This window comes from Staurois parvus, unplaced genomic scaffold (genome assembly GCF_062004578.1).
Source record: "Staurois parvus isolate SC_StPar_1 unplaced genomic scaffold, SC_StPar_1.0 ptg000145l, whole genome shotgun sequence".
In the NCBI taxonomy this organism is placed as follows: domain Eukaryota; kingdom Metazoa; phylum Chordata; class Amphibia; order Anura; family Ranidae; genus Staurois; species Staurois parvus.
In genome coordinates, this window is record NW_028317941.1 from 22,892,823 (window position 1) to 23,425,609 (window position 532,787).

A 532,787-nucleotide genomic window follows, 5' to 3' on the forward strand; every position below is an offset into this window, starting at 1 on the left:
TTCATGTGGCACTTAAGCCATTTAATATAAATTTGCTTGTTAATAGTTAAAAATTGATGTTTGTATCTTGATGGTTACCATATGCTTGGACTCACTAGCTTTTAAAGTTTTATAAAGGTTTGTATTCGTTACATTTGGTCAAACTTAGACCAGTAAGTATGCATATGCCATACCTGTGGGATTCCTGTTTAAGCTGGAAATCACTGTAGTTTCTGCTACCATAATGTTTGCTACCAGGTTCCACAGGTGCCATTCATACAATGCCTTGTGTTTTTCTTGATAAATGCAAGGCCTTTGGATATGGTGACATGATCTTGACCTAAAATAAGAAAACTCCTTGCATTCATTGAAAATACAAGGTGTTCTGTTAATTGCCCCATGCCCCCTTCCCCCTCCATGGTATGTAGCAGGGCAGCTGCTGCTGCAGCAGTGATCCTGGGTCCTGTTCTTTTTGTGACTTGGAGATCGTGAAATCACCACCCCTACAACTCCACCACATTCAAAAGCCTTGCATTCATTGAGAAAAATGCAAGGTGTTCTGTGAATGGCATTCATGTTCAGTGGGGTGACTTCCCTTTCCTGAGCAAAGGACATGGAAAATGGCAGTCATCACTGTAGTAGCAAAGACTACAGTGATTCCTGGCATCCACAGTGATCCCACAGGTATGGTATATGGGTACTTGTATTAGTCTAAGCTGAACTAATGTAACTGTGCAATAAGATTCATAACTGGAGATCTGCTTTTAAAATTCCATGATCTGATGGCTAATCATTAAGAATAGCTCTTTGCCATTGGCCATACCAATATTCTGTCTCGACTAGCCAACACTATGCAGTACTGTCATGCTAGCACAAAAAGCATCAGCCTTCTAGCTTCTCAAATTTTTTCTAGTCTTCTAGACTTCTGTTTTCAGAGAGCACATTTTTGTTTGAGGTAGATGATTGCATTTCAAATCAATATACAAAGTGCAAACATATATAAAAAATTAAATAGTGAAGTCCATCAAACTTAATAAACACAAAATTCAAAAATAGTTTGTGCAAACAGAAATTTTCAAATTCTTCTTCTATTATAAAGAACCTTCCACCCGTGAAAACCAACATCAAATGCACTCACCAGATTAAGGTAAATGAAACGCCTTTTAGGAATTTATGGGATCCTAAACCCTCTTTGGTATCCACTCTATAGGAATCCTCACCTCCAGCATAGACTCCACCATCCAACCAGGGAGAAAAAAACTCAGATAGTGTAATATTGCAAAACACCATTCATAAGTGAAATCAAGGATTAAGGCCACTCACATTATAATCGCTTTAAAAAGGCATATTTATTGAGTGGCCTTAATCCTTGATTTCACTTATGAATGGTGTTTTGCAATATTACACTATCTGAGTTTTTTTCTCCCTGGTTGGATGGTGGAGTCTATGCTGGAGGTGAGGATTCCTATAGAGTGGATACCAAAGAGGGTTTAGGATCCCATAAATTCCTAAAAGGCGTTTCATTTACCTTAATCTGGTGAGTGCATTTGATGTTGGTTTTCACGGGTGGAAGGTGGAAGTTTCTTTATAATAGAAGAAGAATTTGAAAATTTCTGTTTGCACAAACTATTTTTGAATTTTGTGTTTATTAAGTTTGATGGACTTCACTATTTATTTAATTTTTTATATATGTTTGCACTTTGTATATTGATTTGATATAGAGGTCTATGTTTGCGCTGTTTATTTATATATTTTTTACAATTTGTGTTGATCACATTGCACAGCAGCAGGATAGAACCTATAGTAGGGTGTTTCACTAGGCGCAGGAAGAGTTTTTAGTTGTTTGTTTTCAGAGATGATTGCATTTGTCTGAACCTGAGAAGATCAAAACTTAATTCTAGGTTTAGAATCGCAAATGTGTTGCATCAACTTTCTAGGTGTTTTTTTTGGGGGGAGGGTGTTATTAATCAAATGGCTATTAAATGCTTTGTGTTTTGTGCACATAAGTCTAGTGTGATCCTTTCCACTCCAATAATCCACTCCAATAATCCTGAGGGGCTAGTCCTGTGCGCTGTTCTCACACCTTGGCAGCCACGGCCTAAACTTGTAAAGGACCTTTTGCGCATCAGGTAAGCTTTCAGTACACCACAGAACTTTAGCCTGCAGTGTATGAAGAGCTACCAGCTTTCTCACACAGATTTTTTTTTTTTTTATTATTCCTCTCTTGTCAAACTGCTTTTAGCCTTTTTGCTTTATTCATACCCATAAATATTTTGAAATATATTGAAAATCTATTTCTGTGTCTGACGTGTGCCTGTAAAAGGATTGTTTGCCCATGTCTTTTTATTTCCTACAGCACCAACTGCAGGTTATACTTTAGTATTGACTTGCCTGGCTACAGTGGGAGTCTCACTGCTGATATTTTTCATTAAGTGAAATGTGAAGCAGTCAACAGACGTCTCCCAGTGTTGATGGTAGGGAAGTTACCTTCAGTTCCCAAGGGGGGTATGAAACAATCCTGCAGAATATTTGAAGCCAACAATTCTCATAAGTTTTTTTTTCCTGGTTAAGTTCTCGGCTTATCTTTGAGCATATGGAAGAGGGATGCAAACTGCTTCTGTTCTGTGCTTAGATCTGATGACCGTCGCTTAGATAGCTTCGATGGCATGGGTAGTCGCAGTGACCGATCTAGCATGGGTAGATATGATCGTGGAAACAGCCGTTGGAGCGATGAGAGAAATGATGAAGACGATTGGTCAAAGCCTCTTGCACCAAATGATCGTGTAGAGCAGTGAGTATTTATTCATATGCATGAGATTTTTTTTTTTTGGTGTTTTTGTGATTCATTAATTTTTATTTCTTTTCCACACAGGGAGCTCTTCTCTGGAAGTAATACTGGCATTAACTTTGAGAAGTATGATGACATTCCAGTTGAAGCAACTGGCACAAACTGCCCCCCACATATTGAAAGTGTATGTGAAATGTAATCTCTTGTATTACCAGGCTCCATAGCTATCCAATTTCAGTGGTTGTAAACCTCAGACAAGAACTCTGAACAAAGCATATTTTTATGTAGTGTTTACGTGTGTCACCGTAACTGCAGCTCCCAGCCCCCTTCTTTGCCCCCATGTGATAAATCCTTTACATCTGAGGTTTACAAGGATGTGCAGGGCAAATGGCTGCAGATAAACAGGTGCAACTTATGTAGGAGGATTTGTTACATCTCTGGATATCACCCGAGGCAAGTCGCTTTACTGGGCATATGTACGGGTTTACAACCACTTTAAGAATGAGAGTAAAGCAACTTTTTATTCATATGCTGGCAATAGACAAGTGTTCAGATATTCCTTCAACATAAAACTTTGACATACTCCGGCTTTCATAACAGCTATCATACGTTGATAACCATTTTCTTGAAGTCTGTATTAGATTGTACGAGTAACAAAGGTTTAATAATTTTTAGTTGCATTGCTATAAATTTGTATTTCATTTCTTTTCTTCCCCAAAGTTCCATGATGTCAGCATGGGGGAAATAATCATGGGAAATATTCAACTCACACGATACACTCGACCAACCCCAGTCCAGAAGCATGCTATTCCCATCATCATAGAAAAGAGGGACTTGATGGCATGTGCCCAGACAGGTAAAACACTTTTGGTCCTTGTATACACTACAATAAATTCTGAATTGTTATGCCATATTTAAGTTGACTGATTTTTTTATTTCAGGCGGAATTTAATTTTATAGATAGAGAATTTTTTTTTTTTCTCCTAGTATTAATAGCGATGAAGAAACTTCACTAATGATGGAATCAGATTTCCCCACTCAAAAAAAGAAATGCCTGGAGCAAATTTAAAAACTGATAACTGATGCATGGGCATTTTTGGTTTATCCTAATTGACAATCCCATTTTTTTTTTTCTCCTTTTTTTTAGGTTCTGGGAAAACTGCAGCATTTTTACTACCCATTCTCAGTCAGATCTATGCAGATGGCCCCGGAGAAGCAATGAAGCACTTAAAGGTATGGGGCTGAAGTAGTTATTTGCCTTCTAAATGAATGTCCTTTCCTGAAGACCTTTTCAGCCTTTATTCATGCAGTTATTGCTGTCTGTTTTTATGCATAGTCACTTTCTTTGCAGGATAACGGGCGATATGGAAGGCGTAAGCAGTTCCCATTATCCCTTGTTCTGGCCCCAACAAGAGAACTTGCTGTACAGATCTATGAGGAAGCCAGAAAGGTATAAAATCATAACAAAAAAACAAAAAAATCTTCAATTTCATTAAAATATACAGAGTTTACATTTCTCTGCCTTTTTTGTTTTAGTTTGCATACAGATCAAGGGTACGACCTTGTGTTGTATATGGGGGAGCAGATATTGGGCAACAGATCAGAGACTTAGAACGAGGCTGTCATTTGCTGGTTGCCACGCCTGGGCGCCTTGTTGACATGATGGAACGTGGAAAGATTGGCCTGGATTGTTGCAAGTATGTGGTATAATCTATTAGGAAGTAGTTCTATAAAAATCCAGCACTTTGTGGCTTTGGTTTTTATTGTTTTTGTTTTTAAAAATATTTTTTCAAATTTTATGAAAGCTGCTTGCTCTGCCTCTTGAGGTCTTGATTCATGTTTGAGGTGTTTGTTTTTTTACATTTCTAGGTATTTGGTGTTGGATGAGGCAGACAGAATGCTTGACATGGGATTTGAGCCTCAAATTAGACGAATTGTTGAACAAGACACTATGCCTCCCAAGGGTGTTCGTCAGACTATGATGTTCAGTGCCACTTTCCCCAAGGAAATCCAGGTATTTGCTTATAAAACAATGTTTAACCGCTTGCTGCCTGCTTGCAGTACACTTGCTGCGAGCAGGTGGCAGCTGCAGGATAGACAATGTACATATGTGGCTGCCTGCATCTGGGTTTCTGTGCTTGCACTTCTTGCTGAACTGTGCTGTGAATGGACACTGCATGGTTTGTCAGTAAATTTCAGGCAATGATTTCGGCTGAAACCTACTGACTGGCTGTGTCCATGCACAGGTATAAACTAGTGGTGCACCAAAATGAAAATTCTGGTACCGAAAACGAAAAATCAAAATGCACTTTTGGCCGAATACTGACATGCACAGTTTTTAAAAATTAATATAGATTTTTGGGGAAAAAACACACTTTGATTAAGAAAAACAAAAAAACTATATAGCCCAATTTTTTTTTATTTATTTATTTTTTTAATATGAAAGAGGATGTTATGTCGCATAAATAGATACCAAACATGTCATGCTTTAAAATTGTGCACGCTCGTGGAATGGCATGAAACTGTGTGGTACTTAAAAAATCTCCATGGGTGATGCTTTAAAAATTTCTACAGGTTAGCATTGTAGTTGCATAGGAGGTCTAGTGCGAGAATTATTGCTCTTGCTTTGATGTTTGTGTCGATACCTCACATGTGTGGTTTGAACACATACTACATTTACATATGTGGGCATGGCCTATGTATGCGTTCACCACTATGTGGGGGATGGGGACACTAAACTTTATTTATTTTTTTAATTTATTTAATGTTTTGGGGTTTTTTTGTTTTCACTGTCCCGTTAAGAATAAAAGTGATTAACATTTTTTTTATCACAAGAAATGCATGCATCCCTTGTGATTAAAAGTAATTTGTGACAGGTCCTCTTTATGGAGAGATATGGGGTCAGTAAGACCCCACATCTCTCCTCTGCAATGTACAGCATTGGATCTCAAAAAAAACAAACAAACATTGATCTAGTGCTTTAGAAAAAAAAAAAGTGGAGGCCATCTTTCCTTCACTCATCTCTATGCCCAGCTCCAGGATCATTAGATTGCTTCTCAGGTAAAGCTGAGAACTATAGAGCAGCGGCGGTGAGGGGCAGGGTTTTTTCAGCACCAGTATCTGTGCCTTTTTTTTTTTTTTTTTCCCCATAACGGCCGAAATGTTTCGGCCACTGAAATTTCGGTACATCCCTAGTATAAACCAAACAGCCAGATCTGTGAGTAAAAGCAGCACACATTACACTTGTTAGGCATGCAGTTATCCCTTCATTGCCCCTTGATATTAACACACTCCCAGCCAGTGTCCTTAGTACAGTGTTCTCGTATTGCCTGCCACACTATCGCATTAAGTCGCTGATTACCACCATTACAAGTATAGTGTCTATGGATGAGTAAATTGCAGTGTATATATCATAATTTGTATACCCTATAACTTTCACACAAACCATATACGCTTATTGGGATTTTTATTTTACCAAAGACTTAGCAAAATAAATTTTTAAATTTTTTTTTTTTGTTTTATAAAACGTCAAAAAGCATAAAATGTAGGGTTTAAAACTTTTTCATTCCTCTTAATTTTTTTTTATTTTTTTTTTTTTTTTAAGTATTTGATCCCCTGCTGATTTTGAATGTTTGCCCGCTCGCAAAGAAATTATCAGTCTAAAAATCGAATGGTAGGTGTATTGTAACACAGACAGGATAGCAGCAAAAAATTCAAAAGAAATGCATGTCTATCAAATTATGCACTGATTTGCATGTTCATGAGGGAAATAAGTATTTGATCCCCTTCACAAAGCATGACTTAGTACTTGGTGGCAAATCCCTTGTTGGCAATTAGAGGTCAGACGTTTCCTGTAGTTGGCCACCAGGTTTGCACACATCTCAGGAGGGATTTTGGCCCACTCCTCTTGGCAGATCCTCTCCAAGTCATTAAGGTTTGGTGGCTGATGTTTGGCAACTCAAACTTTCAGCTCCCTCCACAGATTTTCAATCGGATTAAGGTCTGGAGACTGGCTAGGCCACTCCAGGACCTTAATGTGCTTCTTCTTGAGCCACTCTTTTGTTGTCTTGGGTCATTGTCATGCTGGAACACCCATCCACGACCCATTTTCAGTGCCCTGGCTGAGGGAAGAGGGTTCTCACCCAAGATTTGACGGTACATTGCCCCGCCCATCGTCTTTTTGATGCGGTGCAGTTGTCCTGTCCCCTTAGCAGAAAAACACCCCCAAAGCAGAATTTTTCCACCACCATGTTTGACAGTTGGGATGGTGTTCTTGGGGTCATAGGCAGCATTCCTCCTCCTTCAAACACGTTGAATTCATGCCAGAGAGTTCGACTTTGGTCTCATCTGACCACAACACTTTCAACCAGTCCTCCTCTGCATCATTCAGATGTTCAGTGGCAAACTTCCGACGGGCCTGGACATGTGCTTTCTTGAGCAGAGGGACCTCACAGGCACTGCAGGATTTCAATCCTTGTCGGTGTAGTGTTATCAATTGTTTTCTTGGTGACTGTGGTCCCAGCTGCCTGGAGATCATTGACAAGACCCTCACGTGTAGTTCTGGGATGATTCCTCAGTGTTCTCATGATCATTGACACTCCACGAGGTGAGATCTTGCATGGTGCAGCAGACCTAGGGAGACTGACAGTTGTTTTGTGTTTCTTCCATTTGTGAATGATTGCACCAACTGTTACCTTGTCACCAAGCTGCTTGGCGATAGTTTGGTAGCTCAGTCCAGCCTTGTGTAGGTCTACAGTCTTGTCCCTGACATCCCTGGACAGCTCTTTGGTCTTTGCCATGGTGCAGTGTTTGGAATCTGATTGCTCCCGTGGACAGGTAGCTTTTATACAGGTAACAAAATGAGATTTGCAGCACTCCCTTTAAGAGACTGCTTCTAATCTCAGCTTGTTACCTGTATGAAAGACACCTGGTAGGCAGAAATCCTACTGAATGATAGGGGATCAAATACTTATTTCCCTCATGAACATGCAAATCGGTGCATAATTTTTCAGACATGCATTTCTTTTGAATTTTGTGGTGCTGCTATTTTGTCTCTGTGTTACAATACACCTACCATTCGATTTTTAGACTGATTATTTCTTTGTGAGTGGGCAAACATTCAAAATCACCAGGGGATCAAATACTTATTTCCGTGTGTGTGTGTGTGTGTGTGTGTGTGTGTGTGTGTGTGTGTGTGTGATTTTGGCTAACGTACCACCAGAAGAAAGCTCTATTTTATGTGAAAAATATTTAAATTTAATTTGGTTAGTGTTGCATGACTGTACAATTGGCACTTCTAGTACAGTGCTAAATAGCAAAAAATGCCCTGGTCGTGAAGGGGGTAATGCCTTCCAGAGGTCAAGCAGTTAACGATAAACTTTTGGTATTCAGTGCTTTGCAAAGTGTATTGGTGATGTACAAATACTTATAGCATCGTTAAAGCGATAATAACAGTTTGTTTTAAAAGAAAAAGTCGTACTTGCTCTATGCAGTGGTTTTGCTAATCCTCTTCTGGTGTTTCTGGCTAACCCCCCCCCCCCCCGTTTACTTTGGAGGACCTTGTGCGTGCTCGTCCCTGACCCCACTGTCTGCGTCCACAAGACACCACAGAGCAGGACTCGGCCCTGCACTCTCCTCAATGGCTCCTGCTGCTTGACCCTTTAGCCTTTACAACCACAGTTTTTTTTGGGTTACTGTTCACAGCTTGGCTACACAGTTTCTAAATAAATGCTAGGCTAATCGTTACATCCTCATTTTTGCAAAGACTAAATGGCCAATTTTATTTTTTTCTTTAGATTCTTGCTCGTGATTTCTTGGAAGAATATATCTTCTTGGCAGTAGGTAGAGTAGGCTCTACATCTGAAAACATTACGCAGAAAGTAGTCTGGGTGGAAGAAATGGACAAGCGTTCATTTTTATTGGATCTCCTGAATGCAACAGGTATTTGGCATCAGCCTTGCATGCTTAGTATAAAAGTGACAGCTTACCTGTACTGACACATTGATTCGTAATGCATGTTCTGTTTTTTTTTACGTTAGGCAAAGACTCGTTAACGTTGGTGTTTGTGGAAACAAAGAAGGGTGCAGATGCTCTTGAAGACTTCTTGTACCATGAAGGATATGCTTGTACAAGCATCCATGGGGACCGCTCTCAGAGAGACAGAGAGGAAGCACTTCATCAGTTCCGTTCTGGAAAAAGCCCTATTCTAGTAGCTACTGCTGTAAGTAGTTGCTTCAGAATTTTCTGGCTTCTTGCTTCCATATGGTCATTGTGTCTCATGTACTAAATCTTCTTATAGGTTGCAGCCAGAGGACTTGATATTTCAAATGTCAAACATGTAATAAACTTTGATCTGCCCAGTGACATTGAGGAGTATGTACACAGAATTGGTCGTACAGGACGTGTGGGTAATTTGGGTAAGTGTTTTTTTTTTTTTTTTTTTTTTTTTTCTTCTATGCAAATATAAAAACATTCTTGCTTATACAGGTTTAAAAATTTGTAATTAGTTTATAACTAACTAGTTTGTAAATTTAGCTATAATTTACCATACCTTTTTTAGGTCTTGCAACATCATTTTTCAATGAAAAGAATATAAATATAACCAAGGATTTATTGGATCTTCTGGTGGAAGCGAAACAAGAGGTACCATCCTGGCTGGAGAATATGGCCTATGAACAGCATCACAAGAGCAGTAGTCGTGGCCGTTCAAAGAGGTAAGTTGTGAGAAGGCACTATGGGGTTATTTTTACTAAAGGAAAACTATCTGTGCTCTGCAATTGTGCTAGACCTGGGGGGAAGTTCTGACCTAAAGGGAAACCGATTATTTGTCATCCAATTATGCGCAAGTAAAAATGCAGTTTGTTTTGTTTTTTCATTGCATGTGATTGAGTATGCTTTGTGAAGTGAAGCTTTACCTCGTTTACTTATCTCTGGAGCAACTGCACTTGCCGCACACAGTAAATTTTGCCTTTCGTAAATCAACTCCTTTTTTGTGTCTTTTTGGAGGGTTGCACTGGCAGCTGTGCTTGAAGATATGACAGTATTTTGACCTGTCTGTAAACTTTTTATTTTTTTTATTCATACTAGTCGCTTTAGCGGTGGGTTTGGTGCCAGAGACTACAGACAGAGCAGTAGCTCAAGCAGCAGCTTTGGGAGCAGTCGTGGTGGTCGAAGCAGTGGTCATGGAGGCAGTAGGGGATTTGGAGGAGGTAAGAAACTAAATCTTGCTGGATTTTCATCACTAAACACATGCATCAAAAATTCTTTCAGTTTAAACCTTGTCCTGTTTTACCATTTATCCGTGAAAGTAAAAATTTCCCAAATTTTGGGTTGTACCCAGAATACTTTTAAATGTCTGTCAACATTTGGGGATGCCCCCCTTATATCTACATTTTTGGATTCGTCTTCCTTCATCCCCATGGATCATACTGATACCTGTGTTGTTTTTTGCCCATTCCATTGTCTATGTTCTTATTTTCTTGCTATATATTGTTTAATTTGATACAAAATCTAATAAAGACAAATTTGACTTTAAATGTCTGTCAACAATAGTGTGCTTCATACACCCTCAAAAACCCTATCCACTATGACCTCTTGTATTACATAAAACAAATAATTAGCTTTCCCATTTTATCAAAACACCACATGTTTTACACTCTAACATTTGAGAGATTAAAATCTCCTTGTGTAGTCTGAATAGAGGGAAAATCTTCCAATGGGGACACTAGCTCCCCAAGAGATTCCCTTAATTTGCACGGATATAATCTCCCATCTTGTTTTGGCTGTGGGACAGGTAGCAAAGGTAAATCTCCCTTTTGGGACAAAGAGGACAAAAATAAACCTCACGGGGGTTATAACTCCTCACTTGCTCTATCCAAAATGAAAAGTTTGCCTATTCTCCTTAAATCCAAGACATACAGCATTCTTTTCAACTGCATTTTCATGCTGTGTTCATAAGATGCATAATATGTGTACTTTACTATCATCTCCTGTGTCCCCTCTCCCATTTACTGATGTCCTTTCGTCAACAGGTGGTTATGGTGGCTTCTATAACAGTGACGGCTACGGAGGAAATTATGGTGGAAGTTCCCAGGTTGACTGGTGGGGCAACTAAACTTGCCTGCGATTAGAAAGGACTCAACCAAACATGCGAATATGGAAACCACATGTAACTTAGCCAGACTATACCTTGTGTAGCTTCAAGAACTTGTACATTACCAGCTGTGATTCTCCACTGAATTTTCTTTTCAAGGGAGCTCTGGGCCATGAAGAAAACAAGTGATAGGAATAAAAAGCCCTACTCTGAAGGTGTTGGAAGATTTCATTGCTGTAGTTTTTTGGATTAATTCCCAAATCCACCCTTTCCAGCAACTGCATTATTTTGACTGAGGATAATTTGTTTGTTAATGTACTGTGCCTTTAACTTTAGACAACTTTTTATTTTGATGTCCTGTTGGCTCAGTATTGCTCAAGATATAAATTGAGACAGAATAAATTTATTGAACTTGGGCGAAATCAAACCTTGGCACGCAGGTGTGATACAACCTCAAAACAGGAATCGTTTCATCCATGCATTAATATTTCAAGTTAAAGTAAACTTGTGCAGTAAGCCTCCATTAGGCCTTCTGTTAACTTTGCAAAAGATCTTGAAGCATATCAGAGTAGTTTCTAATGTGGCTAACTGTACGAAGTTATGTTCTGATTTGCTCACTCTATCCTGGAAAGGTACTTAGAACCTGAAGTCTTTTCAATAAGCCATTCCAGTCACATAGATGTATGAGCTTCATACGCGTGAAGCACTGTTTTCAGAGAATGCAATAAAGCAATTCCTTTTCCAATGTTTAGGCAGAACAGCTAACGTGTGAGCAAGCCAATAATGGGCTGAACATTACAGGGAATGTTAAGCGATCCGAAACTTGAAATAGTTTTTAGGAGGTATCATCATTTAAATTAATTTATGCCTGTCATAAGAAAATGGCAGAATGGCTGACCACGGTAGTATGTGGTTCTGTGACAGGCCTGGCTGATTTTGGTCTAATAACGCATGCTAGTGTTGATGTTTTTTGGTCAAGAGGGTATGAACAGGATGAATTATGCAGCAGGCTTTATTTTAATGCAGATTCACATTACTCTGTTCAAGCTGCGTTTTTGAAAGGTTACAAACATACTTGGCTTACAGTAGACTTTGTAAAATGGCTCCAGATGAGTAAATTCAACTCGTAAGATCAATGGTGGAAAAATGTACATGACTGCACAAGGTGTACAATCTGCTAATGTGTGCAGTTTAGTCAGTTTTAGTTGCATAGGTTTCCATTGCATTTAGTATGGCAGTGCTATATCTGGCCAAAGAGTAATTCCCAACAAAATGCCTCTGCCACATGAAATTTAGCCTTCTATATGTAGCTGAATTAAAACAACTTTGTGGCATAGGAATGGCAAAAAATCTTAACGTGCAATAGATTTTACAAGTGTTTTTTGTGCCTTGCTCTAAATCTTTTTGTAGGTGCACTTGACAGTATTGAGGTCATTGTTATGGTGCTATTTAAAATATAGATGGCCCTTGTACATTTTTGCCCATAACTTTCTACAAAACTTCTTTTATTGCACATTCAGAGAATTTTTATATAAGTCTTGTGTACGTGTCCTTCAAATCTTTTTTTATTTTTGTCTCTTTGCGATGGCAAAAAACACTGCTTGGAGTCTAGGGCAAGACTGAGACTTATTTGGGACCATGGGAGTAATAGAAGGGGGGCGCAAACTATTTTGCACACAATGGATTTCTAGATACTTTTTGCTGCTAGTTTTGTGTAATATTTATTGAACATTTGACAAATATTTATTTTTGTAAGCCTAAGTGATTCTTTGAAAGCTAAAGAAACTTGACCAAAAGACAGTACAAAAACACTGGCACTTGAATGTTGAATGTCAACGTATGCGTGAAATTATATATTTCGGGGTAGTGTGAGCTTTTAATGTTATAAGTCATATTAAACTCTTAAGTCAAATTAAGCAGACCCGGTATTGGCTGAACAGCCATAATTTTTTCTGGTGTAATTAAAATTGGCAACTTAAAATTAAACATGCCAAGGTTTTGATACACTTGTCTTAAGATATTAATGAAACACTTCAAAACACTGTTGTGAAGTGTCCAGAATCTCAGATGTTTGTTGCGTGAGTTTTGTTTAGTTGTGTGGTTATTTTTTTTTTATTTCAGTGAATGTCTGGCACATTGCAATCCTCAAAACATGTGGTTATCTTTGTCATACTGGTAAATAATAATAAAAAAAAACGAAAAAAAATCAGTGACTTGTCTTCAATGATTACATATAGCAAGTACATTTGGCAATACCTATATAACATGAGGTTCACAATTATTTTTTTTTCCTTTTTATGCAAAGAATGGATTCAAACTTGCTAAATGTCAAGATTGACCCTCAAGTCACTCTAGTTTAGTAACTGCTTATTGTACTAGTTTAGATGCTTAGCACTGCATGTGCTGTGCATTACTGATTTTATTAAAATAAAAGTTGAATGGCAAACTGCTCTTATGTGGTTTTTTTTAATTTTTTGTCCTTGCATTAACATCCTATGTAGCCAGTTTTTCAGCACTTTTCACATTTTTGTAGTCTATTGGATCCACTTAGTAGAAGACTAAGTGGATCTAGTAGCAGTGAGCAACCCTTTCACCCAGGATTTACACTTCAGTTGAAAAGATGCGTGAAAGCATAAACCCCAGCTCTGCTGCTGTTTGGCTTATGGAGCAAATTCTAGTGATTTGAGTTCAGAGGAATGATAGAAACTGCAGAAGTGGGCATGTGAAATTAGTGACAATGTGCACATATAAGGCCGTAATGAAGTGGAAGGGGGATACTGTAACTGACAATTGCACAGTTGTGCAATGCTGCACCCAAATAGTTTTTTTTTGGGGGGGGGGGGGGGTTTCTCCCACCACGAATGCGCAAAAACCCCAACAATTTTGAGAATAAAAATATTTTTTGCTATTTAAATCACATTTGTCATAAATTTAGGCCAAAATACATTCTGCTACATGTCTGCTAAAAAAAAAAAAAATCAATTATATATATTTTTTTTTAATCTTTACGAGTAATAGTGGCAATCAGCTAGTTATTATGAGACTGCGGCGGGCATTCTGACATGGGGGGGGGGGGGGACTGATTTGATGTTGCTGACATACCCAGTGACACCAATACAGTGATCAGTGCTAATAACAGTCCACCCCCGGAAATGTGAAATCACGTGTGTGTATATGTGATTTTGCACACTGCTGCCGCCATGTAGCAGTATTTCTGCTATGGGGGGGCGCTAAAGCAGTTAAATGAAGAATATAGACCTGTAAGAAGCCTTCTCCCCAGTGCCCTATAATGTACCAGGAATATATTAGCAGGTGTCCTCCAAGCCTAGAAATTTAATTCAAGGGTTCCCCTTTGTTTAAAAGGTTGATGGGCTAAGGCTTTTTTCAAATGTCCATGGTTGTGAATATACTGAAGTGCAGGTTCCATTAGAATAACTTGGTAGCTGTTCTAGAGTGGTGTATGTAGCATACCTTTTTACAAAACATTTTTGAAAAGGCTTTCAGGCAGCTTTGTAGGATCATTTTAAAACTTCAACTCTGGTTTGGTGATCTCAAAGGGACAGTTGACTGTTGCATCAAACGAGCTGATCCAGCACTAGAGCCTACCACCAGTAAGTAATGGCCCTCCCATTTAAGGGGTGTGTCATCCTTACAGTACAAAAAAAAAAAAAAAAAAAATTACCTTTCCTCCAAACGTCTTCCAGGACAGCCCCTTGAGACCCAGAGTTCCTCCCTCTGGGACAGCACATGAAAGATCAGTGTACAAGGTTTTTGCAAAAATATTTGCAGTTTAAAGTCAAACAAACGTTTGATTTAAAGCATGGGAATTTTGAACATGTTAACCCCTTAATGCCAGCACCTACCAGCCCTTTATGGGGTTTCTGATGCTGGGAGGCAGGGTGGGATTTATGATTGTGGCCATCATGATTGGTAGCCAGTAACCGTCAGGAGCATGCAGTATATGCACTTTTGCATGCAAATATGGAATCGTACTTTTTTATGCAAAAAAAAAAAATTTTGGATTTTCTACTTCCTGGTATCTTGAGACATGGGTAATGTGGTAATGTAACCAGAGCTTCACAGATGCATCTTTGGAAGGCTGTGTCTCACTAGTGCTTTTCTCCCCCCTCTTTGATGAAATGCATCGGCACATGTTCCAGGATACAGATCCAGAGTTCCAGGAAGAAGGAAAAAAAAAAACGTAGATTCATTTGGCCTTAGTGAAAACGGCCACATGAAGTTTATGGAGGGAACAAAGCAACTGTAATTTTATCCCTGTATGGGGCTGCGATTCGGTCCTTAGAGGAAGAGACCGGCGAGGTGACCCTCTGGACTCCCAAGCATGTTTCGGGCTCTTGCTGCTTCCCACCTCTCCAGCACGGACAGCACAGAGGTGCAGGGCCGCCGGGTGGGAGGAGAGTCGGGCGGAACTGTGCGCTCCAGTGACTGGAATTCCAGTGGCGTCATTGGTGGGTGCCGGGACACACTAGTTCTGCTCTCAAAGGCTCAGGCATCCGAGCGGGCGGTCGGTGTGGCGTTGAAACCCAGCAGAGGTGGCGTACCACGCCAATCTGGACGCGATGGAAGTAGGCCCCTCTCAGCAAGCGGACCCTGGTTCCTCTGGCACCAACTCCTCTCAGGTAGGCTTGGGGACTGGGTCCCTCTTGCTGACTCCTGGGGGGTGTTTTTTTTTTTGCTTTCCCCAGTCAGGGCAGGTGATGGTGGGGCACACTTCCCCAGCACAATGGTGTTTGGTTATGGAGATTGGGGCTGATGGCCCTCTTTACTCTTTTTCTTGTGTAGGTTAAGACCCAGGACAGGCCCCTAAGAAGAAGTGTGCAGTTAAATTGGGTTCTACCTGTGAAAAACCCTTATGCTACAATTGTGTGGATAGCCTGGTTGTCTTTTACAGCCTACCATAGGGTTCTCACCTCCCATTAAGGATGACATGACCGCTATGTTCCAATCCTTTAGATCTCTGCTGCATAGGATGCAGACACCGCTTGGGCCTTGGACCCAGTCGGCCGGTTAGGTAGTATCAGCAAGGCAGGAGAAACCGGAAGAGGACCCTAGGTCCCTTGCTTCTTCGCAGGCAGGTTCAGAGGAGGACAACGAGGAAGCTAGTGCCTCCCAGAGGTTTCAGGTACAAATTGGCCCTGGATGATGTGGACAACCTCCTTTTTTAAGGCGATCTATGAAACCTTAGAGATTGAGGAGGAGGAAGTTTGTCTAAGCATGACCTCCATGTATCAGGGTCTTCATGCAAAGAAGACTAGGGTTTTTCCAGTCCATAGTTTCCTGATTGATACCATTAAGCTGGAGTGGGAAATCCCTGAAAGGAATAATCTCTTTTTTTTTTTTTTCAAGGTAATCTAAAAAGATTTCCTTTTTGAAGATGGATCTCAGCCATGAAACAAAGTTCCAAAGTTGGATGCCCCCTTATCCAGAGTTTCCAAAAGGATGGACTTGGCATTTTAGGATATTGGGGCCCTAAAATATCCCATGGATAAAAGAGGGGAGATCTTGCTGCGCAGAGCATGGGAATCCTCTATTAGCTTTAAGCCAACTCTTTCGGCCACCTGTGTTGCCAGAAATTTTGAGTGCTGGCTTACCCAGTTGCAGACACACCTTGCGCCAGGAACCTCCTGGCAGCAGATCCTAAAATCCTTGCCTTTACGGTTTAAAGTTTTATAGGTTTCCTCGTGGATGCCTCGGCCAAATCAGTTAAGCTAGCCGCGAGGACTTCGGCCCTGGTGAACTCAGCCAGGCGAGCTTTATGGCTAAAGACCTTGGCTGGGGACTCTGTGCCCAAGCTGCGCCTTTGTGCCTTGCCCTTTACAGGCGACAACCTTTTTGGTCCTGGTCTAGAGGAAGCCTTGGAGCATACAGCCGATAAGAGCGTTTCAGGAGAGTAAGAAGAAATCTTACTCCAGGAAGGTTTTTCGTCTGAAGTCGCAAGTCCAGCAGATCAAGGATGTTCAGCCTAAGATACATTGGATGGGGTATAAAAATAGAGAAAAAGGGGATTTTATTCAATCCTCCTCAAGGCTCCTCCAAGCCTCAATGACTTGAGCGTTCCAGTGCGAGGAAGACTGGGGACCTTTCTCCCTCAGTGGGCATCTATCTTCTCGAACCCATACATTCTGTACTTGATAGGGGGTACAGGTTAGAGTTCGACTCCTATCCCCCTGCCAGATTCCTGGTAACCTGGTGGGAAAAAAGTCAATCTGGCCAGGGGTCTGGAGTGGAACTCTCCACTTATTACGACCAATGCCAGCCATTTTGGTTGGGGAGCCCATCTAGGTAACACAGCGGCTCAAGGACTATGGTCCCGGGAGGATGCTCAGAAATCCTCAAATTAGAGAGAGCTCCTAGAAGTCCAACAAGCATTGGATGCCTTCAAAGCGAATCTACTAGACTGTCACCTACAGATCCAGTCTGACAATATGGCTATGGTGGCATATAACAACAAGCAAGGGGTACACGTAGCCCCCCTCTTCAAATAATCGCAGGCAACATTCTATCTTGGGCCAAGCGAAATTTGCTTTCGATATCTGCCATTCATCTGAAAGGGATGCAAAACTCCCTAGCAGACTTCCTAAGTCGGCGTCCAGTCAATCACGATGAATGGTCATCACTCTCAGGTGGGGCATGCCAGAGGCCAATCTCTTTGCTTCCTGGGAAAACAGGAAAGTCAGTCGATTATTTTCCCTAAATCCACGGGAGCAGGCTTTGGGGGTGGATGCCTTGGCAAGCACTCGGGAGTTCAATCTCTGTTACACGTTGCCTCCAGTGAGGCTGATCCTAGCAGTTCTGCAGAAATTTCTGTTCGAAAAAAAAAAATCTTATTCTGATAGCACCATTCTGGCTGAAGAGGCCTTGGTTTTCTCTGCTGTGGAGCCCTTGCCTCTGTTCCCCCGCTCCCCCTTCCAAACTGAAAATCTGATCTCTCAGGGTCTCGTGCTGCACCCTCGAGTCAGAACCTTGAGGTTGGCAGCGTGGTTTCTGAAGAACTGCTGAAAGCTCAGGGGTTTTCTGACAGTGTTATAAAGACTTTAGTGAGCTGCTGTAAACCAATAACTAGAGCTATCTACTCTAAGGTTTGGAAAAGATTCAACTCCTGGTTGCTAAGTAAGGGTTTGGGCTCTCTGGATATTTCAACAGTTTTGGATTTTTTTCATGAGGGGGCAGATCAGGGGGTTTCGGTCAGCACCTTAAAAGTGCAGGCCTTGGCCCTTAGTGGTTTCCTTCAGATCTCCCTCCATCAGGATCTCTTTTATAACAATTTTTTTCAGGGCCCTTTCCAAATCCAGGCCAGCAGTGGCCAGATCTTGTCTAATTTGGGATCTGTCTTTGATCCTAAAAGCCTTGGTCCTTTGTCCCTTTGAACCTCTGGAGAAGTCTTCAATTAAGTTTTTGACTCTAAAAACTGTTATTTTGATAGCAATTACAGTTGTGTTCAAAATAATAGCAGTGTCTTGAAAAAAGTGAATAAAGCTCAAAATCCTTCTAATAGCTTTTATTTCGATACATACAAATGCATTGGGAACACTACACATTCTATTCCAATTCAAAACATGAAAAAATATATCAAATTTGTGTTGTTACTCTAAAAAAAAAAACTGAAGAAAAGGGAATATTAGACTGTTCAAAAAAAAAAATAGCAGTGTTTGTATTCTTCTTTACAAACTCAAACATTCACTGAAAAATGTTTGAAGATTTTTCTTTACTTTTGAATCACTTAATATTTAGTTGTATAACCACTGTTTCTGAGAACAGGTGTTGCAGCCCAGGATGATTGGACTACAGTCCACACTTCTCTATTTCTTGGTTTTGCCTCAGAAACTGCATTTTTTTATTTATTTTTTTTTATGTCACCCCACAAGTTTTCTATTGGATTAAGATCTGGGGATTGGGCTGGCCACTCCATAACGTCAATCTTGTTGGTCTGGTACCAAGATGTTGCATGTTTACTGGTGTGTTTGGGGTTGTTGTCTTGTTGGAACACCCAGTTCAAGGGCATTTCCTCTTCAGCATAAGGCAGCATGACCTCTTCAAGTATTCTGATGTATTCAAACTGATCCATGATCCCTGGTATGCGATAAATAGGCCCAACACCGTAGTATGAGAAACCTCCACATATGATGCTTGCGCAACCATGCTTCACTGTCTTCACAGTGTACTGTGGCTGCTATTATTTTGAACATGCCCCTTTCAATTAGTGATTCAATTACACAGAATCTGCAGCATGCATGTCATGACTGTTGGATTTCTATTACTCTACTACACCTGCTAGTAAATTATTTGCCATGTAGAAATATAATTTCTACCAAAAACTGATTGATCAGGTTAGTGATGTCTGACTACTATTATTTTGAACACAACTGTACGTCAGCCCATAGGGTGAGTGAATTGCAGGCGTTTTTCATTAGGGAGCCCTTTTTGGCTGGTTTTGAGGACAGGATTGTGCTCAAAACAGATCTGGGATTTCTTCCCTAGATTTGCTCCTCCTTTTATAGGTCCCAGGCTATAGTCTTGCCGACCTGTTCTACTCCCGTAAGCAGGGAGGAAGAAAGATTGAGTTTATTGGATGTTAGAAGGAGCCTTTTGGTCTGTCTTAGTAGATCCAGAGAATTCAGAAATTTGGATTCTCTTATTGCAGGGAAGGGTTCCAAAGCGTCTAAGTCCACCTTAGCTAGGTGGATTAGGAGGACTATCACGGAATCGTATAGTTTATTAGAAATTCCTTTGCCATTTGTTAATGCACACTCAACCAGATCCTTGTCAGCGTCCTGGGCAAAGAGATCCGGTGCCTCGCCAGAACAGATATGTAAGGCGGCCACTTGGTCCAGCTTTTCTACCTTTGTGGAGCATTATCGCCTGGATCTCCTTTCAAGTGAGGATCAGGCATTTGGGCGCAAAGTCCTCCAGGCAGTAGCCCTGCCTTAGTGGGTTGGCTCTTGATTATCATCTCAAGGGGCTGTCCTGGAAGACGTTTGGGGAAAAAAAAAAAGAGTTGGGCTTACCAGTAACTCCTTTTGTATGAGTCTTCCAGGACAGCCAGGATTTCCCACCCTAAGAATGTACGGTAATGTATATTTTTTTTTTTTACTTAAGTGGTTGTCTTTCTGTGGTTCTCGAGCAAAACTGAGGATGGAGGCCTGGAGGTCCGCCTTTAAAGCATTGGGCTTACGTGTTTTCTGTCCCGGAGGGAGGAACTCTACGTCTCCAGGTGCTGTCTTGGAAGACTTGTAGAAAAGGAGTTACCGGTAAGCCTAACTTTTTTTTTATAGAAATGGCAGAGTAAAAACTGATACAGGATAAATTAGTTGCTTTGTTCCCTCCATAAACTTAATGTGGCCATTTTCACTAAGGCCAAATGAATCCATCTACCTTCCCCCCCCCCCCCCCCCCCCTTCTTCTTCCTGGAACTCCGATGAAATGCATCGGCACATGTTCCAGGATGCAGATCCAAAGAGGGAGGAGAAAAGCACTAGTGAGACACAGCCTTCCAAAGATGCATCTGTGAAGCCACTGGTTACATTAACCATGTCTCAAGATACCACAAAGTGGAAAATCCATATTTGTATGTAAAAACAAAGGTATGATTCCATTATTGCATGCATATACTGCATGCTCCCGACGGTTACTGGCTACCAATCGTGGTCAAATAATCATAAATGCCACCCTGCCTCTCAGCATCAGAAACCCCTTAAAGGGCTGGTGGGTGTTTCTCATGCTTTAAAGTCAAACACAAGTTTGATTTAAAGGCTTTAAGCTGCAAATATTTTTGCTAAAAAGCTTGTACACTGATCTTTCATGTGCTGAAGCTGGAGTAAAGGTCAGAAAGGAAGACTACCACTGAATGGGACTTGATAGCAAGTGTTTGTAACAGATGACACACTTTTTTTGGAATTTGGAAGATAAAAACAAAAATCATTGCTAGGAAGATGTAGCTTAGGTAATAGTTTACATGTTCCTATTTAGACAAATATACTAGTCCCTCGGCTTTTCATCATATAAAATAAACAAAAAACTTGCTTGCCAAAGTTTTCTCATGTGTAAAGGGTATTCACATTTTTAGCTGTACCTTAAGCTAGAAGTGTAATGAAAATGAAGATATGTAAAGAAAATTTAAAGCACATATAGTTATATTCAAATAGATTGTAGATCGAGGATTTTAAAGTTATACCGAAGTAATAAATTGATTTGTCTGCATGATGTTCAAAGTTGTTCCCGCTGGACTGGGGTATGTTAATAAGCATCACAGTAGCTTTAGCAAGGGTAACTGTCAAACCTGAAAAGAAAGCTAAATGTACACAAGACCAGAAGTTTGAAAAGATAAATTAATGGTTGGAAAAAAAATAAGATGATGCCTGCGTCCATATATCATTTAAGATCACGGAAGCCATTGTAGTATCTGGCACTAACGGTGCCCATTTTAATAGCCATAGTGAGTGGATCATTGCTAAAGCAAAAAGCAGGGGCAAGGGGGGCATCCCTGATGGGTACCCTGGCCCAGTGGGAAGAACCAAGAGTTATATCTGGAATTTTAATTCTGGTTTTAGGAGTGTGGTAGATGGCTTGAAACCCATGAAAGAACTGTACAGTAAAACAATATCACTGCAGAAGCATCTGTAAGTAGGGCCATGTTACAGTATTGAAAGTTTTGTGTGCATCTTAACTAAGTAAAAGGACATCTTTAGAGTGCAGATTGGTATATCCTTATCTGTGATTAATCGATTGGGGATAAACCCTGAATGATCGGGAGAAGTAGTGATTACAGAGGCCAGTCTGTTAGCCAGGATCTATAATTTTGTGGGTATAAATGATCCTTGTTGAGTTTTGGAAGTAGGATCTCATCTGGAAAGTGATGGCCTTGTAAAATAAAATTAAATAAAGTGGACAAATTATGGGTCAAAAGAGGGGTATAATGTTTATAGTAGGCTGTATTAAAACTATCTGGTCTTGGAGATGTGGTGCATGTTAAAGACCTAATGCTTTTCTTGTCACTACAGGGAGCATGGAGTTTATCTCCTTGGGAGTTCCTAAAAGAGGGAAGAGGAATATTAGCAAACCACAATGTTGGAGACTAAAGGGGTTGATAGTAATTTAGAGTAGAGATTTTCAGCACCTCAGAAGGCAGTAATTTTGCTCCCTGAAGTGGACTTCAGTTTATAGTTGTGTACATCATGCGCCCTCCAAGAGTCGATAAGCTGTGTTGTACAAAGATGTTTAGTGAGGGACCTAGAAAAGGTTTTAGATCAGTGGTCTCCAAACGTCAGCCCTTTTCCTTGCCTTTATCTAGCCCTTGGGGCACTATTCCTGTCATTGATACAAGGCATTGGTTCTCCTGCTGACACCAACAGTGAAGCACCATTCTTTTCTCTGATACCAATAGTGGAGCACTATTCCTCTCAGTGGCACCAACAATGGAGCATACATTCCCGGTTCACCTCATATCAGCACACCATGGGTTAATCCTTCATAGGTAACTCCCAGGACCACCTCCAATAGCTAGAATAAAAGTCACTCCCTCCTGATCCCCGGTGTTCTTTTTTGGTCACTCCAGGCCCCCTGCCAAAGTTTCCAGATTATATGGATGTTGGTGAGCAGTATCCCCCCCTACTGCACTCCCCCCGGTTCTCTGCCTCTCCTGGTTTGGAAGACCCTGTGTGTGGTAAGTCAGCTCTTCTCCCTCAGCTTGGCTGAAAGAAACAACTTGGACAGTCTAGTCATTCAACCTACAGATGCTTACGGGAAGCAAAAGCTCACAGGCCAGGGCAGGATAGAACCCTGTGAAGGGGGACTCAAAGGTCCTTCCGCCGGGGTGTCAAATCTAATGTAGTGCAGGTGGCCAAGGTGAGTGAAAAGTCTTTTCTGAGGCTGCGCCCTTCTGGTAGGAGTGAGGCTAACCTATTGGAATGTCTGGGCAGTGAAAGTTACAGATCTCTGAGTCCTGGACACTGTAAAAAAAAAAAAAAAAATGGCTACTCCAATAAATTCAATACACCACCCTCCAGATTCCTTTGTGAGAACTTAGTGGCCAAGGTGTCCCAAGAGGAGACAGTTCTTGCAGGCCTATTGTTAGGTACTGCCCGGCGGTACATCTAGTGAACCACAGAACGGGATTCCCCAGAGCACGGAGTCTAAGCCCCAGTCTGCTTATTCACCAGAGCCCCTGATGGTGGGGATGGACTTGGAGCAGAACTGAGACCAGGTCGCGGCCCCTGGGTACGCCCAACCATGGTAGAGAGGACCGTTGGAGGTATGTACAGGAGGAGAGCCTGATGTGAAGAGGCTGGCAGGCCCTGGACAGTAGTGACTGGATCCGAGCGGGATGGATGGGTGGGTGACATTATGTAGTATAACGGGGTCAGACAAGCCAGGTCGGTAACAGCAGAGGCAGAACGGTACAGGGCAGCAGGCAGAGAGTACCCGGGTCACGAGCAAAGGTTCGGCAACAGGAGGTCAAATAATTCAGGAGTAGGCAGAAGAGTAGTCAGGGACGAGCCAGGGATCAGAGCAGGAGACAGTCAACGGATCAGGGTCGGCAACTAGCAATCTCTCAGGAACACAGTAAAAGCAGGAAAGACCATACGGCAATTTGAGTATTGCCAGAGTTTGTTTAAATAGTGCGCCCCGTGCACTAATTGGTGCCAGTCGCGAGTGCGCATGCGTGGCTGCCATTGCCGCCGCGTGCGCCCAGGTCCTAGCGCCCGCACGCTAGTGCGCCTAGACAGACCACGCATGCGCAGACTCATGCGCCGTGGTAACTCCCGGAGTCCCTGACATTGCCCCCCCCCCCTACGGGCAGCCTCTGGATGCCCAACTGATTTCTCCTTTGGGGTTGGTTGCGAAGGAACTCCCGAATCAACCTAGGAGCATGAACATTTTCAGCAGGCTACCACGAGTTTTCTTCTGGCCCATAGCCTTTCCATTTGATGAGGTATTGCGTCTGACCACCCCTCCTCCTGCAGTCAGTAATCGCTTCTACCTCGAATTCCTCTTCTCCATCAATGTCTATGGCCTCCGGGAGTCTAGATCTACGATCTGAAAAGGGATCCGGTGCTGCAGGTTGAAACTGAAGCAAAGACACATGAAAGACAGGGTGTATCTTTAAAAGATTTGGGAAGAGCCAGCTTATAAGCAACCTCATTGATCTTACGTTCTACACGGAATGGGCACACGAATCTGGTTGCCAATTTCCTTGAAGGACATGCCAGTTTCAGATTGGTCGTTGCCAACCAAACTTGGTCCCCTGCGTGCACAACCAGTTCCCCTCTTCTTCTCTTATCAAAAGTTCTCTTGCTATCCTCCTGGGCCCTTGCCATTGTCTCCTGTAACAATTTGTTATTGGGCGTAGAAAAAAATTTAGGGTCTCTTGAGCCGCTGGTGTCACGGTCGCCCGATCGCCACCACCAACATGCGACAATCGCCCGGCCGATCTAAAACCGCGGTGTGACATGCGTAACAACGCCACACTCAGCTGTGCCCTGCACAACGATTGTCCAGCTAATGGTCTACAATCTGTGCCTGCAGCCTGAATGCGCTTGTTACTGGGTCTGGTTAATTACGCAACTAACCCTTCACTGCCACCACCCCTTTTTGTACAGAGAAAGGGGAAACTCTCCTTGTCAATTAATACACTATAATGATTGAAATAATGATCTATATAACACAGTCCGCAGGCCCGTTATACAGAGATTAAAACAAACAGTAGCGTCTCTTCAAAGGCAGGAATTCATGAATTGCAAGTAAGCGCTTAGAAACAGTGCAACACTTTCAGAAAGAAAGATTTATTACTAAAAGAGTCAAACAGGTGCAATAAAATATTTACAAAGAAAATGTAACTAGATATATATATTTATATATAAAAATAGAAAACAGCCCAGCACAGCAAAGAGATAACAGGGAGAAGTTAAAAGGTTAAGTTACTTGCCATGTTAAGCCTTGAGGTAAGCAGATCCAAGTTGCAGAGCGGAAAGGGTCTTTGATCTCCTGCTGTTACGATGTTAAAATTAGGAGATGTGTTTTGCTTAACCTCAGGCCTACAGCCTGTGCTTTTTTAAAGTCCCCCAGCAGGGGGGTGCCTTTGAGTAACTGGCCAATACTCTGTTTAGGGAGGGATCTCGGGCAGACTCTGAATTAAAACCAATATCTTCATAATCCATGATATGAAACTTCAGGGGACAAACTGACTTGAGGAATGTTCAATTCATTCTGTCACCTTAAGCTGTTAGGTTTTATGAGGTTACAATCTCTTTCAATTCCTGGGAGAAGCTGCCTTATCTGTTTTATGATGTGTGAGCCTACACAGGTTCTTGGGTCAGAGCTTCCCAATTCTCTGAGGAACACTGGCCTTATCATGACTTAGGTGAGGAAGGCTACACTTTTGCAGACTGCTCGGCACCGAACTAGGGATGCCTTGCCCTGCTGTTGACCCATAACCAGCATACACCACATCTGTCACTGTGCCTCTCAGGAAGGGAGGGGGAAGGAGAATAATGGATTGAGGAATACTTCTAATAAAAAAAAGGGGAACTCTGCGTCCAACTCTGATGAGCAAGTTTGCTACAGCTGGGACTGAGTTTTCCAGGACCAGATCAGGCAGGAAAGTGGGATGGAACCCATACTTGGCGAAGAACGGGGACTGCTTAGTGGCCGAATGGCACGCATTGTTATAAGCAAATTCTGCTAGGGGCAGGAGTGCCAGCCAGTTATCTTGGAGGAATGAGGTGTAACATCTAAGGTATTGTTCCAGCGTTTGGTTAGTTCGCTCAGTCTGTCCGTTCGTTTGCGGATGATATGCTGAAGAGAAGGACAGTTTGATTTCCAAACCTTCGCACAATGCCTTCCAAAACTTTAGAAGTGAACTGGACTCCCCGATCTGAAACGATATTCTTCGGCACTCCATGGAGTCTCACTATTTCCTTAATGAACACTTGTGCCGTTTCGGAAGCAGACGGTGTACTTTTCAATGGGAGGAAATGAGCCATCTTAGAGAGACTGTCCACCACTACGAAAATCGCAGTATGATTCTGCGATGGTGGAAATTCCACAATAAAATCTATAGAGATCATACTCCAGGTTCTGTCGGGTACTGGCAAGGGTCGCAACAGACCCCAAGCCTTGTCCCTGGTGGGCAGATAACACAGGTCTTAACGTACATCTCGCAGTCTTTGGCCATACTTGGCCACCAAAATGTACGTCGTACTAACTCTAAGGTCTTGTGTGTTCCAAAATGACCCGCCAATGGATGGTCATGGCAATAGCCCAGGACCAGGGTCCGAGCTGCTCCCCCCTCCAGAAGAGACCTTCTCTGCTCTGTATAGAGACTCCAGGTAGGTTGGGGGCCCTTGTAGATGCAGCCTGTAACTTAGACAGGAGTTCAGACTGTAGCAATAAGAAACTACCTGCCGGCAAGATGGTATCTGGCTTGGGCGTTTCTTCAGGGTCTTCAAACATCCGGGAGAGAGCGTCGGGCTTGGTATTCTTAGACCCAGGTCGGTAAGTTATATGCAGGGTGAATCTTGAAAAGATTAATGCCCATCTGGCCTGATGCGGTCTGAGGCGTTTAGCTGTCCTCAGGTATTCCAAGTTTTTATGGTCTGTGTAGACCAGAATGGGATGCGAGCCTCCCTCCAACAAGTATCTCCATTCCTCCAATGCCGTTTTGATTGCCAACAACTCCCGATCTCCGATGTCATAATTCCTTTCTGACGGGGTAAGCTTCCTAGAAAAGAAGGCCACCAGGTGCATAAGCTCCTTTACACCTACCCTTTGAGACAGTATTGCTCCCACTGCATTTTCTGATGCATCTACCTCTAAGATATAAGGCAGTGATGCATCGGGGTGGCTTAGGATAGGAGCTGCCGTGAACAGCTTCTTCAAGGACTCAAAGGCGGCCTGTGCCTCTGGGGTCCACTGAAAGCGTACCCCTGTCTTTGTAAGTTGGGTGATGGGAGATACCAGGCCTGAGAAATTCTTAATAAATTTCCTGTAGAAATTGGTGAAGCCAATAAATCGCTGAACCCCTTTGTAATCTGTGGTGACCGGCCATTCTAAGATCGCAGAGATCTTCTGGGGGTCCATAGCAATTCCAGTGGTGGAAACGATCAGCCCCAGGAATGGGATACTGTGCTGTTCGAAGCTACACTTCTCGGCTTTGGCATAAAGCCCGTGCTGGCGAAGACGCCCCAGCACGCTCCTGACATGACCTTGATGCGCCTCCAGGAGATGAGAAAAAATCAGGATATCGTCTAAGTACACGATCACAAAAATATCCAAAAAATCTCTAAAAACATCGTTCACAAAATGCTGAAAGGTGGTCGGTGCGTTACATAACCCGAATGGCCGAACCGAGTGTGGAAAGCGGTTTTCCACTCATCCCCTTCGCGTATGCAGACCAGATTGTAAGCACCCCTAAGATCTAGCTTAGTAAAAACAGATGCCGAATTTAACCTTTGAAACAATTCCGGGACTAAGGGAGGGGGATAACAGTTCTTAACTGTAATTTTGTTCAGATCCCTATAGTCAAAACAGGGCCTCAGGGACTGGTCCTTTTTTTCCACAAAAAAGATTCCGGCCCCAGCCGGTGATGTGGAAGGATGGATGAATCCCTTCCAAGGCTTTCATCAATATATTCCTTCAAAGCACCCAACTCCCGCTCTGCCAGAAGAAGGTCAATGGGACAGCCCGGTGCGGAGGGAGAATGTCTGCTCCATGTGGACTAAAAACGTCAAGGTAATGGTGATAAGCAATAGGAACAGTTTGAGCTAGCTCAGTGTCGGTAATCACACATAACAGAGTCGGGGTGTCTAGTGGTGACCTTAGAAAACAATGCTCCTGACAGTAGGGTGAATGGAACTGGACAGACCTGGTTCTCCAGTCAATTTGGGGATCGTGTGCTCGTAGCCAGGGGAGCCCGAAAATGACTGGAAATAAAGGGGACGCAATGGCGTCCAAGCGGAGGAGTTCTTGATGATGACCGGCAATTGTGGTGTGTATAGGAGGGGTCTCCCGATCTACCAACCCGGACTTAATTTGAGACCCGTCGGCCAGGAAGATGTTCGGACCCCGCTCTTTAGACAGTAATGGAATCTGCTATTGGGCTGCAAAGCTAAGGTCTATGAAGCAGCTGCAGGCCCCTGAGTCAATAATGGCCGTCACTTGTACGGTTCTTCCTGGGAGCTGGAATGAGATTGGTACAGCTAAATGAGTTGGGTTATCTAGGCCAGCAGGAGACATAGCAGAAACAGAAGAGTACTTACATAACTTCTCCGGACAGGAGCGCACCATATGACCCGCTGCTCCGCAGTAGAAGCACAGATTGTTTATCCGGCGTCTCTGGCGTTCTTCCACAGTGAGAGAAGGCTGCATTAATCTGAGCTGCATGGGTTCAGTCCCGTCTGACGGCTCTGGATTCCGATTACTGACTGCGGGATTCGGCAGGACCGGCACCCGTGGCAGCATCCATGTTGATCTTGGCCCTTGGCTGGACCTTTCTTGCCTCCATTATCGCAACCTGCGGTCGATCTGGATGGCCAGAATGATCAAATCTTCCAAGGAGTCAGGTACTCCCATTCTTGCCAACTCATCTTTATGTGGGTCAGACAACCCTAGGCGGAACTGATGGTGCAGAGCCACGTCGTTCCACCGTGGTCTCCTCTCCAGTGCCTAAATTTGGAGGCGTAATTCTCTGCTGCCCGGCGACCCTGCTGTAAGGTATGTAGAGCTGCCTCAGCCGAAGCAGCTCGTTGCGGGTCGTTGTATAACTGCGCCATCGCTTTAAAGAATGCAGCAACTGAGTTCAGGTGTGGATGGCGAGCTTCCAGCAGACGGTGTGCCCAGCCCTGGGGTTCCCCCTGCAGCAGGGATATAATGAACCCTACCTTTACAGACTCGGAAGAAAACGTCCGCAGTTGCAGGTCAAAATATATCTGGCAGGAGTTCTGGAAGGCCCTGAACTTCCCTCGATCCCCATTGAAACGCTCCGTTGTTGGTACATGAGGTTCCGGTGGGGGTATGGCGACCAGTACTCTGGCGGGGTTTTCAGTAGGTCCCTGGGCTGGAGTTGAGATTCCCGGGCCTGCCGGCGGAGTTGCTGGCAGGGAGAGGGTCTGAATGCGTCCCTCCAGATGCGTATACCCCTCTTGAAGAGTCTTGACAGCTTGGGTGAGCGCCACCAGGTGCTGGCATATGTTGTCCAGCGGAGGGGGGCCTCTTCCAGGCTCAGTCATGGCCATATGGTGCTGTTAGGTACCGCCTGAAGGTATCTCTAGTGAACCACAGAATGGGATTCCCCAAGGCGCGGAGTCTAAGCCCCAGTCTGCTTATTCACCAGAGCCCCTGATGGTGGGGATGGAGCAGAACTGAGACCAGGTCGCGGCCCCCGGGTACGCCCAACCATGGTAGAGAGGACCGCTGGAGGTATGTACAGGAGGAGAGCCTGATGTGAAGAGGCTGGCAGGCCCTGGACAGTAGTGACTGGATCCGAGCGGGATGGGTGGATGACAGTATGTAGTATAGCGGAGTAAGACAAGCCAGGTAACAGTAGAGGCAGAAAGGTACAGGGCAGCAGGCAGAGAGTAACCAGGTCACGAGCAAAGGTTCGGCAACAGGAGGTCAAATAATTCAGGAGTAGGCAGAAGAGTAGTCAGGGACGAGCCAGGGATCAGAGCAGGAGACAGTCAATGGATCAGGGTTGGCAACTAGCAATCTCTCAGGAACACAGGATAACAGGAAAAGCAGGAAAGACCATACGGCAATTTGAGTATTGCCAGAGTCTGTTTAAATAGGGCGCCCTGTGCACTCATTGGTGCCAGGCGCGTGAGTGCCATGCGCGGCCGCCGTTGCCGCCGCGGGCACTTAGGTCCTAGCGCCCGCACGCTAGTGCGCCTAGACTGACCGCGTATGCGCAGACTCGCGCGCCGTGGTAACTCCCGGAGTCCCTGACACCTATATAGAGGAGCTCTTGTCCAAAGGGGCGATCAAGCATGTTCTGTCAGAAGAGAGAGGTTTCTACTCCCCATTAATCCTGGTACCAAAAGCCTCGGGGACCTTGAGGCCTGACATGGATTTAAGGAGACTGAACAATTACATCCTCAATAAGCAGTTCAAAAAGTCCCTCCAGACTATAATGAAAGTGGTCCAGGAGAATGACTGGCTCATTTCAGTGGACCTTTTGGATGCCTATCTGCATGTTCCCATAAGGAAGCAACATCGGGTTTTTGAGGTTCGCAGTACTTGACCACCATGATCAATTCACGTGTCTCCCTTTCGGTATCTGTACTGCACCAAGGATATTCATGAAGATCCTCCTTTTCATCATTTCCCTAATTCGCCTGGAGGGAATAAGAATATATGTTTATTTAGACGATATCCTCATTCTTGGAAGCTCCACTCAACAACTCAAGGAACAACAGTTTTGGTCGGATAGTAAACATGCAAATGAGCCAGCTCCGTCCTTCCCAAACAACGGAGTACTTGGGAGTAATATACTCTACTTCTCATGGACAGGAGGGTTCAATAACTACGCCAGTGTACCCTAAGCACAATGAGATCTGCTGTTCTCTCAGCCGAGGACTGCATAGTCCTAATCTGAGGGCGTTCCAGGTGACCTTCTTGAGCCAATGGGATGGATTATCCAAAGAACAGAAAATATACATCCCAGAGAGAGTACATTAAGATTTAGACTGCAAATGAGAACAAAAGAAAGCGCACCAACCTTGCGCATTACCTCAATACAAAAATGTGAATTATTCAAATAGTGTGTATACTCACAAATGTAGCAGTATAAAACGCATGTAAAATCCAAAATTGGAACACTGGAATATGAGACACGTGAGAGTCCTACCAAAATGGGAGACACTCAGAGTACAGCTGACACGTTTTGAAGGTAGATCCCCTCTTCATCAGAGCTAACAAAATCAAGAATGCCCTCTTCTATATATATCACCAAACTAAATGTGAGCACTCCCATATAGGCTGGACACTTACAGCAAAGGAGGTGGAGCATAGATATCAAAGGTAAACATGCTTTAAAAAACAATGTGGAACATCAGATGTATGTACACAAATAACCATGCATAAGTATACAAAAAAGTAATTAGTAATGATAGTACTCATGAAATCGATAAATGTGTAAAAAAGTATATAATAGGATATTAAAACTGACTGTCAAAAACTTTTGAATCATTTAGGGATTACTCACAGGAATTGATAAATCCAGATTATTGGAGGTGAGCAGACTCTGTATCACCTTTTAGGAGTAGATGGGCGATAATAAGCAAAATAAACTTTAGGGGGTGAAAACAGACCAGCTAGGATCAACAAGGGGGCTTCAGGTGCTGATATAATGCATGCCGCTGTGCACTCCAGCCGCCATCCAGAGCCCCAGAGATAAGCCCATCTGTCAATGGAATGCACGCCTATTGGAGATAGGACGGGCGGCTGCGCAATGAATGCCAGCCGCGACTTCTGGCTCCCAAAAGACGTCACTTCCAGTGTATAGAGATATCTGTGCCATTGACCAAGCCTCCATCTCATACCGATACTGGAGAGATGAGGGGACAGCTCCAACCCTGCATCCGTGGGCCGCAGCGGGTGGGGGGCATCAAGAAAATTTGTATGTTAATACACTTAAGAATAAAAGACAATATTAGTAAAATGGTTGATTTTGAAGGATAAGATATGACCATATTATAGTCACTGGCCATAAAAAGAATAAATTAAATATAATTTGATCAGAATGCAGGTCTCCGCCTTGTCATCTCACTAGACATAGGTGGGCTTGAAGATCCTCTAATTAGGCGTTTCCTGCAGGTGGCAATTCGCATTAACTACCAAAAAGATGCTTTATACTTTCCTGGGATCTTGGCCTGGTCTTCAGGTCACTCATGCAGGCTCCGTTTATACCACTGGACTCTTGCCCCCTATGGTTCCTGACCTCAAAGTTAATGTTTTTGGGTGACATAGTCTCAGTGAGAAGAGTTTCACAATTGGCAGCTCTGTCCTGCAAAGAGTCTTACTGTGTGATCCTTCCACAAAAAGCCATTCTCCAACCAGCCTGATACCTAAGGTCGCATATAGTTTCTATGAAAATTGGGAAGCAATCTACCCAAGTTTTGATCAAGGACCTTCGACTTCTCGAACTGAGGACTTCAGCACACTGGATCTAGTGAGCGTGCTATCCATATACTTGAAGAGATCTGCTCCTATCAGGGAGGTGGATAACCTTTTTATCCTCCTAGTGGGTGCCAAAGGGTTGAGGCTGCGACTTCGAGAATTATCTTTTCCTGGGTATCAAGGGTCATCACCCTAGCCTAGAAGAACCAAGGTCTGGCTCCTCCAAAAATTACACTTGCTCATTCGACAAGAGGCAAGGCAGCCTCCTCGGCAGCATACGCTAAGGTTCCACTTGTGGACATCTATAGAACAGCCAGTTGGAGTTCCTGCACTACCTTTGCGCACCACTATAGCCTGGATATGCAGGCTACAGCATCTGCAAAATTCAGGACAGCGGTTTAGACAGCCTTACAAGAAAAAAAAAAAAAAATGTAGCATACCTTGACTGGGTGTCCCTTTGTTTTCCCGCCCATTTTTTCTTATTGCTAGTTAATTCCCATGGTGTGCTGACGTAAGGTGAGCCAGAAATACGGAAAACTGTTGTCCCATACTTAGAGTAATTTTACTCTTCCCGCCTTGGTTAAAGAACACGGGATCAGGAGGGAGGGTCTTTTATTCTAGCTATTGGAGGTGGTCCTGGGGGGGGGTTACCTGCAGAGGATTAACCCATGGTGTGCTGACATGAGGATACACCAGGAAAGGAAAATTACGGTAAGTATGGGACAACAATTTTCCGTATTCTTCCACTGATATAAATGTTGTAACACTATTCCTCCCACCATCACCAGTCATGGGGCACTATTCTTTTCACGGACACCAATAATAGCGCACTATTCTTCCCACTGACACCCATGATGGGGCACTATTTCTCCCACTAATATCAATGTTGGGGCCCTGTTCCTCCACTTACTGATCACAAACAATTTTTTTACTCCCACTAACCATCAAGCTCGAGACATTTTATACTTCCACTGGCCTCCTAATGTCCAGCCCTCCTAAAGTTCAAAGGACAGTAAACTGGCCCTTTGTTTAGAACGATTTGTGACCCCTGTTTAGATGATGGAGAGGGGGTTCTCCTATTGAGAAAAGACTGATAAAATTAAGAGCTGATTCACACATGTGCGATGTGGATTGAAGCTCAGGTTTCACAGATAATTGATACAGTAGGTCTGCAATTCAGGTCAGGTTTACATCTGGTTCAAGACAGGATTAGGTCAGGATTTTATCCTGTTCACACGTGTGGTTTGGAAACTGTTCCCCTAGAAGTCAATAGCCTGTAATCCACATCTGAACCTGACGGCACTACTCAGAAATCGTACAAGACTCTTTTTCAAACTGCACTGAATCCGCACTGCCAGTGCATTGAACATAAGTAAACAGGCACCATAGACAGCAATGCTATTTATCATGTCATGCGGATTGTATGCGGTTCAAACCGCATCCAACCTGCATCTATGTGAACCAGCACTGAAGTCCCCTCCAACTTACATAGACTATATGATCAAAAGTTTGTGGACACCTGACCATCACACCTACAATATACGAGTTTGTTAAATATGCCATTCCAAAACCATGACATTGATACACAACTGAACAACACTTAGGCACTATAACAGGTTCCTTTGGAAATCATGTCTCGTGGAATTTGGCCCATTTATGAGGTCTAGTACTGAGATTGAACGAGAAGGTCCGGCACACAATAGGCATTTGAATATATCCCAAAGATTTTCAATTGAGGTCAAGGCTCTGTGAAGGCAACACAGGTTCCTCTACACCATGCTTATCAAACCATATCATTTTAGACCTGACATTTGGGCACAGTCATGTCCTAAAACTGTCATCACAAGGTTGGAAGCACACAGTTTAATATTTCTTGGTATGCTGTAAAATTAACAAGAACATTGGCAACACCTGCACTCAATATTTAGGAGGGGTTGTCATATACAGTAATTTTTGCCATATAGTATATGAGATTATCAGGCGTCCACATACTTTTGATCATATAGCGTATGTTGGAGTGATATTGTTCCAATGGTGAAAAAAAGAGGTAAGAAATAACTTTTGAGTTTCATTAGGTGCCCAAACATTAGCGATAGTGAATTCACAGTCAGCTATTGTCACTTTAAGGATCAAATAGCGACTTTCCACATCTTTATAAACATGTTGAACATCAAATGAGAGAGAGTTATGAAGAAAGATGGCTACTGGAAGAATAAAGTGTGCAGAAAATTTTTGGGTGACTATCATGGACAAAATGAGTTTCTTGTACTGTAAGAATGCCTTCCAAGGTGGGGAGCTGAACTCTTTTACATTGTGAGAAATACAGGTCATTCCTATAAGAGTAAAGTGGGAGGCTTTGTACCCTATAAAATCCGGTTCAGTAAAGAGTTGCCAAGTGATGGAGGTAATTCAAAAAGGGGCAGTTGAAACATCAGTAACAAAAATAATTTAAGGTGTGGATTCTAATTTAAAGTGGTTGTAAACCCTTACATATACCCATTGAAGTGACGGCCCTCAGGTGATACACAGAGATTAAACAAATCATCCTACATACAGTAAGTCGTACCTATCTGCTATCTTCTCTTCATCCATCTAAAGTGCTGAATTTATACAGCTACATAAATAAATTGGTATGGTGTACCTAGGCAGATATGATATTGCATAGATCTCATGGATATAAAACAATAAATTAAATAAATATAAAGATATTTAAACATGGCAAGCTTACAATAATGATCTCCATGGAATATAAGTGATGATATGCCTAATTAGGTATGATCACTATTGTATTTAACCCTTGCCATGTTTAAATATCTTTAAAGTTATTTTTTTAATTTATGAGTTAATTTATCCTTCTCGTTACTCCCACTTGATCACCTGCCCCTTTACCACTCCCTCTTCCCCTCCCACAATCTCCACATCTCCCATATACGGCTCCCATGTACACTGCACTATATGCTTGAGAAAGGAGCGCTCAGGTCTATGCCAGACCCTGTGCATGCTCAGAAATGCGTCACACTTGGATGACATCAGACGCCGACGCTGCTGCTGCTCGAGACTGTGCTCCACAGTGGGCCTAACAGACCGGAGGAAGCCCCAGTTGATCCATCCACCCTAGACTGACTCCTACCATACTTCTTACCATCCCACAGCAGCACACCACATTGGCGATGAGGCGAACTGAGCAGCCACACTATTGATGAGCCTGGTTTTTTAATCATTAACGTGAATTGCTTACCTACTTTTTTAACTAAAGTTGTACTACATTCTGCACTTAAAAGCGCTGTGTTTCTCTCTTGGTTCCTTCTACATTAGAGCCTGCTTCTACTCTACTACAGTCTGCCCTGGTGCCTAGACTGTCCCATCTCCATCATATTTGGATTTCAACAACTGGATTCATTTTAGGACTTTCTATGGACATTTGGTCTACGGGTTCCACACGCCTATTATTTTCCTTGTGCATTTATCTCTCAAATTGGGGGGCTATATAATAAACAAACCGTGGTTTGTTAGGTAATATATTTGCTAGTACCTTGTCTCTAAGCAAAATGGGCCTATCCTCATGTACTACCTGTTCAAACTGTCTATATTGACTTCTAAAATTAGTAATAAAAACAGTACTAAACTCTATATTTTCCTTAGGTTTATCCTTCAGTAACTCTCTCCTGTCTAAGATCCTGTTTAATATCTTTCAGCTGGACTTCTTTATATCCTTCGGCCACAAACCTATCAATGAGCAACTCAGCCTGGTCATTAAATTAATCTACTTCTTTACAATTTTGGACAAATTGACCCTTGAGTATAGCCCCAATCCATCATGGCTGGACTTTTTTTATCCTTTAGCCACAAACCTATCAATGAGCAACTCAGCCTGGTCATTAAATTCATCTACTTCTTTACAATTTCGGACAAATTGACCCTTGAGTATACCGTCAATTCATCTGGGGTGATGGCAACTATGAATGGGGATATGCCAATTGCGGTCCGCCTCCTTGAAACACATCTGAAGATCCTCCTTCCATTCTTCCCTGTGAAATATAGGCTAGACACATATGGGCTTCATGCTGTGAGGCTGGTCCCAAGCATGGGTACCAGACACTAGAGAGGGGGGAGTGCTTATAGCCCCCCCCCGCTACTGGAACACTGTCGTTCCTGCCGAGTCACACTGTGGATTGCCGGCTGGCAGTTTTAGCACTAAACATTCCATGGGTTACCCATGTCAACGGCAATCTGATCTTCATTTGCAGCATTCACCATTTGTTCACCCTTAGTGATAACAAACCCTGATATGAGCCTTGTTTTTTTATATGTCTTACTTTGTAGGAACTTCAGACCAGGCATTTTTGACTTTGAAAACATTTACTTAAACTTCTTGCAATTATAGAATTAATAAGACACAACCTCTCACAGACTCCTCCATATACAGTTCTAGCACATATTTAACAGAATGATTACAGTTAATCAGTAGTAACGGGTGAAGCAGATAAGATTTACTAGAGAGTATAAATATGGCTGCCGTTTTGTGTGGGCTCCCACTGCCCATGGATAAAGCAGGGATGGGTGTAGTAGGTAGGTCTTTCAGGGAGTGTAAACTTGACCACCATGATCCACAGGCTCCTACCTCTGAAGATGCTCAGTGGGAGGGATGAAACGTGTCAGGTGTGAGCCGTGATGACGTCAGATCCGGTCGGAGGATTCATGGGGTTACCCCGCCATTGTGACGTCATCATACGCTGTGATTGGCCACGTCATAATGCACTGTAATTGGCCAAAGCATTGCACCTGACCTGTAGTCAGGAGCATTGCTTTGGCCAATCAAAATGCACTATCAGGGCGCAGTGCATTATGGGGCGTGGTGGGGAAAAGCCCGCCGAACGCCCTTACAATTCATGTGTTCAGCAAACACACAAACAGCCAATATTCGAGTCGAACCTACGTTACATAAAGCCCCTCACTAATATTTGCATAATAACAACAGAATTAGCATTGGTATAGCATTACCAATATCACATACAGCAACAAAAGTAAAGTAAACTTTATTTTACACCACAACATCTATAAACACCTGCGAAGATGTGGGGAAGGGAATAGGGAGAGGGACAGGGCCAATAGTGGCACATGCCAAAATGTATGTAATGTTTGTGGCATGTAATGAACTTGTACCAATGTTTGTGTTACACAGCAGTGAAGGGAAGAGTTTAAAATCTCAATACACAACTTCTGTAAAAATATCTACATTTATAGGATTTCCATGGAAATTCTGATATATATGTATAGAAACCAATAATGAAAAAGAAAAACATCTGACTCTTATACAGCTAAGTGTATAACAAATACATTCTATATAATATAAAGACACACAGACACAAGTTAAAAACAAAGGAATTGGGTCACCAGCAAAACCGATCAGATGTCAGTCTTTCTCCCATTTGTTTCAGGGGTGGTGCTTTTAACCAGTTCCTGCCAGGCCTATAGGAGAATGATGGGCAAGTGGGACTCATCGATCCGGGTGGGCATCATATGAAGTCCTCCCGGATAGCTGCCTTGCGCGCCCGCAAAGATCTGTTGCTGGCTGTGTCCATAGGACACAGCTGATGACTGATCTGTGTACCAGCCCGTACCATGTGACCGCTGTGACCAATCACAGCAGGTCATATGACAGTTGTTAATAATTGATGGCTTCATTTCGTGCCATCTATTGTATACATATGTACAGACTGAGCCAATCACAGCCCACCTGTGTCATGTGATTAGCTGTGGCCAATCACAGCTAATCACAACAAAAAACACTAAATGAACCGATTTCATTCTGTTAAATGCTTGCCTATAGCAGTGAAATTGTCCCTGCATCGGTGGTGTCTGTGGAGTGACTGGAAAGAAAAGATGCCTCTGCATTGGTGGTGTTAATGAAAGAAAAAAATTACCCTGCATCAGTGGTATAAGTCTGTGGACGGCTCAGAAGCGTGCATTGCACAAGACGCAGAGCTTAGTAGTACATATATTCAAGGGCCCAGGGCTCCAGAGTGTGCTCATCAGCCTGGTTCTGCTTCTTTACAGAAGCTAAGAGCATAATGGTGTACAAGCTGTATTGCTTAAAGAAAAAAGTAGCACTAACAGTTTTCTTTGGCAGTGGGTGGTGGCAACGGAACACTGACCTCCTAACAATTGACATGCTCCCACAAATTGGGCTTAGATTATGGGAGGAGCACAGAAGCAGGAGGACAGTGTGTAAAGAAGGGATTTTAATTATAAAATACTCTCAGACCATTGAATAGGCTAGGGCTACGTTCACACTTGCTTTGTCAGCAGGCGTCAGACAGGCATTTGGGAAGCGTTTTTAACGCTTCTCAAACGCCTATGAAAATTCTGCACATGGCAGCACACAGTGCTGCTCACACAGAAGGAACAGCGTTGTGGCAAAACTGATGCCTCATGTCGAGTCAGGAGTTGAAGCCTCCCATTCAAGTCTATGGTGCCACTCCTGAGCGTTAATACCATTTAACTTCATTATAGGCGTTTATGGTACGGTTTTAACCACCTCAAAACCGCGCATAAGGTGTTTGAGGAGCGTTAAAAACGCTTCCCAAATGCTTGTCTAACACCTGTCAAACGCTATAGATGCATTTGGCAAGAGTTAGAAAAAAAGTCTAACTCTTGGCACAGTGGCTTAGTGGTTCGCACGTCTACCTTGCAGTAAAATGGGTCATGGGTTTGATTCCCGACCATGGCACCTCCTGCATGGAGTTTGCATGTTCTCCCTGTGCTTGTGTGGGTTTCCTCCAGGTGCGCTGGTTTCCTCCCACATGCCAAAGACATGCTGGTAGGTTAATTGGATCCTGTCTAAATTGGCCCTAGTATGTGTATGTATGAATGTGAGTTAGGGACCTTACATTGTACGCTCCTTGAGGGTTAGAGACTGATGTGAATGTTCAATATATATATGTGTAAAGTGCTGTGTAAATTGACAGCGCTATATAAGTACCTGAAATAAATAAATAAGTCAATTGTGAATGAGCCCTAATGGAGTTTCAGTAGAGATTATAGAGGTCATCAACCTGGCTGTGCAGTCTTACAGGGCAATGTAAATCTCAGGATTGGTTGGACAAAATGATAAATTCTTTAACAAGTAAAATTGTATGTGCATTTCAGCTGTAGTTTAAAAAAAAAAAAAAAAAGAGGAAAGGTGGCCATAGGATTTTTGGGCCAAAAAAACGATTGACTGATTAGCTATGTTAACTCTGAACCTAACACCAGAAAATGTAAAATTAGTTCTTAATGTAGGTCTCATATCAAGGTTAATTATTCCAAACAACTACTCAACCTGCTGAATGTTATTGTACGACATACATTTTAGCCAGGTTGTCAGCACATACTGGTAACCTGTCAAAATATATGTGATGTCTTCTCGTATTTGACTTGCTGCAGCTTTATATGTAATGTGCTAATCTGGCCACTTTGTGGCACTGTTTCATTAGGACTATGTTTTTCCTCCTGCATTAGCTCAGTCATCATTGTAGTGTCTTTCTACTGTGATAGCTGCTTTATGCATCATATTAATAAATCTTCTAGTCTGTTATTCTCATTGTCTTCCTCCTGAAAATAGACTAGACTCTGGGTCTAAGGCCAGCAAACATGCCTTTTATTCAGCAATGTCTGCTGCAGACCTAAGAGTTTTTTTAAATAATCCTTAGAACCCATGAATTTAGGGTTGCAACCTCATTATTATTATTATACAGGATTTATGTCGCGCCAACAGTTTGCGCAGCGCTTTACAAAATGAAGGTAGACATTACAGTTACAATACAAATTGGTATAAGAGGAAACAGAGGGCCTTGCTCGTTAGAGCTTACAATCTAGGAGATCCCTTTAAATTAATGACACAGGTTCTGTGGCTGATTAAGGTGGTAATTAAACTCACTGGGTGCCTTATTAGCCTCAGAACCTGTGTAAATAATATGTGGTTGGGTTTAAAGGGATGAGATGGCAACCCTACGTGTACTGTAAGTGAAAACCCAAACAGAAACTTGAATTTGCTATGTTATCCAGGGCTGTCAGTCCATATGTATAAGGCTGCATTCACATTTGGGTGTGAATTACAATCTCCAAAAAACTCACCATGCCTCTTACTAAATACCTTGAACTGTCTATTTTCCAAAAATGGGTGATTTGGGGGGTATTCATACTATCCTGGCGTTTTCAGGCCTCAAGAAATGAGATGGGCCGTCAGTACATCAGGATTGATCAGTTGTCAGATATATATACCTTGGATTGTGGACCCTATAACTTTCCTACAGACTAAATAATATACACTAATTTGGGGTATTTTCACCAAAGAAATGTAGCAGAATACATTTTGACCTAAATTTATGAAGAAATGTTATTTATTTGCACAATTTTATAATAGAAACGAAGAAAAATGCGTTTTTTTTTCAAAAGTTTCAAGAACTTTTTGTTTTATTTAGCAAAAAATAAAAAAAACTCAGTAGTGATTAAATACCACCAAAAGAAAGCTCTATTTGTGTGAAAAAAAATATTAAAATCTCATGAGTACAGTGTTGCATGACCGCGCAATTGTAATTCAAAGTGAATAACAATTGCGCAATGAAAGCTGAAAGTTGGCCTGGGCAGGAAGGGGGTAAAAGTGCCTGGTATTGAAGTGGTTAATCGTTAAAGTGTATTTTTTTCCAAAAATATTGCATTTCAAATGGACAGTTTTTAAAAATGTATTTATTTTTCAGTTTTCGGCCAAGTGCATCCTGAATTTTCGGTTTAGGCACCAGAATTTTCATTTCGGTGCACCACTACAAAATATAGTACCCAATTTCTGGTAAAATATAAAATATGGGGTTGCTTCAAGTAAATAGTTACCAAGCATGCCAAGTCTTAAAAATGTGTGCACACGTGATATTGTAAAAACCATTGATACCTAAACATTTCTATAGATGACACTTGAACAGCCTTTATTGCTCATCAGTTTAGAACTAACCATTAGATATCATGCTAAAATTATTACTCTCACTCGTTCACTGCGATACCTCACAGTTGTGGTGCGATCGTGGTTTACACACGTATGTGCAGTCTGTGCTCCATTTCCATTTGTGGGTGTGCGCAGGGCAACAAGGGTTACAGTAATTTTTTTTTTAAAGGTGCTATTGTCATGAAATTTTCACCACGTTGGTAACACCCATGCAATCCATACATACAAAGAAACCAAAACAAATAAGTTCAAAAATTACGTTTTGTGTAATAAAATGGAATGACATGGGAAAAAGTATTGAACACACTAACTGAAATTGAATTAATACTTTGTACAAAATTCTTTGTTGGTAATGACAGCTTCAAGATGCCTCTTGTATGGAGAAACTAGTCACATTCATTGCTCAGATGTGATTTTGGCCCATTCTTTTACAGTCTTCAAATCTTGAAGGCTCTGTGGGTCTCTTCTATGAATTCCGATCTTTAGTTCTTTCCATAGATTTTCTATTGGACTCAGGTCAGGTGATTTGCTGGGCCATTCTAATAGCTTTATTTTATTTCTTTGAAACCAATTGAGAGTTCCCTTGGCTTTGCGTTTGGGATCATTGTCTTGCTGAAATGTCCACCCTCGTTTCATCTTCACCATCCTGGTAGAGGGCAGCAGAGTTTTATCAAGAATGTCTTGGTACATTTTTCCATTCATCCTTCCTTCAATGCAATGAAGTTTGCCAGTACTGTATGCTGAAAAACAGCCCCATACCATGATGTTCCCACCTTCAGACTTCACTGTTGGTATTGTATTTTTGGGGTGATGTGCAGTGCCATTTGACCTCCAAACATGGTGTGTATTATGGCATCCAAAGAGTTCAATATTGGTCTCATCTGACCAGACTGTATTCTCCCAGTATTTCACAGGCTTGTCTAAATGTTCTGCAGCAAACTTTAAACAACCTTCAACATGCTTTTTTCTCATGGTGGTTGAGTGCATTACTTTCTTGTTTTCTTTGAAACAATTGTACTCACTAATTCCAGTTCTTTCTGAAGCTCTCCACAAGTGGTGCTTGGCTCTGGGAAAGTTTAGAAATCATTCTGTAACCAATAACATCAGTATGTTTTGAACAATTAGGTTGCAAAGGTCTTCAGAGAGCTCTTTGCTTTTACCCATCATGAGATGTTTCTTGTGTGATACCTTGATAATGAGACACCTTTCTATAGGCCATCAGTTGACACTGAACCAGCTGATATTAATTGGCACTGACAAGGGGCAGTATCGCTTTGTAATTACTGGTAGATTTCGGCAGGTGTCTTGGCTTTCCATGCCTTTTTGCACTTCCCTTTCTTTATGTGTTCAATACTTTTTCCCTGTGTCATTCCATGTTATTAAACATAACCTAATTTGTTTTGGATTCTTTATATGGATGGATTGCATGGGTTGTTATTGACACGTGATGAAAATTTAATGTCAACCTTTAGAAATATATTTACTGAGAAAAATGTTGTTGTGTTCAATATTTATTTACCTGCTGTATGTGTATATATATATATATATATATATATATATATATATACACACACATACATCTTTTTTACTTATTTATTTATGGGCAGGTAGCAGGTACTTTTTATGGAGACATTGAGGTCTAATAGAGCCCAATGTCTCCCCTGCCCTCCAAAGCATCTAAATGCTCAGTTACATGTTTTTCTGGCCAGGGAATGATGGTTCTGAAATCAGAAGAGAATAAGTCATTGTTGCTTCTGGTTTCATTCAGGGCAGAGGAGATTAGGAAACAGCAGTTCCTCTTCCCGCTTTGCCTCCTGAAGCTGAGGCTGATGTGGTCCCAAGCTCCTGGAAAGAGCAGGAGAGCCCATAAACCACAGGGGTGTGCCGCCTGCACTGCAAAGGTGATTGGGTGGCTATATAGTTGCTAGATCACTTTACAGGTGGGAGCTGGCTGAGGAAAATGGGCACAAGCTGATGGCTACTACTGCAGCCATCAGTGTGTGCTTAATCCTTCACTCTTTGGACATACTATGTATGTCCAAATAGCTGAAATAGTTTAAGAAATAAATGCAGGAAGTCAGGACCTGGGGCTCTTCCCAATGCAAAGCAATGCCAAGGTGAGCACAATATAGGGAGGGAGTGGAAAATATGTTCTAGTTAAAGGAGTTTTATTTACGGAGGAGGGGAAGCTTTGCGTGGGGAAGGAATTTGCCTGACCCTTGGGCTTTGGGCAATATTTATTTTTGACCCCTGAGTTTTGTATGTTACTTACTCTTGGCCCTGCAGTCTGTGTGTTCCTTACTCTTGACCTCTGTGACTTGTGCATAAATTACTCTTGATCCCTGTGCTTTGAGCCTTTCTCATTCTTGATCCATAAATTTTGTGCGTTATTTTCTCTTGATCCCTACACTTTGTGCGTAACTTACTCTTAACCCCTGTGCTTTTTGTGTTACTTCCTCTTGACTCTTCACTTTGTGCATTACGTACTCCTGACCCCTGCACTCTGTTCATAACACACTGCTGTCCCCTGTGCATTACGTATTTCTGACCCCTGCTCCATGTGCCTTACATTTCCCAACCCCTATGCTTTGTGTGTTTTGTACTCCTGGCCCCATGCACTCTGTTCATTACATACTCCTGACCCCTGCAGTTTGTGATTTTGTATTCCTAGCTAGTGATGGGCTGAACACCTCCCTGATCAGTTCGCAGTCGAACTTTAGAAGCTAACGAAAGTTCAACCAAGAACTTCAAATTTAATGCAAGTCTATGGCACTTAAACTTGTAAATTCAAAAGTGCCAATTTTGAAGGCATATATGCAAGTTACTGGTCATAAAAGGCATTTGGGGACTTGGGGACTGCCCTGAGGGATATGAACCAGTAAAAAGAAGAAATGTAAAAAGTACTGTTTTTAAAGGGGCAGTCATTTTCCATTGCTTAACCTCTTGGTAACCGTGCTATAACCAAATGACGGCTACAGCGCGATTACCCAGTTTTGAGAGGGTATTATATGACGTCCTCCCAGAAACCTCGCCCTCCCGCGTGCCCCCAGGGGTGTGTACCCGGCGGTCTCCGTGATCACTATGTCCTATGGACACAGCTGATCACATGATGAGATAAAAGGCCAATCACAGCGGCCTTTTACCACGTGATCAGCTGTGTCCAATGACACAGCAGATCACGGAGTAAAGACAGTTGCCGGTTATCGGCAGCACTTTCCTCACCCTGTCACAGCATGAGGAAAGTACTGCCGATAACTGGCAGCTGTCAGAGGAGATCGGCACTTATCATCAGGGCACTGATCATCAGTGCCCTGCAGTGCTGCCCAGCAGTGCCACCCACCAGTGCCCAGCAGTGCCACCCATTAGTGCTCAGCAGTGCCTCCCATCGGTACCCAGCAGTGCCTCCCATCAGTGCCCAGCAGTGCCGCCTATCAGTGCCTCCAGTCAGTGCCATCAGTCAGTGCTGCAAATCAGGACTGTCAGTCAGTGCCTTTAGTCAGCGCCGCCCATCAGTGTCGCCCATAAGTGCCACCTATTAGTGCCCATCAGTGCCGCCCATCAGTGCCGCCTATCAGTGCCCATCAGTGCAGCATCATCAGTGCCTCCTCATCAATGCCCACCAGTGCTGCCTCATCAGTGCCACCTCATCACTGCAGCCTATCAGTGCTGCCTATCTGTGGCACCTCATCATTGCCCATCAGTGCTGCCTATCAGTACAGCCTCATCAATGCACATCAGTGAAGGAGAAAAATTACTTGTTTGCAAAATTTTATAATAGAAACAAAGAAAACCTTTTTTTTTAAAACTTTTTTTGTTTATAGCGCAAAAAATAAAACACCCAGTGGCGATTAAATACCACCAAAAAAAGCTCTATTTGTGTGAAAAAATGATAAGAATTTCATATGGGTACAATGTTGCATGACAGCGCAATTGTCATTCAAAGTGCGACAGCGCTGAAAGCTGAAAATTGGCCTGGGCAGGAAGGGGGTATAAGTGCCTGGTAGGCAAGTGGTTAAAGTAAAAAAAAAAAAAAAAATTCCTTTAACCACTTGTCTACTGGGTACTTATGCCCCCTTCCTGCCCAGGCCAATTTTCAGCTTTCAGCGCTGTCGCACTTTGAATTACAATTACATGGTCATGCAACATTGTAGTCATGAAATTTGTATCATTTTTTTGAGACAGATAGAGCTTTCCTTTGGTGGTATTTAATCACCTCTGGGTTTTTTTATTTTTTGCTAAACAAACCAAAAACAACTGAAAATTTTGAAAATAAATTTTTTTCTTAGTTTCTGTTATAAAATTTTGTAAATAAGTGATTTTTCACTTTCACTGATGTGTGCTAATGAGGCTGCAGTGATGGGCACTGATAGGCAGCACTGATGGGCACTGATGAGGAGGCACTGATGGGCATTGACAGGCATCACTGATGGGCATTGAAAGCCAGCACTCATATATGGCACTGATAGGCAGCACTGACTGGCATTGATAGGCGGCACTGTTAGGCATCACTGACTGGCACAGTTAGGCGGCACTGATAGGTGGCACTGATAGGCAGCACTGACTGGCACTGATAGTTGGCACTGTAAGGCAGCTCAGATGGGCACTGATATGTGGCATTGATGTGCACTGGTAGGCACTGATATTTGGCATTGATGTGGCACTGATGGGCACTGCAAAGGAATATTTGCTTTTGAAGAATAAATCACCTCTAATGTTGGGTGTCCTACATGTGTGGATGTTGCTGCGTTATACAAAGCTATTAAAATAGTGTTTTACATTTTAGGATGGGGTGCCTTGAGGTTGTGCAGAATGTTAAAGGGTGCCTTGAGATTGTCCACAATTTTAAAGGGTGCCTTGACTGAAATAAGGTTGAAAAACACTGGCATAGATAATGCAAGTGGTTTACACAAAGGGAATTGAATATCATATCAGAAATAACTGCAAGCAAAAAACTGGTGTTAAGGACATTGTAGGCCTTTGCTCACTGCTGAGGTAACTGGTGTCCTGAAACACTGGAAACCTGGCAAAACAAAGCATCTGTTAATCAATGTTTTGTTACCCTGAAAATGTCTTACTTTAACCTAAATATAAAATGAAGGCCAGGAAGGACCAGATATCTTAGACAGTTAACCTTCCTAGCGGTAATCCCGAGTGTGGCTCGGGGTTAATTTATAGTACCAAAAGTGGTAACCCCAAGCCACACTCAGGATTACTCCATAGTGCTTCTCCTGCAATCCCCCGACCCTTACCTTGTCCTGCGATCCCCTGACCCTTACCTTGTCCTGCGATCCCGCAATCTCCTCCCACTGTGTCCTCTGACCGATGCCGGCATCCATCTTCTGGGTTCCGTTTCCATTCCCTGCAAACGTCAGTACGCGGGGGGTGGAACCGGTGGGAGATTCAAAAAAGTAAAAATATGACACACACACAATACACTGTAATCTGTTAGGATTACATTACTGTATCAAACCATTTCACCTCAGTTTGGTCCCTAGTGCTTTGTCCTGTGCCCTGCCTGCACTTTTACCGTTCTTCTGCCTAGAAACGTGAGAAATGTCCCTGGCATCCAAAAAGCGTCCCTTTAGGTCAAAATCAGTTTTAGACCAGCTAGAAAACACCGATAGTAAATTAGAACTACTTGCAGAATTGAGTGATAATGATTCGTGGGGAAATTCGTCATCAGACACTGAACACGATTCTGCGACTTTGCTCAGCGATGTGCGAACTTGGTGCTCTATTTCAAATTTCAGTGTTTTTGGTTTGATTACATTATTGAATTAAATTTATTATTTTTTATAATTATTTATTATATTATAATTTATGATTTCATGTTTCAAACTTTATCATACCCAGGATGTTTACTAGACTTGTTTGGACAGATTTAAGTGAGTTATTCCTACGAATTACAGGCCTACAATATATCAAAATATTGATTAGTTAGACCGCCAGGGAATTTAGTTGCATAAAAATGCTATTTTAAGATTCACTAATAAGAGGCACTGGCGGCTGAACTGCTTGCTCCAAAGGACCACAACAACAGGGAAGAGCCCAAGTGAACAATATTCTTAGGGATACGGTGTAAATACAATATTCTGGTCAAAACTCTGAACACCATTTGCCAAGTTGTGAATGACCAAATTCAAAAGATTATTTTGCATCTGTAGACAACTGGAAAATGATCATCTAAAACAAATGCCATCTGCCACGTAGAACTAACATCTTAAGTTGAACTACATTTGCATCAAAACCAGTAGCCACTCTTTTACCTTCTAACAAAACCATCATGCCAGTAAGGGACGTTAAGGCCTGAGATGAGAAGCACCCAGCTCACTAGTGAAATTCTGCTCATAGGCTTAATTCATGATACAAACACCAAAAGCCCAAGAACGACCGAACCACATCAACAGTATACTAGTTTCCAATGAGGTGGTTCTGAAAAGATACATTGTCTTTTGTAGGATTCTAAAATTCCATCTTGTGTACTCTATAAAAAAAACACCCAAGAAGTTAACTGTGGATCAAGGCAGAACTGTGATTTAACAGGCAAAGGGAAATAATATGTTGCATTAATCATCAAATTGTATGACCAGGGGATCACTTTTCCCATGCTCACTGGACTCTGGTTTGGAAAACAAACTTCCTACCAGGCAACAGTGTTTTGCAAAGCAGATTTCTGCAGCACTATAGCATAAATGCACTGTGATTTACTAAAAGAAAAGCAGAGCCCTGTACTAATTTGAGAGGAGGAGGAGCACTGGAGGGTGCAGATACCTGCGGCTGAGCTACACCAAAAGCCTTCCAATTCTTCACTATTGAATCTTCATGCTGCATATCAAGAAAATACGTCTGAGATGACGCAAGAGAAGAATGACCAGGGGATTACAAGCTCCTGACCAAAAGCAGAGAATAAACAAAAAGATTTAGGCCAGTTCACACTACATGCATTTCAGTTGCTTTTTTTCTGAATCTAAAATGCACAGAAAGTAGGTTGTATGGTTGTCAATGTCACAGTTCACATCAGTGCTTGCAGTTCCAGTGCGTTCCGGTTGCAGAAAAAAAAGTAGAACAGGCTGCATTTTTGCTGTTGTGTGACACAATGTGAACAGAATGTGTACTGCTCTTTGTCTTTTCCTAATAAAACAAAGTGGAAAAAATAAATAATTAAATATAGACAGAGCACACTGAGCAGGGAAGACACAGAGGAGACTGAAGCTGACAGTGCAGAGTGAAGTCTGTGTACATTCCCAGCCCTCAGCGCCTTTATGCACCCCTAGACGTATGATGATGATGAGGGTCCTTGTCAGGGCTCCCGGCAAGACCAGAGATGCGTGAACTGACACAGGGAAACGCAGGCTCAAGTATTGTGTAACAATATAATTTATTAAGGGTTATACACAAATATGACTCACAATATAACAAAACCAAACCTCCAACTGATAACGGAAGGTACACAGATAAGAGCAGTCAGGGCTGGTGAGGTGGAGTGGTCAGGCGGGCTGCGTCAGGAATCATCGGGCAGACAAGACACAAAGGAGTAGGCAGAGCATAGTCAGACGGGCCGGGTCAGGAACAATCAGGCAGACAAGGTACCAAAGGAGCAGGCTGAAGAGTGGTCAGGAATAGCCGAGGTCAGGACAGGCGGAGTTCATTCAGGGTCAGGATCAAGCAGAATCAGGAATCAGGCAGGAAGCAGACAGGGTGCAGGTACAGGGGCTCATGGGAAACATACACCAAGGCCCTGACTGCAGGTCTGGCCATTCCTTAAATACACCTCCTGCAATCAGCCTCAGGTGATGGCTGACTGCAGGAGTGAGCTTCTGGTTGCTGAGAGCACCCGCTGGCCAGCCCTGGTACTGCAGCCCACAAAGCAGGTGAGTACCACCACCATTGGCAAGTCCATTCCTGACAGTCCTGTTGGAGAGGTGTTGATCAGGATGTCGGGCCATAGTAGCAGCTTCAGACCCACTGGCTCACAGTGTCAGGAACAGTATCGCTGTAGGTGTCTGAGTAGGGCCTGCGTATTCTTTCATGGTAGCTCATCCCCTGTTGGTCTGTGTGCTGATACTTCCAGTCAGCAGTCCTCCTCTTCTGGTCCCTGCACTTCTGGTCCAGCCTCATGATCTTCATCTGCCTGGTGGTCCCTTGGAGAAGGATGCGCAAATGCGCCGCATATATCTTAAATACACAGTGCCACAATGTCTCTATCTGCCCTGGATGCAGATGATGGAGCTGATACTGCTCCCATGGTCCTGCCGCAGGTCCGGGTCTGCCTACAGGTAGATGGAAAGTTCCCTGGCTGACCTCAGGTAAGCTATTACCATCAGTATACAGAGCAGCCCTGGCACTTCAGGAATGAGAAGCACAATACAGGCACAGGGCCCACAGATGTAAGTGATGATACAGCTGCCACCAGTAAAAACTAAGGGGGGAAAAATAAGTTCATTAAATGACTGAGCCAGTCCTTCCTCCAGGGGAATTAGTCCTTTGAAGTAGACGATCCATTCTGGGCTGAGAGCAGGTCAAAAGACCCAGAAGGAAGGCTGAGGAGAATCCAGAGATGAGTCCAGCTGATAGAACTGTGGTCCTACGGGGCCACTTCTCTATTTTTTTCTTTGGTGGCCCTGACATTCTTTCTTCTAGATCTAGAAGAAAGCTGAGCTACATACATTAAGTCACAAAGCAAAGACTTACTGCATATGACTGCATCATGCGCCCCGCTCTTCTACTATGTGGCCTTTTGTTTCTGATACTGGGACAGAAGTAGTTCTTCATTCATAATTCTCAGAATGTAGCTGTGCAGAGGGGAGAAGAGAGGAGGGCACCTGCAGAGTACTTGTTCCCACTTACAGCCCGTTGGTAGGCAGAACTTCCACAGGAGGAGGGTGATGTCGGACCACTCCATCTCTCCTGCTCCCATCTGCTGAAGCCAGTCATGTGCAGACCGCACTTTGCAAAACTAGGGGGTCAAAAGAAATTCTGGGAATGACGGCACCTCCTGGATTGAGGTACCACCCTATCACCATCTCTGCCTGCCCCCTCTTCTGCTGTTGGGAATTTGCAGGACAGGAAGGGTGCTGTATTTACACAGAATATAACTGGATACTAACATTTATAGGTAAAGTTGATCCAGGGAATATTCAACTGCCTCTCGGGGATCAGGAAGGATTTTTTTTCCCTGCAGGAGCAAATTTGATCATGCTTTGCTGTTTTTTTTTTGCCTTCCTCTGGATCAACCGTGGGTATAGGATTATAACTTTTTTTTTTTTTAATGGTTGAACTGGATGGACTTTTGTCTTTTTTCAGCCAGACTATGTAACTATGTTACATTTAAACAGAACATGGGCAGTGAGCTGCTGTACCAATAATATCTTTTTCAGTTGAAATCTTCCATGTGGAGTGAGTTAATTACTGCCCAAGTAAAGAGAAAAAAATGTCAAACACACTGGTGTTTTATATTCTGTCTACAGTTCTGTTAGGTTAGTCTCTATTTCTGCATATTCTTTCATGAAACGCATTTACAGCAGTAGTAAACAATCTCTCAGTCAAGATGACAGTTTGAAAATCAAAGGAATAAGTTGCAAGAAAACACCAAATGAAATGTTACTGGTTGCTGAATGTATTCTCCTTTATTTGAAGCTTGAGATGCACAATTCAAAGTAGATTGCCAACACACCATTAAGATCTGCATCTGTTGTAGCTCTGTTTAAGTGACGGAAATCCCATAAACACATGGTGGCTTGCTTTTCACCCAGCTGAAATAGTTGTTCTCATTAACAGATTGAGTATTTGGCAGGGATCCACCTACAAGTAAGGTTTTTAATTGAACGTGCACTTATACAAGTATGTTTACTCTATGCTTGGGTGGATTACTCTATAGTTTGCTGCGGCCGTGAACCAATCATAGAAACTAGCTCCAGAATAAGCTGGAAAACTCATACAAATGAGCGCAGAGAGGCCACTCCAGGTGGAAACGTGAACAGTTAATCATGAGCTCACCACTGCTGCCTTGTTAATCATATGCATGATGAAGAGAACTGGAAAAAAAGGCGCTGTGGAGAGCATTTTCCACAGCGCCTTTTTTTCCAGTTCTCTCCAGAATAAGCTGACTGTCCTTTCCTTGTACAAGGAAATTGTGAAAAAAATGTCATAATACTCTTTTACAACCTAAGCGTTTTTGTATCTTCTCAGCATCTATATTTTGAGCATCTGTCCATATGCCTGTCACACACATAAAAATAAGCATGTACACTAATTTCAGTGGGGAGTATACAAGGGCATAACAAATATACATTAAAGGATAAGTTTACCTTTTGGACAAAATTAATAAATGCACACTTTTTTGAAGGAAAAAAAATGTGCATTTATTATTTTTGTCCAAAGGAGCCTGGAGGGCATTGCACCAGTGATCAGTAGACCGCTGATGCCATGCAGGTCTCCTATGGCGTTGTCAATATATCTGCTAGACGTAGGGGATGTACGAGCAAGTAGATATACTGACAGGAAGCTTCAATGAACTACCACGACGCTACATTTTTTCTATTTTTATGATTTTTTTTTAACATACTGTGACCAGAGCAATACAGTGCTTTTTATTCATTATGATTGCTTATACCAATGTATTTCACTGATATAAGAAACCATTTTACTGAATTAAACTGATTCATTCAGTGTCTTTTGTTGTGATTAGCTGTGATTGGCCAAAGCTAATCACATGGTACAGATGGGCTGTGATTTGCCCTGTCTGTACCATGTAATCACTGTAACCAATTTTAGCTAACAACACAATTGTATACAATAGATGGCATGAAAGGAAGCCATCCATTGTTTATAATTGTCATTTGATCTGCTGTGATTGGTCACAGTAATCACATGACACTGGCAGGGGACGGGTGTAATGATCAGTCATCAGATTGCACAGATGGTGACAGATTGCACCACTGTGCAGTGCCTTCTGAGAGGACATCATGTCACACCCACTCAGAAGGAGGAACAGCTTTCAATCTGCTATAGACCAGGTGGGAAGGTGTTAAATTGCACGAGTATTGTACAGATGTGGTATTAGAAAAGTTCTGCAATGTTGTTATTGCCTCTCCCTTGGGGTTTTTCCTGTTTTGTATAGGAAGTGCACTGCATCGCTCTCCTGGCTTTATTTTTAATCTAAGAGCGGCTCTGATGTCACAGAGGACAGGATAGTGTTGCCACCTCATCCCTTTAAAACCGAACACATTAATTACACAGATTCTGTGGCTTATTAAAGTGGTAATTAAACTTACTTAGTGCCTTATCTGCAATAGATTAGACTCAGAACCTGTGTTTGGTTTTAAAGGGATGAGGTGGCAACCCTAGGGCAGGAAGATGAGGCAGAGCAGGATAGTGACCGCCAATTGCCAAGCAACAGCGTAAACAATCTAAAATGTCTTCAGAGGAACTGGCTTCTCTCCCTCTCTCTTTGCTGTCTAGCTTAAGACTTGTTACTGACATTCCCTTTTTCTGTGTTATGAAAGGGGTTTTGACAGAGACCATCTGACCAATCATCCGGATTAAGGGGTGGTGGCTGGCAGGGCATCATGTTTATGACTGTATTGTGGCCCTCCCTTATACACAGTTTTATACTAATATTAATATCTTTCGCTATGTATAGGTTGCATTCTGGAAATCTGTTTAGCACTATATTTTGTGTCCAGGGATACCAAACACTTAGTATTTCGGATGGGCCTGTCACCCAGGCAGTAGGAGATTGCTATCTCCCCTTTTGAATGTGCTAGCTTAGTCATGTATGAAATTGATTTGTTTGATATGATATTCCCAATCAAATATATAGTTAATATCAATGTGTCTTTGTCCTGCTTGATTTTATGAATTGTGTGTGGATTTTGTTAAATTGTGAATTGGGCAGAGGTCTCAATGGGGTTTCCCCACACCTGACTGCTTTCTGCGTAGACATTTTTTTTTGGCACGCTATGTGATCCTAGTGCTTTAATTACCCTACAAACCATGTGTAACAGAACTGAACGATTTTGTCATAGTTTTATGATAGGTCAGAGGACAGTGTTAATCTGTAGAATGTTTATGGTCAACAGAAACTAACAGACATCCTGCCATGACTTTAATTAGCTGTTTACAGCGGCCTGTGTGCTGTTGTCTGCTGTCCCTAAAGTAAGACTCTTTTGAAGTGTGTTAAAAGTTAAGGCTATAGATTCCATTGATTGAAAGAGGGGGTAAGATCACTGGGCGCATGACAAAAATGGCTGAGACATTGAACAAGATGGCTGTCGCCTACAGTTTCCATCTACCTAATGCGCACAACCATTACAGTACGCATCTGGAAAGTGGCAAAATGCATTGAGAACGCATTGGAATGCATAAAAAAACACTCATGAAGAAACACATCTGGAACGCAGAAATTATGGTGATCTGGCCATCAGGCTTGTAGAGAATCTATACAGTGGAAGGTTTTGCCTGTCAAACAGCAACAGCATTAACTTCGATACATAAAGTGTTTAGAAATGATTTTAAATTCAAGAAACCTGCAAGATTTGGCACAATTTCAGGAGGAGTTGAACCTGGCAGCTGACTTTCGGTGGATGTTTTGATAGATCTTGTACAAGAACTGGTGCATGAGAGCATTGTGGTTATGCTACTGGAGGGCGAATGGAGCCTCCGGCACAAGCCTTCTGTAAGTTGTCCTATAATGGGAGGTTGTTATTTGGCAAATACTGGACAACACAATGTGAATTACAGGAGAAAAAGTCTGGACTGTGGCCACAGACTAATAAGAGGAGGCAGCCATCTTTTCACTCAAGTCTATTGAACTTCAGAAGGGTTCAGGAGGCCAATGCTGCAGATTTAACAGATCACAGTGAAGGTACCTCAAAGTCACTTTTTATATGGTACATCTTTGAAGGTGTGCCCAACCAGTCTCTTGCAGTGGGGTCCAGGATAGCCACCCTCTGGAGGGTTGGGATGACAGACATCAAAGACCGGTAGTTATGGAAGATAGGTGGGAGTACAATTGAGAATTCCAAAGTCGACCACTGAATCTATTTAACTCATGACCAACAGATCTCAGAAGAAAAATTTTTTGCAAGATTACATATAAGAATTTATATTGCTACAAGGCCATTATGCCGGTTATGCCAGAAGAACAAAATCTTGGGCTTTTTTCCCTCATTTTTCTAGCACCCAAAGCAGAAGTCTTCTGGCCTATTTTTGTTTGAAGGAATCGAATGTGAACATACACACCAACAGGTTCAAGATGGAGTCCTTGCAGACAGTCATGGTGATAGTTCAGCAGGAAGACCAGATAGTGTCAGTCAACCTGTCCGACTCATACTTCCATGTACCAATCAATGCCGAGTACCAGAGGCATATGAGATTTACGGTGGTCGTATGTCACTTCCACTTGTGATATCTGTCTTGTCCAGAATTGGCCCAGCCCTGGGAATCTTTTGAAGATCTTGTTGGCAGTGGTGATGCCTTGGGCCAGGTGGTACATGAGGGCATTTTCAATTCACCTTCCTTAGTCAATGAAATAGGCTATCTATGGATCAGAATATCTTTGAGACTGTTTGAATTCAGCAAAAACTGGAATTTTGTACATCGCCACTGTGCCTCTTTCGGGGTATGCCTCTCAGCCCAGGAGATGGGATGATTCTGAAGGCAGATGCCAGACTCCAGGACTGGGGAGTCCACAGTCTGAAGAGACAGGTGCAAGGCCATTGGAGCCCCATGGAATGCAAACTCTCCAATGGTCTTGAATGGAAGACAGCTATTCTATCATTGCAAGCCTTTCAGGATCTTCTTCAAGGGGGCCTGAGTGAAGTTGATGATTGACAACAAGACAGCATTAGCCTACATTGCCTGCCAAGGGGACACCAAAAATCTTTTACAGTTACATCTTGCAATAGAAACTTTTTGCTGGGCAGAGAGGCCCTTTTATGCAGTTAGCGTCGGTCTTCTTGCCAGGAAGGCAGAATCAACTGATCAGTTAGGCAGAATATTTTCCAACATTGAGTGCCTCAAACTAATATTGGTCCTATGGGGCTTTGCAGCAGTAGTTCTCAGGGAGACTACACTGAAAGTGCAGCTTCTGATATTTGCAACAGGATACAAATGCAAAGACTCTGTGATACAAGATAGATTCAAAGTGCCATGGGATTTTCCGTTTAATCTCTCTCCGGTGTCCTAGAAAGGTGATTCTTAAAATTTGGGCAGAACAAGTTCATGCCATACAGGTGCTTTCTACCTACCGAGATGGCCATGGCTTTCGCTGCTCCTCCAGATGTCATCAGCACCACTATTCTTGTTTTGATCAAACAAAATCTTATTGCAAGGTTAGTGACAGCACTCCAATCCAGTGAGACTACTTTTAATAGCCTGGCTATGGAATAGGCCAGACTGAAGGTGCAGTGATTCTCATCTGAGGTGTTTCAGACCTTGGTGAAGGCCAGAAGATCATCCATAAATGCTACAGACGTGATGAAGGAAGTTTGTTTCGTTTGCTCAGAGAAAGATTTTTCTTCTGTGTTCTCAGAACAGTCAGTGCTAGAGGTTGGTCTGGCATACAACTCCATTTAAAGTACAGATATCTATCTTATCATTTTTCACAGGCTGCAGATGGGTGGAAAAGCCAGTGACCAGATGCTTCTTGCAGGCGACAATCTGTATATCGGACTTAGGATTGGTTCTAAGAGCACTGGTGCAGGCACCTTTGCTCCAATAGTTTCATTTCAGTTAACCCTCATGGTAAAACTAGTTCTTCTGACAGCAACTACTTCAGACAGAAGAATGTTGAAGATTGCAACACTTTTCTACAGGGGCCCTTTTGTGACTTTTTTTTTTAAACCAAAAATAGTGATACTACGGCTAACTACAAAGCTCATTCTAAAGTGGTATCCAGTTTCCAGCAAAACTGGGAAGTAGTCCCTCTGAGTTTTTGCATGAGAGTCACTGGGTGCAGAGCAGGAAAACTTCAGCCCCTTACACATGGTCAAGTTGCTAACAGTGTACTTGATCAAAAGGGGAAAGTGGACAATCTCTTCATTTTGCCATCAGGCTCTCAAGAGTCCTCCTCTGCTGGATTACCAATGTGATTAGATTGGCACACAGCAAGTAGTCCTTTCTGCTCTGCAACAGTTGCAAGCCTTATGACTAGAGGGGCTGCAGCCTTTGGGGCAGTTAGGCCAGGATTCCTTGGAAGATGCAGGTAAGAAGGCTAGCTAAAGTTCTTGTGTGGCCTTCATTCAACCTTACAAGCTAGAAGTGCAGGCAGCAAGTTTGGAATAAGAGAGATCAATTAGTTTTGTCTTTAGCAACTTTTCTTTGATTGCCAGTGTCTCTTTTCATGTGTTCTTTCTCATCCATTTATTTGGCTGTGTTATATCCCATTGTGTGCTGACATGAGGTGTGCCGGGAAAATGGAAAATTGTTATCAAATACTTACTGTAATTTTCCTTTCCTGGCCTATTCTCACGTCAGCACAGGACTTCCTCCCTTGTGGCCTGTCACGGGGTAGGTTATCAAACACTTCAGTTTGGGGAGGGGCTGTCTTTTATTTACCTAAGAAATAGGTTGTACTGTGGGTTCCAGAGGGGGTGTTAACCCATTGTGTGCTGATGTGAGGATAGGCCAGGAAAAGAAAATTACAGAAAATATCTGCTAACAATTTTCTGTTTTCTTAAGCAAATATTTTGTGCATCTGTTGCCATTCTTACCTGAGAATCCCGCCAATAATAGCACTTCTTGTTGCAGGCTGACAACACTAAGCTGTCAAAGTGATAAAAAGTCTTTCAGACACGCTAATGAATGATGTGACTGTTATATAGTTTCTTAGCACTTGGCTTATATCCAAATCATTTAGTACCCCTTTTAGCAGGGAACAGACTAGGAAACACTGGGCTCAATTCATTAAAGCACATTGCATACAATATTTGAGTCACGTGACACATTTTCCCCAAATATCACAAGTGAAACTGAAAATGTCAATTCACTATCACTTTATGCGATATTTACCCCAAAAAGCAAAAGCGATTGGTAAATACCGCATAAAACACTGTTAAAGTAGTTTCACTAAAGTAAATGGATGCATTAAATAAATGGTGGTCCAGACATGAAAAATGTAAAGAATGTATGATCTTTCAGCTCGTTGTTAAGGTGTGGATCCTGCCAGCGTCCTTAACAGCGAATTAATAGATGGTTGTTAAGGAGCTGCCACCCACCATGTCCTTAACAATCATGTCTCATCTGCTGTCAGCAGGGATTCTATGCCGTCATTTAAAAAAACAAAAACAGCGTTCTCCCCCCCCCTCACCAATCCTTACCAGGCCCTTCGGGCTCTTTCACCGAAAAAATGTCCATAGTAAATAAAAAGCTGATACCAGTCCTCCAAAACGCTTGGCTCCCAAAGAATGACAGCTCTGCTTCCCACCTGCGGCTAAATAAGAGGCGGGGTCTCACGGTGGGTGCCCTCTCCTTAACAACCAGCTATTCACTGGTTGGTAAGAATGCTAGTAGGTGTCGACATTAAAATACCACAGGTTTTAACTACTAAAATACCACTTTACTTCAAGAAATAGCGCATGCAGTATTTTAGTAGCCTTTTTAGGGTATCGCAAAAAAATTTTTTTTTTAAATGCTCAGGACCTTTTTTATCGCTGATCTTAAAGCAGTAGATACCATTCCATGAATTGTGCTTAGTTTTTCTAATTTATATAAACATTGAAATAACTTTTTTTTTTAAATAAAAAACAATGGTACAAGCTGGATCATCAAAAAGAATACTTGAACATGTACAGATTCAGCATAAGATCAGCATAAGCAATGCTTTACAGCAGGGGTCTCCAAACTTTTTAAACAAAGGGCCAGTGTACTGTCCTTAAGACTTAAGAGGGGCCACACTGTGACCATCGGAAGTAGAAAATGTCCCAGCATCAGCTGGAATAAACAATGCCTCATCCTTGGTGTCATTGGGAGGAATTGTACACCATCATTGGTGTCATTGGTAGGAATAGTGCCACATCATTGGTAGGAATTGTGCCCCATCCTTAGTGTCATTGGGCCCCATTGTTGGTGTCATTGGGAGGAACTGTGCCCCATTGTTGGTGTCATTGGGAGGAACTGTACCTCATCATTGGTATCATTGGGAGGAATTGTGCCCCATTCACTGGTGTCATTGGGAGGAATTGTGTCCCATCATTAGTGTCATTGGACTCCATTGTTGGTGTCATTGGGAGGAACTGTGCCCCATTGTTGGTGTCATTGGAAGGAACTATGTCCCATCATTGGTGTCACTGGGAGGAACTGTGCCCCACTATTGTTGTCGGTGAATTAAATAGTGCCCCAAGTGCCGGACAAAAGCAAGCAAAGGGCCTCTTCCGGCCCCTTGGGGCGCAGTTTGGAGACCACTGCTTTACAGACTCCCAATAGAAAAAAAATATAACAAATGCACATTTTGTTACCTGAAAAAAATGTGCAATTATTATTATTATTATATAGTTACATAGTTAGTCTGGCTGGAAAAAGACAAAAGTCCTTCCAGTTCAACCAAATAAAAAAAATAAGATATAATCCTATACCCACAGTTGATCCAGAGGAAGGCAAAAAAACCCAGCAAAGCATGGTCCAATTTGCTCCTGCAGGGAAAAAAAATAATTCCTGATCCCCCGAGAGGCATTCGGATATTCCCTGGATCAACTTTACCTATAAATGTTAGTATCCAGTTATATTGTGTGTATCTAAGAAAGAATCCAGGCCTTTTTTAAAGCAATCCACTGAGCTGGCCAGAACCAATTCTTGAGGGAGTCTATTTAACATTTTCACAGCTCTCACTGTGAAGAAACCTTTCCGTATTTGGAGATTAAATTTCTTTACCTCCAGACGTAAAGAGTGCCCCCTTGTCCTCTGTGATGACCTCAGGGTGAATAGCTCTACACCGAGTTCACTATATGAACCACTGATGTATTTATACATGTTGATAATATCCCCCTTAATCTCCTCTTCTCAAGAGAGAATAAATTCAGTTCCTCTAATCTTTCCTCGTAGCTGAGCTCCTCTATGCCTTGTATCAGTTTAGTTGCCCTTCTCTGTACTTTCTCAAGTTCCCCAATGTTCCTTTTGTGAATTGGTGCCCAAAACGGAACTGCATATTCCAGATGAGGTCTTACTAATGATTTGTACAGGGGTAATATGATATCTCTCTCTCTGGAGTCTATACCTCTTTTAATACAAGAGAGGATTTTGCTCGCTTTAGAAACCGCAGCTTGGCATTGCATGCCATTATTAAGCTTGTGATCTACCAGAACTCCCAGATCCTTCTCCACCATTGATTCCCCCAGTTGTACTCCCCCTAGTATATATGATGCATGCATATTCTTAGCCCCCAAGTGCATCACCTTACATTTATCAACATTAAATCTCATTTGCCACATAGTTGCCCAATTAAACAGTGCATTGAGGTCAGCTTGTAAATTGAAGACATCCTGTAAGGACATTATTCCACTGTACAGCTTGGTGTCATCTGCAAAGAATGAAACAGTATTAAATAAATTTGGCTTCTCTTTGTCCCCAGTCACCCACTCTAGATTATTTTGTGAAGGGCCTACATGCTCGGATCTGACCTTTTTACTATCAATATATTTGAAGAATTTTTTGGGGGGGTTTGTCCTGCTATCTTTTGCAATCTCTTTGTTTTCAATTTTTGTGGCCTTTATTTCCTTTTTGCATATTCTGTTATATTCTTTGTAATGTTTAAACGATGATAGCATTCCTTCACTTTTATATGTAGTAAAAGCTATTTTCTTATTATTTATAGCCTTTTTAACTTTGGCTGTAAGCTACATAGGTTTGATTTTTACCCCTTTAAACTTGTTGCCTATGGGAATCTATTTTGCAGTGTGTTCACAGTCTTTTTGAAGAACTCCTATTTCTGCGTTGAGTTCATCGATGCCAAATCCTTCCCAGTTTAAGTCTTGGAGAGCAGCTCTCAGCCTTGGAAAATTAGCTCTCTTAAAATTGAGCATTTTTTTTCTTTCACGAGCAAAAGAGTGGGATAATAGCTCTTGAACCTTTCTTGCTCAGATCTTTGCAGATGAATGAGAAAAAGTGCAAAATCCCTTTATTTTCCTCTATAAAGGGAACATTTTTGTTTCCCTTTTTAAGATACTATTAGTATTTTCAATGCTTGCAAGACAGTTTTATTGTTTCCTCCTGGGGAATGGCTTTTTCACTACTCTTATTAAAGAGTCTTCATTAGAAATATCAAAACCTAACATGCAGACTTCTGTTTATCTCTCTTCCTCCTTTGAGTCTGATTGGAGAGCCAAGGTAAGCTTTAGACCACCTTGACCATCTTTTTTAAATTTGTGTCAGCAAAGAATACTCACTTGAAAGCTTTGGACAGCACTGTCCATAGTTATTCAGTGGCAACTGAAACAATAAGGCAGGATTAAGAGAGGCTGAAATTTCAAGGTAGGAGTGATCTAATTAGCAAAGTACCTTGAATGGAAAAAACAAGTTGGGAACTAAAGGCAGCATCAATAGCAAAACAGTCTGCGCACTGCCATTGAAATCCATTTCCTTTTAATAGGATGCCATGTAAGCAGCAGATTGTGCATGCTCAATTGTGGCCTTGGTCACCAATATAGTGATAATTACAAAACAAGACACAACCCAAAACCCTTGCGCTGAATGCATGCTTACTTCAATAGTTAGATAATTAGCAAATAATAATCACTACTGCCCCTTTAAATAAGCTGTACATAAACAAAATATATATAGAAATATTCCAGTGGCGTTGTGATCAGCTATTAAGTGAAACACATTTTCCAATGATAAAAAAAATATATATAGTGAAACACAATCATGTGAAAAAAATCAAACAATTGATGTGAAAATAAAGTTCATCATAGCAAGTAGATGTCACTTCCAGTGTTACAATCTTCTGATATTCCCAAAGCAAAATCATCACGTGCTCATAAAAACACCTTCCCTTTTGGCCATGCACTCACCAGACCCACATGCCTTCCATTCTCATGGTCGGCATGTATTGCTTGTGAAATCTCCAAGTGTAGTGTCAGCATGTAAACATCAGAATCTCCATAAATCTCCTTACTCCGCTCCACCAGAGGAAAAGTGACATCTACTTGTTATGATGGACTTTATTTTCACATCAATTGTTTTTATCACATGATTGTTTGAGTTTTACTATATATATTTTTTTTATCATTGAAATATGTGTTTCACTTAATAGCTGATCACAGCACCACTGGAATATTTATATATATATTTTTGGCCACCAATATGGCTTAGCTTCCCAACCCCTAGCATGTGCCAAAACTCCCAGTGGCAAAAGAGCAATGAGTAAAAGAGAAAGAGGAAAAAAAATATGAAAGCCAAGAATAAAACAATGGAAGGAAAGCCAGGAATTCAACATGCCACAACTCGTTACTACTTAAGCTTTTAAAAAGCCTACTGACCATATCCTACAAAAGACCAGTACAACTGGGGGATCTTCACCTGAGGCTCATTTAAAGTTTGTATTTGAAGGCTTCATCCCTGGAGAGGCTGAACCTCTGGCAGTAAACATCACTGATGTCCACAGGTAAGGAGAGAGAAAAAGAATGGGGAATTCTGAGGGGTCCATGCACATCCAGACCTATTGGGTTGAGGGGCGGAACCACCAACCATTGTGAGCTGCCATGATGCTTCAGGGATATTTGTTGAAAGATGCATGCACTGAATATGTATGGTCCTGAAAAGGCAGGTATGCGTATGCTAGATACCGAGGTATTAAATTTGTTTTTAATTCTTAATACACTTTTGGTGTTTGGTGTGTTGGCTTGCTGTATTTACTGTTTGTATGATTCAGGTAACAGCATAGCAGTTGTTTGCCAATCATCTTTTCTCTATATTTTAAATGTGCTTAGGTAGAGTAAGTACCTACCTAATAGGTGGGCAGTCTGTATCTGATGGCAAAAAAAATATGTAGTATTATCAGGGCTTTCTGTTCAGCTGGAACTTGGTGGAACTCAGTTGGCTTAGGTCCTCTGCTCCCTGCTCACCACAATCACTTGTAGACACAGAACTCCAGCTTCTGTGTTTAAAAGTGACAGTTTGTCTTGCAGCGGCTCCAACTGAGAGCAGGATGGGGAAATGGGAGATACAGGTGCCTGGGGTGCAGTATGGATACCGACCCCCCCCCCCCCATGGATGACCTCCCTGCACATGATAGAGGTGGAGCCACCAACAGTGTGAGGGAAGGTGCTAGAGCTGGCTAGGTTCTTCAGCTTAATACAGCAACAAAAGTAAGACATGTGGAAGATGGTGGAGCTTTTAAGGAGGGGGGAGAAGATGGGAAAGTGGAGGGGGAGATTGCTTGCAGAGGTCAGAGCTGAAGAGGGGTGGAAGTGAGATGTGGAATACAGAGGTAAGCAGCTGTGGAAGAAGGCTGAACTCTGCACACTGTGTGTAGATCACCCCTGAACTCTGCACTCTGTATGTAGCACACCTCTGAACTCTGCACTCTGTACATAATGCACGCCTGGTATTTATTGCCCCTTTGAGACCCTCCCACTGTTAGTGAAATTTGACCACACCCACTATTTGATGCCATTTGGAGGGTGTGTGTGGAGGGGTTTTGGGGAGTCATGGTTGAGTTCCTGCACCTATTTTCCAAGACAAAAAGCCCTGAATATTATATTTGTATTTGTCTCCCCTTTTTATAGAAAATGATATTGTTAATTAAATTGATGAGGTAGCATTTAATTAAAGAGGGTATTATCTGTAGACATTTCAGTGATGAATTTTACCAGAAACTCAATTATATACAGAAAGATTTTTTTAAAGGGATGGAAAGAGGAGTGCAATGCTCATGACCAGAGTTAAGGAATTAAAAGTAGTTGAAGAAAAGGCACAACTGGAGAAATTGGAACTTGAGAGTAATCGAAGATTGGAGAAGCTATATGAGATAAAGAAAACCAGGAATTTGACAAATAAAATGAACTCCTAAAAAGAAGTTGAAAAGTCACAAAAGAAACAAAAAGTGGCAAAACCACAGAACTGTAAACAGGATAAATTATTTTGGAAGAAAAATGAGATATGACAGGAAGAGGATGTAGTAGACCTGGACGAGGAAGGGATTTTGGCAGTGGCAAGCAATGCATTTCTCACCGAGGCCTTTAGTGATGTCCTAACTGAATTAATCCAGCAATTTTTGGCTGTAACCTTTTTGCTTGAGGTGATTGTAGCTGTATTAGTGCATTTGCGACAGAAACAATTGAGTACTCTTCGTTATACTTTTTTTATTTGCACTAACATACAATTTTGAGGACAAGCTTTCGGGGTATGTCTCCTTCTTCAAAGTCCAAGCAGTACAATATGCCTTGGTTTGTAGGCTGTAACCTTTAAAATTCAGCCAGGAAATGGGGCCTGGATTAGCCAGGGTTGACTGTATAAAAAATGTAAATCAAATGCATTATACTCACCAAAACTACTGACTGCACACAAAATCCATCCTCTTTTCTTTCCTCAAGAAGAGTTCAATTTCTTTGTGCATTCCAGTTCCAACAATAAGTTGTTTTCTATTGCCATGAAGGCTAATGCTGAAAGTCAAGTCTGTCCTGTTGTTTTTCTGGTGTTATGTATTAATTTGCTTTAGGACTGAGAATGTCCCCTCGACAGAAGCAGTGGACATAGGGATTCTATGTCTGCTAAATGGCCCAGGTGTTGCTAACTCAAAATCTTGTTAAATCTCCAGTTTCATTGCCATTTACTGTAAACTACAGGAGCCAGCACTGTTGATCCTGATGACACTGGCAACACATGATGGCTATCATGGCAAAATATGATTGAATAAAAGCTCTAACATAAACATACATTACTGGAAGCAGCGAAACCTAGAGAAAAGCTATGAAATGAAGAGAATAGACTATTGGGAATAAGGTGGAAAAAATATATTAAAATGTAAGTCCATGCTTCTGATTTAGGCCTGGGTTACTGACATGTCTGTTATTGAGACAGGCAATTATTATAATAAGGAAAGAAAAGGAAAATGGGGAAAAAAAGGACAAGATATGGAGAGACAAAAGATATTTAAGACTTGTGGAGCCCTCAAGAAAAGTACATAGGGGTCATGCAAGAACAAGTGGCCAAGGATAATAGCAATATTATTAATTTAAAGTGTTACTAAACCCAGGACCCAGGACTATATCCAGTCTCCAACAGTACACACAACATGGAAATGAAATTATTTTAGTAAATATAAACTGCTAAATACCTTTTCTCATCAGCAGTCTATAGCAGTCTTGGGACTTCAGCAGAGCACAAGTTAAAGCTTGTAGGAGGAGTTTTCATTCTGCTCTAGGAGGATGTGAATCCCCTGACCCTCTGTCTGGATAGTGCTGATTTGCCCTGTGCCGATCACATGCATTCTCCTAAGAAACAAAAAACCTCTAGCAATACACACCAAACTGAGCATGTGCACGTGACTACGGATTCAGTCTGTATTAGGTGGTCATTTCATCAAGAAGAGGATCAGAGAAGTCGGGATTAAACAGCCTTTTTACACAATGCAGAGAATTAACCCTTTAGGTTCCACAGTGAGTATAACAAACATGCTTTACTGCATATACAGACTGATTTAGGGTTGATAGGCTCATGTACACTGCAGCTGCTAAACTCATGTTCAGGAGCTGTTCAGCATTTTTTTCAGCAGCCCTTGAACTCTCCCTAATGTTTTCCTATGTGCCCATGTATCATTTTTCTGGGTGACTGGAGCTAGTGTGGCTGGTAGACATGAATTCTCTGACGCACCAACAACATCTAGAGTGGTATATGCTACATGCTAAAGCAAGCAGTTTGCATTGATCTGTCGCAAAAACACAGCAAAAACGCATAGGCATTTTTACCGCGCTTTCTGAGTGTTTTTAAAGGACACATGACTTAAACTGCACCAAAAAACGCTTCTCAGGGGCTCTTTTGAATCGTTTTTCTGGCATTTTTACCTAAGGTTCACACAGAAGCACTTTCCAGAGCATTTTGCGTTTTGCAGAAATGCAGTACAGTCTATTTAACATGATTTTCTATGGGACAGGTTCACATCTCTGCGTTTTTACCCAGTGCGTTTTTTGGAAAGGGTCAGAGACTTTTTGAATGCAAAAAGTTGCATTTTTGGTTCTATAGACTTCAATTTAAATGCTGCAGAGAAGCGCGTTTTTGCTGCATTGTTGCTGCATTTTAAATCTGCCTAGCAACAAGAAAAAAAATTTAAAAAGGCAAAACACATCAAAAACGCATGTGAAAAAACGCAAACTGGACTGCAGAAACGGATCAAACGCAAACTGCATAGGTGTGAATCTAGCCTTACACTTACATAGGAATAGGCTGCATGACACCCTAGAAAGGAACGTTACTGAAAGATGCCAGCACTGCATTAGGCTAGGTTCACACCTATGCAGTTTGCGTTTGGTACGTTTCTGCAGTGCTTTTTGTGGTGCATTTTGCGTTTTGCACATGCGTTTTTGGCATGTTTTTGATGTGTTTTACTAAGGGCCAGTTCACACTACAAAAATGGACTCCGGATTCATTCCGGATACATTTTTGCTTACAGTTCACACCACACGCAGTTTTGATGCATGTTCCAGTACGGTTCTGTGCAGAAAAAATACAGCACGTGCTACTTTTTTCTCTGCACCGGAAACTGACTGGAAGTGACTGCACTAGTGTGAACCAGGGCCATTGGATTATATGGAAAGCACTGTGCATGCATTTTTGATGCAGAAAAAAAGTGCACTGAACTGCATCTAGTGTGAACTAGCCCTAAGGCTAGGTTCACACCTATGTAGTTTGTGTTTGATCTGTTTCTGCAGTGCTCTTTGTGGTGCATTTTGTGTTTTTGCACATGCGTTTTTGATGCGTTTTAAAAAAATAAATAAAAAATTTCTCTTGTTGCTAACCAGAATAAAATGCAAAACACATCAAAAATGTATCAAAAACGCGTAAAAAATGTAGGCACTTAGTTTGAGGGAACTTCATGTTACATTTTATGTACCTGTTGTTTGCAATCTGAATAGGGATTGATTTATTTTTGTATGATTGGGTAACAACAGAGTACTTGTTTGCCTGCTACATGCACACTGGGGTGTTAGCTGTGTAAAGTCACGTTAAAAAGGCGAGTTTCAGTGTTTTTGCATTAGCGTTTTTTAGTGTTTTTTACACACAAAAAAAATTTTGCTCAAAAAATGTCCAAAAATGCTGGTTTGCCGTGTTTTACCACGTTACCACGTTTTACCGCATTTGCCTGTGTTTTTCAGCGTTCGAGAGATTTTACAGCTAAAAAACTCCTCTAGAAACCTACTAGTTCTGTTTTTTTTTTCAGCCAAAAAATGCCCCTGCCAAAAAAAGCCTACGTGTGCATGGACACATAGGATAACATGGTGGGGAGTTTACTGACTGTAGAAAAAAACATCAAAAGCTAAAAAGAGCAGTTGTAAAAACGTCCAGTGTGCATGAGCACTTACTCTAGGCTTCATTCACACTTGCACTCCTGCATTTACCTTTTCTAAACACAGCAGAGGTTCTCTGGGAAATGAACAACTTTTGACATTCTCCTTTAGATCCACCAACAACGATGTGCGAAGGCCTGCCTGATTGGATACTGATTCATTGGTAAGTTTAGGTAGGTCCTCATATTACATAGTTTTGATAAATCTAACACTAGGTTCACACCTGTGCAGGTTGCGTTTGAGGTGTTTCTGCATTGCGTTTTGCGTTTTTGCACTTGTGTTTTTGCCGAGTTTTTTAAAAACTTTTCTTGTTGCTAGGCAGATTTTAAATGCAAAATGCATAATAAACGCAGCAAAAATCCAAAACATGCTTTTCTTCCACTGAGGTCTATACACAACGTATTGTGTTAGAAAAAGTCCCTGACCTTTTTCAAAAAACGCACCAGGTGAAAATGCGAAGATGTGAATCTGTCCAATAGGTTAAATGGACTGTACTGCATTTCTGCAAAACGCTGCAGAAAACACTTAGGTTTGAACCTAGGGTAAGGCTGATTATACAAACATTTTGTGGTTAGATGCAGGTGGAAACATCTAGGTGAAAATGTGGCCTAAATGGTAACGAGTGCAACGCCGCACATTTTGTAAACGCACACCTACATCTACATCACGGCAATCGGCAAGAAAACACATGCCTTGCTATGCATTCCGAAAACACATGGCAATGTGCATCACGCTTGCATTACCTTTTTAGGCCATTTTTGCCTTTATTGAGATGCAAGTGCAATACACGTTTTCAGCACGTTTCTAAAATGCACGGCAAAGCATGCATTTTCTTTGTGGGTTGCCACACATTCTGAAACATACAGAAGTAAATGTAGCCTAATTGCTAATGGCCCCCCCTATCCCAGTTAGCATGGGACAAAACACACACTGAAAAATCATTTGACATTTCACAACTGAAAACTTTCTGGAGCTACTTCAGGGCATTTGTCACATGTAGGGGAGCTCATTCAAGTGACTGGGCTGCCCTTTGTGGGATGCACATCACACTTGAAAAATTAAAAAAAAACATGAGCAGGAACACGGAATGTGTTTGGGAGGAAGTGTTTAGGCAGTGAGGATGACCAGGGAGGAGTAAAAAAAAACACTGATCCACCAAAGTTGCATAGTAAAATGAAAAAAATGCAGTGCTAATTATAAATCATATAAAAGTCAAAATAAAGTCCATATAAGTCCCCAAATGAATGGAACCAGATGCATAAAAAGATTTTAATCCAAAAACCGTCACCATACACCCGAAACAAATTGGTCTCTTACCAGACAATTTGACCATATAAAACCAGTCAGCGAGCGCAGTGTGATATAACATCAATACAGGAAACGATCCTCAGTAGAAATCCTCTCATAGATGAAAGATAACTTCTTCACTTTTAAAGATCTGCAATTTGAAGAAACTACCATTCAACAGTCAGGAAATAAGTAAAAAGTAAAAGGCAACTCATAGTGCAGTAATTAAATTAAATTTTGGCAAATTTATTAAGGATCCACGTACATCAAAATGTAAGGTAACCAGCATTAAAATCAGAAAAGTTTCAAACCAACAAGATGGCCACCGTCCCTCCAGATCGTGGTGACGTCACACGCCGAGGCTCCACCCAACGTGTTTCGTCATCAGAAAGACATTGTTAGGGGTGAATGCGTCTTATCAGTAAAGTCACTTTAAAAATGCTTTGAAGTCGCACCATCCAGGAAGCCGTACAGCAAAGTCATGGTTGAAGTTGCGCTAGTGTGAACCAGGGCTAAGACTTGCTGGGGAATCTGATGGCAGAAAAAGCTACAAAATAAGTTAACATAAATACAGTATGTGTAAAATAAGGTCACACTTTAACAGAATAAAGTATGTGTGAACCCTAAAAATGACAATAACTTCACTTATCTGCTCCCTTTTACTCTGTTAAACATACCATTGAAAGCATTTTTAGTCCTCGCCTGACAGGTAGTAAGATCTGTTAGGGGTTTTACAGGATATTTACAAATCCCAATGTGATTTCCAAAAATAAGAAAAATGGGCAAGTAATTCTGCTGTTTTTGCTTTAAGTACATTTTCATCCAAACCCAATAATTTAATAGGGTGATAAGGTTTAAATGACAGGGTCTGCTGCCCAAAGATAACCACGAGGTTGAAGCTTTTTACAGTTTATTTCGCTCAACTTATTTTTTGTTTCTGCTATTAAGTTAAAACACAGTACAACCCTTACTCAACGGCTTATGTATTTATTTATTTCAGGTACTTACATAGTGCCATCAATTTACACAGCACTTTACATATATATATATATACTGTATTTTGTACATTCTCATCAGTTCCTAACCCTCAAGGAGCTTACACTCTAAGATCCCTAACTTACATTCATATATACACATACTAGGGTCAATTTAGACAGGATCCAATTAACCTCCCAACATATCTTTGGAGTGTGCAAGGAAACCAGAGTGCTGGAGGAAACCTACGCAGGCACAGGGAGAACATGCAAACTCCAGGCAGGTGGTGCAGTGGTTGGGATTCGATGTCTCTATTCGATTCCGCTGCTAAGCGGAAATGCTGACCGCTTAAACAAGAAAATTTTTTGTTTTGGCATGCTTTACAGACATATGCTCATTATGTCATAAACCATAAAATGTATTTCTTTAGAATAACTCAGAACAACATACATAATAAAACGTGAAGTACATCCCTTTATTATCCCTGATTATCAGTGCCGCTCAGCAGTGTAACCCAGCAGTGCCACCCAGCAGTACCACCCATGAATGCCCATCAGTGTCACCCACTCAGTGCCGCCCAGCAGTGCCGCCAGTCAGTGCCATCTGTCAGTGCCGCCAATCAGTGCTGCATATCAGAGCATCATCAGTACATCATCAGTGCCTCCTCATCAATGCACACCAGTGCCAACTCATCAGCGCTGCCTCATCAGTCCCATCAGTGCTACCTATCAGTGCAGCCTCAACAATGCACATCAGTGAAGGAGAAAAATTACCTGTTTGCAAAATTTTATAATAGAAACAAAGAAAACCTTTTTTAAAAAATGTTTTTGCTCTTTTTTTGTTTATATTGCAAAAAATAAAACACCCAGTGGTGAGTAAATACCACCAAAAGAAAGCTCTATTTAGGGACATGTGCATTCCAGTGCGTATTTGGTGCATTCCGGTGCGTTTTTGATGCATTTTATCACGTTCCAGTGCAGTTCTGTAAAGGAACAATGCTGCATGTTCTACTTTTTTTTTTCTGCAACCGGAACGCACTGGAACTGCAAGCACTGATTTGAACTATGACATTGACAACCATACAACCTACTTTCTGTGTGTTTTGGGTGCAGAAATAAAGCAACTGAAATGCATGTAGTGTGAACGGGCCTAAAGGTACATGCTTATCCTCTAGTTCATGAGATATACTCAAGCACTCACTCCATCCTTATTTTTCCTTTTGTGGAATCCCATCACTTAACCCTTCTACTATTTGAAGTTTTTTGCAGATCTACTACGTAACACTAGACGGAATTCCACTGTATAGACCTTGGTGCAGGTCACTTGTTTGGACTTCCATATGAATCTGTTGTTTGGAGCTTAGTGCAGGTCTGCTGCAATGTATTTAACAAGAACCTGCTATTTATGGCTTAGTACAGGTCTGCTGTATAAAATTTGGTGTGAGTCTGCTGTTTGGAGCTATGTGCGGGTCCACTGTATAACGATGGCGTCAATCAGCTGTATAGAGCTTGTTGCAGGTACGCTGTATATGCTTTGGTATAAATCTGCATTTAAGAGCTTGGTGTGGATCTGCTATATGATGCTTGACAAGAATCAGCTGTGACTGATTATCAGTCTTTAGACTTCCACCAGCACGGACAGACATTGGTAATACAGTTCTCAAACCCAGTGTGTTGGGAAATGTCTGGAGCAACCCTTAATCCCCCTACACCAGGAAAACTGCACCACCTTGGTGCAGGTCACTTGTTAAGACTTCCATATGAGTCTATTGTTTGGAGCTTAGTGCGGGGCTGCTGCGTTGTATTTAACCTCCCTAGCGGTTTGCTTATGTCCATATTTCTGTGCTCAAAGCGGTACATTTTTTTGCATGGAAATATGTCGTTTTTTTTATTGTAGGCCTGTAATTTTTAGGAATAACTCACTGAAATCTGTTCGAACAAGAGTCTAGTAAACATCCCGGGTATGTTAAAATTTGAAACACAAAATCATAAATAATAATTTAATTCAATAATGTAATCAAACCAAAAACACTGAAATTGAAATATAGCGCCAAGTTCGCACATCACTAAGCAAAGCCGCAAAATCGCTTTCAGTGTCTGATGACAAATTTCCCCATGAATCATTATCACTCAATTCTGCAAGTAGTTCTGATTTACTATCGCTGTTCTCTAGCTGGTCTAAAACCCGCTTTTGACCTAAAGGGACGCTTTTTGGACGCCATGAATGTTTCTCAGTTTCCAGGCAGAAAGAACAGTAAAAATGCAGGCAGGGCACAGGACAAAGCACTAGGGACAAAATGTATGTGAAATGGTTTGATACAGTAATGTGTTACTATGTGATCTTAGTGAATGTCACTTTTTGTCATTTTCAAATTTCCCGCCAGTTCCGTGCCCGTACGTCCTGATGTCGCAGGGAACGGAACACAGAAGACGGATGCCGGCATCCGCCGGAGGACATTACAGGGGACACTGCAGGAGGGACATCGCAGGAGCGCAAGAAAGGGTAAGAGAAGAACAGATCCCGGAGCAGCGCCACATGGTAAGCCCGAGTGTAGCTCGGGGTTACCGCTTGTGGTACTGAAACTTTACCCCAAGCTACACTGGGGAATACCGCCAGGGAGGCTACCAAAAGCCTGCGATATGTACAGTGGGGATCGAAAGTTTGGGCACCCCAGCTAAAAATTTGTATTAATGTGCATAAAGAAGCCAAGGAAAGATGGAAAAATCTCCAAAAGGCATCAAATTACAGATTAGACATTCTTATAATATGTCAACAAAAGTTAGATTTTATTTCCATCATTTACACTTTCAAAATAACAGAAAACAAAAAAATGGCGTCTGCAAAAGTTTGGGCACCCTGCAGAATTTATAGCATGCACTGCCCCCTTTGCAAAGCTGAGACCTGCCAGTGTCATGGATTGTTCTCAGTCATCGTCTGGGAAGACCAGGTTATGTCAATCTCAAAGGTTTTAAATGCCCAGACTCATCTGACCTTGCCCCAACAATCAGCACCATGGGTTCTTCTAAGCAGTTGTCTAGAAAACTGAAACTGAAAATAGTTGACGCTCACAAAGCTGGAGAAGGCTATAAGAAGATAGCAAAGCGTTTTCAGATGTCAATATCCTCTGTTCGGAATGTAATTAAGAAATGGCAGTCATCAGGAACAGTGGAAGTTAAAGCAAGATCTGGAAGACCAAGAAAAATATCAGACAGAACAGCTCGCAGGATTGTGAGAAAAACAATTCAAAACCCACGTTTGACTGCACGATCCCACCAGAAAGATCTGGCAGACACTGGAGTTGTGGTACACTATTCCACTATAAAGAGATACTTGTACAAATATGGTCTTCATGGAAGAGTCATCAGAAGAAAACCTGTTCTACGTCCTCACCACAAAAATCATCGTTTGAACTTTGCAAATGAACATATAGACAAGCCTGATGCATTTTGGAAACAAGTTCTGTGGACCGATGAGGTTAAAATTGAACTTTTTGGCCGGAATGAGCAAAGGTACGTTTGGAGAAGAAGGGGCACAGAATTTAATGAAAAGAACCTCTGTCCAACTGTTAAGCATGGGGTTGGATCAATCATGCTTTGGGGTTGTGTTGCAGCCAGTGGCACAGGGAACATCTCACGAGCAGAAGGAAAAATGGATTCAATAAAATTTCAGCAAATTTTGGATGGTAACTTTATGCCATCTGTGAAAAAGCTAAAGTTAAAGAGAGGATGGCTTCTACAAATGGATAATGATCCTAAACACACCTCGAAATCCACGGGGGATTACATCAAGAGGCGTAAACTGAAGGTTTTGCCATGGCCTTCACAATCTCCTGACCTCAACATAATTGAAAATCTATGGATAGACCTTAAAAGAGCAGTGCGTGACAGACAGCCCAGAAATCTCAAAGAACTGGAAGACTTTTGTAAGGAAGAATGGGCAAAGATACCTTAAAGAAGTATTGAAAGACTCTTGGCTGGCTACAAAAAGCGTTTACAAGCTGTGATACTTGCCAAAGGGGGCAGTACAAGATATTAACTCTGCAGGGGGCCCAAACTTTTGCAGACGCCATTTTTTTGTTTTCTGTTATTTTGAAAGTGTAAATGATGGAAATAAAATCTAACTTTTGTTGACATATTATAAGAATGTCTAATCTGTAATTTGATGCCTTTTGGAGATTTTTCCATCTTTCCTTGGCTTCTTTATGCACATTAATACAAATTTTTAGCTGGGGTGCCCAAACTTTCGATCCCCACTGTAGCTTAGTACAAGTCTGTTATATAAGATTTGGTGTGAGTCTGCTGTTTGGAGCAAGGAGCGGATCCACTGTATAACATTTGGCATCAGTCAGCTGTATAGAGCGTGTTACAGGTACGCTGTATATGCTTTGGTATAGATCTACATTTAAAAGCTTGATGTGGGTCTGCTGTATGATGTTTGACAAGAATTAGCTGTAATTAAATATCAGTCATTAGACTTCCACCTGCATCAACAGACATTGGTAATACAGTTCTCAAACAAACATATCCAGTGTGCTGGAAAATGTCTGCAGCAACCCTTAATCACCCTACACCAGGAAATCTGCACCAACCTTTTTGTATATGTTTTATTTTATATGCCCGGAGGAATGCAAGATGAATTTGGGAACTGACCATATGTCCCCAGGCTCCGGTCCCACTGCTGCTGCTCCCTTCCCCTTCTAACCTGTGACTGCCAGTCCTCCGGTCTTCAGGCAGTATCCGGGGCAGCTGCGGGTCCTTCCGTACCTCTCCAGGTCCTTGGTTCTTCTCTCTCCTTCCTTGGCCACTTCCCCTAGCACACCAGCTCCAGACTCACATGGGAGCGGGACTCTCACTCCGCTCCCCCAGCACACCAACACCGCTCCCTTGCCGCACCACCGCCCTCCACCGCTCCGGATCAGATGACACCCGGGCTCTGTGTCCTCTCACTCCAGGGAAGGGTAAGCTGTTTCCACACTTAGGGCACAGCACCTCATACTCCTTCTAGCAGGCCGTCGCCCGTAGCCTCCCAGCCATGCTTAAATAATAACGCACTTCTCTTAAATCAACTAAATCAAAATAAATAATAATAACTCATAAGTGTCCAAAAAGCCAAAATATCCTCAAAAATATAAAGTTCCAAAAAATATATATAGTCTCTAAATAGTCCAATCTTTCACCTCCAAACAGATTGTATTTCTTAAATAAGTCCCACGTGATATTTCCAGATTCCTTGTGTACCTCAAAAAAATGAAACTCAAAATAGTGTATTACCTTTTATATAAAATAACAACGTGCCGTAAATCATGTATCATGCAAAACTGTATAACGTGCAAAAACACACATGAGAAAAGAAAAAAAAAATATTATAAATAAATTCTATATATGAATTGAAAATATAATACAATTCATATTCATATAATACAATCCACACGTGAATACACTCCAAGTGGTATACACTAAAACTACATCTAATAGTGATCCACTCAATTTAGTGTTAACACACTTGTCTCTATGCAAAAGTGTAAATTGTGATGGGACGTCCAAAACCAGCCTTGCAGATAGTTATCTGCATCAAAACCCCATTTTAATGTGCACACAAATACGTGAAAAATATATAAAATATACTGTGTTCCACTCCAATTCGTGTAACAATAAATAATTACCCTATGCCAGTGAAAACAAGCACTCCTCAAAATGATGGGTAAAGATACTCTCCAGCCTTCTTATTAATCTTGTTATTCCTCCTCCATACTCCACATAAAATGAATCAGGAATTAGGGATGATGTTAAAGTAAATGAATCACATTTATTGAATAACTTACATTTAAAATCGAAGAAAACAGCTTCCAATACTACAGATAGCTCCAGTGTCAGCCGTAGTATGGGAACAACAACATGTTTCCACTTCCAAAATGGCCGCTATCGCACTTCCAGTCAGTGTGTGTGCGTCAGACGTCATGTTCCCCACACGTTTCGTTACTTCCTGGACTTTTTCTCAAGGGATCAAGACGTCTGCACAGCGAGTTCTTTTATCCCGTCCCACAAGTAGGGCAGGAACTCAAAACCACCATCTTAATTCTTGGAAAAAATGGCCCATACTACTCTATAACCTATATTTCAATCCCCTATACAAGCACCGCAAAATAAACATATCAAATAATAATATAGATACCGCCAAATACTGAAGCACACCACCCGATTTTGACAGACATACACATAATGCTGCCTTTTCTTCTTACCCCATATTTCCACCATAAATATTGCATACAACCCTTATTTCATAGACATAATATATATATATATATATATATATAATCCATAAATACACCTTATTAACACAGATAGATACAATTAATGAATAAACCTTACTACCCAGGTTATCCTAATCCCTCAAATATACATATATACCACCTCAATACATACGCTGCTACGGCTTCCTGCTGCGGCTCCTCCCCATTTCCCCCAACTCAAACCCATCACTTAACCCTTGATTCATTATGATTCATTATGATCTTGTTAGCCACTGTCAGTGGGCAGGAAGGGAGAAAAATGTCCCTAACAGGGACACAGATAGCAAAAAAAATCTGAGATTCTAATCCTCCACAGTAGTAAAAAGTAAAGTGTTTTATTTCTGTCAATGTCCCCATTGGAGAAATGTCCCCTTGCTTCCTGACCGAATGATTGCTACCACCAGGCCTTGATGAGATGGGAAATATCCCCATCCAGGGCACAGCAATAAAAACCTGACTGTAGTTCTAATCCTTCCATACTCTATTCAAACTTAAACATTTGTCTGGAATCTACAATATTCATTTTTGACACATTTTCATAGCTGTAATTCATGTCCATTTTCATAAATATCTGTTGAGATGTAATAGTTTGTATCTGTGACATGCAAGTCATTCTGACAATAATCTGCATCCTGGGTGTATGCTATGCAAAATGTGTATTATTATATAGTCATCTTGGTTCTAAGTAGGATATTTGAACAGCAAGATATTGAAGTCAGTGAGGAATGTACGACTTAGTATTCGTGCCAATACATTCCCAGAGGACTCCACTGAAACCAAGAAATCGAAACAACATCATTCTATCTTCACAAAGACTCGGGAAACATTTTGTACACTGCAGTGTTACTTGGTTATCCCGAGAATTGGACTCAAAAACCTAATTTTCCACAGGAGTAGTCATACACAGCATTTTTTAAATGGTGGGGGCTGTATCTTGAAAACTATTAAGGAAAATATACTTTCTCCATTTTTCCACACATACCGCCAACAGCTTTTGCTATATTTAAAAAAAAAGAAAAATGTAAAAGGATACTTTAGAAAGATGAGCAATATGATTTTACCTATTCAGCTCATGCTTATACATAGCTCTGACTTTTTCAATAAAATCTTCTAAATTCCTAAAACGAAAAAGGCACTCACTGGCCACTTTGTTAGGTACACCTGTTCAATTGCTTGGTAATACAAATGGCTAATCAGCCAACCACATGGCAGCAACTCAATGACTTAAGGCATCTAGACGTGGTGAAGACGACTTGCTAAAGTTCAAACTGAGCATCAGATAAAAAACCTCTTCCTCCACTTAATACCCTCAAACATAATATAAATCGCATATAGTGCATTATCTACAACGCATGATATCCAACATAGAAAACTGCACTTACAAAAATAGTGCTAATACGTGCAAAAGTCACTCCACTGTGTGTGCAGCTCTAACCATCCGTCATCCTTACTCTTACCCTCACACAAATTTGAAAGAGCTTCCACAAAATCCACCTTCCTTCGTGGTTGGGCTCCTAAATCCGTCCGCTTTCGCATAGGAAATATACCTTCGAAGGAATCGCATATAGTGTTATATCTTCAATAAAAATGCTTTAATTCTGCTTGTGTTCCCCTCATAACATCAACTCCCAGTGTTAGTGAACACACTGACCGCCACCTCCTATCTCAGTGGTTCTCAAACTGTGGGTCGCGACCCCTTTGGGGGTCGAATGACCCTTTCACAGGGGTCCCCTAAGACCATCAGAAAACACATATTTCCGATGTGTAAAGAGCAGCTACTGTGTAGAAAGCAGCTGCTGTGTTGAAAGCAGCTACTCTGTTAAAAGCAGCTACTGTGTTGAAAGCAGCAGTATTGGAGGTAAAACGACACTCATGAATTATAATTACTGGGTAAATAATTTTATGGTTGGGGGTCACCACAACATGAGGAACTGTATTAAAGGGTCACGGCATTAGGAAGGTTGAGAACCACTGTCCTATCTTATGCACCTAAAGATGATAAAGTCCACTCGCTTAGGAAAGAGGGCTCTTCTCACTCTACAGATCATTCAGTTCTCAATGGCATCATAACATGTAGCAAAGTAGAGCCAACATAGTGTAGTAGGCAATGGTAGGGATATAGCTTCTTTCATAATAAAATTGTGCTTACAAGAAAGACAAGATGTCTCAGCATGTGTAGAAATGGCAAACAATATGAAAAACTTGACATGGTTGTTGGTGCCAGATAGACTGCTCTGAGTATTTTAAAAACTGCTGATCTACTGGGATTTTCACACACAACCATCTCTAGGGTTTACAGAAAATGGTCCAAAAAAGAGAAAATATCCAGTAAGCAGCAGTTGTTTAGACAAAAATGCCTTGTTGATTTCATAAGTCAGAGGAGAATGGGCAGACTGGTTCAAGATGATAGAAAGGAAACAGTAACTCAGATAACCACCCAAGGTATACAGAATACCATCTCTGAATGTACAACACAGCAAAACTTGAAGCAGATGGGCTACAGCAGCAGAAGACCACGCCAGGTTCCACCCCTGTCAGCTAAGAACAGAAATTGGAGGCTACAATTCACACAGGCTCACCAAAATTGGACAATAGAAGCTTGGATAAATGTTGCCTGGTCTGATGAGTCTCAATTTCCCTAGAGATAGTTGTGTGTAAAAATCCCAGTAGATCAGCAGTTTTTGAAATACTCAGACCAACCTGTATGGTACCAACAACCATGCCACATTCAATGTCACTTTGGGTAGAGAGGGAACCTATAAGTGAATGTGAACCGGCAACAGAGAAGAACCAGGTCCACTTCCCTGCAGACAGGGCTGTGTTGAATAAATGGACAGAAATACAAATCCTTTGGCAGGAAAAACAGCTCCCACATATATGTTTCATTTGTGTAGTTATGGGTTTGCCTGGGGCTCAGCTTTAAGAATTAGTTTTTAAAAATAATGTATAGTATATTGGGAAATAAAATGAAAGAACATTTGTGTTTCACTGCCACACCAGTGGTACAGGAATAAGGTCTCACAGGAGCACATTGCTCTAGGACAACCTTTTTCAACCAGGGTTCCTCCTAAGGTTGCTAGGGTTCTTGCCTCTCAGATGACTAACCATTGACACCAATCATATTTTTAGCTATCTGTAAGGGGGGAATTCTTCCAACTGACCACCCGTGTACAGTGATCTGTAGATATTGTAATTATTAGTAGAGGTTCCCGGAGCCTGGAAAGTTATTCTAATGGTTCCTCCTTGTTAAAAAGGTTGAGAAAGGTTGCTCTGATTTCATGAGTCTACTGGCACATGCCACTTTGCGCACAAGGCACAATCCTAACCATTAACAAAAATGAATAACATTTGACATACACATTGTATAAATGTCATGTTACCATATTCACAGCTGAAAGAAAACTTATTTTTTGGGAACCTTTCAAAAGTTCCTAGATTTCTGTAGGAATGCATGCAAAATTGTGATGTAATCTTTATCGAAGTCTCAATTACAAAGATTTTTAAACAAACAAAATGCAATGCATTTTACACTAAATATCTTTATTGAACACGATGTTTGAATCAATTAATGTATCTTCACTTTTAGGTAATGACATCTTTAATTGATTGGAACATGACTTTTTAGTATCAATTTTTTTAAAGTGGTCCCTTTTCCTGACTCCCACAGCAAGCACCCGTTTTTTGTTTATCCTGCCCTCTGCAGATTTCTTTCACTCCCCCACCACTCTATTCGCTTGCCAAAAGTAGGAGAAGCTGGCCTGTCTCTGCTACATGTTGCTCCCATCTTAGCCTATACAAGGATATGGACTGTGCTTAAAGCAGAACATCACCCAAAGGGGAAGTTCCTCTTGCTTGTATCCTCCCCTTCTACTGCCACATTTGACACTTTTATGGGGGGGGATTGGGTACCTGGTTTTGACAGGTACCCGTTCCCACTTACGGTCAGATGTGCCGTGGCAATCTGAGCAGGAGGTTCGGCCCCCCTCCTTCTCCTACAGTTTTCTGGGATACTTCACAGGTCCCAGAAGACTGTGGGACCATTCACAATGCACTTCACACTTCACGCATGTGCAGTAGGAAACTGGTTAAGAAGCCACAATGCTTTACTGCCAGTTTCCCTTACTTAAGATGTCAGCTCCTGCACCTGAAGCCAATTGAAGAATCAGCTCGGGAGAGCACATCTCTGGATATCTGCACCTTAACCATTTACATACCGGGCACTATTACCCCCTTCCTGCCCAGGCCATTTTTCAGGTTTCAGCGCTCTCACACTTTGAATGACAATTGCGCGGTCATACAACATTGTACCCAAACTAAAATTTTATCATTTTCTTCACACAACTAGAGCTTTCTTTTGGTGGTATTTAATCACCGCCAGGGTTTTTATTTTTTGCTAAATTAACAAAAAAATTTTGAAAAAAAAACACGATTTTCTTGTTTCTGTTATAAAAGTTTGCAAATAAATAAATGTTCTTCATAAATTTAGGCCAAGATGTATTCTACTACATGTCTTTGGTGAAAATAACCCAAATTAGGATGTATTTTTTAGTTTGTAGGAAAGTTATAGAGTTCACAAACTATGGTCTATATCTGAATATTGATCAATCCTGAAGTACTGACAGCCAATCTAATTTCTTGAGGTCCAAGAATGTCAGAACAGTACAGATATCCCCCAAATGACCCATTTTTGCAAAGTAGACAGTCCGACGTACTTCATAAGAGGCAGGGCGAGTTTTTTGAAGTTGTATTTTTTTTGTCATAATTTTTCGGAAAATGAAAAAATGAAAAAAATTATTTTCACTATTTTTTTTTTGCACTGGTGACAGTATGAAAAAAAAAATATATATTTTTTAAATTTTTTTAAATTTTTTTTATTATTTTTAATTTTTTATTACATTTTTTTTTCTTTTTTAAGAATTTTTTTCATATTTCACTATGTCCAAAGTAGTACAATGTTACCATAGTAACATTGTACTATTTTGGGGAAGTGATCAGTATTTTTATTTTTTACACAATTTGCTTAAAAGCAATAGCTTTTATAGCTTTGCTATAAGCAAGCATTTACCTGAATGACATCGATTCATTCAGGGATTTTTTTTTTTGTGCTTAGCTGTGATTTGGCCACAGCTAATCACATGACATGTGCATGTGATCGCTGTGACCATTCACAGCTAGACACTAGTATACAATGGATGGCATGAATGAAGCCATCCATTGTATACAACTGTCATGTGACCTGCTGTGATTGGTCACAGCAGGTCACATGGTACCAGCAACGGGGGCCAGTACTCAGATCTGTCATCGGCCGTGTCTGAGGCACACGGCCGGTGACAGATCGCGCCACTGCGCGGCTCTGCAAGCATGAAAACTGCGCATGCCGGGGAGGACGCCATATGGCGTCCACCCGGAAATCTACAGCATTTTGCCGGATGCCAAATGGCTATTGGCTGGGCGGCTATTGGTTAAATTCAAAGTCAGTAGCTACAGGATTTGTAGCTTCTGATGTCTAATTTTTCTGGGGAAGCATCGTGTGACGCAATGCGGTGCCTGACCCCTGCCCTTCTCAAAAACTTGTGATAAAGGACCAGCCAGTCGGGACTACAATCTGAGTGCCAGCAGCCTGAGAGCAATTGTCACTGGGTTAGGTTAATTACACAATTAATCCTTCAAACTGCCACCACCGCCTTTTTAACGAGAAGGAGGAAACTCACAAATCCTAGCAACAACACTATGATTTTAGCATAAACGTCTGCAACACTCCCTGTCACCCCAGACCGGTATATTCAGAGGATTATTATATACAGTAGCACTCTTCAAGAGATAGGGATTCTTTAGTTTGCATTAAAAGCTTTAGAGGCAGTTTCAACACTTTTCAAAATAGGGTATATTACTATTAAAAAAGTCAAAATGGTGCAATTAAAATATTTACAAAAAGAGATGTTACAAAGACATAAAGAGAACAATAAAGCAACAGAGAAAAAAAAAGGAGTTAAGAAGGCAGAATACTTGCAAAGTCCTTGGTTTTAGCAAAGTCCAATTGCCCGAGCAAAAACGTTGCCTTGGCTCCATTAAGATGTTTCTTGGTTGATGTTAACTACTTTCCATCCGGCCCAGGTACATAAACAGCCGGATGGGAGCAGTGCAGGAGAAGGTTGCCGTTCATAAATGATGCCCACTTTTTCTGGTTGTGCGTGGTCCCTGGGACACCGATCGCTGTACGGGACCTCTGTGCGAGGTCCCAATCATGTGATCACTGATTAGCCAATCAGTGATCACATGAATAGTAGTAAGCAAGATGTCACTTCTGACATCATTGCTTACTACTAGTGAAATCTGTGAATAATCACAGAGGTCACATGGTACAAGGCTATTCATAACAGCCTTGTACCATGTGACAAGCTGTGACCAGTCACAGCTCTCACAGTATTTCTCAATGGCTGCAAGAATGAAGCCAGAGAGAAGGAGAAATGATTGCTTTTACAGACTTTAGGGGTGTAAAAGCAATCAGCGTACAAAAAAAAAAAAAAAAAGAAAAAAAAATATTCAACTCCCCCCCACAAGTAGTACAATGTCACTATGGTGACACTGTACTGCTAGGGTGATAATGTAAAACATTTTTTTTAAAAATTATACTTTTTGGTTATAAACTAATTTGGTTATTTTTTTTTTTCAAAATTTTTGAACATTTTCATTTATATAGCAAAAAAAAAAAAAAATCCCAGTGGTGAATAAATACCCCCAAAATAAAGTTTTATCTGTCTCAGAAAGGCCTGGACAGGAAGGGGGTAAAAGTGTCCGGACTTGAAGTGGTTAAACGAGAGCTCACTAGATCCGGTCAGTCTCTTTTCTATGATATCAAAGGGGAGTCGCCTGAGAACAACAGACCAATCATCCTTTTTAGTGGATGGGTGCTAGGAGGTCACCAAATTTATGACCAAATCTTAACTACTGTTTCATACTAATATTAATAACTTTCAGTATGTGCAGGTGGCATTCTAGCAACTGGCAGATTATTATTCAGAATTATATTTCGAACCCAGGGATACCAAACACAGCGTACCTTTGTCACCCAGGAGGGAAAAGACTGCTTTCCTCTCTTTCCTGTGTGCTAACATAGTCATGTATGACCTTGATTTGTTCGGTATGATGTTCCCTATTCAGATATTTACCTAATATTAATGTGCCCTGTTCCTGTTAAATTCTATGACTTGTATGTGGATTTGTTACATGTGGAATAGACATTTTATGGCACGCTCTGCATTCCCAGAGCTCTAATGGCCTTACAAGTCATGTGTGATGGCTTGACTGAGTTATTATTGTTTTACGATAGGGCAGAGGAAAGTGTTTTCCATGGTTCGTGGAAAACAGACATCCTACCAAAACGAATTAGTTGTTTACAGCCCTGTACACTGGCGTCTATTTGTGTTTTAATTAAAATAAGAGGCTCTTTTGAAGGTTGTTAAAAGTTACAGCTACAACTTCCATATTTTGCAATGGGGTAGTGGGAAAGAATAGGAACACTGCTCATGAAACCAAAATGCAGAGACCTTAACAAGATGGCTGTCGCGTACAGCTTCCATATCTCTATTGTGCATAATCGTTACACCTGGAGCTCCGTTTTATGTGACAGTGCTGGTGCTTGGCATCGTCACATCATGTTACGTGCTCCTCCATACCCAGATGTATGAGGTATTGGACTCCTGGCAGTTGAAAGGAGCAGTGCCTAGCAAAGGAACGGTATGTGCTTGCTAGGGAGGCAGGCATTAAATGAAACCGGTTGCTATGCCTTGCATGGATATTATAAAAAAAAAAATCTTAAAATTAGAATGTAATACATTTTACAGAAACCTTAAAAATACAAGATACAACAGTTGTCCATTTGTCAGCTAATAATGAAACCCCTGATCCTGGTATTTTGAAGTACAAAGTCTATGTCCTTACAAAACAAATGTAAAATGTATTTAGGTAGGCAAAGATATTGCACTCTCCAGTTTTAGTAAATCAACCATGTGGAAACGTTACAAACGTTTGTCTGGGCATCTAGGCATCAATGAGGTCTGATCAGGATATTGTACATTTTACATTTAGCACCTAGGAAATAGTCATTTTTCAGCAAATCGAGTCATCATACATCAAAACACATGGCAAGTCACACTGTACAATCTGTTCTGCTTTAGATAATACCTCAGTGGATTTGTGGCAATATCACTAGCATGGATCAAAGCCAAATCTGAGACTGTGACATTACTGTGGGCAGAGCAAAGAGCAGATTCATTTATCAACAATCTGTGCCTTGCTTGTCAAGCAATCACATTCTTACTGCTCCCTCCTAATCCTCATTTGATACGGAGGATTTTACTGCCATTAAATGATCACTTTCAGAGGACGACAAGCCAAACGAATGACAATGTATAGGAGACGATGGCAATTTGAGTAAAAGAATTGAGAAAGAAGCTGACTGGAGAGCAAGGTAAAGTCTTTATATGTTTTTTTTATTAATTTGTTCTTGTGATACAGTTGCTGTAACAGTGGTGAAGGAGTAATAATGTGCGTTATATAAGTGTCTGTATGCTGCATAGGGCCTGAAGCTGTATGATGTGACATGAATAACATGACAAGAAGCTGGGTTTGATTTACTATGAGATGGGGTGAACCTGTATTCAGTTCCAGCATCAAAACATGTTCTTCATCGATTGGATGTTCACTTTGACTCACTCTGCCCTATAGTGAATCATGCTGCACTCCACTACAGCTTCTTCATTTGTTAGTAAATTAGGGACATGGGGTATAGGGAACTACTAAATCCTTCGCTAGTGATTTGTGAACTATATTTTTATTTTATGTCCCTTATGAAAATAATAATCAATTTTTAGGCAATTTGCAGTACTAGTGCCACTTTCTCTCACTCATGCTCTCCCCCCCTCCCTCTCCACCACCCTCCCTCTCTCCCCATACTATCTATCCATCTATCCATCTATCCATCTATCCATCTATCCATCTATCCATCTATCTATCTATCTATCTATCTATCTATCTATCTATCTATCTATCTATCAATCTATCAATCTTTCTCCCTCTCTCACTTGCACTTTCCCTCTCTCCTCTTTTCTCTGTCTCCCTTCCCCCTCTTTATCTCTCTATCTATACCCCCCCATCTTTCTATCGCTCTCATCCCCACCCTCTCTCACTTTCTGTGTTTCGCTTTCTATCCTCCGTCAATCACTTTCTCCTTTTTCCCTTTTTCTCATGCACTTCTTATCTCCTCTTCTCCCCTCTCTCCCCTCCACTCTTTCTCTCTCTCTCTCTTCCCCCCTCCCTCCCTCTCTTTTTATCTATCTATCTATCTATCTATCTATCTATCTATCTATCTATCTATCTATCTATCTATCTTACAGTATCTCTCCCCCACCCTTTCTCTCTGTCTCTATCTCTCTCTCCCTCTTTCTCTTGCACTTTCTCTCTCAAGCTCTCTCTATCCCCTCCTCTCTCTACCTTCCCCCACCCTCTGTCTCTCTGTCTCTCTCCATTAAAGTCATTAAACCTCATAATAAACAAAAATATTGTTTATATACACTATATTGCCAAAAGTATTGTGACAACCCTCCAAATTATTGGATTCAGGTTTTACAATCACCTCCATGGCCACAGGTGTATAAAATCAAACACCTAGGCATGCAGACTGCTTCTACAAACATTTGTGAAAGAATGGGTCGCTCTCAGGAGCTCAGTGAATCCAAGCGTGGTACCGTGATAGGTTGCCACCTGTGAAATAAGTTCATCCGTGAAATTCCTCTGAACTCAACAAGGTATTTTCATCTACACAACTGCTGCCGCTCACTTGATATTTTCTCTTTTTTTGGACCATTCTCTGTAAATCCTAGAGATGGTTGTGTATGAAAATCCAAATAGATCAGCAGTTTTTGAAATACTCAGACTAACCCGTCTGGCGCCAACAACCATGTCACGCTCAAAGTCACTTAAATCCCCTTTCTTCCTCATTCTGATGCTCAGTTTGAACTTCAACAAATTGTCTTCACCATGTCAAGATGCCTAAATGCATTGAGTTTTTGCCATGTGATTGGCTGATTAGCAATTTTGTTACTAAAAATTGAACAGGTGTACCTAATAAAGTGGCCAGTGAGTGTGTGTTTGTGTGTGTGTATATATATATACATACACACACACTTCTGTGCAAACGTTTTAGACAGGTATGAAAAAATTCTGTAAATTATAAATGCTTTCAGAAATAGAAGTATTAATAATTTATTTTGATCAATCAACTAAATGGAAAGTAAATTAACAGTAGAGAAATCAACACATCAAATCAATACTTCGCATGACCACTCTTTGCTTTCAAAACAGCATCAAGTCTTCTTAGTACACATGCACATAGTTTTTGCAGGAACTCAGCAGGTAGGATGTTCTAAACATTTTGTGGAACTAACCACAGATCTTCTGTGGTTGTAGGCTGTCTCACATCTGTCTGACTTCAGAAGGATGACTCAATGATGTTGAGATGTTGAGATCCAGTCTCTGTGGCGGCCAAACCATCACTTGTTCTTCTTTGCACTGAAGATAGTTCTTAATGACATTGGCTGTATGTTTGGGGTCGTTTTCCTGCTACAGAATAAATTTGGGGCCAATCACACATGTCCTTGATGGTATGACATGATGAATAGGTATCAGCCTGTATATCTCAGCATAGAGGACACCATTGATCCTGACCAAATCTCCAACTCCATTTGTAGGAATGCAGCCCCCAAACTTGCAAGAAACCTCCATCATGCTCCAATATTGCCTGCAGAAGCTTATTAGTGTACTGCTCTCCAGCCCTTCAGTGAACAAACTATCTCCTGCTACAGACAAATATTTAGATTTTGACTTATCATTCCAGAACACCTGCTGCCATTTTTCTGCATCCAAGTTCCTGTGTTTTTGTGCATAGTTGAGTTACTTAGTCTTGTTGCCACGTTGGAGATATGGCGTTTTGGCAGCAAATCTTCCATGAAGACACACTTCTGTCCAGACTTCTCAGGACAATAGATGGGTGTGACTGGATTCCTCTTGTTTCCACCAGTTATGTGCTGATGGCACTGTTGGAAATCTTCCAATGTTGAAGGGAAGTAAACATGATGTGTCTTTCGTCTGCTGCATTAAGTTTCTTTGGCCGACCACTGCGCCTATGGTCCTCAACGTTGCTCTTTTCTTTGTGCTTGTGCTTGATCAGCACATCTTGAAACCCCAGTCTGCTTTGAAACCTTTGCCTGGGAGAGACCTTGATGACAAGGTATAAGTACCTTGTGTCTTGTTGCTGTGCTCAGTCTTGCCATGGAGTTTGATCTGTGACATGAAACTGTCTTCCACAACCTAACCTTAGTAGCAGAGTTTGGCTGTTCCTTGCCCAGTTTTAAGCCTCCTACACAGCTGTTTCTGTGACTGAGTTTCAACCTACATATGAAATTGATGTAAGATTAGCCAGTTTCACCAAGCAGGTGCTAATGATCACCTGACTCTAATCCTAAAAAATCCCTGACTTTGTACAAGTGTAAGAATTGATGCTGGTCTGAAGCTAAAAGGTAGTCACAACCAGGGGCAGACTGACAACTCATGGGGCCCCCGGGCAATAGTGGATCATGGGGCCCCTGTGTCCTTGCCCAAACTCAAAAAAGCCTATGAAAAAGGTACCAGGGGCATCTCATGGGGCCCCCTACTGACCCTCGGACAGTGCTCGAGTTTCCAAATGGTCAGTCCGCCCCTGGTCACAACAAATAATGGTTTGATTTAGATTTTCCTTCTGTTCGTTTACTTTACATTTTGTAAATTGGTAATAAATAGACAATTAAAAAAACACGGATTTCTGAAAGCATTCTTACTTTACAGCATTTCTTCACACCTTCCTAAAACTTTTTTCCGCAGTACTGTATATACACTGTATATATATTGTATATTATTGTGTATATGATCTTTATATCAATTATCATCTTGACATGAATATTGTTTATATATATATATATATATATTATTGGTATATTTGTATTGGTTTTAAAATGGTTTGCAGCAACCCAGACATACTAACCACAGTTTAGACTTAATTAGCATACAGCACTGATTTTCAGCAAGAGAATATTTGATAGGTTGTTGTTTGCAGGGAATTATTAATGGTTGTCAGCTTTTGCTACACTGGATCAAGAATTTCTGTTTTTACTGTGATACATTTGAGAAGAAGATTGTAATAGTAAACAGACGTATTCAGAATGCAAATATTTCACACATTCTGTTTTGTTATAGACCCGACTGCTGGCTGTGGTCTGAAATGCCCCGGTCTAATGGAACAAGTGATGTTTGCCAACATTTTACCTGGTAAATCCTTATTACTTGTTGACTGGGTTGTGGGACTACATACCATTGCTTATCCTTGAACAATCCTTCCTTGCCAATGCAATATTTTAGTGGCATGCCTAAATCATATTGTTTGGAATTTTCATGCAAAACACCATGAATTGAAAAGAGGTTATTAGTGTAGTGTGAATCTGAATGTATATCTTTGATTGGTGGGAGACATTTTAATTGATTCCAAAAAATAAAAACACAGTCAGCAAAATTCAATAAAGTGTTAATGCCAATTTTCTGGTGGCATGACCCATTAAAATGGCCTGTGTCAGATTCAAATATCCCTACCACCAGCTATGGTAAAGTTGCTAACATGTGTGGCAGATTCAGGTAGTTATTTTTTTTATCAAGTGGCGTGATTACTATATCAAATTCAAAAATATTAACCTCTAGTACATAGATAACAAAACTGGTAAAGTAGGTGAGGTAATTAGACCAGCTGTAAGATGGTGTACAGAGACAGACAGAATGCCTGTCTCTGTAGGTTGTGTAGCAGAGCAGCATGTTTGATGTCACTACTCCCTCCCCTCAGTTGTTGTTAAGGACATTGTTGGCTGTGAAGCCTCCTAGCAACCAGTCATGCTGACAGTGGGCTTAGCCTGATTGGGAGGCTGATGGATGTTTCTCGTCAGATCTCATCTCTCCTTGTGATTGACAGCAGGCAATGGGTGGGTTCTATTGCCAATAACAAGCTGTCTATTGGCTATGGATCCACCCATTGGCTGTTGTCCATCAAAGGGGAAATAGACCAGATGGGGAACTAGTGTCCTGGAATCCCTATCAGGCTCTGTCAACCCAGCTTCAATTATCCTCGTCTGCTGCACTGTCTGTGTGACAACGTGAGTGGTGAAGAGGGAGCTCAGCTACATTGAGGATGCAGCATCTGTTTGGACACTTGAGTCTCAGTGCACCTCCATACATAGTGCATGGCCCATATTTACAGTCAGGTCCATAAATATTGGGACATCAACACAATTCTAACATTTTTGGCTCTATACACCACCACAATGGATTTGAAATGAAATGAACAAGATGTGCTTTAACTGCACTGTCAGCTTTAATGTGAGGGTATTTACATCCAAATCAGGTGAAGGGTGTAGGAATTACAACAGTTTGCATATGTGCCTCCCACTTGTTAAGGGACCAAAAGTAATGGGACAGAATAATAATCATAAATCAAACTTTCACTTTTTAATACTTGGTTGCAAATCCTTTGCAGTCAATTACAGCCTAAAGTCTGGAATGCATAGACATCACCAGAGGCTGGGTTTCATCCCTGGTGATGCTCTGCCAGGCCTCTACTGCAACTGTCTTCAGTTCCTGCTTGTTCTTGGGGCATTTTCCCTTCAGTTTTCCCTTCAGCAAGTGAAATGCATGCTCAATCGGATTCAGGTCAGGTGATTGACTTGGCCATTGCATAACATTCCACTTCTTTCCTTTAAAAAACTCTTTGGTTGCTTTTGCAGTATGCTATGGGTCATTGTCCATCTGTACTGTGAAGCGGCGTCCAATGAGTTCTGAAGCATTTGGCTGAATATGAGCAGATAATATTGCCCGAAACACTTCACAATTCATCCGGCTGCTTTTGCCAGCAGTCACATCATCAATAAATACAAGAGAACCAGTTCCATTGCCAGCCATACATGCCCACGCCATGACACTACCACCACCATGCTTCACTGATGAGGTGGTATGCTTAGGATCATGAGCAGTTCCTTTCCTTCTCCATACTCTTCTCTTCCCATCACTCTGGTACAAGTTGATCTTGGTCTCATCTGTCCATAGGATGTTGTTCCAGAACTGTGAAGGCTTTTTTAGATGTCGTTTGGCAAACTCTAATCTGGTCTTCCTGTTTTTGAGGCTCACCAATGGTTTACATCTTGTGGTGAACCCTCTGTATTCACTCTGGTGAAGTCTTCTCTTGATTGTTGACTTTGACACACACACACCTACCTCCTGGAGAGTGTTCTTGATCTGGCCAACTGTTGTGAGGGTGTTTTCTTCACCAGGGAAATAATTTTTCGGTCATCCACCACAGTTATTTTCTGTGGTCTTCCGGGTCTTTTGGTGTTGCTGAGCTCACCGGTGCGTTCCTTCTTTTTAAGAATGTTCCAAACAGTTGTTTTGGCCACGCCTAATGTTTTTGCTATCTCTCTGATGGGTTTGTTTTGTTTTTCAGCCTAATGATGGCTTGCTTCACTGATAGTGACAGCTCTTTGGATCTCATCTTGAGAGTTGACAGCAACAGATTCCAAATGCAAATAGCACACTTGAAATGAACTCTGGACCTTTTATCTGCTCATTGTAATTGGGATAATGAGGGATTAACACACACCTGGCCATGGAACAGCTGAGAAGCCAATTGTCCTATTACTTTTGGTCCCTTAACAAGTGGGAGGCACATATGCAAACTGTTGTAATTCCCACACCGTTCACCTGATTTGAATGTAAATACCCTCAAATTAAAGCTGACAGTCTGCAGTTAAAGCACATCTTTTCATTTCAAATCCATTGTGGTGGTGTATAGAGCCAAAAATGTTAGAATTGTGTCGATGTCCCAATATTTATGGATCTGACTGTATATACCTGTTTATATCACGTACATAATCTGTCACCCGCACTGTCATAGACACTCTTTATTAATTCCCCTGAGTGCCTGCAATATTTATTGTATGTACAACAGACGTCCATGACACTGTAAAAAAATCTGACATTTTAAGATATAAGAGAAAGTTTTTTTAGATTTTACACCTTTTAGGTTTGTTTCCCAGCAGGGTTCCTCTTTGTTGCATATTATATATTTATGAGGAACAAAGACATTGGCATATAACAGGCATATTTGTTTTTTTACTTTACTGATGTATTGAAGCAAACTGTGATACAAAATCATACCTGTGTAAATATATATATAGTGTGACTGTATACACTATCATTTTAAAACATCAGCCTTGTAATAACAATACAAACAATAGTTCTATTTGACAATCCAATATAAACTTACAATATAAACTTACTTGGAAAATGTCCATTTGTGTTATGATCGCTGCCTGTCGTCTCTTTCCACAACTTCCTGGATTTCCTGCATGCATTGCAGCTTCTCCTCTGATGTTTACTTAGAATTTCTAAGGACTACATATCCCATGGTTCCTTGTTGTCTGCAAGCAGTGCATCCTGTACTGACTCTGCCTCCTGAAACCCCTCCTCTGTAGTTCAGAAGGCAGGCTCTGTGAAATGTGTGACACAGCAGTGCCTATCAGCAGGGCATAGTGAATATGTCACAGAATTTAAGGAAGTAAATGTGTGGGGATCTTCACAAAGTACGTTTGCAAACCTCTAGAATCATTTAGAGTAATACGAGTGAGGTAGAAACAATTGAAATACAATGTGGAAATGAACATATGATTATAGCAAGCGTACACCCAGAGATGGACGCGGTTCAACCATTTTGTCTCCAACCTCCATCTTAGCAAAGGATCCTCCATCTTGTACAAACATATTCCCTCATTCTCTCCCTTCCTCTCTGTTCATACACAGTGACATATGGCCTGTATGCAGGGGCGGACTGACCATTTGGAAACTCGGGCACTCTCAGTAGGGGGCCCCATGAGATGCCCCTGGTACCTTTTTCATAGGCTTTTTTGAGTTTGGGCAAGGACACAGGGGCCCCATGATCCCCTATTGGCCGGGGGCCCCATGAGTTGTCAGTCTGCCCCTGCCTGTATGGTAGAAGTGTCACAGGACGGCCATATCTGCCCGTTCCTCAGATGCGTCTGCATAGTAATTTACCCGTGGGTGGAATGTCCTTTGTGCATAGGGAAAGTTATGAGCCAAAGTATGAACTATAAGAGATTTTGGCTATAGTTTAGGTCTACGCCCAGACCTTCCCTCCCTAAACGGGGCATTGGTCCTTGACTTCAGAGACACCCCCTGCGGGGGAACTACAAAATGGACTGTAAGGCCTAAGAGAAGTAAGTTGAAGAATTCTCCCGTTTAACATCAGAACCAACCTGGGAGACGTGCCCTTTTGCTTTGAAACTTGATCTGCAAACCCAAGGCTGATTGGCAAGTACTTTAACCTCCTTTCTGTTACCTCTTTGCTGTGCTGTTGTTCTCTTTATATTTATATATATATTGGTTACATCTTTTTCTGTAAATATTTTTATTGCACCCTTTTGACCTTTTAGTAATACATATTTCTTTCTGAAAGTGTTGAACTGTTTCTATAGCTCGTTAATGCAAATTACGAATTTCTGCCTCTAAAAGAGCGCTACTGTGTTTGTTTAACCCTCTGTATAACCGGTCTGAGGTGACTGTGCTATACAGACGATTATCTCAACCATCATAGTGTTATTGCTGAGATTGCCGAGTTTCCTCTTTCTCTGTACAAAAAGGAGGTGGTGGCAGTGTGAAGGGTTAATTGCGTAATTAACCTGACCCAGTAACAAGCGCATTCAGGCTACCGGTACATCGATTGGAGGTCCAATGAGCTGGAAAATCGTTGTGCAGGGTGCAGCTGGGTGTGGCATTGTTACGCACGTGACATTGTGGTTTCAGATTGGCAAGTCCTTCGGTCACGAGTTTGGTTAGAAGGTCAGGGATCTGTTCGTCACATATTGGCTGGCAGCGTATGTGGGATAGTTGCATTAGAGCTTCAGTGCAGTGTTAGAAATGGGCTCTGCACTGAAGGATTGTAACCTTTGTGGAAACAGTCCTTAGAAACAAGTAGTGCATATTTTTCATATATATATTGTGGCAGTGCGGTGTCCTGCCACTGTCAAAATAAAGCTGAAAACCCTGGATTCTCAACCAGGCAGGTTGAGGGGCTCCAGAGAGTTGATGTATTGCAGAGGAAACTGACTTTTCGGTTTCCTCATTTATTCATTAAGTTTGTTTTGGGATCTGGAACCTGGAGATTTCAAAGAGATCTGGGAGGGATGAAATCTCCAATCCGGGGTCCGTGTTTTGAGAACCCCCAGCACACTGATTGCACAGGTGTGTGCAGGCCTTTTTATAGAGTCCTAACCATAGTTCTAGGCTCCACCCCGGCAGATAGGAGTCAGGAAGGCTCCACCCCGGCAGATAGGAGTCAGGAGGGCTCCACTTGGAAGACAGGAGGTCACTGCCTTGGAGTCAGGTGGGCTCCACTTAGGAGAGGTGGAAGCCAGACTAGCTGTGTGCTAGTGGCCATAATTTGGGAAGAGTCTGCAGGAGACAGACATTGAACTGTGTACAAGCCAGGAGGCTGAATACTGTTAGTTTGCTTGATGTTGGATACCCCTGCGTGGGAAGCATTTTTGTTGAACTTTTTCTTTTAAATAAAAGTGGGCAAAAAAGCCCTTAAAGAAGCGAGTTGCTGTGTGCTTTAACAAGAAGAGCTCTACCATTTGAAGCGAGTTCCCACAATATATATAGAGAGAGAGACATATAGCAATAGCTCCTTCCTTTTTCTACTTTCTATTCTATCTCTGCTTGCAATTATGCCTGGTGACGCAGAATACAGGAAAATGAGCAAAAGTGATTTGAGTGTGGAATATGCCTCACGGGGAATAGACGTCGGTCGCAAAACTCGTGATGATTTGATTCATGACCTACTGGAGCATGATATCCGAGCAGATCAGAACTCGGGGGAACTTGACCATGACGGGGTTCCCGCTACCAACGTTCCCAGTGGCTCAGAGACGGCCTCGCAGGATGCACATACAGAGACTGACACTGGAGGATCACCGAACGGTATCGTCACACCACCGCTTGAGCGGGCCAGCACTGGAGTGCTTGTAACCAGCAGAAACTCTCCTCAGATGCAGGAAGCTCTAAAACACATCCAAGAGTCAGATCCTCTGGCCTACTTGCAGTTCCTTGAATGCCAAGCAGCGGCAGAGAGAGAGGAATGCCAGGCAGCGGCTGCCAGAGAGGAGCGCCAGGCTGAGAGAGAGGAACGCTAGGTGCAGAGGGAAGCTGATCATCGGCATGAGCTGGAGATGGTCAGGCTGCAGCAGCGACAGGCTCAGAACCTCGGGTCCTTAGAACACAGGGATACCACTCTGGCCGTGGGCACAGCCGCCAAGTTTCCAGTGATGGAAAAAGATAGTGACATTGACATGTATTTACTGTCATTTGAAAAAACGTGCCATCAGTACCATGTGTCCCAAACACAATGGGCTTGGTAAATGACCCCAGGGCTACGAGGCAAGGCCCTAGATGCGTTTGTTGAATTGCCAGAGGGGCAGGACGACGATTACAAAGTTTTAAAAGATGCCATTGTCCGGAAGTGCCAGATGACCCCGGAAGTGTACCGCAAGCAGTTCAGGTCCATGAAAAAGGGACCTGGGGACTCTTACACGGATGTGGCGAGTCGCTTACGCACCACATTCCGGCAGTGGACTAAAGGACTGAAAGCTGACTCCTACGAGTCTTTAGAAGATCTCATGATATGAGATAAACTCCTGCATATCTGCCCGGCAGATGTCAGACAGTTTGTCTTGGAGAAAGAGCCAGCATCTACTAAAGCTGCAGCCGATTTGGCAGATACCTTCGTCCACACGCGGGTGTCTGACCCTCGCAAGGCTCCTCTGAACGGCTGGAAAGGGGGGAAATCGCCCCTAGCAACCCCTCCTATGTTGGTGAGTCAAGCTTCCCCTCCGCCCACACCTGCAGCACTTGGAGCCAAGCCACCCCTGCCTGACAATCGCAGATATTTCACCTGTGGGAAAGCTGGACATCTCAGGACGCAGTGCCCTGAGCAGAAGCAGACAACATCATCTGGCCAGCTGGCCAGCAACTCTTCTTCCGTGCTGTTCGTCCGCAGGAAGATGCGGGTAACCCCGCCAACTTGCAGCCAGTCACTGCACCGGGGCAGAAGTCACCTTGATCCGGCCAGAGGTGATTGAGCAAAGGAACCTCATCCCAGGAACGTTCCTTACCCTCACAGGAGTTGGGGGGACCCGTTCACGCATACCCTGTGCCAAGGTATTCATAGATTGGGGTGTGGGAAGGGAGATGAGGGAGGTGGGGGTCTCGGATGAAATTCCCACACCTGTTTTGTTGGGTGCTGATCTAGATACTCTTGTTTCCTATTATGCCCCTGCTGAGAATACCCGGAAGGGCCCCCTGGAACTCTCTGGGCATGCCAAGGTACTGTGAGCAGATGTTGGGGTAATGTCTGGGCAACCTGTGGATGGACAGAGGGAGGGGGTTGGAATTGAGTGGGGCTACAGGATTCTCCATTAGCTGATATGCTGATGCTAATATTGATAATGTCAGTAATGTTGATGATAATGTTGGTAACGCTAATGATGATTATGATGGTCATGATGAAACAAATGATGCATTTTCATTGTTGGGGGTCACCCACAGTGCTGTGAAGGGGGCAGAGGTACAATCTCTGGGGTCTGAGCAAAGGGATGGTCTGGATAGGCCTGTTCCTTGCCCAGGCCCAGGAGATTCTGCCTTGATAAGTGTCCAGCCATTGGCCTTGCATGGTACTGGACAGCCGGCTGGGAGTTGTAGTTCCACGTGTAAGGCAGCCCTGGAAAGCAATTCACACAGGGATTTCAGCCTCCAGCTAGATGTGAGCTCCCCTGCTGAGAAGGGTAAACAAAGGCCTGACAGGGAGGATGGAATGAATGGCCTACCAGCAGGGGGCTTGGAGATTGAAAGCATGTCATCTGATCTAACCTTTCTTGGTGTATCACCAGGCAGACAAACGTGTCCTAGGCAGTGTCAGCACACCTGGATTGGAAGGGCGAGGGACCTCATTGGAATTGATCAGCGGATCTCAGAGAGGGGGCTGCAGCCCTCAGCTCCAATCACCACTCCTTTCCACTTGGGTACAGAAGCTGCTGGCAATGCCTATGGTAGATGGTGTCAGAGTTCAGGACCACCCGGGGAGAGCTCACCGTGCTGTTCAGAGTGCATGCCTCCCTCCTGCCTTCCGCCAACCTCATCTCCCAGGAGGTGCAGACTGAATAGGCAAAAGAGACAGAGGGAATGGCGCAGTCAGGAATCCAGGGGTCAGCTTGAGTCTGGGCATCCCCGGTAGTCTCGATCCCCAAACAGGATCAGATGACCAGACTTTTTGAGGACCTTGGAAAACTGAGCACCAGCCCTGTGGGTGTGGCACACCCCATGCCCAGGGTCCATGAGGTAATAAAGCATCCGGAAGGTGCCCGCTGTTTAACCATCATGGACCTGAGCAGAGGGAATGGGCCACCATCTCTAACCCAGAAGGGTCAGGACGAGTCAGCCTTCACCACCCCATATGGCTTACCTGAATTCACGGGAAAGCTAGTTGGGGTTGAGAACGCACCAACCACCTCCCCAGGGGTCAGGAATGACCTGCAATGCGGAGTGGAACAGGGTGCAGTTGCCCACTTTAGGGGCCTTGCGGTGTTTGGGAAGAGCCCCTGTCACTAGTCAGGAACAAACTGCCCATGCCTAGTCTGACAGTCAAGAGGGATAACTGTCAGAGGGGCATGTCAGTGGTTCAGCTGTGGAAACCACTGGTAGGAAGAGACCCCCAGAGGTCTGGACATGGAGAGACTGAGGCAGTTATGACCTGGCCTACTCCCCAGGCCAAAAAGCAGGTTACGTCAGTCTTGGGTGCAGCTGGCTATGGTAAGATGCCTGGGTGCAACCATTATGGCTCAGCTGGACCTGTGACTGACCTGGCAGACAGGAAACTGGTGGAACTGGTGTCCTGGATGCTAGCAGGTAAAGAGGACTGTTCATCTTGGATGAAGGTACCTGTGGACACCTCTGGGAGGCGAGTTCCCGAATTCGTCTGTCCAGTTGCGGTACACACAGGCGCCCCTACCCTCGGGTCAGATGTAGTCCTAGGCCTGAGGAAGAAGATGGGAGGGGGAAATCTCCATCTCTACCTCCACAAGAAGCTACATCTCAATATGTTAGCACATGACACCCGTGACAACTCACTTGATTGGCACAGCAGTGTTACCAGGGAGAACAGTTTCTTTTTCAGAAGGAACTTGGTTCTCCCGCAGTGTATATCACCCCAAGGTGAACCCCTGGGCATAGTGACTCTGTGCCCAAGTCAGGCAAGCCCACGGCAGAAGTGGGTTGCGTCAGGAGGGAAATTGCAGTCCCCTCCTATGCAACCACCTGAGGGGGGAGGTGTAGCAAGCATACACCCAGAGATGGACGCGATTCAACCATTTTGTTTCCAACCTCCATCTTGGCAAAGGATCCTCCATCTTGTACAAACATTCCCTTCATTCTCGCCCTTCCTCTCTGTTCATACACAGTGACATATGGCCTGTGTGATAGAAGTGTCACAGGCCGGCCAGGGCACAGCAGGGAGCCCCAAGCTATAAACCATTTTTGAGCTGGGGCCTCGCTGTCCAAAAAAACTGTGCAATCTAGCACATCGTAAAAAAGATAACCCAAGCCTTCCCCTGAGTTCAAAGACATTCCGGTGGAGTGGAGACTGGATGGCACTTTTGAAATCCATTTTTCCCCTATGTCTCATATCTTGGAATATGAGAGACTTACATAGAAACCAGAAAATGACATCTCTGGAACCCTTCAAATATGTATCCCATATTTCATATCTACCCATTCCTCAGATGCGTCTGCATAGTAATCTACCTGCGGGTGGAATGTCCCTTGTGCATAGGGAAAGTTATGAGCAAAAGTATGAACTATAAGAGATTTTGGCTCTAGTTTAGGTCTACGCCCAGACCTTCCCTCCCTAAACGGGGCATTGGTCCTTGACTTCAGAGACACCCCCTGCTGGGGAAATACAAAATGGGCTGTAAGGCCTAAGAGAAGTAAGTTGAAGAATTCTCCCGTTTAACATCAGAACCAACCTGGGAGACGTGCCCTTTTGCTTTGAAACTTGATCTGCAAACCCAAGGCTGATTGGCAAGTACTTTAACCTCCTTTCTGTTACCTCTTTGCTGTGCTGTTGTTCTCTGTATATTTATATATATATTGGTTACATCTTTTTCTGTAAATATTTTTATTGCACCCTTTTGACTTTTTAGTAATAAATCTTTCTTTCTGAAAGTATTGAACTGTTTCTATAGCTCGTTAATGCAATTTACGAATTCCTGCCTCTAAAAGAGCGCTACTGTGTTTGTTTAGCCCACTGTATAACTGGTTTGCGGTGACCGTGCTATACAGATGATTATCTCAACCATCATAGTGTTATTGCTGAGATTGCCGAGTTTCCTCTTTCTCTGTACAAAAAGGAGGTGGTGGCAGTCTGAAGGGTTAATTGCGTAATTAACCTGACCCAGTAACAAGCGCATTCAGGCTGCCGGTACATCGATTGGAGGTCCAATGAGCTAAAAAATCGTTGTGCAGGGTGCAGCTAGGTGTGGCATTGTTACGTACATGACATCGCGGTTTCAGATTGGCTAGTCCTTCGGTCACGAGTTTGTGGAGAAGGTCAGGGGTCTAACGCCGCGTTCGTCACAATGATCTTACATATTGACTATAGATGCACTTTAAGCTTTTTGTGTATGTAAATAATCTGATTGCCATCTTTTTCTGACTGCTATATAAAAGCATAAAGAGCCCCGCTTCTGCGATTGCCTGTTAGTTACTTGCTTTTTTTCATGACAAGTTTGAGTTTATTTGGTTTATATTTATAAACAGTTTACATAATACCTTGCTGTTTGTAGGCCTTTGTGTGATTTCTAAAATTGATTGCATAAAGTGATATTAACCGCTTAAGGACCGCCCTATAGCAGGAATACTGCTACAGGGTGGCACCTGTGCGCAAAATCACGTATATATATATATATATATATATATATATATATGTGATTCTGCATTTCCGAGTAGGGGGCGTTTTCACGTAAACCAATTAATTTACACGTACTGGGATTTTTTTTAGCAAAGACATGCCGCAGAATACATTTTGGCCTAAACTTATGATGAAATTTGATTATTTAAATTTTTTTACTGGATGTGTTAAATTGTTTTTTTTTGCAAAATTGTCGATATTTTTTTGCTTATAGCGCAAAAAATAAAAATCGCATAGGCGATCAAATACCACCAAAAGAAAGCTCAATTCGTGGGGAAAAAAGGATGTAAATTTCATTTGGGTGCAGCATTGCATGACCGCGCAATTGTCAGTTAAGGTAACGCAGTGCCGTAACACAAAAAGTGGCCTGGTTAGGAAGGGGAGTAAATCCTCAGGAGGGCAAGTGGTTAAACCCCAAACCAAAAATGTATTTTATTGCAGCTTACCAATCATTAGAAGTGGTGGCTGAATTAGTTTTCTTTTTTAGGCTTTTTTCCCTCTGTTTTCACCTGGTGATCTGGCCAGTAACACAGCTCCTTTATTAGGTTTCATGTACACTGCTGCTTTTGGTGTTTTTTTGCCAAAGCCCCCTAACACAACTAATAAAAGCCTATGTGTCCATGCACACATAGGCTTTTACCAGAGTTTAGGTGCAGAAGAGTTTAAGAGCAGTTAAATGTCCCTCTCCTGAATGCAGAAGAATTGCATTCAATAGAGGAATGTTTGGGCAAAAATGCCAAGCACAGCAAAAACCTGTGTAAAAGTGCCTAAGCACTAGCTGCGTTTAGCACTTGGGCATTTATTCATTTTAATGTGAAGCACTTTGGCTAATGAAATAAATAAACCTCCAAGCACTAATCGCACCACCAAGTTTAAACTCGTTTTTGCCGTTTTTGGATTCTTCTGCTGCCAGTAGATTTAATGTCTATGAGAGTTCCCGTGTACATGTAGCCTTAGAGTGCCTCCACTCTGGATGAAAGAGCACAGGGGGCACAGCAGACACCAGCATTGCCAGTCGGGGGGAGAGAGTGTTAGCTTTACTAGCAGATTTACGGTAAATACACTAACAAATGTACACCAAACTCCAGCTAATACTTTATATGCAGTTACAGCAAGAGCTTTCTTCTTTGGAAATAAAGGTTTTACATAAAATAAATAAAACTTGACAATTGTAAGCACCTCTGACAGTGTTAAATGGTTTGTCCCATCCCTGTAACTGCTACATCTGCAAGAGAATTTGCGCTGGTGTAAAACAACAGACTTACTGGCTAGATCGCCATGTGAAAATAGCAGAAAGAAAGCTTAAAAAACAAAACTAATGCAGCCATCATATTTAAGAATTTGTAAGCGGCAATATAATAGATGTTTGCTTTGGGGTTTAATACTGCTGTAGTCCCAATATTTCTTAGTACACCTTATTGAAATATAAGGTACAAAATATCATTATTTGGATGTTTTATGCACACCTCAAAATGAGACCTTGGTGTATGCAAGAAACACGAGCAGTTCTGGAGCAGATCTATAGGGTCATCTGTATTGTGCATGTTTTCTACTTGTCATTTATTTTTAGCCAATCAAACCCGTAGGGGTTGACTTACTTACTAAGGGCAAATAGGCTGTGCACTTTGCAAGTGAATTTTCCCTAAGGTTAGTGAAGATGAGGTGAAGCTCTGCTGGATTCTATCATCCAATCATGTTGAATCCAAAATACAGGTTTTTCCCATGTGATTTTGGTATTCTTTGCAAAACGAATTTTGACCACAATTGCCAAGCTAAGGGAAAATTCCCTTGCACAGTGAACAGCTTATTTGCCCTTAGCAAATCAATCTCATAGCATTGGTGAAGATATGACGGCTATGACTACTATTAGAGATGAGCGAAGTATTCAAAAATTTGATTCGACTGATTCGGCGAATTCGTGGAAAAATTTTGATTCGAGTCGAATATATTCGCTGTGAATTTAACTTAAAAAAGGGTGTTTCTAGGCTTCAGAGAGACTTAATATTAGTGCTGAACACTGTACCTTTAATTTAAATGCCCTTGGAGTCTGCTTGGGAAGAGAAATAATACTGTCAGGCAGTATGACATGCAGATGAGTGCCGTCGATCTTAGAATCACCGCACACTTCACTCATTTGGCCAGTCACGGGGCCAAAACCAGAGTGTGGAGCCACAGTGTGGCGGTGGAGGCAGCAGCAATGGGAGGCCATACAGCACCCTATGACAAAAATGGAAACCACCAGCAGTGTGAGGAGACCTGAAAGTGGCACATGGCAGAGTGTGGCGATAGAGACAGCAGCAATGGGAGGCCGTACAGGGACCCATGACACACTCTGGACCTGGCAGCAGCATGAGGAGGCGGTACAGGGGCCCATGGCAGATTACGGGCCTGGCAGCAGCATGAGGAGTCGGTAGGGGGGCCCATGGCAGATTACAGGCCTGGCAGCAGCAATGGGAGGCCGTACAGGGACCCATGACACAATCTGGACCTGGCAGCAGCATGGGGAGGCGGTACAGGGGCCCATGACAGATTACGGGCCTGGCAGCAGCATTTGGAGTCGGTACGGGGGCCCATGACACACTCTGGACCTGGCAGCAGCATGAGGAGGCGGTACAGGGGCGCATGACAGATTACGAGCCTGGCAGCAGCAACTTGGACAGGAGGACGTTCAGTTTCTGCACTGTCTGGTGCGTGCTCGCAAACTGTTGTCTCTTGGAAACGGATTCCAAGAAAGACTGCTGACGGAATCCGTGAAGAGGAGTAGCAGGAGAAGGAGCATCTGAACGAGCGGAATATGCCAACAAGCGACAACAGGGGCCCATGACAGATTACGGGCCTGGCAGCAGCATGAGGAGTCGGTACGGGGGCCCATGGCAGATTAGGGGCCTGGCAGCAGCTATGGGAGGCCCGTAATCTGCCAGCACCCTATGACAAAAAATGGAACCCACCAGCAGTGTGAGGAGACCTGAAAGTGGCACATGGCAGAGTGTGGCGATGGAGACAGCAGCAATGGGAGGCCCTACAGGGACCCATGAGAGACTCTGGACCTGGCAGCAGCATGAGGAGGCGGTATAGGGGCCCATGGCAGATTAGGGGCCTGGCAGCAGCTATGGGAGGCCCGTAATCTGCCAGCACCCTATGACAAAAAATGGAATACACCAGCAGTGTGAGGAGACCTGAAAGTGGCACATGGCAGAGTGTGGCGATGGAGACAGCAGCAATGGGAGGCCGTACAGGGACCCATGAGAGACTCTGGACTTGGCAGCAGCATGAGTAGGCGGTATAGGGGCCCATGGCAGATTAGGGGCCTGGCAGCAGCTATGGGAGGCCCGTAATCTGCCAGCACCCTATGACAAAAAATGGAACACACCAGCAGTGTGAGGAGACCTGAAAGTGGCACATGTTTGGGGCATGATTCATGGCGGATTTAGTCAGTTGTGTCAGGAACTGGTGGTTTGAAATCCAGACTAATCCACGCCTGATTCATTTTCACAAACGTCAGTCTCTCCACACTTTGGGTGGACAGTCGTGTCCTCCGCGGAGTTGCAATACCTCCTGCCGCACTAAACACGCGCTCCGATGCCACGCTACTGGCCGGGCATGACAGCCTTTCAAGGGCAAATTCAGCTAGTTGGGGCCAAAGGTCAAGTTTCGTTGCCCAGTAGTCAAGGGGATTGTCTACCTCGGTTGGCAGGGTGCTGTCCAAGTAGGCCTAAGCCTGTTGTTTGAGGTCCTGCTCCAGGTCCACCTGATGCTGCTGCTGCTGCTGCTGCTGCGGCTGGTTAGTAGTTTCCTCACTGCGCTGGTGAAGAAAGCTACTCATCATCGACTGCAGACTGAGGCAGCCGCTGCTGGTGGAGCTGCCACTGCTCCTACCACCCCACCCCTCCCCTGCTGCCATGGCAGCGGAACACGAGCGCACAGGGCCCACAGTGTCTGAGGATGGACGTTGGCGCAGACAGGCAGAGACCAGCTGACTACATAGGTGGTTTTTATAGTACGTTATTTTGGCCTCCCTCTCAGCAGGTGTGAAAAAGGCCACCATTTTTGAACGGTAGCGAGGGTCCAACAAGGTGGACAGCCAAAAGTCATCCCTCTGTCTGATGGTTATTATTCGGCTGTCGCTACGCAAGCAACCGAGCATGCTATGGGCCATTTGTGCCAAGGAATGCGAGGGACTCCCTGCCTCCATCTCCACAGCATACTGCCACGGTGCGTCTGGGTCCTCTGTCTCCTCCTCCTCCTCCTCTACCAGATGCTCCTGCTCCTCCACTCCTGTCCGCTGAGTGGAAAAACCACCCATTTCACTCAATAATTCCTGAGCACCAATGTCCTCCTCTACCTCCTCCTCTTCTTCCTGTCCTGCCCCCACAGGGGTCATGTGGCGTTGAGATCTGTGCGCCACGTCTACCGCACCCTGACCAGCCATTGTTAACAGCATTTGTTCCAGGACGTGCAACAGAGGAATGACGTCGTTCATCCCATAGTCCTGCCGACTCACGAATAGCGTGGCCTCCTCAAAGGGCCTGAGCAAGCGCAGGTGTCACGCATGAGCTGCCAATGGCTGACATCTAAGTTACACAGGGAGTACCTTTATCCGCTTTTAACATCAGGAAATCGGTGATGGCCTTTCGCTGTTCGTAAAGGCGGTTTAACATATGTAGGGTTGAATTCCACCTTGTTGCAACGTCACAGCATGAGGAGTCGGTACGGGGGCCCATGGCAGATTACGTGCCTGGCAGCAGCAATGGGAGGCCCGTAATCTGCCAGCACCCTATGTCAAAAAATTCAACACACCAGCAGTGTGAGGAGACCTGAAAGTGGCACATGGCAGAGTGTGGCTATGGAGACAACAGCAATGGGAGGCCATACAGGGACCCATGACACACTCTGGACTTGGCAGCAGCATGAGGAGGCGGTATAGGGGCCCATGGCAGATTAGGGGCCTGGCAGCAGCAATGGGAGGCCAGTAATCTGCCAGCACCCTATGTCAAAAAATTCTACACACCAGCAGTGTGAGAAGACCTGAAAGTGGCACATGGCAGAGTGTGGCGATGGAGACAGCAGCAATGGGAGGCCGTACAGGGACCCATGAGAGACTCTGGACCTGGCAGCAGCATGAGGAGGCGGTATATAGGGGCCTATGGCAGATTAGGGGCCTGGCAGCAGCTATAGGAGGCCCGTAATCTGCCAGCACCCTATGTCAAAAAATTCTACACACCAGCAGTGTGAGGAGACCTGAAAGTGGCACATGGCAGAGTGTGGCGATGGAGACAGCAGCAATGGGAGGCCGTACAGGGACCCATGAGAGACTCTGGACCTGGCAGCAGCATGAGGAGGCGGTATATAGGGGCCTATGGCAGATTAGGGGCCTGGCAGCAGCTATAGGAGGCCCGTAATCTGCCAGCACCCTATGTCAAAAAATTCTACACACCAGCAGTGTGAGGAGACCTGAAAGTGGCACATGGCAGAGTGTGGCGATGGAGACAGCAGCAATGGGAGGCCGTACAGGGACCCATGACAGACTCTGGACCTGGCAGCAGCATGAGGAGGCGGTATATAGGGGCCTATGGCAGATTAGGGGCCTGGCAGCAGCTATGGGAGGCCCATAATCTGCCAGCACCCTATGTCAAAAAATTCTACACACCAGCAGTGTGAGGAGACCTGAAAGTGGCACATGGCAGAGTGTGGCGATGGAGACAGCAGCAATGGGAGGCCGTACAGGGACCCATGAGAGACTCTGAACCTGGCAGCAGCATGAGGAGGCGGTATATAGGAGCCTATGGCAGATTAGGGGCCTGGCAGCAGCTATAGGAGGCCCATAATCTGCCAGCACCCTATGTCAAAAAATTCAACACATCAGCAGTGTGAGGAGACCTGAAAGTGGCACATGGCATGAGACACTGTGGACCTGGCAGCAGCATGAGGAGGCGGTATATAGGGGCCTATGGCAGATTAGGGGCCTGGCAGCAGCTATAGGAGGCCCGTAATCTGCCAGCACCCTATGTCAAAAAATTCTACACACCAGCAGTGTGTGAGGAGACCTGAAAGTGGCACATGGCAGAGTGTGGCGATGGAGACAGCAGCAATGGGAGGCTGTACAGGGACCCATGAGAGACTCTGGACCTGGCAGCAGCATGAGGAGGCGGTATATAGGGGCCCATGGCAGATTAGGGGCCTGGCAGCAGCTATGGGAGGCCCGTAATCTGCCAGCACCCTATGTCAAAAAATTCTACACACCAGCAGTGTGTGAGGAGACCTGAAAGTGGCACATGGCAGAGTGTGGCGATGGAGACAGCAGCAATGGGAGGCCGTACAGGGACCCATGACAGACTCTGGACCTGGCAGCAGCATGAGGAGGCGGTATATAGGGGCCTATGGCAGATTAGGGGCCTGGCAGCAGCTATGGGAGGCCCGTAATCTGCCAGCACCCTATGTCAAAAAATTCTACACACCAGCAGTGTGAGGAGACCTGAAAGTGGCACATGGCAGAGTGTGGCGATGGAGACAGCAGCAATGGGAGGCCGCACAGGGACCCATGACAGACTCTGGACCTGGCAGCAGCATGAGGAGGCGGTATATAGGGGCCTATGGCAGATTAGGGGCCTGGCAGAAGCTATAGGAGGCCCGTAATCTGCCAGCACCCTATGTCAAAAAATTCTACACACCAGCAGTGTGAGGAGACCTGAAAGTGGCACATGGCAGAGTGTGGCGATGGAGACAGCAGCAATGGGAGGCCGTACAGGGACCCATGAGAGACTCTGGACCTGGCAGCAGCATGAGGAGGCGGTATATAGGGGCCTATGGCAGATTAGGGGCCTGGCAGCAGCTATAGGAGGCCCATAATCTGCCAGCACCCTATGTCAAAAAATTCAACACACCAGCAGTGTGAGGAGACCTGAAAGTGGCACATGGCATGAGACACTGTGGACCTGGCAGCAGCATGAGGAGGCGGTATATAGGGGCCCATGGCAGATTAGGGGCCTGGCAGCAGCTATGGGAGGCCCGTAATCTGCCAGCACCCTATGTCAAAAAATTCAACACACCAGCAGTGTGTGAGGAGACCTGAAAGTGGCACATGGCAGAGTGTGGCGATGGAGACAGCAGCAATGGGAGGCCGTACAGGGACCCATGAGAGACTCTGGACCTGGCAGCAGCATGAGGAGGCGGTATATAGGGGCCTATGGCAGATTAGGGGCCTGGCAGCAGCTATGGGAGGCCCGTAATCTGCCAGTACCCTATGTCAAAAAATTCTACACACCAGCAGTGTGTGAGGAGACCTGAAAGTGGCACATGGCAGAGTGTGGCGATGGAGACAGCAGCAATGGGAGGCCGTACAGGGAACCATGAGAGACTCTGGACCTGGCAGCAGCATGAGGAGGCGGTATATAGGGGCCTATGGCAGATTAGGGGCCTGGCAGCAGCTATAGGAGGCCCATAATCTGCCAGCACCCTATGTCAAAAAATTCAACACACCAGCAGTGTGAGGAGACCTGAAAGTGGCACATGGCATGAGACGCTGTGGACCTGGCAGCAGCATGAGGAGGCGGTATATAGGGGCCTATGGCAGATTAGGGGCCTGGCAGCAGCTATAGGAGGCCCGTAATCTGCCAGCACCCTATGTCAAAAAATTCTACACACCAGCAGTGTGTGAGGAGACCTGAAAGTGGCACATGGCAGAGTGTGGCGATGGAGACAGCAGCAATGGGAGGCCGTACAGGGACCCATGAGAGACTCTGGACCTGGCAGCAGCATGAGGAGGCGGTATATAGGGGCCTATGGCAGATTAGGGGCCTGGCAGCAGCTATGGGAGGCCCGTAATCTGCCAGCACCCTATGTCAAAAAATTCTACACACCAGCAGTGTGTGAGGAGACCTGAAAGTGGCACATGGCAGAGTGTGGCGATGGAGACAGCAGCAATGGGAGGCCGTACAGGGACCCATGACAGACTCTGGACCTGGCAGCAGCATGAGGAGGCGGTATATAGGGGCCTATGGCAGATTAGGGGCCTGGCAGCAGCTATGGGAGTCCCGTAATCTGCCAGCACCCTATGTCAAAAAATTCTACACACCAGCAGTGTGAGGAGACCTGAAAGTGGCACATGGCAGAGTGTGGCGATGGAGACAGCAGCAATGGGAGGCCGTACAGGGACCCATGACAGACTCTGGACCTGGCAGCAGCATGAGGAGGCGGTATATAGGGGCCTATGGCAGATTAGGGGCCTGGCAGCAGCTATAGGAGGCCCGTAATCTGCCAGCACCCTATGTCAAAAAATTCTACACACCAGCAGTGTGAGGAGACCTGAAAGTGGCACATGGCAGAGTGTGGCGATGGAGACAGCAGCAATGGGAGGCCGTACAGGGACCCATGAGAGACTCTGGACCTGGCAGCAGCATGAGGAGGCAGTATATAGGGGCCTATGGCAGATTAGGGGCCTGGCAGCAGCTATAGGAGGCCCATAATCTGCCAGCACCCTATGTCAAAAAATTCAACACACCAGCAGTGTGAGGAGACCTGAAAGTGGCACATGGCATGAGACACTGTGGACCTGGCAGCAGCATGAGGAGGCGGTATATAGGGGCCCATGGCAGATTAGGGGCCTGGCAGCAGCTATGGGAGGCCCGTAATCTGCCAGCACCCTATGTCAAAAAATTCAACACACCAGCAGTGTGTGAGGAGACCTGAAAGTGGCACATGGCAGAGTGTGGCGATGGAGACAGCAGCAATGGGAGGCCGTACAGGGACCCATGAGAGACTCTGGACCTGGCAGCAGCATGAGGAGGCGGTATATAGGGGCCTATGGCAGATTAGGGGCCTGGCAGCAGCTATGGGAGGCCCGTAATCTGCCAGTACCCTATGTCAAAAAATTCTACACACCAGCAGTGTGTGAGGAGACCTGAAAGTGGCACATGGCAGAGTGTGGCGATGGAGACAGCAGCAATGGGAGGCCGTACAGGGAACCATGAGAGACTCTGGACCTGGCAGCAGCATGAGGAGGCGGTATATAGGGGCCTATGGCAGATTAGGGGCCTAGCAGCAGCTATAGGAGGCCCATAATCTGCCAGCACCCTATGTCAAAAAATTCAACACACCAGCAGTGTGAGGAGACCTGAAAGTGGCACATGGCATGAGACACTGTGGACCTGGCAGCAGCATGAGGAGGCGGTATATAGGGGCCTATGGCAGATTAGGGGCCTGGCAGCAGCAATGGGAGGCCCGTAATCTGCCAGCACCCTATGTCAAAAAATTCTACACACCAGCAGTGTGTGAGGAGACCTGAAAGTGGCACATGGCAGAGTGTGGCGATGGAGACAGCAGCAATGGGAGGCCGTACAGGGACCCATGAGAGACTCTGGACCTGGCAGCAGCATGAGGAGGCGGTATATAGGGGCCTATGGCAGATTAGGGGCCTGGCAGCAGCTATAGGAGGCCCGTAATCTGCCAGCACCCTATGTCAAAAAATTCTACACACCAGCAGTGTGTGAGGAGACCTGAAAGTGGCACATGGCAGAGTGTGGCGATGGAGACAGCAGCAATGGAAGGCCGTACAGGGACCCATGAGAGACTCTGGACCTGGCAGCAGCATGAGGAGGCGGTATATAGGGGCCTATGGCAGATTAGGGGCCTGGCAGCAGCTATGGGAGGCCCGTAATCTGCCAGCACCCTATGTCAAAAAATTCTACACACCAGCAGTGTGTGAGGAGACCTGAAAGTGGCACATGGCAGAGTGTGGCGATGGAGACAGCAGCAATGGGAGGCCGTACAGGGACCCATGACAGACTCTGGACCTGGCAGCAGCATGAGGAGGCGGTATATAGGGGCCTATGGCAGATTAGGGGCCTGGCAGCAGCTATGGGAGGCCCGTAATCTGCCAGCACCCTATGTCAAAAAATTCTACACACCAGCAGTGTGAGGAGACCTGAAAGTGGCACATGGCAGAGTGTGGCGATGGAGACAGCAGCAATGGGAGGCCGTACAGGGACCCATGACAGACTCTGGACCTGGCAGCAGCATGAGGAGGCGGTATATAGGGGCCTATGGCAGATTAGGGGCCTGGCAGCAGCTATAGGAGGCCCGTAATCTGCCAGCACCCTATGTCAAAAAATTCTACACACCAGCAGTGTGAGGAGACCTGAAAGTGGCACATGGCAGAGTGTGGCGATGGAGACAGCAGCAATGGGAGGCCGTACAGGGACCCATGAGAGACTCTGGACCTGGCAGCAGCATGAGGAGGCGGTATATAGGGGCCTATGGCAGATTAGGGGCCTGGCAGCAGCTATGGGAGGCCCGTAATCTGCCAGCACCCTATGTCAAAAAATTCTACACACCAGCAGTGTGAGGAGACCTGAAAGTGGCACATGGCAGAGTTTGGCGATGGAGACAGCAGCAATGGGAGGCCGTACAGGGACCCATGAGAGACTCTGGACCTGGCAGCAGCATGAGGAGGCGGTATATAGGGGCCTATGGCAGATTAGGGGCCTGGCAGCAGCTATAGGAGGCCCATAATCTGCCAGCACCCTATGTCAAAAAATTCAACACACCAGCAGTGTGAGGAGACCTGAAAGTGGCACATGGCATGAGACACTGTGGACCTGGCAGCAGCATGAGGAGGCGGTATATAGGGGCCCATGGCAGATTAGGGGCCTGGCAGCAGCTATGGGAGGCCCGTAATCTGCCAGCACCCTATGTCAAAAAATTCAACACACCAGCAGTGTGTGAGGAGACCTGAAAGTGGGACATGGCAGAGTGTGGCGATGGAGACAGCAGCAATAGGAGGCCGTACAGGGACCCATGACAGACTCTGGACCTGGCAGCAGCATGAGGAGGCGGTATATAGGGGCCTATGGCAGATTAGGGGCCTGGCAGCAGCTATGGGAGGCCCGTAATCTGCCAGCACCCTATGTCAAAAAATTCTACACACCAGCAGTGTGAGGAGACCTGAAAGTGGCACATTTCAGAGTGTGGCGATGGAGACAGCAGCAATGGGAGGCCGTACAGGGACCCATGAGAGACTCTGGACCTGGCAGCAGCATGAGGAGGCGGTATATAGGGGCCTATGGCAGATTAGGGGCCTGGCAGCAGCTATAGGAGGCCCATAATCTGCCAGCACCCTATGTCAAAAAATTCAACACACCAGCAGTGTGAGGAGACCTGAAAGTGGCACATGGCATGAGACACTGTGGACCTGGCAGCAGCATGAGGAGGCGGTATATAGGGGCCCATGGCAGATTAGGGGCCTGGCAGCAGCTATGGGAGGCCCGTAATCTGCCAGCACCCTATGTCAAAAAATTCAACACACCAGCAGTGTGTGAGGAGACCTGAAAGTGGCACATGGCAGAGTGTGGCGATGGAGACAGCAGCAATGGGAGGCCGTACAGGGACCCATGAGAGACTCTGGACCTGGCAGCAGCATGAGGAGGCGGTATATAGGGGCCTATGGCAGATTAGGGGCCTGGCAGCAGCTATAGGAGGCCCGTAATCTGCCAGCACCCTATGTCAAAAAATTCTACACACCAGCAGTGTGTGAGGAGACCTGAAAGTGGCACATGGCAGAGTGTGGCGATGGAGACAGCAGCAATGGGAGGCCGTACAGGGACCCATGAGAGACTCTGGACCTGGCAGCAGCATGAGGAGGCGGTATATAGGGGCCTATGGCAGATTAGGGGCCTGGCAGCAGCTATGGGAGGCCCGTAATCTGCCAGCACCCTATGTCAAAAAATTCTACACACCAGCAGTGTGTGAGGAGACCTGAAAGTGGCACATGGCAGAGTGTGGCGATGGAGACAGCAGCAATGGGAGGCCGTACAGGGACCCATGACAGACTCTGGACCTGGCAGCAGCATGAGGAGGCGGTATATAGGGGCCTATGGCAGATTAGGGGCCTGGCAGCAGCTATGGGAGTCCCGTAATCTGCCAGCACCCTATGTCAAAAAATTCTACACACCAGCAGTGTGAGGAGACCTGAAAGTGGCACATGGCAGAGTGTGGCGATGGAGACAGCAGCAATGGGAGGCCGTACAGGGACCCATGACAGACTCTGGACCTGGCAGCAGCATGAGGAGGCGGTATATAGGGGCCTATGGCAGATTAGGGGCCTGGCAGCAGCTATAGGAGGCCCGTAATCTGCCAGCACCCTATGTCAAAAAATTCTACACACCAGCAGTGTGAGGAGACCTGAAAGTGGCACATGGCAGAGTGTGGCGATGGAGACAGCAGCAATGGGAGGCCGTACAGGGACCCATGAGAGACTCTGGACCTGGCAGCAGCATGAGGAGGCGGTATATAGGGGCCTATGGCAGATTAGGGGCCTGGCAGCAGCTATGGGAGGCCCGTAATCTGCCAGCACCCTATGTCAAAAAATTCTACACACCAGCAGTGTGAGGAGACCTGAAAGTGGCACATGGCAGAGTGTGGCGATGGAGACAGCAGCAATGGGAGGCCGTACAGGGACCCATGAGAGACTCTGGACCTGGCAGCAGCATGAGGAGGCGGTATATAGGGGCCTATGGCAGATTAGGGGCCTGGCAGCAGCTATAGGAGGCCCATAATCTGCCAGCACCCTATGTCAAAAAATTCAACACACCAGCAGTGTGAGGAGACCTGAAAGTGGCACATGGCATGAGACACTGTGGACCTGGCAGCAGCATGAGGAGGCGGTATATAGGGGCCCATGGCAGATTAGGGGCCTGGCAGCAGCTATGGGAGGCCCGTAATCTGCCAGCACCCTATGTCAAAAAATTCAACACACCAGCAGTGTGTGAGGAGACCTGAAAGTGGCACATGGCAGAGTGTGGCGATGGAGACAGCAGCAATGGGAGGCCGTACAGGGACCCATGACAGACTCTGGACCTGGCAGCAGCATGAGGAGGCGGTATATAGGGGCCTATGGCAGATTAGGGGCCTGGCAGCAGCTATGGGAGGCCCGTAATCTGCCAGCACCCTATGTCAAAAAATTCTACACACCAGCAGTGTGAGGAGACCTGAAAGTGGCACATTTCAGAGTGTGGCGATGGAGACAGCAGCAATGGGAGGCCGTACAGGGACCCATGAGAGACTCTGGACCTGGCAGCAGCATGAGGAGGCGGTATATAGGGGCCTATGGCAGATTAGGGGCCTGGCAGCAGCTATAGGAGGCACATAATCTGCCAGCACCCTATGTCAAAAAATTCAACACTCCAGCAGTGTGAGGAGACCTGAAAGTGGCACATGGCATGAGACACTGTGGACCTGGCAGCAGCATGAGGAGGCGGTATATAGGGGCCCATGGCAGATTAGGGGCCTGGCAGCAGCTATGGGAGGCCCGTAATCTGCCAGCACCCTATGTCAAAAAATTCAACACACCAGCAGTGTGTGAGGAGACCTGAAAGTGGCACATGGCAGAGTGTGGCGATGGAGACAGCAGCAATGGGAGGCCGTACAGGGACCCATGAGAGACTCTGGACCTGGCAGCAGCATGAGGAGGCGGTATATAGGGGCCTATGGCAGATTAGGGGCCTGGCAGCAGCTATAGGAGGCCCGTAATCTGCCAGCACCCTATGTCAAAAAATTCTACACACCAGCAGTGTGTGAGGAGACCTGAAAGTGGCACATGGCAGAGTGTGGCGATGGAGACAGCAGCAATGGGAGACCGTACAGGGACCCATGAGAGACTCTGGACCTGGCAGCAGCATGAGGAGGCGGTATATAGGGGCCTATGGCAGATTAGGGGCCTGGCAGCAGCTATGGGAGGCCCGTAATCTGCCAGCACCCTATGTCAAAAAATTCTACACACCAGCAGTGTGTGAGGAGACCTGAAAGTGGCACATGGCAGAGTGTGGCGATGGAGACAGCAGCAATGGGAGGCCGTACAGGGACCCATGACAGACTCTGGACCTGGCAGCAGCATGAGGAGGCGGTATATAGGGGCCTATGGCAGATTAGGGGCCTGGCAGCAGCTATGGGAGTCCCGTAATCTGCCAGCACCCTATGTCAAAAAATTCTACACACCAGCAGTGTGAGGAGACCTGAAAGTGGCACATGGCAGAGTGTGGCGATGGAGACAGCAGCAATGGGAGGCCGTACAGGGACCCATGAGAGACTCTGGACCTGGCAGCAGCATGAGGAGGCGGTATATAGGGGCCTATGGCAGATTAGGGGCCTGGCAGCAGCTATAGGAGGCCCGTAATCTGCCAGCACCCTATGTCAAAAAATTCTACACACCAGCAGTGTGAGGAGACCTGAAAGTGGCACATGGCAGAGTGTGGCGATGGAGACAGCAGCAATGGGAGGCCGTACAGGGACCCATGAGAGACTCTGGACCTGGCAGCAGCATGAGGAGGCGGTATATAGGGGCCTATGGCAGATTAGGGGCCTGGCAGCAGCTATGGGAGGCCCGTAATCTGCCAGCACCCTATGTCAAAAAATTCTACACACCAGCAGTGTGAGGAGACCTGAAAGTGGCACATGGCAGAGTGTGGCGATGGAGACAGCAGCAATGGGAGGCCGTACAGGGACCCATGAGAGACTCTGGACCTGGCAGCAGCATGAGGAGGCGGTATATAGAGGCCTATGGCAGATTAGGGGCCTGGCAGCAGCTATAGGAGGCCCATAATTTGCCAGCACCCTATGTCAAAAAATTCAACACACCAGCAGTGTGAGGAGACCTGAAAGTGGCACATGGCATGAGACACTGTGGACCTGGCAGCAGCATGAGGAGGCGGTATATAGGGGCCCATGGCAGATTAGGGGCCTGGCAGCAGCTATGGGAGGCCCGTAATCTGCCAGCACCCTATGTCAAAAAATTCAACACACCAGCAGTGTGTGAGGAGACCTGAAAGTGGCACATGGCAGAGTGTGGCGATGGAGACAGCAGCAATGGGAGGCCGTACAGGGACCCATGACAGACTCTGGACCTGGCAGCAGCATGAGGAGGCGGTATATAGGGGCCTATGGCAGATTAGGGGCCTGGCAGCAGCTATGGGAGGCCCGTAATCTGCCAGCACCCTATGTCAAAAAATTCTACACACCAGCAGTGTGAGGAGACCTGAAAGTGGCACATTTCAGAGTGTGGCGATGGAGACAGCAGCAATGGGAGGCCGTACAGGGACCCATGAGAGACTCTGGACCTGGCAGCAGCATGAGGAGGCGGTATATAGGGGCCTATGGCAGATTAGGGGCCTGGCAGCAGCTATAGGAGGCCCATAATCTGCCAGCACCCTATGTCAAAAAATTCAACACACCAGCAGTGTGAGGAGACCTGAAAGTGGCACATGGCATGAGACACTGTGGACCTGGCAGCAGCATGAGGAGGCGGTATATAGGGGCCCATGGCAGATTAGGGGCCTGGCAGCAGCTATGGGAGGCCCGTAATCTGCCAGCACCCTATGTCAAAAAATTCAACACACCAGCAGTGTGTGAGGAGACCTGAAAGTGGCACATGGCAGAGTGTGGCGATGGAGACAGCAGCAATGGGAGGCCGTACAGGGACCCATGAGAGACTCTGGACCTGGCAGCAGCATGAGGAGGCGATATATAGGGGCCTATGGCAGATTAGGGGCCTGGCAGCAGCTATAGGAGGCCCGTAATCTGCCAGCACCCTATGTCAAAAAATTCTACACACCAGCAGTGTGTGAGGAGACCTGAAAGTGGCACATGGCAGAGTGTGGCGATGGAGACAGCAGCAATGGGAGGCCGTACAGGGACCCATGAGAGACTCTGGACCTGGCAGCAGCATGAGGAGGCGGTATATAGGGGCCTATGGCAGATTAGGGGCCTGGCAGCAGCTATGGGAGGCCCGTAATCTGCCAGCACCCTATGTCAAAAAATTCTACACACCAGCAGTGTGTGAGGAGACCTGAAAGTGGCACATGGCAGAGTGTGGCGATGGAGACAGCAGCAATGGGAGGCCGTACAGGGACCCATGAGAGACTCTGGACCTGGCAGCAGCATGAGGAGGCGGTATATAGGGGCCTATGGCAGATTAGGGGCCTGGCAGCAGCTATAGGAGGCCCGTAATCTGCCAGCACCCTATGTCAAAAAATTCTACACACCAGCAGTGTGAGGAGACCTGAAAGTGGCACATGGCAGAGTGTGGCGATGGAGACAGCAGCAATGGGAGGCCGTACAGGGACCCATGAGAGACTCTGGACCTGGCAGCAGCATGAGGAGGCGGTATATAGGGGCCTATGGCAGATTAGGGGCCTGGCAGCAGCTATGGGAGGCCCGTAATCTGCCAGCACCCTATGTCAAAAAATTCTACACACCAGCAGTGTGAGGAGACTTGAAAGTGGCACATGGCAGAGTGTGGCGATGGAGACAGCAGCAATGGGAGGCCGTACAGGGACCCATGAGAGACTCTGGACCTGGCAGCAGCATGAGGAGGCGGTATATAGGGGCCTATGGCAGATTAGGGGCCTGGCAGCAGCTATAGGAGGCCCATAATCTGCCAGCACCCTATGTCAAAAAATTCAACACACCAGCAGTGTGAGGAGACCTGAAAGTGGCACATGGCATGAGACACTGTGGACCTGGCAGCAGCATGAGGAGGCGGTATATAGGGGCCCATGGCAGATTAGGGGCCTGGCAGCAGCTATGGGAGGCCCGTAATCTGCCAGCACCCTATGTCAAAAAATTCAACACACCAGCAGTGTGTGAGGAGACCTGAAAGTGGCACATGGCAGAGTGTGGCGATGGAGACAGCAGCAATGGGAGGCCGTACAGGGACCCATGAGAGACTCTGGACCTGGCAGCAGCATGAGGAGGCGGTATATAGGGGCCTATGGCAGATTAGGGGCCTGGCAGCAGCTATGGGAGGCCCGTAATCTGCCAGCACCCTATGTCAAAAAATTCTACACACCAGCAGTGTGTGAGGAGACCTGAAAGTGGCACATGGCAGAGTGTGGCGATGGAGACAGCAGCAATGGGAGGCCGTACAGGGACCCATGAGAGACTCTGGACCTGGCAGCAGCATGAGGAGGCGGTATATAGGGGCCTATGGCAGATTAGGGGCCTGGCAGCAGCTATGGGAGGCCCGTAATCTGCCAGCACCCTATGTCAAAAAATTCTACACACCAGCAGTGTGTGAGGAGACCTCAAAGTGGCACATGTTTGAGGCATGATTCATGGCGGATTTAGTCAGTTGTGTCAGGAACTGGTGGTTTGAAATCCAGACTAATCCACGCCTGATTCATTTTCACAAACGTGAGTCTCTCCACACTTTGGGTGGACAGTCGTGTCCTCCGCGGAGTTACAATACCTCCTGCCGCACTAAACACGCGCTCCGATGCCACGCTACTGGCCGGGCATGACAGCCTTTCAAGGGCAAATTCAGCTAGTTGGGGCCAAAGGTCAAGTTTCGTTGACCAGTAGTCAAGGGGATTGTCTACCTCGGTTGGCAGGGTGCTGTCCAAGTAGGCCCAAGCCTGTTGTTTGAGGTCCTGCTCCAGGTCCACCTGATGCTGCTGCTGCGGCTGGTTAGTAGTTTCCTCACTGCGCTGGTGAAGAAAGCTACTCATCATCGACTGCAGACTGAGGCAGCCGCTGCTGGTGGAGCTGCCACTGCTCCTACCACCCCACCCCTCCCCTGCTGCCATGGCAGCGGAACGCGAGCGCACAGGGCCCACAGTGTCTGAGGATGGACGTTGGCGCACAAAGGCAGAGACCAACTGACTACATAGGTGGTTTTTATAGTACGTTATTTTGGCCTCCCTCTCAGCAGGTGTGAAAAAGGCCACCATTTTGGAACGGTAGCGAGGGTCCAACAAGGTGGACAGCCAAAAGTCATCCCTCTGTCTGATGGTTATTATTCGGCTGTCGCTACGCAAGCAACCGAGCATGCTATGGGCCATTTGTGACAAGGAATGCGAGGGACTCCCTGCCTCCATCTCCACAGCATACTGCCACGGTGCGTCTGGGTCCTCTGTCTCCTCCTCCTCCTCCTCTACCAGATGCTCCTGCTCCTCCACTCCTGTCCGCTGAGTGGAAAAACCACCCATTTCACTCAATAATTCCTGAGCACAAATGTCCTCCTCTACCTCCTCCTCTTCTTCCTGTCCTGCCCCCACAGGGGTCATGTGGCGTTGAGATCTGTGCGCCACGTCTACCGCACCCTGACCAGCCATTGTTAACAGCATTTGTTCAAGGACGTGCAACAGAGGAATGACGTCGTTCATCCCATAGTCCTGCCGACTCACGAATAGCGTGGCCTCCTCAAAGGGCCTGAGCAAGCGGCAGGTGTCACGCATGAGCTGCCAATGGCTGACATCGAAGTTACACAGGGGAGTACCTTTATCCGCTTGTAACATCAGGAAATCGGTGATGGCCTTTCGCTGTTCGTAAAGGCGGTCTAACATGTGTAGGGTTGAATTCCACCTTGTTGCAACGTCGCAGATCAGGCGATGCTGTGGAATTCCGTTCTGCCGCTGCAGCTCAAGGAGGGTGTGCTTTGCGGTGTAGGAATGGCTGAAATGCATGCAAAGTTTACGTGACATTTTAAGGATGTCTTGCAGTGGGATGGTGGATTTTAGGAACCGCTTGACAACCAGATTGAACACGTGAGCCATGCATGGCGCATGGCACAACCTTCCTTGACGCAGAGCAGACACCATGTTCTTTCCGTTGTCGGTCAACATGGTTCCGATTTTCAGTTTGCGCGGAGACAGCCATCTGTCGATTTCTCTGTTCATTACACTCAGAAGTTCCTCCCCTGTGTGACTACGTTCGCCAAGGCATACCAGGTGCAGAACAGCGTGACACCGTTGCGCCCTGCACATGTGATATGCCGGTCGGGTAATGGGACTTGGCACGGGGGTGGCGGCTGAGGACACGGCGGAAGAAGAGGTGGTAGAGGCGGACATCTTTGCCGGACCAAGGACGTGCAAACGTGGAGGCAAAAGCGGCGTGACCTGTCCAAGTTGCTGGTGCGGCTGTGACGGCACCACGTTCACCCAGTGGGCCGTAAATGACATGTACTGTCCCTGACCATAGTTACAGCTCCACACGTCGGCGCTGCCGTGCACTTTGGCAGAGACCGACATGCTCAAAGACTGGCCCACCATGTCTTCTACATGTGAATGCAGGGCTGGCACTGCCTTTTTGGCGAAGAAATGACGGCTTGGCACTCTCCACCGCGGCGCGGCACAAGCCATCATTTCTCTGAAAGGTGCTGAGTCCACCACTTGGAAAGGGAGGGACTGCAGCACCAGCAACTTGGACAGGAGGACGTTCAGCTTTTGCACCGTCGGGTGCGTGCTCGCAAACTGTTGTCTCTTGGAAACGGATTCCAAGAAAGACTGCTGACGGAATCCGTGAAGAGGAGTAGCAGGAGAAGGAGCATCTGAACGAGCGGAAGATGCCAACGAGCGACAACTCCCCTCAGCAGAGGTGTTGGAGCCTTGACTGGCTGATGGAGGGCGATTGACGTCGGGTGACGGAGCAAGTAACGGAGCGGGTGATGGAGCGGGGGCTGGGGCGGGCAGAACCGCCGTATCTTTATCACGGTTTTCCCAGGCCACCAAATGGCGACGCTGCATATGCTGCCGCAACGCTGTAGTCCCAACATGGGCCCCCTGGCCACGCTTGACTTTCTGGCCACATAGTCGACATACGGCTACGTTTACTTCCTCGGGCGGCTTGACGAAAAATTGCCACACCGCCGAGTAGGAAACTTTGCCCCCGATACTCCTCACTGGCTGACTGCTGCTTCCTCCGTGCACACCGGCACCACTACTGGCCGTGGTGGTAGGCTGCAGTGGAGCTGGTGCTCTACTCCGTGGCCGTTTGGCTCCACTGACACTGCTTCCACTGACACTGCTGCAACCCTGCTGCTGTCTCCTGGGCAACCCACCGACTGTTTCGCTCACTGCCAAGCTGCCACCCTCTTCTCCTGATGATGCGGAAGAAATTGCCTGATGACGACGAGGCTGCCAAGTGCGATCAACCTCCTCATCATCAAGTAGGGTCTCCGCCTCACTACTAGCCCCCTCGGCTGCGTCTGGGTCAGGAGACAGACCTGTCTCTAGACCGGCTACCGGGCCACTCTCCTCGCCACTACTTCTTCGCCTAGCTGCTGAAAAGGCGGATGTCTCCCCCCGTTCCTGACCGCCCTCTGTTAGCTCTTCCTCACTGTACAGTGGGGCTGAGCCCACAGCATGCGATACTTCGCTTGGTGAGGGAACACCAAAGGACAGGGGCAGGTAGAGGACACGTGATTTCAGTGGGCTTGGTCCCGGGCCATGCCAACTAACGGTTGTGTCTGACGTACCCACCGACCGTTGGCTGTAGGTGTCAGAGGTGACCTGGGAAGAGGAAGACGACCGAGCCAACCAATCGATGACGGCAGGGTTGTCGGTGGAGACACGACCGCTGGATGACACCGGGAGCACTGGCCTCTGGCTGCGAATAGTGCTGCCTCGACCCCTTCCTCTGCTGCCACGTCTGCTCGCTCCTAAAACATTGCCTCCTCTGCCACTCCTCTGCATGTTGTCTGACATACTCTTTAATTAAACGATTATGTGTCCCTGAGTAACAATTCTGTGTCCCTGAGTAACAATTCTGTGTCTGTGCGAGTAACAATTCTGTGGCCCTAAGTAACAGTTCTGTGGCCCTCAGTAACAATTCTGTGTCCCTGATTAACGTTTCTGTGGCCCCAAGTAACAGTTCTGTGGCCCTCAGTAACAATTCTGTGTCTGTGCGAGTAACAATTCTGTGTCTGTGCGAGAAACAATTCTGTGGCCCTAAGTAACAGTTCTGTGGCCCTCAGTAACAGTTCTGTTTCCCTGAGTAACAATTCTGTGTCTGTGCGAGTAAGAATTCTGTGTCTGTGCGAGTAACAATTCTGTGGCCCTAAGTAACAGTTCTGTGGCCCTCAGTAACAGTTCTGTGTCCCTGAGTAACAATTCTGTGTCTGTGCGAGTAACAATTCTGTGTCTGTGCGAGTAACAATTCTGTCTGTGCGAGTAACAATTCTGTGGCCCTAAGTAACGGATCTGTGGCCCTCAGTAACAGTTCTGTGTCCCTGTGTAACAATTCTGTGTCTGTGCGAGTAACAATTCTGTGGCCCTAAGTAACAGTTCTGTGGCCCTCAGTAACAATTCTGTGTCCCTGATTAACGTTTCTGTGGCCCCAAGTAACAGTTCTGTGGCCCTCAGTAACAATTCTGTGTCTGTGCGAGTAACAATTCTGTGTCTGTGCGAGTAACAATTCTGTGGCCCTAAGTAACGGTTCTGTGGCCCTCAGTAACAGTTCTGTGTCCCTGTGTAACAATTCTGTGTCTGTGCGAGTAACAATTCTGTGGCCCTAAGTAACAGTTCTGTGGTCCTCAGTAACAATTCTGTGTCTGTGCGAGTAACAATTCTGTGGCCCTAAGTAACAGTTCTGTGGCCCTCAGTAACAATTCTGTGTCTGTCCCTGAGTAACAATTCTGTGGCCCTAACTAAAGTTTCTGTGGCCCTAAGTAACAATTCTCTGGCACTCAGTAACAATTCTGTCTGTCCCTGAGTAACAATTCTGTGGCCCTAATAACGTTTCTGTGGCCCTAAGTAACAATTATCTGGCACTCAGTAACAATTCTGTCTGTCCCTGAGTAACAATTCTCTGGCACTCAGTAACAATTCTGTCTGTCCCTGAGTAAAAATTCTGTGGCCCTAAGTAAAGTTTCTGTGGCCGTGAGTAACAATTCTCTGGCACTCCGTAACAATTCTGTCTGTCCCTGAGTAACAATTCTCTGGCACTCAGTAACAATTCTGTCTGTCCCTGAGTAAAAATTCTGTGGCCCTAAGTAAAGTTTCTGTGGCCCTGAGTAACAATTCTCTGGCACTCCGTATCAATTCTGTCTGTCCCTGAGTAACAATTCTCTGGCACTCAGTAACAATTCTGTCTGTCCCTGAGCAAAAATTCTGTGGCCCTAATTAAAGTTTCTGTGGCCCTAAGTAACAATTCTCTGGCACTCAGTAACAATTCTGTCTGTCCCTGAGTAACAATTCTCTGGCACTCCGTAACAATTCTGTCTGTCCCTGAGTAACAATTCTCTGGCACTCAGTAACAATTCTGTCTGTCCCTGAGTAAAAATTCTGTGGCCCTAAGTAAAGTTTCTGTGGCCCTGAGTAACAATTCTCTGGCACTCCGTAACAATTCTGTCTGTCCCTGAGTATGAATTCTGTGGCCCTAACTAGCGTTTCTTTGTCCCTAAGTAACAGTTCTGTGGCCCTGAGTAACAATTCTGTGTCTGTGCGAGTAACAATTCTGTGGCCCTAAGTAACAGTTCTGTGGCCCTCAGTAACAGTTCTGTGTCTGTGCGAGTAACAATTCTGTGTCTGTGCGAGTAACAATTCTGTGGCCCTAAGTAAAGTTTCTGTGGCCCTCAGTAACAGTTCTGTGTCTGTGCGAGTAACAATTCTGTGTCTGTGCGAGTAACAATTCTGTGGCCCTAAGTAAAGTTTCTGTGGCCCTAAGTAACAATTCTCTGGCACTCAGTAACAATTCTGTCTGTCCCTGAGTAACAATTCTCTGGCACTCAGTAACAATTCTGTCTGTCCCTGAGTAAAAATTCTGTGGCCCTAAGTAAAGTTTCTGTGGCCCTGAGTAACAATTCTCTGGCACTCCGTAACAATTCTGTCTGTCCCTGAGTAACAATTCTCTGGCACTCAGTAACAATTCTGTCTGTCCCTGAGTAAAAATTCTGTGACCCTAAGTAAAGTTTCTGTGGCCCAGAGTAACAATTCTCTGGCACTCCGTAACAATTCTGTCTGTCCCTGAGTATGAATTCTGTGGCCCTAACTAGCGTTTCTTTGTCCCTAAGTAACAGTTCTGTGGCCCTGAGTAACAATTCTGTGTCTGTGCGAGTAACAATTCTGTGGCCCTAAGTAACAGTTCTGTGGCCCTCAGTAACAGTTCTGTGTCTGTGCGAGTAACAATTCTGTGTCTGTGCGAGTAACAATTCTGTGGCCCTAAGTAACAGTTCTGTGGCCTTCAGTAACAATTCTGTGTCTGTGCGAGTAACAATTCTGTGTCTGTGCGAGTAACAATTCTGTGGCCCTAAGTAAAGTTTCTGTGGCCCTAAGTAACAATTCTCTGGCACTCAGTAACAATTCTGTCTGTCCCTGAGTAACAATTCTCTGGCACTCAGTAACAATTCTGTCTGTCCCTGAGTAAAAATTCTGTGGCCCTAAGTAAAGTTTCTGGGGCCCTGAGTAACAATTCTCTGGCACTCAGTAACAATTCTGTCTGTCCCTGAGTAACAATTCTCTGGCACTCAGTAACAATTCTGTCTGTCCCTGAGTAAAAATTCTGTGGCCCTAAGTAAAGTTTCTGTGGCCTTGAGTAACAATTCTCTGGCACTCCGTAACAATTCTGTCTGTCCCTGAGTAACAATTCTCTGGCACTCAGTAACAATTCTGTCTGTCCCTGAGTAAAAATTCTGTGGCCCTAAGTAAAGTTTCTGTGGCCCTGAGTAACAATTCTCTGGCACTCCGTAACAATTCTGTCTGTCCCTGAGTAACAATTCTCTGGCACTCAGTAACAATTCTGTCTGTCCCTGAGTAAAAATTCTGTGGCCCTAATTAAAGTTTCTGTGGCCCTAAGTAACAATTCTCTGGCACTCAGTAACAATTCTGTCTGTCCCTGAGTAACAATTCTCTGGCACTCCGTAACAATTCTGTCTGTCCCTGAGTAACAATTCTCTGGCACTCAGTAACAATTCTGTCTGTCCCTGAGTAAAAATTCTGTGGCCCTAAGTAAAGTTTCTGTGGCCCTGAGTAACAATTCTCTGGCACTCCGTAACAATTCTGTCTGTCCCTGAGTATGAATTCTGTGGCCCTAACTAGCGTTTCTTTGTCCCTAAGTAACAGTTCTGTGGCCCTGAGTAACAATTCTGTGTCTGTGCGAGTAACAATTCTGTGGCCCTAAGTAACAGTTCTGTGGCCCTCAGTAACAGTTCTGTGTCTGTGCGAGTAACAATTCTGTGTCTGTGCGAGTAACAATTCTGTGGCCCTAAGTAAAGTTTCTGTGGCCCTCAGTAACAGTTCTGTGTCTGTGCGAGTAACAATTCTGTGTCTGTGCGAGTAACAATTCTGTGGCCCTAAGTAAAGTTTCTGTGGCCCTAAGTAACAATTCTCTGGCACTCAGTAACAATTCTGTCTGTCCCTGAGTAACAATTCTCTGGCACTCAGTAACAATTCTGTCTGTCCCTGAGTAAAAATTCTGTGGCCCTAAGTAAAGTTTCTGTGGCCCTGAGTAACAATTCTCTGGCACTCCGTAACAATTCTGTCTGTCCCTGAGTAACAATTCTCTGGCACTCAGTAACAATTCTGTCTGTCCCTGAGTAAAAATTCTGTGGCCCTAAGTAAAGTTTCTGTGGCCCAGAGTAACAATTCTCTGGCACTCCGTAACAATTCTGTCTGTCCCTGAGTATGAATTCTGTGGCCCTAACTAGCGTTTCTTTGTCCCTAAGTAACAGTTCTGTGGCCCTGAGTAACAATTCTGTGTCTGTGCGAGTAACAATTCTGTGGCCCTAAGTAACAGTTCTGTGGCCCTCAGTAACAGTTCTGTGTCTGTGCGAGTAACAATTCTGTGTCTGTGCGAGTAACAATTCTGTGGCCCTAAGTAACAGTTCTGTGGCCTTCAGTAACAATTCTGTGTCTGTGCGAGTAACAATTCTGTGTCTGTGCGAGTAACAATTCTGTGGCCCTAAGTAAAGTTTCTGTGGCCCTAAGTAACAATTCTCTGGCACTCAGTAACAATTCTGTCTGTCCCTGAGTAACAATTCTCTGGCACTCAGTAACAATTCTGTCTGTCCCTGAGTAAAAATTCTGTGGCCCTAAGTAAAGTTTCTGGGGCCCTGAGTAACAATTCTCTGGCACTCAGTAACAATTCTGTCTGTCCCTGAGTAACAATTCTCTGGCACTCAGTAACAATTCTGTCTGTCCCTGAGTAAAAATTCTGTGGCCCTAAGTAAAGTTTCTGTGGCCCTAAGTAACAATTCTCTGGCACTCAGTAACAATTCTGTCTGTCCCTGAGTAACAATTCTCTGGCACTCAGTAACAATTCTGTCTGTCCCTGAGTAAAAATTCTGTGGCCCTAATTAAAGTTTCTGTGGCCCTAAGTAACAATTCTCTGGCACTCAGTAACAATTCTGTCTGTCCCTGAGTAACAATTCTCTGGCACTCAGTAACAATTCTGTCTGTCCCTGAGTAAAAATTCTGTGGCCCTAATAACGTTTCTGTGGCCCTAAGTAACAATTCTCTGGCACTGAGTAACAATTCTGTCTGTCCCTGATTATGAATTCTGTGGCCCTAACTAGCGTTTCTTTGTCCCTAAATAACGATTCTGTGGCCCTCATTAACAAGTCTGTGTCCCTGAGTAATGGTTCTCTGTCCCTAAGTAACTTTTCTCTGTCCCCAATTATCGTTTCTGTGGCCCTAACTCTGTCCCTGTCCCTAGTACAGAGCGGTCTGCCTCTGTTCAATAACTGCAGGCAAATGAAGAATTCCAAAATGGCCGCTATTTATAGCTCGACCATTACACAGTGCTGGCTGGCTGGCTGCTGATTGGCTGATGCGATCACATGTAGTTGAGGAATGCATTATGGGTCAGCGCGCCTTGTCTGCGCGCCTTCCCAGACATCCCCGCTCCGTCGCCGCACATGTCAGCCGCCATTTTCTGAAAAATTTCGATTCGCGCGTCCGAATTAGGCTATTTTTCGGATTCGGCACGAATCGAAATTTTTCCGATATTCGACTCGAATTCCACTTCGGATACTTCGATTCGCTCATCTCTAACTACTATTATTATACAGGATTTATATAGCGCCAACAGTTTGTGCAGCGCTTTACAATATAACGGGAGACAGTAGAATTACAATACATTTCAGTACAGAAGGAATAGGAGGGCCCTGCGCATGGAGCTTACAATCTAAAGGAATTGGGAGGTGAAACAAAAGGTGATAGCTACGGGGACTATGATTATGACTATGCATTGCCAGTATCCAAAATGGTTGGTATAAACTAAACAGCCAGTCCAGTCAAAACTGATGTTTGAGTTTTGGTAGATGAAGAGTTAAACCACCTGAAGACTGAAATCTCTTTCCTGGATAAAATGCTGCCATGGGCACCTTTCTGTGTCCTTCATGTAGCCAAAAGCCTCGGTCACATGATGTTTTCTGAAGGGGAGGATTAGTCAGATCGAAATCTGATTGCCCCAGTTCAAGAAAGCTATATGATCAAATATCTAGACTTTTAGTCACATGACCAGCCCAGGCCACAGGATGCCTCTTTCTTAGAAGCCTAGGTATTTTAGCTCTTTTTTATGCTTGCTCACTTTATCTATCCAGACAAGATTGTTTGCATTGCTTTAAGTTAATATTTGAATGTAAGAGCACTTTAAAAGTCATCCCAGGCAGAAGACCTGTGACATAAGCAGTTTAAAAACAAAAAAAATACTGTGCACAAAAATAAATACTATGCATAATTGGTAGTTGTACTTTTTTTTTTTTTTTTTACTATGCTCTGTTTTTATTCATTGAATGCTACAATGACTCCAGTGAGTTAATGTTCAAAGGTGAGAACAATACCAATGTTGACTACAGAAAATGACAGCTGTCAAATGCACCGGAAATCTTTCAGGCATTTTGCTCGTTCTCTGGAAACTTAATGATTCTGTAATCTGTTACTATATTAACATAATGAATCCATTTCATTCTGAAATCACACAAGTCAGGGCTAAATTAGACATGCCAGTGTAATTAAACAAAACATGTATTATCGCATGCTAGCTACATTGAACAATCATCAGTCATGTCAGCATTATAATGCTGACTTATTGTGACACTGGCTAGAGGAATAATTTAATTTTCCAAAGGCAAAAGTGGCATTACGGCTTATGTGACAGAATCTTTCTGAATTAATCAGTCAACAAATGTAAGTGTTGCACTAAACCCAGGACCCTACATCTACTCTATGTGGTCTCACACAGGACATGGAAATGCAATTATTTTAGTAAATATAAACTGCTAAATACCTTTTCTCATCAGCAGTATATAGCAGTCTTGCGACTTCTATCAGTGTCCAGCAGAGTACTGGTTACAGCTTGTAGGAGGAGTTTTCATTCTCTCCTATGAGGCTGCAGGACCCCTGACCTCTGTCTGGACAGAGATGATTGGCCCCGTGTTGATCACATGCACTCCCCTAAGAGAAAAAAACTCCTTAGCAATACACACCAAAATGAGCATGTGCAGCTTGCCCCCCAAGGCTCTGTTCTATCAGCAGATGGATTGGGGACAGTAGAAGAAGGGGAGGGTTAGAGGAGTCAGGATCAAACATCCTTTTTACACAATGCAGAGGATTAACCCCTTAGGTTCCACAGTGAGTAAAACAGGCATGCTTTACTGCATATACAGACTGATTTTACTGTTGTGGGTTTAGTAACACTTTAACTGTGCCTTTGTGTAAGCAAACAATACATTATAGAATAAGGCCCTTTTCACACAGGAGATTCGATCAGGCCTGCCTGTCAGTTTTTCAGGTGGACCTGATTGAATGGTCTATTTACCCCTATGGACCGCCTTACTTCTGATTCTGATCCAGACCACTAAAAAAAAAAACTTAAAAGGGCCCATCCCCTTCTGTTTAGGGGGATTTGAACACAGGGTAGTTGGGTGTAGAGGACAGTGGAGTCCATTTACTCCTGGGCACCCATAGAGCAGAGTGGACTTGGTCTGTGTCCGCTTTGTACAAACTGAGTTGACACGGATGATTCATCTGCCCACTCTGACCAGCAGGGGATCTGTGAGCAGAGTCTGCTCCATGTGTAAGGGGCCTACTCCTCAAATGGATATCATTTTTATAGTGAGAGGTAAAGGAGACTAATGCCTGGTACATACTATCAGTTTGTTTTGTTGTTCAACCCAGTGTACTATCTACAAGAGCTGAGCTATTGTCTTCTGACAGAGGGACTGCCCCTGCCCCCCCCACCAGAACACACCAGTCAGAGCTCGTAGCCATTGGCTGCCAGCACTAATCAGATGCCAAGCAGCCTTCTGCTGTACACATTTTATTTATTTCAGGTACTTAGATAGCGCCATCAATTTACACAGTGCTTTACATATATATATTGTACATTTACATCAGTCCCTAACCCTCAAGGGGCGTACAATCTAAGGTCCCTAACTTGCATTCATACATACATATACTAGGGCCAATTTAGACAGGAGCCAATTAACCTACCAGCATATCTTTGGCGTGTGGGAGGAAACCAGAGTAGCCAGAGGAAACCCATGCAGGCACAGGGAGAACATGCAAACTCCAGGCAGGTGGTGCCGTGGTTGGGATTCAAACCAACAACCCTAGTACTGCCAGGCGGAAATGCTAACCATTTAGCCACTGTGCCGCCACATGGCCCAAATGTCGGCCGGTTTCTGTTGAACCAGGCAATATTCAGCCTGTATGTACGGTACTTAAACCTTCAAGCCTCTGAAAAGTGATTTGCATTCAGAACATTTTTCAGATGTGGTTTACAGGTGGTGAGGAGGTGATGCGTGCATTGCATGCAGTGGTGGGGTGTTTGCAGCCCTTCTCCATTCACTTAAATGGGTCGCATTCAGCAGGTTTACTACCTGTCAAACTCAACAAGCAAAGCAACATGATCATGGCATGTGAAAACCCCATTCACTCCCTTAAGGGCATTTAGACTTCTGGTTGGAGGCGTTAAAGATGTGCAATTGAACATCTCCCAACTGTCCCCACTAAAGCTGCAAACATGACATTATTATTATTATACAGTATTTATATAGGTTTGCTCAGCGCTGTACAGTAGCAAGGGGGACAGAACATGAGACAAGACAGTAACAAAACAGTACATGAGGGGTTCGAGGGCCCTGCTCTTTTGAGCTTACAATCTAGGAGGGAGGGGAAGGTGGTACAGGAGGAGATGGCTGTGGAGGATGGAGTGGTGGGAGGAGTGGAGGAGGTTGTTAGGTGAGTTCAGGTGTTAGGTGAGGTTGGAGTAGGCTTCCCTGCAGAGGAGGGTTTTCAGGGAGCGCCTGAAGGTGAGGAGGGTAGGTGACAGTCTGATTGTTTGTCGTAGGGAGTTCCAGAGGATGGGGGAAGTCCTAGAGAAGTCCTGCAATCGGGCGTGGGAGGAGGGGACCAGGGAGCTAGAGAGTAGGAGGTCCTGTGAGGAGCGGAGGGCACGGGTAGGGTAGTATTCGGGTATCAGGTCAGTTATGTAGTTTGGGGCGGCGTTGTGAATGGCTTTGTAGGTCAGGGTTAGCAGTTTGAATTTGATGCGTTGGGCAATCGGGAGCCAGTGAAGGGATTGGCAGAGGGGGGAGGCAGATGTGGAGCGGTTGGTGAGGTGGATGAGTCTAGCCGCTGAGTTTAGGATCAACTGGAGTGGGGATAGCGTTCGTTTGGATGGGCCAGTGAGAAGGGAATTGCAATAGTCCAGGCGTGGGATGATGAGGGAGTGTATGACATCTGTTTTATTATATTTTTCTTCATGTTCTTCATGCTGTCCTTACTTTTTATCAGGGCCATGTTAGTTAATTTCTTTAAGGTCACACTGATCGCACACTAAACCATAGCAATTTAGTGTGTGGAAAGCTGTTCATTCATCAGTAGGGGGCAGTGTGATGTGGTGTGATGCATGGCTCAGTGTATCAAACAATTCCCTTTTTTTATGTCACAGAACAAAGTGACACTTCATTCATGTCACCACACAGCAGCATGGTGCATTGCGTTTGCTGTGCATTGACATGCATGGAGAAGCAGTGAGGTGCAATATTATGCAAACATGTTGCTTAATATCACAGTCACACATCTCTGGAACACAGAGAAACACATGAGGAAAGAGGAAGGGGGAATTTTGTGAGCTGAGCTGCTGAGAGAACCAGCTTGATCAAATTCTTTGCTTCTACTGTGCACAGTGTTAAAAAAAAAGGCGCCAAACCCCGGAGATCTCTGATCTCTTCCATGTTGTTCAGGTAGATCTCCACCTCTGAAAGGTTGCCATACCCCTGATGTATAGCACGACGTGCAAGCAACAGATCTGAAGAGACATTGGCAGTTATAGCATAAGGCACTTCGGGGTGGGACTCTTGGTTTACCTGCAGCCAATCCCACTAGAAGGACTTTGTAACCCCAATCCTCACTGGTGGAGCACAGCACTATTTTTCTCCAGAAGGCAAAAAGCTTACGTAGGATAGCAAATATATACACACCGCCTTCCTGTGAAAATTACATGCGATGTCTGTGGGCTGTGAATTGAGTCATGGCTCCAATCACATTGCATCCCCACCAAAAAGGTGCAGGACCCTTTTTTCTGGGGTGGGGGTGGGTGTGCGTATCAGGAAGGAGGAGGACTTGTAGAGGGAAGAATACACCGCACTACAGTCCACCACCTGATTCAAGTAACCTTACCTTCTGGAATTAAAGAAACATCCGGCTATCTGTGCACCCTCCAGCAGCACGCAGCCTCCTTGGGTCCTCACCAGGTACCCATCCCTGCCACTTGCGTCATTTCTTCTAGGTGGTGGCACCCCCCCCCCCCCACAAAAATTGCCGCCCTAGGCAAACACTTTGTTTGCCTTGTAGTAAATACGCCGCTGGTGATGGTGTCATAGACACATGAATCTGTCCATGTCTGTTCTGATGAAGAAGTGTCCACACTGAACATTTCTTCCTCAGCAGAGATGCATGAGAAGAATTGTGAAAATATTTTATCAATTATGAAATTGGTAGTTTTGCCTCAAAATTAAGTTTGTCAAAATCATCTGCTCATCCTGGGTCCTGACACAAACATTACCAGGTATACAACCGGCTCAGTTTACAAAAGGCTTCCACTAGCAATATCCACTCAATGAGTAGTCAGTTATGGGTTATACCAGCTTTCATGTCATTTGTGTGCAATGATGATCTTTGGGGATGCTTAATGGTATTTGCAATTTTTTTTGTTGTTGTATCAGGACGGTAAAAGAGCCATTTAGTGAAATATCCATTCACAGTCCATCCAAGGAGTTTTACTAAACTTACAATGTTTCCTATCATATGAAAGTCCATGTAACTGTTACACTTTCATGTTTTATTTCCTATGATATCTGCCTGTAAACCATAAAAAAACACAGAAATTGTCAAGGGGACACTTATGTATTTATCAGTTTATCAATTATCTCATTTACAGATGACGTTGTAACTGTTGGCTCTGGATTATAATTATATGAAATTTATTTTTTCTTTTAGTCTTCCTATTCATCCAGCCACTGTATGCCATATGGGCCTGTTTCCGTTCTTGTCCATCAAGCTGTGTATGCACTCAAGAGCGAAACTGTTCTGTACTCTGTGATCGAATAGGACTGCAAGAGATCCCTAATGAATTTCCATGTGAAGCTTCCTTTATTAACCTAGATAAAAACAACATCAAATTTCTTTCTGAGCGGGCTTTTGGGACTTTGCCTTCATTAAAATGTCTCTCACTGAGCCACAACAACATATCTTTCATCACCCCAGGGGCTTTCAAAGGGCTGCCCAACCTGATTGAGCTCAAAATGGCTCATAATGATTATATACGCTATTTACACACTCGAACATTTTCTGCTCTAAAGAAACTGGTAAAGCTGGATTTAGCAGACTGCAATTTGTTCAATATTCCAGACCGAATATTTTTAGATCTTCCTTTACTGGAGGAACTTATGCTTTTTCAGAACAATTTCCGTAGGATTCCAGGAACTATCCGAGGTATGCGCAATTTGACTCATGTTTACTTAGAGAGCAACAGAATTGAAGCTGTTGCCTATAATTCTCTTCAGGAATTGCCTAATCTTAAATATCTTAACCTCCAAGACAATAAAATAAATGTAATTCATGACAAGTCTTTCCAAGATTGCCAGAAGATGGAGTACCTGTTCCTTAATGACAATTTTCTGAATGAGCTGCCAGAGAACTCCTTCAAAGGAATGAAAAAACTAAAAATGCTAAATTTGGGTGGAAACTCCATACGGAATATCTCATCTTCGTGGTTTCAAGATCTAATTGAGCTGGAAGTTCTCTATCTAGACAGGAATAAAATAAGCTATATTGAGGAAGGGGCATTTGAAAATCTCACCAGCTTAGTAGCCTTACACCTAAATAGCAACAATTTGACAACATTACCATTTGAGGTTTTCCGACCTGTTTACTTCATAGGAAGACTGTTTCTTTTTAAGAATCCATGGGAATGTGACTGCAGGATTGAATGGTTAAGAGACTGGATGGAGAATTATAAATTGGTTCGTGACATTCCCTGCTCAGCTCCAACATCTCTTGTAGGCATTGACCTAAGTAATGTTTTATTTAAAAGGTCGCAAGAAGGGATCTGCCTTGACCCAACAGAACAAAATTTTACCTATTATGTTCCCCTTCCTACTGAAAGGCTTCCATCGACCATGGAATCAAAACTAAGCAGTCTTATCTCCAAGCTTCTCCTACCAAAAGGAAATTATGAGGATTTGGTGAATACAACAGAAAGCTTTGACAACAGCACATTCTCGGATGTGAATGGAAACACAGCCTCCCTGTCTTCTTCACTAAATATTGCCGCATATGTGGTGCTTGTTATCAGTTATGCAATAGTTATATTTTAGGTTTTTAGTTACTATATTTTATTTTCAGAACAAGAAATGTAAATAAATTGTCATCCTAGCCCAGAATTTATTGATCATCCAAGGACAGCCGATTGAGGAAAAGACTATTTTTTTTTTAATTTTACATATCCAACAAATCTAGCTTGCTGTTAAAGAGGGAATCTACTGACTGTTTATGAAAGTCTTACAAGAGGACAGAAATGAATACAAAAAAAACCGTAATGAATCTTCAATTGGTGAAGGGTAACTGTGCCACTGAAGATTCATCTTTTTTGTTTTATGTATCTAGGGATTCTTTTCTTAGCATACACATCGTATATTCATCTTGTGCCACATTGGCCACATTGAGACTTTCCTGGGCCACATTGGAAGAAGAGGAATTGTCTTGGGCCACACATAAAATACACTAACTATAATGATAGCTGATGAGCAAAAAAAGGTCAGGTATATCACGTTAACAATCACGGATATAGATAATGTATCTATCTAAGTAATAAAACTTCATTTTTTTAAAATATTTTATATTAAAGTAAAACAGAGCAACATAAAACTAGTGCAGTATCTGACACAGTTTTTGATAAACGAATGCATCAATATCTGGTTCGATGGATTTAGCAGCAATCCTCAGTAAATTTCCAGGGTGTTCATCAGAAATTTTGGTTTTAATTTTGCCCTTTGCATCTTTCATGTAGTAGCAATTCTCAATAAATTCTTAAAGTACTCATCAGATATTTTGGTTTTAATTTTGCCCTTCAGGTGCTCATCAGAAATTTTGGTTTTATTTTTGCCCTTCATGTGCTTCTTCCTTAAAAATAACTATTTAAAAATAAAGGTGCTGTCAAAATCTGATGACATGGATAAGGTTTGATTGTGAAGAGTGGGATATTTTTATTTTGGAAGATAAAACATAAACGTCCAGTAAAGAGTCACTGTCTTTGTCACGTGTTCCTTAAGTGTAAACACATTTTTACAAAAAATTAAAAAATCATTTAAAAAATATTTTAAATTTTGTATTGGGCTGCATTCATAGTGGGCCGCAGGTTGGACACCCCTGGTTTAAAGTGTACATATAGTCAAAGCAGCTTTTTCAGTTTTTAGTTAGAGTAGGGATAATTATATTTTTTTTTTTTCAGAATGCAACAGAAAATTTGAAAAAAAAATTTCCAAAGTGAGCATATTTTCCTTTTTAGACAGTTGTCACGGAAACACCTGAAACAAGTGACCCCATTGGAAGATTTCCCTTCACGTTTTGTTATAGGGACAACTCTAGTTTTTTTTCTAAAACTTTCCCTCCTTTTTTTCCTCAGTGCAGTGGTCTTGAGGACAAAAAGAAATACCTGAAATACCATTTTCCCTATAAAAAAAAAAAAAAAAAAAGAAAAACATCTTTTCCTAGAGGTACACTTTAAGTATGGACACATAATGTAATTGTTATGCAACATATGGGCACACAGACTAATCAACTCAAAAAGAATGTTCTAATTTCATTTAAATGTAAATAAACTCATCATGCTTCATTTGTTAAGTGATTCAGATGATGTAAATTGCAGATATTTCTGTTAATTTCTCTGCATTAAGGAAAAATCGTGCCTCAGAAATGTTGTTCACAGTGTAACAAACAGCAGATTGTGATACTACTATCTTTATGGCTGCCAGGTCAGGGACCTGCATGCTTTCAAATAGCTGTTATAAAATATTCCAGACAATTTCACAAATTTACATTATATCATACCGAAGATCACTTTATTTAATCTCTTGCAAAGTTCTTGTGTAACTGTGCCCTTTTCTCCACTCCGATGATAGGAGTAAAATGCCAGATGTTCCAGAAGTGCTTGGCTGACCTGCTTAATGCATTATATTCAATGACTTTTGCTTTCCAGGCTATTTATGAAGACAGTAATCTGCTTAAATACATAAATTCATATTTGTATTATGAAGGGATATTTTCCCAAAGCTCCCACTCCATAAATGGAATGAGTTAACCCCTTCAGCCCTGAATCGGGCATGGCTCACTATAACTCAGAGAAGCACTGATGTAAGATAGCAAGGATAACCTAGTAATGTCAGCACACTCAAAAGGATCTGCACTGTTTTTATTTATTTATTATGATCAACAAAAAAATAAAAATGTGAAAAAAATGATCTTGTTATTTCTTTTTACTTAGATAAATATAAAATAGTGTATATGAATAATTCATCATTACCACTTGCAGTCAGCAGGTGAAACTCTTTAGAGGAGTATATGCTCTCAGGGGCCTTACGTAGCTGTTTTGATACAAGTAGCACAAAAAACACCCTTTCCTCTTTTCCCAGCCTACAGAAGCTACTAACAACCATGCAGATAGTGTAAGGATTTTGCTCCCGCCCACTACACTTTAACTTTTTAAAAGAGTATATATTCCTTTTTTTCAAGAGTCTTCACTTTTTCTTCAAATTATATTGAGGCTCCTTCTTCTTTCCAGCATCAGCTGTGGTTGGTCCTAACAATACGTGAGCACCAATTAGTGCAGTAGTACTGTCACACCAGGTCTGTATAACAAGCTCCCCTGGGAGCATGTCCATGGAAGCCTAAGTTCACAAAAAGTGGGTTGAGTGACACTAGTCATTATTCAGCCTAAAAGAGCCACACCATTTGCTAAAGGGGACCTTCTGCAGGATGCAGTACAGGACTGAAGGTAAGAATTTCAGCAAAATCTGTTTTTTAATTTTTACAATTCATGGGAAGTTTAAGTTCTGCTTTAAATGTTAAAAAAATGTATGTCAAAGCAAACTTCAAATCTCATTATGGTCTATCAATTCACCAGAGCCCACTGCAGAATAAGATCCTGTGGGCTATTGCTACAACATGTAAATATACCAGTGTAGCAGAATGTTGCAGAATTATTAGCTAATAGCAGAGTTCGTGTGGAATAAAGGACACAATTCTGACTCTACAGTTGTCTTTTATGGTCATTCCTGTTGATATGCGTCCTACAGAAGCAGCACAATCTTCAACTTTGCTGCTCCTGATCTAAATCATGCCAGTCTGTTGGCAGGTGTCCTGCTCCTTCTGTAGAGATGTCAGGGGTGGAGCTAGTGCCTATATGTCAGATGTGGGTGGGACCCAGGAGAGTGGGGTATGGGAGAAGATCTCCACTGTGCAGCACTATGTAATTCAGCTAGGAAGAAGACAGTGGCGGCGCCCTACTAGGCAGCTCCAACAAGTAGGAAAGATATACATCCTTCTAGAAGCCAGTGGAGTCACCATGCCTCCCTTAACCCTCAACTGTGGGTTTGTGGCTTGATCTTGAAAGTTCTTGAGGACTGGGATTGAGGAACTCTATGGTGAGCTGAGTATTGGGAGGAGCAAAATGTAGAACCATGGGAAGATGGCTAACCCAATGCGTAGTGTTATGCACTGATTTGAATGTAATGTCAAGATGTCACCTTACTGCTGGTGTTCTGCACTATAGACTGTGTCAGTGATTCTGCGACAACGTGATACTGTTATTTATTTATTACAGGCATTTATATAGCTCCATCAATGTATGCAGCGCTTTACATATATATTGTATATTCATATCAGTCCCTAACCCTCAAGGGGCATACAATCTAAAGTCCCTACCTTACATTCATATATACACATATCAGGGCCAATTTTAGACAGAATCAAATTAACCTACCAGCATGTCTTTGGAGTGTGTAAGGAAACCAGAGTACACGGAGGAAACCCATGCAGACACAGGGAGAACATGCAAGGCAGGTGGTGCCGTGGCTGGGATTCGAACCAATGACCCTAGTACTGCCAGGCGGAAGTGCGAACCATTTAGCCACTGTGTTGCCCATATAGAGATGTATGTGAGAAGAGTTGCAGTAAAGTCTTGAAAAGCAAATGGAGTGTACATTGCTTTATTCTACACACAGAAGCCTATGGCTGGGAATGTAGGAAAGGACCTATGGCTGGGAGAAATTTGTTCAAGATGGCTGAAACAAAAGATAAGTATATGGTGGATCTATCCCAAAAAGAAGCAGGGTGGGACCTGGACAGCATGGTGCCAACTGCTGTACAATCCAGGCCCCTTACAAGTCAACTATCCAAACAGAACACCTAGAGGGAAGTGGCCTAATGAAGATTGCTAGGTATTTTATTATTAAACATATTTAAAAATCTATTCACAAAAGCATAAAAAATAGACATACAGTATGCTTAAAATTCACTCATATACTGTATGTAGGAGATGCTGTTTTATAAGGAGCTCTAAGGAAAGGGACATGGTCCCTGAAATGTGACAGCAGAGGATGCATACCTGGACTCTGAGAGGTGTTCAGTAATGTGTGGCGTATTGCTGCAGCATGGCTGAAGAGGTTTATCTGTATTTAAATGAAAGGCAATCTACAGCATCCAGCGTCTCCCACGTATGAGTGGATGTGAAGAATATTTGTCTATCACTTTTCGAGTAGATTATGTAGTCATTTTTTTTTTTACAAAATACATAATGATCTTCACTATGCCAATAGGTGTTTTCTGTTTGTATACATTTAGAAAATCAAAATTATTCAGCAGTGGAAAATTTTAGCAAAATGTGTAAAGTAAGGACAAGTTGTTTCAGAAGACATATTTAAGAATTTGCCATGGCAGCCACTTTTTGAGGAACTAATACTTGTAAAAGCACAAACAAGCTTCTTAGTAGGTAGACAAAACAACACCATGTGAAGAAATAGTTTAATTTTAAATCAACTATAAAACACAGCTGCAAAGGTGAATTGTTTTAGTTCGGCTATCAATGCTATAAGGTAAATGTGATATAATATATATACAGTTGTGTTCAAAATAATAGCAGTGTGTTGAAAAAAGTGAATAAAGCTCAAAATCCTTCTAATAGCTTTTATTTCCATACACACAAATGTATTGGGAACACTACACATTCTATTCCAAATCAAAACATGAAGAAAAATATATCAAATTTGTGTTGTTCCTCTAAACAAATTGAAGAAAAGTGAATATTAGACTGTTCAAAAAAATAGCAGTGTTTGTATTCTTCTTTACAAACTCAAACCCCCCCCCCCCCCAAAAAAAAAAAATTGCACCAAACCCTGAGGCAAGCATGCAGCCTAGGTGGCCAGGGAGGAGGAAACAAGCATGCACCCTTCCCCCTCCTAAATCATATCTCGACACTTGCCCTCAGAACCATATTGATGGGGAAAGGGGCCTCTTTGTCACAACTCTGACCCTGAAGTTGTGGGGGGGTGTGAGCAGGGGGCTTATCGGCAACTTAAAGCCCCCTCTAACAATAACAGGCCCTCAGATACAGGCTACCCCTTTGTGTGAATCAGAAAGGAGTACATAGTATGACTACTCATTCACAAAAAAAAAAATGTAAGCAGCAAACATACTGGTACTTTTTGACAAGTTCTTTATAAAAAAAAAAAAAAAAGTCCCACAATTGTAAATCCATCATTAATCATGTTGTCCAGCAATGCTAATCCACGTCAATCACAATGAACAGTGCGTACAGTCACACTATAAGAAATGTCAGTTGACCAGTGTACACTATCTGTTGCTTACTTTCTGTGAATGACATCTTCCAGAATCCCTCTGATGTCACGGGCTAAATATGGTCACATTTATATTTAGTCAGTTAACTCACCCAGGAGACCCCACCCGATTACTTTTAGCTGCGGGGATTAGGAGATGTCATTTGCAGTGACTGAGTAGTGCTCACTGCCAAGGTAAGCCCATTGTGAGACAATGTTGCCTGTTATGGTTCAGGAGGGGTGAACATGGACACCTCATTGCCCCCCTTCCTGGCCTGCCAGGCTGCATGCGCAGATAAGAGTCTGGTATGCATTTTAGTGGGCCGCACCCCTTTTTTTGCTTGGGGCCCCCCCCTAGACATTCATACCAGACTTTCATCTAGGATATTGGTCTGGTATTTGTTTTTAGAGGGAATCCTACACCATCTTTTGTGTAGGGTACCCCATTAACATCTCTACCAAACCGTCATCTAAGATAAGGGTCTGGTATGGATGAAGGGAATCCCTGGCCATTTTTTTCACCAACAAACCACTGTGTGCTGTAATTTACTGGAGATTTAACCACTTGCCAACTGCCAGCAGTACATTTACTGGTGGCAGACAGTTTCCCAGGAACTGCGACATACCTGCACTTCGCAGTGCACACGTGCACTGGTAGATACAGTGGATCACAGTGCTCTGTACCCGGCAGCTTATAGTGATCACATAACATGTAAGCAAAACAGTCATGAATAGCTTTCATTCATGAAATCTTGCTTACTACTGTTATGCGGTGTATTCACATGTGATAGCTGTGGACCAATCACAGCATCACAATAGTAAACAGTAAATCTTGAATGAAAGCCATTCATTACAATTCAAATGATTGCTGTTACAGTGATCATTACAGATATAAGTAATAACAATCTAATAGAAAAAAATCCCGGATCACCAGTGACACTGAACTACTCTGAAGATAGTATAAAACAAAAAAAATGTAATGTTAAAAAAAAAATGAACAATTTTTTTTTTATTTTAACATACTGTCACCAGTCAGTATTCCTGATCCCCGCCACACCAGTCATATGATGACGCTGTACTGCACGAGTATTGGGTTGGATCAGGAGTCATCACTACCCCAAGATATGTAACGGAATTAGCTATAGGTATCTGTTGTGCATCAACTAGTAGAAGAGCAGACAAGGGGTCTAGTGGCGAAAGAATGGATTTGTTCCAATTGATGCTAAAGGCTGAGAATCTGCCATACCTAGTAATAAGTGTCATCAGGGCCTGCAAAGAACCAGCTGTGTCACCCAGATATAATGTGTCATCAGCATATAGAGATATTTTCTCTTTGACCCCATTTCTACGAAAACCAACGATTGACAGTAGATTACAAATCAGGATAGCTAAAGGCTCAACTGCCAGAGCAAAAAGGAAGGGAGACAAGGGGCACCCTTGCCTCATACCTCGGTGCAAACAAAAAGGGGAGGATAGTTTATTATTTACATGGATCCGACCTCAAGGAGCCAAGTATAACACATGGACCCAGTTTATAAAACCCTTTCCTAGACCAAAGCGTGATAGGATCTCCCGAAGGTAGGGCCACGCCACACTATCAAATGGCTCAGCTGCATCCAAAGAAAGGATGGCCCTACCTCCTGGATTTTCCACCTGCATCTGGAGATTAAGAAAGATGCCTGATGTTATTGGCTGTTGATCTAGTGGGAATAAACCCGGATTGATCAGGGTGAATCAATTTACCAATGGCTTTGGAGAGTCTGGTGGCTAAAACCCAGGCTAAAAGTTTTGCATCTGTGTTCAATAAAGATATGAGACAGTATGAGTCCGGGAGGAGTTTATCCTTTTCTGGCTTTGGGATCACTATTATAATAGCCTCTTGCATAGAGTCAGGCAAGGTACCAATCTCTGCAGCTTCATGTATTGCCTTCAGTAAAGTAGGTAAAAATATATCCCCATATCTAGTGTAAACCTCTGATGGTATACATCAGCACTCAGAGGCGTATTCAATGGGGCCATAGTTAGGGCTTCTGTGAGCTCTTCAAAAGTAATGGGGGCATTAAGAACAGTTACCTCAGAGGAAGATAGTTGGTGGTACTGACATTCTGTCAAGAAGGATGACAACTCAATAGTTATAGAGGAAGTTTTAGAGGCTTATACAGTAGTTCAACATAAAATTTGTGAAAAGTGTCAATTATATCCGAACGGGATGTGAGAACTTCTCCATTTCTTGACTTAATAGCATCAATGGTAGTCTCTTCTTGTTGGGCCCTAGCCACCATGGCCAAAATATGGCCCATATTCTCACCCTCCTCAAAGTGACTTTCCTGTATGAAGTAGCATTTCTTTTCTGCTTTATTTCCTCACATTCCTTAGATCTATGTTTAACATAATTTATTTCTCTTATAAGGAGTCCTTGAAGATATGCCTTCAACGTGTCCCAAATGATAGCTGCCGAGGCTGTACCCATGTTCTGTAAAAAGGAATTCAGATAGATCCCCGGGTAAGGGATCTGGTGCTGGAAAGATATTCAACCAGAAAGGGTGGATTGGTACGCCAGCCATCATCAAGCGTAGCCACAGGGGAGCGTGATCAGACAGTAAGCGAGGTTTGGGGTCCTGAAGAAGCTAACAGGTGAAACGTGTCGACCTCTGCAGGATATTTATGCCATGGAACATAATACTGTGATCTGTTGGGCTTATTAGCCAAGTATTGATTTTATATTACGTGTTTAAAAGATGAATTTCAATAAATATGTTTAATGTACAACATGAGGTTGTCTGTTTTTTGTACCAGTAGAGTCCTATCAGGTTTTGTTTTTTCTTATCGTAATAGTGGAAGATGCAGACAGCCCTCATGTGAGTACTCAGAGTGCTTACAGACACGTCCTGTTACATGCCGCGCCGACCATGCCCCCCCCCCCCCCCACTCTTTTAACCTTGTCTGTAGAACATGTATGAATCTTGTTGTAAAACAAACTTGTTCATACTGTCTTTCAGACAAAGGCTTGGACCTAGGTTAAGCACAATGATTCAATTTTAGACTTTACAATCACTTTAATGAATAGATGGATGGATGAGTAGGTGGATTGGTTGATGGATGAACAGATGAATGAATGAACACATAGATGAAAAACTGGAGTGAATTAGTGCTTTTTAATGCCAACAAAGGAGAAAGCAGTACTAATCATGGATTAGGTCTCATTTTCTAATAAACACTGAAAAATGACAGCTGAAATGTGACCGGATGTGATGAACAGTGCTCCTAAATTTTATATATCAGAAATTGGTAGTGAAAATGTTTTTAAAAAAAAAGAGCATATATTCAGTAACAAAATGTTAATAGAAAGCTTAAAACCTGCTGATTTTCAGATGGTTAAAGCATTGAAAATGCTAAGGAATTAAAATTTTCTGCTGGAACAAAGTATTTTTTTCTAACAACTCTTAATATTACTTTATAGTCTCTCGTTATTCCTAGTTTGGATCCTTAATTACTTGTAGGAATCTTTTATGAGGGTGATGGTAATTACCTTAGAGTATTATTTCACAGATGGCTGGCAGAAAAAAAAAAAGCTTAAATTGAATTTCTAATGCAGTTCAGTTTAATTAGTTTTATCTTGTAGCTTCTGAGCAAAGGTGCAGTATACGACATTGCTGAACTATATGTATGGAACAGATTTCTGGAAAATTTACACTACAATGTGATCTCATCAATTAACAGCATTATGAAAAAATGTTTCTTACAAAGTCTTTTTTATGCCCTACAAGACAAAATTGCTGAGTCTGAGAACTGTGTCAAGCTACGTCATCACACATAAGGATGGTGCACCACATGGGCAGTGTATATGAGCAACCTGTGCAGTCGGGCTCCTTGAGGATTCTTGCTCCAATTTATAGATTATGCAATTATTGCATGCGCTTTTATCCTGCGAGAAAAGTTACCCTGTATTTTGAGTGTGTTTAATAAAATGGGATTTCACAATTAGTGTTTGTGCTTTTACAAATCCTGGGAGATATACAGTATCTCTCTTCTCCTGGATCTCATTAGATATCAAATTTATATTATAAGAAGCCTTGATTGACCTGCCATTCCTGAGGTGAATGTTTTCCAGTTTTTTGGGGGGAGCTAGGCAGTGGATGGTCATAGAGCAGGGATGGACTGACCATTCGGACACTGCCCGAGGGCCTGGGGACCGTAGGTGACCTGGTAAGAGGCTCACTGGGAACAATTCACTAAGTGGTATCTTACCGCATCTGAGTATGCGGTAGGACACCACATAACATTTTTTTTAAAAAAAGTTTGAATTCACCAAAAAATACTACTAAAATACAGCATGAGTTATTTATCAAGCCATGCGGTATTTTAGTAGTGAAAACCATGTGTTAATGTTTTTAGCCGTCAGTGGGGTTCCCCACTGACAGCTGAATGTAAAAGAAAGAATTGCCGGCAATTAAAAAAATAATTAAAAAACAATGTGGGGTCCCCCTCCATCCATACCAAGCCCTTATCCTAGCATGCAGCCCAGCAGGTCAGGAAAGGGGAGGGACGAGCAAGCACCCCCCCCACTAAACCATATCAGGCCACATGCCCTCAACATGGGGGGTTGATTTGGGGCAGATGGGGCTCCCCCCCGAAGCACCTTGTCTCCATGTTGATGGGAACAAGGGCTTCTTCCCCACAACCCTGGCCAGTGGCTGTGGGGGTCTTCGGGTGGGGGGTTTATCGGAATCTGGAAGCCCCCTTTAGCAAGGGGGTCCCCAGATCCTGCCTTGACAAGTCCTTTATTAAAAGAAGAAAAATAAAAGAATGTCCACCGAAGTAGATCCAACGTCAATCACGATGCCACCACTACCCAAAAAACCACTGGCTCCCAGACATCTGACTGCTCTACTGGCTTGATAGTTCTTAAATATGTAAGTGGCAGGACCACCCGGGGACATCATGTGTCCCCTCCTCAAGCACCCCCCAAGTTGAGGGCACGTGCCCTGGTATGGTTTGGGGGGGGCGCTCACATGCTCGGATAAGGGTCTGGTATGGATTTGGGGGGGGTTCCATGCCATTTTTTAAAATTTTGGCACGGGGTTCCCCTCAAAACCCATACCAGACAAGAAGGGCTTGGTATGGATGAGAGGGGGGACGCCACCTTGTTTTTTTATTATTTTTTAAATGATTTTGAATGCCCTTTCTATGCAGCTGAGCTGCAATATGCAGGTGGGGTGTTGTGTGGGTGTGGCTTTGGCTTGAATGTAGCTGGAGACACAGGGGGCCCCATTATCTGTTATTGCCCGGGAGTCCCATGAGTTGTCAGTCTGCCCCTGTCACAGTGCAATTATATAGTACTTTATTAGGATCTACTTTATGCAAGAACACAAGATTTACACAATCTGGGCTGTTATGACAGTGTTGCACGTTTTTGAACTATTTTTCACTATCACGGTTTTGCATAATATGGTATTGCATGCGCATGTATTTTTTTGCAATATTTGCCTCTGTCAATACATATTTGCTAATACATTAGATTTTGCATTTAAAGAGGAGCTTCTGTCTCCCCTGAAAAAATGAAAAGTCAGCAGATACAAATATTATATCTTCCGACTTTTAATAAAAGGACACTACTGTACCTGTCCAGGATCTAGTGCTGTCCTTGCCAGGGCCAGGTCTGGTACACCTGTGATATGTTACAGAAGGTTGCAGGCAAAGGAGGGGGGCAAAACTAGGTACCTGTTCCACCCATAAAAAATAAAATGGTCCAAATGTGGTAGGGGAGGGAGGGGGCAGAAAAGTGGAGCTTCCTCTTTTGGGTGAAGTTCTGCTTCAGCATGGAGTTGAAAATAAATTTTTACGTATTATTTTTTGCACATTATACTTGTATTTTAGCATGTAATGGAGTAAAAAAAAAGTTGGGCAAATTTATGGAAACACCAGGTAAAAGAACAAAATTGTTATCTAATATGGTGTTGGACCATCTTTGGCATCCAAGAATTATCCAATGAATTATCCTGGGAAATGACAAATATAAGTCTTGGATGGTGGCTAATGGAACCCAAAACCACTCATACAAAAAATATTCCATTTCTCACAGAGAGGCCAAAGGCATAAAACAAGACAAACTTTGTTCTCCAAAATTGACCATAGTGGCTCTACGATATTGAGGTCTGGCAAATGCGGCACCTGGGGAAGGTGCGAGACTTCATCTGCATGCTCATCAAACTATGATATAACATCAGCTGTGTGACTCTAAGCATCGTCTTGGTAAATGGCGCTGTCTTTGGGAAGCAATGTCTGCACCATTAGGTGCACACGGTCAGCCAAAATTTGTACATAATCACAGGCAGTGACTAGGCCATGCTGAATACTAAGATATGGCTGCCCAAACCATGATTGTGCTGCCAGCATGCTTTACCATTGGCACAAGAAAGTTCTGGTCATAAGCTGGATACAGTGTTCGCCACACGTAAAGATGACCGGTGGTTGGGAGCAGTGTGAAGCTTGACTCATCGGACCATATTACAGTCTTCTGTTGATCGATAGGCCACGATTTATGGGTGTTGCATCACTTTCCCCTCTTCTGAGCATTAATATCAGTCACTAGCAGTTTGGCAGTTGCAGCTCGTCAGTGAATGTTTTGCTTATGGAGTTCCTGCCGTATAGATTTTGTGGACACGGGCTTTAGAAGACAGAGATTAAACTCTGCAGTCACTGCTTTCTTATTTTGGGTCACAATCCTGTGCAATGTCCTTTTGTCTCTGTAAGTTGACCATGTCACCCGCACTTACGCTCATCAGATGATGTTTTCCTGGAAACTGTATATGCTGTCATAATCTTTGATACTGTACCTTGCAACAGTGCAAATAAATTGGCAACTGCAGTCACAGAGGCACCAGGTAAGTGGGCACCAACAATTTACCCTCTTTGAAGCTCAGTAAGCTCTAATATGACTCCAACTCACTAGCAGCACATGCAGTGAATGATAAAAGTGAGACTTCTCACCTGTTAGGTAGGTGCCTTATCACACAGTAGAAGCACAAGAATGTTACATCACTTCCGCTTTCAGAGTGAAACATGTTGTCACTTTCACACCTGCAAATCATGTAGTGTTTCCATATTTTTGTTCAAACTCTGACTGCACAATGGCATGAATCAAGGTGGCATAGGATCTCGAAAAGTGATAATATCCTCAAGCAAGTGATCTTGACCTACTGTAAACTCTGCTGTTCACCCAGAGAGCAGTTCACTTACTTCTAATTATTAGATCGGGGTTTTGTTATTAAATAATAAAAAGTGTCTAAGCCAAGTTCTATCTCAATTGGTGCCATTGTCCATAGCAAGCAACCAACCAGCTTCTATCTTTTATTTTTTTTTTCCACACAGATTGTATGTATTGAAGAGGACATCTACAGGCATTGATAGACTTTGTTTTTTAATTGGTATATGGCAATATAAAATGAACATAGTATTATTTTTGAAGAAGGGAATTTAAATATTTGTATACTGCACACAGCCTTTAGTGAACCTCTTTAGCGCCACTCCTTTGGTATGTACATTATGCATGTAGTGTAGATGCCAGTTGGCTAGATTTGAAAGGAACTTCCAAGTGTTTTGGTTTATTTCAATATGTGGGAAAGATCTAAAATGTCAATCAGCTTTTATCTATTCATCTTCTAAGCTGTGTAGAAAAAAAATTAGAGATAGAAGCGGGTTGGTTGCTATGGGCAATGGGACCAATTAAGATAGAACTTGTCTTAGACACTTTCTATTAATTTTATAGCAAAGACCAACCTGATAATTAGAGGTAATTGAACTGCTCTCTGGGTGAACAGCAGAGTTTTTGGTAGATGAAGATAATTTACACTATTTTAAGATCCTATGCTACCATATTTTGTGCCGTTGTACTGCAAAATGTGTTTCGGTGTAACACTGGTAAGCCTCCCCATCATGTCTTGTACCCTCTGAGCAAGGAAACAATGTAGTTTGCTATCTGCAGCAATTAGCAAGGCTTGAGAAAATTGGATTTTTAGGCATATAATGGCAGCTGAGGACAGATATGACTGCCTTTTGGGAACATTCAATATGTTTGGCATCTTGTGCTCCTTGGTTGGGGCTTCAACAAAACCACATCAAATTTTAAGCTTAAAATATAATTTTACAGTAGTGTATAAAGTTATATAGGAAGATAAATTATTTTGAAAAGTAACCTGCACCATTTAAGAAGGGAACAAGCAACCAGTAAAAGATTAACAATAAATATTAGGAGTCTATCAATGTTCAATTAAAAATTTGACACAATACAATAACACAATAAATCATTACGTCGATATTGGCATTTATGATGCTAGCTGCTGATTAGTTTTTGCAAACTGTATAACTTAAAATGACTAGTTACAAAAAATCTCTTAAATTAATATGCAGTAAATCATCATAACTCTGGATACATTGTGTTACCAAACAAACCAAAATATATAGCATATAGGAGTGAATTGTGATTGGCAAATAAATCATGAAAGAGATCAATGACCATAGTATAAAAGTGTTTTAACCACTTGCTGACCGCCCCTAGTAATCTTGCTGCCAGCAGGCGGCTCGTACAGGCACAATCACGTACCTGTCATGTTGACAAACACACAGAGCTCTGTACAGTGGGAACAGTCTGTTTCTTCTCCCTGCAAAACATGGAGAAGAAACATTCATATATTTAACCTCCCTGGCGGTATTATTATTTCAGATTTTTGGTGCTGAAAGCGGTACCATTATTTTGCATGGAAATATGTAGTTTTTTTTATTGTAGGCCTGTCATTTTTAGGAATAACTCACTGAAATCTGTCTGAACAAGAGTCTAGTAAACATTCTGGATATGATAAAACTTGAAACACGAAATCATAAATTATAATTTAATAAATAATCATAAAAAGTAATAATATAATAATAATACATTTAATTCAATAATATAATCAAACCAAAACACTGAAATTTGAAATATAGTGCCAAGTTCGCACATCACTGAGCAAAATCGCAGAATCATTTTCAGTGTCTGATGACGAATTTCCCCACGAATCATTATCACTCAATTCTGCAAGTGGTTCTGATTTACGATCGCTGTTCTCTAGCTGGTCTAAAACAGATTTTGACCTAAAGGGACGCTTTTTGGACGCCATGGACTTTTCCCAGTTTCCAGGCAGAAAGAACAATCAAAATGCAGACAGGGCACAGGACAAAGCAGTAGGGACAAAATGTATGTGAAATGCTTTGAAACAGCAATGTTTTGCTATGTAATAATCGTTTTTAAAAAAATTACATTTTTTTTAAATTTCAAATTTGCTGCCGGTTCCGGCACCCGTACGTCCCGACGTCACAGGGACAGGAGCACAGAAGCCGGAAGCTGGCATCGGCCGGAGGAGATGGCCGGGGACGTTGCAGGGGACACATCGCGGGAGCGAAGAACAAGGTAAGCGCTGCAGGGAATCCCTGAGCAACGCCGCATGGTAAGCCCGAGTGTAGCTCGGGGTTACCGCTTGTGGTACTGAAATTTTACCCCGAGCTACACTCGGGAATACCGCCATGGAGGTTAATAAAAAGTAGCACATATTACACATTAACACTTGTTAGGCACACACTTAACTCCTTGATTACCCCGAGATGTTAACCCCTTCCCAGTCATTAGTACAGTGACAGTGTACAGTATAATCACAGATCACTGGTGATGTCATTGTCAGTTAGTGTCAGATTGCTCACAGCAATATCACAGTCCCACTATTATTCACTGATCACCACCATTAGTGTATATATATATATTTCCAGTATATATACAGTATCTCACAGAAGTACACCCCTCACATTTTTGTAAATATTTTATTCTATCTTTTCATGTGACAACACTGAAGAAATGACACTTTGCTACAATGTAAAGTAGTGAGTGTACAGCTTGTATAACAGTGTAAATTTGCGGTATGAGAGCGATAACACCAAATTTAACACACCTGCTTCCCATTCACACCTGAGACTTTGTAACACGAGTCACATGACACCGGGGAGGGAAATGGCTAATTGGGCCCAATTTGGACATTTTCACTTAGGGGTGTACTCAATTTTGTTGCCAGCGGTTTAGACATTAATGGCTGTGTGTTGAGTTATTTTGAGGGGACAGCAAATTTACACTGTTATACAAGCTGTACACTCACTACTTTACATTGTAGCAAAGTGTCATTTCTTCAGTGTTGTCACATGAAAAGATAATAAAATATTTACATGTGAGTGGTGTACTTACTTCTGTGAGATACTGTGTATCAAAGTTTGTAGAAGCTATAATTTATGAAGAAATTAGATTTTTTTATTCAATATGTTTTATAACAGAGTAAAACAGTAAAAAATATTTTTTTCTTCAAATGTTTGGGTCTTTTTTCGTTTATGTAATAAAAAAAAAAAAAAACCCAGTGGTGATCAAATACCACCAAAATAAAGCTCTGTTTGTGTGAAATAGCAAAAAAATGCCCTGGTCATGAAAGCGGTAAAACCTTCCGGAGGTCAAGTGGTTAAAGGTATTCGCTACAACACATATTACCTGAATGGTTAATATCAATTAAAAACAATTTAAACAATGTCAAAGGAAAAAGGTATTTCTGTCTTCTCTCTTTAGAAAACCCATGACACTGCAAATTCTGTTTCATGGATTCAATCTGTGTTAAGGGTTACTAAATAGTTTTATAACTAACAAATTAAAAAAAAACAATTAAAAAAAACTTTAAAACTTTTTTAACCATTTGCCTTCCTGAGGATGTACCCCCCTTCCTGACCAGGCCATTTTTTGCTGTTCGGCACTGTGCTATTTCAACTGGTAGTTGCGCGGTCCTGCAATGCTGTGCCCAGACAAAATTTATGTCCTTTTTTTCACACAAATAGAGCTTTCTGTTGGTGGTATTTGATCACCTCTGTGGTTTTTATTTTTTGCACTATAAACAAAAAAAGACCAAACATTTTGAAAAAAAAAACCAATATTTTCCACTTTTGGTTATAAAATATATCCAATAAACTCAAAGTTAGTCATAAATTTAGGCTAAAATGTAGTCTGCTACAGGTCATTGGTAAAAAAAAAAATCTCAAGATGTGTATATTAATTGGTTTGTGTGAAAGTTTTAGCGTCTACAAACTATGGTATATATATTGGAATTTACGTAGATTTTACTTTCTGACTGCCTATCACATTTCTTAAGGTGCTAAAATGCCAGGACAGTACAACTTCCCCCCAAATGACCCCTTTTTGGAAAGTAGACACCCCAATAATTTTGTAGAGAGGCATGTCGAGTCCATGGAACATTTTATTTTTTGCCACAAATTTTTTGAATATGACAATTTTTTTTTACACAAAGTTGTCATTTTAATGATATATTGCTCATGCATGCCATGGGTATATGTGGAATAACACCCCAAAACACATTCTCCTACTTCTTTTCCGAGTATGGGGATACCACATGTGAGAGACTTTTTGGCAGCCTAGCTACATACAAGCCCCCAAAATCCAATGATCACCTCCAGGCTTTCAAAGGGCACTATCACAGTTTCAGAGGCTATAAAATACCAGGATAGTACAAACACACTCCCCTCCAAATGACCCCTTTTTGGAAAGCAGGCACCCCAAATAATTTGATAGGAGGCATGGTAAGTATTTTACAGATATCATTTTTGTCACAGGTTTTGAAAAAGAAAAAAAGAAAAGAAAAATATAAATTTTTTGTTTTCTTTCTTCATTTTCCAAAAACATGTGGCAACAAATGAGATCTGCAAACACTCGCCATGCCTCTTAGCAAATACCTTGGAGTGTCTGCTTTCCAAAAAGGGGTCATTTGGAGGGATTGCTTCTACTATCCTGGCATTTCAGGGCCAACATTAGAAGCTTATGCCACACATCACCCACTCGTGAAGACCAAGCCTTTTCTGACCCTTTTTTGTTAATATGAAAAAACAGTTTTTTTGCTAGAAAATTAATTTGAACCCCCAAACATTCTGTATTTTTTTAAAGCAGAGGCCCTAGAGAATAAAACGGTGGGTGTTGAAATTTTTTAAGTCACACAGTATTTGCGCAGCGATTTTGCAAACTCAAATAATTTGGGAAAAACACACTTTTTAGAATTTTAATGCACAAAAACACAATTGTTTGATAAAATATAAAAGATGATGTTATACTGAGTAAATAGATACCAAACATGACATGCTTTAAAACTGTGCATGCCCGTGCAATGGTAACAAAGTACATACATTTTTATTATCGATAGGCGATACTTTAAAAGCCTTTACAGGTCACCAATTTAAATTTCAACAGGAGGTCTAGTGCTAGAATTACTGCCCTCGATCTGACGCTCGTGGCGATACATGCAGGGTGCAACCACTGTTTACATACCGACACAGGGTCAACGCTTGCACACGCAGGTGTGTGCTTGCAGGGGGGCAAGGGTGTTTTTTTTTTAGTTATATTGACTTTTTAAAATTTTTTTACACTTTCTCTTTCATTTTTTTATCACTTTTAATTCTATCAATGCAAATATCCCCTATAACTTCAATGGGCATTGTCATTAATTCTTCTTTGAGAAATCTGGGGTCTATCAGACTCTAGATATCCCCTCTGCCCTTACATTATCTAATCTCGCCAAGATCGGTGTGATCAGATGCTTTCCCAATTTACAAATGGCGCTTTTTATATCCTGCAAAACTGAAGCGATGACATGCTCATAGCTTCTCATTTCTTAGATTATAGAGATATTTGGAGCCATTCTTGTCTCTGACCAGCTCTATGGTCAGCCAGCAGAACTGCTGGCTGCATTCTCGGATTCCCCTGTGGGACAGGAGAGCCCAAGAAAACTGTGCAAAGCAACAGGAGGGGGGGATGTCCCTTCCCTCTGCTCGTAAAAATAATTCAGCAGCTAATTGGCCACTAGGATTGTTTTTACATGAAAGCTGACCACCAGCTGAAAAAAACGATACCAGGATGATGTCTGTAGCTGCAGGGATCATCCCAGTATAACCACTCTACATACCAGTACATTCCTGGACTATGTTGGGCATACAGTCATAAATATTGGGACATCGACACAATTCTAACATTTTTGGCTCTATACACCACCACAATGGATTTGAAATGAAACGAACAAGATGTGCTTTAACTGCAGACTGTCAGCTTTAATTTGAGGGTATTTACATCCAACTCAGGTGAACGGTGTAGGAATTACAACAGTTTGCATATGTGCCTCCCACTTGTTAAGGGACCAAAAGTAATGGGACAGAATAATAATCATAAATCAAACTTTCACTTTTTAATACTTGGTTGCAAATCCTTTGCAGTCAATTACAGCCTGAAGTCTGGAACGCATAGACATCACCAGACGTTGGGTTTCATCCCTGGTGATGCTCTGCCAGGCCTCTACTGCAACTGTCTTCAGTTCCTGCTTGTTCTTGGGGCATTTTCCCTTCAGTTTTGTCTTCAGCAAGTGAAATGCATGCTCAAACGGATTCAGGTCAGGTGATTGACTTGGCCATTGCATAACATTCCACTTCTTTCCCTTAAAAAACTCTTTGGTTGCTTTTGCAGTATGCTTTGGGTCATTGTCCATCTGCACTGTGAAGCGGCGTCCAATGAGTTCTGAAGCATTTGGCTGAATATGAGCAGATAATATTGTCCGAAACACTTCAGAATTCATCCTGCTGCTTTTGCCAGCAGTCACATCATCAATAAATACAAGAGTACCAGTTCCATTGGCAGCCATACATGCCCACGCCATGACACTACCACCACCATGCTTCACTGATGAGGTGGTATGCTTAGGATCATGAGCAGTTCCTTTCCTTCTCCATACTCTTCTTTTCCCATCACTCTGGTACAAGTTGATCTTGGTCTCATCTGTCCATAGGATGTTGTTTCAGAACTGTGAAGGCTTTTTAAGATGTCGTTTGGCAAACTCTAATCTGGCCTTCCTGTTTTTGAGGCTCACCAATGGTTTACATCTTGTGGTGAACCCTCTGTATTCACTCTGGTGAAGTCTTCTCTTGATTGTTGACTTTGACACACATACACCTACCTCCTGGAGAGTGTTCTTGATCTGGCCAACTGTTGTGAAGGGTGTTTTCTTCACCAGGGAAAGAATTCTTCAGTCATCCACCACAGTTGTTTTCCATGGTCTTCCGGGTCTTTTGGTGTTGCTGAGCTCACCGGTGCGTTCCTTATTTTTAGGAATGTTCCAAACAGTTGTTTTGGCCACGCCTAATGTTTTTGCTATCTCTCTGATGGGTTTGTTTTGTTTTTTCAGCCTAACGATGGCTTGCTTCACTGATAGTGACAGCTCTTTGGATCTCATCTTGAGAGTTGACAGCAACAGATTCCAAATGCAAATAGCACACTTGAAATGAACTCTGGACCTTTTATCTGCTCATTGTAATTGGGATAATGAGGGAATAACATGCACCTGGCCATGGAACAACTGAGAAGCCAATTGTCCCATTACTTTTGGTCCCTTAACAAGTGGGAGGCACATATGCAAACTGTTGTAATTCCTACACCCTTCACCTGATTTGGATGTAAATACCCTCAAATTAAAGCTGACAGTCTGCAGTTAAAGTACATCTTGTTTGTTTCATTTAAAATCCATTGTGGTGGTGTACGGAGCCAAAAATGTTAGAGTTGTGTCGATGTCCCAATATTTATGGACCTGACTGTATATGTAACAGCAGAGAACACAGACACACGATGAATTGGCTCTCTGGATAAAACATGACCGCAATTCATGAATTTCTGTAATGCCCATGTTGAGGGTTAGGCCCAAAAGAGTTTTAAATTCAGAAATCATGATAGGTTTCCATACGAATTGTCTGGCAAGAGCTGCTTTTGGGTGGGCGGCCATGTATTGGTGTGCGTATAAATTGCTTTGGCCCACATCAATTGGTACAAATCTTTTGTAAAAAACAGCGGAGGGGCTAAACGCTAGTGCTGGCAACGAATGAGGCTGTTCCTGCTAACACTGCATTCTTGTGGACACTATACAAAGTATAGTTCTGTACACGATCAATATAGTTCTGCGGTGATCAGTGACCTATAGCGTGAGTGTGCAGGCAATCCCTGACGCTATCTGATGTTGCTAGTGGCAGGAATAGTGATCAATGAAAAAAAAAAAATCTATATACTGACACTGTACTAATGGCACTGGCTGGGTGTCGAAGTGATCAAAGGGTTAAATGTGCTAATCTAACGTGTGTGTGTAAAATGTAGTGGTGCTTTTACTCAGTGCCGTGTTCTCTTTTCTCTCCCTGGACTGATGGGTGGGGGGCACAGGTGCGTTCACACCCCCCAAAATAGGAAGCAATGCATGATTACGTCACTTTGTCAAGAGCTGCTGTTCGCCAGCAAAATATGGGTAAGCGGTTGGCAAGTAGTTAAAAAAATTTTTTTTTTTATATTCTCAATATTTTTTTTTAACATTTTTATTATTTAAAAAAAAATACTTTTATCAGAATAGTACAATGTTACCATTGTAATATTGTGTGTGTGGGGAAGTGATCAGGTTTTGCATTTGGCAAGGTGCTACCAGTAGTGACACTGACCCTTGCCAAATGCAAAACTACCGGTAGTGAAAACCAGTCAGAAAAGATGAGTAGGGGAAAAAATGTCAGTGGCCTCCATCTGTAAAACCATTCCTGTTTTGGGGGTTGTCTCATTGTTGCCTATCTACTGCACCTGTTGTTAATGTCATGTGATGGTTATGGTCTGGGTAGACATATCCATGGAGGGACGCACAGACTTCTACAGGCTAGACCCATTGTCAGACTCTATGCTGGTGCAGTGGCTCCTGGGTTCCTCCTGGTGCACAACAATGCCCGGCCTCATGTGGCGAGTGTATGCAGGCACTTCATGGAGGATGAAGGAACTGATGCCATTGAATGTCCCCCCACATTCACCTGACCTAAATCCAATAGAAAGCTTCTGGGATATCATGTTTTGGTCTATTCGATGCCACCAGGTTGCATCTCAGACTGCCCAGGAGCTCAGTGATGCCCTGGTCCAGATCTGGGAGGAAATACCCCAGGACATCATCCTTCATCTCATTAAGAGCATGCCCTGACATTGTCAGGCATGCATACAAGCACGTGGTGGCCATACAAACTATTGAGTATCATTTTGAGTTGCCTGCATTGAAATTTCAGCAAAATGGACTAGCCTGCTGCATTATTTTTTCACTTTTATTTTCGGGGTGTCTTTGACTTCAGTCCTCTGTAGATTGGTAATATTAATTTCCATCAAACGATGGTGCATGCTTACGTTGATAACCCATTACCCAGTCCATATTAGTATAGATTTCCAGCATGATATATTTCCCCATTGAGTTCTGATGCGTTTTCAAAGTGTTCCTTTAATTTTTATTTTTTTGAGCAGTGTCTTATATATATATATATATATATATATATAAATAGTATATTCACATCATTGACCAGGCCAGCATCTGACTGAGCTAAATGTATTTTGCACAACAAAAAGATAGCCAAGGACTATTTGCTATGTTAATTTTATCCAAGATTACCTTGGCACTTGGGAGCCAACTTGTTACAAGTCAAAGGCAGTAATTTGCAAACTTGCAAGGGTGATAAAATGCAGATTGCTCCGGCACACTTGAAGGGACTTGGCCAGCATCTAATTATCTAATGACATGAAAAGGGGTAAGACGTATTAACCTCCCTAGCGGTCTGATTATGTCCATATTTCTGTGCTGAAAGCGGTACATTTTTTACACGGAAATACGTAGTTTTTTTTATTGTAGGCCTGAAATTTTTAGGAATAACTCACTGAAATCTGTCCGAACAAAAGTCTGGCAAACATTCCCGGTATGTTAAAATTTAAAACACAAAATCATAAATTACAATTTAATAATCATAAATAATATTAAATTTAATTCAATAATATAATCAAACCAAAAACACTGAAATTTGAAAAAGAGCGCCAAGTTCGCACATCACTGAGCAAAGTCGCAAAATAGTTTTCAGTGTCTGATGACAAATTTCCCCACGAATCATTATCACTCAATTCTGCAAGTGGTTCTAATTTACTATCGCTGTTCTCTAGCTGGTCTAAAACCGCTTTTGACCTAAAGGGACGCTTTTTTGGACGCCATGGACATTTCTCAGTTTCAAGGCAGAAAGAACAGTAAAAATGCAGGCAGGGCACAGGACAAAGCACTAGGGATAAAATGTATGTGAAATGATTTGATACAGTAATGATTTACTATGTGATTTTAGAGAATTTAGTGAATGTCACTTTAAAAATTTTCAAATTTCCCGCCAGTTCCGTCCCCATACGTCCTGACGTCCAGGGAGCAGAACCCGGAAGACAGATGCTAGCATCGGCCGGAGGACATTGCCAGGGACACTGCAGAGGGGACATCGCGGGAGCACAGGACAAGGTAAGTGAAAAGATCCCAGAGCAACGCTGCAGGCTATTCCCAAGTGTAGCTCGGTTACACGCAGGAATAGTCTAGGGAGGTTAAGCATTATTCAAAGGGTAACTTGTTTATCTAATTAAAAGCAAAAGAATGTAGTTTAGGAAATACCTGGACAACTTTGATTATAACTTATGACTGCAGCTGTCCGAAGCCAAAAGGCCTTACCTGTCACCCAGAAGATAAAAAGGGCTACTAAAAGTGGCCAGTCAGAGTATTTGCCATTTTACTAAATGGGGAAAATGTGTATATTAGGGAAGGCTCTCTTTGTTAGGTTATGACAGGAGAAAGTGGGTCCTCTGAATGTGTCTGATAGTTGCATGAATATTCTAAGCACCCTATCATCTTCCTTGTCTGTACCTCTGTCTTATAGATCTGAGCTCAATAAATGCATCTCTCCGGAAAAGAACCATTGAACTTGTTGCTGTGGGAAAATACAATTTCTGGGATAGAGGAGTGCTACATACCAAGAACCTCAACAACAATAATTATCAATTGTCACCCGTTATATATGACAACAATATTGACCCCAAATCTTTTTTAGTTTAATTGTATCAGTTACCATTTAAATGGACCTTGCATGGAAATACAAAATTCTGCCAAAAAATAAAAAAAAGAATAAATGACCTGAGTCTTGACTTTTGGCCAATTTTTGGAGGTAGCATGCCTCACAGTTCTTTCTCCTCCCCCCCCAGGAGAGCTGGGCTCTAAAATATCACTAAGTAAGGTAGGTGAGGTCCACATTACTGCTAAAAGCTGGATGGAAGCTGGGGCTGAGAAGTATTTATTTTTTCAAAGCTTTTTTTTTTTTCTGGAAGCTATTTGTATTTAGTGGTGTGGCGATCTGTCGTTAAAGTGGACTTTTTTACGCAGGGTTCATTTTAAATAATAATTAACTAATAATGTTACATGTTCCACCCTAAATACAGCTGAAACATGTTCCAAAGGTAAACCTATTCTATAACGTGTTGTATATTCATGCAAGGGATAAATTTGCAGAGATAAAAAATAAAGCAATTTAGGACAGTTGGCTATTTGCCAAAGGTTATATATATTTATACAAATGTGAATAGAATGGCAGGAAGAACAAAAATATGTATTTGAAAGAAAGAAATGGTGTATGCATATGGACACTCCAGCAGAAGAGATTGTATCCACGCAAAGGGAAAAATTACCAGAAGCATGGGTCAAAGTTTTTATGGCAAAAGAGACTTACTCTTACCAATTTTTCACAGCAATTTTAATTCCTCATTAAAGTTGAAGTTTAATCAGCTTATATTTTGCATTCCCTGGTTCCTCCTTTCTCCCCGAATCAACATGCTAATAAAATTAGTAAATACAACTTTCCATTTTCATTAAATACCTTTTTTTAGACTCAGTGACATGGTCACTACATCCTCTTGCCTCTCGCATGTGATGCAAAAGCTCCACGATTGAAAATACAGAAACAGAGAGATGATGCTGGCTATCAGTCAACCAGGAAACAATGAGAGCTCTGGCTTGCTGCAGCTTCTAGTGCAGGCTATGAGAAGCTTACAATTTGCATTGAAATCAGAGTAAGCAATTTTATACAGGAGAGGAGCCTGTATAACTGTGCAAGATCGAAGGTAGGTTGGGGGTTATACATGCTTAAAAATTGATGAGCCTATCGCATTTTTACAATCAATACTTTTGCTAATTTAATATGTATACAGAGTTGTCGATTAGTCACTATAAGGGGCTCTCAGGAGTTTAGTGCAATTACTCTCTCAGTTTCAGAGTACTGCCATAAGACAACTATGTAGGCTGCTGCCTTCCTTTTGAGAACGTTAGCTCCCTGGCTGTATAGTACAAATTTTTCAGTGTTTTCAGAATCACTAACCTGGAAAAAAAGACAAGACATTTCTTTAAGACTTTTCTAGGCCAAGCACAAGGTAACAAGAATTTTCCAGAAAAAAACACCAATTGCGGACTTCATGCTTTTCTTAGGTTTACTTTAAAGTAGACCTTAACTCTAAAAATGAAGGATCCACAGCCCTAAAGATAATTCCACAACACAGCTAAAGTGCAACTGTGCAAATAAAGAAAAAGAAAAAAAAAAGTATGCTATGAAGATCAATATAAAAAGACACTGCCAGCATTTTATGTTCAGAATTTACCTGGGCCTCCCAGATGCATCTAGTGAGATCAATATCATTAATTGATTGTACAGATTAGGGGTAGGAGGAGCTTATCAGGTGTCCATGACATATCTGACCAGAAATATGTCCAGTTCTTTAATATTTATAATTTAAGAATTCTTTTTTGCATGATGTGGGTCCACTTATGGAACTGTGCATGTTTAGTTTTAAACATTAGGCCCTTTTAAACAAATTCTTGTAAAAAATAGTCATGGAGGAGTCCATTGTTTTCAGTGAGCGAGCCCAATGTGAGTAGCATTACAAAGCAGAAGCAGATCCTGCATGTGTGATGTGCAAGTATGGCTGACCCCCTATACCATTACAAACTATACACAGAAGTGTATAAAAACATTAAATGCATTGCATGGCCATTTTGCGGTTTATTATTATACAGTATTTACATAGCGCTAAAAGGTTTGCTCAGCGCTGTACATTATAGTGGGGGACAGTACATGAGACAATACAGTAACAAAACAAAATGCGAGGGGGTCAAGGGCCCTTGCTCTTTCGAGCTTACAATTATACAGTTGCAAGAAAAAGTATGTGAACCCCTTGGGATTACGTGGAGTTTTGCATGAATTGGGCATAAAATGTGCTCTGAACGTCATCTAAGTCACAACAATAGAAGAACACAGTCTGCTGAACATAATACTACACAAACATTAGAAGTTGCCATGGTTTAATTACACATAACATCTAAACATTCACAGTGCAGGGAGGAAAAAGTATGTGAGGCCCTAGCTTAATGACTTCTCCCAGAGCTAATTGGAGCCAGGAGTGAGCCAACCTTGACTCCAATCAGTGTGATGATATTGGATGTGTTGCTGACAGCTGTCCTGCCCTTAAAAAACACACACCTGTTTTGGGTTTACTGGTTTCAAGAAGCACTGTCTGATGTGAACCATGCCTCGCAGAAAAGAGCTCTCAGAAGACCTACGATCAAGAATTGTTGACTTGCATGAAGCTGGAAAGGGTTACAAAAGTATCTCCAAAAGCCTTGATGTTCATGTGTCCACGGTAAGACAGACTGTCTACAAATGGAGAAAGTTTAGCACTGTTGCTACTCTCCCTAGGTGTGGTCGTCCTGTAAAAATGACTGCAAGAGCACAGCGCAGAATGCTGCATGAGGTAAAGAAGAATCCCAGAGTGTCAGCTAAAGACCTACAGAAATCTCTGGCACATGCTAACATTTTTGTTGCCACATCTACAATAAGGAAAACATTAAACAAGAATGTAGTACATGGGAGGACACCACGGAGGAAGCCATTGCTGTCCAAAAAGAAGATTGCAGCACGTTTGAAGTTTGCAAAAGAGCACCTGGATGTTCCACAGCACTACTGGCAAAATATACTGTGGACAGATGAAACCAAGATTGAGTTGTTTGGGAAGAACACACAACACTATGTGTGGAGAAAAAAAGGCACAGCACACCAACATCAAAACCTCATCCCCACCGTAAAACATGGCGGAGGGAGCATCATGGTTTGGGGCTGCTTTGCTGCCTCAGGGCCTGGACGGATTGTTGTCATTGATGGGAAAATGAATTCCAGAGTTTATCAAGACATTTTGCAGGAAAATGTACGACCATCTGTCCGCCAACTGAAGCTCCGCAGTGGATGGGTGATGCAACAGGACAATGACCCAAAGCATACAAGTAATTCAACAAAACAATGGCTGCAACAGCACAGAATACGCCTTCTGGAGTGGCCCAGTCAGAGTCCTGACCTCAACCCGATTGAAATGCTGTGGCATGACCTTAAGAGAGCGATTCACACCAGACATCCCAAGAATATTGCTACACTGAAACAGTTTTGTGAAGAGGAGTGGTCCAAAATGACTCCAGATCGTTGTGCAGGTCTGATCTGCAACTACAGGAAATGTTTGGTTGAGGTTATTGCTGCCAAAGGAGGGTCAACCAGTTATTAAGTCCAAAGGTTCACATACTTTTTCCTCCCTGCACTGTGAATGTTTACATGTTATGTGCAATTAAACCATGGCAACATCTAATGTTTGTTAGTATTATGTTCAGCAGACTGTGTTCTTCTATTGTTGTGACTTAGATGACGTTCAGAGCACATTTTATGCCCAATTCATGCAAAACTCCACGTAATCCCAAAGGGTTCACATACTTTTTCTTGCAACTGTATGTTTCTTATATTCTCTGTGAAACGGTTATTCTGGAGCAGTTATATTTAAATATCTTTAGTACATTAAAAAAAGCTTACTTCCTTTTTTATTTTACCTTAGCTGCCAATAAAGTCTTATTAAACCCACAAATCTGTGACTGCGGAGGAAGGGGATCAATAACATACCAAACAATGTCAGCATGGTCTCAATGTATCAGCAAGTGGTCAGTGGGTGCAAATATTTACAGCAGCATACACTTTTTTTTAAATTTCACTGAACAAAACTAAATGGGCATTTAACTTTCAAGTTTCACTATAACAGACAGGCATACCTATGCATGGTATTTATAATTTGCATGTTACATTGAGGCTGATATGCAGTGATGTAAAAAAAAGTGAGTATAACCTATGTTTAACATTTTCAACTTTTTTTTTCAGCAAAAATGTTAATAAATATAATGAATACTGTGGAAAAGCCCATGGCCTCATAAGCTGGTAATGCCCTTTTTAGCAGAAATTATTTCTTGTAGGAGCCTTGCATGACTACCCAGCAGACTTTCATATAGACTCAGTATCATTTCTGACTGCTCTTCTATGCAAAATTCCTTGAGCAAGATATTTTTGGGTTGCCTTGCATAACCTGCCCATTCAAAATTCACACACATTTAAACTTTGAACAGGCCAGTCCTTGGTGGATTTTCTAGTGTGCTTTGGATTATCATGCTAAAGTTTAATTTCTTGTTCAGCTTCAACTTTTGGATAGATATTCTCATCAAGCTTTGGGATGATGCTATATTCATAGCTTGACTGCAAGCTGTCTAGGCCCTGAGGTAGCAAAGCAACTTCAAACTATACCATTGCCACCATAATACTTCACAGTTGGTATGAATTTTGTCTCCTGAAATGCTCTTCATGTTTCCAGCAAACACAATTTCTGTTGCCGTGGCCAAACAACTATCTTTGATTCATCAATCTCCAGCACATTGTTGCAGAAGGCCTGGTCTTTACTAGTCTTACTGTAATGTTCATTTTGGACAGTCTATGAGGAAAGCTTTTACTTGACAGACCTCCCATGCAGGTTAAATTGATGCAATCTCTTATAGTGGATTTATGCTCCTTGATAGCAACTTTGCAAGGCTTACCTGCAGATCCTACAAATAAATGTAAGGGTTCTTAGGCTAAATCCCTTTCAAGACCCACAGGCATTAACATTCTCCTTTCTGAGGGCCTTAGGAAGCGCTTTTGATCTTGGCATGAGGACACCACATGACTTAAGATTATTTAAAAAAAAAAAAAAAGTAATTTTTTGATGAAAGTAATGAAAGTAATCTGGTGGCTTCCACACACCCCTATTACTGTTTCCCCCCCCCCAAGTTTCTGGGGTTCCACAAGCCCATTGGTAGACCTGGGACCAGCGTGTCAGGTGCTGCCACGTAGATGGAAGGAAGATCACCAAACATCTGTTTGCTGCTCACCCCTTCCTATTACTGACCTGGAAGCAACTTGTAAAACATCACTTCTGAGTCCTGAATGACTGTCCCCAATCCATTCATTACATTGGATGACTCACCAACCAAAGACAACCCAGTGACAGTAAGTGTGCTCTCCTAATTTTTTTTTTCCTTTATCCTACCTAAAATATACCGGATTTTTCGCTTCATAAGACACCCCCCCCACAAAAAAAATGGGAGGAAATGTTTGTGCGTCTTATGGAACGAATATGGATTGGCCGGGCCGGTATTCTCCCCGTTGCTGCCATGTTAGAATACCAGGCCGGCCGCTCGACTCTTCTGTGGCATCGCCAGGCAGGGCCAAAAGCAGCTGCCCCTTAAAGTGGAGTTCCAGGTGAAAACAACAACAAAAAAAGTCAGCAGCTACAAAAACTGTAGCTGCTGAGTTGTAAAATACAGCCACTTATCTGTTCTTCGGTCCAGCGGTGTCCTCACCACGGCTGGTTTCACCAGCCGTCTTCTCTCCCTGGTGCCGGCATCTTTAGTGTGGGCACCCGGCTGTGACAGCTTGGGGCTTCAAAGCTGGGTGCCCACTGCGCACGCGCGAGAAGCGCTGCGCTTTGTGGCCCCGTAGTCTTCTGGGACCTGTCACGTGTCCCAGAAGACTACAGGGAGGGAGGACAACTTTCGCTCGCCTAGGCGATCGCAGCGGAAGTGGGAGCAGTTACCTGACAAATTCCCCGCTCCCCAAAGGTCCGTAGTCTGTGGTCAACTCCTGTACCGTGTCCGCAGTCTCTGGTCATCTCCTGTACCGTGTCCGCAGTCTCTGGTCATCCCCTGTACTATGTCCGCAGTCTCTGGTCATCCCCTGTACTGTGTCCGCAGTCTCTGGTCATCCCCTGTACTGTGTCCGCAGTCTCTGGTCATCCCCTGTACTGTGTCCGCAGTCTCTGGTCATGTCCTGTACTATATATCTGCAGTCTCTGGTCATCTCCTGTAGTACATCCACAGTCTCTGGTAATTTCCTGTACTAGGTCTACAGTCCATTGGTTCAGAATATTTTTTTCTGGTTTTCCTCCTCTAAAACCTAGGTGCGTCTTATGGAGCAAAAAATACGGTACCTGATACATTTATTATGCAAAGTAGTGACACAATTAGGCTCCATGCATACTGGGCGTTTTAAGAACGCTGGTAGCGATAGCTGTGTAAGTCATACTAAAATGTGAGTTTTCAGCGTTTTTGCATTAGTTTTTAACCGCGTTTGTGGTTATTTTTACCAAAAAAAAAAAACTGTCCAAAAACACTGGTTTGCCTGTTTGAGCGTTTTTACAGCTAAAAAACTCCTCTAGAAACCCTCTAGTTCTGGGGGTTTTTTCAGCCACAAAATGCTGATTACAGCCCATGGACACATAGGATAACATGCTGGGGAGTTTACTGGCTGTAGAAAAAAACCCGCCAAGAGCCAAAAACAGCAGCTGTAAAAACATCCAGTGTGCATGAGGATTTATTTGCAAATTAAGCTGTTTCCTTCAGTAAAGTCTGTGCAAAAGTTTTACAGACCTGTGCATCTGTATTCCTGGGCAGCCAAATGTGAGCTTGGAAATTTTAAAGAAGTGAAAAACTGAAGACAGTTTTCCACTGTAAACAGATGCATAATTAAGGCTACTTTCACGTTGCTCCATTGTAAAAACACAGTAAAAAATCGTATCTGTTTTTGCTACATTTCTGGTACATTTTTCACCTGACATGCATAAAAAGCACTAAAAACGCTACTGTGGGTGCATTCTTGATGAATTTTTACCATCTTTTCCACTTGTTTCAATGGGGAGGAGCATTTCGGGTGCATTTTTTTACAGCACCAAACACAAAGCAAGCAGGACTTTTAAAAACGCAACAGACTGGTGTGAAAAGTTCAATAGGATATAATGGTTATTCGTTTTTCTTCCGCTTTTTTTTTTTTTAAATGCAAAAATGGAAGAAAAACTGATCTAGGAAGCCTAGGAAGTGGTCAGGGTCATGTTTTATTTAGTCAAAGGAAGAATTTATGCCTGTAATTTTATAATAAATGTCCCATGATGCATCTCACTGTTCAGGTTTAGAATTGCTTTGCCTTGCAACAAAATTGATAAATGACCCCCCCCCCCCAATCCAACATTAAAGCTGGCCATACACTGTATGAATTGTGGCCAGTTTTTGAGGAACCCTGTGGGCCACCTCCTGCCAGGCATCCATTGATTGAATCATCAATGGAGCTGGGCAGAAAATTGTCAGCTGAAAACCAGCTGCATCCAATCACATTCAGTTGCTGTTCCTCTATTTTGACAGTTGGTGGATGGATGGAGGAATTTGTTGGATTTTTTTCATTCAGCCTGCAGGATGAACTTAAAAAAAAATCTGTGTGTTTATGGCCAAATTTACAAATCTAGATCAAGCCATGATCTAGTTTATATTTATGATACATTTTATCTATTTTGCATCACAGAGGAGAAAAGGGTACAGGGAAGGGTTCTCAAACAAATGTTGATTGTGATTAGCTATTAAATAGCTAGTTGATTAGAAGCCCATCCTATTTCTTTCAGACGGTTATTCTGAGATCAGGAGTCTCCAATGGTGGGGGTAATTAGAAACATGGATATGAATGAATGTGACAGTATGGCATAAGGCCCAGTCTGAGCTGCTATATATGTGTACAGCTGTTCTTAAGTAATTTTCAGATAATCTCAACTGCAACAAGACAATGACATGCAGAAAAATAAACACAGGGATAACATATTGCAAAGATCTTTCACCTGGCTTTAATTCTGATTAACCATTCTTACAAAGTGACAATATCTGCGTTCTTCTGATTTATGAGCTACTGTACAGTTGAATCTTTCATACCGGATTATGATTTTTATCACAGCAAAATGCTATCCAAATTTACATACTTTTTCACAAATACAGTGGTTGGTATTCATCAATGCACTAATCCAGCCCATGTAAAAAGGTTTTCCTCCATGAGACCATAACAATTGTAAAAGCAGCTTAAAAGGGAATCTATAGGTAGTTTTAAATATGTTTGTAATTGCAGTAAAAATGAATGGCAACAATTGCTAATCGAAAATACAGGCTGTGCATCCTGCTTGGTAAGGTGACAAAATGACTATGTTCCTGTTCTATTTGCTCCTAATACAAGTATGACAGTCTGCTCTGACTGACTGAAGACAATAGAACATCTTTTCTGGTAATCTCATTAGTTCTTTACCAAGTTACACTTGTCTCACAGATAGGAGAATTTGAAATCTGTAAATAAAATCAACAAAACACTGAAAAGCCAGTATTGTAAAACTAGAAGTCACACCTAAAATTGTTTTCAGGTAAATGGTAAAATGAAAGAAACTTGCAATGTATGTTGAAAATACACGATAGCTTCCCTTTTAACACTACACTTCATATATTGAAATGACTCAAATTTACTTGACACCCTTAAATGTAAAAGTAATCTTAGATGTAGCCCTTAGTTGAAGCAGATTAGTGCAATGACAATTTACTTCCAACATTCAGCAGAATGTACGTTGTGAGAGCAATTCTGAAAAGAAAATACAATGAATGTTTCATTGAACATTTTAAATAATTTACAGGATTTGAATGCTCAAGTAACATGAAGGTAACAGACACTGGAAACAAACATCTTCTTGGCAAGATATTTTAACTGTTAATCAGATTGATTAGGAAACCAAAAAAATTACATTGTCCTTTACATAAGAAACCTACTTAGCAACATCATGTAATTAGGTTTCACTAGCACCAGTAATTTCTCCATCCATTTATTTTAAAAAAGGATGGGAGGCTGTGATCTTAGAGTGTAATTGATATGCAAAAAATACTAAAGATAATTCACAAGTTCATTGTGAACAATAGAGTTCAAATGAACTGTCATCAGAGTTCAGTCATCTGTTTCATGTAATGTTGCAAGAGGTAATATAAATAAATTTATTTAACTCTAGTCCGATTTCTTTATAAGATGTACTCAAATTTTTCAGTCATCAAATGCTTCATTACTGAAATATATAAGTTGTACATGAGGCAGTCTTCAGCCATGATATCTATTGACATGTAAGCCACATTACATATATTAAGAAACAAACTGTGTAACAGATTTAAAGAAGGACTCAGAGAAAAAAAAATAGCACAGAACAAAATAAATTTGATTTTATTTATACTTTCATGGTGATTTTTTTTCACTATTTTTATTCACTACCTTTATCCTACCCAACCATCCTTGAGCAATTATTTTTTTTATGGAAGTTTACAATGAACTTGAGAATTTACAAGACAATATATGTAAAATAATATAAAATAATAGTTAGGACATTGGAGATAACAAAGCATGTTGGATGAAGACATTGCATTTTTTGGTTAACTGGCACAAATTTTTAGAACCGCGTGTCACTCTCCTTCACTACCTCCCAAATGGGTAAATACAGGGCTCCAACCCAGATGGAACAGTCTTTTTTAATTTTACAGGAACTTATTACGCAAGTATTACTTGGAGATGCTTTCACTGTTTATTTAAGAAAAGTAAGATTAAAAATGAAAATAAATGTAACAAGATATTATAAACAATATTTTAGATGTGTGGCTTTAGGTAGGAAGCAGATTGAATATCTCCACCCAACAATGCCTATATTTCTCTATGAAAGTGACTATTTCACCTGGTGCCTTCTGCATAAAAATATATATATATATATTTAAATAACTGTTGAATAACCCATTATGATTACTTGTTGTAGACCTTGTGCTTCAAATTTTTGGGATTATGTTGTGCCAATAAAATGAGAACAGAAAAAAGGTAAAAATTAACCCGTTAGCAACTTCCTTGAGACCAAATATAATATGAATTACTAGACAAACTACCTGTACAATCATCCACTGTGCCACCAGAATTAAATTTATTTCCTAGTCACAATAAATGAATGATCGAAAGGCATATGATTGAACACATAAAAGAAATAATTTCTAAAAAATAAAAAATATTGGTCAGGTTAAGCTTTGAGTTCATTCAGAATTTACAGGGCTATGGTTTCTCTTTTAACTTTCATTCATATGGAATATTCTTGATTTTCGTAGAGGTCCCCAAAAACCTTTTATTATATAACTATTAAAATGTTGTGCATTGTTAACAATTACATATGCATAAGAGGAAAAAAAATTCCTTACAACTTAATTATACATTAATACTCTCTTGACAACACAGACCCAAAATGGAGGGAAAACAGGAAAATAAAAAAAATTGATATAACCCTTCCCTGTTTACAACAAAAATTAAATTGAGACAAAATTACAAACACATTTCACTACATGATTAATAATAAAAATCAGCTTTTTTCTTTTTATAAAGTTGCCCAAAATGCAAGGGATGTGCATAGGTTCACAACTCGGTTATAATAATTTTATTTAACTCCCTCGGGTACGGTTTCCCATGAACGGAATGTATGTTTCTGTAAGTTACAGTTTTGTTCAACACAGACACACCAACAGTATAAACGCTTGCGACTGTCCACATGCATTAAGACCCGGTTTGAAATCTCTATATTGTTTACAGACCTCTTCAAAGAGACAGTATCAAATAAAGTTATTATTGTATGCAGTAAATGAAAAAGGCCGTTAAATACGTGGTATCTCCTCTTTCAATAGATGAAGGCTATTTAGTGTAAATAAATTAAATATGCCTTTACTATTGGCCCACTGACTTGAAAAAGACTCTTAAACATAGTGTTTCACCCCTGCTAAATTAATGAAAATTCCCATTATTAAAATAGATTATAGAAAGCAGCATATCACTTGTGCAGTTTTTGGAGGCCTTTGAAAAAAAGCTATGGTTGTAAAAATATAACATTCCAAAGAACTGAATAATGCAGATATTAAAAAATGTAAGGTTTAACACAATAAAGAAAAAAATAAAAAAAGATACTGTCTCTTTAAAATGTAAATTTGCTCAGTTCATTTCCATCTATTAGGACATAACAATAATTATAAATTCAGGTCACACTACATTTAGGTAGTCTCTAGGGGCCAAGACCAGTTGACATAATGCCAACAAAGAGGTTTCTCCAAGTACTGCACGAGGTGGTTTAGAAGTAATAAAATGCCAAAAGTTCTCTTGAAAGTGGTCTAATAGACCCAGGACACTGGAACCCACTGTGGTGCTGTGCACACAAGCTCAATGGCTTCCTCCAGATGTCTAATAGTTTCATCAATTTCATTGTTAATAATTGTTAGATCAAAGTAGTGTGCATATGTTCTCTGGAGGATCTCGGACTCTTTCTGCAGGCGTTGAAGAGACTCATCCTGTAAAATGAAAAAGTAAAGACAAAATCAGTAACTACAATCCAAAAAATCTGAGTTTAGAACACATTTCACGTCTAAGAGATTAAACTATGAACCAGTGATTGAGATTTCCAGGCCAAGTTATCAGCAACCATAACACGTTTGTATGAATATATCCCCCTCCCCTTCTTTAACAAATATTCATATTTTGAAACAACCCCCTTCTTATTTGTTGAATATGAAAGAATGCTAAAAGAAAATATTTAATGCAAAGTCATTTACATATTTAGAAACACATACTAATCCACAGTTGCATTATGAACCTATGTAGATAGGCTTTTGTTTGAATTAGAACTGCTTCTTTCCCCATACAAGTCAATGAAATGCAAAAGCAGCTTGATGCAGCTTTGAAGGCCAACTGTAGGTCAAAGGTACCAGTCAATTAATTACTATTGTTATACAGAATTTATATAGCACCAACAGTTTGTGCAGCGCTTTACAAAATACATTTTAAAAAAACTCAAAAGCATCTTAAACTTATATCAACTTAAAAAAAGAATGTGTATTTGTAAGAGCTGCATTTGCCCATCGACACAAGACAATGTTGGTCATCACAGGCCATAGATGGTATCCCCAAATATACACAGGAAGAAGGGTTAGCACTTTCCAATAGCATTGGGAATATTAAACTAAAAGATCCAACTATTCACAGTTCATGACACTAATCACAGTGGGCCACATCCTATAATGTTCTGATAATCTGATCAAAAAACTATTTTAAAAAAAACATAACTTTAAATGCAAAGTTCATATAGATTTGGCAGCTCACAAGCTGTCATTTTTCTGCAATTTCAAATCAACATAATCAGTAGTTAAGCTAATTGAAAAGTATAAATGTAATCCTTTTCAACACGGCAAACAGTGAATAATGCAGGAAAAATGGTGTTTGTGAAGCACATCATAATAATACAGAAAAATAATCCCAAGCACAGTTCACTTCTATTTTGTGTCATAACCTTTTCTTCTACGCACGTCAAGTAATTATATGAGATATCAGAACAATGTGATGGATATAGGGAAAACACTAAACACATTTGTGAGACAGGACAAGACAGTGATAGCAAGCAGAAAGGTAGCTAAGTCACGTAATGGGAAAAGGCAGCTAACTGTGCCATGTAATATATGAAGGCATTCTAGAAGAAGTGCTAAAAGTTAGTGTGGCATTACATTAGCAACATGGAATTTTCACTTAGCAGACTTAGTACTGTGGAAATACGACAGGTTTAAGTGGACACAAATTCTAACATATGATTAGAAAAACTGTAATGAGCCATCTATGTTTATTTATTCAATTTCTGTAATATGAATTATATGCTCTGGTGCAATTAAGTAATTCTATATGAATGCTACAGTGCACACAAAACTACTGCAGAATATTTTGGCAACCATAGGCTTGTTCTTAAAGAAGAAGTAGGGTCAAAGCTCTTTTTGGCCCTACGTCAACTGGGGATCAGAGGAGTGCGTTTTGTTCTGCACTCCTGTGACCCGTATTCAGCTGCTTCAGACTCTACAGAGACCCCGAAATTAAAGTTGGGATCAACCCAAATGTCTGGACTGCGGGCTGGCTCAGCAGTCTGAGCCGCCTGCTCCCTGTGCTGCTCACAGAAGACCTGAGCAATCAGCAGTCTTTGATCGCTCAGTTCTCAAAGTAGAGGGGGGGACAGATGCAGCATTGGATCGATGCTATATTTACCTAGGTGAGCATAAATGTTTGTTTTCTTCATATCCCGAACTTCTCTTTTACGTTTTTATTGATATTAAACAGACCCATTGATATAAAAGTTTAATAAGTAATAACAAAGGTTCATCTAATGTGAGATTTCAATTGCTTAGGAGCATAATGTTGATAAACTAATTTCCATCTCCGTTAAATAGACTTCAGGGTACTGGGTACAGCTGGTGAAATTCACACTAAAGCACATTTCACACGGTGGGTCTGATCAGGTCCGCTGGTCAGTTTTTTAGGTGGACCTGATTAGATGGTCCATTCACCCCCATGGACAGGTGGGTGTAAATAAGCTTGTGTTTGTTTACACCCACCCACCTCTGAATCCGATCTGCTAAAAAAAAAAAAAAAGGAAGAGCGAAGGAGAGTCTATTTACACCCGTCCCAAGTGGATACGGATATGTCATCTCTGCCTGAGTCTGCCCCATCTGGAAAGATCCTAAAGATCAGAAATGGGCTGTGTACTTGGACTATGCAACTCTTTTCTAATTTTAGAAGCAGGTTTTAAAATTTTCCTACTTTGTTAACAAGAAAAACTGAATGTTGCAGAATTTGCAAATATTTTTACATGTACTTGAATATTCATCTCTCAGATGGTTATAAAGCTGATTAAGTGGCATGCTGTTTTCATAACAGCAAGCATTGAAATCACCCCAAACAGTATATAACAGAAACCGAGATTTTGCACCGCAAGCCACTCCACGACTAGTGGCTAATGTCAATGTTCTGATGCATTTTTACTAAGAGTTGCATCATATGTTGTGGTTTATACGAACGCATAAAGTAAACATGCAAAAGTATAACAGAGTGGTCCAGTGACGTGGAAATCTACACTTCTAACAGGCTAGGCTGAAAAGAATCCACAAGTGAAAATCATCAGCTATACATTTTGCAAAGTAGAAGCTACCTAACTGGAAATCTAATGTTGACCAATCCTGCTGAACTGGCTGAAATTCAAACCGTGTGTGACCCTGTGGGCACTACTCTCATGGTTTAACAAACTTTGATAGAAAAACTAAAAGAGGCGGGAGAAAAACTGTCAAACAGTGACTGCGTCCAAGCAGATGTAGTCATTGTTTGGGAATTCAAAACACCTACAGATTTCCCCCATGCATTCGGTTTAGCCAAATCATGGTGAGGACCACGTGCTGCAAACAAAGGATCATTTAGTGATAGCAATATACAAAGCTTTCCAGGCATTTATAATAAAAATAAAGGATACCCTTCACTAAGAATTTAAAGGGCAGTTGCAATTAACATTAAAAACCATAGATGCCCATATATCCCTAAACAGTGACTCCACTGCTGTATCAAGTGGTCCTCTAGCCTGTAAATTTCTTATGTGATCAAGTTGGTTGACTGCCCTCTTTGTAGACAAGACTCGCTATAGAAGATAACAGGGCTGCCTGGCATAAGCACCAAATTTATAATGGGACTGCTATTATCTTCTATAGTGATGCCCGTCTACAGTGTGCATGCTGGGCTATATATACTGCAATCTGGTATTTACACAGAGGAAGAGCAGTGCTAAATGTAGCCATGCACTCAGTGTTATTAACATTGTACATCCAATTACAGTTTGTAATGCTGAGGACAAGATGGGGACTATATCCATGTCTCATTGTTAAATACATATATCCCCCATTTTTTCCCCCAACAAAATATAACGATCTTAACACAATACTTAAAAAGCAACAGACAAGGAGACAAGGCATCTAACTAGCAAAGTCTACAAAAGCTAGCACTTAGGTTCTGCTTTACAAACTCCTCTCTGGTACTTACAGGTAATTTTCTGCACCATCGTGGAAGCTTAGTAAAATTTGCAAGTGTGTAAGTAAAAGGGAAAGAATAATTCAGGAAAACACAAAACAAAATTAAAGTAGAACATAAACCACTGAATAAAAGAAATAAAAACATTTAAGTGGACAACCACCCAAAACTATTACTTTAGCCTACAGTGATAGGGCAGCCTTTAAGTAAAATGAAACAAATCAATGTTGTCCTATATGAAGGTACACATTACCCTGATCCTACTATTATTTCCATCAGCATTGTCAGAATCCCACTGATTTCATGGGAATCTGACAGACTGGCACAACAGCAGAAAACTCATAAAAAGTATTGCTTTATTAGCAAATAAAAAAATGTTTTTATTCCATGTAAGTGCAATACTGTTTGTTTTTGGTAATAAAGCAATACTTTTCAATATGCGAGGTTCCTCTTTCTCTTCTTTGCTCTGTGTACAAACCAAGGATACGTCTGCAGCTACCATAAGGGGCCGTGATACATGTTCACTGGGGAGCTGGATGAAGACCATCGGGGGGAGCTGACCCTCATGAGCCAGGATACATGGGAAACATGCCTTATTGACTTGATTTTTAAAGCAAGAGGTTAAAGTTGTCGGGTGAGTGCGGTGTGAAATCTCTGTGGTCCCCCAGTGGATGAACCCCAACTTGAGAACACATCCCTGAAGCACTTTATTCGGCACTATTTGTTGGACTTTTTATCCACTGAGGACTATTATAAGGATATAAGATTCTGATTATATTTTTGACTCATTTTATTATTTATTTTTCATTTAAATGGAGGTAGCACTGTTACCCTGGGGGTTATATGTTTTATGTGAGATTTTTGGTTTACATAGGCAGTGCAGTTTTATTTATGATGTCACCTTATCTTTGGTATGAGAGTAGTTTTAGAATTCTATATTAATTGCTTCACTATATAAAACTTTTCTCCTCAAAAATAAATATTTTGGAAAACAATTATTGTAAAGTTCAACCACCAAAAAAAAAACAACTGTGGAATAAATGAACATCTTTAAATTATTGTAAAGATTACATAACCGAACAGTGAAAAACAGGAATAGTAAGCTTACCTCACTGATGCTCGGGGTAATTGTAGGTGCAGCAATAAAGACCACAAAAGGAGCAAATTCTGCTGTTCTCAGGACTTTAAGAGCCTAGAAATAAGGAATCCAACCAATCAGATTCAGATCATCTACAAGACACTTTCCTGTTTACCTATCCTTTACCAATTAGAATGCAAAAAAAAGATCTCAAACATGCCAGTGCACAATGTGAGTACAACACTTGTGCGCTGGTGTGAGCTGTGAAACAAACTGCTGTTTGATGAATTGTTAAAGTGCATTGCAATGCATTTTTTTACAAAACAGAAACCTGAAAAACAGTTTAAAAATAAGATACAGCATATAAAATAATTATCTATCTACTTAGTGTAAGGGCAATCAAAATATAGAACCACAAAATGAACCTTCCAGAGTCCTTGTGAAAAACATAACTTATATTTCTTTTATTGCACAATCATATACTGTAGTCAGCATAAATGAGTACACCCCAACAGATTTGTCAGAAAACCTTTACTTTCCTTTCAGAATCAAGATTTTCTATGGGACATTATACTCCAAATACTCCCACAAATGCGGGCCATTGATTGCAAAAGAGATTTGTTAATTTGCACATACAAAAAAGTATTTTTCCTAACAAATTCATTCAAGACCATGTTGCAAAAATGAATACATCCAGAAGAGAAATGTCATAAGGCCTGAGAAAGAAAATAATTTCTTTACACAAGAAAGGTGAAATCTACAAGAAGATCAACAAAGCTTTAGTTATCAGTCAGAACACTGTTGCAAAAGTGCTACAAAAATTTAACAAAGATGGAACTGCAACCATCTCACATAGACGTCCAGGCCATTCAAGGAAGTTAACTCCTCAATAAGAGCGTCTTCTAATGAGAAAGGTTGAAGAAAATCACCATGTAAATTCAGTGCAGTTAGCTAAAGAAGTAGAAAGCCAAACTGGGGTGATTGTTTCCCGTGACACAATATGGCATACACTGCAGAGGAGTGGCATGCATGAGTGTTGTCCACGAAGGAAGCCTCTCCTAAAAGCCATGCACAAAAAAGCCCTCCTAGAATTTGCCAGGGCCTAAGCTGAAAAAGAAGACTACTGGGACTCTGTACTCTGGAGTGATGATACCAAGATAAATGTTTTTGTAACGGATTGCTTCAAAACGGTATGGCGTCGCAAATGTGAAAAGTACAAAAAAAATTGCATGGTGCCTACAGTGAAGCATGGTGGTGTCATTCTCTGGGGCTGCTTAAGTGCTGCTGGTATCGGGGAGCTAAATTTCATTGATGGTATCCTGAATTCACAGATGTACTGCTCTATATTTAAAAAGAAGATGCTACTATCACTCCGTGCCCTTGGTCATTGTGCATTTTTCCAACATGACAATAATCCAAAACACACATCTAAGATCACTGTTGCATTTTTGAAGAACAACAGGGTGAAAGTGGTTCAATGGCGAAGTATGTCCCCTGATCTGAACCCAATTGAACACCTATGGGGAATTTTGAAGAGACAAGTTGAGCATCACTCTCCATCCTGCATCTAGGCTCCAAAAGAGGTCATCCTTGAAGAATGGAAAAAGATACACTATATTGCCAAAAGTATTAGGACACCCCTGCAAATCACTGGATTCAGATGTTCCAATCACCTCCATGGCCAAAGGTGTATAAAATCAAGCACCTAGGCATGCAGACTGCTTCTGCTAACATTTGTGAAAGAATGGGTCGCTCTCAGGAGCTCAGTGAATTCAAGCGCCGTACCGTAATAGGTTGCCACCTGTGCAAGAAGTCCATGAAATTTACTTGCTACTAAATATTCCAATGTCAACTGTTAGTGGTATTATAACAAAGTGGAAGCAACTGGGAACAGCAACTCAGCCACAAAGTGGTAGGCCATGTAAAATGGCAGAGCGGTGTAAGCACATGCTGAAGCGAACAGTGTGCAAAAGTCAACAACTGTCTGCAGAGTCAATAGCGAAAGACCTCCAAACTTCATGTGGCCTTCAGTTTAGCACAACAGTGCATAGAGAGCTTCATGGAATGGGTTTCCATGGCTGAGCAGCTGCATCCAAGCCTTACATCTCCAACTGGGATGCCATTAAAGTTTATGTGCCAATACTTTTGGCAATATAGTGTAGATGCTGCAATATGTCGTCTTGTTCTTTCCATGCCTAGAAGACTTGGTGCTGTCCTCACAAATCATGGAGGTCATACAAAATACTAGATATAGTAGTTTTTGTTGTGGGGTGTATTAATTTTTGCATCAACTAATTTGAGTAAATCTGAAGATTTTGTAATCCAAGTTATATTATTAACCTTGCTTTCATGTAGTGAGCTAAACAAATGTTCTATAAAACTTAACTGTCAAAATTTTAGAAATTGTTCTTGTGTTTATTGAGATATTGATTAAAATCTTACTTTTCAAAAGAGGTGTACTCATTTATGCTGAGCAGTTTGTGTGTGTGTGTGTATGTGTGTGTGTATATATATATATATATATATATATATATATATATATATATAAAAATTCCAGATGAATGCCTCTCTATGAATATATGGATATTTCCGTATTCACATATTGATGGTATGCTACTTGGACTGTGGTATTTTTCAACTTTTAATCATTTGCTGAAAGGACAATGGCATGCATGAAGCTTTTAATAACAACAAGGCGTAAAGGAAAGAGACATTTAGCAAAAACAGCAAGTGCTTCAACTGTAGCTGCACTAAAATATGCTGAAGGCAGAAATAAAAAAAAAAAGATAAACTTGGGATATAAACGTTACCTGAGGTTCTACATCAAGTATTGCAATAAGTCCCTGCTCATGGATCTTTCGTATTGTTTCCAGTTTTGTCCCATACATAGCATCCTCATGGCTGCCATATTCCAAGTATTCATTGTTGGAGATATCTTGCATCATTTGGTCATGAGATACAAAGAAGTAATTCTTCCCATTTTCTTCATCTTTCTTTGGAGGTCTTGTTGTGTCTAAAATTTGAAACAAAATCATTACCTTCTGTATTCTTCAGTACTCTTGCAAAAGTACTGACATTTTTATTAAAAATCACAAACATATCTATTAGCCTAACAGGGGTGTCCACATACATTTTTTCTATCAATGATCCTTATTGTTTTATTTTGTATATTGCTATGTGGATTAAAGCAAGTCTTTCCATACAAAAAAAAAAAAAAGAGAAATGTATAGCATTGCATAGCAAACGCCCCAATACACCTGAAACTCAGAGTGCACAGAAATGAAAATATACCTGCATGTTGAGCGAAATGCGGTGGCTGCAATTGCTAACCCACTCCTGAAAATGCTAGTGACCTGACTGCTTCTGGCTTCAAAACCTTGAGTCACTGACCCAGAACACGCATGAAATAGGTAAAGTCAGAACTCATATTTCGCATAGAAGTTGCAGGGCAGTGCTTTAGAAATGTTTTGAAGCTACTGGACCAGCACAGAAGCCAAGTAACCAGCATTTTCAGAAGGAGAAGTCAGCAATGGCAGCCAATGTGTTCCCTAGTACATGCTGCCTTTAAACATGAAGTGCAGGTGTTTATTAACCAGCAGTTAAACAGCAGACTGTTTCTCAAAAGCTGGTACATGCATTTCAGAGAAACCCAGGTTTCTAACATCTCAGCAATTAAAACGCATTGTGATGTAAGTACAGGAAGTGCAGGCTGTTTGCAATTCATTCATGTTGCAGATTTGCAGGACAGTCCAAATTTTGAAACCATTCCTGCAGAAATACAGAGAATTCTTAGGGGCTCAAAACAAATTTCTGCCAACTGTTGGGTATAGGCATTATAAGCTTATTGCCTGTTTACTGCTTTTAGCATTTGACTGTTTACTGCTTTTAGCATGTAAACAAACTCCAAAGTAAGGATTACTGCATGGGAACTACCCCCCAGTGTACCCATATAACCCAACCCAGTCCGCAAGACTCCAGTTTTTTTTTTTTTTTTTTTTAAAGAGTAGTAAAGAGATCACAGAGGAAAAGGGGAGGGATCTATGTCCAAAAATGTAACATACTCCAAGATATGGAATTTACAGATATGTAAAAACTCTTATTATGTCAGTAATACAATACAACAGGGGTAAATTCTTAGACCATAGGTGTCAGTGCTTGCTGATTCCAGAAGTCAAGATAGCCTTTGGAATATATCACACATAGGGGCAGAAAATTCTGCTTTAGTCAGACAGATCACATGTTGTGTGTCTGTGAGGGGGCCTGATTTAAAAGGCTGGAGTTTTGTCAGCGCTGAGACCTTGCTCTGGAACAGGGAAACTGCTATCAACCTGAGAAGTACTTGGAGCTTCCTCAGGACCTGCAGTGGATTATCTGCAGTTCCATGTGCTCCTATTCCTGATTGCCTGTAATACACCACTGCTATGTGATAATCTTCCCCGGCAGGATACTCCTGGAATGGATGCAGACTGAGGGTTTCAAGTACTGAAAAAAAAAACTCAGGTATTTACCAAGTTCCTCTGGCTGTGTCTCTAAGGTAACAGGTGAGATGGTAAATATTCTTTTTCGGTTGACAGCAGAAAATGTGGGTGGAAATGTTAAACATTTGTTCAGCCAGGAACTGGTATTTAACCACCTCCCATCCAGCCATTGTATATAAACAATTAGCCAATCAGTGATCACATGCAGAGTAGTAAGCAAGATGTCACTTGAATATGGAATACATTTTGGCCAAGATTTATGATGAAATATTATTTATTTGCAAAATTGTATAAGAAAAACACTTTTTTCAAAATTTTTGGACATTTTCATTTACATAGAAAAAAAAAATAAAAATCCCAGTGGTGAATAAACAACACCAAAATAAAGCTTTATCTGTCTCAAAAAAATGCTAAAATATTCATATGGGTATAGTGTTGCATGACCGCACAATTGTCATTCAAAGTGTGATAACACTGAAAGCTGAAAATTGGCCTGGACAGGAAGGGGGTAAAAGTGTCTGGACTGGAAGTGGTTAAAAAGGTACAGGAAACCTTGTCCTACTTTACCTAAATCACTGGTCCCATCCAGAGTCCAGACTTCACCTGTTACGGAAGGCCTGAAAAGGGTCATAGGAATGAACCACGGTCCTGGACTTGTACGGCACCCTGTGGTTAACTAGCTTAGTACATCACATACCAAAGTGAGTGCCGAACGCAGGATCCAGAGCCTGAAGCAAGTATTAAAGGCCGGCTGTTGTGAGATTTGAGTACAGTTCCTAAGATGTAAATCAAGGGTAACCAACTAATTCGGAAACTGCTAGTGAGCCATAAGGGAATAAGCAGTCACGTTGATAAAACTGTTGTTTGAAGGTACAAGTAAAACTAGAAAGTACAATGAAAAATAGAAAAAAAAAATCTGCTTCATCACCTAGGGTTACTAGCAAACAATATGAGCCTCACAGAGTAGGTGGGGTTATATGGATACAATGGGGTCGGCTCCAGGAAAGCTTTTGCCAGTGTCCAATCACCTGAAAGTAGCGGCATATAACATAGCATAGCTTATCTGCTAACACCTCTTTGCAACCACTTTCTGTCTGCATGCGTGCCCTCCAGCAATGACTGCATAATATTTTTCAGGGCCAGCTTACTGATGTTGACAATGATGGAACATAACTATGTAATGAGCATAAAAAACCCCCCAAAAAACCCCAAACATTTACAGTGAATATCTACAAACAAACACTACATTAACGTTTCCTTATGTATTATCCCTCAAAAAAAAAAATGCTGAAAGTACAGAAAAATACCAGTTTCGGCTGACAGCACAGTGCCTTTGCTTAACTGAAATCCTAATCAGCTTTGTTAGCCATACCTACCGAACTACAGAAATTCACCAATCCCTACACCCCCCATGTCCCACTCTCTTTAGAAAGGGAGAATTGAGGTTCAATTTGGATAATATCTGGACATACAGTTTAATGCAAATCATATTTTGACAATGATTGAAAATTAACGTTGAAAACCTCAGTAAGTTAAACATTATAAGAAAGTAGTGGTGCACCGAAATTAAAATTCTGGTGCTGAAACCGAAAATTCAGGCTGCACTTGGCCAAAAACCAAAATGGACAGTTTTTAAAAACATATATAATTTTTCAAATGCAACTTTTTGGGGAAAAAAAAACACTGAAAAGAATTAAAAAAAAAACAACCAAAAAAACAACCAAAAAACAATATTTATCCCATTTTTTTTGTAACATATGAAAGATGATGTTATGCCGAGTAAATAGATACCCAACATGTCATGCTTTAAAATTGCACACGTTTGAGGAATGGTGCTAAACTACAGTACTTAAAAATCTCCATGGGTGACACTTTAAAAATTTTTACAGGTTACCAGTTTAAAGTTACAGAGGAGGTTTAGTGCTAAAATTATTGCTCTCGCTCTAACGTTCGTGCTGATACTGCACATGTGTGGTTTGAACACCGTTTACACATGTGGGTGTGGCTTAAGTATGCGTTTACCATTGCATGCAAGCACAGGGGTACTTTAAAGCGGAGTTCCATCCAAAAGAGGAAGCTCTGCTTGCTTGCCTCCTCCCCCTTCCATGTTTGGCACCTTTTGGGGGGCATGGGTACCTGGTTTTGACAGGTACCCGCTCCCACTTGCGACTCAATTCACCATGGCAAAGTGAGCCAGACGTTCCTGCCCCTCCTTCCTACCACAGTCTCCTGGGAACTTTCACAGGTCCCAGAAGACTACCGGACCAATCAGGATGTGCAGCTTTAAATGTTTTTTTTTTTTAAATTTTACACAGTTACATCGTTAGTCTGGCTGAAAAAAGAGAAAAGTCCATCCAATTCAACCATTAAAAAAAAAAAAAAAAAAAAAAAAAAGTTATAATCCCTTTACCCACGGTTGATCCAGAGGAAGGCAAAAAAACCCCCAACAAAGCATGATCCAATTTGCTCCTGCAAGAAAATTCCTTCCTGATCCCCCGGTAGGCAATCTGATATTCCGTGGATCAACTTTACCTATAAATGTTAGTATCCAGTTATATTCTGTGTATCTAGGAAATAATCCAGGCCTTTTTTTAAAGCAATCCACTGAGCTGGCCAGAACCATCTCTTGAGGGAGTCTATTCCACATTTTCATAGCTCTTACTGTGAAGAAACCTTTCCGTATTTGGAGAATAAATTTCTTCTCCTCCAGATGAAAAGAGTGCCCCCTTGTCCTCTGTGATGATCTCAGGGTGAATAGCTCTACACAGAGTTTACTATATGAACCACTGATGTATTTATACATGTTGATCATATCCCCCCTTAATCTCCTCTTCTCAAGAGAGAATAAATTCAGTTCCTCTAATCTTTCCTCATAGCTGATCTCCTCCATGCCTCTGATCAGTTTGGTTACCCTTCTCTGTACTTTCTCCAATTCCCCAATGTTCTTTTTGTGAATTGGTGCCCAAAATGGAATTGCATATTCCAGATGAGGTCTTACTAATGATTAATTTTTTTTATTATTTTTTTTTTTTTACACTGTCACTTACAATTTTCAAAAAAATCACTTTTATTCCAATCACAAGGAATGCAAACATCCCTTGTGATAGAAATAAGCAGTGACAAGTCCTCTTTATGGAGAGATCTGAGGTCAATAAGATTTAAAAAAAAAGCATTAGATTTAAAAAAACAAAACAAATTGATTTAGTGCTTTACAAAGAATCAGAAGTGACGTAATGACATTGCTCCAGTCCTCTAAGGGCATAGAGAAGAGTGGAGGCCATCTTTCCTTCACTGATTTCTAAGCCCAGCCACTGGGATCGTTGGAATGAGTTCTCAGGTAAGCCTGAGAAGCATTGGGCAGCAGTGGAGGGTAGGGCTATTTTCGGCACCTATATCGGTGCCTATTTTCATATCGGCCAAAGGATGATAGTGATATTCTCTGCTGAAATATTATTGCACTTCAGAAATTACAACTATAGTAACAAATGTAGCCTACCACATTTTATCCCAAGGTGAGCATGCATAAATCAATTTCTAAATTTATTTAGATGCTAAATTAGTAAAGGAAATGTAGCCTGCAGCTGTGCACTTAGTGTTGGTTTTTAGAGCCACTTAAGGGCTTTCAAATAAATAGAGAGCAGGGGGGGGATTTGGGGTACAATAGATGTCTCCACAAAGATGATCAATCACCTGCCCAATGCTACCACCCTATGTAATAAGCAATATAATTACATAAAGAAAAACAAAAATGTAAAAAAAATTATATAATGTGAACAATAAAAAATTAAAGAACACCCTGTCACCCTCATTCTCACCCCAATTCACAGGGAGCACAAGGAGAGCATGTGTATCTAAATATAAAATGCCCTATATATGTGGTATTACCACGATTCTTGGAGCAAGAGCAATAATTCTAGGGTCATAAGTCATGGTTAACTCTAAACTGATAACCTGGAAAGGCTTTTAAAGCATCGTCTCTGCACAATTTTGGGTACCACAGGTTTTTGCGGTTTCATGGGTGTGCACACTTTTATGCATTGACAGGGTTGGAATCTATTTACTCGACACATACCCATGTTTTATATTTTAGCAAAACAATGGCTACTGTGTTTGCAGTAAAACTTACTTTAGTGTATTTTTCCGGAAAATATGCATTTGATAAATATATCATCGCAAATATTGTTTAACATAAAACACACTGAAACTACCACCATTTTATTCTCAAGGGTCTCAACTTTCAGAAAACATATAATTCCTGGAGGGAGGGAGGGAGCTTTGGTGTTAAAAGTAATTTCAAGCACAAAATGCAGAATTTAACGTGTGCGAAAAAGAAAAAATTGCCCTAGGAGACAAATGGTTATGCCCATTATAGAATAATTTTGTGACTTGTTTTCTTTTACATATTTGATATCCACTACAAGTCCTCTTTAATCTCTATTGTTCCAATAAATCACTCAATATTTTAAGAATTACAGTACTTACGCGGGATAGGGTAAGCAAATCTGTCAGGATGTTTAGTAATTAGTGTATTCTTTATGTGTCGTCTGCCAACACCATGTGCACCTAATAAAAAATTAAAAGTAAATCAAGATTACAATTTGCTTGACATAATATACCAAAACAGTAACTTCAGTCAAAATACATTACCTAGAAGTACTAGTGTTTTCCTTTTAAAGGCAGGCAGTTTCACAACTTCTTCATAAGTGACTAGATCTAATTGATCAAAAACTATAAAGAAAAAAGTCAAAACATTAGCAAATCTCTCTACAGAAAGATATAATATCAATGATCAGTCATCTAACAGTGATAGACTCTCAACCAAAATGCTAATTATCACATCTTTGTATGACCACTTTTTTAAAAAAAATGTATTAATGTTACATTTTTGCTAATTTTATTGGTTGGATTGCAGCATTTATCTCTAAAGAAATAAAAACTGAATATCTATCCTACCTGCATACTGTATACAGTCTATAGACCTCTTTTTGTATAGGTAGTATTCAAGTCTCCTTAAAACATGTATATTTATGTAGCAGTGCACTGGAGACACAATTTCTCGGTGTACACACCCATCAAATTGTTTTTATACTGTCTGAAAGCAGAGATTGTGCAAAATTACAATAAGCAGCTCTGAAATGTTATAATCATAACACTCAGGAATAAATGCAAAATTTGTGGAGACCAAAAGTCATGATAGAATGTAAGAAGATCAAAGATACACCTAAATATTGTTATTAAAGAGGCGGTTCAGGCTCCTCAAGAAAAATAAATTAAAAATCAGCAGCTACAAGTACTTTAGCTGCTGACTTATAATATAAGGACACTTACAGTGGGGCAAAAGTATTTAGTCAGCCACCAATTGTGCAAGTTCTCCCACTTAAAAAGATGAGAGATGCCTGTAATTGGCATCATAGGTAGACCTCAACTATGAGAGACAAAATGAGAAAAAAAATCCAGACAATCACATTGGCTGATTTGGAAAGAATTTATTTGCACAATTATGGTGGAAAATAAGTATTTGGTCAATATCAAAAGTTCATCTCAATACTTTGTTATATATCCTTGGTTGGCAATGACTGAGGTCAAACGTTTCCTGTAAGTCTTCACAAGGTTGGCACACACTGTTGCTGGTATGTTGGCCCATTCCTCCATGCAGATCTCCTCTAGAGCAGTGATGTTTTGGGGCTGTTGCTGGGCAACACGGACTTTCAACTCCCTCCAAAGGTTTTCTACGGGGTTGAGATCTGGAGACTGGCTAGGCCACTCCAGGACCTTGAAATGCTTCTTACGAAGCCACTCCTTCATTGCCTGGGCGGTATGTTTGGGATCATTGTCATGTTGGAAGACCCAGCCACGTTTCATCTTCAATGCCCTTGCTGATGGAAGGAGGTTTGCACTCAAAATCTCACGATACATGGCCCCATTCATTCTGTCCTGTACATGGATCAGTCGTCCTGGTCCCTTTGCGGAGAAACAGCCCCAAAGCATGATGTTGCCACCCCCATGCTTCACAGTAGGTATGGTGTTCTTTGGATGCAACTCAGCATTCTCACTCCTCCAAACACGACGAGTTGTGTTTCTACCAGTTATATTTTGGTTTCATCAGACCATATGACATTCTCCCAATCCTCTTCTGGATCATCCAAATGCTCTCTAGCAAACTACAGACGGGCCCGGACATGTACTGGCTTAAGCAGGGGGACACGTCTGGCACTGCAAGATCTGAGTCCCTGGTGGCGTAGTGTGTCACTGATGGTAGCCTTTGTTACGTTGGTCCCAGCTCTCTGCAGGTCATTCACTAGGTCCCCCCCGTGTGGTCCTGGGATTTTTGCTCACCGTTCTTGTGATCATTTTGACCCCACGGGGTGAGAGCTTGTGTGGAGCCCCAGATCGAGGGAGATTATCAGTGGTCTTGTATGTCTTCCATTTTCTAATTATTGCTCCCACAGTTGATTTGTTCACACCAAGCTGCTTGCCTATTGCAGATTCAGTCTTCCCAGCCTGGTGCAGGTCTACAATTTTGTTTCTGGTGTCCTTCGACAGCTCTTTGGTCTTCACCATAGTGGAGTTTGGAGTGTGACTGTTTGAGGTTGTGGACAGGTGTCTTTTATACTGATAACAAGTTCAAACAGGTGCCATTGATACAGGTAATGAGTGCAGGACAGAGGAGCCTCCTAAAGAAGAAGGTACAGGTCTGTGAGAGCCAGAAATCTTGCTTGTTTGTAGGTGACCAAATACATATTTTCCACCATAATTTGCAAATAAATTCTTTCCAAATCAGCCAATGTGATTGTCTGGATTTTTTTTTCTCATTTTGTCTCTCATAGTTGAGGTCTACCTATGATGCCAATTACAGGCCTCTCTCATCTTTTTAAGTGGGAGAACTTGCACAATTGGTGGCTGACTAAATACTTTTTTGCCCCACTGTGCCTGTTCAGGGGTCCAGCGCCGTCTTCATCCGAGCTAGTTTTTCACTAGCCTTCAGGTTACTGGCGCCAGCATTGCAAGTAAGGGAAACTGGAAGTGAAGCCTTGCGGCTTCACAGCTGGTTCCCTACTGCGCATGCATGAGTCGTGCTGGGCCTTGAGATGTCGGACCTGTGAAGTGTCCCAGAAGACTGCAGGGGAGAAGGATGGGAGTCGAACTTCCAGCTCAGTTCATCATGGTGAACTGAGCCGGAAGTGGGAGCGAGTACCAGTCAAAACCAGGTACCCGATCCTCCCCCACAAAAAAAAAGGGCAAAATGTGGCAGTGCAGAGGGAGGGAGGAGGCAGACAAGCGGAGCTTCCCCTTTTGGGTGGAGCTCCGCTATAAGGTTGCCCCCTGCCCCAACAATTATGCATACAGCCAACTATATTTCTTTGTGTAAAACAAGTATACATACAGCAAACTATAGGGTTGATTTACTAAAACTGGAGAGTGCAAAATCTAGTGCAGCTTTGCAGAGAAACAATCAGTTTCCAGGTTTTGTCAAAGCTTAACTGGGACAGGGTGACAGGGCTTCGTAAAAATCACGTATATATACATGATTTGCATTTCCAGGTAGGGGGCATGCACACACCGCCCTACCCGTGCCGCTATTGGCGGCTAGGGATGTCAATCATCGGGTCCCAACCAGCACTTGGGGAAAGCTGACTGGGGAGAGACCTGTATGTAAACACAAGTTTCTCTCCTGTCAGCAAGGACATGCAGCAGAGAAATACAAAGCAGCATGTCTCTGCAGTAGAACACACACAGGACAATGTAAAACACACACAGTTAACCCTTTGATTGCCCCAGATGTTAATTGAACAACCTTAAGTTAGAAGCGGATTGGCTAACATGCACAGCTGCACCAGATTCTGCACACTCCAGTTTTAGTAAATCAACCATATGTTTCTCTGTGTGAACTAAGTATGCATACAGAAAGCTATGTTTCACTGTGTAAAAAGGATAGGCCTATTCATCCCTCTTTTGTATAAACCTATTTCTCTAAATGCACAGGTTAAATGCACTGTGGTTTATGTTTGTTAAAAACTTGCTTCTGCAGTGCTGTGCAGCTTCAAACTGCAGGTCATGTGTTCTCTGTAAGCTCCACAGTGATGCACGGATCTGCTGGTGGGCGTGTCCAATGTCAGGCATGTCCAGTTGCCGCCAAGCTTCTGCACTGCTATGTCAATGGAACACAGTCGGATAAGGTAGCAAATGTCACTTCCCACCCCTCCAAAATCCGAGAGCAGGGATGAGTGGGCTTTGCACTGACTATAGAAGAGAAGGCACACTATGCTCTTGCACATTGTGCCTGTATCTTTGGTGTGATGACACAAGATGTAAACTGAACATGGTAGCTTGGATCGGCTGCCATGCTATTGTGGTCAGTTTACTTGTAGGAGGAGCAGCACAGGCAGGATCAACAAGGGAAATTAGTGCATTGGCAGAGGGAAATACAATACAAACATGCGAAATCACATGTAATTAATTTAAAGAGACAGTGCAATGTTTTTTTATTTTTGCCTTTACAAACAATTTAAAGGTTCCCATAGAGTTGAGATGGCAGTCATTTGTTTTCATGCAGATCAGCTGATTCTTTTAAAATCTATCAGCTCACGTGGATACAAATAAAAAAAAAAACAGATATCTGTGAAAATAGTGATCAATTAAAGTTAGAAAAACTTTGACCACTACTAGAGATGAGCTTTGGGCATACTCTAAACTCACCTCTTTCCAACTGTCAAATTTAAGCTCTTTTTTAGTTCAATCATCTGCTGGCAGGATCATTTTTTGCCCTGCAACACATGTAAATAAAGTCATCAGTGTCCTTACGCAGACATATACCCATATTTAGTCAATGCCAATGACATAATATGGGCACATGGCTATATAAAAAGGCACTGATGTCACCAGTATGCCGCCCCCCTCTAATCACTACTACCACACTTTCTGTATAAGGCTTGCCCTCCTCATCCTGAGTTATTGTGTTTATAGCAGACAAAGGTGACTAGGCTGGATCATGCCAGCCCATCTAAATACCTTCTCAGACATATGGGCACTGTTAAATTTAGCACTGCCAATTGCGTACTAACAAATTGGCTAAACATTTATACACTAGGGTTTTGTCAATTCTGTGGGCTTACACATTTAAGCATTATTGCAGGCAGCAATGTGGTAATTACAAAGCAATTTTTTCACTGGGGCCTTCTAATTGTAAAGTAGACCTTGACACAAAGGGTAGATTTGCAAAATCAGATGCAGCTGTGCATGGTAGCCAATCAGCTTCAGCTTTGACAATAAAACTTGGAAGCTGATTGGTTTCTATAAGGAGCTGCACCAGATTTTGCAGTCTCCAGTTCTAGCATATCAACCACAGAATGTACATAATTTGGAAGTGGAGTTATAGAAGCCTTTATGTAAAATGTTTTTAAATTTGCAGTCCCCATGAAAATATCAAGCACCATTCACTTCTTTAGAAAATATCAATCCTCCACCTGTATGGAGTCGGTGAATTCTCCAATAATATTATCCAATTTAAAAAGGCAAGAGCTGTGTGAACAGTGATGTGAAGAGACGGCTTGAAGAATTTTAGTGGGCTAACTAATAAGCTCAGACTACAAAGGAAATAATTTTCATTACATGCTGCTCTATCATACATGACACACAAGAACATTAGCAGTGTTGGGGCTTAATTCTAATCTTTGGTAAAAAAAAATGTAACTTGACAATATAAGATTAATAAGCAATTTGGTAGAGATTGTAATGAAAACTAAATGACCTTCAAGCGACAACTATATACAGCAAGCAGAAACCAATTCTTACATGCACAGTACTTTGATGCAAGGTTTTAATTTTCTAACATGCAACGATTCTTGCAAAAGGATGAATACAGTCATGCTATTTGATCTTCTTTTATTCTAGAACAGTGATTCAGAAAGATGTGATTTCCTGTACAAAATCAAAGTACAGGCTTTCTAGGATGATGTTTAAAATCAGAACACAGTGGGAAAATTAACACTAATTAAGGTAGCCATTATATCCCCTTACAATTATAAAAATTAAAACTTTGTGCAATGCAAATAAGCAATAGGAAAAACACTGTTCTACAATAAATCTATGATAAGTGACTACTACAGAGGAAAAGTGAAGTGAATGCTCTGAAGAGAAGTGCTCTGGAACACTTTAGTGACAATAAAAGCGAAACTAGTAAATGGATTCCCCTCATTATCTTGGATTTACTACACAGCAGAAAACGGGCAGTAAAGCTGCATTCGCACTTAAGTATTTTGTAGCTTGAAGCTCCAAAAAGCTCAAACTTAAGAAATCAATTGTTCTCTATTGTGCCTGTTCACACCTGATCAAGCGAACAGGCACCATTAGAGAACAATCGATTTTTTTTTTTTAAGTTTGAGCGTTTTTGGAGCTTTAAGCTACAAAATGCTCAAGTGTGAATGCAGCCTTAGTGAGTTAGCAGCTTAAACGTAAAGGCGGAACGTAACTTTCTGAGCGACGGAAACTGAAAACACCAATTTCAAAGAAAACTCGCCCATCCATCCATGTTTTATTTTGTTGAGAAATCACTTTGATAAACACCCCCTAGCATTTTTAGCCTCTGCCATCTTGAGCGAGTGCAGATGATTCATGTAGCATTTACTTTTTGGAATCTATCTGCCCTTAGCTCAGAGGAAGTCCCTCTTCTAGGTAAAAGAAAAAAATGCCCATAAGGACTCGGATGAATGACATCATTTTGGTCTAGGCCATAGATCAGGAAGCAACTGAAGAAATGTAAAAAAAAAGTTAGTACGTTCACCATTCAAGAAAAAATAAATGCAAATATGTTTGAAGAAAAAAATTGCATACGTTATTTTATCCTGCAGGAGCCTGGAAAGCCAGTGATCAGTGGATATTTCATATGGGCTGTCTGTTGAAAGCTGCAGGGCTGGTGAATGAAAGCACTCATCTGCACCTACACAGATCATTCAGAACTACAAGCCGTCAGCCATGGTGGCTAATGGCAGTTGTAGTTCATTTACAGGAAACTGTGAATGAAAGATGCGGCCATGAGGGCAGAGCCCCTTATAGCCGCTCTGTTTTTAAACTGTGATAGAAGATGCAAAGAGAAGATCCCATCTGCTGTCACAATGATGGGGAGAACAAGTGACAGCAGCTGGAACAGGTTACATGTTCCACCCTAAATATGAGTGGAACAGGTAACATGCTCCAAAAGGTGAACGTATCCTTTAAAACAAGTAAATATAATATACCTTCCTACAGTATGTATAGATAGCTAATGCCAGCTGCACAAAGATTAAAATATATAATGCTGACTGAAAGTTTAGTTCTGCTTTAACTTCACTCTGACACTGAATGATTGGCAATGGCCTGTCTCACAGACTAAATGATATTAAATGCTTGTCTGTAGCCCCATGGACTAGTGATATTCATTGCTGGCCTGAATAGGATTAATAATAAGGGTTATTTAGTAAGTGTATCTACCACTTTCCAGAGTCCACTACCTAAATGGACACTCACAATTCAGTTTAGCCACTCTTATGATTCACATGACCCTGTCACAAAATAATGCTAATTGTCCTTATCAGCTCTCCACCCACAGCAACATCACACTGTGTATCTCCCCTCCAGCAGACATGCTTAGGCTGGCCATACACTATACAATTTTCTTCCAATTTTCTGTCCAATTTTCTTTTAGATTTACCTTCAACTATGTAGTGCAAGAGCCTAATTGGATACAACTGAAAGTGTTGTTAGGTTTGACCTCCTATTATATAGTTTTTGATAAATCTAAACCAAAAATCTCAAGAAAATTGTATAATGTATGGCCAGCCTTAAACTTCAGCCCTTAAAGCCGTTAACCCCTTCATGGCTAAAACAAATCAATGCCTGGACACAGTTTTGCAACTTTAAACATGTGTTAGTAAAACTGTACATATCATTGTGACTACTTTGTGTATCAAGGTGGATCATAGCTTTTTTTTTTTTTTCAGGACAAATTGGGTTTTCATTTGGTGGCACATGATAATAGTAATTTAAAAAAAAACTGGGAAAAAAATTGTAAAAACTTTTTTTTTTTTAATTTAGCTGTATATTTCTTGCTATTACCATGACCTACCACCAAAGAACAACTCAAAATAAATTCTCCTGCTCCTGATGATTGCAGAAATACCACATATGTGTGTTAGTTGTTGTTTGTACCTGTGATAGGGCCCTGAAACAATAGTGCACATTTGACACACTAAATTACAATTATTTTTTTTTTAAATCTTAAAATATGCTGACCCAAACCTCTGACCATGATCCAAACCTAGATCAAACTCTGATCTAAATATTTTAATTTATTTTTTAAACACACATGGGTGGGCTGCACAGTGGCTGGTCACTGTGATAGTCTGAGGCTATCACAGCAATCAGGCAATTGGCAAACTGGGCCTTCCAATTCTCGATCATCAGTATGAGACATGGAGCTCTGGTTGAGAACTGAGTCTCTGTACTGGGAGTGCACTGTGCAGCGTATTCTCAGCACAAACACAGGGTTGCATATGAAGACCCACTTCTGTGAGCCAGCATATATGTGTACGCTCATCAGGAAGGGGTTAAACATGTAACGATACCAGTACTGTGTATTTCAGTGCAGCCTGACTGATTCAAAATGCTGGAACTCCCTGTCAGGACTCATATCTGATTAACAGGGTATTATAGAAAGTAAATATAAAGACAGATATTAGGTCATTATAATAACAGTAAATTATTATACATTTTAGTAATTAGTCCAACAATGGAGTACTCTGGTTCATTCAAAACTGGTACATGCTGTCTCCCTCTTGCACAACGCTGAGCTTAGCCACTGTAGTCTGGGTAGTTCTACCATAAAGGCAGGATGGAAAGGTTTGACCACCTAGGAGTTTTGGGGACAGGCTTGGTAAAGTCTGTGCATGGCCAACAGGCATTATTTTAAAAAGAAGCTTTATTATTCAAACTGGAGCACTGCTTTGTGATATACTGCAGAGGTTACAATGCATATGACTTTTTATTTTCTTAGTAATGGTGAACTAACCTTTAATGATCATGAAATTTGTATTTTTGACTTGCATACAAAATCCTTTTCTTGAGTACAGTAAATGGCACAGGATTTTTAGTCTTAAGTGCAGCTGCTTTCAAGTGACTGGATGCTGGCGAAGCTGCGGGAACATCTCCCTTCTACTCCCAGCAAGCTTCAGCTTTGTAGCAAGCAATAGGGGGATGACAAAGAACAGAGCCTTTTTTTTTCTTAACTGTACAGTACAGGAGCTTTAGTATTACCTTTGGGATGTCCAAAAGTAGTCCAAATGAGAGGTGAGAAAGAAAGCAAATAAACGCCAACAGTCCCTGTAACAACGGGTCAAGTAAAGGCTTCACCGAGAACAACTTGAAACACCTTACGCCTGAAACTGAAATACCATGACATCATCCACCTGGCAGAAACATAACAAACATGTGAACAGACCAGGCGGCAGTCTTGCAAAGCTGAGATACCTGATGCTGAAAAGCCCACGAGACACTAATGGATCTCATAGAGTGCACCCTAACAGGGAAGGGTAGAACCATATCCTGTAGATCATAGGCTCAAATGATGTCTTGGTTATTCCAGCTAGCAATGGTTTAGTGAGAAGCAGGAAACCCCCCAACAGGAACCCTCAGGAAGGACAAAGAAACTGCTTGCCGAAAAGAGCCTGTAGGCGAGAGGTAGACCCTCACAGTGTACCAAATTACGACAGTGGAAAAAATGTCCTTGGGATGTTTCAGAGAGGGACATAGGGAACAATGTCCTGGTCATTGAAAAAAGAAGAATCCAACTTCAGGAGAGAGGTGTAACCTTATCCATTTGTAACACTAGGAAATGCTATTTAAGGGATAAGGGTGTTAAATCAGAGACCCACTGCGCAGACGAAATAGCAATGAGAAAAGCCACCTTGCAAGCGAGACAAAGGAATATCTCCAGTGGGTATGAAGGGAGGCTTTTGAATGACCAAAAGATCCAGGCTAAGATCCTTTGGAGCTACATGGGGATGCACAGGAAGGGCAACACAATGCAAAAAGACCTTAAAGGAATAAGATGCCAATGGTTTCTTAAGCTGAATGGCCCAGTGCTGAAATTTGCCCCTTTATGGTACTCAAGGCCAAATGCAGGTTCAGACCACACTGGAAAAAGGGACATGATGTGTCCCAAAGAATATGTTCAAGGATTGAATTTCCTATCCTCACACCAAGCAAAGTCAGCCTTCCAGATGTAATTTTGGGAGAAAAGAATTTAGAATTAAAGAATTTAGGATCCTAGGGATGACTAAATCAGATCCCCTTGTACCTCAGCACCTGGGTTTCAATGGCCACGCCATCAAACCAGCAACCCAAAAGAAGGATGGAAGGCTGGTTATTTGCGCAAAATGTCTGTATAATCTGGAAGGGCCAAAAGGAGAGTCTGCCAGGACTCTAAGTATGTCCGAGTTCCATGTCTTCTTGAGTCAGTTTAACGCAATGTGGATCAGCAGATTACCCTTCAACTTGATCCTGCAGAGCAGACGAGGGGTTGTAGAGAAGGAAAAGCACAGATAAGACTGAAATGATCCCACTGAATCACCAGAGCATCCACTGCAAAAGTCTAAAGGTCCCTAGATCAGGCAATAAGTCACTCCAGTTCATTGCTGAAAATGGATGCCAGGAGATACATGTCCATGTTGATGACTGAGAAAGTCCACCTACTAGTTTTCCACACCTGGGATGTAGATGGAGATGACAGATAGGGGTGGAATGTACAGTTCTACCCAAATGAGAATCAGTTCACTTCTCGTTGAGTAATGCATCTTCTGGTGCCTCCTTGATGGTTGATGTAAACCACCACAGTGGCATTGTCTGACTGGATTATGGGTAGGTGACCTCACAGTTGAGAGGTCCAGCATTGAAGGGACAACCCTGAGTTGATAGGAAGCTGAGCTTCAACCGATGACCAGAATTCCTCCCCAGCCAAAACTTTCCATTTCTTCAGGGGTAAAAAGCTTCCTCAACACCAGTGCCAGGCTGGAAATCCACCATACCAGGGAGAGACTGGACTTGCAGGACAGAGTTTCTTTATCCCATGTAACCAGTTTGTTGAGCTACAGAGATCTGCCATGAAACGATGCATACGATACTACATCAGGCCCAAGAACCCCATGCAGACCAGAAGCAATTGCCGACTCTGGAAACAAGGGGTCTAGACAAGTGAGAGGAGTGGACAGAGATATGTTCCGGGGTAGCAAGAACTTGGACACGGCTGTATCGATTAGATACTCCAAATGGCAAGTTGGCTTCAGCAATGACTTGTAAAGGGATCCATTTGAATCTGCAGTTTGCACTGTCTGTTGGGACATTGGTTGACAAGGTTTGTAGAGACTGATTCTTTACTAGGAGATCATCCTGGTGTCCCACCATTTACTGTACAATTAAGAAATGCATTTTGCATTTTATAGGGTTTACATATCTGAATTTGACTTGATATCAGCCTTGCTCAACTCATATTGGGAAAGTAAAGTCCATTGTCCTAAGCAAATCAAGCTCTACTGCAGTGCATTTGGGCTGACGGTTAAGGAGGAGAGAGCAGAGAAATGGCTCATCAATGTACTCTGTTTGCTCCCTGACTGCAACCGGTATGCTGAGTGCATGGTTTTAACCAAGTTGTTCAGCTGCCACAATGTAGTTTGAGGACCCACTATTTGACTCACAAACCAGGCTGAAAATAGTTACAAATCCTCTGACAACTGATGCTGTACACATATTCTGTATGTAGTCTTTAGTCTGACACTTGTTTGTAGGTTTCCTAGGATTTGCAGCAAAGGGAACTGGAGCAAAATAACGCAACTTCTGCTAGTGGCACGTGGGGGAGCCTCATATACCAGACTCTCCAGAACCTGCCAATTCCTAACAGGATAATTCTGCTACTGTTTAGTCTCCATTTTACTTGTTACCTCCACCCAACAGTGTTCAAAGTCTATACACAGGTGAATCCTTAAGCCTAGTACACACGATGAGAACGAATAATCGTCCGTTTTTATTTTGCACGTTGGTCTCATATTGAAAATTAATACGTTACTAAAGTTACAAAAATTCTCACAAGATAGAATAAAACTTTGGAAATTATGTAACGTATTGTATTTTTTTTTGTACTGTATTCTTTTGTTTCTGAGCATGCACGGTCAGTCGATTTTTTTTTATGTACAAATACTGTACTGATTAAACAAAAATTGTTTAAATTTTTCATGCTTGTCCCTTCGGATATTTTTGCATGAACTGTTGCAGAGCTGTGTACTAACAATCAGATTATTGGACGATCGCCCGAAAGCAGTATTTTTCATCCGATATTCTCATTGTGTGTATGAGACTTTAGAAGTTATTTTTAAGTTAGAGGTTTAAACAACTAAAACGTAAAGAAAACATGGCTATGTGTTAACAAATACAGGACAAGGAAAAGGTAAAGCTCCTCATTCTAAAACCCTAAATTAATCTAAATTTAAACCTAAAAAATAAAAATGCGATACATTGCAGATTTCCAGTCCTAAGATGGGGTGGCAGTGTTTCCTAACCACAGTGCTGCAGCACCCTGGGATGAAAGTCTGGGCTTCCCTTGGATCACTGCAAACACTAGGCACAGTCTGCCCTAGATAAGCGGCATGAGTCATCATGGTGTGGATGGGCCATCTGCCAGCACCACAATAACCAATGACTCTCTAGGGCTAAGATTATTATTATTATACAGTGTTTATATAGCGCCAAAGTGTTTGCTCAGTGCTGTACATTAAAGTGGGGGGGACAGTACATGAGACAATACAGTAACAATACAATACACGAGGGGTTCGAGGGCCCTGCTCTTTCGAGCTTACAATCTAGGAGGGAGGGGGTAGAGGTACACGAGGAAGTGGCTGTGGGGGATGGAGTGGTGGAAGGAGTGGAGAATGGCTGTTAGGTGGGGGTGGGGTAGGCTTGCCTGAAGAGATGGGTTTTCAGGGTGCGCCTGAAGGTGAGGAGGGTAGGTGACAGTCTGATGGATTGGGGTAGGGAGTTCCAGAGGATGGAGGAAGTCCTGGAGAAGTCCTGCACTCGGGCGTGGGAGGAGGAGACCAGGGAGCTAGAGAGTAGGAGGTCTTGTGAGGAGCGAAAGGCACGGGTAGGGTGGTATTTGGATATCAGGTCAGTGAGGTAGTTTGGGGCAACGTTATGAATGGCTTTGTATGTCAGAGTTAGTAATTTGAATTTAACGCGTTGGGCAATCGGGAGCCAGTGAAGGGATTGGCAGAGGGGGTTGGCCGAAGTGGAGCGGTTGGCAAGGTGGATGAGTCTAGCCGCTGAGTTCAGGATAGACTGGAGCGGGGATAGCGTTTGCTGGGCTGGGCCGGTGAGAAGGGAGTTGCAGTAGTCCAGGTGTGAGATAATAAGGGAGTGTACGAGTTGTTTAGTGGTGTCTGGGGTTAGGAAAGTACGTATCTTGGACATGTTGTGGAGGTGGAGCCTGCATGAATTTGATAGTGATTGGACATGAGGTTGGAAGGAAAGGTTTGAGTCCAGGGTGACACCTAGGACTTTGGCGTGTGGGGTGGGACTGATGGTGGCGTTGTTAGTCGTGATGGAGAGGATGGGGGGGCGCGGTCTGGGGGGAAAACTAGGAGCTCGGTTTTGGACAAGTTTAACTTGAGGAAATGGAGCGACATCCAGTCTGATATGTCGTTTAGGAAGTGGGTGATGTGGGCAGAGAGGTAAATTTGTGTGTCATCAGCATAGAGGTGATAGTTGAAGCCGTGGGAGTGTATCCATTTTCCAAGGGAGGAGGTGTAGATGGAGAAGAGAAGGGGTCCGAGGACAGAGCCTTGGGGGACCCCAACAGAGAGGGGGAGAGAGGGGGAGGTGGCGGCGTTATAGGTAACGCTGAAGGAGCGTTGGGAAAGGTAAGAGGAGAACCAGGAGAGAGCACAGCTTCATTCTTTGCTATGGTGATGGTGGCCGGCTCACCTGCATCATGGCAACGCATGACTCTGACCCAGGGTAGGTGTTATTGCAGGGCCACCCCAGCATTCAGGAGGAGATGGAATGCACTGCCTCCCCCAAAGTTAAAAGGTAAGCCTCTTATGTGAAGAGGGAACTGCGTGACTGGGGAGCTCCACGTTTGAGGGACTAAGTGATGAGGGGAACTGTGTGATTGGGGGGGGGGTTGGTGATGAGGTAGGACTCTGATGTGATGGGGAGGCACTCATGTATAGGGGAGGTTCTGATGTGATGGAGGGCCTCTGACATGATGGGGGAACCTCTGATGTGAAGGCAGGCTTCTGATCTGAAAAAATTTCATCAAGGTTGTGTGCATTGTCCAGGCTCAGGTTTTTCATCGATAAGTAAAGCAGGATACACCCGGGCCAAAAATCTGTGAAAATGGTTGGTTTGACAGAAACCGGATGACTTTCACCCCATGTGTATAGCTCTTTGACAGAAGCAGGTCATGCTTCTGTTGACCGGGTATGCTGGAAAACGGACATCCGATCAGTGCAGGCAGCCAATCAGTGTGTCCTGGCAGGGAGCCAGTCCCCGTCAGAACACAATAGCTCAGCGGGGAGATCACTGCACCAACATCGGTTGTGTTAGTACAGCGGTCTGTAATTGTTTTTGTTTTTTTCTTTGAGCCCACAGGGTTGAATGAAAAAAACTTCCTGTGTGTAGCCAATAAAATATTTAGAGGTTTTTTTTCACAATTTAGATTAAGGTGCCTTTAGATTTTTCATACTTTTAAAGAGTACCTGGAAGCTTAAAAAAATGCCAATATATAGCAGAAAATATACAACATTTAAGCAGAAAAAAGAGGCAGTTTTATTCTGTGCAGAATGTAGATCTATAGAAAAGAAATCAGTACTATTATACTATGGGTAATTAGAAAAAATATTCATTTATTTACACATACATGAAATAATACACACACTTGGTGCCTTACACTATGCGGTCAATCAAGGTTCTAACCTCGTCCACCTTGGAAACTACATTTTATGTGTTTCTTGCTAGCAGGATTACCTCACCCCTGGCAGAAAGCCTGATGTATAAACCATGGAAGGTTATATATTATGACTGACTCTAAGCACTAAAAGCTCATTAGCTACAACACCGAAATCTGTACCAGGAGTTACAAACGAATTAACCCCAAACCTCATTTGCTATAGTCATCCATGGAGACCATCAGAGTAAACTATTTTTTAATAGACTATAGATAAACATATGTTTTGGAATTAGCCAAGAACATCTAATGTTACAAAAGCTTTTCCCTACCAACACTTAACTACGGACAATATAGCTGCACAAAAATTCAGTCAGAAATAAAGAACAGCAAATGAACAGATATTGTGAAATAATTATTATGGGATGATATCTGTAGCAAAGAGACAAGATTCACCAGTCACACAAAATAATACAATGGATGTAGTTCTACATTTAGTCATGCAAGAGTCTGATCAGCTACAATTATTTTGATACACAGTTGAAAACTGAGGAATAACATTATGAAAGATATTACAGAAGAAAATAAAGTAAAAAAAGGAGGCATCAACACTTGACAGGTTACTTACATGCACAGAGGCCATTGGGAAAAAGACGGCATGAAAAATGTACAGGGGTAATTGAGATATGGCTTGCAAAATATTAATGAAATCAAAATTCTAAGCACAAGAAAACAATTTTTAAACACACAGCAAATAATTCACATTGACACACAGAACCTCAGATATATTACAATTAGAAAGCATACAGGTAAGTGTTTGTCCCATGCAGCTTCTTTTGCTTAGGCTGCACTGTTTTTTTTTTTTTCTCCTAGTCATTTAAAAATGGACCCAAAAACAAAAGGTAAACACCTTAGAAATTAGAACAGACTAGGGCCTTTTTTAACTCTTCATTTTTCCTTATCGATAGTCACTAGTGAATTTCTCCTTTCTGTTCAAAACTAAAAATATACATTTTGGCTACAGCTGGACTTTAAACAACTGTCTGAATAAATTCTTATTCATTATGGACCTCTTTGTATATAATCTATCACAAGCAAAACACCTGTCCCAAAGCTGTAACGTCACTTGCAAAGGAACTGATAAAATTAGTAGTCTAGCATAATGACTTTAGACTGGCTGCTGGGCCGGGTGTTTTGCTTTGCAGCAGGTACCCTTTGATTCGCATATTTAACTGAAATCAAAACCATCTGATTATCAAAAACTTCTGTAGAATAAAACTTTCATGAATAGAAAATTGGTTATTTATACAAAAACATACACTTTCCCAACAGTGCAAGTTGCTAATCAAATAGAAGACAGAAGTACTGCTACATGATTCTGGAAACATTATTTACCCATTATGATGTGGCTGTATAATTAATTGTTTCTACTATAGGTTCAGTTGACTAACATTTTTTTTGGTTGACATTTGCTGCATTGTTGAACAAAAAAAAAAAAAAAGTACTCATTAATTCTGGGGAAGGTTCCATACACAACAGTTCCTGGTGCTAATTTAATTATGCTAAACAGGATTGTAATTCCACTTCCACTTTACCTGGATTTAATTAGATACCATGAAACTGCAAATTAACCAGTAAGGTAAATTGTTTACAAGTGAATTTCATTCAAAGCAAAATTACCACAGCTCTTTTCCAATAATATACTGTGAAAATGCTGTGGCTCTTACATATGAACTTCTTATATATTGAGAGCATTAGAAACATGAGAAAATAAAGTTTTCATCATTCCTACAACCTAACTCTAATAAAAGTTAAACAGTGCAAAAAATGTAAGACATATTTCATGTTGAAATGCCCCAAACCAAAGAAAATAAAATGTCTACCTTCAAAAATCTATGGGACTGCTCAAAGCGGAGTTCTGGTAGTTTTTTTTCTTTTCTTTTAAAAAACAGCCCCCTGATCATGGCAGCTTACGCCATGCAATTTGGCATAAGCTCTTTAAGTAATTGTTTGTGTTTCTGTTTAAAAAAATACTTACTGGCTCAGTGCTATAGAGTAATGTTCCATATTGAGTGTGGGCATCTGATGCCTGCTCGGTCTTTCTTCCGAGAAATGATGCAGCTGGCTACCCAGCATGCACCTCCCAATCTCGTGCCTGCACAGTGGCAATGGCAGAGCCAGCGGAAGTTCCCACCCCATTGGTATGGCAACCTGTCAATCAATGCAGCAAAGGAGAAGGAAGCTAGCATTCCATGCAGATATTGCATGAGCCAACAGGCAGGAGGATGTGACGTACCTCGCCGCGGCAAGGTTGGAAGGAAGTGAAGCACTTCTCTATCAAAAAAGGTAAAAAAAAACTTAGAAAAAAAAAATCTATGTGTCCCCAAACATTGATGGAATAGAAATTAGGAACAGCTTGGGCAGTGAAAAAAAAAATGGGTGGAACTTCGCTTTAATTGCTGCTGCAGAAAAGAAAGAAGGGCTGACAACAGAATGCAATTAGAATTCATATTGAATGCCAAAAATTCCAATTAGTCCTTACAGGTTAAGCTACTAGATTGTTTTCTTTTTTCCTCAAGTTTTAAAGAATTGGCTCTGTGATGCTTGGGTGACTTTTATAAAAATTGCATGGGTTGAAAAGTGGGCAGATTCTATGCTTTACAACCCATCAACTCATTGGGTAATCTCTGTGTTTCAATTGTCCCAGAGTGTTTCTATAGAAAGGGTACATGTTATCCGATCTGGCAATGACCTTATGAGTGTGAGTGTCCCCCAAGCAGGCAAGAAGCCAGCTGTCAAGGGGAAATAGGACACATAGAAAACCTGTTCTGGTTGCTAATGATTTACCCACTGATACCGGTACTCTAAGGCTGGCCAGAAAACTGTAGGAAAATTGTATAGTGTATGGCCAGCCTTAGAGGAGGGTTAACACACCATGCATGCACATCCCACCACTCTTCTACGATATCTTAGGCCATCCCTAGTCATATGTGAATACTAAAGAGAAAATAAATCTATATGGAAACTACAACACATTAGCGTACCCTGCTGAATGTTTTTACGATCACTTAGAAATAAACAGTTTGTGCTGTCTTTTTCTTAAATAATTTTGAAGAAAAAAAAGCTTACAAAATAACATATCTATTAATTTTTTTAACATGCATTATCTTTTTCCATTGCCAATGTTTTTACTTAAAAATAAAACTATTTCATTGTACGGGACAGGTCAGGTTATGGAATGTTATTTTTAAGATTTTTGCAGTATATGTATGAGCAGATAAACTAGTGATTCCTGCGTAGCCCTGCATGGACCCATTTTTTAGATTGTGGCAGTGGGTGCGGGGAGAAGGAAGATTCCCAACCCCCCTCCGATCAACTGTAGGAATCTTCCTACTATTCCCCACACTCGCTGCCACTATTTAACAACAAAAAAAAATAATAAAAATGGGTCCGTGCAAGGCTACGCCCACCCAGCCGTATCATTCATTCACATAGTTCTGTGAACCAGAGAACTACAAGCACCAACAGCCTTTGCAGCTGCTGGCTTGCAGTTGTCAATGAACTACCAGGGTGCTGTTGAGTGCTCTTGGTAGTTAATTGATGCTTCCTGTCAGTGTGTAACTGCTTGCAAGAGCCCTGAATTGCACCTGCGGTCCTAGTAAAAAGAAAAAAAAACATAAATACACATTTTTACCAGCAAAAATGTGTGTGTGTGCATATATATTTTTCCCTACAAAGGCAAACTTATCCTTTAAGTATCCTTTAAGAATGGGGGCAGTGACAACAGTAACTTGGCTGAAAAGCTACCTGCCATAGCTGGGCAAGGGGTGTCAGCGATCTCCCTATCAAAGTCCTGGATGGCAGTAAACCAGATGACTGAAGCCTGCCTCACTTCATCCAAAATAGAAGAATTTGCTTTGGGTAGTGTTGCTCTTGGATGATAGAAAACATCTGGTAAAACAATAAAGGCTACATACTTCACCCAATTATGTTTTTTTTTTTTTTTTTTTACAAAAATGCTAACAAATATATATTTATTAGATTAGGGAACATTTGCAAGAACCACTGCACATAAAAAAATTAAAAAGTATAACAACTGGAAGTTTTTATTGCATTAGAGAATTTAAAATGATTGATACATTTATAAATCAATTAACAGGGATACCAATAGCCATCGTTCCCAATAGAGAGAACATGGTTAAAATAAACATTTCAAGGGATAATACATTACAGCACAACAATGCAGACACCTTAGGGGCATTCTTCAGCAGCCCTGTTGCTTCAGCACTTCCAACTAATGATGGCTCTGCCGTCTCTTGCACATACCCATTGGTCAGAAATAATCCCAGTGTAGTGATTAGCAAGTAGGATCAGGCAGGGAGTGGGTTGAGGGCTGCAACCAGCACAGGTCACTACCAACAGTGTCAGCCTGGTATTCAGAACAACCAGGCTGCATAAGAATGCATCTAAGGGTAGTGTCAAAGTATCATTTAGAAAAAGGAGAATTGTATTTTGAAATGAGCTAGCCTTAAAAAATAGCCTGGTAAATCTAGTCACCTAAAAGTCAAGCACAACAACATCAAATGATTGCAATTAAAGAAAGATGTACTTTCAGAACTTAAAAGATTTTCAATTAACCAGCACATTCCCATCACAAACATCTGCAGCAATTCTACATAACTCAAATGTGAAAGAACAAGTTACAAAATTCAAGGGATTCTATTTTTCTGAAATGTTTACGTTTAAAAATAATGCAAATAATTAGTTCTGTTAGCACTATGTTAGTAAAATAATACTGAATAATAACAGGTAGAATACAGTGGTGCTATAAGGACCCAGAATGATAAAATTTAAAGGAATGTGCAAGATTTTGGTTTACAAAAAAAAATCACCTGCCAATTTATCATTAAACAAAACATGTTCTTTAGCCCTGCGTACCTGCATTGTGCTTTGCCAAGTATTTATCTTTGTACTGCTTCTTTTTCTTCCCAAACCAAGTACAACTGGCTTGTTGCTCCTGCTTTGTTTTTTCCATTGCAATGCAAGCAACTCGCCTAAAACAAGAAACAAGACAAAGATTAATTGCTATTGTATAGGGAATTGTACACAAAATCAAACACAGATATGTGCATAAGAAGCATTTAAAAATACCTTATATTATGTATTAATGAATACAGGAGCTGCATTATTCTGTATCCTTTATATCTGCCTGGAGTTAAGCATTAATCTAATCTAAATATGAATTTTATCATACATCATACTCAGAATACTGTTCTTATTTCACATATAAATATCAATATGAATATGAAAAAGTGGGATGGCATTTGCTATTTAGTGTAACCTACCTGCAAACCATACTACCAATGATAATTTTTTTTTTTTCGTTGTTGCAGGATCAGTTTCCTTGGAGCTGCTAAAATGCTCCTAAACCGTGATTTTTCAAAAAATCGCCTCAAATGCAGCGCAATATATCATGCAACAACTGCGGCAGAACCGAACCATGTTTAAGTGTCATTGAAAATGAATGGCACCCGAAGAGGTGTGGTGCGTTTTGATACTATTGCAGTGTGATCGGAGATTGCAGGAAGTATCTCAGCAATTCTGCCTGAGATCCCAAAACTCCAGAAGTGGATGGGGCCTGAATCAGAATAAGAGTAACTCAAAACCAGATGGATACATATTGCAAATTTTAACTGCTTCCCGACCGTGCTATAGCCAAAAGACAGCTACAGAATGATCATCTTGTTCTGGGAGGGTGTCAATAGGTATCCGCCCAGAATCGCGCCCCCATGGAGCGCACTGAGCACGCTCTGTGATCACTGTTTCCTTGGTGAAAAAGCCCAAAGTTTTCCATTCAGGCAGCAAAGTATATGAGTCAATGTAGGTGAGACTAAACATGTTCCCTCAATGTTAAAGCTGCTTGTTCCTCTGCCCAATATTTGGCCACTTAATAGCAGAATCCTGGAAAATCTGTGTATCCCCAATCACACGAGAAGATGCCCTAGCACTGTACATGAGCATATTCCCTTTGGATTTCAGATCCTTGGCTATCACAGGAGTGAGAAGGCCCAGTGCCTAGGTGGGCTTTCTGGAAGCTGGGTTGTGAGTACATTTATATTCAATGTTTTATTTATTTATTTAGATCACTTTCACTGAGTGTTTTACTCAGGGGTTAGGGAGCTGATAGGTCCACATTAAAGAGTAGGAATATTTGAAATTCCAATATATTTCCTTGCTCCTAAATTAGCCACCCTCTCAAATGCTTTTTTTGACTGGATGCTGCTTAAGGCTGCATTCAAACCTGAGCGTAGCAAATTTGAGCGTTTTACGCATGATTATTCGTGCATATTTTACTGCAGTTTTGTTAATTTTCATACAGCGTTTTTGAGCTTTGGAGTTTCTTTATTAGCCAATAGAGAAAAATATCAGTTGCATCATTTGTTGTTTTCCATCAGCTTTTACTTCTATTTTTTGTATTATTATTATTCATTTATTATTTTGTTTTTTATTAGGGTAATGAGTTAAGAGTTAAGGTTAGGGTTAGAATTAGGAGTTAGGGTTTGGGTTAATATTTATCATCTTATTTTTGTTAGGGTGTTAATACTAAAAAATGAATAAATAAATGTAAAATAAATACACAAATAAATAAAAAAAATCAGAAATACTATGCAATAATAAATTATGAAAAACCCTAACCTTAACTTCTTCTCCATTAAAAAAATGTAAAATAATAATAAACTTATTAAATAAAGTTTATTGTTTGGGTGTTTATTATTATTATTTTTACAAATTATTTTTTTCTTAAGGGCTATGGGATTAAGATTCGTGTTATTTATTTACTTATTATCTATCATGATTTTTTTATTTGTGTATATTTTATTTATTCATATAGTATTCTTTTTTTACATTTTTTTTTAATTTGAGCAGAAAACAGTGCCAATTGTGTGTCAAAATGCGACAATTACGCAATTCTATGGGAATAAAAATGTGCCAAAAACACGCAATTCTGCCCAATTGGAGCTACAGAAAAATTTCCAGAACTTATTTGAGCTTCAGGTGATTTGGAGTGGAGATGTGAACCATCTCCAATGAGAATAATGGATTTGTTCTCCTCAAGCATTTTGGAGCTACAAAACATTCAGGTGTGAATGGGGCCTAAGAGGGGATAGAGTGCTAACATGTCCCTTGATGCTGTTTACATTTATTTCAGTGTGGTGTAATATTCACAGTAAATGCTTTGTTCCATACTTCTGTGTATTATGCCACTGAGATCCATATCTTTTTTAGTATGCTAAGAAGAACTAAACTTTATTGAAAAAAAAAATCTTTATCATCCTTCTATTTTCTGTGATTTTACAGAAGGTACAGCTAGTCAGTGAGGGTTTCAGGATTGGCTTATTCATAAGCAACTAAACAACCACATGTACACGTTTCTGAGAAAACCCCCCCCCCCCAGATCTTTCAGGTTTTAATGCCGAACTGCAGAACAAACTTGACTGGAAACATTTTCTGACTAGGAAGGGGCATTTTATCAGCTCAGCTATTTATATGATACAATGTTACTAGCATTGAAAAGACTGCAAATACATTCATTTGTTCCAGATCACTTACCATTCTTGAAGCTCGGGAGATGGAATGAGACCAGCTGTACCATTTTTGGCATTTTCCAGTTTGCCTTGCCACCAGTTGTGGTCATCTTTACTAATAATCTGGATAATATCTCCAACCCTAAACCTGATACCAGCTTCTTTACAGGGTATGAGGTCGTCCTTTACAGGATCATATTCAAATTGTGCTCTTACGTAAATCTAGAAAACAAGATTTATTACAGCCAGGGAAAGAACATGGGACAACTGAACAAACTTACAGGAAAAGATCAATGACATGAAAAATGGGAAATCAACATAGGTTTGCGCATAAGTGGAAACTACAGGGCAAATAGTGCATGAAAGTGACCTTAAGTAGTTAATTTTACCAAATAACTTGCTGTGCAAAGCCCTGTAACTATAGCACTAGATCTAAAAAAATAATAAGTACTTCTACAACACAAAACATGCCACAATCAGCTACACATTTATCAGTTACTTGTTAGACAAGAGACATTTATTAAAACCCATTCATGTACTCTAGTCTGAACAAGCCAGTCACAGCCAACATACACAGAAATGAGCAAGGGATAAAAGCTCTCCATATGCTTAAGCACTATTGCTATATAAGTCACAAATGACTTGAATATATGCAGATTATGTTCGTGAAAGTAGAACACTACTTTGCAGTGTGAAATCCCTTCTAATATAGCAGAACTGGAAAACAGTGATAACAAATGTGTCACACTTTGAATAGCTTTGTTAACGAAATCATGTGAGTCAGGGTTTCTCAAATCACAACCTGAATAAACCAATTTATGGAAAAGTTTGAATATGTAAATGTGCTTATTTTGGAGACAGGAGCTGTTCATCCTTAAGTGCCGGTGCATTTGTGCAATTAGATTTAGGTTTTCAATCTCCCATGCACCACAGAGTACTGTAAGTGTGCTTTGCACTCAGTGTGGTGAAAGGTAACCCTTCAAAGAGTGATATAACTGCACCCAACCTGCACTACAAAAACGTATAGGGGAAATGTATTAAAACTGGTGCTTCAACTAAGCTTGGACAATAAAACCTGGAAGCTGATTGGTTATGATGCACAGCTGCACCAGATTCTGTGTGCTACAGTTTTAGTAAATCTCCCCCATTATTTTATACATCTGACTTCCTATCTAGCAATTTGATCAAAGAAGTGACTGTCAGTTTGCACTGTTTTTTTTTTGGTATAACTTATGAACAAGCACTTGATTTTTTGCTTTAGAGTTGCTATATTTTTTTGGCAATATTTCAGTGCAAAAGTATGAATGAGCGCTAAAATTGTATTAGAAGAAAACTGCTGTGATATCATGCCCTGACAGGCTTCCATTATGTTAGTGCCTGATGTGCCTGAGAGACCTATGGAGTTCCGCAGGAGTATCTACTACGTGCACGCTCCCATTTGGAATTATAATGTGTAGCTGTTCATAGCACCAGAGACCAGCAGAGGGCGAGGGACACAGTCAAATTTACGCCTCTCTTCCTCCTCCACAGCAGTAATTGATAGATCAGGAGCCACCGCCTTTGTGTGCGTAGAGCAGATTGAAAAATCACTCTGAATAAGCATGATTTCTCACTAGTTGCATCAAAAGATTATACCTGATTGAACATACTACCAAGGACTCCTTGCAAGCATAACCATAATGTGGAATACAGTGGACTACATTTGTGAAATACTGGAGACACTTACACCTCTGTGCACCTAGCTGACTGTATGATCAGGCATGATTTGCAGTACTTGGGGTTGTGGAATGATGATAGGTACAGTGAAGAAAATAAGTATTTGATCCCCTGCTGATTTTGAATGTTTGCCCACTCACAAAGAAATGATCAGTCTAAAAATCGAATGGTAGGTGTATTGTAACACAGAGACAGAAGAGCAACAAAAAATTCAAAAGAAATGCATGTCTAACAAATTATGCACTGATTTGCATGTTCATGAGGGAAATAAGTATTTGATCCCCTTCACAAAACATGACTTAGTACTTGGTGGCAAATCCCTTGTTGGCAATCACAGAGGTCAGACATTTCCTGTAGTTGGCCACCAGGTTTGCACACATCTCAGGATTTTGGCCCACTTCTCTTGGCAGATCCTCTTCAAGTCATTAAGGTTTGGTGGCTGACATTTGGCAACTCGAACTTTCAGCTCCCTCCACAGATTTTCAATCGGATTAAGGTCTGGAGACTGGCTAGGCCACTCCAAAACCTTAATGCGCTTCTTCTTGAGCAACTCCTTTGTTGCCTTGGCCGTGTGTTTTGGGCCATTGTCATGCTGGAACTCCCATCCATGACCCATTTTCAATGCCGTGGCTGAGGGAAGAAGGTTATCACCCAAGATTTGACGGTACATTGCCCTGTCCATCGTCCCTTTGATACGGTGCAGTTGTCCTGTCCCCTTAGCAGAAAAACACCCCCAAAGCAGAATGTTTCCACCACCATGTTTGACAGCTGGCATGGTGTTGTTGGGGTCATAGGCAGCATTCCTCCTCCTCCAAACATGGCGAGTTGAGTTGATTTTAAAGAGCTCATTTTTGGTCTCATCTGACCACAACACTTTCAACCAGTCCTCCTCTGCATCATTCAGATGTTCAGTGGCAAACTTCAGACGGGCCTGGACATGTGCTTTCTTGAGCAGAGGGACCTTGCAGGCACTGCAAGATTTCAATCCTTCTCAGTGTAGTGTGTTACCAATTGTTTTCTTGGTGACTGTGGAGGTCATTGACAAGATCCTCACGTGTAGTTCTGGGATGATTCCTCACTGTTCTCATGATCATTGACACTCCACGAGTTGAGATCTTGCATGGTGCAGCAGACCTAGGGAGACTGACAGTTGTTTTGTGTTTCTTCCATTTGCGAATGATTGCACCAACTCTTGTCACCTTCTCACCAAGCTGCTTGGCGATAGTTTGGTAGCCCAGTCCAGCCTTGTGCAGGTCTTGTCCCTGACATCCTTGAACAGCTCTTTGGTCTTTGCCATGGTGGAGAGTTTGGAATCTGATTGTTTGATTGCTCCTGTGGACAAGTGTCTTTTAGACAGGTAACAAAATGAGATTAGCAGCACTCCCTTTAAGAGACTGCTTCTAATCTCAGCTTGTTACCTGTATGAAAGACACCTGGTAGCCAGAAATCCTGCTGAATGATAGGGGATCAAATACTTATTTCCCTCATGAACATGCAAATCAATGCATAATTTGTTAGACATGTATTTCTTTTGAATTTTTTGTTGCTACTCTATCTCTCAGTGTTACAATACACCTACCATTCGATGTTTAGACTGATCATTTCTTTGTGAGTGGGCAAACATTCAAAATCAGCAGGGGATCAAATACTTATTTCCTTCACTGTATATGAGGTGTATATGCATGTTGATTTTGCAGCATACATATGATGAATGATATAAATTACTAATCAAGCATGTTCTAGTGTCTAAAGTTTGAGGTCCCTTTCAGATGAGTGTTCCATCTGTATGTTTTTTATGGATCTAGATGGAAATCAATGTACCTCTATTGTTGGCGGACCTAAACGGATGTGTGTCCATTTACATTCACCCACATTCAAGTCCGATAAGCTCTGAAAAAACAAACAGAAAAGCTTTGCTTCCTTTTCCGTTTTTGTGGATCTGAACGTGATGAATTGGATGAACACTGAAGTGAACAGTCACACATCCATCTAAAATGAGGGACTGCATGGGTCAGTTTTATCACCATCACAACAGGAAAAATCAGAATGGACAATAATGTCTAAAAAGCGACTTCATTCTGATCTGACTCAGCAAGGGATCCGTTTACAGATTTCCCTGCTGGTACAGCAAGAAGGACAACCGTGTGAAAGAGGCCTAAAGGTTTTCAATTTTTAATAAATCAGTATTGAAATGTGTTTAACCTATTTACTCAAAAGGACATCTCTACCAAATGACATTTGACTCTTTAATAAAAGATTTAAATAACCCCTAGTTTCCCTTTAAAGTAGCACTAAAGTTTGCTTAATAGCAAAGAATACCCAATCATATGCAAGAGAAAAAAAAAAAGGATTTTCTCATAGCTTAGTGAATGAGGTGACATTTGAAAACTATAATTATTCAAATCAGGTGCAAACAAAAATAGTCAATCTGAAGTTCACTGGATGTGTTGCAATGGGCAAAAAGTGGTTTTCCCTTTATCATACTTTTCATATGTCAGGTCCATTGTGAATTACATTGTAGAATGGAAAACCTTGAAATGCCCATGTTGTGTAAACAACTGTAAAAAGTACATATATGCAGTAATTTCTGTAAGTAACTGCTATTGTAGTGCCCAAAAGGAAACTGGTCCTGCTATACAGAATATCTAGTTTTTTATGCTTAAGATGTTTATCTTAATGGCTAAACATTAAAGTGTTACTAAACCCAGGACCCTGCATTCACTACATCTGGTCTCCCACAGTACAAAGAATATGGAAATGCAGTTATTTTAGTAAATATAAACTGCTAAATACCTTTTCTCATCAGCAGTTACAGCAGTTTTGTGACTTCTATCAGTGTCCACCAGAGCACTGGTAAAAGCTTGTAGGAATTTTAATTCTGCTCTAGGAAGATGCAGGACCCCTGACCTCTGTCTGGACAGTGCTGATTGGCCCTGTGCTGATCTCATGCACTCTCCCCCCCCAAAAAACAAAAACCTCTCTAGCAATACACACCAAACTGAGCATGTGCAGAGTGACTCCACACAATATGTCTTATCAGGATATCAAAGGGGGGCACTGGAAGAAGGGGATGATTGGAGAAGACAGGATCAAACAGCATTTTTACACAATGCAGAGGAGTAACCCCTTAGGTTCCACAGTGATTATAACAAGCATGCTTTACTGCATATACAGACTGATTTTACGTTGTGGGTTAAGATTGCAACCACTTAACATTTATGTGAATAATCTCAAAACAAAAACAAAAACAAAAAAGTACATGTATTACAAACAATCTTATTTGGGTGACACTCCTAGATCCTATTTTATTCTTATTGTGGTGGCCAGGGGAAGATTCGATATAAGAACTGTAAGGAAAAAAGCAACAGAAACCCTAATATATAGACTGTAACTAAAACAAAACTTAAAAACTTAAATATTTCTTAACCACCTCCTGTCTGGCTGTTGTATATAAACGGCCGGACAGTGGCAGTGCAGGGTCGGGTGGCCGTTTATAAACGGCCTCCCCGCCCCCTGCTTGTGCGTGCTCCCTGGGAGCGTGCAGCACCACGATCCGGTGCCCGCTTTGTCCTCCGGACACAGTGGAACACCGATCGTTGTACGGGACCTCTGTGCGAGGTCCCGATCATGTGATCACTGATTGGCCAATCAGTGATCACATGCAGAGTAGTAAGCAAGATGTCACTTCTGACATCATTGCTTACTACGTGTGAAATCTGTGAATGATCACAGAGGTCACATGGTACAAGGCTATTCACAACAGCCTTGTACCATGTGACAAGCTGTGACCAATCACAGCTCACACAGTAGTTCTCAATGGCTGCAAGAATGCAGCCAGACAGAAGGAGAAATGATTGCTTTTACAGCCTTTATGGATGTAAAAGCAAACCATTAAAAAAAAAAAATCTTCAGCAACCCCACAAGTAGTACAGTGTCACCATGGTGACACTGTACTGCTAGGGTGACAGTATGTAAAAAAACAAAACAAAACAAATAATATAAAAAAATAAAATAAACATTTTAAAAAATGTTTGAAAATTATACTTTTTGGTTATAAACTAACTGGTTATTTTTTTTTTTTTTACTAAAAAGATAACGGAATACATTTTGGCCAAGATTTATGATGAAATATTATTTATTTGCAAAATTTTATAAAAAAAACACTTTTCAAAATTTTTGGACTTTTTCATTTATATAGCAAAAAAAAATTAAAATCCCAGTGGTGAATAAGTACCACCTAAATAAAGCTTTATCTGTCTCAAAAAAATGCTAAAAAATTCATATGGGTACAGTGTTGCATGACCGCGCAATTGTCATTCAAAGTGTGATAGCACTGAAAGCTGAAAATTGGCCTGGACAGGAAGGGGGTGAAAGTGTTCGGACTTGAAGTGGTTAAAGAGTGGTTCAATGAATAAGTGTATGAATTATATGTAGCAATCACATAAGGTGAATTGCTTACAGGTCAATGCAGGCCCAGTATGTACTTTACTACTATAGTCTTCAAGGATTTCGACATTTATGGACCATCCTCAAACTTCCCAATCATATGAAAGGAAAGTTTCCCAAACAGGACAAGAGAATGACCCTAGGGGAACCCATGAAGTATGTGTCCTTAATTAGGTAAGGGTTGCTCCCTGACAAGCTCATGAGCTGTAGGTATAAATTTACTTTGCTGCCAGACCTACTGCATATAGTGACTCCTGAAGACCTGCCTAAGGATCACATTTTGCAAACCATTTGTAAATGAAATATGGATATCTTAATTGCACACTGAGTTAGCGTATTATATGAATGCATAAAATGAGATGGATGACAGGATACTGGGATGGATTGATTATTATGAAAACAAGGAAATGGGATTTAATAACAAACTAACAGTAACACATTATATAAAGAAATTCTATTCACCTGTCGTCCTTTTGACTGGGTAGTTGATGGTATGTCCTGCAGAATAAAGTCAACCCAGAAGAAGACATTTTCATCTTACTTATTGGCAATATTTGTTATCTTTATAGATCAATTAAATTTTTAGGATAGAAATTGAAACCAAAAAACATGGAGTTGTTTAGAAAACAGAACCAAGCTCAAGAATTTTAGCTGAAGCATAAAACGTTTAAAGCATACAAATGATGCGTTATAAAACAAAAGACTTAACTATCGCCATCTTCAACACAAATGCGTCAGCAAAATAATATTAAGGGCAACACTCAGGATACACATACAGGACTGCAAGCATGTATGCAGACGGAACCATAAGCGGCAACAATGGTCTGTTCACCTGTACACATCATACTATGACACTTAGGACATTCAGATTCACATCAGTGGAATGCTACAATGCATGTTCATAATATATATCTAAAAACCTATAGCATGATTATTGCTACAAAATCCATGCAGCACATAATTTCCTAGGAATTGTCTAGTATGTAAGCTACAACAGCTTACATCTCTCCCAAGCTTTCCTCTAGAGCTTAATTGATGGAAAGTGCCTCAGTGTTAAGAATATATAGTTCAATATCTTGGGATGTGAGGATCCATGGATATTATTCATGGAATTATTTTCAACATGGTGCTCTGACAAAATTTTTTTTACTGCAACTGTTTAAGCCAAAAAAGTCAACAGGCTAATTTGCAGTTAACAATGGATACATTCAATATATCTGCAATTTTACTAAAAAAAAAAAAAAAAAAAAAAAAAAAGAAGCTGTGTCTGCAGAAGCAGCTTTAAGTGCATCGAATAGCAAGCGATTTGTGTTAAAGATGTTCCAGAGAAGAATTTGAAGAGCAGTTAAAGCAGCTACTGAACTTCTGGTTTTTCCTTTTTTTACATTAACCCCAGTAGCACAGAAGGGAGTAAGGAGAGCTTAACGTAACAGGCCAGGCTTATGTTTTGCAGAATATGTGCAAGTAACACAGCAGCAGAGGGCACACCAATTCATTAACTCAGATAGCGGAAACTAAATTCTGGTTACAGACAGCTGTCCATAGTTTTGTAAATTGGGTTCATCAATTGCACATAGTAACACAGCCTTTTATGTGGGATTATTGAACAGTCTATCAATCCATTATGAAAAATTTCTATCTGTAATAAATAACGCAAGAAAGAAAACAACCGAGTATCTGACTCTGTGTGGCTGTTTGAACTGCTGACAGCAAGAATCTACTGGTGTTGTTGCTTTCTCCCTTGCGTAATGTATTGAGGATTAAAAACTGACCCAAGCTGTAGAGAGCACACCTCCTGTGAATACTAATTACAAAAGAAGTGCTATGGGACTTTTCCGCATTATTGATCCACTAGACAAACTTGCAATATTATCAGCGCATGAAATGCCTGTCTCCATTGACTGTGGGTGGCAGAAACACCAAGAGTAAACTTTGTTGTTAAAAATAGTAAACATTTCAAATGAAAAAAATCCTAGAAAATAAAATTTACAGATAACTGAATGACAAAGCTAAACAAAAAAAAAAAATATATATATAGAAAAGAAATCCCTAAACAAAATTTCAGCTATGTTAGAATGGCAATGCTTATCTGTGAATTTAAGAAAACAGATGCCGATACAAAACTGGTAGTGTACAAAACTCCTTTCACCTTTTTTGTGAGTATATGCAATTGCTGGTCTTACCGAAACAGAATTGTTAATGCTGCTATGACCATTAGCTGGGGACTGTCTGGATGTAGAGGGGGAATCTCTCTGAAATAAGACACAAGTTTCATTAACACATTTCACTGTGACAACAGTGTACAATCACCAAGGCATCAACAATAAGAAGAATCTCTACACTATGAAGTTTGGTGCATAGAGAAAAATATTAAGCAGCAGTAACTGCAGTTCTTAAAATCTCCACCTAGTGGAGCTCATGGTCCAGACAGCAGCACATACTCCATGTTCCATTTGCTACTGGGCAGTACAGCTGAAAATGCATCTGCTTTTCACAGAGATGTAGAGAAAAATTATACAGACCTGTTGTAAAACATCAATTTTACCAAGCAACCAAAACCAATCCTTAGCAAATTAAACATTTATCTGTCCGTATGATTTCTAACAACCCCATGTAAGTAAAAATTACATGACATGAAAAAATTAATGCTTCCAGATATTTCAATATTCATTATGCCATAAGCCAATTCATTATTAATGGCCAAATTAACCAGAGGGCCATAATGATCAACCTGGTTGTCAGGAAGGTGATGGCTTCAACTTCTGTGTAACATTTTGTAGAGATTCAGTCACCTGTAGCTAACATGTATGACAGAGCAGTGCACATCATCTAGAGCAATGAAACATGGAGAAAAGTGAAGCCACTGCCCATAGCTACCAACAATATTTCATCTTTCATTCGCTGTGAAAAGAAACATGGAACCTGACTACAATGGGAAGCTACTCTGCTTTCCTCTAGATTTTTTTGCTCTAGTATTTATACACCAAACCCCTAATGGGCGGTATGGTTGCTTGCAAAGTGTTGTACCAGTGCCGGGGAGAGGGGTTGTAAAATACCAATGTGTGCTACATAAATTTGACTAACTTCAGCAAAAGTCAGCTGCTTAGTGATTCCAAGAAAAGAAACTAGTTTGAGGCCATCTCCTGCAGAAGTCAGCTTAATACCAAGCAGCAGCACACTTTCCCTGAGTACACAGTGCACAAGATGCTGAGTGCTCAAGAGCATAGTTTTAGAGGTCAACGATTCTCCTTAAGTGCTGCAGCACAAGTATAAAGATCCAGAGCCGTCAAGATCCTCCTGTGACCTGTTTCAAACTCTACTTATGTCTTTCAGACAGAGCTACTGGCTCCATTGATTTAACTGGGAATTCTCTGATGCCTAGACGAGCATCTTTACTTTGAAGCTGCACAGGTCAACATTTTCACAAAGCAACTGTCCAAACCACCGTCCAATAACTACAAAATGAACACTTTTTTAAATGAATAAAACCTAAACAGACTTTTTCTATGAAAAAATATCATGTGGTATAGCTTATCAACTGAAATAGACAACTATATTGCCTAAATGGAATTCCAATTTCACTTATTAAGGCATTACCAAGCCAAGGATGTGTTAGGTTTCTTGTTGTACTTCCCACAAAAAAGATAACGTTTGGAGGTGAGACAGCTTACAATAACCACATTAAGTTGGTGGATTCGGGAACTCAGGTGCCTAGATTCTGTCAAAGACCATTAGTAATGGCCACAATGAGTGGATAGATCTGGGGACTTGGGTGCTAAGATCTGACCATCAATATAATCAACAGATATAAACCGCAGGTGGGAGATTCTCTCTGGCCTTCACCCAAAACTTTTGCTAAATTTTCGTAACTATAACCACAAGTAACACGTTGCGCACATTAGAATAGGTTATTGCTGGATCCAGGTTTTAAATGGAGGAAGCTGTTGTATTGACTCAGCGGATAATTATGCTGATAAACTTTACCAGACACCATTCATGACACTGAGGTTCCTAGTGAATAAACAGCCTTGGTCAATATTGAGCCAGCTTTCAAAATGAATGGCACATTAGACTGATTACATACCAATATTAAAAAGATTTGTGTAATACAATATAACAAATATACAAGAGAAAGCTGAAATAAAGTTCCTGGAAAAATTTAATTTATTGGTAATTACTACTAAGTAAAATACCATACGGAAAATCAAATGGTAGATTTTATTTTAAACAGTACTATATATGTAAACTCTTAGCACAAAAAACACGTGTTTACTCAACAAGCAAACAGCAGTCACCAATAGCATTTCAACTTACTGTAGTGAAAGCTGACATTTGATTGATTGCTGCCTTTGCCCTCATTAAAGATGACAATATTCTGTAATCTATTCTTTCCAACCTGCACTTGCAAATATTTAGTTGTGAAAATACTACCACCACCCTACTGCTGGTTATTTTTAAGATGACTATTTTGTGGTCTAAAAATCTATCAGGAAATTATGATACATTGGAACAGACTATATTCTCAGGAATAAGTGCTGAAAGGGAGTGAGGCATTGACGGTTCCGTTATCTTTGTTGTAAAATTGGTGTGCATGATCTACTAGCACAGGCAGAAACAACTTCCCAAGAAGCAGAAAAAAAGTCAGCCATTAGCAAGTGATTAGCACCAGGATACAAGAAGAAAAGATGGGCTAATGTATGACATTATTACCTCACAGGATGAAGACTGAGTGCGGTAACTAGGAACAATCTTGAAAGTGATACTACCCCGCATTTCTCTCTGAAAATGAAAAAGAAAATGGTTTAAGATACTAAATTTAGAAACAATGTTCACTTTAAGATAAAGATATACATTTTTATACTGTTATATTTGTCTATACTTCCAGGGAGATGGAGGTAAACAAGCCCTATTCACCTCTATGGGACTGTACTTTGCAGGTGCGGCCAAGGGAGGGTAGACACCGCAGGCATTGAATCTTAAAAATAATGCATCTGTAGAAGGGGAAGGTGGCATATGGATTAGGTCAGGGAGAGGGGCAAAAAAAGGATAACCGACTTGTTTTAGTGCACTTATCCTATAAAATGAACCTTTCAGGGAAAATAAATATCATATGAATATTAAAATTGCACACTTAGGATTTTTGGACGTACCATAAAATATTTTTCTTCCAGTCCACTGAGGGACCCAGGAATTCAGAAACTGTTGGGTTATACTACCGTTTATAGGAGGCTGGGGCAAGAGAGAAACAGAAAAATCATATGCCAGCCATTGTATATAACCCTTCCTCTGCCAATCATGCTTCAGTTTTGTGAGAAGGTACAGTGCCTGGCAATACAAACAGAGGGCTGGGACCTGTGTCCCTCAATAGACTTGAAGATGCTTTTGAAACAAGTACAAAAATAAAAATTTGCCTACATTAAGGGACAGAGGAATTTAAAAACTGTCTGGATGCCCAAAAGTAGTCCAGCTGGGGAAGGGGGGGGGGAGGGTAAAAGCTACTGACAGATCCAAGAAGGGGCTAGGAATGTTCAAGACTACCAAAAGACCGACACCTGAAACTGAACCAGAAGATGTTAAGTCCGCTGCAAGATAGAGCCTTTGCCAATGAATATGGGAATTAATGGAGGATAAACTTGATGCTCAGGCCACTGCCTCAGGGAAATATTCCATTTGGAAAAAAAGTATCTACACCAGCAAGGTGCTGTGAACTACAATACCACCAAAAGTGGTATAACAGGCAATGAGCTGATAAAGAACAAATAGCCCAAAGGTACGATATGGTTTACAAAAAGAACAGTGGGAGAACAGGTCCTGTACACATGAAAAAACAGGCCCACAATAGCAGACCAGCCAGTCTCCAAGCACACAGGCCCAAATCTTGGACTCTCAACTCTTGGAATTCAGGAATGGGAAGTAAAAGACTAAGCGTAAGATTGCCCGGAAAGACAACCCATGTCACATGAAGTAAGGACTTCACAGAGCAATATTCCCAGGGATAGACAATGAAAATAACACAGGAGTGTGAACCCTGAAGTCAACCTGACTTATTAGGAAAGGTAGGGTGGGTGAAAAGTAGCGTTAACAAGGGTAGGCAGGGATGAAGGTATACTACAGCTCCAGATTGGTGCATGTGAACACCAGCAAGCAGGGGAATGAGAAAAAAACTCATCCAATTAAACACTAGAAGGTGACTTTGGGGGGCTGACAAAGGACCTATGCATGACCTGCAGAACAGATGAGACAGAACATAGTTCTAAGCATAACCTGAAGCACCTCAGTTCAGAAAGGCATCCACGGCATGGAGTGAGGTACCTTAGCAAACAGCTAAAAGCATTTACCTGAGTAGGACCAAGAAAAGCTTATTGATCAGCCATGGAAGACAGCCTTAACCCCAGGTGATCAGGTCTCACAAAGGCATACTCCATTAGTAGCAAAGAATTACCTGCAACATGAGACCAGTGGAACTAGTCTGCTGAAAATCCAAGTGAACATAGGGACGTCTGACAATGGGGACTTCCTCTCATGCATTAGATGAGGCGCACCCTCTCTTTGTAGAAAACTCTATTGGTTGAATAAAGTTAGATGGTAATGCCACATTTCTGAGACTATGTGGTTGAGAGCAGCACTCTCAATGTTTTCTGAAGTACAGACCAGGTCACTTATCCCATCAAAGGGAGAACTCCAACACTTTCCCAGAGGTTAAGGCCTTGCAACACCTAAATGAGGCCCAGTGAAGTCCAAGTCAGGCAATTGCTTCATAGTGTGATTCCCAAAAACAACAGGAAATTACTGTTCTGAGGGGCAAAACTGATTTGCCTGATATGGGGAAACCCCTGCAAGGGGAGTCCATTCTGAAAGGGGGAAGAGACCACCCCATTCAGAAAGACTGAATTATTATTCCAGAGATTTCTTTGTCTATAAGGACCATGCAGATGTCTCACATCTCAAGTCTAGGCTCTCAGATAGCATAGTGGAGACTTAAGAAGATTCAGTTAACAAGTATAGGTAACACAATATTAAGAAGATGTCTTCTCACCAACCCACAGGCCGCTAAAAGGGAGAAAGAGAAAATGTCCCTGACAACGGGGAAAGATTACACTGACCCACATGTTTTATTCACGTTAGCAAGGATTTGGGTTGGGCAGCCCATTGTTGAAAGGTAACTACCAACACTAGATACCTGCGAGGCCCCAGTGGGTTAAAGCTTGTAGCCATTAGACCACTCAGAGGTCCAGAAAGTTGACCCTCCTTCAAATATCTATAAACCCAAAAGGTTTCTTTTGCATAGTTCACTACCATTATGTATTCTACCTGTGTGCTTAAGCTTTCTATTGGGCATCTCTTCATTCTTTGTAAAAATCTGCTTGACATTTCCATAGACCTCCTTATTGTCAGTGGCAACTTATTAGCAGCTGATCCTATGTTGCCACTGTGCCAAGATTTGCTTTTGGGAAGCCATGCTCTGTCCTCCTCAAGCTGCTACATGTGACATCTTTTTTTTTTTCAAGCAGCTTGTGGAGGCAGCTTCATCTCTTTGAGTGACCCTCCCTTGCTATTCCACCCCATGTGACCACAATTGCACCAATATATTTTGTGCAGTCAGAGGATCACAGAGAAAATTTCCTGCAATGACGATTACAGGATACTTCAGAGGCTTCATGCTTGCTTCGCCTCCCAAGTGCGGTGTGGAGCAAGTGAAAGGACATCACGTGACCATGGTGTGGAAAAAAGGGGAAAAAAAAGGTATTTGGAAAAAAAAGCTTATGTGTTATATCTACAGTTGCTTACAGCATATTGCTATGTTGTTTATAAAGCATGTGAATGGTTGGCTGTGGGTTTAATGACACTATGGAAAGGTGTCTGTGTTCCACTGGGTACTAGGATAGACAAAGTCCAGGGTTACGAAAAATAGCAGATGCCTCCAAAGGATGCTGAGGGGTCAGGTCCTTCTTAAATAAAAAAAGCAGTAACAACTGGTCCTGATCAACCCTGTAAATCAGAGAATGGTTCCTGAGAAGAGAAATGCTGAGAGGTATCAACCATCATAAGGAGAGCAATAGCTTCCTAGGATGTACCATTGTAATGAAAAGAAAGTGTACTTCTGGGTGGAACATAACTTCCAATGCCAAGTTCCCATCTGCACAAGAATGAGGAGTCTTATAATGTGGTGAATATAGCAAGGCCCTCTGCTGAAAATGATAGCACAAGGAGGTTGAAGGGCTGCTGATGCATACACAAAGAGTTAGGCAAAGGACTAAAAGGAGTGTCCTAAGCACCCAAACACAGTCTCTTATTTATAGTAGTAATGGAAGTGTACGGTCATGTATAGGGTCATGGAGGTTAGCAGACCTCTGGTATCAGGCTCTATGATCTGAATAGGAGTTAGGCTCTGAAGGCCTACAAGTACTTACTGCCAAAGCAAATTGGGGAAGAGAGTGAAATTCCACCTCCCCTGCCACAGTTGCCCTGCACACACATTTTACACAGTGACATTGCTAATCACTGTGTAAAAAGCAAGCTTGAAGAGACAACATCCTTCGAAGGGTAAGCGAATGAGATGTTCCTTGGATGTCTCATCAGTAAACCCACTACAAATATGCACAAACATCAGTCTCATACAAGACAAGCTTTGAGACTTGTAACAAGCCATCACAACTAAAGTACAAGGCTCTAAACATTTGGTTCAGCTACTCTATAGAAAAAAAAAAAAAAAAGTCAACTCCTGTGGTGGAGGTATCCCCTTTAAGGGAAACTACCCATTTTTACAGTTTGACAAATCAGGGTTATCACAACACAGGACAGAGGGGCAAACCAATTAGTTTAAATTTGGATCTAAGGCAGGAGTTCAACTGACTGTTAGGTATGTCGGAAAAGATGAACATACCTTCCACTTTTTTAGTGGAGGTTTCTGTAAATGTGGATCACAGTATCCACAAGTAGGAACAGGCCACTGGTCTACAAATTCACTGTGAGATGGTTCAAACATACTTTCAGGTGGTGCCCAGAACCCTTTAGGGTGTTTCCAGTACACACAGAGATATGACTCCAACAGCATATGTAATGGAAAGGTCTTTGCAGCTGCAGGGAGCTCTAAAAGACCCAAGGCCTGAAACAGTAGGCTGATCCTCTAGATGTAGGTTAATACACACTGCATCAATAAGCCAACTGCAGGAGATTGAAGTACCCAAAAACAGCCTCTCCTGAAACAGAATGTTGGTACTCTGAATCCGGTTAAGGAGAATTTATGAGCAGACAATGCCAGAGATGGTGTCGGAGCATGCATATAGTGTCTACACACAGATTTCTCCAGTAACTGCGCAGAGAAAGCCTATAGTGGACATGGAGGAGGCTTTGACACACCTCCAAAACCCAGAGAGCTGAAGGAAAAGATGATGACCCTTTAGCAACAAGAGTCTTTGGTTTCAGACATTGATTCCATCTGAGGATACCTTGTTAACATGCCGTGAACCACTAGGGCTGAAGTCACAATTACAATTGGGACTATGTGTCTTAGGACAGAAATGTTCAAATGGGTATTGGAAAGCAGCCAGGTCCAATCCTAAAATACTCACAAAACTAAGCAGCTGGTACTCATTGGTGTTTTAGGCAAGTGGAAGTCACCAAGTCATTGTAAGTGAACAGTGGAAACCACATGGCGCTTCAGGAGCAGATGAAGTAGCTTCCTCTTCAAGCTTAAATGGCAGATATAAAAAAAAAAAAGTGTGGAGTGCATGCGCACCTAGCAGATTAATGTCAACTCTCAGTCCCTCAGCCTTAACCCTTCCCACAGTAAACCTGGTGGAGGTGGGAAGTTAGAAAAAGGGACCCAAATATGCAAATGAAGAGGTAGCTCCCAGTGCTTCAGCCTGACCAGCCTTACTCATCGAGTCTTCACAGGCAGGGTCACGCCTGAGGGCTAAGCGCCATGGCTCTGGATCCAGAATACGCTCTACAGACAACACAGTACATGATGGTCTGAAAAGTGCAATAATGCAGAGTCCAGCACCCAAAGGTCACATGAATTTTCTGTTTGCCATTGCCCCACCATCCTGTAGGAGGCAACATAACCAGACTGTTTCTGAATTCCCATGTCCCTGAATGGACAATGGAGAATGAATATCATCAGCTCTTTTGGAGAGAAAAAAAAAAAAAAGAATCAATGTTCAGCTCACTAACTTCAGCACCCAAAACTGCTCCAGAATTGGCACACCAGATAGGAAATATGAAGAGATCTTCCTCTACACCTATGTGACCTGTGAATCCAATGCTCTGGAGCAAGGAAAGTCTAAGAATTCAAAGAAGAAGAAGAAAAAAAAAAGCTGAGCATCAGAGAAAGTAATTACGAGTAACCAGAAAAGTGTGCAGATCTCAGAAATCCCATACTAAAAAAAATTATAACTATCTATAAGATAGAATTGCAGTAAGTGGGTAGGTTTATAGGAGCATTCGTAGGGACTGATATTTAGGAGATAGGAGCTCTACACACGTTTAGCCATCTTGTTATCGGAATACAAGCTTTATGCCTGGTGAGGAAGATGATGATGGCAGTGAAAGGGTTTTTTTTGTTTTAAATCTCCAAAAATTGTAATTAAACCAGACAAACTGTCACAGAAACAGCAGATTACCAGCAGAATGCAGAGTCACGCATACTGATACTCTAGAACACAAGTAAAATCTACTAACCAGCATTTTCTGAAGCTGTTCCACTGTCTGGTTTGCTACACTAATTCCATTGATTTCCCGGATCTCGTCACCTACATGGAGAGTACCTGTAGATAAAATAACTGGTTAGTTCAAGTCCTCTCTAACATCACAAAACCTAGAAATTCTATACTTCCATGCACACTGTGTACTGAGCTAACTTTGTACAGAGCTAATAATAACTTGTTACAATTTATATTAAAATTAATGACAGGGGGGAAACTATTATTTACAGACTAGAAACAATCTGCTAAACCAAAGCAAAATGAGGCAATATTAAGGGGAACCAGATTATTTTGCATAATATTAAAGGCAACCAGATTCCTTCACATAAATGGAAAACCTTTACTTGTTATATACTCTATTTTTAATACTTCAATTTGGTTTAAAAGAAATAAAAACGGTCGGAATTAAAGATCTGTCGAACGTGCATGTGACAACGCCATCATTGCATCAAAATATTTCCCACAATTATCAACAAATAATTTTGATAACTGAAATTAGCTCACTAATGTACCCGAGAGTCAAATGATCGAGTGTTTTTCTGTGTATGGCCAGTATTACACAAGGAGGGAGGGTCAGCCCTCTTACCCATAATGCTATGTAAAGTGAAGCCAGTTAACAGTCTGAACATGCTTAAAGAAGATGAGAACATGGAGGACTTCACCAGAGTGCAGCTTATCTTTTACTATCCAGTGGCAGGCTGGGGACAGGTTGATGACAAAATTTTATGGCCTAATTAACTACAATAAGAGAAATGGAATTTCTAACTTGGCTATATAGTCTAGATCAGATTCACTGAATGCAATTACAATTACAGTGTGTTTATTGGTTTGACTGAATTTCAGCTTTAAATCTGACCTACAGATAGTCCACTATAAAACAAAAAATAAATAAAATGTTACATTTAAACCTATTTTCATCAAAACAACTTCCTTTTTTCAATCCTATGCCTTCCTTTCAAATTATTTCCTTCTGGATTAGTTTTATTTCAAAACAGAGAGGCAAGGATGAAGAGGTCTCTAAGCTGTTACAAAACACATTATAGAAATGCTGCAAAGAACACACCCAGCCAAACAATAACATCTCTGAAGTGCATCAATATTTCAAACTTTTACTTTTGGCAACTGTTGTCTAATTCAAGATCTCTATACCTAGAAGAAATAACTATTTACACGACCTCTGTGGTACTTCGCTATACTGGAATAAATTATGTGTGCTTATGTCAGCACATATTATAAACCTTTCCCTCTGAAAATGGTAGTTGCCAGGGGCGGACTGACCATTTGGAAACTCAGGCACTGCCCGGGGTCAGTAGGGGGTCCCATGAGATGCCCCTGGTACCTTTTTCATAGGCTTTTTTGAGTTTGGGCAAGGACACAGGGGCCCCATGATCCCCTATTGCCCGGGGGCCCCATGAGTTGTCAGTCCGCCCCTGGTAGTTGCATGGCTATTTTGTGGGAACACTTGCTTTAAAGTGGTTGTAAAGTCTAAACTTTTTTTTACCTTAATGCATTCTATGCATTAAGGTAAAACACCCTTTAGCTTCAGCTCCTCCCTAAACCCCCCCCCCCAAATACTTACCTGGGCCTGTTCTCTATCCAGAGCTGTGTCTGATAACAGCAGAGCTGTTCTCTCTCTCCCTCCTTTTCTAGCTGCAAGGAGATTCACCCATTTGCTGGTACTGGTTACTTTTGTAAGAAACTGGGGCTAAATTCAGAATGTTTGAATCGTCCCCAAAACAAGAGGTGAGGGGAAAATATTCAGTGGGGAATTCTCTTCACCATGGGAGATTTCCTTTTGTGCCCCTGGGACAGAAAATTTAAGGAAATTTTCCCAGTGGTATACAGACCACAAAAAATGAACTGACAAGGGTTTGTAGTACAGCCAAAGCACTTTAGGATCACAGGAAAATGCATGGCTTGCCAGGGATCAGTCAATATTTTTCAGATTTAGGCAATAAAGTTAAGGTGAAATCATATCAATTTTCATTATTCCAAACCTTTTAGAACTTCAAAACCAGAATCTTACTTAAAAATAAACAAACAAAATTGCTTATGACTTTTGCACAGCACTATAGATAGATAATTCATAATGTACTCCGACTGCCTCTGTTTTTTTTCATTGTTGTTTTGTTGCAGCCTGATGCTTCAGTTTTCTAAATGGATTTTTTTCTCATTAACAGCTTCCCCACCGCCCTATAGCAGAACTATTGGTACAGGGTGGCAGGGCTGCGCAAAATCACGTATACATACATGATCTTGCATTTCCGGGTAGGAGACGCACGCCGCTCTATCCGTGCTGCCATTGGTGGCTACAGATGTCGATCACCGGGTCCCGGCCGGAGATTCCCCACCTGCACCTGGCAATCGCTGAGGAACAGTGACAGGGGAGAGACCTGTGTGTAAATAATACAGGTCTCTCTTCTGCCAGCAGTAACATGCTACTGTGTACTTTTTTTTTTCAAATTTGTCGGTCTTTTTGTTTATAGTGCAAAAAATTAAAAATGCAGAGGCAATCAAATACCACCAAATGAAAGCTCTAATTGAGGGGGAAAAAAAGCACATAAATTTCATTTGGGTGCAGCGTTGCATAACCGTGCAATTGTCAGTTGAAGTAATGCAGTGCTGTATCGTAAAAAAATAGCCTAGTCAGGAAGGAGGGTAAATCCTCTGGAGAGCAAGTGGTTAATCTACACTCAGTACCCCATAATGTATGAGAAGGGGCGCAGCGCTAAAATACAATATAGCTAATATACATGTATATATAGCAAACAGAATAAGTGATATAAATGTGCCAAGAACTGTGCATAAAAGCAATATAGGTCCTTAAGTAATAGATGGTGACTCAAAAACGCGCGTCTTCCGGTGATCAAATTAATTGAATCATGCACTCACCAGATGCATAATTCAAATATGTATATAGATGATATCCCGATATCCGAGCGGAGTTATCTCAAAACCGGATAAGGTCATCGTCTGGGTACATCAGTCCGTCCAGGTTTCTCCTTATGGATCGTGTGTCTTGGCCTGTAAAGCCTCCCTTGTGTAGCTATCCAAAATCCCTGAGATTCTTACTAGGAGCCACAATCTTGGATATGATGTCCACAGCCCCAGCTTCATAGTAGTGCCCTCCTTTGGGAAAGGAGGGCACTACTATGAAGCTGGGGCTGTGGACATCATATCCAAGATTGTGGCTCCTAGTAAGAATCTCAGGGATTTTGGATAGCTACACAAGGGAGGCTTTACAGGCCAAGACACACGATCCATAAGGAGAAACCTGGACGGACTGATGTACCCAGACGATGACCTTATCCGGTTTTGAGATAACTCCGCTCGGATATCGGGATATCATCTATATGCATATTTGAATTATGCATCTGGTGAGTGCATGATTCAATTAATTTGATCACCGGAAGACGCACGTTTTTGAGTCACCATCTATTACTTAAGGACCTATATTGCTTTTATGCACAGTTCTTGGCACATTTATATCACTTATTCCGTTTGCTATATATACATGTATATTAGCTATATTGTATTTTAGCGCTGCGCCCCTTCTCATATGTTCTTTGCAGAGTCCTTTGGTACTTCTTGGCGCATAGCAGCTTTTTATCTAGCGCTCACTTTCATATTTTTTTTATTAGTACCCCATAATGACAAAGTAAAAACAGAATTTTAGAAAAGTCTATGAATTAAAAAGAAAAAACGAAAATACCACATGTACTTAAGTATTCAGACCCTAGAGTCATTACTTTGTTGAAGCAACTTTGGCATCAAGCACAGCCTCGAGTCTTTTTAGGTATGACATGACAAGCTTTGGATTGAGGGATTTTCTGCCATTTTTCTTTGCAAATCCTCTCATGCTTAGTCAGGTTGGATGGGGACAGTTGGAAACCATTTTCAGGCTTCTCACAGAATTGTCCCTAAGCCACTCCTGTGTTGTCTTGACTGTGTGCGGAGGATTGTTGTCATGTGGGTGAACCTTTGGCTCAGTCTGAGGTCCTGAGCGCTGTGCATCAGGATTTAAAGATATCTCTGTACTTTGATCCATTCAGCTTTCCCTCAACCTCTACCAGTCTTCCAGTCCTTACTGCTGGAAAAACTACCTCCACAACATGATGCTGCCGACACCATGTGTCACTGCTGGGATGCTATTGGGCTGGTTTCCTCCAGACATAATGTTTACAATAAAGGCCAAACAGTTCAATCTTGGTTTCATCAGACCAGATAATCTTGTTCCTCACAGTCAGTCTTTCAGATGCTGTTTTGCAAATCCCAAGCAGGCTTTCATGCGTTTTGCACTGAGGAGATGCTTGTGTCTAGTCACTCTGCGATGAAGCCCATATTGGTGGAGGGCTGCAGTTATGGTTATCCCTCTGGAACTTGTGCCAAACATCTTCCATTTGAGAATTACGGAGGCCACTCTGCTCTTGGGAACCTTCAGTGCAGCAGAAATTATTTTGTAGTCTTCCCCATATCTGCGATTTACAATATCTCCAGGCAGAACCTTTCACCTCATGGCTTTTCCTCTGATACATTATGCAGTGAGGCCTTTTATACAGAAGTGTTTGCCTTTCCAAATCATGTCCAATCAATTTAAATGACCACAACTGGACTCCAATCAAGGTGTAGAAACATCTCAGCAATGATCAAGAGAAATGGATTGTTGCAAAGGGTCTGAATAATGATGCCAATGTGATATTTCAATTTGACCTTTTTCCTACATTTAAAAACATTTCTAAATTTCTGTTTTCACTTTGTACTTATGGGGTACGGAGTGTAGATTAATTAAAAAAAATAATTTAAACAACTAAAGTATCAGGCTGCAACATAGCAAAATTGTGAAGTGAAGGGGACACACACACACTTTTTCCAGCTGGAACTTGGTTCCACCACCTCTGACTCAGGCCCTCTGCTCACCACTGTCGCTTGTAAACACAGAAGTCCGGCTTCTATGTTTACAAGTGCCAGCTTGTTTCCCAACAGCTCCCACAGATCTGATCTCCGGAGCAGCTCCCACTGAGTGCAGGATGGGGACAGGGGAGATGTAGGTGCTCGGGGTGCAGTGCGGTTGCCGACACTCCACTATTTGCAAGTGAGAGAGGTGGAGCCACCTACAGTGTGTGGAAAGGTACTAGAGCCAGCTGGGTGCTTCAGCTTCATACAGCAACAGCAAGGAGGGGGGGGGGGGGAGAGATGGGGGAGTGGAGGTGGGTTGTGTAGAGGTCAGAGCTGAAGGGGGATGAAAGTGAGAGGTGGATGAGAAATGCAGAGATAAGCAGCTGTGGCAGAAAGTTCAACTCTGCACTCTGTATCTAATGCACCCCTGACCTCTGCATGCAGTGCATCCCCAAACTCTGCATGTAACCCCCTCCCCCAAACTCTGCACTCTGTATCTAGTGCACCCCTAACCTCTGCATGCAGTGCACTCCTGAAATCTGTATGTAGTGCATCCCCAAACTCTGCGTATAACCCCCCCCCCCCAAACTTGATGCAGTTTGCAGTGTGGGGTGTGGGTAGGGCGGGTGGAGTGGCGGGCAGGGGGTTTTGGGGGTCATGGTTGTGTTGCTGACCTATTTTCTGAGAAAATAAAACTGTGTGTGTGTGTGTATATATATATATATATATATATATATATATATATATATATATATATATGCTATTTTATTTTAGCAATCACACAAACTCAAATAAGTCAATAGTCGCATCCGAATTTAAGAGGGTTTCTAAATGACCTACAGATTAAATTCCCTTTACACATCTTAATAAATAAAAAAATAAATGTCTGATTCTTATGCTATTGGTTGGTGGATGGCTTAAGTTCAGCCAATCAGAGTAGTCCTATGTCTATTAAATGATGGTGTTTCATGTTACCTCTATATTTATCAATGGGGAATTAGACCCATCCACACCACAATGCAGTATGTTTAGGTGTGTTGAGCAAGCTACAGTCCACTCACAATGAATGGGCTGCAATGCACCTCAATGCAAAGAAAAAAAAATGATTTCAGTTTGCATTTTCTGAAGCACAGCCCACAGGACACTGCATTGTACTATGTTGCAATGCAGCGCACATGCATTTTGGAGGTGCGTTAGAGTGTCATTCGCAATTAATGGCACTGCAGCACAATGAAGCATGCATCTAGTGTTACAGTGCACTGTAGTAACGTGTTTTTACCATGTGCTACCACAATGCCATTGCTGAATGTAAAGTAAATGTAATAATATACTGTAGTTACTGCTGCTTAGTATGGTGCTATGGGAAGTGGAACCTGTTCAAAACACTAACTGCACGTCAGCCTGATTTCTGAATGGTTACCAAAAGTAATGTCAGTTTTGCTCCTGTGTAAAGGACTGTCTGTGTAAAGAGTTAATTCTTTATCATTTACATCACTAGATGTGAAAGAAGTAAAATGAACACCAACATTTTTATAATACATGCATTAAATGGCATCCTTAGTCTAAAGTAGGGGTGACAGTTCAACCATAGTGTGGATAATCAACCAACCACAAACATATTAGTAAACCTCTGCTGTCCGACTCAAAGGAAATGTGTACTGCAGTGTGCTGTGTACTTAGCACTAGAAGACTTGGGTTCAATCCCCATGAAGGAAATTATCTGCATGGAATCTGTATTTCCCCCTCCATGTATATATAGATGTTATATAAAACTGAAAATTAAATAAAAGCAGCAAAGAGCATCTGCCACAAACAGTGTTAGAGTTAGTTTAGGGCCACGCGCTGGGCTCACTGTTCTAATGTCTGCGGCAGTATAAATTTTTGCATCTTAAAAAGGTAACTGGTAATAAGTATCATTACTGACCTCGACATTTGAAAATACAAATTCTCTGCCTTTGATCCACTGGTTCTGTACTTTCAAAGGTACAGACCCAGAACAAAACATGCACATTAGAGAACTCTGACTCTGCTCAAATGTATGTTTTGCTTGTTACAGCTGACTCAAGGCACCAAAACCAGATAAAGCCAGGCAACTAGTATTTTTAGAATTGGTCTGTAATAGCAGCCCTCGAGTTTCTCTCAATATAGGTTTCATTTAATAAGATACTTGAAGTAATAACAATATGCAAATGAATGACATGCTATTTGAAATTCTAATCTTGACATTTTCTACTTAACAAAGATGAAAACAGTAATTTAAGTTCAGAAACCGATAAATAATTTAAAATAATCACAATTCTCTGTTTACATCAAAGATCCTGAATTGTATTATTAAACAATGTTCATGCACAATTTCATGCCTCAGTTTGATAAAATGAGAGTGCCAAGGCTCTCAGCAGTTGTTTGACTGAAAATGTATTAATTTTACACTAATTTCACAAATACCAGCTCTACAGCATGAACAGTATAGTCATAACAATGGAGCTGATTACAAATGGGTTTGCAGGCTGGGCTGATTAGTAGGAATTTTTATAGTGTTCGCTGTATAGCCTTCATTCAAGCAGCACTCATTCATAACCTAATAGTGAAAACTCACTGAGGTGTGACAGGGTTAGAAATACTGCGAAGAGCATGACAGCTTAGGCAGCTACAAAATTATAAGATCTGTAAGTGTGGTACAGTACCTTGTCTGTGAATCATTCCTCCATGCATAATTCTTGCAACAATACAATGGTTCAGCTCATTCATCTTTAGCGTTATACCCTATTGAAAACAAATTTAAAATGCTTTACAAATCTGTCATACAAAAGAGAAAAAAAGCCTGAAAGAATCATGCAAGTCTATATACAACTCGTTATCACAGGATAATTGCTGTTAGGATTAAGTCACATTAGCAGTATCAACTTCACGCTACTGAGCAACCTAAAACGCTTGTTAGCAATCATCTCATTTGAAGCATATGATTATTGACAAATAATTTAATACATTTCAAAGTGTTACAAAGGAAGTTAATGGCCAACAGAAGTTTAAAGTGGTTATAAAAGTAATTTTTTTTTTCTTACCTTAATGCATTCAGTGCACTAAGTTAAAAGCCTTTTAAGTGCAGCTCCCTCCGCAGCCCCCCCTAAATACTCATCTGAGCCCAACCTCGGTTCAGCACTGTGCACGTCTGCAGCCATTGGCTCCCTCTGCTGTCAGTCAAAACCTGTGAGCAGAGGGGGGCAAGCCAGGTTTTGCGTCTAAATAGATAAACAGCCCGACTCGGGAGCGAGTCCGCACCATAGGAAGCATTTTTCTACCACAAGAGGAGGATCGGGGCTGCTCTGTGCAACACCTTTGCACAGAGCAGGTAAGTATAACATGTTTGTTATTTTAAAGTAAAGTAAAAAATAAATAGAAGTTTAAAGCACAAATTCAATGCTAAAATATAAACATTCATGTAGCTCTGTAAGCATTGCTACATATATATTTTGTAAATGCAAACAGTATGAATACCTGAATTTGTCTTGGAATCAGCTTCTTGCAATCCAGTCTGTACAGCAGAGCTCAGAGGGAGAAGCAACAGATTTCACTATCTAGTCAGAGGGTGGGGAGGGGACATGCAAGCTTTTGATCTCTATAAGAGCCAATCACAGTGATCACTATTGAGAACCTGCCCATGTAGTGTTTCCTCTGGGAGAAGAAAAACATACAATATGTGGAATTAACAAAACTGGAGTAACTGTGTATGGCAAGTAATTCCCTTCCATTAGGAACTGCTACCTATTCAGTACAGCGGAACTAAACCCATCAACTTAATGGTTTCAAAAAAATGGCACATTTGCTTGCGCAGTCATGTGAACTGTCAAGCCATCAAATGACTGGTGTCAAAACAGATGAAATGTGCAGCACCATGGCAACTGCGGACCAAACGGAGGCCAAGATGGCAGCTTCCTTGGCTGTAAAGGATAGGAGGGTTTAGTTCTGTTAGTTAGGCTTTGAAGATGAAAGATAAAAACCGACAGGTTGCCATGAAAAGCATCTCCAGTTTTGGAATATTCCCCTCATTGTATCGGAGTACGAAAAAAAAAAAAAAACTGCTGAAAAAAAACAAGTATGTATATAAAAGTTAGATTGGGGCTTGATCTAGGTTAAAGTTAGTGTCAGTTTTAGGGTTGATGTCCGTGTGCTTTAGGTACAAAAAAAAAAAGTTTTTAAATTTAGTATCAGTGTCCGTTTAAGCAAACAGAAGAAACTGTGTGCCAAATGATCAGTTCATAAGTCTATAAAACCCTTATTCTTGATAATGGGGTAACAACCTTTACAAATACAACAACCAGTGCATTTGGAGGCCAGAAAATCCAACATAAGGGTTGAAGTTTGATCGCTGGGGTAAGGAATGTAGTAAAATCTCCTAAAACAAAAAACATCTTGAACTTGAAACACGCAGAGCTCAATGGCTGCACCATCTCAAATCCATTGATCTCTGCATGCTTCCAGTTCAAGATATTTTTTTTTTTAAGGAATTTTTAATACAGTCCATATTAAGAAGCTCAGAAATCAAATTTCAGCTGTGTTGAAGAGGGATATTCAAGTCACTCTTCTGTATACAGCACCCAGAGCTGTCTGCAGCCAGCTACTATAGGCAGGATCTGAATTATATGATGGAAGATTACATTGGGTTAAGTGCAGATGTTAACAGCCTTAGAATGGACAACGCCTTTTGACTACTGGATACTGAAGGTGGACAACTGATCAGAGCTTGCCCAGTATGCAGCCAAGCTGCTGGCCTTCTTTGCAGCCAGCGTGCTTGCTGAACTTACAATTAGCAAAGCAGGGGGGTTTGTTACAGAGAACAAGGGTCTGTCTGTTCCCAGATTCAGTGAATTGGCTCACCTTTGTAAATAATAAAAAAGTCCTGGGATCAGCAATAACTACCTAGCCCCTGCTGCAGATACATCAGATTAAATGTAGGACTGGATTCTGGGTCCAACAGCATGATTAGACAGCACAATCCAAGCACCTTTTGTCACCGCTGCAAGCCTGAAACAATGACCACTTTATGCCCCCATGGGCACACCCTGTCACCATTAACACCAGCCTTTTACCACTACTGGCCTGACACCATAATCTTTTCCTGCCACCCAGTGCTGGATTTAGACCTTGGGAGGCCCGAGGCACTTCAAGTTCTGGGGCCCCTCCACACAGAAAATGAATTATATATCAAATAAAAAGTGAATTTAAAAGAATGAAAAACAGCATTTGTTCTGTAAAATGTTAGGTTTCGACGAAAACACTTGTCTGAATTTGTTTCTCTGAGAGAATACATATTACACAGATAGTTGGAACTTGCAAGTTACTCAAAAGAACAAAAAAAGAAACAAAAAACAGAAGCCCTCATCCCTTTGCCTCTGAAGTCAGGTTTAACTGTTCGGTATCCTGACACCCACATGCATTTAGATTTATTATTTAAAAAATTTAACACATTTTAAAATTACTTTTTTTATTTTGATAAAGGAAGTCAGGGGCCGAGGGGCCCAGGGCAACTGCCCCTTTTGCCACCTTATAAATCTGTCACTGCGGCCACCATAGTATTTCTGCCAGCATTTCCATCATATGAACTGGCCTTCATTGTTCTTGTTCATTGCTTTAGATTTGGCACATCATTTTGCACAGCTGTTTCACATTTGTAAAACAAGCTCCTTTTTGGCAGGCTCAATCATGTACTCTGCAGGAATATTTGTGTTGGGTACGGTACTTAAGCCCCATAAAATACCCAACACATTTTCTGTTTCCCAGATGAAAAAATTATACATTTTTATTCAGGTTAAATCCATTAGCGATTAATGTTTTCAATGCATTAAGGTACATCAGCAATAAAAAAAAAATTATAATCATGCTGTGCCTCAGTGAGGTCTGACGCAGGCTAAATCATGTCTCTCTCGATCTTTGGGCCTAATAGATCAATCACAAATTTTTGTGGATACAGGCGCTTTAAAATAGTGTGGCCTAAAAGTGATTGCTTAACTATGAACCACCTGGTCTCCACTTCTGAAACAGTGACCTATCTATTTATCTATCTGCAACGAGGAACAGAAGTATTTGAACACCCTGCGATTTTGCAAGTTGTTTCACTTAGAAATCATGGAGGAGTCTGAAATTCACATTGTAGGTGCATTCCCACTCGGAGAGATAGAATTTAAAAAAAAATTCAGAAAATCACATTGTATGATTTTTAAAGAATTTATTTGTCTTGCACTGCTGAACATGAGTATTTGAACACCTAAGAAACAGCAAGAATTCTGGCTCTCAAAGACCTGTTACTGTTGTAAGGGAAAATGGAGCAGCCATTTCTAGATATAAATATGAAATACATTTGGCACTCCAGTTCTACCTCCAGCTCCGCAGCATTCACACCACCTATTGTCTACAAGATTATTATCACAGCCTTTGAAGACCTGTTAAACCCAAAGGACAATGGAAGTAACAATAACATTTGGATAACTATTCGCATCTCAATGAGTTACACCAAAGACACAGATGACTCTTCAAAGAAAGATCAGATAGCTAGGTACCACCCACTGTAGAGCATATAAATTGTATTAGAAAGCCTTAGTTAGATAGAGCATTTCTTTGAATCCAACACCATGTATTGTTCTGCTCTCCCTGCATGGAGGTCTAGCTACATGCTTGTATAATAAACATCTACTTTTCAATCCGGCTTCAGCAGTCAAAATGTTACTGAAACCCATGAGTTTTGGGTTTCCCCGTCAATTTGGTCCTTCGGACCGGAAAGGGAAACTCTACAGACATCGTTTAGACACAGAAGGACAGCACAACCTGGGAAGTCATCTCTGCTGGCAGTGGTAAGCTAACTTTCTGCTTACTATGATTTCCCCTTGTGCTGTGCCTTTTTCTGTAAAGTCGATGTTGTGGAAAAGTACCCTTTCCAAGAACCTTGACTGTTGAATTTTTTTCTTTTCTTTTTTTTACTTTCCATACTATGTTACTGGAACCCATGAGTTTTGGGTTTCCCCGTCACTGTGCCTTTAAAAAGTCCACCTCTACTCCACTCAATCTAACTTAGTAGCACCTGTCTGAGCTCTTTAAAGACACCAGTCCACCCCACAGTCAGTCAGACGCCAACTACTACCATGGGCAAGACCAAAGAGCTGTCAAAAGACACCAGAGACAAAAATGTGGACCTCAACAAGGCTGGAAAGGGCTACGGGGCAATTGCCAAGCAGCTTGGTGAAAATAGATCAACTGTTGGAGCAATTGTTAGAAAATGGAAGAGGCTAAAGACGACTGTCAGTCTCCCTCGGACTGGGGCGCCATGCAAGATCTCACCTCGTGGGGTATCACTGATAAGAAAGGTGAGGAATCAGCCCAGAACTACAAGGGAGAGCTGGGACCACAGTTTCAAAGGTCACTGTCGGTAGAACACTATGCCGTCATGGTTTCAAATCATGCATTGCACGGAAAGTTCTCCTGCTCAAGTCATCACATGTCCAGGCCTGTCTGAAGTTTGCCAATGACCATCTGGATGATCCAGAGGAGGCATGGGAGAAAGTCATGTGGTCAGATGAGACCAAAGTAGAACTTTTAGGTCTAAACTTCGCTCGTGTTTGGAGGAAAAAGAAGGATGAGTTGCATCCCAAGAACACCATCCCTACTGTGAAGCATGGGGGTGGTAACATCATGCTTTGGGGGTGCTTTTCTGTGAAGGGGACAGGACGACTGCACTGTATTAAGGAGAGGATGAATGGGGCCATTTATTGTGCGATTTTGAGCAACAACCTCCTTCCCTCAGTCAGAGCATTGAAGATGGGTCATGGCTGGGTCTTCCAACATGACAACGACCCGAAGCACACAGCCAGGATAACCAAGGAGTGGCTCTGTAAGAAGCATATCAAGGTTCTGGAGGGGCCTAGCCAGTCTCCAGACCTAAATCCAATAGAACATCTTTGGAGGAAGCTGAAACTCTGTGTTGCTCAGCGACAGCCCCAAAACCTGACAGATCTAGAGGAGATCTGTGTGCAGGAGTGGGCCAAAATCCCTGTTGCAGTGTGTGCAAACCTGGTCAAGAACTACAGGAATCGTTTGACCTCTGTAATTGCAAACAAAGGCTTCTGTACCAAATATTAACACTGATTTTCTCAGGTGTTCAAATACTTATGTTTAGCAGTGCAAGAAAAATTCTTTAAAAATCATACAATGTGATTTCCTGAATTTTTTTTTTTTTAATTCTGTCTCTCAGAGTGGGAATGCACCTACAATGTGAATTTCAGACCCCTCCATGATTTCTAAGTGGGAGAACTTGCAAAATCGCAGGGTGTTCAAATACTTCTGTTCCTCACTGTATCTATCTATCTATCTATCTATCTATCTATATATATATATATATATATATATATATATAGGGTGTAACATCTAAGGTAATATCTAGGGTGTAACATCTAACATGCATAGTTTCCTATATATATATATATATATATATATATTTATTTATTAGAAACTATGCAGCCAATCTGTACTTAACATGTTAGATGTTACACCCTAGATATGGGTGTAACATCTAACATGTTGTTAATGTGGAGTCAGCCTTTAAACTCCTGCCTAACTGGACCATTTTTAATGTTAAAAACCTGCAAACAGTATTTGTTTTCTGAGAGCAGACAAACAAAACAAAAGCACACACAAATTCATTAAATTAATTTTAGTGCACACAAACACAATATAATGCCCAATTGTTTCGTAAAATATAAAATATGATGATGTGTCAAGTACATAGATACCAAACATGTCAAGATCTAGCATTGTGTATGCCTGTGAAATAATGACAAACTAAGGTACCTAAAATTGTCCACAGGAAAAACTTTAAAAGTCTTTGCAGGTTACCAGTTTAAATGTGAGCTATGGTGCTAGAATGATTTCTCTCACCCTGATGTTCACAGCAATACCTCATGAACGGGACAGGGGTACTTTTAGATTTTTCAAATTATTTGTATGTATTTTATTTACATTTTTAAACAGCATACAAAAAATTTGGAGTTTAACAGCTGAAAAAGAACCTAAATTGCAAAACAGGGAGACAGAGTGCTTGGTGTAAATTGAGGTACTTCTCTACTTGTATGCAAGGTAGGGTGGAGTGGCCTGTCTTAGGGTGGTAACCTAAGACAGATAGCCCTGGGAAAGGTACCGTATTTTTCGCTCCATAAGACGCACTTTTTCCCCCTCAAAAAAATGGGGGAAAATGTCTGTGCTTCTTATGGAGCAAATATGGAGTGGCCAGCCCAGCCCGTGTTAGAATACCGGGCTGGCCGCTTGGCTCTTCTCTGCAGACCTCCAGCGGTCCTACTTATTCCTCAGTCCAGCGGTGTCCTCAGTCTTCTCTCCCCGGCATGGGCACCCAGCTGTGACAGCTTGCGGCTTCACAGCCAGGTGGCCACTGCGAATGCTTGAGAAGTGCTGCGCTTTGTGAATGGCTCCGTAATCTTCTGGGACCTGTCACGTGTCCCAGAAGATTACGGGGAGGGAGGGGGAAGGACAACTCCGCGAAAGTGGGAGCGGGTACCTGTCAAATTCGTGTACCTGCTCCCCCCCCTCCGCAAAGGTCCGCAGTCTCTGGTCATCTCCCGTGCCGTGTCCGCAGTCTCTGGTCATCTCCCGTGCCGTGTCCGCAGTCTCTGGTCATCTCCCGTGCCGTGTCCGCAGTCTCTGGTCATCTCCCGTGCCGTGTCCGCAGTCTCTGGTCATCTCCCGTGCCGTGTCCGCAGTCTCTGGTCATCTCCCGTACCGTGTCCGCAGTCTCTGGTCATCTCCCGTACCGTGTCCGCAGTCTCTGGTCATCTCCCGTACTGTGTCCGCAGTCTCTGGTCATCTCCTGTACTGTGTCTGCAGTCTTTGGTCAGCTCCTGTACTATGTCTGCAGTCCATTGATTCAGAATATTTTTTTTCCTGTTCTCCTCCTCCAAAATCTAGGTGCGTCTTATGGAGCGAAAAATGCGGTATGTATAAGGCTGCATTCACACTGAGATGAGTGTTTTTCAGGTGTTTTTTCAGCAAAATTGCAAATATTATTATAATAATATATATATAATATATAATATAATATGACAGAACGCTCAAGTGTGAATACTTGTTGAGCGTCGAGCTGTGAACGGAGTCTAAGACTTGAGAAGAGTGCTGGGGGGGTGGGGTGAATTAGGGTCTTGTCCGCATAGGGGATAAATGCTCCTCTAGTGTATCAACTCTAAGACCCTTTATAGTTCTGGAACTGCAAAGTAACACTGCAAGTGGCTTCATAGTTAGCACAAACAGTATGGGTGATAGGGGGCAGCCCTGCCTTTTACTCTGAAAAATCGGAAACAGTTCAGAAATAGTAGCACTAACCCAAATTCCTGCATGTGGGGCTGTGTACAATAGGTTCACCCATTTGAAATTAGGGCAAAAGTCAAATTTATAAAGTATAAAGAGAAGGTAGGGCCACTTTACACTATCAAAGGCCTTATGGGTGTCCAAAGAGATATGATGGCCCATGTGTTGGTATTGCAGGTAGCTGAACAGTCTCCATATATCCAAATTAGGGGACCTATTTGGCACAAAACTAGCCTGATCCAAACCTGCAAGGCCTCCAATACATCTGTTAAGTCTCAAGGCCAGAGCCTTTGTCAGAATTTTAACATCTGTCTTAATTAGGGAGATAGGCCTATATGATTAACACAATGTAGGATCTATTGCTAGTGTTACTGTAAGTATGACCAGATCATCTCTCACGGAATTGAGTATTCAAGCAGTAAAGGCATTGTTAAAGGCTTCAAGAGGGTCTGCTAAGCGATTATGATAGGTGAAATACCATATTGCCAGTAATCCGCCAAGCCCAGGGAACTTCTTGGGCGATGGAGTGGAATCCCTAAGTTACTCTACCGTCAATGGGGCCTCTAGTAGGAATTTTCTGGCAGGAATTTTGCTAGAAGAGTCTTGATGAAAGTGACAAAAAGTAGTGTAAAGAGATTTCCTTCAGATACTTAGGAGCAGAGCACAAGAACAGTCCTCCTTGAGGTAAAATGCTGAGACAACGTACGGAAGAAAGGATGGCCTTGGGCATAAGACAACTTTGTCATTATGAAGTATAAAGAAAGGCTCTTTACAAAAGGACCATAGCTCAGAAACATTTCTAGCAGATGTGGTAGTGACCAAAAAGGCTATTTTGCATGAGAGATCCTCTAGAGAGATATACCGGATAGGTTTAAAGGGTGGTTTCTATAGGGCAAAGAGAACCAGGCTGACATCCCAAAAAATAATGCAAGAAACAGAGTAATCTCTAGGACTGAAGTGCCCGTGTTCACACCAAGAAACAGATTTCCAGGTGTGGAAATACATTTTCCTGGAAGAGGCTTTTCTTGCATTTAGTAAGGTACAAATTATAGACTCAGAAACCCCTCTATCCTTTATCACCTGGCTTTCAACAGCCAAGCCGTTAAAGCCAGACACCGAGAAGCAGGGTGGACTTGAGATAGCAGATCTGACCTATTGGGAAAAGCTCAGGAGTTGTGTGCTAGAAGTCTGAGAAGGTTTGTGTACCATGTTCTCCTTGGTCAGTTTAATGCAATTAAAATCACCCTCTTTTGCTCTGTCTTCTTAAACAGATGAAGTAGGATATTCACTGGAGGGAAGGCATAAATTAGCCTGAACTGAGACCAGGGTATCATCAAGGCATCTGAGACAAGACCTAGAAGATCCTTGGTTCTGGGAATAAACGGCAGTAGTTCAGTTTGGAGGCTAGGATGTTTACACCTGGAATGCCCAATCTTTGGCATATCATACTAAAGATATCTGGATGAAGAGTCTATTCCCCTTGACCTAGGTGTTGGGGGTCAAGATAATCCACTTTCCATTGGTCCACTTCTGGGATGTGGACTGTATAGATTGCTGAACAGTGAGTTTCTGTCCAAGAGATGAGCTGGTTTGCTTCCTTTGAGGCACCAAACTCCTGTTGCCTCCTTGATTGTTGATGGGGGGGGGGGGGGGTTCGGTACAGCAGGTACAGCAGGTTCAAACTGACTGCTCTGAGCAACATGATGTGAAGGGGAACCCTGGCTTCTCTCAATTGCCATGTTCCTTGGATTGTCGGGGACTGGAACAATCCTCCCTAGTCTGAGAAATCTGCATTCGTAGTGATAAGTTTCCAGTGTTAGAGAAGGATGGACTTCCCCACTGATAAGGCTGTGGTGGTGATCCACCAGGATACGGAGTTCCTTGCTTGGCAGGCCAGGAGTACTGGCAAACAGAGAAGGAGCCTGATTTCTCAGGTCAATTAAATATTTTGTTGGCAGAGTTCTTGAATGGGATTGGCCAAATGAATGGTACTGCTTTGAAGACGGCTTCCATTAGACCTAGAACTATCATGGAGAATTTCAACGTGGGATCTCTTCTGAATCTCAAATCCCGAGCATATGCCCTGAGAGACACACTCTTTTTTGGTAGAAAGACTTACTTGAGATGTGTCCAGAACTAAACCCAAGTATTCCAGCTGAAGGGAAGGCTGGCGAGCAGATTTTTTTTAAAACTGATCACCCCACCAAAAGCCTGGTACATCTGAATTGTCTTGTGGACATTTTCTGATAGTGGCAAGGGAGATGAATCCTAGAGAAGAAGGTTGTCTAGATGACCTGTGACCTGGATGCCCTGAATTCAGAGCAGAGCAAGCAGTTTTGCTAAGATATCTGTGAATACTTTGGGAGCAGAGGACAGGCCAAAGGGCAGTGCAACAAACTGGAAGTGGTCGTCTGACAAGGCAAAGAGCTGAAAGTGCTGATGAGTTGGATACATAGGAAAATGTACAGTAGTGTCATGTATTCCCCTCATTTCACAGGGGTAATTACTGACCTTCTGAATTTTGAAATTTGAAGGAATTTGTTGAGGGATTTTAAATCCACAATAGGATGAATACCCAGACTGAGCCTTGGATCCATGAACAGGTCTGAGCATCCTTTGAACCTGTCTTGTGATGGTACCAGCACCAATACTCCCTGGGACAAGATGCAGTTCAGAGCATTTTGTAAGTCAAACTGTCCTTGAGCAGTTTATGGATGATTTTAAGGAAGAAAGTGGTGAGGTGGTTCCCCATAGGGGCTTTGACGTCACGACGCTCGATGGTTCCATAGTGACATCAGCTGGCTGCACATAGGATATCACCACTGCTAATAATTCAGGAGGTAATCTATTGCACAAAGTGCTTCTGTATATTGATCATGTGAGTGTAATACTCTATACTAATAATTGAGTGTATAAGGATAAAGCACTATGATCAGGTTTTTCTCTTAACATACCCACCGATGGAGGAGAGCCACTAGATGAACAAAGGGGATCTTATTCAGATGGATACCATCCAATCCATACTTGGGCCAGTTAAAGGGACAAAAGCTTTATATGACCTCACTTAATGCTTTGGTCATATATTTGAGGTGAGTGCACAACCAGTGGGGGTGCACAAGTTTTGAAGTGAATTTAGATACTGAAGGTGGATTGAGAAGCACTGAATATATATTAAAGTGAATATAAGAATTTGAAGAACCATATATGGACAATTTTCTGTTATTTATATGGTGGATTTATGCATATATTGCACTTATATTTTTATTTTGAGTAAAATTACACATATTTATGATTTTTATAGCAGATTGGAAAAAGTAGAACGTGGAACATTTTGGTAATATATTCTTGTTATACTCACTGTGGAATCTAAAGAGTGAATCCTCCACATTGTGTAAAATGGTCGTTTGATCCTGTCTTTTCTGATCCTCCCCTTTTTCCACTTTCCCCAATCCATCTGCTGATAGTACAGAGCTCTAGGAGTCACTCTGTACATGCTCAGTTTGGTGTATATTGCTAGAGAGGTTTTTTTTTCTTCTTGAGAGAGTGCATGTAATCAGCACAGGGCCAGTCAGTGCTGTCCAGACAGAGGGTCAGGGGATATGCAGCCTCATAGGACCGTCAGAGGAGAATGAAAACTCCTCCTACAACCTTTAACCAGTGGTCAGCTGGACACTGATAGAAATCATACGACTGCTCTAATTGCTGATGAAAAAAGGTATTTAGCAGTTTATATGTACTAAAACAATTGCATTTCCATGTTGTGTGTACTGTGGGAGGCCAGATATAGTGAATGCAGAGTCCTGGGTTTAGTAACACTTTAAAGTAGCACAGTGCAATATATAAAAACAATGTCCTGGTTGTGAAGGAGGGCAAGTGGTTAAACTACTTTTAACTACTTACCATAGGTTCATCTGTATTCTTCTGGAATTGTACCAATCTCACCCGTGTAACGTTTTCCATATCCATGTCACCGTTTGCACTTTCTGGAGAATCTCCGTTCAGGTAGGGAGATGTTGGAGGGGGCGTAACTCTTAGTGCTTCGTCACTGTAAACTTCATGGGCTACCACATCATGAGTTTGTAGTAAGGCCTCAAAAATAAGAACAACATTGTTATTACGACAAACTGCTTTTAGACATGCAAGACAAAATATACTCAATATATTCAATAGTCAATGTTGAGAAAGCATTTAATAAAAATATATATGTTGGGCCAGTGTTTCTCAACTCCAGTCCTCATGGACCCCCAACAGGTCATGTTTTCAGGATTTCCCTCAGATGAAACAGCTGTGGTAATTACTAAGGCAGTGAAACTGATCAAATCACCTGTGCAAAATAATGGAAATCCTGAAAACATGACCTGTTGGGGGTTCATGAGGACTGGAGTTGAGAAACACTGTGGTAGGCTAACTTGCTTTTTCACAAAATGGTCACTAGTTTTTAACAGCATATGTGTTTTAAACCACTTTTTGTGCTTTTAAATTGATGCAAATTTCAAACATTTTAATCACTCTGTTAAGCATCTCACCACTCTGTAACATGCACTCCCTACTCCTCCTTCTCACAGTTGTATCCTCTCTCTTCAAACTCCCTTTCCTTCACCCCTCTTCTCCACCCCACAGCTTATATATATCACCCTCACTCTTTTCTTTACCTTATTACTGCACTCATCAACTCCTGCTAATTCTGAGCCCACATACTAATAAAACCTCCAGGACACTGGGACCTGTCCCTCCGTATAAGTTATACTCCCATATTACCCCCTTCACCCTTTTGCTTCTCCTAACATCTGGAGACATTTCCCCAAATCCTTGACTGCCATCATTTTCCTTTGATCAATACACCCGACACACCCTATCCTCTTAACAGCAGCCGCAATCCACAGAATCTCCTTATCATTCCTCTTCTGCCTAGAACCAGCCTCCCCTTTTCCTGTGCCCTCTGGAATGCCCCCTCTGTCTGTAACAAACTCACCTCTGTCCATGACCTTTTTATCACAAACTCCTTTAACCTGCTTGCAATTACGGAAACCTGGCTTCATGAATCTGACTTTCCCTCTCCTGCTGTTCTCTCCCATCATGGTCTCCTATGGACTCACTCTCCCAGGCCTAGTGGATGGAAAGGAGGTGGAGTTGGAATCCTCCTATCCCCACACAAAGCACTTTTCATGTCCTTCATTCACCTCCCTCTCTGTCCCTCTCCTCATTTGAAGTTCACAATATTGATCTATTCTCTCCAGTTTCTTTAAGAATTGCTGTAATCTATCAGCCTCCTGAACCGGTATCAAGCTTCCTTGATGACTTCTCTGCCTGGCTGCCTTACTTTCTCCCTTCTGAAATTCCCACAATCATTCTTGGTGACTTCAACATCACTGTTGATCTCAACACTCCTGCTACTTCTAAACTCCTAAGCCTAACTACTTCTTTTGACCTAAAACAATGGACACATGCTTCGGCTCACTCCAATGGTAACTGCCTGGACGTTGTATTCTCCTACCTCCTTGCAACCTCACCAACTTTTTTTTTTCCTCTCTCTGATCACACCCTTATTAGCTTAACTCTCTTCTTGGCTTCCTCCTCCTTGTCTTCCAACTACCAAACAGTTACCCATAGAAACCTTTGCTATCTTAACCTCTCTCCTTTTTTTGGCAACAGATTGTCTCTATGACAAAATCTCAGCCCTGTCCTGCCCCAACCTGGCCACTTCTGTCTACAACAGTTCACTATCATGCACCATGGACACATTGGCCCCCCTCACCACAAACAGAATTAGGCCCTGACCGCTACAGCCCTGGCAAACAGACAATACCAGATGCCTCAAAAAACGTAGCCATGATCTGGAGAGTTTATGGTGTAAGACTAAGACCCAGCAATACTTCGACCAATATAAATCTGCCCTTCAAAAAATACAATTCCTGTCTCCGCACTGTGAAACAGACCTATTTTTTCACATTCATTAACACCCTATCAAGCAATCCACATCAACTCTTTTCTACCTTGAACTCTCTACTTCGTCCTTCTTTATCTCCACCCACTAACTCACTCACTGCCCAGGAGACTGCTTATCACTTCAAAAATAAGATTGATACAATTCATGACGAGAACTCTACTGTACAGATATCTCCCGCACCCTACACTCCTTGTCCACCTGCACAATCTATAATTCCCTTGTTTAACCCAGCTACTACAGAGGAGGTTGGTAAACATTTTTCTAAAGCCCACCTAACCACCTGTCCCCTGGACCCTGTTCCCTCGCAAATACTACAGTCACGCTCTGTCTCTGTCCTTTACTCTAACTCATATCTTCAATCTCTCCAATTCTACTGGCATCTTCTCCAACTCTCTAAAACATGCACTAGTCACCCCCAAACCTGAAAAGAACTCACTAGACCCCACCAATCTTAGCAACCTTTTGCCTCCAAACTCCTTGAATGTCTAGTCTACAACTGGCTGAGCTGCCACCTTATTGAGAATAACTTTCTTGATCCCCTTCAGTCTGGATTTAGCCCACAACAGTAACTGCTCTCCTACAACTCACAAACGACTTGCTAACCGCTAAAACTAGTTAATATTTCGTACTCTTGGACCTCTCCACTGCCTTTGACACAGTTGACCATCCCCTCCTGCTCAAAAAACTCTATTTCCTTGGTCTCCATGACTGCACTCACCATTGCTTCGAATCTTACCTATCTCACCGCACCTTCAGTGTCACTTACAACTCTACTTCCTCCTCTCCTACACTTACTGTCGGGGTCCCCCAAGGTTCTGTCCTTGGACCTCTCCTACTCTCAATCTACACCTCTTCCTTGGGTCAGCTGATCACTTCCCATGGTTTCCAATACCATTTCTATGCTGATGACACACAAATCTATCTCTCTACTCCTCACCTCACCCCATCAGTTTCCTCACATATCGCCGATTTACTAACAGACATATCAGACTGGATGTCACACCACTTCCTAAAACAAAATCTATTCAAAACTGAGCTCATAATATTTCCTCCCCCATGTGCCTCTTCCCCTGATTTCTCGGTCAGGATCAATAGTACCACTATCAACCCATCCCCGCATTCCAGTGTGCAAGGGGTAACCCCGGATTCGGAACTATCCTTTCAGGCCCACATCCAATCCCTGCCCAAATCATGCCGCCTTAACCTCTGCAACATCTCTCAGAATACGCCCCTTTTTAAAAACTGCCTTTTATTTCTTCCATCAGCTCATCCCCCCACAGCTATTAACTTTTGTATCACTTAACCCTTCCTCCTAGATTGAGAGCTCTAACGAGCAGGGCCCTCTGTTTCCTCTTGTACCAAATTGTATTGTAACTGTTATGTCTACCTTCATTTTGTAAAGCCCCACGCAGACTACTGGCGCTATATAAATCCTGTATAATAATAATCACTGTAAAAGTGCATCTAATAATGGCACTGAAACCACACTCAGTTTCACATACGTAAGCCTAAAAAGGGTTTAGAGATTTGCTGAATATGCCTGCACTCTATAAATACAAATTTAAATAACAAGCTTGCTATTGACCAATTAAGAACCAAACATGGGGGCCAGTGTGCCACTATAATTACTGCATTTCATCTACATCCATGCCAGATTTTTTTCTAATTTTTTAATTGTGCTAATTTATAGAAACATAAGCATCATTATTTAGCAATCTAACGATTCTGCACAATTGCAAGGTCTAGCAACATTTGCATTTGCTCTTCCGTAGGAAATGATTCTACATCCCCTCTGATCCCTCCTGTATCTCCCTCTTAGATTGTAAGCTCTATCGAGCAGGGCCCCTTGATCCCTCCTGTATTAATTTGTATTGTAATTGTACTGTCTGCACTCATGTGGTAAAGTGCTGCATAAACTGTTGGCGCTATATAAATTCTGTATAATAATAATACATGCACTCTGATGTATAACCTTACAAACATGCAGTAAATGGAAGACATTCATGTGGTAATCTATTGCATTTTGATAATAGCCAGCATTATAGGGGTGTAAACAGAGCTCCTCTCCCCCAATATAAAAAGGGAGACATGTCCAAAGGCAATGTTTTAAGTTTAACCAATACCCAGTTACTTCTGAAAATTCCCCCAACAGGAGTCTCTAGCTAGAAAGTGAAGGGTGCTCTGGTTGAAGAATTGTTTAAGTTGTACAGGGAACTCTGTGGAGGGCATTTCAGACTTCCTTATTTTCCATTGTGTATTTGGGTATTAAAGTGTTACAATTGCATGTACGCTCCAAAAGGGCAGCCCCTAGCCTCCATCTTTGACAAACATCATCCTGGGATACTGTGACATTACTGCTCTGAAATAATTTGTTTGATATCAATGATTATGGTGTCCAGTCAACCAGGAAGACCTCAGAGGTAAAATATACAAAAATTGATCACATATAATGTTAATAATTTAACTTTAACTGCATGCTGTAAATTTTTTATTTTTTTTTATTTTAGGCATTCTTAGACTGTTGGGTTATACTGCTGCCTACAGAAAAAATAGATACTAAGACACTGGCATTTTTATACTATGGGAACATTTAAAAGCAGCCAAACAAAGAAGTTGGCAAGACTGTGACAAAGGCTAACAGGCCCAGGAAAAAAGAGCAGAAAACTTGGGACTGCCTGTAGCTGGCTTCAGATGAGATTTGAATATCTGGTAAAACAAAACTAAAACAACCAGAAGACTAGGTGGTATCCTTGCACTTACAGACCTAGTAAAGTGTAACTTAACAAGAAAGGGTGGAACCAGATCCATAAGACCATAAAATAATTAAAGGTAATTAAAAGTCTGCCTGGGTCACCTAGAGGTGGTAGACTGAGAAACCGCTGTACCGTAATGGGGTCCATCTGGAATACAAGAGAAATTAACAAACCTCCAGAAGTAGCGGATGAGATTTAGACTTTCACAGCCCCAATCACATCCAGACAGTGGAGGGAAATTTCTGTTTGGTGACTCTGAACCAGACAGGGGGGCAGGAAAATAATGTCCTGGTTGAGGTGAAAGGTATAAACTAATTTGGGTGAGAAGGAAGAGTCCTGGCCCTTGACAACAGGTGTCTATGCAAAGCCAGGAAGCGCTTTTTGCAGGCTAAGGCCACCAGTACTGACACTCATCTCGTAGAGGTGGGGACTACAAGAAACACCATCTTGTGGGTGAGAGTAGAGAGTGGAGTGACTCTAATGGGTTCCCACAGTGATCTCTGAAGTGCAGAAAAAAAAAGATTTAGATCTCACAGAGTTAAAGGGTAATGAATGGGTGAGCTTTATGGGAGACTCACTGTTTAAAGGTTTAAATCAGAGAGTGAAAGACCAGTCATCTTGGAAAATACACACTGGACAAATCTGGCTCTTGAAAACGTTAAGAGCAAAACACTGGTCCGAACAAAGCTGCAAGAAAAAGTTTGGAGCACTGAGAACCTCCTAGGGTGAAAGCCCAGAAACTTTAAAAATATGTTACAAATTGGTGAACCTGGAGGCCAGAAGGATCAAGGCACTGCTGTAAAGTCCACCTGCCAATTGTCCACACCTAGGTAGAAAAAGCATGAATGCAAAGTTTTGCTCAGCACATGACCCAAGCTACCTGTCTTTCTATGGTGAGACTTCTGAATTGTCCCTGATGGTTGATGTATGCCACTGCCAAGGCACTGAGTCTGGATCGGATGAACTTCCAGTCATGAACCAATTATTTTTGCCAGACATAGAAGTGAAAGCAAAACAAATGAAGCTAAGGGTTAAAGTAGAATTATAGGCAAAAATTGTTTTTTTCATTTTGGACAGAATAAGGGGGGTAATAACCCCTGTCATTTTTTTTGCCACTTATGATCTGTATCCTGTTGGGGAAATTTCCCTTTACTTCCTGTCCCATAGTCAAAATAAGAAATGTGACAGGAAATTCCTCCAAAACGAGGTAATTCCTGGCTGTCATCAGAATTAGTGTTCCCATTGGAAGATTCCCTTCTATTACTGTTCTGTGGTCAACCCAAAATTTTAGATTTTTTTTTTTAACTTTCACTTTTGGTACTAACAGTATACAAGACAAATTGAGAGGGTAGATCTCCCCAATGGGGGCACAGGTGTCATCAAGTTGTCACTGAGAAAGGGGAAGGGAAAATAAAATTAAATCTGAAACCTTTTCGTTTGTACAGCCTGAGCAGAATAAAGAGGGGAGCTCCCCCAGGTGACAATAATACATACAGTATATGCAAACTCTGAAAGAATAGAAGTTTACTACCACTAAAAGTCCATTCAGCTACAGTTGCTTCTGTAGCAAATACATAGCCTTGGTACCAAACCCAGCATAAGCCTGCTAGTCACTCACAAACACTGAGCTGCACACAGGGACAAGAAAACTGCTTTAATTCTAGATTGATAACTGATATACTGGCATGACCTGAATTGCAGACTGCTGTGTGAACTGGAACACAAAGGTAGTCACTGCCAACTGCAGGACTGTCTCATGTAGAACACCAGTATAGGTAATCAACTGGGATCCTGCTTGTCTAGCTGTAGAGATACAGGATTTCCATGGCTAGCTTGAATCTACTAAAAGACGACTGTGTAAATGTACTCCTGGGCTGTTGCAGACAGAACACAGGTATAAACTGGAAAACTTGCACTTGGTGACTGGAAAGACTTTCAGGATTTAATATATCCAGCAGGAATCTACCAGCAGTTGTTAGAAAATCTTTCAAACAAATAGAAAACAGCAGAACTGAAGAAAACATGTCTACGTTTCTAAAGGACACTAAATGGCTATGGGCGGGATTATCCTGTGGCGGCCATCAGTTTTTAGTTTCCAGTGTCCATTTCAACAGTAGACGGCAGCAAAACAATCTCATCTGTCTTTTTTAAACTACTGTACTCTCCATCACCCATGTAATGGAGCTGAACAAAGGTAGAAATACTTGTAGTCTAGTCTGGGTGGAAACTCTGGCCCCTTGGGGAGTGAACATAACCTCCCAGAGACAGATGTGCTTATTTGCAGGATTACCAGGTGAGATCATGGGAAAAAGAGCCTAAAAAAAACCTAATGCAGGCACCTCATCTATGCACTGGTTATCTGCAATAGCACCTGAAAGAAATATATGATGTTTGTTTTTTGGGTTTAGATATGCTTTATACAGTCATGGCCAAAAATATTGGCACCCCTGCATTTCGGTCAGATAATGCACCACTTGCCCAGAAAATTGTTGCAATTAAAAATGTTTCGGCATTGTTATGTTTATTTCTTTTGTTTGTATTGGTGTGCCTTAGCCAATCAGATGCCGCTTTGAATTCCTCATTATTTGAATTTAGCTTGGTCCAAACTAACTAAATAATGGGATAATAAATCTGGAATCCAACTTCAGTATCGGAATCTTGTCTTAATGCAATTGCTAAAGGTTTGATTACTAATACAAATAGAAATGAAGGTTTTGGCCAGCCATATCTCATATTTTTTAGCATTTTTAGACTTTTAAAGGGTTTGTTAGTTTTCTATTTTTTCCAGGTTCTATTTTGCCCATTCATATACAGTCATGACCAAAAATGTTGGCACCCTGCATTTCTTTATTTACAAACTATTTTATTGTATAAAAGTAGACTGTAAAACAACAGTACAAATGATACATACAGCAAAAACAAGGCACTTTTGAAAAGTACAATACAGAAAAGTATATTAATGTAAGAAAGAGAAGAAATAGAAAAGAGTAGATTGCAAGTACATGAAATACGTAAATGATAAGGTAGGTTAAATGATACATCTGTCAACAGTATATGCCAGTCAACTTTCACTGGGAATGTTGTTAATCATGCAATAAATGTCTATAATCCCTCCATGACTCCCATTTTTTATCAAATAGGTGCATCTTATCCAGTAGGGTATAATGAATGCATTCCATGAGCATTACAGCATCAATTCTGTGTAAAACGGAGGCCAAGGGTACAGCATTGGACCTCCAATGTAAGGCAATAGACCATAAAGTGGCAATACATATAGTATGTATCAATCTCATAATGGCATCAAAGACCCCCGGGATATGAGCCCCCAATAGACAGGTCTGTATAGACAATCGTATCTGGGTACCCACCAGTGAGGTAGCCACCTCAGATATCTTGCTCCAAACCAAAGATATGGTCGGGCAATCCCAAAATATATGAACCAAAGTACCTGTGAGGCCACAGCCCCGGAAAAATAGAGGGGACGTTTGTGGGAACAATACATGTAGTCTTGATGGGGTATAATACCATCTGGTTAAAACCTTAAAGGCCGTCTCAGGAACAGAAAGAGATCTAGAACACTTACATATGTTATCCACCATGGAATCCCAATCCTCATCTGAAAAAGTGATACCACTATCCTCCTCCCATTTTTGTCTGTATAAAGGGGGTGTATGAGAAAGACAGATTAAAGATTGGTGATAAAGATCAAAAATAAGACCACTACCCCTGGGAGAGTCACGGCTGATATGTTCAAAAAAGGAAATCGGAGAAGATGGTATAAGACCAAAATGTGAATTAAAAAAGTGTCTAATCTGTCGGTAATGATGGTACTCACGAAGAGGAACATCAAAAAACACGCGCAGCATATCAAAGGTAATGTAAGATCCTCCTCTTTGGAAATCAGATAATCTGATAAAGGAACGGTCATACCACCAACGAAACGTTTGAGGGGAAGAAAAAGCTGCAACAAAAGTAGGATCACCAAAAAATTAAGCACCTGGGGGGATGAGAGACTAGATTCAATTTAAATTTGTATTTGGACCAAAGTGTCAGTGAATGGGTCACTATGGAGTTATGGAAAGTAAGCGATCGAGGGGAGACTTTGGACCACAAAATACCCGGTAAATAGAATGGGCGTATAGACTGAGATTTAAACTTGATCCATGGGGTCTGAGAGTTAATAGTTGCCCATTGTGATAGTTGCGCAAAACGAGCCGAGAGGTAGTATAGCCAAAAATTAGGAAGACCGAGACCTCCCGTCCGTTGTGAGCGGTACAAAAGAAATGAAGCAAAACGTGGACGCCTATTACCCCAGATAAAATTGTTAATAGTCCGCTGAAAGTGGTCCAAAAACGTTTTCGAGACCAGAACTGGAAGTGCTCTGAAAAGATAAAGTAGTTTAGGCAAAATATTCATTTTAACTGCCGTGACTCTACCCAGAAAGGAAATAGGGTAACCATGCCAAATCTTCAATAGAGTAGAGAGATGTGATACACATGGTGGATAATTAGCAGTAAACATATCCGAGTATCTGGGAGTGAGATTAATACCTAAATAGGATGCACTTAGGGAATCAGGAACATTAACAGGCATAATCACCGATTTGGTAAAATTAACAGTAAGACCTGACGCTATAGCAAAATCGTTCAATACGGCACATAGATTAGGCAATGAAGTTAACGGGTTAGTAAGAAAAAGCATATCATCAGCATACATGCTTATTTTGAAATGTGAGACTAATAATGGGTAACCGGAAATATCTGGATGTGATTTGATCGCTACTACCAAAGGTTCCAACACCAGCGCAAAGGCACCCTGCATTTCTGTCAGATAATGCACCTCTTCACCCAGAAAATTGCTGCAATTACAAATGTTTAGGCATTCTCATGTTTATTTCTTTTGTTTGTATTGGTATGAGACACAAAAGTGGAGAAACAAAAAGCCAAACCTGACACATTCTACACAAAACCCCAAAAATGGACTGGACAAAATTATTGGCACCTTCTCAATATTGTAAGAAATAATTGCATTCCAGGTTTGTGAAGCTCCTGTAATTTGTACTTAAACTCACCCGTATCAATAATAGTTGCTAACAATAAAGAAATCACACAGAGAACCAGTACTCAACCTTTCTGTTGTGTCTCTGTGTGCCACATGGAGCATTGAGAAGAGAAAGAGCAGAAAAGAACTGTCTGAGGATTTGATAACAAAAATTGTGGAAAAGCATGGACAATCTCAAAGTTATAAGTCCATCTGCAGAGATCTTAATGTTCTGTGTCCACTGTGCGCAACATTGTCAAAACGCATACAGCCCATGGCACTGTAGCTAAACTCCCCGGACGTGGACAAAAGAGAAAAATTCATCAAAGATTGAAAGGATTGTTCGAATGGTGGATAAAGAACCTCGATCGGCTTCCAGACAAATTCAAGCTGACCTTCAGGCACAGGGTACAACTATGTCAGCTCACGCTATACGTCGCCATCTGCATGAAAAGGGATATTATGGTAAGGGGACTCAGGAGGACCCCACTGCTGACACAAAAACATAAAGCTAGATTGGAGTTTGCCAAAACCTACCTGAGGAAGCCAAAATCATTTTGGGAGAATGTACTGTGGACAGATGAAACAAAATTACAGCTTTCTGGTAAAGCCCATCATTCTACAGTTTTCAGAAAAAGCAATGAGGACTTTATAGAAAATAGTACAGTCTCAACAGTCAAACATGGTGGATATTCACCAATGTTTTGGGTTTGCTTTGCTGCTTCAGGATGTCTGGGCCGTGTGCATTGCATTATGCAATCTGAAGACGACCAAAGAATTTTGGGGTGCAATGTAGGGCTAGTGTCAGAAAGTTGGGTCTCCGTCAGAAGTCATGGGTCTTACAGCAGGACAAAAACGGACAGAAATGGTTTAAGACAAAGTTCTGGAGAGTACTGAACTGGCCAGCAATGAGTCCAGATCTCAATCCCATAGAGCAGGGGTGGGCAACTGTGGCCCTCTAGCTGTTGTAGAACTACAAGGCACTGCAAAACTGACAGTTACAAGCATGACTCCCAAAGGCAGAGGCATGATGGTACTTGTAGTTCATCAACAGCTGGAGGGCCACAGTTGCCCATCCCTGCCATACAACATCTATGGAGAGATCTCAAAAGAGCAATTGGGAAAAGGAACCTTCCATTCTGAAAGACCTGGAACAGTTAGTGAAAGAAGAGTGGTCCAAAATTCCAGTAGAGAGGTGTAAGAAACTCACTGGTTACAGGAAGCAATTGATTTCAGCTTTTTCCCAAGGGGCGTGCTACCAAATATTCAAAATTGAGGGTACCAATAATTTTGTCCAGTCCATTTTTGGAGTTTTGCTTTGAATGTGTCAGATTTGACAAAAATGCCTGAACCAGGGGTAGGCAACCTTTTGAGCATGGTATGCCGAAAAATGTTTTTGAAGAAATTGAGAGTGCCAGTTCTACAAAACAAAATGTCAACTTTACACACTCCATCACGAAAAGGAATTTTTATACAGTAAATGCTGTAAACTATTTAAATAGCAAGAAAACATTAAACTATGAAGGATGGTACATGGTAACTTATCCCTTTTCCCAATTTCTGCACCTTCATACCCTCAATCAGCCCTCATTCCTGAACCTTCACACCTCCGATCACTCCAAATCAGGCAGAAATTCATGTTTCCTCAGGCATCAGATCAGCTCCTGCACTTTCATGCACCAGATCAACCCCAATTCCTGCACCTTAACACCCCAGACAACCCCAATTCTTTTTTCTTCAGGCCTCAGATCAGCTTCAATTCCTGCACTTTCACACCTCAGATCACCCCAGTTCCTGCATCTCCAGACCTCAGTCCAATTCCAATTCCTGCATCTCAGGGCCTCAGATCAGCCTCAATTCCTGCACCTTCACACCTCATATCACCCCAATTCCTGCACCTTCACATCTCAGCTTTCATCAATGCCTGCGCCTTCACCAGTCAGATCACCCCAATGTCTCTATTTTCACACACCAGATCAACCCCAAATTCTGCACCTTCACACCTCAGATCAGCCCCAAATCCTGCACATTCATACCTCAGATCAGCCCCAATTCTTGCACCTCCAGGCCTCAGATCAGCTCCAATTCCTGCACATTCACACCTCAGCTCACCCAAATTCCTGCACCTCCAGTCCTCAGATTAGCCCCAATTCCTGCACATTCACACTTCAGCTCACCCCAATTCCTGCAACTTCACACCCCAGTCCCCATCGACCATTCCTGTGCTTTCAGGCTTCAGATAAGCCTTAATTCCTGCACCTCCAGACCTCAGATCACACCAATTCCTGCATTTGTACAACCCAGATTAGCTCCCCATTCTTGTTCTTTCAGGCCTCAGATTAGTCCCAATTCCTGCAGTTTCCCACCTCAGATCATGCAAATTACCGGCGCATCTTTACACCTCTGACCACCTCCAATTCCTGCACTTTACAGCTGATATCATCCCAATTCCTGCACCTTCACACTTCAGCTCACACCAAATTCTGCACCTTCACAGCTCAGATCAGATCCAGTCTCTGAACCTCCAGGCCTCAGATCAGCCCCAATTCCTGCAACTTCACACCTCAACTCACCCCAATTTCTGCAACATCACACCCCATTCTCCAGTGACAATTCCTGTACCTTTAGACCTCAGAAAAGCCCCAATTCGTGAACCCCCAGTACTCTGATCAGCCTCAATTTCTGCACCTCCAAACCCCAGATCAGCCCCTATTCCTGCACCTTCAGACCTCAGATCAGCCCCTATTCCTGCACCTTCAGACCTCAGATCAGCCCCTATTCCTGCACCTTCAGACCTCAGATCAGCCCCAATTCCTGCACCTTCACACCTCAGATCAGTCCCAATTCCTGCACCTTCACACCTCAGATCAGTCCCAATCCCTGCACCTTCAACTCTCAGATAAGTCCCAATTCCTGCACCTTCACATCTCAGATCATCCCCAATTCCTGCACCTCCAAACCTCAGATCAGCCTAATTCCCACACCTCAAGACCTCAGATCAGCCTCAATTTCTGCACCTCCAAACCTCAGATCAGCCCCAACTTATGCACCTTCACACCACAGATAAGTCCTAATTTCTGCATGTTCACACCTCAGGTTACCCCAATTCGTGCACCTCCAGACCTCAGTTCACCTGCATTTTTACAACTCAGATCAGCCTCCATTCCTGTTCCTTCAGGTCTCAGATTAGTCCCAGTTCCTGCAGTTTCCCACCTCAGATTACACAAATTACCTGCATCTTTACAACTCTGATCATCTCCAATTCCTGCACCTTCAACCCTCAGATAAGTCCCAATTCCTGCACCATCACACCTCAGATCAGCCCCAATTTTTGCACCTTCACACCTCAGATCACCCCAATTCCTGGATTTTAACAACCCAGATCAGCCTCAATTCCTGTTCCTTCAAGCCTCAGATTAGCCCCAATTCCTGCAGTTTCCCACCTCAGATTACCCATACCTTTACACTTCTGCTCATCTCCAATTCCTACATCCTTACAGCTCATACCAACCCTATTACTACAACTTCACACTTCAGCTCACCCCAAATCCTGCGCTTTCACACCTCAGATCACCTCCATTCCTGCACCTCCACACCTCTGATCACCTAATTAATTCACTTTCACACCTCAGCCCACCCCAATCCCTGCACATTCACACCCCAGATCGGCCCAAATTTTTGCTCCTTCAGACCTCAGATCAGCCCCAATTAATGCACCTTCTGGCATAAATGGACCATGCTGTTTCCAGATAGATGCTCCAGAAATGAACACCAGCCAATGCACCAGTGAAGACAACACTACCTGTACCATGTAGTAGAATTGGAGAATTGAGTCCCAATTCCTGCAGTTCCTAATTCCTTTTTCTAAGGTTATAGTTACCAATATCTGTTCTGAAGTTGTATTTCCCAATAGACGTTCTAAAGTAGTAGTTACCAAACCTTGTTTTAAAGTAGCAGTTCCTTCTATTTGGATGCCACGGTGAATAGCAGCGACAGGAATCTGCTGATTCCTGCTGCTGTTTCTGACACTTGTGAATGCTATCTGCAGCCACTGAGCCTGTACAGTACACTTTTATGACACGTTGCCTGTGGTCGTAGCTATTTGTGGCTATTCACACAACCAGCGATTGCTTGTGGTAATCGCTGCTGAATGCACACCAACTGTGTGTTCAGCAGCCATCAGCGCAGGTAATCACTGACTGTGTGAACAGTCTCGAATAGCTGCAGCACCCAGTAACCTGTCATTATAGTGTACTGTACGGGCTTGGCTGTTGCAGCCAACTGCTCACTGGTGTCAAAAATAGCAGTAGGAATCACTGCCATTTGCACCGTGGCTAAATGCAGGTACACCAATGGTAAAAGCCTGGCAATGACCTGGCTCAGGCTAAAGGAGTGCTGTACCACAGAAGAGGAAAAATACTGAATTTAATTACCCTTCCCAAAGTGAGAACAAGCAGCCTGGGGAAACAGACTAGACACAGCTTCAGTGTGAAGAGAGCAACACAGGAACCAACACCAGCGGGAATAAAGGTGGGCAGGCACCAACCACACTGCTTCTTCAGTATGCAGCTGCTGGCCAACTTTATTGTTTGGGAGGTGAGTCTCCCAAGACTGGCATTGGGTGCTGTTCTTTATGCTGTCTAGTGCCGGGGGTTGCCTATCCATGGCCTAGACATTTGTAATTGCAACTATTTTCTGGGTGAAGTGATGCATTATGTGACAGAAATGCAGGGGTGCCAATATTTTTGGCCATGACTGTATATGAATGGGCAAAATAAAACCTGGAAAAAATAGAAAACAAACCACTTAAAAGTGTAAAAATGCTAAAGATACGCGATAAGGCTGCCCAAAACCTTCATTTTTATTTGTATTAGGGATCAAACCCTTAACAATTGCATTAAGACAAGATTCCGATACTGAAGTTGGATTCCAGATTTACTATCCTATCAGTTAGTTTGGACCAAGCTGAATTCAAATAATGAGGAATACAAAGCTTTAGTCAGAGACCATGTAATTTGCCCTCCTCAGCCAATCAGAGGAACTTTGGTATTCATTCAGAGAATACAAAGTTGCCTATGAATGACTGAGCACCACTCAACCCGACATAGGTGTCTGTTTATGAAATTGAGATCAGTGGTTGTTAGATAACGAGCTTATGTGACATCTCCATTACCACTGTAAATAATATTGTAATTATGAATATATTTCAGTTAGAGCTGTATCCGTTTGGGTATGTAATATGTCTTCCCATAAATCCCTGTTCTACAGATAGTTGGGGATGGTTTAAGTTGCCAGAGGGAATATTCTATTAATTACAATTTCTTTATTGTGTAATAGAAGTCTCCACACTCCTCAATACTCTGTCAGACAGTTTGGTGCCAGAGTTAGTTTTCCCCAACAATGGGACCCAAACCTGTTGGCTTCACAAATATCCGCTTCAAAGGATCCCTCATTTAGATATGCAATGAAGATGGCCTGCCTTTCATGAATACTTAATTTCCCAGGAAAAGGCCATGAACTTGCATACTTAAATTCCATAAAGGGTGTGCCAAGATTTGCCTTAAAGGGGGTTGATGTATGCTAAATACAGGGGATTTTAAGTTAACCATTTATGAAAGGGAATAGATTCACCAACCAATCAGAGCTACTCCATGAAAACTAATGGAGGAGAGGCCTATAACAATAGACACTAGATGGAGAGAGAGGCTCTCTTTGGAACAGGTAAGAGAATGGAACCCGTACGTACAGTTCCATGGTAAATATGGAATATATCCCTTGCACTTATATCTAAATGTTTGTCTTATGTCTTTTCTGTCTCACTGTTTGTATTTTGTAATATGTTAGAGCTTTCTTAATAACGTTTCTTTTATGTAACTAGATAAGATTGTTAGTTTAGACCTCCATCCTATTCACCAATAAATTTTAGTTGTTGTGCTAAACCTTTCACTTCTGGGTAAGAACTCTTAATTTACCAAATCATCAGAGAAATATTATATTTCATAATCTATAAATTTGCTCAACAGTGGTGATCCTGATGATCGCTGCTGATCTCAGTACATTAGAGGTTTATGAAACATGTTCTTCATTGATCATTTCAGCACACAATCTGTCACTGACAGAAACAGAAATGGCCAGTTTATGAAGGTGCGATGCCATCTGTGCGAAAATTCTCCCTTCCAGAGGTGGAGAATTGGGCAGAGGAGAGTGAATCCCAAGAGAACTGAGCAGAAAGGAGGAAGATTATTGACTTCCTTCTTCCTCAATCAGAGCCCCAAAGACAGTGGAAAAGCCCCCCTGATCAGGCAGGGCAAGTTAAAAACACAATATTTGTGTGTGCGCGCGCAGTGTAGTGAGGTACTGAGCGGTCTCCTCTGAGAGCCACCAACTAAGCAGTAGTAACTTACTGATGCTTAATAAACTGTGTGTTACTGAGCAACGGTAATTTATTGCTGCATGCTGAATGGACACCTATATTTTGTTCAAGGTGTGAGAGGAGAAGTTCTCCCCTCACTGCCAACACAAGGCTGTGTACTGTATATAGCTGAGGCTACATACAGTTTATGCTGCGAGCCCTGAGGGTGCACCTGTTAGTGTAGAAAATAGTTTGTTTGGGCCAGCCTGGCCCAAATGAAATGGTTGATGGGACAGTAAGTCGTGAGTTGAACTTTGAGGGTGTTCCCTGCAGTACAGAAGAGCAAAAATGCACACATTCTTCACTGATGATATTCTCCTGTCTATAACCTCTCTGATTGCAACACTTCCAATTCACATAAAAAATCCTCCTGCGCTCTTATGGTAAGTGGTGAGTAAAAAACTAACTAAAAAGCAGCCAGCATCTGTCCCATACCAAACAAGGGCAATATGAATAGAATGTAAAGTTGATGCAGCGCTAAAAGACTAAAGCCTAAATACAGTATATAACCAGATAGTAAATATGAGTAATAACATGACCCAAAACCACCTAGGGATAAACAGAAAACAATGGCCCTTAATAGACTAGTAACAGTGGTTAAGTGCAGGATAAGGTGTCCATAGTTCATACAGGGGTGTAAGTGAATCACAGCACACTTCAAAGAACGTGACCCCGGGCAGTCTTGCTGCAATGGCCTCTCACCTCCACTCTACGACCCTACAGGGCCATAAAGCGTAATGTAGATCACCACGGAATCCTCCAATTCAGGGACTCTTTAGATAAATTGGCATCACATAAACAGGGACAGAATTCCTCCAGGCCAGCAGGTGAATAGAAGAGACTCTCCTCCGATGTCACAACCGCTCATATGCTCATAAATGAGGAGATAAACACAATCCTCATAGTGTATTACCGCTTTATTTGAGTATAGGCAGCAAACAAAGAAAGAAGGTAACACACTTACATAACAAACGGCTTGTATGGAGATGCAATGCTGGGTGTACAGCAGGATCAAAAAGGTGCACCAAGATGGCGTCACGCCGGAAGTGCGTCACCACGCTATTGCCGTCGACGCGTTGCGTCACGTACCTCGTGACTTCATCAGGACAGCGTGATTGGCCAGCGGCACTTCCTTATAAAGGCCAGGAACCGCACCCATCAAGACCACAATGGGCGGTGCGATCGCGGCCATATTTAAATAGTCCAGCATGCCAAAAAAGACCCAGGCAGCCATATAAATGTAGTCTAATAAGGACAGACCTTCTCCCATTAGGTCTAACAATCCCAGTGAAGTAATACACTATAAAAAACAACACACATCCATGTCTCTCCATAATCAACACATAGAGATACTAATATATAAAAAAATATATAAACAATGTATATAAATGTAGAAAAAAACACATAATTTAATGAAAATCAGAAAAAAATATATATAAAAAAACGAGCATAACCATGTAAGGCCCTATACAAAATACACTAAAAAAATACACTAAAATTGCTTTAAACTTTTACTGCGTTTTCACATCTCAGTACTAACGGTAGATGACTCGAGATCCCGAGCACAAAATTACCCTGAAAAATGCCCTAATAGATAACCTGAAGACAAATTTTGCATTTTAACGGTCTACGGAGATGCCGCCTTACCTGGGAATTAATCCCGCATCTGCTTTTCAATCTTTCTACAAAGCAAATTACTCTATTATTAAAACCTTGACTGCCGACATTCTGAGATGGTCTGTACATACAATATAATTATATGGGGTGATCTATATTTCAGGATACTGTTGGAGACCTATCTCATCAACTTTTTCTCTTTCTCATTTGTTTTTGAGCCTCCCAATTTTTTTTTTTTTAATTAAGTGATCTGTCAGACGTTTAGATTGCCTGAGAAACCCTTCATCTAAGTTACATTTAATTCTATCCACAAAACCCAGATTTTATTAAGCATTATTGAATAGATTGTCAGCATCAACCAAAAAATCCATAACACCACAAAAGATAAGGTTACTTTAAGTCCATAAACCCCCCCCAAAAAAAACAGAAATAGCTTATGTCAGCATCTCACACCTCAAAGTAGCAAAGCCTAGGCCACAAGGGCAGAATAGAGCCCAGCCAACAGCAGGGGTTTCCAAAGCTCCACACACCCTTCCTCCCTTTAATGTCTCTCCATTTTTTATCAGCCCTCTGCTGTGTAAACACCTGCTGCCAATTTTAAAGGGCCCAGATTGATTAATGGGTACATTTTCTCAGCCACAGTTAATTTTAGACTGACACCCCCCCCCCCCCCAAAAAAAAAAATACAGGAAAGGTATCTGTCTGAACGAAAAAAATCTGAACTATCAGTACTGGGTGTTGGTACAACGCTGACTTCCAAGCCTTGGTCAGTTCGGTGAACAGCACAGAGTGGTAAACTTAGGTACAAACCTCCTGTAGCAACTCACTATATTAAGGTATGCACAAACCTTCTTTTTGGTGAGGGAGTGGGGCCAGGACTGTATAGCCTCTACTTTGTTGACTTGGGGCTTTCATCATCCCTTTTCTCATACTAATAAAGTAGGTCATTGTTGACTGCGAAATAAGGCCATCTCTCCTTTGCACCTGGCTCCTATGGTATCCTTTTTACAACCATTATCTGCTCCCTTGCTCAGGCCAAAGTAGGGTCCAACATCAAAGACAAAACACTCACATGCCATAAAAGAGATGCATTCAGATCAGGAAAGGAAGGACCAGAGGTCAATTCCTCCACATCATTCCCAGGCATAACCTATAACTAAGAGAAATTTCCCCTCCTCCCCAAAAGTGCAACTCAGGTTCAGGACTCTGCTTCCCCCCATACTAGCGACCTCCTTATTCTGAGCTGTGTAGCCAGACCTATCATCATACTCAACTTCACACAAATTCTCATCATATGGCATATCAATAACATCCTCTGGTCTGCATTGTGCAATATGAACTAAAATAGACTGAATACTTCTGCAAAGCACTGTAGCTCATGCATTGAAATCTACATTAGATCATGTCTGCATATTAGAAACAAATCTTAACTCATGACTACTGCGGTTTCAGATGGACATTGATGTTTGAAAAGAGTACACTATTACAGGATCAATGTTTTACAAGTACCAATTGTGGGTACAGGTTTCTTACTGGCAATGCACTTAATTTAACCACCACAGTTCTGCAGTGAGGTGTTTTGGTTAGCAGTCATTTCCTACTTCAATGGTAATGTAATCTGATTCATAATGAATCAAGTATGAAGAAACCTTAGTGATGTACCTGTGTTCAAACTGCATATGGTCTACAAGCTTCCATGTTATATATTGTCTTGTATGGGTGGCCACTAAATAACAGAAATTTTCAATATAATGTGTTTTCTGGAAATAAAGAATTATGAAGGCAACAGCCTGACTAAACTAACTTTGGACACGTAATAGGGTTGTCAAAGTCCTGAGCTGGCTTGCAGATCATGTTTAGACAAATTCCACTATTAAAAATTGGTTGCTGGAGCACATCAGAATGGAGCCAAACTTTGAAGCTTGGAGCAGCTCAAATAAGTATTTTAGTAGACGGATATACATAAATACAATAAAACATGGGTTAGTATGCCATAACAATAGATGTAACCCCTAATTGGATGGCATTTAGTTGCTAAAATACTGTGTATCAAACATCTGCCATATTTTTGTTTTCTCCAAAAATACTGTTTTTGGCCTCACCCAGATGGGTGCTGGTACATGTAGGAGGCATTTGTGCTGGCATATGCCCCCAGCTGCATTTAAGCAGCCTATGAAGGTGAATGCAGATGCAGCGGCTGCTCTATCAGCCTCGTATCAAACTTTGACAGCAAAAGCGGTGCATGGTCCTGAACGCATACCGTCTGAGTTTGAGGTTGTGCACCGTCATGGCTAAGTCCGTGCAGCCATTGTGTCTGTATCCACCTCCATCCTTTTAGGTGCAGTCAGCTTAGTTGCATTTAGAGAAAATGGAATTCTCCTGTGCCCAGGACCCTTTTCAACACTCTAAATGCAACTAAACAAATGTAAAAGCATCTACACGCATTAAAAATGATCTAGGAGGCATAAAAGTTGTTTAAACACTAAAGGCTCACTTTTTTTTTTTTAAACAACAAACATGTCAGACTTCCCTGCTCTGTGTAATAATCTTGCACACAGCAGCCTGGAGCCACCTCTTCTCAGGTCTCCGCCGGTGCTCCTGGCCCCTCACCCCTGCTTAGTGTTCCCAGAGCAAGCCACTTTCTCTGGGGGCAATCGTGCATGCTTGCTCCCGTGCCCTGCTCTGTGTGTCTATAAGATCAGCCCTTCTCACTGGCTGTGATTGAAGATGTGTCCTCAGCCAATGAGGAGTGAGAGACCTGGGAGAGCCACTTCTCCAGTGCACAGCGCAGGATTCAGATTGGGCTCAGGTAAATATTGAGGGGCTGCGGGGGGAGCAGAACACAGGTTTTTTTTTTTTTAACCTTCATGCATAGCCTTTACAACCACTTTGAAGTGTCCTAAATAGTAGTGATGAAATATACACAAAAACCTACTCTAAAACCCTTACAATTGCTTTTATTTCTTAGTTGTCAGCAATTTGGAAAAGGTATCTAGGCATTAAATTTTGCAAAATACGATAGGTTCATCTTTACAAATATATATTTGTTTTAACCTGTTAAGATACCATGTGCTGGTGTTAAGCTCCAGCATTTCAAGACAAAATTAATTTATGCCAAAAACAACCTCTGATAAATGCTCTAATCCAGTTCTTGATTAATATACACAGTCATGTTTTCAAAACATGATTGTGTTAGGTAAACACACTGTACTTGTCCAACTAGAAAAAAAGGGGATTGAGAATTAAAAAAAAAAACTACAGTGCTATACAAACATAGGATTTGCTAGCCAGGCAACACAGTGATGAAAAGCATACAAGGATATGCTGAATCAGATAACACATAGGAAGGGTGTTGATAGTGGGAATCTAGTACTACAGAAATGGAAGGAACATTCTGTTGAGAAATATAATTGGCAAATGCTTTAGTTGCTTTTGTTGCTTGTCTTCCTTGCGATCAATAGCACTATAAATAATGGATGAGGACCAAAGCCAATTAGCTAGCAGTAGACATATGTCTCCCCCTTCATCTGCTTTACCCTCCTCATTTAAAGTAGTAGTTTATAGAATAATGCAAAGATTTATTACCATATGAGGCATTGATGAAATATGGGGATACACTGAACTATAAAGTTGAACAACAATATAAAAAAATAACCATCAAGATAGCATTTTAAAAACCAAATCTGATGACAGCCATCCCAAGTTACCAATATATCTTAAAGTATAAAAGCTGAATATTACTATGTTTCTACTGTGAAAAGGGACATTTATCTTGATCTCTGATAAATTTAGTGGGAGCAATTGAGAAAATGGCAATCTGGGAGCAATAAAAGCTACAACTACAACGAAGAACTTGCTGAATAGCAAGAAAAAACAGCAAAGGCTAAAGTCAGCCCACCAAAAACTGATTTTTTCAGTTTTGGTAATGTGCCAGAGGCCTGAATAATCCAGTGGCTTCTTAAAGCGGTAATAAACTCTGCTTTTTATCGTGTTCCTACAAGTAAGCCTATAAATAAGGCTTACCTGTAGGTACAGTGAATCTATCCTAAATGGGCACCAGTTAGGAGATATTTACATGAGTAGCATCCTGGTGACATCACTGAGTAGCCATTCAAATAGCTGAGCCCGCAAACCCAGAAGGAAGACCGGGTGAAGTTGGAATCCCTGTTAGCAGTGACAGCGTAGTCTGTCTGGCATAATGTTTTTATAGGAATGTCTGGCATAATGTTTTTGACGAGCTTGCAGGGGGACCAGTTTTTTTATTTTTAAACATGGTTTACTACCACTTTAAGTTGTAGTAAACTATTTAAACTTGTGCCTGCAGGTAAGCTCACAACAAGGCTTACTTGTAGGTACAATATATCCATTTTAGATTGTAAGCTCAAACGAGAAGGGCCCTCTTATCCTTCCTGTATTAAATGTTGTAATTATACTGTCTGCCCTTATGTTGTAAAGCGCTGCGTAAACTGTGATATCTACATAGATTCATTCTGTAAAATAATATCTCCTAAACATGCACTATTTAAAAGATATTCAGATTGGCAATAGCCGATGAGGTCAACGGCAAAAGTGCAGTGACGATCTGCATTCAGAGCACACAGATGATTATAGCTCCCGTGTGAATGTGTGGGAGGGATGTCACTGCAGTCTGGCCATTCTAGCAGCTGGAGCGCACAAACCTGGAAGACAGACCGGTTGAAGATGGAGGTCACTGGCAGAGCTAACAGCATGCCGCTAGAGGGATTCATTTGAAAGGTAAGGCTGCCATAATGTGCTAGTATGCGGTGCATACTAGCACATTTATGACATTACTCAGCCCTTTTTAGGAAAAAAAATACCAAGTTTACAACGGCTTTAAATATCTATCTCTAGGGACACCAGAGGCAAGACTCTTCAAAGTTCCTAAAAGCCACCACCAAGATAAGGGAATTGGGAATCATGTTTCCCTTAGAAAGGGGCTTTAAACCTTTCTTCAAGGATCCTTCCTGCATCATCACACTTATTTTCACTTTCAATACATTTTTATTGAAGTATTATAAAGTATATATTATGACATTTAGAAACAAATGGATCTAAGCAATGCACAATAGTTTTATCAGAACAGAAGCCATCAGTAACAGGGGTTGCACAAAAAAATGGAAACACTATATGATTCACAGGTGTGAAAGCGACCTTTCGCTTTCAAAGTGAAAGTGATGCAACACATTTTTGCTTCTGCTGTGTGAGGAGAAACCTACCTAACAGGTGGGAAGACTCACTTTCATCATTCACTGTGTGTGCTGCTAGTAATACAGAGTCATGTCAGAGCTTCCTGAGATTCCAAGAGGGCGAATTGTTGGTGCCCGCTTAGCCGGTGCCTCTGTGACTGAAGTTTCCAGTTTATTTGCCGTGTCATGAGGTACAGTATCAAAAGTTATGACAGCATATACAGTTTTCGGGACAACATCGTTTGATAAGCATAAGCGTGGTCCACATGATTAACTGACCGAAAGAGACAAAAAGGACATTGTGCAGGATTGTGACCCGGAGTAAGAAAACTGCTGAAAAAGTGACAGCAGAGCTCAGTCTCAGTCTTCACAGCATGAAATTCACATCAAAGTAGTGCAGGATCCTGTATGTGTCCAAAGTCGTATGTTAGGGCTAAATGTTAAGGGTTAGGGGCTAGTTAGGGTTAAGGGTCTGGGTTAAATGTTAGGGTGAGGGTTAGGATTAAATGCTAGGGCTACGATTAAATGCTAGGGTTAGGGTTAAGGGCTAGGGTTAAATGTTAGGGTTAAGTGCAAAGGTCAGGATTAGAACGTTAACCTTAACATTTAACCCTAACCTTTAAGCCTAACCCTATCCCTTGACCCCAACCTTAACCCTTACATTTAAACATAACCCTAACATGAGACTTTGAACACAAAATCGCATCGAAAAGTTTTCAATTCAACAGTTTTGTCAGACGTTGCAGAGGCACAATATGGTTGTTATGGAGAGGGCAGCTGTCACGTCCTTAACAACGGATGACTCATCAGCTGTTAGTGGGATTCCCTGCTGACAGCCGAATGTAAACAAAAGAATGCCTACATTTAAAAAAAAAAAAAAAAAAAGTAAGTGTGTGTGTGTGTGTTTAGTGACTTGTTGGAATCTGGAAGGCCCCTTTTTTCAAAATAGGGCCCCTAGATCCTGGACCACTCCACTACCACTGCTCATTCACCAAAAAAGTGGTAAAAGTGAGTAAAAACACCCCATGCTCGGATAAGGGTCTGATTTGGATTTTGGGGGGACCCCCACGCCATTTAAAAAAAAAAAAATTGGTGCGGGGTTCCCCTCAACATCCACAGCAGACCTAAGGGTCTGATTTGGATTTGGGGGGGAAATCCTGTGCACTTTTTTTTTTATTTTTTATTTCCAGCATTCTTTTTTTTTTCATTTCAGCAAGTCTCATCCAGGTCGCACACATCCAAAGTTGCATCAAAGTAGCACCCATCCAAAGTCGCATCAAAGTGGTATCAAAGTCAATACTTTCCTATTAGCGGAAAAAAAAAAAGCATTATAAATGCGCGTTCAAAAACGCAAAATGCACCTAAAAAATGAATCAATCGCAACATGCAGAGGTGTGAACCAGGCCTAAATAAACCGTTCCACTCCTATTATTGTATTGCTTCACCACCATTGAGCCTAGTATCACTACATGCAGTAGAAATAAACATTTGGAAGCACTAATAGGAGACATCCTTGATAACCCTGAAACACATTGGCTTATCCCTTTAAATAATATGTAAACTCAGCATTTCATATACCTGAAATGTGCTAGCTGTACCATGAACCTGTATGAAAAAGTATCCAGTTCTCTTGGCATTGCTTCCTTTGTGTGTAACCCCTGGTGTACTTGCCAGTCCCTCTGCTATCCTATTAAAAATGGACCACACTATGCATGAGAGCACAGTGTGGTCTGTTTTCAGGTGGTGTTGGGATTCAATGATCAGGCTTGTGCTGACACCTCACCACCCCCCCAGCACAGCCATTCACTGGAAAGACAAGTGTTCTGCTGTTTCTCCTCCCCAGGCTCTCTAAGGTCCTTATGCAGCTGAGAGCAGAGGGTATGTGATCACTTGTGAAAAAGGGGAAAAAAAAAAGGCATACATAATTTTTTTTATATATGTATACACAAATTATTTGCTTTTCATTTCTATTTTAAACTGAATGAGTTGTTTTGGGTAAATGCCAATGAGGTTTACGAGAAGAAAAACCTCATTGGACTCTATATATCTGGTGTGACATTCTGCTTTTCCTGAAAATTTTTAAAATTAAAGACAGAGTTAGACTACTTTATAATTATTGTGGTAGGGATAGTTACTTTTTTTTTCTCCTTGGAGAGAATATTAATACCTTTACACTCAAAATACCTGCTACACACTTAATTCATCTGTTACAGAAAAAAGCTTCCTAGGTTACCATTCTGCCTATAGCCTTCTCATTGGACAATGCATCATCATAATCACCTCTGTCCAATGAACAGAAAGTAGCAGAGTGGTATTCCTAACAAAACTGGCAATATTGAAAATTCTATGGCGGGTAAAATAGTACACATTTGTGTACTTGAAATGTGTATGTATCCGTTTGCCTGGTGTAGTAACCAAGAGTAACGTGTATCTGCGTAGGTTAATTTTACTTCACCACCAAAGGTAAATGCAAGACTGTCTGCATTATTGTCACCATTGCCAACAAACCATTTTTAATGTTTACATTTTGAGTGCATTCATTGGGAATGAACCATTAGGTCTGAAATGGCCCCGTCTGAAGAGGCTATGGCTTGCAGTGTCCAGACAGAATTTCCTATGGCTTTTAACATGGCCTTTTAAGTCTTCCTAAACTTGCATCACAAAAAAACAAAAACCACACACACTCATCAACAACCATTAGCCTGCAAATTCATCCCAGAGTTAGAACTGGCTTTCATTTGAAGAAAAAGTTTGGTTTTGTTTGATTTATTTCTTTTTAGTTGCCATTTGTTCAAGAGGTGTCCAGTTACACCCTTTGAACAGGCAGCACCTTATGGATTAATATTTATGAAGGTATACTTTTGATTTTGGATATTTAAAAAACTAGGCATTATTATTTAAAAGGACCACTTAAGTGCTTACAATAGACTTATTTGGATGTGAGGATGAGTTCAACCACTGTCTGTTATAATGCTGACACTGACAAGAACATGTGGATAGGCTGAGCATGACAGGTTATACAAACACTGCTGAGGATATTTAATTTGGGGAAAGGGGAGAGGTAATGGATCTTCTTCCTTATTACGTCACGGAAAATGAGTGATTAAAGCGGAGCTCCAGTCAAATCTGAAAAAAAGTCTACAAAAACTACACTGGCCAGGTTCACTGGCTGCCCTCTCTCCCTGATGCCGACAGCTTGTGGTTTCACAGCCGGGTGCCCACTGCGCATGCACGAATAGTGTTGCGCCTTGTGAATGGTCTCGTAGTCTTCTGGGACCTATCACGTGTCACAGAAGACGGAGGGGAGGGAAGGTAACTTCCGCTTCCGATTGCCTAGGCAGTCAGAGTAAAAGAAAGGTTCGGGTACCTATCAAAATTGGGTACCCGCTCCGCAAACCTGCCAATTACTCAAAGGGAGTGGGGGACCAGCCCTTAAAAAAGGAACTTCCCCTTTTATTTGGAGCTCCGCTTTGAGAAAGAAAGCCCTTCTATACTATGATGCAATCTAAGTGGTCCCATCTCTACACATTGTGCTTCGAGACACCAGTTATCTTTTGAAATAGTGAACACACACATACAATTTATTTGGATTAATGAACGATGCCTATATTCTTACTGGCTGCTCTCATGGTGAAAAACAAACGGTAAAAGTGTCAATGTGCTAATTCAATGAATTCAATGCTGTTTATTTTAAATGGTTTGTTCTGCATTTTATTTAGACACTTTATTCTTATGTCTCACATTATTAAAAGTTAAGATCACCTTTGGTAACATGTTACATTCATATTTAGGGTGTAACATGTTACCAAAAAGCACCTGCCTGTTTCCCTCCGGTCCCTCAGTGTCGCAGTGGGAGGGGGATCCTCTCCCCATGTCATTAATTAAAAAGTGTGGCTGTGTGGGGCTCCTTCCACACAGCTGTGTCAATCATTGACAGTGATGTGAATGAAGTACAACTACTGTGACACAGCAGCTGACTGCTTGTAGTTCTCAATGAACTGCAAGGGTGCTGGTGAGAGTTCATTAATTGAGAATTGATCTTCTGGCTATCCAGTAAATGCCTACCTGTACTGGAGGTAAGGCCTGACATTACACACAGGTGCAATGCCCTGCAGGCTTCAGGAAAAAAAAAAATACACATTTTTTTTACCTGCAAAAAAGTGCATTTATTATTATTTTTTTAAAGGATGAAGTTAGCCTTTAAGCACACATTTAGCAATTTGAGGAATATACTTTATACCATTTCTTTTTGCAGCCTACAGACCATGTTCTTTAACCTAGTTTATGACACATTGGAGATACAACTTCGTGCTGACATTTCCAATGCTATGTCTCTGAGCTAATCTTCTGTACACCTACACCTTTCCTTGCATCTACTCTCTCACAAAGAGGTAATACGCACTTAGCAGCAGTTCCCAAAGGTTGCAGAATCAATAGGAACTATTGTTTGTAGGGGTGTTTTATATCCAGGTCCGCACTGACTTCGTATATGTTCCCTTGTGTTTTTCTTCAGAAAGAAAATGTTTTAACTATTCCCTTATCTGAGATCAGGCACACACAATGTGGCTGTGCTTGCAAATTGTTATTTGCATCCTGTGCATAAGTACAAGAGACCAGAAGCATAGATATAACAAACATCAGATCTAAAGATCAGAGTTACCATGATTATCAGAATGTCTAAATTCAGAAAATAACCACAATCAATTAAAAACTGAAGCAAAAGTTTGCAATAGTATACCGGGTAAAGTATATGTAAACCCTCACCTTGTACAAATACCCATTCGATAGAAAACAAACATGAAAGGCAAAACATTTGTGTATAGATATTAAAAGAAAACAAACAATTTATTCTTTTTAATAAGTGATCGCATTCTCTCTGTTCTCAGTTGCATAAGAACTGGGGGAGGAGAAGCAGAAGCACACTGATCCTCCCAGTGAATGTGTGTGCACGCGTGGGGGTGGAGGGGGGGGGGACAGGACAAGTCCAGCCTTGCTGAGAACTCAATGTGCTCTCCTCCAATGATCAGAGAACTGACCATAGTGTGTTCTCCTGCTTAGTGTGGTCAGTTTTTAAGAGGAAAGCAGAGGGACTGGCATGAACACCAGGAATTTCACCTGAAGGAAGCAATACAAAGAACGGGGTACATTTTCATAGCAGTACATGGTACAGCAAGGCACATATCAGAAATATGAAATGTTGGGTTTACATTTTTTTTTTTTTTTTAAGTGGACGATCTCTCAAAGAAGTAAAACAACATACATATATTAAAATGTGAACCTTATTAACAACTTGCTCTTGGGCAGAAGCCATAACTATTTTCAAAAAGGCAGTAATAGCCAATACAAACTTAAAAACACAGGCAATAATATGATACCAAAACAAAATCAGATAGATACTAGAATACAGCCTAAATGTACCCTATCACAAATATATATATATATATATATATATATATTGTTACATGCTGAGTCAAATAACAGAGAGCCAAGCTTGTTTCTGAAACCTCAAAGGAATGCTCAGCACTCTTAACTAAAGAGGTAGTAAACATGAGTCACATATATCTACAGTATATCTTCTATTTGTGAATGAACACAGAAGGTCTCTGTACTGAGCATTTCTTTGTTCATTAGTAAGCGCAGGCCTGCAGAGGAGCAGGATATTGAGAACGCCTTGCCCTCAATTCTTTTCTCTATCTCCAAAGAGAAACCAAAGCCACCTGATGGTACTGTTAAATACAATTAAAAAAGAACCATTAAAACAGAAATGAAACACACACACACTAACACACACACACACACACACACACACACACACTTTAACATATTGTAAAGCGCTGCGCAAACTGCTGGCGCTATATAAATCCTGTATAATAATATTAAATAATATCAAGGACCTATTCAAACCAGCAGGCATATTTTATGGTGTAAATTCCTTGACTTAAAAAAAAAAAATTCAATTCTACGTGTGGCCATGCATATGTGTATTGTAATGCGCGGAGATAAAATCTATGCCTGGATTGTTTTATCACAACATATTCTATGCAGAACACACACAGCACTGCAGAACAGGCATTTTGAATAGGTGCGAGGACAACTTTTTATTTTTTTTTAATTAAGATTTTTTTTTGCTGGTCACCATTCTTCAAAAGAGCACAATTTAAAATTCATAAATATCAGTTATTTATTAATTCAATACAGTTTTATTTTTTAGATTAAAGTGATACTAAAGTCTTTTTTTTTTTTTTTTTTTTTTAATAAATAACAACTATGTCATACTTATCTGCTCTATGCAATGGCTTTGTACAGAGCAGCCTGGATCCTCCTCTTCTCAGGTCCCCCGCTGGTGCTCCTGGCCACGCCCTCCTGTCAGGTGCCCCCATAGCAAATAAATTGCTATGGGGGCACCTGAGCCATGGCTCTGCAAGTTCACACAGACACACACACAGACACACACAGTCGCGGCTCGCCCCCATCCCCTCCTGACTGGCTGTGATTGACAGCAGTGGAAGCCAATGGCTCTCACTGTTGCCCCAGCCAATCAGGAGTGAGAGTCCCTGGAGAACAAACATTTGTGGACATCGCTGAATCGAGATGGGGCTCAGATAAGTGTTGGGGGGGCTGCTACACACAGAAGGATTTTTGCTTTCATGCATACTGTAGAATTCATGAAGCCTTGAGCCCTTAGAACCACTTTAATACCACTTGCCCGCCTGAGGATTTACCCCCCTTCCTGACCTGGTCATTTTTTGCATTACGGAGCTGCGTTACTTTAATTGACAATTGCACGGTCATGCAATGCTGCACCCAAATTAAATTTATGTTCTTTTTTAAAAACATTTTTTTTTAAATTAAAAATTAAATTTTTTTTTAAAAATTAAAAAAAAGAAAATTTCGTCATAAATTTAGGCCAAAATGTATTCTGCTACATGTTTTTGATTTAAAAAATCCCAATACGTGTAAATTAATTGGTTTATATGAAAGTTATAGCGTTTACAAAAGGCGGTATATATACTGAAATTTTTAATTTTTTTACTAGTAATGGCGGCGATCAGCGACTTATAGCGGGACTGCGACGGGCATTCTGACACTGGGGAGAACTGACTTGGTGTCACTGACATCCCCAGTGACACCAATACAGTGATCAGTACTAAATAAAAAAAAAAAAAAAGCACTGACACTGTATTAATGGCACTGGGCAGGAAGGGGTTAACGTGACGGGCGATCAAATGTGTGCTTGGAGTGTTTTACTGGGGGGCAGTGTATTGGTGCTTCACTGTAAGCACACTGCACTGGATGGCTGTATACAGCCATCCAGAGCAGTGTGTCCGAGCTGACAGGGAGGACGACTGTTATTAAACAAAGCAGCCCTCCTCCCCGTCGGGAGATCCTTGGTAATCACCGGGCGCCGGCGGAGAATCACTGGCTGGGATCTGGTGATTGACAGGCACGGCCGCGATTGGCGGCGTGGGTAGGGCGTGCGACCCCTACCTGGAAATGCAAAATCACATATACATACATGATTTTGCGTACCCCTGCCGCCCTGTAGCAGTATATCTGCTATAGGGCAGCGTGGAAGCAGTTAAATAGAAATCTTTTAAGATTGTTGCATTTGTGTGCGCTAATAATGACTTTAATGTATTTTTATTAAACAAATAATTTTGATAAACATTTGAGCAACTATTATGGGATGTAAAAAAAATCAATAGCACCAACTTTTTATTTTTTTGATTTGATGTCAGCAACATAGTGCAGCAGTGTGTTCACTTACCATAGACACAGTAAAGGCTAGTTATAGGTTGGGGCGGCTGCCATTTTTTTTTTACAGTTGGTTTAATTGGGTGCAGGGACACACTGATTTCTTTCGCTGCCATTGTGTTATTTCTGGGTGTCATGTAAGCCCCTGTGCCTTTAAGGAGGGGTGGGCTCCATCCAGGCACACCTGCCCTCAACTTATCCATTATTATATATGCTCCTACTATGGAAGCTCTGCAAATTATAGTTAGGACCACAGTATATACAGAGGTCCCTTGATGTGGGCACTGCAGCTTACGCTTAATGTGTGCAAACAAAACTCTTTGTTTTTAACTGTTAGAAAGGGCAATTCGGTTGTTTTGCAGGTGGCTAGTAAGTGTGCTGGGAAACCTCTTGTTTGTTTGCATCAATACAAAGGCCTCCCCAATATGGCAAAACACACATCACAACAACTGGTCTTCACACTGGCAATAACATTTAAAGGGCAAATGGATGTTTAGACTTGAACTAACTGTCCTCTGGACAGCAAAGCGCCATAATCCTGTACAATCTCCTCTGCTGTACCACCAAGTTTATGTGCATGTAGAGAGTTGTACAGACAGAGACAGTACTGGAACAGCTTCTCAGGGGAGGAAAATAGTGTTTAGGGGAAAAAAAATGTTTAGAGCAGGTTTTCTGACTTGTACCAATGTCTCTTGAGAGCTTTTAGCTGGCATCTACTCACCACCATAGACCTTATTTGATATTAGTAAAAACCACCAGACGGGGCATGTGTCATCTTGCATCTATGAGTTTCTTTAAAGCGGAGTTCCACCCAAAAGGGGAAGTTCTGCTTTATGCACTGGTCCCCCCGCTCACTGTGAGGAATTGGCACCTTCGGGGTGCGGGTACCCAATTCTGACAGATACCCGCTCCCACCACCTAGGCGACCGGAAGTGGAAGCTGTACTCCAGATACACCCTCGCCCTGAAAATCTTCTGGGACACAAGACAGGCCCCAGAAGACTATGGGACCATTCACATTGCGCAGTGCTACTGGTACATGCGCAGTGGGCACCCGGCTGTGAAGCCGCAAGCTGTCACAGCCATGTGCCCACACTACTTAGGATGCTGGCATCGGTGAGAGAGCAGCTGGTGAATCCGGCTGGTGTGAACACCACTGGATCATAGGACAGATGAGTGGCTGTTTTTTATATGTCAGCAGCTACAGTTTTTGTATCGGATGACTTATTTTTTCCAGATTTGACTGAAGCTCTGCTTTAAGTTTGTTAGCAGCGTCAAATTACAGTGTTTTGACAGGACCATGGTTGTTTCGATTACTATTATAGTCATCTGTTCTTGAGGAAAGCCTGTAGGCAGTAGAAATATTCTTAGTTCAAGGCAAGATAGCGGACAGCATAAACCATCAGTAAATATCACTTGCCTCTCCATGTGCATAAGCAGTGGCACCTTGAAGCACCCTCCGTGTTTATCCACACAACTCTAAAAGGCACTGCCCAGGGCCTGAGTTACCCAATATTTAAGAACAATCAGATAAAATTTCTAGGGATGCTTTATGCAGTACTGGTAGAACCCATGCAAAGGTAAGTGAAAATACTAGGCAGCTGGTGCTGTCAGTTATGTTATCATGTAGATTCATTCTCGCCATTTTAGCACTTTGCCTCTTCTTGCATGTTTGAAGTTAGCTTCCTACAAAAGCAGCATAATAGTTTTCGGAGCTTTACATGTTAAAAATTACAGTGGTTGTATATAGCAACCTCGAAGAGGTTATAACAGATTACGCATTGTGTTATTGGGGCAAGATAACCACATATGTACATGGAGCACACTGTTACTTATGGGATCTTTTTTGCTTATAATTTACCCACTTGCCCTCCTGAGGATTTACCCCCCTTAATGACCAGGCCTCTTTTTGCTACTTGGTGCTGCACTAATTCAACTGATAATTGCGTGGTCATGCAATGCTGCACCCAAACGAAATTTACGTCCTTTTTTTCACACAAATAGAGCTTTCTTTCGGTGGTATTTGATCACCTGTGTGCTTTTTATTTTTCACGCTATAAACAAAAAAAGACCAAAAATTTTGAAGAAAAACAATATTTTTTACTTTCATCTATAAAAAATATATAGTAAACTAAAAGTTAGTTATAAATTTATGCCAAAATGTATTCTGCTACATGTTTTTGGGAAAAAAATCCCAATAAGTGTATATTGATTGCTTTGTGTGAAAGTTATAGCATCTACAAACTATGGTATAGATACTGCAATTTACGCCATTTTTTTGCTATACAGCGCTGCGCTAGTTTAACGGACAATTGCGCAGTAATGCAACACGGTACATAAATGAAATTTACATCCTTTTTTCCCACAAATTGAGCTTTCTTTCGGTGGTATTTGATCGCCTGTGTTTTTTATTTTTTGCGCTGTAAAAAAAAAAGGCTGACAATTTTGAGGAAAAAAAACAATATTTTGGACTTTTTGCTATAAAACATGTCCAGTAAAAAAAAAATTAAAAATCAAATTTAGTCATAAATTTCTGCCAAAATGCATTCTGCGACATGTCTTTGCTAAAAAAAAAAACAAACCCCAATACGTGTAAATTAATTGGTTTAAGTGAAAGTTATAGCGTTTACAAATGGCGGTAAAGATACTGGGATTTTTAATTTTTTTTTATACTAATAATGGCAGCGATCAGCGACTTATGGCGCGACTGCGGCGCACATTCTGACACTGGGGGGGGAACTGACTTGGGGTCACTGACATCCCCAATGACACCAATACAGTGATCAGTGCAAAAAAAAAAACAAAACACTGACACTGTACTAATGGCACCGGGGAGGAAGGGGTTAACTTTATTATTCAGTGAAAGGGTTAACTGTGTGAGGGGAGTGTTTTACTAGGGGGCGGGGGTGTGTACTGCACAGGGAAACGCTGATCGGGAGAGATAAACTCTTCTCTCTCGATTAGCCTGTCAGGAGCTGTCAGGGAACTGACAGAGAGCAGAGCTACTGCAGCCCTGCTCTGTCAGTGATTTCCGCTAATCGCCGGGACACAGCCGGTAACGACTGGCGATGACCCGGCAACTGACATCCGCGGCCGTGATCGGCAGGACAGGTAGGGCGGTGGCGCGCCTTGCGAGCGCCCCCTACCTGTTTTGAAAACACACGTTTTAAAACGTGGTTTTGCCCAGCCGCGCCGCCCTGCCAACGTATTTCTACAGTGGCTGGGCGGCATGTGGTTACACAGTTGTTTTACTAGATTATTAATGGCTCATGCACACCGGGCATCTTTTGAATGCCTTTTCTCCTGGCAAGAGAAAATCAGTATAAAAAAAAACAAAACACAAAGCTGCGTTTTTGCAAACTTCTTTTTTGGGTACGTCAAGTGCTTAGGCATTCATTAATTTCATTGCCTAGAATATTAATTTATCCTGGCCACTGAAATGAACGAACACTCAAGCGCTAAATGCACCTAGCATTAACGCACATTTAGACGCGTTTACGCACATTTTATCGTTTAAAGATCGTTATATGCTCAATAGCTCTTTTCCTGAACACAACTTTGGTGGGGTTTTTTTCTGCCTCTAAACTCATGTAAACATCTATGTGTGCATGGACACATAGGCTAACATGGAGAGGCGTTTAGAGACAGAAGAAGAAATTGAAAAGAAGATCAAACTCTTATAAATCAGGCGTTTTTGAGCTGCAGTGTGCATGAGCCCGTAAGAATGCACACACTTTCACAAATGTTAAATTTGCAGTCATTATCAAAAGGCAACTGCTCAGTTAATGGCACAAAATTCTGTGCCTACAGCTTTGACACAATTGTATAACAGTCTGTATTTTTAAAACAAAAATGCAAAGATTTTTTTTAAAGTCAATACTTTGCTTACCATGAAATGAGGTTGTGTTAGTATACGCTTCAATTCTTTTGCATCATTATTTTCAGGGTAACATGATATTTCTTCCAAAACCTACAATGGGCAGCAGGAAACAGGTTAGTTATTAGTGGGTGCAGACTTATTCTTTACACAATCGCTCATGTTCTGTGAAGCCAGTACTCTGAAGGAAACCGCTTTCCTTCCTGATCATTTATTGATAATAACAAGAATTTAAACACCCTAAATAAGACTTCCACCAAAATAAAAAGTAAGATTTTTGTACTTGCTCTGAAATCTTTTTCTGAACCACTTGCCTACTGGGGCAATTTTTATATTTTTGCACACATGCCAAAATCTGTATTTTTTCCTAGAAATTACTTCAAACCCCCCAAAAGTATATATTTTCTAAAAGCAGAGAACCTGGAGAATAAAATGGTGGTAACTGTAATTTTTTATGTTGCATGATATTTGCGCAATTATTTATACAAAGTATATTTTTAGAAAAAAATACACTAACATGAATTTTAGTGTAAACACACAATATTATACCCATTTTTTTAAAATATAAAAGATTGGCCTGCATCAAGTAAATAGATACTACACATGTCAAGTGTTAAAAATTCCCCTGAAGTCTTGAAAACTATGGTTATCAGTTTAGAGTTAGCTATGAATTATGGCCCTTGGGGTGGATGTGGTGCACTTTCAGAGCCCAATAAAAGTGAACAGGTGTCTGCCATACCATTTCTAAGCATAATGTAGGAAGTGCAAACACCAACATTTCTTTACTGTCCATTGAGGGACACAGGAAATACAGGAATTCTTAAATGGTTGGAATGTCCAAAAGCAGTCAACTGAGGGGTGGGAAATAGCGAAAGAGAAATCCAGCAGATGTGAAAATCATACTACAAAGGAGTATATGAATGTTAGATGAAGGAGCGTCCAATCAAATATGGAACTGCCAGAACAAATGGGTAGGCACCGTTTATCAACCTGCTGCTTCAGACGGCTACCTGAAGAAACAATGGACCTCAAAAGCAAAGTGAAGAACAATCAACAATAAACCTTGAAAAAAGCCGGTGGAACAACAGGATTAAAAAAAAAAAGGGAAAAAAAGGAAACAAAAAAAGGAAAAAAAAAAAAATCACACTTGTGAAAGAATGGGTTTTTCTCAGGAGCTTAGCGGATTCAAGCGTGGTACCACGATAGGTTGCCACCTGTGCAATAAGTCCATCTGTGAAATTTCCTTGCTACTAAATATTCCAGTGAACTGTTAGTGGTATTATAACAAAGTGGAAGCAACTGGGAACAACAGCAACTCTGCCACAAAGTGGTAGGCCACGTAAAATGACAGAGTGGGGTCAGCGCATAGTGTGCAGAAGTCACCAACTGTCTGCAGAGTCAATAGCTAAAGGCTTTCAAACTTCACGTGGCCTTCAGATTAGCACAACAACAGTGCATAGAGAGCTTCATGGAATGGGTTTCATGGCTGAGCAGCTGCGTCCAAGCCTTACCTCACCAAGTGCAATGTAAAGCTTTAGATGCAGTGGTGCAAAGCATGACGCCACTGGACTCCAGAGCTGTGGAAACGTGTTCTCTGGAGTGATGAATCATGCTTCTCTGTCTGGCAATCCGATCAACGTGCCTGGGTTTGGCGGTTGCCAGTAGAACGGTACATGCCTGACTGCATTGTGTCAAGTGTAAAGTCTGGTGGAGGGAGGGGATTATGGTGTGGGGTTGCTTTTCAGGGGTTGAGCTTGGCCCCTTAGTACCAGTGAAGGGAACTCTTAAGGTGTCAGCATACCAAGACTTTTCTGACAAGTTCATGCTCCTAACTTTGTGTGAACAGTTTGGGGATGGCCCCTTCCTGTTCCAACGTGACTGCACACCAGTGCACAAAGCAAGGTCCATAAAGACATGGATGAGCGAGTTTGGGGTGGAGGAACTTGACTGGTCTGCACACAGTCCTGACTTCAACCCAATAGAGCACCTCTGGGATGAATTAGAGTGAAGATTGTGAACCAGGCCTTCTGGTCCAACATCAGTGCCTGACCTCACATATGTGCTTCTGGAAGAATGGTCAAACCTTGTGGACAGCCTTTCCAGAAGAGTTGAAGCTGGTATAGCTGCAAAGGGTGGGCCAACTCAAAAAGAACCCTATGGACTAAGACTGGGATGCCATTAAAGTTCATGTGCATGTAAAAGCAGGCGTTCCAATACCTTTGTGTGTTTGTGCCAGAGAGAAGGATAAATGATTGCTTTTACAGCCTTTATGGGTATAAAAGCAATCGGTGTAAAAAAAAATGTGCAGATTGTACCATACTTATGCTTACATTGACCTCTAGGCTTCGAAGTCCTACGTTTTGGTAAGTCTCGAATTAAACTGTAGTGGTGGTGTCTAACTTTGGTAGAAGTCTCACTACTACTGTGGCATATTTGACATTATTGATATTATTCATAAATTACACACTAGCACTGCACATTATAAGCATGCTTGATGTTCACAGATGCCAGAAAAATCTGGTGCAGTTGTGCATCGTAGCTAATCAACTTCAGCTTGTTCAATTAACCTTTGACAATAAAACCTGGAAGCCGATTGGTTTCTATGCAGAGCTGAACCAGATTTTGCAAGTTCTGGTTTTAGTAAATTCCCCCCCCCCCTAGTTTTAGACATGTAGTACCTTGAAAAAGTATTCATACCCCTTGCAATGTTCCACATTTTGTCATGTTACAACCAAAAACATAAATGTATTTCATTGGGATTTTATGTGATAGACCAACACAAAGTGGCAAATAATCGTGAAGTGGAAGGAAAATGATAAATGGATTTCAAATTTTTTTACTAATAAATATCTGAAAAGTGTGGCATGCATTTGTATTCAGACCCCGAGTCAATACTTTTGTAGAACCAGCTTTCACTGCAATTACAGCTGCACGTCTTTTTTGGCTATGTCTCTACCAGCTTTGCACAACTAGAGAGTGAAATGCCCATTCTTCTTTGCAAAATAGCTCAAGCTCTGTCAGATTGGATGGAGAGCGCCTGTGAACAGCAATTTTCAAGTCTTGCTACGGATTCTCAATTGGATTTAGGTCTGGACTTTGACTGGGCCATTCTAACATGAATATGCTTTGATCTAAACCATACTATTGTAGCTCTGGCTGTATGTTTAGGGTCGTTGTTCTGTTGGAAGGTGACCCTCCGTCCCAGTCTCAAGTCTTTTTCAGACTCTAACAGGTTGTCTTCTAAGATTGCCCTGGATTTGGCTCAATCCATTTTCCCATCAACTCTGACCAGCTTCCCTGTTCCTGCTGAAGAAAAGCATCCACACAATATGATGCTGCCACCACCATGTTTCACGGTGGGGATGGTGTGTTCAGGGTGATGTGCAGTGTTAGTTTTTTGCCACACAGTGTTTTGCTTTTAGGCCAAAAAGTTCAATTTTGGTCTCATGTGACCAGAGCCCTTTCTTCTACGTTTGCTGTGTTCCCCACATGGCTTCTTGCAAACTGCAAATGGGACTTCTTATGGCTTTCTTTGAACAATGGCTTTATTGCATGAAGGATCTCTGCAGCTCCTCCAGAGTTACCATGGGCCTCTTGGCTGCTTCTTTGATTAATGCTCTCCTTGCTTGGCCTGTCAGTTTAGGTGGACGGCCATGTCTTGGTAAGTTTGCAGTTGTGCCATACTCTCCATTTTTGGATGATGGATTGAATAGTACTTTTTTTATAACCTAACCCTGCTTTAAACTTCTCCACAACTCTATCCCTGGCCTGTCTGGTGTGTTCCTTGATCTTCATGATGCTGTTTGTTCACTAATGTTCTCTAACAAACCTCTGAGGGCTTCACAGAACAGCTGTATTTATACTGAAATTAATTTACACACAGGTGGACTATTTACTAATTAGGTGAATTCTGAAGGCAATTGGTTCCACTAGATTTCTAGTTAGGGGCATCAGAGTAAAGGGGGCTGAATACAAATGCATGCCACAGTTTTCAGATATTTGTAAAACATTTTGAAAATCATTTAATTTTCCTTCCAGTTCACAATTAAGTGCCACTTTGTGTTGGTCTATCACATAAAATCCCCATAAAATACATTTACGTTTTTGGTTGTAACATGACTAAATATGGAAAATTTCAAGGGGTATGAATACTTTATCAAGGCACTGTATGCCCACTGTGTCAAAAGATGAAAAAAAACCCCAGCATTATTAAGTTTGGGAGAAATACCTGCAGAGTGGTACTCTTCCTGTGCTAAATTAACAGAACCAGATATAGAACCATCTGCATTCAGAGGGCAAAGGTAGACAGAGGAAGGTCAGAAGGAGACTATGGGCGAGATGATAGGGGTTGCTCACTTGTGACCCCTGCAGGTCGATTCCTCAAACTCTGACACAGTCAAACATTCCTCCCTCGATAAATTTGAGGAGGGTGCTCCTAAAGTCATATAGGAGGTCCAGAGGCAGATAATGAGTCAGCATGGGCAATAGCTAGCAGAGGTTGGCAGGCAGTGATCAGGGGAGCCACAGAGAATTAGGGAGAAGAAAAACAGCATGCACAATACAGCCAAGCGAAAAGGAGGTGCAGAAGCCTTAGAGGCCCCAAAATGCAGGACTGTCCATCACTGCTGGCTATGACAGAATGAGTTGCAACCAGCACCTCATAGTTTACTTTGAAGGGACCAGAGCATAGCAATACACTGGGCTCTCAGGTAGGGCTGAAGCCCTGGCTTGTCTTGCTGCTCGTGTTAGTGGAGTCTGGATTATAGGGACAACCCCTATCCAAATATTTGCTCTCTCACTGAGCTCCCCCCTAAGGGTTCTTCAGGAACAGGGCTCCAGCAGTATATGAACCACAGTCCTGGACCTGTATAGCACTGTGGCAAAATCAACTTGTTGCACTATCAGCCAAAGTAAGCACCTAATGCAAGATCCCATGCCCAGAGCAACATCTTCAGCAATCTCCTTCCTGGTGGGGTCAGGGTACAGTCCTCCAAATTTCATGCATGGGGTCAACCGATCCGAAAGCTGTAAAAAGGAGCTGTGCAGTAAGAAGCCAACCGTTCACTTAACAACACTAGTAAAAAGCTGAACATATGTGAATGATGTTACTGAATGTTACCGGAGTCACTGAGAAATAAGAATCCAGTATGTGACTAACCTCACTGGTAAACGTTAATATTTAACCCTTTTACTACCACCAATATAATGTATGCTTTGGCAGCAGCGGCAGTATTTACACACGAGTATAGCCTTGCATGCTGGAGTGGGGCTATAATTTATAGTTAACTATAAACTAATGACTTGTAAGGGCTTATAAAGCTTATGAATAATTTGGGGCACCACAGTTTGGCATCATTTCACAAGTGCACGTGCAATTTTAAGGTCTGGCATGTTTGGTATCCATTTACTTAGCATAACCTCATTTTATATTTTACAAAACAAAACAAAAAAAAAAGGGCAATATTTTGTTTTTTTAGGAGTGTATTTTCTGTGAAAAATACAAATTGATAAACAGTAGCACAATTACCATGTGATATAACAAAAGAATTTGCAACTGCCACCATTTTTTTTCTCCAGGGTCTCTACTTTCTGAAAATATATGTTTGGAGGACTTGATGTTCTACTGAAATCTATGAGGAATGCCACATGACAGATAAATTAGAAAACAGCCCAAAATATACAACATAGGCCATTACCATTTCCCCCTACAGGACTGACTATGAAAGGATGTTGGGTGCTGTCTGCTGGGGATTATCTCCATCTCCAACCTTAATTTAAGCATCTACTTATACTACTACTACTAAACACGTAAGTACATTTTACACCTCTGTACAAGTCTGTTATAAAAAAAAAACCTAAAAAAACTACAAACTACTGCAAGTTAAAAATATGCCTAAATACACTTGCCTGCATTCTGTGGGTTGGTTGCAAGTGCAGTAATCGCACCTATTCCCATATCCACCCGCAGTCAAAATCACAATGCTCTTATGAGACACGTGGGGCTGCCATTCATTCTGAATGGCACCCCCATGTGTCTCAGCCCGAAGTATGTTTGCGGGTACGGGAACCACAGGGAAACTGCATGGTCAAAAAGGCCGCGTTTTTAAAAAGGTGCATGCACCTTTTTCCTGTTGAAAACAAGGGCTGCTGTGCCTGAGCAAATGCGGCCCTCTCAGCCCACAATAATGTTAACCAAAGCGAAGGTACTACAGATGTACCTAAAGCTTTCTAATGCTGACAATATATGCCCCAACTTCAACCAGCATTAATTATACAGATTAAAAAAAGCTACAATTACCAGTTCCAACTATTCCAAAGATTAGATCAATGTTGGAGATGGGTTTGCTTGACCCACATATTTTTGTGATAAACAGCTTGTTGAAACTGCCTTGAAAATTGGTGTTTGAGCAACATGAATATAAGCACACAAGTGTCAGGTGCATAATGGATATGTTCAGAGCATGCAATCCATTTTGGCAAACTAACAGGTTGAGATTGCGTAGCATCTAAGCCTGACAAAAGCCACCCAAGGAGTCACGGGCATCTTGCTTTCAACCTGGCTGCCCTCATACTGATAAAAAAATAAATAAAAGTCTCCATACTGCTGAATGTGTACTACAATACCAAGTTACCAGTCCTGCAGCTACTTACATTTCCCTCAACTACATTTCTCTACCTAATTTATGCACACTCAGAAGCAGTTAAGCAGCATGTGTAATTGGCAGCAAGTCAGTTTTTTGGGCAGAAATTGTCAGACCCAAGGTGACCTCCCACTTTGGCCTTCAAAATCCAAGAGTCAGTCTTAAAGTGTTACTAAACCCACAACAGTAAAATCAGTCTGTATATGCAGTAAAGCATGCTTGTTATACTCAATGGGGAACCTAAGGGGTTACTTTTCTGCATGGTGTAAAAAGGCTTTTTGATCCTCACTTCTCTGATCCTCCCCTTCTTCCAGTGTCCCCCTCATCTCCTGATAAGACATATAATGTGGAGTCACTCTGCACATGCTCAGTTTGGTGTATAAGGCTAGAAAGGCTTTTTTTTCTTGGGAGAGTGCATGTGATCAGCACAGGGCCAATCAGAGCTGTCCAGACACAGGGTCAGGGGTCTTGCAACCTCATAAGTAAATCAGGGGAGAATGATAACTCCTCCTACAAGCATTAACATGTGCTCTGCTGGACACTGATAGAGGTCACAAGACTACTCTAACTGCTAATGAGAGAAGGCATTTAGCAGTTTATATTTACTACAATAATTGCATTTCCATGCAGGGTCCTGGGTTTAGTAACACTTTAAAGTAAGGAAAGTGGACAGATGCTTAAGTTTCATAGACAGGTTTACAAACTTGCCAAACCTAATTTAAGACTTAATATTAGGAAAAAACAAAGACAATATTTTCTACTTTTTGTTATAAAACATATCCAATAAAAAAAATAAAAAATCCAATTTTTTCATAACTTTAGGCCAAAATGTATTCTGCTACATGCCATTGGTAAAAATAAAAATCCCAAAAAACCTGTATATTAATTGGTTTGTGTGAAAGTTATAGCGTCTACAAACGATGGTATATATACTGGAATTTACGCAGATATGATGCTATACTGGTAAAGGCGGTGATCAGCAACTTATAGTGGGACTGTGATAGTGTGGCAAGCAATCTGGTGCAAGCTGACGCCGGCTTGGTGGTACACTTACATCAATTGTGTACTAATACTGTACACTTTACTGAAGACACTGGCTGGGTAGGAGTTAACTTCAGAGGGAAATCAAAGGGTTAACTGTGTACCTAACAAGTGCAATGTGTGTAATACGTGCTGCTTTTACTAAGACGTGGCTGCTTTTTCTCGCTGCTTTGCAGGGAGAAATAACAGTCAGATCACTGAACTGTGTACAGAGTACTGTGTGTTTGTAAACACAGGGCTCTGTGCTGTGATTGGCTACAGCCAATCAGCAGGTCTCAGCCATAAATCATTGGCTGAGACCTGATGACCGAATCCTGCTGTAGCCAGTGACAGTGATCCATCTGCCCATGCTTCCTGCCCTTAGTAAATGTACTGCAGGCAGGCGGGAAGTAGTTAAAGAGCTGAGCTCTATGGCTCTGTTCAAACCTATATTTAGGTACGTTGCGTTTAGAACAGACTTATTTGTGACCATCACACAAAAAAGTGAGGGCACCTTTATTTGAAATTGCATCTTACTTCAATACCTGGCAATAAGTTACAATATGTTTGCAGTGCAATTTAATGCAAGTGTTGGGTTGTCATTAAGAATGAATGGCACTGCAGGGTGCCTACCAGAACAAGGGGCATTTTCATGTGCTGCATGAATACGCGATATCACACACACTCTGCGTTGCCAGAATGTGAATGGGCTTTAAATTCCTGTTATTTGGCTCATTCAGCTTATAAATATAAAAAGTGCTCGGCCTATAGTCATTGCATAATTTAACTCTAGTAATATGCAAACAATTGCCTTAACATTTTGGAGCATCCTTCTGGCTGGTCAGTAAACCCTGAGGTCAAGCTACATATCTGACAAATTATGAAAAAGGCATGATAAAAATGTCTTTGCTCAGCCACTAAACCTAATTTACTCTATTTCCTCATCAGAGCTAGACTCAGTCTCTAATAGCACAGAAACCTTGAGTTTAGCCATTTTAGATTTTTATAAATATATGCAGTACATGTATTGTTTGACCTTTGAATAGAACAAGCAATTGGCGAAATGAGTTTTTTTTATGAAGAGTAAGAACATATTCTGCTTTTAAGTGATACAAACAGGTAACCATTTTCAAATAGCTACAAATCCTGACTGTTTACAACCATTAGCATGGTACATTTTGCACTCATAAAACCTCTTCACATAATAAAGTAAAAATACTGTCAGTTATGAATGCCCCAATTACAGAGTTGTTTACTGGCTTCTATAGTGCTTGCATTTCTTAATTTTTTTATTTTCTTTTTTAGCATTTTTTGGTTTAATTAATATAAAACGAAATGGGTAAACGTTATCGGTAATGAAGGCCCTCTGTACGATTTAAATAATCAACACCTGTTTCACAAGTGCTACTAGATTTGCAGCCTAGCAAATGGAAGTCAGATTACAGCTGAATAATGGAGCTATTATAAATGATCTGTGTATAAACACCACAACAGTGTCAAGGAGATCATTTTATCCTAGTACATCTGGTCAGTTCAATGCATTTAGAAAATACTCTTGGAATACCTAAATCAAATTCAAATGCTGAAACGTTACATGCATGAACAGTAAGAAGAAAAAAAAAAAAGTTAATTACCTCTTTGGCTCTCTGTACAGCATCACTCGGAGGATTCCTGATTTGTGGCGAAGACTTCGTATTGATTTTGTCATAAAGCTGAAATCAAAGGACAAGAATAATGCAATCAAGCACAGTTTGCTGATTAAACATGCTAAGTTAAAAATGAAAGTCCTGACTGCTTGCCTCTTATCATTCAGAAGTGGAAACTCTTTCAAACAGAATCTTTAAAAGCTACTATCTGGGAACCAGCAAAGAGATGTTGGAAGAGGAAAAAAAAAATACAAGTCTGCTAATGCAGTAAACTATGAGAAAGTTTCCTGCTGTAATAGCTGTCCCAAGGAAGTGATGAAAATCCCCAATTAAGCACTGGCAAGGGTTTTTGTTCCTGAAAGGAATGTGGAGACGTAAGATTAGGCTTCAACAGCTTTCACTATTACCATTTATGAACTAGGGGACCGGTGAATTTATTTTTCACATGGATGGTATGATGCTAGAAGCTGTGCTAAGGATCATTACTAAAACATTCAGCACTATAAGTGCTCACATTACCACATTTTATAATCTGCTTAAAAGGTGCACATAAGACTTCACGCTGGATATAAATGCACAAATTATACTAAATGCCAAGTTTTCACACATAAAAAAGTTCTCCGTTTTTAAACAGACAAATAATTTGCCGTAAAATACACACACAATTCTTGAACCCAGCTCCTACAGTGACATATGAAGATTCTTAGAATTCTTCTACTCCAGTGAGGAACAAGTCAGTCACTGGTGGGCCAACTGTTCAGTTCAAGTAGGGTGGGGCGAACATTAGATAAATCTGGATGCCAAATCCGAACCTCACTGAAATCAAAGGTAGCAGCAATTTAAATAATGCTTAACAGGAAATATTAAAAATGACCAACTCGTGTAAAACCAACCTAAACCTGCTTGTGAAGTGGCGCATCTGCAAGATGTATACAACCTACTAGTGCAACACTTAACATTTACAAAGCAAAAACAAGCTGTTTAAATGCTGATAATTGACAGCTCCCTGCCAACTTGTTTTTCCTTGTAAAAAACAGCAATGCATCCCCCCAAAATACACACTAGACCCTTGAGGGTCTGGTATGCATTTTGGGGGACCTTTGGGACATGGATTGCTGTAAAAAAAAAGAAAAAAAAGAAAGCCATCTGTCAAATTTTATTCATGGTCAATTACGTTAGGTTTACTAAATAAAAAAAAAGTATCACGGACAGTACTCAATTGTTTCATGGTCAATTAAAAAGTGTTTTTTGTTTTTTTTTATTTTTGCAAATGTAATTTTTGCTGTAGTACAGATGCAATCCTATAGCAAAAGTGCCAAAAAAGAGGGAGTTTTAAAGGGATACCTAATGCAAACAGAAGTGTAGTGCCACTCCTGAGCCATACTAGACCATATGACCAAAATAAAGGGGGGGGGGGGGGGTGAATGGGGGTCAGGGGTTTACCTTGCAAGGAGGGACCATCCTATCCCCATGTTAATGGGCCTCTTCCTCACAACCCTAGACCAAGGCTTGTGGGAATATGCAGGTGAAGGCCTTCAGAATTTGAACACAAGGGGGCACCCAGATATTGCCTTGTGTGTGAGCGGTACATTGACCAAAAGAAAAAAAAAAGCCACATAGGTTGATCCGGGGGAAAAGTATGATTCTACCACACAGTAAGAATGAAGTGCACTTGCAGCCTGGTGAGAATCTGGCCATATGACACTTCAACAGAGGCCACCATCACATCCAGGACCCTCATTCAAAATAAAAAAAAAACAAAAAACAAAAAAACAAAATCACATTGAGGGTCACCGACTGTACCCTTGCTGGAGAGCTCAGCGATATGATTTTTGCTGGTGAAAGAAACACATGACACAGGGCTGTGTTTAAAACAAAGCCTAGGTACTACAAGCATGAGTTTGTGTCCATGCAGATTTTTGGAGATTGAATATCCAACTGAAGTGTTAAAAGTTATATGGAGAAAAAAAATATTTTATCATTTCTCTAGTTTGAACCATGGGGATTTTTAAAGCCAAATAAGCTCGACAATACAAAGTCATCTTCAGGTATCAGTGCCTACGCAGAGACAATCTATTTTTCCAACTGAAGCAGTTTGTTCTGCAAACAAAGTGTATACAGAACAAATTAAGGCAAGGACACCTCTCAGTGTGAGAAACAATGGAGGAAATTGACCCTTCAAATGAGTTAAACAACTTTTTCACAGTATCAATAGTCCAACAGGCCTTCCAGTGTTTTGGCCAGGAGAAGAAACAACAAACTGAACAGAAGATGTTTGGAAGTGTATTCACTAAGTTTCTGCATACACAGGTGGACTTTATCCAAAGATGGATGTCTCTGTGAGAACTTAAAGTCAACATAGAAAAGGTTCGATATTTCAATATTATGAGGGAAAAATAATGCAAAACCTCATGATATTTTGTACAACTGTGAGCTTTAAAAATACGTGGACACTTTTCAATGTATATCGATACATACAAGACTCAATCATGATTATTATGTTTTTACAACTGTATATGATTGCATCCTTACAGTAAGAAAGATTTGCAGTTCATCATCTGATCAGATGAAACTAATAACACTGTTGAGGTTCTGTTTCCATATATTTCAGACTATATGAAAAGACGTGATTAGGACACAAAATACCATATTATTTAAAATGGGTTTGTGCATAATACTATATGTTTATTTGTAATGAATATTGTTAGAAATCTATGTGTGTGTTATAGAATAGAATAAAGTGTGCAAATTGTTTTTATGTATTCTAATTGCTATGTCTGAAATTACACCTCTGTAGAAAAAATTTCTATTTAATTGCTGCTACCATAAATTAGAAATCACCAGACTCTGCAAGGCGTTCTAAATATTTTAGATAAACTATCATACACTATGGCTGGCCATACATTATACAATTATCTGCAGATTTTCTGCCCAATTTCCTTTAGATTTACCTTCAACTATGTAGTGCAAGGGCCTGCCTAATTGGATACAACTGAAAGTGTTGTTTAGGTTTGTCCTCCTATTATATGGTTTTTGGTAAATCTAAACCAAAAATCTGCAGATAATTGTATAATGTATGGCCAGCCTAAATTACTAAAAGTATTCAACGCCCCTCCAAATCATTGGATTCAGGTGTTTTATGAAGCACCCAGGCATGCAGACTGCTTCTACAAACATTTGTGAAAGAATGGGTCACTCATGAGCTCAGTGAATTCAAGCGTGGTACCATGATAGGTCGCCACCTGTGCAATAAGTCCATCCGTGAAAGTTCCTTGCTAGTAAATATTCCACGGTCAGCAGTTAATGGAATATAGCAAATGTAACAAAGTGGAAGCAACCTGGAACAGCAGCAACTCAGCCACTAAGTGGTAGGCCACGTAAAATGACAGAAGGGGGGTCAGCACAGGCTGAAGTGCACAGTGCCCAGAAGTCAACAAATGTCTGCAGAGTCAATAGCTAAAGACCTCCAAATTTAGTGTGCTCTTCAGATTAGTACAACAACTGTGTGTAGAGAGCTTCATGGAATGGGTTTCCATGGCCGAGTAGCTGCATCCAAGCCTTACATCACCAAGTGCAATGCAAAGTGTTGGATGCAGTGGTGTAAAGCACGCCGCCACTGGACTATAGAGCAGTGTTCTCTGGAGTGATGAATCACGCTTCTCTTTCTGGCAATCTGATGGACATGTCTGGGTTTGGTGGTTGCTAGGAGAACGGTACGGAGGGGGGATTATGGTGTAGGGTTGTTTTTTAGGGGTTGAGCTTGGCCCCTTAGTTCCAGTGAAGGGAATTCTTAAGCTGCCAGCATACCAAGACATTTTGGACAATTTCATGCTCTCAACTTTGTGGGAACAGTTTGGGGGTGGTCCCTTCCTGTTCCAACATAGCTGTTGGCCAATACTTTTGGCAATATAGTGTAGTTGCAGCTATGTAGGAAAATATACATTTATATACATTTACATAGATTGTAAGCTCGAAAGAGCAGGGCCCTCGAACCCCTCGTGTATCGCATTGTATTGTTACTGTACTGTCGCGTGTTCTGTCCACCTTTTTAATGTACAGCGCTGAGTGAACTGTTGGCGCTTTATAAATACTGTATAATAATAACTAGAAAAGCTACAATTTCTGGGGAAATTGTGTGAAGTGTTCTTGCCTCCACCAGTAGTCTACAACTGGAGTGGGCGGAGTAACTGGGTGGAGTGGCTGGAGTAACTGTGAAAAGGTCATTGGGCAGCATGAGTTGCAAACAAATGATCATATTGTAAAAACTATTAAGACTATGGCTTAGCTGTAGACATTTGTAGTGGCAGCAGGGATAGCTGAACGCTTTGATATAAGATTTGTGTAGGTGGGCTTGAAAATGAGGGAGTGATGGCAGTTTAGAAATCATGTCCTGACTTTTCAGCTCACACTCTAGCTTTTGTCAGCTCCCACCCTAGTTTTGAACATTCCGCTATTCATTCCTATGGGACCAATTTCACCACAAAAACGCTGATATTTCGTGAACCATTCGGCAAAACGTTCCACAAAGTAATAGCACACCAATCGGGAACAATCCACACGTTTTGGTATATTACTGTCTATGTAGTGTAAAAACTGTGGGAGGAGTTAGGGTTGTAAATTTGGCCATAATAATAAGAATATATATGTGAGATAACAGTAAGTGGTCTTGCCATGTAAGAACACTTAATACTAGAAAAGCTACAATTTCTGGGGAAATTGTGTGAAGTGTTCTTGCCTCCACCAGTAGTCTACAACTGGAGTGGGCGGAGTAACTGGGTGGAGTGGCTTGTCACTCTGCTGCCTGCTCACACACCTGGGTTCCTTTGGCAACTCACTCTACAGCAAGGGCAGAGAAGAGCGGTTAAAAACAAACTGCTCCAACTTGCTCACTTCACTAGCGGTTGCCATTTTCAAACGGTTGTAGTTTAAAAATTTTAAATCCTACACCGAAGAGCTTTATATTGTGAGAATCGCAAGACCCAGACATACATTTTGATGCATAGTATGTCTGAAATATTAAAAATGAAGGCACAGTCGCAGTTTAGAAATTGCCCTTCAAATTTGAGGTGGCTAGAGTGGAGTTTCAAGCTGAACGCTTTGATATACGATTTGTGTAGGGGGCTTGAAAATGAGGGAGTGATGGCAGTTTAGAAATCATGTCCTGATTTTTCAGCTCACACTCTAGCTTTTGTCAGCTCTCACTCTAGTTTTGAACATTCCACCATTCATTCCTATGGGACCAATTTCACCACAAAAACGCCGATATTTCGTGAACCATTTGGCGAAACGTTCCACAAACTAATAGTACACCAATCGGGAACAATCCGCACGTTTCGGTATATTACTGTCTATGTAGTGTAAAAACTGTGGGAGGAGTTAGGGTGGTAATAAGAAGAATATATATGTGAGATAACAGTAAGTGGTCTTGCCATGCAAGAACACGTAAACAGATTATTAAGTGTTCTTGCATGGCAATATGCAGATAATAGCTTCTAGGAGCTTAAAAAAAAAAATGCTAGTGTGCATGGAGCCGGATTCTTTCTGCAGCCAGATTATGGTTTGTAGGTAGTTATCTTTGGTTATGCTGTCTACAAGGGAAAATTCATTATTGAATTTAATTCAATATATCTACTCTGCTGTCACAGATAATTTTATAATTTCATATCTTAGTGTCTGTGTCCACCTCTCAAGCTGACTGTTATATGGTGTTTGTAAGTAGCTTCTGTAAAATAATTTATTTTTCATAGTCTGCAGTCTATACTTACAACAATCTGATCTTATTCAAAGATTTCTGCATGGCAAAAGAACTCAGAATAAATTAATTAAGCTAGGTAAATTATTTTTATTTTTTTTTTTGTATTGGAGGCAACGTGGTTCATCAATTAAACGATCAATTTAGCTGACTAAATTAATCGCTCAAACAATACTTGATAGAAGGCTTGCAACAATTCAGCATTCACCCAAGACCCAGTGGGCACGGGAAAAGCCAAAAGGAGGGCGGAGGCACACATTGAAAAAGTTACATGCTCAGGATAAATCGCATGAAAATGTCGATGTGGGGGATAAATGGGGACATGCAAATAAGCATCTCTGATGTTCAGTGAAGCAAGGAAATCACCTTGTTGGAGAGAAGCGAGGCCTGAGCTGGCAGATTCCATATGGAAATTTCTGATTCTCAAGTACTTGTTGAGGATCTTGAGGTCCAAGGAGGGACGCACATCTTCATTCGGTTTCAGGACCGTGAACAAGTTTGAATAAAAACCCTGAAACCTTTTCCACACTGGAACAGGTACAATGACCTCCAAGAAAAACTGGTGAGAGAAATTTAAACAGGCTGTGCTCGTGGGAGAAAGGGATAGTTCTGAAATCAAGAATTGTGCATAACTACTATACCAAATTCACCCATGCTCAGAGAACAAAACTCTCTAGCTGCTGCATACGTCACAGTGTGGGTTCCAATAGTTTGCTTCCACAATACACAGCGCGCTTACACATCAAAGTGCAATACCCACAGGGGCAGAGCACAGGAAGTGACATCACTCTGCCAGGAGCATGCAGAAGTGGTGAGATATACCTTGACAGATCAGGGAAGTTGCCGAGCTTACATTAGGAATGGAGGATCCGGACTGTCATAATAAGAGTGATTAAACCTGGGTGTATGGCGAAATGCACTTTTTAACGTAATTTCATATGCTTTTGGTTGTTGAGAGACAAAAAGGTTGTTTTAATAAAATGTCCCCCTGTGTCTGTTCAAAGCGCGCAGCCCGCTTGTTCCTGATTTTAGCTTTTTTCAGGCACCAGATTGTACGGTACTGTCAAGCTGAGTGGCAAAATGTCTGCTTGAGACCCAAGGGAGAGTGGTAGGACTGCTGAGGCCTGTCTGCATTAGTGCCTGTGAGGCAGTTACATCCTGAGCAACCCAAATTGTAATGTCGGCTAGAGTCATTAAAGAAAGAGGAGGACAAAAACAATGAAGGCCAGTCTGGACAACTACGCACTGCAAGTGAGGAGAGGGAAACACCACCCTGGGAGAAGGAAGGCATCTAGGGCATTATATACTCAAGAATCTAAGGGAGGAGTGGCACACAGGTAAGAACAGGGAATAACTCTGAACATCTCTGACTTCACCCACTTTGGAAGGGCATATCCCCTCATCAAGGGAGTCTTTAGGGACTGGGTCTCATTGGTGGCTCTGTCCTGCATAGCACCTTGCTGCTAACCTACTATGCTGGTTTTGAAAGGTACCTGCTCCCACTTCCGGCTCAGTTCGAGGCGGCGAAGTGAGCCGAAAGTTCAGCCCCCTCCTTGCTCCCGCAATCTCCTAGGAACTTTCACAGGTCCCAGGAGACTACCGGACCAATCAGGAGGCGCGATTCACGCTTGCGCAGTGGGCACCAGGCTGTGAAGCCGCAAGCAGTCACAGCCAGTTGCCCACAGTAGAGATGCTGGTGCTGTGGAGAACAGAAGGAGAGAAGGGATTGCGTGGGTGAATACATCGCTGGACCCAAGGACAGGTAAGTGTGTGTTTATTAAAAGTCAGCAGTTTTTGTAGCTGCTGACTTTTAAAAAGCACAAAAACCGCTGGAACTCCGCTTTAAGTATATGAATAAGTATATATAATACAGTACATATATAACACTAGTCAATGAGCACTGAAAGGTCAGCAAAGAACCCATTCACACCAACACACTAGTAATTAGTGGGTTATGAATTCTGATATTTTTGGTAAACCACAATTCACAATACAAAGTAATCAAGACAATTACTGTATGTGCACAGCAGCTTTTGATGTTTCCCATGTGGGCCAATACATCAACATTAACATGTCAGGTTTTCAAAAGAAGCCGGCTTCACCTTCATTTTTCAAGCATTCCGCTATTCTATTATAATATCAATTCAGATCATACACATTATATAGCTCAAGTATAATTATTTTTTAATCATAGACTGGTAACATATGTAGAAAAATAGGCAATTGCAATCATCCTATGGGATGACAGCCATTACTATGGCTCACTGATATACCAGAAAATTAATGGTTAGCTACAGTTCTTTTGATCATCTTAATGTTAATATTTGCATATTAGGACCAGCATAATGCTGTTTAGTCCAAACAAGTGTTTGCAGCCCAATATTTTAAAGATCTAACATTTGGAAAAAGAATCAAGGGGTATTTCCAGGAACAAACAGTCCAGTAGTCACTATGAAGCAAATGCAACAGTCTTCATTATTAATTGTTCTATTTCAAACTCTTTGTACATAGCTAGGCTGCTTTTTAACAGCTGAAAATCAAATGCTTATGATGTCCAACTCATTATGATTTTGGGAGGGGGTGCCTTGAAAACATGCAACATTATCTCCTTCCCATTAGTAATCTGTATATTAACATTCCTCAATATGATGTCCCTTGCCAACGGTGCGTTAATAAATGTTCTCCCCTATCAGAGCCAGCAGACAACAGGAGTATGTCGGCCCTGAGATAGTGACCATGTGCATGCTGGAGGCTCTGTTGACAAAATTGACAGCCTTCATCCTGCAGATGGACACTACCAACTTTAGGCCGCAGTCTTTCATCTACAGTGTAACTGTATAATACAATTGTGCTATTAAAATTAAAAAGGAAAATGGAAGAAGAAAAAAAAAAATATATATAATATATATAAATTTTTTTTTGTACATCTCTTGTGCATTTGCCAGTTCCCTGTTAAAACAGTGTACCATTTGGGGGGGGCGCTCGTGAGCAGCCGACTTGAGGATTTCGAGAGCCGTTCCCGTCGCGGCAATTTGCAGTTAAGGGGTATACCTGAAACGATCACAGATCTCACCTCCACCGCTACTGCTCTGTTTCAGGAGCTGACGCCCGAATTCCCCTCGACCGGCTTGAATTTGACCGCATTCATCGTGCATTGGGCCCCAGACGACCAGATGGGCCCCCGAGGGACATCATCATCAAGTTCACTTTCTACCACACTACGGAAACCATCCTCTTGGCGGCCAGAAACAAACCACACCTCAGATTCCAGGGACATCGCTACCAGCTCTTCATGGACCTCTCCCAGACCACTCTGCAGAAACGACGTCAGTTGAAGCCCTTCACTTCGGTCCTGGTGAACCACAGAATTAAATATACCTGGGGCTTTCCGTTCCGCCTCACCTTCAACTACCAGGGCCGCTCTGTTGTTACGCCGGAGGAGGCCCATTCTCTCCTGGAATCTTTGCACCTTCTTCCTCCAGGGGCCGCTGCTCAGAGCCCGGCTCACTCCAATGGATCCCTAGCGAGGCCGCTTCCACCGGGCCACCTCTGGGAGCGGTCATCCAACAGGAAGAGGGCCCTCCCTCAGACCCCTCAACGATCAAATCCATCCTGCTCTTCTCCGGGCTGAAGATGCATCTTGGATCACCGATTGTGTTTCACCGTTGGACTCTCCTGATGGGACTGTGAGTTTGGCCCCTAGGGCTCTTCCAGTTTGTTAGCATTCCAGGCTAGGCCTGATCCAGCCCACTCCCTTGGGTTCCATCACTGAATAGGGGGGGGAGGGTCTCCTCTTGGACTAGCGGATTATGACTTTTTGCTGTCCTGGCCTATCTCGGGTTCGGGTGCCGTTGTTCGGGTTCCCATTTGGGTATGGGGTGATGGTTCCCTCGGGCTCCGGTGGGAGGTTGGCCTGATCGGGTGTTGGCCTTTTTGGGAGGTGGGTGGGGGACCACTTGGGCTGTGTAGTGGTTCTACGGCGGCCTGTGGCCGTCCTCCTGGAGGGGGTTGGCCCCTAGTTTAGCTGGGTTTTCTATTGGGAGGTTGCTGCGGATGTGCTCACTTCTGGGACTCTTAGTTATTACTTTGGTGTTCTGTTATACTGTGTTAATTGCCTTTTTGCCCCCTGGTGGCTTATGTTTTTGCTGTTTTCATTTGCAGCCATGTGTCCGGTGGTAGAGCCACCCCCAACCGGTATCCTTCAGGTGTAGGAGGATGCATGTCACCATTGACGTGCCACGTTTGTACTGCTGTATATATTTCTTGTTTCTTTTTTTTTCTCCCTTCTTTTCCTGTTTTTTTTGTTTTATCCTCATGCAGGGTTTCAGGATGCCATGGTCCGAACGCCATTGGGAGTGGTAACTAGTGGGCGACCTATGCTTTTTCTGCTGAGCGTGCTGTGCTGATACCGCCATGGCCTCACCCCTTCTGAAAGTATACTCACAGAATGTTCAAGGTTTCAATTTGCCTCAGAAGCGGGCTAAAGTTTTTCATCACCTCAAATCACAACAAATTGACGTGGTATGTTTACAGGAGACCAGGTTTTCTCAGTCCTCTGCTCCACGGAATCTTTTGCCTCACTTTCCCACCTTTTACACTGCCTCGGCCCCTGAGAAACGCTGAGGTGTACTAATAGCTTTCAAGCGCAATCTTCCTTTTGTCTGTGCTCGGAATATAGCGGACCCCATAGGTAGGTACTTGCTTCTGCAGGGCACCCTCTGGGATCAGGAGGTTACCTTTGTCTCTTACTATGCACCCAATCGCTTTCAACATATATTCTTTTCTCATCTTTCCACCATTGTCTCCCGACACTCCAAGGGTCTTTTTCTTTTGGGAGATTCTAATGTTACCTTGGATTCCACATTGGATAGGCGCTATGTCCAGAGGGCAGCCCCTTCTCACGACTTCGTGCTAGAGGAATGTATGCGCTCTCTCTTGCGGACGGCGGGGCTGGCGGACGTCTGGAGAGAACTTCACCCAACTGAGCGTGACTTTACATTCTACTCCAAACCTCATGACAGTTTTTGTAGAATTGACCATATATTCATGCATGTTCAGCAGCTTCCTTTGGTCAGGTGGATAACTATTCCCTCCTCGCCCTGGTCGGACCATGATCCCCTGGTAGGACCATGATCTCCTGGTACTCCTCCTGGCCCTTTCTGGGTCGGTACGGCGCTCCTTTCACTGGCGCATTAATGATTCCTTATTGACCACTTAGGTCACTTGTCAACAAATAGAATCTTTCGTACGCACATACTTAGCGGAAAACTCGGGATCTGTTTCTTCGGCAGTTCCCCTGTGGGAGGCGCATAAAGCCACGGTGCGGGGTCAGGTTACACAGCAGGTGGTGGTTCGGGAGCAGGAACGGGGGCGCCGACTTTTGGATCTTCATTCTCTGTTGGCCTCTGCGGATGCTCATTGGAAGTCATTCCCATCCATGGCCCATAGACGCGCTCGGGACACCCTGGCGGCAGAGTTGGATCTACTCGCCTCTTCAGAGGCGGAACGGGCCCTGTGTTGGACCAAACACAAATTTTATTCCTGTGCGAATAAGCCTGGTCCGATGCTAGCCAGGAAACTCAATTCTGTGGGGAAACCCCACAAACTGATCCGATTGCGACTTCCTGTGGGTGGCTGTACCTCTAATCCCCAGCAGATTGTCTCCCGTTTTGCGGACTTTCTCTCACGCCTTTACGCTAAACCAGATCCCTTCCCTGTGGCTCAGGCAGAGGCATTTTTTTGAAGACCTCCAACTTCCTGGACTATCTGAGGCAGCGCAGAAGGCCCTCAATGCTGATGTCACCATACCGGAAGGGCTACAAGCTATTAAATCTCTACGGTCCACCGCGGCCCCAGGTCCAGATGGCTTTTCCGGCCTCTATTATAAGAAATTTGCAACCCTGTTAGCACCCTTCTTGGCTGATTTTAATGAGTTACGACAGGGCTCCTTGCCCTCTCCAGACGCGCTTAGAGCTCATATCTCTATGATTCCTAAGACGACCGATGATGTGCAGGAACCGCAAGCCTTTCAGCCCATTTCTCTTCTTAATGAAGACCTGAAGATATTAGGCAAGATTTTTAGCTGTCGTATCAATAAATGTTTGCGTAGCCTGATTCACAGGGACCAAGTGGGTTTCGTCCCTGGGAGACAGGCGGGTGATAACATTCGTAAGGTGGTCCATCTTATACATTTTCTACAACAGCGGAAAATACCGGGATTCTTAGTGTCCTTAGACATATATAAAGCCTTTGATTCTCTATCCTGGGACTATCTGCGGTTTGTGCTGTGACGCTGGGGTTTTGGGGACTCTAGTCTTTCTTGGATTCAAGCCTTGTATTTTCCCCCTTCGGCTTCCATTAAATACGCTAGGTATTTCTCAGATTCCTTTCCTATTTGGCAAGGTATGAGACAGGGATGCCCCCTGTCCCCAGCACTCTTTGTCCTGGTGCTTGAGCAGTTGGCTATGGCGCTCCGGATTGATTGTAATGTATCGGGGGTTCCATACACGGGACAGGAGTTCAAGCTGAACCTTTTTGCAGACGATGCCCTCTTGACTCACACTAATCCCCTGACGACGCTTCCAAATTTGCAACAGGTTCTTGAGCGCTTCTCCTTGATTTCGGGTCTCTGTATCAATTTGGATAAGACTGTCGCGCTTAATATTACTTTGGCCTCAGATTTGGTTTCGCGCCTACAATCCCACTTCCCTTATAAATGGGCTTCTTCTTCTCTTGAATACCTAGGCATTCGCTTGACCCCCACCTATGACTCACTGTTTGCTGCAAATTACTATCCATTGCTTCGCTCTGTGTCCTCTCTTATGCATTCTTGGCAATTTCCACACTTGTCATGGATAGGACGGATTAATTCAGTGAAAATGACCATCTTGCCGAAGTTGTTATACTATTTTCGCACCCTCCCAGTGCGAGTTCCTCATTTCCTTCGGTTGCTTCAGGTAAAGATTATGCGTTTTATCTGGGCTGATAAACGCCATGGACTTTCCAGAACTATGCTTTTTGTCCATAGACTCCAGGGTGGCCTTGGGGTTCCCAATGTTACTAAATATTATCAGGCGAGCCAGATCACCCCGCTATCTATGCTGCATGCTTCCTCAGACATACCTCTCTGGGTCCTCCTGGAATTACCTAATTGTGCCCCTATTGCGATATCGACACTTCTATGGCTTCCCCCTGCCCTGCGCCCCATGGCACTGAGTCCGAATTTGCTCCATGGCTTACAAGTGTGGGACTCGGTACGTTACTCCAGTGGCCTAATGTCACCTTTTTTGCCTTTGCTCCCAATCACTAACAACCCCCTCTTCCCACCGGGTTTAGATCAACCAAGGGCATTTTCTTGGTGGGTGACCAATGGTTTTTCACAGGTACGACACTTTTTTGACCTCTCGGTCGTTCCCTATCTGGAATTCTCTTCGGGAGCCATGGGATTACCTTCAATTGCGGCATTGGCTGCTCTCATTGCGGGGCACTTCTGTCTTCCCGTACCAGAAATCTGCCTTTGAACTGCTTTGCCAACAGCGTCCGGGCGCCCCAGGCCTTATTTCCCTTCTTTATGCAGCTTTGAATAGACGCTCATCGCATACTTCTCTTTCATATGTCGTTCAGTGGGAGCACGACCTGGGAGTGGTTGTGGATCCGGAGGACTGGAATCGGGCCTGGTCGCTTGTAGCTAAATGCTCTTTTAATACGACCACGCTGGAGGTGGCTTACAAGGTATTGTTTCATTGGTATTGGGTTCCGGCTCATTTGGCACAGGCGAATCCTACCTGCAGTGATCGATGCTTTTGGGGTTGTGGCCATCGAAGATGTATTGCATATCTGGTGGTCATGCCCGAGGCTGCTTCGTTTTTGGTCTCATGTGTTTGGCCTCCTTTTCACCTTGTTCCATCTCTCTATACGACGGGATGCTTGGTATGCTTTGCTTCATTGTCCCATACCGGGCCTCTTGGCTCATCAGCAGAAGTTGGCTTCCTATTTGTTTTTGTCGGCCTCTAGAACAATTGCTCAGGCCTGGAAGAGCTCGTTTGTCCCTCTTCAGGGGGTGCGGGACCGTATGACCACTATGATGCTCAATGAACAGATGTCGAGTATCTGCAACGCCTCCCAATGTAAATTCTTGAAAATATGGGAGCCGTGGTTGCAATATACCTTTCCCACGCTCCCCCCGGCTAGTCTGGGGATGTGATGTTGTTCGGCCTTAGCGTTCTTGGATCCCTGCTCTTGGTTTGGTTATCTTTTTTCTTTTGTACTTCTCCTTCCTTCCCCCCCCCCCTTTTTTTTTTTTCTGTTTGATCTTGGTGTGGCAGTGGATAGCTGCCTTTAGTCTGAGTTATTATCAGTGTTATATTTATGTTTTGTTATTTAAGTGCCATTGATAGCCCCTGCGTGGGCAATCTTTTGCCCTATTGGTGTTAGAGCACTGATTTCTTTAATTTTCTACTTCTTCTATGTGCAATTGATAGCCCCTGCATGGGCGTGATTTGTTGCTCCTGTGTTAATTAATAAAAACCATTGAAATACAAAACAGTGTACCATTTGAAAACTGTTTATGTCCTTAAAAATATGTAAAATTATTTAGGTGAGCAAATTAGTCATTTAGAGTTATGGCTAAGGTAGCAGACTCATGATGACGCTGAAAAATTTGGCTTGGCCATTTAGGCCTCATGTTCCTCTGGTAATAAAAATGTAACACCGCTTTTGTGGCGAAAAAAAAAAAATAAAATATAGCAAATACAAATACTACACAAGTCATGTTGTAATTGATTGTGATTAAAAAATTACATATCCTTTTCAATCTGCAGCACTGTAATTTTCTGCAAAATGCAATGCAATATGGCAACCTGTCGGCATTCCGTACAACATTGGTGTAAGGTACACCCCCTGAAATGTAATTCCCTGCTTGTGTGATTGGCTCACTAATTTTCCTTGAAAACTGCACTAAGATTCAAGTCAGATTTTAGGCATCCCGGCAACAAAATGTTTGGTGAGATACTCCCAAAGGGTTAATCACTTCTAGAGGGATAGAGACCCTGCAATTTTCCTTACTATAACACTGAAAGTGCATCAGCCGATTGATAATGAAAAAGTCACTCCTATTCAGATTCCCTTTGCACACTGACATAACCAAACAGCTTTTTCTTCAGAGCAGAAATAGGTAGGAAACTGCTACAAAGCTTGTTAAAATACTTGCAATGCACATAGATCACCCAGAAGAGATTTTTTTTCCACAACAAATGTGCAGTTACCCTTTAAAGTGTTACATCCCCTCTGGGGTTAAAGCCTGTACAATGGCCTGGACTGCGCCAGAAACTCTATGGAAGAATACTGTATTTTTTTTTAATTTATTGTGCTTTATCAAAGCAGGGAAGCTGTGATGGACCAAGACCCATCTGAGACTTTAGGCCCACTAAGACACATATACAAAACACAAACTCATAAAAAAACATACACCATTATATTTGTGACTAACAAAGTCACAACAACTACCCTGTCTAATCTTCAGTATCCAGAACAGAAAACAGAACATTCTTGAGTTATCGAACTTACAGAAAATTAATAGCAAGTTTCAGATTCAAAGAAAAACAAATGCAACATCCAACATACACTATATCTACTCACATAAAATCTTCAGGTCTGAAACACCATAAAGTTCTACTGCAACTTCAGGACTTGGCTTCAAAACAAACCTCCTAGCAGCAAACAGATCATATATCATATCACAGGACAGTTATTTTTAGGTATAAGTTAATCTGTTTGTGCCATATAAACTTCAAGGCAAGTTAAGGTGAGTCCTAGATTCAGAAGAACGTTTACGTACACCTAGCATGGGTGAGGGTTCAACATATTCCAACTCCTTTTACCAATCTCACAAAACCTATACGTACGTAAAGAATGAGGGTTTAATATTACTAAATGCAGTAGTAAAAAAAAAAAAAAACCTCACAAATATGGCGTGCAGTGATGGATGGCCAGAAATGCTTTGGCAGGTAAATGGGTATTTCAACTGTCTATTTAGCTGCCTGGAAAACAGCTTTGAATATCTGCAAGTTAAAAATAAACTTAATACTTAAAGTGATTGTAGAAGAAGTAAAAGAAAAAAACAAAACAAAAAACAATGTCATACTTTCCTGCTCTATGCAACAGAATTTCACAGAGCGGCCTCGATCCTCCTCGGGTCCCCCACCGGTGCTCCTGGCTCCTCCTCTCTTGTCAGTGCCATAAGAAGCCGATTTCCATGAGGGCACTTGTGCAGGCTCACTTCTGAGTCCTGCTGCTGCATCCATTGACACAGATAGCGGGACTTGGCCCTGCCCCCCACTCCCTCGTCACTGTTATGGATTAATGGTATGGCTCCCGCTGCTATAAATTTGCCCAGTGAGGAAGGACAAAGCCAGGAGAGCCAGAGCTCTCGTGCACAGCACTGGATCTCGATGGGGCTCAGGTAAGTATAAGAGGGTAAGTGGGCCAGTTTGTGACACAAAGTTTTTTTTTACCTTAATGCAAAAAATGCATTAATGTAAAAATCTTGAGGCTTTAGAACCAATTTAACGCAACGTACAAGTCCGAACAAGACCTGTAAACCATAGGCATTTTCAAGAATTTAAAGTGATACTAAAGCTTCATTTGTTTAAAATAAAATAAAAAACATGTCATACTTACCTGCTCTGTGCAGTAGTTTTGCACACAGCTGCCCTGATCCTATTGTTTTCGAGTCCACTGCCGGCGCTCTGGCTCCTCCCCCTCAAGCAGTGCACCCAGAGCAACCGCTTGCCCTGGGGGCACTGCTACACACTTGCTCCTGAACCGCTGCTCTATGCATCCATAAAACACAAAGCAACGTGGCTCGGCCCAGCCCCCACGCTCTCTCCTCATTAGCTCACTGGCTGTGAATGACAGCAGCGATTTCAAGCCAATGAGGAGGGAGGAAGCATTCCCATACAGCTGAGGATAATGTGAACATCGCTGGATCGGAGGGGGGTCAGGTAAAAGTCAGCAGCTTCAGAAACTGTAGTGGGCGGAGGACAACTAAGCAGTCGAAGTGGAAGTGGGAGCGGGTACCTGCCAAAATCGGTAACCGCTCGCCAAAGGTGCCAATCCTTAACAGGGAGCAGGGGACGAGTACTTAAAGTGGAACTTCCTCTTTTGGGTGGAGCTCCGCTAAAGCTCAACTAATTAAACTAAAAAGTGTGTGTGTGTGTTGGCCTACAAGAATATATATTTTTATTACGTCATATGAACTTTTGTAATAGTTAAAACTGCACTCCAATCAGATTGCAAGCTGCTTAAACAAAGTAAAAAAAATATTTTCCTTCACTAATATAAATATATATATATATTCCAAAAGTATTCAGACCCCCTTCACTTTTTTCATTTTTGTTATGTCGCAGCCTGATACTACAATTATTTAAATTCATTTTTCTTCTCATTAATCTAAACTGAGTACTCCATAATGACGAAGTGAAAAGAGAATTTTAGAAAAGTCTGTAAATTTATTAAAAATAAACTGAAATATCACATTGGCACAAGTATTCAGACCCTTTGCAGTAACACTTGAAATTTAGCTCAGATACCTTACCATTTCTTTTGATCACTGCTGAGATGTTTCTATATCATGATTGGAGTAAATTAAATTGACTGAACATGATTTGGAAAGGCATACACCTCTCTATAAAAGGCCTCACAGCTGACAATGCATACTGTATCAGAGCAAAAGCCACAAGGTCAAAAGAACTTACTGCAGAGCTCAGAGGAAGGATTATTGCAAGGCACAGATTTGGAGAAGGCTACATGAGGTGAACAAGAACCCGATGGTCACTCTGACTGAGATCCAGAGATCCTGTGTGAAGAAGGGACAAAGTTGCAGAAGCGCAACCATCACTGCAGTCCTCCATCAATTTGGGCTTTATGGCAGAGGGTCTAGATCAGCAATGGGCAAACTATGGCCCGCGGGCCGTATACGGCCCGGCGGACCTTTTAATCCGGCCCGCGGAGCTAGGCTCCCGCAAGGCCAGTGGTCGGCAAGCCGCGGCTCTTTACAAATTTAGATGCGGCTCTCCTGTGTGCCGGGCGCCCGCTCCCCTCCCTCCTCTCCTCCTCTCCCCTCCTCTCCTCTCGGATGGCCGCCCCCCTCCCTCCTCTCGGACGTCAGGACTCTGCAGCTGTCAGGATGTAGGCGGGGCAGCCAGGATGTAGGCGGGGCAGCGTGACGAACTCCTCTCACAGTCCTCCCTGAAGACCAGAACGGCGCGGGAATACGAGAGGAACGCGCGGACCAAAGGTAAGTGAATTGACACGGGGGGGGGACTTACTATATGGGGGATGAATTACTATATGGGGGACTTACTATATGGGGGACTTACTATATGGGGAATGAATTACTATATGGGGGATGAATTACTATATGGGGGACTTACTATATGGGGGACTTACTATATGGGGAATGAATTACTATATGGGGGACTTACTATATGGGGAATGAATTACTATATGAGGGACTTACTATATGGGGAATGAATTACTATATGGGGGACTTACTATATGGGGAATTAATTACTATATGGAGGACTTACTATATGGGGAATGAATTACTATATGGGGGACTTACTATATGGGGAATGAATTACTATATGGAGGACTTACTATATGGGGAATGAATTACTATATGGGGGACTTACTATATGGGGGATGAATTACTATATGGGGGATGAATTACTATATGGGGGATGAATTACTATATGGGGGATGAATTAATATGGGGGATGAATTAATATGGGGGATGAATTACTATGTGGGGGATGAATTACTATGTGGGGGATGAATTACTATATGGGGGATGAATTACTATGGGGGATGAATTACTATAGGGGGGATGAATTACTATGGGGGACGAATTACTATATGGGGGACGAATTACTATATGGGGGACGAATTACTATATGGGGGACGAATTACTATATGGGGGATGAATTACTATGGGGGATGAATTACTATATGGGGGATGAATTACTATATGGGGGATTAATTACTATGGGGGATTAATTACTATGCTTACTATGGGGGAATATTACTATACTTACTATGGATGACACATACACATCATTCATCTACTCTTGGTCCGGCCCCCGGGTCCAATATATGAACCCATTGCGGCCCTCAAGTCAAAAAGTTTGCCCACCCCTGGTCTAGATGGAAGACTTTCCTCAGTGCAAAACAAATGAAAGCCTGCTGGGAGTTTAAAAAAAAAAAAAAAAAAACACCTGAAGGACTCTCAAACTGTAAGGAACAAGATTATCTAGTCTGATGAAACCAAGATTAAATGGTATGTCTTCAATTCTAAATGTTATGCCTGGAGGAAACCAGGAACTGCTCATCACCTGCCCAATACCATCCCAACAGTGAAGCATGGTGGTGGCTGCATCATGCTGTGGAGATGTTTTTCAGCAGCAGGGACCGGAAGACTGGTCAGGGTTGAGAGAAAGCTGAATGGGACAAAGTACAGAGATATCCTCAATGAAAACTTGCTCCTTAGTGCTCAGGACCTCAGACTGGGCGAAAGGTTCTCCTTTTGATATGACAACGATCCTAAGCACACAGCAAGACAATGCAGGAATGGCTTACGGATAGCTCTATGAATGTCCTAGAGTGACCCAGCCAGAGCCCTGCCTTGAACTATATTGAACATTTCTGGAAAGAACCTGAAAATGGCTGTCCACCGATGGCCCCCATCCAACCTTACTGAGCTTGAGGGGATTTGCAAAGAATAATGGCATAAAATCCTCAATCCAGGTGTGCAAAGCTTGTCACGTCATAGCCAAAAAGACTCAAGGCTGTAATTCCTGCCAAAGGTGCTTCAACAAAGTACTGAGTAAAGGGTCTGAAAGTGTTACTAAACCCACAACTGTAAAATCAGTCTGTATATGCAAAGTGTACTTGTCATATTCACTGTGGAACCTAAGGGGTTAATCCTCAGCATGTATAAAAAGGCGGTTTGATCCTGTCTTCTCTGATCCTTCCCTTCTTCCCCAATCCATCTGCTAATAGGAGGGTGCATGTGATCGGCACAGGGCCAATCAGCACTGTCCAAACAGAGGGTCAGGGGTCATGCAGCCTCATAGAACAGTCAGAGAAGAATTAAAACTCCTTCTACAATCGGTAACCAGCGGTCAGTAAACTGATAGAAGTCACAAGACTGCTATACAGTGAGGAACAGAAGTATTTGAACACCCTATGATTTTACAAGTTCTCCCACTTAGAAATCGTGGAGGGATCTGAAATTCACATTGTAGGTGCATTCCCACGCTGAGAGACAGAATTTAAAAAAAAAAATTCAGGAAATCACATTGTATAATTTTTAAAGAATTTATTTGTCTTGCACTGCTGAATATAAGTATTTGAACACCTAAGAAACAGCAAGAATTCTGGCTCTCAAAGAACTGTTACTGTGCCTTTAAAAAGTCTACCTCTACTCCACTTATTAATCTAACTTAGTAGCACCTGTCTGAGCTCTTTAAAAACACCTGTCCACTCCACAGTCAGTCAGACGCCAACTACTACCATGGGCAAGACCAAAGAGCTGTCAAATGACACCAGAGACAAAATTGTGGACCTCCACAAGGCTGGAAAGGGCTACGGGGCAATTACCAAGCAGCTTGGAGAAAATAAATCAACTGTTGGAACAATTGTTAGAAAATCGAAGAGGCTAAAGACGACTGTCAGTCTCCCTCGAACTGGGGCGCCATGCAAGATCTAACCTCGTGGGGTATCACTGATGATAAGAAAGGTGAGGAATCAGCCCAGAACTACAAGGGAGGAGCTGGTCAATGACATGAAGAGAGCTGGGACCACAGTTTCAAAGGTCACTGTCGGTAGAACACTACGCTGTCATGGTTTCAAATCATGCATTGCACGGAAGGTTCCCCTGCTCAAGTAATCACATGTCCAGGCCCTTCTGAAGTTTGCCAGTGACCATCTGGATGATCCAGAGGAGGCATGGGAGAAAGTCATGTGGTCAGATGAGACCAAAGTAGAACTTTTTGGTCTAAACTTCACTTGTCGTGTTTGGAGGAAAAAGGATGAGTTGCATCCCAAGAACACCATCCCTACTGTGAAGCATGGGGGTGGTAACATCATGCTTTGGGGGTGCTTTCCTGTGAAGGGGACAGGACGACTGCACTGTATTAAGGAGAGGATGAATGGGGCCATTTATTGTGCGATTTTGAGCAACAACCTCCTTCCCTCAGTCACAGCATTGAAGATGGGTCGTGGCTGGGTCTTCCAACATGACAATGACCCGAAGCACACAGCCAGGATAACCAAGGAGTGGCTCCGTAAGAAGCATATCAAGGTTCTGGACTGGCCTAGCCAGTCTCCAGACCTAAATCCAGAACATCTTTGGAGGGAGCTGAAACGCAGTGTTGCTCAGCGACAGCCCCGAAACCTGACAGATCTAGAGGAGATCTGTGTGGAGGAGTGGGCCAAAATCCCTGTTGCAGTGTGTGCAAACCTGGTCAAGAACTACAGGAAACGTTTGACCTCTGTAATTGCAAACAAAGGCTTCTGTACCAAATATTAACACTGATTTTCTCAGGTGTTCAAATACTTATATTCAGCAGTGCAAGACAAATAAATTCTTTAAAAATCATACAATGTGATTTCCTGAATTTTTTTTTTAATTCTGTCTCTCAGAGTGGGAATGCACCTACAATGTGAATTTCAGATCGCTCCATGATTTTTAAGTGGGAGAACTTGCAAAATCGCAGGGTGTTCAAATACTTCTGTTCCTCACTGTATACTGCTGATGAGAAAAGGTATTTAGCGGTTTATATTTGCTAAAATAATTGCATTTTTAAGTTGTGTACTGTGGGAGACCAGATTTAGTGGATGCAGAGAAAAAAAAATACACAACTGCAGTAAACAAACAGAAACAGCAGTTTGGTATTTTTGCCTGTTATCTTGCAATTGGTTTGTATAGCATTGTTACTGCTGCACCAACAATGTTGATTGTAAAAGTAAGGCTCCATGCACACTAGCGTCTTTTAGAAGCTTTTATCAGCATATTTTTTTTCTGCTCCTAGAAGCTAGTGTTATCCTGTGTGTCCATGCATATTACTTTAGGCTATTAGCATTCTTTGAGCTTCAGCGTCTAGGAGCAGAAAAAAAAAATGTTTTAGTAGAGTTTTTTGGAGCGTTTTTCCAGGTAAAAAAAAAAAAAAAAAAAAAAGGCTAAACATTACTAAAACACTCCTAACAGCTTTTTTTCCCTCTATACTTACTGTAAAAACGCTAATGCTCCTAAACACACTATTACCAGCATTTTTTATCCAGTGGAGCCTGAATCTACTGAATCTTGTACTTACGAACTCATTAATTTTCACTGACCAGTGTCCCAAAACACATCACATACTTCCTTATGCCTACTTCTAAAGTTAGATTACAAGACCTAAAATTTTCATATACATTTTTTTCTCTTTGCTTTTATTATTTTGAAAGACGGGACACAGGAACTAGGACAGGTATCCAGAAATGCGGCCTAGGATTTGGGAACGCAGATTGAAGGAGCGTATGTGGTCAGAGTTCCACCCTAGTGCTGAATCAATGGTGGGATAAGGACCACAAACTATTCGTAGGCAAGATGAGAGCCTAGGGGGAATTGGGGAGGGACATGCGGTGGGTGGGAGAGGGGAAGGGAAGGGATTGGGCAATTTTGCAGGAATTGGCTCCATGTTCCTCTGGAAGGATGATAGTACTCTCGCTTGGAAGAACTCGGGCGGAGGAAGAAAAACATTTATAGGAAAAGGAGGAGGTTAACTTTACGGCCTATAATGTTAAGGGTTTGAACATCCCAGGGAAAAGGTTTAAGCTACTCGGAGAATTACAATAATGATCCACTGCAATAGCGTTTTTACAGGAAACATTTATTACAGTAAACTAATGTGAAGTTATATTCTAGGTATTAACCAACCTGGTTTTATGCAGATTCACCAACTAGGCATGGTAAAGGAGTGGCAATTGGTATAGCTAAAAACTTAAGGTTCAAGTTGGAGGATCCCTATGAGCATTTTCTGTTTTTCAGGAGGAAATTACAGGAAATAGAGTGTACATTGGCAAATATTTATTGCCCAATAGAAACCCAGTAGCCTATCTGAAAAGGATATTGAGAAAACTACTGGATTTTAAAACAGGTAATCTAATTGTGGCAGGAGATTTTAATTTTTGAATGTACCCCCAGATTGATACGATGGTGCATGTGCAAAAAGAGGGAGGGAAATCTCTGAAATCCATACAAAGACTGTTATATCAATGTCAACTTGTGGATGTCTGGAGAGCTAAACATCCTAGAGACAGGGAGTATACGTTCTACTCTCCGGCACATGCAACGTATTCGAGATTAGATATGTTGATGGACCATAGACTCTTGGAGTCGCTGGTTAAAGTAAACATAGAAGTTACAACAATATCGGACCATGCACATGTTACAATTAAGTTATCATGGGGAAGAGAGCAGAATAAGTTAACTGCTTGAGGACCGCTCTATAGCAGATATACTGCTACAGGGCGGCACCTGTGCGCAGAATCGTGTACATACATCATTTTGCATTTCCAGGTAGGGGGGGACGCGCACGCGCCCCACCTAAGCCACCATTCGCGGCCACGGATGTCAATTACTGGGTCCCAGCCGGTAATTACCCGCCGATGCCCGGTGTCTACCGAGCATCTCCGACGCGGAGGAAGAATATTTTGTTTTCAAACAATCTTCCTCCCTGTCAGCTCGAGCACACTGCTCGGGATGGATGTGCACAGTACAGCCATCCGGATCAGTGCGCTTAAAAGTGAAGAACACCCCCCAGCACACAGTTATCCCTTTAATTGCCCCTCACATTAACCCCTTCCTGGCCAGTGCCATTAGTACAGTGTCCGTACTTTTTTTTTTTTTTTTTTTTAAGCATTGGGGGGAATAATCCACCAAATCCAGGAGATAACTGGGGTTAAGATCCCGAAAGATCCAGGGCTATGCCTATTCCATAAAACTGGGACCTCAGTAAAAAATATAAAAATATGGTAATATTTCACCTTATAAACGCAGAAAAAGAATTGATATCCAAATTTTGGCAGGAACAAGAGGCACCGAAAAGAAAAGACTGGATAAGTAAGGCAGAATATATATATATATATATATATATATATATATATATATATATATATATATATATATATATATATAAAAATAAATATAATGGTGGAACTCTACCACATGGAGGAAGATAAACTGGAGCGATTTCTAGGAAGGTGGGAAAAATAGGAAGAGTTTAAGAGATCAAATAAATATGCTGAAATGAGAAAATTAGAGTAAGAGGAAACGAGAGGATATGTATAATTAAAAAGGGAAAAGTAAGATAGGAAAAAAGAGAAGAATATCCTGAGGAGAATCAGGGGTGACGAGGAACGGGGAGCTAAGGGAAAAGAAAAGGGGGTATGTTTAAAGGGAAATGTAATTGTTACTGTTATGATAATTTTTTTTTGTTCTGAAGTGTTAATAAAATATTAATAATAAAAAAAAAAATCATATACTTGTCCCAATGAAAGGCATAATGAAAGAATAGGGTTAACGTAAAACTAAAAAATATTTGCAGTTGGAAAAATATAGTGATTAGCTCCACAAACATCCACATTTTGAGTTCAGTTTACAGTATTTCAATTTGCAACTGTAATTAAGAAGTGGGATTGTGCAATGTCCAATAAAATCTGCAATCCACACAAAAAAATCTGGAGTCACAGAGGTTTTCTGTCACGAGGCCTGAACGTGGAGCTGAATCACACTTTCTTAGCTCAACAGTGTAATCAGTAATAAAATTGAGCTGCAGCTAAACCAAATACCAAAGAACGTTTAGTACTGAATCTTGCATTTCAATCATTTAAAGAATAATGGAGAACCAAAAGTTATTATCAAAACAAATGCTCCAAGGCAACCTGTTTTCACAGAAACATCTTACAACAACGAAGACAAGACTCTATCCAAGTACCTGTCTAATATAGGGCCTCCTGTATTTCAGTAGTACAAAAGTAAGTTTGTATTTCACCGCAAGGAATGTTTCAGTACACTTTTTAAAGAGGTGTCTGAGGCAGAAAACCTGCTTTTTTCTCAAAATGATTACAATAAGAACACAAGTGGACAGTATTGACAGGCTTGGTATTTTTTTTGCACACCGTAGCATCAAATTTTTACACAACCTTATAGTTTCCACACAAACGTGGCTTGCTGAAATGAAAATGTTAAAATTATCTTTGTATACAATATATATATATATATATATATATATATATATATAAATGCAAAATTTTTTTTTTTTGTATGTTTGACATCATGCCTCAGTGCACACAACTCTCAAAGACTATTCAGTTGTAACTGTTGCAAATTTCCTTCCTGGAAATCCAGCCAGTAGCAGCACTTTCTGTTTCAGGCTGACAACTTTCAGCCACTGCCTTGCAATCAGCAGCATCATCAGCCTGCCCTGTTCACTTTCAGTTGGATCACCTACCAGGTATGGCGTGATGCCAAACATACAAAAAATAAAGAGAAAAATAAAGATTTTGAGTTTACAAACACTTTAGAGTTCAACTCCAATCATTTTTTAATTTTTTTATTTTGTATAGCCCTGAAAAACAAATACTTCTGTCAAATTGTTAGTGCTGTCTGTGACCGTGTTGGGAAGATTTCACTTAATTTCCTTACTGACAGCCTGTGAAAGCAAGACATTGGAAAAGTCTTGTGAAAGGGACAGGAAATCACAGCCAGTAATAAAAGATTCAATAAAGGCTTTAACCATTCTCCATTTTACCGACAGCGGTTCTATGCCTTTGCCGCTCCAGAACTCAGGATCTCTATTCTGGCTATTAAAGATACTGTACTAGGATGTACACCCTTTATTGCATTGCTCGCCTTGATCTTGAAAAGGTTTGCGAATAAAGAGTTGTGGCAGATAAAGTTGTATACTATCATTAAGTGTGTAAATAGCATCTACGTTCCTATATCCTGGTAACAACAGGTTGCCCAGAGTTATTGCCAATACCCTTTCCTGCACATATACAACTTTTTTACTGCAGATCTGATCATTCATTTGCACAGGTTACAGTGGATATAAAAAAAAGCCTACACACCCCTGTTAAAATGTCAGGTTTCTGTGATGTAAAAAAATTAGACCAAGATAAATCATTTCAGAACTTTTTTCACCTTTAATGTAACCTATAAACTGTACAACTCAATAGAAAAAAAAATGTTTTTGTTTTTTTTTGGAGTAAACATAAGAAACTAAAATAATGTGGTTGCATAATTGTGCACACCCTCTTATAACTGGGGATGTAGCTGTGTTTAGAATTAAGCAATCACATTCACAAGCATGTTAAATAGGAGTCAGTACACACCTGCCATCATTTAAAGTGTCTCTGATTAACCCCAAATAAAGTTCAGCTGTTCTAGTAGGTCTTTCCTGACATTTTCTTAGTCGCATCCTACAGAAAAAGCCATGGTCCGCAGAGAGCTTCCAAAGCATCAGAGGGACCTCATTGTTAAAAGGTATCAGTCAGGAGAAGGGTACAAAAGAATTTCCAAAGCAATAGATATACCATGGAACACAATGAAGACAGTCATCAAGTGGAGAAAATATGGCGCAACAGTGACATTACCAAGAACTGGACGTCCCTCCAAAATTGATGAAAAGTTAAGCAAACTGGTCTGGGAGGCTGCCAAGGGGCCTACAGCAACATTAACGGAGCTGTAGGAATATCTGGCAAGTACTGGCTGTGTGGTACAACAATCTCCTGAATTCTTCATATGCCTGGTCAATGGGTAGAGTGGCAAGATGGAAACCTTTTCTTCCGAAGAAAAACATCCAAGCCCGGCTAAATTTTGCAAAAACACATAAGTCTCCCAAAAGCATGTGGCAAAATGTGTTAAGATCTGATGAAACCAAGGTTGAACTTTTTGGCCATAATGCCAATATGTTTGGCGTAAAAACAACACTGCACATCACCAAAAGAACACCATACCCACAGTGAAGCATGGTGGTGGCAGCATCATGCTTTGGGGCTGTTTTTCTGCAGCTGGAACTGGGGCCTTAGTCAAGGTAGAGAGAATTATGAACAGTTCCAAATACCCATCAATATTGGCACAAAACCTTCAGGCTTCTGCTAGAAAGCTGAACATGAAAGGGAACTTCATCTTTCAGCATGACAATGATCCAAAGCTTACATCCAAATCAACAAAGGAATGACTTCACCAGAAGACGATTAAAGTTTTGGAATGGCCCAGCCAGAGCCCAGACCTGAATCCGATTGAAAATCTGTGGGGTGATTTGAAGAGGGCTGTGCACAGGAGATGCGTTCACAATCTGTCAGATTTGGAGTGTTTTTGCAAGGAAGAGTGGGCAAATATTGCCAAGTCAAGATATGCTATGCTGATAGACTCCTACCCAAAAAGACTGAGTGCTGGAATCAAATCAAAAGGTGCTTCAACAAAGTATTAGTTTAAGGGTGTGCACACTTATGCAACATATTATTTTAGTTTTATATTTTTACTTCCCTCCACCTAAAAGATTTCAGTTTGTTGTTCAACGCAGTTGTACAGTTTATAGGTTGCATTAAAAGGTGGAAAAAGTTCTGAAATTATTTATCTTTCTCTCTCTTTTTACACCACAGAAACATGACATTTTAGCAGGGGTGTGTAGACTTTTTATATCCACTGTATATATTTGTATGAAAATAAGGTGTTTTTTTTCAGTAGAAACACTAGGTTTCACTTCTGCATTAGTGGTAAATTATTACATTGGTTGATTTTTTACTTGCTCTTTAAAATTGGTTCTGTTGTGCAATAAAGTTTTGAGAGTGTGTTATTTAGGAACAACTTCCATTCTTATGTGTTGTTTTTGAATGTCAACCAATACTGTAGTTTTCCTGCATCGCGGGTGCAGTGCAGCTTACCTGCGTGTTTGGAGCGGGTTAGCTTCGCTTTCCCATAGAGTTAGTTGGTTCACACTATTCATTTTTTAGTGCTTTTTGCAGAAACACAGCACAGTACATTTAACGTGGTTTCTATGGGACATGTTCACATCTATGTGTTTCCAGCCGCAGCATCTATGGTAAGGGTTAGGGACTTTTTTTTTTTACTGGAGCAGATTGCAACACACATAAAAGCTGCTTCTTCTGAAAGTGCACCAAAACTCCTGCATGCACAGCAAACATGCGGGACACAATAAAACTCCATGGGAAAGCTCAGCCAACCCGCTCCAAACAAGTGGGTAAAGCTGGGCTGCATCCATAGTGTGGGAAAATTGCCCTTAGAGTTTGTTTATGAATTTGCTAGTCATCAGTTTTGAATAGCACCTTTTGCAAAGGGGTTGCTATTTCATTAAAAGAATCTATTTCGTTTTAATTTTGTATTTTGTTCTGCATCAGCCACACAGTTAAGGAGGGTCCTGGTTTATCAAAAGCAGCGCATATCTGGAAGGTACAATTAAAAGCTTAAAAGAAAACAGATCACGTCACATTATCAGCTCTCCAATTTTTATTTTCAAAATAATCATAATTACATTCAATGGTAATCAAGCAATATCCTAAAAGCAAATAAGGTAAATACGCCTTAGAACAAAAGCACAACATGACTGAAATCAATAGCATTATTTCCCATGGATAGTATATACTGAGAACAAGACACGATACAAAGGAAAATTACTTAAATGTATTTTATGACGCGTGTAATAGTAAGTGCCAGTGCACAGATACTTGTCTTATTGTCGCTGTGTAATGACCTTGGGCAGCAATCATTTTCATTTACGTTCTTCATCTTCCACAAAAGAAAGACGTAAATTTCTTTCTTGCAACTGACAAAAGCTCACATTAATCGTTATCATCTCACCAACCATGAGAGCAGGTTTAGTGTACTTCATCACTAAATAGGATTGATAAGGAAAGTGTTGGCTTAAATGTTCATGTTTCAGTAACAGACGGAACTATAGATCACAAACCAGTTTAACATTGCGTCTGTCAGGAGCTTTAATACATAAAATTCTGCCTCTGGTTGTACTCTGGATCTCTCCACAAGGTAAGAATGGAGTGTGCCACATGTGTGGCCCAACACAAAAGATTGTGAAAAGTGTCCCATAGCGTATTTCGTGGAATCAGGGATAGGTGTGTAAAGGACTGGAGAAGGGAGCTTGTTGTGATGAGGTTAAAAAATAAGTGTCAGCTCTAAAACGTAAGGAGATAATAATGTGGCTTTGATCCTCACAGCAGACATACATATCTCAATCAACCCCTCAGCTCTCACCACCCAACAGCAGCAATATATACAGTTTGTACCAACTGCAGGGGCCACATCCAGTCGTGCTCAAAAGTTTGCATGCCTTTGGAGAATTGGCAGCACTGTATACATTATGTTCCATTTTTAAAGAAAACACGAGTGAGCAGGCAAAAGACTTTTTTATTTCTTGTGGGATTCATATTCAACTGTAGATCATAACAGAATGGCACAATCATGAAACAAAACATGGAAACAAGTAAACAAATTAAATGACCCCTGTTCAAAAGTCTGCATGCCCTTCGTTCTTAATACTGTGTATTGCCCCTTTAGCATCAATGACAGTGTGCAGTTTTTTGTAATAGTTTTTTATGAGGCCCTGAAATCTTGCAGATGGTATAGGTGCCCATTAGTCTTGGCAAAATGCCTCCAGGTCTTGCAAAGTCTTTGGTCATCTTGCATGAACCGCACATTTGAGATCTTCCCAGAGTGGCTCGATGATATTGATGTCAGGAGACTGTGATGAACCTTCACCTCTTTTTCTGCTATAACCACTGGAGGGTTCACTTGGCCTTGTGCTTAGGGTCATTGCTGGAAACTCCAAGAGCATCCCATACGCATATTTTGTGCAGAAGAATGCAAATTTTCTGCCAGTATTTTCTGATAACATGCTGCATTCATCTTGCCATAATTTTTCACAAGATTCCCCGTGCCTTTAGCGCTCCCCCCCCCACAAACATCAGTGAATTGCCACTTCACAGTGGGTATGACATTCTTGTTGCTATAGGCCTTGTTGACCGCTCTCCAAACATGGTGCTTATGGTTAAAGCTCTATTTTGGTCTTGTCACTCCAGATTATAGTGTGCTATAAGCAGTGAAGCGTGTCAAAGTGTTGTCAGGCATATTGCAAGTGGGTATTGCCGCAGTAAAGGCTTCTTTCTGGCAACCTGACCATGCAGTTAATTTTTGTTTAAGTATTGTCATATTGTGCTCCTTGAAATAACCACACTGTCTTATTGTAGAGCAGTCTGTATATCTCCGGAGGTTACCTGCCGGTTTTTCTTTGTATCCTGAACAATTCTCCTGGCAGTTATGGCTGCAAAATTTCTTGGTCTACCTGACCTTGGCTTGGTATCAAGAGATCCTCAAATTTTCCACCTCTTAATAAGTGATCAGTTCTGACAGGCATATTCAAGGTCTTGGATATCTTTTTATATCCTTTTCAATCTTTATAAAGTTCCATTACCTTGTTGTGCAGGTCTTTTGACAGTTCTTTTCTGCTCCCCATAGCTCAGTATGTAGTCTGCTCAGTGCATCCAGGTGGGAGCTAACAAACTCAACTATTTATACACAGACACCTATTAAAATTTAAAAAGAAACAGATGTGGGAAATGAACCTTTAATTGCCATTTTAACCTGTGCGATTCCCCCATCCACACATTTGAGGTGAATGAGAGAAACCCCCCACTGTGTCATTGTATTATAATTTTGGGGAGACTTCCCTGATTGCCAGAATACAAAGATCAGTGCAGCAGATTATAGTCTGCAGCGCTGATTGAGCAGATTTTTTTCCAACAGGTTGGTTGAACAGAAGTCAATTGGTAAATTGACTTCTGTTCAACCATGGTGCCACATGAATCAAAGTTTGACTTGTACTGCTGAATCAGCACATTTTGATCCCTGTATGACCAGCTTTAAAATGGCTAGGTACAGTGGTAATCATAAAGCTTGCTCACACAGACCTGTCTTTCAGATGAATGACTGCTGGACACCAACAAGAAGCTGGCAAAATCCCAGGGTTTCCCTGTGCCGCATTACATTTCATACACATACACACCACAGACTTCAGGGCATCTTTACTTCCATTGACAACGTTGAAGCATTTTTCCCACTCACGGACTTTGAACCTGGGGCATTTTCCACCCATGGCACCAATGCTGGGACATGATTTTTTAAAAACTTTCAGCAACCAGAAATTTAAAGGGTACTATATGTAAGAAAACTGTGTACATTAAATACAGTACTTCTTAAGCCAATCCCCTATATGCTTTGCTGTACATTTAACATCTATGCACTCACTCCATATGTCCTACATTATAATCTCTGAACTGTACATTCTATTTTGTATGTTACATATTCCTGATTGCTGTATTCTGTAAATTAAGCCGTAGATTACATACTACTGACCAAAGTGTTTGTCTTAAAGGATAAGTTCACCTTTTGTAACATATTACACCCATATTCAAGGTGTAACATGTTATGAATGGACCACCCCTCCCCCCCCCAGCCTTGACAGCCAGTGAATGGCCTTCTCCCCACATAAAAAAAACCCCAAAAAACAAAAAAAAAAAACAACCCATAGACGGACCTCCACCTGCCCATGTCACTCATTCATGAGTGAGAACACTACCAGTTCAGACAGCCTTTACGGCAGTTGGCTTGAAGTTTTCAATAAACTACCATGGTGCTGTTGAATGCTGTGGTAGTTCATCAAGTCTTCCTTTCAGTATCTGCTTGCCCATGCGATGTACGAGCACACAGATACACTGACAGGTCAGCCGGAGACCTGTATGGCACCAGCGATCTGCTGAATGCTGATACAATGCTTTAGAGGCTTAAGAAATAAAAAATAACACATTCACTTTTTTTTACCTGCAACAAAATGTGCATTTATCATTATTTGTTGAAAAGTGACCTTATCCTTTAACAGTTGTTTGCTATGTAGTCCCCAACTTATTTAAATCAAGTTGTTCACGGGAGGCTCAGGAAAACGGTTAATGCTTTCTTTACACCTAATGAGCTTTCTTTCCTAAGGTTTATGTGCATCTAAAACTGTTGTCTATGGCACAGTAGCGGAGTATTTTGTCAGTACAGGGTCAGTGGTGTGTGTGTGCAATGTATGCTTCGAGTAAGTTCAGACTTCACTTATTCATGCTCAGTATTTAGAGCTATGTGGCCATACACACTTCACAGCAGCATGCTCCCCATTATCCCCACACATAAGGCAACCCCACTGGGCTGCCCATGTTTTTGGAATTCCAAAGTTAGGAGGTATGAAAATAGACAACAGGTAAAACCTGTATAAGCCCAAACTAAAGGTAAATTCAGAACCCAGTAATAAAAGGTTTGTAAATCCAATATTCTAGAAGAGATTTTCTTGTTTGCAACCACTCAACCCTCCCCCCCAAAAAAAAAAAGTTAAAATACTGCCTCCTTTATCAGATTAACACTGTGAAAACAAAGGATTACCAATTACTATAGATTATCCGCACAAACACAGATTGCTCTTTGCCTTACTAAACTATGTACTACACATTTTAGTGACAGCACAACACTATACATAGCAGCTTTATTTGTGGTCAGGGACCATTTCGCAAATTTTTGTTTCCGGTTATCAAAATTAGACTTAGCCTGCATGTTTGCAGAAATTACACAACAGGGAACAATGAAAGTCTATTATCATTTACTGCTAAAATTCAAAGAGTACCTTCAGAAAAAATAATCACATATTAATTCACTAAAGACATTCTGAAAACCACATATTGCCATACAAGCATCCAACATAAACATCAAAAAACTGAAAAAAGTGTATGTAAACCCCAAATCTATTTTCAGGTTTGGCAACTTCTCTAACGGTTTTCAAAAGCAAATTCTTTTTCGTACATCTGTTGCAAATCGTGATGGAGATCCTGCCAGTAGCAGCACTTCTGACTGACAATACGAAGCTGCTGCTTTGCAGTTACTAGCAGGGTTGTCAGCCTGCCATGCACTTCAGTTGGCTGTTGGGCTGCATATCAGGTCTGTGCATACCTTCTCTAGAACTCATAGGAGGTCCAAAACCCTGTTACTAATTGTGAGGCTGATGCTTAGTACCTAAAGCAGGAAAAGCTGGTGGTGGCATGATCTCCAGGCAAGAAACTTTGTAGCAGACTGACAAACAAACATTTTGAAAAAACTTTCGGCTTACTTACATTTCACAATAGCCCACACAATAACACAGAGCATTTTAACCTTGAAGGCAGCTGTGAGCTGGACTGTTTACACTTTTTTCTAACTTTATTTGAAATGTTTCGTGATGCTGTGGGATTCCATCCAAAGCACTGCAGAAACATGCAGCATGTTTGTATTTTTCCATACTGCACTTATAAGTCAATAGACTCCTGTGCAATCAAATTCTCCTCTCTTTTCTGAGTCTCTCTTAGTACACTGCTGCTTACACCATTAGTGTTCCACTAACCTCACAATACCATAAAAACAATTAGTGCAGCGCTGCTTTCTATTTAGTATCACAACAAATAATTATCCCATTTGCTGGAAAATCTCTATTCAAATACAACACACTCCACCTACAAAAATCTAAAATAAATAGCTCTAAGTATTAATCAACATCCATATCCATAATATTTTCACAATATATCAGTGCTACACACCAAATACACAGACTATTGTGCTTTTCGTGCAAAGTGTTAGTCTATCGATCACTTTTCCTCGTGAACTCCAATTCATGCTTCATGTGAAATCATGATCACCCTTCTGTCCTCCACCTTTCATACCAACTGCTCATCTCCATTTTCTGACCAACACATTCTAATTAGTCAAATTGTGTCTTCCCCTTTAAATTTTAGGGTCATACATGTGGTCACTCTCTCCCTTCCCCCCTGGTGGGGTCAGGTACCTCTTCTCCTTATTTCCTTCACTGCAGTTGTTATTCCTTGACCTTACGTTGTTTGGATAAATTATAGCAAAACTTTACTTTTATTAAATTCAAAAAGAACTCTGTTTTTCTGTTTAACAAAATTTCCACTTTTATTAAACATAAAAACTGCACACACAATGTTTTGTGCACTAAGCTGGTGGACTACAGCAAATGTAACCTTTTAACTTGTACTGTTTGCAATAAACTGTGATGTTGATATCTGCACCTTTATTATTTGGTTGACAATTTCTTTTACTACCCACTTTGGATAAGCGCTCCAATTTTTGTGGTATTTCAGTACAGAAAATTTGCATATGCTGGCCCCTCAAGATCTATGTTTGTGTGTCACCCACTCTGCCCCCTAGGCATTATGCCAATCACATGGCTTCATCAGAGGGTCACCAGTGTTGTAGCGTGAATGATGCACATAGAAAACAATTGCTTTTTAAGTGTCCTTGCAATGACTGGTGTATATCCAGTGCGGAAAACGTCAGTAACCACACAATGCGTGAACAAGCCCTAAGAAAATGCTTACCTACACCTCGATTCAATGCCAACTTTGTTTATATAGCAATTTTGAACATATTATAGTGTGTCACATCGCAGAAATCTATTATTTTAGTTATAGGTAGACGGTAGTAGGCAGAAACCTTCATCAACTTTTTTTTGGTGATTGCAGCAAGGTCCCATTGCTAGAAATATACTGCTACAATAGGAAACTCAATATTCCCTGCTCCCTGCCATAAAAGCAATAAAAATATCACTAATTCCCCCCCCTCCCCGATTACCTACTAAAAAATGTGTTTTTGTATTTTGAACATATAGTGTGCCACACCCCAGAAAACTATTATTTAAGTTATAGGTAGGCAATAGTAGGCAGAAACCTATCAACTTCTTTGACTTCTTGGTGTTTCCAGCAAGGTCCCATTGCTAGAATTATACTGCTACAATAGGAATCTCAATATTCCCTGCTCCCTGCCATAAAAGCAATAAAAATATCAGACGATCTAATCCCCCCCTTCCCGAAACCCTACCAAAAAATGTGTTTTTGTCTCTGGCAGCAGAGATTTCCAAATATTGAAGCTTGTAGGAAGTGAAGTAACATCTCAAACAAAGGGACACAGACAGGAGTAAAAATCTGATACCAGCTCTAATCCCATCATGTTCCATCCTAAACAAAGAGGGTTGGGCTAGAATTGAACCTTACTGTAGAGTAAAGACATTCAACTTGGGAATGAGACACCCTGCATAAACGTAATATGATGGAGTATTAACATAAGCAAACAAGCTAATTTCAATAGGCACCTGCTGCTATTATTTGATGAGAGATCTCTCAGAAAGTCACCATACACCAACCTATGACTTCAATATTTAAGCATCCTATCATAGGCTCATTTTAGCAATAGCAGGTTATATATTTACTTAATCAAGTATTTATATATTCATAATATACAGTAACTTATTTTATCGGTAGATAGGTGTTTGACTTTTTTTTTACCATATAAATGTAACATTAAACAGAAAATATGTATCAAATGCATGAAGGTAAAAAACCTTCTGTGTGCTTATCCCCCACAGCCCCTGTAATACTCACCTGTGCCCCTTCTCGATCCAGTGATGTGCACGGGAGCAGGGGTGTGGAAATGTTTGAAAAAAACTACTTGTCCAGGGACTAAATTGGTGTCCCAATCTGCTTGCCCCTCATGACTAATTGACCAAATAAAAAAAAAAATTATTTTTTTTTAACCAAAACTGTATTTAAATCCGAGCTGCTCCTAGGAATGTCTGGGGCTTTTAAAAACAAAAAGGGGCTTTATGGCAACTTAAAGGTTTAATATTTTTAACATTGCGCTGTTTATCTCCTCACCTCCCTGCCTGTCTCCAGCACCATACGTGGGGACTAGCAAGGAGGAGAGAGACCTTGCAGTGTAATGACCACTGATTGGCTGCTTGTCAGGAAAGGGGAGTATCGAGCTTATCCTTTTCACTCCCAGAGCCGTTTTTGCACACATTTTAAAAATCATTTTAGGCCTGAAGATAACACAAAACCCCCAAACATCATATATTTTCTGAAAGAAGACACCCTAGAGAATAAAATAGTGGTAGTTTCAATGTTTTATGTCACACGATATTACCACAAAGGTCTAGGACAGACTCTCTCAACCGAGGTGCCACCAGAGTTCTTCAGGGCTGCTGTGGCATCCTGGTAGAGAAAGGCTGTCAGTTGAGCCTGAGCTCCCGATCCCCAGCCGCACTGTACTTCGGCACTGGGAGCCGTCAGACTGTTGAGCAAAGTCAATGCAAACGGAGGGGGAGTGTCTTCTGTGTTCTTTGCCCCCCCCCCCCCCAAAGTGCAGTACCAGGCGGTGTGAGGGATATTAAGGTACTGTAACTTTTTATAGGGCTGTATACATGTGTTTGTGTGTACGTACGTGCGTGTACGTACGTGTGTGTGTGTGTGTGTGTGTGTGTACATGTTTGTGTGTGTACATGAGTTTGTATGTTACTTTTAATCTTGACCCCCTACTCTTGTCCTTTCAAAACTGCTTTATTTAGAGAAGCAGCAAGGACTGCTGCTTCTCTGAAATGTAATCCATGCTTAGATCACTTTTCAAAGTCATTTGACAGATGGTAAAGAGACAATATGTTGCCTCCTTACCACCTGTTTTAACCCTGTAAAAAGCAGCATTACCACACCACAACCACGTGCAATGTGCACACAGTTGCGGCGTGGTTGTAGTTCAACCCCATTCACCTGGAAGTATACTTCTAGCTGTGGCCACAGCATGTGTATACCCCCAGCTGCTGCTTCTGCAGCTAAAAGGAGAGTAGTTGGGGGTGGTAAAAGTAGCTCAATTGCGTGGTTTTACCGCCCTCCAACCTTACAGGTGAACAAGCCCTTGGTTCACATCTGTGTGGCTGTTTGTAGGGCAGCCCATTCATTTCAAAGTGCTACCTTACCTGCAGAAATGCAGGGAATTGTTTTTTTAAACTGCACCATAGGAAAAACACCTCACGTTTGCCAATGTATGGGTGTACCCATAAAGAGCAGAGCATCTGTCTGCATGTCAGGAATGAGCACGATTTTGCGACACACAGTAACGTGAACTAAGCCATGGACAGGGGTGCCTTGTGACTGAAAATACTTTTTCAAGGGTGCCCCGACTGGAAAAAGGTTGAGAAACACTGATCTAGGTAACGCAAAATTTCAGCAAAAAATACATAAATAAAAATACTTAATTTTAGGGCACAAAAAAAAGCAATAAATTACCCAATTTTCTGGTAAAATATAAAAGATGAGTTTGCACCGAGTAAATACTGTAGCTATCCAGATTATCAAACCTTAAATTTGCGTACGCTCATGAAATGGAGGCAAACTTTAGTAATCTATATTTTCTACAGGTGACTCTCATAGGTCATCAGTTTAGCGTTACAGAGGAGGTCTGGTGCTAGAATTTTTTTATCTCATTCTGGTGTGCTTGACATGCAACATGTACCATAGTCGATGTTTTGATGTGTGCATGCGTAGGCGCCCCAGCGTGTGCTTTTACATTTGTATGTGTATATACGGGGGCAGCCTCAAAACGTTTTGGGGGGTTGGGAGGGGGTGTTATGTGCTTGGGTGTAACGTCAAATTTTTACCACTTTAAAAAAAAAAATTAACAACTTTTTTTCCCCCCCTACAATGTGATGATTTTTGGTGACAGATTTTCTTTGACACATCCAGGGTCTAAAAGACCCTAGATGTCTCCCTTGGATATAATGCACTGCATTACATTCATTCCCAACCTCGAAGGCTGGGAAATATGCCAACGGGAAACCGGAAGTGACATCATAATGTTACTTCCGGGTCAGGACAAGAAGGGGAGGGTAGCGGACGTTTCCGCTCTCCTCCTTCCCCTCTACCCACCAGCACCTGTTTGCTCATCTGTGGGCCCAGGAGACATAGCGGCCAGGGGAGTGAAGGCTGGAACTGTAGTAGGCTGTGTGGAAGCAATCGAGTGGCAGTGCAGCCACCTGAATGCATCCACCTGAATGCATCCACCTGACAGGTGAACCCTTCTGCTGGCCGGCAGCAGGGCTAAAGGTTAAAAGAAAGAGAAAAAACAAAACAAAACAAAAAACTACATGTCCCGGGTGGCAGGCAATATAAAATTGAACATCCCTGCGAGAGCCTCGGCTGTCTCATATCTCTCTCTCTCCTGTCAATCACAGCCAGTGAGCCTTTGAGGAGAGATAAAGGTGCAGGGCCATGCTGCGGCTCTGTGTATCTTATTGACGCATAGAGCAGGGTTTGGGAGCGAGCACGCACCAGCGCCCCCACAGCAAGCAGCTAGCTATTGGAGGCACTGGTCAAGGGGGAGGAGTGCCAGTGGAGGACCTGAGAACAAGAGGATTGGGGCTACTCTGTGCAAAACCATTGCAATGCAAAACACAAGGTCACACTAGTTATCAACAGAATATCTAAAGGTACCACATGCATACTTCTTCGATACAGCTGTCTTGCTGACTGTTAACGCTGCAAAATCTTCATCATGGTCAAGGTTGTTGGGCCAGCAAAGAAGTGGTGCTATAGGAGTAAGTGAATGGTTTCTTAGCAGTAACTGGCAAATTTCCACCAACATCAAGATTGCCATTGTAACGTGGCACTAAAAGATCTACAGTATTTATTGCTTAAAGTGGTTGTAAAGGCTCCAGGTTTTTTTTTTTTGACCATTTTATGCATGAAGGTAAAATATCTGTGTGCAGCAGCACCCCCAGCCTCCGCCTAATACTTACCCGAGCCCCATCGCAATCCAGCGATGTGCATGAGAGCCGAGGTTCGCCAGGGACTCTCCCTCCTCATTGGCTGGGACAGCAGTGGGCGCCATTGGCTCCTGCTACTGTCAATCACAGCCAGTGAGCCAATGAGGAGAGAGCGGGGGCAGGGCCGGGCTGTTGCTCTATGTGTGAATAGACACGCAGAGCAGCAGCTCAGGAGCAAGCCTGCTTGGGTGGCCCCATAGCAAGCTGCTTCCTCTGGGAGCACTTGGCAGAAGAGAGGGCCAGGCGCGCCGGTGGTGGATCGGGGCTGTCCTGTGCAAAACCATTGCACAGAGCAGGCAAGTATGACATGCATGTTATTTTAAAAAAATGCCTTTCATATCACTTTAATGTACCTATGAATTAAATACAAGAACAAGTCAAGCACATCATATGTTCTGGTGTTTTCAAGAAAAATAGCTTCTCTTTACCTAGTGTTTACACTGCAAAATCATTGAGTTAGTGGGGGATAAAAATGGGGGTGGGGGGAACCAAAAACTTGAATAAAAACAGTTTCATATCATACAATTGCATTTCAGATTACTAAAAAAAGAAAAAAAACCTTTACAAATGCCCAACTAATTTACTGTACATTCCCGGAGTCATTTTGCAAAATGGGTCCTGCTCTTGTTAAGGATTATTTTGTATAGCCGCTAATTGTTAAAAAGATACCACAGGTAGGTAATATCATGAAAAAGCCTTTGGAAACCTATTAAAAACCATTATAATATAATGAGTTTCCTTTTATTTATTGGACTGCTAGCCCAGATATAGGAGTGGATTGACTTGGAAAGGGAGAGGGGAATTAAGGAGGGAGCACTGGGAGATCTAGCTTAAATTTAAAAAACCCTTTAAAGCAAGGTACAATATTACTGTAATTAAATTTAAATTGGACACGTATACCAAGTACAGGGGTGGAACCAAAAAAATGGAAACACTACATGATTTGCAGGTGTGAAAGTGACAATGTTTCGCATTGAAAGAGATGGCAGGCCATAAAGAATACATGGTGCATAGCCATAGAAGTCATGCCTGCCCCTAAAGGGAGCAAAAAATAAAGATGCTGCACTGTAAGGCAGGACATGACGGGGAAAGAACAGAAATTCTCAAAGGACAATAAGAAGCATCAATGAAAAAAGAAGGAACACAGATTCCAGGTGAGAACAGGAGACCCCATTCTTATAGGATTCCCCCTGAAGGGGAATCTTTGTATTTGGAAAGATAGGGCTTGGCTTGGCCAAAAGATCCTGCGGGAGTTCCGGCAGGTGACAAGAGCGAGCCTTTTTCAGTAGAAAATTGCACAGGAGATAGGGAGAGAATGTTCAAGGTTGACCAGGATAGGTGGAAAGGAAACCACCTAAAAACCTGGGAAAAGAAATGGCGATCTTATCCAATTCAAAACTGGCAAAGAAGACGCCCAGCACCAAGGTGAAGACCTAAAGAAAGGAAGGCAGGATAGTTGCCCTAGCCTGGAAACTGAATTTGCAATCTGCAGTTATGGAAGGGGTAGAGAAGGGTGTGTCTTCAGTCAGGGAAGACATGCCATGGCAAAAGAGTAGCAGGGGCTCTAGCTTGTGAAACTAACCTTCTCAAGTAGACGGGATTATAAGCCAGAGACCTAGGAGCAAGAAAATACCCTTAGGCTGTCTTAAAGGAGAATCTTAGAGAAAAAAATAGTCTCCTAAGAAATAGCTGAATAGCACTGACAAGAAGGCCTGTATTGTGTTCTGTGCGAAAAGATTTGGAATTTATAGGCAGGTCAAAATTCCTCATCTTCATCTTAACCCAATCCAGAGTGCTGCTGCAAGAACCTTGAACGTGAAAGCTGCATCCACAGCATTTTGGATGTCCACCTAGTAGAACTTGGAGAATGTATGAAATGAAGACCAGGTGGTGGCCTTGCAAAGCTGAGCAACAGAGGATTGATGTCAGAATGCCCAGGAAATACGCACTGGTCTAATGGAATAAGCACATAAGAGAGTGGGAGATGTCTTATCCTTTACAGTGTAGGATCTTGAGAGGGTTGTCTTATCCACCTAGCAATAGTGGATTTTTAAAGTGGTTGTAAATGTGGAAGGTTCTTTTTACCTTCATGCATTCTGTGCATGAAGGTAAAGAACCTTCAGTGTGCAGCTCCCATCTTATACTTACCTGAGCCTGATCCAGCAACGTGCACCAGGGTCTCTCTCTATCCTCATTGGCTGAGACACAGCAGCAGGAGCCATTTATTCCTGTTGTCAATCACAGCCAGTGAAGAAGGAGCAGGGAGTGGGACTGATCCCATAGACACACAGAGGTGGCTTGAGAACGAGCATGCAAGAGTGCCCCCAGAGCAAGCAGCTTGCTCTGCAGACACTCAGCAGGGAGGGGCCAGAAGTGCCAGCGGGGGACCTGAGAAGAGGATCGGGGCAATTCTGTAAAAAAACAAAAAAAAAAAACCCAACATTGCACAGAGCAGGTAAGTATGACATGTTTGTTAATTGAAAGGAAAATTTGTCTTTATTACGTTTTCAACAGTTTAATACATGGCATGGAGGAAAAATGAAAACAGGTACAGGTGGACATACATAAGAAAAGCCATCACACAAATGTGACAATGATGCATGTGAATAGGTGAAAATAGTTCCATATAAAAAAAAAGAAAAAAGGACCAATAACATAACGGCATGTATTACAAAGAGATGAATAAATATAGTGTCGAGGAGGACATCCACGACGAGATGTAGGAGACAACATGAGCTAGTTCCGTATAAACTAGAATATGAATCTGAATCCAAACGAAAACAAAACAAGAACAAAACCAAACAAAAAAAAGGGGGGGGGAGAAAATAGAAGAAGAGAAAAAAAGAAGTCAGTCGGAGAGATAAAGAAAGACAAGAAGAGAGGGGGATCGAGAGACGGGGACGGCAAAAAGCAGGACCGAGGCTGTCCTCTTCCAGGATCCCATTGGGGCAACCCCACCAGCCACATCCGAAGTGAGCTGCGGGGCCAAACAGGTGGACCCCCTGGAAAAGGCTGAACTGAGGCTTTCAGATAAAGTCTGATAGCTCTGACAACATTAGGACAATGAAGAACAATTTCTTCAGCAAAGAGGGAAGGATTAGGTCTTCATAAGGTGGAAGGCAAACATCACCCTAGGTAGAAAGGTAGCTGTGTGGGGTGCAAGACTACTCTGTTCTTGTCAAGGATCAGGAATGACTCCTTGCAATAGACAGCCACTAGTTCAGAGACATGTCTGACAGATGCGATAGCCACAAAGAAGGCAACTTTGCAAGTGAGATCATCCAAAGAAAGTTACCTGATGGGTGTTTTCTGCAGGACAGAGATAATGAAATTAAGATCCTAAAATAAGCACAAAATAAGCACAGAGTGCTGCAAGGGTGATCTAAAGCAAAAAAAAAAAAAAAACACCTTGAAAAAGCTTTTTACAAGGAAAATGAAGACAGGTTCTCTGAAACAAAAAGGTCGAAACCTGACCCTAAAGTATTTGTAAACCCTCACCTTGTAAAACAACCCTTCAGATTAAAATAGAAATGAAAGGCAAAACATGTATATATATATATATATATATATATATATATATATATATATATATATATATATAAAAAAAAACACATTATAAATAGCTTTTTTCCCCTTTGTATAAGTGATCACTTACCCTCTGCTCTTAGCTGCATAAGGAGATCAGGGAAGAGAAACAGCATCTTCCCAGTGAATGGCTGTGCAAGTGGGGCATGTCAGCAGAAGTCTGATTATTGGAGGAGCAGGGTGTTCCAGTACAGCTAGAGAATTCACTACCCTGTGCTCTCCTGCCATGTGTAATTTGTTTTTAATAGGAAAGCAGAGGGACTGGCAGGAACACACAGTATTTCATACAAAGGAAGTAATACAAAGAGAACAGGATACTTTTTCATATAAATACATGGTACAGCAGGCACATATCAGGAACATGAGAAACTGTTAGGTTTACATATTCTTTAAGAGTACTTAAAATAGAAGTATCTATAAGGCAAATATTCTGGTCAAGTCCCAATTGAAGGAAGGCCAGAGTGCAGTGTCCATGCGCACATTAGGCAAGGTAGGATTTCCAGGTAAATTTTCCTGGCTTATCTGGTTTTGAGCATTGCAGGAATGATAGCTAGTTTTAATGTTTTGAGCATCCAGGATGATGATGGGAGATTGGCCTTCATATTTGATCATTTTCCCTGAACTGTGAGGGATTGAATACCTCCTCCCCGGCCTGTATGGCTGACATCTGCTGCTATCACCCTCCGTGGGTGCAATAGAAAAGACCTCCCCGTTCTCAAGGCTGACTGAAAATCCACCAAGCCAGGCTCTTACTTGCTTGGATAGAGGCGCGCTTGGGTAGATCAAGAGAAGGAGTGTACTTGTTCAGGTCAACATGTTGCATTGGGGGGCACTTTGAATGGACTTGAGCAAAAGTGACAGTCTCAAATTAAGTTACCATGAGGCCCAGCACTCTCAGATAATCTCACTCTGTCTCTTTAATCTTAAGGTCCAAGCATGAGATATTTGAAAGAAGATTTTCTTTTCTGGAAGGAAGACTTTTCCCTGGACTGTGTCCAGAATAAGGCTTAAGTATTCTAGGTGAAGGTAAGGTTGGAGAGCAGTCTTTTGAAAAATGATTATCTAATCAAAAGCCTAAAGCATCTGAACAGTCCTCTGGAATTTTGCAGATAGCTGAAAGGGAGACGAGTCTTTCAGAAGAAGGTCATCTAGGTACCTAATTTTTTCCCCTCTATGAGGAAAGGAGTTACTGGTTCCCCTAATACAAGAATTGGTCAATTACAGTTAGGTCTATATATATTTGGACACAGGCACAATCTTCATACTTTTGGCTCTGTATGCCACCAGAATAAATTAAAATGAAACAATCCAAACTTAGTTTGAAGTACAGAATTTCAGCTTTAATTCAAGGGGTTGAACATAAATATCAAGTACAAATTTTAGGAACTTTTTGAATAATTTGTTGAAAATCCTTTACTGGCACTTTAATGGAAAATTACCAAAGACTGGGTTTCCTCCTTTCTGATGCTTTGCTAGGCTCTAACTGCAACTGTCTTCAGTTCTTTGTTTGCCTTTAGTTTTGCCTTCAGCAAGTGAGATGCATGCTCAATTGGGTTGAGATCAGGTGCCATTGCAGAATATTCCATTCCTTTTCCTTCAAAAGCTCCCAGGTTGCTTTTGCAGTGTGTTGTAGATCACCGTCCATCTGTATTTTGAAGTGGCGTCCAATCAACTTTGCTGCATTTGGCTGAATCTGGGTTGTCAGTATATCTCTAAACACTGCAGAATTCATCTGGCTGATTCTGTCTTCTGTCACATCATCAATAAACACCAATGACCCAGTGCTACTGGAAGCCATGCATGCCCATGCCATTACACTGCCTCCACCATGTTTTACAGATGACGTTGTGTGCTTTGGACCATAAGCTGTTCCAAGCCTTCTCCATACTTTTTTCTTCCCGTCATTCTGGTACAGATTAATCTTAGTTTCATCCATCCAAAGAATGCTTTTCCAGAACTGGTCTGGCTTTTTTAGATGTTTTTTTGGCAAAGTCTAATCTGGCTTTTCTATTCTTCAGGCTTATGAATGGTTCACACCTTGTGGTGAACCCTCTGTATTTGCTCTCATGAAGTCTTCTCTTGATTGTAGACTTTGACAATGATATGCCCACCTCCTGGAGAGTGTCCTTCACTTGTCTGGATGTTGTGAATGGGTTTTTCTTTACCATAGAGAGGATCCTGCGATCATCCACCACTGTTGTCTTCCATGGACGTCCATGCCTTTTTATGTTACTGAGCTCACCAGTGTGTTCTTCTTTCCTCAGAATGCACCAAATTGTTGATTTGACCACTCCTAGTGTTCCTGCTAACTCTCTGAAGGATTTGTTTCCTTTTTGAAGCCTTACAATGGCCTGTTTCATTTGCATGGCCAACTCCTTTGAACACATGATGTAGATTCACAGCAATAGATTCCAAATACAAATACCACTCTTAGAATACACTCCAGCCCTTTTATCTGCTTAACTGATGAAGAAATAACAAAGGAGTAGCCCACACCTGGCCATGAAACAGCTTTTGATTCAACTGTCCAATTACTTTTGGTTCCTTGAAAAAGGGGGGGGGGGTGGCTACTCTTAAGAGCTGTAATTCCTAAACCCTTCCTCCAAATTGGGTGTATATACCCTCAAATTAAACCTGAGAGTCTGCACTTTCAGCCCCTATCCATTATATAACTATAGCTTGAATATGTTTTTATAAATACCTGGTAAAAACTAAAATTTGTGCATGCGTCCAAATATATATGGACCTAACTGTACATGCAGCCACCTGAATCTATACTATTTAATGGGTCTCTATCCTTGGAGACATGTGAGGGGGAACATCTTGCTACCACTACCTGGAGGCATTATACCAAACCACTTATTAAGTAAAAAAATCTTTTTGGGTCTGTGCGGTCTATGTGCTCTCCAATCATGTCCCTCTGGACGATCAGCCTTTATAATAAGTCATGAAAGGACGTTTGATTTTAGATACAAAATGGTATTTTAACATACGCAAGTGGTACACTATCTCTGATGAATGTAAGATTCGAAAAGCATTGGATTTCCCAGTATATGGACTAAGCTGTCAATCAAAACAGCATGGTTGGACAGTAGAAACCAGTTCTTGGTGTACCACTTGATGTGACAAGCATACCATGTACAAAATATTGTTATGGGGAAATTCACATTATGATTGATTTGGATCATTGTATATTTTATGGAAATGTAATAAAACTTGTTTTTTTTAAATGAAAAAACAATCTTTGGTTGCCCTTAAAGTCCCGATAAAGGGAAAAACGATTGGAATTTGGAACCCTATTGCCTGAAAGCCCTAGGTTCTTAACAGTGCAATTAGGGGTGCCAGGACACTTGTGAAAAGTTGTAGAAGCTACAATCTGCCAAATTGCAGTTGGAAACACTTCCAATTTGTTGAACTGCCAAGCACAGGAAGTGATGATGAGGCAGAAAAATAAGCAAAAGTAGATAAGCATCTTGGATATCTACTGTTGTAAAGTATTCCCCTTGTCTTAGTGAGGCAACAAACAACTTGCAGATTCCATGCAAAACTTTGGAAGGCAAAGGTACTCATTTAGCTGTGAACACGTTAACAGATTTGAATAGAATCCTTTAAACCTGTCCTCCAGAGTGAGTGGAACAACCACTCACTGGGATAAGAGATGGTTCAGGTCCGTCTGCAGATCTGACTGTCCTTGAGAAGATCTTGGTTAGTTTGAGAAAAGAAAAAGTCTATTTTGCACCCCTTTGAAAACCATAGGTCTAGGACTTCTGTGACCCAGAAAAAGGCAAACTGTAACAGATTTCTCTCTCCATCCCCACCTCACCCCACCCCCGTTCATTTTGAAGAGTGTTTTGGGTTGGACTTGGTAGGTTTGTTTTGGGCCAAGCCTTGCTTTGAAATGAAGGAAATCCATTTTTTTTAAGAAGCTCCTGAGGAAGGGGGTTTTGCAACCTTTCATTGTGGAAAAAGGACTTTTCAAAGGGCCTATGTGTGAAGCAACATTTGCAAGCACGTTTTAGCCATAACATTCTGTATGTATGGACAATAAGGATTCTGGAGATCTGGGTCATGACTTGTTCTAGGGTATCAACACAAGAGAGTAAGGCAGAGGTCACTATCTGCAAGAGAGCCAGGGTTCAGTCCTGAAAGACAAGATCCTGCTGAAGTATTCATTGCCCAAGTCCAATTAGCTGCAGTCTGGCCAACAGAAGTAGCAGCAATAGCTGGCTGCAGATCTGGGTCTGTGATGTTAAAGATAGCATTTAAAAGCATCTCAAATCTTCTATGAGCAGACTCTATAACAAAATTAAGTTTGGGAAAATATCAAACCACGGGGCTGATGACACTGTATGATTATCAAAAAGTAAACTATAAACTTGCAAATTAACTGGAATTTGTTGTGCTTTGTATGTGTATTATCTGTATACCTATGATGGTTACGTGACAACTTAAAGAATATAAAATAAATAAAATAAACCATTAAAAATCTTTATTTTCTAATGGGCTTATGAAATTGTCAACACAACGGTAGTTATCACATTTCCTTTAAACAATGACAAGTATTGCAGGCTTGAGGAAGTAGATAAACCACTTATTGCTAAAATTCTTCATGAAAACATGAAATGCTTGTGGTATTAAAAGAAAAAAAAAAATCCCCTGTACAGTGAAGGAAATAAGTATTTGATCCCCTGCCGATTTTGAATGTTTGCCAACTCACAAAGAAATGATCAGTCTAAAAATCGAATGGTAGGTGTATTGCAACACTGAGAGACAGAATAGCAACAAAAAATTCAAAAGAAATGCATGTCTAACAAATTATGCACTGATTTCCATGTTCGTGAGGGAAATAAGATCTCACTTCGTGGAGTGTCAATGATCATGAGAATAGTGAGGAATCATCCCAGAACTACACGAGAGGATCTTGTCAATGATCTCAAGGCAGCTGGGATCACAGTTACCAAGAAAACAATTGGTAACACACTACGCCGACAAGGATTGAAACCCTGCAGTGCCCTGCAAGGTCCCTCTGCTCAAGAAAGCACATGTCTAAGCCCGTCTGAAGTTTGCCACTGAACATCTGAATGATGTAGAGGAGGACTGGTTGAAAGTGTTGTGGTCAGATGAGACCAAATCAAACTCTTTGGCATCAACTCAACTCGCTGTGTTTGGAGGAGGAGGAATGCTGCCTATGACCCAAAGAACACCATCTCAACTGTCAAACATGGTGGTAGAAACATTCTGCTTTGTGGTTGTTTTTCTGCTAAGGGGACAAGACAACTGCACCTCATCAAAAGGACGATGAACAGGGCAATGTACCATCAAATCTTGGGTGAGAACCTTCTTCCCTCAGCCAGGGCATTGAAAATGGGTCGTGGATGGGTGTTCCAGCATGACAATAACGCAAAACACGGCAAAGGCACCAAAGGAGTGGCTCAAGAAGAAGCACATTAAGGTCCTGGAGTGGCCTAGCAACTCTCCAGACCTTAACCCGATTGAAATCTGTGGAGGGAGCTGAAAGTTCAAGCTGGCAAACATCAGCCACCAAACCCTAATTACTTGGAGAGGATCTGCCAAGAGGAGTGGGCCAAAATCCCTCCTGAGATGTGTGCAAACCTGGTGGCAAACTACAGGAAATGTCTCACCTCTGTGCTTGCCAACAAGAGATTTGCCACCAAGTACTAAGTCATGTTTTGTAAAGGGGATCAAATACTTATTTCTCTCATGAACATGCAAATCAGTGCATCATTTGTTAGACATGCATTTCTTTTGAATTTTTTGTTGCTATTCTCTCAGTGTTACAATGTACACCTACCATTCGATTTTTAGACTGATTATTTCTTTGTGAGTGGACATTCAAAATCAGTAGGGGATCAAATACCTATTTCCTTCACTGTACATATTTGTGTGTATACTGGTGGCAGAAGCAAATGATCTTGCACTCATCATTCCTTGAGTTCAGGTCCTCTTTATTTGCCAATTTTTCTGTTGATTTTAAATAGAACAGCAAGACAGCTTATCAGTGCAATTTACATAACATGCATTCTGTGGAAAGACTATCATGTAATTAGGAAAACCAGGAGACTGAAAGAATGTATGTAACTGTTATTTAACAAAAAACTAATATTCTGAAAAATGCATGTTGTACTTAACATATATGTTTGTTATGTACTTAGAAATATTGAATAGCTAAGTTTTATTTCTTGTTAGGTACAACAGATAAACTTGCAAACCACACACTAATGTCAAGGCTACCCACAGTTATTTTGTATATATCATACATGACGATTTTCCATTACTAGCAGTGGTATGCTCCTGAGAGTTTATGCTCTGGTCCCAGCTGGACTAAGATGACAAAGTGGTCAAGGACAAATTTGTAATTCTCATTTAAACTAATGCAAAATAATGCATTGCATGTAAAGCACGATGCACTGGGGAGACACTATGTGATGCATGAAGGAGTGTTTGTAATGTACACGTTATTTCAGAGAAAACCTATAGCAAATGTCCTAATGGTGCTAAGAAAAGTGCTTTTGGGATTATTTGTGAGTGAGTGGATTTAGCCAAAAAGTATAGAAGTATAGAACACATCAGATTAGTGTCTATCAATTTCACAGTGATATCTACAATATGTGAACTGATATTTTACGGATAAAGCATTCTTCTTTTCAAATTATAAACCTACAGGCAAATCTGAATTACCAGCAATTCAATTTAATATAAGTAACCATTTTATGGTTTGTTAATTTGTCAACAGTAAATACACAAAATTAAGAAACAAACATTTGATAAATGGTTAAAAGAATAAAAATGATAATCACTTGTGAGGACACATTTTCCTTATTCTTGCTCTAAAAAAAGCTCCATCTCCTATATAATATTAAGCCTATAACACCCCAATCATCAAGAGATTTTAAATTAAAAAAATGGCAGCCACTCACCAGCAGAATCTGAAATCCCTGATAATCAACAGACTGAGTAGCTCATGCAGTCTATCTGCTACATACTAAATACCTGCTTCACAATTAAAGGGAAAACAGAACATGACTACACAAATCTTGTATCCCAGCCTGGCCCCCAGTCAACAAAAGGAGATATTGTTCGTCAGCTCAAGGGAAATATAACTAGTAAAATGGTTGACATCTGTATTCAGAAAACGTTTCCTGGAATGCAACCAATATGCTTGAGTGTACAAAATACTGATTTTTCTCGCATGCCTAACTTTGGCTTGCCATCTAAATTACAGACACCCATCAGTGACTATTTTAAACTGCCAAAAGTGAAGCAGGGATCCTTACATTTTGCTTGCTAAGAAAATGTTTATATAGCGGAGGAATTTATTCTAATACAGAATAAAATACAATTTCAACTACTGATGCTGTACAATATAAAATCTGCAAAAAGAAGCTAATAAAACTAGGTCTCAGTGACGCTTGATAAAACATTGGCTGCACAAACCATATGCCTATCTGGAAAAAAACAAAACAAAAAAAAAACAAAAAAAACATTATCACTCATTCTACTCACTAGAGATTTGAACACCAGCAAAACTAACTATAGAAAAACTAGATTTACATACATTCATGTCAACATGTGACAAGTGCAGTACAAGTCTACGACAAGCATATTGTATAGACCACACCTGGGTGCGCACTGAACACCATACCAAACTGTCACAGATATTAGATCTATGGGATAGACAGGTTTACAGAAAACCAAAGTTACAGCCACTAGACCTAAAGCTGTCTTTTATATACACAGGTGTATAAAATCAAGCACCTAGGCATGCAGACTGCTTCTACAAACATTTGTGAAAGAATGGGTCGCTCTCAGGAGCTCAGTGAATTCAAGCGTGGTACCGTGATAGGTTGCCACCTGTGCAATAAATCCATCCCTGAAATTTCCTTGCTTCTAAATATTCCACAGTCAACTGTTAGTGGTATTATAACAAAGTGGAAGCAACTGGGAACAACAGCAACTCAGCCATGAAGTGGTAGGCAATGTAAACTGAGAGAGCAGGGTCAGTGCATGCTGAAGCACACACTGTGCAGAAGTCTCAAACTGTCTGCAGAGCCAATAGCTAAAGACCTCCAAACTTCGTGTGGCCTACACATTAGCAAAACAACAGTGCTTAGAGAGCTGCTTCATGGAATGGGTTTCCATGGCCGAGCAGCTGCATCCAAGCTTTACACCACCAAGTGTAATTCAAAGCGTTGGATGCAGTGGTGTACAGCATGATGCCACTGCACTCCAGAGCAGTAGAAAAGTGTTAGCTCCAGTGAAGGGAACTCTTAAGGCGTCAACATATCAAGACATTTTGGACAATTTCATGCTCCAACTTTGTGGGAACAGTTTGGGGATGGCCCCTTCCTGTTCCAACATGACTGCACACCAGTGCACAAAGCAAGGTCCATAAAGACATAGATGAGCGAATTTGGGGTGGAGGAACTTGACTGGCCCGCACAGAGTCCTGACCTCAACCCGATAGAACACCTTTGGGATCAATTAGTGCAGAGACTGCAAGCCAGGCCTTCTCGTCCGACATCAGTCCCTTACCTCACAAATGCGCTTCTGGAAGAATGATCAAATATTCCCATAGACACACTCCTAAACCTTGTGGGCAGCCTTCCCAGAAGAGTTGAAGCTGTTATAGCTGCAAAGGGTGGGCCAAATCAATATTGAACCCTACAGACCAAGACTGAGATGCCGTTAAGGTTCATGCGCGTGTAAAGGCAGGTGCCTTTTGGAGATATAGTGAATCGGAAGTTAGGAAAATAATTTAAAGAACAATTTCTACATTTGTATAAAAATTCTAATCACTAATGTTTAACATGGAGAACAACTGTCAAATAAGTAAACATTAGCTTTAGGAATTTCCTTTTTGTGGGAATTTGGGCATTAGCAGATAAAGATCCCACAGCAGACAAAAAATAGCTAATAGATTACTTAAACATACAATGCCATGTGCAAAGGACATGTAGCATTATTCTGTAGTTAGTCATAATAACCACATAAAAACAAACTTTCATTGCTTAGCAACTCTGTAAAAAGTGCATACAATGTGAAAAAATACTATTTTTGTACATTTGCACAGCAAAACTATATTACCACTAATGGGTCCTATCAATGGCAGATGCAGCGCTCGTTAACAGCTAACTTGATATTTTTCACCATGTTACACCTTTTTTAGGGTGTATCGGGTAACATGGTTGCAAGAGGACCCTCACCCTCAAACCACACCACTTCTGCCCGTCTGTCTGTTTTTGCACATTTGTCACAAGTGTTGTAAGCTAGTTTGCGGCAAAATTAAAGTGAAATTAAACCCATCAATTTAACGGTTTCAAAAATCAGTTACATTCTTGGCATGCTGAAAATGCAAACTGTCACATGGCGTCATAATGGTCCACATGTGCAGGATCATGGCAGCTGCAGTACAAACAGAGGCTAAGATGGCAGCTTCCTTGGATAAGGAGACTCCATCTTGTTACATGTCAATATTCCAACTTCATTTTGTATCACATCTTAAAGGATAGGTTACATTTATTACATAAAATGCAACATTATGATAAATCAGATGCAAGTCTGTGACAGATTTGCAGACTGCAGGATATTAACAGATACAACTGATGCCATAATTTTTTATAAATGCCCACCCAAGATGCTTAATTAAATTCAATACAGATATTTAGTTTTCCCAGAAAGTGCATATAACCTTTGATACTGTATCTCACGACACTGCAAATAATTTGGCAACTTCAGTCACAGAGGCACTATCTAAGTGGGCACCAACAATTTGCTCTCTGTGAAGCTCAGTAAGCTCTGGCATTACTAGCAGTGCACACAGTGAATGATGAAAGTGAGGCTTCCCACCTGTTAGCTAGGTGTTTCATCACACAGCAGAAGCAAAATAATGCTACATTACCTCCGCTTTCAATGCAAAACATGTCATCACTTTCACATCTGCAAATCATGTGTTTCCAATTTTGTTGTCTATCCCCTATATATAGTATGTAGTGTAGCTTTTCTTTACATTCTCCCAGGTGCTGTGCAGACACATGGTCTGAGATTCACTATGGTTTGTTGGTTTTAGCTCTGCTAGCTCAACAGCTCAGAGTTCATAGGATTTCCCACCTCCAACTTAGGCTACATTCACGTGGCAATTTGTGTGTTGCCAAGGGCAGACGCCATCAACAATTGGTAAATTCTTTCAGTCAGTTGTAAACACTGCTTGTGCACACTGTGTATGACCAGTGGTGGCTGTCAGAATTGTATGCTGTACAATTCAATGGCAGGCTCGAATTCCGTTTGCATGTAGCCTTTTATCCGGGGGTTTACATTTCAATACTAACCCTGGGTGCAGACAGCGTGCATTCAGAGTTGGAGCTTCTGTTGAGTTTTGACCGCACACCAACTGACCACAGCTAAAAGTATGCATCCAGACACAGCATTGACCGCTTCTATATGTCGCGAGCTATCTGTGCCTAAACCGTTGTGTGAATGTAGCCTTAGTATACCATTATGCTCCTGTATTTGTATAAGGGGCAATGACCATAATTTCATAGAATACTGTTACTACTCTTATGTCTTGTGTTCTCCCTTCTCATTTGGTGAAAGCTGCATTTCTTAAACAAGTAAAAAGTAGCTGAAAAGGGCAGAAAAGATGGATGATAAAGATGGGGATAAAACTTGCCTATCACACTCCTAGGTATTGGCAAAGAACGAAAAAAAATGTTCCTACAGAAAACTACTTGGGATGGAATGATTACATCACTTCCTTCAGACAGCAGTTAACACCTTTGTTCTCTCACAACTAATGCTAATGAACCAAGTGGGCAGGATGACATGGATAATATGAAAAATGGACAATGCAAGTGTTTATACAGATCTGCAAGTATTCTTCCATGCATGCCCACACAGCTGTTAACCTGCAGTTCAGAAGTGTGAAAGATCCTTTAACATTAAAGTCCCAAAGCCCTCCATTACACAAGTGGCTAAGAGGAATCCCCGACTGCCCATCTAAAGCCTACTATATAGAGGGATAAGGCTGTTCACACACAGCAGAAAATTTAACATGCCATGTCATTCTGACAGGCAGCACTTCCTGTCAAACACAGCCAATTAAGTCAATGGTGCTGTCCTGCAATTTTCAGTGGGACTAATGCATTGCAATTGTGAGCCAAGTGTTTAGCTTGTGGCTGTAACACGTTAGTCCTTTTGAAAATTGCCGTTTGGGGCGAAAAAAAAAAAAGTATTCAAGAGTCAGGACCTTCTCGCCTCCTGAGCGTCTGATAGCGAATCCACCATAGTCATTTTTCAGAGATGGGCAGCCTGGGTAGTAAAGCCTCTCCTTTGCCAGCATGCTGCAGAATGGTGCTCTTGCTCTCAGTGCGGAAGGAGTGGTCTCTTTGCAGAGGTCTGACATGTTCCCAAGTTAGTCAGAACCAGAGTTACCCAAGCAGCAGGAAGGATGAGCTTTGTTCTGCACTGAGATCAATGTTTCCCCACAAAGAGCAAGGGTTCCACTCTGCAGCTACTGGCATGGGTAAGATAATTTTGGCCTCATTTACATCATACATGTAGAAAAAAAACTCGATGAGCAGAATTCACTTGCAGAGACATCAGTTTTCGTTCGAGCTTCAGTGAGTTTTATAAACATTGCAGATTTCTGCACAGAAACAATCTGCACAGAATACCAGTGCTGTGGTGTGAACAAGGCACATTGAGAACAATTGTTTTGTTTTTTGTGCCCTTGCAAAACACATTCAGAAAAACTGACATCTTTGCACATGGTATGAACGAGGCCTTAAACTGATGGGTTATTGTCAGTTCATTACACTATTAATCAAAATGACTTTCAAGAAATCACAGCGATACAAAAACAAAATCCACTTTCACTAGACAACTAATAAACAGTTCTACAAAGCACTGGGGTTCTAAGATTCACAGGCAAACACACAATTACAATGGTGTGCTAAAGGAAAATGCGATTAATTTTCAGAAATTCCTCATGTTGTCCATTCCACAGCTAATATGTTAAAATATATATTAAGCTTCATGATCATCAATACTGATGGAGGTAAATTAAACAGGCACACATATATGATTAAGCAACTAGGTCAAAAGAGCATTTTATCAATAAAAGTATAAAACTTACATCTAGCAGTGTGTGCAAGTGCTGATCCTGAAAAACACTGTGCAGAAAATCGAGATCTTTCTCGCTGCAGTCTGTGAGCGCATGGATCTCCTCCAGGCTGTCCAGTACTTGCGACACCGCTCCTAAAAGCAAACATTGGAAAATAAAAAAAAAAACAAACTAGGAGGCAAAGCTTTATGGCAAAATGACCTTTGGACAACAAAAACTATTCACTAGCTATGATTAATGAGAGCCATTACCTGAAAAGGTAATGCAACATCCACAGACATTAAGAAGCAAAATAATAGCAGTAAAGGTTTGAAGAAAGAAAAAAAATAAAAGATAAACTTGAAAACAGGAAATGAAATGACTAATTCATAAGAAGCTATTCAAGATGACATGCAAAATTAAATTTAAAAGATTTAAAAGGCAAACTGGCACCAAACCTTTTTATTTTCAAAATAACAGGATCAAGTTCTACAAAGACACATACAATCACAGGGGGTCTGAATTGTAAAGCTGTGATATAATATATAAGTGAGCGATTCCTACATGAAACACTGTTATAAGTGTGCAGGGAATGCTAGAAAGGTAAGGCTAGCAGTTTACACACAGTTGAAATATACAATGATCAGCCATAACTTTATGACCACCTAATAAAAAGTATGTTCCCCTTTTGCCACTATAACAGCCCTGACTCATTGAGGCATGGGCACCACTACACCTCTGATTGTATGTCATGATATCTAGCACTAAGCAGATGTCGTGATATCTAGCAAGGAGCAGTCATGAGGTGGGACCTCCATGGATTGCACCCGTTTTTCCAGGACATCCCACAGATGCTCGATTGGATTGACAGCTGGAGAATTTGGAAGCCAAGTCTAAACCTCAAAGTCGCTGTGTTTCCCAAACCATTCTGGAATCATTTTTGCCATGTGGCAGGGAACATTATCCTTCTGAAAGATGCCACTTCCATCAGAAAATACCATTTTCAGGAAGCGATGTACTTGGTCAAAAACAATGTTTAGGAAGGTAGTGCACATCAAGTAACATCATGAATGTCAGGAACCGAAGTTTCCCAGCAGAACATTGCCCAAAGCATCACACTGCCTGTGCCAGCAATTCTTCCCATTTTGCTTTCTGGTGCCAACTATTTCCCAAGTAAGCGATGCACACACACCTGGCCATCCAAATCATGTAAAAGAAAATGTGATTCATCAGACCAGGTCACTTTCTTCCATTGGTCTGTGGTTCAGTGCCCATCGTAAGCACTTTTAGCTGTAGACATGGGTCAGTATGGGCACACTGACAGGTCTGCAGCTATGCAGCCCCATAAACAACAAACTGTGATGCCCATTTGTTCTGCTTTCAATACACTGACTTCAGGGACAACATGTTAATTTGCTGCCTAATATATCCCACCAACGTTCAGATGCCATTGTAACAAGATAATCAATGTTATTCACTTAACCTGCCAGTAGTCAAAGTTATGGCTGATAGCAGTATTTGTAAAAAGTATTTACCTGTCAACTTCTTTGTATTTTTAAGTCAGTTTTGTGATGCAGGCACACTGGCCAACACAGCACAGCCTGGATAAGCAGAGAACAGACTTTCCATTGGAATAAAGGAGTGCATGCAGAATGCCTATGCAAGGCTTGGCTGAAAGGATTTTGAAGTAAAAGCTGTACAAAGCCAAGCAGGGTACACGGAGAAGGTTTTAGCAAAGTATGTGTATTAATGTATGTGTCCTTAGAAAACTGCTGGGGAAGGGATTTAAGGACCACGAAAGGCAAGTGCACCTAGACCTTAAATTGTGTTTAGTGCAAATGACTTGTCCCACTTTACATTCACGATCAAATAAACAGCAGTTACCTCTCTAGCAGGACATACACAGTCCGTATAACTTGCATGTCACTGCTGAAAATGCACTACAGGTATAATGGACATGTAACAATTACTAGATCGGAGGAAGCTGGATCAATTATTGGTAGCCGTCAAATTCTAACTAGAGGCAAAATTTAAAGATGCAGACTGTGACTAGCAATAATATAGCTGTGTGTGTTTCTCTGAGTTCCCCTGATAAAATTACATGTTGATCCTGCCAGTAGATCCATCATTTTTCCACTAGCTGCAACAAGCCAAGCTGTCCAAAAAATGGGCAGTTACAGAAACTACCAGGATTAAAAGGTATTTATAAAATATTTACCCAAATATTTACTCACTTTGCATAACTATATCTACAAAACACAAAGAGAACTATTTATACAATGTTAATATTTGGATTTAAAAACACTTTAAAAGATGCAGCTATAGAGATTCTTTAGAGGGCCCATTCACACCAGCACAGTCCGTTGAGGTGCCTTCAATACACAAGTGTTTAAAGGAGGGTGTGTTAAGAAAGCTCATTCATTTGAATGGGACGCCCAATGCATCAAAACCCCCCAAAATTGTGAATGCAGCATTTTCATCAGCAAAGCACGAGATGTTCGCATATTGTGCCTGGAAAGTGCTTTTGGTGTCCTACTGAATGAATGGCACTGCATCACACCAAAGAGCGTTACAACAGTGCGATGGTGTGAATGTGTCCTAAAGCTCACCACTCACATTACAACCTGACAGTACAATCTTGGTGGCTACATTAGCTTTTTGTGTTTCAAAATTTTTCCTTTATTTTCCCCTGGTAATAAAGCCAGTAACACAGAAAAACATTAGGTTGCCTTTTCTATTTATGGCAGAGTAATGGAGACACCCATGGACAACAATGCTGTCTGGAGTGGGTAGTGGTAGATGGGACTAGTAGATCTGGATGGGCTTTACATGGGTGACTAACAAATTAAAGCCTAACTCCAGCTTATACTGTTCCAGCAATTAAACATTTTTTTCCTTTTGGGATAAAGATTTTAACCAAATTACTAAAATCAAACCATTGGAAGCACCTGTTACAACAGACTTACTGGCAGGATCAACAGGTTACACGTTACAGGGGACTGCTTTGTTAATGCTAGTGGCAGACTGCATCATACAAGTATTTTTTTATTTTACCTTTAGTAACACTTACCCAAGGTTCACACCTAAGCGTTTTCTGCAGCGTTTTGCAGAAATGCAGTACAGTCCATTTAACATGATTTCCTATGGAACAGGTTCACATATCTGCATTTTCATCTGGTGCATTTTTTAGAAAAGATCAAGGACTTTTTTGAATGCAAAACGTTGCGTTTTTGGTTCTATAGACTTCAATGGGAAAGCTGCAGAAAAGCACGTATTGCATTTTTGCTGCGTTTTGCATTTAAAATCTGACTAGCAAGAAGAAAAATTAAAAATAAAAATGCAACGCAATGCAGAAACACCTCAAACGCAACCTGCATAGTTGTGAACCTAGACTAAAGGAGCATTGCTATTAAACACGTGCACTGACAAGTACTTCATATACAGCAAGGAGAATTTATCAAAACTTGAGCAGACAGAATCTGGAGCAGCTGTGCATTGCAAACAATCAACTTATAATTTCAGCTCGTTAAGTAAGCTTTAAAAGTGATTTCCTCACCATGCACAACTGCTCCAAATTTTGACTCAAACAATATTTTACCCATTGTGCGCCTTTAAAGATATCTAAACTCAGAACTTTTATATATTACAACTTACCAATCTAATGCAGGCCACAGATGGGTCAAAAATCGGCCGATTTTTCGGCCGAAAATAAAATCGGCCGATTTTCGGATCGTTAGTGGGCTATTTGTTCGGCCGTTTTTCGGTATTTTGGCCGTTTTTTTTAATCGGTAAAGTTGGAAAAAAAATCGGCCGATTTTCGCGGCAATAATGGGCAAATCGGACGATTTTTTACCGATAAAACATCTGCGCATGAGCAGTGACCTGCAAGAGGAAGACAAAAAGAAGAAAAAGAAGAAGAGGAAGAAGAAGGGGATGAAGATGATGATGATGAAGAAGAGGAGGATGATGATGAAGAAGAAGAGGATGATGATGATGATGAAGAAGAGGATGATGAAGAAAAAGAAGAAGAAGAAGAGGATGATGACGAAGAAGTAGTAGAAGAAGAGGATGATGATGATGAAGAAGAAGAAGAGGATGATGATGAAGAAGTAGAAGATGAAGAAGAGGATGATGATGAAGAAGTAGAAGAAGAAGGATGATGAAGAAGTAGAAGTAGAAGAGGATGATGATGAAGAAGTAGAAGTAGAAGAGGATGATGATGAAGAAGTAGAAGCAGAAGAGGATGATGATGAAGAAGTAGAAGTAGAAGAGGATGATGATGAAGAAGTAGAAGCAGAAGAGGATGATGATGAAGAAGTAGAAGAAGAAGGATGATGATGAAGAAGTAGAAGATGAAGAAGAGGATGATGATGAAGAAGTAGAAGAAGAAGAGGATGATGACGAAGAAGAAGAGGATGATGATGATGAAGAAGAAGAAGAGGAGGATGATGATGATGAAGTAGAAGAGGATGATGAAGTAGTAGAAGAAGAGGATGATGATGATGAAGTAGAAGAAGAGGATGATGATGAAGAAGTAAAAGAAGATGAAGAGGATGATTATGAAGAGGAAGAAGAGGATGATGATGACGACGACGAAGAGGATGATGATGATGAAGAAAAAGAAGAAGAAGATAATGAAGAAGTAGAAGAAGAAGAGGATGATGATGATGAAGAAGTAGAAGAGGATGATGATGATGATGAAGAAGAAGAAGATGATGATGAAGAAGGATGAAAAATAAAAGGAATTCCAGTCTGGCAAAAAGTGTCTCTGCAGAGAGCTCCGCTATTTCTTTTGACAGTTCCTTGACATTTACAGAGGTTGCAACATTGTATCTATTTGTTTCTGAATAAAAACATCTGTATCCTAAATGGATACAAATAGATACATTGTTGCAACCTCTGTAAATGTCAAAGAAATAGCAGAGCTCTCTGCAGGGACACTTTTTGCCGGCTGTAGACGGGATGAAAATCGGCCGATTTTTTTACCATTGGTGGTAACGTCGGCCGCTTGAACGACCGATTTTTCGTTTTTTAAAAGAAAAATCGGACGTTTTTCTCCCCGTCTATGGCCTGCATTAGTCACAGTGGCTGAATTAGTTTTCCTTTTAGGCTTTTTTTTTTTTCATTTATTTTAACTTGTTGATCTGAGCAGCAAGTCTGTTATTTGTCTACTTTCTTTAACCACTTCATGTCCGGACACTTTTACCCCCTTCTTGTCCAGGCCAATTTTCAGCTTTCAGCGCTATCACACTTTGAACGACAATTGCGCGGTCATTCAACACTGTACCCATATGAATTTTTTAGCATTTTTTTGAGACAGATAAAGCTTTATTTTGGTGGTATTTATTCACCACTGGGATTTTTTATTGTTTTTGCTATGTAAATGAAAACGTCCAAAAATTTTGAAAAAAAAGTGTTTTTCTTATAAAATAATTCATCATAAATCTTGGCCAAAATTTATTCCGTTATCTTTTTAGTAAAAAAAAAAAAAAAAAAAACTGACTCAAATTAGTTTATAACCAAAAATTATAATTTTTAAACATTTTTTTTTTTACATTTTTATTTTTTTTATATTATGTTTTTTTTTTTTTTTTTACATAAAAGCGTAAAAGCAATAATTTCTTATTCTCTCTGGCTGCATTCTTGCAGCCATTAAGAACTACTGCGTGAGCTGTGATTGGTCACAGCTTATCACATGGTACAAGGCTGTTGTGAATAGCCTTGTACCATGTGACCTCTGTGATCATTCACAGATTTCACACGTAGTAAGCAATGATGTCAGAAGTGACATCTTGCTTACTACTCTGTATGTGATCACTGATTGGCCAATCAGTGATCACATGATCACATGATCGGGACCTCACACAGAGGTCCTGTACGACGATCGGTGTTCCACTGTGTCCGGAGGACACATCGGGCACCGCATCGCGGTGCTGCACGCTCCAAGGGAGAGCGCACAAGCAGGGGGCGGGGAGGCCATTTATAAACGGCCACCCGCCCTGCACTGCCACCGCCTGGCCGTTTATATATAACGGCCGGATGGGAAGTGGTTAACAGACCAAGCTGTTCAGCAATATTGGAGGGTTGAGATCAACTATTTAACACTAAAAGGGGTCTTTACACTGGTCAGATTTTAATTAAAATCTTTATCCCAAAAAGTAACTGCTGAAAGTGGAACTAAACCCTCCAATCCTTTACAGCCAAGGAAATTGCCATCTTAGCCTCTTTTTGATGCAGATGCCATGATGGTGCACATGTGATCAGTTATGACATCAGCCATTTGCCATCAGCACCTGTGACAGTCATCATTCATGGCATGACTTGAATGTAACAGTTTTGGGAAACCGTTAAATCAATAGGTTTAGTTTTGCTTTAAGAACAGAACTTATATCTGTTATCCAACACCAACTCTCTTTCCACACATTGAAGAGGTTGCTGTCCAAAGGTGGCTACGTTGCACCTTCATAGTGGAGGAGTGAGTGCAGCCACCTAAGACTGGAATTTTGTTATTGGCAGAAACACCAGGAGAAAATAAACAGAAGTAAAAAAAAATAAAAAATACTAATGCAGCCACCAGGTCTAAAAATGAGTAAGCTGCAATATAACTTTTTTGAGGCAAGTTAGATTAGCTTTAAGGACCCCATCTGAACTACCATGCAGGACATCTTTGAGCATTCCTCTTCTGTGACTATACGGAATTCCATGCATGGTATATTTTTACATAGTTGCATTGGTCAAGCTTGTAACTATGTATATACTATACCTGGCTGATCCCACTGGAAGCTGGAAATCACTGAAGTGACACCACTGCTTCTGTGATCTTCACCTGCTTCTGGATCCTGTGCTGAGCAGCTGGCCTGATTCACTGTGAACACAGTAGGTTGGCCGCTCAGAACAGGGGCCATTCAGAGAATGTTTCGCATTTTCTGAATTAATGCACAGCGTTCTCTGATTGGATGAGGTGGAGAGCACGATGTTACCGCCCCAGCTCTCCACCCCTACACTCAACCGCTAAGCATGGGACCCAGAAGTAAGTGGAGATCACGAAGTAGCGATGTCTACTTCACTGATTTCCAGTTTACAGGGGCAACAGCCAGGTAGGGTTATACATAGTTAGACTGGTCCAAGCTGGACCAAGAAAACTATATAAAAATACACCATGTTTGGAATTTGTCTTTAAACTAATGATTTCACTAATGCATTACAGCTGTGCTGAGAAATGCACATAATATAAAGGAGTCCTAAATCAGTACTCAATCTGTAACCAACAGAATCTGTGTGATTAATGGCCAGTCTCAATCATATATACTTTGGCTATACAATTTCACATTTATGAAAATCTATTATCGCACTTAGTACTTATACATTCAAGAAACATTCAGGAAAAAGCAGAGCAAGCAGCACAAAAGGAAAAAAGGAATACCTACTTTCTGCAGCTAGAAGTCCTAGTTAGGCAGCATTAAGGCAGACAAAATACAGAATTTCAGAAAAGCCATGTTAGTTGCAAGCACTGGCAAAGCAATTTACAGTGAGTACACAAGCTTTCACCCCAATCAGATCGCTGGCATGCCAAGCAGCATATATAATTTGATTTGCATGATAGAGATACTTTTGATCCGCCCAAAAAGTAGTTGGTCCAGAAATAAGCAATTTATTGCAGAAAACAGTTCAGGCAAAAACTGATATTGTAAGAGAGCGTCATTTCTGCTCATGACTCAGTAAATGCAAACACATACGAACTGTTAACACAATAAACCTACTGCTAGATAAAAGACTTACCAGACTGTAAAATTCTTAGAAAAATATTACTGCGTGTGTGTAACAATATAAGAACAATTTAATAATACCCCTATCAATCTGCTGTCATGAGATGCATTTTTCCAGACAGAAGTGTGTCTACCGATTTTCTTTTTTTAAATAAATCTAAGAAATGCAATTCCTACTGAATGAGGATAGCTACAGTATAAACAAATTACTGAACATGTTACCAGTCAGTAACCGGGCAACTATTTTACAAACTGGCTTATTTATATGTGACAGAATGAAGAAAAATAAAGATGTGTGAAATACAGTAACCAGTTGTCAGATTAGAAAAATATGAAACTGAATCGGTTGCCATGGGTTAAGGCGCTTTGCATATTGTCAGTAACAATGCTTTATCAATAAGCATGAGAAGCCTCACATGTGTAAGAAGCTTTGCTAACAGGCACATCTTATTAGCCAGAAGTGTTTCATCACCATCACTTAGAAATAGAAGAACAATTGTGCCTTTGTGAGAAATTGAAAGTTGGCCAAGCAAATGCAGTAATCTACAGTAAGCAGTCAGCTTTGCAAGGACATCAACAGAATACGTAAACCTGGCTATATTTCTATCATAATGCTGACAGACACAAATTTAGGACTTTTTAAACCTGTAAATTTCTAATTAATTTAACCCTTGTTACGCTTGGCACTGCCTCTGTTTACTAACAGTTTAGCAACAAACAAAACATAAATGAACAATCTTTTCCATTCTGGATTGTGGAACCTCTGCTATCATAAGCTTCTATCTATAGCAATACCCAAGAACTGACCACTTCCTCTACAAAACTGCTGCATAAAAAAAAAAGCATTTAATCTCACTTCATTTTTTTTTAGTGTTCCGTCCCCCAGGGGACAAAGAACATTTATTATTATTTTCTTTTTTCACATTTTTTTCCAACTAAACGTAGGTTTTGACTGTGCCCACTGTTGAACGAGCGTGTTTTACATTTATTTCTGTGTAAAGAACATTTTACTTGAGTCATATTGCCAATGGTATAATTGGTATTCTATAGCACTTCCTATTCCCCCAAGCTTTTACTTCTCCACACAGTAGCTCATGTTTAACAGTCTGGCATAAGTAGCTCATAGAAAAACCATACTCAATGCATAATTACATAACATTATATCCTATAATTTCACTGCTGTACACAAACTTTTAGCAATCATTTGTAAATAAGCATATTTGATCATCTGCTTTGATTACAGTTACATGCCACTAAAAGTGTTCACACACACAAGATTATCTTTGATTTGGATAGCTATGATTGGGATTTAGAAAATTAGTCAATGTCTACGGCAATGGTGCACCTTTTGCAGACAGCCCCTGACTGAGGGAAGGATTTGAAGTGATAAAGGTTATTTCTTTTTTCTTTTAAATAACAACCATGTAATACTTACCTGCTCTTTGCAATGGTTTTTCACAGAGCAGCCCTGCTCCTTTTTTTGGGTCCCTGCCGACACTCCTGGCTCCTTCCCCTTGACCAGTGCCATTAAAAGCAAGCCACTTGGCTAGGGGGTACTGATGTGTCCTGAACCCCACTGTGTGTGTCCATAAGACACAGAGCCATGGCTCAAACCCACCCCTGCTCTCCCCTCATTGGTGCACTGGATTTGATTGATAGCAGCAGTGGGAGCCAATGGCTCCTGCTGCTGTGTCTTTGCCCATGAGGAGAGAGACCAGGGACAGCCGAGGCTCCGGTGCACATTGCTGGATTGACATAGGGCTTGGATAAGTATAGGGGCGGCAACAGACAGAACGTTTTTTTTTTATTTTCATGCATAGAATGCATGAAGGTAGAAAAAAAACCTTCAGCCTTTACAACCACTACTACTGAGATGTGCATTGTGGATAATCCAGGAGGCTCCAGGTGGTCAAACACTACATCACCTGAGCAAGGAATCAGGACAAGGGAAGCCAAACTAACAGCAAAGGAAAAATAGGATTTAGTTTGACAAAAATAAAGAAACTATCTGCAACTGCATAAGAGAAAGTCGGAAGTAAGATGAGAGGAAGTTAATTCACTGCTGAAAGGTCAGCTTTAAAGCGGTTTACATGCTGGTCACCTCCTGCATACATTTAAAGCTTTTCTTGGTGCAGTCAATGTTACCTACTGCACAAATCTTTTACTCACACATTCCTCAGAAGCGACAACACAAATATGTTCTGAGCTTACATCAAACACCATTACATGTTCTTATGCAGCCTTGTGTACTTGCTTTGCATAGTTTAATGAGCACTGCACAAATTACAGTCCTTGGAAAGTATTGAAATTAGTTTGTTTCAGTTTGAAGAAGGATGCAACAACTGCTGCCCATGTATTATTAGGATCAACATGATCAGTGTGGACAACAAGAACTTCTTTATTTGAGAAGTTACTCATTAACTGAAAAGTACAGGTGATGTAAACAAAAGGCTGTTATCAGTCAAAGCATGATTTGCTAGGTTTATCAGAAAAGTTGTTCCAGGTATTATTCATTCTGTAAACGTAAATCCCCAAACATGCAGCAAATCTGTGGTCATCATGGTCTATCGTGATCACAGTCAAAAAAGTGACTGCTACATAGAACATAACACACAAATCCAGGTTCAGCACATGATTGTTAGCTTCCTTTAACCGCCTCCCGCCCGCCATATAGTAATATGATGGACGCAAGGTGGTTCTCTCGTTCTAACTGCGCATACGCGGCTCCCGGAGAGCGCATGCACAGCAATCGGAGGTGCGCTGTGTCCCTTGGACACAGCGGATCACCGATCCACGGAAAGAGCCGAAGATGTTAGCTTGGTCATGTGATCAGCTGTGTCCAATCACAGCTGATCACATGTAAACAGGGAAATGCCGGTTATCGGCATTTCTCTCCCCACGAGCTGTCACGCTGACAGATCGTGAGGAGAGGAGAGCCAGTAATCGGCATTCCTCGGAAGGGACATGTACACAGATCATCAGAGCACCGATGATCAGTGTGCCTTGATGATCTGTGTAGCCCCAGCAATGCCACCTGTCAGTGTCCATCAGTGCACATCCATGCCACCTGTCAGTGTCACATTTCAGTGCCCATCAATGCCACATATCAGTGCCCATCTGAGCTGCCTTTCAGTGTCACCCATCGCTGCCAGTCAGTGCCGCCTATCAGTGCTGCCAGTCAGTGCTGCCAGTCAGTGCCGCCTATCAGTGCTGCCAGTCAGTGCCGCCTAACAGTGCCAGTCAGCGCCGCCTATCAGTGCCATATATGAGTGCTGCCTTTCAGTGCTCATCAGTGCCTCCTCATCAGTGCCCATCAGTGCCACCTACCTGCAACCTTTATTAGCGCACATCAGTGAAGAAGAAAAATCACTTATTTACAAAATTGTATAACAAAAACTAAGAAAAAACTTTTTTTTTTCAAAATTTTCAGTGGTTTTTGGTTCAAGAAAAAATAAAAAACCCAGAGGTGATTAAATACCACCAAAATAAAGCGGTCACAAAAAAAGTATAAAAATGTCATATGGGTACAGTGTTGCATGACCGCGCAATTGTCATTCAAAGTGCAACAGCGCTGAAAGCTGGAAATTGGCCTGGACAGTAAGGGGGTATAAGTGCCCTGTAGGCTAGTGGTTAAAGTAAACCTGGAAGACAGGATAGGAAAAGTAGGTGCTGCTGCTGCCACTGACTTCTCCTGAAAATTCTGTCAGTGATCTAAAGAACTGAAGTTAGTGGATGAGAACAACAGTCAGCTAAATAGTATTGTTCAATGGAAGTTAATAACACCAACATATTTTTGACAAATTTATGTCAATGTTTCTTGCATACACTTTGGCTTCTGACGTTCCATATATCTTGGCATACAGTATAGGACACAGGAATAGGCTAAATGGCACTACTTTCAGGTGATTACATATTGGCGAAAACTTTTCTAGGACCAACTTCCACTGTATCTATAACTCCGTCCACTCCATGAGACTCGGAAAAAAAAAAGCATCTTGCAGCCTAAGCACAGATAAGTGGTGGCTCAACCAGCAAATTTGCAAAAAAAAACTGTTTTGAAAATGTGAACTGGATCAAGTAGTGGCCCTTCAAACTAGAAAAACAGATGCTAGATGCTGCAAAAAGATAAAATGGCTGCCTAGATAAAATGGCAAACTAATCACCCAGCCAGGTGGAAGAGGAGCGAGAAATCCCCAAGAGGAACAGCCCTGTAAAGAAACAGAAAAAGGGTCAGTTCTCAAAGGACGTTATGGCAAGTAGCTATAGATGACAGTCCTGACCTCGCCCATAAGGTGATTTGTAAATTGTTTGCTGTGCCTTTAAGGCAGAACATGGGAAGGGGGAATTCTTACAGAATGTGATAACAGCACCAGGGAAGCAAGGAGGACAGGCTATCAAGACACTTTGTCCCCAGGTAGCATACGAAAAAGAGGGGCTACCCTAGAAGAAAAAAACGAGGAGCCAGTGAAGAACGACGACTGTCAGGAGCAACAGCGAGAGCACAAGGAGTGATAAAGCCAGGGTATTAGGAAGAGAAAATACATTGCAAAACCAAAACCTGCAAGGTACCAAGGGCCAGGTGGTTGGCAAAACAGAAAGTTGCAGGATGAGGAACAAGCTCTGGTTAGGGGTACCATATCAGCTCACTAGCACACTAGCTGAGAATTACCTCACATGATAGGTTGTAGAGTGTGGATTAAGCAATCGGCATGTTCCAAGAAAAGAAGTTGGAATATGCCTAACTGATGAATATCACTAAAATAGAGATACAGGGAGATCTCTACAAAAACGTGTGTAGGGCAAGGGCTGGTGAGAGAAGCAAGTGCCATTATATCTACAGAATCTGGAAAGGGGAACAGGTAAGAGGAGCACCAAAATTGTTGGTAATGTCAGCTTAAAGACGTCTCCTGTATGGAGAAACTAGTCGCATGCATTGCTCAGGTGTGATTTTGGCCAGATCTTCCACACAGTCTTCAAATCTTGAAGGTTCCGTGGACCTCTGATCTTTAGTTCTTTCTGTAGATTTTCTATTGGACTCAAGTCAGGTGATTGGCTGGGCCATTCTTGCAGCTTTATTTTCTTTCTTTGAAACCAATTGAGAGTTCCCTTGGCTTTGTGTTTGGGATCATTGTCTTGCTGAAATGTCCACCCTCATTTCATCTTCACCATCCTGGTAGATGGCAGCAGATTTTTTTCAAGAATGTCTTGGTACATTTTTCCATTCATTCTTCCTTCAATAACATGAAGTTTGCCAGTACTGTATGCTGAAAAACAGCCCCACACCATAATGTTCCCACCTCAAAACTTCACTATTGGTATGGTGTTTCTGGGGTGATGTGCAGCACCATTTGACCTCCAAACATGGTGTGTATTATGGCATCTGCCTGTATTTCACAAGCATGTCTAAATGGTGTGCAACAAAACTTTAAACAAGCTTCAACATGCTTTTCCTTCAACAATGAAGTCTTGCATCGTGAGCGTGCATACAGGCCATGGCGGTTGAGTGCATTACTTATTGTTTTCTTTAAAACAATTGTACCTGCTAATTCCAGGTCTTTCTGAAGCTCTCCACAACTGGTGCTTGGCTCTGGGATAACACTTCTGATAATTCTTTTAACTCCTCTGTCAGAAATCTTGCAAGGAGCACCTGGTTGTGGCCAGTTTATGGCAAAATTATGTTCTTTCCACTTCTGGATTATGGCCCTAACAGTGCTCACTGGAACATTCAGAAGTTTAGAAATCATTCTAAAACCAATGACATCAGTATGTTTTGCAACAATTAGGTTGCGAAGGTCTTGAAAGAGCTCTTTGCTTTTACCCATCATGAGATGTTTCTTGTGTGAAACTTTGGTAATGAGACACCTTTTTATAGGCCATCAGTTGAGACTGAAGCAGTTGATATTAACAACTTGCCTACCGGGCACTTATACCCCCTTCCTGCCCAGGCCAATTTTCAGCTTTCAGCGCTGTCGCACTTTGAATGACAATTGCGCGGTCGTGCAACACTGTACCCATAGGACATTTTTTGCATTTTTTCACACAAATAGAGCTTTCTTCTGGTGGTATTTAATCACGGCTGGGTAGTTTATTTTTTGAGCTATGAAAAAAAAAAAAGCAAAAAATTCAAAAAAAAGTTTTTCTTTGTTTCTATTATAAAATTTTGCAAACAGGTAATTTTTCTCCTTCACTGACGTGAGTTGATGAGGCTGCACTGATAGGCGGCACTGATGAGGTGGCACGGATAGGCACTGATGAGCTGGCAGTGATGAGGCGGCACTGATGCTGCTGCGCTGATATGCAACAGTAATGGGCACTGATAGGCGGCACTGACGACACTGCTGCGCGGCACTAGTAGGCACTGATGGGCACAGGTGGGTGGCACTGCTGGGCACTGATCATCAGTGCCGAAATGTCCTCTGACAATTGCCGGTTATCGTCAGCACTTTCCTCACGCTGTCACAGCGTGAGGAAAGTGCAGCTGATAATAGGCAACTGCATTTATCGGTGATCTGCTGTGTCATTGGACACAGCTGATGACGTGGTAAAATGCCGTTGTGACTGGCCTTCTACCACATCACATGATCAGCTGTGTCTGTAGGACACAGCAATCACGGAAATCGCCATGTGTGTGCCCCTGGGGGTGCGGAGGACATCATATGACGCCCTCCCAGAACTGGACAACCATGCTGTAGCAGTCATTCAGCTATAACGTGGTTGGCAAGTGGTTAATTTGCACCGACAAGGGGCAGGATTGCTTTCTAATTACTGATAGATTTCAGCTGGTGTCTTAGTTTTCCATGCCTTTTTGCACCTCCCTTTCTTCATGTGCTCAATACTTTTTCCGTGTCATTCCATTCTATTACACAACTTAATTTCTGAACTTGTTTGGTTTCTTTGTATATATGTATTGCATGGGTTGTAACTGACATGTAGTGAAAAAATCATGTCAATAGCGCCTTTAGAAATATATTTACCTAGAAAAATGGTGATGTATTCAATACTTATTTTACCTGCTGTATATGTTATGATAATAAGGAGTAAAAGGGGCTCTAAAATGTTTAGCTAACCTACCGGCATAGTGGAGAGGAGAGTCCCAGTGACCCTGAGTGGAGAAAACAGTGGATTGTAGAAAATGAATGAAAGCATGCTCCTGAACATGGGACCAGACATAGGCAAAAATATGCTGAGTGAGAATATGAAAAAGATTAATGGCAGAATCAGGTACCCCAGACAAAACAAAGTTGGGTGAGGAGCCCAAGGAGGATGCAGGATCAACTGAAAAGGAGAAGAATGAGCATTTGCATTTGGGAATATTGACCAACATATTAGACACAGGAGTTTTGTAGTAAAAGGTCTCCAAGGCACCCTGTGATATGAATGCTGAGGGTGTGATTAAGTTCTAATAAAATAGCACCACAGACTATGTTGATTTTTTTCAGCAATGTAAAAACTACAGTGATGTGTGAATAGACCAGGCAGAAGCCTAGCTACTGCAGTTATTCGGACAGAGGTTTTAAGGGCATGATGGGACGCGCAACGGATCAAATTCAAAATCCTAACGCTGACGTACAAAGCTGTCCACCATACTGCCCCGAACTACATCACTGACCTAATATCCAAGTACCGCCCAGCACACACACTCCGCTCCTCACAAGACCTCCTTCTCTCTAGTTCCCTGGTCTCCTCCTCCCATGCCCGCCTCCAGGACTTCTCCAGGGTGTCACCCATCCTCTGGAACTCCCTGCCCCTACCCATCAGATTATCACCTACTCTCCTCTCCTTTAGGCACACCCTGAAAACCCATCTCTTCAGGGAAGCCTACCCCACCCCCTGCTAACTTGCCGACCTCCTCCACTCTTCCTACCACTCCATCCCCCACAGCTATCTCCTCCTGTGCCACCATCCCCTCCCTCCTAGATTGTAAGCTCGAAAGAGCAGGGCACTCAATCCCCTCATGTTTTGCATTGTATTGGTATTGTTCTGTCACATGTTCTGTCCCACTCTGTAATGTACAGCGCTGAGCGAACTATTGGTGCTTTACAAATACTGTATAATAATAATAATAATAACCCGTGTGCAGCAACTTTGAAAAAGGTTCTTGCACTATTTTTTGCGACTTCATTGCCAGTTGCATTGACATGTTAATGAAGTTGCACAAATAGTTGGCAACAAGTCGCACAGAATAGTTGGCTATCAAAGTCATGTGACTTTAAAGCCAGACTGATGTGAACCGATCCGTGAAGGATCTCTCTCTAAAAAGTGCTTTTAGAGACAGATCCTTGTTATATTGTATGAAATGTGTTGTAGAACTAAATCATCTGTGTAGTTTTCCTTTCTAGATATTACCAATAACAAGGAAGAGAACTTTACAAGGTTTGTGGTAAGACTTCAACCAGCAGTAAATGTACTTGATAAATGAGCCAATATTGACCATTAATGCTGCAGGTACTGTGGAGAAGCTCATAATCATAAAAATATTCGCTCCTATCCCTTTGCTTTCTCTGGCAGCAGAGCCTTGGCAGCCTGAAAGCATTCTGGTGTAAACAGCATGTGAAACAAGCTGTTCATGAATAAACTCCAACCGAAGTTGGGGTGTAGGGCTTACTTATGCTCATTAAGAATAAGCAACAACTTTAAAATACATAGTCTGACAGCATGCATGGTTTAACAGTATACACAAAGCCATTTTTATTATTGATAGAGTAGGGGCATGTTTTTTGTTTTTTTTGCCGTATGTCTCTCATTAGTGAGATTACTCTTCACTTCCTGTCCAGTAGACTCAACAGGAAATGAGAGGATATCTTTATTGTGTGAGAGAAATTGCCTCTTAAACAGTTGTCATGGGAACACTTTCTATTAAAGGATTACCCCTCTGTTCCTGCTGTGGTGTCAATTTGAAATAAAAATTTAAATCTAATTTTCCTAACAGCGTATTTGCTGCACAGTGTACGCTACCAGCTCATTTCCAGAATTAGCAAGATTACAAGATGGTATTTCCGTTCACATCTTGTCCTGGTGACCACACAAAGTGATAGGACTCTAACAGGGATGCCCAAAGTAAAAAAAATAAAATAAAAAAATAGGGAAAAAAAAAACAAAAACCCTGACAGAGTAGAAGCTCTAGCCTTCCCACACTCTACAAAACAAGAGAACTATGAAGTCATCTATGTCCTACTAAAAGGTTCCCCTCATTTCATGTCACAGTAACCACACATGTGAAGGGAAGTCTCATCAGAAAAAGAAAAACTGACATGTTCAATCCTTCGCAGCACAATCCAAAAAATAAAAAAAAGGTCTCAGCTAGAGTTAAACTTTAAAATAAAGTTCTAGTATTTGATTGATCACTCATCTCATTAAAATGTGCATGTTTACTACAAAGGGGACTCCAGGAGGTACAGTTATTCTGCATGTATGGGGATCATAATACAATCCCAACATGGACGTGAGTTGTATGTTATTACCGTGGACAACTGATACTTACATGATACCTGTCCCCCAAACCCTTCCCCGTTTTGTCTATATATTGTACCCTGCACTTGTTTAAACTTAGATTGTAAATCAGATTGAAAATGAAGGGGCCTCAGCATATTTATTTAACTTGAAATTACAAGTAGTATGTAAACAGAATTTAGGACTTCTTGAAAATATAATCAGCAGTGGCACGAATCCTAAATGCAGGAGTACCAGACAAAATCTTTATTTACAAGACTGAAGGCAATGAAAATTAGATAATTTTATAAGCATTAAGACTACCATAACCTTAAATTAATTACATCAATTACACACTTTTTCTAGAATATACCGTATTTTCTATAGTACACTGTGTAAGAGTATACCGTAAGCTATATCTGCAATGGTGGCCAATGAGAGTTCTAGGGTAGGTGTCCCCAAACGTAAAAAAAAAAAGAGGGCCAGTCTACCGTCTTTCAGACTTTAGGGGGGCTGGACTATGGCCAGTTAAGGTAAAAATTGTCACGTGTCAGTGGGAGTAAACAGTGCCCCATCTTTGATATTTGGGATTGGGGGGTAAAAGAGTGACTCTTTTTTGTGTCAGCGGTAGGAATTAAGCCCCATTGGGTTGATTTACCAAAGGCAACTAGACTGTGCATTCTACAACTGCAGTTGTACTAACTTTCCCAAGAACTTAGTTAATGTAAATCAGCTCTGCTCATCTCCATTATCCAATCATGTGCAAGCAAAAACTTTTTTTTTTAATTTTCCTTGCACCTTGGTATTCTATACAAAGTGAAGCTTCACCACATTACATTTACAAAGAAAAATGAGTGCAACTGCACTTGCAAAGTGCAAAGTCTATGTGCCTTTAGTAAATCAACCCCACTGTTAGTGTCAATGGGAGGAATAGTGTCTTGTATCAGTGGTAGGCTGCAGTTTGGAGGCCACTGTTCTAGAAGAAAGAAGCTGCACACATGAAAGATTACAAACAATATTTTAACATCAGCAAAAGAAGCAGATTCCAAAATTTACAGCACACAGAAAATGCAATAGTAAAAGTAAAGCTTTCCTCTCTTTTAAATTCAAGCTAAAATGCATTGCAGGACAACTACACAAAACTATTAAGCATTAAGGGTATCCAAGTTAAAGAGCCAATAGAGAAGGAAAGGGATGTGAAGGGGTGAACCAGCCAGCTTGCATAGTGTAGCAGACATTTTGCTTAAAATACACAAATTTCAAAGAAAAGCATTACATATTAGCAATATAAGATAACCAAGTCCCAATGAAAATCTATTGACAATCCATGCAACATACCTGATGAAGTTGGGTCTTCTGAAAAGTCGGGTAATTCCTCTGGAGGATCCCCATAAAATGAATTGAACTTGTGGCTTGACACAGCAGCTAAAACAGCTCCCTGAATAGGAAGAAATTAAAAACCCAACATAAATATATTTATAAATGAATGCAGTTTTTAGAACATGCTGACCCCTTCATAAACATTTAGAACTTATTTATACACTCCCCTTTGGTCTTTTTATTTATACCATTGAAAGTGTTTTGTTTTATACTAGTTCGATAAATGTTAAAAAAAAAATCCTGTCTAGTCAGAAATTTAAAGATTTCCCGTGTACACTTCCTATGTTATCTCAGGAAGCCCAATTAGCCCTTCCAATTCTTATCTTGGGAGTACAGATCAATTACCCTTTATATTTTGAAAAATAAAATGGAGGAGGTTTGACACTTCTCAATCTACAACAATGCTGTGTGTTGCCATACCATGACATGGGACAACACATTTCGGGCAGATTAAGAAGTATTTTCCTGTACTTTTAGGGTCTTTAAAGAAATAAAATATTCTGTGGTAAAATAATGTATTATAGAGAAGTATTTCATTTTTTTTTTCATTAGCCCTAACATGATTGTGATATATTGGTCTGTCAGCTACTTTTGCGCTTCCATTCCTTGAACATTTTGGTAGCCAGGCCATTCCAACTGCCAGTCTAATTAATTTTTCAACTGATGTGCGTGAAATGATGGAAATTTCTAGGTGACTATTAAACATACAGAACACATTCGTAAGAATAATTATCATTTTAACTTAAAACGTACATTCAGCCAAAATGCTTCTTCGCTTTGGATAGAGTGGGGAAAAATTATAACAGATTTTTCCTGTTATCGGGCTCAGCTAGAGATTTATTCTTACTTTTTGCTCTTCTAACAATGGTTTTACCAGAAAGGAAATAAGTGGAACTCTCCAATATCAACACAGAGATAAAAAGTTTTTCTTTAGTAAAGTAGGAAAATGCTAAAAAAAATATATTTTTTTATGTGCCCCCACTAACTGTCCACTTTCAGTAGCATAGAAAAAGAGGAGGTTCTCCAATACAGCCCTGGACAGAAGCAAAAACCCGAAAAGAGATTAAATATCTTTCCCTTTCTCCACCAAAAACTAGTTAAAATGTTTTTAGCTTGACATACACTTTAACATCAATGGATGCCAGCACATGGAGTAACATAACCTCTGGGAAAAGGAGCACAAGGTGATTGTCCCAGGGCCCTGAATAATTGTCAGCTGATCCTGTTTGGAGCCAGGTCTACCACAAGGGACCCCCAGATGCGGCACCCCTCTTTACGGAGTCATCCGATCTGAGCTTCTTTCCATCTACAACTGGAGTGACCTTTGGTGTATATGACACAAATGCACAATTAAATTGTGCTTCCGGTGAGTGCGCAATTTACTCATTTTTCTGCATAACGCCGGACTATATGTATTACGGGGATCTTATCAAGCCTTTTTCAACTCATTTGTGGCTTTTTTGATCACTGAACTTTTATTGAACCATCATTGTATTGTTCATTGTGCAATTTTATTGTGCATTTATATAGAGAAGTGGAGGCGTGTGTGGTATACGCCTTTACCGCATTTTTATTGGGAAGGTCATACATATCATATGTGGCCTATACCGCTTATTAAGAACTTTGCACCACATATACTGGTGCAACCATACGTTTATATCACTTTCTAGCGCTGCACTATTTGTTATGTTACACTTTAACAACGACTGGCTAAATCATAATACATGCACACCTCGGTTTACAAATTTAATTCATCCTGCGGGACTTTTCATATAACGAAAAATTCATAAACCGAAACGCCGTTTCCCATAGGAATGCATTGAAAACCAATTTATCTGTTCTGGAGGTCAGAAAAAAGTAAATGCTACTAAAATACAGCATGAGTTATTTTATCAAGTCATGCAGTATTTTAGTAGTGAAAACCATGTGTTACTGTTTCAGCTGTCAGCAGGATACCCCACTGACAGCTGAATGTAAAAGAATTGCCGGCAATTAAAAAATAAATTAAAAAACTGTGTGGGGTCCCCCCTCCCATCCATACCAAGCCCTTTGGGTCTTGTATGAATTTTGAGGGGAACTCCCACGCCAAAATTAAAACAAAAATCCATACCAGACCCTTATCCGAGCCCTTGACAAGGGCCTCTTCCCCACAACCCTGGCCAGTGGTTGTCTTTGACAAGTGCTTTATTAAAAGAAAAATATAAGAATGTGTCGTCCCCCTTCCCCCCGCATTAGATCTAACGTCAATCACTATGTCCGCTATCAACCCAAAAAAAGAATTAAAAAAAAAAAAGAAACTTCCGTTTCCGATAATGGCTTCTGGCCGTCTGCCTGCTACGGTGGTTTGACAGTTCTTAAATATATAAGGGGTGGGGCCACCCGGGGACATCACCCGAGTGACCCCACCCCAGGTGACATCATTCATGTCCCCTGGGGTGGGGTCACATGCGTGATGTCCCCTGGGTGGCCCCGCCCCTTACAAATCCCCACAACCACAGGCCAGGGTTGTGGGCAAGAGCCCCCCCTGCCCCAAAGCACCATATTGAGGGCATGTGGCCTGGTATGGTTCGGGGGGGAGGGCACTCGCTTGTCCAACCCCCTTTCCTGACCTGCCGGGCTGCATGCTCGGATAAGGGTCTGGTATGGATTTTTGGGGGGACCCCCACGCCATATTTAAAAAAAATTTTAGTGTGGGAGTTCCCCTCAAAATCCATACCAGACCCAAAGGGCTTGGTATGGATGGGAGGGGGAGCCCCACACTGTTTAATTCATTATGGTGCCGATTTTTAAATGTAATTGCTGCTTTTTTTTCCCTTCACTTTAGCTCAGATATTCAGCTGTCACTTTCCCCCCAGCTAAAAGAAAGAAAGAAAGTTTCCATTTAGTTTATTTCCCCAAGTTAAAAGAAAATCGAGGTACAATTGTATAAGAAGAGAAATACATCTTTATTGAAGTGATTCTCTATAAACTTTAGGTACATAAAGAGTCATTTTTAAAGCTCTGTTTAAAAAAAAAAACTAAGGAAAGCTGTAGGCAAATAGTGCCCAGCTGCCATTTATGTAATGCATGACTGAAAAAGCACCTAATTGCTTGATATACCGCCTCCTTTCTTTGCCTCAGACTCAAAATTTTAAGTCAGAACTATTTCTGAATGGTAAAAATCACATTTTTCTCAGTTTTCCTTTTGTCTGTTAGCTCATTGTATTCAGCCCCCCAAAAAATTATAGTTATGGTACAACCAACAGTACAACTTGCCAGAAACAGGCATAAAAAATAGACATTTCAGCACTTATGATGAGAACCACAATAAAAGAACAAAACGTACACGTGAAAACCATTGTTCTTTGTCTCAAGTTAAATGTGAATCCAGTTCTGTTTTATTGCACAACTAAAAGAGTTGAGAAAGGCTTTCCTAAATTAGAATAAAACAATTGAATACTGCCCATGACACTTTTTTATTAGCACCAACATCCAAATTTTCAGCACAAGCTTTTGGGGTGTACAGCAGAACTTTAATAAGACAATCTCTGAGGGTAAAAAAAAACACAAACGTACACAGCAAAAGTAACTAGAAAAGCTACAATTTCTGGGGAAATTGTGTGAAGTGTTCTTGCCTTCACCAGTAGTCTACAACTGGAGTGGGCGGAGTAACTGGGTGGAGTGGCTTGAGTAACTGTTGCGTGGTTGGAGTGGCTGGAGTAACTGTGAAAGGACTGGGCAGAGTAACTTAATGGAGTGGGTTAAAAACTCATGCAACTCACTCTACAGCAAGGGCAGAGAAGAGCGGTTAAAAACAAACTGCTCCAACATGCTCACTTCACTGATGATTGCCATCTTCAAATGGTTGTAGTTTAAAAATTATAAAACCTACACCGAAGAGCTTTATATCGTGAGAATCACAAGACCCAGACCTACATTTTGATGTATAGTATGTCTCTATAATATTAAAAATGAAGGCATAGTCGCAGTTTAGAAATTGTCCTTCAAATTTGAGGTGGCTAGAGTGGAGTTTCAATGAATGTTAATGGGCGGCATGAGTTGCAAACAAATGGTCATATTGTGAAAACTACAGTTGCAAGAAAAAGTATGTGAACCCCTTGGGATTACGTGGAGTTTTGCATGAATTGGGCATAAAATGTGCTCTGAACGTCATCTAAGTCACAACAATAGAAGAACACAGTCTGCTGAACATAATACTACACAAACAGTAGATGTTGCCATGGTTTAATTGCACATAACATGTAAACATTCACAGTGCAGGGAAGAAAAAGTATGTGAGGCCCTAGCTTAATGACTTTTCCCAGAGCTAATTGGAGCCAGGAGTGAGCCAACCTTGACTCCAATCAGTGTGATGATATTGCATGTGTTGCTGACAGCTGTCCTGCCCTTAAAAAACACACACCTGTTTTGGGTTTACTGGTTTCAAGAAGCACTGTCTGATGTGAACCATGCCTCACAGAAAAGAAATCTCAGAAGACCTACGATCAAGAATTGTTGACTTGCATGAAGCTGGAAAGGGTTACAAAAGTATCTCCAAAAGCCTTGATGTTCATGTGTCCACGGTAAGACAGACTGTCTACAAATGGAGAAAGTTTAGCACTGTTGCTACTCTCCCTAGGTGTGGTCGTCCTGTAAAAATGACTGCAAGAGCACAGCGCAGAATGCTGCATGAGGAAAAGAAGAATCCCAGAGTGTCAGCTAAAGACCTACAGAAATCTCTGGCACATGCTAACATTTTTGTTGACACATCTACAATAAGGAAAACATTAAACAAGAATGGGGTACATGGGAGGACACCACGGAGGAAGCCATTGCTGTCCAAAGAGAATATTGCAGCACGTTTGAAGTTCGCAAAAGAGCACCTGGATGTTTCACAGCACTACTGGCAAAACATACTGTGGACAGATGAAACCAAGATTGAGTTGTTTGGGAAGAACACACAACACTATGTGTGGAGAAAAAAAAGGCACAGCACACCAACATCAAAACCTCATCCCCACTGTAAAACATGGCGGAGGGAGCATCATGGTTTGGGGCTTCTTTGCTGCCTCAGGGCCTGGATGGATTGTTGTCATTGATGGGAAAATGAATTCCAGAGTTTATCAAGACATTTTGCAGGAAAACGTACAACCATCTGTCCGCCAACTGAAGCTCCGCAGAGGATGGGTGATGCAACAGGACAATGACCCAAAGCATACAAGTAATTCAACAAAACAATGGCTGCAACAGCACAGAATACTCCTTCTGGAGTGGCCCAGTCAGAGTCCTGACCTCAACCCGATTGAAATGCTGTGGCATGACCTTAAGAGAGCGATTCACACCAGACATCCCAAGAATATTGCTACACTGAAACAGTTTTGTGAAGAGGAGTGGTCCAAAATTACTCCAGATCGTTGTGCAGGTCTGATCTGCAACTACAGGAAACGTTTGGTTGTGGTTATTGCTGCCAAAGGAGGGTCAACCAGTTATTAAGTCCAAAGGTTCACATACTTTTTCCTCCCTGCACTGTGAATGTTTACATGTTATGTGCAATTAAACCATGGCAACATCTAATGTTTGTGTAGTATTATGTTCATCAGACTGTGTTCTTCTATTGTTGTGACTTAGATGATGTTCAGAGCACATTTTATGCCCAATTCATGCAAAACTCCACGTAATCCCAAGGGGTTCACATACTTTTTCTTGCAACTGTATCAGGCTTAACCATGGACATTGTTAGTGGCAACAGGGATAGCTGAATGTTTTGATATAAGATATGTGTAGGTGGGCTTGAAAATGAGGGAGTGATGGCAGTTTAGAAATCATGTCCTGATTTTTCAGCTCACACTCTAGCTTTGAACATTCCGCCATTCATTCCTATGGGACCAATTTCACCACAAAAAAGCTGATATTTCGTGAACCATTCGGTGAAACGTTCCACAAAGTAATAGCACACGTTTCGGTATATTACGGTCTATGTAGTGTAAAAACTGTGGGAGGAGTTAGGGTGGTAAATTTGGCTATAATAAGAATATATATGTGAGATAACAGGAAGTGGTCTTGCCATGCAAGAACACTTAATTACACTTGAATAATCAGTGAAATAAAGCAGGGATAAAGTTATGGACTGGGAGGAGGGAAAGTCACAGAAGTGATACTGGTCAAAAAATGTTGGATAGTGATTTAGAAAACAGAGGCCCACATTTAGTCCATTGGCTTTTGTATCAAATATTTTTAGTTAAACGTTTTCCTTTCCCGAGTAGTTCTGAAGTTCCCTTTAGAAAGTAAAACACATTCTGGTCTTCCATATTGTGTCTGTATAAAATCATCCTTTGTAATTTTTAGCCCATTTCACCTTCACCAATGTAAAGAGACTTTGCAGCATTTTTTGCATCAGATGAGGTATACAACATTATTGGAGATACAGCTGTAAACTCCTGTAATACCTTTGTTGTTGCAGGTCTTGGTTCCTTTATTTGTAATTGCATAATCAGAATGATCTTTCCTGCTGATTAGTTTGTCTGAGGTTGGGTGGTTGGCAGAAAGCCAGCATTGGGGGCTGTCGGAGTATTTCTTTTAGCAGTTCATCCTTTTATGATGGGTTGTAAATCTTTGATTATCTTTCTTATCCTTTCTAGTGCTGGATTGTATGTGGTTACTAGAGATACATGCTTATTTGTTTTTTTCCCTCTCTGTTTGTATTGGAGGAGATTTTGTCTTCTGGTTTTCAGGGCCACGTTTATTCTGGTATTGATAGTTTTGTCCTTGTAACATTCCTTATGAAAAGAGCCTGCTAGTATTGTGAGATATTTCTCGCTTTTGGGTCTGAGCATATTTGGTCGTATCTGATAGCCTAGCGGTGTATGATAGCGTGTTTAGTGTGCTGGTGGTCAAGGCTGGATTCATGGAAATAGTTGCATCTGTTACTGGGTTTCCTGTATATTGAGGTATGCAGCTTGTCATCCCAGATGTACAGTCAGGTCCATAAATATTGGGACATCAACACAATTCTAACATTTTTGGCTCTATACACATTTCACTTGCTGAAGACAAAACTGAAGGGAAATTGCCCCAAGAACAAGCAGGAACTGAAGACAGTTGCAGTAGAGGCCTGGCAGAGCATCACCAGGGATGAAACCCAGCGTCTGGTGATGTCTATGCGTTCCAGACTTCAGATGTGCTTTAACTGCATAACAGTCACACAGCTAGCTCTGAGGAAGGGGGTTCATCTCCCGAAACACGTTAGCTTATCCTTATTAAGGACACAGCATTTGTGTGACTGTTATTGCGGACCACATATACTGTTTTTATCTTCGTTGGTTTGTGAGTATACATCCATTTGTCTATTTAATAAACACGTGGTATACCACGGTAATGCACGATGAGAGTGTGCCCTTGTCTTCTCTTTTTTACTTTTTCTACAAGGCCTGACATTTGTTTGGTAAGTGTGTTCATAGCCGTTATGCTGGGTCTGCCAGGATTTCCTGGCTTGTGAATCTTGGACAGCATGTAGAAGTCTTCAATTTCTGGATTATTCAGAATTGCACAGATAAGTTCTGAATGTAGGTGGGTTGGTAGTGTTTTAATTAGATTTTTAAAGTTGTAGTAAAGTCTGTTTTTTTTTTTTACTTGTACCTACAGGTAAGCCTACAATAAGGCTTACTTGTAGGTACTATAAATATCTCCTAAACTTGCACAGTTTAGGAAATATTTAACTGTGCAGCAGCTCCAGCACATGCACTCTGAAAGAACAGCATGCCTGTGCCGTTCCTTCAGAGCTGTGTGCCATAAAAAGTGAATCCTGCGTGCATGCGCAGGTGTGATATCGCGGCCCATTTAATCCAAACCCGGAAGAAGGACCGTGCGATGATAGAAGCTGTGTTAGCATTGACATTGGCCGCTGGAGGGCTTCGTTTTAAAGAAAGTTTCACACAATGTGCTAGTATGCGAAGCACATTATGACATTGCCTTGCAGGGGAATCAAGGTTTACTACTGCTTTAAATTGTTGAGTAAAATCCTGGGTCAGATCATAATCCAGTTGTTTATAGTAAATAGCATTTGCTAGTTGCCTCTGACCCTCTTATGTATTTGTCTGCATCCAGCACAGCAACTGTCCCTCCTTTATCTGCTGGTTTGGCCTGGATACTGCATAAATCAAGAATAGTCTTTTGCTTCAGTGGTGAAAGATTGCATAAACTGGTGCAGATCAGATGTAACTTTCAGTCTGAAACTGTTACTATACACTATATTGCAAAAAGTATTGAGACACCCCTCCAAATCATGGGATTCAGGCATTCCAATCACTTTCATGGCCACAAGTGTATAAAATCAAGCACCTAGGGATGCAGACTGCTTCTACTAACATTTGTGAAAGAATGGGTCGCTCTCAGGAGCTCAGTGAATTCAAGTGGGGTACCGTGATAGGTTGCCACTTGCTAAAGAGCTTCAAACTTCATGTGGCCTTCAGATTAGCACAACAACAGTGCGTAGAGAGCTTCATGGAATGGGTTTCCATAGCCAAGCAGCTGCATCCAAGCTTTACATTACAAAGTGTAATTCAAAGCGTCAGCTTCAGTGGTGTAAAGCATGCCGCCACTGGACTCTAGAGCAGTGGAGATATGTTCTCTGGAGTGACGCAACACACTTCTCTGTCTGGCAATCCAAAGGACGTATCTGGGTTTGGTGATTGCCAGGAGAACGGTACTTGCCTGATTGCATTGTGCCAAGTGTAAAGTTTGGTGGAGGGGGGATTATGGTGTAGGATTGTCTTTCAGAGGTTGGGCTTGGCCCCCCAAGTTCCAGAGAAGGGAATTCTTAAGACGTCAGCAAAGCAAGACCTTATGGACAATTTTATGCTCCCAACTTTGTGGGAACAGTTTGGGGATGACCCCTTCCTGTTCCAATATAACTGCGCACCAGTGCACAAAGCAAGGTCCATAAAGACATGGATGAGCAAGTTTGGGGTGGAGGAACTTGACTGGCCTGCACAGAGTCCTGACCCCAACCCAATAGAGCACCTTTGGGATGAATTAGAGTGGAGACTGCGAGCCAGGCCTTCTTGTCTGACATCAGTGTCTGACCTCACAAATGCGCTTATGGAAGAATGGTCAAACACTCCCATAGACACACTCCGAAACCTTGGGAACAGCGTTACCAAAAGAGTTAAAGCTGTTATAGCTGCAAAGGGTGGGCCAACTCAATATTGAACCCTACAGATTAAGACTGGGATGCCATTAAAGTTCATGTGCATGTAATGGCAGGCATCGCAATACTTTTGGCAATATAGTGTATATGTCCAGTTTGAAGAAGCGGGTACACCCCGAGTGCAATAAAAAATACATCATGGACAGTAATTGCTTCTGTTGCAAGTGCACTAATATGGCTATAATCACCTCAAACTAAATTATATGCAAGTTTAAGTCACTTTTTGTGAACTTGTACATAATGAAAAGCCTTTACAAGACCAAATAAGAGCAACATTATTGCTCCATGTTTTGGCAACGGAAGAGTAGACATGCCTGTTAAAAGGATACTAAAGATTTGGGTTTTTTTTTTTTTTTTTTCAAAATAACAAACTTGTCATACTTACCTGCTCTGTGCAGTAGTTTAGAACACAGCAGCCCTGATCCTCTTCTTTCCAGGTCCTCCGCCAGAAAGAAGCAGCCTTTTTAGCCTGGGTTCACACGTGTGCCGAAATCACAATGCTTCTTTGTTCTATTCTGGTTTCTGTGCGATTTTGCCGGTTCTATGCAAAACAGCCTCCCATTCACTTCACCGCAAAACCGACACCCGTTCACTTCACCGCAAAACCGACACCCGTTCACTTCACCGCAAAACCGACACCCGTTCACCGCAAAACCGACACCCGTTCACCGCAAAACCGACACCCGTTCACTTCACCGCAAAACCGACACCCGTTCACTTCACCGCAAAACCGACACCCGTTCACTTCACCGCAAAACCGACACCCGTTCACTTCAGCGCAAAACCGCCTCCCGTTCATGTGAATGCACAACAGCCTCCCATTCACGTGAATGCAAAAACCGCCTCCCATTCACTTCAATGCAAAAATTACTCCCATTCACTTTAAAACGCAAAAACTCCTGTCAATAGCAAGCGTATGTGAACACTTATCTCTGCATGCCACTCTATCAGTTGTGAGTCTGGAATGCAACACTACACACTTGCACAGGACCTTTTTTGTAATGGCACTCATAACACAACACATGTGGATCGCATCTGTGTGAACCACTTCACTAGTAACACACAATATCTAGCCTGTCATGTGAATCTGTGCATTTGAAAACACATCCAGAATTGCATGTGTGTGAACCAGGGTGGCTACAATCACACCTGGGAGTTTTGGGATTGCAGCAGAATCCTTCTGATTCTGCCCACAATTGCAAAATGCAGGTTCAGGTGACATTTTCAAATGCACCTAAAAGGTGGTGCAATTTTGCAGTGACTGTCATGTGGCAAATCGCATCACATGAAGCTTGTTGCCCACAAGAAGCTCCAATCGACAATTGCTGCAAAACTGCATCACATTTTAGGTGACTTTGAAACATATGACACTTGAACCTGTGTTTTGCAATTGTAATGTGTTTTGAGATTGTATACAGCAGTGATGGCGAACCAGTGGCACGCGTGCCACAGCCGGCACGCCGAGCCTTATCTGTGGGCACGCCAGGAGAATCCAGCGGCGCGCTGTCTTCCCGGCTGTAGTGTGCGTGACAGCCGGGTCCCAAGTGCGCATGCACAAGAAGCAGTGCTCTTTGTGAATGGTAAGGCGGTACCTGGGACACATGACAGATCCCAGAAGCCGCCGGACCAATCACAAAGCGCAGCGCTTCTCGCGCATGCGCATGCGCACTGAGCATCCGGCTGTCCGACGAGCGCCCACACTACAGAAGCCGGGAAGACAGCGCGCGGCTGGATAAAGGAACAGGTAAGATTAAAAAAAAAACTCTGCGGAAGTAAGAGCGGGTACCTGTCAAATTCAGGTACTCGCTCCCCCTCCCTCCCCAAAGGTCAGCAGTCATCTGTACTGTCCGCAGTCTCTGGTCATCCCTGTACTGTCCGCAGTCTCTGGTCTTCCCTGTACTGTCCGCAGTCTCTGGTCATCCCTGTACTGTCCGCAGTCTCTGGTCATCCCTGTACTGTCCGCCGTCTCTGGTCATCCCTGTACTGTCCGCAGTCTCTGGTCATCTCCTGTACTGTCCGCAGTCTCTGGTCATCTCCTGTACTGTGTCCGCAGTCTCTGGTCATCCCTGTACTGTGTCCGCAGTCTCTGGTCATCCCTGTACTGTGTCCGCAGTCTCTGGTCATCTCCTGTACTGTCCGCAGTCTCTGGTCATCTCATGTACTGTGTCCGCAGTCTCTGGTCATCTCCTGTACTGTGTCCGCAGTCTCTGGTCATCTCCTGTACTGTGTCCGCAGTCTCTGGTCATCTCCTGTACTGTGTCCGCAGTCTCTGGTCATCTCCTGTACTGTGTCTGCAGTCTCTGGTCATCTCCTGTACTGTCCGCAGTCTCTGGTCATCCCTGTACTGTGTCCGCAGTCTCTGGTCATCCCTGTACTGTGTCCGCAGTCTCTGGTCATCCCTGTACTGTGTCCGCAGTCTCTGGTCATCTCCTGTACTGTGTCCGCAGTCTCTGGTCATCCCTGTACTGTCCGCAGTCTCTGGTCATCTCCTGTACTGTGTCCGCAGTCTCTGGTCATCCCTGTACTGTCCGCAGTCTCTGGTCATCTCCTGTACTGTGTCCGCAGTCTCTGGTCATCTCCTGTACTGTGTCCGCAGTCTCTGGTTATCCCTGTACTGTGTCCGCAGTCTCTGGTCATCCCTGTACTGTGTCCGCAGTCTCTGGTCATCCCTGTACTGTGTCCGCAGTCTCTGGTCATCCCTGTACTGTGTCCGCAGTCTCTGGTCATCCCTGTACTGTCCGCAGTCTCTGGTCATCTCCTGTACTGTGTCCGCAGTCTCTGGTTATCCCTGTACTGTGTCCGCAGTCTCTGGTTATCCCTGTACTGTGTCCGCAGTCTCTGGTCATCCCTGTACTGTGTCCGCAGTCTCTGGTCATCCCTGTACTGTGTCCGCAGTCTCTGGTCATCCCTGTACTGTCCGCAGTCTCTGGTCATCCCTGTACTGTCCGCAGTCTCTGGTCATCCCTGTACTGTCCGCAGTCTCTGGTCATCCCTGTACTGTCCGCAGTCTCTGGTCATCCCTGCACTGTGTCCGCAGTCTCTGGTCATCCCTGTACTGTGTCTGCAGTCTCTGGTCATCCCTGTACTGTGTCCGCAGTCTCTGGTCATCCCTGTACTGTCCGCAGTCTCTGGTCATCCCTGTACTGTCCGCAGTCTCTGGTCATCCCTGTACTGTTAATTAGTTTGCACTACTGTACGAGTTGTTTTTTCTAAACCAAAAGCTCGATATTCAGGTTTCATTGCAGTGTTGGCACTTTGAAAGAAATAAGTTGGTTTTGGGTTGCAGTTTGGGCACTCGGGCTCAAAAAGGTTCGCCATCACTGGTATACAGAATCACAGCGATGGGGCCAAATGGAGCCGACACCGGAGCTTAATTTGGCTGTTCAGCAGGTGCTAGTACTGAGATTTTTCTCTTCTCACTGAGGCAGACGCCTTATTTATTCGGTCAGTAGATGCACTTCTGCAAAGTGTTAAAAGAGCCCGACACTCCCCTTTCCTGACGAGCACCCAATCGGTGGTAAACATGGTGGTTTAATGCATGGATATGATCCAAATGTTATCTCATTCTTTGCCTTGGACAGGGTCTATATGGACACTACAGGGTGTTAAATACTGCTCTTACGTTTAAGCCATTTCTGCAAATATTAATTGGGGTTTTTGTTTTGTTTTTTTGTGTGCGTGTTAGTTTGTAATAATTCTATGATTCGACCTCTGTCTGCTGTCACAGGGGATGTTGCCCTAGCAGTTGGCCGGGCATTCGGGCACCGGGCTACTTTGGAATGGGGAGGCCCCTTTCCGCTTCCTCCATGGGCAGTGCTTATATAGTGCCTCTTTTTTGTATTGCAGCTAACTGTTGATTAGTGGTGGTCCTCGTCCCCTCTTCTCCTCTGTATAGCCCAGTGTTTGGCCTAGTTTTTCCACTCCCCCTTTTGGGGTGGAGGTGGATCCATGGGCATGCAATGTGACGTCTCTTCCTGGGGCAGCAGACATCGGTGTATACTGTTTCTTTGAACCAATAGCAATCCTGTTATTCTATGTGAACACTGTGGTAAGAGTTTTAACAAAATATTTATGAAATCTGTACTAATAATTGTAATATCTGTGTGTGTATATATTTACTGGTATTTACATGTTTTTGTAGACGATGCCCGCAAAGCCTTTGAAGAAGCAGATCCGGACTGCGAAACACGTTAGTGTTATTAGCAGGCCATGGAATCGTCAAATTGAACTATGTGATCTGTTGGTTATGTTTTAAACAGATTTACTATTTGGTGGAGTAGATGGTCCACCTTTTTAATGGACTTCAATAAATATATTTTTATATTCTATGTTTGTTGTTCAGTACAGTGCCTTAATTCTTAGTACAGTCTCATTCTCTGGAGGCTGCTCCTTTTGAATTTAACATTGTTGGTTGGGACTTGGCACTGTGCGTTCATCTCCTAAGAGATGGGTTATGTTTTTTGGTAGGAGATAAACAAAGCAATGTTAAAAACATTTGTAAGTTGCCATAAAGCTTCTTTCATTTTTAAAAGCCCTAGACATTCTTAAAAGAACCTCTGCCTAATAATAAAACACCAAACTTTTTTTTTTTTCTGGTTTTATCAGGACAAGTAGATCGTCATGAGGGACAAGTAGATTGGTACCCTGATTTAGTCCCTTGGACAAGAAGTTTTTTAAACCCCTTTATAATAAATGTAAGTTTGTCACAATCAGGCAAGATATGTGTTGTTCTAGACCAAGTTTAGGTTAGTTTAAGATTTGGCCAGTTAGATCTGAAATTGTCAGGTTTAACGACTAAAATAAAAGTAAGGGAAAAATGATCCAATTAGAGGGGAAAAAAAAATATGCAACAATTATTCCACTGCCAGAGACATTTTACGCACACACATGCTAAAACTCACATTTAGTACATGAAAATATACTTTAAAACCCAAAACATTTCCTGAAAGCGGAGGACCCACAAAATCAAATAATGGTAGGTACATTTTTTAATGTCACACAATATTGGTTTAATTTATCAAACCAACATTCGCTCATTAGTACACACCAACAACAAAAACTTAACATTTTCTGTGAAATTTATGTTTACGTAAACATACACCAAAATATGTCAAGACCTAAAAATGGTCCATAGGCGACAGTTTAAAAAGCTTAACAGATCATCAATATGGAGTTAACCATAAATACCAGCCCTAGAAATATGCACAGGAGAATACACAGGAGTCTCCCAGAATGTAGTTCCTAATCCAAGAGTGACAGGCCAAGAGCCTCTGAATTCTAATAGAAATGGTAGAAATTTGACCCTTGATAGTTTTGAAAGTCAAATACTGCTCAAGACCCAGGACACAAGGAAAGGATTCAAACCACATTAAAACTCCTAAGGTGGAAGTTTAGTAACGCATACCAAGTGAAGTATGCCTTCCATGTAAGAAGAAGTAGGCTTCCCTGTAGGAAGTAGACTTCCTAGCACTTGTAGGAATAACAGACTCAGATGCACCAATTCTTCAGAACCTGGGTTTTAACAATCATGGCCTTAAAGTCTGACACTGGAGCAGGATCAAGGTCCTTCGGATGAAAGATCCATACAATTTAGCAGTGCCAGTGGAGTATGTGCCCGGAGCCTTTCCAGTTTTGCCAACCTGAAGCAATGAGGATCACCAAAATGTCTTCATCTCAATCCTGCAAAGCAGATGAGGAAGACGCTTCAGGGAAAGAAAAGCATAGATCATGGTGTACTGATTCCACAAAGCCACCAGAGTATCCACGGCTTCTGTTAGAGGATTCCGATACCTGGAGACAAATCTGTCTAGTTTCCTTTAAAACCTGGAGACCAGGAGGTCCCCATCTGGTGTCCCCTACCCATGACAGGTCCTGGAACAACTATGGGTGAAGGGACCATTCCCCCAGGGGAACCACTGGCAACTGAGGAAGTCTGCCTTAATTGCCAACACCTGAAATGTGCACAGCTGACAAGGCTGAAAAATGAAATGCTGCCTAAGACAGGATACGCTCTACCCCTTCCTGTGGCAAGATTTCTGGTTCCTACCTGATTATTGCAGTTTTGGTGCATCCTGCTGGGTGTTGTGTACATCAGAGGCAAATCACCCAAGATTCAAAGATGTTATCAGGAAACAAGGCTCCTCCAAGTCCACTGTATTGACCAGGTGCCCAGGATTCCTCCCCAGCTGGACAGGCTGGCATCCATCATGAAGTTTCTCCAAAAGATGGAAGTAAGGACCTCCAATTCTACAGCCAGATTCCTGAACAATCGAGTGAGGGACAACATGGTGCTTGGCAACAAAACAACTGTCTATCTAGAGACTGGATTGACTTGTCCCACAACAACAGAATGTTGCCATGCAGGGGTCTGGAGTGAAAATGTAAACAGAATTGTCTAGCAGGAGGCTACTATCAGATCTAGGACTCTCATGCATAATCAGACAGTTGGTCGACTACTGGACTGAAGTGTAAGGAATCTGAGACAGGGTACTATGAGGTTTCTCTTATGGAAGGAACACTCTGGAATGAGTCAGCTCCAGTGGCGATTTCTGGGCATTTGGGATCCAAACGACTACCTGTACCATCTGGACAAGGTATAGACATGGTTATCTGACACAGCCTGTGCTGATCTCAATAGGAGGCCATCTAAGTATCCCAAAATAGGGTTGCTGCATGAGCACAGCAGGGCCAATACTGGGTCAACATCTTGGTGAATACCTGAGGTGTTGACGAGGGGGATGAAGGGCAGGGCTACAAACTGGTAGTATAGAGGCCTCACAGCAAAGCTTAGGAATCAGTGGTACACTGGAGACTTTGAAAGACATTTGGAGCTTTGATATCCAAGTTGGGGTAAGAGCTTGTTAGTTAATGACTGGAGTGACTCAGAATCGGACAGAGTCTCTGTGGGTGATGGCTCAGAAGCTACTAGCAAATTAAATACAGTATCTGCAGGAGGTGTGAACGTGCGCTTGAAGCCTCTCATCAGAGTAAGAAAAATAGGGTGCTTTTGGTCATAAAGTGTTGCATAAAGAGGAAGAACCTTAACCAAAAAGGCAGATGACCTAGCCAAACTCAAAAGAGCTAAAGAGGACTCAAAGGATAGAAAAAACTTCAACAGCAGAGGGCAGCATGAATTCAGGATGCAGACATCAGCACGGTAAGCAAGCCTGCAGCAATGGCAAAATGGAAGCTGAAGGCTTGCAGTACAGTAGGACCATTTCCTCCGTGTAAAGCAACCTATAGACTTAAGGTAAGACGCAAAGGCCTCAGTTACTCACAAAACCTGGACAGCTGGTAGAAGATAAGTTAGATGTCCAGAGGTGACCAATGTCACTGTGGGCTGGCAGCAGGAAAGTTCCTCAATGCTCAGCCGGACTGAGCCTACTCACTAAGCAAAACTAGAGACAGGGCATTTATTGAGGCAATACCAGCGTCTCTGAACCTGAATAGCACTTAACAGCTTTAATCAGAACGGAGTCTGAAAAACATCCCATTCAGAACTTAGTGCACAAATGTCACTTTCAGGCTATAACAAAACAAATGAGGTGTGGCATTCATCCACAAGGCTATCCTTGCAACATCCAGTCCAGAAGGGTCTGGATGTAGTACTCCAAAAGCCAGGGCAACTGTGCTGCAAATCTGAAATCAAATTGTCACAGCTCCAGCAGTAATGTAGAAGAGTCTTGACTGAAGAAAAAAGTGCAAGTAAAAAAATAGGTTAGTCTAACACAGCAGAGCTACAAAAAAGACTTAAAAGTGATACTAAACACATACTCCATAATAATCTTTACATGTTCTGTCAAAGTATGCTATTCATGTTTGTGCAGTTCATTTAAAAAAATAAACTGCTAAGTGCTATAGCTGTATACAGTGGTCAAGTGATTCATATCTAATGATGAGTCGAGCACTGAGAGAGATCATGGGTGCTTCCATTCTCCTCTGATGTATATGTACTTCAGAAGTGGAAGCATGAACTGTGAACCCTGTGTCCAGGCAGTGCTGATTAGTGCTGTCCTAGTCACATGAAGCTCTAGTCAAAATATAAAGAAAATTTAAAATTAAAAAATAAATAAAAATAAATATTATTTTTTTTTTTTTTTACATATGGTCATCAGTCAGTGTCTCTGATCACCGCTACACCAGTTGTATGAGAATGCTGTACTGGACTGTTGACAATATGTAAAAGAAAAAAATTTTTTTTTTTAAATTTCTTCATTTTCCAAAAAATTGTGACAAAAAAAAAATCACAGCTTCAAAAAACTTTCAGTGCCTCTTGCTGACTACCTTGGACTGTCTATTTTCCAAAAAGGGGTCATTTGGGGGATATTTGTACTATCCTGGCATTTTCAGGCCTCAAGTAATGAGATAGGCCGTCAGTACAGCAGGACTGATCGATTTTCAGATATATACCCACTAAATAAGATACACTGATTTGGGTTATTTTTACCAATGAAATGTAGCAGAATACATTTTGACCTAAATTTATGAAAAAGTTATTTATTTGCAAAATTTTATAATCGAAATGAAGAAAAACTTAGTTTTTTTTCCCCAAAAATTTTTCGGTCTATTTTTGTTTATTTAGCAAAAAATAAAAAAAATTCAGTGGTGATTAAATATCAATAAAAAAGTTCTATTTGTGTGAAACAAATTATAAAAATTTCATATGGGTACAGTGTTGCATGACCGCGCAATTGTCATTCAAAGTACAACAGCGCTGAAAGCTGACAATTGGCCTGGGCAGGAAGGGGGTAAAAGTTCCCAGTATTGAAGTGGTTAAGTCCTCCTAGAGCACAAGTAAAAAACTGAGGCATCTTGGTAGTGGGAGGGATTATCCTGGGCTGGCCTACAGCTTTATTTGCAAGTATCCAATCCACCTGTAAGTGCAGTATGGCCCAAAGTTAAGACTTTGTGTCCCTCAATGGATGAGAAATATTTTTTGTCTTTTCTACTTTACCCATATCTAATAAGAAAAATTACGGTAAGTATTTGCATCACAGTATATAAGACCAAGGTATAAAAAAAGCACACGCACTTTGATTACTAGTTAATGTGAAAACTTTCATTTGAGCCAACAATTATGATAATTTTATTTACCTTTAATTTCCTTCTAGCGTTAAATTTTCTTAGTTGTTCTACAGTTTCTGGCAGGTGTATCTTGTATGCATAGCGATCTCTTTCCTATAATAAATAAGAGCTGTGTTAGCAAATTCATCATTTAAACATTTTTACTGTACAGTAAGTCCAAATATTTTTAGCATGCCAGTCGTTTTCAGGATTTATGCATAGAAATAGCTGCACAAATACTGGTTACTACACACATAGTTACTCTAAATAGTAAGACCCAGTTTATTTCCAGGTGAGTAAATTTCACAACTGAAACAGAACAAGAGTTAGGAGAAATATTCCAATGGGGTCAACAGTCCTGGTCACAACTGTGCAAGAGGATTTCTCCTCTTTCTTCTAGTTGCATCTGAAGCAGGAAGTGAAATCATGTCCAATAGGAGAAACACAAAAATAAAATAAATAAATAATACATATACACACACACACACATATATATATATATATATATATATATACACACATACACACACACACATATATACACACACACACATATACACATACATACATATACACACACACACACTCCTCGCCCTTGACCAATGCCCCCAACAGCAAACCACTAGGCTTTCAAAGTGGTCATGGGATTTCGGGCTCCTGCATGAGGCTAGGCTCCAAAAAAGTCTCACACAAGTGGTATCCCCATACTCGGCAGAATGTATTTTGAGGTGTAATTCCACATATACCCATGGCATGTGTGAGCAATATACCATTTAAATGAGAACTTTGTGTACAAAAAAAAAAAAAAAGTGTGCTTTTCGAAAAACTGTTAGAAATATAAAAATTCTTCCATGAACTCAACATGCCTCTCAGTGGATAGCTTAGGGTGTCTACCTTCCGAAAATGGGTAATTTGGGGGTGTTTGTACTGCTGCTTTGCAAAGCAGAGAGATAGAAAGGAATAAATTACCCTAGTAAAACGCTACACAGTTAACCACAACACAGTACATGGTAATCCTATAATTGCCCCCGATGTTAACCCCTTCCCGCTCAATGTCATTAGTATAGTGATCAATGCTTATTAGCACTGATCACTGTATTAGTGTCACTGGAGATGTCACTGCCAGTTAGTCAATTCCCACCCAGTGTCAGAATGCCTGCCACAGTCCCACTATAAGTCGCTGATCGCCGCCATTACTAGTATGAAATAAACTAAAAAATCCAGTATATATATATATATATATATATATATATATATATATATATATATATATATATATATATATATATATATATTGCCATTTTTAGATGCTATAACTTTCTTATAAAATATAATAAAGTTATATAACATTTTTATAAAATGCTCAAAAAAGTGCATTTTTGGCGGGGTTTTGTTACAATTTATTTTCTAAGGATTGTGAAAAAATATTGTTGCAAGACAATATTCACGAAAAGAAAGCCTTTTTTGTCATTATTATTATACAGTATTTATATAGCGCCAACAGTTTGTTCAGCGCAGGAACATTATAATGGGAGACAGTACACGAGACAGCACAGTAAAAATACAATAATACACGAGGGGTTCGAGGGCCCTGCTCCTTGGAGCTTACAATCTAGGAGTCCTTAAAAAACAATATATGTATTACGTTAATATGTTTGTATCGCCGAATAAACAGGTCTATAGCAGAAATGTAAAAATTGCTCTGGTCCATAAGGAATGAGCAGGTGCGAGAAGGAAAAGAGTGGAGACTTGGATGGGGCACAGCTTCAGAAAGCAAGCTTACACATGGGCTGGAGCAAGGAATGCTGGGGTGGAAGAAACCCCATTTCTTAAGAACATGGCACTCTGTAGTAAAACATAATAGGCTCTCCACACACACGTTCAATGACTCAAGTGAAGGGAATCCCATGTTTTCACCCATCATGCCCTGCTCACAATTTCTTGTATGGATCGGGGACAATGTGTTACCTGTAGTCAGTGCTATTTAAAACAACTAAAGATCCTGTCTGTGGTAAACTTACTGCCACCTGGCCACAGTTGATGACAACTACAAGGTTTTTTAATGCACTCGCCAGAAAAGCTTCACTCCATCAGGGCCTGTTCCCATTTGAAGCATTATGTCTTTAAATGGAGAAAATCACCCATGTCTTTTCATTATTTAACAGAATACTGCTTAGCCCATGCACATCCTGGGATCCCCTACTTTATCTCTGCACAGAAGGAGAAAGTAGATGGGATGTGTTTCCTCTTCATTAAATGGTGGGAATAAGCATGCACGCACATGACACTTTACTCAGCAAATGATGTCAGTGCTCAGAACCTCAACTTTAACCCTTTCCACAGTAAAATAGGGAGTAATGGGAAATTTGAAAGGCATGGGCAGCACAGTGGCTAAATGGTTAGCACTTCCATCTGGCAGTACTAGGGTCGTCGGTTCGAATCCCAACTACGGCACCACTGGAGTTTGCATGTTCTCCCTGTGCCTGCGTGGGTTTCCTCCGGGTACTCCGGTTTCCTCCCACACTCCAAAGACATGCTGGTAGGTTAATTGGATACTGTCTAAATTGGCCCTAGTATTTGTATGTATGAAGTATGTATGTGAGTTAGGGACCTTAGATTGTACGCCCCTTGAGGGTTAGGGACTGATGTGAATGTACTATATATGTAAAGCGCTGTGTAAATTGATGGCGCTATATAAGTACCTGAAATAAATAATCCAGTCTTGCAAATAGCAAGGTAGCTCCTGGTGCCTAAGCCTGAACGGATTTATTTAACAGATTGTTCTGAAACAGCGTTTGAAGCAATGCCATGTCCAGGTACAGCACTTCAAATTCAAGCTTAGGAAATGTAAATCCAGATAGCTGCTTTGTAGAGACAAGAGGTATCTTGATTGCATTTAATGAAAGATGAATCCAAAGAAAAGAACACTGAAGAAAAAAAGGCTATCAAAGACTGATTGTAGTTTTCTCAGCAGAGCTCAAAATAAGATGTCCGTCCTCCTAGCAAAAAGCAGAGGTATGCTGAGCAGAGGGGTTATCCTGGGGTGGGACTCCAATTTTTTTTCTTTGACTGTGTTCCGTTCCTCCGTAGGCAGCAATACAGCTCAACAGTATCTGAATTCATGTGTCCCTCAACAGACCAGAAATAATTTTTTTTTTTTTTACATACATTGACATACCCTGGCTTGATGCGTAAACTCCACTAACTGCATTCATTTTATCCAGGCATAGTGCCTTTACTGGACAGACAGTCTTATTGGTCACTGGAATGGCAGGGCTAAGGTATGAAATCAAACTCCAGTAATAAAATGAAACTGAGGCTGGATTCATACCAGTTCATTCTGGAGCACTGTGGTAATGCATGTTTAAGTCACATGTTAACATGTGTTAAGACTGCCCATTTAAAAGAAAGAAAATGCACCATTTTTTCTGACACAGCAAACCACTACCCACAGTAGCATGTTACTGTATGTTTAGGCACACTACAATGCATGTGCACCACTTAAGGGTCTTGGGTTAATGCACTGGGGGGCCGTCGACAATGAATGGCACTGAAAAGCAGGTTAACCCATGTGTTATAACACTACACTGGAATGGGTCAGAAACTTGACAGAACCACAGAGGAAAAATGTAAGGATACTAAAAGGGAAACATGTTGTGGTGTCTGCTCTAAAGCAGCTTTACTTTAAAAGGATAAGCTCACCTTTGGAAACATGTTACATGTTTCAACCGTTTTAGGGTGGAATATGTAATATGTTCCCACTGCTGTAGCCGCTGCCCAATTCCTTCCCCCTCGTGAAGAAGTTCCCCGTACTAGCTGTGCGTTTTTTAAATCAGCACGGCCCTGCGGGGCTCTGCCCACATGGCCGTGTCATTCATTCACATTGTTCTGTATATGAATGAACTACAAGAACCAACATCCTTTGCGGATATTGGATTGTAGTTCTTAATGAACTACCACAGCACTGTGGTAGTTCATTCAATCTGCCTGTCAGAGTTTAACCGCCTGCTTGTACGAGCACACAGATTAAACAGAGACCTGAATGGTACCATCAGTCTGCTAATCGCTTTACAGGCTCAAATAAATAAATGCACTTGTTTTTTTTTAAACATGCATAAATAAATAAATATGTGCATTTATTATTGATATTTTTTCCTTTTTTTAAGTGAACCTTAAGTGATCCCTTCAATCTAAACTGGAACAAGGTTCATTTAAATACAGTCGCTGACCTGGGCCTAGAATGCAGATCAGAAGAAGTTCTAACTTTCTAACGTGTATAACTGTTACGAGACATTAGTGATGCAAAACACACTGGTGTCTGGTATAGTTAGGCAACTAGCACTTTCATATGCCAATTAGCAAGAGGCAGACTCCATTTATGCGATGAATAAAAATATAAATACATTGAGTGAACTTTTCGAGTTCCTTTGCAAAGCTCAGATGTGATGCTGAGCCTCCTTTATTGAAAGAGCTGAATCCATGAATGAAATGGGAGGGTCATAGACAAGTAAACTGGGGACAAAGACTAGATCAGGGCTTAAAATTTCAAGTCCTGAGCTACTAGCCAGGCCTTAAGAGTTACTCGCCACCAACAAACACATACAAACAGAGACACCTGTACACACGCACACACACAGACATGTACACACACACACACACACACACACAGAGACACATGTACACACACACAGGCACGTACAGACACGCATACACACAGATACATGTACATACACAGAAATACACATACATACAGAAACATGTACATACATACACACAAACACATGTACATGCACACACATACAGACATGTACACACACGCAGACACATGTACATGCATACACAGACACACACAAACACACCTATAAAAAGTTGCAATTACTTTGTTCACTCACAGAGCCGGGTACTGTTCTCTAGGGGGAGGCAGAGAGCACAGCACACACTCCTTGGTTTGCTTTCACTGCGCTCAGCTATTGAGCAGTCTGACGGCTCCCAGTGCCAATGACAGATCCGGCCTGAGCTCCGAGCCTGCTCAGCAAGACGGCCCTGGGGGACACACTCGCCCCCACCATAATTTCCACTCGCCATTGGCGAGTGGAAATTTCAAGCCCTAGACTAGATGATGCTAGACATCCTCCAGCCAAGAAGTGAGGTAGGTTCTGTCTTACTTACAGGAGGTTCTAATGCACACTATGAGAAACTTGCATTGTTCAAAGAAACCAAACTAAGCATTTTTAGCACAGGACAGGGCTGGAGTTCAGTTTTCATGCAGTTTAGATATACATTGAGTAGAATACATAAAAAAAATGTGATAAAGCTCTCTTAAAGTGTTACTAAACCGACAAACAGTAAAATCAGTCTGTATATGCTGTAAAGCATGCTCATTATACTTACTGTGGAACCTAAAGCGTTAATCCTCTGCAGTGTGTAAAAATGCTGTTTGATCCTGTCTTCTCTGACCCTCTCCTTCTTCTATTGGCCCCCCCTCTTATCTCTTGATAGGACATATCGTGCGGAGATACTCTGCACATGCTCAGTTTGTTATGTATTGCTAGATGGGTTTTTTTCTTTGGGGTGTGCATGTGATCAGCACAGGGCCAATCAGCACTGTCCAGAGTTCAGGGGCTCTCCAACCTCCTACAGTTGCAAGAAAAAGTATGTGAACCCCTTGGGATTACGTGGAGTTTTGCATGAATTGGGCATAAAATGTGCTCTGAACGTCATCTAAGTCACAACAATAGAAGAACACAGTCTGCTGAACATAATACTACACAAACATTAGATGTTGCCGTGCTTTAATTGCACATAACATGTAAACATTCACAGTGCAGGGAGGAAAAAGTATGTGAACCTTTGGACTTAATAACTGGTTGACCCTCCTTTGGCAGCAATAACCTCAACCAAACATTTCCTGTAGTTGCAGATCAGACCTGCACAACGATCTGAAGTAATTTTGGATCACTCCTCTTCACAAAACTGTTTCAGTGTAGCAATATTCTTGGGATGTCTGGCGTGAATCGCTCTTAAGGTCATGCCACAGCATTTCAATCGGGTTGAGGTCAGGACTCTGACTGGGCCACTCCAGAAGGCGTATTCTGTGCTGTTGCAGCCATTGTTTTGTTGAATTACTTGTATGCTTTGGGTCATTGTCCTGTTGCATCACCCATCCTCTGCGGAGCTTCAGTTGGCGGACAGATGGTCATACGTTTTCCTGCAAAATGTCTTGATAAGCTCTGGAATTCATTTTCCCATCAATGACAACAATCCATCCAGGCCCTGAGGCAGCAAAGCAGCCCCAAACCATGATGCTCCCTCCGCCATGTTTTACAGTGGGGATGAGGTTTGATGTTGGTGTGCTGGGCCTTTTTTTCTCCACACATAGTGCTGTGTGTTATTCCCAAACAACACAATCTTGGTTTCATCTGTCCACAGTATATTTTTCTAGTAGTGCTGTGGAACATCCAGGTGCTCTTTTGCAAACTTCAAACGTGCTGCAATATTCTTTTTGGACAGCAATGGCTTCCTCCGTGGTGTCCTCCCATGTACTCCATTCTTATTTAATGTTTTCCTTATTGTAGATGTGTCAACAAAAATGTTAGCATGTGCCAGAGATTTCTGTAGGTCTTTAGCTGACACTCTGGGATTCTTCTTTACCTCATGCAGCATTCTGCGCTGTGCTCTTGCAGTCATTTTTACAGGACGACCACGCCTAGGGAGAGTAGCAACAGTGCTAAACTTTCTCCATTTGTAGACAGTCTGTCTTACCATGGACACATGAACATAAAGGCTTTTGGAGATACTTTTGTAACTCTTTCCAGCTTCATGCAAGTCAACAATTCTTGATCGTAGGTCTTCTGAGAGCTCTTTTCTGCGAGGCATGGTTCACATCAGACAGTGCTTCTTGAAACCAGTAAACCCAAAACAGGTGTGTGTTTTTTAAGGGCAGGACAGCTCTCAGCAACACATCCAATATCATCACACTGATTGGAGTCAAGGTTGGCTCACTCCTGGCTCCAATTAGCTCTGGGAGAAGTCATTAAGCTAGGACCTCACATACTTTTTCCTCCCTGCACTGTGAATGTTTACATGTTATGTGCAATTAAACCATGGCAACATCTAATGTTTATGTAGTATTATGTTCAGCAGACTGTGTTCTTCTATTGTTGTGACTTAGATGATGTTCAGAGCACATTTTATGCCCAATTCATGCAAAACTCCACATAATTCCAAGGGGTTCACATACTTTTTCTTGCAACTGTATAGCAAAAAGAAAAAACTCCTCCTGCGAGTTTTAACCAGTGCTCTGCTGGACACTCATAGAAGTCACAAAGCTGCTCTAACTGCTGATGAGAAAAGGTATTTAGCAGTTTTTATTTACTAAAATCAGGGTGGATAAAAATCAATGATTTTTTTAAACAAATCGAAAAAATCGGATTCTTTTGATTTAAATCAGATTTTTTTAAATAAAATGCTTTTTGAGGAAAATATATTACCATCCAAAGGTTATTCCATCATGAAATAAAGATTAGGTTTTTAATTACCGTATTTGCCGGCGTATAAGACGACTTTTTACCCCTTGAAAATCTTCTCAAAAGTCGGGGGTCATCTTATACGCCATCTTATTCCAACGGAAGGGACACTAACTACATGGGTGGGCAGGGGCTGCTTTCTTACCTGGCTCCGGTCCCACGACGATCCGGTCCAGGAAGTGCGGCTGCTCCTTCAGTTCGGCCACTGGATGTTCGCGTGGCTGCTTGGCTCCGCCTCCTCACTAGTGATTGGCCGCCAGAACTGTAGCTCAGGAAAGGCACACAGGCGGCCAATCACCGGCGAGGGGGTGGAGCTGAGCGGCCCCGCGAAAATCGAGTGCAGGAGCAGCAGGTAAGTGTTCAGTGTAGAGGTGCTGCTGCAACCACATATGCTGGCTGCAGCAGCACCATACTAGCACAGGGTCAGCAAGTGTAATTGGTGTCAGTGGGAGGAATAGTGCCCCATCATTGGTGTCACTGATACCAATGATGGAGCACTATTCCTGCCACTGACACCAACGATGGGGCACTATTCCTCCCACTGACACCAACGATGGGGCACTATTCCCCCCCCCCCACTGACACCAACGATGGGGCACTATTCCCCCCCCCCCCCCCCACTGACAGCAATGATGGGGCTTTATTCCACCCCCCACTGACACCAATGATGGGACACCATTCCTCCCACTGACACCAATGATGGGACACCATTCCTCCCACTGACACCAATGTTGGGACACTATTCCTCCCACTGACACCAATGATGGGGCACTATTCCCCCCACTGATACTAATGATGGTGCACTATTCCTGCCACTGATACCAATGATGGGGCACCTATTCCCCCCACTGATACCAATGATGGGGCACCTATTCCCCCCACTGATACCAATGATGGGGCCCTATTCCCCCCACTGATACCAATGATGGGGCACCTATTCCCCCCACTGATACTAATGATGGGGCACTATTCCTGCCACTAATGCCAATGATGGGACACTATTCCTGCCACTAATACCAATGATGGGGCACTATTCCTCCCACTGACACCGATGATGGGGCACTATTCCCCCCACTGATACTAATGATGGGGCACTATTCCTGCCACTGATACCAATGATGGGGCACTATTCCTGCCACTGATACCAATGATGGGGCACTATTCCTGCCACTGATACCAATGATGGGGCACTATTCCTGCCACTGATACCAATGATGGGGCACCTATTCCCCCCACTGATACTAATGATGGGGCACTATTCCTGCCACTGATACCAATGATGGGGCACCTATTCCCCCCACTGATACTAATGATGGGGCACTATTCCTGCCACTAATGCCAATGATGGGACACTATTCCTGCCACTAATACCAATGATGGGGCACTATTCCTCCCACTGACACCGATGATGGGGCACTATTCCTCCCACTGGTGTGCATTGGAAGAGGGGTAGTCTTATACGGCGAGTATAGCCCAAACACTACATTTTAGCAGGAAAAGTAGGGGGTCGTCTTATACGCCCAGTCGTCTTATACGCCGGAAAATACGGTATGTAGAATAAGGTTGTATATGTTTAATTTGTTTGGTAAATAAATTCCATTAATCCATTCACAATGTCATGCTCTTCCAGAGGTTTTTGTAAGATTATTGGGCAGTTTCTCTGCCTACAAGATATTATCACAGATGCTTGGTTTACTTTTGCAGTTCTCAAAACTGAATTTGACTCAGCAGAGATCACATGCTTCTTCTTCACAGCAAAAATGTTATAACATGAACAGAGTTAAGAAAAAGACCTTAATCCTAACTTCTACAAACCTATGAATACAGAACCAACCCCTTCAGTGCTAAGTTTAAAAAAGTTCAGTGAATAGAATAGAAACAATATTTTTCTGATTGTTTGGAGTGGAATAGATCTGCACAAGAAGAAAGTGAAACAAAGTGTGAGGAGGAAGGGGCTGATAGTCTAAGTTTCTTAAAATATGTATATTTTGTTTAGCCAAATTAGTTAACAAACATGGATGTTTAAGCAAATAACATATGCTGTAATGTTATTGTTTCAGATGAATAAATCTATTTAAATTGTTATTATTAAGATAATGATTATTTTTCTCCTTCCTAAGTACAACAGAAAAGTTGTCCATATATGAATGATTAACCTATTAAACTGGGGATAAAAAAACTAATATGAAAAGTTGTTCTAAAAATCTTCATCTACTTGCATATTAAAGTTATACCAGCAAGAATTAGTCTTTATGTAGAAAACTAGGATTTAAATCAAGCCTTACTTACTAGTGATTTAAATCAGTTTGATTTAAATCAAATCCACCCTGACTAAAATAATTGCATTTCCATGCTCTGTGTACTGGGAGACCAGATATAGTGAATGCAGGGTCCTGGGTTTAGTAACACTTTAACTCAGTGCGTCTTACATGCACAAGAGCCTTGATAGTTCACTCTTTGCCATACAATTCAATTGTTACACAGCTATATTGAGTTTAACAATTAGACTTCCATCGCATTGGACATTTGCAAAGCGCTCCACAAAATGATCCTCAGAAACCTAGAATTCAGTGTTAATTTTTCATACCTACTGTTATACTTGCAGACTACTTCAAATAATTTGTAACTTTATTTATGAAAATTCAACCCCAAAAAGCTCTCATCAATGAGCCCTTACTTTGGTTTTGTGAAAGAATTATATTGTGTGTGTCGGGTCATAAGGTGACCTCTAGTGTGTTGCTCATCATCTGCTATTACACATATAGTAGTCGAGTCATGCTCTTACCTTCAGCCATGGGTGATTAAGTGCCTCGTAGACTGTTATTCTTTCAGCAGGGTCCAGCATAAGCATGCGGCGCACCAGGTCTTTGGCACTTTCAGATATATGGCTCCATTGTCTGGGATTCATCTAAATGATTGGATAAAAAAGAACCTGCTTAAAGCCCAATAAAATCTAAGTAACCCCCTACCCTTAAATGTTAAACAGTATGATACAGTGTGCCAGGTTTATCTTATTAAATGACCTCCCTTTTTGACAGCCAGCACCTGACAGTTCACATAGCACTCAAAGTGGTTTCTGATCAGATCGAACAGTGATCAGATGCATGCTAGAGGATTCATGGATAACAACGAAAGCCTTTAGCCTGCAGATGAACACTGCGGTTGATTTGTTAAAGGAACATATACTGTGTACTGCAAATGCAGTTGCTCCAGAGCTTAGTAAATGAGGTAAAGCTTCATTTTGCAAAGAATACCCAATCACATGCAAGGAAAAAACTGCATTTTTGCTTGCACATGTTTGGATGATAGAAATCAGCAGAGCTTCCCCTCAGATCTAGAGCAACTGCACTTGAAGTGCTTTCAAGTGCACAGACTATTTGCTTTTAGTAAATCAACCCAACTGTGTTCACCTATGGTATCATTTATTTAATAGTGTAACTGTCAGATAGAGTTGCATTATTTAAAAAAATTAAAAATAGGAGGAGGAGATTTTTTAATAACACAACAAATTCCTCAGTTGTCATTAATTGACACACGGGTTGATTTACTAAACTGAACAGTGCAAAGTCTGGTGCAGCTGTGCAGGGTATCCAATCTGCTTCTAACTTCAGTTTGTTCAATTAAGCTTTGACAAAAAAACCTGGAAGCTGATTGATTTTCAGGCAGAGCTGCACCGAATTTTACACTGTCCAGTTTTAGTAAATCAACCCCATAATGACCCTTAGAAATCTAAGCATCATTGATCTCAAGAAAGATTTATAGGACCACTATCAAGAAAATGTTTGTATTTTGATAACTAAGCAGAATAAATATCTAATGCCAGATTTTACTATTTTCATTTTTTTATTTCATGTGCCTTAATGTATAATGCCCCCTTACATAGGCAGGCAAAGCTGTCCGCCAAAAATTACATTGAAGGGGTTGAAACAATTTATAACACTGTTAGGGGGGACTTGTGGGTTTTTTTTTTTTTTTTGCTCTCTCTTTATAGAAGAGTTCAAACCAGTGATTAAAAAGTGATCATTATAAGCAGTCTTGGCAATGTTGGGCAAGATTCCCACTGATTCAGTCTGTGTGGTAATGCACATGTGTAAATGTGATTTTACATATAGTTTCTTTTTTACACTAAACTGCAACAGAAAGGTGTGAACTGACCACATAGGACAGAAATGGATTTCTACTTATAATGTATTTTCATGTAGAAAATTGCACGGGCTTTGTAGCAAAATTGGATGAGTATAAATAGGCCCCTAAAGTTTATCCAACCCCTGGCACAGTCACTTTAGCCGGTCAGCATGTGATAAAAGGGGAATTTGTATACTGAATACTATCAATTTATGTTCTGAATATACTGGGGGGAATTTATTAAGACTGGAGCAGACAATCTGCAGCAGTTGTGCAAGGCAACCAGTGAGTTTTTATCTTCAGCTTGTTTAGTTAAAGTGGTTATAAAGGCTGAAGGTTTTTCTCCATGCAGTCTATAAGACTGAACCATGCTCTGGGTGTTCTTATAAACACACAGGGGTTTATTTACTAAAGCTGGAGAGTCCAAAATCAGACTCCCTTCTGCATAGAAACCAATCAGCTTCCAGGTTTCATTGCCAAAGCTTCATTGAACAAGCTGAGGTTAGAAGCTGATTGGTTTCTATGCAGAAGGGAGTCTGATTTTGGACTCTCCAGCTTTAGTAAATAAACCCCACAGAGTCAGCTTGGGAGCGAGCACGCATGATTGCCCCCCAGAGCTGGCAGCTAGCTGTAGGGGGCACTCAGCAAGGGGGAAGGGCCAGAAAAATCAGCAGGGGATCGGGAAGAGGAGGATTGGGGCTGCTCTGTGCAAGACTATTGCAGAGAGCAGGTAAGCATGTGTTTGTTATTTTAAAGAAAAAATAAATGAGCCTTTAGAACCACTTTAGGCTTTGGAAATGAAATAGAAGAGATAGATAGAAGCTGACAGCTTCCATACACAGTTGCTTCAGTTTTTATAAATCCCCATCAATGTACAGTATATGGTTATAGAAAACACTTTTTTTTGCAATATTTAATCTTCAAGCATTCACCAACTACAGCCCCCAACCTACCCCCTTTCAGAACTAATCACTCAACTTGGTTTCAAAGTGACAGCCTCAAATATTTACATCCTGCCCAGTGTAAAATGTAATTATATAGAGCTGGTGGGACCTGTACACCCTGCCTCCCCCCAACCATTTGGTTGAATGAAGCTATATACGAATTCTTGATATACAGCCCATTCAACCCTACTGTGACACAGTGGAAAGGAAAAGTCATCAATGACCAAAAGCAGTTGGGGGGAGCTAAAGCTTACTTTAGCACAGAGATTTTAGAAAAAAATGTAAAGATACAACTTTCCTAAAAATAAAAATGTAACTTATGCAGCATATCAGTCTTTAGATGAGGTGGCTGCTTCAATTTTCTTTTATCTCCTGATTATCCTCCAAATACAAAAAGTCCAGTTTGTTTGTGCCTACACTCATTTCTCCACTGCAGAGTCATGGCTGTCACATACTATAGGTGGGACTTTGACATGTCTGCCTTTGTTCATTTTCATTCAGTAGACTGATGGGACTAGTAGTTTACCAAAGAGGCTAATACAACCAGAACATCATGGACTAGTAAACTGCAATAATTCTACATTCAATTTTAATACAAGATAATGAAAATTAATGCTGCCACATTTTAAGTTTAGATACACTGTTATTACCTTTACAACTACCATTATACAGCTGTACAGATTACGTTCTGCAGCCGAAGCTGACGTTTTACAAGTTTATATGCAGAAAACAAACTGTCAGTTACTATGAACTAAGACAGGAGCTAAAACATACATAGATGCACTATAGCTAAACTATCATTGTAATATGAATACAACACATCCTAAATTTGAAATGAAGAAAAATACTTATTTGCATTAATTTGCATGACCGGTTATTAGTCTTAACACAACAAAGAGAACTACTAAGATGCCAACTTTAGCAGTACGCACTGGAAAATTATAAAACTGATATCACAATTTGCTACCTGAATAATACAATATTGTAAAGATGTTAACTTCGTTGTAAGCTCAACTTCCACCCTGGGCCTAATCAATAAGTCTCCAATCTCAACCACTTTCATTAATTAGTGCATTAATTAGTGATGACTGCAAATATTCATTCTTGTTCAGCAGATGATTACATTCTGCATTAGTAAGTGAAATCCAGTGTTGATTGCACAAGAATTGGGATCACATCTGCTTCCTCTCCATATGACTTGCATCCTGCTGATGTAAGCAGCAGACAGCTCACAAATAACCCCTGCACTTTTACTGGTCACTAGCATTTCCGCAATTCAAAGTTCTCATCCTGGTAAACCTTTGGATCTACATTCAATCCTTGTGTACACTAGATAATAAAAGGACCTCACAGATGTCAAAGCATCAATATTGCTAGTGCTGTAAAGCATACATGTAAGAGAACTGACTGCACTCTCAAAATATCAAGGACATTAACTTTTTTGAACCCAAACTTATGATCTATAATTCTATACAAAAACAATTTAAAGAAATATTTACTGATTTTTAAATGCACTAAAAAAGTGAAAAAGGAAAAAAAGGTACAATTGATTAAAGGTTATATCCACGCAAAACGAAATCCTTGAATTTCAGTGTGCAAGGATGGGTTGAATCACGGTTCAAATCCCAACCACCGCACCACCTGCCTGGAGTTTGCATGATCACCCCGTGGCTGCATCGGTTTCCTCTGGGTACTCTGGTTTCCTCGCACACTCCAAAGACATGCTGGTAGGTTAATTGGATCCTGTCTAAATTGTCCCTAGTATATGTATATATGAATGTGAGTTAGGGACCTTAGATTGTACACCCCTTGAGGATTAGGGATTGATGTGATAGTACAATAAATACATAAATTGACGGCGCTATATAAGTACCTGAAAATAAATAAAGTAGTTCTGTAACTCAATAACAGTTGAGCAGACCTGGGAACACTGCAAAACAGGGGTGTTGCAGACATTTTGGGTTTTTATGCATTGCTGTTGGTTTAATTGCTGTCAGATTTGTAAGGAATTTTGGGGGGTTCAGGAACACCATTATTGAGATTCTGAATTGCATCCCAAGCAGTCTACTGCTGTGTTTTAACCCTTTCACTCCTTTGTTCAATCATTGGGAAAACATCTCTTGCTGAGTGCCCTAAGTCCATCCTTATACAGCAATTTCCCAGGCTATTCTTTTTAAAAATAATTGTTTGCTGTCACTGCAGTACCACCTGTTTGAAGGCTGGCATGGTGAAATGTATTGCAAAGGTTGAAGGGAGCAGAGAGCTGGAAGTAGTTGGAATGGTGAAAGGAGGGGCAGAGGTGGATGGGCTTGTACCTCTGGAAGGATTTGCAGGGATGGGAGGAGTTACAATGATTGAAGGGAGCAGAGCAGGGGTGTGGGGGGTTGCAGATTTTAGCTGTAATAGAAGGGAGGCAGAAAAGAGCAGTGTTGGATGAGAAGTTCAGAGGTTATCAGTAGTAGACAAGGAGGAGCAGAGGTGAGCAGTGGACAAAGGGGGCAGTGGTGATCAGTGGACAAGGGGGTGCAGAGATAAGTAGTCAACATCACCAGACAGGAAGTGAGGAAAAATCTGCAACAGGAAAAAAAACATAATTTAAAAATATATATATATATATATATATATATATATTTTTGCTTTTGAAAGTTAAGGGAATGCTCCAATAGTAAATCTGGTAAAACAATGACACCAGGAGAAAATGTGAGGACAAATCTCCGAATAGCAGTACAAAAATAAACCTGACTAGGAAAATTTGGAAGGACATACACTTTCAAATACTTGTGTTGATGTTTACAAAGATCAGTCATAAATTTAGAACCCCCCCAACTAACATTGAGTAGGTCCCACTTTTACCACCAAAACAACCCTGACCCAACAAGACATGGACACCAATAGACCACTGAAGGTATGCTGTGGGTATCTGGCACGAAGCTGTCAGTAGCAGATCCTTTAAGTCTTGTAAGTTGCAAGGTGGGCCTCCATGGATCGGACTTGTTTTTCCAGTACATCCCACAGATCCTCCATTGGACTAAGATCTGGAGACTTTAGAGGCCATGTCAACAGCTCAAACTTTTTGTTGTGCTCCCCAAACCATTCTTTAACCATTTTTGCAGTGTGGCAGGATTCATTATCCTGCTGAAAGGGAATACTATTTCCATGAAGGGGTGTACTTGGTCAGCAACAATAGTTAGGTACGTGGTACACGTCAAGTAGCATCCATGAATGGCAGGACCCAAGGTTTCTCAGAACATTATCTAAAGCATTGCACTTTTTTTTTTTTTTTACATAGCTCCAAGCCTCTGCCTGCTTGCCTTCTTCCCATACGGCATTCTGGTGCTATCTCTTCCCCAGGTAAGCGACGCACATGCACCCGGCCATCCACATCATGTAAAAGAAAACAATTCATCAGACCAGGCCACCTTCTTCCATTGCTCTGTGGTCCAGTTCTGATGCTTACTTGCCCATTGTAGACACTTTTGTCTGCAGCTACACAGCCGCCCATTATTAATGCTTTAAACACATCGATTTCAGGGACAACGTATTCACTTGCTGCCTAATATATCCCTCCGAGTTTCAGATGCCATAGTAATAAGTTAATGTTATTTACTTAACATTTGATTGAAATTTAGCAGTTCTGCAAAGAAGAGTGGGCAAAAAATGCAAAGTCTTGATGTGCAAAGTTAGAAGAGACATATCCCAACAGACTAAAGGCTGTAATTAAAGCAAAAGGTGGTTCAACAAATATATTGACACGAGGGAGCGATACCTTTTCCAACTCAATGATTCTGTGTTTGATTTTTTTTTTCTGACATGCTGGTGTTATATCTTTCACTTGGATGTTATAAGTTGCACTGAGTAAACAAAGCTGGACAAAACAAAAACTGTGTGTCTTCATTTCAGGCTGCAAAGCAACAAAATGTGAATTTAAAGGGGGGCAATTCTTTTCTATGCCCACTGCGTGTGTGTATATAATATACTGTATATATACACATATACATACATACACACACACATACAGTATCTCACAGAAGTGAGTCCACCCCTCACATTTTTGTAAATATTTTTATATCTTTTCATGTGACAACGCTGAAGAAATGGCACTTTGCTACAATGTAAAGTAGTGAGTGTACAGCTTGTATAACAGTGTAAATTTGCTGTCCCCTCAAAATAACTCAAAACACAGCCATTAATGTCTAAACTGCCGGCAACAAAAGTGAGTACACCCCTAAGTGAAAATGTCCAAATTGGGCCCACTTAGCCTTTTTCCCTCCCCGGTGTCATGTGACTCGTTAAGTGTTACAAGGTCTCAGGTGTGAATGGGGAGCAGGTATGTTAAATTTGGTGTTATCGCTCTCACTCACTCATACTGGTCACTGGAAGTTCAACATGGCACCTCATGGCAAAGAACTCTCTGAGGATCTGAAAAAAAAGAATTGTTGCTCTACATAAAGATGGCCTAGGCTATAAGAAGATTGCCAAGACCCTGAAACTGAGCTGCAGCATGGTGGCCAAAACCATACAGCAGTTTAACAGGACAGGTTCCACTCGGAATAGGCCTTGCCATGGTCGACCAAAGAAGTTGAGTGCACGTGCTCAGTATCATATCCAGAGGGTTGTCTTTGGGAAATAGAAGTATGAGTGCTGCCAGCATTGCTGAAAAGGTTGAAGGGGTGGAGGGGTCAGCCTGTCAGTGCTCACTGCATCAAACTGATCTGCATGGCAGTTGTCCCAGATGGAAGCCTCTTCTAAAGATAGTGCACAAGAAAGCCCACAAACAGTTTGCTGAAGACAAGCAGACTAAGGACATGGATTACTGGAACCATGTCCTGTGGTCTGATGAGACCAAGATAAACTTATTTGGTTCAGATGTTGTCAAGTGTGTGTGGCGGCAACCAGGTGAAGAGTACAAAGACAAGTGTATCTTGCCTACAATCAAGCATGGTGGTGGGAGTGTCATGGTCTGGAGCTGCATGAGTGCTGCCGGCACTGGGGAGCTACAGTTCATTGAGGGAACCATGAATGCCAACATGTACTGTGACATACTGAAGCAGAGCATGATCCCAACCCTTCGGAGACTGGGCCACAGGGTAATATTCCAACATGATAACGACCCCAAACACACCTCCAAGGCGACCACTGCCTTGCTAAAGTAGCTGAGGGTAAAGGTGATGGACTGGCCAAGCATGTCTCCAGACCTAAACCCTACTGAACATCTGTGGGGCATCCTCAAACGGAACCTCAAACGGAAGGTGGAGGAGCCAAGGTCACTAACATTTACCAGCTCCGTGATGTCATCGTGGAAGAGGCATCCAGTGGGAAACTGAGAAGCTCTGGTGAACTCCATGCCCAAGAGGGTTAAGGCAGTGCTGGAAAATAATTGTGGCCACACAAAATAATTACACTTTTTTTCCCAATTTGGACATTTTCACTTAGGGGTGGACTCACTTTTGTTGCCAGCGGTTTAGATATTAATGGCTGTGTGTTGAGTTATTTTGAGGGGACAGCAAATTTACAGTTATACAAGCTGTACACTCACTACTTTACATTGTAACAAAGTGTCATTTCTTCAGTGTTGTCACATGAAAAGACATCATAAAAGATTTACAAAAATGTGAACACTATAAGGAATGAAAAAAAAGAGAACAAAATAGTTACCGAACATGGTGTTGGACCACCTTCGGCATCCAGGATGGTCTGAATTCTCCTGGAAATTGACAAACATAAGTCTTAGATGGTGGATAATGAATCTAATAACACTCTTCATGCAAGAATCGTTCCAGTTCTTGCAGAGTTGCCGGAGGCAGAAAATGAGCCTGAACCTTGTTCTCCAAAATTGACCATAGTGGCTCTATGATATTGAGATCCAACAACTGTGGCGCCCAAGGAAGGTGCTAGACTTCATATGCATGTTCATCAAACCACGATTTGACAACACCAGCTGTGTGAATCAGAGCATTAGCTTAGTAAATCGAGCTGTCTTCGGGAAACAATGTCTGCAGTATTTGGTGCACATGGTTGGTGAAAAATGTACATAGTTGCAGGCAGTGACTCTACCTTTTAAGGTGATGATGGAGCCTGCAGAATACCAAGATATGGCTTCCCAAACCATGATTGAACCACCACGCTTTACCATTGGCACAAGATAGTCCTGGTCATAAGCTCGGTATGATATTTGCCACACGTAAACATGTCCGGTGGTTAGGAACAGTGTGAAGCTCGATTCTTCAGACCAAATTTACAGTCTTCCATTCATCAATAGTCCACGATTTATGGGTGTTGCACCACTCTCTCCTGTTCTGAGTCCTAAAATTGGTCACTAGTTGTTTGCAGCTTGCCTTTATTTTGTTTATGGAGTTACCTCCGTATGGTTTTTGTGGATACGGGCTTTAGAAGACCGAGATTGAGCTCTGCAGTCACTTTTGCAGCAGTTTTCTTATTCCGGGTCATAATCCTACACAATGTCCTTTTGTCTCTTATGGTCAATTGACGACCACGCTTATGCTTATCAGAGAACATTTTCCCAGAAACTGTATATGCCATAATAACCTTTGACACTGTACCTCGCTACACTGCAAATAAATTGGCAACTTCAGCTAGGGTTTTTTTTTTCCCCAAACACCATATATTCCTACTATCACCAGAGGTTATTCTATGAATAAAAGACACACTTTCATCATGAGTACTTCCTTTCCACCTAGTTTATGATTCAACTTGTTAGTAAGAAAACAGAAATATTAGGATGGGGTGGATTTAAAAAATCTCATTCACATGTAATCAAACCATAAAACTAACTTTCTCTGCATGCTTGTAGTAAATAGTTAACACGGCCAGGCAGCATTACATGTCATGCAGTGCAATAAAATGATTCCCCAGGAGCTAATCTATTTCTTCAGACATCTCTTGACTCTCCTCTGGGTATCTGTTATACCAGCAGGGAAAGAGCTTTAAAGTACAATGGGAAACAAAGCAAACAAGCTTTTTTTCATGTCCAATTAAAATCATTGTGCTCTGTTAAGAGAAGCATTTCCATATGTTAAACGTAATGTCCACCCTAGCCCCTACGTGAACTGTTGAAATCTACTACAAAAACAAATTAGCTTTGCATGTAACAATATTTTTCATATACTTCTTAAAGTGGAGTTCCAGTTGATTTAAAAGAAAAAAAGAAATGTCAGAAGCTACAAAAACTGTAGTTGCTGACTTTTAAAATAAAGACACTTACCTGTCCCACGATCCAGCGGTGTCCTCATCATAACTGGTTTCACCTGTCATCTTCTCTCCCTGGCGCCGTCATCTTCAGTGTGGGTACCCAGCTGTGATAGTTTGCGCTTTGTGAATGGTCCTGTAGTCTTCTGGGACCTGTCACATGTCCCAGAAGACTTCGGGGAGGGGGACAACTTCTGCTTCCGATCGCCTTAGGCGGTCACAGCAGAAGTGGGAGCGGGTGCCTGTCAAATTTGAGTACCCGCTACCCAAAGGTGCCAATCCTTAACGGGGAGCGGGGACAATGCTTTAAAGTGGAACGTCCCCTTTTGGGTGGAGCTCAGCTTTAAATATCTTGAATTTATCTCATGCCAATATGTGAATTCAAACATTACTGAAGGAAAGAGTGCAGTGCCCAATGATGCAAGATACAGATTAGAGCATGCTTGACAGCCCTACATTCTGCTACTACAGTGTGCACAGTTGTAAAATACAGCAGAGGTCAGCACTGAGGCACAACAACAAGTACAAGACACAGATCTGCAGATTGTGACTCTGATTCACTGTGCAAATGAATTCGGTCTCTAGGTTTCATCAAAGTAAAAAAAAAAAGCATAAACCTGTCTTTATGCACAAAGCACTTAATGAATTAAACATGTTGTGATGAAAGGAACAGTGAAATTAAAAACAAAGTTCACTTATTGTTACGCGCGCCCCCCCCCTTACTCTTACCACAACAAGATATTTGGGTCGGGATGTAAACAAAATGTAGGAAACTGCAGCCATAAGAACAAGTTAAAGTGGTTCTAAACCTAAACCGTTTTTTACCTTAATGCATTCCCTGCATTAAGGTATAAACGTCACCTACCTGTCCTAAATGCCCCCCACCCCTGAAAAAATAACTTACCTGAGTTCTCTATCGATCCAGCCCTGTGCCCAGGATGCAGCTTTTCTCTCCCTTCTTTCTGCTCTCACAGGCTACACTGGGAGCAGCAGGAGCCATTGGTTCCAGCTGCTGTCAGTCAAATCCTTTGAGGATGGAGCAGGGAGTCTGGCCAAGATTTGCTGTGTGTATCAATGGAGGCACACAGCTTGGATCAGGAGCTCAACCACACAGGTGCCCTCTCAGCACATGGCTTGCTATGGGGTAGTCAGAAGAAAGGAGAGGACAGTGCTGGCGGGGGACAACCAAAGAAGAGGTAAGGGACCACTATGCAATATCGTTGTACACAGCAGGCAACTATAACCACCTTTTAATTTCAATTTTAAGAAATAGCCTTTACAACCACTTTAATAAGCATCTGTGGTAGGTGGTATAAATTAAGTAAGGGGAGGTGGGTAAAAAGGATAACCACACCTTGTTAAAACTGCAATTATCCTTTGATGCAACATTTCTTTAACAATTTATAGGCAATGAACTCTGCTGTACTTTCCTGTATACCAAATATCAAACATTTAAAGAAGGGCTTCTTGCCAACTATCAAAAGAGGTACAAACTACCCTTATGGGACCACTGAGCAAAAAAAAAACAAAAAAACACTGAATTGTGCAAATCAGTACTTTAAAAGTACTGTGTGCGTGGGAAATTCTCCCTTTCGTCTGCAGCCCAATCCCCGTTTGCTGCACCCCAACCACACATCTAAACGAAACCTTACATTGTCAACCATTTCAGTATGAGTATACTATAAGATGCAAGTCTGTGGTTTACATTTTTTTTTCTTCAGGTCTACTTGGCTATGACTATCTGAAGAGGCAGCGTGGTTAAACATAACAAAAAAAACCCTCCAATATAAAATAGTAAGCTTCCTGAGTTCTACAGTATAATTAGGGTTGTGTTATGTGCTTTTTTTCCTACTGGTCAGAGGGTCTTTGAATCCATAGTATTTTTAATAGTATAGTACCATTACAAAGTGACCCTAAAGGAGAAGCATAGGATTATTAAAAAAAAAAAAAATACATACATGCATGCATCTTTGCTGTAGCAACTGTTTGACACTACAGCTCTCCCACAACAGCTGTGAGATCGAGAAATGAACTATCAAGACCGCTGATCACACAGTCGCCACTTGCCTCCTCCAATGCTCACTACTGGCATGGCTAGCTCCAGCTCTTAGCTACAAACGTAAATTGGATTTACCCATCAATTAAGCAGTTAGGTGGATCCTGACAATATTGTTGGGATCCTTCCCAAACCTGGTGAGGCTTTGCCCCCATCAGCTGACAGCAGGTAATAACCTAAAATAAGCTAACTCGGGTTCACAGGAGAACAAAAGTAAATGTACTTCTGTGACCCTCAAGAGAAGTAAAACCAAAAAAAACTTTGGCCATTAGTCTCATTTAATCATAACATCTTGGAGGTCTGATGAAAACTGTATTTTATAAAATCTGGAAAAATCAATTACAACTAATGTTTCTGAAATCAACTTACCTTATATTTGCCTTTAATAATGCCTTCAAACAACCTTTCCTTCGTGCCATAAAAAGGCAAACAGCCACTTAATAGGATAAAAAGAATCACACCACATCCCCACACATCTACAGGCTTCCCATAAGGTTCTCTTTTTACTACTTCTGGAGCCATAAAATGTGGTGTTCCTACACGACCTGAAAAAAAAGATGGGGAAATATATTAGTTTTCAATAATATGAAGCTTAGCACAATGTTTTGAACATACCTATTTTGCTTCAGATTTAAATTATCATAAATATAACATAATGTGCCTCCATATGCAAGCAGCTACAATCTGACAGCCTTGCAGGTACATGTCCCCAAACGGACAGCTGTCAAATTGGGACCAATGGCTGTGTGAGTGCAGCTGCAGCATCCCAACAGACATGAATAAATGTATATGCGGATGCATAGAACACCTGTGTATCCTGTGAAGCAAACATGGCCCTTTCCATGGATGTACACTTAAAGTGTTACCCTGCATTCATTATATCTGGTCTCCCACAGTACATAGAACATGGAAATGCAATTATTTTATCAAATATAAACTGTTAAATTCCTTTTCTCATCAGCAGTTAGAGCAGTCTTGTGACTTCTAACAGTGTCCGGCAGAACACTGGTTAGAGCTTGTAAGAATTTTCATTCTCCACTATGAGGCTGGAGGACTCCTGACCCTCTGTCTGGACAGTGCTGATCGGTTCTGTGCTGATCACATACATTGTCCCAAGAAAGAAAAATAATAATAATAATAATACACACCAAACTGAGCATGTGTAGCTGGTCGTGCGTGCTGACATTACAGATGGTCACGCCCTGACGCGTTTTGTCATATCCGACTTCTGAGGGCAACACCTTCAGAGGAAGTCGATATGACAAAACACGTCAGTGCATGACCATCTGTGACATCAACACACGCGCCGGGACCACATGGTGAGAGCACGTGATCGTTTAAGATCTCAGTTACCAGTGTGCGGTTAAACTGTCACTAGCTGCTGTGAGCGGAGGCCATTTTATTGGAAGTATAATACACAATGTACATTACCATGTTACTCAATGTGAGTGATTTTCTTAAGGGGGGTTTTCTATGGCAATAAATTATAGTTTTTACGGTATCACTCTATGTGGCTGTTTTATTTTGCCAACAAATGGAATTGATATTTCCCAATTTGAATGAGGAGGAGATCGGAGTATGAGATACTAATAATCTATTGATTGGAGGTCCTTTTGGGTTGCTGGCTGATTATCAAGTTTGAGATTTCACAACCATTCATTATTAAGGAAATTGATTGAATTCCTACTAATTCTCCACTGCTGGTTACTCACCAGCTTCTGGTGAGTGTTGAATCCAATGGGGTGTTAATCACTGCAGGATCACATGGATGGTGGATCACTTTGTCTTAAAGAGACACTTACCACTGGAATGATTTGAACTTTTCACATTATAATTTTATTATTTTTTTTTGGTGGAAGTTTTTTTCCTTTCTTTTATCCTTCTACATTAATTGGACATTATGTTTTGACATGGCGCTGTTTGTGTGTACTTTTTTAGTCATTGCTTATAGACTTTTAGAAATGTTTGCATATTTATGAAAAAGGAAAAAAAAATAAAATCACATTGGCATAAGTATTTAGACCCTTTGCAACAACACTCGAAAATTAGCACAGGTGCCTCCCACTTCTCATCATTGTTACTGAGATGTTTCTACACCTTGACTGGAGTCCACCTGTGGTAAATTAAATTGATTGGGCATAACTTGAAAAGGCACACACCTCTCTATAAGGCTAGGTTCTCACATCTATGAAGGTTGTGTTTGAGCCGTTTCTGCATTGTGTTTTTGCAGGTTTTTTTTTTTCATTTTTTAAAAATTTTCTTGCTGCTAGGCAGATTTAAAATGCAAAACTCATCACAGACGTGACAAAAGCACACAAAAAAAACCCCACAATACATTTTCTCCAGCGTTTCCATTGAAGTCTATAGAACCAAAAACGCAACTTTTTGCATTCAAAAAGTCCCTGACCCTTTCCAAAAAACGCACCGGTTGAAAACGCACAGATGTAAACATGTCCCATAGGAAATCATGTTAAATGGATTGTATTGCGTTTCTGCAAAATGCTGCAGAAAACGCTTTGGTGTGAACCTGGAGTTAAAGGCATCACATTTGACAATACATACTGTATCAGAGTAAAAGCTATGAGGTCAAAGGAACTGCCTGGAGAACTCAAGAGACAGGATTATTGCAAGGCACAGATCTGGGGAAGGCTACAAAACAAATTCTGCTGCACTGAAGGTTCCCAAGAGCACAGTGACTGCCATAATTCTCAAATAGAAGTTTGACACAACCAGGGCTCTTCCAAGAGCTGGTCACCCCGTCGATCAGAGCAATCGGGGAAGAAACGCTTTAGTAAGAGAGGTAACCAAGAACCCAATGGTCACTCTCACTGAGCTGCAGAGATCCTGTGTGGAGACAGGACAAAGTTCCAGGACAACCAATCAATGCAGCTCTGCACTGATCTGGGCTTTATGGCAGAATGGCTGCGCCTATCCTCTGTGCAAAACGCATGAAAGCCTGCTTGGAGTTTGCAAAAAAGCACCTGAAGGACTCTCAGACTGAGAATCTGATCAAACCAACAGTAAAATGTTCAGCCTCAAATCTAAACGTTATGTCTGGAGGAAACCAGGTACCATTCACCACCTGCCCAACACCATCCCAACAATAAAGCATGGTGCTGGCAGCATCATGCCGTAGGGGTGTTTTTCAGCAGCAGGGACTGGGAGACTGGTCAAAGTTGAGGGAAGTCTGAATGGAGCAAAGTACAGCTATATACTTGTTGGGCTGAAGATTCACCTTCCAACATGATAATGATCCTAAGAACACAGCCAAGACAACACAAGAGTGGCTTAGGGACAACTCTGTGAATGCCCTAGTGTGGCCCAGCCAGAGCCCCGACTTGAACATCTCTGGAGACCTGAAAATGACTGTCCACCAACAGTGCCCATCCAACCTGACTGAGCTTGAGAGGATTTGCAAAGAATGGCAGAAACTCCCACAATCCAGGTGTGCAAAGCTTGTTGCATCATACCCAAAAAGACTTGAGGCTGTAATTGCTGCCAAAAGTGCTTCAATAAAAAGAATATTACATTTTTTTTTCATTTTAATAAATTCACTGACATTTTTAAAATTGTTTTCACTGTTAGTATAGGGTACTCTCAGTGCAGATTAATAAGAAAAAAATGAATTTGAACAACTGTAGTATCAGGCTGCAACATAAGATTGAAAAAGGGAAGGGGGTTTGAATACTTTATGAATGCACTATATATAGTAGAAAAAAAGCCCTCTTGGAAGTAGTCCTTTTGAGAAGCTAGAAATATACAGGCTTTTGCTCTTACTATCAAGATAAATTGACCAGAATTTCTAACTTGAGTACAAAGACTACAGGAGCCTACCACACTGCAAAGTATTTAATTTGTTCAAGTCAGTAGTATGTAGAATGCAGAGGTCAGTAGTAACGCAGCGTTAAGTGGGTAGTAGTACCTAATGTAGCGTTCATGGGTCAGTAGAACGTAATGCAGAGTTCAGAGGTCAGTATTATGTAATGCAGAGTTCAGAGGTCCGCAATCTTTACTGCACAGTGTAATTGCTATATACCTGTTGTAATTAAGGAAAACACTGGCTTTGATCCTTATCTATGACATGTCTGAAGCTCACTCAATCACCTCTCCACTCATATCTTCCGCAAGCCCTACACAGGAAGAGGAAAGGCACCCTTCACTCCTTGTTTGTGTGGATGGAGGAACCTGTTAGCTTTATTTGAGCTAAAAAAAAGAAAAAAACTACCCGTCTATAGCAAGTTTTAGCAGTGCAGAGCTCTGCTTTTCCTTCTAAAAGGAGAGTCTGCAGTTTAGATGGACTGGTGTGGGGTGAGTGTGGTCAGGAGCTAGTGGCACAGCAGGGTTGCAAGCTACCTGTCACATGACCATGATTGTTGTTTTACTAACCCCTAGGTCTAGTAGCACATACAGAGCACGCAAACCAAGAAAATTGCTAGAGCAACTTTTTTTTTTTGGCAGAAAGGGCATGCAAAAACTTTTCTGCTCTATCACCTAGCAATTGTTTTATTTTCAGACTTATATTCTGCAACTTGTAAAGTCTCTTTCACATGGCTATTCAGGATCAGGTCCGTCTGTCCACTTTTCAGCCAGATCTGAACAGAAAGTTCAAAAAGCCTTACGGACAAGTGGGTTTAAACAAACTTGTGTCCATTTACACCCCGCCTACCTCTGAGTTCTTCCCAGGGAAAAAAAAAATGGACTGCATCTTTTTTCGTTTTTGTGGTCAGGATCAGAGACACTCTGATGTAAAAAGCCATTCATACTAAGCCATCTGTAGAGCAAACATGGGTCCACTGGCCAGAATCTAACAGGCATGGGTGTCAGTTTGCAGGGGATCAACTCACAGATCGCCAACTGAGTGGAGCAGAGTCTGCTGTGTGAAAGGGGCCTGACGCTTTGAGCAAGTACTGTATTTCTCTGCATACATTAAAGGACTATCACACCCAAAAGTGACATACGGATAGGAATCTGGTGGGCTGAGTCACTCCCTGGCATTTTGCATGACTTGAAAACTTAAATGCTATGTTTATCTTTACAGAAAAAGTAATAAATGTTCAGATTTTTGCAGAAAAAAAGGTACATTTATAATTTCATTTTTGCAGGAGCCTGGAAAGCATTCAAACACATGACCAGTAGATTACGGGTGCAATGTGGGCTCCTGCAGACATGTCCTCCAGCTTTCAGCTTGTTCCTCTGTACAGACTTTCCGTTTGAAAGCCAGAATATATGTCAGTGGACTACAAGATCGCTGGGCAGTCCATTAAAACTACAGTCCATTGAAACTACAAGTCTGTCTGTCGTGGTGGCAGATGGTACTTGTAGTTTATTCATTCAGCACTTTCTGTTCAAATCTCCATTAATAAAAAAAAAAGTAAACAAAATCAAACCAGTGTGAGTGGAAACATCTCATAATGGCAAAAAAAGTGTTTGCACACACACCTAGGACCTCAAGAACAAGCACGTCAACTAGCCTCCTAGAGATGCAGATACCTCAGTTTAAAAATAAAATAAATAAATAAAAATGTAATCAAAGCACAGCGGTATGCTTTACAAATGTGTTTATTGCTCTTTATGGCTTGGGGACTCGAAAGAGTGTTATTAAAATGAATGAGTAAGAAAAAGAAAGCCAGTAGTAAAGCAGTGGCGTATGAACAGAATGAATTCCATATGAAACCACAGGCTTCACACTAAGCCCTGCATTTTCAGAATGGGCAGTAAAATGAAGGCAGCATTATGAAGTAACCTTGCAGAATATAACAAAACAGATAACCAGATCTGTTCTCCATTGCAAATCAGCCCAGAGTGGGCTGAAAAATATAGGAACTTCAAATTCAGAGGAAACATGGGAGCCTAATGCCTGGTACATATGGTCATTCTTTTTCCGCTCAAAAACTGAGAGTTAGCTATACTAACACTAAGAGATCGCTGTACTATGTTAATTACGGGCGTTACAGGAAGACATACTGGACCATCGTTTGGAGAATTCTCCTATAAAACAGAAACATCTAGAAGTCTAGCACCACTCATACAATCTCCACACAGGCTAGAAACAAGTTTAACTCACCATCATCTGCCAAAAATTTGGATTTTTGCAGATGAAATGACCATTTAAAGCCCTACTTGATCCAATACTTTTTTTTTGCCATTTTGGGCAAGGTTTGAATCTGCTGTTGGGATCACCATTGGAGATCAGCCCTCACTTCCGTTCAGGACAGGAAGTGATGAAAAATCTTTTTAGTGGGGATACAAAATGCAAACATAGGAAAGGTTAGATTCTTTGTCAGATTATTATTATGGTGTGTGTTCTTGCCTAAGTGCTAACTGCTCGCTTAACTTTTTTGTCCTGCTGTCACAGGCACAGAAAAATGAGGGGTTAAATCTCTCCAAAGGAGTCAACAGACCACAATATATACTTGACAGAAGACTTGCAGAACTGTACAAAATGTATGCAGTTGCATGAAAAACTTGCTTATCTTTCAATGCACACACAAAACCTACACAATAGTATTTTAATAAATCAATGAAAATGAGTGAGCGCTTTAAAGGACGAGCAGCTGAAACACATAGGACAACCAAAAGAGTTCCTCACATAAATGTAAATAAAAGTGCAGCGCTAGAAAATAACAAAAAATCAAAAATCAACGCACATAAAGTCAATAAAAATAAGTCCACAAAAAAGGGGGAGGGGGGGAGGGAGGGGAAAGGCCCTAGGCCAAAAAAAAGTCTCAAAAAAGAAGGACGACTTCAAATGCCCATACACACTGATCAGAGGTGTATGCACTGTGGTAGAGATGGAGTTGAAGATGTAGTCAGGGAACAGAGGTAGATGTAATCCCCGGATCAATGAAGATCCCCAGATCAAGGAAGCACACGTTCCACAAGACAGCAAGGAAGCAGTCACAGCTCCACCAAAGAATACCACCACTCCTTCACTTCATATCAGCGGCATCTAGGAGGAGTTACTCCTCATGAAAAGAAAAGCCCATGGTAAGATATAATAAAAAGCATTTAATGAAATAAAACAGGATGCATCCAGAGTAAATATATGAAAATGCACACCGCTAGCAAATAAACATGAAAGCTAGCAGTGAAGGCGGAACAAGACTAACCGTCCTGTCAGATGTAGTGGCCGCCGGAGCTCCCCAGTGCTCCGACGGCGTGGCGTCAAGGCGTGCGCAGGTTCCTCCTTACGCGTTACGTGCCAAGCACATCCTCAGAGGAAAGAACCGGTGTACGCCGTGGCGTGCAAATCAGAGCTAAAAAGACCAAAAGGCGCATGCGCAGTAGCCAGGCGCCATTTTGTCGTAGCTCTCAGAAGTCTGTGTGTCAATCCGGAATTAACAGGAGAGACAACAGATACTACAGCGATAAGACAGATATATATTTAGTACAAAGAGATATGTCATATCATTAGTGAATGATGGAACAAGTGAAAGGGGAAAAATATAATGCAACCAAGGACAATATCATGAAAACTTGCCGGGTTAAAAGATGCAATAGCGTCGTAGTCATATGCCAATACACTCATAGTTCCAATAGGAACAAAGATGAGTTTATTATGCTTGTACTATAATAAACGGTAAAACGAAAAAATTATATCAAAGGATCAGAAATTCATAAAAGATCCCTCTAAAAAGGAGCAAAAAAAGGAGCAAAAAAAGGGGGGATCATACATGAAGAGTAATTAAGGAAAAAGTAATAAGTAATAATAATTGCAATAATCATGACATGGGCCAGTGACTACATATACCACAACAAAATTATACATAGTGTGAACCATAATCACATAAAACAGAGAATTACATAAAAAACATAAGATGGGAAAAAAGGCGTGACCCCTTTGTGTTCAGCTATTGTCAATAAAGCAGTTTACGTCAAGTTCGACGTTAAGGCCACGTGGATATAAAGTATCTAGCTGACAGATGTACCTAGTCTCTAACTGCGAAACAGCCCGGGTTTTATGAGTGCCCCTCCAATGGGGGACAACAATGTCGATTCCAGTGAATTTCAAAAGGGAGGGATCTCTCCCATGCTGGCGTCTAAAATGTAGTGAGAGAGAATGGTCTTTAAAGCCCTTTCTAATATTATTGATATGCTCTCTGAGCCGATCACGTAGCCTTCTTGTGGTGCGGCCTACATACTGCTTGGAGCAGGGGCATTCAAGCAAGTATACTACATGCTTGCTATTACAACATATAAATTTGTCAATGTCATAGGTATTATTAGAACTGGACCGGAAAGCAGTAATTTTCTTTTTCCTAATGCCATCCACTTTGCAAGCTATGCATTTATTGCACGGATAGAAACCTTTAAAGTTAAACAGTGCTAGTGGTTTAGTAGGGGGATTAATCACATTGGGAGATATAATATCTCTCAAAGTAGACGGCTTACGGAAAATAACCTCTGGTGAGTGAGGTAAGATTTTGCTAAGGATGGGGTCAGCTCTCAGAATTTGCCAATTCTTCTTAATGATGTGACGGATAGATCTATGTTGGATGGAGAAGGTGGTGATGAAGGGGCATACTAAATTCTTGGGGGATTTAGGGTTAGATGTAAGAAGTTGTTCCCTTCCCATATCTGCAACCATATTAATGGTGCCATCAAGCGTGGATGTATTATAGCCTTTTTCAATGAATCTATCCTTCAGAATTAAAGCTTGTGAATGATAATCCTTCAGGTCGGTACAATTCCTCCTGATCCTCTGGAACTGGCTTTTAGGGATGTTAGAAAGCCAGTTTGGATGGTGACAGCTATCAAGAGGAATATAACTATTCCGATCGGAAGGTTTGAAGTAAGATTTGGTGACAATCCTACCTCCAACGTTCATAAGAACTAGATCCAGATAATTGACTTCCATCATACTATAGGTGTATGTTAAATTGATGTTACTAGTATTGTGATTCAGTGTCCCAAAAAAGTTAATAAGAGATTGTTCACTGCCATTCCATAATAGCAGGACGTCATCAATATACCTCTTATAGAAGGATAATTCAGGCCACTCCCTAGCATAAATGACCTCCTCCTCCCAGTATGACATAAAGAGGTTAGCGAGGCTGGGGGCAAACTTAGCCCCCATAGCCACACCTTTAATCTGCAGATAAAAATTACCATTGAACCACATATAGTTCTTTTTCATAGCAAAATCCAACAGTTCAAGGATAAAACCCGTATGTGGTGTAGTTAGGGAGCTATGATTTTTTAAATAATATTCAACTGCCTGCAACCCTTCGTGGTGGCTAATACTACTGTACAGAGCTTCCACATCTGCAGTAACCAAGTAAGTGGTGGTGTAAGTGGCCACATCTTGTATAGTGTTTAATACTTGCTTGGTATCCTTTAAGTAGGATGGTGTAAGAGCAACTATAGGTTGGAGGAAATGATCTATGTAAGCTCCAATCTTGGAGCACAAGGAATTGATCCCACTTACAATAGGCCTTCCTGGAGGGTGTACAGCATCCTTATGTACCTTGGGTAAAATGTACAAAATAGGTAATTTGGGTACTTTCGGACATAGAAAAGCCTTTTCTTTCTGGTTAATGATCTTGTTATCAAACCCTGAATTGATGATGCTCTTGAGAGATTTCTTATAATTTGAAATAGGGTTTGTGTTCAAAGGTAGGTAAGTGGTGGTGTCATTCAGAATTTTGTACACCTCATCCACATAATATTGCTTATCCAGAATGACTACACCCCCACCCTTATCCGCTGGGCGGATAACCAAATCTTTCTTCTCCAAGAGAGAGCTCATAGCCTTTCTACTTGAAAAGTCAGTGTGGTATTTTTTGGTGGGAAGACTGTTCAAATCCCTAAGAACCTGCTCACGGAAAAGACCCACTGCAGAGTTGGCTTGGGGTGGTGGATTGAAGGTGGAAGCATTGCTCAAATTAGAGTGACTGGATGCGACAGGTTCCCTGCTAATGGGGTTAGAGAGGAAATATCTCTTGATGGACAGTTTCCTAGAAAATTTGTGAACATCTATGAAAGCTTCAAATTTGTTAAGGTATCTGGTAGGGGCAAACTTGAGACCTTTGTCAAGTAGTTTGATCTCATCCCCAGTGAGATCAACTTTACTGAGATTAAAAATTCCATTGCCTTTTAATATTTCCTCTTTTTGGGGGTATACATGCGTTCTCCTTCCTCCTCTTTTCCCTCTTTGTTTCTTTTTGTCCCCTGACCAGTCCCTAAAAAATGCGCAGGTTGTGGAGCATGAGGGTAATAATTCTGGGGTCCCTGTGGCATAAGGGGAACTGCATTATTAAGAGGAGGTGGATAGGACCCGTTGGATGGTCTAGAAGGACCAGCATTCCTAGGCGTTCCTGATTGTTGGTAATGGTGATTGGGGTAATAATTCCCCTTAGAAGGAGGACCGCCATGGTGATTAGATCTGTAGGGGCTATTATAATTATTAGATTGGGGTGGGCCTCTATAGTGACCCTGTCTAGGTGGAGCATCCTGATAGTCTCTGTAATGAGAGCCAGGATAAGCTTGCTGATGGGGCATAGAGTGACCCTGTGGGTGCCATCTCGAGTCCCTGGGGCCTATGTTGGATTCAGGTATGTATGATAATGGTTCAAACCTATTCTGGGTAGGTATAAATGGAACTAGAGGTGCAACCCAAGGTTGGTTAAACCTCTTTTTAGCCCGCTTATGTTTAGGGGGTTGTGAGTAAGGTGGCTGTACTGGTACAGAAGGTGTAGGAATAGGTGGCAACTCCTCGGGAGACAGTTGCCACTTAAATACCAATTTAGAGTTATAGTCATTGCTGTCACGAATATACTTTTTCTTTTTCTTAACTCTTTGTTCGTTATCGATATCCTCTAAATGTTTTTTGAGTTTATTGGATTCTAATGTGTAGTCTTCCGTACTCATAAATGGTACCAATTTATCTTTAACCAGACTGATCTCATTATCCAAAAGTCTCAATTTTTTCTTCTTTCTAGTTAGTAGAAATTTTAACAACTCAATACCAACCGAGTTAAAAAATTGGTACCACTCTGAAAGGGTGACAGAATCGTCCGCATCAGGTGGGATGCTCCATCTGAGAGCTCTAGGTACCATCTGTTCTTTGATGTACCTCTCTAAGAAGGAGACATCCCATATGGTTTTAAGTTCAGAGGTAGTGAGATTATTTAAATGTAGAAAAATGCCCTTAAGGTCATTGGATTCATGAGAGAGTGTGTATATGTCATCCGAGATCGCCATCCTAGAGGCTCTGATATCAAATATATCTCCCATGATTCGATAGAATAGAAAAAGCTGCTACAAACTATATAATGGTAAATAAACGTATAAATCAATGAAAATGAGTGAGCGCTTTAAAGGACGAGCAGCTGAAACACATAGGACAACCAAAAGAGTTCCTCACATAAATGTAAATAAAAGTGCAGCGCTAGAAAATAACAAAAAATCAAAAATCAACGCACATAAAGTCAATAAAAATAAGTCCACAAAAAAGGGGGAGGGGGGGAGGGAGGGGAAAGGCCCTAGGCCAAAAAAAAGTCTCAAAAAAGAAGGACGACTTCAAATGCCCATACACACTGATCAGAGGTGTATGCACTGTGGTAGAGATGGAGTTGAAGATGTAGTCAGGGAACAGAGGTAGATGTAATCCCCGGATCAATGAAGATCCCCAGATCAAGGAAGCACACGTTCCACAAGACAGCAAGGAAGCAGTCACAGCTCCACCAAAGAATACCACCACTCCTTCACTTCATATCAGCGGCATCTAGGAGGAGATACTCCTCATGAAAAGAAAAGCCCATGGTAAGATATAATAAAAAGCATTTAATGAAATAAAACAGGATGCATCCAGAGTAAATATATGAAAATGCACACCGCTAGCAAATAAACATGAAAGCTAGCAGTGAAGGCGGAACAAGACTAACCGTCCTGTCAGATGTAGTGGCCGCCGGAGCTCCCCAGTGCTCCGACGGCGTGGCGTCAAGGCGTGCGCAGGTTCCTCCTTACGCGTTACGTGCCAAGCACATCCTCAGAGGAAAGAACCGGTGTACGCCGTGGCGTGCAAATCAGAGCTAAAAAGACCAAAAGGCGCATGCGCAGTAGCCAGGCGCCATTTTGTCGTAGCTCTCAGAAGTCTGTGTGTCAATCCGGAATTAACAGGAGAGACAACAGATACTACAGCGATAAGACAGATATATATTTAGTACAAAGAGATATGTCATATCATTAGTGAATGATGGAACAAGTGAAAGGGGAAAAATATAATGCAACCAAGGACAATATCATGAAAACTTGCCGGGTTAAAAGACGCAATAGCGTCGTAGTCATATGCCAATACACTCATAGTTCCAATAGGAACAAAGATGAGTTTATTATGCTTGTACTATAATAAACGGTAAAACGAAAAAATTATATCAAAGGATCAGAAATTCATAAAAGATCCCTCTAAAAAGGAGCAAAAAAAGGAGCAAAAATAGGGGGGATCATACATGAAGAGTAATTAAGGAAAAAGTAATAAGTAATAATAATTGCAATAATCATGACATGGGCCAGTGACTACATATACCACAACAAAATTATACATAGTGTGAACCATAATCACATAAAACAGAGAATTACATAAAAAACATAAGATGGGAAAAAAGGCGTGACCCCTTTGTGTTCAGCTATTGTCAATAAAGCAGTTTACGTCAAGTTCGACGTTAAGGCCACGTGGATATAAAGTATCTAGCTGACAGATGTACCTAGTCTCTAACTGCGAAACAGCCCGGGTTTTATGAGTGCCCCTCCAATGGGGGACAACAATGTCGATTCCAGTGAATTTCAAAAGGGAGGGATCTCTCCCATGCTGGCGTCTAAAATGTAGTGAGAGAGAATGGTCTTTAAAGCCCTTTCTAATATTATTGATATGCTCTCTGAGCCGATCACGTAGCCTTCTTGTGGTGCGGCCTACATACTGCTTGGAGCAGGGGCATTCAAGCAAGTATACTACATGCTTGCTATTACAACATATAAATTTGTCAATGTCATAGGTATTATTAGAACTGGACCGGAAAGCAGTAATTTTCTTTTTCCTAATGCCATCCACTTTGCAAGCTATGCATTTATTGCACGGATAGAAACCTTTAAAGTTAAACAGTGCTAGTGGTTTAGTAGGGGGATTAATCACATTGGGAGATATAATATCTCTCAAAGTAGACGGCTTACGGAAAATAACCTCTGGTGAGTGAGGTAAGATTTTGCTAAGGATGGGGTCAGCTCTCAGAATTTGCCAATTCTTCTTCCGGTCCAGTTCTAATAACAATACCTAATACCTATGACATTGACAAATTTATATGTTGTAATAGCAAGCATGTAGTATACTTGCTTGAATGCCCCTGCTCCAAGCAGTATGTAGGCCGCACCACAAGAAGGCTACGTGATCGGCTCAGAGAGCATATCAATAATATTAGAAAGGGCTTTAAAGACCATTCTCTCTCACTACATTTTAGACGCCAGCATGGGAGAGATCCCTCCCTTTTGAAATTCACTGGAATCGACATTGTTGTCCCCCATTGGAGGGGCACTCATAAAACCCGGGCTGTTTCGCAGTTAGAGACTAGGTACATCTGTCAGCTAGATACTTTATATCCACGTGGCCTTAACGTCGAACTTGACGTAAACTGCTTTATTGACAATAGCTGAACACAAAGGGGTCACGCCTTTTTTCCCATCTTATGTTTTTTATGTAATTCTCTGTTTTATGTGATTATGGTTCACACTATGTATAATTTTGTTGTGGTATATGTAGTCACTGGCCCATGTCATGATTATTGCAATTATTATTACTTATTACTTTTTCCTTAATTACTCTTCATGTATGATCCCCCCTATTTTTGCTCCTTTTTTTGCTCCTTTTTAGAGGGATCTTTTATGAATTTCTGATCCTTTGATATAATTTTTTCGTTTTACCGTTTATTATAGTACAAGCATAATAAACTCATCTTTGTTCCTATTGGAACTATGAGTGTATTGGCATATGACTACGACGCTATTGCGTCTTTTAACCCGGCAAGTTTTCATGATATTGTCCTTGGTTGCATTATATTTTTCCCCTTTCACTTGTTCCATCATTCACTAATGATATGACATATCTCTTTGTACTAAATATATATCTGTCTTATCGCTGTAGTATCTGTTGTCTCTCCTGTTAATTCCGGATTGACACACAGACTTCTGAGAGCTACGACAAAATGGCGCCTGGCTACTGCGCATGCGCCTTTTGGTCTTTTTAGCTCTGATTTGCACGCCACGGCGTACACCGGTTCTTTCCTCTGAGGATGTGCTTGGCACGTAACGCGTAAGGAGGAACCTGCGCACGCCTTGACGCCACGCCGTCGGAGCACTGGGGAGCTCCGGCGGCCACTACATCTGACAGGACGGTTAGTCTTGTTCCGCCTTCACTGCTAGCTTTCATGTTTATTTGCTAGCGGTGTGCATTTTCATATATTTACTCTGGATGCATCCTGTTTTATTTTATTAAATGCTTTTTATTATATCTTACCATGGGCTTTTCTTTTCATGAGGAGTATCTCCTCCTAGATGCCGCTGATATGAAGTGAAGGAGTGGTGGTATTCTTTGGTGGAGCTGTGACTGCTTCCTTGCTGTCTTGTGGAACGTGTGCTTCCTTGATCTGGGGATCTTCATTGATCCGGGGATTACATCTACCTCTGTTCCCTGACTACATCTTCAACTCCATCTCTACCACAGTGCATACACCTCTGATCAGTGTGTATGGGCATTTGAAGTCGTCCTTCTTTTTTGAGACTTTTTTTTGGCCTAGGGCCTTTCCCCTCCCTCCCCCCCTCCCCCTTTTTTGTGGACTTATTTTTATTGACTTTATGTGCGTTGATTTTTGATTTTTTGTTATTTTCTAGCGCTGCACTTTTATTTACATTTATGTGAGGAACTCTTTTGGTTGTCCTATGTGTTTCAGCTGCTCGTCCTTTAAAGCGCTCACTCATTTTCATTGATTTATACGTTTATTTACCATTATATAGTTTGTAGCAGCTTTTTCTATTCTATCGAATCATGGGAGATATATTTGATATCAGAGCCTCTAGGATGGCGATCTCGGATGACATATACACACTCTCTCATGAATCCAATGACCTTAAGGGCATTTTTCTACATTTAAATAATCTCACTACCTCTGAACTTAAAACCATATGGGATGTCTCCTTCTTAGAGAGGTACATCAAAGAACAGATGGTACCTAGAGCTCTCAGATGGAGCATCCCACCTGATGCGGACGATTCTGTCACCCTTTCAGAGTGGTACCAATTTTTTAACTCGGTTGGTATTGAGTTGTTAAAATTTCTACTAACTAGAAAGAAGAAAAAATTGAGACTTTTGGATAATGAGATCAGTCTGGTTAAAGATAAATTGGTACCATTTATGAGTACGGAAGACTACACATTAGAATCCAATAAACTCAAAAAACATTTAGAGGATATCGATAACGAACAAAGAGTTAAGAAAAAGAAAAAGTATATTCGTGACAGCAATGACTATAACTCTAAATTGGTATTTAAGTGGCAACTGTCTCCCGAGGAGTTGCCACCTATTCCTACACCTTCTGTACCAGTACAGCCACCTTACTCACAACCCCCTAAACATAAGCGGGCTAAAAAGAGGTTTAACCAACCTTGGGTTGCACCTCTAGTTCCATTTATACCTACCCAGAATAGGTTTGAACCATTATCATACATACCTGAATCCAACATAGGCCCCAGGGACTCGAGATGGCACCCACAGGGTCACTCTATGCCCCATCAGCAAGCTTATCCTGGCTCTCATTACAGAGACTATCAGGATGCTCCACCTAGACAGGGTCACTATAGAGGCCCACCCCAATCTAATAATTATAATAGCCCCTACAGATCTAATCACCATGGCGGTCCTCCTTCTAAGGGGAATTATTACCCCAATCACCATTACCAACAATCAGGAACGCCTAGGAATGCTGGTCCTTCTAGACCATCCAACGGGTCCTATCCACCTCCTCTTAATAATGCAGTTCCCCTTATGCCACAGGGACCCCAGAATTATTACCCTCATGCTCCACAACCTGCGCATTTTTTAGGGACTGGTCAGGGGACAAAAAGAAACAAAGAGGGAAAAGAGGAGGAAGGAGAACGCATGTATACCCCCAAAAAGAGGAAATATTAAAAGGTAATGGAATTTTTAATCTCAGTAAAGTTGATCTCACTGGGGATGAGATCAAACTACTTGACAAAGGTCTCAAGTTTGCCCCTACCAGATACCTTAACAAATTTGAAGCTTTCATAGATGTTCACAAATTTTCTAGGAAACTGTCCATCAAGAGATATTTCCTCTCTAACCCCATTAGCAGGGAACCTGTCGCATCCAGTCACTCTAATTTGAGCAATGCTTCCACCTTCAATCCACCACCCCAAGCCAACTCTGCAGTGGGTCTTTTCCGTGAGCAGGTTCTTAGGGATTTGAACAGTCTTCCCACCAAAAAATACCACACTGACTTTTCAAGTAGAAAGGCTATGAGCTCTCTCTTGGAGAAGAAAGATTTGGTTATCCGCCCAGCGGATAAGGGTGGGGGTGTAGTCATTCTGGATAAGCAATATTATGTGGATGAGGTGTACAAAATTCTGAATGACACCACCACTTACCTACCTTTGAACACAAACCCTATTTCAAATTATAAGAAATCTCTCAAGAGCATCATCAATTCAGGGTTTGATAACAAGATCATTAACCAGAAAGAAAAGGCTTTTCTATGTCCGAAAGTACCCAAATTACCTATTTTGTACATTTTACCCAAGGTACATAAGGATGCTGTACACCCTCCAGGAAGGCCTATTGTAAGTGGGATCAATTCCTTGTGCTCCAAGATTGGAGCTTACATAGATCATTTCCTCCAACCTATAGTTGCTCTTACACCATCCTACTTAAAGGATACCAAGCAAGTATTAAACACTATACAAGATGTGGCCACTTACACCACCACTTACTTGGTTACTGCAGATGTGGAAGCTCTGTACAGTAGTATTAGCCACCACGAAGGGTTGCAGGCAGTTGAATATTATTTAAAAAATCATAGCTCCCTAACTACACCACATACGGGTTTTATCCTTGAACTGTTGGATTTTGCTATGAAAAAGAACTATATGTGGTTCAATGGTAATTTTTATCTGCAGATTAAAGGTGTGGCTATGGGGGCTAAGTTTGCCCCCAGCCTCGCTAACCTCTTTATGTCATACTGGGAGGAGGAGGTCATTTATGCTAGGGAGTGGCCTGAATTATCCTTCTATAAGAGGTATATTGATGACGTCCTGCTATTATGGAATGGCAGTGAACAATCTCTTATTAACTTTTTTGGGACACTGAATCACAATACTAGTAACATCAATTTAACATACACCTATAGTATGATGGAAGTCAATTATCTGGATCTAGTTCTTATGAACGTTGGAGGTAGGATTGTCACCAAATCTTACTTCAAACCTTCCGATCGGAATAGTTATATTCCTCTTGATAGCTGTCACCATCCAAACTGGCTTTCTAACATCCCTAAAAGCCAGTTCCAGAGGATCAGGAGGAATTGTACCGACCTGAAGGATTATCATTCACAAGCTTTAATTCTGAAGGATAGATTCATTGAAAAAGGCTATAATACATCCACGCTTGATGGCACCATTAATATGGTTGCAGATATGGGAAGGGAACAACTTCTTACATCTAACCCTAAATCCCCCAAGAATTTAGTATGCCCCTTCATCACCACCTTCTCCATCCAACATAGATCTATCCGTCACATCATTAAGAAGAATTGGCAAATTCTGAGAGCTGACCCCATCCTTAGCAAAATCTTACCTCACTCACCAGAGGTTATTTTCCGTAAGCCGTCTACTTTGAGAGATATTATATCTCCCAATGTGATTAATCCCCCTACTAAACCACTAGCACTGTTTAACTTTAAAGGTTTCTATCCGTGCAATAAATGCATAGCTTGCAAAGTGGATGGCATTAGGAAAAAGAAAATTACTGCTTTCCGGTCCAGTTCTAATAATACCTATGACATTGACAAATTTATATGTTGTAATAGCAAGCATGTAGTATACTTGCTTGAATGCCCCTGCTCCAAGCAGTATGTAGGCCGCACCACAAGAAGGCTACGTGATCGGCTCAGAGAGCATATCAATAATATTAGAAAGGGCTTTAAAGACCATTCTCTCTCACTACATTTTAGACGCCAGCATGGGAGAGATCCCTCCCTTTTGAAATTCACTGGAATCGACATTGTTGTCCCCCATTGGAGGGGCACTCATAAAACCCGGGCTGTTTCGCAGTTAGAGACTAGGTACATCTGTCAGCTAGATACTTTATATCCACGTGGCCTTAACGTCGAACTTGACGTAAACTGCTTTATTGACAATAGCTGAACACAAAGGGGTCACGCCTTTTTTCCCATCTTATGTTTTTTATGTAATTCTCTGTTTTATGTGATTATGGTTCACACTATGTATAATTTTGTTGTGGTATATGTAGTCACTGGCCCATGTCATGATTATTGCAATTATTATTACTTATTACTTTTTCCTTAATTACTCTTCATGTATGATCCCCCCTTTTTTTGCTCCTTTTTTTGCTCCTTTTTAGAGGGATCTTTTATGAATTTCTGATCCTTTGATATAATTTTTTCGTTTTACCGTTTATTATAGTACAAGCATAATAAACTCATCTTTGTTCCTATTGGAACTATGAGTGTATTGGCATATGACTACGACGCTATTGCATCTTTTAACCCGGCAAGTTTTCATGATATTGTCCTTGGTTGCATTATATTTTTCCCCTTTCACTTGTTCCATCATTCACTAATGATATGACATATCTCTTTGTACTAAATATATATCTGTCTTATCGCTGTAGTATCTGTTGTCTCTCCTGTTAATTCCGGATTGACACACAGACTTCTGAGAGCTACGACAAAATGGCGCCTGGCTACTGCGCATGCGCCTTTTGGTCTTTTTAGCTCTGATTTGCACGCCACGGCGTACACCGGTTCTTTCCTCTGAGGATGTGCTTGGCACGTAACGCGTAAGGAGGAACCTGCGCACGCCTTGACGCCACGCCGTCGGAGCACTGGGGAGCTCCGGCGGCCACTACATCTGACAGGACGGTTAGTCTTGTTCCGCCTTCACTGCTAGCTTTCATGTTTATTTGCTAGCGGTGTGCATTTTCATATATTTACTCTGGATGCATCCTGTTTTATTTCATTAAATGCTTTTTATTATATCTTACCATGGGCTTTTCTTTTCATGAGGAGTATCTCCTCCTAGATGCCGCTGATATGAAGTGAAGGAGTGGTGGTATTCTTTGGTGGAGCTGTGACTGCTTCCTTGCTGTCTTGTGGAACGTGTGCTTCCTTGATCTGGGGATCTTCATTGATCCGGGGATTACATCTACCTCTGTTCCCTGACTACATCTTCAACTCCATCTCTACCACAGTGCATACACCTCTGATCAGTGTGTATGGGCATTTGAAGTCGTCCTTCTTTTTTGAGACTTTTTTTTGGCCTAGGGCCTTTCCCCTCCCTCCCCCCCTCCCCCTTTTTTGTGGACTTATTTTTATTGACTTTATGTGCGTTGATTTTTGATTTTTTGTTATTTTCTAGCGCTGCACTTTTATTTACAATAGTATTTTAATAATCAATTCCTTATTAATGATATTAAACAGTAAATTATTCTTGTTCTTACCTCCAGCTACAAGGCCAGACTCCCCCAGCTGTATTGCGACGCCAAATCCTCCAAGCTTGACTGGGGCAGAGTTTTCTTTTGAAGCAAGGAGTACACAATGAGGCTACACAAAAAAATAAACACAGAAATGCATTACTTGCCCAATATCACCAACAGCAGCTATAATGTCTATCAAAACTATTTGAAAAATTACATTTGTGGACTCCAATTTCCCCAGAATGTATTTTGGTATCTCTGCTTCCTGGAGGTAGAGGAATAATTCTAGGGCAATCATTTGCTGTTAAAGTGGTATTAAGCCCAAAAGCAAACATATTGCATCTTATCAATTCTTCAATGTGGTGGCTGCATTCGTTTTCTATTTTAGGCTTTTGTTTTTCACCTGGGGATCCAGCCCATAAGTCTGTGTATTTTTTTTAACAAACAAGCTGTCCTACAGATGTAGCAGTTAGGGGGTGTCTCTGTTGTTTCTTCATCCAGAATGGGGGCAATCTAATACAGGAGCTGTGTTTCTGACCAGCTCACCATGTGAAAACAGAGGGAAGAAAGCTTAAAAAAGAAAAGTAATGCAGCCAACACCTGTAAGGATTGGTAAACTGCAATAAATCACATTTTTGGTTTTGGGTTAATCCCACTTCAGCTCCAAGCTCATTAGTTGTAAGGGTTTTAATATGTTGTCTACAATTTTGGATATTGTAGTATTTTGTCTTTTACACAATTTTGAGGCTTGACATATTTGGTACTTATTTACTCAGCACAGTGGCAGCTTCTAATTTTACAAAACATTAGAGATTATATTGCATCTGCGTGCATTCAAATTAATGTTACTATTTTTTTTTTTACTGAAAATATAACTCTGAAACATTTCCACAAACATTATTTGGCATATACAACGGTGACTACCATTTTTATAACCTACTGGTCTTTTGCTTTCATAAAATTCAGTTTTGGGGGTCTTAGTAATTTTTTAAAGTGATTGTAAAGGCTAAAGGTTTTTTTACCTTTGTGTGTTCTACGCATGAGGGTAAAAACCTTCTGTGTGCAGCAGTGCCCCCGGTCCCCTCAATACTTACCTGAGCCTCATCACGATCCAGTCATGTGAACGACAGCCTCGGCTGTCCCTGGCCTCTGCCTCCTCATTGGCTGAGAAAGCAAGCAGGAGCCATTGGCTCCCGATGCTGTCAATCACAGCCAGTCAGCCAATGGTGGTATGGGGGGGGGGGGGGGGGGGGGGAGTAGGGCCAAGCCATGGCTCCGTGTGGGAATGGACACAGGGAGCAGGAAGTGCTCCTATAGCAAGCTGTTTGATGTGGGGACACCTGACAGGAGGGAGGGGCCGAGAAAAGGAGGATCCAGGTTGCTCTGTGCAAAATCACTGCACACAGCAGGTAAGTATAGCATGTTTATTATTTAAAAAGAATCGCTTAAAGCGAATAATTTGCATTTTAATGTGTATAATGTTTGCTGTAGTGTGAGGTCTAAAGCATGGCACATGAAGATATTTTTTGGCATTTTTTTCCTGCAAATTCTAGAACAAGCAGGACATTTGATGGTTATACCATGTTCGGGTCGATAATATAAGAGGGAAATGTTGATCATTTTTAACCAAAGTCCAGCAGACTACTAGACATGGAATTGTACCCCAAATGTAAAAAAGTTTCCAAAAAAAGTCTATACAAACATTCTTCAATTTTCAGAAAACTACCAATTTGTTTTTCTTCAGTTACTTCACTTGTCCAGTATGTTTCTTTTGTTAGAAATGCATTACTGATCCTGGACAGGAAGTGTCACATGTTACGTTGCAAACAGATAGATGGTATTTGAACAATGAACATGGATAATGACTGACATAAGAATAAAGAGATCATACGCTCATCACCACAAGCAAACCAGAGAATGTACACTCCTTTCAGATTCATTATATAACAACGCAGACATTTCAACATCATTCCTTGCAGAGAGGTAGACCTTACACAGCAGATTTGAGGCATATGAAGAAGGAAGCAGAAGTGTGATAAGATTTTTTTTCACGATTATGGACTCACCCAAAGAAAAACTGAAAAGCTGCACGAAGATCTTTTAGAATTATCAGCTTAAAAAGGTCAGTAAGTTTCCTTTCTTAATTATGTAAAAATGCACTGATACATTATATAAGAATACCAAAACAGGAATGCTCCTACACCCGGTATGACAGTGCAAGACTGTCACTGTGGAAATGGTCAGGAAAAGGACACAGGGCTTGCACGTTTGCTGAGTGCAGGACTAAGGAGTATCGATTTTGCGCGGAGAAAACTGCTTTTGCAGCTTTCTCTGGATTTAGTATTTCCAGATGGGGATCTGTAGTTTGGAGATTCAAAAAAGTCTTGGGCAGGATGGAATCCCCAAGTCAGTGTCAAGGTTTTGTGGACTACCAGCAGGCTGTGTGCCTAGGTGCACACAGCTCATATAATGATGGGCATGTGAGAACAGTTGGAGGAGGTGGGAGTTGGAGATGCTGCAGTTGCTTCTGTTGGAAGACAGAGCCTTGTCATTAGAGCTGGAAATTCCTGTTGGGAGACTGCTGCCTGAGTGAGGGGGATTCCATGCATAAGGACTGGGAAAGGCTGTCCAGCTACAAGAATCCGGGAGACCAAGAGAGGGTCTCGGAGGCTGAGGAGCCCAGTGAGTCCAGGGGGCTGGAGGGAATCCAGAAATCTCTGGTGGGAGCAAGCTTGATGTACTGGGAAAACCCTGCCAAGATGCCACACATGGGACCTGAACAGCAATGTCACCTAGGCTGAGAGCCTGAATAGCCAGTGGTCTAGGAGACCAAAACAGAGCAGTACTGCTGACCAGACAGCCAAGTAGTTTGGCCTTTTCCAGTGTTAGTATTTTGCTGAAGAAGAACCCCTGCATGGGAAACTTTGTGTTAGACTTTTATTTTCTGCTATTTTAACCGCTTGCCCTCCTGAGAATTTACCCCCTTTCTGACCAGGCCATTTTTTTACGTTACGGCACTGCGTTACTTTAACTGACAGACAATGCACCCAAATAAAATTTATGTCCTTTTTTTCCCCACAAATTGAGCTTTCTTTTGGTGGTATTTGATCGCCTGTGCGAAAAAAAAAAAATCTAATTTTGTCATACATTTAAGCCAAAATGTCTTTGCTAAAAAAAAAAAAAAAATCCCAATACATGTAAATTAAATGATTTACGTGAAAGTTTTAGAGTTTACAAATGGTGATATAGATCTTGGAATTTTTTTTTTTTTTTTACACTAGTAATGGCGGCGATCAACGACTTAAAGCGGGACTGTGACAGGCATTCTGACACTGGGGGGAATTGACTTGGTGTCACTGACATCCCCAGTGACACCAATACAGTGATCAGTGCTATGCACAGCCATCCAAAGCAGTGTGCCCGAGCTGACGAGGAGGAGAGCTGTTAGTAAACAAAACAGTTCTCCTCCCCGTCGATCGTTGGAAATCAGCGGGCGCCGGCGAGTAATATATATACACGTGATTTTGCGCACACGTGCCGCCCTGTAGCAGTATTTCTGCTATAGGGCAGACGGGAAGCGGTTACTGAAAGTGGGCTACCAAGTCCTTAATACAGTTCCTGTCTGGCATGGACTCACTTAAAAAAGCATCTACCACAAGAGCTAAACATTCTCCATATCATACCGGATATTATTCATTTAATCCTGTTTTACCAAATAGGCCTGCATTTTTGTTTGGATATGTGACGCTGAAAGAAAACCAGAAGGAAAAAAAAACCCCCAATATAAATTTTTAATTTTCCAGTGTCTGTTAAAGTCGCATTCAGAGTAACATTTTTGGTAAGTGTAAATGGTAGGGAACGGTTCTGCACCTCCTGCCCCAGTATTACTGTCACCTGGACATCAATACAATTTGTATTTTTTTTTTTTTTTTTTTCGAAGATTGGTGAAAAGGTAGAATTACCTTCACCCTAAAGCGTATCTACCCCCCTCCCCCCCGAAAAGAAAAACAAAAATGCAATATATTGCATCCAGTTTAACAGTCCCTCCTTAGAAAAGGTGGCTGCATTAGTTTTCATTTTTCAGGCTCCCCCTTTTTCTACTAATAATCATGAAAATAACACCCTTCCTGTCTACATTCATTTCTCATGATATCTATGGAAGGCGCCATGATTGTCACACAAGCTGGACTTCAAACATGTCCACTTTTGTTCATCTCCACTCCCATGGTGGATTGACTGGATTAGCAATTTACAAAGCAGAGACAACATTGTTTATGCTGTCTTTTCAGCTCACAGGAAATGACAAGGGCATTGCATTTCTGGCAAATCAGATATTTCTGTACTTGTAGAAAATGTTCTTAGATGTGGTTACATTGGTTTTCTTTTGTACTTTTTTTTTTTTTTCTTGTGGCTTAGGTCTGGTAAGCTGCATAAATTCTACAGCTTCTACAGTTTTTTTTTTAATATTAATTCACAATGGTGTTAGAGCCACAAAGCAACGAATGTAATGAATCTTATTGATGTTTTACATTGGCAGATTCATATGCAGAGAATGTTTGGTTAATGTAACATGCACGGCCTTATAAACATGCCCTAAAGAATGGGTGCTCAACCTGTGGACCTCAAGCTGACCCCCATCACACCTCAGCCTTTGGGAGTCATGCTTGTAACCTTGTCAGCCTTGCAATGCCTCATGGGACTTGTAGGTCCACAACAGCTGGAGGGCCACAGGTTGAGCACCCAGGCCCCAAAGGATTACTGGTAAAATGCATCATTACCTTGAAAAATACAGAAATTACCTCTTTGGTAGTAAGGACTAACAAAAACCATCTTCACTGTGTCACAAGTCTGCCTGCATGCAGGTACAGTTGTGGCCAAAATTATTCAACCCCCAATGCTGTAAAGGGGTTTAGGGACTATAGTGTACATTTGGAATTGTATTCAGAATCAAATCCTACAAGGACGTTGTAACTACCCAAATGCAACTAAAATGACATCAATTGTTTATGTAATACAGTAGTAAATGGTTCTTATGTGGTTTCTTCATTGCCACAATTATTCAACCCCTTAAAGACTACCACTCTGAAGAACAGAGGTTCATACAGGTGCTTTCCATCAGGTATTGAAAACACCTGTGGATGTCACCGAGCAGCAATCAAGCATAATAAGCACCAATTAGGCAGCTTTAAAATGACTGTGATACTCAGCTCCTTCTAGACATTTACTGGTGTGGTTACAAACATGGTGAAGGCAAGAGAATGGTCCAGGAAGACAAGAGAAGAGGTGATTTCTCTTCACAGGAAGGGCAATGGCTATAAGAAGATTGCAAAGATGTTAAACATACCAAGAGACACCTTAGGAAGCATCATTCGCAAATTCAAGGCAAAGGGCACTGTTGAAACGCTACCTGGTCGTGGCAGAAAGAAGATGCTGACTTCGACTGCTGTGCGCTACCTGAAGCGTAGAGTGGAGAGAAGTCCCCGTGTGACTGCTGAGGAACTGAGAAAAGATTTGTCAGATGTGGGTACAGAAGTTTCAGCCCAGACAATAAGACGCACACTGCGTAATGAAGGCCTCCGTGCCAGAACTCCCAGGCGTACCCCCTTGCTGTCTCCAAAGAATAAGAAGAGTCGACTGCAGTATGCCAAAAGCCATGTGGACAAACCACAAAAGTTGTGGGATAGTGTTCTGTGGACTGATGAAACAAAATTAGAACTGTTTGGGCCCATGGATCAACGCTATGTTTGGAGGAGGAAGAACAAGGCCTATGATGAAAAGAACACCTTGCCTACTGTGAAGCATGGTGGAGGGTCAATCATGCTTTGGGGCTGTTTTGCTTCTGCAGGTACAGGGAAGCTTCAGCGTGTGCAAGGTACCATGAATTCTCTTCAGTACCAGGAGATATTGGATGGAAACGTGATGCAGTCCGTCACACACCTGAGGCTTGGGAGACGTTGGACCTTTCAACAGGACAATGATCCCAAGCATACCTCCAAGTCCACTAGAGCATGGTTGCAGAGGAAAGGCTGGAACATTTTGGAGTGGCCATCGCAGTCACCAGACTTAAATCCGATTGAGAACCTCTGGTGGGACTTAAAGAAAGCAGTTGCAGTGCGCAAGCCTAAGAATGTGACTGAACTGGAGGCCTTTGCCCATGAAGAATGGGCGAAGATACCCGTAGATCGCTGCAAGACACTTGTGTCAAGCTATGCTTCACGTTTAAAAGCTGTTATAACTGTAAAAGGATGCTGTACTAAGTACTAAGATTGAATGTCACTTGGGGGTTGAATAAAACTGATAATGCTGTGAGCACAGAAAAGACATTTGTGGTTATTTCATTATAACTGTTATGTTATATTTGTCTGACCTACAAGTGCCTCTTTAATGTAAATGTAAGCAAGATGACTGAATGATCAAAAGCAATGTCAAACTGGCCAAAACACTCAATTTCAGTGGGGGTTGAATAATTTTGGCCACAACTGTACCTTCAATTCTGTAGATGTCTAGAGCAGAAGTTCTCAAATCAGACCTAAGGCTTCACTGGAAATTCCAGCTACTCTGTGCTTTCAGCAGTTACATACTCCTGTGTTACAGAGAAGATTGGCAAAATGTGTGCACTGCTGAGGTCTGAGGACAGTTTTTAGGAATTTGTAAGATAGAACCTTATTTCTACAAATCTGTAATATTGCTCCTTTTTGATTGTTTTGCCATGCTTTAGTCCATTTACTGGCAATATTCATCTGTAGTTAGAAGAGTTTCCAGAATCTCATCGCATCTAAGCTGTTCACTTGTTCTTTGCTCTGTGGCCAGGCGGGTACACAGCCCAGGAACCCACTCTATGTATACACTCCGCTTCAAACAATGGACCACACATGACTTCACAAAAATCCAACAGGTTTAAATGATGGACAGCACACACTGCATACTTTCACATTAGGTTTGCCCTCTGTGTTTCACACATCTAGAGCTTAAATTCAAACCATATATGGGCAAGGCTGAATGTACCAAAGCTGATCAACGATCAACTTTGGTACAACCAGCCTGTCGGATTTACCATGCGATTACTGCTAGCAGCTATTATAGTCTGTAGCAGTAATTACCAAGTTCTCCCGGAGGGGATGGCTCCCCTCACCGGAAGAACACACTGGCTTCTTGGGAGGGATTCCCCATCAACAATGACTGTGTTGGAGGAATCGAGTGATTTTCTTTCTTGCAAAAAAAAAAAAAAAAAAAAAAAAAAAAAAAAAAATTGCTCCATCTATGGCCGGCTTTAGTTGTAAACGTGCCGGATCTTTGCGAGGTCACTGTTGTGTGACCTATTGTTTGAAGCTGAAAATCTATCTACAGTGTACAAAAGTTCTAAATGGGAAGGGATTGGCTAAAAATTGGTTTAAAAAAAGTATTATCATCAAACTTAAAATCAGGGAATTTGAGAGTTATTTTTTCCAGCTTCCTCTGATGAAAATAATGGGTTGAAATTGGTTTTGGGACAATATTTGTGAATTTTTCATAAACTCAAAAGATAAATAATTCCTATAAACTGGTAAATGTAGCTTCAAAACAGATTATGCTGGGTTATTAAAAAGCAATATAGAAATGTGGGGAAATTGTCCATGCCAACTACTGTATATACTGTAAATAGGTTCAAATATAAGAAAGTATATTTAAACACCTTTTAACCTTTATAAATGGTGAGCAGGATTTGGCTCCCAAGCTCCCAAATGATCAGATCAAACAGTTTGTGGTACTCAAACTGTCGCATTACTTCTAAAAATCAGACACAGTTTTATGTCTGCCTATGTACCCTTCTGCTGCCACAAGATTAAAAAAATCATTTTAGACCTGAACATTACACAAAATCCCCAAACATTATATATTTTCTGAAATCAGAGACCCTAGAGAATATAATAGTGGTCGTTCCAATTTTTTATGTCGCATGATATTACCACACAATTTCAGTAAATAAATACAAGTTAGTTAATTTTAGGGCACAAACAAAAGCAATAAATCACTGATTTTTTTTGTAAACTATAAAAGATGAGGTTTCAGCGAGTAAATAGATATCAAACCTGTCAAACCTTAAATTTGCGTGCGCTCGTGAAATGGTGACGAACTTCAGTACCCTTTATTATCTATAGGTGAAGCTTTTAAAGCCCTTTCTAGGTCATCAGTTTAGTGTTACAGAGGAAGTCCGGTGCTAGAATTATTGCTTTCATTCTGGCGTACGCGGCAATATGTAACATGTACATCACAATCGACGTTTTCATGCGTAGGTGTCCCGGCGTGTGCTTTTACATTTGTACGTGTGCACATGTGGGGGGTGGCTCAATTTTTTTTTGGGGGGGGGGGGGGTATGTTATGTGCTTTGGTGTACCCTTCATTTTTCAAAATTAAAAAAAAAAAATTTCTACTTTTTTTTTTTTACTTTTTTTTCCCCCCCCCCCCCCATCACGTAGGGGACAATGTCCCCTATGTGATGATTTTTTTTGGTGACAGTTTCTCTTTATGGAGACATCCAAGGTCTAAAAGACCCTGGATGTCTCCCCTCTGCTCCCCTGAATGTAATGAAGTGCACAATCTTTTCCAGCCTCAATTGCTGGGAATCTCTGAACGGGGACCCATTGGGGAGGGGAATGGACGTGTTCACTCTCCTCTAGCCACCAGCGGTGGTGAGTCGGTCCCAGGCCCGCCGCAGATGGGCAAGCAGAGCCCAGGAGACAGTAGGCAGGGGGAGCTTTACACAAGGGGGGTGGAGAGGCTGGCACTATGTGGGAGAAATCTACGGCAACACCTGAATGCTTCCACCTGACAGGTGAGCCCTGCTGCTTGCGCGCAGCAGAACTTAAGGTAAAAACAAAACTACCTGCCCGGTACTACATGTCCCGGGCGTCGGGCATAAAATGAAAGCACGGAAAATATAAAATGATGCTTTGCTGATGACGACTATAGCAGTTTTAATTTATAGTACTTAGTGCCAATAGAGCTACAGGCCAGCTGCTTTCTTTTTCATTCAGACATTAACTGGAATCAATCAATACTGCACCTAGTGACTGCTGTCCCTAGATTTAAAAGTCAGTAGTTCATTACTTTATCATCTATGCATTCTCAGCTACTATTTTATTATTTTATCTTTTGTGAAATAAACAAAGGTGTACTCAACAGGCTTAAACCTCACTATCACACATAGTTAACTACTTTTGGTTTAGATAATGGTTTTAAATGTGTTGTGAAGTAACATCATTTTATATATACAGTATATAAAAATATACAGCATTACAGTTTAGCAATAATAAATTAGATACACCCTTTTCTCCACTTTTTCCCTTCAGAAATTGGATCCAATCTGCACACTGCAAAGACTGCTAAACTATTGTGATAATGAGGCCTGTCTAAGCAAGCCTGGAAAATCAGATTGTTGGGGGGAAGAGAGCGCTGAAATCCTATAAAAAGGTATGTGTCTTCATAAATTTGAGAGTATGGTTTATAACTATATAGCAAGGTATAATTTTAAATCTTAAAAGAAAAACGCAGGGATAGGCAAAAAAAAAAAATCACCCGTTAGTAGCATCAAAAAGGCACCTGAATGGATCAAATAAGCATCAAAACACGTATGCAGAAAAAACATCCAGACTGTGTTTCTATCGTGAGAACTAGCCCTTATTCAAATACAGATGGAACCATAAAAGACAGGACGACAGTAGAACGCATGACATTTTTTATAAATGGTCAGATTAATAGGAAGCTCTACAGAAGCTTTTCTAAACTTAAATATGGGGTAATCAGAGGACATGAAGCAAAACAAGTAGACATGCTTGAATCAGAATGTCCATCTACTTTTCACTGCTCAGGATTGGGTAATGTAGAAAAATAGCAAGAGTGCTTCCTATTACAGGCTGCCAAGTTAAAAATGCGCAAATAATCAAGTCGATGCCTTTATTGCACAAATAATTATGTATCCTGCCAATTAATAATATGTCCTGCTCTTCAACTAAGCTTAAAGTTAATGTCCAACCAAAACTAAAAGGGGGGGGCTGGGGAGGGGTTAGAAGGAGCTTCAGTTATAAGTGTGATTACTAAACTGGGTCAATAGTAGTAATATGAAAAATATCTGCCATATTTGGGTTTTTTTTTAAATTAAACTATACATTTTTTTAATTGATCATTTAAGTACAAAATATGCTTTCACAAAGTGAGGGACAGTGGTTGCACTTTGTATGCTAGTAACGTGAGCGAACGTTTAGATGGCTGATGCTAACCTTGTTTTGTAGGAACTCTATTTTCAGGTAGTGAAGTGAATTTCAACCAACTGCCAATATGGTCATATAAGATAATCAAAAAAATTTATTTTCTTTTAACAGGTAGAAAAATGTATCCTACTTCAAATTCTAATGGCTTGACGCCTGGAAATCAAAACTACCATATGGATAATTTCACTAAATATTCCAATAACTCCACCATAACAGACAATTCTTCAACATGTTCAATGGATGAGACATCACTTGGTGCTGCTTTGGTGGTTTTTTATGCTTTAATTTTTATTTTGGGATTGTTAGGCAACATGTTGGCCTTATATGTGTTTCTGTTCATCCACAACAAAAGAAACTCTGTACAAATTTACCTCCTCAATGCGGCAATAGCTGACCTGCTACTGATTTTCTGCCTTCCATTCCGAATTATATATCACATCACCCAGGAGTGGAAACTGGGAGTTGTATTCTGCAAAATTATTGGCAACTTATTTTACATGAACATGTACATTAGTATTGTACTTTTGGGCCTCATCAGTATGGATCGCTATATAAAAGTTAAAAAGTCACAGCGAAGACGGAAAGTTTCAAGAAGGAAATGCAGTATTCAGATCTGCTGCAGCTTGTGGGTGGCAGCCATTTTTTCTGGACTCCTCCATATTGCAACACAGTCAACGAAGAACCAATCAAATGAAAATGTTTGCTTTCATTATACAAACAGGAAAGATGCAGTTTGGCAAGCAGCATTTAATTACTTTATTGTAGTGATCTTCTGGATAGTGTTTATTATGCTGATCCTATCATATGTGAAGATAGGCAAGAACCTTCGCAAGATTTCCAGAGAGCGTGCCTACCTACCAAATGCTGGGAGATATAACAGTACAGCTTACAAATCATTTTTTGTCCTTTTCATCTTTACCCTGTGCTTTGTACCTTATCATACCTTTAGGATTGTATATATTACAACACAGCTGCAAAATATTTCATGTTATTGGATAGAGCGAGTTCACAAAACAAATGAAATCACATTGGTGTTTTCAGCTTTCAACAGCTGCTTGGACCCGGTCATGTATTTCCTATTGTCTAGCAGTGTCCGTAAAACAGTGTTTCGCTTGCTCTGTAAAGGGAGCCGGGATAGTAGCAGGAGTGAAAGCAACACATCAGACCTCCATCATGGATATACTCTACCTGACAGTGTGCCCACTGTATACTCTCAGACTGCCACTCCTCTTAATCAAAGAAGAATCATCACAAAACAAAGTGAAAATAAGTAACAAAAAATGAATTTGAATTACTTTTGATAAAACCAGGGTATCGATTTAATTTTCTAAAAGACATCCACATCTCTCTTACCTCTGCTTCCTATTCTTCAATTAAACATAAAAAAATGCAGAAACTTTTTGAAGAACCCTCATACTTTAAAGTAGAACTAAAGACAAACCTTTTTTTTTCCATTATGGACAGAGTAATGGAAGGGTATAACCCCTGTAAGGTTTATTTTTGGCATTCCACTGTGGAGATTTCCCTTCACTTCCTTTCCCATAGCCAAAACAGGAAGTGAGAGAAAATCCCTCTAAAATTAGGGAATCCCCATTGTCACCAGAGCTGGTATCCCCCATTGGAAGATATCTCCAATATTCCTGGTTTGGGGACAACCCAAAATTTGGTAATTTCTCTTAGTGATGACAATAAGCAGATAAGAGAGAGAGAGATTTCCCTATCAGGGGCAGAGATGACAATAAAACCTGACTGGTGTTCTAATCCCTATCCACTCTATCCAAAACTAAAAAAAAAAAAAAATCTTACCTTTAAAATCTTACCTTTCTGGGTGTAACAACCAGAGGTGAACATAGCCTTTAAAGTGGAAGTAAACTCCCACAGCACACTTATAGCTACAGGTAAGCTTATAATAAAGCTTACCTGTGGGTACAAGGAATATCTCCTAAATGTGCACCAGATAACGAGACATCCAGTGTTCCTGCAGCCGATGACATCACCGGCGCATGCACTCTGAAGAAATGGCATACCTGTCTCGTTCCTTCAGAGCTCTGTGCCGTGGCCAAGTCTCCTGGGAGTGATGTCATCGTGGCTCAGTCAATCAAGCAGCCAGAGCCCACAAGCCCGGAAGGATGACCAGGTGAAGATGGAAGCCCTGTCAGTGGTTAAAGTGCACCACTGGAGGACTTTGTTCTAAGGTATGTCTTTCAGAATGTGCTTTCATCGCATTATTTTGCAGGGGATTTTTTTTTTTTTCTAAATTTTTTTTTTTTTTGACGGTTAACTACAGCTTTAAGTGCAGTAACCCAAGCAAGCAATAAGGATCCATCATGAACCAGACTGATTTTTGTGAATTCTGAATAGTTATTACTATGGACCACTGCAAAATAATCTAAATGTGTAATAAAGTAAAAAAAAAGTAAATATTTATATTTCCTGCAGCCCGTGTGTGAAAACTCAACCAAGATGCAGAAATCTTGCCCCCCATCATATGTTGTGGTTCCTCCCACAGGTTCATAAGTCCTGCAGTGGCATACTTGACAGTGGAAGGAACCACCGCATGCAGCAGATTAACCAAAAAATGCTAGTTCCTATGTTTTTGGAGCTGGCTCTTACAACGTTGTCCTGTACTGACCACAATCACATTTATCTACCAGCATTACGCAGTGTTATATTTTTGTGAAAAAACATTTTAAATGAATTGGAGTAACTGATGGGAAAAAATGGAAATAAAAATGCTTTATACAGTTGCTGATCAGACTTGTGTATTTTAGAGAATACCTTGCTAGAAATTAATTTGCCATTTTTAAAATCGGGTATATCTTCTTTTTGATCCCCATTATCTTTGAGAAATGACCCATTTTCTTCCAAAATTCAGACTACCTGGTATTCTGCTGTAGCGCTAAAAGCAGCGTAAAAGCAGCAAAAGCGGAAGCTCCGCTAATTTTCCTCCTCCCCCCCCCCCTCCACTGCCATATTTGGCACCTTTTTTGTTGGGGGGCGGATACCTGTTTTTGAAAGGTACCCGCTCCCACTTCCGGCTCAGGTCGCCGTGGCAACGTGAGCCGGACGTTCGGCCCCCTCCCGCAGTCTCCTGGGAACCTTCACAGGTCCCAGAAGACTGCTGGACCAATGAGAATGCACAGCAGGACTCACGCATGTGCAGTGGGCACCCGGCTGTGAAGATGCAAGCCTGGTGCCCACAGCTGTGATGCCGACGCAGGGGAGAGAAGAGGCCTGGTGCCCACAGTTGTGATGCCGACGCAGGGGAGAGAAGAGGCAGAGAAGGGACTGCGTGGGTAAGCACATCGCTGGACACTGGGACAGGTGAGTGTGTGTTTATTAAAAGTCAGCAGCTACAGTTTTTGTAGATGCTGACTTTTAATAAACACAAAACTGACTGGAACTCCGCATTAAGCTGACCACAGATGGATTGAAATTCATCCGGTTCAGCAGGAACTGACTGAATTTTGATTCATCAGACTGTCGAGTTTTTTTTTTCTTGCTGGCTCTAGCCACAAGCAGTGATCAATGTATTCTGATGATGGGGAAACCTCCCCTGCACTCCCAGCCGGAAGAACACAACAGCACTGCGGGAGGCACAATTTTCTTTCCTTCAGCCTGTGGTTGGTGCAATATTGGTGCAAATGAATGACTGCAAAAACTTCAAAGTCTTAGAGCAACAAAGTGTGAGAATGTGGTTTGATCCCAGAAGTGATTCTTATCAGGATCAAGGGACTGGTTAATCGGATCCATTTGGATGGCTGTATGCCAAGATAAAAATGGTACCTGAACCTCGTATGGAAGATGGAGGACTTAACAAGGTTTTGCCTGTAATGAGACTTCTTTTGGTTCTGGACCCTGCGTTTTCCAGCAGGGAGCTATACAGGTCCCAGCGAAAGGACCCCAAAAATTATAGGGAGACCAAGTCCTTGAAGGTCCTTAAGTGTCAAGACCTGCTGTGATTGGTGAAGATTGGGTGTCTATTAGCAGAGCCCTGCAGTGGGATTGGTAAATTTGCCCCTTTTCTTTTCTTCTCTTTTTGTATAGTATAGTATAAAGAAAGTTACAAAGACTGTACAGTAGCAGCAAATATAAAAACAATGTTTAATAGCGCAGGACATACTACTTCATGAGTACATCAAACACAGATATGTCAGTAGGAAAAAAACAATGCTGGAAATGAAAGCATTCCCAGGAAAAGAGACTGTAAAAGGAAATAGAGGAGAGAATATCATGGTCAAAACACATGAAAGCAATACTCAGTCAAGAATATCAAGTATAGTTATACAGCCTAGTGTACGGTACTGGGCATTATATCAGATTATGATACGTATTACCTTAAAGTATTATGAGACTAGTACATAGTAATGAAATTGTGTAGGATTGTTACAGACAGGCAGTACATGCTGGGTGATGTAGCCAGGTATTCCATTGCTTCCAAAATAGTGCATGTGCTCCATTTTTTTTTTTTGCAAACAGTTTCATATTGGGTTTGCGTATTGAGATTTTGAAGGAAAATTGCTCCTTTAGGAGGTTCATATTGTTTCCAAGCCATAGCAATAGTCTTTCTGACCGCAATTAAACCATGAATTATGAAAGGGTTGTGGAGAAGGGCCCAAGTGTCATGGAGTAAAAGAAGAAATGATGTTGCCGGGTTGCAGGCTAAGGAGGTTTTGAGTACTGTAGAGAGAACGTAAAACACATTTCCAAAAAAGGTATTATTTAGGGCAGGACCACCAGATGTGTATTAGTGAGCCAGTATTGATGCAGTTTTTCCAACAATCCGAGGATGTAGATGAGTTGAATTTGGACGATCTTACTGGGGTGTACTATCAGTGATATAGTATTTTCAGGGACATCTCCCAGTAGGTAATGCATTTTGTAGCAACTGCATTGCTTTATTCCATTGTGATAACTAAAAGCCCTGTGAAAGTTCTGCTTCCCATAGTTTCATTGCAGTTTTATGCAAGGAGAGGTTGCTAGTACGCTTGCAGTAGAAAAAGGAGGAGATCTCTTTAGAACAGGGGTCCTCAAACTGCAACCCACTTCTTAATAGGTGATTTACCAGTGCTGATTGGCATATTCAAGGCTCTGGACCTCTTTTTATGTCCTTTTCCATCTTTATAAAGTTCCATTACCTTGTTACGCAGGACTTTTGACAGTTCTTTTCTGATCCCCATGGCTCAGTATCTAGCCTGGTCAGTGCTTCCACGTAAAAGCTAACAAACTCATTGACTATTTATACACTGACACTAATTGTAATATAAAAAGCCACAGATGTGGGACATTAACCTCTAATTGGCATTTTAACCCTTGTGTGTCTGTACCAAGGCCACACATTCCACCGTATGTAAACTTTTGATCATGGCCATTTGGGCGATTTCTGTTATCATTATGATTTATAAAAGGAGCCAAACAACTATGTGCTAATAAATGGCTTCATATGATCATCATCCTTCAATAAAAGAGCATTTTTTGGCATGATCAGTCATATTTTCAATATCAATGCCAAAATTACACAATTTCTGCCAGGGTATGTAAACCTTTGAGCACAACTGTATAGTAGTTGATCTCAGCCTTGATTTTCTGTAGATAAGCAGAAATAAGCGGAATTGGTAGGGTTCTGAAAAAGACACCATATAAATGGTAGAAGTGACATTTTAATAGTCGCTGCCTGTCCTGCCCATGACACCTGGGCTGTTAAAAAGGATGTGGTTTGTTGCTTAATGGAAAGTAGTAGACTTTCGTAGTTAGTTTTATATATGGAGCAAGGTGTAGAGAGCTTAAAACCTAGGTATTTGATGGTAGAGTTGGGGGCCCAAGAGAAGCTAGAGGATGTCGTAATTGCATTTTTGATGTGGGGAGAAAATGCTACAGGAAGCATATAAGATTTTGACATGTTGACTTTGTATTAAGAGACGCGACTGAGTAGAAGTTAAGGGGTCAGTAAGAGAGAGGATGCCATCGTCTGCATATAAGCTGACTTTGTATTCCCTATTCCCTATACGGAAACCCGAGATGTTGGGGTGTGACCGGTTTGCGCAAGTGGGTCCAATACTAGGGCAAAAATAATAGGGGAGAGGGGGCATCCCTGCCACGTTCCATTAGAGATATGAAAAAGTGGAGAAAGGGATCCTGAACCATAAACTTGAGCTGAGGGAGTTGAATATAAGGCTTTAATATATCCTGTGAGGCCATATGTGTGAAAAACTGCAGATAGATACCTCCAGTGAATGCGGTCGAAGGCCTTCTCTGCATCCTAGGATAGGAGCAGAGAAGGCAACCGGCTTTGCTCCGCCCACTGAAGTAGGTTGAGGGCTTGTGTCGTCAAGACGTTTAAAGGCCCTTAAAGCCCACTTGGTCTGGGTGAATCATATGCGCAAGTATATTCTCTAGTCGAGAGGCAAACATTTTGGCATATATTTTAACGTCTGTGTTCAATAGAGTAATGGGCCTATAATTAGCTGGGAATGTGAGTGACTTGTTCAGTTTGGGTACAGTGACAATAAGGGCTTCAAGGGACTCTTGAGGTAAAGAGGAAAAGCGTGCAGTTTGATCATAGATACATTGGAGATGAGGGAGTAAGGTGGGGCAGAAAAGTTTATAATATTCATTCCCAAATCCGTCTGGGAATGGGAATTTGTGTAAGTTTTTAATAACTGCTTGAATCTTTGGGGGGGATGTGGGGTGGAAATGGAAGCTGAAATCTCAACAAGTTGGGCCGAGGGAACTTTGGGTAAGTTTAGTGAAGATGAGAATGCTTGGATCTGTGCATCTGAGGGGGAGTGGACTGATGGGTCTACACTAAGGTTGTATCGATTAGAATAAAATAACGCAAAATTATTTGCAATATGGGCAGGGTGAGTGATTCTGGTATAGGAGATGCTCTATTTTATTTGTGGCCATTTTCTTTTTAATCTGTTTTGCCAGGTGCGTTCCAATAAAGTAGAGATTATATTGTGAGATGAAACATTGTGCAAGGTTATGTCATAAGACTCTTAACTGATTGGCGCTTAGATATATTTTGATGATCCGACGTACGCAGTCTTATAGATCAGTGATTAGCTGTGCCCTCTTGCGTTTCTCGTGCCCCCAATTTTATCAGTACACCTATCATAAAGGCTGACCATAAAGAATGCACATTATCTACAGAAACAACAATGCACTTAAAGGAATTCAGTTCCTCTTGGATTTGTTTCTGGTGGTGAGTGGGTATGTAGAATAGAAGTGTTTTCTCCATATTTTGGTCAGATGTGAGGAGTTTGACATTTGGATTTGCAAAGAGATCGATGCATGGTCCGACCAGGAGATTGCACAGTTATGTGAGGCAGTAATTTGGAGCAGAGTATTCCTGTCAAGCAAAAACAAACCTATCCTTGAGTAAACATGTAAAACCGGAGAAAAGAAAGTAAAGTCCTTCTTCAATTCATGAGTACTTCTTCAGGCATCGCAAAGATTTTCCGTTTTTAACAGATTGCAAAGGACTTGGGAGGGACTTCTAGTGCAACTAGTGGAGTCTAAAGTTATATCAGGAAAAAAAAAAGCAGGTTTAGCCAGCCTGTGTGCTCTGTCTATGACAAAGTCTTTTGGGTTTTCACGAGGAAGTAGAGCCCGCAGAAGTGGTTGTAAGTATGGGATAAGTTCTGAGGGTGTTACAGACTGTGGAATGCCTCTGAATTTTAAGTTGTCCCTCCTTGATCTATCTTTAGGGTCTGCAATTTTATTCTTTAGCCACTGGATGTCAGTAGTGTGCGCCTGGAAACCATCTACAAGATCATTGTGTGCTGCAATAATCTCCCCCATTTTGTAATCATTATCAACTCTCTCCTCCACCTGATCCAGTTGACCTTGTAACTTAGATGTTTTTGCCTAATTCAGTTTGGAGAGGGGTACAGACTGGAGTTCCAGGTTGCCCCCCCCCCCCCTGGTTTCTAAAGTCCAACGTACCCACAAACTAGTTGAAAAGAAATTCTTTATTTCAAGCACTCGATTAATTGCTATCACAAGGGGTAATTGTGGAAGTACCGTCAAGCGAAAGGTTCAGGGACTTCTACTCAAACCTGTTCACGGTTTCAAAATCAAATGGAAACATGAGACCTATACTAGATCTCAAGGCTCTGAACCAATTACTGTTTGTTTCGGATGGAATCAGTCCATTCAGTAGTAGCCTTGCTGCAGTTAGCTCATACCTTCATGTACCAATATTCCATCCTAATCAAAGGTTTCTGTGGTTTGCAGTAGGTGGTTATCATTCAATTTGTGGCTGTGTCCCTCGAGTTTTCCATGGCCCCTTGTGTTTTCACAAAAGTTCTGGCTTTAGTATTGGGCCTACTAAGAGCCCAGGAAATATAGGTACTAAGGTATCTGGACGACCTATTACTCAGGGAGAAGTCTGTTCCGATCTTAAAGTGGAATGTGGCTCGTGCAGTACATGTTCTAGAACATCTAAGCTGGATCCTAAACTTCGAGAAGTCGGCCTTAGAGCTGATTCAAAGTCTGGAATGTTTGGGGTTGGTCCTAGATACGGTGCAGGCAAAATTCTTCCTGCCCCCAGGGAAGTGCTGTGCTCTAAAAGATCAGGTACGAGATGTGAGAAGGACAAAATATCCATCTATATACCTATGCATGAGGTTGTTGGTGAAGATAGTATCGGCATTTGAGGCAGTTCCCTATACACAGTTCCACTCCAGACCATTGCAGAGAAACATTGTCTACCTGGAACAAGAAGGTCCAAGTTTTGGATTGTCACATTGGTGACTGGTTGTTCGGAATCTGAAAAGAGGGAAGACTAGTTTGGTAGATCGTAACCACAGATGCCAGTCCAAGAGAAGTGGGCACAGCAGAAGAAGAGTCTGCCCATCAATGTCCTGGAACTTCGGGCAGTTTGCTTTGCTCTGAATTTCTGGATGATCAGGTTACACAAATATCTGGTCAGGATCCAGTCTGACAATGCCAAGGCCGTAGCTTACATCAACCACCAAGGAGGCACCAGGAGATGAATGGCCCAGGAGGAGGTGAATCATATTCTAGCTTGGGCAGAGCTTCATGTGCCATCTCTGTCAGCAGTTTACATTCCAGGGTAGAGAACTGGTAAGCAGATTTTCTCAGTCGCCAGCAGTTTGTTCCATGAGATTTTCAGGCAATTTGCCAATCTTCGGGGTACCCCAGACATAGATCTATTGGCATCCATGTTCAACAAGGTAGACAAGTTTGTGTCCAGAACAAGGGATTCAGCTTCTGCCACGCCTTTATACTTTCAAAGGCATATTGCTTTGCACTCCCTGGTTCGGGCCTTTGTACAGGGGGGTGATTCAAATGGTCCCTCTTCTCAGGCTACCCTAGTGCCCTTGGTATTTAAATTTAGTGTTGGCTATTTTGCAGAGGCAGCCATTTGAACCTATTCAGAATATTCCACCTGTGCTTTTGACTAGAAAGGTGTCTTTTTTTTTTTTATAGCAATCACTTCGGCAAGGGTGTCATAGCTGGCGGCTCTTTCTTGCAAGGAGCCATTTTTGATCTAACACCAGGATAGGGTGGTGTTGCCTTCCTCCATCCTTCTTGCCTAAAGTGGTTTCTAGCTTTCACTTGAATCAGGACATTGTCCTACCCTCATTTTGTCTGAATCCTCATTCACCAGGAGAGAAATTGCTACATTGCTGGATGTAATGCGAGCTGTCAGAAAAGGATGGCACAAATCAGAAGGTCTATTTCCTTGTTTCTGCTACCAGAGGGGCCCAGTAAAGGGCAAGCTGCATCCAAGGCAACTTTTTCTCGTTGGATCCACAAGTTATTCATACAAGCCTATGGATGTGAAGGGCAGAGTCCCATCCTTTTGGGTAAGAGTGCACTCTACCAAAAGTATAAGCCTCTTTGGCAATTTGCCATCAGGTGTTGATTACTCAGGTTTGCAAGGCTGCCACCTGGTCTTCAGTGAATACATTCACAAGGTTCTACCAAGTGGATGTTAGAGCTACAGATGATTCTGCTTTTGGCCACAGTGTGTTACGGGCGGCAGAGTAGGTCGTCTTGCTGATTATGGTGTCTGGAATTGGTGTCTCCCTCCCCTCAAATGGATTGCTTTGGGACATTGGGCAATTAGTATAGCCTGCTCTGTGTCCCATGATGAATGATAACGAAAATTGGATTTTTTTTCTACACACTTACTTATAAAATACATTTCTTGGAGTACATTACGGGACAAAAAGGTCCCTCCTCTCTTTCTGGAATTTTGCTACAAAATTGGGGTACTTTCTGTGTAGGAGGGGTTATATATGGGAGGACTTCCTGTCTGTTTTGGTCCGCCAGTGTCCATCCACCTATATGTGGCACATAACACATATAGTAAGGATTATAGCCTACTCGGTGTCCTGTGATGTACTCCAAGAAATAGATTTTACAGGCAAATATGTACAAAAAAATACAAATTTTTGTATATTGTTTTTCTTGAGGCACATGCAAACAAGAAAAAGTCAGAGCTGGCCATAGATCCTTCATTGTCATCCTAGGGGTCTTTGGCACATTCTGAGGATTATACAGTCTGCCCTTGCACCAATATTCACAGAATAGTCATATAGGCAAAACAGCAATAGTGCAGAATTTCTTTCAGTAACTTACATTGAAGGACTCAAAGTTTTTAGAAATGCTTTACATTTTCCAGTCTTACGATCTATAAAAATTCTACTGAAAAAGAATCAGTTGGCAAAGGGCATTAACCTTCACTATTCAGTTGTTATAATAGAGTTGCATTACTTTCCTTGTATTTTCTCCCTGTCAGAAATGTTGGGCTACAAAGCCAGCCTGTCCCTGCCCGAGCTCAGTACGGATAACAGACACTCAAATCTGCTATATAATAAATGTGTTGTCAGGATTACATGTAAGAAAATTCTAGCCTTCGACAATTGACTGTTTTACTCTTCTGTCAGTTACCAGCATTAAACTCAGACAGGAAACAGATCCTCCTATATTAGGTCCTTGCAGACCCGCCCTGGAGCTGTCATTTCTGCAGACAGGAAAAGAATATAAGTGAACAATAGCACACATTCAGAAGGTACAAGATGTCATCTCCTATAAGTGTTTTTTTTTTTTTGTACACCACAAACCTAAACTACCCTTCCTTACCCTCCCTAGATGCATACTTCCATCCTTCCCATAACTTCAGTATTCAGCAATGGTTTATATTCTTCCTGGAAATCATGTGATTTGGGGAAGCCAGAGCCAAGAAGTAAATGTTAAAAGCAGAATTAACCTATTTCAATCAGCATGAGCTATTTTTAACCCTATGCTGCCAACATCAGTAAGTAGATAGGAAGTAATATTTTAAAGCTGAACACCTATACTTTTCGTATACTTTACATGCTGGCCCAAACATGTCCCTCACTAACATGTGAGGTTGCGGGATGCACTGTATAAACTGTATGTAGCAGAGGCTACATACAGCATACAGTACTGTGTCCCAGTGCAAGCTGAGACCTTCCATCTCAGAACCGGAACACAATAGAGTCTGAGTGGTACTCAGCCATCTGACTCAGAGTCAGAGAAGCGGGCTCATGATCTCACAACCTCTAACTCAGAGGAAGCTTTGTATTTATCTTTAGCTTTCTATGACTGGCTGAGTGCCACACAGACTATTTTGTTTTGAGTCTGTTCCAGGTGCGAACCAAGACTTTCCTGGCTCACAGTGATGTACAGTCATGGCCGAAATTGTTGGCACCCTTGATATTTCTCCAGGAGATCATGTATTTCTCACGAAACGTATTGCATTAACACATGTTTTGCTATACACATGTTTATTCCCTTTGTGTGTATTGGGACAAAACAAAAAAAGGGAGGAAAGAAAGCAAATTCGACATAATGTCACACAAACCTCCAAAAATGGGCTGGACAAAAGTATTGGCACCCTTTCACAACTGCGGATAAATAAGAATGTTACAAGCATGTGATGCTCCTGTAAACTCACCTGGGGCAAGTAACAGGTGTGGGCAATATAGAAATCACACCTGAAAGCAGATAAAAAGGAGAGACGTTCACTTAACCTTTGCATTGTGTGTCTGTCTGTGCCACACTAAGCATGGACAACAGAAAGAGGAGACGAGAACTGTCTGAGGACCTGAGAACCAAAATTGTGGCAAAATATCAACAATCTCAAGGTTACAAGTCCATCTCCAGAGAACTAGATTTGCCTTTGTCCACAGTGCGCAACATTATCAAGAAGTTTGCAACCCATGGCACTGTAGCTAATCTCCCTGGTCGTGGACGGATGAGGAAAATTGATGAAAGATTGCAACGCAGAATAGTCCGGATGGTGGATAAGCAGCCCCAAACATGTTCCAAAGACATTCAAGCTGTCCTGCAGGCTCAGGGAGCATCAGTGTCAGCGCGAACTATCCGTCGACATTTAAATGAAATGAAACGCTATGGCAGGAGACCCAGGAGGACCCCACTGCTGACACAGAGACATAAAAAAGCAAGACTACAGTTTGCCAAAATGTACTTGAGTAAGCCAAAAGCCTTCTGGGAAAACGTCTTGTGGACAGATGAGACCAAGATAGAGCTTTTCGGTAAAGCACATCATTCTACTGTTTACCGAAAACGGAATGAGGCCTACAAAGAACAAAACACAGTACCTACGGTAAAATATGGTGGAGGTTCAATGATGTTTTGGGGTTGTTTTGCTGCCTCTGGCACTGGGTGCCTTGACTGTGTGCAAGGCATCATGAAATCTGAGGATTACCAAAGGATTTTGGGTCGCACTGTAGGGCCCAGTGTCAGAAAGCTGGGTTTGCGTCCAAGATCCTGGGTCTTCCAGCAGGACAATGACCCCAAACATACGTCAAAAAGCACTCAGAAATGGATGGCAAAGAAGCGCTGGAGAGTTCTGAAGTGGCCAGCAATGAGCCCAGATCTAAATCCCATTGAACACCTGTGGAGAGATCTTAAAATTGCTGTTGGGAAAAGGTGTCCTTCCAATAAGAGAGACCTGGAGCTGTTTGCAAAGGAAGAGTGGTCCAAAATTCCGGGTGAGAGGTGTCAGAAGCTTATTGATGGTTATAGGAAGCGACTGATTTCAGTTATGTTTTCCAAAGGGTGTGCAACCAAATATTAAGTTAAGGGTGCCAATACTTTTGTCCAGCCCATTTTTGGGGTTTTGTGTGACATTATGTCATATTTGCTTTTCTGCCTCTGTTTTATATTTGTTCCAATACATACAAAGGGAATAAACATGTGTATAGCAAAACATGTGTTAATGCAATACCTTTTTTGTGTGAAATACTTGATTTTCAGGAAAAATATCAAGGGTGCCAACAATTTCGGCCATGACTGTATGTAGCCTCCACTACATAGTTTATACAGTACATCCAGCAGCCTCACGTTAGTGAGGGTCATAGTTTGTTTGAGTCAACTTGGCCCAAATGAACTGTATAAAGTGTTCTAAAAGCTGGAGTTCAGCTTTAACTCTAACCCACATATTTCTTCAGTTGCTTCCTGTTTCTGTCCTAATCCAAAATAATGCCATACATCCCTGCAGTCTTCATGGGCATTTTATTTTCTTTCATCTAGAATAGGGGAGGAGCTTTCTAGCTAAGCACCCCCTCCAGCCTGCGTGCCTGATCTAAGGGCAGATGGACTGCATGAAGTAAATGCTTCGCAAATCATCTGCCCTTACTCAAGATGGCTGTAGCTAGAAATGCGATAGGGTGTTTTAAAAAGTGATTTTTCAACAAAATAAAGTATGGCGACATGGATGGATGAGTTTGCTTTAAATATTAAAAATAAATAAGTTTGTGCTGCTCAGATACAGTTTAGTTCCGCTTTCAGGATTAAAATTCCAGATTAGGGTACAGCTCACCATACACAGATTCCTCTATCCACACAAACGATTGATGGCGATTGATGGCGGTATCCACCTGCCATTATACTGTATTTTGCCAGCTGTACCCATCACTGTCACAATACATTTATCAGCAGCTGCTGATCAAGAAAAAAATTCCAACATGTTTCTTGCTGTATTGGTGCCCTTAGACTCCCTGACCTGCAAAGAGCATTAAAGTTTTATTACATTCCCTGCATTAATGCACGTTCGCACCAGAAAGCAGTGTGGGAAACCCCTGTTTAGTGCACGTTTCACACACCGCTCTTCAAATGAACTGGATGTGAAATCTTCTGTGGGTGTCAATAGATTCCTAATGACACCCTGAAACTAGATTGCAAACACAGTGCGTTTGCCTGCACTGGATTGCATGGTACTGCAGCACCATGTGATCCAGTTGCATACTTTTTAAAAGTATGAAAGTGGTGATGCCTTATTTGTGTGTTGACAAGCTTTGAGAGCTGTTTTTATCTGGAGGTTGAGGAGGCAGGGACACACATATTTGACTACATTTCCACTTCCAGTACAATTCACAGGAACTAAAACATGACAAACTAAAACCTCCAAATTTAGGTTTGTGGTAGTCTATCTGAAGTGCTGGATGTGAAAAGTCACTTCTGGTAAGTACAATAATATACAGAAAATTAAACTAGCTGTAGACTTATTACAGATTTCAGATTGATAAAATAAACTCTGTAAACTGGAGTAATAGTGGAACAGTCCCTTTCTCATGGCAAACATTGGGGTTTAATCATTAAAATGAAACAAGATATTTGACAAGTTACTCTAAAAAAAATGCTCTGCTTTTCTATGCGCCAGTTTTCACAAAACTTCATCAGTTTGCAATAAAGGAAGAAATATGTGTAGGTCTTTAGCCAAATAGGCAGAAACAAATATAGCAAATTAAAAAAGGTTTCAGATGAAATGTGCACTAGGACCTATTTATTGTATTTGTTTGCAAATCTATTATGTTTAAGAATTATTAGATGCAAAATAGTTGCTAAGTGTAGGTTTTATTTTTAAAGAAGTATTAAACTCAAAAGCAAACGTGCTATATTGCAGCTTTCCAATTCATAGATGTGTTAGCTGCATTAGTTTTCTTTTGTAGGCTTGCTTTCTTCTATTTTCAGCTGGTGATCTGGCCAGTAAGTCTAGTGTTTTTCAAAACAGCAAGCTCTCTTCCAGACGTATTAGTTTACGTGGATGAGACAAACCATTTAATACTGGCAGGGATGCTTACAATGGTCAGCTTTTAATTATTTGTGTAAAACCTTTATCCCAAAAGGAAAGAAAACTGTTGCTGTAACAGATTATAAAGTATGAGTTAGAATTTGGCTTCAATTAGGTAGTGTGTTTAAATCTGCTAGTCCATCTAATTGCCCCCTCCTCCCAGACTGGATGAATGAGCACAGGGGCACCATTGCACAGCAGCATTGGGGTGCTCTAATGAAGGAACAAGGGAAAAAAAGCCTTAAAAAAAAAAAAAACAAATGCAGCTACCGAAGCTTGGTAAGCTGCAATATATTACAATTTTGGTTTTGGGTTTAATACTACTTTAAGCTTTGAGTCAAGTTTCCTCAAAACTATTTCCTATGTACATATAGTAATTAGTGCAAAATATTTTGTACCAGCAATGAACTGCAAAATCATTGGTTTAAATTGTCTTGATCTTTATGTGCAAATTGTAGACATGCTCATACATTTTGATTTTATGCCACATTCTGCCAGTACTTGACATGTTTGAGTAGATCATGTGTCTTGCCTAGAGAAGGACATAGTGTGTTAAGAAATGTTACACAGGGCATTTAAACCTACCACTTTAATGTACTACCGCGTGTCCTTGTTGTATATACTGTAGCTACCAGACAAAAACATGACTAGTTGCTAAAGGTAACTTAGGTACTATCCTTTAGAACAGGGGTGGGCAACTGTGCCCTCCAGCTGTTGGTGAACTACAAGTCCCATCATGCCTCTGCCTTTGGGAGTCATGCTTGTAACTGTCAGTTTTGCAATGCCTCATGGGACTTGTAGTTCTACAACAGCTGGAAGGCCACAGTTGCCCACCCCTGCTTTAGAACATTACATGCATACTGTCCTTTTTAGAACATACATAGAACATACAAGCAATAACCTGCTTATATTTTGCATTTTCTAGTTTCCCTACTCCCCTCCCATCATGAAATTAAGTAAAACCTGTTTTGTTGTATACCTTATTTTGAACCCTGTGATGTCATCAATTTTATTGTTAATTTTAAAAGCATATTTTATTTAAATTGTCATTACACTCAGAGTAACCACTTGCCACCCAGAGGATTTACCCCCCTTCCTGACCAGGCCATTTTTTGCATTATGGAGCTGTTACTTTAACTGACAATCAAATTAAGCTGTAACCAAATGGAATTTACATCCTTTGTTTTCCCACAAATAGAGCTTTCTTTCAGTCGTATTTGATTATCTGTGCGGTTTTTATTTTTTGCAGTAAAAAAAAAAAAGCGACAATTTAAAAAAAAACAAAAAAAAAAACTATTTTGACTAATCACCATTAAACATATCCAGTAAAAAAAAAATTAAAAATCAAATTTCATGTAAGCCAAAATGTATTCGGCTACATGTCTTTGCTGAAAAAAAAAAATTTAAAATATGTGTAAATTAATTGGTTTACGTGAAAGTTATAGCGTTTACAAATGGTGGCATATATACTGGATTTTTATAAAGCAGGACTATAGCAGGACTGCGGCGGGCATTCTGACACTGGGGGGAACTGACTTGGTGTCAGCGACATCCATAGTGACACCAATACAGTGATCAGTGCTAATAAACAGCACTGACACTGTAATAATGACACTGGGCAGGAAGGGGTTAACATGTGGGGCAATCAAAGGGTTAACTGTGTGTCGTTTTACACTGTGTCCTGTGTTAGTGCTTCACTGTAAGCATACTGCTGTGCACAGCCATGCAAAGCAGTGTGCAGGAGAGAACTGTAATGTTTACAAACAGTTCTAACCCCACCCCCCACCCACCCCTCCCCTTTGGAGATGCTCGGCATTCACCAGCCAGGATCCGGTGACTGACAGCTAGGTAGGGCACGCATTCGCCCCCTGCCCGAAACTGCAAAATCACGTATATATACACACGTGATTTTGTGCACCCGTGCCGCCCTGTAGCAGTACTACTGCCATAGGGCGGACGGGAAGAGGTTAAAGGCGAAGTTCACTTTTTGACTAAAACAGGCCCATGCAGATGAAAGGCCCAGTATGTTAAACTACACTGTGCTGTTTTGTAAAAATGCAGTTTGATGTGCTTAGCATTACTGTAGGCTTGTTCTGGCATCTCCAAAGACTGCCTGATATACTCACCAGGCATGCCATGCAACATTAAAGGTCAAGTTCATGTTTAGTAAAATAAAAAAATATATATAAGTAATAAATGCACATGATTTTGCAGTTAAAAAAAAATTCGCTTTTTTTACACTACCTACAAAGCATTACACCTGCAATCAGTTGATTACAGGTGCAATATCAGGCTCCTGCAGACACCATCAACAGCTCTACCTTGGACCTCCGTATAGGCAGACGGTTCTTTCACACGGGCACTTCATATGTCCGTTTTTCATCTGTGTTTACGTATGAAAACCAGACACCCATTAATTTCTATGGACTAGCAGATGTAAATGGATGATCCGTTTTTTTGAACGAAAGAAAACCCTATTTTACTTCCATAAAAAAAAATGGAAAGGACAAAAAAAAATAGATGTAAACGTACGAAAAACGGATGAAAAAAACTGATTTAAACTGATAAAAACTGATCTGTTTTTTCTTTGAAACTGAACTGATAAAAAAAAATGGAATGCCAGTGGGAAAGGACCCTTACTGAGCTGCAGGAAGTGTCAGTAAAAAGTTTAGTCTCTTGTATTTTGTTGATAGCTACAAGCGGTCTGCGGCACTGTCAGAAGGGACTCTAAAATCTCTGTGAATGAAAGCGAAACCTTACCAACAGCAACTTGATACAATATAATGTTCTTTAGCAAGGAACATACATTCCACATTAATAATTATGCTACCAAAATTAGTGTGTGCTGTAAATTGCCTTCAGCTTTGCTCCTGCTTCTACTTGGTGGAGGCTGCCATTTTGCCGAAGCCCAGAGTCCCTGAACGGTAGTAAATCATAAAGTTGAACTAAATCTAGTGATTTAACAGTTTAACAGTTACATTCTTGGAATGCCAGGATTGTGGTCACATTTGCTTGCGTCTTCAACCAAACTGTGAAGCCATCAAATGCCTGGTGTCATAACTTATCACATGCGCAGCACCATGGCAGCGGAAGATCAAAACAGAAGCAGTTTTCTTGGCTGTAGAGGATAGCAGGGTTCAACTCAGCTTTAAGACGGTCAGCAGATCAACCTTTACAAATTCAGCAATGCCTAAAAATGGAGAGCAACTAAGCATGTGCAGAACATGGTGAGACAGTGTATTACTGGATTTCAAACAGCATAGACACTTGTTTTTAGGGCTTGTTCACACCATTCTGCAGGGACACAACAAAATCAATTGTGCTCTATGTGCCATGTTCATACTACAACACTAGTATCACTTGCAGATTGTTTTCTGTGCAGGAATCTGCACTGTGTATAAAACTAATTGAAGCGTGCATGAAAACCGATGTCTCTGCAAGTGAAATCTGCGGGTCAGTTTCCATCAGTTTTCCCGCATGTACGGTGTGAACGAGGCTTTAATGTTTTACATAGATATACCTGCAAAAGGGGTCAGCCTGAAGTGGTCAAGCGAAACTTAATTTTCTGACCAAAGTTCCACTTTAATGATGCGGCTGTGCTGTCAGAGCCCCATATAACTGCATGTTTTTTTGTAAATGTGACAGCGACTACAGGGAAAAGAATCCCTGCCCGCTGTCACAGGGAAGGTCAGGGGGTGAGGTGAGGGTGCTGAACATGTTACACCCTAAATAGGAGTGTAACATGTTCAGAAGGTGAACTTAGCATTTAAACTATATGTTGCTAAAATGCACAGTGCATGTGAACATACTGGGGCCCTTGTCTGCAAGGGCTGTTTGGGGGGGGGGGGGGGGGGGGGGGGAGGTATACTTAGTCAATACTTGTTTTACTTTATGCTTAAAACCCTTTTGGCAGTAAAGTTTTAGCTTTATTCTTGTTTTCAATAAAATAATAAAATGTGCTAAAATACACAAATATGTCTCATACCAAAAAAATCTTCAGCATTAAATCCTCCCAACATATAATCATTACATTTTCCCCACTTTTTCCTCCCTTTAGGCAGCCGGTTGGAAGTATGTGCAATGATACATGTGTCACTTTCAGTGCAATGTCCACCACTGGCCTCCCTATACTTTATGGACTGATGTTTTTACCAAGTGCTTCTGGAAACCTCATCTCCCTCTGGATTTTTAGCAAACTAGGACGCAGATCATCAACGCATATATATCTTATAAACCTTGCCATTTCCAACATAGTTGTGACTACTGGCATGCCCTTCCAAATTTTTTTTTATGCATACGCACTTTACTTGCCATACAAGTCTATAGAATGTTCCTTTGTACTACAAACCACAAACATTCTAACACACTGCAGTATGTGTGTTAGCATCACCATTTTCTGCTGGATTGCCATCAGCCGATATGCTACTCTTGTGCGATACAAAGAGCAAGCACAGGACAGATCTTCATCTACATATGAAAAGATCATCTTTGGCCAAATACTAAAAACGTTTCGGAACCCTAAAATTGCTGGTTATCTGTGTGCTGGTGTGTGGGTCACATTCTTGTTTCCAACGGTTACATTGTTTTTATTAAAAAAGAACTCTGAACTAGACAATTGCTGCTCCTATGAAGCTGAATTTGGTCAAGAAAGGTCACAGATCTCTTCATTTACACAGTCGACATGTTTCTTTTTGTTTTTTTTTCATTGTGCTAATGTTTTATGGATTCTTTATAAAGCATATAAAAAAGCTACAGACCAACAGCTGCATTGAGGAAAAGCATTTAGTCCACCAAAAAGTTAAAAAAAATATTGCCGTGATAGTGGTTTTACTACTTGTTACTTTTGCCCCTTACCATCTCATAAAATTTTTCCTTGTGGGACAGTACTACTCACAGGGATGCCAAGTGCTGAGAGTACTGACAGAAATAAAAAATTGTTGCCTTTGCCTAGCTGAGTTCAGGAGTTGTACTGACCCCATTGTTTATTTTTGCTTAGATGAGGCTTTTCAGAAGACTATCCAGCGTTTCTTTAAAAGGAACTCCACAGGTCAAAACGAGGACTCGAATGTGAACAGACTTAATACACAAACCCTGACCGCAACTGGAAGAGTTATGCACACCACATTTAATGAAAGCTGTAGCTGAAAACCCTTAAAAAGTAGTTCTGTAACATGTCTATAATGGATTAAGAGTTCAAGTTAAACTGTACTTGTGCCCAGTCTATGGGCATTAAACCGTTTAATGTTTTTGCTGTGTAAAATTAGGCCTCATTTACACGGGCAAATTACAGCATACACCCTTGCTAGGGCCATGTTTGCATGCACAGGGATGCACAAGAGTTCCCTATACAAGCAGCCCTATTCATGACAACTGATACGCAGCAGCTGTAGAGACAAAGCCACTGCTCCCAATGACATCCGTGCAGCTGCGGGTGCACATTCTCAAACACAGACAGTGAGCACTTAGGCCTGTGTACCAGCACAGATGCCCAATTGGGAGCAGTGGATATATCTATGCAGCCGCTGTGTCCCAACTGACATGAGTAGGATACCTACACGGGATGCATGGAATGCCTGTGCATCCCTGTTCAGGCAAACACAACCCTCACACAAGTGTACACTGCAGGACACCCCTTGTGAGAACAAAGCCTTAGGCCCCATTCACATTGTACCTTGTGGCTTGAAGCTCAACAAGCAACAACCTATTTTTTTCAATAGCACTTGTTCACATCTGAGCGCCCTGACACAACACTTAGCAAAATGCTTGCACTCAAAAAAACAAGCTACTTTCCAGGTAGAATTGAGTGTTTTTGTCCTCATAGACTTCAATGGAAACACCTGAACAGCATGACTTGAGTGTTCTTTCAAGCATTTTGTTGCACATTTTCAGCTCAAGCAGCAGCTCTCCACCTTTCAGCTTTCTATTGGCCACATAAACACCTAGTTGAAAAACGCCTGAAAAAATGCCTAACAAAAGCTGCAAAAACATGTAATTCTGCTCCAAATAACTCAAAAACGATGGAAAAAAAAACGCTTAAAAAACATGAAGCTTAGGTGTGAATGTAGCCTTATTCTCTACCCTAATAGATCCTCAAAGATCATAAGAAAAACTAGTGCCCATTCAATGGGCTTCTAGTAGCTTTGAAACACCTATTGGTTGTTAGCACTAGAAGGCTACCAAAATTCTGGTGCAATAAAAAGTATAGAGACACTTCAAATGCCTGTGTTGTGAACTTTGAACATTAATTTCTTCATAATGCTAACAGATATAGAGATAAACAAGGGCTTGTTTTAGCCTGGGTTCACACTGGATGCAGTGTGATGCACTGCGATTTTTCATGTGGTTTGGAGTGTGAATTTGCCCTTGACAGCTGCGATTGTAATGTCATTTAAATAGTCTATGGAGCTTAAAATAGCACCACACTAAACACACACAGGACCCTTTTTTATCCATATCAGAATTGTACTGCATAGATGTGAACGGCCTTCATAGAAGACAATGTTATTTCACTTGACATGTGAATCTCTGCATTCTGGAACACATTCGAACCACATCAGATTCACATCACTGTGAACCACGGTGCTTTTATGGCTTGTTCAGAAAATGTAAATACTTTGGTGTGAATGATCTCAGCAAAGGCTCCTGTTATAGGTTTTCTGCAATATTTATGGAAAGTGATAATGCATCGATACAGCCATGTATCTGGATGCTAAAAAAACAAACACAATCATAGGGGAATGCCAGCCTGCTTATTGCACTTCTGTCTGAACTAATACGACTTCAAAAAAGGGGGACCAAACACAACTGGACATTTATATTTACTACATTAACAACTGAGGATCGACGGAGCAACAGGCGTGTGTGCTCTAATCATACAATCATAGGTGATCATACACATGTTAGAAAGTTCAAAACGCTCAGGTATACGGATTCCCTCACTCTCTCAACAACCAACTGCACTAGACCCAAGCCACAGAACGAGACCCTTTACTGTACTGAATTGTGCATACAGGGTTGGGTTCATTTTACAATTTGTCCAGTGTCAGTAATATGGACAAGCAACAAATTAACAGAAAACTCCATGTGGCATAAGCAACTCTAAATGCAACAGTGTGTAAATGTGTAAATTAAATAGCATAGCATCCTTTTCAGTCAAAAGTGAATGTATGAAAATTCAAGTAACAATACAAAAAACAGTAATGATAGTATAATATCAATAGCTTGCCTTTCCTTCCTCTTCTTTTCTGTCATGAAACTGCAAACAAATTTTCTCTTACCCCTAAAGTCTGCATTGGTACTTTCAGGAGGAAAATATGTTACGGTTAAGTAGCTACATGCTTAAAGTAGATGTAAACTTGAACTGAATGATGTTTAGTTTGCTAAATCATTGTGTACAATAAACTGCTATTTTTGTTAATAAACTACGTTTTAACCTTTTTTGTCATCTTCTCTTACCTCAATGTTGTCAATATCCTGCAGCCTTTTGCAGCTACTTCCTCTCTACATACATGCACTACTGAGCTGGTTACATATTCCACAGGGTGGGTTTTCTGACAGGGACAATAGATGGGGTCTACATATTATGGGGTGAAACAGCCACTTCTAGAAGGCAATGAAGGATGACAAAAGCAGGAGCACAGCTATGAGCCAAAAAAAACAAAAAACAGTTTTTTGTCACCTATAACAGAAGGGCATAAACAAAGACCATTATAGCAGGGTTACCAGGTATTATTTTAATGACAGCTCCAGGTTTAAAAGTATAAAGTGTCTTACATGAACATGTTCAACGTTTATATGCGATTTTAGTGATGGCTGGAATTAAAGTGGTTGTAAAGGCTCAAGGTGTTTTACCTTCATTCTATGCATGAAGGTTTAAAACCTTTTGTGTGCAACAGTACCCCATAGCATACCCCCCCCCCCCCCCAATACTTACTGGAGCCCCATCACGATCCAGCGATGTGCGAGGGAACAGTGGCTCTCCGGGGACTCTTCCTCCTCATTGGCTACAGTTGTTAGGTGGGGGCAGTATAGGCCTCTCTGAAGAGATGAGTTTTTAGGGATCGTCTAAAAGGTGACAGAGATGGAGATAGCCAGACACATTGGGGAAGGGAGTTCCCGGGGGTGGGATTGGCTCTGAAGAAATCCTGGAGGTGAGCATGGGAGGAGGTGACAAGGGAGCTAGAAAGCAGGAGGTCTTGTGAGGAATGAAGAGAACAATTCGGTTGGTATTTTGAGACTAGGGTAGTGATGTAACTAGGGCCTGAGTTGTGTATGGTTTTAAAAGCTGTTGAAAGTATCTTGAATTTTATTTGTTGGGTGAGCGGGAGCCAGTGGAGAGACTGGCAAAGAGGGGAAGCAGGCACTGAACGGTTGGTAAGGTGGATGAGTCGGTCAGCAGCATTCATGATGGACTGGAGGGGGGATAGCCTATGCAAAGGCAAGCCAGTGAGGAGGGAGTTGCAAAATTCAAGGCAGGAAATGACCAGGGAGGGAGTTAGAAGCTTTGTGATGTCGTTGGTTAGGCAGGGGTGTATCTTGGAGATGAGACAGCAAGCTTTGGACAGCGATTGGCTGTGGGGCTGAAAGGATAGTTCAGAGTCCAGGATTACACGTAGCACCCTGGCATGTAGGGACAGGTTGATGGTTGAGCCATTGATTTTAACAGAGAAATCAGTGGAAGGGCCACATCGGGGAGGAAATATTATGAGCTCAATTTTGGATAGATTAACCGCTTTCCCGCCACCCTATAGAAGAAATACTGCTACAGGGTGGCACGGCTGCGCAAAATTACACATATATACATGATTTTTCATTTCCAGGCAGGGGGCGCGCATGCCCTACCGGCACTGCCATTGGCAGTCTCAGTTGACGGCCACCGGGTCACGGCTGGCGATCCCCTGCCAGCACCTGGCGATCGTCAAGTATCAATGCCGGGGGAGAGACCTGTATGTAAACAATACAGATCTCTCCCGTCAGATCCTGCACATTGGCTTTGTATTGCTCTGCATAGCAGAGCAATACAAAGAAATGTGAAGACACAGTAAAGCACACACACAGAACACAGTTAACCCTTTCAATGCCTCAGATGTTAACCCCTTCCTGCTCAGTGCCATTAGTACAGTGTCAGTGCTATTTATTAGCACTGATCACTGAATTAGTATCACTGGGGATGTCAGTGACAGTCAGTATGCCCACTGCAGTCCAGCTATAAGTCGCTGATCACCATATATATACATTTGTAGATGCTATAACTTTCACGTAAACCAATTTACATGTATTGGGATTTTTTTTTAGCAAAGACATGTAGTAGAATACATTTTGGCCTACATTTATGACATTTTTTTTTACATTTTTACTTGATATGTTTAATAGCAAAAAGTCAAAAATATTGTTGTTTTTTTTCTCAAAATTGTCGGGTTTTTTTTTTTGTTTATAGAGCAAAAAATAAGAAAAACACAGGCGATCAAATACCACCGAAAAAAAGCTCAATTTGTGGGAGAATGTGTTGCATGACCGCGCAAATGTCAGTTAAAGTAACGCAGCGGCCAGGTCAGGAAGGGGGGTAAATCCTCTGGAGGGCAAGTGGCTAATTTTCAGGAAGTGGTGTGTCATCCAGGCTGATATGTCAGTTAGTAGATGAGTGAGGCATAAGGAGACTAATGGAGTGAGCTAAGGGGTAGAGAGATAGATTTGGATGTCATCAGCATAAAAATGGTATTGAAAGCCATGGGAGGCAATCAAATGACCCAGAAAGGAGGTGTAGACTGAAAATAGGAGGGGTCCCAGAACAGAAACTTGGGGAACCCCAACAGAGAAAGGAAGAAGAGAAGAGGAAGTAGAATTTTGACACTGAAAGTGCAATGGGATAGGTAGGATGAGAATCAATGAAGGTGCTGGCACAGTCACAGAACATTATATGCTGAACAATTGTTTAAATGAAAAATTCACCTTTTGACAAAAAAAATCATAAATGCGCATTATTTTGCAGGTAAAAAATGTGCATTTATTATTTTTTGTTGCAGAAGCCTGGAAAGCATTGTACCAGCGATCAGCATATCGCTGGTACCATGCAGGACTCCTACAGACCTGTCAGTATCCCTGCTTGCCTGTACATCCCATACGAACAAGCTGATACACTATGACAGGAAGAATCAATGAAATACCACAGTGCTCACATTGCCATGGTAATTCATTGAGAACTACAAGCCGATAGCCGCTAAAGCTGTAGGGAATTGTAGTTTTCTCATTCACAGAATACTAGCTATCAAAGTGGGGAAGCGGGAGCCGGTCCTTTCATAACATGTTACACCCTGAATATGGGTGTAACACGTTATGAAAGATGACCTTATCATTTAAAAAAAAGAAAAACATTGGCATTATTGCCAATAACCCTATTTTCACTACTTTCTGCTCTTGGTCAACTTTCTACCAGACAGGAAGTGGGGGAAGAAGCTGCAATAGGGAAACAAAATTGAGGTGTTTTCCAGCATTCCACCACAAAAAAAAAAAAATCCCAAACAGTAAAGCCTGACAGGGGCTCTTACCCTTCCCCAAGCTATCCAAAACTTTGGGTATAGACATGCATTTCAAAGTGTTTGGAAACCACTCTCTTGACTGATAAAGCTACAAGCCCATCTTGTATGAATACATTCTATAAAACACAAAAAACTTCAAATGCCATTTATATAATAGATAACATTTTATGTAATGTGTAATATTAAAATAAGTTACACTGATCTGAGGTTTTGTCCAGGGTGCTAAAAATGCCATTTAAACAATGGTAGAATAAATGAAGTTTTCTAAAGATCCATTTATAAATTACTAGCGAGAGCTATACAGACAACTCTTCATAGTATAGCTTAAGAAATTGTGCAGTTGAGCAGTTATTAATGACACACAACATTAATATGCATTAGATATGATTTTCAGTGAATTTTATATAGGTAATTTTTCGCTTTTAAAAAGAGGCAATGCTCATCAGATAATATTTTGTAAAATCACACCACCCTGAATAAGAAACACCTATTTGCAATTAACAGAAGTTGCCCACTCAACAGTTGGGGAGTAAAAAGAAAACACTACTACTAGCAGCAATGTGACCAATTTGGAGCACTGTGCTATTGTCTGTAATGGCATGACTTCAAATTGCCCACCAACTTTACCAAATAAATGTAAAGCTTAACTCCACATTTCATGTCCCTGATTTGCTGAGGCAGAGATTGTGACATCACCTCGCCTCTCTACCTCAGCAAATCAGAGGGAGCTTTGTATTCATTTATTGAATACAAAGCTTCCCATGAATGGCTGAGCAACGCTCAGCCTATTTTGTACCTGGAGTGGGAAAGGAAGTTCTCCTACTGCCAGAACGCAGCTCTGCATACTGTGTCTAGCTGAGGTTACATACCGTTAATAGTGCACTCCCAGAAAGTTCCTCTGTTAACATTAAGTGCTGGTCCACATATATGCGGATTGGATGTGGTCTGAGCCGTATCCAATCTGCATCTCAAGTGAAAAAACATTGATACCTATGGTGCCTGTTCACATATGTCTGATGCACTAGCGGTGAGAATTCGGTGCGGATTCAGTGTGGTTGAGGAAAACGTCCTGTACGATTTCTGAGCAGTGCAGTCCAGTTCAGGTGCAAGTGCAGGTTACAGGCTATTGGCTTCTATGGGAGCCGTTTCTAAACCGCATATGTGTGAACAGGATAATCCTGAGACCTAATCCTGTTCTGAACGTGATGTAAACCTGACATGAACCAGTGAACAACTATATCAATTAGCTGTGAAACCTGAGCTTCAATCTGCACAGCACACCTGTGAATCAGCTCTAGGGGCTTGTTTACACTTGCTTCAAAATGTGGCACTGGACACACTTTTTTAAAGTACTCTGAATGCCAATTAAAGCACCTGCCACTAAATAAAATGGTTAGCCTACAGTTCTGTTCACACGTGTGTTTGCTTTGCTTAAAAAATTATACCCCATGTCGCTTTCATGGCGCTTCAAAGCCTCCACTGAAGTCTATGATAAAACTTGCTTACAGCACTTGCAGCTTTTAAGAGGTTTTTATTCAGCTTTATCTGTGCTTTGTTTTGGAGGTTGTGCAGGTATGCGATATCCCAGGATGCACTGGGAAACCAACAAGCAAACCAAAAAGACATCATCAGCAGTCACTTCTGGTTCATGTGTATATATTTCTGGAAGTGTCTGGTGCAGACGTCACATCTGGTGAGCAAATGACAACTAGTAAATGACACACATGATGTGCAGTATGGGAATGCTATAGAACAGTGGTTCTCAACCTTCCTAATGCCGCGTCCCTTTAATACAGTTCCTCATGTTGTGGTAACCCCCAACCATAAAATAGTTTTCACGGAATAGTGCCCCATCGTTGGAGTCAGTGGGGGGAGGAATAGTGCCCCATCGTTGGTGTCAGTGGGGGGAGGAATAGTGCCCCATCGTTGGTGTCAGTGGGGGGAGGAATAGTGCCCCATCGTTGGTGTCAGTGGGGGGAGGAATAGTGCCCCATCGTTGGTGTCAGTGGGGGGAGGAATAGTGCCCCATCGTTGGTGTCAGTGGGGGGAGGAATAGTGCCCCATCGTTGGTGTCAGTGGGGGGAGGAATAGTGCCCCATCGTTGGTGTCAGTGGGGGGAGGAATAGTGCCCCATCGTTGGTGTCAGTGGGGGGAGGAATAGTGCCCCATCGTTGGTGTCAGTGGGGGGAGGAATAGTGCCCCATCGTTGGTGTCAGTGGGGGGAGGAATAGTGCCCCATCGTTGGTGTCAGTGGGGGGAGGAATAGTGCCCCATCGTTGGTGTCAGTGGGGGGAGGAATAGTGCCCCATCGTTGGTGTCAGTGGGGGGAGGAATAGTGCCCCATCGTTGGTGTCAGTGGGGGGAGGAATAATGCCCCATCGTTGGTGTCAGTGGGGGGAGGAATAGTGCCCCATCGTTGGTCTCAATGGGGGGGAAATAGTGCCCTATCATTGGTGTCAGTGGGAGGAATAGTGCCCCATCATTGGTATTAGTGACACCAATGATGAGGCACTATTCCTCCCACTGACACCAATGATACTTACCTTGCCGACCCCTGCTCCAGCCTGGGCTCGCTCCTTCCCTCTCCCATCTACAGCCAGCATACCTTGCTGCAGCAGCACCATCTGCATGGTACAGACATTTACTGGTCAGCTTCTCCAGCTGCTCCCTCACTTGATCTTCTTTGATCTTCGTGCTGCCACTCGGCTCCTCCTCTCTAAGCTCCACCTCCTCGCCAGTGATTGGCCGCCTGTGTGCCTCTCCTGAACTACAGTCACCGACGAGGAGGTGGAGCTGTTGAGTGATCCGGGGGTGTGGCCAGATGACAGTGGCGGCATGTCATCCCACCCACACATAGCGGTTCAGGGAAATGTGTGCGTATCTGCATGAGGGCGGACCCGCTTGGAGATGGATAGAGGGGCGGTGTCTCGGTTCCTAAAACAATCAGAAATATGTGTTTTCCGATGGTCTTAGGTGACCCCTGTGAAAGGGTTGTTCGACCCCCAAAGGGTTGTTCGACCCACAGGTTGAGAACCGCTGCTATAGGGGAAGGTAAGCAGGAACTGGAGAGAGAGGCTTGAGCAGCAAAGGATCAGCAGAGCTGGCAGACCAGAGCAGGAGAAGCTAGCAATTTCAGATGTAGTGCACAGCATGAAAGCAGCAATATAGCAGGAGGTGAGCTGAGCAGGGACCAGAGAGAGAGGAGGATCAGCAGAGCTAGTGGTTACTACTGAGCCAGGGATCAGCAGTGCTAGGGGTACTACTAAGTGGAGTATCAACAAAGCTGGGGCTACTAAGCAGCTGGGGATAATACTAAGCCAGGGAACTATTGGGCCCCTTTAAAACAAATAGAAAATCAACACACACAGGGCATCTGTCAAGCTTCATCAAATCTTCAAAAAAAGCCTCACCGAAGCATCAAAAAAGCATGATTAAGTGGTAGGCGCTTTAAGTGTGCTGAAGTCGAAGCAAGTGTAAATGAGCCTTAAAAAGGTAGAGTTAGGCTTTATTGTATTGTAAAGAAATTTTAGTTGTTTAGTTAACTAATTGCCGACCGCAGATAGCCGAATGACGGCTGCACTGAGGCCGGCCAGTTCTGGGTGGACGTCATATGACGTCCTCCCAGAACGCGCTCTCCTGCGCGCCCCCCGGGGCGCGCACCCGGCGATCTCCGTGATCGCTGTGTCCTACGGACACAGCTGATCACATGACGTGGTAAAAGGCCAATCACAGCGGCCTTTTACCACGTGATCAGCCGTGTCCAATGACACGTTGATCACCAGGAAAATGCAAATGCCGGTTCTCGGCTGCACTTTCCTCACGCTGTCAGATCGTGAGGAAAGTACTGCCGAAAACCGGCAGTTGTCAGAGTGGGGATTGGCACCGATCATGCCACACACAAGTTCTGCCCACCTGTGCCCAGCAATGCGCCCACCTGTGCCCAGCAATGCGCCCACCTGTGCCCAGCAATGCGCCCACCTGTGCCCAGCAATGCGCCCACCTGTGCCACCCAGCAGTGTCACCACCTGTGCCCAGAAGTGCCACCTACCTGTGCCCAGTAATGCCACCCACCTGTGCCCACCCACCTGTGCCACCCACCAGTGCCCATCAGTGCAGCCCAGCAGTGCTGCCAGTCAGTGCCCAGCAGTGCCGCCAGTCAGTGCCCAGCAGTGATGTCAGTCAGTGCTACCTATCAGTGCTGTCTATCAGTACCCACTATCAGTGTCGCCTATCAGTGCCACCAATCAGTGCCGCATATCAGTGCCACCTATCCATGACACCTCATTAGTGCTGCCTATCAGTGCCGCCTATCCGTGCCACCTCATTAGTGCCGCCTATCAGTGCCACCTCATCAACGCACATCAGTGAAGGAGAAAAATTACCTGTTTGAAAAATTTTATAATAGAAACAAAAAAACGTTTTTTTTCAAAATTTTTTGCACTTTTTTTGCTTATAGCACAAAAAGTAAAGTGCCCAGCAGCGATTAAATACCACCAAAAGAAAGCTCTATTTGTGAGAAAAAAATGATAAAAATTTCATATGGGTACAATCTTGCATGATTGCGCAATTGTCAAAGTGCGACAGCGCTGAAAGCTGAAAATTGGCCTGGTAAATAAGAGGGTATAAGTGCCCGGTAGGCAAGTGGTTAAAAGCCACCTGTGATAATGGATGCATTAGGCCTACAAGTTAGTATTCTGTATTCAACAATATAACTAGAAGCCTTATATGTGCAGAGTCATACCCAGCTATAGCACATGTGATACCCAGGTATTGTTTAAAAGCTAGTCAAAGACTTACATCAGCCGTAACAGTATTAAATATAAGTATAAATTGATATTTGGCCTTGCTTGCAACCGCACCTAAGCTTACACAATAGCCATGATTCAAATGACAGCTAGTAGAATGGGATTTCAAACACAATTTCACACAGTGTCTTTAAATTTGTTAAGCCAACTGTGAGCATTTAGACTGAAGTGATTTCAGCAGCTGTGAAACTGCCCAATCACTACAGCACCCTGTCGAAGATACCAACCCCCCCCACCCCAAGCCATATATCCTGGGCTCCACTGTCCCACCTGTGGGACCGGGAAGCAGTATGCTGTGTATTGAAAGATGGAATGGTGGATGCGTACTACTTCACATGGATTCAGCACTGTAGTTACCCAGCTGATGTGACCAGGGATATAGCTAACAAAGCACAGTCTGTGCTCCATTAGCTGTAGTGAATCGCAGGGGTGACATCAAGGGTCTTAATAGACCTTTGATGTCTCAGTAATGAGAACCTGTCATTCCATATAAAAGTTACCAAAAACAAAAGTAACAACATTTTATTGTAAGTCCCCCTGCAGTTACATAAACACACAAGAACATAAATACATCCAGTAGGTGAACCTACATGTGAGAACAACTGCGCCACAAGTGAGGTGGGGCTATAATGCATGGTTAACTCAAAACTGACAACATGAAAAGACTTTTAAAGTATTGCCTATGGACAAGGCTTGACATGTTTGGTATCTATTTATTCTTTTATACTTAAAGATTGGGAAATATGTTCTGTTTCTGTGCACTAAAATTAACTTTCATATTTTTAAATTAAATTTTGTATTTGATAAACGTGTGCTAATATCAAGTGACATAAAAATTGCAACTACCAACATTTTATTCTCCAGTGTCATTGCTTTCAGAAAATACACCGTTTATTTGGGGGGGGCTAAATAATCTTCACACTAAAATGTGCATTTTAGGCATATGTGCAAAAAAACAGAAAAAATGCTGGTAGAGAAATGGTTAACCAAATATATTTAAAAGCCGTGAGGGCATCTGCAGATAACTTGAACAAAATGTAGCTATATCGACATGATTTATCTCTTACCTTTACATCTCTGTGAATGATGTTGTTATCATGACAGTAGCGGAGAGCTTCCAGTATTTGCCGCATGTAATGACTGAAATATTAAAAATGCATTATTTAATTTGATAGGAGTGGATAATTACACATTAAAGGGTAAATCCATCCAATGTCTTTTTTTATTTTTTCTTCATCTTTCTACCCTGGTGTTGGGAACTCTACGCTTGAGTTTCCAGCTCTGCACACCTGTTGTGGCCATCACAAAGGGTCACCAAAGGGAAAAGAACTCAAAGCTTTCATTTGATCTTTGTCTACAGCATCTACATTACCCAAACCTCTAATGACAGCTCTCAAATCATACGGAAATAAAGGCAAGGGAGAAAATGTTCAATTTTTAGATATACTAAAAAAACAAGAGAATGAGTTTTAAGTTTTTACATTGAATTTGACATTGATTCTACATTGACCCAAATTTGACTGACAATAAAATGTTACAAATGTGTAATATTCCCTGGTGATCCCAAATTAAGTCAAAGGTTTGTATGTTTAGGCTCGATTCACACTAGGGCGTTTCAAATCGCAGGCAGAACAGTTTTTGGGTGTTGTGGGTCCCACAGTTTTGTTTAAATGTATCCATAGACATAAGGTGACAGCCACTTCTAAAACTGTGAACTGAGCGCTCAGTTCTTGGTCTTCAGTCTGCAGAGAGCCAGTGACTGATAGTTACAGGCTCTCTGCTCTGCCCCTCCAGCACTCACTTGAGCAAAGGGGGCGGGGGCTGCTGGCTCAGGGTCTCAGCGTCACGCTGAGAGGCTAAGCCAGCTTCCAGTCAGGCTTCTGGGCAGATCCCAACATTAAAAGTTGGGATCTTTCCAGAGCCTGGACTCGCTTTGTGATGTCGGGTCATAGGAGTGCAGAATGAAGTGCACTCCTGTGATCCATAGTAGTACAGCCAAAACAGTCTGCACCATACATTTCCTTTAACAATAATGCAGTCTCTTAAAGGGCCAATGCAAGGCCAGCAACGTTGACATACTCCTGGAAGCTGGGAACCTCTGTATAACTGAACATGCGTAGGCCTCAAGAAATATGGGACTGTTTTCTGACCACTGATGTCTACACTTGCATACTAAGTTCACATGAAAAAAGTAGAAGGATAATATGGGACATATTTTAGGTTGTCTCTCACCCTCAGGAAGAAAAAACGTATACAAGTTTAAATAAAAGACAAAATATTTCATTACAAAATACAATAAAAACCGGGGACTCTCCCCATGGGTGATAACTAGGAAATGATCAATACAGCAACTCCGTACACCTTCTTCCAACAAAATAGGACTATTACACAATCAAAAGAGTATAGCACGTTGATAGTGGCATGACTAAAAAAAGGTGCCATGTCTCGACGCGTTTCGCCAGATAAGCTTCTTCAGGGATTCAGAGGGTAAGCATTACTGAAAGTCACCCAGAACATATAGGACTGTGTAGGTGGAGGAGGAGCGCTTGGATGGAAAAATGAAGAAGCATCAGAACAAGCCCAGCCCAAAAGCATAGAGGCATTACATAGGGGAGAAAGGCATCCCCTCCTCTTTTTACAATGCACAATCTCACAAGGCTTCCTTAGCTAGTTAATGACATTGGCCCACAGATGGTAATAAACAGTCCTAGACAGTATGGACAGGCACCTGAACAACAGACCTGTGCAGATCTCATGGAGTGAGAAAACATTTTTTTATGCTTATATACGCTTTTCTCTTCCTGAGGGTGAGAGAGCACCCTACTTTTTTCATGTGTATTTAGTTTGGGATGTGGTGCTGATGGATCAACTATACTGGTTGTCTTTTGCATTTTAATTTGCTAAGGCGGCCAAAATTTGTGCTCTGAAAGTTCACCAATTTAAGGGTTCATTCATACCAGTAGCAATGCTAAATGCAGGGCTGTTGGCGTGTTGTTTGAGGAAAGGTGTCAATGCGGCAGTTCAGGCACATTGCATGGTTTACATTTTTTTTTCGTTAGACATTTAATTTAGTTCTTTTGACCACATTGCCATTGCAGCGTGATGCTTTGAAATACGCTGTACTTTAACAAAAATAAAGGGCCACAATACAATGGTATGAAATTAATTCAAGGCAAATTGCCTTGTCTTTGTGTTGAGACTGTGCTAGGTAAAGTTGTCCAGAGCAGCCCAAAGTAAATGGCATGAATGTGCTGTTAAAATTGTTAATTTGCAATTATTGCTACAAAAAACTGAATACGCTAGCTGTGGCCATGGATACCCCATATTTACAAGGAAATTCAAAAGCTTTGCAATTACAGTGTATTTGAAATATGGGTTGTCCAAAGGTGTGCACACATCTGAAAGGTGGTCATATACAGCGCATACATGTTTAGATTTGTTATCACTCTAGGCACAAACAATCAAACAAGGGATTCATCATCTATTAACCACTTGACCTACAGAATGTTTTTCCCCCTTCATGACTAGGGCATTTTTTGCTGTTCAGCACTGTTTTTTTAAACTGCCAATTGCTCGGTCAAGCAACACTAACCAAATGAAAAGGTTATCCTTTTTTCACACAAATAGAGCCTTCTTTTGCTGGTATTTACTCACCACTGGGTTTATTTTTTGCTAAACAAACGAAAAAAATACAAACTTTTTTTGGGGGAAAAAACACGTTTTCACACTTCTGTTATAAAATTTTGCAAACAAATAATCTTTCTTCATAGATTTAGGCCAAAATGTATTTTACTACTTTTTTTGGTAAATATAACCCAAATAAATGTGTGTGAAATTTATAGAGCCTACAAACTAAGGTGTATGTATGTATGTATGTATGTATGTATGTATGTATGTATATATATATATATATATATACACATATATTTGAAAATTGATCAATCCTGATGTACTGAGGCCCTAAAATGCCAGGACAGTACATATACCTCCCAAAAGACCGCTTTTTGGAAAGTAGATAGTCTGAAGTATTTAGTAGGAGGCATGGCGAGCTTTTTTGAAGTTGTAACTTTTTGGAAAATTAAGAAATTAAATTTGTCCTTTTTTCTAAATACTGTCATCAGTGTAGTACAATGTCATCACATGACTTGTGTGGGGGTGATCGGACATACTGACTGATGACCGTATGTAAAAAAGAAAAAAAAACATTTTATTCAATTTTTTTTAAAACTTTTTTTTTTTGTTACATACTTTCAGTGTTATTCAGTGTTACCATAGTGACACTGTACTACTCGATGGATCCAAGTATCATGCGATAGCTGTGGGCCAATCATAGCACGACAGTAATCAAGCTGTCATGAATGGCTTTTGGTTACATAAATATCATGCAATCGCTATGATTGGGCATAGCGACCACTATACCCCATAGCAAGCCAAGCACCGTGATCCACTGTATCCAGTGGACGCAGGAGTCATGGGATGGCACCCACTTCGTGCCCCAGAGGGCATGCTATTGTGCATTTGCCAGGCGACCTGGCCTGGCTGTGTCACCCACCCTCAGTAAAAGTACTGTGGATGGGTGGGCAAGCGGTAAAATATTGAACGATGCAACACACATGGTGTCAAATGAAAAGACGATCGATCAAAGAAGATCTATTTATGACCATCATTTAAAACCACTTGCTGGCTACCCACAGTATATTTACTCTGGGTTGGTGGCAGGTAAAGGGAAAGCAATTTACCTGTACATCACTTTGCCCATGCAGACACATGGGCACTGCGCACATTGTGATGTCACTCAATGTGATCTGAACAATGTAAGCAAGAGTAGTACAATGTTACTATAGAAACATTGAACTTCTCAATTTTTAACATCACCACCACACCAGTCATATGACACTGTAGCATACTGGTGATGGTGTGTAAAAAAAAAAAAAAATTGTAAAAAACTTAAAAAAAAAAAAAAAACTCACCATGCCTCTTAATAAAAACCTCAGAGTGCGTACTTTCCAAAATAGGGGTTATTGTACTTTCCTGGCATTTTAATGGGCTCAAGAAATTAAATAGGCCGTAAGTACATCAAAATCGATAAATTTTCAAATATACTGTATATCCCAAAGTTTGTGGATGCTTTCCTACAGACTAAATAATATACACCTATTGGGATTTTTATTACAATACATTTTGGCCTCAAATTTATGATAAAATGAAATTTCTTGATTTTGTATTGGATGTTTTCTAAGAATATAAAATGTTTTTTTCCCAAAAAATGTTTGTTTTTTTTTGCTCTAGTTTGAAAAAAAATTACATAAAATTTAATCTGGGTACATCGTTGCATAACCACACAATTGTCAGCTAACGTGTCGCATAGCAAAAATGTCCTGGTCAGGAAGGGGGTAAAATCTTCCAGAGGTCAAGTGGTTAGTCGATCTGCCCTATTAGTTTCTGACACACGTGAAATTATTTGATCAATCAGAAGCTCCACCGCAACCAATCAACTTATCAGTATTGCACTGAAACTTAAAATTGACCAAATGAAGGGTTTAGGATTCTCAATCTGTTTGATCATTCTAGTTCCAACAAATGATCGATGGAATGTTCATATCAAATGTGTGTGTGGCCACCCTTGGAGAGCAACTGAATGTGCTGACAAAACAAGATAGCTACTCCATAAACATAAAACCTTAACTGAGTGTTCATTTGTTTGCATAGGAAAGGGGAAGTGTGGCCAAATGGCCATTGCTAATTAAGGGAAGAATAATGGCAGCACCAAAAAAAAAAGTACTCTAAATTGTGGGATCAACTGCCTCCACGTGAAAGCAGTAAGATGGTGGACATTTGCCTGACTGAGACAGGAGCATTGGATGCTTTTTAAGGCTGGCACACTAAATTTGATATACTTCCCTGCATTTCTACAACAAAAAAAGAACTAAATAATGCTTACTATTGGGTATGAACACGCAAACGTCCCCCATTTCCAGTGATGAGCTCAGGCACGTTCAGACACGGGTGCGTGAGAGCTAACTTGCAAGAAGTTGTCAAAATAGACAGCCAATCAAAAGGCAGCAGGGACATTCCCTGCCCCACAGCGGCACATATACACGCTGTAGAGCAGGGCATGTCTCCACCATCTATGACTGGCTGTCTGCTTTGACAACTTCCTGGCAGGATAGCTTAGGCAACTTTGGACTCATGTCCAAACATGCCTGAGCTCATCCCTACTCATGTCCTGAAATACTGTACTCATTGTCTGACCAGCTAACAGTAAGGCCTGTTCCGTGTTTAATAAGAACAGTGGGGAAGTGCAGTGTCTCTAAACTACCTACAATCAACTGATCATGCAAAACTATGAGCAAAAATGATCCACTCATAGCATAAATCCACTATAAATACTTACAGCAATTCTCATTTCAGCTCCCATATAATGGTATGTATCTACTACAGTGATAACTAAAAACAACCTAGGGTGCCACCTTTAGAGAGTCATTCACCTCAAGTGAAGACCTTTGACATTTGACATTATCGAACAGCAATGGACTACAAAAACAGAGATGCACAGAAGCAGTAGGTGATCACCTGCACCATAACAGATTCTCAGTGACCCCTCCAGGAAATTTCTCTGGTCCACTTGTGAAGTAGCTGCCTTAATATAAGAGCGAACTCAAGAGGTGGTGGCCGTTGAAGACTTGAGTGATTTTATCTTAGCTGGTGAGTACTTACCATTATAAAAGGGAACTGGAAGAGAAACGTTGTAGAAATGCATAATAGCCTTGTGTAAGTTTCAATGTTCTCAGGAATTCATGGGTTTTGCCAGCAGGGGAACATGCTTACTACTACCGTTATCAAGTGAACCTGTAATTTTAACTCATATGGACAAAGCACAGGTTCACATGTAAAAAAAAAACAAACCATAGGAGGCCTCAATATCAATTTTTACATGGATTTAGGTTTCCATTCCAATCATTTCATAATGTACACTATATTGCCAAAAGTATTAAGACACCTGCCTTTACACGCATATGAACTTTAATGGCACCCCAATCTTAGTCTGTAGGGTTCAATACTGAGTTGGCCAACCCTTTGCAGCTATAACAGCTACAACTCTTCTGGGAAAGCTGTCCACAAGGTTTAGGAGTGTGTCTATGGGAATGTTTGACCACATTTGTGAGGTCAGGCACTGATGACAGACAAGAAGGCCTGGCTCGCAGTCTCTGCTCTAATTCATCCCGAAGGTGTTTCATCTGGTTGAGGTCAGGACAGCGTGCAGGCCACCCCAAACTCGCTCATCCATGTCTTTATGGACCTTGCTTTGTGCACTGGTGCGCAGTCACGTTGGAACAAGCAGGGGCCATCCCCAAATTCTTCCCACAAAAGTTGGGAGCATGAAATTGTCCAAAATGTCTTGGTATGCTGACGCCTTAAGAGTTCTCTTCACTGGAACTAAGGGGTCAAGCCTAACCCCTGAAAAACAACCCCACACCATAATCCCCCCTCTACCAAACTTTACACTTGGCACAATGTAGTCAGGCAAGCACCGTTCTCCTGGCAACGTCAAACCCAGACGCATCCATCGAATAGCCAGAAAGAGATGCTTGATTCGTCACTCCAGAGAACACGTCTCCACTGCTCTAGAGTCCAGTGGCGGCACCACTGCATCCAACGCTATGCATTGCACTTGGTGATGTAACACTTGGATGCAGCTGCACGGCCACAGAAACCCATTCCATGAAGCTCTGTACGCACTGTTGTGCTAACCTGAAGTTTGGAAGTTTTTAGCTATTGACTCAGGAAACGGTGACTTCTGCGCATTGTGTGCTTCAGCATGCACTGACCCCACTCTGTCATTTTACGTGGCCTTGATGTTATTCCCAGTTGCTTCCACTTGGTTATAATACCACTAATAGTTGACCGTGGAATATTTAGTAGCAAGGGAATTTCAGGGATGGACTTATTGCACAGGTGGCAACCTATCACGGTACCAAGCTTGAATTTACTGAGCCCCATTCTTTCATAAATGTTTGTAGAAGCAGTCTGCACACCTAGGTGCTTGATTTTATTCACCTGTGGCCATGGAGGTGATTGGAAAACCAGAATCCAATGATTTGGAGGGGTGTCCCAATACTTTTGGCAATATAGTTTATTTCTGATGTTTATGTCAATCTTGCTTTCAAGTCACTTTTAGGCCCCATTTACATCTCCCTGCTTCCACTGCCATGTCATCCTTTTGTTTCATGTTCTTTAATGCACGTTTTTTATTGCATTTTACATGTGTTTTAATGTGCTTTAATAAGCCAGAAAATGCAGGTAAATACATGTAAAAAATCTGACATGTCTCGTTTTTTGCAATGCAGAGCACAGATGTGAAACCGCCTCATAGAATCAATGAATTTTCATGACACGTGTTTTTAAGCACCAAAAAACAAACATTAAAAATGCACAGGTGAGAAAGGGGGCTTAATAAAACAAAAATTAGGAAAGTACCCAGTGAGTGTCCTAGTATGAATATTTAAACAATGTTGGTTAGTTGCATACCTGGCAACAGCTTCACTGTACACAAAGCCGGCATCCGCTCGCTTTACGATTTCAAAGCATAAATCAGCTCCATCCATGCTGCATTAATAAAGAAAAATAAAAAACAGTCAGGAATTTTGCAGGATAAGATGTATGGAAAATATTTACCTGCTGAGAATATTTAATGAATCGTTACAAACTGGACAGGCCCAGTAAACTATTAATGCAATCTATCCAAATGCTAAAAATGATTCAGCTAATGTGGCAACACATCACACTAACTTCCAATTGTTATTCATTTTCTATTTTTACTGCAATTCATTTCAACAAAACACACAGATATAATATGAGCTGACGGGACTTTATCTGAAGCAATCAAATCCTTTTAGTGAAGGAGGAAAGACGAGTAACAAGAAAAAAAAAAAATTCAGACAACGGCTTTGGAAAAAGAACAGGACAAAGCCTATTACTGTCACTCTAGGGGTGTTCAGGATTGTGAGAGCAGACACAATAGCAAACTAAGCAGCTGATGGCTTTCAACTTTAGATCACCACTAGAAATATTTTAACCCATAAATAACATACAAAAACATAATTCATGTGCATTCTGAGATACCTGTGGGGGTTTTACTCAAGTGTAGTGTTTTCCAGTGCACTCAAAAAAAGACAGGAAATATGTTTCAGGACTTGATGGCCCACTTTTTAAAAACATAAATTCATCTTTTAGACAAAAATAATAAATGCACATTTTTTTGTAGGTAAAAAAATGTGCATTTATTATTTTTGGTCTACAGGAGCCTGGAAAGCACTGCACAGCGATCAGTAGATCGCTGGTGCTATGCAGGTCTCCTGCAGATCTGTCAGAATATCTGCTTGCTGTACGGGATGTACAAGCAAGCAGATATTCTGAAAGGAAGCTTCAATGAACTACCACAGCACTCCGCAGCGCCAGTGGTAGTTCATTGAAAACTACAAGCCAACAGCCGCTAAGGCTGTTGGGACTTGCAATTCATTCATTCACAATGAAGGAATGAATGGTCCGTGAATTAAGTTTTTTTTTTTTTTACATTTTAAACAAACATGTCATACTTACCTACTCTGTGCAAAGGTTTTACATAGAGCAGTCCCAATCTTCCTCCTCTTGGGTCTCCCACTGCCGCTCCTGGCCCCTCCCTTCTGCCTAGTGCCCCCATAGCAAGCAGTTTGCTATGGGGGCACCCGAGCAGACTCATTTTTGAGCCACTGCACTGTGTCCATTCACACACTGTGTGTGGCTCAGTCCCGCTCCCGATCTCTCCGGCTGTGATTAACAGTAGGAGGAGCCAATGGCTACCGTTGCAGTCTCAGCCAATGAGGAGGGAGAGACCCAGGAGAGTCAAGGCTCTCATGCACATTGCTGGATCAGGATGGGGCTCAGGTAAGTTTTTTGGGGGGCTGGGGTTCTGCTGCACACAGAACGTGTGGGCCTTCACAGACCGATTCACAGCACTGCTGTGCTCACATAAAACACTCTGTACCTCTCGCTATCTTTCTTGCAGCTCCCTGCTGCTCTGGCCACCTCCCTGACCTCTGGGGCAGGGGACTACTGCCTCCTGAGTGGAGCCCTGAACCACTGCTAGGTTCTTGTTATAACGGCTGTACATACCTGCACACTCCTTCCTGGTCTCCAGTACAGCCTTGGACACAGGGTTAGAGGCTTCTTCCCAAGGCCCTTCAAAGTCTCTGGACTCCAGAACCCAAAATCCGGGAGTTAGGCTCAATTTACACTTGTGCGAATTGTAATGCTACATTCACACCAACTTTAAAAAGGTTCCTGTACTACTTTGATGCCCCTTTCATGTGACTTGAGTGACACAGACTGCAATGTAAACTCTCAAGTCACATTTAAGTCATATCTTGAGCAACAGTCAAAGCCAAAGTCAACAGCCAATTTTAGATCCAAGCTGCACCAGTCCAAAGTTGCATCAAAGTTGCAGTGGAAATGGCAAGACGTTGGAGTCGCACAAGCGTGAATGGAGCCTTATAAAACCCAGAGAAACTGAAAGAACTACTATTTTCCCTGCCCAGAACAGATATTCTAGAGGCTCACAATTAGCATCCGAGAGAACTCTGTGTGCCATGTACCACTTCTATAACTGTGGCAGGGTCTGCACTGTTCCAATATCTATACATTTTTTTTTATTACACCAGTTCCTAGTCTCCTAAAAAAAAATGGGTAGCAGCCACACGTGCATCTATCACCTGGTCTGAACAAATACTCAAGTTTTGTACACCTGTCATTGCATGCGGTCATAATATTGTCAACTCTACTGTTTGGGGGATAGGTCAATAAACAGCTAGTTCTTACAAAAATGGCATTTAACCTGCAAATTCAATTTTATAAACAGCTGTTGGTTTTTGGAAGTGGTGTATAGTCAGTCAATGAATAAGGGACCATTGTGTGGTGACTGGCGCTTTTCTACACCTGATTTAACGCCATTTGCCAAAAGATCACACTGCCTTCTATGTGCCCCATGCACACAATACTGGTGTGATGTGCAATGCAGAAAAGTGCAGAAATACTGTGCTTTTCTGCAGCGCATCAGATAGCATCACAGGTCACTTCAGCACATTACATCCCACTGCTGGACAGACTTGAATGATGTAGAAATCTGTGCACCCTCAAAGTTAAAAAAAAAGTCGTAAACATAATGAAGCACCTAAAACAGTGCATGGCACCACCTGGAGAAACAAACACCAGCCTGCATTATAAAATAGTGTTTTAATGTAGATAGTGTGAATGGACCCCAAAGAATTGTAGTAATATTAAGTCCTGGCTCACACCAGTGCGCCTTCTGATGTGATGAGTTGTACAGAATCGCATGTCAAAAGGAAAAGCATTCTACTGAAGGCGACCCAGCATGGTGCAAATTTGGAAAAGGTTCCTGCACTTTTTTGGTGCGATATACAGTGTGACTTGGCCCCACAGAATATGCAAAGCTGCATTAAAGTCACACTATAAATCGCACTGCAGTACTCGGAACCGAGCCTTATGCATAAATATGTGACATGAATTAATTTGAACCAAAACATAGGTCAAAGGATTAACACAACAGAGATATAGTGTATTTAACAGCACAAAACTGGTTTTCTGAGCCCAATGCCCTAAATACCCAAAATTAGCAAATGGCCACCATCTTGGTTCCACGTTGGAGAAAAAAAAATGGTACAAGTCATCTACAGCTAGGTGGTAGTCCCTGCATTGTGTGCATTCTCTTCTTTGTGTAATGGTCATATGCCTTGATTAAAATATTTCTCCATTCTTTGGAATTACAGCACCTCCTAGCTTCAACAGTGCTGAGAACTTCCTTGACGAGGCAATGTTTAGAAGTCTTGCCTTTTAGGGAGATCCATCTCCTGTCTCACCTTTATAGAGGGAGCAGCTGGAGGGCTTGGTGCCATCTCAGTCAGCATCTTGGCAGAGAGTCAGTATTTGCTATAAACTAACAGATGCTGTTTCTCAGCTTGAATAGCACACATTGGAACAAGTGAGAGATTGCTTGAGAAGTACATTTCCCACAATGATCATAATGCTATTTTACTTAACAGGTTCTCTTCAAAGAGCCTGTAGCCATTTCAACATTTTTTTTTAAAGATCTTGCTGGTTTAATTTCATATACTGTGTGCTAATGTTTTACCAGACTTATGCTGAGTGAACTTTCACAATGCACCAAAGTGGGGTGACATCCTTTGGGAGGGGGCAGTTTTGTTATAAATAAGCGCATGCAAACAACTCATTTTGAACAATGTTAAAATGCAACTTCACTCTCTCAGTCATCACTGACTATTCTTAATCCTTATGCTGCTAGCATGAGTAAACAGATAGGAAAGTATATCATATTAACTTGTTTAAAACTTTTTTTTTTTTTTTTTACATTTCTTTAGTTACTTCCTGGTTTCCATGTCTAGGCAAATGAAGTCCTACATCCCAGGAGTTTTCAGGAGGGGAGGAGGGGTTTTCTCAGCTGAGCACACCCTCCTGCCTTCATGCCTGACCTAAGGGCAGATGGATTCCAGGAAGTGAATGATACATGAATCATCTGCCTTTACTCAAAATGGCCAAAGCTAGAAATGCTAGGGGAGTGTTTTTCTAAGTGATTTCTCAGCAAAATAAAAGCATGGAGACATGGATGGATGAGTTTTCTTTGAATATTAAAAATGAATTAAATAGCGCTTTTTTGGTTTGTGGTACAGTGAAGTTCTCCTTTAACAAATAGTGTAGGCTGTTCGCAGTGGTAACAGCTAACAACATTAACATACAGCTGAGCAAATAAAAAGGTATAAACATTCTGATAAATCAGGACCAATGTAACGTTTTTGTTTTTTTTTAATATATTAATATATATTACAGTCCATCATTAAAATAAACAAAAAAATTACAAATTTTGTAGTAGGCCCCTCAAGTCCAGTGGGGGGGGGGTGTTTGGGGTGGTCGGGGTATTGAACAAGAGGCTGTATTTTTTTACTTTTTTGTCTCTCTCCAGCAATTCAAGCAGTACCCCAGGCAGACCCGATTGGACAATTCATTGTTCTCTATGGGGAGGCGGATGTAAACAAACAAGTCCATTTACACTCGCCTGCATGCGATCCGCTAAAAACAGATGGATGGGGGATCTGTTCCTCGTTCGTCTAGCAGATCAGATAACAGTCCGATGTAAAAGGACAGGCAGTCCGTTTACATCCAACCACCCCATAGAGAACTCTGCTTGTGCAAAGCAGACACAGGACCTGTCATCTGTCTGCTCAGCAGGGATCAGTGGACAGATCCCTCGCTGAGCAGGTGGAACTGCTTGGCGGAGTCCACCCGCGTAAAAGGGGCCTAAATATGTAGATAAGGGGTGCCTGTAGATAAAAACAAACAGAGCAGCTTTGAGTAAAGTTGAATAATACCCTTGCTATAGGTGTAGGCCATTTACTTACCTCATGAAGCCTGACTGGAAAACCCCCCGACATGGCAGGATGTGGGATGCATTGTTGCTAAAATGCTGTTTAGAGACCCAAAGTTGTTAGTGTTCACCTTCACCACCAGAGGAGTAAGCTTTTTCTGATTCAGACCCCCTTGCATGCTCTCTCTCTCCCCTGTTGCAGTAGCTCTGAGCTCAGAGTTTGACAGCTCACTTCTGTGATGGTGCGAAGTAATGGCTGTGAGTCTCTTAGCGATGCTCTAGCAAAAAGGCAGGACAGGTTTATGTTAGCTCTGGGAGTTTATCAGTCAGGCTTCATGAAAATAAATGGCCTACACCTATAGCAATGGTATTATTTAATTTTCGTCAGAGCTGCCCAGTTTTTATGTATAGATACCCCTCACCTGCATAGGCAGTTTTTTGGTAAATGTGAACTAACCCACCTTTTTAACTGTTTGCCAAAACAGGCAAGTCATGAGTTTTAACTGTTCGTTATTAGAGTGCTTATGTCAGCTCTCAATCGAGATGTCAAGCCAGCAAATGGTCACATGTGCAGCACCATGACAAAGTTCAGTTTTCTTGGCTGTAAAGTGATAGGTTTTAATTCTGCTTTTCGTCCAGCAGAAGGCTCACATGAGGAACAGTGGATTTCTAGGACCAGAGAAGTACCAGCGAAAGAAATGAGTCACAGGGTAGCAAACGTTAAGGGGAACTGAAATTACAGTGAATAATGAAGCAACATTAAATATTTTAAAGCACATTTATATATAATTTTTCTGTTGCTGAGTTTTCTACAATAAAACTGTAGGTTTGCATGCATACACAGAAAAACCCATGTGTTTTATGGAAATCCCACCTTGTCACTTTTACTATGAACTTTTTCTTTTTAAATAGGCACATATCCCCAGATGCATACAACGCTAAACATTCGTATTGCTAGGTGCGCCATCCAACCCCAGCAGCTGCCAGCCTTTAAAGCTGGCCATAGATGGATCAAAAATGTGGCCGTTTTAGCAGGGACTGGCTAAATTTTGATTCATGCATGGTCACTCCTGCTTGAAAATAGTCGATCCAACGACTGAATTCTGTTTTCAAACAAAAAAAAAAATCAATGGTAAAAGTGAGCGCTATCCAAAAAGCTGCTGTGCACTCAAGGTAACCAACACAAGCCTGTTGTGAGGGAAGGAGCAGAGAACTGGGAAAGTACCTCATAGGTAAACAAAGGTATACACAGAGGAGTATTTATTCACAGGGCCCTTGCCAAGAGGAGGAAGACTTTCTGTTAGCAGACAGCTCCATCCATCCCCTAAACAGGGACCTCTGGCTATCTGGATCCGATTAATCCTGACTTCTGGGCACCTGATGATGACCACCCTGAGGGAGGACCAGGGTGGATAAAAATCAATGAATTAAAAAAAAAAAAAAAAAAAAATCAGATTTTTTTGTATTTAAATCGGATTTTTTTTTTTATTTAAATCAGATTTTTTTTTAAATAAAATGCTTTTTGAGGAAAATATATTACCATCCAAAGGTTATTCCATCATGAAATAAAGATTAGTTTTTTAATTATGTAGAATAAGGTTGTATATGTTTAATTTTTTTGGTAAATAAATTCCATGAATCCATTCACAATGTCATGCTCTTCCAGAGGTTTTTGTAAGATTATTGGGCAGTTTCTCTGCCTACAAGATATTATCACAGATGCTTGGTTTACTTTTGCAGTTCTCAAAACTGAATTTGACTCAGCAGAGATCACATGCCTCTTCTTCACAGCAAAAATGTTATAACATGAACAGAGTTAAGAAAAAGACCTTAATCCTAACTTCTACAAACCTATGAATACAGAATCAACCCCTTCAGTGCTAAGTTTCAAGAAGTTCAGTGAATAGATACAATATTTTTCTGATTGTTTGGAGTGGAATAGATCTGCACAAGAAGACAGTAAAACTAAGTGTGAGGAGGAAGGGGCTGACAGTCTACGTTTCTTAAAATATATATATTTTGTTTAGCCAAATTAGTTAACAAACATGGATGTTTGTTTAAGAAAATAACATATGCTGGAATGTTATTGTTTCAGTTGAATAAATCTATTTAAAATGTTATTAAGGTAATGATTATTTTTCTCCTTCCTAAGTACAACAAAAAAGTTGTCCAAATATGAATGATTAACCTATTAAACTGGGGATAAAAAAACTAATATGAAAAGTTGTTGTTCTAAAAATCTTCATCTACTTGCATATTAAAGTTATACCAGCAAGAATTAGTCTTTATGTAGAAAACTAGGATTTAAATCAAGCCTTACTGACTAGTGATTTAAATCAGTTTGATTTAAATCAAATCCACCCTGGGGAGGACTACCAGATTTGACCAGACCTATACCTGATGAGGATACTTCGGGATAGAATATATAACGCGCATTATTATTATACTTCTGGTGAGTGCGCAATTCAACTATTACTCATGGAGCACAACCATTGAGTCTACCAGTCACTTGGCACTTTACAACTGCAGAGACTGTTCATATTGAATCATATTTTAATCGTTGCGAATACATATTGACAATTCTTAGCACTGCACTATTTATTCTTTCTGGTTTCAAACAAACTTGTTGGAAACATTTTCTTGATCAACAACTGTAGCCTCTGAACAGTATACTCAGCAGAGAGGATTCCTCTGTCTACTTTGATTGTGTAGATTGAGGAACCCATCCATGTTTTTTTTTTCATTCACCCTGCTGGCTGAACGAAAAAAAAAAAATACAAAAATAAAAAAGGATACTCCTTTGGCCAGCCTAAAAATTTGACAGGTTGTTGCCATTGAAGCTGAATTTGCATGGGGCTTTACAGTTGTTAGTTACTGCCCTTTTGAAACAAAAAAAAAAAAAAAAAACACAAACAACTTTTGTAAAAGTTTTTTCCCCACTGGAAATCCTACATTTAGAAGGCATTGCAAAAGATTTGTGTCTCCTATAGTAGATACAGCTATTTAGTGATGTTGGGGAGGTTTACAAAAAAAATTAGGGAGGTGCCCATCTGTCTTGACATAAAAAAAATGTTTGATTTTAAAGTGAAGTCATACATGGCTGAACGATTTACTGGGCTGAAAATTTATGTTGATGACTATTACAAAAGGGAAGATTAGCCAGATGCTGCAGTGCCAGTCAACTCAGAGGGAGGGTCAGAACAAGTTTTTAACCACTCTGAGGATCAATCCCCGTGAAAATGATGCGGATGAACACACCAGAATGTCACATGTATGGGCACTTAACACCATATTCTAATGAGGCAAAGGGCAGACATGCCAACTTTGATTATCTCTTTATACACAGTCTAAACAAGCAGTGTTAATAGTGGATGGCTGTGCTACTCAAAGTTATATTAATAATACTGCTCTGCCCTGTAGTTACATAGCATTCACAGCAATCAAAAGTATTTAACTTTAACATATGGTTATTGGGAGCATGGGCCATATAGTTGCCCCAAATTTATCCAACTTTATTTTATTAGGTAGTGCATACAGTGCCTTGAAAAAGTATTCATACCCATTGAAATTTCCCACATTTTGTCATGTTACAACCAAAAACGTAAATTTATTTTATTGGGATATTATGTGATAGACCAACACAAAGTGGCACATAATTGTGAAGTGGAAGGAAAATTATAAATGGTTGTCAACATTTTTTACAAACAAATATCCGAAAAGTGTGGCATACATTTGTATTCAGCTCACTTTATTCCGATACCCCTAATTAAAATCTAATAGAAACAAATGCCTTCAGAAGTCACCTAAGTAGTAAATAGTCCACCTGTGTGTAATTTAATCTCAGTATAAATACAGCTGTTCTGTGAAGCCTTCAGAGGTTTGTTAGAGAACATTAGTGAACAAACAGAATCATGAAGGCAAAAGAACACAGCAGACAGGTCAGGGATAACGTTGTGGAGAAGTTAAAAGCTGGGTGAGGTTATAAAAAAATATCCCAAGGTTTGAACATCTCAAGGAGCACTGTTCAATCCATCATCCGAAAATGGAAAGAGTATGGCACAACTGCAAACCTAGCAAGACATGGCCATCCACCTAAACTGAAAGGCCGGGCAAGGAGAGCATTAATCAGAGAAGCAGCCAAGAGGCCTATGGTAACTCTGGAGGAGCTGAAGAAATCCACAGCTCAGGTGGGAGAACCTGTCCACAGAACAACTATTAGTCGTGCACTCCACAAATCTGACCTTTGTGGAAGAGTGGCAAGAAGAAAGCTATTGTTGAAAGTAAGACATAAGAAGTCCCGTTTGCAGTTTGTGAGAAGCCATGTGGGGGACACAACAAACATATGGAAAAAGGTGCTCTGGCCACATGAACTTTTTGGCCTAAAAGAAAAATGCAAAAAAAAAAAAAAAAAGTGTAGAGGAAAACGAACACTACACATCTCCCTGAACACACCATCCCCACCATGAAACATGGTGGTGGCAGTATTATGTTGTAGGGATACTTTTCTTCAGCAGGCACAGGGAAACTGGTCAAAATTGACGGGAAGATGGATGGAGCCAAATACGGCTCCCAGGTTTTCTTGGAAGAAAACCTGTTAGAGTCTGCAAAAGACTTGAGACTGGGGCAGAGGTTTACCTTCCAGCAGGACAACGACCCTAAACATACAGCCAGAGCTACAATGGAATGGTTTAGATCATAGCATATTCATGTGTTAGAATGGCCCAGTCAAAGTCCAGACCTAAATCCAATTGAAAATTTGTGGCAATATGTGAAAATTGCTGTTCAGACGCTCTCCATCTAATCTGACAAGAGCTTGAGCTAATTTTACAAAGAAGAATGGGCAAAAATTTCAATCTATAGATGTGCAAAGCTAGTAGAGACATAGTCAAAAAGATTTGCAGTTGTAATTGCAGTGAAAGATAGTCCTACAAAAGTGACTCAGGGGGGATGAATACAAATCCACACCACACTTTTCAGATATTTAATTGTAAAAAAATTTTGAAAACCATTTATCATTTTCCGTCCACTTCACAATTATGTGCCACTGTTGGTCTATCACTTAAAATCCCAATAAAATACAGTACTGTGGAGGAAGTTACACGTGTAAATAGCACAATGAAAAAAATCCACAGCACTAGGCCCTGATGGGTTCATGGCCAGTTATTACAAACATTTTGCCCCTTTTTTAGCCCCATCTTTGGTGTCTATGTTCAAGGTTTTGCAGGGGGGGGCAGCTTTCCTGACGAGATGCTTTTGGCCAACATGTCCCTGTTGCCCAAACCCTTAAAAGATCACCTTCCACCACAAAATTATAGGCCCATTCTGTGATGAATAACGATTTAAAGATATTTAGTCATATATTAGCAGATAGATTGGCCCCTATTATCTCCTCCTTGGTCTCACCTGATCAATCGGGATTTACGCAGGCCATACATGGTTTGAATTCCGAATGATTTTCGTACGAAAATTGGACCTAAGAATAATCGGCCTGGTTTTTGCTCTGTTAGTGGGGCAATGGCATCGGCCGATTTTTGTGGTTTGTCCCCATTTCGTTTATAGGGCATGCTGGAAAATTCAAGAAAAATGACCAATTTTCAAAATAATTGGTGGCACCATCGGATTACAGAACGAACGACGTTTCGATTTTTGGACGAAAAATCTTTCGGAATTCAAACCATGTATGGCCTGCATTATTCCTAACAGATTTATCACATATTATATACGACTCAAGTTGAATGTTATTCAAGATGCTAACCTGCACTCTAAGAAGGTGTTGTTATTAAGCCTAGACATAAATAAGGCCTTTGATAGTGTCCTCTAGCCATATCCGTTTCCGTTGTAGAAACTGCGTTTCTTTCCCGTGTACGAGCTGTATATAATTCTCCCCAAACGAGGATTAGACTCCCGGGTTGTAATACTGACTTTTTTACCCTGGGTAGAGGCACCTTACAGGGTTTTCTACTCTCGCCTCCACTATTTGCACTTGTTTTGGAATGCTTGGCTATCGCTATAAGATCACACCCTGATATTTCAGGGTATCAGATCTTGGTTTCACAATTTAAGTTATGTATGTATGCTGATTATGTTATGCTTTTTATTACCAACCCATTAGTATCCTTGCCTAATTAATGCACTCTGTTGAATGATTTTGCATCCATATCAGGTCTCTCCATGGTTCTTTCCCATTTCGGTGGACCACGGATCGGTTTCTATACCTGGGTATTTACCTCACATCCAAGTATTCTGAGCTATTTGCAGCAAATTACCCACCATGTGTGTCTCGTCTCTGCACTTTGCTTAAGATCTGGCATGGGTACCCTATCTCGTTTCTGGGTAGACTCACAGCTGTGAAAATTAACATCTTACCTAAACTCCTTTTTATTCAGAGCACTCCCATTGTTGGTTTGTAAATCGTATTGGATCACTTTCAAAGAGTGATTAAGAACTTCATTTAGCGAAATAGACGTCCTTGTTTTACCACACTTGTTCTATATAAATCGCAAAGTCAGGGGGGCTTAGGCCTTCCCAACTTTTGGCTTTATTATCTATCTGCTCGTTTTTCTCAATTAGCACAATGGGAGACTTAACTCCCCGACACCCTGGGTCAGATTTGAATCTCAGTCTATACACCCGTTTTATTTACCAGGTTTATTGTGCTTATATACTCCCCCTTGTTCGCTGTTGATTTATATTTTTACTGTGTTCTACTCTTTGGCACTTTGGTCCTGTTACAAATCTAAATTGGGTCTTATCTCTCCAGCCGCACTGGGTTCGACATTTTTTGGTGATCCGCGGTTTCCTATCGGGTTTTCATCTCCACAGGCTTTTCACTGGTGGTATGACCATGCTCTTCAACGTGGTGGGGCTTTTATATCGTATGATAAGCTACGTACGATATTTGATATCCCGCTTCATGAACATTTTCGCTATTGGCAAATTCGACACTATTTCAGTTCCCATTTTGGTTTGACGCCCTCGTCCCTGATTACTTATTTTCAATGTATCAGTGACGCGCCCAGGGGTAAGGGTCTTATCTCAGATTTAGATCGATCCTTCTTACAGATCATTATTCCCTTGCCTCCTTTGTATAGACAGAAATGGAAGATTGAATGTGGGGTTACATTTTCCGATGAGGACTGGGTTTCTATGGTGGAGAGTATACGGAAGGGCTCTAGATCTCTTTCGGTCCATGAGACGGCCCTGAAGGTTTTAACTCGCTGGTACTATACCCCCTCTAGACTTCATGTCATGTTTCCGGGAACATTGTACCTTTGCTTTAGGGGGTGTGGCTTGGCTGGTACCCTTCTATATGTATTTTGGGCTTGTCCTGGTCTTTGCTTGATCTGGCGTAGGATTTCGGAGGTGGCTTCTGCTGGATAGGATGCATAACCTGACAAGAGGCATGTGTTTAATACGTGCTACTTTTACCTAGACATCTGGCAGTTTTTTTTCTCCTTGAAACAGCCAGATCACTGTTCTGTGTGTTTGTAAATACAAGACTCTGTGCTGTATTCCATCTTTATAAAGTTCCATTACCTTGTTATGCAGAACATTTGACAGTTCTTTTCTGATCCCCATGGCTCAGTATCTAGCCTAGTCAGTGCTTCCATGTAAGAGCTAACAAACTCATTGACTATTTATACACTGACACTAATTGCAATTTAAAAAGCCACAGATGTGGGACATTAACCTCTAATTGGCATTATAACCTGTGTGTGTCACCTTGTGTGTCTGTACCAAGGCCAAGCATTCCAGGGTATGTAAACTTTTGATCATGGCCATTTAGGTGATTTCTGTTATCACTATGATTTAAAAAGGAGCCAAACAAATATTTGATAATAAATGGCTTCATATTGGAAATGAGGGAGGAATTTTTGAAAGCCCATGTTGTAATTATACATAAAGAAGGAAAAGATGATACTCAGTGTTCCAACTACAGACCAATATCCCTATTAAATATAGATACTAAATTATATGCAAAAGTGCTGGCTAACAGAATGAGGGATTTAATGTCGAAAAGGATTCATATAGATCAGGTGGGTTTTGTCCTGGGAGAGAAGGTAGAGACAATGGAATAAGATCGCTACTTCTTATTCAAAAAAGTAGGAAAGGAAAAACTCCAATGTTGTTACACTCTGTTGATGCAGAAAAAGCTTTCAATAGAGTAGATTGGGGATATATGTTAGATACATTGGAGGCTTTGGGGACTTAAAATGAGAGAATGGATAAGAAAACTATACAGTAAACCTCGGCAGCAATAATGGTTAATGGAGAATTATCAGAGTATTTTAGGATGCATAATGGGACAAGACAAGGATGTCCACTTTCACCATTACTGTTTGTCCTGTCCTTGGAATCACTTTTAACCACAAGAAGGAAAAATATAGATATAATGGGAGTAAGGATAGGAGAAACGGAACATAAGGTAGCAGCTTATGCGGATGACTTGCTGTTTTACATGGTCCATCTTAGGATAACATTGCCGAACTTAATGAAAACATTGAAAGAATATGGTAAGATATCAAATTTAAAAATAAATCCAACTAAAATGGAGATCTTAAATGTAAACCTGCTAAACAAAGAGAAAGGAATTCTACAGGAAGAGTTCCCGTTTATATGGAAAGAAAGAGAACTAAAATACTTGGGAATAAATCTATCACAAAAAATCTTATATAAAACAAATTATATCCCATTATTGAACGAGATTAAGTGGGAAGTTAGAAAAGCGGGTATAGGAACTCTATCTTGGATAGGATGAATAAACTGGATAAAAATGGTAATTGTTCCAAAAATCTTGTATAAATTTCATATGATACCAATAAAGCTCCCAGGAATATATTTTAAAATAATTAAAAATATATTAATAAGATATATCTGGGGGAATAAAAAACCGAGGATAAGCTATGAAGTATTAAGTAAAGAGAAAGAGAATGGAGGAATGGGGGTACCAGATATGAAGAGATACTATAATTCTGTAATAATGGCACGAATTTTTGATTGGACACATAATGCACTTGGGAAAAGTTGGGTAAAAATAAAAAACACATTAACGGAGACACAATTGAGTAGGATAGTATGGATACCACCCCATTATCGAGGACTGGTAAATAGCACAAGCTCGTGTACAAGAAATTTATTAAAAATATGGGATGCAGTACATACATAAATGGGATGGGAATTTAATTCCATGTTAACGCCAATAGTGTCCACAAAGTTTTTTCAACCAGGGAACGAAAGTATAGCGGGGAGGTGGTTAAAAAAGGAAGACGCACAATTAAGGGATATAGGTGTCCGTTTATGACACAGAGAATAGCTGCGATTCAGAGGATCGCAGCTATTATCTGGTCATTCACAGTTTATGACACTCAGGAGATCAGCGGAGAACATGTTCAGCCCTTCACTGGAGATCTGTATTCTCCCTCCAGATTCTCCAGCCCAGAGCTGGAGAATCGGAGGGACCGCAAACTAAGCAGCGATAATTTACCTCTGCTTAGTAAACTGATCTTTTACTGTAATTTTGTGAGATTATAGTAAAATCAGCCGTTTTCCAGCGTTTGTAGACCGTTCTCCAGCATTTGGAGACCGTTCTCTCTTCGTTCGGAGAACTGCTTCATAAAAGGCATTCACAGGAGAACGGTGTTCTCCGAGAATGCTGGAGAACTGAGCAGCGATCTATTACCACTGGTTCATAAACGGACACCATAATGAAAAGAGAGGAAATATATTCATTCACAGAATTGAAAAATAAGAGTTATTCATTAGATTTGATGAGCGGCGTTATTTTAAGTTAAAACATTTGGTTGGGAAGCTCCCCTAACTATGGACAGGTGTCTTTTATACACATAACAAGTTGTTGTTAGGAGCACCTTCTTAAATTGACAGGATTAATCGGTGTACTACATGAGCATAGAGCCAGGGGGGCGGGGGGATGTGGGCCTGCTGCACACAAGGTTTTTTATTTTCACGCATTCTCTGCATGAAGGTATAAAAACTTCTGAGACTTTACAACACTTCAATATCAATGGGCAAATGGAAAACGGGATAGGAGGGCATGCGTTAGGCATTTTCACAGACATGTCCCCCTCAAAAGGAACTTTAAGTAAAGCAGGTCAGTGGGAAACACAGATCAAAAGTTGGCTGGTCCTTGCAGATCGCTGGTGCCATGCAGGTCTCCTGCAGACCCATTCATATATCGGCTTGCCTGTACGGGACGCGGGGGGGGGGGGGGGGGGGGGTGAGTCCTTTCATAACATGTTACACACTGAAAATGGGTGTAACATGTTACGAAAAGGTGAACTTATCCTTTAACTACTGACATACACAATTGGTAAAGGTGGTGCCGCCACGATTCATGTAGCATAGTGCTGACAGCCACTTGGGAATACATACTGGAATTGAATATTGCTTGCAATATGTAACAAGACTGCCAATGTTAAGGAATAGTTTAATTTGGTTTGTGTCTGAAAACTTTTGTTAAGAAACATAATTACACAGAACAGCATACAACTGCCATGTGCTTTCACCTAAGATGACTGGAAGCTTAAGGGATTTCTTTACAAGCACAACAATTCTCTTTCATGGTGCTGCACTGACACACAGTGACACATGCAGATACTGCATCCAAACATAAAACACAGGAAGGCAATCAAAGTTACTACACGTATATTAAAAAGCCAAAGTTCACCTTCAAATTACTTGTTTTGTTAAAATGGAACTGCAGCCATATAGCAAATGTAGCTAGACTAGTGCATTTTCTGAAAATGTCATCCCCATGTTAATAATGACCTTTTCCAGGCTTTAATGTCTATTCAATTAATGATTCCTGCCAAACTGTCTGGCTGCAGAGTGGTATTACAAGCTTTCGCCTGGAGGAGGGATTCAGGAAAACAAACTGACCATGCTGTGCCTACCCAGGAAGGCCCAATACATGGTGTGTAAATGCGGTGCTGCTGTGAACACATGGGGGTGACCTAGTAGTGTTACTTAAGCTGGCCATACAATAGTAGAATTTTGTTTGAAAATTTTCATTTTAAGAATGTTATTTTGATTTTCTAACTGCTAGCGCAGTCAAATCATTGTTCATTGTAGACCATAGTGATGAGAAAATTTGAAAGAACAGGACGTAAAATTTATCTCAAACAAATTTACCACTTAAGCGCTAGAAGATTTTATCCTCGTCATGACCAGGGTATTTTTTGCTATTTAGCACGCCGTTACTTTACCTGGTAATTGCGCGGTCATGGAACTCTGTTCCCAACCTAAAGGTATATTTTTTTTTCACACAAACAGAGCTCTCTTTAATGGTATGTGATCACCACTGTGTTTTTTATTTTTTGCAATAAAAAAGACAAACTTTTTTTTTACTATGTTACAAAACATATCCAATAAAAAAAATATTTAATAGAAAAAATGTTTATAAAATTTGCACGAAATTTATTCTGCTATTCTGCTGTCTTTGGTAAAAAAAAAAAAAAAATCCCAAGAAGTGTATATTGATTGGTCTGTGTGAAAGTTATAGTTCCTATAAACTATGGTGTATATATACTGGAACTGTTTTATACTATTAATGGCGGTAATCAGCAACTTATAACGAGATTATGGCAGGCAGGCTGACACTGACCGGGAACCGGCTAATTGTCACTGACACCACCAGTGTGATAAGTGATAATACTATACACTGTCACTGTACTAATGACACTGGCTGGAAGGGGTTAACACCTAGGACGATCAAGGGGTTAAATGTGTGCCTAACTATATATATGTGCAAAGCTGGCATGAGAAACAGATTGTTCCCTCTGTACAGAGCCATGCTGATTGTCATGGGCATGAATCATTGGCCAGGACTTGCTGATAGGCTCCCACTGTGTACAATCATAGCAGGTGCAGTGTTCATGCACTCCCCCAAACTCAAAAGCAGACAGCGACGTATGGGTATGTTGCTTTGCCTGAATGGGCTGTTCAGCCACAGTACATTGTGTGCGGGCGGTCCACAAGTGGTTATGACTGCAATTGTTTTCGTTCAGAGAAGTCCATTCACTTCAAAACTGAATGCTAAAAGCAAATGTTTGTGAAGTACTTTCATCAAGTCATCAAATGTACTGATGAGAATTTTTGCAAAAATGGTCTACTAGAGTATGGCCAGCTTAAAGGCCAAGTTCACCTTTATGAAAAAAATAAATGCACATATTTTTTTTCAAGGAAAAAAAAAAGTTCACTTTTTTTTTTTACAGGAGCCTGCAGAGCATTGCACCAGTGATCAAGGATCGTGGATGCAATGTCAGACCCCTGTAGGAAATGTCACTGGACTGCAAGGATGCTGAGTAGTGCCCTTGTATTCCATTGAGAACCACAAGCTGTCTGTCACAGTGGCAAACAGGACTTGTAGTTTATTCATTCACAGGTCATTGATTTTAAATACGAGAGTGGCTGCGGGGAGAGGAACCCCCATCTGCTGTCAGAGGAAGGGGGACTCTGGCGGTGAGAGCCAGGTGATTAGGAGCATGTTACTTGTTACTCCCTAAATATGGGTGAACATGCAACATGTTCCCAAAGGTGAACCTATCCTTTAACTCACTGGGCTTCTATACACAGTAACAGACATTCCTGCTGCATGGGCTGCCAATATGACAAGTGATTTTAAATAGTTATATTGTAAAATGTAGTTACTACCTGTGAATTTCAAGACTTTCTATCAGAAATATAATTTTACAAGGGTGGCTACAAATTACCTTTAAAGATTAAGACAGGTGCTGAGACACATCCACCAAGCTGAGCTGCTTTTAGCTGCATGTGTACTTACCTCGGAGTTGGGTGCAGGCAGTTCATAGAAGTGACTGCAGATGCAGTGGCTGCAGGAGTGGGTGCAAGGATCTGACTGCAGACACTGCATTCCAATCCATGCATTCACACTTGTCCATATGCCAAATTCTGATGCACACGCAACAAAAAAAAAAAAAGGAGGCTTAGCATGGAGGAGGACAGGTCTTAGAGTCCATCTGAATGAGCCCCAGAGAGTTATCTAAACCCAAGAACAAACAATTGAGAGTACTGCAGTTTACTGGTCCTTAGATGTGATGATTGCATTAGATACCTTTTTTCACACTTTAAAATTTTTATTTTAACCCAGTAATCCTGCCATTATCTCACTGTCCTAGGGTGACAACCCAACCATACTACAGCACGATCGCCCTAGGACTGAGAACGTATTTGGCCCTTTTTACACAGGCACCGTCCAGTTCAATTATCAGGGAATCGGTTTATGGATTACAGAATCCATGTCTGTTCAGTGCTTACAGTTGTGCTCTAAAGTTTACATACCCTGGCAGAAATTGTGAAATGTTGGCATTGATATTGAAAATATGACTGATCATGCCAAAAAATGCTCTATTATTGAAGGATGATGATCATATGAAGCCATTTATTATCAAATAGTTGTTTGGCGCCTTTTTAAATCATAACAGAAATCACCCAAATGGCCATGACCATAAGTTTACATACCCTGGAATGTTTGGCCTTGGTACAGACACACAAGGTGACACACATGGGCTAAAATGCCAATTAGAGGTTAATGTCCCACATCTGTGGCTTTTTACATTGCAATTAGTGTCAGTGTATAAATAGTCAATGAGTTTGTTAGCTCTTACGTGGAAGCACTGACTAGGCTAGATACTGAGCCATGGGAATCAGAAAAGAACTGTCAAAAGTCCTGCATAACAAGGTAATGGAACTTTATAAAGATGGAAAAGGACATAAAAAGATGTCCAAAGCCTTGAGTATGCCAATCAGTACTGTTAAATCACTTATTAAGAAATGGCAAGTTCGGGGATATATGTAAACTTATGATCATGGACATCTGGGTGATTTCTGTTATCATTATGATTTAAAAAGGAGCCAAACAACTATTTGATAATAAATGGCTTCATATGATCATCATCCTTCAATAAAAGAGTATTTTTTGGCATGATCAGTCATATTTTTAATATCAATGCCAAAAATTTCACAATTTCTGCCAGGGTATGTAAACTTTTGAGCACAACTGTAGCTCCATTTAAAACTAAAGTTTTCTGGGCCCCCATGTTGGATGGGCAGCCAGATGAAAACAGACTTATGCACTTGCATAAGGCTACCTCAGATCTCTCATGCTGAGATATAACTACAATAAAGGGTGCAAAACCTGATTTTTTGTTTTATTTTTTTGTACAGAGCTAGACAGACTCAGAGATAGCCAGACACACGTCTGTTTATCTGCTTGCCCATAGACTTACATGAAACTTTTGATCAGGTCCTTCAGAAAAACTAACTGGCGGACCTGATCGTTCCACCCATGTGAAAGGGACCTTAGAACTACATAACACCATTAGAACTACATAAGAGAGAGACAATACACATAGCACAGCTCTACCCTGTCCTCTCTCTGCTCACAAGACCTGGCTAATGGCTCTTCCGGCTTCCTTTTTGTCCTGTGAGAGAGGGGAGAGTAGCTGCAGACAGACACAGCGCTGGATTGAGTGAGATAAGTATTTAGGGGTTGAGGGGTCATTACAAATATTGGAACATTTGCAGAGAATGCATTAAAGAGTTACTAAACCCAGGAACCTGCATTCTCTATATCTGGTCTTCCACAGTATGCAGAAAATGGAAATGCAAATATTTTAGTAAATATAAACTGCTAAGTACCTTTTCTCAGCAGTATATACCAGTCTTGTGACTATCAGTATCTAGACTAGCGCAGGTAATCTTGTAGGAGGAGTTTATATTCTCCTCTGACTGTCCTATGAGGCTGCATGGCCTCATTGATTGGCCCTGTGCTGATGCACCCTCCCCCCCCAAAAAAAAAAACACGTTCTACCAATACACACCAAACTGAGCATGTGCAGAGTGTCTCCTAAGGCTCTGTACTATAAGCAGATGGATTAGGGAATTGGGGATGTGAAAGGGGAGGGTCAGAGAAGTCAGGATCAAACAGCCATTTTACATAATGTGGAGGATTAACCCCTTAGATTTCACAGTGAGTATTACAAGCAAGCTTTACTGCATATACAGACTGATTATATTGTTGTGGGTTTAGTAACACTTTAACCCCTTCACACCTACGAGTAAAACAAATCCTAATGCCTAAGCACAATTCTGCAACTTTGACATTAGTTAGTGTTAGTAAATTTGTACACATCACCACAACTACTTTGTACATGCAGGTAAATTATACCTTGTTTTTTAGGTCAAAATGGGCTTTCATTTGGTGGTGGATGGCAATGCATAGCTACCATTTATTTTTATTATCAAAAGGAAAACTGGCCCAAAATAGTAAAAAAAAAAAAAAAAATTTAAATTTAGCTGTTTGTTTCTTGTTACTACCATAACCTACTATCAAAAGAACAATACAAAAAAAAAATGTTTTCCTTTATTTTTTTTACAATGTATCTCTCTCCTCCATTGAGAGTGAGAACAAACAGGGGCGGGCTTCATAGTGACTGATCACTGTGATGGCCAATCAGAGGCTATCACAGCGATCAGGTGACCTGGAATTGGGCGTTCCAGATCCCAATCGTTAGTATGGAACCCGGGGCCTCGCAGTGAGACCCCGGTCTACACGCTGGGAGCGCGCCATGCAGAGTGCTCACAGCACAAAAGGGAGATGTGCAAATATGTGGCCCCGTGGCATAAAGCCCTGTGCAGTGAGGCTGTGTATTATTTATTTATTTATTTCAGGTACTTCTATAGCACTGTCAATTAACGCAGCACTTTACATATATATTGTACATTCACATCAGTCCCTAACCCTCAAGGGCATACATTCTAAGGTTCCTAACTTACACTCATACAAATACATACTAGGGCCAATTTAGACAGGATCTTATTAACCTACCAGCATGTCTTTGGAGTGTGGGAGGAAACCGGAGTACCTGGAGGAAACCCACGCAGGCACAGGGAGAACATGCAAACTCCAGGCAGGTGGTGCTGTGGTTGGGATTCGAACCAACGTCCCTAGTTCTGCCAGGCAGAAGCATATTTGTGTGAAGTCGGCATCAAGGGGTTAAGGTATTTAAAATAAAAAAAAAAAAATGTTTTCCCGTTAAAACCACTTTAATATTTAAAATAAGAAAATGTGTAGTCTGCAAGAAAGGTGTGTAACAATGTGCTTCTTATACAGAAAAAAATGTACAAAAGCAACACCATATGTATTTCAGAGAAGTAGCAAAGTAATTCAGAATGAAAAGTGGCAACACATACTCTGAGAAAAGTAGCGCATTTTAGCATCACTTAACCAGAATGAACTTTGCAGCAGACTATGATCAAAAATAATAAGTTCTTCTCAATATTGGAAGCACCTGTTTTTGTGCAAAGAGATTTTCCAACATTTTGAAAAACCTTCACAGGACTAATTACCACCTTTACGGAGAATAAGAAATCTCCGTCCGCACAAAACTTGTACCGTATTTTCCGGCGTATAAGACGACATTTTAACCCCTGGAAATCGTCTACAAAGTCGGGGGTCGTCTTATACGCCGGGTGCTGTGCTGAAACCTTACCGTACTTCCGGGTTGACGCTACTGCGCATGTCTTCGGCAGCAGTAGACGATCGCGGATCACCGTAGCTCGCAGAACTGCATGAGACGTCGGATGCAGCAGTGCTCGATTGAGCTTGACTGAAACTGTGATATGCAGAGAAGGGATACACAGTGATTCTGCGCATGTCACAGTTTCAGTCACGATCAATCGAGCACTGAACGGCTGCATCCGACGTCTCATGCAGTTCTGCGAGGAATGGTGATCAGTGATCGTCTACTGCTGCCCTAGACATGTGCAGAAGTGTCAGCTCGGAAGTACCAGTATGGTACTGCTGCATCCGACCTTGTCCCCTTAACGCTATGAGATACGGTAATTAATTATTAATATTATAATGTCTGTGGCAGTTCTGTGCAATTTATGGTATCTTGGAGACAGGCAGGGCTGGGCAGGCAGGGAGAGCTGACCCACCCAATCCAAGCAGGCTTTGTATGCAGTGTGCACAGTGTGCATAGAAAATACTGGTACATTGCTTGCCGTGATTGGTTGGAAGAGGGGGGTAGTCTTATACGGCGAGTATAGCCCAAACCCTATATTTTAACAGGAAAAGTAGGGGGGTCGTCTTATACGCCGGAAAATACGGTATATGTTTATCAGTTAAATTAACAGAAAAGCCAGGCAAGCGCATGAATAGGAAATGGTTGTTTTCCTTTAAAACCGGTGAGATCTATCTACAGCAACTTTAAGATGGTGAAACAATGATCACAACAACTAATTTTTTTCCCCAGCAGGATTTTCCTCTTGTGTACCACCAGATGCAGCTGCATGTCGAGATTCATTTTGATCTTTACAGTACCAAACACGCCTAAAGTGAAGAGTTTGAAGTATTTCTTAAATAACCTTTAGCTACATTATTTATTGATTTATGTTGTAGATTACTAGTATTAGAGCAAGATTATGAAAAACCAATTCTACTCTTTTTTTCCAAAAAAAAAAAAAAAAAAAATCACCTTATTCGTTCTGCATGTATGCAGCAAATAATAATTAAAAAAAAAAAAAAAAACACATGAGAAGAACTTGGCTGCCATAAAGGAAAATCAGTAGGCTGTGTAGGCCTGGTTGATGTTGGACACTTAAGTCTGCCACAATTTGGGGAAGGGTGAAAATGATTCACTAGGATTTAAAGGTATTTAGGGTTGATGCTGCCATAATCATTAACACCAAAATTTACCAAAAACGAATATGGGAGCATTTAAGCTCACTTCTATCAAACTGACATTAAAGTTATTTACACAGACTAGGCTGCCTGACTTGCAGTCATTGTATAACTTCAGTGGAAAGGAACTTTAAAAATATTTAAAAATTTTAAACTGCCAACAGATAGGGTTTTTATGACAGAAAAGACCCTGTTGGTCTCTATTATAAAAAATGTTTCTCTCTGTCAGTGGTAATGCACACTGAGCTGCGCATGTGCAGATCAGCCTACATTTATGGCACCACTCTGTGCTGTGAAAATGTGTCTCCCATGCGCATAAGTGAAACCATCGCAGACCGTCTATTTAAGTGGCCAAACAGAGCAAACCTGGAAGACAGGAAGACGATGGAAGTGCCAATGAACAGCAGGAGCACTGACAGCACATTACTGGAAAGGTTTGACAGGAAAGGTTGCCATAATGTGCTAATATGCGGTTTATACAGTACTAGCACATTAAAGCATAAAACTCCTGGTGGCCCATTTATTTAAAAAAAAAAAAAGTGGCTTTTAATTCCAAATTAATATGGGAGCAACGCAGTGTCCAGAAATAAAGAACTCCCACCAGCTGACAAGAGAAAGGACCCATTACATCACATGACCGGCCTGCAAACTACACGATGCAATGTATTTACAAGCTGAATTTGTAAATAAGTTGATATCAGTAGTAAAAAAAAAAGCAGAGTTGAGCTGTAAGTTTTAAGTGAACGTTACCCAAAATTTTAAAAAACTTTCATTGGGTGCGTGTGAAAGAATCAAATGATAAAAAGGAAACAGCCTCTGGAGTGAAGGCTGAATTTTAAAACTTTAATTGTTTGACCCTGGCACAGTATTAAAAGCAACTGCAAATATATGGTTTCTGTGAATATACTCTGAATATTTCCCAGTTATGCAATTCAACTCTAATGAACTGCTAGGAAACCGAGTGATTAAGCTTTATATTTTTTATAGCAGAGATACATTTACACATTTGATAACATAACTCTAGCAGCCCTATTTGGAGCAGCAGGGATAATGAAACATTAGATTTTATAGGCATGATTATTGCTCAGAACATAAACCTTAAGCAGAGCAGGAGCCTGCTTCCATTGCAGAAGCGATCATACACTAAAGAACAACAGTTAAATGAGTACAAGGACTTACAATTCAAAGACCATATACAGCATTCCATCAGAGCTGTACGTTTCCAACAGCTCAACAATGTGTGGATGCTTCAGCATGTGGCATATGCTGGCCTCTCTCTTCAAATCTGTAAATACGAAAATAAGGCAATTACTGAAAAGAAATGCAAGGTAAGCATTAGAGAAAAGCATTTCATTATGTTTGTGTGTATGCTATTGTTCAGAAATAGCAAAACAATTATTTAGCACTTTGAAATATTTTTTTATATGAAACAAATACACAATCTATTTTTTACTTTCTGAAATAATTAATTCAAACAACATGTGTGCTTCAATTAAACAGTATGAATGGTACTGGAATTTCGAAAAATACTAAAATGTAATTTAATTAGTATGATTTTTTTTTTTTTAAGTTTTATGCTATTGTTAAACATGAAAACACTATTTTATAATCTTCTTATGGCAATATCAAAAAGAAGTCAGATAAGTCAAACAGGCTACATTTCTTGTGAGTGCTACTATTCCAGTGCCAAAATGCAGCTAAAAAATTAGCACAAAGCATGCTGGAGAGAACAGCACAAATGAAGTTATTTTTATCCAAAGCAAGACTAGGAACAACAGGGGCATATCTAAAATTCAAAATACATCAAACTTTATTACAGAACACATCAACTACAATCAAGATTCTAAGGCCTTATTCACACTGGCACTGAGTTCAGAATAAGCTAAATTCCTGACCACTAGTGTGAATGAGGTCTTAGAATTTTGGATACATTATCTGGGAAGTATTAACACCTTTATGCTTCTCAGACCACTTTTCCTTTGTTTAGGTGTTTCTACTTTAAGGCTCCTTTCACACAAAGGGTCTGATCAGGTCCGCCTGTCAGTTTTTTAGGCGTACCTGATCAGACCCTCCAATCACCCCTATGGACCGGCGGGTGTAAACAGACTTGTTTCCATTTACACCATCCTAATTCTATGGACCCCTCAGTGATGGGTAGGTATTCAGGACATTCTGAGCACTGCTTACAACTGGGAAGGTCACTCATCATAACCATGATGAGTGAGAGAGAAAACTTCCATAGTGCAGTAATTCTTGTAAAAATTCGATATTTAATGTAAATAAGTAATGCTCACTCACAATAGATGATATTCCACTTCAATAGAATGAAGACCTCATGCCTGGATACACTGCATGGGTTCTGGCTTGTTTGGGGTGTATAAAGATGACCGCCGCAGCGGATGTGCGTCACCGTGGGCCAAACCGGAAGCTGCGTCACGGTGTATCTATGCGTTACATCACTGTGACTCGGTCTTCGTGAGAAAGAGTTTTCTCTCTCACTCATCATGGTTATGATGAGTGACCTTCCCAGTTGTAAGCAGTGCTCAGAGTGTCCTGAATACCTACCCATCACTGAGGGGTCCATAGGAGCGTGGCTAAGGTATTCACCCCGGGAGAAAGATCCTATAGTGATCTTAGAGGAATGAGGGCCCATTGGGTCGCTGAATTAAGGTGAGGGGGCAATCTAGCCACAGGAGGAGTGTGCTGACACCATCACTGGATTTCACATGCGTTATTGCCACATGCATGTTTTTTCATTCAAGTTGAGCATGATTGTTTGTATATGAACTATCATAAAAGGAATGTTGTACTTCACTTTGATCACTGTTGAGGTCCACCAATCAAGTTGAATGTCAATGTGATTTAAAGAAAATATCAGGCATGTTAAACTAAAGTTGGTACAGGACTATATACTATTCACTCTGTTGCATGTTGATTCAAAAGGGCACGTGTGATGTATTCTTTTGCATCTTATTATATGTATTATTGTGATACTTTAATAGCGCTGCACCATATGATCTAATTCTTCTGGTTGCTGTATAAGGTTTCAGTATTGTGTGTCAGCAGCTTATTTATATAGGAACTCCATAAAGCGCAAGAGGAATTTCTAAATAATTTTCATTTACACCAGCCTACCTCCAATCGGATCAATTAAAAAAAATAAATAAAAAGGAAGGGGATCCACCCACCTCTGTTTAGTCAGATCGGATTGGAGGGCAGTTGGGTGTAAACAGACAGAGGAGTCTGTATACACCTGGCTCCCCATAGAGCAGAGAGGGATTTGTTCATGTCCACTCTACACCATACTGAGCTGACTTTTCATCTGTTCACTCTGCTCTGATCAGCGTTTCACTCTGCTGATCAAAACGCAGTCCGCCCCATGTGAATGGGGCCTAACTCAGGCTTAGCTGACACAATTATATTGTCTCTAAATGTAGCTAAACTGACCACACCTTAACACAGGTAAATGCAGTGTGAATGGCTGTAAAAACATTAAATGCATTTAGAAATGTCCTCTAAACGCATATACATGCAGGTTTGACTGGGTAAGTGTGAATGAGGCCTAAGCCACCTGAACAAAAAAGGATATGCTAGTTTGGAGAACTTAAAGTGGTTGTAAAGGCTCAATGTTTTTTACCCTCATGGATTCTATGCATGAAGGAAAAAAAACGTCAGTGTGCAGCAGCTACCCCAATACTTACCTGAGCCCCCCTCTCGATCCAGCAATGTGTACAAGCTCAGTGTTGAAAGGACAGTGGCACAGCTTGGGAGTGAGCCTTCTCTGGTGCCCCCATAGCAAGCTGCTTGCTAGGGGGGCACTTGGCAGGAGGGAAGGGGCAGGAATGTTTTTTTGTTTTGTTTTTTTAACCAGCCTTTAACCGCTTCCCACCCACAATGTGCTGTGGCACAGTGGCAGCTACAGGCAAAGCGACATACCCATACGTCGCTCTGGCTGTACCAACACAGGGGGGCACATTTTGCGGGAAAGCAGCAGCTCTTGGCAAAGCGATGTAATCATGCGTCGCTTCCTATTTTGGGGTGTGAACAAACCTGTGCCCACCACCCCACCCGTCGGTCCACGGAGAGAAGTGAACACCACACCAAGAAAAAGCGCTACTACATTTTACACAAACACACACATTAGATTAGAAATGTAACCCTTTGATCACCCCGTCACCCAACCAGTGCCATTAGTAAAGTATCAGTATATAGAATTTTTCACTGATCACTGCATTCCTGCCACTAGCGACATCAGATAACATCAGGGTCAGCTAGCATTAGATTACCCGCACTCTATTGCACTCGCGCTATAGGTCGCTGACCACCGCCATTACTAGTATAGTGTTTGTACGGATCAAGATATTGATCATGTACAGAACTACACTTGTGCATCCTTAGTATAGTGTCCCCAAAAACGCAGCGTTATCAGGATCAGCCCCGTTCACTGCCAGCACTAGAGTTTAGCCTATCCGCTGTTTTTCACAGAAGATTTATATCAATTGATTGTGGGCCAAGGCAATTTATACGCACAATACATCACCGCCCACCCAAATTCAGCTCTTGCCTGACAATTCGCATGGAAACCTATCACGGTTTCTGAATTTAAAAAAAACTCTTTTGGGCCTAACCCTCAACATGGGCATTACAGAAAATAATGAATTACGGTCATGTTGATCCACAGAGCTAATTCATCATATGCCCGTGTTCTCTGATGTTACATATATGCCCAACATGGACCAGTAATCTACTGGTACGTTGCTGGACTGTGAGTGGTTATACCAGGATGATGCCTGCAGCTACAGGCATCATCCTGGTATCATTTTTTTTTTTCAAGCTGGTGGTCGGCTTTCATGTAAAAGCAATCCTAGCAGCCAATTAGCTGCTGCATTGTTTACGAGCAGCGGAAAGGGACATCCCCCCTCCCCCTGCTGCCTTCCACAGTTTTCTTGGGCTCTCCTGTCTCAAAGGGGAATCCAAGAATGCAGCTTGCAGTTCCACTGGCTGACCATACAGCTGATCAGAGACTAGAATGACTCCAATTATCTCTACAGTCTAAGAGACCGGAAGCTACAAGCATTTCATGATTTCAGTTTCGCAGGATATAAACAGCGCCATTTGTAAATTGGGAACGAATGTGATCACACCCATCTTGGTGAGATTAGATAATGTAAGGGCAGAGGTGATATCTAGAGTCTGATAGACCCCAGATTTCTCAAAGAAGAATATATGACAATGGCCATTGAAGTTATAGGGGATATTTGCATTCCCTGTGACAGCATTAAAAGTGATACGAAAAAAAAAGAAAGGGACAGTGTAAAAATAATTGGAAAAAAAAAGCACCCTTGTGCCCAAGCGTTGACCCCGTGCTGGTATGTAAACAGCGGTTGCACCATTCATTTGAAGTACCGCTGCGAACGTCAGATCGAGGGCAGTAATTCTAGCACTAGACCTCCTGTGTAAATATAAATTGGTGACCTGTAAAGGCTTTTAAAGCATTGCCTATCGATAATAAAAATGTATGTACTTTGTTGCCATTGCACGGGCATGCACAGTTTTAAAGCATGTCATGTTTGGTATCTATTTACTCAGCGTAAAATCATCTTTTATACAACAACTGGGCAATATATTGTGTAATAATTGGGCAATATATTGTGTTTTTGTGCATTAAAAATCTAAAAAAAAAGTGTATTTTTCCCAAAACATTTGCATTTGAAATATCGCTACGCAAATACTGTGTGACGTAAAAAATTTAAACACCCATTGTTTTATTCTCTAGGGCCTCTGCTTTAAAAAAATATATGTTTGGGGGTTCAACGTAATTTTCTATCAAAAAAACTGTTTTTTCATGTGAACAAAAAAAAAAAGTGTCAGAAAAGGCTTGGTCTTCAAGAGTGGGTGACGTGTGGTATAAGCTTCTAATGTTGGCTCTGAAATGCCAGGATAGTAGAAGCAACCCCTCCAAGTGACCCCTTTTTTGGAAAGTAGAGACTCCAAGGTATTTGCTCAGAGACATGGTGAGTGTTTTGCAGATCTCATTTGTTGCCACATGTTTTTGGAAAACGAAGATTTCTTTTTTTTCCCATTTTCAAAACCTGTGACAAAAATGATACCTGTAAAATACTCAACACGCCCCTTATTAAATTCCTTGGGGTGTCTACTTTCCAAAAAGGGGTCATTTTGGGGGGGGGGGGGGGTGTATGTACTATCCAGGCATTTTAGAGCCTCTGAAACTGTGTGACAAATAGTGGGGAAGTGATAGGAGGAAATATGCCCTTTGAAAGCCTGGAGGTGGTCATTGGATTTTGGGGGCCTGTATGAAGCTAGGCTGCCAAAGTCTCTCGCATGTGGTATCCCCATACTTGGAAGAAGTAGGAGAATTTGTTTGGGGTGGTATTCCACATATACCCATGGCATGCATGAGCAATATATCATTAAAGTGACAACGAAGTGTAAAAAAAAAGCGATAAAATTAAAAAATTGTCATTTTCTAAAAATTTTTGAAAAAAAAATAACATGTTCCAGGGACTCAACATGCCTCTCTGCAAAATCCTTGAGGTGTCTTTTTTCCAAAATGGGGTCATTTGGGGGGTTTGTACTGCCCTGGCATTTTAGCACCTCAAGAAATTTGAAAGGCAGTCAGAAATATATATATACACCATAGATTGTAGATGCTATAACTTTCACACAAACTAATTAATATACATGTATTGAGATTTTTTTTTTACCAAAGACATGTAGCAGAATACATTTTAGCCTAAATTTATGACTAACTTTGAGTGTATTGGATATTTTTTTTATAACCAAAAGTGAAAAATATATATTTTTTTCAAAATTTGCTGTCTTTTTGTTTATAGCACAAAAATTAAAAACCGCAGAGGTGATCAAATACCACCAAAATAAAGCTCAATTTGTGTGAAAAAAAGACATCAATTTCGTTTGGGTGCAGCATTGTATGACCGTGCAATTACCAGTTGAAATAGCGCAGTGCTGAACAGCAAAAAATGGCCTGGTCAGGAAGGGGGGTAAATCCTCAGGGGGTAAGAGGAACGCCAGACTAACTGCAGTATAAAATCATACATTTATTGCACACAATAGAGAGTAACTCACAGGAGGTAAGTATTATTCAGGCATCAATGCAGAGGGGACGTCATCCGGGCGTAGTACCAGAGGCAGGATGGAGGAACTGGATGGGTTCCAGGGGCCACAGCTCACGTGATGGCCAGGTCTCTATCACCGATCCCAGAAGAGAAGCAGGGAGGGCGGGTAAGTTTCCAAGGGGCCACAGTGCGGATGAGAACCGGGTCTCCTGGTAAGCGTGTGCACCTGTCCAGCCTGCATTGGCAGTGTCACGTCGGTGGAACCAGCCTGGAACACAAAGATGGCCGCCGGGCGGAAGTGACATCAATGAGGAACGTGAAGCCGCAGGAAGGGGGCGGTAACGAGTTTCAAAGCTTTACGCTTCATCAGACCTCTGCTGTCTTTCAGAAGGGAGAAATGACAAGTCTTCGTGCCTGTTCACAAATGTCCGATGCTCTGGCTGTGCGGATTCAGTGCGGTTTAAAAAGAGTCATGTACGATTTCGGAGCAGTGAGTTCAGGTGCGGATTACAGGCTATCGACTTCTATGAGAATCGTTTCTAAACCGCATATGTGTGAACAGGATAAAATCCTGATCTAATCCTGTCCTGAACCGGATGGAAACCTCACATGAACAGCTGAACAACTACTGTGTCAATAAGCTGTGAAACCTGAGCTTCAATCCGCACCGCACATGTGCAAACCAGCTCTAAGTACACATAAGAAAATCAGGTGAACGATCGATTTTTCACAGCAAGTGGAACCGGAGGTTGGTACTAATTGTACGAAAATTCTCGAACAACAAAGGCATTTTTTTTTTAACATTTGTTGTTTATGGTTTCTGATCATGAGCAGTCTTTAGTATCCGATTTGTCTAGTATGAAAACAGTACAGATTAAACAAAAATCGTTAGTTCTGTTCATGTACAAGAAACATTTAGGAGTTTGTTGGAAATTTTTGTTTGAAAAGTCTGAATTGGATGTCAAAAGCTGTGTACACACTATACAAAAATCAAACGATCGGTCCTCGCACAGGTTACAATCAACTTTCCATTGTTTGCAACGTTCCTCTCTCCTCCTTCCCCAGTAACACTTAGTCCTGTCCTTGCCCTGCCTTCTCCCTCTCCTGGTCCACAAACAACTCTGGCTATACCTCCTTTCCAGGTACCATCAGATTACATTCAGTCTTCTCTACTCAATGACCATGATCAGGTGCCATTCTGTCCCCTCTCTTTCCCTGCTCCATGATCATCTCCCCTGAGTAGCCTCTCTTTCATGTCCTCTGTCAATTAGTTCATGTTTTGCTGTCATCCTTCTACTCTATCTTACCTTGTAGTTGATCAGCTAACACACTTTGCATTCATTTTCTCTGTATCTATTTTACATCTATTTACTCCCCAGTTGCGGTAGATCCTAGTCTGCCTTCTCTGCCTCAAGATCAGTTCAGCGACGCGTGCTCTAAGCTAAAATATTGTCTGAATAGGCAGTAATACATACAAGTGTTACTAATTATTCATTCATTCAGCCTAAAGAAACCCATTCAAGAACAAGCGCACCTTTTTTATATACAAAAATATACAAATTCCTTGATGCGACTAAACAAAAAAAAAAAAAAAAAAAGACGACAAATGTTGCAAGGCAAATTTATTCCTGATCAATACCTAGTCTGGGTAGGCATAAGGCATTGCAAGACAGTCAGGAAACACGTGACTCAACTAATAACAGAAAAAGCATAGTTATTTATTAAAACAGAACCAAACCCTTCAATCATTTTCAGTCAAGGAAGCTGCCATCTTAGCCTCTGTTTGATCTGCATATGCCATTATGCTGCACATGTGATAAAATGCGACACCAGTGTCCCTAGCAAATACAGAATCACAGCCCTTCACCACCAACACAGTGCCCCTTGCAGTTATGCCCCTTGGCAAAGAGACACCTCCATATATTCAAAGAGACATCCCCATACATTCAAAGAGACATCCTCACATAGCAGAGAGACATCTCAATTCAGCAGAGACATACCCACATAGAGAGAAAACCGAATCCAGCCAAAAGGCATCCCCATATAGCAACGAGACATCCCAATCCACCAAAGAGACAGCCCAATCCAGCAAAGAGACATCCCATTCCAGCAAGGAGACATCCCATTCCAGCAAGGAGACATCCCATTCCAGCAAAGAGACAGCTCCATATAGAAAAGAAATGGTCCAATCCAGCACAGAGACAGCCCCATCCATCAAAGAAACAGCTCCATATAGCAAGGAGATGGCCCAATCCAGCAAAGAGACAGCCTAATCCACCCACCCACCACCACACACCGCTGCTAAAGAGTGGGATGTATGGCTGAACTGCGCTCACCTTCCTCCCCTGTGCAGTTGTCATGGTCAGGTGAGAGCGTTGTCTCATACACTGTATTTCCTGGGAGGTATGTATCCACTTGCCAGTAGGTCCTCTTCTTCACCCACTAGTTTGCTGAAACCAGCCCTGCTGTAGGCATGGCTGCAGAGCGGGAGACGAGCAGTGGCCGCGGTCTGCATTAACCCTGTCCAGACCGCGGTCGCCACTTACCTCCCACTGTGTGGCCGGTCATCCACAGGCCGCTCTGCTCAGGACACATGGCCCCAGCCCACCAGGCACATGCCCGGTGTACCCTACGGCCAGTCTGGGCCTGATGAATGACCTCCAGGGGGGAAAACAGTGTATTATATGGGATATATAAAGATATATTATGACCCCCACAATCTATGACTGATCCTGGGGATGTATTAATATCCCATAATACTCTGTATATGACCCCTATTGTCAATAGAGTATACATGTAACCAGGGGGGTAACTACAGAAGTCACAATTGCGACTCAGCACCATGTTTCAAGGGGGCCATGCGGTTCCCCTGTAAACTTGCATAGGAGGGACAGTGTGGGCAGCATATAGGGGAACTGATGCACTCAATTTTCGTCCTGCAGCCACTGAAAGCCTGCATTCCCTCCTCTCAGCATTCAGTGCCTGCAGGAGTAAATGGAGGTCATCATGTTCCTCTATATGTCACCCCATCACTCCTATCTAGGTACTGTCCTGCTCCCTAGATAAAATAACAAAACTGAAAACTACTAACACCAGTGGCAAAACTACCAGGATCACAAAAGGTCATACTTGTGACCGGGCCCTGGCATTCCGTCACCCCAGGGGAAGGCTCCTGCTGCAGGACTGTAATAAAGGGTCCCATGACAGTAGCCCTGGGCCAGGGGTCATGGGAGCGCTTTGTGGTTTCTGCACCAGGGCCTTGAATGTTCTTGTTACACCTCTGGATAAATCACTACCTCCCTGCTGACTCCGATCATACACTGTTGGCTCTCTAACAAAGAAACTTTTCCACACAATAAGCAGGAATTTTAGCTATGGGATGGTCTGAATCCACTCCCAATTCTTCCCCACACTCTACTTCTTCGGCATGTAGTGGGATACCCCTCTTTTTCTACTATCGTGTTCTTGTTCCTTCTCTTTCCTACTTTTCCATTTCTACTTGTAAAGTTGTCAGAACTGGACCCCCCACCTCACTATTCAAATTCTAAACTACACTCCAATTTTCACTTGTGTGATTCACTTAGCTTCCAAAAACCTGAGCTTAGATATTGCTTTTATCATCCCAGCCATATATCATACTCCTCAAGGGTTCCATGCTATCTCAGGATTCTTTTGTGGATTACTGACAGAACATGTAAAGGGTGGGTTTAAGACAGTGGCTTGCCCCTTAGTTTTGATACACATTATCTTGTATAGGTCTACTTTTGATAAGCACATTATTGTCTAGATTGGGAGCCAGCAGCCTGTAGATCATGGTCTGGGCTTGCTGACCCACCATCCCAAAGCACTAGAGTGCAATGCAGTGGGACTAGTTGTAAAGATGGAGATGTAGTAGGGAGCAAGAGCCACATAAGCCGATGCCTTCTCTGTAGTGCTGACTCCTGTCCCGTGCAAAGTGATACCAACTGGACTCCACCTCTTATCCCAGCTAGCGGTCTCCAGAGTGGTGCCAGCAGCAGGGAAAAAAAAGGAGATCTTCAGGTCAGTGTAAAGCAATACACTGGGCATAAGAGTATAGGGCTTAGTCATAGACTTCTATTATATTCCTGCAGGCTTGGTGCACTTTCTGAAAGTGTCCCAAAACTCCTGAATGCAGGAGTTTTGGGGCACTTTCAGAAAGTGCACCACACCTGTAATAGAAGTCTATGGCAAAACGCAGCTAACCCAGGAAAGTCGTAGATGCACTGCGCTGCACCTGTGGTGCAGGTAAACAGCAGCACATCAGCGTGAAAGCAGCCTTGTAGGGGGGCTCAGAACAGTAAGGGTTCATTTACAGTTGCAGTTTGGGGGTGGTAAAACCCCATAGTTAAGATGTGTTTTACCTTCCCGTCCCAATTGCACCCCTTCCCCTTTAGCTGGAGTGGCAAGGGGTGTACACATGTCACAGCTGGAGTTATACGTCATGTCAAGTTTGGTGGGTGTAGCACCTGCCAAACATAACCTAGTCAAGTTAATGAGGCCACTCTACAAGTGCCCTGCAACCTTGTGCATTACAGCAAAGGGGTTAAAGCAGGCAGCATTGTGTTACTTTCTCACCACCTGCTTTAACCTATTGGACCCTGCAGAAGCATGCACTTTCAAGGCGCTTGCAGAATGGCCCCATTTCTTGAATGAGTTGCAATTAGCAGGCAGGAGCACCCACTAAAAGCAACAGGGGGTTTAATTCATGTTGTGGCACTGGGTACATCTTTAGCTGCTGCCTAAGCAGCAAAAGGGGGTAGGTATTGGGGGTGGTAAAACCACGACCTATGGGTGCTGAATGCAACTAAGGGCTCGTTAATAATTGCAGCAGGCACTGCTGCTCCAATGAAAAGCAATCTGAGTGTGTTAGACAGGTGGTAAGGAGGCAATATGTTGCCTCCTCACAAAGTGATTTAAACCCGCAATTGCACCATGGTAGTACAGCAAATAGAGGTTTAAATTAGTTGTGAGGAAGCAACACTGTGCATGGTGATCTTTGACTTCTGTGTTGTTCAGGTAGATCTTCATCTCTTTAAGGTTGCCTACTCCTGGTCTAGATCTCATTTGAATATGCAGAGCTGCATCAGACAAAAGGTTCATGCAGTTACTAATCATGGGCACTGTACCATTTCTTAGCATCATAACTTCAGTTTGCTTCAAAATATATTTATGCAAAAGAGGCCTATGGCTAGCCATAAACAGGGAAAAGCAGTAAACTACCATCTTTATTGAAGAAACCCACCTTTGTTTGAATAAGTGACTTTCCGGTTAATAGTTTCTTCCAATTGTATATCCTTGGTTTGTTGATTTTACAGTCACTGTGATTTGACTGTTCACCAATCTGTGAGATCGTTCACACTTATGCTTATTGGTCATTGACAATTGTGCTCGACATAAAATGTACTATCGTGGGAGTTAAGCAAATTTATTGGCAGTCGAAAGCCCTGGTGCTCAACCAGCAGCCCAGGGGTCCTTTGGGCAGTCCTTGGGGACCTTGTAAACAGCAGTCCATGTTTTGATGCACAACTGGTTTCTAGTAGTTAAATTATGTGGCCTTTTTTTTTTTCATACAAGCTTACTTTATGTGTTGATCGTTATTTTATAACAGATCTTGCTGTGAGAAATACCAGTTGTGGCATGACTAATCTTTAAGGTGGCTGCAGGGAACACAAATGTGGAAGTACCGTTTTGTAAATGGGCTGTCCCTCCAAGTCTCTGGCCAACTCCAGTCGCATGTCTGCAGCCTCTGGCCAACTCCAGTCACATGGCTGCAATCTGACCACTTTCTGAAGAACTGCATTCAGGGAATATTATTTGTGACCCTTTGGTGATATCAGGGGCGCCACTTTTGGCCCCCCTATTTTAATTAAGTTGACCACCACATGCCTAATGTATGAATGAAATGCATCTTTCCACAAATACAAATGGGCTTAAACAAAAATGTACCCTCCAAATAACACATTTTCTGTACAAAAGTGCAGATACTTGATGCAATGCAAAGGAGATCTGTGTGCCTGTATTTTGTAAAATGATAATCGCATGCATACATGAAGCCAAGCAACAACAGATAAGGAGAAAAAGGGCTCTTGATGTAGAGGCATCACAGGATGTCACTCTCATCAAACTGCTTGCAGCAATGGTGATTCTCATCTTTATAAATCTAATTCCTATTACATTAACAATGACAGACAAGCACAAGGAGGTGATAGATCAGAAGAACCTGCTGAGTGGAAAGCTTCAGCGACTAGCCATCAGTATTAGAAAGTGGCAGCTTGTAGCATTCACAATGAAAAACAATCTGTAGAAGTATGTTACCAAAGCTCAGCTATAAGGTTTGCTTGAAATATATACTGAAACCACAGCAATGATATGTGTATGTTTGTGTATATACATGTTTACTTATACAGCCCAACTGAATTGTTAGTTTATATTAACTAAATGCATTCCAGGCATATAGAAAAAAAAAGCATTACAAAATGTTTGTTTTATAAAGTCAGAGGCGGAATAGAATAGCCTGTCTCTTGACAGTATGGTGCAAAGAAGGACCCCTGCTATCTATGTGGAGGTAGTAGTCTTTCTGCAAAGGTCTGACATGTCCTGTTCTAAGTAGATCTATAGTTCTGCCCTTAGCAAAGCTCATTCTTCCTGCCAATTGGCGATCATGCTCTAAGCATAGGGTGTGTCAGTCCTCTGTAGAGATGCCAGTGGTTCCACCAAGAGCAGGGAAACTTCACAAAAAAAAATTATAAGGCCTCAATTGCTCTATACAGTCAGGAAAATAATTATTTGATCCCCTGCAGATTTTGTAGGTTTGCCCACTTACAAAGAAATGAAGGGTCTATAATTTTTATCATATGTGTATTTTAAATGTCAACCAAAGATCCAGAAAAAACACGATACAAATGTTATTTTACTTACTGAACTGCAACTCAATTTATAAGTATTTGATCCCCAAGCAGAACATGACTTAGTACTTGGTGAAGAAACCCTTGTTGGCAAGCACAGAGGTAAGACATTTCTTGTAGTTGGTTACCAGGTTTGCACACATCTTAGGAGGGATTTTGGTCCACTCTTTACAGATCTTCCCTAAATACTTAAGGTTTCTTGGTTGTTGCTTGGTAACTCTTGGCCACTCCATGACCTTAATGTGCTTCTTCTTGAGCCACTCCTTTGTTGCCTTGGAAATATGTTTTGGGTCATTGTCATGCTGGAAGGCCCATCCACAACCCATCTTCAGTGTTCTGGCTGAGGGAAGAAGGTTTTCATTCAAGATTTTACAATACATGGCCCCGTACATTGGTCCCTCAATGAGGCAAAGTTGGTATGTACCTTCAGCAGAGAAACAGCCCCAAAGCATAATGTTTCCACCTCCGTGCTTGCCTGTAGGGATGGTGCTCTTGGGGTCAAAGTCAGCATTTTTCTTCCTCCAAACTTGGCAATTCAAGTTAATGCCAAAGAGGTCAATTTTGGTCTCATCGGACCACAGCACTTTCTCCCAATCCTTCTGTGAATCATTTAGATGTTCATTGGCAGACTTCACAAGAGCCTGTGCATGTGCCTTCTTTTGGATGCTGCAGGATTTCAATCCATGGTGGCGTATTGTGTTGCCAATGGTTTGTTTGATCATCCTTACCCCATGAGGCTAAATCTTGCATGGAGCTCAAGACCTAGGGAGACTGATGGTTATTTTGTATTTCTTCCATTTGTGAATAATTGCTCCAACAGTTGTCTCCTTCTCAACAAGCTCCTTTCTGATGGTCTTGTAGCCCATTCCAGCCTTGTGCAGGTCTACAATCTTTTCCCTGATGTCCTTTGACAGCTCTTTGGTAATTTGCTGATGATGGTGAGGTTTGAATGAAAGAAAGTTTCTGTGGACAGGTGTCTTTTACACACATAACGAGTTGTCATTAGAAGCACCTTCCTAACTGGACAGGACTAATCTATGTACCACATGAACACATAGCCAGTCTGTGGGAGCCAGAAATGTTCGTTGGTAGGTGATCAAATACTTATTTTACTCACTGAACTGCAACTCAATTTAGAACATTTGTGTCACGTGGATTTGTTTCTGGATTTTTGGTTGATATTCTGTTTTTATTATTTAAATATATATATATGATAAAAAATATAGACCCTTCATTTCTTTTTAAGTGGGCAAACTTACAAAATCTGCAGGGAATCAAATTATTCTTTTACTCACTGTATGTTCAGAAAAACAGATGGAAATGAACGTGCAGATTTCACTTGCAGAGACATCAGTTTACATCAGTTTTCATCCACGCTTCAATTACTTTGATACACATTGCAGATTCCTCCAGAAAAAAAATCTGCATGTGATATTAGTGTAGCTATGTTAACAGGGCACATAGGGAACAACTGATTTTGTTGTGCCCTTGCAGAATGCATGCAGAAAAACTGAGGTCTCTGCACCATGGTGTGAACGAGCCCTAAAACTTTGCACACCTCTTGTTTGAGCGCCTGGAATGTATTTAGCAGAGTGGGTTTCAATATGAGGCACATAAAATATGTGGCAAAAGTAAGTTCATCCAGTTTGTTTTTTCTTCTTTGAAATCGCTCCTATACAACCTTAAATTGTGCTGATGACAATGTTTCTTATTATGCATAACAACCAATCAGCTTCATGGTTTGAAACTCAAGCATTCTGAAAGAATGTTCTCCTGACTGTTGTTAATGGTCAAAACTGGATCCTTTGGGATACTGTGTTTTTAATATAATCATCTAGAGGTGGGAGGGGGGAAAAGAAACATTGTTCCAAAAAACTTTGTTAAATGAAGTGTGAAATGTTTAATTTTGGTTTAAAAGCCATCTATTCCTTTGTCATTTTGTGCACTAAATGAACAACAATGATGTGACCGTAACAATTCCATAAGCCTAATTATTTTCATTGTAAAATGATGGCCCCTTGGTGTCTCTGTCTGGAAATATTACAAAGGGGATGGTTCTGGTTTAAGTCTCTTCTATTTCTTCAGGGGAAACAGATTTATTCTTTACCCAAGGCAATGGACTCAAAAAAAAAGGAAAAAAAAAAAAAAAAAAGACCGATGCGTGAAATTCATAATTTTCTTTAGCCACCTGCTGACCTCACAAGCAAAGCGACATACCTGTATGTCGCTGCCTGCTTCCCATGTTTTGTGCACCTATAAGCCCCCACCCTCTTGCCGGAACCCACCACGATTGCACAAAGCAGGGGTGAGAAACTAAGATTAGTAAAAGCAGCACACTTTACACATATTATACACAGTTAGGCACACATTTAACCCCTTGATCTCCCTAGACGGTGACCCCTTCTCAGCCAGTGTCATTAGTAGATTGACAGTGTACAGTATTATAACTGCTCTCTGTATTAATGTTACTGGTGATGTCAGTGGCATTTAGCCAGATCCCCCCCAGCGTCAGATTGCCTCCCGCATTCCCATTATAAGATGCTGATCATTAGTAGAGTAAAAAAAAAAATCCAGTATATATACATACACACACACACCCACACCATAATCTGTAGGCGCTATAACATTCACGCAAGCCAATCAATATAAACTTATTGTGATTTTTTTTTTATACATGTAGCAGAATACATTTTGGCCAAAATTATGAAGAAATTTTTTTTTAAGGATATGTTTTGTAGCAGAAAGTAAAAAATATTGTTGGCTTTTTTAAAATAAATTTTGGTTTTTCGTTTACATTGCAAAAAATAAAAAACCCAGAGATAATCAATTACCACCAAAAGAAAGCTCTACTTTAGAGAAAAGAAATATATAAAATTTTGGTTTGGGTACATTGTTGCATGACCGTGCAATTACCAGTTAAAGTTGCACGTTGCTTAATAGCAAAAAATGGACTGGACATGAAGGGGTTTTTTCTAGAGCCGAAGTGGTTTTTAAAGTGTATTTCCACACACATGAGATCAGAATTTCTTAAAAAATATTTCAAAGATAAACATCTCATGAAGGAAACACAGAAACTCCCATTTCAGACCCCCATAAGGCTCAGTTCACACTAGCTTTGTAAGCAGGCGGTTTGCAGGTGTTTGAGGACCATTTTTAATGCTCCTCAAACGCCTGTGAAAATTATACACGTGGCAGCACACAGTGCTGTTCGCGTCAAATCATGGCAAAATCAATGCTTCGAGTCAGGAGGAGTTGAAGCTTTTCAATGCCTCCCATTCAAGTCTATGGTGACGCTCCGCAAAACACCTGGCAGGCATTTGCAAGGTGTTAATACCATTAACTTCATTACAGGTTTTTGTGGTGCAGTTTTAACGCTTGGAAAACGCCTAAAAAATTTGCATAGGGCGTTTGGGGAGCTGTCAAAACTTAACTCATTCATGACAGTTAGGTTCATGACAGCAAGCTTTGCATTGCAGGAGAAATTATCATTATTTCTCCTACAAAGCAAAGTGTAAAACAAAGAAATAAAAAAAAAAGAAATCCCTACTCACCCCCCACAGTAGTACAGTGTTATGGAACATTGTACTATTCTGATAAAAGTATTAAAAACAAAAAAAAGTAAAAAAAATAAATAATTACCATATAGAAAATGTTTTTTTAAGAGTTTTTTTTTTAAACTACTTGCCAACAAGAGCAGCTCTTGGTAAAGTGACGTAATCTTGCATCACTTCCTATTTTTGGGTGTGAACACACCTGTGCCCCCCCCCCCGGCGGTCAAGGAAGAGAAGAGAGAAGCACTACATTTTACACACACGTTTTATTAGCACATTTAACCCTTTGATCGTCCCGTCACCCAGCCAGTGCCATTAGTACAGTGTCAGTATATAGAATTTTTCACTGATCACTGCATTCCTGCCACTAGTGACATCAGATAGCGTCAGGGTCAGTAAGCACCCCTCCCAGCCAGGGTCAGCTAGCGTTAGACTGCCCGCACACTAGAAGTTGCTGATCACCGCCATTACTAGTATAGTGTTTGTATGGATCAAGATATTGATCATGTACAGAACTATACTAATGCCTCCTTTGTATAGTGTCCCCAAAAACGCACAGCAGGATCAGCCCTGTTCACTACCAGCACTAGAGTTTAGCCCCTTCACTGTTTTTCACAGAAGATTTGTATCAATTGATTGTGGGCCAAGGCAATTTATACACACAATACATCATCGCCCACCCAAAATCAGCTCTTGCCAGACAATTCACACGGAAACCTATCACGGTTTCTGAATTTAAAAAACTCTTTTGGGCCTAACCCTCAACATGGGCATTACAAAAAAGAATGAATTGCGGTCATATTGATCCACAGAGCCAATTCATTGTATGCCCGTGTTTTCTGCCATATATGCCCAACATGGACCAGCAATGTACTGGTACATCACTGGACTGTGAGTGGTTATACCAGGATGATGCCTGCAGCTACAGGCATCATCCTGGTATCGTTTTTTTTCAGCGGTCGGTCGGCTTTCATGTAAAAGCAATCCTAGTGGCCAATTAGCTGCTGAATTGTTTTTACGAGCGTCGAGAAGGGACATCCCCCCTCCCCCGCTGCCTTCCACAGTTTTCTTGGGCTCTCCTGTCTCACAGGGAAATCCAAGAATGCAGCCGGCAGTTCCTTCCGCTGGCTGACCATAGAGCTGGCCAGAGACCAGAATGGCTCCAATCATCTCTATAGTCTAAGAAATCGGAAGCTACAAGCATTTCATCACTTCAGTTTCGCATGATATAAACAGAGCAATTTGTAAATTGGGAAAGCATCTGATCACACCAATCTTGGCGAGATTAGATAATGTAACGGCAGAGGAGATATCTAGAGCAGTGGTTCTTAACCTGGGTTCGATCGAACCCCAGGGGTTCGGTGAGTCAGTCTCGCGGGTTCGGCGGAGGTGAAGACCCACACCCGACTCATATGATTCATGATGACATGCCCCGCTTGTCCATCATTGGCTGCAGGTGGTCATGCAACATCGCTTAGCCCAGTGGTCGGCAAGCCGCGGCTCTTTACACGCTTTAATGCGGCTCTTGTGTGCCGGGCGCCCGCTCCCCTCCCTCCTCTCGGGCGGCAGGGACTCTGCAGCGTGATCCAAAAAAAAAAAAAAAAAAAAAAAAAACAGCCAGGGCAGCACGCTCAAATGCAATGATTGGCCAGTCTCGCTGCCACTCACATCCTGATAGCCAGTGATTGGCTGTCAGGATGTGTGTAGGCGGGGCAGCGTGACGAACGTGAGAGGAGCTAGGCTCCTCTCACAGTCCGCCCTTAAGACCGGAACGGTGCAGGAATACGGCGAGAGGAACACGCGGAGCAAAGGTAAGTGAATTGACACAGGGGGGACTTGGCTTACTACTTGCTACTTACTTACTACTACTATATAAGGGATGAATTAATATGGGGGATGAATTACTATAGGGGGGATGAATTACTATAGGGGGAATGAATTACTATAGGGGGAATGAATTACTATATGGGGGATGAATTACTATATGGGGGATGAATTACTATATGGGGGATGAATTACTATGGGGGATGAATTACGATATGGGGGGTGAATTACTATGAGGGATGAATTACTATATGGGGGATGAATTACTATGGGGGATGAATTTTCATACCGTTTGTTACAACATATCTTTGCGAGCAATCCTTTTCGAGGATGCTGGACATAAAGACAAAGAAAAGGAACAGACTTTGTTGAGAAAATGACATGAGAGTGGCACTTGCCAGGGTAATGCCGCGCATTTCTGAACTGGCCTCTGAAAGACAACAGCAGAAGTCACACTGATTTGCGGTAAATATTCATTATTTTGTTTTTGTGTGAAAATCATGTTTTAATGGTTTTGTTCTTTGTTCTTAATGGTTTTGTTCATTTTGTGCACCTATGTATAAATATATACCTATGTTTTGAATTTTAAAAATCATATTTTATTTTTCCAATTAAGAAGGGTTCGGTGAATGCGCATATGAAACTGGTGGGGTTCAGTACCTCCAAAAAGGTTAAGAACCACTGATCTAGAGTCTGATAGACCCCAGATTTCTCAAAGAAGAATACATGACAATGCCCATTGAAGTTATAGGGGATATTTGCATTCCCTGTGATAGCATTAAAAGTGATACCAAAAAAAAAAGAAAAAGGGACAATGTAAAAATAATTTAAAAAATCAAAATAAAGCACCCTTCCCCCCCCTGCGCATGTGCTCCTGCATTGAACCTGTGCCGACATGTAAACAGCGGTTGCACCATGCATGTGAGTTAGCGCCACAAATGTCAGATCGAGGGCAGTAATTCTAGCACTAGTCCTCCCGTGTAAATATAAATTGATGACCTGTAAAGGCTTTTAAAGAATCAATAATAAAAATGTATGTACTTTGTTGCCATTGCATGGGCATGCGCAATTTTAAAGCATATCATGTTTGGCATCTATTTATTCAGCGTAACATCTTTTATATTTGATCAAAACAATTGGGCAATATATTGTGTTTTTGTGCATTTAAATTCTAATAAGTGTACTTTTTCCAAAACATTTGCGTATGAAAAATCGTTACGCCAATACTGTGTGACGTAAACAATTTCAACACCCATCGTTTTATTCTCTAGGGCCTCTGCTTTAAAAAAAATATATTTGGGGGTTCAAAGTAATTTTCTAGCAAAAAAAACTGTTTTTCATGTGAACAAAAAGTGTCAGAAAAGGCTTGGTCTTCAAAAGTGGGTGATGTGTGGCATAAGCTTCTAATGTTGACCCTGAAATGCCAGGATAGTAGACGCAATCCCGCCAAATGACCTCTTTTTGGAAAGTAGACACTCCAAGGTATTTGCTCAGAGGCATGGTGAGTGTTTTGCAGATCTCATTTGCTGCCACATGTTTTTGGAAAAAGGAAGAAAGAAAACAAAAAATGTATTTTTTCTTTTCAAAAACCTGTGACAAAAATGGTATCTGTAAAATGCTCACCATGCCCCTTATCAAATTCCTTGGGGTGTCTACTTTCCAAAAAGGGGTCATTTGGGGGGAAGGGGGTGTTTGTACTATTCTGGCATTTTAGAGCCTCCGAAACTGATAAGTAGTGGGAAGTGATACGAGGAAATATGCCCTTTGAAAGCCTGGAGGTGGTCACTGGATTTTGGGGGCTTGTATGTAGCTAGGCTACCAAAAAGTCTCTCACATGTGGTATCCCCATACTCGGAAGAAGGAGAATGTGTTTTGGGGTGTTATTCCACCTATACCCATGGCATGCATGAGCAGTATATCATTAAAAAGTGACAACTTTGTGTACAAAAAACAAAAAAATTGTCATTCTAAATCTGTGGCAAGAAATAAAATGTTCCATGCCTCTCTGCAAAATCCTTGGGGTGTCTACTTTCCAAAAAAGGGGTCATTTGGGGGCGGGGTTTGTACTGCCCTAGCATTTTAGCACCTCAAGAAATGTGATGGTCAGTCAGAAAGTAAAAGCTACGTAAATTCCAATATACAGTCAGGTCCATAAATATTGGGACATCAACACAATTCTAACATTTTTGGCTCTGTACACCACCACAATTGATTTGAAATGAAACAAACAAGATGTGCTTTAACTGTAGACTGTCAGCCTAATTTGAGGGAATTTACATCCAAATCAGGTGAACGATGTAGGAATTACAACAGTTTGCATATCTGCCTCCCACTTGTTAAGGGACCAAAAGTAATGGGACAGAATAATCATAAATCAAACTTTCACTTTTTAATACTTGGTTGCAAATCCTTTGCAGTCAATTACAGCCTGAAGTCTGGAACGCATAGACATCACCAGACGCTGGGTTTCATCCCTGGTGATGCTCTGCCAGGCCTCTACTGCAACTGTCTTCAGTTCCTGCTTGTTCTTGGGGCATTTTCCCTTCAGTTTTGTCTTCAGCAAGTGAAATGCATGCTCAAACGGATTCAGCTCAGGTGATTGACTTGGCCATTGCATACCATTCCACTTCTTTCCCTTAAAAAACTCTTTGGTTGCTTTTGCAGTATGCTTTGGGTCATTGTCCATCTGCACTGTGAAGCTGCGTCCAATGAGTTCTGAAGCATTTGGCTGAATATGAGCAGATAATATTCCCCGAAACACTTCAGAATTCATCCTGCTGCTTTTGTCAGCAGTCACATCATCAATAAATACAAGAGAACCAGTTCCATTGGCAGCCATACATGCCCACGCCATGACACTACCACCACCATGCTTCACTGATGAGGTGGTATGCTTAGGATCATGAGCAGTTCCTTTCCTTCTCCATACTCTTCTCTTCCCATCACTCTGGTACAAGCTGATCTTGGTCTCATCTGTCCATAGGATGTTGTTCCAGAACTGTGAAGGCTTTTTTAGATGTCGTTTGGCAAACTCTAATCTGGCCTTCCTGTTTTTGAGGCTCACCAATGGTTTACATCTTGTGGCGAACCATCTGTATTCACTCTGGTGAAGTCTTCTCTTAATTGTTGACTTTGACACACATACACCTACCTCCTGGAGAGTGTTCTTGATCTGGCCAACTGTTGTGAAGGGTGTTTTCTTCACAAGGGAAAGAATCCTTCGGTCATCCACCACAGTTGTTTTCCGTGGTCTTCTGGGTCTTTTGGTGTTGCTGAGCTCACCGGTGCGTTCCTTCTTTTTAAAAATGTTCCAAACAGTTGTTTTGGCCACGCCTAATGTTTTTGCTATCTCTCTGATGGGATTGTTTTGTTTTTTCAGCCTAATGATGCCTTGCTTCACTGATAGTGACAGCTCTGTGGATCTCATCTTGAGAGTTGACAGCAACAGATTCCAAATGCAAACAGCACACTTGAAATGAACTCTGGACCTTTTATCTGCTCATTGTAATTGGGATAATGAGGGAATAACACACACCTGGCCATGGAACAGCTGAGAAGCCAATTATCCCATTACTTTTGGTCCCTTAACAAGTGGGAGGCACATATGCAAACTGTTGTAATTCCTACACCGTTCACCTGATTTGGATGTACAGTTGTGGCCAAAATTATTCAACCCCCAATGCTGTAAAGGGGTTTAGGGACTATAGTGTACATTTGGAATTGTATTCAGAATCAAATCCTACAAGGACGTTGTAACTACCCAAATGCAACTAAAATGACATCAATTGTTTATGTAATACAGTAGTAAATGGTTCTTATGTGGTTTCTTCATTGCCACAATTATTCAACCCCTTAAAGACTACCACTCTGAAGAACAGAGGTTCATACAGGTGCTTTCCATCAGGTATTGAAAACACCTGTGGATGTCACCGAGCAGCAATCAAGCATAATAAGCACCAATTAGGCAGCTTTAAAATGACTGTGATACTCAGCTCCTTCTAGACATTTACTGGTGTGGTTACAAACATGGTGAAGGCAAGAGAATGGTCCAGGAAGACAAGAGAAGAGGTGATTTCTCTTCACAGGAAGGGCAATGGCTATAAGAAGATTGCAAAGATGTTAAACATACCAAGAGACACCTTAGGAAGCATCATTCGCAAATTCAAGGCAAAGGGCACTGTTGAAACGCTACCTGGTCGTGGCAGAAAGAAGATGCTGACTTCGACTGCTGTGCGCTACCTGAAGCGTAGAGTGGAGAGAAGTCCCCGTGTGACTGCTGAGGAACTGAGAAAAGATTTGTCAGATGTGGGTACAGAAGTTTCAGCCCAGACAATAAGACGCACACTGCGTAATGAAGGCCTCCGTGCCAGAACTCCCAGGCGTACCCCCTTGCTGTCTCCAAAGAATAAGAAGAGTCGACTGCAGTATGCCAAAAGCCATGTGGACAAACCACAAAAGTTGTGGGATAGTGTTCTGTGGACTGATGAAACAAAATTAGAACTGTTTGGGCCCATGGATCAACGCTATGTTTGGAGGAGGAAGAACAAGGCCTATGATGAAAAGAACACCTTGCCTACTGTGAAGCATGGTGGAGGGTCAATCATGCTTTGGGGCTGTTTTGCTTCTGCAGGTACAGGGAAGCTTCAGCGTGTGCAAGGTACCATGAATTCTCTTCAGTACCAGGAGATATTGGATGGAAACGTGATGCAGTCCGTCACACACCTGAGGCTTGGGAGACGTTGGACCTTTCAACAGGACAATGATCCCAAGCATACCTCCAAGTCCACTAGAGCATGGTTGCAGAGGAAAGGCTGGAACATTTTGGAGTGGCCATCGCAGTCACCAGACTTAAATCCGATTGAGAACCTCTGGTGGGACTTAAAGAAAGCAGTTGCAGTGCGCAAGCCTAAGAATGTGACTGAACTGGAGGCCTTTGCCCATGAAGAATGGGCGAAGATACCCGTAGATCGCTGCAAGACACTTGTGTCAAGCTATGCTTCACGTTTAAAAGCTGTTATAACTGTAAAAGGATGCTGTACTAAGTACTAAGATTGAATGTCACTTGGGGGTTGAATAAAACTGATAATGCTGTGAGCACAGAAAAGACATTTGTGGTTATTTCATTATAACTGTTATGTTATATTTGTCTGACCTACAAGTGCCTCTTTAATGTAAATGTAAGCAAGATGACTGAATGATCAAAAGCAATGTCAAACTGGCCAAAACACTCAATTTCAGTGGGGGTTGAATAATTTTGGCCACAACTGTAAATACCCTCAAATTAAAGCTGACAGTCTGCAGTTAAAGCACATCTTGTTCATTTCATTTCAAATCCATTGTAGTGATGTATAGAGCCAAAAATGTTAGAATTGTGCTGATGTCCCAATATTTATGGACCTGACTGTATATACCATAGTTTGTAGATGCTATAACTTTCACACAAACCAATTAATATACATGTATTGAGTTTTTTTTTTTTTTTTTTTTACCAAAGACATGTAGAAGAATACATTTTACTAAAAAAAAAACCCCAAGTAGGAAAGGACACAGCACCTCAGTGGCTAATGAACAGGAAATATTTATTGTACATAAAAAAACCAAACATCCCATACATTCCTTCGCCCCCAACGCCGCCCCCACCCAAAACCAGCTCCCACCCCCCCTCGATTAAGTACAACCCCACCCCAATTCCCCCCACCTCCACCCCCCCCAGACACCCCCGAAGCAGACCCCTCCTCCCCAATCTCAAAGAGATGCGGGTGACTCATAAAAGAGATGAGGGTGACAAGGGCCAGCCCTCCACACCTCTCCCTGTCCTCCCTCTGTGCGGATGGAACCTCCCTATAGACCCTGCTGGATGAAGCTGTAATATATATATAATAATTCATAAGCAAGTGTCAATTCCTGCTATAGAAATGCTGTAAACCAGATCACAATAAGCCAGCAATGATATCAGTTCCACAAAATATTCCTATGGAGAAAAGCAGCAAGACAATTGAGTGCCAAATAAAAGTTCTCATGTAACTCTGTCTGTAATTTGCTCCGTTTCTCCTACTATAGAAATGCTGTAAACCAGATCTCAATAAGCCAGCAATGATATCAATTCCACAAAGTATTCCAATGGAGAAAAACAGCAAGGCAACCATGTGCCACATAAAAGTTCTCGTGTAAGTCTGTAGTGTTCTCTATTTCTCCTGTGTTCACAAGACTGTGATCAGAGCTTCAAAAAGGATATATGATCAGCACTGAACAGGTCCAGCCTACACCCTGGCAGCTGATTGACTCTGAAATCCAAAGGCCGTAAAAGAAGTCCATCACTCAATGCAACAGTTAATCGGAAAAATCTCACCAAGTGGGTCTCAGCATATCAGTGTTGGCATAGTATCATGCAGTCCCGAATAGCGATATCTTGAAGATGAGACAGGCAGTGTATAGTATGCATACAGAAGTTCAGGAGAGCCAGCGTACACTCAGGCTTCTCAGCAGGGGAAAGCAAATGAAGTGAGGACGCGATCTCTTCCGCCTACATGTTTCACCCCTCCCACTAACTTGGGCTTCTTCAGGGAATAGCTAAGGATTGGATGGCTGGCATGTCTATTTATCTACATCATCACACTATATTCCACCTCTTAAAGCCACCACCTGGGATGAATCTAAGCAAAGTATGTCATGTGGGTGCCCCCTCCTGGTTGCCATGTGGAATCACAGAGGAAAAGTAATTCTACAATCTAAATTATATGACAATTACAAACCAAAATACCCGATTCCCCTACATAGGGACCCCACAGGTACTAGTTATAGCTTTACTCCTTATCACTGACGCCATATGTCCATCAAGAACTTATTCACATAGATAGGCAAGAATCTCATTTTGTAGAACTATTATAAAAGTTATTATAAAAAAGGGCTGTAGGGACAGATCATTGTTAAGTCCTAGAGGACTCATAATATTTAATAAAAAGATCCATCTTGCTTCCTTTTGTAACAAGATCTTGTCCCTATCACCTTTCCTCTCTGACAACGACAACTGAAAGATGGCTGCACATTTTATTCCTTGTTGGGATGAGTTATGATATTGTTCAAAGTGGATGGCTAACGGAGACTCATCATCTTTATTAGTTATACTAGCTAAATGTTCCCCTATTCTACGTCTGAACGCTTTTTGTCTTGCCAATATAGATCTTATTACATGGGCATACAATTCTATATATTACCCATGACGATGAACAGTTAACGAAAGAGTTGATAAAATATGTTCTCATACCTGTGGAGTCCCGAAATTCTCTAATTTTATCAACATGTCTACAAATGGAACAATGTCCACATGGAAACATGCCCTTTATAGGTGGTTGTATATACATTGGTTCTCTTCTACTTCTTCTGTATTCACTATTCATCAAAGTATCCCCTATTGTGGGGGCCTTTTTTGCTATAATCCAAGGCCTATTCCCTATTATAGCCTGTATTCTCTTATCTAACGTGAGAATGTGCCAATATTTATTTAACACAGATTTTAAATGATTCCAATGAGTTTCATATCTAGTAACCAACCCGCCTTTATCATATTTTTGTTGCTGATCTTTGGTATTTTTTAGTAGCTGTATCCCATCTTGTTTTAATGCTCTTATGCTACCTGCCTCCAATACTGATCTGGGATATCCTACGCTTTGAACCTTTGCTTCAATTCCTGGCTTTCAATATGATAGTTCTCTATATTCGAACAGTTTCTCCTACTTCTGAGGAACTGCCCACATGGAACCCCTCTAATAAGTGACCAAGGATGAAGGCTGATGGTGTGGAGAAGGGTATTACCCGAAGTGGGTTTTATGAAAGGTGGTAGTTTCAATCTCATCACCCACCTTTTTAATTTTCAAATCAAACAATTCCATTTTACATTGATCCACTTTATATGTTAACCACTTCCCGTCCGGCTGCTGTTTATAAACGGCAGGACGGGACACCTACAGGAGCGGGTTGCCGTCTCTAAACGGCACCTTGTGTCTGAGGCTCGTGCGCGGCTCCTAGAGCGCGCACCCGCGAGCCCGATGATCGCCGAGTCCGACGGACACGGTAGATTACGTGACATGGTATGGGACCAATGAAATCGGTCCCATACCATGTGATCAGCTGTGTCCAATAAGGACACAGCTTAAGTGTAAACAAAAGCCGCATGGTGCGGCTTCCGCCTCCTTCTCCTCACACGGAGTTGTCTGTGAGAGGAGAAACAGCCAAGAAGAGGTAGTAGTCAACTGCCCTCCACCTCAGTGACACCTGATCGCCCCTAAAGTGTCCCTGATCGCCCCTAAAGTGGCCCTGATCTCCCCTAAAGTGGCCCTGATCGCCCCACTTGTCCCTTATCACCCCAATAAGTGGCCCTGAATGCCCCAACAAGTGGCTTTGCCCATAAGTGGCCCTGATTGCCCCCCCAAGTGGCCCTGATTGCCACAAGTGGCCCTGATCGCCCACAAGTGGCCCTGATCGCCCAACAAGTGGCCCAGCAGTGTCCCTGATTGTCAGTGTCCCTGATCGCCACATAGTGGCCCAGCAGTGTTCCTGATCTCCACAGTGTCCCTGATCGCCACACAAGTGGCCAAGCAGTGTCCCTGATCGCCGCAGTGGCCAAGCAGTGTCCCTGATCGTCACACAAGTGGCCCAGCAGTATCGCCGCAGTGGCCAAGCAGTGTCCCTGATCCCCACATTGGCCCAGCAGTGTTCCTGATCACCACACAATTGGCCCAGCAGTGTTCCTGATCCCCACATTGGCCCAGCAGTGTTCCTGATCACCACACAAGTGGCCCAGCAGTGTCCCTGATCGCCGGACAAGTGGTCCAGCAGTGCCCCTGATCACCGCAGTAGTCCAGCAGTGTTTCTGATTGCCACACAAGTGGCCCAGCAGTGTCCTGATCATCGCAGTGGCCCAGCAGTGTTCCTGATCGCCGCAGAAGTGGTCCAGCAGTGTCCCTGATCGCCGCAATGTCCCAGCAGTGTCCCTGATCACCGCAGTGTCCCCGATTGCTGCACAAGTGGTCCAGCAGTGTCCCTGATCACCGCAGTGTCCCTGATTGCCGCAGTGGCCCAGATCACCACACAAGTGGCCCAGCAGTGTCCCTGATCACCACACAAGTGGCCAGCAGTGTCCCTGATCGCCGGACAAGTGGTCCAGCAGTGCCCCTGATCACCGCAGTGTCCCTGATCACCGCAGTTGCCCAGCAGTGTTTCTGATCTCCACACAAGTGGCCCAGCAGTGTCCTGATCATCGCAGTGGCCCAGCAGTGTCCCTGATCGCCACAGTGTCCCTGATCGTCACACAAGTGGCCCAGCAGTGTCCCTGATCACCATACAGTGTGCCTGTTCATAAAGTGTCCCTGATCTCTGCCACACCAGTGGATCCTGTTCACTGCCATCGTCTGTGAGGAGAGAGATCCAGTATAGCTAACTGAGTAATTTTCAGCCTTTGCACAGAGTTTACACACACTCACAAAACATTGCCAGCCACCTCACTGTATCTCTGATTTTTGCCCAACAGTGACTAGTGTGAACCAACTTCAGCCAGATATCTGTCCCTCACTGTAACACCATCCTGATCACTGCCATACCAGTGGGTCCTGATCAGTGTCAAAAATATGGCCAAAAGATCATATACAAGCGAGGAGGCATTTCAAATTCTGAGTATGACGGATGAGAGTGACGGAGAACTCTCACTGTCAAACTCTGATTCTGTATATGAACCAGAACACAGCAGCGGTTCACTCTCTGAATCAGAAGAAGGTGTTCCAACAAAAAGAATGAGGAACTCCAAGGAGCAGCAAGCAACCACCAGCAGCTCAATACGTTCTTCTGATATGGCTACTACCAGCACTGTAAGTGCAAGTTCTAGTATTCAGGTGTCACATCAGCCACCAAGGATTAGGGCCCATACTGCTGTCCCAGATGCTCTTTTAAACCCTGTGTGGCTACCTTCAGGATCAGGAGCACCTATAATTCCCCCATTCATAGCCCAGTCAGGCATTCAGGCAGAAACCCAAAATTTTACAGCCATTGATTATTTCCATTTATTTTTCACTGAAGAGTTTTTGAATTCAGTTGTGCACCAATGCAATATTTTCACCCAGCAATTAAATTCTTCAACTGTGAGGCATTTCCACTCAAATGTTCGAGCATAACAGGAGTTGGGATTTTGAGTGATTAAAGTGTTTCTTGGCCTTACATTTAATATGGGACTAACAAAAAAAAATGAACTGCATGCTTATTGGTCGACAAATCCCATTCAACACATGCCGCTCTTTTCTGCCACTATGTCCAGGACCCGCTATAAAACAATTCTGCACTTTCTACATTTCAACGATAATTCCCTGTTCCCCCCCAGAGATCACCCCGAGTACAACAAACTTTATAAAATTCGTCCACTAATCAATTATTTCAACCAAAAATTTTCAGAAATATATTGTCCTGAAAAAAACATCTGTGTCGATGAATCCCTAATCCATTTCACTGGAAGGCTGATCATAAAACAGTACATTCCAAGTAAACGGGCCAGATACGGGGTGAAGATGAACAAACTCTGCGAAAGGTCCACAGGATACGTGCACAAGTTCCGTATCTACGAGGGAAAGGACAGTCAGCTAGAGCCCCCTGAATGCCCAGCCTATATGGGGATTAGTGGAAAAATTGTCTGGGACCTGGTATACCCCCTCTTCAATCAGGGGTACCATCTTTACGTGGACAATTTCTACACAAGCCTGCCCCTTTTCCGCCACCTTTATCTCAAGGACACTGTAGCCTGTGGCACAGTTCGACCCAATCGGAAGGGATTTCCACAACAATTGGTTGCCACCAAGCTAAACAGGGGGGAGTCAGCTAGCTTGAGAAATGAAGAGATCCTGGCCCTTAAGTGGCGAGACAAACGGGATGTGTATGTCCTTTCATCTATCCATAACAGCAGCTCATTGGAAATTCAAGGAAGTCGCGGTCCCATCCGAAAACCCCAATGCATACACGAATACAACCTGTTCATGGGGGGAGTGGATTTAAATGATCAAATGTTACAGCCCTACATACCCAACAGAAGATCAATCTACTGGTATAAAAAAGTATCCTTCTACCTTTTCCATATGGCCCTGTACAATTCCTACATCGTTTTCCAGAAGTCCACACAAAGACCTGTCACCTTCTTACAATATCAGGAAGAGATTATCACATCCCTCATCTATCAAGTAAGACCCGTACCTGAACAAATTCGGTCTGATGCAGTGAGCCGATTGCATGAAAGACATTTCCCCAATATCGTCCCCCCTACCGAAACAGACCGCAATCCTCAAAAGAGATGTCGGGTATGCTCCAAACATAGAATTCGATCTGACACCCGATACTACTGTCCCCAGTGTCCCTCAAAGCCTGGTCTCTGTATAGAAGAGTGCTTCCGTATCTACCATACCGCACTACATTATTAGTGAAGTACGGTGAAGATATATTTCTTTGTCCTCTGTTTGCTATTTCCCTGCCACGTTTCTGCCTGTTGCCTGAATTCATTTTCCTGCCTTCCATCTGAACTGACCTCGGCCTGTTTATTGACCATGCCTCTGCTTGCTGCCTGAACTGACCTCGGCGTGTTAATGGACCATGCCTCTGCCTGCTGCCTGAACTGACCTCGGCCTGTTACTCGACCATGCCTCTGCTTGCTGCCTGAACTGACCTCGGCCTGTTAATCGACCATGCCTCTGCCTGCTGCCTGAACTGACCTCAGCCTGTTAATCGACCATGCCTCTGCCTGCTGCCTGAACTGACCTCGGCCTGTTAATCGACCATGCCTCTGCCTGCCTCCTGAACTGATCTTTTGCCCGCCCACTTTAGTAGTGGGATTCAAGACAACACAGGGGTCTCACGTATGTGAGGGGATCCAGAGTTGTGTTTCCGAGCAGAGAAAACTTTTTTGTTTTCTTTGGGTTTTTTAATTCCCGGATCAGGGTCTGGAGACCAAAGGCTTCGAAGAGATTTGGGTGGGATGAAGCCTCTACCCCTTTGTCCAGTCTTACCTAACCAAGGCCCTAAGCTTAATGTTTCTGCCTGGACCAATCCTTTTACCACATCTTTGCTTGCTGTCTGTATTGACTGTGGCCTTTTTATGGACCATGTTCCTGTCTTCTTCCTGGACCACTACTTTGCCTGTTTGCTCACCACGTCTATGCATGACACCGGTACTGACCCATCTGCACATCCCACTGGCTACCTTCCTGCAAGACACTGGTGCCACCCATCCTCTGCACTGAAACAACAGGTACTCTTTGGTTTATCGTTTGTTCAACTTCTTGGTGAATGAACATAGTGCTATGTGGACAGCCACGTACTAGTAGGTTAAGCTTTTAGGAACAGGCTGTAGGTGAAGCTACACTATGCTTTATTGATATATAATGTTTGCTAATTTTTGTGATAAACAGGTTGCAATGACCAGTAATCAGTCCAAACACTGAAAATGTCTTACACATGTGGTATCCCCATACTCAGGAAAAGTAGCAGAATGTGTTTTAAAGTGTTATTCTAAGAATACCTATGCAGTGTGTTAGAAATATGTTATTATTGGTAACATTGCATTAAAGAAAATATAACTACTTTTTTTTCACATTTTCTAAAAATCTGTGTAAAAAATTAAGTCTTCAGAAGACTTTGCTGCTCCAGGACCTCCAAAATTGTGATACGTAGTCAATAAATTAGATGTGTAATTTTTGCCCTTAGTATGCCTAACGGTGCTTATTGCATGTGGGGCCCCTCCATTTGGTTAGACTGTGAAAAAGTCTTGCACGTGTGGTATCGTTATACTCAGGAAGAGTTAGAGAATGTGTTTTGGGGTGTAATTTTAAGTATGCCTATGCAGTGTATTAGAAATATCTTCTATATTGACAACTTTGTATAGAAAAAAATACATTTTCATTTTCTTTTAACATATTCCAAAAACTTTTGGCAAAAAATGAAGTCTTCAGAAGACTCCCCATGCCTCTTAAAACATACCTTGGGGTGTTTGCTTTCCAAAATGGGGTCATTTTGTGGATAATTCCATTGCCCCGATGCTCGAGGACCTCCAAAACGGCAATAGGTAGTCAAGAAATTAGATGTGTAATTTTTGCCCTTAGAACGCTAACAGGTGCTTATTGGATGTGGAACCCTTCTATGTGGCCAGACTGTGAAAAAGTCTCACACATTTGGTATCGCCATATTCAGCAGGAGTTAAAGAATGCATTTTGAGGTGTAATTTTAAGTATGCCTATGCTGTGTAATAGAAATATCTCATAGATTGACAACTTTGCATAAAAAAAAATATATTTTCATTTTCTTTTCACATTTTCCAAAAACTTATGGCAAAAAATGAAGTCTTCAGAAGACTCCCCATGCCTCTTAAAACATACCTTGGGGTGTTTGCTTTCCAAAATGGGGTCTTTTTGTGGATAATTCCATTGTCCTGATGCTCCAGGACCTCCAAAACAGCAATAGGTAGTTAAGAAGTTAGATGTGTTATTTTTGCCCTTAGAACGCTAACAGGTGCTTATTGGATGTGGAACCCCTCTATGTGGCCAGACTGTGAAAAAGTCTCACACATTTGGTATCACCATATTCAGGAAGAGTTAGAGAATGTGTTTTGGGGTGTAATTTTAAGTATGCCTATGCAGTGTATTAGAAATATCTCATAGATTGACAACTTTGTGTAGAAAAAAATACATTTTCATTTTCTTTTCGCATTTTCCAAAAACTTGTGGCAAAAAATGAAGTCTTCAGAAGACTCCGCATGCCTCTTAAAACATACCTTGGGGTGTTTGCTTTCCAAAATGGGGTCTTTTTGTGGATAATTCCATTGTCCTGATGCTCCAGGACCTCCAAAACAGCAATAGGTAGTTAAGAAATTAGATGTGCGATTTTTGCCCTTAGAACGCTAACAGGTGCTTATTGGATGTGGAACCCCTCTATGTGGCCAGACTGTGAAAAAGTCTCACACATTTGGTATCACCATATTCAGGAAGAGTTAGAGAATGTGTTTTGGGGTGTAATTTTAAGTATGCCTATGCAGTGTATTAGAAATATCTCATAGATTGACAACTTTGTGTAGAAAAAAATACATTTTCATTTTCTTTTCACATTTTCCAAAAACATGTGGCAAAAAATGAAGTCTTCAGAGGACTCCCCATGCCTCTTAAAACATACCTTGAGGTGTTTTCTTTTGAAAATGGGGTCATTTTGTGGGTAATTCAATTGTCCTGGTGCTCCAGGACCTCCAAAACTGTGATAGACAGTCAAGAAATTAGATGTGTAATTTTTGCCCCTAGAACGCCTAAGGGTGCTTATTGGATGTGGGGCCCTTCTATGTGGTTAGGCTGTGAAAAAGTTTTACACATGTGGTATCGCCATACTCAGGATGAGTAGCAGAATGTGTTTTGGGGTGTAATTGCAAGTATGCCTATGCCGTGTGAGAGAAAGAACTTGTTAAATGACAACTTTGTGGGAAAAAAAAAAGAATTTTTTTTACTTTCATCATTTCCTTAAAAAATTGGCAAAAAATGACAACTTCAAAAAACTCCCCATGCCTCTCATTAAATACCTCAGACTGTCTACCTTCCAAAAAGGGGTCCTTTGGGGGGTATTTGTACTGTCCTGGCATTTTAGGGCCCCAAGAAATTATATAGGTAGTCCGTGCATCAGGATTGATACATTTTCAAATATATCAAATATATATACCGTGGTCTGTGGACTCTAACTTTCACAAAGACTAAATAATACACACTGATTTGGGTTATGTCTACCAACAAAATGTAGCACAATGGATTTTGGCCTAAATTTATGAAGAAAGTATATTTATTTGCAAAATTTAGTATCAAATACTAAGAAAAACATGTTTTTTTTCAAAATTTTCAGTCTTTCATTTTTCTAGCAAAAAATAAAAACCCCAGTGATGATTAAATACCACCAAATTAAAGCTCTATTTGTTTGAAAAAAATGATAATAATTTCATTTAGATACAGTGTTGTATGCCTGAGTAATTGTCATTCACAATGTGAGAGCGCCGAAAGCTGAAAATTGGCCTGGACAGGAAGGGGGTAAAAGTGTCCGGACAGGAAGTGGTTAAGCAGATATTTTTGTCATTGGAATTTAATTCCTGTACGAACAATTTGAATTCCTCCAATGACCCTCTCCATGCCACTAAGACATCATCCATATATCGAACCCACATAACATCATCCTGATATCTGGGGTTAGTATATACTATGGGTTTTTTTCCTACCAACCTAGGTGTAAGCATGCATAGGAAGGTGCACATGATGCAACCATCGCAACTCCCCAAATACATTTTAGCCTAAATTTATGACTAACTGATTTTACTGGGATTCTTCTTTACCTCATGCAGCCTTCTGCACTGTGCTCTTGCAGTCATTTTTACAGGATGACCACGCCTAGGGAGAGTAGCAACAGTGCTAAACGTTCTCCATTTGTAGACAGTCTTACCATGGACACATGAACATCAAGGCTTTTGGAGATACTTTTGTAAACCTTTCCAGCTTCATGCAAGTCAACAATTCTTGATCGTAGGTCTTCTGAGAGCTCTTTTCTGCGAGGCATGGTTCACATCAGACAGTGCTTCTTGAAACCAGTAAACCCAAAAAAGGGTGTGTGTTTTTTAAGGGCAGGACAGCTGTCAGCAACACATCCAATATCATCACACTGATTGGAGTCAAGGTTGGCTCACTCCTGGCTCCAATTAGCTCTGGCAGAAGTCATTAAGCTAGGGCCTCACATACTTTTTCCTCCCTGCACTGTGAATGTTTACATGTTATGTGCAATTAAACCATGGCAACATCTAATGTTTGTGTAGTATTATGTTCAGCAGACTGTGTTCTTCTATTGTTGTGACTTAGATGACGTTCAGAGCACATTTTATGCCCAATTCATGCAAAACTCCACGTAATCCCAAGGGGTTCACATACTTTTTCTTGCAACTGTAGATAATGCAGTCTGAAAAAAACCTGACTCTAGGAAAAAAACAAATTTGTCTTCCAGTTATACAAAAATGGCTGAGAGCAGACCATCACCCTAAATTAAATTTTTCTTTTCAATACACTATTTGTGCTGTGAAGCAGCACTTCCGCTTTTTTGCTTAGGTGATATGTTCTCCCTGCTCTCTGCGCGTGCGCAGATGTGTCGCAGAATTCTGGTTACAAAAGAAAATTGACACAGTTTTACTGCAGTAAAAATTCTGCCTCCAGTTGTGAATTCAGTTTAAGAGTGAGGGAATACCCCTGCCACGCCTCTCCCCGAAAACCTGGTTTCTTGCCCAACACACACTTTTCTCAAACCTAGGCGATAGCTGAACCGCAAGCACAGCTCACTACCCATACCGTCAGCAAGATCTATAACACAATACATACAGGTCTAGTATCTGAGTCCTAGGAGATCAAGATTCCAGCATATACAGCTCAATCTAGTATTCATGTAACCTATGAGATGCGCCCTCAAGTACAGAGCTTACTGACCAATTTTCACATGAGCAGTGTATATGCATTGCCCTCACAGTGTGAAAGTGCATTTTTTTTTAGTGAACAGTTTATGATGGGAACCTCTTAGTGACATCTCTGCAAAGCATGAATATTAAAGAATCAAGCCAAAAATGTACTACAGATGATATGTATCCTTACTGGGAGGCCTTGGTGGAAGTTTCTCTGAAATTGAAGTACATATCTATTTACATATGTATTTTCCATAAAAGAAACCTGCAAAACAATTTACAATAATTTTGTGTGTGTGTGAGGAATTAGATTTAATTTCTACCCATGTGTAGACTGCTGCCCCTCTTTCTGGTGGTCTTGTTGGGTTGCTGGGAGCCATAAGTCCATCAAATCCTATGAGAAGGAAGCGAGGGGTGGGGTCAAGTCACGCTGTGTCTTATGGATGCAAACAGCCCAGCTCGGGAGCAAGCCTATATGTCTGCCCCCATAGAAAGCGGTTTAGTATGGTGACAGACACAGAAGAGAACAGCTCTGGCGGAGGACCCCAGAAGAGGAGGTTAGGGGCCACTTTGTGCAATTCCAAGTCTTTACAACTGCTTTAAAATAGTGTTTTTAGTGTTTTGTATTCATATTTTAAAATGCATCTGTGTAAAGGTGAAACTGTTCCAAGTAATTTATCAAAGGTAGAGTTCTTCTACAAGTATCAGTCATTTCTCTCCAATAAAATCCCTAAAATGGACAACCATCAGAGCCAGAAATGGGACCAAAGAAAGACTTAATTCCATAGTAAATATAGCGGTCTAGAGAAATCGGAATCTGACAGTGCAACTTTATAAAATTGCAGTAACTGTTTTTATTGCAAATACATTAATACACACGAACATTTTATGCAATGGAGTTAAATTTTTCCCAAAGCATTTTATAAACTGCAAAACACAAAGGGTTTTTTACCTAAGTTGTGAAAGCAGTTCCTAGTATGTTGGGAAAACGATTTGCAAGTTTTGGCATTGCATTGATGACCACATTTATGCAGCCAAGATAGATTTGTGTACTCTCATATGTAGCCATGCAGCCATCGATCATCAATACCATCCCTTTCCTATCCAATTTCTAGTTTTAGGCAGAATCCCACAAGACCTCAAAAAGGTGGAAACTGGCACAAAGAAAAAAAAAAAAAAATTTTGCAGAGGGAGATGAGGTGGATCTATTTTCTGAGAGCTGTAAATACTCCAGGACTGCATAAATCCAACTCTTTTAAACCATTTTACATAAATAAAATGTGTAGTTAAATTATCATGCTTGTATATTATCTTTTGTTTATACACTTTTATATGTTGGTGTGCTAATGACATTGTAATAGATTATACGGACAAGGTTCTTTATCATTTATTCTTTTTTATTACACTGGTCTTTTATGTACAGATGTCTTATGGGAAGAACTGCTGTTTGCAGGCAGTATTTTTCTTCCCAGGAGCAGCGATGCATTGTCAGGTCTCGCTTCTCTCCATCTTTTTTTTCCTGTTTCAGGTTTGTGTCTTTTTTTTTTTTTTTTTTTGCTACGGTCTTTTATTTCTCTAATCTTTGCCAGTTATTTGTTTTTCTTTTGTTTGTTTTGTTCAGTTTCATTTTTCATTGGTGTTCATATTTATGGCCTTATGTTAGGTTTGATTGGATGGGGCACTGGATCTTTTCCACTGATTCCACTTTTTCCATGCAGGTAGGCAATAGGTTCTTTTTGCATCAGCACCATGTTTTGCAGCCAGCATGATATCACGTGTGTGACATCATCTCGCTACCACCTTGTCCACATGGCGGTAGGTTTGTATGGTGGGGGACAGACTCTCCTCTTTAGGTGGCACATTCCATGGCGCTTGGAGGAGTTTGGTTCCCCTTTGGGATAAATTGAGGGGACAATTTAAGGGTGGCCCCTTCTCTTTTGGGACACCTGTTTGGCACCATAAGGATTGCACAACCCTCACATGTAAAATTATGGGGATTTTGTTTGCACTCATTACGTTCTCTTGCACTGGGCACTAGAGCTTGCATTTGTATGTCAATTTGTTCTCGAAGTCAGAATTTGACAGGTATCAGCTCCAACTTCTGACGTCATTGCCTAGACAATTGCAAGTGGAATTTGTCCTCCCCCTCCCTTCCCATAGTCTACTGGGACATATGAGAGGTCACAGAAGACTACGGGACCATTGACTGAGCGCAGTGCTAATCACAGTGGGCACCCGGCTGTGAAGCTGCAACCTGTCACAGCTGGGTGCACGCACTGAAGATGCCAGTGCCAGGGACACAGGACGACCGGTGGACCCGGATGGCATGAGGACACTGCGGGATTGAGGGACAGGCGAGTGTGTTTTTGTAGTTGCTGACTTTTTTTTTTATTTTGACTGGACATCAGATTTAGATTTTACAATGCTGTTTCCTAGTTTGCAAAAACCATGTTAGTAGCATTTTCTCCTGATGATGTGAATGCATATTTACAAAATGCCTAGAGATTTATGATGCGCACTCCTTGTATCCAACTAGTATTCTGTGGAAATTCAACAAGTGTTTATGAAAAAGATATGAAAACACAACTATGAACTTTCTACAACTGGGGAAGGCAACCTTTGAGAGGTCAAGATCTACTTGAACAACTTCAAAGATCACCAAGGACGCCCCCCCCCCCTTTTTTTTCTTTTTAAAGAAATTAAGTAGCAAGCCCTAACTAAATAGTAAGGAAAACTTAGAAAAATATAACAAAACAAAATTCACTGTTAAATTTAAACTGCCTACCTTAACAGTGGACAGTCAGCAGAGCAGTACAGTGTCAGGTGTGTGGACAGTGACATTGGAGCAGTGGATGGTGTCAGCTTTTCACTTGTATTTTTTTAAATTATTTCTTTTATGTTAACATTTATTAAGAGCCGGGGGGGGGACGGGGACTTTGGGGATATTTCAGAGGTCTAAACAAACCCCTGATGTCTCACTTTCAAGACAGAGAAAGAAACTAAGGACAGAGATACCCTAGTCCTTTTCTCTGCAGCCTCAGCTACACTGCACAGTGAATGAATGGGAAGTGCTGTGTGCGTGTGCTGAGCGGCTTCCTGTTCATTCACAAACTGACGCACAGTAAACACAGTTTACTATGCCTCAGTTGTGAATGAACAGTCAGTGATTCAAGTAGCACACATTTTTTCAAAATTTATTAGGTGAATACATTTGATTCATTTATTTCCTCTGTTTTTCATAGATATCACAATAATTAATATATTAGTTTCTTTAGTATTATTAACTATAGAGATATGCTATCTCATTTCATCTTATTATAAACTGTTCATGACTATACTGTAGAGAGTACATATTCACCACCATAAGTGAGTAAGCAACCATTAGTCCTAAATAGAGCGCAGTACCTTATATTATATTCATTACAGTCAGTGATCCACACTGATCACGGACAGTGTTCAGTCAGAAAAGGAAGGGGCCTGTAAATGACACCTTTACCGGCCCATTCCTCACTCTCCATTTTGACCCTTCCTCCGCAGCAGTCATGCCCCCGGGGGCACGGCAGCACAAGGGGCCAGGCGACACAAGGAAGAGGAACCTGGAAAAGAGAGGCAGCATTTAACAGAACAGATAGCTGTCAGCAGGAGAGGAGGAGAAGTGGGCATTGCCAGCATTCAGCTGCTGCAGGGAGGAAAATACAGTAATCAGTTCCACTAAATGCCGCCCCTGCTCTCGATGTTCTGGAGTTGGCAGCCAAGGAACACAATCTACCTGTCACCTGCCCACGAACAATGGGTTGTCGACCCCCGGTCTACAGTAAATCAGCTTTATTGTTTTTAAAGGCTTGTTGATTGCTTGATATTCATAATAAAAACCTGCACTTCTTTTTGACTACATGTGCTTCTGAAAAACCCCATAGGCACTTGGAATGTTTTTTTGAACTGAAGTAAAAAATTTGTTTTCTAATTTGGATAAGTAGGGAAGGATTAGAACTCCTGATGGGTTTTCTTGCTGTATGGTGCAGCCATTTCAAAATCGACATAAGAGAACAAAGAAATTTGACGTAGAATTGTTTGTCGAGACTACAGATTTTGAAAGTTTGCCCAGTCACAAAGAAATTAAGGGTTCATAATTTTTTATCATAGGTGTATTTCAAATGAGATAAAATATCAACCAAAAATCCAGAAAAAACACAATACAAATGTTATATATTGAGTTGCAGTTCAATGAGTAAAATATGTATTTGATCCCCTACCAACCAACAATAATTCTGGTTACCACAGACTGGCTGTGTGTTCACGTGGTACACAGATTAGTCCTGTCAATTTAACTGCTTCCCGTCCGCCCTATAGCAGATATACTGCTACAGGGCGGCACAGGTGCGCAAAATCATGTACAGTCAGGTCCATATATATTTGGACACAAGCACAATTTTAGTTTTTTTCAGGTATTTACCAAAACATTCAAGCTATAGTTATATAATGAATATGGATTGAAAGTGCACATTCTCAGGTTTAATTTGAGAGTATGTACAACCAAATTGGAGGAAGGGTTTAGGAATTACAGCCATTAAAAGTAGCCATCCCCCCTGTTTCAAGGGACCAAAAGTAATTGGACAATTGAATTAATAGTGGTTTCATGGCCAGGTGTGGGCTACTCCTTCGTTATATCTTCAACAATTAAGCAAGTAAAAGGTCTGGAGTTGATTCTAAGTGTGGTATTTGCATTTGGAATCTATTGCTGTGAACCTACATCATGTGTTCAAAGGAGCTGTCCATGCAAGTGAAACAGGCTATTGTAAGGCATCAAAAACTAAAATCTATCAGAGAGATAGCAGCAACATTACGAGTGGCCAAATCAACAGTTTGATACATTCTGAGGAAAGAAGAAACACACTGGTGAGCTCAGCAACATAAAAAGACATGGACGTCCACGGAAGATAACAGTGATGGATGATTGCAGGATTCTCTCTGTGGTAAAGAAAATGCAGTTATTTATCTGTTAACTGTATTTCCAGGAATCTTCCAGGACAGCTTCACATGAGAGATAGGCTATTCCCACCAGGAAACACCTGATCCACTTTTTCCTAATAAGTAGCCTCACTCCCCAGGGATCCTCAGTACAGGAATATAGCCAAAGGCCTAGGATAAAGCAACTATACATTAATCTGGAAGATTACTGGAAATACCGTTAACAGGTAAATAACTGCGTTTTCCCAAGTCATCTTCCAGGACAGCTTCACATGAGGTTTAAATAGGAATACATACATTAGGGGGGGACTGCCACTTTCAAGACCTTCCTGTCAAACGCCTGGTCCTTGTTGGTAATTAGGTCCAACCGGTAGTGCCTGGTGAAGGTGCTGAAGCTGGACCATGTTGAGGCCCTGCAGATCTGCAATGGCCCTAGTCGAGTGCACTTTCAAGCCAGGTGGTGGCACCAGTGACATGGTTTTGTATCCTTCGGAGATGGCTTCTTTTATCCGTCTTGCGATGGTGCCTTTAGAGGCATTGTATCCCTTCCTTGGTCCTTGAAATAAGACGAAGAGGCTGGATGAGCATTTCCATGCTTTAGTGCGCTCAATGTACGCGATTAGGCATCTTCTTACATCAACTTTGTTGTAGTCTGTTTCTTTAGCGTTGCTCAGGCTCCCGCAAAAAGATGGTATTACAATTTCTTGTGTTCTGTGGAAATGTGACGTGACCTTTGGTAGGAATACTGGATCCATATGGAGGATAATCCTATCCAACAGGATTGTGCAGTAAGGCTCTATCACTGACAGTGCTTGCAGTGCGCTGACTCTGTGAGCAGAGACTAGGGCTACCAAGAGGGTGGCTTTGAGGGTCAAGTGTCTGAGAGAAAATTTTCCCAAGGGTTCAAATGGCTCATGTTGGAAACTTTTTAAAACCGTACCTAGATCCCAGAGAGAGCATTTAGGTTCGCACGGGACTCTATGTCTGGAGATAGCCCTCAGGGATCGGACCACCAGGAGATCCTCCGCTAACTTCAACTCCAGAAAGTTAGACAGGGCAGCTACTTGCACTTTGAGTATATTGGCAGCCAAGTTCTTGTCTGCCCCAGCTTGAAGAAATTCTAGTACTGTGTTTAGGAAAGGAGCTCCTGGCGACTCGTTCCCATTCCTCCAGTAGGAAAACTTCCTCCAGATTTTAATTGGTTGTGTCGCGCTCCACCTCCTAAAAATGTTTAAAGTATTTTAACCATGCATTTCATGCACTACTGTGTTAAATAATAAATGATATAAAAAAGTATTATTCCATGATTATATATAAAAAAATATATAAAATAGAATACAAATAAAAACTTCTGTGCTATAATTAATTATTAAACAATATCTTTTAAAAACATTATTAATCACTTGTCACTTAATATCATATTTCACATGCATCTTTATGCTCATTTAATATTATCTATTATTAATTATTATTTATTTATTTAGCATCTTTTGCACATACACATTGCGTTTCGCACATATATGTCACTTTAAATGGTGGGTTTATCTAATATCAGCGATACAGCACTCTATATTTATTAAAGTTTTTTACATTATTGTTTTTAAAAGATATTGATATTGTGTTATATCATTTATTATTTAACACAGTAGTGCATGAAATGCATGGTTAAAATACTTTAAACATTTTTAGGAGGTGGAGCGCGACACAACCAATTATTTATTTGTCTATTACCACACAGTATTATGAGTATGTGTATTTGTGTTGAGGCACCATTATTAATTTAGTTGTTAGTTAATTATTAATATTTTTAGTTGTCAGTCACTTATAAATTTTGCACATACCACTGTAGTAGCTCACAAGTACACTTTATTATTTCCTCCAGATTTTGTTGTAAATGGCATTTGTAGACTTTTTCCGCCCGTCTAAGATGGCGGCGACCAATCTCACTGATAAACCGTTTTTAGCTAGCTTACGCCGCTCAGAAGCCACGCTGTCAGAGACAGCTTTTCCAGGTGTGGGTGTACTACTGCCCCCTGTACTAGTAGGTCCTTCGTGAGTGGTATTGTCCATGGGTCCGTTAGGCTCAGCTTCTCCAGGAAGGAGAACCATGACCTTTTGGGCCAGAATGGAGCGACCAAGATAACTCTGGCCTGAGAAGTCTATTTTCTGTACCATTCTTGGTAGCAGTCTGAGTGGTGGAAGAGCGTAAGGGAGGTCCTCCTCCCATGGCTGGGCCAGTGCATCTGTTCCTGCACTTTGAGGGTCTCTTTGAAGGCAGAAGTTCTTCCCTAGTTTTGCATTCCTTCTGTTGGCAAAGAGATCTATGAAGGGAGTGCCCCATCTGCTGCAGAGTTGGGCGAACGCTATGTGGCTGAGGCACCATACTGACTGGTGGATTTCTTCTCAGCTCAGCTGGTCCGCTGACAGGTTTAGGTCTCCCTTCAGATGGACTGCCGTGATTGATTTTAGGTTTCTTTCTGCCCAGCTAAGGAGGGTTTCCCCCAATTCCGTTTCGTTTTGGGGACCTTGTACCCCCTTGCCTGTGTATGCATGCGACGGCCGTCATGTTGTCCGACAGGATCGGAATCTCTTTCCCTTCTATTTTTTCCCCGAAAGGCCGTAAGCGCTTTGAAAACTGCCAGTAACTCCCTGAAGTTTGAGGACCTTTCTGCAGTTTCTGGGTCCCAATTGCCCTGGGTCAGGCAGACCCCCCCCCCCCCGTGCATGCTTGTGTCTGCAGTGATTTTTGTTGGGTTGGATTATTTCCATCTTCTCCCAGATCCCAGCATGTGAATGTTTCCTCACCACTCCAACGACTCTTTCACTTTGTGCGTGAGGCGAATGCTGTAATCCAGAGATGCTTGGCTGCCGTACCAGTGGGGGAGGAAATTATTCTGTATCGTTCTGGAGTCTAGTTGTGCCCATTGAACCCCCAGTATGGCTGCAGTCATGCGGCCGACAAGCTTCATGGCGTTTCTGATTGTGCAAACTGGTGTCCCCCGGAGGCTCCTCATGTCTTCTTGTAGTCGGAGCGCTTTTTCTGGTGTTAGGTATAAGCAGGAGCTTGTGGAATCCAGAATCATTGGTGTCAGTGGAAGAAATCGTGCCCCATCATTGGTGTCAGTGGGAGGAATCGTGCCCCAACATTGGTGTCAGTGGGGGGAATAGCGCCCCGTCTTTGGTGTCAGTGGGGGGAATCGTGCCCCGTCTTTGGTGTCAGTGGGGGGAATCGTGCCCCGTCTTTGGTGTCAGTGGGGGGAATCGTGCCCCGTCTTTGGTGTCAGTGGGGGGAATCGTGCCCCGTCTTTGGTGTCAGTGGGGGGAATCGTGCCCCGTCTTTGGTGTCAGTGGGAGGAATCGTGCCCCATCGTTGGTGTCAGTGGGAAGAATCGTGCCCCATCGTTGGTGTCAGTGGGGGGGGGGAATAGTGCCCCATCGTTGGTGTCAGTGGGGGGGGGGGGGGAATAGTGCCCCATCGTTGGTGTCAGTGGGGGGGGGGGGGAATAGTGCCCCATCGTTGTTGTCAGTGGGGGGGGGGGGGAATAGTGCCCCATCGTTGTTGTCAGTGGGGGGGGGGGGGGAATAGTGCCCCATCGTTGGTGTCAGTGGGGGGGGGGGGAATAGTGCCCCATCGTTGGTGTCAGTGGGGGGGGGGGGGAATAGTGCCCCATCGTTGGTGTCAGTGGGGGGGGGAATAGTGCCCCATCGTTGGTGTCAGTGGGGGGGGTAGAATAGTGCCCCATCGTTGGTGTCAGTGGGGGGGGGAATAGTGCCCCATCGTTGGTGTCAGTGGGGGGGGGAATAGTGCCCCATCGTTGGTGTCAGTGGGGGGGGGGAATAGTGCCCCATCGTTGGTGTCAGTGGGGGGGGGGAATAGTGCCCCATCGTTGGTGTCAGTGGGGGGGGGGGAATAGTGCCCCATCGTTGGTGTCAGTGGGGGGGGGGGGAATAGTGCCCCATCGTTGGTGTCAGTGGGGGGGGGGAATAGTGCCCCATCGTTGGTGTCAGTGGGGGGGGGGGAATAGTGCCCCATCGTTGGTGTCAGTGGGGGGGGGGGGGAATAGTGCCCCATCGTTGGTGTCAGTGGGGGGGGGGGAATAGTGCCCCATCGTTGGTGTCAGTGGGGGGGGGGGAATAGTGCCCCATCGTTGGTGTCAGTGGGGGGGGGGGGAATAGTGCCCCATCGTTGGTGTCAGTGGGGGGGGGGGAAATAGTGCCCCATCGTTGGTGTCAGTGGGGGGGGGGAATAGTGCCCCATCGTTGGTGTCAGTGGGGGGGGGGGAATAGTGCCCCATCGTTGGTGTCAGTGGGGGGGGGGGAATAGTGCCCCATCGTTGGTGTCAGTGGGGGGGGAGGAATAGTGCCCCATCGTTGGTGTCAGTCGGGGGAGGAATAGTGCCCCATCGTTGGTGTCAGTGGGGGGGAGGAATAGTGCCCCATCGTTGGTGTCAGTGGGGGGGAGGAATAGTGCCCCATCGTTGGTGTCAGTGGGGGGGAGGAATAGTGCCCCATCGTTGGTGTCATTGGGGGGGGAGGAATAGTGCCCCATCGTTGGTGTCAGTGGGGGGGAGGAATAGTGCCCCATCGTTGGTGTCAGTGGGGGGGGGAGGAATAGTGCCCCATCGTTGGTGTCAGTGGGGGGGGGGAATAGTGCCCCATCGTTGGTGTCAGTGGGGGGGGGGGAATAGTGCCCCATCGTTGGTGTCAGTGGGGGGAGTAATAGTGCCCCATCGTTGGTGTCAGTGGGAGGAATAATGCCCCATCATTAGTATCAGTGACACCAATGATGGGGCACTATTCCTCCCACTGACACCAGTGACACTTGCTGACCCCTGTTCCAGCATGGTGCTGCTGCAGCCAGCATACGTGGTTGCAGCAGCACCATCTGCATGGCACACTTACCGGCCGCTCCCTCACTCGATGTTAGCGGAGCCACTCAGCTCCGCCTCCTCGCAGGTGATTGGCCGCCTGTGTGCCTTTCCTGAGCTACAGTTCTGGCGCCCAATGACCAGTGAGGAGGTGGAGCCAAGCGACCGGGCGAACATCGAGTGAGCGGTCGAACTGAATGAAGGAGCAGCCGCGCTTCCTGGACTGGATCATCATGGGACTGGGACCGGAGCCAGGTAAGAAACAGCAGCCCTCTGCCCGCCCCTGTACTTAGTGTCCCTTCTGTTTAAAGGGGGGGCGGCGGCACTGCGCCGCCCCCCTAAAAAGTGCTGCCCTGACACCAGCTCGGAAGTGTCAGCACGCCGTATACCGGCATATAAGACGACCCCCGACTTTTAAGAAGATTTTCATGGGTTAAAAAGTCGTCTTATACGCTGGAAAATACGGTATATCCTGGTCCGGAGGAAACACGAATACTGAGGATCCCTGGGGAGAGAGTCTACTTATTAGGAAAAAGTGGACCAGGTGTTTTCTGGTGGGAGGAACCTTACATGTGAAGCTGTCCTGGAAGATGACTTGGAAAAACCCATTCATAACATCCAGACAAGTGAAGGACACTCTCCAGGAGGGGGTAGTATCATTGTCAAAGATTACAGTCAAGAGACTACGTCAGGAGAGGAAATTCAGAGGGTTCACCACAAGGTGCAAACCATTCATAAGCCTGAAGAATAGATAAGCCTAGATTAGACTACCCAAAAAACATCTAAAAAAGCCAGACCAGTTCTGGAAAAGCATTCTTTGGACGGCTAAAACTAAGATTAATCTGCTCCAGAATGACAGGAAGAAAAAAAAAAAAAAAAAAAAGTGTGGCGAAGGCTTGGAACAGCTCATGATCCAAAAGCACACAACATCATGTGTAAAACATGGTGGAGGCAGTGTGATGGCATGGGCATGTATGGCTTCCAGTGGCTCTGGGTCATTGGTGTTTATTGATGTGACAGAAGCAGTTGGATGAATTCTGCAGTGTTTAGAGATATACTGTCAGCCCAGATTCAGCCAAATGCAGCAAAGTTGATTGGGTGGCACTTCA

The 532,787-nt window shown here is 41.7% G+C and overlaps 5 protein-coding genes across 14 annotated transcripts in view; 4 read left to right on the forward strand and 1 right to left on the reverse strand.

The window, feature by feature from the left end:
* Positions 1 to 13,305, forward strand: part of DDX3X (DEAD-box helicase 3 X-linked) — a 23,687-nt gene extending 10,382 nt beyond the window's left edge. For both annotated transcript variants that reach the window (XM_089673931.1, XM_089673932.1), the window contains 13 exons: positions 2,612 to 2,770; positions 2,852 to 2,951; positions 3,488 to 3,623; positions 3,915 to 4,000; positions 4,119 to 4,217; positions 4,304 to 4,464; positions 4,637 to 4,781; positions 8,563 to 8,707; positions 8,806 to 8,987; positions 9,066 to 9,183; positions 9,327 to 9,480; positions 9,854 to 9,975; positions 10,798 to 13,305. In XM_089673931.1, the coding sequence (XP_089530057.1) occupies positions 2,612 to 2,770; positions 2,852 to 2,951; positions 3,488 to 3,623; positions 3,915 to 4,000; positions 4,119 to 4,217; positions 4,304 to 4,464; positions 4,637 to 4,781; positions 8,563 to 8,707; positions 8,806 to 8,987; positions 9,066 to 9,183; positions 9,327 to 9,480; positions 9,854 to 9,975; positions 10,798 to 10,880 (1,690 nt within the window). In that variant the 3' untranslated portion in view covers positions 10,881 to 13,305. The remainder of the gene's footprint in view (positions 1 to 2,611; positions 2,771 to 2,851; positions 2,952 to 3,487; positions 3,624 to 3,914; positions 4,001 to 4,118; positions 4,218 to 4,303; positions 4,465 to 4,636; positions 4,782 to 8,562; positions 8,708 to 8,805; positions 8,988 to 9,065; positions 9,184 to 9,326; positions 9,481 to 9,853; positions 9,976 to 10,797) is intronic.
* Positions 13,306 to 83,081: 69,776 nt separating this feature from the next.
* Positions 83,082 to 132,271, forward strand: NYX (nyctalopin). Its single transcript, XM_089673933.1, has 3 exons — positions 83,082 to 83,482; positions 87,301 to 87,372; positions 129,376 to 132,271. The coding sequence occupies exons 2-3, from the start codon at positions 87,339 to 87,341 to the stop codon at positions 130,752 to 130,754; spliced, it is 1,413 nt and encodes a 470-aa protein (XP_089530059.1). The 5' UTR covers positions 83,082 to 83,482; positions 87,301 to 87,338; the 3' UTR covers positions 130,755 to 132,271.
* Positions 132,272 to 162,238: 29,967 nt separating this feature from the next.
* On the reverse strand, positions 162,239 to 487,245 carry CASK (calcium/calmodulin dependent serine protein kinase). Of its 9 annotated transcripts, XM_089673936.1 has the most exons (27): positions 487,144 to 487,245; positions 463,340 to 463,417; positions 455,878 to 455,950; positions 414,151 to 414,253; positions 394,785 to 394,960; positions 382,870 to 382,992; positions 372,589 to 372,672; positions 354,270 to 354,369; positions 343,164 to 343,181; positions 335,770 to 335,891; positions 281,463 to 281,540; positions 272,180 to 272,260; positions 237,461 to 237,649; positions 225,886 to 225,964; positions 218,283 to 218,368; positions 212,310 to 212,378; positions 209,783 to 209,851; positions 208,062 to 208,097; positions 204,975 to 205,043; positions 201,463 to 201,659; positions 198,790 to 198,905; positions 197,659 to 197,802; positions 179,535 to 179,600; positions 179,370 to 179,450; positions 173,220 to 173,422; positions 170,440 to 170,523; positions 162,239 to 165,796 (listed from the first exon to the last, which is right to left on the reverse strand). In XM_089673936.1, exons 1-27 carry the CDS (start codon positions 487,218 to 487,220, stop codon positions 165,620 to 165,622), a joined length of 2,778 nt encoding a protein of 925 aa, XP_089530062.1. In that variant the 5' UTR covers positions 487,221 to 487,245; the 3' UTR covers positions 162,239 to 165,619. The 9 variants fall into 9 exon arrangements, with proteins under 9 accessions (XP_089530062.1, XP_089530063.1, XP_089530065.1 ...); XM_089673937.1 differs by lacking the exon at positions 343,164 to 343,181; XM_089673939.1 differs by lacking the exon at positions 209,783 to 209,851.
* On the forward strand, positions 416,013 to 427,120 carry GPR34 (G protein-coupled receptor 34). The gene is made up of 3 exons (XM_089673934.1): positions 416,013 to 416,248; positions 423,456 to 423,576; positions 424,485 to 427,120. The coding sequence occupies exon 3, from the start codon at positions 424,493 to 424,495 to the stop codon at positions 425,645 to 425,647; it is 1,155 nt and encodes a 384-aa protein (XP_089530060.1). The 5' UTR covers positions 416,013 to 416,248; positions 423,456 to 423,576; positions 424,485 to 424,492; the 3' UTR covers positions 425,648 to 427,120.
* On the forward strand, positions 443,330 to 446,909 carry GPR82 (G protein-coupled receptor 82). The gene is given in 2 exon segments (XM_089673935.1): positions 443,330 to 444,164; positions 444,166 to 446,909. Coding segments are annotated over 2 exon segments (1,170 nt in total). The 5' UTR covers positions 443,330 to 443,444; the 3' UTR covers positions 444,616 to 446,909.
* Positions 487,246 to 532,787: the final 45,542 nt, after the last annotated feature.

Bases quoted from the DNA above. Each gene is read 5' to 3' on its own strand.
- NYX (XM_089673933.1), top strand. From the start codon at position 87,339: ATGGAACAAGTGATGTTTGCCAACATTTTACCTG. The intron at 87,373-129,375 runs GTAAATCCTTAT...TTTTTCTTTTAG, and splicing joins GTTTGCCAACATTTTACCTG to TCTTCCTATTCATCCAGCCA.
- GPR34 (XM_089673934.1), top strand. From the start codon at position 424,493: ATGTATCCTACTTCAAATTCTAATGGCTTGACGCCTGGAAATCAAAAC.
- CASK (XM_089673936.1), bottom strand. From the start codon at position 487,220: ATGCTGAAGCATCCACACATTGTTGAGCTGTTGGAAACGTACAGCTCT. The intron at 463,418-487,143 runs GTAAGTCCTTGT...TTATTAATGCAG, and splicing joins CTGTATATGGTCTTTGAATT to CATGGATGGAGCTGATTTAT. The intron at 170,524-173,219 runs GTAACGTTTATA...CCTTATTTCTAG, and splicing joins TACTTGATGTAGAACCTCAG to GCTCTTAAAGTCCTGAGAAC.